The sequence below is a fragment of the Pelodiscus sinensis genome, chromosome 4 (assembly GCF_049634645.1).
Source record: "Pelodiscus sinensis isolate JC-2024 chromosome 4, ASM4963464v1, whole genome shotgun sequence".
Classification (NCBI taxonomy): Eukaryota; Metazoa; Chordata; order Testudines; family Trionychidae; genus Pelodiscus; species Pelodiscus sinensis.
In genome coordinates this window covers 19,967,583-20,492,500 of record NC_134714.1, presented here as the reverse complement: position 1 = coordinate 20,492,500, position 524,918 = coordinate 19,967,583, and the positions used below count along the sequence as shown (strand labels likewise).

General features: G+C 43.6%; 8 protein-coding genes across 36 annotated transcripts; 4 read left to right on the top strand and 4 right to left on the bottom strand.

Annotated features, from left to right (window-relative positions):
- Window positions 1-31,392: 31,392 nt before the first annotated feature.
- On the bottom strand, window positions 31,393-41,098 carry CKB (creatine kinase B). 2 transcript variants are annotated; one of them, XM_006130997.4, is made up of 8 exons: window positions 40,950-41,098; window positions 39,278-39,453; window positions 38,146-38,300; window positions 37,199-37,331; window positions 35,981-36,152; window positions 34,143-34,266; window positions 32,896-33,085; window positions 31,393-31,761 (listed from the first exon to the last, which is right to left on the bottom strand). In XM_006130997.4, exons 2-8 carry the CDS (start codon window positions 39,435-39,437, stop codon window positions 31,583-31,585), a joined length of 1,113 nt encoding a protein of 370 aa, XP_006131059.1. In that variant the 5' UTR covers window positions 39,438-39,453; window positions 40,950-41,098; the 3' UTR covers window positions 31,393-31,582.
- On the top strand, window positions 40,177-82,707 carry TRMT61A (tRNA methyltransferase 61A). 2 transcript variants are annotated; one of them, XM_025188615.2, is made up of 4 exons: window positions 40,177-40,304; window positions 52,155-52,519; window positions 68,473-68,739; window positions 81,162-82,707. In XM_025188615.2, the coding sequence occupies exons 2-4, from the start codon at window positions 52,189-52,191 to the stop codon at window positions 81,488-81,490; spliced, it is 927 nt and encodes a 308-aa protein (XP_025044400.1). In that variant the 5' UTR covers window positions 40,177-40,304; window positions 52,155-52,188; the 3' UTR covers window positions 81,491-82,707. The 2 variants fall into 2 exon arrangements, with proteins under 2 accessions (XP_025044400.1, XP_006131060.1); XM_006130998.2 differs by lacking the exon at window positions 40,177-40,304 and adding an exon at window positions 48,433-48,568.
- Window positions 82,708-194,265: 111,558 nt separating this feature from the next.
- BAG5 (BAG cochaperone 5) lies at window positions 194,266-200,613 on the bottom strand. Of its 5 annotated transcripts, none has more exons than XM_075926488.1 (2): window positions 200,590-200,613; window positions 194,266-198,709 (listed from the first exon to the last, which is right to left on the bottom strand). In XM_075926488.1, the coding sequence occupies exon 2, from the start codon at window positions 198,679-198,681 to the stop codon at window positions 197,329-197,331; it is 1,353 nt and encodes a 450-aa protein (XP_075782603.1). In that variant the 5' UTR covers window positions 198,682-198,709; window positions 200,590-200,613; the 3' UTR covers window positions 194,266-197,328. The 5 variants fall into 5 exon arrangements, with proteins under 5 accessions (XP_075782603.1, XP_075782602.1, XP_075782601.1 ...); XM_075926487.1 differs by lacking the exon at window positions 200,590-200,613 and adding an exon at window positions 200,200-200,223; XM_075926486.1 differs by lacking the exon at window positions 200,590-200,613 and adding an exon at window positions 200,088-200,222.
- COA8 (cytochrome c oxidase assembly factor 8) lies at window positions 200,118-212,652 on the top strand. Of its 2 annotated transcripts, none has more exons than XM_075926499.1 (5): window positions 200,118-200,269; window positions 204,023-204,220; window positions 205,635-205,698; window positions 208,353-208,443; window positions 210,359-212,652. In XM_075926499.1, exons 1-5 carry the CDS (start codon window positions 200,237-200,239, stop codon window positions 210,462-210,464), a joined length of 492 nt encoding a protein of 163 aa, XP_075782614.1. In that variant the 5' UTR covers window positions 200,118-200,236; the 3' UTR covers window positions 210,465-212,652. The 2 variants fall into 2 exon arrangements, with proteins under 2 accessions (XP_075782614.1, XP_075782613.1); XM_075926498.1 differs by having other exon boundaries at window positions 200,220-200,408.
- Window positions 212,653-224,263: 11,611 nt separating this feature from the next.
- KLC1 (kinesin light chain 1) lies at window positions 224,264-299,608 on the top strand. Of its 5 annotated transcripts, none has more exons than XM_075926481.1 (16): window positions 224,264-224,553; window positions 242,107-242,368; window positions 247,241-247,471; window positions 253,660-253,738; window positions 257,624-257,849; window positions 258,458-258,545; window positions 259,299-259,400; window positions 260,237-260,410; window positions 260,540-260,639; window positions 261,599-261,648; window positions 261,727-261,791; window positions 263,279-263,387; window positions 281,901-282,035; window positions 287,220-287,350; window positions 292,043-292,109; window positions 293,905-299,608. In XM_075926481.1, the coding sequence occupies exons 2-16, from the start codon at window positions 242,108-242,110 to the stop codon at window positions 293,968-293,970; spliced, it is 1,884 nt and encodes a 627-aa protein (XP_075782596.1). In that variant the 5' UTR covers window positions 224,264-224,553; window position 242,107; the 3' UTR covers window positions 293,971-299,608. The 5 variants fall into 5 exon arrangements, with proteins under 5 accessions (XP_075782596.1, XP_075782598.1, XP_075782595.1 ...); XM_075926480.1 differs by having other exon boundaries at window positions 224,265-224,553; window positions 281,901-282,062; XM_075926483.1 differs by lacking the exon at window positions 292,043-292,109.
- XRCC3 (X-ray repair cross complementing 3) lies at window positions 259,974-326,747 on the bottom strand. Of its 8 annotated transcripts, none has more exons than XM_075926493.1 (8): window positions 326,321-326,744; window positions 322,776-322,858; window positions 321,526-321,663; window positions 319,410-319,622; window positions 317,379-317,533; window positions 312,607-312,819; window positions 307,030-307,076; window positions 259,974-265,294 (listed from the first exon to the last, which is right to left on the bottom strand). In XM_075926493.1, the coding sequence occupies exons 2-8, from the start codon at window positions 322,828-322,830 to the stop codon at window positions 265,264-265,266; spliced, it is 852 nt and encodes a 283-aa protein (XP_075782608.1). In that variant the 5' UTR covers window positions 322,831-322,858; window positions 326,321-326,744; the 3' UTR covers window positions 259,974-265,263. The 8 variants fall into 8 exon arrangements, with proteins under 8 accessions (XP_075782608.1, XP_075782607.1, XP_075782611.1 ...); XM_075926492.1 differs by lacking the exon at window positions 259,974-265,294 and adding an exon at window positions 267,197-273,060 and having other exon boundaries at window positions 326,321-326,747; XM_075926490.1 differs by lacking the exon at window positions 259,974-265,294 and adding an exon at window positions 303,762-306,036 and having other exon boundaries at window positions 321,526-321,618; window positions 326,321-326,747.
- A 149-nt stretch (window positions 326,748-326,896) lies between these two features.
- Window positions 326,897-355,064, top strand: ZFYVE21 (zinc finger FYVE-type containing 21). 3 transcript variants are annotated; one of them, XM_006116888.4, is made up of 8 exons: window positions 326,897-327,099; window positions 336,876-336,926; window positions 339,461-339,629; window positions 341,224-341,299; window positions 343,169-343,260; window positions 345,304-345,357; window positions 348,323-348,465; window positions 353,681-355,064. In XM_006116888.4, exons 1-8 carry the CDS (start codon window positions 326,968-326,970, stop codon window positions 353,714-353,716), a joined length of 753 nt encoding a protein of 250 aa, XP_006116950.1. In that variant the 5' UTR covers window positions 326,897-326,967; the 3' UTR covers window positions 353,717-355,064. The 3 variants fall into 3 exon arrangements, with proteins under 3 accessions (XP_006116950.1, XP_006116951.1, XP_075782612.1); XM_075926497.1 differs by lacking the exon at window positions 326,897-327,099 and adding an exon at window positions 327,540-328,770; XM_006116889.4 differs by lacking the exon at window positions 345,304-345,357 and having other exon boundaries at window positions 326,901-327,099.
- A 4-nt stretch (window positions 355,065-355,068) lies between these two features.
- On the bottom strand, window positions 355,069-514,249 carry PPP1R13B (protein phosphatase 1 regulatory subunit 13B). Of its 9 annotated transcripts, none has more exons than XM_075926477.1 (18): window positions 513,225-514,249; window positions 467,891-468,038; window positions 444,703-444,822; window positions 432,662-432,729; window positions 393,888-393,989; window positions 392,624-392,798; window positions 392,038-392,234; window positions 389,902-390,066; window positions 388,657-388,837; window positions 384,692-384,850; window positions 377,466-377,635; window positions 372,884-373,385; window positions 371,454-372,217; window positions 368,209-368,346; window positions 367,986-368,119; window positions 361,434-361,600; window positions 358,591-358,790; window positions 355,069-356,704 (listed from the first exon to the last, which is right to left on the bottom strand). In XM_075926477.1, the coding sequence occupies exons 1-18, from the start codon at window positions 513,231-513,233 to the stop codon at window positions 356,663-356,665; spliced, it is 3,441 nt and encodes a 1,146-aa protein (XP_075782592.1). In that variant the 5' UTR covers window positions 513,234-514,249; the 3' UTR covers window positions 355,069-356,662. The 9 variants fall into 9 exon arrangements, with proteins under 9 accessions (XP_075782592.1, XP_075782590.1, XP_075782589.1 ...); XM_075926475.1 differs by lacking the exon at window positions 513,225-514,249 and adding an exon at window positions 470,989-471,175 and having other exon boundaries at window positions 389,926-390,066; XM_075926474.1 differs by lacking the exon at window positions 513,225-514,249 and adding an exon at window positions 470,989-471,172.
- Window positions 514,250-524,918: the final 10,669 nt, after the last annotated feature.

Genomic DNA, 524,918 nt, shown 5'->3' with positions numbered 1-524,918 from the left:
CTTTGGCAAATCCCATCCTCTCAACTCCTCGCTCTGAAGAGGGCAGAAAATAAATACTTTGGCAGGGACAAAGGTTGAGTTGTCTGTACTGCCACCTTCCGGGGTGTCTGATGGTGTCAGCAGCCAATGAAAGGGACAAGCAGGAGTTGCAAGAGGTACAGCCCCAAGGCAAAAGACTCAAATGACTAGACCCCTTTGGCAGAACCAATAGGCAGTGCTAGGGAGATACAAACTATAATGTCTGGGATGCCATGTCACAATTAAAGGACTTTCTTCCTCAGGAGTCCAGGCAGGAGTTCTCCACTGTTGTGGAAGAGGGAAAGGCAATAGCGAAGGCTTTTTGTAAACCACTCTGGATACTGAGGCTGCAGTAGCCAGATCTATGGTGCCTGCAGTGGCCATGCAAAGGTGCTCTTAGCTTCAGTCCTCTGGCTTACTTGCAGAGGTGCAACAATCCCTTCAGGACCTCCCATATGGAGGCTCCTCACATGTCTCAAAGCAAGCAGATACAAAAGCTCTATGGCCTGAAGAACTCCAGATTCATCCTCAAGTCGCTGGGTCACTATGTTCCAGAACCTTATGAGGAAACATTTCAGACACACACTTCTCTGCTGCCCTGTCATGACCTGCACAGAAAGTCTTTAGGCACAGGCAACTACCTACTTCCCCATCATCTACCTTCCAGATACTTGGGGGGCTTCAAACAGAACTTTCAATAGTGCACCTGACGACATTATACGAGGTCCCACACAAGATCCAGTCCCCTATTTTCAAACCATTTGTCCCACTTCAGCTTGGCATTATCGTGCACCACCACAAACCCTCATGTTTCTTCCACCTTGCCTCCCATCTCCCTAGTCCCTCTTCTGGGACCCCTCTCACAAGCAACTGTTAGTTTAAGAGGTGCAAGCCCTCATCCAGATAGGAGCTGAATAGGAGGTTCCTCAGGACTTGAGGAAAGGGATTTGACTTGTATTATTTCCTAACCCCTGGTTTCTAACGTATTTTATACCTTCACTGCCTCAACAGCTATGTCAAAAAGCTGAGGTTCTGCAGGGTCTCCCTAGGCTCCATTATTCCCTCCCTGGATTCCAGGAATTCCCTCAATTTGGTAGAGGCCTATTTCTATATCCCAGTTTTCTGAGACCACAGAATGTTTTTCAGGTTTGTCATAAATAGATCCACTGCCAGTTTACTGTTTTCCTATTTGGCCTGTCAGCAGCTTCATGGATATGTATGAAATACATTGCAGTAGCAGCAGCCCTCCTGAGAAGATGAGTACAAGTTTACCCATAGCTTGATGACTGGCTGATCAAAGGCTAGGTTCAAAGCATCTGAGACTGGGAATATTGAGTGCTGGAGCGTGGTAAAGGGAACACTGAGCCCACCAATGGAGAATCCCTCCAGCAGTCAGGGACTGGAGCGGGCATTGTAAGCACTGAGTTGAAATGATAGCAACTCAGTGAGTGCCAAACAATCTTGAAAGGATGTGAGTCAGTTTTGCATGCTGAGCAGCATACATGATTGTGGCCATGTGAGTTGAAATGGGCTGTCATGATGTTGGGCCTTGATACATGCTATCAGTGACATCATCTAAAAGAGGACTTTTGGGAGGAAGGGACCTGGCCTGGATAGAATCAAGCACCACGCCGATAAACTCTATCCTCTCCACTGGCATGAGGGTTGACTTCTGGTTGTTTATCAGCACGCCCAGTGTTTGAAAGGTTGCCTGAATGAGGTGGATACTGACCTTCACCATGAAAACATCCAGTGAAAGGAAAGTGAAGGAGGCAGCTGTATCCTTGGGCTGGGATTTGGCAGCTTCAGGGGAGGCTGATAGGAATATTCTCTTGGCTGTAATGCCACCTCAGCATAGACTTTGTGGAATTAGTCATGTTTCATCCTGTCAGTATCATCCTCTTCCTCCCTCTCTCTCCCCCTGCCTGCCCCACCACCACTGATACTCAAGCTTCTGCCCTTCTGTCTTCATCTGACTGAGGGAGTTCAAAAGCCATGGAGATCAGTGAGAGCAAGAGGGAGGAGGGGGTGGTGCTTTCTGGCTGAGATGTATAAACCTGGCCTAGGCAGTGACAAGGTTAAAAGGAGCTGGAGACCCCAATGGTACCTGCAGGGAGACAGTTAGTTGAGGATTAGATCTTGGGAGAACCAGATTGGACAGTTTCTATAACAGACCTGCAGGATCACTAGGGTATGTCTACACAGCAAAGTTATTTTGGGATACCAGAGGTACCCCTAAATAGCTACCCCGTGTCTTTTGAACACACCCACTATTTCAAAATATAGTGCACGTGCTATTTCACCCTCTCTGTAAACCTCATTGTACAAAGAGTAAGGCATGGCTCGAAATAGTGCAGGATTTCAAAATTTGGTGCTGTGTAGACAGTGCCAAATGATGAAATAAACTCGAAATAAGCTATGCAATTTGCATAGCGTGAATCGTGTAGCTTATTTTGAGTTTCTGGTGCTGTGTAGACGCACCCTCGGAGTGCCACTCCATGGCAGATGCCTGCAAACATTCAAAGGCAGGGAGGAGCCAGGGAACCAGCAAGGGATCATAAGAAACAGAGCCTAGATGCTGTTCACAAAGGCTGGAACCTAGTGAAGAGGGTGGGCCTGAATTCCCCCACTACCAGCCTGCCTTCGCCCTGGCAGGAGGATGATGTACACCTTAGGGTGGTATGGGGCAAGAACTGTTGAGCCCCACCAAGGCCGAAGGCTTGGAACATCGTCCTGAAGAGTTTGGGGTTTTGTTTGGCCTGCAAGGAGTGAGGTTGTCCTGACCAGAGGTCTGAACCACAAGAAATAACAGACTGCCAAGGGGCCCGCAGAGCTGCTGACGGGGTGTCAGACACTTGAACTTGCCTTACTTGAGGCACCTCTCTTGGATTCGATATTTGCAGAGATGATGAATGCAGTGCTGCCTGCCTGTGTCTGGGGTGTACCAAGTATTCAGGGGGAGAGGGGTTACCACAGGGCTTGCAGCATCCTCCATCCAAGTCTCAGTGTTTGCAGCTTTTATCAAGTGGCTCATCACTGATAAGTCACGCATTGTTTGGCAGTAGAGCTTGCTTTGATTAGCCTGTTTCCATGGACAGTTTCTCCCTGTGACAGGTGACACAGTGGATTGGGCCCTGGGAAGGTCTGAATGGAGAGCTGGTTGTCTGAGTTGCTAGGCGCACTGGGACAGATAGGTCTATCGGATTCTTCTTGGAAGTGTAACCTGGCTGAGCCCTGGGCATGGGCACAGCTAGAGCAGAGTGTTCCTGGAGTAGTGGTAGGTAACCTGGTGGCTTAACAGCAGTGGGCAGAGGTCAAGGTAAGGGAGTGTGCCCTGATGTGCAGCTCCAGCATAAGCCAGCTGGCAGGAAGTTGTTTGAAGAGCTGGCAGGCACTCAGGTTGTGATAGGACAGTACCTGTAAGAAATTTTATTTTCACCCGTGGCAGTGGGAATAATATTAAGAGGAAGCATAAATGGCATCACATGCCCATTTCCTCAAACTGTACTTTTGTGTTATCATGATGATGGCCTTGGAGCTCTCTCCTAACTTAGGGGAGAGGAAGGGAGATAGCATCTATTCTACTCCATTAGTCATGGCTGATCACAGCTGTCATTCTCCTGAGTGGCCTGTAGGGTTAAAGTCTGGAAAAAAAGGGCTCCTTCCCCATAAGACAACAGTGTTCTGCAACAGCCTTCTTCTAGGGGATGGTTTCTGCTGTCACAGCAGCATTTTCAACTTTTTAGAAAATTTCTCATTTGTGCATCCAAACTTTCAAAAGTGAATGGCAGCCCTTGTCTGGCAGTTTCTCATTGTTTGGCATCCAGCGGCAGCTGGTTCCTATTGATGATTAATTTGCCAATAATCAACCAATTAATTGACTATTAAGGCTTGTATCAATTATTGATCATGGTTAAATGCTTAGTGAGGGGTTCTTTAGAGCCCAGAATAATTTAATAAAAAACTGCCGCTACATTAGCATTGACTACATTTATTGATTTAACACTTGGTAAAGAGGGCACATACACAGAGGGATAAGGTTAAAACAACTGTAGAAGATCTTTCCCTATAGCTTGCCGACAGACTGCATCTAGTCTGCAAATTATAGGGACAATTATACTCCTATTCTTTATCATTGCAGTCCTTCTATATTACCTCCTGTTGGTACAGAATTTTCAGGTTGTTTTTTAATTTCCCATTTCCTAATGGTTTTCAGCAGCTGGAAGACCTTGTGGTTACTGTTGTGATGTGATAATTTTTTGCAATTTTTTTATGAGCCATGTATGTGCCTCAATTTCCCCTACACCTTGTGCAGCTACTGGGGGTGGAAGGAAGGATTATATACACTCTCAAGGCTGGCTAAGACACAGGGTGTTAGGTATGTATGGTGTGTGTCACTTAGTTGTCTGAGCAGACAGAATAGGTTGTTAAAAGGTCAGCCTGATGCTGCCACACATCAGTGGAAAGGCCATTACCAGGACATTAACATGAGCAACCAAAAATCCAGAGGAAGAAGTATTTCCCTACCTCTCAGCTGGAAACCTGAGCAGAGGTCTCAGTTCCAGAACAAAGGACACTGGAAGAAAAAATTGGCTTCTGACCTGACTTAAGGAAATCAGAGAACCTGAAAGTGGTGCTACAGCTGGGCTGGTGAACTGCTCTGGGCTGACCAGAATAGACTCTGCTCTAACCTCTGTTTTTCTATTCTAATCTAGGGACTTCCCATGGCTATGGTCCAGTTGACTATAAACCTCTGACTGTTTTGAAGTCACTGCTGGAGTGTCAGTGCAAATGAGCTGCATTTGTTCCTGAAGAGTATACCAGTCTCTAACCAGGAGTGTGTGTCTTGGTTGGACTCACTGAGCAGAACACACAGCATGAAGCGGGAGTGCTGACCCCAAAGGGTCAATTTCTGTGATGGTGAGGCTGGGTGGCCTGCCCTGAAGGAAGAGGGAGACCTCTTAGGAGTCTGCCATATCGAAGGGCTCCTCCAGGACAGAAACTATTCTGAAGCTGGGAGCACAGCACCCATCTTGTGGATCTGAGACAGTCATAGTTTATTTCCTCTTTTTCATTGGGTTATTATGGGGAATGTTATTCATTGTGCCTCTTGAACATATTTTGCAGTGCATGTTGTTAAAATACCTGTTGCAACCATTTCAAAACATGCTAGAAGTTAGCTGCTAAACTTCCACTCCCTAAAGTTAGTTTAACTGAAAGGCATCATGGGAGTCTTGTTCTCTATGCAAGCTTTAAATTTTTTCCTTGGCCTATCTTAAGCATTAGTACCCTGCTACTGATGTGCTACTGATGGCTCGTAGCCTGCACAGTTGTCTTAAGCAGGTCTCTGCTGCTACTGTCCAGCTCCATGCTTTTCACAACTTAAAGGTTGCTAGGAATTGATTTCCACAACTTAAGGGTTGCTAGCTCATCTCTGTTAGCAAGACAAAATGAAACTGCCAGACCCAAAGCAAACTAAACCAGACATGTCATAGCAAGAGGCTGTACTGCTCCAACACAGCACCATTCATGTGAGCATCCCAAAACCGACCCCAGGGTCCAGCTCACTAGGCCTCATCACTCTGCTGTGAGCCAGGTAGCAAGTCAAAGGAAAGCTCTCGGCTGTTTCATTTGCATGAATAAGAGCATAGCTGGAACTGGGAGATTTTAAGCTACCTCTCTCAACAGCCACAAATCAATACTTCAGAGCAGTGGTCGCCAACCTTTTGGGGCTGCCGGGCGACCGCTGCCCTTTTTGGGGTGCGGGGCTACTCACAGGCCGGTCACCCAAACGGCGTGCGCCTGGGGCTGGCACTGCCCATGTGCTGCGCGTCCGAGGCCGGCGCTGCTCCTGTGCCGCGTGCCCAGGGCCGGTACCACCCATATGCCACGTGCCCGGGGCCAGCACAGCCCTTGCACCACGCACCCGGGGGCAGGGCCACCCAAATGCTACGCACCTGGGCGGGGCCCAGGGGGCTGGCACCGCCCGTGCACCCGGAGGCGGGGCTGGCCCTGTTCACTTGGTGGGCGCACAGAAATGGCCTGGTGGGCGCCATGACGCCCGCGGGAACCACGTTGGGGACCGCTGCTCTAGAGGAAGAAAAGAGCATTCCCCATTCAAAGCCTCAAGCCTGTATTCAGCAAATGTAGCCAGGAGTTAAGAGCCCTGATTTGAAAGCCATCCTCTTTACCCTGCTAGTGGAAAGGAAGCTTTTTTTGAATGGCAGAGCCAAGAAGTGTTTTTCATTCAGGGAGAAGTGATCACATTTCTGACTGTAGAATGGAAAGTTGAATGCCGACCGTTTGCTATTCTGGCTTCAGCAAATGAGACATTGAACTAGAGCAGATATGGGAGTTACACCGGACAGTGTCAGAGCTTTTTACATTCTGGGCCAGGGCTTGACTTTGCTTCCATTTAAGGACTCCTGTCGACTCCCTGATTAGAAAGCTTTGGCAGATCTACAATATGCCGTTCTCCATTTTGTGGCTTTGACTATCCCATGCGCTTTGAAATCTAGTCCCAGATCTTATCTCCGGGAGGGTATTGACACACTGGACATGTCAGTCTTGATTAAACACTTCAATGCTGGGTCATTACTTGTAGGCGAATGTAAGCATGAGCAGTATTTACAAATCAGCAGCAAATACAGCAAAGCTAAAGGATGTAGCTTCTGTTTCCATGGGAACAAGGCACATAAACCCAGCAGGGGAATGCCATTCTGTGCAGCACATTCCCTACAGCAACCTCACCACATGCTGAGATTTCTCTGACTGTTCTCTGCCACTATACACCTTTATCCAGCTACTCTAGACCACTCCTGTGCCTGAGGTGCTGGGAACAATTCAGTTTACACCGTGGTTCCAACTATCAATAATCATTTCAGTGGTACAGCACTGCTCTGTCACACATTGTTCTTTTCTAATACCGTAGTTATATTTCAGTTGCAATCCTGGTGAGGATTAATGCCTATTATGCTGGATGTTGTACAGACAAGGCCCTGATCCTACAAAGATTTAAACACATTTAATTGAATACACTGAGAGATGTTCCATCAGCCTCCTGGCCCACACCACTTCCCACAGCTCCCATTTGCCGGGAACAGCCATCCGTGGCCAACGGGAGCTGCAATTACTTGTATACGCAAGGGTGCCAGTAAACAAGGCATCTTGCAGCCACCTAGTGGCTTGTCCTTACAAGCTGCAATCCAGAGTTCGAAAGCTCCTGCATTAGACCACATTGCACCTTTCACAATTTTGTTTTCTTTCTATACCGAATCCTAGAGATGGTTCCAGAAAGATCAGAACTTCTCCTAGAACACTGCAGTGAGCTTGTCCGCCACACTATTATAAACAAAATTGCATTTGCTCTCCCCACCCCCGCTTTAACACAGACTGAAGGACAACTTGTCTTGGGCTATGAGACAATTTATTTTCCTTGATGCTGCAACTAGTACAATAAAATGCCACAGGCTTTTATGACATAAAATGTGATAACATTGCATCAGACCTCAAGTAGCTCTACAGAGCACTGCACTTAAATGTCCTGGCAAAGACAAATGGAAAACAGAGTCCCCAGGAATGTCACGATCATTGGCAACACGTTGAAGTTAGTTTGGAATGGGTGGGGAGAGTTACTTCCCAGTATACAGAGCTGTTCTCCATTTATTAGATTGGAGACCTCCTGAGATTTTTTGTCCCTGAAGAGAGATTCCTGAAATACTTCCTGTTTCTGAAGGGAAGGGGGGAGCCAGAGCTCTCTTGAGGGCTTGTATTTTTATTTTAATCATGAGAGGAGGAGTAGACTAAACTCATGAGAGGGAATTCCAAATCAGCTGGGACAAAAATACTTAGTGACTGGACGAGTGCAGTGTGAGAGAGGGGTTGGGGTGAGGGATTTTGCCGGTTTGACAACAGTATTAGAAAAGTTAGAGCATCACAGCAATTCCTTGTGTGGTGTTTCTCTGCTGCTACAGTTGCAGTGTGGAAGAAAGGTGACTCTGTCCCTCACATCCCCAGAACCTGATGTGAGCACCATCAGTGAGGGTGGGCTGGAAGAATGAGTGCAGGCTTAGAATTTAGCAAGCACTTAGGGCCATGCCAGGATTAGAACTGATGTGTTTCACGGCTTTGGACAAGTCGCTTTGTATTGCTCTCTGCTTCCCTATCTGTAAAAGAGGGGCAGTGATACTTGCTTTGTGAGGATTAATTAATGTTTGTATGGTGCTTTGTATATGTAACATACAGCTCAACACTTTATTATACAGGTCAGCCTGAGCAGAAGCAACAACTAGTTTTCCGATTGCAGCAGATCCTGGAAAGGGTCCATGCTCTGCAAATTTACATTAGCACAGCTTTAATGAGTCATACCAACAGTCAGTCTAGCCCAGAGCCAGATTCTTCAGCGGAACAAACAGATGAGGGCAATAATTGAGTAATCCAGTCCCTGAAGTCCAGCTCCAGGTTCTGTCAAACAGAGATTTAGGGTCACCCAGAATGTGAGGTTGTGTCCCTGGAATAGCCATTGGTGGACCTGTCTTCCATGAACTTCTCTGATTCATTTTTTTAAAAACCCATTTATACCTTTGGCCTTCACAACATCCCAGCAATGGATTGCACAGGTTGACTGTGTGTTGTGAAATACTGCCTTATGCTTGTGTTAAACCCATTTCCTGTTCATTTGAAGTCAGAAGGGATCATCATGAAAATCTAGTCTGACCCTCCTGTACATTACAGGCCACAGAACCTCACCCACCCATTCCTGTAGTAGACCCCCAACCTCTGGCTAAGTTACTGAAGTCCTCAAATTATGGTTTAAAGTCTTCAAGCTATATACAATCCATCATTTACTCTAATTTAAACCTGCAAGTGACTCATGCCCCATGCTAGATAGAGATGAAAAAACCCTTAGGTTGCTGCTGATCTGCCCCCGGGTTAAAATCCTTCCTAACCTCAGATATGGCCCTGAACATGTGAGCAAGACCCCCAGCTTCCTACCTGAGAGAGAATTTTCTGTAGTAACTCAGAGCCCTCTTCATATAGTGCCCTATCTCTGGCCATTGGGGATATTTGCTGCTAGCAGTTGCAGTTCGGCTACATGCCATTGTTGTCTTACCATCTCCTCCATAAACTTGTCAAGCTCAGTCTTGAAGCCAGTGAGGGTTTTTTTGCTCTCATCACTGTTCTTGGAAGGTTGTTCCAGAATTTCGTTCTTCTGGTGGTTAAAAACGTTAATCTAATTACAAGCCTAAACTTGTTGATCCCCAGTTTATATTCATTTGTTCTTGTGGCTACATTGGCACTAACTTAAATAACTCCTCTTCTCCCTGCCTGCCATTTCTCTGATGTATCTATAGAAAGCCTTGGCGTCCCCTCTCATGAGGTAAGTTTTCCAGTCCTCAGATCATCCTACTAGCCCTTCCCTGCACCTGTTCCCATTTGAATTCATCTTTATTAAACACGTATCAGAACTGCACACGCTGTTCCAGATTAGGTCTCTCCAGTGCCTCCTTGGCCGCTTCCAACTGATGGGTCCCCACTTTATAGCAAAAATGCTTTTTGTTAGACCCTAAGTGTATGACTTTGCACTATTAAATTTCATCTAATTTCTATTACTCTAGTTTTCAAGGTGACCCCTGGTTTCTGTGTTCTGTGAAGAAGTAACTAATGCTTCCTTATTCACTTTCTTCACTCCATTCATGAGTTTATAGACATCTCTCATATCCACCTTCAATTGTCTCTTTTCAAGTTGAATAGTCCATCTTTTTAACCTCTCCTCATGGAGAAGTTGTTCTGTACCTCTAATAATTTTTGTTGCCTTTCTTGTACTTATTTCAGATTATATCTTTCTATTTTCAATCTAGGGTGACCAGAACTGCATGCAGAATTCAAGGTGGGAGTGTTCCATATAGTGACCTTATGATATATTCTGTCTTATCTATCCGTTCCCTAATGGTTCCTAACATTGTTAGCTTTTTTGACCACGAGTGCACATTGAACAAATGTTTTCAGAGAGTTATCCCCAGAGAATCCAAGATTCACTTCCTTGAGTGCTAAGAGCTAATTTAGGCCCCATCATTTTGTATGCATTTGCAATCTGTCTGGCAGACCCCAGACATTTTTTTTAATTTATTTTATTTATTTGGCTCCTTGACAAGATGAGGAATTCAGTCAAGATTGGGTCATGTTAAAAGTACAATTTAATTGAATATTTTGCCTGAAGTGTGAATGCCCTAGCTGAACAGGTATCTGTGGAAAACACTACTTTTCCTTCTAGTCTTTTATTTCACTGAAGTACTGCAATGTCTCCGCCTGGGTTTATTACAGCATTTCACCTAAGGTTACCATTATCAAAGCAACCCATTTGGAATATATACTAAAAAGGCTGTTTTAAAAATCCAGTGACTCTAACAGAGGCAATATGTGGCACAGGGACGAGGGGGCTAGAAAGGGTCACCTCCCCTCAACACCTTCGGGGGAGGGGTAAGCGGCCAGTAGCACCATCCCATCCATTGGGGCATCCCGTTTGGGGCACTAGTGGGGGGCCTGGTGCCAGATGGTGAGTAAGGTAATATCTTGCTGCTGGTGAGAGAGACAAGCATTTGAGTTTACACAACTTTTGTATTTAGCAGTGACACTTTGAGCTGGCGTCTCAGATCTGAAGAAGAGCTCTATGTAAATTCAAAAGCTTTCCCCTCACCACAGAAGTTGGGCCCATAAAATAGATTACCTCACACGCCTTTGTCTTTCTAAAGTCACACCGGACAACTGATAGAGAGTGGGAGACAGCAGGTATATCAGCTCTAGAAGGTAAAGGCCTATCTCCCCATGAGCTGAAAAGAGGTTATTTCAAATCAGCTAAGGACTCCTGAGTCCAATTAAGGGCTGCCTGTGACCTTTAAAAATCCCTCTTCTGGTGTGTGTGAGGGAGGACTGGTGAGATGAGAAAAGCCGCAGCAGGGCTAGAAGGCTGCTCTCTTCCCTACAAAGGAAGCAGCTGAGCTAAAAGACTGGGGAAGGATTGGCACCCAGAGGCAACATAATAAGGCAACACCCCAGAGATGGGGCAAGGAAAGGAATTCCCTATATATTAGAAACTTGATTCTTATTGTTTGGCTGAAGAGTGTGCTATAAAACCCAGCTGAGGCACAAAGGTGATCTAGAATGGGATTTATTACTCCAAGCATGCCCCCATCCCTCAGGGGAAGATGCTGAGCCCAGGGAGGTGGGCACACAACCATTAGTGCTGTGCTGCATGACCACATACCTCCATGGTAAGCTAACTGCAGCCACCCATGATTGTATCTATGTAGAGGGTAAAGGGCCTTTTCTCTTGGCAGGGTAGAAAGACAAGAAAGAACTTGTTTTGAATTAGCACACTAAGAATTCTAGATTAGTAGTTTACTTATTACTCTCCCCCCCCCCCCCCATCCCCTTTCCAAGCTTAGCATTAACTCATGATAACTGGCCCACACAAGGAAATCAGAAGCAAAGATTAATAAAGGTTTAATGGTGGAGGTATTGTGTTTGAAAGCAGCAGACCCTAGCAGAGCTAGGAAACAATAAAGCCCTCTATTTCCCTAACCAGTAACCACTGGAAGGTAGGGTGTGTGTGTGTGTGTATGTATGTATGTATGTATCGTCACATGCAATGAGCTGCTGTATCTTGCCTAGTAGAATTACATTCCTTTCTAACAACTAAGCTATAATTATCTCTATGCTAATTCAGTCTTGAGTACTTTTACTAATGTATTCCAGTGTTTGAATCTTCCTGACACCTATCTTATGAAACCCTTTACAAATCATTTTCCTAGTCAGGGTTGACTTTTAAGTAAAAGAGGAATATAATTGTGCTGAAAATGCTGGATTTTAAACAAGTCACATAATAAAGAATGGATCTATACTAGAGGTTGCTCTTGCTGTAAATTTTGATCTAGTACTAGGTTGTCTAGTAATCTCAACACACCCACAACAAAAAGTGCAAGTGAAATGATCACACTACAAAAGGAAAAGGCACATACAAGAATTTGCTTTGAGAATAACGGGGGGAAAATAGCCAATATCTTAATTAAGTGGAAATAAGTTTGTTCTTTTAATGTTGTATAAGTGTAAGGACAAGGCCTTCTTCTGTAGCCATATTATAAGGCCTACAGGCTATGGCCTTCAACTGCAGCCAGATCAAAAGAACAGCAGCCATTAGCTGAGAAGCTGGAATTCACATCCTCTCCTCACGTTGCATCTGAGGCCTTGTCTGCAACGGGAAGTTTTGTTGCCAAAAAGCCCTTTTTGATGACAAAAATTGCAACAAACACCCAGTCTTGGGAACCAAAAACTTCCACCTCTGCAAGGACCTTTCTCACCCCTTCCCTTTACTGTCAACAGTCATGTAGTGTGTACTATAGTAGGTTTTTTGTCAAGTTTATTGGACTCCAGCATGCATCCCACAATGCCCTGTTAGCAGTTCTGGATATCACCTTGAACTTGGCTGCCTTTCATCCGTGTAATGTTTACAAGTAAACAGATGTGTCCCTCCTACCTGCAAACCCCTGGAACTTTAAAATCCGTTTCCTGTGTCTGTGGTATATTGTGCAATAGACCTCATGGCGTCTTCTCAAGGAAACAGGGGTGGTGGCTATTGATCCAAACACTCTCCTGGTTGGAGCAATGCAGAGCTTTTGGATCTTATCTGTGTGGGGGTGAAGAATCGGTGCAATTTGAGCTGTGAGTGACCTGTAGGAACTGGGACATGTATGGTCACATTTTTTTGAGCCCTTTGTGTGAAGGGCTACGATTGAGACACCTTCCATTGCAAAGCCAAGATAAAGGAACACTGACAGGCGTACCTACCAGTGAAGGAGGCAAACAGCCCATCTGGTGCTGCACCCAAAACATGCCATTTTTATAAAGAACTGGAAGCAACCCTGGGTGGGCACCCATGGTCACACCCAAAGAGAATGTGGATACCTCCCATAGCACAGACACAGAAACAGGAGTTAACCTGGAGACAGAAGTTACTGATAAAGAGGTGGAAGTTGCCAAGGAGGTGGGGCTCAACTTGGTGACAACCTGGGTGCCAGGCAGCGAGGAATTGTTCTCAAGTCCTGATGTTTATGAGCACTGTCAGCAACTGGATGCAGGATTATGAAGCAAGGTAAGAGATGCAGGGTAAGTTGCTGAGCAGGTGTGGGGGTGGTGCACTGCTGGGGGCAGTAAGTTGCTCTAGTGTAGCCAGGGAAGGGCGGTGGTGGCGGCAGCATGGAGTGGTAGGTTGCTGTGTAATGCAGTGGGGGTGGGGCAGGGCAACTGGAGGCTGCATTTCTGTGAGCTAGCTAAGCCTTGCTTGGGTCTCTGTTATGTCCAAACAGAGCACCCATGCACACGTAGATATCAATAGAATCTTGATGGGAGATAGTGTTGAAGCTTTGCCTGACGTACTTATCAATTTTCTCTGAGATTCCACGGTAGGGCTGCCATTTCCCTACCTCTGTGGTACAACACTCCCCCAAAACATTCCTCTTACTGTGCTGCTGGAGCCCCCGCTCACATCCAGAAACAGAGCCCAGGTTTGCCTGTTAACCTTCTGCAGGGATGCATCAGCCAGAGTAATGGCAGCCTATGGACAAGTATAGGGTTATTACACATTGTTTCCATGTACACCTGCTGCACAAAGGCAGATTGTACTCTCTTGGGGTCCCATGTCCAACCCTCCTTTCCCTGCTTCCCCCTATTTTTAAAATTCATCATGATCAGAATGTCTGGAGAGATCAGTGTTTGCCTTTAGGGCGGCAAGAAAAGTAGTCAGTTTTGTTCAGAGATGGTCATGTTAGTGAATGTTACACTCTTTATCAGGAACAGTACAGTCACTCTATTGTTAATGGTTACTTTTCCAGACCAGACCTTAAAAAGTCAGGCATGTCCACCAACAGACTCCATCTACTAAGGAAAAAACCTTGGAGGACAAGGTAAGATGTGGTCAAGGATGTGTTGCAGCATTCAATGCTCCAAACAGAGAAAAGGGAGCAAAGAAGAGCTAGGGAGATGCAATTCAGAACAGAAGCCACTGAGCCCATGCTAAGGCTCATGGGTGACCAAAATGAGATGCTGAACTGTCTTATCAAGATGCAGAACAAAGAGAACCAAAGGCCTACCTCATGCAGAATTCTTTTCTCAGCAATTCTCCCTCTATGCTCTCACATTCATTTTCAGTCAGGTAATGTTTTTTCCAGCAAACTCCACTACTCCCTGTCAAAGCATCCGTGACTTTGACATCCTGAGATTTTCCAATAAGCCTTACTATCCCTTACCACCAAACTTCCTGATTGAAAGACCTCAGTAAAAACAAATGTTTATAGACATGAGGGTTTTTTTTGTGCGCCACAACCTACACCAATCTCTGGCCTGTAATATCCCTTGGTTTCATGGGAATGCCTTGCTTAGGATGAGCAGTGAGATGAGGCAGGGGAGCAACCCTAACACACAGAAGTGTCAGCGCCCTTCATTGTCAAAGTGGTTCCTCAGAGCCTCCCTGATATTGATGGTGGCCCTACGGACTACTCTGACAGCGTGAGTGTTCAAACGGTGCGTCCAGATGGTATGTCTCATTGTTCCACCCAGGATCAAATGCTTCACCCTTTTTATTACACAAATTATGTAAACAACAGCATGTGGCCTCCACCTTCGGGATATGATCCTCCAAAAAGTCCAGCTGGCCATAGAGGCACTTCCATCTGCCAAAGGTACATTCAACATCCAGACTGAAAGAGAACTTAATAGTTTTCAATACATAAAAGGTAGTTACAAAGAGTAGCGAGGTAATTTATTCTCATTAACTGTTGAGTCTAGGACAAGAAGCAACAGGTTTAAATTGCAGAAAGGGAGGTTTAGGTTGGACATTAGGGAAAAACTTCTGACGTATCAAGGTTGTTAAGCACTGGAATACATTGCCAAGGAGGGTTGTGGAATCTGACATTGAGTGCAGGGTACTGGACTAGATGATTTCTCAAGGCCCCTTCCTGTCCTATAAGTCTATGACTCTCGGACATTGTAATAATTCTGGTGATGCGTTGTCAAAGTCAATGGGTTTCCCTGATTTCATACCTTTTTCTAGTTCTTCACTAGAGTAATTGAAAGTTTTCATCTTGGTCAAAAGTGAAGATTGCTTCCATTGACTCCAGTCCTTTTTGATTGGCACCTCAAAAACTGTACCTTTGTCTGCTTGAACAAGGATGAGCAGGGATGTGGTGACTTTGTTGATTGCTCCTCTCACATCCATGAAGAGATGTGCATGGAGACTCATCTCGACAGTTTGACCACTGGGGGAAGGGAATAGAAATCCAAGACAGGAAGAAATGGTATGTTTATGCTGCTTGGACTCTGAGGCTAGCTCTAGACTACAGGTCTTTATCGGAAAAAGAAACACAATTTGTGTAGCTTTTTCTGATCGCTTTTGCAGAAGAGGCTTTTCTGCCATTTGGCTCCATCTAGAACGGGCCAAATGGCAGAAAAGCCTCCTCTTTCGACGGAGCCCTTATGCTTCATGAAACAACGTATACAGGGCTCCCTGAAAGAGCACATTTGCTCTTCTGCGAAAAAAAGCCCGAGGGGCAAGTGTTACAAACCATAAGCAAAAGATCCCAAGTGCTTGGCCTGGATTATCCACGAAGGACAAATAGGTCTTGACTATTATAGAAGTTGGTATCACCTTTTCACACTTAAGACTGTAACTTGTGTGTGTGTGTATCTGCTTTAACCTTGTAAAAAAACTTTATTTTTCTTACATTAACTAAAGATTTATTAACTAATATAGGGTTCACTTTAAGCATTATCTTTGGTGTAGGACAGTGATGGGAACCTACAGCCCATGGGCTGGATCCAGACCCCAGCTTTCCTTAATTCAACCTGTGGTGAGACTCAAGGCTTCTCTTCCCCTCCCTCTACAGCGGAATGAGCCAGCGCTAGAACTCCAGCCCTTCTGCAAGTCTCCCTGTCTTGGGGTCCCCCTACAGAACTGGAGAGCTAGTGCCGGCTCACCGTGCTGCTGGGGAGGAAGGGAAGCCCAGAGCCTTGCTGCACGCCAGATCCAGGGAAGCTGGAGCACGAGGAAGCCCCAGTGCCCCAACTGTGTCTGTCTTTAGTTTGTTTTTTATTTCTTGGGAACCAGGCCAGCAAGGCGTGCGTTTGTTTTTGCTTCTCACTGATGTGTAGCCCCCTAATGATTTTTCTTTGGGTCAGTGGCCCCTTGGGGGGGAGGGGAGAAGCTTCCCCATCCCTGGTGCCCAATCCAAGGTACAATTGATTGACCTGGGGTAAGTCCTTTGGAACTGAGAGTAACCTGGATATTACTGTAGGGGTTTTTTTCGTTTTGGTTTGGTTTTTTTTAATGTAAGGGACTATCTATCATAAAGGCAGGTTTGCATGGTTTGCAAGATAGACCGGAGGGCCCAAACTATCTGACTCCATGTGAAGGTTGTTATAATGGTTAAGGAGTTCACACTTGCTATTTGCATAGTGAAAGTGTAGAACTCAGAACTAATTGGGCCATGTGTTCTGTTAGTCTGTGCTGTGGCTGGCACTCATGCTCTGAAGCACTCCAGACAGCTTGACATCAGAGTTTTTGTGGGTTATTTTAATCCACTTCTGAAAGTGTTCCCCAAAACTGTGCTGCTACACCTTTCTAAAAATGTTTATTCTACCAAATGCTTTCTACATCCAAAGTTAGAATGCAGATGTCTTCATCAGTGCTCTTGGAATGCTGTGTTATTTAAATGGTTTCTTCCTTTTTATAAAAGCAATCTGGTTTTGATGCTAATTTAGGCATTCTAGTCTCTAATCTGGGCTGCTAATGAGATTTTAACAAAAATACTATCTATATTTGTTTAAAAATGGGTCTGTAAGATGCTGGATATGGTAAATCCTTTATCGGGTTTAATTATCAAAACTACATCTGCCTGATAAAAGGTATGGTAAGAATTCTCTTGTCAAAAAAGACTGAAATATCTTAGCTTACAAAGACATTACCCATGTTTTAAACATTGTATAGAATTCACAGATGCATCCATCTGATCCAGAACTTTCCCTTGACTTAGTAAATAGAATAGGTACTCTGTCTTTCTGGGTCATTGGGCCACTGGGTACCACCCTTTCATTATGTGTCAGCCTGGGCATTTTAACCTCTTGCAGTACACTAACTCCTAAGTCTTCTGTCTTAATGTATTTGCTAGTATATATCTCGTGGAAGTATTCTCTAATATTTTGTTAATCCCTTTATTTTTGATGAAGTATTCCATCTTTTGTCCTTAACGTATGTTATGACTGTTCTGAGTCTTTAGCTGGAAATCAACCCAGCTAGCTAGCTGCTATGTTCCATTTGATGCCACGAAATAGTTTCTGCATGACTGACCAACTAGACAACCAGGAGTTCCTTTCGTTGTCTTGGCACCTTTTTAGGTATCATTTTTGCTTTAGGTTCTTAGCAGGCTTCGGTAATTTTTCTTGAGCTGCCTGGGCTTTTCAGATGGTCGATTACAGTTTCTTGGAATCTCTTTTCACTCTTCTTACTTTTCCTGGTTTGACTTCTGCTATCACTGTACAAAGAGACTTTGGAATGCTATCTCATCAGTTCAAGATACAGAAAGTGCTCTCTAATTCCCTTCTTATTATTCCAAATCATTTGCTTAAAGGTAGCCTTTTAATTCCTCTCATTATATTCTAGAGACTTTCTTTCAGTTAAGTGAGAACTGGTTGGCTTCACTGTTTGCAAAAAGATTTTTCATTCTCAGATGCAAGGCACAGTTTACAGTAAGTGCATTATTAATGTGTTTCTTATGCTATGGGTGTAGAGCACTGACTGGTTAATTGCAGAGAGCTAACTGAGCACGTGGTGCTAGCATTCCTCCTCATTTCCAAATGCTAAACTGCATTAAAAGCAGCTGAAAATAGAACACTTTGCTACACTCTCCTATATAAGCTAAGCCTGTAACTGCCAAGCTGGTGTCATGTGACCACAGATGTAACGAGAGATGGGCTGTGCAATCATAAATGGGTTAGGAGGCAATCCCTCCGTTAAGCTATGCCCATTTTAGGGAAAGGTTTGCGATCCCCTCCCCTGCCATATGTAATTTTTCATGGCTGATCAGAGTGGAGCATTAAGTATTTTGTGTGAGTCCTCTGTGTCCTAGCACAAAAGGGGGCCACAGTCTGAAACTGCACGAAGTCTTGCACAAAGAATTGAATAGAGTAAGGTGGGCCCTGAAGCCAAGCCCCGGGAGTGGATAGTTGTTCGGCAGCATGTCGCATCAATCTTATGTGAAGTATCTATTGGGGTCCCATAATAAAAACAATTAATTGTTGGAGAAAAAATATGTGAATATTCTCTGCCATTGAAATCACCCTCTTTAAAATACAACTCTGCTCTGAAATGTGTGACTGTAAAACATCACATCTCATTACTCAGCAGATCTGTTTTCTGAGATTATTTGGTCACATCTGTTTTTGGTACTGTATGTTTTTTGTATGGCTTTGGAGCCTACTTAGCAGCCCTGCTGAGCCAACACGTCTGTGGATACTTTGACTCTCCTGGCTAATCAAGAAGATGTAGCGGTGCTCTAAGGCAGGGATTCTCAACCGTTTTCCTTCTGAGACCTCTCCCCTCACCATGCTAGAAAAATGCTGAGTCCCAGCAGAGGCAATAGGAGTGGGGACCAGAGGGTCTGGGCCAGGGTGGAAACCCTTGGGCATAGGCATAGTTTGACTATCTGGTGGGGGAGCAAGGGCCAGCAGGGCTCTAGACATCTCTGCACAGTGAGATACAGTGAAGGAGTGCCACCTCCACACCCTGAGTCACCTGCCTGCCCGGGACTGAGCTCCGGAGACTACTCCCTCAGAGTTCTGCTGGGTCTGGTGCCACCCAGACAGTTCTGACCAGCTGAGTGAGATGTCAAAGGGGGCTGGGAGCAGAGGAGCAGCCACAACCCTGGGCACCAGCAGCAGATGGGGAAATGCCACAGCTGCCTACTCCATGGTACCACCAGCCAGAGGAGCAGCTGCCCTACACTATCTAGCTCCAGCTTCCTACCTAGGAGCTAGCCAGAGGGTGGGGTCTAACTTTCAATTTTTTTCTCTCGTACTTGAAACAGGGCAGGACTCACTGTCACAGCACCCCCTGCTGGTAACAATGGAAATTAGCTCCGCTGTCCACAGGGTGCCTCCCTCTTGGCTGTGTCTCCCCCATTCTCACTCCACACTCCGGTTCTACACTTGTCACTCCCCCAACCATAGCGTCCCCTTCAAGACACTGCCCTCCAGCAGTGCCCACCACAGTTGTCTCATTATCCTTCTGGGGGAGTTGTATCAGCAGACCTTAACCACCGTAGCCAACTGTGGCCTCCAAGCCCAGCCCCTACCTCTGCACAAGTTTATATATGAATGTTGTCCCAGAGATTGCTAGACTTCTACACCTGGATATTATCATGTACCGATGTTCTTATCCTCTGCCAAGGATCCGGATCCTGTAGTAATGCAGGCAGATTGAACTCTAAGTGCTTTGGCAAATGCTGGAAAGTCTTTCCTCAGTATTAGCCTCCTCGCAATACATGTCAACCAGAGTGTTGTGGAAATGTTCAATTAGCCATTTATAAAATGTATCTCTGGAGTTCAGTCTCCTGTGCAACAAATTCCTGCAAATTCTCTGTCAGTCTCCAAATAGTGCTGGGAAACAGACTGAAAAATTCAGTCAGCTCAGACAAAGATTACTAGGTATTCGTGTGACTTCATAATGGATGTTAAGCATGACTTGATAATTCCGGTTTCAATGTGTGGACGCCTTCCCCCCCTCCCCCCACCTCACCCTCCCGGGGGACAGTCTGACCCATTTGTCTGAAAGGCCAATTTTCTTGCCTCCTTAGATTATTAAATTGCAAAGAGCTTTGGGAAACAATCTAGTCTACAGTTCACAATAAAGGATGCCGCCTTTACTTTTGTATTTTACATGGCTGGAACAATGAAAATAGTGATATATCACCCTTCCAAAAGTCCCATTGACTTTGCTTTCTGTCCTCTTGCACGTTGCATGCATCTGTAATGTTTGTGTTGCAGACAGAGAGGCGGCTTAAATCCAACCAAATTTTTCATTTCTTCACTTTTTACTTCACTTCACTTGTTTCCATGAGAACATTTCTTGCAGTGTTAGATTTTTGCGAAACCTTTTTCCCCTCTTGCAAAATCTTAAATTTCAGGCCTCGATACTATCCCCTTCCATCAAAATAGCAGCAAATAGATTCAAATGCTTTTGAGGGCAATGATCGGCCTTCTGGTATCATCATGGTATTTTTTGTTGTTGACACTATGTATTTTCTCAATAGTATTATTGTGGGGAATTAAAAATAAGATTCCTCATATAAAGCAGCCTTTTGTGAGTGAGAGAGTCTTGCAATAGAGAATCTCACTTACGCAGGAATCTGTTGTTGTATATGGAGGAGGTTTTGGAACAAATGGATAAATTAAATAGTACCAGATGGTATTCAACCAAGAGTTCTGAAAAACTCTAATATGAAATGGCAGAACTATTAACTGTGGTTTATAACCTACCACTTAAATCAGCCTCTGTCCCAAATGACACGTGGATAGCTAATTACCAATTTTTTTTTGAAAAAGTCTCCCTCAGAAGCTGATGCTGGCAACTACAGGCTAGTAATTATAACTTCAATATCAAGCAAACTGATAGAAAAAAATAGTAAAGGATAGAATTTCTCAGATACATAGATCAACATAATTGACTTTCTCAAGAAATGTAGGTTTTTGTAGAGAGAAATCATGCCTCACCAATCTACTAAAAGTCTCTGAGGCAGTCAAACGTGGACAAGGGTAATCTAGTAAATATAGTGTACTTGAACTTTCAGGAAGCCTTTGACAAGGTGTGATGGTGGCAGACCAGACCTGGGCCACAGGCCAATTCATTTGTGAACAAGCAAGACCTCTCCCAGCATTCCCAGGGACTTGCCCATCATTCACAGACCCTAAATCTCTCCCAGGCTCCTTGTTGTAGCAGGATGAGTCAACTGGTCCTGTCCCCACAGCTCTGGCCATGAGGTCTGAGGAGAGCAATGTGTGGCTATGAAGTGAATGAGTCCAGGGCACTGCTCCTCCAGAGCCTGGGCGCACACAGGGCTGGGAGTCTGCACATGCTATCTGGCCAGGACTAGCCTTAGAGCAAGGCAAGCAAGGTGGTTGCCTTGGGCCCCGTGTTGCCGGGCACCTGCCCACCCAGCCGCTTGCTCGCTGCCCTGGCTGGGAGCTACCGGCCACGTGGCACAGCCAACCATAGAGTGTTGTCTTGGGCCCCACAAACTCTTTGGCTGGGCCTTGGCCTGGCTGAGTACTGGACAAGTGGTGAGCAGAGCGGGCTGTGGCAGGAAGTCATGTGGCCCAACCACTTGCTCACTGCCTTGGAGCCATGGGAGGGAGTCACACTCAGGGCTCAGAGCAAGTCTGAGTGTGTGGAGGGGTGGAGGGGGGGAGAGTCTGTGGTGGGAGGGGGGAAGTCAGAGGCCTCTTAGCCCCAGGTTAAGGCTCTACAAGGGAGTATAGACCCAGCCCTGAATATGTCTAGGTAGGGTTGCCAGGTATCCAGTATTGTACCAGACAGTCCAGTATTGGCACACTCTGTCCGGTGAAAAAAATCAGACAATACTGGACATGTGCAATGTCTGGTATTTTCTGATCTTTCCGGCTGCGCACCAGACAGAAGCCTGGCGTGGGCGGGAGGAGCGGCTGAGAGTCCCAGCTGGGAGGCGGGGCTGCAATTGCCACCGGGAGCCATCAATTGGTTGAGTGTGATGAGGAAAGGAAGCCTCCGCCTCGCTCCTGCACCGCTGGGAGCCTGCGCAGGACACGCAGCAAGTGCTCAGGACAGTCCGGCTCCCAGCCAGCCAATTTGCTCACCCACCCCCCCTTCCCAGCCGGCCGGTTCTCCCTCACTTTCCCTCCTGATCTCCCCCAGACAGACCCCCTGTACCTCCCCCAGCTCTGCTTCCCACCAGCCCGTTCCTCTTCCTTTTGTCCCCCCGGCCAGCGCTGATGCACCTCTCCCCACCAGCTCTGCTTCCCGCTCCCCCTTCCTCCCGGCCAGCACCACTGCGCACATACCCCCCCCCCCCCGCCAGCTGTGCTTCCCAGCCCCCCTTCCTCCCAGCCCCCCCGCTGCACCTCCCCACCCCCCGCCAGCTCCAGGTTCCCCCCCCCCCCATTAGCTGTTGCCAGGCCCTCCCTTCCCCCAATGATTATCTGGTAACCCCTAGCAGTGATCCAGGTTCTCGGAGGTTGTTTTTTTTTTGCTCAACAACTTTGGTTCTCTCCCCCCCCCCCCCTTTTTTTTCCTGCAACAAAAATTTTTCCCGGTGGTTTTTTTTTTTTTGGCTGGGGGGAGGGGGGTGTTCAGTATTTTTTTCAGCCATCTGGCAACCCTTTGTCTAGGTGAGGGGAAGGAAACCAACCTGCTGAGCCCCCGCTAGACCCCATCAGCCCAATGGCCTGACACAAATGCACCAGCTTGCTCAGCCTGTCATTGTGGGGGAAACTCTTGAGAGGGAACTCCCTTCCCCCTGAGCCTAAATGAGCCTAGTGACCTTCCCCCCTGCTACAATATTACCTTGCTCTCTGACTGCTCCAGCCTCTAGACCAGGGGCTGGCCAGCAAGGGGAAAGATATGTGCCATGGGAGTTCCAGCAGGGGGATGTGCCTTGCACCACAGCATATAATGCCCCTTGCTCCCTCCCTCCCCCCCCCCCAACTGAATGGGGGGGCATCAAGAAGTAGACACTGACAGCCCCAGGGAGCTTGTGCTCTGAGATGCAGTCTGAGCATGAACAAAAGCTCATCAGGCTCCTGAGCCAGCTGGAACCTCAATGTCTGCCCCCCTCCCCAAACACCTACCTAGCTGGACCCCTGCTTGCTATGCACATGGTACAGGGGCACCCCAGCTAGAGTAGCGTCACCATTGCAAGCCACCTGGCCTGTCAGTGCTGGGGGCCAGTGCTCCAGGTGGCTCAGAGGGCTGGCGGGGGTAGAGGAGTGCAGCAGGGTGCAGGCAGCATTGGGGGCTGGCTTCCCTAGCCCTGCCCCTTCTGCCCAAGGCTGTGCCCCTTCTGGGAGCATGGAGCTGCATCTGCCTCCCTCCAATGCTCAGAAACCCAGTTATCCTGTCAGTCCCCTAGGCATGCCTGCTGGGGCTCAGGAGTGGGGCTGAAGCCCTATGCCACAGTACATATCTCCTATGGGGCACAAGGACTGTTTTATCTGGCCTTGCAGCATAGGCACTGGCTTCCTCCGGTCCCAGGGAATGCTCAGTCCCTACTTTATCCCTTCTCCCCCATCCCCACCCTGCCCCACCTCTTCCCCTGAGTGCATTCCATCTTCGCTCCACCCCTGCCTTCCAGCACCTCCTGCATGCTACAAAACGTCTGATTGTGTAGGAAGTGCTGAGGGAGTGGAGAAGTTAATTGGGCAGGAGGTGCTTGGAGAGGGGGAGGTGATCTTGGATCTTGTTAATGCTGAGCACCTGCTCTTTAATTGTAGGTGCTCCAGCCCCAGAGCACTGAGCATCTCCACAGTAGGAGGGTCAGTAAGTCTGGCCACCCATAGGATGAGTAGAAGTCACCCAAAACGGGATACAAAAGGTAATACATAAGCAATAGCAACTCAAGGAGACTACAGACCTGCTACTTAACAGGGCAAGAGCGAACAAGATGCTGAACAACCAATGCCAATTAATCTTTGTGAGCCAAGATGAGTGAGGTGATCTTTTATTGAACCAACTTCTGTTAGTGAGAAAAACAAGCTTTTCAAGCTACATAAGAACTTTTCTGCAGGGCTGGGAACGGTACTGAGCATGCAAGCTCAGACATATAGTTTAGCATAAGTAGTTAACACATTTCATGGGTACATTCAAGATGAAGTAGTACGCCCCTGTAGTCACAGCACAAAAAGTAGCAGCAGAAGCTTTAGTGATTATTTCTGAAGATTGAGGGGAGAGTAGGGCAGATGAAATTCCAGAGACGTGGGAAAAGGCAAACTATCAAAATTCTTATGACTGGAAAGAGGACCCAAAGCATTGCAGACCATGGCATTTATCTGTGATACCTGGTAAAGGGTTAGACCAGGGCTACTCAATATGCGGCCTGTTTGTTTGTGGCCTGCGGTGTGGTTTACACAGGGCTCAACATGTGGCCCGCAGGTGGGATTCTTTGAACATGACCTTCTCCGGGAACACACTCCACAATGGCAAGGCATCTCCCAGGTGGGCTGAGCATTAAAAGATGCAAGTGGACAGGCTTGCTGGAACAGACGGGTATACTGTGTCAGCATTTCTAGTCCGCAGGGAGCAGGTGCCGGGAGCACTGGGGCATTGTGGGAAGTGCTTTGTATCATGCCTATCAGTGTGAAAAGCTATTTGCATGCATCTATAACCACACTTACGTTGCAGCCCTTGGCATGTGATGCATGTTGGCCCCCGGGGCTTCCAAAGTTGAGTAGCCCCTGGGTTAGACCATTTAATAAATCCATGAATCATGATCACTCAGTTCAATATAATTTTTTCTTGGATCAGGTATAAACTTCATGGATAATAGCAATACAGATGACATCTTCAGGTTAGTATATCATTTGATACATTCAAGTTCTAGTACTCTATGATTGTATGTATCTTGAGAAATCATCATGTCCAGACTCCTGCACTCATGGCAAGACCAAGCACCATCTTGACCACGGGTGGGTAAGAGGCTGCCAGTGGGCCAGATCCAGCCCACCAAGCCACCGAATCTGGCCTGCAGCTGCCTCACAGGGACCCTTAATCAAAGCACAGCATCAGCCACTTTAAATGTGGCTGCTCTATTCTAGGAGTGAGGCGGGAGACTTTGTACTCTGTCTCAGCTCCCAGCAAAATATCTCAGCTCCCATTGGCCAGTTTATGACCAATAGCAGCTGAGATATTTTGCTGGCAGCAGGAGCAGCCAATGAAGCCTCGTCCCTCCCTCACCCTGCCCTAAGCAGAGGTACATGGAGTAGCTTGCAACTGCAGCCTTCAGATTCCTGCAGGGCAGTTGACTGGGAGCTGCCTGAGTAAGCACCTCCCAGCCAGAACATGCCTCTGGCACTCCCACCCTCAAATCCCCACCCCTAACTACCTGCCCCAGGCCACCACCCAAACTCTCTGTACCCCTTTCCCCCAGGTCACAACTCATTTCCAGACCCATCATCCTTTCCTACACCCTTCCCCCAGGCCAGAATCCTCTCTGCTTCCTCCCACCCCCAATAGGGCTGGAGCACCAGAGGAGTGAAGTCTCAGTTGGGGGTCATGTCATTGAGGGTTGGGGTTTTTGAAGGTTTTTTGCTTTTCACTTGTGTGGTACTCAGCTGAATTTTCTGTGGGTCAGTTGCCCCCAACCCAAAAAAGATTCCCTACCCCTGCCATAAAGAAAACATTGAAACATTTTGTGTAGGACATACATTAATATTTTACTTTATTTAAAATGAAGTTTGATAAACTAACAAGAGAAAGTTAAAGCAGTTAACCTGTTTAATAATTTACATTAATATTTCATTAATTATGCACCCACTATACAGTCGCTCCACCTATGAGAGAGTCATATGAGACTGTATTAAGTGTCTTACTAAAATCCTTATACACTTCAATAGAACACTTACTCAGTGTTGCCCAGATCTTTCAGAGCAGAAGACTGGCGGGGTGTGTGTGTGTGTGTCTGTCTGTCTGTCTGTCTGTCTGTCTGTCAGGGCAGGGTCTTGGGGAGGTGGGATAGGGCAGGCTGGAGGCATGGGGTGTGAGAAAGTGAGAGTTGGAGGAGGGGTTCGGGCGCTTCCCATCTGGTGGGGCTTTCTTCACCCTGGCTCGAAGGGCCTTATCCTTCCTGACCACTAGGAGCATTCTGTCTCTTCCCCTCACTCCCTCCCAGTCTACCCCGACCACCAGGGGCCTTCTCTACCCTTTGGCACTGTGGCCAAGAGAAGGGGGAAGTCTCTTGCCATACTTCCTATCTTTCCTATGCTGTGGAATAGTTGCTCTTATGTCCTTAATTTTTGAAAAACGGACAACTGTCTTCAGTTGTTTTTCCTATTATACTTGTTTCCAATGGGATCTTATCTATCAACTCCCTGAGTTTGCTAAAGTTTGCCTCCTTGAAATTCATTGTCTTTATTTTGCTGTTCTCCCTCCTACCATTTCTTAGAATTATGAACTCTTCTCATTTCATGATCACTTTCACCCAAGCTGCCTTCCACTTTCAAATTCTCAATAAGTTCCTCCTTGTTTCTTACAATCTAGAACAGCCTTCCTTGGGAAGCTTTCTCTACCTTCTGAAACAAACAAACAAAAATCCCCAATACATTCAAGAACTTGTTGGATAATCTGTACTCTGCTGTGTTTTCACAACATATTTGGATAATTTAAGTCCCCCTTCATTGCCCAGTCCTGTTCTTTGGATGATTTTAATTGTTTTTTTTTTAAAGCCTCATCTACCTCTTCTTCCTGGTTAGGTGGTCTGAAGTAGACCTGTACCATATCACCCTTATTTTGTACCCTCTTTATATTTACCATATTGCTTCAGGACAGGGTACCAGAGAAATATGGGTTAGCTGAAACTACTATAAAAGGATATACAAGTGGTTAAAAACCATGAGCAACCTTCAGTCATGGGCCAAGAAGACAAATTGTGTGGGAGGGACTCACACTGCATTCTGGATGTAATAAATACAAAATGAGGGCTAAATGCTTTTGCCAGATAAGGATTCAGGGATTATAGTGGATGCTGCATTGAATATGAATCAACACAACTTGCACAGAGGCAAAATCATATTGGAGTGGGTTGTATTTAACAGATGTGGTATGTAATTGTTCCACTTTACCATGCATGTGTTAACCCTGAAGAGGAGTCCTCCACTGACTGGGGCTGCAGAATTCAAAAAAGAAAAAGTTCAGAAGAGAACAGAGACTATAAAAAACAAGACTCTAGCAGGGGAAATTCTGAGAAGTGCGTATTCAGGCTGGAGAACAAATGACTGAGAAACATGATATTCCTTCTGTTCCTATAGACAACTAAAGAGACACAGATGCAAGAAAGAGTAGGGAACAAATTATTCTTCACAGTACACCAAACATCTGTGTTACTCTGTGAAAAAGAATTAGCTTAAGGGGAAACAACAGGCAATGCATCTAGCAATCACGGAAGGTTCTAGCCTCACCAGCTAGAGAGTCTTGTGGCTAGAAATGACACACACCCTTTGAAAATGTCTGCAAATAATTGTTTGCAGTAGTGTTGTAACTGTTATGGTCCTAGGATAGCAGAGAGAAAAGGGAGAGGTGAGAATATTTTTTTTTATTGCTCCAACTTCTGTACTCAATGAAGAAGAATCTCAAAAGCCTTTTGCCAACTGAAACTGGTTCAATAAAGGACATGCCCCACCTTGTCTAAGACTAACTGGCATTTTGGTCATGATGCAAGCAGTTACATGCACCACCTTTTGGAGCTTCTGTCCAACTATGCTGAGGCTGTCTAGACTACGGTATCCCACAAAACCCCAAGGAACACATTTACTCTTTCGCTTTTTTTCGCAGAAGAGCAAACGCACACTTTTGGGGAGTCCTGTATACCTCGTTTCACGAGGCATAAGGGTTCCACCAAAAGGAGGCTTTTCTGCCATTTGGCCCTATTTAGATGGGGCCAAATGGTGGAAAAGCCTCTTCTGAAAAAAAAAAAGCGGAAAAAGCTATGCACAATGCTGAGTGCATTTTGAATAGCTTTTTTCTGCAAAAACACCAGTTTAGACCTCTGAGTTGCTGATTACCATTAAGCTAAGGAAACTGTGATATTAATGAATCCATTAGAATTTTTTTTCATTACATTATAAAACCTCTAGACATTTGTGATCTTCACCTTGAATAGTGCAAGACTGCAACAACTCACCTGAGAAGACTTTTGCTTAGGGAGTATGTTTATATTTGTGATTCAATCACCTTTGCTAGATGACCCATAGTATAAATGTAAAATAGTTGCAGGTCTAACCAATTAATCTATTAACATAAAACTAAGAAGAGTGCTTATTCAGAGTAATACTGAGAATAAAAGTTACAACTTTTAAGATAATTTGAGAGATTTTTTTCCCCCTTTCTCTCCTGAATCACAAGTGTTTGTGTGCACCAGTTATATCATTGTGCCCAGTCTTTTGCCACAACAGGATTACTCACTATGATTGTCTCAGTTGTTTCATACCAGCTTACATCAAAGCCAGGCTCTTATTCCTTGTGATGGCTAGATGAGAATTCAGTTAATGGTGTAGTGGTGGAAAAGCTAAAGAAAGAATTATTTTCCTTAACTAGGTATAAAAAAATAAGGCCTGCAATTTTATTTGCTTCACTTTATGATGAAGCTGCTTCTGCCCAGCTGCTTGGTCTGAGACCAAAGAAAAAAAAAGGGGGCCTGGCTGCCACAATAAAGGTGCTAAAACTAAATTTACATTGGCAATGATTTCAGCAATGCTGTTGTGTAGAGTGGTGACAGGTGCTGTTATATTAAAAATCCATGCCAGTTAGATGACACTCTTGCCAACTAATTATAAAGTGGACAGAAGAATCCTCAGTATGTACAGAAATAGCAGGTGGCTTTTACACTCTTTCCCCTTCTCAGCTATAGCCTGATAAAGAAGATTCTGTTTCCTAAATGCCTCACATGTAAATGTCACATTTTGTGCATAGTGTCAAGCGTTTTGTGAATGAGCTCCCCACATCTACAGCATTACAAATTAACTTTGCCATCAGAAGAAGTAAATACATCTCAATCCTGGGATACATTAGTGTTAAATCAGTGGGATCCAAACTTTAGTGAAGCTGCTTCCACAACCAGCTTGATTCAAGGTAGCTTAGGTTGATGTAAGTGCCTCTCTATGCTTATTTTATAACACCACCCAGAGCAGCAGTCTCTCCACTGTTGATGCAGTGGCAGAGTAGACCACAGATAGTTGATTTTCTATGAAGGTTCACATTTCTTGACCAAGGTACAGTCAAGACTGACAATTTTTTTTTTTAAAGTGAAATTTGGATTGGCAATGCTTTTGAACAGACACAGATTTGGTATGCAGTCCACTTATTGACTGCCCTGGTATAGAGACTATGGCTGTGTCTACATTGGTGTGATCTTGTGCAAAAGTGCCTGCTTTTGCGCCAAAACTTGCTGTCTGTCTACACTGGCCATGAGTTCTTGCACAAGAACACTGATGTTCTAATGTATGAAATCAGTGCTGCTTGCGCAAGAACTATGCTGCTCCTGCTCAGGAATAAGCCCTCTTGTGCAAGAGGCCAGTGTAGACAGACAACATGAATTTCTTCTGCAAGAAAGCCCTATGGTTAAAATAGCCATCAGCTTTCTTGCACAAGAGAGCGTCTACACTGGCAAGGATGCTCTTGTGCAAAAGCACATCTCTTGCACAAAGGCACATGCCACTATAGATGCTCTCTTCTGGAAGAGTTCTGGAAGAGTTTTTGCTCAAAATCATGCCAGTGTAGATGTAGCCATATGACTAACTGGCTTTCAGGAGTCATCCGACAATGTCCCCCACTGACAATTGATACAAAAGCTCTTGGTGAGGACATAAGATCATGAGCACAATCAAGCAATTTAATAACTGCAGAAGCTCTCTACTGGCACAGATCAACAAAGCTATAGTGCAAACATGGTTTAGTGAATGTGCCAATTAGCCTTCACTGAGATTTACATTTACACTGACTTAGCATCTTACTTTAGCTGATTGCAGTGTGGGATTGAAGTTGAGACATTTAAATGATACAGCCAGATAAAAATTAAATAATCAGAAGCAATCTAAAAAAAAAAATCACTCAGTGCACTTTATGAAGCATAGCTTTGCATGCCCCAGATATCAGCCTTCAGCAGGTCACCTCTGTGCAATTGTTGGTTTAGAAGGGAGTATAGCTAGTAGCTCATGCTAGGTGGTTGTATTTGAGCTCTGAGAAGCAGTTGTTTCCAGGGCCAGTACCCACCCTCCCTGGGTAATTGCTTTTATGAGTAATTTAGAGCAATTATAAATGCAGGCTGATTATAGTAATTCAATACCAGGAGAAACTGTTGCTACCACATACAATGTGTTCTCCCACAGCTTGAGAACAGCTGTGGAATCAACATGTTGTATTAGGATCCAGCTCATCTAGACAGGATTTTAGTCTGAAGTATAGATTGGTTTCATGTTTAGAAAGCTGACTGAAGCCCAAGAGCCCTGTTTTCTGCAGAAGAAAGCTATGTGTAATATAGTGAGATCATAGCAAGCAGTGTATTAACAAGCAGCTGAGACTGCATCACTCCTATTTGCCACACACACCCTGCTTTCCCAACCATTTGTTTAGGATAAACCTGATGGATGTTTAAAGTGGTACTTTCCAGAAGCATGAATACTAGGTATAGTTCAGACAGGTTTCTGACTGCTCTTTCAGCACATACTCCTGGGCTATGTCTACACTACAAGTCTGTAGCAGAAAAATATGCTAGAGGGACTCATTAGCATAAGTTGACATCACCATATTTTCTGCCAGTAGCGTCGACGTTTCCTTTTTGCACAAAATCCTTATGCCTCCCCTAGCCAGGCATAAGTATCTCATGCAAAATGGGGTTTTTGCATATAAAGGAAGTATTGATACTGCTGCTTTTTGCACCAAAACCTCCTGCACAAAAAGGTAGGTAGAAAATATGCTGATGAGTCCCTCATTAGCATATTTGCCCCCACAAAAACTTGTAGTATAGATGTAGCCCTGCTGACTTATTTGGAGCCTTTCATTACATCAGCTTTTCTACTTATTTTCTTAGAATATTAATTCCTTACTCTCCAATTCCTGATGACCTAGACACCAATAGGACCACTGTATAGCATAAAGATGTGCAGCCAATATTGAATCAGGTGACCTTACTATCAAAGTGGCTGACAAGACAACCTATGAAGATCAGTTTGTCAATCAAGATGATGAAAGAATTTAACAGAGCAAGAAATTCAGGGGCTCATTGCACATGCTCACATCTAATGGGGTATTAAAACAAGTGTTACATGTGTGAGTGTTCACATTTGTTCTGCCCTTTAATAGGATTATAAAAAAAGTGCAGCAACAACTAACAGAGGTGGTGTAAAAACTGTCCCCCTAGTATTGCAACTGAGTGTCTCAATGTTAGAATTCACTTCTAAAGATAAGCAACACAGCTAGGTCAATCCTGTGGCACTAAGTTCTGCCACTCCAACAGCTAGAAGACACACCCAAATGCCACTTCGCTTTGTGCTGCCCTTTTAGATGTGATTTTAAACTTGACAAACTTAGACACATTTGTCAGGCCAAAACAATAGTTTATTTCAGTTTTTCAGCAACATCTCCGCCATCAAAAAATAAACTCTAACACAGATGGATGGAAGACTTTTCTACAGTGTTACTAGTGGGTTTTAACCCCCAGGGCTTTGATTGGAGTGATGTTTGTTATTCATCCAATAAGTTAAGAAGCATGGAATTAAAGTGCTTTCATTTCTGAGCTGGTATGAGGTCATCAATAGACTGGCCCTTTTCAAGGCGTTTTTCCATTTCAATCAGTAGCTTCACACCATCAACCACCATCTGCACCAGCTCTACTTCAGAGAAGCCTAGCCGGTCAGCATTGGAGACATCAAACACTCCTCCAACAGCAGCAGTATCTACACCCCCTGAAGAAAGAAGAGATTACATTTAGTGTTGTCAACTACTGGGCATCTTATCTCTGTATTGTTGGAGACACAATGGAACAAAATAGCTTCCCTTCCTGGCCTGGCTGTTGGCACTACTAAATTCATAGCTTGTTATGGGCAAAGGGGTGGAAGCGTATGGCTTGGGAAGAGGGATATTTGCAGTTTGCTGCAGAGGCAGTAGTGCAAGTTCTAACAGACAGGACTCTCCCATGGCAAGTAACAGCTCTGTGCCTAGGATTATCTACATGATTAATATAGCATTCCACTAGACATATCAGGTAGCTGGATGCTTTGATAGAGGTGATCGACTGCTCTTGGAACAAAAGCACTTTCCTTAGCCATGTCAGTAGTTATGGATACTCAGTGGCTATGTCTAGACTTGGCATGATTTTCCGCAAATGCTTTAAATGGAAGAAAGTTTTTCCTATTAAAAGCATTTGCAGAAAAGAGCATCTAGATTGGCACAGACGCTTTTGTGCAAAAGCACTTTTTGCGGAAAAGCGTCCGTGCCAATCTAGACGTGGTTTTGCGCAAGAAAGCCCCGATCGCCATTTTCGCGATTGGGGCTTTTTTGCGCAAAACAATACCATGTTGTCTACACTGGCCCTCTTGCGCAAATGCTTTTGCACAAGAGGGCTTTTGCCCAAGTGGGAGCAGCATAGTATTTGTGCAAGAACACTGACAATCTTACATGAGATTGTCATTGTTCTTGCGGAAATTCAAGCAGCCAGTGTAGACAGCTGGCAAGTTTTTCTGCAAAAGCAGTTGCTTTTGCAGAAAAAAAGCTTGCCAGTCTAGATGCAGCCAGTGGGTAAGCCATGTATTCCATAAACACAAGGGGGTAAGCGATGTATTCCATAAACACAAGGGGATGGTTTAGAAATGCCAACTAATAAAAAGCTGTTCAGTTCTACTAAACTCACTTGCCTCCATGTTAGTATTCCATTTTTAAAGAGTCATACTAGAGCACTGTCTCCTACCAGGAGCTGAAATTTAGGAATTAGTCTTAGAGGCACAGCCTTTGTGTAATTCACAGCAAAAGCCTACTCTTGCCAATAGCAGAGAGAATATTTGAAGGGAGTGATGCATGCAAAGCTGCATTATATTTCTTACCTGTGCCTCGCTTCTGCAGCCTCAGCTTCTTCAGGATTTCACCAAACTTCTCATGCTTGCCAAGATTAGGTAGTTTGATGTGTACACCAGCACGGAGACCTGTCCCAAGGTTGGATGGGCAGGTCAGGATGTAGCCAAGGTGTGGGTTCCACATGAATTCGTAGTTTTTGGTCTTAAAGAGAGATTCAATCTAGAGATAGGGAGAGAAAGACAGATTGCCTGGTCTGTTCCTCCTCTTAAGGTTTGAGAATAGAGGACCATTTATAATCTACTGTATTTAGCCCCAGGATTGGCCAACCCTCCCCTTAACTCAGGCTGTGCTATTATCAGTGGAGCCACTGAAGATAAAGCCCCCTTGACTTAGAAGTGGGAGCAATCAACCAGGCATTACCAGGTTGCCCCTTCCCCAAAACCAGATCTTTATAGCTTTGTTCCCCAGCATCTGAACAAATCTACATGTAGTCACTTTTAGGGCAGCCTGTAAGCACATCTGTTGCTAGAGGCTTGTGGAAAGGGAACGGAGACTTAGTGATATATTTCAAAGCTTGATTTAGTGCCATGTGTTCCTCTTCACATGGGCCAGCATGGGGAGGAAAAGCTGGCGCTCAGACTAGTATTTAGGCAGATACTTCCATCTCAAAGTAGCTCCTTGAGGTAGTGAAGCACTGCTCGTTAGAGTCCCAAGACAACACCCATTCTTTGTTGGCAGTAGTAGGTCAAACTACATTTTAAATTAAAACCCATTTAGGCAGAGGAAGACAATCTGACTAAAGTCTTCAAAGTTACCAGAGTATTAGAAGCTTCAAAGTTACCAGAATATTAGAAGCTTCATAGTAATAACCTAATTGTCAGAATGTGAGATCAGTAAGCCCATATGCCTCTGAAATTTACTTGTGAAAATTATGCCAAGATGATACCAGATGCCCAAGTTACTTGTCAAAAGATGTTTACCCAAGTACAATACAAGATACATGTGCGTGTAGAGAGATTCCATGTCCACTTCAATGCATCTGATGAAGTGGGTGTTTGCCCACAAAAGCTTATGCCCAAATACATCTGTTACTCTTGAAGGTGCCAGACTCCTCTTTCTGCAGATTCAGACCAATACTGCTAGCTTTCAGATACATACCATGCAGTAGCATTTTGAGAGCCGGTTTTAAGTCAGCATTCCGAGCACTGTATCAACTCCTGCATCACAAAACAGAGCAATTGTCTGCTAACAAGAAGCCTAAAAATGTTAACTTCACCTTTGTTAGCCCAGTACAGAAGCGATTGAACACTTCCTTCATGTTGCCACCTTGCTGCATGGAGATAACTCTAAGGTGATCTTCCTCATTGATCCAGACAAGGAAAGTCTTGTTGTCATTGTGCCTAGAAGACAGAAGCCAAATAACTCATTTCTCCATGTAGCAATCCAACTGAACCTACAGTGTGTTCAGTGTACATCAGTCCATCTCTTATTGGAAGAGCTAATATGGTACTGAGGATCTGCTTTGACTTCAGTACCATTTACTTATAGGACTGTTACAGTAGATTTAGTTTTAACTGACCTTGTAGGTTAAAGAGTATAAAATCAATTCCATGTAGAGGCCTTCTTGAAAGGAAAAAGCAATTTAGCTTTCTATCCTTAATCTGAAAGGAATAAAAGGCCACCCTCCACCCTGTTGAGGCATGACCCCAAGTCAGACTATGGCAATCAAGATGTGTATACCTTTGACCTTACTGCTCAACCTTGAGATCATGTCTTAAATTGGCGAGTCCAAGGACAGATGAGTCCCTTTGTTCTGTGGAATGTCACTTTTGGGCATGTAAGGGATGAAACAGTCTGCATCAGTCTAAAGAATACTTGCTGCCGTCATGTCTACCCAAGGTAGAAGGGAACATGGAAGTGCAACCTGTCTTGTCAAGGTCAATTAACTTACTGTACAGCCAGCAATGGCTCAACATTGAAAAGATTCAACAAAGAAAATAAACTGCAGCTTAAAATTTAAGATTATAGGAAGAATGCTCCAAGCTGGTGACTAATTGCTCCCTTTGTCCTTGGATTTATTTGCCGCTGACAGACACGTACAATACTGATAAGCTAGTCCTTGAAAGCAGTGAAAAGGACAGTTAACATTCAGTACCCAAGATGATGAAAGTGTGTTGGAAACTCCCATTTGATCCAAGACTAAGCTTTAGAGTCCTGGCTCAGTTGACAAAGCTCTATAGTGTGTCATCGCTGCAGGTAGGTGGTGATCATCATCTTTGGAAAGGCCCCTTACAAAACCAAATATGTTCAAGATCCTATTGCCATAGAGATTTAAGGGAATTCTACTGTGTGTAGCAAGAAGCCTGTAGTGACTCTTCTTGACCTGGGAACAGTAGTTGAAGTTCAGCCTTCAGCATAGAGGAGAAAAGAGATACTTACATGTTGTTCTGAAAGCCTCTCATTAGATTGTTGGATATTAAAAGTCAGACACATTAACACCTTCCCTTTACTTGTTCCTGCATCGAGATGCAAGCTTTTAGAAAAAAAGTGAAGGTCTAATGTTCCCAGAGGAAACCCCTCCCCCCCTCATGGCCAGGCCTTCTCTTTACCAAAAGCAAAAGACACACTAATTCTTTTAGGTTTGCTTTATCTCTGCAAAAAGCATTCCTTTTTCTGTAGTGAGTTTTCAGTGAAGCCATTTTTACTGCTTTTTTTAAAATTCCAAAAGCCTACATTGAATTAGTTACACCACCAAGTCACCATTAATTGATTTTAAGATGCTCCCTTCAACTCCTGCAGTACTGCATTTCTCCTCCCCAGTAAAAGTGTGAGAGCCACAAAAGCGCCAATCATGGCAAACCCTTTACGTTGGGGGAGGAGAGGGGGAAGAAGGGGAGGGTTAAAATTTGCTTCATGTGCTTGATCTTGTGACCCACCAAAGTTGACAGTAAAGCTCATTTAATTCAAAAGCAGATTCAATTCAGAGCCAATTCAAAAGCAGAGACAGTATGCAAGTTGCTGCCAGCTGAACACACCAGTGTACAGAAAGATTCCAGACCTGGGGCCCACTGCAGACACTTTTGAAGGATTCTGGTTTCTATTGCATATACTCACCAAATACCTCTACCATCAGGCCAGTCCCGTGCCATTCCAGAAGCCAACAGGAGAGGAGAAACAGGTTTATCAAATAGGAAGTGATCATCAATCAGCTGCTGCTGCTCTGCATCAGTCATGTTTTTCAAAGCATAGTATTTTCCATTAAGGTCACCTTCCAGGCTAGCCAGGGCTGAAAGCAAGATTCAGGTTTAGTACATAGACATGGGATGGAAGGTATATTTTAATAACTTCCCAGCAATTGAGAAGCTGGACACTAACAAGCATAGCAGCATTTCTGAACTGAATGGATTGTGTCCTGCCTCCCCTTACTGCACAGTTCCATAGTTCGGCTCTCAGGTCGCTGTACCTTGTTGGCAGTTGAAGAAATAAAGGTAACCATAAAGGGTATTTTTTTAAAACCTATGAAACTGGGTTCTTTAACTCCTAAGACACTGGTGAGTGGCCTTGCTTATGTAATATTGAAATAGCGTATCCAATTTCTGGCTAGCAATATAGGTCCTATTAGAGTAGCATTATGCTGTATTGAGGAGTCCTGAGCAAAGTGATGCCTGTACTAAGGACAACATTGTCATTGCCTTTTACAGTCGCCTAAAATCCCATCAAACCTATTGCCCATTCCCACAGCAGTCCCCTAACTGGCAGTTAGGTGGCAAAAGCATGAGATGTTTGAACAATAACTGTTAGTCTGTTTCAGCAAAAATGAGGAGTCCTGAGGAACCTTAGAGACTAGTTTTGGCATAAGCTTGAGAGAGCTGGAATCCACTTTGTCAGCTGCCCTATTACGTCATACAAGCCAATTGCCCTCTACTTACTTGCATTTTACCCTCCATATTAAGGTCTAGTTATTAGGTTAGTCATCCAGCTACACATGTTATATTGCTCGAGTAAAAATAAAAACTGCAATGTTAACATTAATAAATCTGCTCCCCCTTTTTCCAGAGAACTGCCACAGAACTTCATAGCCAATTTGGAATAGGCTGCTTTGATCTCTCCAGGTATGCCCTCAGAATGTCATTTTTACTGATGGTGTTTGTACAGCAGTTATAATCTAAGCATTTAGCAAAGCAGCATTCCCAATTTGACAGCATTCCCAGTTCTGCACTTGGTGCCCTAATATTTTAGAGATTTTTTGCAGTTGAAGTAGGCAACAACTATTCTCACCCCTCGATTTGACTATGGACTGACCTTCAACATTAATCTGAACTTTCATTTTACCTTCAACAGAAAGCTTCTCAATAGCCCGTCTCTCTCCTCGGCTACAGTGAGGGGGGAGGCAGAATCCACGGATGCTCCTACCGGTTCGGACACGGGAGCTTAGTACATAGTTGGGGTCCAAGTCATCACCACCCTGTAAGAGATTAAGTGCAACTATGCCATTAAGTTCTGCCCTATTTATGCACAGCCCTTGATGCATTTTAGTACATTATTGGATCCCAAAGCCTTCAATATTTGAGAATAATTTAACATTAACCCAAACACAAGCCATCATGGGACTCCTTTTCCAATTAATAAGCTAGTGCTTGATGTACTGGGTGTGTACAACCCTCTTGGGTCAATGATCTCAACAACAGAGGAAAACAGCTCTAGTGTAACAGTTGGAGAAGATAAAGATCTAAACTTCTATTAAGGAGTCTATTTCCCCTGCAGAAGTAGGCTATAAGAGGCAGCTCCCTGTTATATTTAGATGTTTGTCAACTGTTAGATGGCAAACAGAGCTAGAACATCAAGTTGCTACAATTAGAGTCTTTGCATTCAATTTTTTTTAAGTCTCCTTTATGTAGTATTTCACACATTCTGTTATAGATTCAGATTAATATTTCCAGAATAAGCAACTGGAAAGGCAGGGAGAGATCTTAGACTCAACTTTGGAATGGATACTGCATAACAAGAAGTTTGTAAGATCCACTTGGGTACCAGGACCCAGCCTAGAGTCATCCTCATGTAAGATGAGAATAGCCATTTAACATTATTTCCACCTAGCCTGTGGAAAAGAATCCTTCCTGAGGGAAAGTCTCCAGAGAGCACTAGACAGGAATACAAACAGAATCTGGTAGCCACGTAAAGTCACAAGAACAAGCAACTGCAGTTATGTTTGGCCAAGCTTTTCCATAATTTGGTCAGAGGTCTGATCACTACTACAATGCTGATAAGACCCTCTATACCTTTAAGTGATCAGGATTCAAGTCAGTCTTGTGCATATCAGTTGGTTTGTAGCCTCCATGTCTGTCCTCAATAATTGGGTCGAAGAGCAGCTTAAAGACATCATAGCATTCTTCATCACCAGCTACACATCCTACTGTCATAATGAAGGGATGGCCTAGAGTGGTAATAGAATTGTAAGAGCCAGTTTTGGATGATGTTTGACTGCACCTCAGAACAACATTAACCAGCTAAGTTTGTTCTTAAAATGGTGGCCTAGTCAATTGGAACATTCCTACACAGACAAAAGTCTTAGATATTTCATCCCACCAATGAAAAGTAAAGTTAGTGAAAACCCATAACTGTTGCTAATAAGCCATACGTGGACAAACAAATCTGGTTCAGGGAAAGATTTGTCCACAAAGTCAATTTTACTAGTGATATAGTTTATGCTCAAGTAACTCAGATATTGCAGCCCATAATATACTGTACTTGGGACTTCAAAAACAACTTGACTTGTGGTTCAGACTGCCACCGATTGAGTTGCATTTGCTGTAGTTCTAAGCACCTCCACAGCTGGTTCTCACAGAATATTCTCAATTACTAGGATTATCATCAACCCCAGTCTGAATGAATCCAGGGTGAAGCCACAGTGTAACTGTCTCATTTTCTTGTACAAGTCCAGTTAGCACCGTGACCATACAGGTGCTTAGGGCCAGGGACTCCACACCAGGAGGCAGTCTGATTATTTAGCTGGACCATTTATACTGCTCGAGTAAAAATAAAAACTGCAATGTTAACATTAATAAATCTGCTCCCCCTTTTTCCAGAGAACTGCCACAGAACTTCATAGCCAATTTGGAATAGGCTGCTTTGATCTCTCCAGGTATGCCCTCAGAATGTCATTTTTACTGATGGTGTTTGTAGAGCAGTTATAATCTAAGCATTTAGCAAAGCAGTTACATAATTCGAGTTAAGTCAGAACACTGCAGGCATTTCTCTGCATTGCTCAGTGAGACAAGGCCACTTTAACAAGCAGGCAGTGTTTTTGGGCAGGACTCACTGCTTGAGAGAGCTGGCTTTTGACAGCTGAAGAGGCACTTCCTGTCTTGAGGGAGAACAGATGTTTGTGGCTCAAGAGGCTAGGTCCTTTACCTGGGTTGTCCACCCCAGTTTGGATAACATCATCCACGGTAAATCCACTGGAAGTCTGCTTGCCCTTCAACTTGCTGTACAGGTCCAGGGTCAGCACCTTGGCCATGTGATTGTTGTGAACACTCAGGTCTGGGAACTCATCCTCAGCACAGTACTTCATCTTCAGGAGATTGTGGCTGTTGGAGAATGGCATGACTTACGCCTGACTGCAAGGTGCTAGGGAAGGAGAAAGGGGAAGTCTCACCTGCTGAGCTTGGCACGTCCTTCCAAGCAAGCTCTGGGAGGACGCCATGGCATGCAGCAAGGTCACCTTGGCGTGTACTCCACCTGCCTGCGGCCCAGTTAATTGCCTGGTTTCTGAGGCACCTTCCACAGGCCTCATGACACCCTGCAGGCAGAACTACCCTCGTTTACACGGGGGGGAAGAGGAGGCTGCCCCAGCTCATGTGCAAATCTGTGGAAGAGGGGCCAGGTCTCCTCCGTCCGGGGCTCCAGGCAGCTCCATTGCCGAGAGCTCTTTCCCTGGCCCTGCTCTTCCTGGGAGGGAGAGCCGCGCGGCCCAGCTGCTCCCAGACTCGCCCCCAGCCAGCACAGATTGCGGGCTGGGCAGCGACCACCCAGCCTCCCCGCGCTCGGGCAGGGGGCGCAGTCGCCAGGGGCGCGGCGGTGCTCCGGGACAAATTATACGGCTCCGGCCCCAGGCGAGCGGTGGGGGCAGCGGCTCAGGAGAGCGGTGCATGCAGCACCTGCCACGCCACCTGCCCGAGAGGCAATGGGCCGAGCACGGCAACCCTTTCCCCGAGCCAGCACCTGCAGGGAGGGTGCAGTGCAAGCGCCCCCGGGGGCAGCAAGGGAAAGGCAGCCCCTTCCCGCAGGCTCAACCTCGCCCCACCTGCAAGCGGAGGGGAGGCAGCCCCGGCTCGCTAGGCGCAGCTCCGACTTGCCGCGGGGAGGGACGCAGGCACAACCGCAATCCAATCCCGCAGGGCTGCAGCAGATTGCCTGGCCCAGCGCCAGAGGCGAGAAGGTGAGAACTGGGGACAGAAATTCCTCCGCCTTCCCCAAGCCCGGGGACCGAGACCCCCCCCCACCCCCCAAAAAAACCCTCTAGCACGCGCTCTGGGGAGCTAAACCCCGCCTATCCCCGCGGAAGCCCCGGCTAGGGCGAGCTCACCCATCCCAAGAACACTTTGGGGAAGAGTTAAAAAACCCACCCAGACCATTACGTAACAAGCGCCTATCTTGAGGTCTCCCGAGGGGGTGCCTGTATGTAAACAGCGGCTTAACCCAGCTTGAAAGTTAGAGCCGATCCAGTTTAACAAACCCTTTAGCGCCTGCATCAAGTTCGGGTTGGTTTGCTTTTCCTTAGTTACAACCCGGGCGTCCATGTTATCATCTGTTTCCATCTCTCCCTTTATCTGTATGCCCCCCCCCCCCGCAACGCCTCCCCTCCCCTCCCCTCCCCTCCTTTCTTCAGGCTCCGGAGACACATGCCGAACCCTTTGGTAGCTAGCACCAAACAAACAACAATCCGGCTGCAAAACACTAGCGACCCTTCGGATTCGGATTTTTTTGCCTCGAAATAGTTGTTTTAAATCAAATGGTCTAAAACAGGCTAAAAAAAATGTGCGCTCCGATTTTATTAGGGCCAGTCATCTCCCCCAGCACTTACCGGGCACCACAGAAAAGGAAACCGCCCTTGTTCTTGCTCGCACACCCCAAAGCAATCACAGCGAGACCTATATGAAGTGAAGGCTCACCCCCACAGCCTCACCAGTTTTATATACAGCAGGAGCTGGCTTCCCATTGGCTGCTATGTGTATTCCATTCATTCCACTGGAAGATTGTAAAAGGGAGGAGTCAGGTTCCTTAGTCTATTATAACCTATTGTTACTTCCATTTTGCCAGGCCTCCTAGTCGCAGGGAGATGCTGTCTGCCTCTATTTTCTGTGTTAGACTGAGCTTACAACTTTCCTATCTTAAAATGTGAAGGATTTTTTGCTCTGGTAAAATGCAAATATTGCATTAATGTACAACCACTTTCCACTATTACTTTGTTTCCCGGCACCATTAGACACACACAGTGCTTTTGCCATTCAGACTTGTTGTGTATAGTAACTATTTAACAATGACTATAATAATTTGATGTAATTAAAATAAGATCTTTGTTATGTTAGGACCAGCCTGACCTAAGAGTCATGTGAGTGATTCATTGTTAGAGGTAGTATAAGAATAATGGCTGAAAATCTACTGCTTAGCTCAAGGTCTAACCTCCCAGCACTTTTGCTCAGCCTCCTTCAAATATTAAAATGGTGAGTTCATCTCACAGTTTAATTTGAAGGAAAGCATATTTGATTAATGAAGTACACCAAGACACTCATTTTATTGTGTGCAAAAAATAAAAAGGTGAGGGGAAGCTGCATTGGTGAGTGGCTGAAATAGTACAAAAGCATGATCTTAATTCCCTGTTGCAAACAGAAATTAAAAGACTAAATCTTGCTCACCTTACTTAGAAAAGTACTGCTATTGACTTTAATGGGATTACTTTGGCAAATACAACAAGCAGCATTTGGCCTAAAGTTAGATGCCGCTGAGACTTCCTTGATGTCTAAAGGAAAAAGAAAAGTTAATGATTTTACTTTCAACCTTACACTGAAGCTTACACTTTATATTTCTTTCTGAAACAATTATTCTAGTAGGCCTTGAATTTATCTGAATGTAATAAAGAACTATACATTTAAATAGGCTCTAGTAAGATATCTGTTATTTTAATGTAAATTATGACAGTCACTGGGTATAAACCCAAGTTCCTCTCCCAATTACCAACCCCACCATCATTATCCAAATTCAGATAAAGGAAGAGTAAAAGTATTGCAAATTAAAAGTATTTAGGATAAGGAGTGAACATACAATATGACTATAAAATAAAAAATGCAGAACACTGCAAACAAAACCACAGACAATTTCTGAATTAATCAAGGTTTAGCTGATAGTCAGAGATGCTGAGCACACAGAACTCCTACTAAAGACATTGGGGACTACAAGAACTCAGGCAGGCAGGCACCTTGTCTCCAGGAACAAAGGACAAATCTTCTCAATATTCTTTCTATCTTTTAAACTATATGAAATCTTGTCCAAATTTTTGAATGTCCCCATCTATATGTACCCAACAGGTGTATTCACAGTTTGCACAAAATTCTACTGCACAATTCTGATCTCAATTATATAGCATAAATCGGCAGTTATGACCGTGAGTTACACTATTGTAAAATGAATGTAAATGCAAAATCAGATCCCTAGTCTTTGAAATAATAAATTTGGCCATTATGGAGGCGCTGAGTAACAGTTTCTGTAATTTTGTCAAAGTTATATCCCAATGTCATGTACAATTCAGAGTCTGAATCATTTGGTGCAAAGCACCTAAAATATGTTTGGTAATCTATTAATAATAATAATGATAAATAATAATCCACCAGTAATTTAATATTGTATTTATGTGGTCTCTGATTTCTTACCAGAATTTTTATGCACTCCTCTCCTCAGATAACAATTCCAGCTGAGATAATTCTCTCTAATTCCAGCCTTACACATCCTACTAGGCATTCAGTGTGCTACAAAGGTCATTTTTAGGTTATTCACGGATATGATCACATGATCTTCATTGCATCATTGTTAACCCTATTTTTAATTTTCAAGCAAGGATTTTATAACTCTTTCAGGCAATTTCCTATTTCCTATCTTAATGCACTGTCTTCACACCAACAATGGAAAAATATCAACATATACAGTTCCCACCTATATATGTTGATGTTTTTCCATTAAATGGACATTTAGGCAAGAAACCATCCTTTATTATACACATTTTAGATAAGTAAATTGTGGCATAAAGAGGTTAACTTCTCCAACATCATACAGCAACTCAGTGTAGAGCCAGAAGCCCTATTACCAAGACCCCTACTCTAATCATTAGACATGCTCTACTTCCAATAGTCCAGAAACAGGAATATTTATTATTTATTATTATATTTTCCATCAGAGCCCTTAATCTGTTAGACATCAATAACATACACCAAGAAAGACAATTCCTGCCCTACAAAGTTTTCATCTGCAGAAAACAAGCAACCCATCCTTAAAGCAATGTTGTGCTGTTGACAAAGCACAGTGTGCCAACAGATAGTGACTGACCATTATATCTAGTTCATCTGGTGAGAAACAATATTTCTTTTCAGGTAAGCCCTTATTTGCTTGCCCAGCTGCAATAATGGCAGTATTATATTGCCTTATATCTTGGAATAATGTATTGGTGCTGGCTGACTTATGCAGTAGGTTGCAATGTTGCAGCCCAAAATGGAGATGAGGATTATGACCCTGGAGGTTTCTATTTTGAACTTTAGATGGTGGAGAATGTAAAGAAAGTTGGTCATGGGCCATGCATTTAACTTCCCAAGTGGATTAATTATAAATGTTATCTATATATGAGTGCAAAAGGTGATGTGTATTACTTAGTGAATGCATCTTCTGAAATGACCCAGGTGAACCTAAAGTGAGCCTAAAGAATTGCTGGATAAACATTTCATTGAGAATTCAGAAGAGCATCCAGAACAGAGGAGACAGCTATAGATGATGAACTACCACCCGCAACAATTCTACGTCCAATTTCTGAGTTGGCACCTGGGTTATAAATTGCCATAAAACAGTACTGTACTTTGAAGACAAGCCAGAATGTTTGTGGATCAATAGACTGGAAGGATTTGGCTATTGCTGCATTTGTTTAACTTCTCTTCTCACACAAATGGAGGATGAATTTATCTTAATCATTTAAATATACCTACCTGAATATCACACTTGGCTTGTTTATTGATCAGTGTTTGTCATCTTGGGCCCATTCATGCAAAGGGCTGAGCATCTCCTGAGAGCTGCTGAACAATAACATCATCCACTGAGAATAGCGATAGAGATGTAGCCGTGTTAGTCTGGTATATATGGTTGTGACTATTTTCTTCCATTATTTGATCTGAGGAAGTGGGTCTGGCCCACGAAAGCTCATCATCTAATAAACCATCTTGTTAGTCTTTAAAGTGCTACATAGTCCTGTATTTTGTTTCATCTTCCACTGAGTCTGACATTAAAGGTAGTTAATAGCAGGCTGTCAGTCCTCTTACCCGTTCTGTTCTTTCCCTAGAATGCCCTGACACAAACATGGTCAGGCAGTGAAGTAGGTGCAAACTAACAGACACATGGTTGTAAGGGAGAAAGGCTGCAGACAGCTGGGGTGACAAGAAATAAGAAATCTAAGAAGCTGTGTTTGTTAAGTGATTAATCATGGTTTTACATCTTCTGGTCAGAGAAAGGTGGAACAAATGGATTACAAAACAAAATCCTATTTGTAGGGTGAACAAGCATAGTTGTCTTTTCAGGTAAACCAGAGACACCTTTGACTCCTGCTCTCACTGAAGGTAATGGTAAAGCTCCCATTGATTTAAAAGGAGGAAGAATGGAGGTCATGGAGGCTCATTAATTCTTTCTATAGACAGAGCTTACATCTCAGTTAGCACTGATCATGACTTCATTGGTTTTCAGATCCAGTCCTTGATCTTGCTATCCAATTCTCTGCTTATTGCTTCAAAATTTTGTTGCAGAAAAGAAATCTAAAAGAGTTCTTCCTTTTATAATGTATATTATAAATTATTAATTAATGCAGAAAAAAGTATAGGAATATCTGCATTGTCAGCATAGACAAGAATCTACAATTCCAAGATGGTTCAAGTGCTATGTATTTGTGTATGCTCTTCCCATTCAAAATCCTGGGACCTCCTTTGCAAACAGAAGTATTCTTCTACTCTTCAGAATCATAGAACTGGAAGGGACCTTGAGAGGTCATCAAGTCTAGTCCCCTGCTCTCATGGCAGGACCAAGCACTCTCTGGATCATCCCTGATAGATGTCTATCCAACCTGCTCTTAAATATCTCCAGTGATGGAGATTCCACAACCTCCCTAGGCAATTTATTCCAGTGTTTAACCACCCTGACAGGAGGTTTTTCCTAATGTTCAATCTAAACCTCCCTTGCTGCAATTTAAGCCCATTGCTTCTTGTCCTATCATCATAAGCCAAGGAGAACAATTTTTCCCCTCCTCCTTGTAACACCCTTTTTGATACTTGAAAATCATTACCGTGTCCCCTCTAAGTCTTCTTTTTTCTAAACTAAACAAGCCCAATTCTTTCAGTCTTCCCTCAGGAGTCATGTTTTCTAGACCTTTAATCATTTTTGCTGTTCTTCTCTGGACTTTCTCCAATTTCTCCACATCTTCCAGAACTGGACATAGTACTCTCACTGAGGCCTAATCAGCACAGAGTGGAGTGGAAGAATGACTTCTCAGGTCTTGGTCACATCACTCCTATTAATGCATCCCAGAATCATGTTTGCTTTTTTTGCAACAGTGTCAGACCGTTGAATCACGTTTAACTTGTGCTCCACTGCGACCCCTAAATTCCTTCCAGCAGTACTCCTTCCTAGACAATCAGTTCCCATTCTGTATGTGAGAAACTGACTGTTCCTTCCTAAGTGAAGTACTTTGAATTTGATCATTTTGAATTTTGACCCTATGCTCCAAAGCACTTGCAGCCCCTCCAAGCTTGGTATCATTTGCAAACTTAATAGTTGTACTCTCTATGCTATCATCTAATTCGTTGATAAAGATATTGAACAGAACTGGTCCTAAAACAGACCCCTGTGGAACCTCACTTGTTATGCCCTTCCAGTATGATTGTGAACTCTCTTCAAAGAAATTTCCCAATGCCACAGGCCATATATGGGTCTACACCAGTAGTCCCCAAACTTTTTCTGTCACATCCTCATTATCCATAATGGAACCTGTCTATACATCCATGGGAGCAGGGCTGGAGCCAGGGGCAAAGCCAGGAATAAGGCCAGGGTGAGGAACCAGGGCCGGGAGCAGAGCAAATGGCCAGAGGTGTAGCTGGAGGTAGCACAAGTGTGAAGCTAGAGACCGAATGAGGTAAGTAGTGTCTCTTCCAAACACTTATGGGAGCTAGGAATGTGAACGGATAAGTGGTTAACCGGTTACAGGGTGATGCTTACCAGGTAATGGTTAACCAGTGCTGGGAGTAGCCAGGAACTGGTGACAGCCTCAGCACTGGGGCCAGGAGTTTGGCTCCAACCCCAGACAGCAGCCCCAGACCCAGTGTTGGAGCCAGGAACCAGCAGCAACCCAGCGCTGGGGATGGGAGTTAGCGGTACACGGGGCTAAAAGCATGGGCTCCAGTGCTTGGCTGAGATCGGGAGGCCAGAGTGGTTAGTTGGTTAACTGGTTAAACATTGGGTTAACCTAACATTTAACCGGTTAAGCGATTAATCATGGTTTTACATCCCTAAGGTGCTGACCTGGGGCCTGTAGTGCCTCCTCAGTCATTTCTCCATGCCATCCTAGGGGGCACACCCCACAGTCTGGGAACCACCAGGCGATGCACTACTTAAACCTTTAGCATGGGACTTAGATGTTGGTTAGAGTTTATCACTCTCGGTCTTTACTCTTTAGAACTCTCTATTTCTCCTGAATTAATATTTTTCTTCACTGGAGTCTACAAGAGCAGTATGGAATGGCTAGTTATCTTCATCTGCTTTTCCAGAATTAGATCCTTTGTATAGTAGCAATGTGTGCTAGAGAACATATTTCTGAATTCTACCTATTTTCCTGGATACATAGCTTGACATTTAAAGTCAATAGCAGAACTCAAATGACTTCAGTGAGGCAAAGATTTCATCTTTAAAACTTAAGATTGTGTTAAGTGCACCCTTATTTTAAAGAATAACGTCCAGACAAAAATCTTTGTTATTAACAGCTCACATTATTAGAAATAATAATAATCCCTAACTCTTATACCAGGTTCCATAGAAAAGCACTTTACAAAGGAGGTATGTATCATTATTAATTGAAAGAACAAGTCACTGCGGCTCAGGTAGCCGTCTGCACAGCTTAGTGCAGGATCATGGTTCCCTGGCATTTCATGGTCTAAGAATAATGAAAACATATTAGGCAGGTTCACTTTCATGCACTAGAACAATGCTGCAAAAACCTGTGGATTTTTTAAAATTTAATGTACAATATCTATTACTAATAAGTTTTGTAGAAACTGTTAACATCCCCCATAGATTTTTGACCCAGACTATTTCACAGTGTCCTTTCTTACAATGTCCTCTAAAGTTTCATGGAAACACAATGCAAAGTCCTTCCTTAGCACAGGGACATATTATTAAACCACCCCCTCACAGTGAATCCAGAATGAGGCTGTTCCTTCTTCCCCAAGCTGAACTAGAGCAGGTAAGTCAGAACCAAACACACAGCCAACTCTGGTCTGTTCTCGGACTATACCCCAGGCAGGGTGACTCTTGGTGCAGAAGGAGAATCTTGCAGAAAGTACCCCACCTTGTCTGCCCAGGTTCTGACCTTAGTGAGACTCCTAGGATCAGTGCTTAATTTATAATCAAAGAAGTGCCAAGCTCAAGCATTTTTTTCCTCTTTCATAATTTACATGACACAACCAGAGATGCTGTGCCTATGAACTGCAAAGCCTACAGGTGGCCAGGGCTTGACCTCAGCCCTGGTACAATAAACACCGCTTGCCTATCACCAGTTCTCGCTGAGACAGACTCACAGCAAAAACCCTCCTGCAGATAAAAACCAGTAGTCCTGTGGCATCTTAGAGACTAAGCAAAATATATAGACTCCTGAGCTGTCGTGAAGATGAAGAGGGTTTTACCCACGACAGCTCAGGATTCTATATATTTTGGTTAGTCTCTAAGGTGCTAAAGGACCATTCACTGGTTTTTAAAGTTACAAACTGACACGGCTGCTGCTGAGACGCTTTACAAAGTTCTTTGCAGGCAATCTAGCCAGGGGGAATCCATCCCCCCACCCAGCTGGGAATGGGGGCGAGTGAGGGGGGCCCGCTGGCTAGTCCCTGAGGCTGGGCTATCCCCGGTAGCCGGTCCCCAGTTGGGAGGGGGTAGGGAATTGCATGGTGGCCTGGCTGCCCGCGCTGACTCCGCTCCTGGAGGGGTGAGGGGGGTGGCAGGTGTCAGCTGGCCCTGGCGCACGGGTTAAGGGGAGGGAGGGAAGCGAGGAGCGTCAGCAGCCTGCGACCAGGGAGGAAGGAGGAAGCGCTGGTTGGAGCACCACGTGTTTGAGCTGAGCTGGGTCCGCGGTTCCCTGCATGTAGCCAGTCCCTGGAGAGGGGGAAGCCCAGGCAGCGGCAACGGCTGCGGGGAAAGGTGGGTGCTACCCACGCGCACCCCATTGGGAGGCGGAGGGGCGGGCACCCTGCGGGAGGGAAGGAGCCTGAGCCGTGAGGAGGGGGCCGAGAGACTGTGAGCCCAGCTGCGGGCATCCCTTCCCCCCAACCCAGCCCTCCCCGCCCCCCGAGCTTGAGCGGCCAGTGTTAGCTTGTAGGGTGTCGTCACTGGCTGGACCCTTCACTTGGCTCATGCTGCTCCTGCATCGCCCCGCTTCACTTATTTGTGCTGCAGCTCCCAAGCCTGGCCAATAGAGAATCAAGATAATTTGCTCGGCGGCGGCCTCGGAGCAGCTCTTAAAACTGCGCTTGGCTCATTGGCCTCTGGCTCTTAGCCGCCGAGTTATTGTGTTGCTGAAGAGAAAGCAGATGCAGCAGTTCTTCCTCCAGGGCGCCATTCAGGAGTCAGTTCCTCTGCATAGAGACCAAGGAGGGGGATTGTAATTAAGGCTACGATTTAGTCATGGGTATTTGTTACTGGCACTCAACACAGATTCATTATCCCTGACCATGACTTGCACTATATACCCCTGATACATCTTTGGGGGCTGGAGGTGGGGAGGCTGTTCCAGGAAGCTGGAGGTTGGGGGGAGGCACAGGGGCTAGCAGCACCAGAGGCCACTAAGCCAAGCCTGGGTGAAATATGGCCCGTGGGCTGAATCAGGCCTGCCAAGCCACTGGATCCAGCCTGCAGATGCAGCGGGGAGCCCCAGGCAGGCTCCCTGCTTGCCTCATCCCACCCACACCGCACATAAAAGCGGCTGCTGTCCCATTTCTCTTTCAAAACTGTGAGCCCGGAGGGGAGGGGAGAAAGATTCAGGTGCTGCCCCTGCTCCTAGCACAATCCCACTGGCTGGTTTCTGGCCAGAGACCAGCCAATGGGAGCTGCCTATTTGAATAACAGGCAGCCAGGAAGCACCATGCCCCCTCCCCTGGTCCTGCAAGGGGCTGGGGCAGGCTGGCTGAGAAATGTGCTGGGCTCCTGGCTGGGAGTCACCCAGGTAAGTCTCCTGGCCAGAGCCTGCCTCTGGCACCCCGGGCCTGCCCTCCTCCAATTCTCTGCCTCTCACTTCTGCCCCCCTCACTCCACACACCCGAACCCTCTGTTACTATTTGAGTCATGGGAAGTGGGTGGGTGCACACTCACCCACTACTAAAGGCCCTTCCCCAGCCTTGTGGTTGGGACTATTGGACCTGGAATTCAACTGGGGACAAGTAATGAATAATAGGATCAAAGCTGCGGGTCAAAGGTTTAAAACGAGGGAATAGGGGAACACCAAGCAGAGAACCTTGGACAGCGCCCACTGCTTCTCAAAGCTGTCCAGGGAGCCAGTGGACGCCACCCAGAGGAACTTTGCCTGGATGCGTGAGACTAGAGAGGAATGGAAATAGGCCCCATAGTTGCAGAGCATCCTCCTCCCCTGGTCCAGCATCCTCCTGGTATTATCGATGGCAGCTTTCGCTAGGGCCAGAAGAAGGTTGATGAGGAGGTCTTGTGACTTTCTGGGGCCACAGATGGGGAGTGCACAAATGAAAAGGTGAGGGGAAAAGTGCAACCTGGACCTCAGCGGGAGATTCTGGAGGAGACAGAAAAGGGGCTACAACTTGGTGCATTCTAGGTAGGCGTGCATCAGGATTTCCCTCACATTGCAGAATGGGCAGCTTTGGGGATAGGGGTGAACCACACCAAGTACATGTGTTCCCCAAATCCTCTGTCCCCTTCCTGCACCCATATCCTCTCTCAGACCCTGCACCTCAAGCCCCTGCCCCAGGTGACAATCCAAACTCCTGTACCCCAGTCCCTTGCTCTAGGTCACCACCCAAACCTCTGCAACTGCAGTCCAGTGCCCCAGGTCACAATCACTTCCTTCACCCAAAGTCCCTCCCAGATTCCACACTCCTCCTTGCACCCCAGTTAGGGATTTTAATCGGTTAATTGAATAGTTGAGTAACCTTATGAATTCTTATCGGTTACTCAATGATTTGATAGTCCCCAGGGGTGGGGTTGGGAGCCAGTAGTATGGGGTGCCAATTAGGAGCTGGTCTGCGAGGAGAGCCCGTTTAAAAACCAACTTTCCTCAAGGACTGGCTGCCTGTTGCCCCGTGCTGCTGCCCAGGGCGGGAGGAGGTGGGTTTGAGCTCCTGGGCCAGAACTGAGCTGAGCTGGGCTGCCTGTCCACCTGGCTCCTAATACACTTTTAAATGCAGAGCCGTAGTGAGGATAGGACCCAGACCTGTTGCAAGCCAGGACTGAGCCGAGCTGTTGGCCAGCGTGCTAAAAAATTTACTGGTGGAGGTTGGGGGAAATGTGTGTAGTCTATAGCACTAAGCTGTAAGATTTTACTTATCGGTTATTCGGTTAATCGACTACACTATTACATCTCTAAGCCCAATCCCTTACCCCAAGCTCTTTTCTGCACCCAACCTCCATTCCGACCCTGCACTTAATATCATGAAAGAGTTTGGCCCTTGACCACTTACCAAATTCTTGGAATGGCCTCCCATCAAAAATTATTGCCTACCCCTGCACTAACGGTGGCTGCTCTCACTGCTCCCAGTACAGGTGCTGAGGAACTGCCCATCGCTGCCTAAACAGTGGCCAGAGCAGCTGACCCAGAGTTTGCTCCAGCAGCACTGATGTGGCTGGCTCTAGGGCTGCCCACCTGCCTCTGCCCCAAGTGCCTGTGGGACAGCTCCTCAGGCAGTCCAGGGGGCTGCCTGAGCAGTGATTAGTGCAGCTGGTCTTGGGGCTGCTCCAGCAGCATCAGTGCAGCTAGCTGTGGGGCTGCCTGAGCAGCAGGGTGAAGAGCCACTCCCACACTGGCTGGTGTGGCTGTCCCTTCAGGTCAGCCACAGCTGCTGCTGCACAAGTCATGGAGGTCAAGTGAAAGTCACAGAATCTGTGCATGGGCTGATGTTTGCTTATGTTGTTGAATCCTTAGTGAACCAGAATTTGAAACGTAAGGAGTTTAAAATTTCCTGTTAACTGCTATCTATAGTATCAAGAGCTAAATTTTCCCACATCTAAGGCTGGCACTTGCTCTGGGTGGAATTACCAGAGTAGGGGCTGAAGTCACTGCCTAACATGCATGCCAGAGAACTTGTGCAGTGGAGTTCATTGCTACCAATCCTATCTTGTAGCTAACTCTGTAACAATGTGGAGCAAGCTGAAGAAATAATTTGCATTTATAGTTTTACACAAGTTTAGCAATGTACAATGGAAAATGCCAGTCACATTGAAGTCAATGGGAGTTTTTCCATTGATTTTAGTGGGATAAGAATTCGGTCCAGTGTCTTTTGCTATCTTCCTAAATGTATCCTGAACTATATTAAGTTTAAAAACGAGCTTTCATGTGGTACCTTAGAGACTAAGAAATATATTATATCATGAGCTTTTGTTGGTAAAACCCACTTCATCAGATGAGTTGGCATTTAATAGCCAATGTCTTGTGTATAGTTTCTTCATGTTTTATATATAGAACATTACATATATTTTTCATAATTCAAGATAAAGTTCCATCACGATCTAAAATTATAGAATGTTTTTTCTGTTTCTTCTCCTTCAGGTGAAAATAACCAGACAACTAGAAAACTATCGCAATGAGTTTTGTTGAATACAGAGATACCATAAAAGATGGAGACACAGCTATCGTGTTTTTGGGCCATGAATCGATGTTTCCTGTGAAAGTCCAACATGGCGGTAAAACTCAGACTAAGTATGGGGTCATTAGACATTCCACTGATCTCATAGGCAAAAGATATGGCTCAAAGGTGACCTGCAGTAAAGGAGGATGGGTGTTCATTCTTCATCCAACCCCAGAGTTGTGGACTATGAATCTTCCCCACAGAACACAGATTCTTTATTCAACTGACATCTCTTTAATAACCATGATGTTGGAATTGAAGCCTGGATCCATAGTGTGTGAATCAGGTAATAGTTCTAAATTGTTAACTAACATTTTACCTAGCAATAGACTTAGCTTTCCGCTTTTAAAAATGTTCTTTTGCTGCTAGGATCTTTTGGGCCTATAGTTCCAATATTTCTATTTAATTTTGAATGCTCTGTTTTTTCTATACTGAAAAGACACTCTGCATGTGACATTAGTTCTGTGTGGTAGGTACCATGTGCAGAAATATGTATATCAAGATTAATCAATTGAAATAACCCTCCTTTTTGGGAAGGAGGAATGAATTTAGTGTTCTCTGGCAAATTAAAATTACGAATTGTGCCAGTCTCAGATGTAATAGTTCAGTTTGTTTTAATAACAATATAAGAACGGCCGTACTGGGTCAGACCAAAGGTCCATCAAGCCCAGTATCCTGTCTGCCGACAGTGGCCAGTGCCAGGTGCCCCAGAGGGGATGGATCAAAGACAAAGATCAAGCAATTTGTCTCCGGCCATCCTTTGACAATCAGAGGCCGGGGCACCATTCCTTACCCCCTGACTAATAGCCTTTTATGGACCTGACCTGAATAAAAAAAGAGCTAGATAAATTCAAACTCTGTTATAGTCCTGGCCTTCACAGCCAACTCTGGCAAGGAGTTCCACAGGTTGACTGTGCGAAGTGTGAAGAACTTTCTTTTATTAGTTTTAAACCTGCTACTTATTAATTTCATTTGGTGTCCTCAAGTTCTTATAGTATGGGAACAAGTAAATAACTTTTCTTTATTGGCCTTCTCCAAACCACTCATGATTTTATATACCTCTATCATATCCCCCCCCGTCTCCTCTTTTTCTAAACTGAAAAATCCGAGTCTCTTTAGCCTCTCCGCATATGGGACCCGTTCCAAACCCCTAATCATTTTAGTTGCCCTTTTCTGAACCTTTTCTCATGCCAAAAATCTTTTTTGAGGTGAGGAGACCACATCTGTACACAGTATTCAAGATGTGGGTGTACTATAGTTTTATATAGGGGCAGTAAGATATTCTTCATCTTCTTTTCTATCCTTTTCATTTTTAAAATAATTCCTAGCATCCTATTTGCTTTTTTGACTGCCGCTGCACACTGCATGGACGTTTTCAGAGAACTATCCACGATAACTCCCAAGATCTCTTTCCTGATTAGTTGTAGCTAAATTAGCCCCCATCATTTTGTATGTATAGTTGGGGTTATTTTTTCCAATGTGCATTGCTTTACACTTTAAATTTCATTTGTCATTATGTTGCCCAATCATTCAGTTTGAGATCTTTTTGAAGTTCTTCACAGTCTGCTTTGGTCTTGACTATCTTGAGCAGTTTAGTACCATCCGCAAACTTTGCCACATCACTGCTTACCCCTTTCTCTAGATTGTTTATGAATAAGTTGAATGGGATTGGTCTTGGACTGATCCTTGGGGAACACCACTAGTTACCCCTCTCCATTCTGAAAATTTACCATTTATTTCTACCCTTTGTTTCCTGTCCTTTAACCAGTTCTCAATCCATGAAAGGATCTTCTCTCTTATCCCATGACAACCTAATTTACACAAGAGCCTTTGGTGAAGGACCTTGTCAAAGGCTTTCTGGAAATCTAAGTATACTATATCTACTGGATCCCTCTTGTCTGCATGTTTGGTAACCCCTTCAAAGAACTCTAATAGATTAGTAAAACATGATTTCCCTTTACAGAAACCATGTTGACTTTTGCCCAACAAATTATGTTCTTCTACGTGTCTGACAATTTTATTCTTTACTATCGTTTGAACTAATTTGTCCGGTATTGACGTTAGACTTACCCATGTATAATTGCCAGGGCTGCCTCTAGAGCCCTTTTTAAATATTGGCATTATGTTAGCTGTCTTCCAGTCCTTGGGTACTGAAGCTGATTGAAAGACTAGGTTACAAACCACAGTTAATAGTTCCACAATTTCACATTTGAGTTTTTTCAGAACCCTTGGGTGAATGCCATCCGGTCCCAGTGATTTGTTACTGTTAAGTTTTGCTATTTGTTCCAAAACCTCCCATAATGACATTTCAATCCAGGACAGTTCCTCAGATTATCACCCACAAAGGATGGTGCAGGCTTGGGAATCTCTTTTAATAATATTGGGTGTAGGGGAGGGGAAAGGGGGGTTGAAATTCTTTTGGAAGATGTCTACAGAATAGCTTGGTTGATAAGTCTCAAATAGAAATCACCATTCTTTTAAAATTGGGTTTCTCAAATGTCATTGCACTGCAACCCCCTTCTGACCTAAAAATTACTTTATAGCCCCAGGAGGGGGGGACTGAAGCCTGAGTCCACTCAAGATCCACTGCCCCGGGTGGGAGAGTGGGGGCAAACCTATGCCCCACCACTCTAGGCAAAGGGGCCAAAGCTGAAGCTTAAGGACTTTCAGCCCCAGGCAGGGACCTACAGTCTGATTCCTGATGCCCAAGGCTGAAATCCTCAAGCTTTGGCTTTGCCCTAGGCTGTGGGCTCAGGCTTCAGCCTTGGGCCCCAGTAAGTCTAAGTCAGTCCCGATGACCCCATTAAAGGGAGACATGATCCACTTTAAGGTCCCGACCCACAGTTTGAGAACTGCAGTTCTAAAATAATTTGACCATTGGTAGAACTTATTTATGCAGGTTGAAAAGGAAAACAAAATAGTATGTGTTAAACTTGTAATACGTGGGATAAAATGGGAGTGTTCACAGACCGAGCGACATAATCCACATATTTGGCCTTTCTTACGCGATGTATGTGCAGTACTGAAACAGCACACAAAGGTCAGCTGCAATGGAATGTACACAATGGGTGGTTTGACACCATTGGTGATCTGTGCCGTATGTTCCAATGCTTTTCATGCATATGATTTAATCCTCGGAGCAGGTTATTGGTGTGTTTTGTGCATGAAACATTAGACATGTGATGCTGTTGGTTGCAGAGCAAAAGGGGGAGCTGTTCTATTTTTTTTATTCTCATACTGGTTAAAGCACCATTATAAAACATTTTTCATATTTTTATCACTGCAGGCAACATTGTTAGGTTTATATAATCATTTCATGCTGTTTGGTGTTACTCTCCTGTACTGTAGGAGAAATATATAATTTTCAATGTATAAATCTGCCTTTCTTTTTGAGGCATTTATTCTGTCTGCCTCCATGGAATCCTTTTGTAAACCTGCTTGTCCTTTGAGTCAGATACATAAAAATAGTGCACAATGTTGTTGTGGTTTTCGTTAAGGTTTCCCATTCCCAGTCTTGCATAATATTTGGCAGCCTTTTGGGCACAGCCATCTTTCACACGCAGCTACAATTTCATCTGTCATTCTCTTTCCAGTTTGTGGAATAGGGAACGTGATATATATATATTTAACCCCTGAATGCTGGAAGCTGGCATTTTCAGATTTGTAAAACACTATTGCATTTAATATGCACTTAGTATGTCAAACTCTGAACCTCCCATGTCGAAATTCTGGTTTATACAATAGTAGTCTTAGGGCTGGAATTGCAGTTTTTGTAGCTGGTTGCTCCTGTGATACTAGACACACAAAGTGAGTGAGGTAATATTTCTTACTGGACGAACTTCTGTTTGGTAAATATATAGACTTCTGTTTTTCTCTTGAGCTTTTCCTCAGATCAGGGAAAGGTACTTACAATGTCACAGATAACTATGCTAAACAACACACATTCTTAGAGACCTTTCAAGATGATATAGGCTGTTACCAAAAAAACCTGGGGTTAGTGGGTCACAATCAAACCAGCAGACAAATATAATACCATTGCAGTTCTCAACCATGATGATCACATCAATGAGGCCAACCAACTACTCCACCTATTATGAAGAACTGGAATATTTTACACCACATTTCACTCAAGAATGTAAGGCTCTTCACATCCTTCCCCACACAGATCTATTGATTTCAATTAAACAATGCTCACTCTACTTTTTGATTATGAATATTAGCACCGTAAAAATGTATTTTTCAGTTCACCTGATATAAGTTTGCAGTCTAATTTCTTTATAATGAAGATTGAACTTGCAAATGCAGAATTACATACAAAAAATAACTGCATTCAAAAATAAAACTGTCAAACTCTGGAGCTTATAAGTCTACTCAGACCTACTTTTTCTTCAGCCAATCATTCAGACAAAAAAGGTTGATTACAATTTGCAGGAGATGATGCTTCCACCTTCTTGATTAAAATGTCTCATGAAAGTGAGAACAGGTGTCCTTGTGATACTGTTGTAGTTGAAAGATATATTTGTGCTAGATGCACTAAAGATTCATGAGTCTCTTCATGCTTTAGCCACTATTCTAGAGGACACGCTTCCTCACTGAGAATGGGTTCTGATTAATAATGATCCAAATCAGTGAGGTCTGATGCACATTGATTGTCTGAGTCAGATGCCACCAGCAGATTGATTTTCTTCTTTGGTGGTTCATGTTCTATACCATCTTTAGCAGAGTGTTACTGTTTTAAGACTTCTTAAAGCAAACTCCACACCTCATCCCCCTCAGATTTTGGCAGGCACTTCAGATTTTTAAACCTTGGGTGGAGTCCTGTTGCTATTTTTAGAAATCTCACATTAGTATCCTCTTTGCATTTTGTCAAATCTGCTGTGAAAATGTTCTTAAAATGAACATGAGCTGAGTCACCATGCAAGACTGTTATAACATGAAATATATGACAGAATAAGGGTAATGCAGAGCAGCAGATATAAAGTTTCCCCCTATGGAGTTCATTTATAAATTTAATGCATTGTTGTGGTGGTGTGTTTTTTTTTTTTTTTTTTTTTTTTTTTTAAATGAGCATCCTAAGTATGTCAGCTATCAGGGGGGTAGCCGCGTTAGTCTGAATCTGCATAAACAGTGAGAAGTCCTGTAGCACTTTGTAGACTAAGAGATTTATTGGAGCATAAGCTTTCGTGGGCAAAGATCCACTTTGTCACATGCATCTGACGAAGTGGATCTTTACCCACGAAATCTTATGCTCCAATAAATCTGTTAGTCTATAAGGTGCCACAGGACTTCTCATCAGTATGTCAGGACATCTGGAATGAGGCCCAAAGCATGTAGGTGCATATGAATGTTTAGCATATCTGGTAGTAAATACCTTACAGTGCCAGCTACAAAAGTGCCATGTGAATGCCTGTTCTTACTTTCTGGTGACATTGTAAATAAGAAGCAGGCAGCAGTGTCTCCCATAAATGTGGACTTGTAGGCTCCACACTTTTACATTGTTTTGCTTTTGAGCGCAGTTATGTAACCAAAAAAAAACAAACTACGTTTGTAAGTTACACTTTCATGATTAAGAGATTTCACCTCCTACAAGGTCTGAAATGCAATGAAAAATACTATTATATAATTTTTACTGTGCATATTAGGGATGTAAGCAACTAGTCAACTAACTGATAAGCAGGAGCTTATCAGTTATCACTATTGACTAGTCACATCCCCACCCCACCCCCATCTCCCCAGCTGCAGTTCTGCAATATTAAGAGACAAGGAAGCGGGGGCATGAAGATGCCAACTCAGTCCCTGCTCCCGCGGGTCATGGGTCAGCCCACATAACCTCCCCTGCTGCTGCTCTGAATTACAAGGGACTTGTGAGCTGGCGTGCAAAGGTGGTGTAGTATGGTGTAACATATCTTGATGGGATCCTAAAACAGACTATAGTCCATCAGTCCTAAATAATTTGTTCTAGATCAGGGGTCGGCAATGTACCATAAGTGGCATGTGAGCTGATTTTGAGTGGCACGCACAGTCTGTGGCTCTAGCTCAGGCCCCTCTTCCCCCCACCCTCGCCAAGTGCTGGCTCCTGCCGAGCCGCCTGCCCCCTGTGTTGCTGCCTCTCTATCAGAGGCAGCGGAGGCGGGCAGGGGGAATAGGCAAGAACCTAAGTAAAAGCTGGCTCCCTGTGAACAATAGGTCCCACCTGCCCCCCTAAGAATGTTAAGGAGTGATTATTGTGCTAATCGATACAATTTGTGTCGACTACATGATCAGTCGATAAGGGGAGTTGCTCTGCAGAGCTGCAGTGGGGGTAGCTCCCAGAGGCAGCGGGGCGGGGGGGGGAGGGATAGAGGCATCTTCTGCTTGTGGTAGGCTGAGGCTGGCTGTGGGCAGAGGCTGCTTCAGCAGCAACTCTTGCCCGTGGCCAGCCTGGGCTGCCATGAACAGGGGCTGCTGGATCTGGCACAAGCCAGCACCGAGCAGTCCCAGCTTGTGCCAGCTCCGGACTGCTGCAGTTCTGCATTTTAAATGTAGTAAGAGCTTGGTAGCTGGGACTGCTCTGTGCTGGCTCCAGCAGCCCCTGTTCGCAGCTGCCCAGGCTGGTCATGGGCAGGGGCTGGTGCCGGAGCAGTCTCTGTCCACTGCTAATCTCAGCCTAACACGGGCAGAGGCCGTGTCTGTTTCTCTCCGCCCCCCCTCCCTCCTACCCCTGCTTGCTGCCTCTGGTAGAGGCAGTGTGGGCAAAGGTCAGGCAGCACCATGGAGACTTTTAAGCCAGCTCCCCTCAGCGCTGGCTCTTGTTCCTGCCACTTGCTGCCTCTCATACAGAGGCAGCAGGGGGCTGGAGAGTGGGCAGTGAGTAGTTGAGGAGTTGAGTAGACTATCAGATAAGCTTGGGTAGTCAAGTGCTTGACTACTTGGTTACATCCCTGTGTGTATAAATATGTAACCGCTAAACGTTTCTGTGGTTATATGCTTACACAAATACACGTCTTTATGGTGCTGGTGCAGTAACAATGACTAGGTCAAATTTTACTCTTTTACACTGCTGTAAATCCAGACTAACTTCACAGACTGCAGCAAATTGCTCTGCATTTACATGAGTGTAACAAAGTAGAATTTAGCTTAATGTTTATATTAACAGCTGGTGTTGAAACAAAAAAAGATGAACTTCATATACATAAGACTGCAGTAGGGAGGGAAAGATAAAATGCTTTTGGTCAGAAATGAAATGGAGCAAACTGCATAATATATCTCTAGTAAATTAAATAAAACAGTTTTAAGAAAAATATGACTAGAATCTTTAATTTTCTAACATTGAGTTTTGGAAACAGGTTTAGATTAAAAAACCACAGTCATGTGTGACATGAATATTAGGGATATTCAGTTTCAGTTAATCAGCTAATTGAGTAGTCAATGGAATTTCCATCAACTACTCGATTAGTCGATAACGGGGGCGCTTACTATTCCTTTGAGCCTCTCCCTTTGAAATGCATGGCTCTTGTATATTTTGAAGGGAGAGACGCAGCTGGAATGCTGCCTCTCTCTTTGAAATGCATAGGAGCTGCCCACAGGTCTTGTATATTTCAAAGGGCGAGGAGCAGCAGTGCACTGGCCCAAGTGAGATTGTTTCAATCCCGACTCATGCTACTTCCCTGCTGCCCTCTGCCTCCCTGCTCTCTCAGCACTGGCTTGAGCTCCCTCCCCCGCCGTCCTTGCTGCCTCCCTCTGATAGAGGCAGCAAGGGGATGGGGGAGCAACTAGTCAAGTTCCTAATTGACTACCTGATAAGCATTTGCTTATCAGGTAGTCGACTAGTCACTTACATTCCTAATAAGTATTACTACAGCTTATTTTTCTGCTTACTTTATTTTTAACGAAATGGTACAAATGCTCTCTTCTCCTGTTTTGAAGTATATAGGAATCTGGCGAATGTCTCATGATTCTTAGTCTATGAACCTTTCCTCCTTCCCCATCTCCTGCTGCTGTTTAAATTAATAATGTATATTTACCTATTGCCAGTTCTATCAGAATTAAGGTTACAGTAGGACTTCAGAGTCACAAACACCTTGGGAATGAGGCTGTTCGTAACTCTAAAACCGTGTTTCTTAAACCGTGTTCCGTGGCATACTGGTGTGCCACGAGGCAGTCAGACGTGCCGCGGAGAACAGAATTCAAAATGGCCGCCCTTAGGGCAGGCGACCTTATAACTTTTCCCCAACCCTTTTGTCCCCTCCCCTGACCTTTTTGTTGAAGGGGGGGGGGGGGGAATCCTTGGTGTTCCTCATTTAAAAAAATGTTTTTTTGATGTTCCTTGGTCTTAAAAAGTTTAAGAAACACTACTCTAACGTGATGGTTGTTCATTCATAAGTTTACAACCAAATGTTGACTTCATGCAGCTTTGAAACTTTACTTTACACAAGAAAAATGCTGCTTTCTCTTTCTTTCTTTGGTAGTTATATTCAACACAGTATTGTACTGTATTTGGGGTGGGAGGGATTGTTTCTAGCTGCAGCTGCCTGGTTGCATACTTCCACTTGCAAATGAGGTTTGTAATTGACTGTTCAGCTCATAGCTCTGAGCTTATACTGTACTTTTTAGAGTACTGCTTTCAGAATTGGGTAACCTCACAATGAGAGAACCTACAAAAAGGGATACAAAAAGTCAGATAATGGGATACACAGACCAAGTCTACACCGGCACTTCACAGCGCTGTAACTATCTGGTTCAGGGGTGTGGACATGTACGTACGCGCCTGCACACATGCACAGCAAGTTACAGTGGTGTAAAGTGCCAGTAAAGTATGAACCAGGCAGGCTATGGTGCTGGGAACCCTCACTTTTTACTCCACCCCAGAGCCTAGAGGGGTCTACAAATCCACTAACCCCAGAAGGGTTAATCTGACCTATGGGAAGCCCTAAACCTCAGTCCTTCCTGGCCTTTTACTTCCACTTCCTACCCCCAGATCACCAGGGAAGGGCAGTGTCTGAGCTGGGGGCCACTTCAGTGCGGGTTGTGGGATTTGTTAGTTTGTTTTGTTTTTGCTTCTCACTTGCGTGACTTCCAAATGATTTTTCTGTGGGTCTTTATCCCCCAACCTAAAAAAGGTTCTCACCCCTACTATAAATGAAGACAATGTTGAAAGCTTTTGTATTGACTTAAATTAACAATTTAACTTTCTTATGTTAGTTTACAACACTTAATCTGTATTAAAAAATGGATTAACATTTCCTTTATTACTGGTTAAATTAAACTGTTCTCCTTAGCTGCAGCACTAGCAAAATGGCTCAGGAGTAATTGTATAGTTAACAGTGAGTTTCCATTAGGAGCTAGAGGTCCACGGAAAGGTCTGCATTGAGTTGGGTGGGCCATGGGCCAAAACGTTTGAGAACCAGTGGCCTAGATTAAGGGATAGAAATGAATCTCCCTCCATGTCGCTTTTCTCTACAGAATGACTCTTAACAGCAACATTCCAGACAAGGCTGTTTTCTATTTAGTGATCAGAGCTGCTCCAGGGACAACAACTCTGCTTTGCATCGGCCTTTGAAAATTCAGAATTTTATTTTTGTTCCATGTTAGAATGAAACAAACCTTTTTGAGTGTTTTTTTTTTAATGGAATTGTCAGAACAGGTTTTCCATCAGAAAACAGCTGATCTTTTAAGTGAAAGTCTGGTCAGAAATCAGTCTTGAACCTCAGAAAACTTCCTTGAAACGGATACATCTTGGAAACCTCTTAGCTTTGATGAAATGACATTTAGTTGAAAATGTTCTGGACAGCTCTACCAATGATAATTAACTATCGGCAGTCCTAGAGCAAATTCAAACCCACCAACGCTCACTGGAATACCTACCTTTTTTTTACTTTGGCTAAATCCTGTGTTCAGCATTGCTGAATCATACTTCAGTGCCATATGAAAATAGATTTTGGATTCTTCAGTGATGGGAGTGGTATGGCTTCTTCTGTCGCCAATTGTGAAGCTCTTAAAGATAATATCAGGCCTGTTCTAGAGGTGCTCTAAATGAGTTATGCAAATGTTTCAATGAACTTTGGTCACCTCTAATATTAAGGGTACATTTTATTTATTTATATATATATATTATTAAAGTCCTCAATTGGATGATGCTTACAACTTTCAAGAACAGCTTCTACTCATGTTCTTATAATCATGTTATAGACATAGCATGTGTCAAGTGTTTATAATCTGTTAGTTTCCCATATGATTATCAATAAATGCACTTCTAATATAAAGCATGACCCAAAACCCGGTAATAATTCATTCGGTTTGGGAACATATTCACACTAATCTGCCATATCTATCCTTTGGCTATTGCATGAGCAAAATAAATCTGAAAAAGCGAGAATTTGATCTCTGTTGAAAAGCATATTCAGTATAAGCTTAGCCTCATCTGTCAACACACGAGAGGGTATGGCACTCCTCTGATGTATAAGTAGATCTAACCAAAGCCCACTAAAGTCAAGGCAGTCTTCACATTAAAGGTAGTAGGTCTAAGAAAGGCCTTTGGCTACAGTATTGTCAGCAAGGGTAGTTTCATTAAGCACATTGTTTGACAGCTTCTACATTCTGGAGACCAAAGAGGGATATTATGGTATAGCTTAAGGAACTGTCCACACATCTCCATTTTGACAGCAGATGGACTTCCTGTAAGAATCTTCCTTTCTCTTTTCAAGAAAGGAAACTTCTGTTTTCACATTTTCCCCCCATCCCCTCTGCTGTTGATGCCAGCCTGGATACTTCCCTTTCTCCCCCTTCCTTCCCATATGCACCTGTGCATGGATTGCACTTTCTAAACCTGTTCACCACGCAGTGATGCTCCTCATTCATCTCCCTTCTTAAAAACTCAGTTGTGTCCTCCTTGAGAGAGCTATTCTTCTAGAAAAGAGCCCTGTGAGGTGTGTGTTTACCTTACTGAAGTAACCCTGAGACTGTGTTGTTATCTCTCTCTCCTTCCTTCCCTCCCTTTTTGTGTCCGTATTATCCCAGCAGCATGTATCATACTTGAATTTGGACAGTAAGCATTTTAAGAATTATTTCCATTAAATCCATAGTGTGCCTTTGGGTGTGCAAAATAATGAATAATTACTTTCCTGTTCTCTGCATTTATTGTGCATATCCTTATTGTCCTACCTCTTGCCCCTACAGATTAATGTCGGCCATTAGTACTGCCTAGAGACTATTTCTTTCCTGACCTGTGAGACTCCATCAGTTCCTGCTGCTGACTCATGTCTTGCCACCACTTTATTATCATTTGCTAGCTTTGAGAGTTGCAGCTGAGAGACAGGCAAATGTGACTGCATATCGCTATTTTATTGTATTTGCTGCACCCAAATATATGATGCATGTGACCAAATCTTGCAGTCATCCCCACAAATCTACTGATATGCTGTATGAATATTATGCTGACATAATATTTGATAGTGCTCTTTAAATTTTTTAACTTTTTCTTACCTCCTAGCAATCTGAGACTGCCTGTGGATTTGTGAGCTTCTCTAACCTTAACCTCTGAATTACAGGGTTGGCAGTGGAGATTCAAGTCAGATACACCCACATCTGCACAGCCATACACATCTGTATTTTAAAAATTAAATGTTTTGTTTGTTTAAAAACAGAATCCTATAATCAGGAAGTCCGGGAAAGATCCTGTGCAGATAGATACTGGAGTAACTAGAGGGGCTCCTATTATATACAGGGTTTTGCACTTTTGTTCAATAGTTCTCAGTCCCCACCCCTGCTATACAAATTGTTCCAGTACCCCTGCCTGTGCGCACCATCTGTAGCAACCAAAGGTAATGCAACTCAAAGTTTGGATTCCTACATACAAAAGCTGGTGGGTTTCCAGGAGACCACATTTAAGTATCCCTTGCCAGGTGAAAAGCAAGCTAGTTTAATGTTTAGAACTGGTTAGCAATCACTTGTTTGCATTTTGCTTCCTGGTAATATACTGTTGGGGTTTAGTGATCATGAGGTGATGTGTGTCTAGATAGAATTGCATTTATAGGTAATATACATACTGGTGTGGTGTGATGTGTTCTACATAGTTTTGAAATATCATAAACTATTTTAAGGGATCAAATATGCCCTTCTACAACAGATGAGGAATAAAATAAACATGCAGATCAAGATGGCTGGGGTCTGTGCAGAAATTTTGCTTTTAAAATCTTGTTACAGTAAGGAGTGAGTGAAAAGAACAGCTATGCCTGAGCAATCAATAAGGTTTGTATGGTTATTTAATCACTACTTTGCTGCATTTCCCACACACTGATGGGAACAGTGGGAAGATGCAGAAATACCACATGGTATTTTGGCACAAATCCTTCTAACCATGGAGTGCCTTGCAGCTAGGCAGGCTGGGAGTAGGACGTACCTAGCTCCATAGAGCTTGAGGCTCATCAGGGGAGAAGGGAATGTGAGTGAGCTGGTGGAGAGTGGCCCATTGATCTACAGAGTTGCAAGCAGCTACAAAGCCTCTGTGGTTTGTGCACAGGAGCTTAATCCCTGCCTCTGGCTCCTTGGTCCTTAGGTTGGTACCCCATATAGGCGTTGGCTTCTTCCTTTCCCTGGGTTGTCCTCTCCACCACCCCGTTTCTTCCCACCCCATCTCTTCCCACCCAGTTTCACCCTCTCTCCAGAACACATCTCATCCCTCCTTCTCCCCTCCTCCCAGCTCCTGAACACCCCAGAACCCTGTTTTGTGCTGGGGTCAGTGTGGGGTGCTGGCTACTGGTAAATGCTAATCACTCAATTTTTTTTTCCAGGAGTGCTCTAGCACCAGACATGGAGTTGGTGTGCCTATGGTTCCCCATACATTGTCAATAGTTCGGGTTATGAATTTTGCCCACAGGAAGAGAGATCTGTCACAGGAATCTGCCTGATGCCGTTATGTGTGCACACTGCAGTAATGTAACTCTGTGGCTGAACTTTTAAATCATAAAATATTTAGTCAGTAAAGAGAAACATCAGGCTTGCAAAGCTCATTAACAATGACCACAGGCTTATTCTGGACCTGTAGCAGCTTGAGTGGGATTCACAGATGGTGTTTGCATGCAATTACATACCTGATTTCTACAGCAGTAGCTGCCATTAAGAACAGCTTTTTAATGCAGTGTAAAGTAACCTAGATTTTGCTGTCCTCATACTACTGATACATACGTGGTAATATGCTAGAGAGTAAACTTAATTTGTAAGACCATTTATATTACAACCTATCAAAAACTCAAACAACTTAGTGTATAACTTACAAAAACTGTAATTGTCCCAGAAATTGTCCTGCTTTCAGCACATACCCAGTGTAAACAGTTCTGGGACAAATTTACTGCTGTTGTTTAGGGAATGGAATCCTACTGAAGACAAGGACTGAATTTAGCTTGTTGGGTTTTAAATATGAGAGAGAGAGAATATTATTGTGGAGACATTATTGCAATGTGATTAAAATCTTAGCACAAACTGAGCAATAGATCGCAAACATTCAGTGCCCCCTGCATTTGGCTGCTTGCCTAAATGATCCTGTATCCCAGAGAGAGCAGCCAGATAAAATTGTTTCCTGCTCCTAGCAAAAGCCCTCTTTGGAGTGCTGCAGTTTGAAACCATTGTAGGCAGCATTTTGCTGAATTCTACTTTTCAGTTGCTGATTAGGACTCAGGAAAAAATTGAAAAACAAATTGGGGAGATGAGAGGAAGAAACTATCAAGGAGTGTTATCATTACGTATCAGTAGCCGAGGAGGAAATAACCTTTTCTTGCCCTTGCGCTGCACCAGAAACATCCAGTTAATGCCCTGCATTCGTAAGGTACTGCAGATTGGGTAGCAATGGCAGTTTCTTAAATCCCCAATGGATAGATGCTGAATGCAGTGAACTGCCGTGAATGCAGGGGGGAAATATTAATCTGTGAAGGGACCTATTCTGCATGGTGTTGAGAGCCCTGAACTCGGATTGAAGTCAGAGCAGGCCAGGCACTTAGTGCTTCACAGGATTGTATCTATAATGTTCAGCACCTTTAGAAAAGCTAATTTCTACAAGGTTTTGTGACTAAGAATTGCTGTTCTCATAACAATGGGAAGCTGAGAACGTTGGCAGGAAGGGCAGCCATGTAAGCATCTTTAGAAAGGAGAGCATTGACGCCGTTAGTATAATAGAATTTTATATGGTTACATGTATTCTTCCTGTGTTCATAGTACTCAAGTGGTGACAAAGTGATTCCTAGTAACCTCACTTAAGGAATTGCAGTATATGGAATATGCACCTGCACATGCCTCCTTTTTAAATTCAGCATCTTGTTTTATTTCTGGTCTTGGGTTGGAGCATTTGTGGGGGATCTTAAAAAAGGAGAAAAACAACATCTTCTGTGGTGTTTTCAGAGCAGATTTAAGAGGAAGGTCATTAAAAATTTAAAAGAATATGAAGAAGGAAACAAGATACACATACAAGCTGCCTCGCTTTCTACTTGTGTCACAGCTGTGCTGACAGTTCTTCTGTTTGCTTCTTTTACATAAACTGCGGATAGATCCAGAGAGAGTGCAACATTAGCCAGTTGGAAGGTAAAATAATTACATTCCCTGGGGGTGCAAAAGTTCTGTCATGCAATCATGCCTTCTGGCAGGAGACATTAGGTCAGGATTTTGGTCACTTGAGCATCTTGTGATCAATAGCTCACTGCTGTTGTCCTAAAAATCAATCCGAAGACAATATCACATTGCTATGCATATGTTAGTTCTAATAGTGTCCTGCTTACCATATTAGAATCCATTTTAAGAGGATGGGAATACTTGTGTGTGCCTCTACAACTCATGGATGGGAGTGTCTGTGTGCTGTTTTTTGGGTGCCCATGGTAATGGGCCCCTCCCTGGTGTATGTGTGATGCTCACCTCAATGTGCTAATTTTTTCCTTTGAATAGGGAGAACTTCAGGCAACAATTTGGTTAGGTAATCTGTACAGTGAAGAAGTTTAGGAATTTGAGTTTGCTTGTTTGCTGTTTTGTTTAATGCAAGCATTACAGTAATATTATTTTGAAATAACTTAGTCTACGTCTACACAGCTTGCAGTTATTTTGAAGTAAAATTGAAATACTGTCAAGCTGGCGGACTTCTTACTCTGACTGCTGTAACCCTCACTGTATGAGGAGTAAGGGAAGCCATAGGGAGAGAGCTCTATTTAAAAATAAGTGCCATGTATATGCTCCCAATTTCAGAATAAGCTATTTCAAAATAAACTATGCAATTGGTGTAGCTCAATTTGCGTAGCTTATTTAGAGTTAAGTCCTGCTGTGTAGACACACCCTGAAATACAAAATCCTCTGGCTTACTGATATAGGTCTAATGCAGCATGGTTCTCTAGCCCATACCGGATTGAAACCATGTATGTGGTTCTACTTCATTAAGATTATTTACGTGCTTAAAGTTAGGTATGTACTTTTCTGAATCAGGGTTGTGTAGGTCACAATACTGCAAGATGCTGAGTCCTCTTAAATCTTATTGGCATTAGTGGGAATTGAGTGTGCTCTGCACCTCACAGGGGTTTAGTCTATAGCACCTTGAATATATGTAGTGCTCAATACTAAGAAGCAATAACAATAATTCTTGTTCTGAAGGGCTTTGCTTGTATGGACACAAATAGGACTTTCAGACATTGATACTTGTCAGCAAAATTTCACCTAATACAAAAGTCTTAAGTGAGATGTAACAATTTGTTCTTGACTTTCCCCCAAAAGAAATTTTGGATAATGGTTGGAGAACTTATGGTTTCTGTGCATATAATGTTTGTTTTATTTATCAGGATATATAGGAATAAACAATCACAGTGATGGGTAGGTGCTTTCCATAACATCAAGTTTTCTTTCTCAGCTCATGTGTTGGTTCAACAAGTGATCTGAGGACCCATGGGGAAATTGCTTTCTGTAAATGTTGAATCAGAAAGATGTAGGAATTTATAAAGAAAAGGTTACTTTTGAAGGCAAAACATTCAAGTCTTGCATGACTTTTGATCCGTGTTCCTAGAATCTAAACATGGAGAAAACCCATTGGGTCGTCTAGTGCATGTCCTTGCTAATGTGGGGCTGTGTGCTGTTATAAATTTTACTAATGATTTCATTCATTCTGTGTTTTTTTTTTTTTTTTTTTTAATATTCCAAGCATTTGAGCTTATGCTAATTCACTAGGAAAGACCATTCTACAGGCACTTAGACCTTTGTGTCAAAGTGTTTCAAATATTTTTTTGTTTTGTTTTTCTTTAGGTACCGGAAGTGGTTCTCTTTCTCATGCTATCATCAGGACGGTGGCTCCTACAGGGCATCTGTACACAGTGGAGTTCCACCAACAGAGAGCAGAGAAAGCGGAGGAGGAGTTCCAGGAGCATAAAGTAGAACACCTTGTTACAGTGAAGAATCAGGACGTCTGTAAAAACGGGTTTGGGGTCTCAAATGTTGCAGATGCAGTATTCCTAGACATTCCGTCACCTTGGGAAGCAATAGGACATGCAAAATCAGCACTGAAGATTGAAGGTATCTTCTCTTCTATACTCAGATCTGTGGGGGTGTGTGGTTTCTGCCTTTGAACCTACATATTAAGGGTATACCCATTCTGTTGTGTGATCTCCATTCTGGTGTCAAGTCTGTTGTCTTTTCTCAGACGACAAAAAAGTCTTCACATTTACAGAGAGAGCCTTAGAAGAAAAACAATCTTCTCCCACAGGTTTCTGTGACAACTGCTGCAGTTGTCATGTGCCACACATAAAAAGCTTTTGAACCTCTGTCAAGCATATATTCTAATGGATCCAAGAGAGTGTAGGAAGAACTGACGAAAGTAAATCTCTGACATTTCACTGGAAAGTGTGTGTGTGTGTGTGTGTAAGAGAGAAAGAGAAAGAACTGGAACAGCACTTCCTGTTAATCATTGCAGGTTTTGAGTAGAAGAGGTTCAATAAACACCACACACCTAATCTCTAGAAAAGTGATTTTACTTAAGTATGCCCGCTTTCTTTCTTTTTCAATCCTACCCTTTTAGATTTAGTGAGAATTTTGTCACTGACTTCAGTGAGAGTGGGACTTTAGGGCTTTTCCTCATGGGGAAAGTTTTATCTGTTACGATGGTATAGTTATCCTGATATAAATGCCTCTATGAACATTCTTATTGTTTATAGAAGCAACATAACTTATACTGAATACAGCCACTGTTATACTGGAATAAGTATGTTCTACCAGTCATGCTTTGTCGGTTTTACAGCAGCAGTTCTCAACCCATAGGCAGCTTGTGGCCCAATCAGCACACAGCTGCAGCCCATGTGACATCCTCTGGGATATGCAGATAGTATGTAGGCCACTCCCACATTCTATCTATAAACAGAGTGAGCTGCATATCTGGCCTACTTTAGTAAATAGGTTGAAAACGAAAACTACTAGTTTACAGTCACACCTTATCTTACACCCTCTTAAAAAAAATTCCTGTGTAGACAAGGCCTTGGACAGGCTATGATATCCTTTATTAAATGCCCTAGTTTAACCACAAAGAGAGTTCTCCTAATCAAGAGCCTGTTCCTGTATAATGCAAAGCATCTCTTTCTAGGGCCCTGATTCAGCAGGGGACATAGTTACTGACCTGCTAAAATCCATTTATGTTCCTTAAAGCACTGAAGAGTGTGCCTAATTTTAAATGCATTCTTAGGTCATGTTGAAGACAAGAGGAGTTTAGCATGTATTTAAAGTTCATCCCATGTTAAGTACCTGGCTGAATCGGAGTCTGTGTGTGGAGATCCCTCCGCTGTCACTCAAAAATTTCTAACAGTTTGCCAGAAGCAGTGTACAGTTTAAAATCACAAACAAACAAAAAATCCCATAATGAATGTTCTGGGCTTGCAAGGGTTACAGTTGCATTTCTAGCTGCTCCCAGTGTCTGCTGAGAAACTAATTCACACTGTGCTATGGAATGCCCTTGCCATGCTCAAATTATCTAATCCAATGAGCGTAATACTCAGATGACTCCTCAGCCCCAGATGAAGGGAGCTGCATTGCGCAGTACAACTTGAATTATTTAGCCAGTATATGTTGAGACTGCTAAGTAGATGTACTTGAAGCTTTCCAGGCTTAGAATCCTTGGAACATTGCAGTGTCTGAGATCCTGGAAAGCTGATTTTATTTATATAGATTTATAGCTAGTGCTGTCTCTTGTTGTGTGCTGTAATAGAACGTCCACTTACCCAGTGCAAAATAGAAAAAAGTCACATCTGGCTGCTGCTAAGTGGCCCTGTATTACAGGAAGGCAAAATTGTCAATCCCCTTTTGAAATTAGGATTGTTGTAAACAAACCACACTACCCGAGAACTGACAACACTGTAAGGGTTTGGCTACAAGGCGCATTAAGCCTGGCATCTGGGCTCCTGGATTCAGTGTTTCTAAGCCTACACTTGAGTGTCTTGGATTTACAGTTGTTAGCTCTGGGTTTGCCGGTTGTGCTAAAGCAGCAATGGGCCACCTAGGCTAGTGAGTGTACCACATGAGTGGCCCTCCTTCATTTCAGTGGGCTGCAAGACCGTCATAACCAAGACAGTCTCCTGGGATAGAGTAGATTTGCTAACTGCACTTGTGTGCCTAGAATTTTAGGGATGTGCTGATTGAACTGTAGCACTGCTTTGATTGGATGTACAGGGAGCTTTTACAGTTCATGTTGTGTGCAGTCAGCACACACTTCGCTTTAAGTGCATCTCACTTTAGTAATATTGGTACGAAAAAACCGACATGGCCAGAATCCAGCAGAATCTGGCATTCCTGCTCATGAGCAATATAAACAAAATGTCTTGTGGGCCACACATACAACCCTTATGGGCAGCATGTGGCCTGCAGGCCACAGGTTGCCCACCACTGTACTCATGTGTGCATCCTGCACTACACAGACTTTCTGACATGGGTCTATGGCTTGTGCTATGTTCACACTGCAAACTGGCATGGGCTCAAGGCACAGCAGCCCTTGGGCTGTGACCCGCCTTCCCACCCAACCAAGTTCTATGAGCCAGATCCTAAGTGCTTGCTGCCCTCAGTCAGATTGATTTGTGTGTGGACAGAGGAAGGCTTGGACTCACACCTGAGTCAGAGCCTCGGCTTGGAGTACGGTGTAGACATACCTTAAGTCTCCTCATTTGGATGTTTGCACTACTTGTTATGCTGAAGACTGATTTATGTTGCAGTACAACATATATTTTCCATTATCAGTGTTGAAAATCTATTCCTTTGGTGGGTACCATATAACAAGAAACAATGATGATTGGAAAGTTTAAAAAATGCTACCAAGGTGACTGAAAAAATCCCTAAAAGAATATCCGAATGTGCGTTTTTGTTTAGCTGATTTCACATAATCAAAAGCTATTCTATAGTGGGAATACTGAGTACACTTAAAGTCTTTATTCACCAATGCTCTCAGTGATGAGTGGTAATTATCATTAGAGAAAATGATTTCTCATATAGGGAAAGATATGTGGGGGGACACACAAGCTATTCATACAGGAGATTTTATTCTAAGTAAGATGGCCATAATGCAAAAATAACAACAATGCAATTGGATAGTAGTCATTTTATTACTTACAGTCTTAAGAACAGATACTTAAATATGCTTATTCCAATCTTATTTTAATGTACACCATTTTCTGGTGGTCTCCCAAAAACACACCACAGAATTAATAATTATAATAGAAATATCACCTAGAAGGATATTAAGAGCTATTATGTTCAACAAAGCCTTACAATAAGCATTCTTTTCTTCTCTACTCGGTCCCAAGCTCTGAATAGCTGTAGTTCAGTATTTTTATAGGCTGAAGGTTAATAGTCCTGTTTAAAGAGTACATTTTCATGTTCCTGCCTTCAATTGTCCTGGCTTCCCCTTTTAAAGCACTGCTGTATTGTGGAGAATAAAATGGCCAGTGGATTTGTGGCTCAAAAGCCCTTATTTTTTGTTAATGATGTGCTCTGTGCCCATTCAGACTCCTCATCTCCTTAGCTGTATGCTTCTCGGCCGATTTCCCTTTTCATACCTATACCCAAAAAAAAAAAAAGCCTTCTAATATCTCAGTGGCTTGGCAATGCTTCATTGCCCATTTTGCTTCCATTTCCAGACCTATGCTCTTGCCTTGGCAGCATCTGTTGATTGATATTTTTTTCATAGCTATAGCTGATGTCTGACCTTGATTTTTTTGGTAAGATCTTACCTACCCCTGAGGCTGAATAAAAAACAAAGCGAGAAATCTGCCCCAATAGCCATGTAAATTAAAAATAACCTGATTGCATATAGTCTCTAGATATTCTAGAACTCGTTACTTGCAGAATACTCTAAGCTGAGTAGAGTTGAACCAAAGCTTTTTAATGTTAAGTCTCCAACCATCCTTCCCTCCATCATAAATGTTATCCAGTGCTTTCAAGGCTGCAGAAGACTATGTTCATGCAGACTTCTAAATTTTCCTTTAATGATACAGGCAAAGTACAACTGTATGTGTGGTGTGTTTTACTCAAGACTTTTGCTTTATAAACATTGTTGGTACTGCTTAGATCAACAGTCTGAGTCCTAAACTTATGCAATGTTAACCCTTTTATCCAGACTTTCCACTTCAATTTAAGTGACCTATTAATTAAAAGAAACTTGCACAGTTATTCTTAAGATATCAACTGAGGCATGTGACCCAGTGTTGGCAGGTTAACTTATTGTGATGCCTGTCTAGTGCAAATAATTGGTCCACTGAGGTTATGCCTTGTCAGTGGAAGGTTCCTCTATATAAGTCTTACTCTGAGGGCTTGTGTTTATTCCTGCGCTAACGGTACAGCAATGCTTTGCACTTTTTGTTTATTCAGAATAGGTTTTAAACAGGGCTTTAGCTTCCCAGCACAAGATAGAATGTTGTGTAATCATTATCTCATTATTCTTTCAGACAGTGTCTATAAATTTTTTTTATATATATAATCACCACCAACAGCCCTGTGAGCAGGGTAAAGAATTATCTGTATTGGGCTAACATCAGCTTTCAACTTGGGGAAAAAAAACCCTTCAGTGTACACTGTTTCCATGCAAAAGGTTTCATTGATTTTTTTTTTTTTTTTTGGTTTGTTTTCCCCCTTCCCTCTCCTGAACATTATATGTTGTTCATGGTCCCCCTGCCTATAGCAACCTACAGCTGGCCGAGGGAGAAGGGAAAACTATGCCACAGGTTTTTCCTAATTTGGGGGTTAATGGGGAAATCTTCAGAGGAGTCTGTGGTGCAGAGAAGTCAGTGTCATCTGTCCCGTCCTTGATATCATTGACATGAGGGTTTGCTGTAAGCTCCCCTCCCCGCTGATCAACTGAAGTTCCTCTATTGAGCAGCCATTGTGAATTTGAGTTCTAGAATACTTTCTACACTAGAGTATTTTACTTCAGATTAATCACTTTCCAATTAACCAGAGGTCACTGACACAGTAGCGCTGGCAGCAGCCAGGGCCGGGTTTAATATTGTGGGTTTTCTTTTCATCCATCCCACACAGAATTGGCTTGAGCCCCTACCCAGTAGCGTGGGAACTCCACACACACCTGGGTGCCTGTGAGAGGCAATGCTTCCTAACTCGCCAACACAGAGTCTAAAGAAACTTTTAATGGAAGAGAGAGAGAAGTTATATGGCATTAACTTGGGAAAACACCACAGACCGTTCATAGCCGCTCTACAAGTAAATGTCCACAGCTCAAGCAGATTGAGCAATGTTCTTTGCCTCTCAGGCTCACAAGTCCAGCAATGTAAGTGTCCCAGTCACATGCCCAGCCTTTCTCTGTGCCCCACTCACTGTTACTGCCTTGGTGAGGGCAGACCAGAGCTCAGAGGTGATTTTCAGAGCTCACCTCCCACCCTTGCGGGGGTGGGAATAAGAGGCATCTCACCCACTCCATTGGCCACTCGCTGCTGCTCCCACCAGCCACCAGCTGGCCACTCCCACCAACCCCCTGCTGGCTGCTTGCTCCTGCCAGCCACCCCGCTGGCCACTCGCTGCTGTTCCCATTGGCCACCAGCCAGCCACTCCCGCCAGCGGCCTACTGGCCACTTGCTCCTGCCAGCCATCCCGCTGGCCACCTGCCCCTGCTCCCACCGGCCGCATGCTGGCTTTTCCCGCCAGCCAGCCACCTGTTCCTGCCAGCCACCCCACTGGCTGCTTGCTGTTGCTCTCACCAGCTGCCTGCCAGCTGCTCCTGCCAGCCACTGGCTGGTTGCTTGCTCCTGCCAGGCGCCCTGCCGGCCACCTACTGCTGCTTCTGCAATGGCTTTGGGCTAAACCTAGTGATTTCAGCTTTTTGTGAAGTCAGTTTCTCTGATTTCAGCTCTTGGCCCACCACATAGTCTGGCCAAAAGATTCCAGCTTCTGCTGGAATAATATTTTAAAATAATAGGAGACCCCTTATGGTGTCTGTTTTTAGTTCTATCCTTAGAACAGGAGAGGAGAGGGGAAGAGAGAGAGAGATTGATTGAAACAGTCTTACAGCTCATGCCTGGAGGGCAAGTAGCCTGCTGGTTCAAGCTCCTTCCCCCAATCCCATCCACTTGAGTCTGGAAGGGAAAGGCTTGTCCATCCAAGACTCTTTACAATGACAGTCTCTCTCTTACAAGCACTGGTGGTCATATTTTACAATTCGTACATTTAGGGTTAACATGGTTTGTGACCCCACAACAGTCACATTAGTTACAATAGGCAAAATTCCATTCTTACAGTTGACCATCCATCAGGCCTATAGCACTAGCTGAACTGGGTTTACATAACCACATCCAGGATTTTTTTCCCACTCTAGCATGAGCTGTATTTACATATCAACAGTTGAATACCTTGCAGGGCTAAACAACTGAGTGAGCATAACCACACCCAGGACTCCTGTCCCCTTTCAACGGGCTGCTTTGGAAGCAGTGGTTCAGACCCCGCTTACATTTATAAAGGCCTTTCTCACTGTATCGGAGTATCTCACAGTCTTTCGTAGGTTTATAATCATAGCATCCAGGTGAAGTAGGGAAATGCTGTTATCCCCATTCCAGAGACTGAGACACAGAGAAATTAAAAAACATGACCAGGGTCACACACGGTGTATGTGGCAAGACATTGAATTGAATCTAGCAGACTCACACCCTTACTGAAGACCATACTCCACCAGTGCACACAGTGCTCAAACTTTTCGTGATGCTCTTGTTGCCACAAGTTTGTTCTAGGATCAACAACAAACATTTGACCCCCTTGAATAAGCTAGGGATGTTAAATATTGGTTAATTGAATAGTCAATTAACCTAATTAACTCTATTCGGTTAGTCGACTACTCTATAGTCCCCAGGCAGCCCCTGCCTGGGAGGAAAGGATCTGAGCTCCCAGACCCGAAACAAGCTGGAACTGAGCCAGGCTGCCTGCCTGCCTGGCTCCTAATATACTTTAAATGCAGAACCACAGCAGGAGTGGGTCCAGGGCCCAGTACAAGGACTGAGCTGGGCTGCTGGCCAGCCTGCTAAAAAATTTACTGGCAAAGGGTGGGGGGGGCATGTAGTGTATGGCATTAACCGATAAGCTTTTGCTTATCCGTTAATCAACTACATTATTACATCCCTAGAATAAGCCTTTGTAGAGTATAAGAGGTAGCCATTTAAATGTGCCTTGAATTAAATAGCAGTTTACTAACTAGAGGTTTAAAAATGCAGTATAAACAAAGCTACAGAAGGGGGACTGTAGGCTGAGAGAACATGTGGTCTAGTGGATCCAGCACGGGATGGAGAACAAGGGTCTCCTGCATTTCTGAAAACACAGGTTACTATGTATGAACCACAGGCCCAAGCAGCTGAGCTATGCTGGTCCTGCAGCAGGAAACCAGAATGGAACAAACCTAAAATACCCCTCAGGCCAGCCTGCACACAGTACCACAGTAACAGCTCACTCTTGTCCAATATCTTTTGGGAATGCATCCGCCCAAAAAAATTAAAGTGAGGTCTGTGGAAAATTGTATGTACAACTCTTACTAACGGTCTGGCATATGATTCAGTGAATATTTTCTGAATAAGAGAGCTTTCATTTTCCCTGTCAACAGGATCCTCTAATTTCATTGCCTCACCCACATGTACATTTGCTTAAAGGACATCCTGTTCTCCCGTTAGACATGCAATATTTTTAGTGTTCTAGTAGCACAGAGTAAATGCCATAGTGATGTTTTTCTGTGACACTGCTACCTCGCCCCCACAAACTATTAGTGCCTATGTTTTCTGGGATCCTTGTAATTTAACACTCTTCTTGTGACACTGCACTGAAATTCCACAACACAGTGAATTGTGTTCTTTTTTCCTAAGAAAAACAAAATTCTGTATTGTGTCTCCTACATCATAGAATCACTTTCAAAGTTCAGAATAATTGGCCCCTTTGTATAGAACTTTATGGTGCTTTTCTAATTCCAGATTCTCTGCTCAGTGTTGAGAACCCCTCAGTGGTAAAATGATGTAGCAGAGCACCTATGACCTATAATAACCTGCAAAAGACAGAGTACATCATTTGTGTTTATATTCTGCATCCTTTTGAATCTGAAGTGTGCATTAGAATTCCCAGGGGGAAGGGGAGTGCATTGCCAGTTTTTCTTTTTAAACTGGGGCCATATCTAAAGTACCAGGTCAGTTTTTAGCTAAGTAAAACTCTTGATTGCAAAGAGATGTTCATCATTGCTCAGGCAAACCACCAAGGCCCAAATTCTGTTCTGCTCTACGTATGTGTAAATCTGGTATTATTCTTGAAGTCAGCAATGTTAGTTGTTCTCGGTTTTTATTTATGTGACCTAGAACAGACATTAGCCCTTTCTAAGGATGTCAGGATGTCCCTTCATTATTAATTATATGTTTGTCCTGTATGTTGAAAATACAACGCAGTATGCAAGTGCCAAGTATTATCTCTTATCCTCACCCCTTTTTCGTATCTTTCTCTTTAATCTTTCCAACCCAAGTTGTGCTTTGACTTCTGTGAACTCTCAATTCCCTGCTTATTTATCGTGGCTGCCAGCCACTCTGTGGGCTCATCCCCAGCCTACAGCTTGGTGAGATTTAACCTCTGCCATAAACGTTTCCAACATTCACTGCCTGTAACATGAAGGGGGAGGGGAACACTTTCATACAGATTCATTAGTCTCTTCCCCTCAACTGTAGTTCTTGTCAGAAGCATTATACATGAATAAACATAACATTTTTAGACAGCTCCTCTGATCAAAAAGCTTACACAGCTTCCCAATGTGAACAGGATTAATCTCAGATAATTACTCTATCAATTTATGATGACACCTAGATCTCATTAAACAAATTTAGTAGCAGTAGATTGGCTCCTTTGAATGCTTTCCTTTGAGAAAAATTCAGTTAGGAAGTTTCTGGGTTTTAGCTGTTTTTACTACCATTGGGTCCAGTTCACCCCATGATTGTCCAGAAACAGAACAGGGTGCATGCAAGTGAATGAGAAGAGCATACGTGTCTTCACTTCATTCATGAGGGAATCCTCCGCATGACAGAACAAAGGAATGCAAATTCCAGTCTCTTAAATCCTAAGTGCCTCCTGCTATCTAAAGGACAACAGGGCTCTTAAGAACTGTGAATGCTGGAAACTAGATTTACACCTTTGTGACGCCTGTAATGTACGCATTGTTGGATAGCCGGTAGTCCAAAGGGTCTGATGCATGATGCAACTCACTGGAGGGGGAGTTCAAAACTATCCATCCCCGCACTTCCATAACTTGATGTGGCATGGCAAGCCTTTCCATCTTTGTCTTATCAGCAAGCCTCACATCATTACTTAGGATAGTAATAGAGAGGCAGCCGTGTTAGTTTTTCCTTTTGTTTTAGCAAGATCAGACTATGTAGCACTTTAAAGACTAACAAGATGGTTTCATAGGTGATAAGCTTTCATGGACCAGACCCACTTCCTCAGATCATATTAGGCTGAGCCAGTTTTCAGATGAGCAGTTGTGTCCCAAGTTCCAGTGGTTTTCCTACTCCAGAAATGTCAAGTTAGTCAGAGCTTTTCAGTCTTTCATTTTGTTCCTCAGATCTGTTATTTACTTGCAGAATGATCGCCTGAATTGCTTCCAGCCTTTCACTAAGAATCACTGAATGACCAACATCATCAAAGTCAAATCTGTCCTGCTGGCTGGTCTGTACAGGAAAAAGTTTGGGAGACCTCTCTCCCAACTGGTAGAAGCCTTAAAGCCAAGCGCTGCTTGTTTACTGCAGCTAAGCTGATTTTTAGGTTTGTTATGGGATACACCTTGCGTCTTTAATAACAAGAGGAAACAGGTAATCAAAAATTAGTAGAAAAACTGAAAACATACAGGTTCTTGTACCACCTTCACGACTACAGCATCTGAGCACCTTTCCGTAATGCATTAAGCAATGTGACCTCCATTCTGCTGTTCCCATCTGCATATTGTCCCAAGTTCATATGCAGGAATTTATGGGGGGGGGTGATTTTTTGGTAAATAGACCATAAGGGTGTGAATGCACCCCGCTGGTCCCCCAAGTAAGCGGGGAAATCATCCCCAGCCTTCCTGTGGCTGGCCAGAGCACGGGGGAGGGAGGCTCAGGCAGTGTGTCGCTCCTGCCTTCCCCTGGCTGGCTAGAGTATGTGCGTACGGGCCTGTATCTGCATATTATCTGCTGTTCTCTACATATTTAAACAGGTTCTTCTTCCTTTACTACCACATAGTCTGAACACTTGAATTGTGCAATCTCTCTAAACAGTCTAGTGTGTGGGCTGTCAGAGTTTGTTTTGGTAATCCTTGCCAAATTTGGGATAGACATTGTGTGGTCAGCTTAACTACCCTGTGAAAGAAAAAGCATGTTGTGGTTTCAAGACTTGACAAGAATTGCTGATGGCTCGTATTCCAACAGCTGTGTGCAGGCTTCATCCATTTGGCAAGTCTTGTGGATTTGTATATCTAAAGCCATCTTGAAATCTTCAGAGTCCAACTAACTCAGCAGAATTGACTTACTATAAATGTAAAGCACTTTTGCTTTGTGGCTTTTATTTCAGTATAAACCACCCAAAAAAACCTGAATGAAGCACTAGAAGAACACTGATATTTCTGCATCTTATTTCTCTGAAAACAAAGAGTCTATTGTGAAATGACATTTAACTGAGACACTTGTTTGGTGTCCCACAAAATGACAATGTATTGTCTTTCTTTACAACATGCATATATTGTACTAATTTTCTAATTATATAACAGAAATTTCCCTCCCGACTTCTCTGTGCTGTAATATCCACAAAGACTAGAAACGTGTACTGCTTCCCTCCTCCCCCCCTCCCCCCCCAAAAAAAGAAATCCTGTCAGCTTCAGAGTAATTTTGGTAGCCGTGCAGATGAATACATATGATACCCTGTTTCACTGGTATTAGCTATATGGATGTGCAGCTAAATAGCAGTCATCAGGCTTGGTGGATTATACAACATCCCAAAGTAATTTTTACAGGTGGCTTTTTTAATTTTGACTTTGGGGAATTGCTTGACAAAAGGCTGCTTTCTTTTGAAGATGTATGTTAAGTACCATTGACAACGAAGACTCTATTTAAAGATTAAAATAAAATCCAATCCAAAACCTACTTACTGCGAAATGGATTAATGGTCACAGAAAGAATTCTTCCCCAATCACTGTCCAGCACATCACTGCTGCACTGTAACTGGGGCATTACAGCAGCACTTACACTTATACCTGACACTCTCTTTTTTTAGATCTGTAGCTTAGGGGGAAAAAATGACATAAACCAGCTCTCATGTGGGACCAGTTTGGCCTCTGTTTTTAGCCAGATACTTTGCTGTCAAATACATGGGCTCTTTAACTGCTTACATAACTGGATTTTAGGAGGTCTGCTTGGATTAGTAGACATGGAGAATGAGAGAGATGGGAAGGAGTGCAAAGCAGATCAATGTTCATTTTTATCTGAACATAATAATATAGCTTCAGCTTTTTTTCATTCCCCTCCTCTCATCTACAAGTTTTCAGTAGGGTCAGTTGCATCATGGGACAGACATTACATCATGAGTAAGACCACATGACCTGGATTTATGGTAGACAGTGTCCCTATAATTCCTTGATCTGATTTGGCTGTGGCTTTTTAGAGTAAATCTGACTCGTTCTATTCCCAGCTCTAAAGGTGACATTGAAAAGGTGGGGGGGAGAGGTTAAAAATACTCAGTATTGAAAAGCAAGAGTCTAAGGAGTGCTTCAATAGACAGGAAAGTAACAGTATATAATTTAAAGTTTTGTCTTGTGGTGTAAAGGTTTTAATGCATATGCCATGAAACTGCCTGATCTAACAATCAGTAAATCCCTACTGAATTGCCTTTTACATTTTGTTTTGAATTTGATAATCAGGAGACATGAGAAAAGCTTGCTTGACTAAAAGGGTAAAGTTCTAATAACACTCCATCTATGGAATGGAGATTACTTTATATCTACACATGCCATCTGTCTCAGACATAGCCAGTTGTGTGTCTGTGTGTGCACATGCACGTCCTCTTGTGCTTTTATTATAAAGGCAATGTTGTAATGTGGAGCAGAGTTAGAAACCCACTTCCATCTTTTGCATGAGTCAACTTCAGTTTAGTGCATCAGTCCAGTGGTCATGTGTTGATTCCAAGAAAAGTCAGCGGTCTGAAGTGATCAGTTGTAAGGCTGAACCACAAATACTAAGTGTGTATTCCAAAAATGATTTAATCTGTCATTATGTTTGTACTTAAAGTGGGCTGAAGCATCTTGAAAAATTATCACCATTTTTATGTTACCATTATAAACTGCACCGTTATCTCCTTGGAGATCTTTATCTCTTATGCTTATTAGGTATTTTAATTATGTATGTGCACTGTATTGAGAGAATTTGAATAAAGATTAATTAAATTGTTGTTTTCCTCTCTCCTCTAATGCCTGTTTTATTTTGTAGGTGGACGCATCTGCTCCTTCTCCCCTTGCATTGAACAAGTTCAGAGAACCTGCCTGGCTATGGAAGAACATGGTTTTACTGAGATTAACACTCTGGAAAGTCTGCTTCGAGTATACAATGTTAGGACAGTTAGCTTGCAAATCCCTGACCTTGGAAAAGCAGCCGAGGATAATTCTGGTACTGGGTTTGACAGCAGCAACCAATCAAATCCAGAGAGCTTGTATGGTATTCTGCAGCAGGGAACTGCCCAGTTTAAAAGTGGTGTGCCACTTAAGGAAATGGTGGGTCATACTGGATATCTGACCTTTGCTACTAAAAGTCTATTTTAATATACTTTTGTGTTTGTTTTTTTTAAGGTCCTCCAAACTTTTACTTGTCAGGAAATTCCATATATAGTCCAATCTATTTGGAATATGCTTTGTTTAAATAACCGAGAGCACTAACCAGCCCAACATAGACAGAATATTTAAGGTCTGGAACAGCACTCTGTTTCTGTCAGAGAGAAAAGATAAAGAAATAGCTAATGGCAATTCATTGGAATTTGCAAAATAAAGCCGCTTGCTGATAAGTTTTGTTCAGTCAGCTTTTTTCTTTTTGGAATCCTTTCTTGGTTTCCCCACCCTATGTAGACACTTCTTGGGGTTTTTTATTTGGTTGAGTTTTGCTATTTATATTGTTTTTTGGATAATTGGAAAGATCCTAGTGGACTCATTGTAGATGCTGAAATTGTGAGCTCGTACAGCAGTAATATTAAGCGGTCACAGAACGAGTGTTCTCTTGGAATAGAATTTGGCTACACAGAGGATTATCTGCAGTGTGTTCAAGAACATGGTCTTTTTCTCCCATCCCCAACTGGCATCTAGTAATCAGAGAAGTCTCACAAGCAGGGTAGCTGTGGAATATAGAAGAATATATTGGGAACATCCATCATAGAGGCTTCAGCTGCGATGGCTCATTCATACTAAAATCTTATGATAGAGCAGCTGCTTTCATTGTTTGTAAGTCAATTGTGAGCATTTACCATCATGTTTTAATGTTACTTGAACACCACTTTGTAAGCCATTTTTCTGAGGTTTGGGGTTTTTTCAATTAAGAATTGCATTATTTTACCCTGTTGCAACTGAATGGTAGAAAAATCACTATTGGAGGGATTTCTCTAACAGTGATATAAACTTAGCAAAATCATAAATATTCTTTAGCAATAATTTACTAGACTACTTATGGGGTCTGTTATATGCAGCTGGTCAGCGTGGTTGATCTATTTTGAACATCTGATTAAATTTTTCGTTTATAGATTAAAATTATTGTGTATGTTTCTGAGACTCTACATATCTTTTTTTTTTTTTAAATAAATTCTCTATTACGTTCTTCTCAGCCACTAATGAGATCTCTCTGCTCGTTGTTTTCCCTGTACGTTGTATTTTGTGAAAAACAAAATATATTGATCCATACTGGGCACTTTCTTTTTCTATTGCAAGCTATTGTATGAACATTTGTACCTGATTTCTCCCTGTTAATGGCAAAAATAAACAAAGCTAAGCTTTTAGCATGTTTACAGCAGAGCTCTAATCTATAATGGTCTAAAGAAAGTTCAACCAATCAGGACAGCACAGATAAAACTGTTGAGCAGATTAAAGGCAGAAAGTAATTCTGTTGAATGCAATCTGTTATAGAAGTTCTACAGATGTAGCTTTCCTTCTAAAATGATATGATTCCATTCCCAATGAATATTAATGGCCTTGGAGGAAGAAGTAAGTGGGCTGCTATACCATTCACTTAGATATATTGTTATAGGGTGAGTGAATGTTTTTTAACCACAGATCCATTGAAGTAATTCTCAGGACTTAAATCAGAAAAGAGCAGGGAAATGCCAAGTTACTACATCTGCCTGTCCTTGCCCTGCTTTATCGAGCATAGGTAGCGTTGGATCTCTGAACTGTCACAAGAGGTTTACATTTCACATGTGCTGAAATACCTGTGACCAACAGGGTGAGTTAAGAATGGGATCCTAGCTTTCGGTCCAAATTACTTCTTTGATACAGAGGTTTTTAATGACTTCATATTTGTTTAAAAGAATAAAGTCAAATTTCAGTCCCACAAGAAGACTTGAAATGGAAATACCGATGGCCCTTACAAAGTGACAACCAACCTTGGCTCTGATATCCTCTCCAAAATCCCTTGTCTCCCCACAATTCTGACCAGTTCAGGTGGACATCACCTGAGCTGCACTGGGAGCATTGTCTGGCAGATGTGATACTTCAGTTATGGTGGTTGAACTTTTATACTGTTGTGCATCTAACAGCCACAACCAGCTTCACCTCCATTATGCTGGGTGCTATGCAAATGTGTTATAAATGACAACCTGTTCCAAAAAGCTTCCAGTCTGGGCGACAGGAAGACAAATCATTGAGTTCCTGAGATGAAGAAGTAGGACAGATAGCATGGGGCATATGGAGTAACAAATATATAACTCTGTAGGCACTACCATCATTATTACTTTTGCATAATAATAGTAATGTCAATCTTGGAGCAGAACCCCACTGTGCAATCCTTAGCCAGTCAGGCACAGTGATTGCAACTCACTGACTGCTGAGCTGTTACCATGTTCAGTACAAGTTAACTTAATTTCTCCTCTGTAGACCATGTGATCATAAAGCCGTTTAATGGTCTTGAAGGGATGGGGCAGCACAAGGGTAGAGTCAATATTCTTCCCTGGCCAGCAAAATTGACCTCAGCAAGCAGAGTGCGCCTTCCATCTTCAAGGAACGTTTTCCTCCTTCCTTTTGGGACGAGATGGAATATGATAACTATATGTTACGGGCTGTTTTTCAGAGGCTCTCCCTTGATGTCAGTGGGAGCAAAAGGGGCTCTGAAAAAACAGGCCATGCGTTCATTTGTTTACATTTTTTTTTTTTAAAAAAAAGCCTGATTGTGCTGTTGCTGCACCGGAAGCACGAGCTTAACAGACTGTGGTGCAGGGATGGTAACACCACGTTGCATGGTTGTTTCACTAATCCAATGTATCACATTTTTGTCAGTGTACTGACAAACCAGTGGCTGCATTGTAGCGGTTGCTCACCAGCACTTCACTTTGGTGACATAAGATGATGTTAGGCTTCCTTCTTCATTGATAATGGGCAGAGTTTAAAAGGTAACTAGATAATAAGGGTAGGGCTTTCAGAAGCATTCACCAATGGCCCAATAGTGGCCTTAGGTGCAGGCATTTAAAAAATGTATATACTTTTCAGGAACTAGATAGAGGAAAGAAAATAAGGGACATTGCAGTATAAGACTGCAACAAATGTATATGCAAATGTGGCAAGTTAAATAAGGGGGAGTGGAAGGGTCCCTGCAACAGAAATATCTGTGCGCGTCAGAAAGAAATGGCACTTCTGTCTGAACCACGGAGAGCATTTCAATGGATCTGGTGTCTTGTTTGCATTTAAAGAATTGTTTTGCTCAATTTCCGGAAGAAAAAAAAAAGGAGCCAGATTGTGTTGTTTCCTTTCTCTATTCGTGATGGCTCTGACTAGAATTAGATAGTATAAACGTAGGGAACAAATGAATCGTCCATGAAACTGGTTTTAAAAATAACCCACTGGGCGTCACAGGGAGCCCTTACCTTAACCTGTGACTCTGTGTCCTTTTGTTGACAATATTAGCATGTTCAATGTCATTATTCTGATTACATTGGAAAAGAGGTTTCTATTTTTAGATGAATGCTATGTGAGAAACCTGTAAAAAAAAAAAAAAAAAAAAAATCATTACAGGGTCAAGGTGGAAACAACGGAAGTATGATGATTCCCCAAATAATTAAGTCACTTCATATGTAGAATAAACACATGCTAGCTGGTTGCTTGAATGGAATGCCCCTTGTAGTCATCAACTCTGCACCCTCTTTGCAGCTGAGCTCTCCTAAGCTCATGGCAGGCAATGCTGGGAGTCTTCAAGCAGAGAGCTGGCAGGAATGTGCTCCCAGCACATGAGGTCCAAGGTGCTGCTCGTAGGTCTTACAGGTGACCGCTACAGTACAATCTGCTACTTTGGCAACCACAAGTACTCTCCTCTTCCTTTCATCTGCTGTCCAGGCAGTTGGTGGGAGGGATGTCATCAGACAGGGAAGTGTCAATGTGTCTTAACTGTAAAGACTCAGATGACTTTGCTGTTGGAGAGTAGAGCACTTGCAGTGTTAGCAAGGTTTCCTTTCTGAATCCATCCTCATTGGGCTAGCTTTTATGCACCCTTATGAAAATGGCATGCCACCATGGCAACAGGCATAGTACTATCCAAATGGATAATTATCTATGCACATCCCAAAATACACATTTGGTCTTAGCTTGACCTGGATTTAAAGGTGCATTGCTGGATCATGTAAACGAAAGACATTTTAAGAGCCTACTGTAGCCAAGGGGGCATTGATTTTAATACATGCTAAGCTAATCAACTTGTAACTTGGCCTCCCTTTGGTTTTAACCAAGGTAGCACATGCTAAACTCAGGGGTTGTACCATTTGACTGGAAAATTGCTAACATAGTTCCTATTTTTAAGAAAGGGAAAAAAAGTGACCCAGGTAACTATACGCCTGTTAGTTTGACATCTGTAGTATGCAAGGTCTTGGAAAAAATTTTGAAGGAGAAAGTAGTTAGGGACATTGAGGTTAATGGCAATTGGGACAAATTACAACATGGTTTTGCAAAAGGTAGATCATGCCAAACCAACCTGATCTCCTTTTTTGAGAAAGTAACAGATTTTTTAGATAAAGGAAATGCAGTGAATCTAATCTACCTTGATTTTAGTAAGGCATTTTATACAGTACCACATGGGGAATTATTGGTTAAATTGGAAAAGATGGGGATCAATATGAAAATTGACAGGTGGGTAAGCAACTGGTTAAAAGGTAGACTACAGCGAGTCATGCTGAAAAGTGAACTGTCAGGTTGGAGGCAGGTTATTAGCAGAGTTCCTCTGGGATCAGTTTTGGGACCAGTCTTATTTAATCTTTTTATTGCTGACCTTAGCACCAAAAGTGGGAGTGCCCTAATAAAGTTTGCAGATGACACAAAGGTGGGAGGTATTGCCAATTCAGAAAAGGATCGGGATATCCTACAGGAAGGTCTGGATGATTTTGTAAATTGGAGTGATAGCAATAGGATGAAATGTAATAGTGAGAAGTGTAAGGTTATGCATTTAAGGATTAATAACAAGAATTTTAGTTATAAGCTGGGGACACATCATAACGGAAGAGGAGAAGGACCTCGGAGTCCTGATTGATCATAGAATGACTATGAGCCGCCATTGTGACATGGCTGTGAAAAAGACTAATTTGGTGTTGGGAAGCATTTGGCGAGGTATTTCCAGTAGGGATAAGGAAGTGTTAGTGCCGTTATACAAGGCATTGGTGAGACCTCATTTGGAATACTGTGTGCAGTTCTGGTCTCCCATGTTTAAGAAGGATGAATTCAAACTGGAACAGGTACAAAGAACGGCCACTAGGATGATCTGAGGAATGGAAAACCTGTCTTGTGAATGGAGACTCAAAGAGCTTGGCTTGTTTACCTTAACCAAAAGAAGGCTGAGGGGAGACATGATTGCTCTCTTTAAATATATTAGAGGGATAAATATCAGGGAGGGAGAGGAATTATTTAAGCTCAATACCAATATGGACACAAAAACAAATGGATATAAGCTGGCTCTTAGGAAGTTTATATTTGAAATTAGATGAAGGTTTCTAACCAATAGAGGAGTGAAGTTCTGGAACAGCCTTCCAAGGGAAGTAGTGGGAGCAAAAGACCTATCTGGCTTCAAGATTAAGCTAGATGGGTTTATGAAGGGGATGGTTTGATGAGATAACATGATCTTGGTAACTAATTGACCTTTCACTATCAGTGGTAAATAGGCCAATGGAGGGATGATAGTTACTATAAAGAACTTTTCCTGGGTGTCTGGCTGGTGAGTCTTGCCCACATGCTCAGGATTCAGCTGATCACCATATTTGGGGTCGGGAAGGAATTTTCCTCCAGGGTAGATTGGCGGAGGCCCTGGAGGTTTTTCGCCTTCCTCTGTAGCATTGGGCACAGATCACAGCTGGAGGATTCTCTGCATCTTAGGGTCTTTAAACCATTTGAGCACTTCAATATCTGGGGGTATGTCTACACTACCACCCTAGTTCGAAGTAGGGTGGTAATGTAGGCAACTGGAGTTGCAAACGAAGCCCGGGATTTGAATTTCCCGGGCTTCATTTGCATATTGCCGGGCGCCGCCATTTTTAAATGTCCACTAGTGCGGACTCCGTGCCCCGCGGCTACACGCGGCACGGACTAGGTAGTTCGGATTAGGCTTCCTATTCCGAACTACCGTTACTCCTCGTTCCACGATGATGATGTGTCCACGAGGAGTAACGGTAGTTCGGAATAGGAAGCCTAATCCGAACTACCTAGTCCGTGCCGCGTGTAGCCGCGGGGCACGGAGTCTGCACTAGCGGACATTTAAAAATGGCGGCGCCCGGCAATATGCAAATGAAGCCTGGGAAATTCAAATCCTGGGCTTCATTTGCAACTCCGGTTGCCTACATTACCACCCTAATTCGAACTAGGGTGGTAGTGTAGACATACCCTGAGATATAGGTGAGAAGATTATTCCAGGAGTGGGTGGGTGAGATTCTGTGGCCTGCATTGTGCAGGGGGTCAGACTGTCAGAAGGGACCATTATGATCATCTAAAGTCTATGGCTACATCTACACTGACACATTCCTGCGCAAAAACGGCCACTCTTGCCTAAAAACATTCTGCCTGTCTACACTGGCCGCGCGTTCTTGTGTAAGTAAACTGACATTGTACTGTAGAAAATCAGGGTTTCTTGCGCAAGAACTCTGATGTTCCCCCTCAGGAATAAGCCCTCTTGCGCAAGAGCTCTTACAGAAGAGGCCAGTGCAGACAGGCAACATGAATTTCTTGCGCAAGAAGCCCCTATGATTAAAATGGCCATCAGAGCTTTCGTGCGCAAGAGAGTGTCTACATTAGCATGGATGCTCTTGCACAAAAGCACATGCCAGTGTAGACGCTCTCTCGTGGAAGAGTTTTTGCACAAGAACTCTTCCACAAAAGAGTTTTTGCGTGAAAACGCGCCAGTGTAGACACAGCCTATGAGTCTAAGAATAAAGGAAATAGGTTTTGTCTTGACTAGAGTTTAGAAAAGATGCAGGCAAGATATGGCCCTTTTAATGTGGCCTGTGCCCTGCCCCAACAGGACCTTCAGGCATGAAGCTGCTGCATGGCACTCAAAGTGGCTGGCTGTTCTATGTCATTCTCTGTACCACGGATGAAGGAGAAGGCTTTGCATGCAGCCCCCACTCCCAGCATGATCTCTTCAGATCCTGTTGGCTGGAAACTGACCAATGGGAGCTCAGAGATTGTGCTGGGGGCAGGGACAGTGTATGAAGATTTCCTCGTCTCCCCCACCACCACTGTGCAGCACATGGAACAGCCAACCACTCTGAGCAGTCTGGGGATACTGGCAGGAATGGAAATTGCCTAAGGGGTCCACCGAGCTGCTGCGGAGAGCCATCTAGGTAAGCAACTCCCAGCCAGAGCCTGCCTTTGGCACCTCACCCCCTCCTGTACAAGCAGTCCCCAGGTTACGTACAAGATAGGGACTGTAGGTTTGTACTTAAGTCGAATTTGTACTTAAGTCGGAACTGGCGTCCAGATTCAGCCGCTGCCGAAACTGACCAGCGGCTGACTACAGGAAGCCCGAGGCAGAGTTTCTCTGCCCCGGGCTTCCTGGAATCAGCCGCTGATCAGTTTCAACAGCAGCTGAATCTGGATGCCTGGGACAGAGCAGCTGGGGCGCTGCCGGGTAGGCGTAACCACCCAGACGCACCGCTGTCCCGCCGCCCGGGTCCTCCGCGGCTTTGCTCCGTGTCTCCCTGGTCTGCTGGGGGGCCCTCCCCAGCAGACCAGGGAGACGCGGAGCAGCTTTTCTTGCCCCGGAGGACGCGGGCGGCGGGACCTCGGCGCGTCTGGGCGGTCCCACTGCCCGCATCCTCCGGGGCGAGAAAAGCCCCGTTCGTAAGTACGGATCCGACATAAGTCGGATCCGCATGACTCGGGACTGCCTGTACTAGGAATGTAAGTAATTGATAAGCAAAAGCTTTTAGGTTAATGCTATAGATTACATGCATTTTCCCTCCACTCCCTGCCAGGAAATTTTTTGCAAGCTGGCCACTAGTAGTCTGGTTCAGCCTCTGGTCTGAGGCCTATTCCTGCTGCAGCTCTGCATTTAAAGTGTATTAGGAGTCAGGTAGGCAGGCAGCCTGGCTCAGTTCCGGCTCGTACCAGGTCCAGGAGATCATCCCACACCCTGGATAGCAGTGCACGGTGGCAGGCAGCTGGTCCATAAGAGGAGCTGGTTTTCAAACTGGCTTCCCTCACAGACAAGCTCCCATCTGGCACCCCGCACTGCTGCCTCTGATTCAGATGCAGCAGTGCGGAGTGGCAGGGGCCTTCTCGGAGTGGCATTGGAGCGCACTGGCTGCTGGCCCCACCCCTGGGGACTATAGAATAGTCGAGTAAGCTATAAGAATTCATGCAGTTTTTCAGCTATTCAACTGACCAATATTTAACATCCCTGTCAAGCACCCCAACCCGAAGGTAACCATCCTCCCCCAGCCCAGGTCACCACCCATCCCCCTCCCCCGGGTCACAACTCCCTCCCAAACCCTGCACCCCTCATACACTTTTGCCCTAGGCCAGAATCTCTTTCCTGTACCCAATCTCCATCCCAGACTTTGCACCCCCTCCTATAGAAAAGTGCAGCCCTTGACAACTTACTAACATCTTGGAATGCCTCCCCCCCCCCCATCAAAATTATTGCCCATCCCTGGTTTAGAAGATGTTAGATCAAGCTAGAAAACTAAAGAAAAATATAACTTAGACAATGGTATGGTGGGTGTACAGCTGGCTGGAAAACCTTACTGGTGGAGTAGTTTTATAATTGAGCTTGAAGGGCACATTAAGAGGGGTTCACAGAGGTCTGTCCTGGGTCTAGTTCTATTCAATATCTTCATACATTATTTGGATAATGGCATTGATGATAAACTGAAAATCTGTGGATAATACCAGGTTGGAAGTGTTGCAAGCGTTTTGGAGAACAGGATTAGAATTGAAAATGATCTTGACAAACAGGAGAATAGGTCTGAAATAAATAGGATGAATTTCAATAAGGACTAATGCAAAGGAGCAATAAGTTACACAAATACTGAATGAGAAATCACTGGCTTGAGTACTGCAGAAAAGGGTGTGGGAATTACAGTGGATCACAAACTAATTATGAGCCAACAACATAATACTGTCACAAAACAGGGAACATTGTTCTGTGATATATTAGCAGGAGTGTTGTAAGCTAGACACGAGAAGTAATTCTTCCACTATACTCAGCACTGGATTATTGTTGAACCTCATCAGATTTCTTTTGACCCAATCCTCTAATCTCTCTAGGTCACTCTGGACCTTATCCCTGCCGTCCAGTGTATCTACCTCTCTCCCTCGCTTAGTGTCATCCGCAAACTTGCTGAGGGTACAATCCATCCCCTCATCCAGGTCATTAATAAAGATGTTGAACAATACCGGTCCAAGAACAGATCTCTGGGGCACTCTGCTAGAAACCGACCCCCAACCTTACATCAAGCCGCTGATCACTACTCATTGGGCCTGACAGTCTAGCCAGCTTTCTACCCATCTTACTGTCCATTTATCCAATCCATACTTCCTTAACCTGCTGGCAACAATATTGTGGGAGACCGTATCCAAAGCTTTGCTAAAGTCAAGGTATATCACATTCACAAACTTTCCCATATCCACAGAGCCAGGTACCTCATCATAGATGCTAACCAGATTGGTCAGGCGTGACTTGCCCTTGGAGAATCCATATTGACTATTCCTGATCACTTCCCCCTCTTCCAAGTGCTTCAAAATGGATTCCTTGAGGATCCCCTCCATGATTTTTCCAGGGACTCAGGTAAGGCTGACTGGTCTGTAGTTCCCTGGATTGTCCTTCTTCCCCTTTTTAAAGATGGGCACTAAATTTGCCTTTTTCCAATCATCCAGGATCCCTCCCAATCTCCAGGAGTTTTCAAAGACAATGGCCAAAGGCTCTACAATAACATTCGCCAACTCCCTCAGTACCGTCGGGTGCATTAAATCCGGACCCATGGATTTGTGTATGTCTACCTTTTCTAAATAGTTCTTAACCTGTTCTTTCTCCACTGAGGGCTGCCCACCGCCTTCCCATCCTTTGTTGCCTACTGCAGTAGTCTGGGAGCTGACCTTGTCTGGGAAGACAGAGGCAAAGAAAGCACTGAGTACTTCAGCTTTTCCCACATCATCTGTCACTAGGTTACCTCCCTCATCCAGTAAGGGCCCCACATCCTCTCTCATCACCCTCTTATTGCTAACGTGCCTGTAGAAACCTTTCTTGTTACCCTTCAAAACCCTTGCTAGCTGCAATTCCAGTTGTGCTTTCGCCTTCCTGATAGCTCCCCTGCATTCTGGAGGAATATATTTATACTCATCTGTCCAAGTTTCCACTTCTTGTAAGCTTATTTTTTGTGTTTAAGCTCACCAAAGATGGCTCCATGGTAAGCCAATCTGGTTGCCTACTATATTTGCTTTTCTTACTGCACATCGGGATGGTTTCTTCCTGTGTCTTCAATAAGGCTTCTTTAAAATACTGCCCGCTCTCCTGGATTCCTTTCCTCTTCATGTTAGCATCCAGGGAATCCTGCCCATCAGTTCTCTGAGGGAGTCAAAGTCTGCTTTTCTGAAGTCCAGGGTGTGTATTTTGCTACTCTCCTTTCTTCCTTTGGTCAGGATCCTGAAATCTACCATCTCATGATCACTGCTTCCCAGGTTGCCATCCACCTCTACTTCCCCTACGAGTTCCTCCCTTTTTGTGAGCAGCAGGACAAGCTGTGCATGGCCTCTGGTCGGTTCCTTTAGCACTTGTACCAAAAAGTTATCCCCAACATTCTCCAAAAACTTCCCGGATTGTCTAGTCAGTGGTCCCCAACCTTTGGGGCTGATGGGCATCCAGGAGCGGGGCCGCTCATGCGCCATGTTTCTGGGGGCAGGGCCGCTCACATGCCGCGTTCCCGGGGCCGGCAGCGTGCATGTGCCACACGCCCGGGGCAGGGGCGCCCATGTGCCGCGCGCCCGGGGCCAGCACCACGCTTCCGGAGCAGGATTGGCCCAGATCATTTGGCAGGCACACATAAATGCCCCGGTGGGTGCCGTGGCGCCCGTGGGCACCGTGTTGGGGACCACTGGTCTATGTACTGTTGTATTGCTCTCCCAACAGATGTCAGGGTAATTAAAGTCCCCCATGAGAACCAGGCTGTGATCTGGAGGCTTGTCTTAGTTGTCTGAAGAAAGCCTTGTCTATCTCATCCATCTGATCCAGTGGTCTACAGCAGACACCAACTACAACATCACCCCTGTTGCTTCCACCTCTATACTTAAACCATAGACTCTCAACAGGCTTTTTCCCCTCTATATACTGGAGCTCTGAGCAATCATACTGCTCTCTTACAGTGCAACTCCTCCTCCTTTTCTCCCACCTGTTCTTCCTGAACAGTTTATACCCTTCCATGAGTGCTCCAGTCATGTGCAGGGCTGGCCCACAACATTTTGGCAGCTGAGGCGGGGAGCTCAAATGACGCCCCCGTGGTCCCTCACTTGGGCCAAAACTTTGAAAGGTCTCTTGTGCCCTCCTTCCTCCAGCACTCTACCATCTCTGTGCATCTAGAGCAGAGAGAATATATATGTACCAGCAGCAGACACAATTTTCTACACTCCAGGTCCAAGTGGTGCTCCCCCACAGTCTGGCACCGGAGGCAGCTGCCTCAGTTCGCCTCATGGTAGGGCTGGCCCTGGTCATGTGAGTCATTCCACCAGTCTCCGTTATTCCAATCAAATCATAGTTCTTTGACTGGACCAGGGCATCTAATTCTTCCTGTTTGCTTCCCAGGCTTCTTACATTCATGTACAAATGCCTTAGATAACCAGTTGATTGCCCTATCTTCTCCATTCGAATCAGGGATCATCCTTTGTTTCTCCTTCCTCCTTGTGTTTCTTCCTGGTATCTGACTTCCCCACTTACCTCAGGGCTTTGGTCACTGTCCCCCAGTGAACCTAGTTTAAAGCCCTCCTCACTAGGTTTGCAAGCTTGCTCGCGAAGATTCTCTTTCCTCTCTTGGTTAGGTGGATCCCATCACTTCCTAGCAATCCTTGTGCCCAGAACAGAGTCCCATGGTTGAAGAAACCAAAGCCCTCTCTCTGACACCACCTGCGCATTTACTTCCTCAATTCGACAATCCCTACCTGGACCCTTTCCTTCAACAGGGAGGATGGACAAGAACACCACTTGTGCTTCAAATTCCTTGATCCTTCTTCCCAGCGCTACATAACCTGCAGTGACCCGCTCAAGGTCATTCTTGGCCGTATCATTAGTTCCTACATAGAGAAGCAGGTAGGGATAGTGATCCAAAGATTTGATCAGTGTTAGAAGACTCTCGGTCACATCCTGATTTTGAGCTCCTGGTAAGCAGCACACTTTTTGAGATTCCAGGCAGATGGATGACTCCGTTTCATATAGTTCCTTTAAGGAATGAGTAAGGTACACGTTATCTTCCACTGTCTCTTCCTTGTAACTCATCAGTAAAAATAAATATTCATGTTCATCCCACTTGTTGGCTTTTTTCTTTTCCTCTGAGCTCAGAACTCAAAGTTGGCTGCCACGTTGCATTCCCTCCCCCTCTCTCTTTGATTAACTTTTTCACCAGATGCACTGTAAAGGAGTAGGCAGCAAAGTGAAAGTGAACCCAGATCCCTGAAGCACTGTGTGCTGCTTCTTTAGAGCTGTGGGAACTTGAGAGTTTCACTTTGAAAAATGCATGAAGAGCAGAATGCATCAGAGTACATCAGCTATGGAAATGGGAGCTAAGCAGAGTCTAGGATTGGTAGATGATAAGGATGAAAAAATGAGCCAGGTAAACTGTGAGGAAGATTTTAATCAGAAAAATGTGAATGATCATTGGTCATCATTTAAGAACACTTTTCTGATTAATCAAAGGAGAGAGAGGGAGAGAATGCCATGTGGCAGCCAACTTTGAGCCCTGAGGTGCCCCAAAAGGCACAACTGAGGAAGAAAACTATACAGTTTAAAAAGAGACCTGGTTTAGAGAGAAAGTGAGGATGGCAGCTATAAACATATGTAACAAGTAGAAGAAAGGGGAAATGGATAGTAATTAATATAAATCAGAAATTAGGATTGTAGAAGATTGATAAGGGAAGCAAAGGCACACAAGGAGAAATGGATGGCTACAGAATTAAAGACAATAAGGATGTTTTAAAATATATTAGGTAAAAAAGAATGCTGACAATGTTATTGGTTCATTGCTAGCTGGAAATGGTAGAATTATCAATAATAATGCAGAAAGGGCACCACATATTTCTATGATGTAGTTTGGGAGAAAAACATGACACCATCTCATCATATGGTGATGGTAACACTCTTTCCATTCCACTAGTATCTCTGGAGGATTTTAAACAGCAGCTACAAAAATTAGACATTTTGAAAATCAGTAGGTCCAGATAACTTGCATCTCAGTATTTAAAAAAAAAAAATGGCTGAGAAGTTTGCAAGACCATTGTTGGATTTTTCAGTAAGTCTTGGAGTGCTGTGGAAGTTGCAGAAGACTGAAAGAAAAGCTAATGTATAGTTTTTAAATGGGTAAGTGGGATGACCTGGGCAATTATAGGCCTATCAGTCTATCATTGATCATGGGCAATATAACTGACCAGTTCACATAAGGCTCCTTTAATAAAGAATTAAAGGATGATAATGAAAATACTTTGTGGAAAATTAACTTTTCTATAGGACATTTGACTTAGTATGACACAACATTTTCATTTGAAAAAAACCTAGAAGTATATAAAGTTAACATGGCACATTCAAAATAGCAGTGAATTAAAAGCTTGCCATTTGATAGGTCTCAATGTATCTATAAATGGGGAATTATCAAGCAGATGTTTCCAGAGGACTCCCTCGGTGACTGGTTCTCGGTCCTATGCTCATGAATATTTTTATCGATGACTGGAAGAAAACAAAATCCACCACGGATAAAAAAAATTGCAGATGAGACAAAAATTGGGAAGTGGTAAATAATAAAGAGGATAGTTCACTGATTCAGACTGATCTGGATCACTTGGTAACCTGGGTGCAAGCAAACAGTGTGTGTTTTTAATATAACTAAATACATACAACTAGGAACAATAACATACACCATATTTACACTCCTTCCCAAGACAGATTCCTCCATCTTGCACTGGAAAAAGATTTGGGAGTCATGACGAATAACCAACTTCCAGAGTGATGCAGTGACCAAAAGATCTAATGGGATCGTCAAATGCATGAACAGAGGAATCTCAAATAGGAGTAAAGTGGCTCGTTTAGCTAAGTATTTGGCACTGGTGTGACTGCTGCTGGAAATACTGTCCAGTTTTGGTGACAATGTTAATACATTGGAAAGAGTTCAGAGAAGAATCATGAGAATGATGACAGAGTTTGAAAATATGGCCTACAGTGATAATTCAAAACCTCAATCTACTAAGCTTAACAAAGAGAATGTTAAGGGGTAACTCAATTACAGGCTAAACTATAAGTATGTACATGGAGGGAAAATTGATTATGGGGACATCAGACTAGCAGATGAAGACATAACACAGTCTAATGGCTGGAAGTTGAAGATAGATAAATTCAGAATGGAAATAAGATGTACATTAGCCATTGGAACAATTCACCGAGGGTTATGGTATCCTTGACAATGTTTAAATCAAGATGGATGGTATGTTTTTCTAAAAGATCTGCTCTAGAATGTTTTGGGGGAAGTTCTCTAGCCTGTGTTATACAGGAAGTAAGACTAGATTAAAATGGTCCCTTCTGGTCTTGAAGTCTATCAATTAGTGAGACCAGGTGAACCAACAAAGGAGCTAAGCAGCAGGAAAGGGAGAGAATAAGAATGTGAGGGCTTTCAGTGCACAGAATGCACACACGCGATTCATGTGTGCACACACTCGTGAGCCCACCGTGAAGTGGGTTATTAGTAATCTCCAAATCTCCTTGCTACCTTCCTGGGACCCTGCACAGGGCTCTCCATAAGGTCTGAGATTCTGCATGTAAAAAGGGAGTGCCAGAACAGTGGACACTTTAATATGATGTACTCATTTTAAGGATAGGAAAAACTGAAGCATAGGAATGCTAGTTGTGCAAGACCATGAGCTATTTGCAAGGTCAGAAGCAGAACGCAGGAAGGAACCCCAGATTCTAGGGCTGTGCACTAACAATTATGTTCCTTCCTAAATTAATTACAGTTTTCTAATATCCACCATGTATTCTCATCCTCTAAAGCCTAGTTATTCTCACACTTCCATGACAGGAATGGCTTTGCCAACAAGCTCTTATAGCACATGAAAGATAACTATGTAATCAGACAGTTTTCACATTGTCATGGCTCATTACCAAAGCAGCGCACACAACTGTATCAATGCATTATGATTTTCTAAAACTCTCATTCATTTCACTCAATAGTCACTTTCATTAATTAGATGAATTAATTTAACAGGGATTAAAATATTTATGAAAAGCTCTTCCTTGAAGCAGAATTTTTTTAATTTAAATTTATGTTCTTTCCTACACCCATAAATACACATGGACGTCCTAAACCAGCTGTTCCTAGAAGGTCTTGTAATAGAAGAGATGAATTAAAGAAACGTAAGTGATGTGCTGTTTTACTGGAGCTACAAAAATAATATTCACTGGGAATTAAAAGGATCAGTAACTATATATAGTTCCCATTCTTTTTCCATGTAAAGCTAAATTCACAGCATCTGCCAGATGAACTACAGTCCCGGTGTCAGCTACACTCTGTGACCAATATAAAAAAGGCAAAAGTGGATGGTCCTATTTTCTTTAACTTTTATAGACTGTAAAAGAAAGCACTTCACTCCCTCAAGTAAAATTAATGAAGCAGAATTGCCATATAAACTTTTAATGATTTGAAACCTCATGCAATCAGCAGCTTCTCCCACCCCCATTCCACCGCCCCCACCGTTTATTTTATGGCATGTAACAAAAGCTATATTAAATTGCACACTAAAAATTATGTTAAAAGAACGTTATTAAGATCACAAAGTCAAGCATTCAAAAGGTAGGAAATGCCAGAATGAAGGTTGCCTGGGCAACTTTAATTTGGTTCCTTTGTATGTATGTATTAGGAGGCAGGCATTAATTACATGATCAGATACAATTATTTCTACTGAGCCCCTGCCACATTTGATGCACAAAATGGATGGCACACATTTAATGAGTGACTATTCAGTATTTTGCTTGTTCCACGTTGTTCAGTGTGTGATGCCTATACCTTATTTACTACACACTATTTAAACCCAAAAGCAAACTGAAAAAAAATCCATCATGTGGCATCATATTGACAGCCATCAGGGTCATCCACAGGGTTGGGACGTTTAGATCCTGGGCACAGACCTCTTCTATTTAAGCCAGCCAGCTAACTGATAGCAGCAGTAAATTGTCTTTCTCTTTGAGAAGCAGCATGGCTGGGGGGGACCACTTGGTCAGTGGATTTCACATGTATTTGCAGCAGAGAAACAGTGAGACTCAGGAATCTTTCCTCCTCCCATTGCTAATCTCCAGTGCCTGTTCCTGGCTGTCTCTCCCTGCCCCAGGTTCCTCCTTCTCCCAATTGACTCCTTCCCTTCCCCCCTTCTCCAACAGATCTAGCTCTTATTCCCTCTGCATTCAAAGCAGTCATCTTCCCTTCCATACTGTTTAAGTGCAGCATTGAGAGCACAAGAGACAGACTCCCTGCTCTCAGTTCAAGTGCCCATGTAACCCACACACCTAGGCTATGTCTATACTGCACCCTTCTTCCAGAAAAGCTTATGCAAATGAAGCACGGAGTAGAATATCACCATGCTTCATTTGCATAATTAATTAGGGCCGTTTTTGCACAAAAAGGAGCTGTGTAGATGGTTCTTTTTCGCGCAAAAACCCCTTCTTACACAAGAGCCGTTCTTCCTCATTTCTCAGGAAGAACGGCTCTTGTGCAAGAGGGGTTTTTTGCACAAAAAGGAGCCATCTACACAGCTCCTTTTTGCACAAAAGCCTCTTGCACAAAAATAGCCCCTAATTAATTATGCAGATGAAGCACACTGATATTCTACTCGTGCTTCATTTGCATAAGTTTTTGTGGAAGAAGGGTGCAGTATAGACATAGCCTAGGTGTGTGGGTTACATGGGCACTTGAACTGAGAGCAGGGAGTCTGTCTCTTGTGCTCTCAATGCTGCACTTAAACAGTATGGAAGGGAAGATGACTGCTTTGAATGCAGAGGGAATAAGAGTGCAGTATAGACCTAGCCCCTAGTGTGATTAACTGTCCCATGTAGTGGCACTTAGACCATATACAGCAAGTGATAAGAACAAGGGAACTCTACTGCCTAAGCTGAGAGCTGGCTGGTGTTATAGCTCAAGCAGTAGCAGCTCCTACCCTGAGGTCCCAAGTTCAAATCAGCCTGTGTGACAGTTATACCCAGATGCAGTGCTGCTCAGAGCTGCAATTGCCAGGCAACCTTCATAGGCAATGTTGCCAGCTCCACCTCTAATACACACTGCCGTGAAAAGCAGACCTCAGTATGTAACTACATAATCCCGGCGCCCAAAATGTTAAAAGGCGGGAGGGCAGCTCTTGTGGCTCCTGCCCTACGGGGCCGGCTGAACTGGTCTTTCTGCTCCAGGCACTGTAACCTCTGGGGTTGCAGTGCCACTCAGGCTTAGTTCAGCTGCTCTGATGCCGGAATTCCAGGCGGACCAAATTTGCATGAGTGGGCACTGCTACCCCTTGAGCCAGGTCCTAACTCCATTCGCACAATTTGGGTCCAGTCAAAGGGGTGGGGGTAAAACCTGAGCTGTGCTCCTACCTCTGCAGGTTGCAATGCCTGGAGCAGACAGCCCCACAGCAAAGGAGCTACAGGAGCTGCCACTGTAAGGGGAGTGCAGGGCAAGATCCATTTGAATCCATGGTCTCCACCTCTAGACTATTTACTGGGCTGTGACAAGCCATAAACATTTACAAATGGGTCCTGAACCCAGAAGTGTTGAGAATCACTGCTGCAGACCCTTATTCCCTATGTAGCCATAATCAGTGGGGCTGCTCACCATGCTACAACCATTCTGGATCTTAGTACCAAAATAGAAGTTCTCAGACCCCCTCCCATTTGCCATTTTAAACTCCCTAACCAAGCATAGAGATGAATGAATGTAACTAATGTGTGGACCCAACTCCCATTTACACTAAGGCTCTGGCAGTTTCATTTTGAAGCCCCTGGACTCTGCCAGAATAAGATAATGGCCCAGGGTGTCCCTGAGAATCAAGCCCCAGTGCTGTTGGCTGGCATGCTACTCTAATAGATCATATGTTGTGGTGAACCAAAATTGTAGTACTTCTTAGCAGCACATTTGCCTACTTGTATGATGGGAAGCGTTTCATTATTTGATTTCCTGAGCATTTGAAAAGCATTGGGCTCGCTCAGCTGCATTCATAAACATTCAAATTATGCTGGGCTTATTTTCTACCCTGTATTTATCTTTTAAATGAGCTTGTGCTGTTAGGAAAGGAGCTCAGCCCTGTGAGCTGACTGATACTAGGGAGGAATCCTGGCTATAACACAATCAAGATAGTTACTTGTCTGGGTTCTATTCTTGCTTCTGTCACTTACACCATGGGCAAATCACTTAGCTGTTATGTACCTCAGTTTCCCCACTTATAAAATCAGATGATTCAAGGCTTACTGCATTAGGACCTGATTCTTACTTTTTTGCACATTCAAAGCACAGGGGATTCTTCTCTATGTCTATATCCCAGAGGTATCCCAGAAAAGCTCTGCCACATCCAAGGAATGCATCGGCTTTTCTGAAAAAAAAATTCAGAAAAGCAGAAGCATTTTTTGGCATCCCTGTAAACCTTGTTCTACGAGGAAGAAGGGATGTTCCAAAAGAGGGTTTTTTCCTGACATTTGGCCCTGTGTAGATGGGCCAAATGTCGGAAAAGCCTCTTTCAGAAGAAAAATGCAATTTGCCTATCTTTTTACAACTTTTCTTTGTAATTTAGACATAGTCTCTGTGTGGCCCTTTCCTAGCTGGCACAGAAGGGAAAGGACACCTGCCTTTGTATCAACATCCTTCGTTGCAGAACCTTACAGAGAAGTTCAATGTAGGAGGTGGGGCAGAACCTGTATGTGAAGTGCGGGCAGACAGTGAGGTGAGAAGACATTTATTAGCTTTCCCAAACCTTCACAGAACCCTAAGGAAAATACAGTATATAAATATTGCATTCATCCCTCCATAAGCTAGTTCCCACAGGAACCCTGTTCACTGCATTTTGTCTGCTGTGATTTTTTTTTTTTTTTAACATCAGGAAGTGAGGAAGCTCCCTCGCCATAAGCCTCCCTGTGAATGTATCTTTCAGCTGAACTGTAGTACACCAGCGTTACTATGGCAACCAGGTAGTCACAACAATAGGGAGCTGCCATGTTTGTTCATCTTCCCACACTCAGGCAGCTGGAATGAGCTTCTAAAATGGCACGGGCAAAAGACGCATTTTTATTCACACTCTGGAAGACTTAACAGCTCTGGGTTTCTTAAACACATTTCTGCCTATGGAGCAAGTAACGAAGCAGTGGTTGATAATCATGCACCTCAAATCTTCAAATTTTCCAGTGGAGCCACACTGCCCAGGAACTAGACAGAATAAGGGGGGCTACCTTCCGCAAGTCCCTCAGAGCTATGTGAATCCATGTAGTGTTTGATGTTAATTGCCTTTACTTCTCCCATGGGAGGAGCAACATCATCTTTGATGGGAGAATTTGAAGGAAATTCCATAAGGGGAACCTCACACTTTTTCCCTTTATTCAATCCCCTCTTGTGAATTTTCCCATTGGAAATGGTGCTCTGGATCTTCATGTTTGTACAGTGTTTTGAGATGATCAGATGCAAGATATAGAATGGTAAGGAATTCATATTCTTAGCATTCATGATTAGTGTTGCCTATGGCAAGTCAGCATCTGCTGACTACAACTATACCTTGACCTTCCTTTCAGATTAGAAAAAAAAATTATAAGAAACTCACACTGTGCCTTGGCTGAGAGCTTTAACAATGAAAAGCTAAAATCCATTCTTGTGATTTATTAACAATCATTACTGCCCCCCACTCAGGATCTAAAGGGGGTAAATTAGCCCCACTAATCTATTGGCTGCACCTGGAAGAAAGTCTGGGTGTGCTAAGGGCTAAATTGCTGATGAAGTCCAGCTGCAGGAGGACTGGGTCCAGCCTTATAAAGACAGGAAGTTCAGTACAGAAAGGGATTGCAGGAAAGTGGCATTTAGCTAAAACTTGGATGTAGGGAGGTGTGTTTGAGGGTACTGATTTCAGTAGTCTGCAATTGCTTCCTGAGTGTTGGTGCTGAACCTCCCAGGGCTGGGGACTAGATGCTGTAAGGAGGAGTCCAGGAAAGAACTAATAGGGTCTGAGAGAAAGGAGACCGCTGTTGGATGGAACCAGGATTATTGGTCAGGCTGAGGTTCACCCACCAGCCACTGAGGAAGTGGCACCATCAGAGTAGGGCATGAGAGGACTGCCTGAGACTGTGGGAATGACAAGACTTGGATACCCCAGATGGAGAAGACTATAGGGACCTGGACAGAGGGCCAAGTCACTAGGACAAAGTACCCTGAATCCTCAGGAGCAAGTGAGAGAGGTGAGTAGAGACTACCAGAGAAGGACATAGTGCCTGGAAGGAACCACTACAGTTACCCTCAGAACAGCCAGGAGGAGGTGCCTCTAGTGGTGAGTAGAGTTCCCTGTGTGTGACATTATTACCTATGCACTTTTTTGTGGACTTTCACTAATGTAACCATTTGTGGTATTTCAAAATGAGCTGTAGCAGTTCTATATGACTTCCATATCTGCTCTGCAGGGCATGCTGAATAAATACAATAAGAACACCAAAAGAGTTCTGAATTTCTAACTCAGAACTTTGGACGAGATTAGCAATGGGAGTTGGGAGAAGAACTGTTGCTGCCACAGAGAGAAATCCTGACCCCAAAAAGTGAACCCTTCTGCAATGTAGATAAATGCTAGAGAAGTGGCTGGGAATTTAGCTATATGCCAAGTGTCTGCTAAAGGAAAGCAGAGAAATTAAGAGATCACTACCAACCACAATTTTTTAAAAAATCCTGTAGAAATAGGGGCCTTATTCTGATTTATTTTTTATTTTGTTTTTTACTTACACCTGTGCAATTCAGAGTTACTCTGTTAGGGTATGTCTACACTGTGGTGCTATTTTGGGATACTTCAGCTATCCTGAAATAGCTATTCCGTGTCTTGACAGCACGGCCATTATTTTGAAATAGCGGGTATGCAATTCCAACATCCCTGTAAACCTTGTTCCATGAGGATTAAGGGACATTTCAGAGTAGCAGTTTATTTCAAAACTTGGTGCTGTGAAGACAGCGCCAAATTATAAAATAAGCTATTTTGATGTACACTCAAAATAAGCCACATAATTTGCATATCTCAAATTGCATAGCTTATTTCAAGCTAAGGGTGCAGTGTAGATGCATCTATACTGCACCCTTAGATCAAAATAAGCTACGCAATTTGAGCTAAAGACCTAATGGGCCCTAAATTCACTAAATGTGAGGAAGAAACTGTTAGTCTGACTGAAGGAGTGATATTTAATTCATTTTAAAAAAAGGAAACATGAAAACCTCATAATTGTCCTATCCAAACAACTGTTGAATCACACAAGAATTTGACAAATGCACTGACAAATTAAAACTTAGTTCATGCTGGTTCTGGACAAATACTTCTGAACAGGCCTTCTGCACATATTTTACAGATTGTGGAACTTCATTTAATGGAAGTTGAACAGTAATGGGAGAACAATATGTACGTATTTTGAAAGACTTCTTTAGAACTTGCATAGTAATAGTCTTGTCATCTATGCTGTGACATTTAGTCATATTTGAGCTTAATGTAAGAGTTCTGCTTTTTTTAAGCAGCTTTTTGGACTGTAGTAAAACTTGAGTTCCTGATTCTGATCCTACTTATGCTGGTTTTATTCTAATGACATAATTAGGTCATTCCTGATTCATAATGGTGTAAGGAAAATCTGAATCAAGCTGTGTAAAATGCTGTTAATCTGATTTCACATTGAGGACTTACTCCAGTAGAAGTACACATTGTATAATTTTCCCCAATAGTTTGGGTTTTTCCTTTATCTTTATATAAGAACTCTTGCTCTAATGACCATTAAGAGTTACTGAGCAAACTTCATCTCTAAACAGGGCCCATGATCTTTGAAATGAAATAGGGAGGGGAAGAATTTTTAAAGAGCCTAGGGGCCAGTTTCTGGTCTCTGTGCTGAATTAAGTCCTATACAACTTCATAGGGCTGATCTCTATATTTACACCAATGAGATCAGAATCTGGCACTCTGATGATACAATGCTCTGCACTGAGTAGATATGCAAGAGAACAATCAGTCTGTGCCAGAACAGCATTGCAATGAATTTCAGCTCAGTTTAATCACCGCTTCTTGGTGACTGATTTGTATGAACAAGAGTGTAACCAACTGATCTTGCAAGCAGTTAATATTTTTTCCTTATTTTCCTCTTCGAGATCAGCATTATGTGGCAGTTGGTCTCTGCAGAATGAGTGGTAACCTATACAGTGACCTGAACTTGGGAAAGGGTTTTGCCCACGAAAGCTCATGATACCATCTACATGTTTTGTTAGTCTGTAACTGGAAGAAAACTTAACACACAATGAATAGTCTTTAAGACTAACTTGGCTACCCCTGTGAAGCTTTTGAACTTGGATAGGCATGCCATCTACCCATCATGCTTTTCATTGGGATTTAGTAATTTGGGGGAGCTGTCAGGACCTAACTAATCTCTAATAAAATCTACTTTAATACCTGCTAAAATAAACAATTTTAAAAGAAAACTGACAAGTTAAATGGCACCTATCTTGGAGAGCCTTCCTATAATGAAAACATTTTAAAAATAAATACAGATGTTTTAGAAAAACAGGAAAATTAGTATTAAATTAGGATTGAAAATTAATCTATCCTCTGGTTTTTTCAGTGTATCCTGTCCCATCTGCTGTTTTGTAAATTTTCAGAAACAGGGAGAGTCTCACTTTGTCTTTTGCTATACAACAAATGTTCTGTACTGCACAGCAATAATCCTAATCCCATGTGAACGTGCACATTACAAAAATGCTCCTTTTCCAAGTTCTGGGAATTGCTATATGTAAAGGCATTAAATGAAATAGGGCTTTTTTTATGATGGAACAAAGGCCACAAAATAGACATGTTACTTTTCCAAAGTTACTTTTCCAAAGTTTTATGTACAATCTCATCCTGTATTTCTACATAATCACCCAGGTGACTTCAGAACATGGGTCCTATGGACTCTTAAGCACACTTAAAAATTAGAACTATAACCTTTAGGTTTGGTCTCTAAGTTTAATATACATTTAAAAACCTTTCCCAGGCTGTCTTTAAAGTCAACATACAAGGTAAAGGTCATTCTTGAAAGGAGCAATTCAAAAGATTCTGTTTGCAGTGCCTTCTCATTGGCTTTCTGTGATCTCATGGTTTTGCACACCTGTAAGTACAGAGTAAGGTGGCCCTATGTCCTGAAAGCAGGTTGGCACTTTACCATATGTGAGTTATAGCACAGTCAGCAGTCTTTGCTTTATCTTCTTGGTCACCTTTACTGCTCTAATTGACAGTACTGTGTACTGAAAACTCAAATCAGTTTTTCTGGGATACTGAAGTCATACTTCAAATGCACAACTATGTAGTTCATATTCATTTAATAAAGTATATGATGTCCAATAGTCTAGGTTGACTTTCTCCCCTTGTGTTGCCTTAGCCCCAGATATCACTGGACATAGAAATCCCTCTGTGCCATAGATTTCAGTGTGGCAATGAGAAGATTCCACCTAAGCTTTCACCTTAAACTATGAGGTTATATTTATTGGTAAAAGCCTAGTGGAAGGAGTAAGTAAAATCGTGTGTGGTGGTGCATTATTCTCAACACTCCTGAATTTCTCCACAGGTGGTGAAGTAACATTATTCCTCTCTCCCAACTGGCTGTAAGCTAGGGACCATAAGGATCTGGGCCATATTGAAAAATTGCAAATTGCAGAGCCTGAAATTGAGAGGGGTGTGTGTGTGTGTGGTGGTCGTCTTGCTGAAATTAGTTCTGTTGTGTCACTGCTCCACCTTTCTCCTTCCAACCAAAACTGAATTTCTAAATATAGAAAACCAGAAGCCCTAGTTGTAAACTAGGTCTCAGCCAGACTGCTTCCTTTTTGTGTCCAGTTTAAACAATGACTCCATCTGAGTAGCATTGACCTGTGTGTGTATTTTTCAATTGCTTCTGGCCCTGTGTGTTCAGTTTCTTGAGTAATTAAAAAAAATCCTGAAATATTATTACACAGTCATGAGACTGTCAATTGGTAGCTAGAGCAGGAGTTAGATGTCACTGCTTGGCTCTGCCCATGGATTATTAATGTGACCTTGGACTAGTCACTTGAGACACCGTCCTATACCAGGATCCTGGGACTTGGCACAGGTGCAGCCTGGCATCTGCACTAGCAGACCTTGCTGCAGGATCAGGGTCTGCACAGCTTTATGCTTCAGTTAACTATTGACACTAAAATCTTCTAAAATGTTTTATTGTAATACTTGCCTACTTTGCAATCCCCATAAGACTTATGCCTAATTAAATCATGCTGATAGTTATGAAAGATGCTTTATAAGCACAAAGTAATATTCATTTATTGTATGTAGTACATTAATTTATTGTAGTATTCATTTATTTCATTATTATATACAGTGAAACTGGTGGCACGCATGAGACATCCTAAATCCCAGGTATGAAATGTATGTCTACACAGCAACATTATTTCAAAATTACTTACACAGCAGTTATATCAATGTTTTGGTATGTATCACCCATACTTGGTATCCTTCCCAGATCAATTCTTGTGTAAGTAATTACTACACAGCAGTTATATCAATGTTGAAATACTGTCAAGCTGGAGGACTTCTTACTCTGACTCCTGTAACCCTCATTGTATGAGGAGTAAGGACCCTCATTGTATGAGGAGTAAGGGGAGGAAGAGTGCTTTATTTTGAAATAAGTGCTATGTAGAGACTCCTAATTTCGAAATAAGATCTGCAATTGACAACTTGAAATAAGCTATGCAAATTGAGCTTAAACCTTGCTGTGCAGACACACCCTTAGATTCAAATTTCCTCAAAGTCCAGAAGTGATCAAGTGCAGCCGATAATTCAGTCTCTCCTCTACAAAAGACAGGCTATCAATATTCTGTCCTCTTAGCAGTTCGAAAGCAAGCTATGTAAAGGTCTCTAAAGCATTGTTGCTGTAGTCATTTAAAAATGTGGGCTAGGTAGGAATTAAACTAACCCAAGTATCAGACAGAATTAAAGAGAGGGAGGGGTGTGTGTGTCATGCATATCTGCTTGCTTGATTCCTACCCATCAGCTCAATGGTGATTGAGGCTGAACCAAGGCTTTCCACCATTTGTATCTTGTATCCGCTTCATTTATCTTCATTATTTATCCAACACATTCTCTGTCTTCCTCTGTTTCTAGTTCCTTGCATTTTGGTATGTATCACCCATACTTGGTATCCTTCCCAGATCAATTCTTGACACATGTCCAAACCATCGGTCGTCTTTCATGAATCTTCTATAACAGATTTATATCCTACCTGAAATGTCGTCTTTTTTTTTTTCATGAAACTCCTTATTCCACTCAGCCAACCTTCCTGCAGTCAAAATATTTTAATTCACCAGCTTTCCTCAAACTCCAGCATTGCGACCCATACAGCAATATTGACATGACAGTTGTCTCATACATGCTGACTGTTATTTTTATTGTGATGTCTTTACCTTTCCAGATCTTGCAGAGTTTTCAGACACAGGAGTTGCTAGTCCAATTCTTCTTTTTGTCACTGTTACTATTCCCATTCCTCAATACTAATCCTCCAATGTAAGTAATTTTCCCCACTACTTCTATTTCTTTATCATAGTTTGGCACATACCTTTCTGTCTAGTCTTCCAAATGCTATAATATGCCTTTCTCATGTTGATCTTTAATCTAAATCTTATGCTGTCTCAATCTACCTTGCAGTTATTTTCTATAAAGCTTCCTTGGTCAGTGCTGTGAGGCTTATCTATGAATCTAAGGTTGTGTGCTGTCCTACCAGATGACTCCTCCTGTTTCATCTGAACTATAGCCATAACTGATACTAGTCAGTGGCGTGAGAACATCTTAAAGAGTGGGCGTACTGAAATCCAGCCCATTGCCCCTACCCCAGCTGAAGCCAGGAGCAAAGCCCTGGTGTGCAGGGCCAGCTGCAGACAGGAACCCTGGATTGCCATATTTGGGGTCGGGAAGGAATTTTCCTCCAGGGTAGATTGGCAGAGGCCCTGGAGGTTTTTCCACCTTCTGTAGCATGGGGCCCAGGTCACTAGTGGGAGGATTCTCTGCATCTTGGGGTCTTTGAACCATCGTTTCAAGGAATTCAATATCTGAGAGATAGGTGAGAGAATTATTCTAGCAGTGGGTGGGTGAGATTCTGTGGCCTGCATTGTGCAGGGGGTCAGACTAGATGATCAAAATGGTCCCTTCTGACCTTAAAGTCTATGAGGTGCAGAGGCAGCAGCCTGGACCCCTGTGCATAGGGCCAGCAGCAGAGCCCTTGAGGGTGTCCCATTCTGAGTCCCTTACCAAGTTGAAGAAATCTGGTGATAACATGCATCCTTGTCATTCCTGTATCCTTGTGTCACTCCTACAGTTGTCCTCAACCATTCCCTCTTCCTTATGTTAATTGCTCCAAACTAACCTTTATAATATGGGAGGGTGTAATGCTATGAAGAGCTCTCACCAGCTGAATCAGTTCTTAGAATAAGGTAAAGAATCTCTCATGTCTACATTATTTTTACTTGTATAAATACATACCTTAAAATAAATCTCTCTACCAATAGCACCTGATGGTGCAATACTGAAGTCAATAAGGGCCTTAATCAAAGCCTATTCAGTCCATTGACTTCAGTGAGGTTAAATCAGGCCCCAGATGCTTTTTAACTGTCTTCAATAGCCTCAGGAGCAGACCCAGGATGGAAAAGTCCTTCAAGCATATGTATGGCTCGAGCTGATATGTCAGCTCCCAAAAGAGGGGTTAGAATGTTCAGCCACTGGAGCTAGTACTGCCCAGAGTAGGGATGTAATAGTATAGTCGACTAACTGATGAGCAAAAGCTTATAGGTTAACGCTATAGACTCTACACATTCCTACCACCAGTAGATCTACCCCTGCTGCAGCTCTACATTTAAACTGTATTAGGAGCCAGGTGGGCAGGCAGCCCAGCTTGTGCCAGGTCTGGGAGCTCAGACCCCCCTCTGGTCACAGGCTGCTGCCACCCCACACTGCTACCTCTGTACAGAGGCAACCATGCAGGGCGACAAGCAGCCAGTACATGAGGAGTTGGTTTTTAAACTGGTTGACCTCGTGGACCAGCTCCCCCCGGTACCCTGATACAGAGGCAGCAGCACAAAGTGGCAGGGGACTTCAGAAGTGGGACTGGAGCACACTGGCTGCCAGCCCCACCCCTGGGGACTATAGAATAGTCGAGTAACTGATAAGAATTCATGAAATTAATCGACTATTCAATAAACCAGTATTTAACATCCCTAGCCCAGAGCATACCAAAGGGCTTGTCACATCACACAGCAGGCGATTCTCCTAAGCAATGTGTTCTCATACAGGATGTCAGTGAACAAGATGTTCATTCACTTCCATTTAAAAAAAAAACAGCCTGATGTCCAAATAGAGCTTTTTTCTCTCAATACCAAAATTCTCAAATGTCATTACAGCAGCAGAGTTGGATGGAAAGGGCACTCCTTTATAACAGGGATGTGCTAAGGGATTTTAACAAACATTAATTTCTTTAGGAGAACCTCTTATTTTCTTTAATAGCATATTATTTAAAATTGAAATAACCTATGTGTGTTGGCATATTTCCAAATTAAGCTCCCCTCTTCTCCCCTTCCCCTCCTACTGCCTCATCATGCTATGTCTGGAAAGGAGCATCCATTACATAACACTGAAGGCAGCACAGCGGGACTGTCAAAAATCTGAGTGGTAACAATTAAGATGTATCACAAGGGAACCTACAAATTAATTAGACACCCATAGACAAAGGTCCTGCTCCTCCTCCCACTGAAATCAGAAGATGGCGAAACTGACCGTGGAAATAAGGTTAGTCTCTTAGTCTCCTCTCCCTACAGTGCCAACTGATCCGATCCAACAACTCAGCTGTGCTCTAAGAAGGACAGTATTTGCTGTACTGAGTTTCCATGGTCAGCAGGGAAGATGCAATATGAGTTCTCCACACTGAGCAAGCGGGAGGTGGAATTTCAAAAATTCCCAGGCCTTTAAAGGGGAAGAGGTGTGGAGTCCAAACTGCTGTTGCAAACAGAGCAGTCAGGATGGGCATTGTGGGACATCTCATGGAGGCCAATTATAGTGACATAGCCAAGTGCAGTGTGATTCAAAGTATGGTGAAGGAAGCCTGCTATAATAAGCACTTTTGGGAGAAACTCAACATCTTTCATCTCGAGGGACCTGATCTTGCACCTTCTATGTGGATCGACTGTGGTGCCTGACCAGAAAGCTCACTGAACAGTGCTTGAATACAAAGATTTGCTGAATTAGAGCCTTAAGTGGCACTTTCTAGCAGCTACTATATTTCTTTAACTGTAGCTTTTAGTGTAATAAGTGTGAAATAATTCCACATTCCTCTCTCCTCAGGCTGCGTGGCCATATCCTGCTAGAAAGCAATGCCAGCATCACAGCAGGGATAAAGATCTTTACAGAGCTATTGCCCTTGTTAAGCAAAGTGAACTTTGCTTCTATGGTAACATACTCCAGATGAGAGCTGTTTGCCCTCTTTTTTTTTTTTTTTTTCCTGCTTTAGCCAGATAGGAAAATATAAGCCCTGACCTTCAAACTCTTTTTAATTCATGTGTAACCAAGACATTGTAAGGGGAGTGCCTGACTTTAAATTCACTTCTAAAACCTGCTTTGGTCCGCTCCACCCTTGAATATACAACCTTCAGTTGTTTACCCCTAGCTCACTGCTGATATTTTCAACACCTGTGATCTAACTCTTTGAAATGCCTTTCAGCCACCCTGAAAATAATGGCACCAGTGACGGACATGCTAGTTTATTTTTGGGTAAAATAATACTAGGCTGTCAAAGTGTCATGGGGTCTCTCCAGTTCTGTCACTATCTTGTTGGAACATAATTCACCACAAATCCTGTATTAAAAAAATCAATCCTTTCTGGCCACATATGCAGACTTATCTGTTGATATGAGCTGTGTTTCTAGGCCTGTTAGATTAGGGGATCATGATCCAGGGTTACACAATGGTACTATGCAGAGTCAGAACTACATATGCGTCACTAAGTGATATATGGATTCTTCTCCCCAACTGGAAAGTCATGTGTTAACCTCAAGATCACCTTGTCATACAGTTTGGAAAACCTGTTTACTGCAACACTGTGTTCATAGAGATCCTTGGACAGCAGCCTAGCCAAGCTGTGCTCAGCACAGAACAATGGCAAGGGGAGGAAAACTTTAAGTTCTTAACCCTTAGGATGGCCATGGGCTGAGGTAACTTGTCACCAGCTTCCCACAACCCCACAGTGCTGTTTTGGTAGCCACAAATGGCTGAGGTGCTGGGACATTCCTTGCTTGCAGGCAGTGGGTAATAAAGTAGCCTGTAGAGCAGTGGTCCCCAATGCGGTGCCCATGGCACTTGCTGGGGCATTTATGTGCACCTGCCAAATGACCTGGGCTGGCCCCCAAGCACACGGCGCGTGGGCAGCCCCAGCCCTGAAAGGTTGGGGACCATGGCTGTAGAATAGTTGTGTTGGCAGACTGCAATGCTTGGGTGGGCCCTGATTTAGGGTGGGGTAGGGGCATCACTCTGGTCAGGGGCCTGGGAAAAATGGAAGGGGCTGACAAAGTGCACTCGCATTTGTGCTTCACCCCGCCCCCTGTGCCTAGCACTCCAGCCAGAGTGTGGGGTTTTCCCTGCTTCCCCTGATGCTCCAGCTGGGGAATGAGATTGGGACACGGCAGCTTGCCCAGTTCCAGTGCTGTAGCCAGGAAGAGGCAATCGGGCTGCTGGGGCTTGCCCTGCTCTGCCTGCCCAGTGCACCTGCTTGTGAGTGAACTTGGGGCACGGAAGGTTGGTTTTTGCTCCAGCATTCCAGGCTGGGGGCTTGTAGGCCCCTATGACTCAATTCTGGTCCCCCGCAAGACCCTGGGCGGGAGGAGCAGGGTAAGTTCCTGACCCCGCTCCACGGGTGGAACACCAGGCAGGTTGAGCCCAGCAAATCCCGAGCCCTGACCCCAGTCCCTGGGGGGAGGGCTGGAGCTGGGCAAGCCCCCGCACTCCAATCCCGTTCCCTGGTAAGAGCACCCAGATAGCTCTGCTCTGGCTCCACTTCAGCCTGCAACCATGGGAAGGGGTCTGGACAAGTGGCTGGGCCACTCATGGCCACGCCCCTGTTGCAGAGTAGTTTTCCAAGCTGCCAGCCATAATGTGTGGGGTTTTCTTAACCAATTGAAAAGATCTAGAGCAAATAGTCAGTCTTTGTGCCTAAGCCAAAAGCTTTCCATTGGCTTTACTAGTCTTTGGCATAAGAGCTGATTTTTTTTTTTTTCTAATGTGCTGGGGGGTGCTCCCCCAGGCTCTACCCCTATTTTACTCCGTCCTCCAAAGCCCCACTTTTTTTTTCCTGTCCCCACCCTGCCTATTCCACCTCTTCCCTCAAGAGCACTCTGCCCTTACTCCTCCCTCTGCTCACTGAGAGCAGCTGATCTGCAGTGGGAGGGAGAAGCCGGGAGTGAAGGGCAGGCACTGATCTGTTGGCAGTCCCCCTGGCTGGAAGTGCTGGTGGAGAAGGAGCGGCTGCCAATGGGTGCTCCAGCCCTGGTCCACCCATGGAGTCCACCTCTAGTCTTTGGATTAAATCCTAACTTCGGTGGGTCATGCTAGTTTTTCCAGTTGGAGAGGGGTTACGTTTGTGTTTGTGTTTGAGGGTATTTATAGAGCTTGCCCTACCATGGAAATCTTTCTCTGTTTTAATGAGATGAGATTTGGAGTAGCTAGAGGGTCCTTCATCCTGTTGAAATCAGTTAACTTTGCTTTTTATTATTACAGGTTGGATCTCCTTGGTCCAGCACCCTCAGGACCTGAGCGGTCCCAAGTCTGGGAATTTGCCAGATGAGGGGAGGTCAATGCTTCCCACTTGGTCCCTGGTCCACTCCCAGATTCCTTGCCCAGACATAGGGCTCCCTAGCTGCTGCCAGCCCTGCTTTTGCCAGGGATTTCTAGCCCCCATGAGACTCCTGACTAGCTCCCACTCCTGGTCTCCATGGCTCTTTGGTCCAGTAATAACTATGGTCCTGGTGGATGATGGATGTTGCCAGACCAGAGTGTCCCAGATTTGGGAGGTTCAACCTGTAATACACTCGTATTACAGTTTATAGCTTTTAATTGTTCAGGTCCTATAGGTTTTTAATCGTTGCTTGTCATATCCTCCTTAGCTTGCTAAATTTAAACATTATTTTCTTCTGGGCTGGCCAATGACAGACCCAAGCAGCAATCAATAAATATCCTTATATAGAACTTGGTCTACAAGCAGAAGCGTTGTTTAAAAACATCTGTAGGGCTGATGGATCAAATCCTTTGTTATCCTTGGGCAATTGTTGGCCTTTTAAAAATGATTCACTTGATCATTCAGGCAGACAGTAGTAGATTCTAAACGGTATCAGAACGAAAATACCAGAGATGAGCTCATTTTATGTGGGTGAGCCATTTAAGTCTCCTTCCCCCCCACTAAATCCCCAAACTCTCAGTAGCAGAGTTAAATGCATGTAAATTAAGACCACACGCATTCCTGAGAGCCACTGTGGACTTGAAGTTGCTGATTCTGCTTTTCCTACCACCAAGACCATGTGGGATTAGCTGATTTTAGTCAGTTGGGGCAAGTGAGGGAAAAAACGGTCCCAAATCAGATCGTCATCACACTTCTAAATGCCACTGCCAATCAGTTCCTCTGTCTGCCTCCATCCTTTCTTTAGTTTCCTCCTTTTTGTCTCCTGAACCTGCTTAGACAACCTGAGAAGTGTTTGCTCCATTGTAACTGAGAAGCAAAGTCTGCAGGGGCGAATTGGCACTGACAGTGGAAGAGGCAGAGAAGGGAAACTAGGCTCCAGCTTGCCTGAGCCTTTAGTGATGCTGCAGGAAAAGAAAACAAATTTCTAAAAAGCAGGAACAAATGCACCTTTGCTCCTCGAATTTCCACATTGATTGGAGGGCTGATAAGATACAGAGAGGGGACCCAAATCTGGGTGAACAATTGATACCAATGACATTCCTGCCTACCGGTTAGGATCATTGTTACTACCCTGTTAGGTGCATCTAGAGATTGACTTTTGTTTTCCAGCAGCTGCTAATGCCAGATGCTTAAGAAGAAACTTAAAACGCTCATGTGTGTAATTGTGCTGTACCATATCACTGAGCTGGGGATTTCTTCCTGACTCCAGCTGGTGACAGGGTTATGCCCTGAAGCACGAAGATCAATAACCATTGTCACTTTCACTCTAATGTAACTACAAATGTCAACTCATAGTTAATCCTCCTAATCCTACCTTATTTCTTGTTGGCTGGTTTTCTTTGAAAGCATATAAAAGTCCTCTTCTCTCCAGCTGCCCTTAAAGGAAGAATATTCTTAAAAAACTTCCAAGTATTTGAACAATGCAAAATGATATTAAAAATAAGAATTCACCCAGGTTATCCCCTCCTACAATTAAATCAATAGCTCTAGACTAGAGTTTCTATTTCTGATGTAACTTGCGTTAATAGATGGTTATCTTGTGCTAAATAGCATTTTAAAAGATGTTTGTGGAGTTTCTAGACTAACATTTCTGGCGTGCCCTAGGCTCGGCTCAAGGCGGGCTGAGGCAGCTGGTGCCCCAGTCAGAACATGCAATCAGTGCCCCTGTCTGCACAGCCGTCAATGGGCTGTCAATAGAGTGATGTCATCATCAGGCGCCCCGTGATGTCATCATTGGGCACTGTTGAAGGCGCCACCCTAGGCGATGGCCGAGTTGGCCTATAGCCATGGGCCGCCCCTGGCTGAACCTAATGTGCAGGCTTGATGTAGGCTTGTAGAAAACTGTTCAGAAAATCCCCATGAGGTCAGAAAGTACTATCTCCATTTTATTCCTAGAGAAACTGAGTTTCAGCTACTCATTCAAAATCATACAACAGGTCTGTGGGGGAGAGGGTGCATCTACACAGCAGGGCTTAACGTGAAATAAGCTATGCAAGTTGAGCTACGTCAAATGTGTAGCTTATTTCAAAATCACTTATTTTGAAATTGGGAGCGTCTACACAGCACTTATTTTGAAAAGGAGCACATTTCCTCTGACTTCCCTTACTCCTCATACAATGAGGGTCATAGGAGTTGGAGTCAAAAGTCCTCCAGCTTGATAGTATTTTGACATAACGCTAGTTATTTCAAAATGTTGCTGTGTAGACATACCCTGGAAGAGCCAGAACTAGACCCCAATCAACTGCTTTAACCACAAGGCTGACTTCTTTCCCTGTTCTGTTGCTCTAGAGAATAAAGCCTTATGTTCTGTTTAGTGCATGTCTCCAGGTTCATTATTAGGGGAAAGAAGTTCATCTCAGTGCAGTTTTAGTAAAAAGCAAAATCTTGTCAAGCTGGAGGTCATGAGTGTGGAGAAAGTAATCGCCAATTTAATTCAGCCAGACAAATGGGCTTCCCCACATTCGTTTGGAAAAAAGTGATCTCAGATTGAAATGACAGGGACCTGACTCCTAAATGTTACTCCTACCCCGTTCTGCTTCCCTGAGCAATGCAGGTCTCAGGGGAGTGGAAGGGGGCCAGCTGCAGCTGGGACACTGGTTTCCCACCATGGTAGTGAAACAGACACCTGACTGGGATATGACTGCAGAGCCTCCAGCATCACTCCACTTCTTGGAGCTCCCATTGTTGCCGTGAGTGCAGAGGGGCTCTGACCCTGGCTGCCAGCCCCTCACCCCAGTACTGTCCTAGGTTTCCTCTCAAGGAAGAGGTATAATGGGGGCAGAGCAGGGGTGGGAAGAGGCAGAATTGGTGGTGTTTGGGGGTGGGAAGAGGCAGAGTGGGCACTACACTGCGGGGGAGGATTGCCTTAGGCCCTGTGGCCTCGCACCCTCCCCTCCCCCGGGAACATCAGTGACCTGACCTGTCCATTATTTACTAATCTTCACATATTTTGTGCCATCTGTAAATCTTTTCAGTGATTTTTGTTTTCTTCAAGGCCCTTGATAAAAATGCCTAACAGCATAGGCTCCAGTCAACCCTGTCTCAAACCATAACACATCTTCTACTTAATCTTAAGAGATTCTGTTCTGCCTCCTTTCACTTCTGAGGACTGTACCTTTCACATGCCTGAGTCAGACACAAGAAGATGAGGGCTATTGCTAATGTTTGTGTTTGCAGATAAACAGAACCGCATCAAGGTAAAGTCAGGCAATCCTGGCTGATATGCTTATCCTTCACACATTTCAACTGCTAGCAGTAAAACTTGTGGCTATCTTCTGCTCTAATCCCTGGCCACAACTCTATGGTTTTAGGTCATATGTATCTGAAGGCAAAGTATGGCACAAACTTTTAAACTAATTGTTTTCCCTTCTTCCTTTCTCCCTCCCCACAGTTTATAAATAGTTAAAATCCTTACAATATTATTCAAAAAGTCCTAGGCACTTCCACATGCTGGGCTGGCTCTAGCAATAATAATATTGTGCCGTGGCAACTCTGACACACAAAGGAGCCTTAGTGGCTGATTCCACCCTCACTTGGTGGAAGAAAATGTCTCATCAACTATGTTCTCAGATGACAATTAGTGTCGCATGAATCTTAAAGATGTCAGCCAGAGAACACTATTAATGCCAGAGAGAATAATAAATAAGGTAAGAAGAGTGCATACATGAATGTAGCTGCTTTGCAATTGTTCCAGTCACTAGCATGTTGAGGGATTTAAGAAGACAGAGGAGTGAGCACAAAAAGACTGATAGATTAAAAAACACCCCTCCTCATCCCCAAAGGGGAAAGCCCATGATCACTATGCGACTGGGGAGTGATGGGAAAACAGGGCTAAGAATATAGAGTGCAGAGGGATGAGCAAGTGGATTAAAGCACCAGGGACTCAGATTCAGTTCTGAGCTCTGCCACAGACTCCCTGTCTGAACTTAGACTCTCATCATTTGATCTCTGCCTCCATTTTCCATCTGTAAAATGGGGATGCTAATACTCCCTTTCTCTGACCCTTTGCCTACTTGGATTTTAAGCTCTTTGGGGCAGGGCCTCTCTTACTGCTAGTGCTGAAAGGAACCTAAAATTTCTTGCAGGTACTGTCCTGTTGCAAGCTGGGTCCCTTCCAGCTCTTTAAAGAGTTCCCTGCTGCCTTTTTCCACAGCTCTGCTAGCTCTTCCCAGAGCTGTGCACCAGGGTGCACCTGCTTACTTTCACCTCTGCCTACCGCATGTATGCACCCCACATTTGGCACAATAGAGCTCTCGTCTACACCAGAGCCTATAGACAGAACCATACTATTACACTGTAACAGCAGAAAACCACGTCACTGGATCCGGTGTATGAGTGATGAAGTGCAAAACTTAGAAAACCAGAGGTTAGAGAAGCAGAGGTTATACTAGCTAGACTTGGAAGATACCATCAGAGAGCCAAGGGGGCTCTTCTATTTAGACACGATTCTCTCTTCCAAGGCATGTTCTCAGAGCACTGATGATTCCCTCACCTCCTTCCCACCATTCTCTCCACACTGAATATCCATGTCACAGTAATTCTTCTCCTAGTGGAGGTCTGAAACTTTCTCCCTCTGGAGTCCATCTGTGTTCTTTTCAAGCAAGGTGGAAGGAGCACTGTGGGGCAATGTTTGGCTCTCCGTCTTCTTACCTCCCACACCTGGAGACTGCATGTGCTACCTTCATATTCATTGTGCCTGATCTAGAACTGAAAGACTGATTCCGATCCTGACTCATGCTCTCCTGCTCTGAGGGGGAAGGCCTATTTCAGAGTCTGATTCAGACCCTCCTGGTGTGAGGTGAAGGGCTGGTTCCAGTCTTAATTCATGTTGTCTTGATCTGGGCGTAAAAGGCTAATTTTACTCATGATTCAGATGCTCCTGACCACGGATGGACTGATTCAGTAGCAGATGGTGTTATAGCTGGAAGGCTGGGCTGGCTGGCTGCAGCTAAGAAAAAAACTCTTGTTGTTTCATGTCGTGCTCATGAAAAGGGCTGACACAGCCCTAGACCCTGAACCGTGTATTGACAGAGGGACTGCAGAACAGGTGCCACCAATGTAAAATTCCTACATGGCCCTAGTAATGTGCCACATCCAAACCTGGACTGGTCACCTATATGGCTGAGACTTTTAACATTTCAGTCTTTGATATCTCTGCTAAAACTGCCTAGTAGATACCAGTTGAAGGCACTTGCAGTGATGTGTTTTGTGATTGTGATATGGACATCTGTCCATTAGGAACTAGACCGAGAGCCCCAATTCCTTCCAGAGATGCTATATAATAGTGTCCCCTAAAGCTATAAGGCTGTTCAGACTGAAACCAGGCACTGCAGTTGTCCAGCCAGCAGATACTGATCCTCATGGCACTTGGAACCTGCATAGCAAAACTCCTTGTACCAGTGCAGTGTCAGCTCTTACTATGCAGGCTCCGCTGGACAGAATTCCCTCTGTACTCAAGCAACTGTTTCTTAGGGAGTCCAGTGATCTGTTCTACCAAGGTTAGGGGAAATTTTTGAGATTGGATGGATGTGCAGGATATCAGACTAGATGAGACTGAAGGTACCTTCTGACCTTAAAAGTCTAACTCTGTTTTCAGTTTAGGGGTGCTGTAAATGGAACTACAAGGTACAGGACCCAACAGTGTCCCTTTAACCATTAAACCCTATGGCTGGAGCTTCCTTCCAACTCAAATCTGGGCTAGAATGTTTCTGGTCCTTAAGCGTATGCGGTATGGGGCTGTAGAAAGCCCAAAGATCCATGCACAATTGCAGCACCTTGCAGCAGTGTTACTACCACAAGGTCCCATGTATTTTGCAATACACTGGACCTAAATTTGGTTGAAAAACTCTTTGGATTCTTGGGCAGCCAATTTTAAAAGTACTGAAATTCCTTCCAGGTTCCTTTTAAATATAAAATGGAGATTTGTATTGAATTTAATGTGAAAAATGGGTGATTCAGTGCAGCAGCACTTTGTGTTCAATGCGGTTTGTTTGTTTCTGTCCACATTTTCAGGGCCAAAGACTTGTCTCTGGACAACATATAATTATGATCAGTAGGGCTTTGGCTATTGGACCACTGTGACATGGAGCACCTTGAAATGTGAAATAAGCACATTAGCTGGATGGTTCTGCTAATATGATCACACAATTGGGGAAAAGTTGACAACACTGATGTTTAAACTGTCATGAAGATTTTAAGTATCAGAGGGGTAGCCGTGTTAGTTTGGATCTGCAAAAGCAACAGATTAACTTTGTGTCTACACTACAAAATTAATTCGAACTAACAGACGTTAGTTCGAATTAACTTTAATAGACGCTACACATACAAACCGCTAGTTCGAACTTAATTCGAACTAGCGGAGCGCTTAATTCGAAATAGGTAAACCTCATTCTACGAGGACTAACGCCTAGTTCGAATTAAGTAGTTCAAATTAAAGGCTGTGTAGCCACTTAATTCGAACTAGTGGGAGGCTAGCCCTCCCCAGCTTTCCCTAGTGGCCACTCTGGGCATCACCAGGGAAACTCTTCTGCCCCCCTCCCAGCCCAGGAGCCCTTAAAGGGGCACGGGCTGGCTACGGTGCCCATGCCAGGTGCAAGCCTGCCAGCACCCTGCCAGCAGACCCTGCACCTGGCACGACATGAGCCAGCCACCCGCTGCCACCCAGCCCTCCGCCTCTTCCTGGGACCAGGCTGGCGGCTCCCAAGAGCCTGCCTGGGGCCGCAAGAGGCAGGCGCCCGCCTGGTCTAGTGCGGAGATCGTGGACCTCATCCACGACATCCACACTAGGCACAGGAAAGTGGCCATCTAGGGCAGGATAGCTGCCAGCCTGGCCACCCAGGAGCAGGTATGCATGAAAATCAGGGTGGTCCAGTGAGACCCCCAACCCTGAGCTTAGAACATAAGAATGGCCGTACTGGGTCAGACCAAAGTCCATCTAGCCCAGTAGCCTGTCTGCCGACAGCGGCCAACACTAGGTACGCTGGAGGGGATGGACTGAAGACAATGACCAAGCCATTTGTCTCGTGCCATCCATCTCCAGCCTTCCACAAACAGAGGCCAGGGACACCATTTCTACCCCCTGGCTATTACCACTCCATGGACCCAACCTCCATGACTTTATCTAACTTCTCTTTAAACTCTGTTATAGTTCTAGCCTTCACAGCCTCCTGTGGCAAGGAGTTCCACAGGCTGACTATTTGCTTTGTGAAGAACTTTCTGTTATTAGTTTGAAGCCTGCTACCCATTAATTTCATTTGGTGTCCTCTAGTCCTTCTATTATGGGAAGAACTTTTCTTTATGCACCCTCTCCATACCACTCATGCTTTTATAGATCTCTATCATATCCCCCCTCAGTCTCCTCTTTTCTAAGCTGAAAAGTCCCAGTCTCTTTAGCCTCTCTTCATATGGGACCTGTTCCAAACCCCTAATCATTTTAGTTGCCCTCCCCTCTCCCACCCCCTCTTTCCCTCTCCCACCTCCTTTTCCCAGTCTCCCCGAGTTTTGTTCAATAAAGAGAGTTTCTGTTTTTGAACACACGTGTCCTTTATTTTGTACATCAGGAAGGGGGGCTAGGGAAGGGTAAGTGGAAGGAGGTGAGGGAGGAATGGGGTACGAGCCCCTGATGAGGAGGACTGGGGTGGCTCTGCGGGCTCCTCTGGGTGGAAGCTCTCCTGCAGCCCCCCGATTGACCTCCCCCCTCCCCCGGATGGCAGCCTGCGGCAAGTGCAGCCGGGATGATGGCTGAGTGCTGTGATGTGCCAAGTGTGGGCACTCCAAGCCAGGACTGCTTTGCAAGCAGGGAACCCCTGAGAACTGTCTGTCCAGGGTGGGGGTCGGATCCCTTTAAGCACAGCCCTCAGCTAGCCTGAGACAGAAGCTCCACGCTCTAAGTCCTAATCTGATGCCCTGCCGGCACTGCTTCCGGCCATCCTTAACCTCGGTTCAGGGTCCACTCATTCGAACTAGCATGTCCACATTTAGCAAAATGCTAATTCGAACTAGTTTTTAGGTCTAGATGCACTAGTTCGAATTAGTTTAGTTCGAATTAAGTTAGTTCGAATTAGTGCTGTAGTGTAGACATACCCTTATAGACTAACAGATGTATTGGAGCATAAGCTTTCGTGGGCAAAGACCCACTTCGTCAGATGCATGTAGTGGAAATTTCCAGGTATAAATATGCAGGCTAGAATAAGGCTAGAGATAATGAGGTTAATTCAGTCAAGGAGGGTGAGGCCCACTTCTAGCAGCTGATGTGGAGGTGTGAACACCAAGAGAGGAGAAACTGCTTTTGTACTTCGCTAGCCATTCACAGTCTTTGTTTAATCCTAAACTGATGGTGTCAAATCTGCAGATGGACTGTAGCTCAGCAGTTTCTCTTTGAAGTCTGGTCTTGAAGTTTTTTTGCTGCAAGATGGCTACCTTTGAATCTGCTACTGTGTGTCCAAGGAGATTGAAGTGTTCTCCTACAGGTTTTTGTATATTGCCATTCCTAATATCTGATATGTGTCCATTTATTCTTTTACGTAGGGGCTGTCCAGTTTGGCCGATGTATATAGCAGAGGGGCATTGCTGGCATATGATGGCGTATATTCTATTGGTAGATATGCAGGTGAATGAACCAGTGATGGTGTGGCTGATCTGGTTAGGTCCTGTGGTGGTGTCACTGGTATAGATATGAGGGCAGAGTTGGCATCGAGGTTTGTTACGTGGATTGGTTCCTGAGTTAGAGTTACTGTGGTGCGGTGTATAGTTGCTGGTGAGAATTTGCTTCAGGTTGGCAGGTTGTCTGTGGGCAAGGACTGGCCTGCCTCCCAAGGCCTGTGAAAGTGAGGGATCATTGTCTAGGATGGGTTGTAGATCACTGATGAGGTGTTGGAGAGATTTTAGCTGAAGACTGTAGGTGATGGCCAGTGGTGTTCTGTTGGTTTCTTTCTTGGGCTTGTCTTGATCCCTCACTTCCACCGGCCTTGGGAGGCAGGCCAGTCCTTGCCCACAGGCAACAAAAAAACTTCAAGACCAGACAGTTAGTCTATAAGGTGCCACAAGACTCCTTGTTGCTTATGGAGATTTTAGCATCATCAAACTGAAAAGGGCGGGACAATTCAGTTTTGCAACCTATTGTCTCAGGCTCTTTGCAGAGGCAGGAAGACAAGACTGAAATTGTTTACAATCAGTTCATGTTTTTGAAGACTTGGCAACTGAAAAGTTTTTTTTTTTAACATGAATGTTTGGCTTGTGAAGCACAGTTCTGCATCATGGGGTAAATTCCCCACAAATTGCGAAGTACAGAGAATGGGGGCACTGACTACCACATTTGGGACTACTACTATACCAAGTCTTCAGTAATTAGGAATTTTATATCAAGAATTGCACCACTCACTTCTGCTCTTCAAGTCTTGCTTATGTGCAGTAGATTCTATTTCAGAAAGGGGACAAAATGCCTGGCATGCATGAACACACTTGTAAAAAGTACAACCACATGGAAAGAAGTGGTGCTTATACTGAATATTATAGCCCTCCTATTGTTTACCTTATTAAAGTGCTGATAGCTTATCTTAACCATATAACTAGCATTTTCTACATGGCAAGCCCATCAAACACTTAGGAGTGGCAGAGTGATATTTATTATGAGGGAACACTGACAGTGAGTTTGGCACTGTAGTGTACCTGTCTCTCGTGGGCCAGTAACAGGCACTCAGTCTGCCAAAGGAGAGTCCAAGCTGATGTGATTTATTGATACAGGGTGGAATTTTCAACAGCACCCAGTCGACTATGAGGATGAGTCCCTTTGAAAGGCTGAGCTCCTAAATCACTGAGACATTACCAAAAATTCCACTCTTACTAAAACTTGTTTCTCTGGCAGATTATTCATACTATAGTACTTGCAGACCAAGCAAGACGTGGCTGCACTGTGGTAGGTATAAAGAGTAGTAGAAAGTCTCCTGCTTTGAAGAGCTTTCAAAATAGACAAGACAAGGATAGGCGAAAGAACATATAAACTACATAAATCAATGTAATGGTGGCAAATGGCATGTTAGTGCCTTGAATCCTTTTTTGAGAAGGAGCCAGTCAGAAGGGGATTATTTGAACAGATAGACAAAGGAAAAAGATCAGAGAAGAAAGGGATGGAAGGTCGGAGAGGCAGGTGTGGAGTGAGCACAGGTGAAGAGATTATCATTGAAAGGCTCTAAGGAAAACATATATATTAAGGGAAGATTGGAAAACAGATACTACACACATGAAGAGAGGATTCTATTTTCCTCTATGCTAAATATGCAGTCACAACTCATGATATTTAAAAATGCAACAGTACCTTAAGTTGACTTTTTCTGGTGATACTTATATAGCCATAGCCTCGGAAGTGTTTTAGTAGAAAACAAATCTTCGCATCCTCAAATAACTCCTCACCTAAAAGAGGTAGCTGTGCTCTTTTGTGTGTGTGTGTGTGTGTGTGTGTGTGTGCGCACGCGCGTCTCTCCTGTGATTTCATTATGAACAAGCAACTTGGAAGTAAAACAGTTCCATCCTGATCTGATTAAAACAAAGTGATTTATCTCACTATTGCTGCTGTCTAGAACTTATTTTTTTCCAGAAACTGAGTCACAGATATTTGCCTTCAAGGTACCTGCCTCTCAGATGGTGGCATGATCAATGTTGTTTTACTTCCCTGATTTTCCTCCTTGGAGATAGGTTACCAGACAAGTAATATGTATCAATTATACTAACAATTTTTCATTGAAAATTACTGTAACAAATCAATATCAGAGTACTGAAATTCACACAAAAGGGTTGTTAGCATTTGCAATACTTCCTACTACATCCAGTAACCTTGGGCAACCTTGTCAATATTTTAAGTAATACACTTAATTTATCTGAGCTGCATGCAAGCAAGAAGTAAATGTGTACTGTAAGTAGTGTCTGGATAGTCTTTAGCGAGAGATACATAGTTGTATGTACACTTTCTATTAAAATGCTTCTTGATCTTTAAACACGTCTGATCAGGTAGAACCAAGACGTGTACAATAAGCCTGAACAAAGTCAAACAAAGGACTAGCCATGGGTGTAACTACTATGAGTTAGGAGCCAAATGCTCAGCTGACTATAATGGCACAGCTCCATTGACTTCACCAGGGCGATGATCATTTATACCTGAGTAAATCTGGTGGGATGGTTTCAAGTCCATTTACATTAATTTACATTTGATCCAGCATTCTACCAAAGCAAGTGGGTGCAGGGGTCTGTCTGCTTGCAGTTCATTGCAAGGGCCTTATTTACTTAACCAAGGAAAGAAAAGATGTGGGTCAGGGAGATGTATATGATCTGACATCCCCTTCCCTCAGGTCTCAGACCATGATCATGTAAGAAAAGTTCTGAGGCTATGAAAATGAATGTCATTTCAACAAGAACAAGGGCAGTACTAAATTCTAATTCTTGAATTAGAAGAATCAAATCCAGTCATTATTCTAGGTCAGGTTCCTCCTCTGAACAAGTCCGTTATCCAACTTTTTTGGTACAATCTGTATAAGTTTCTTGTCTCTGCTTTTGGTTGACCTTTGCTGAATGATTCTATTTTGTAATGTTCAATCAGTGCTCTCCTTCCATACCAGCTGCACACGGTTGATTTATTTGCCCTTTAAGAAAACCTTCTGTAGATGTCTTCCTCTAATTACCAAAATCTTTGTTTCCTCTCCTCTGTCTGATAGATGCTATTTATACCCACAGCTGTTAAAGTATCTTCTTCCCAATGGCAGGTGGAGCAAATTCCTATCAAGCCACATTCCATGAAAATTCCAGGCAATAATATCTTTTCTAAAACCATCCAATGCTACCTGCATTTTGCCTTGCAGGAAATGCCTTTCTGTATCACAGAAGAGGGTATTTCATGAGGGTGCAGGAAATGGCATATACTTCTTTAGAAAAGGAGCAGAATAAATTAACAGAAAACACTAAATTGATCCACGTGCTTATGTAGCTACCTCACTGTAGTTGCACCTAAGCAACTCCTAGCATAGATGCATTGCCTCCGTGAAATACTGTTTCAAACTGGAGTATGCCACATTCTACATCAGCAATGGGTAACCTATCCTAGTGAATGGGCCACATAAGTGGCCCTCCATCTCAGTGGGGTGCAAGATTGTCATAATCAAGATGATCTCTCAGGATCGGGTAGTTTTGCTAACTGCGTTTGCATACATAGAATTTGCAGGGTGTGCTAACTGAACTATAGCAGCACTTTGGATGTGACTGTGAGAGCCACGCATTCTCTTTAATGTTGTGTGCAGTCAACACACCCCTCACTTTGTGTTCTTGGTTTACATCTGTATCACTTCAGTAATACTGGTAGGAACAAAACTACATGGATGAAACCCAGCAGAATCTGGCGCAACCCTGCTCGAGGGCAACAGTAAACAAAATATCTTGTGGGCCAGATATAAAACCCTGATGGGCTGTATTTGGCCCAAAGACTGCCCACGCTGTTTTACATTATTGCAATGTATCTATACTGGAGGCTTTCACCAGTATATCTCCTCCAGTATAAATATCCCCCTGTAGTTCCAGAATTCGTATTTCCATTTGCCCCCAGCAATGACACAACCCTTCTAAAGTAAATGTGGTTAAAACTGTGCCTTTTGTTATCCTTTGTATTGATGCATTTTATTTCACGCGAACACCTTTTAAGTAAAGTTCTTTTACTCTCCTTTGACTGATTAGGAAGTGGAAAGGAGACCCTTGTTAAAAAAGTAAACTAGGAGTGTTTGCTGCCATCACGGTATTCAATTTTCTTTCATATTTTACCCTTTGTCTGCTTTGTCTTTTGTCTGTTTAAACTGTAAGGCTGTGTCTACATTGGCATGATCTTGCGCAAATACTCTTTAACGCAAGAGTTCTTGCATTAAAGTATTTGCGCAAGAGAGCATCTACACTGGCACGTGCTCTTGCACAAGAGATGTGCTTTTGCGCAAGAGCATCCGTGCCAGTGTAGACGCTCTCTTGTGCAAGAAAGCTCTGATGGCCATTTTAGCCATCGGGCTTTCTTGCACAAGAAATTCATGTTGCCTGTCTACACTGGCCTCTTGCGCAAGAGGGCTTATTCCTGAGCGGGAGCATCATAGTTCTTGAGCAAGAAGCACTGATTTCACACGTTAGAACGTCAGTGTTCTTGCACAAGAACTCCCCGCCAGTGTAGACAGGCAGCATGTTTTTGCGCAAGAAAGCCCGATGGCTAAAATGGCTTTAGCACAAGATCATGCCAATGTAGACAACAGCCCACGTTCTTTGGGACAGGGGCTTTTTTTTTTTTTTTTTAATTCTAATACCTGTGCAATCCTTACAATGAGAATTGGACTATTATTCTATCAAACATGAGAAACATAAAAAAGATCATTTTGGACAATTCAGGAACAGTATTAATGAACAGGCTCAGAAAGGAATCCTACTCTAGAATTCCTTGACTGGAAGGATAGTAGCTGCAATGAGGGAGTTTGAGGCTGAATCATGAGACTAATGGGGTCTGATAGTTTTTCATTAATGAAAAACTATTATTTAATTTCAGCAAGAAATAATCAATCAATGCAATATGATTCACAGTGGGTACTGCCCTGCAAGCCCACCTATTGAGGATTTTCATGGAGGTCATACAGAGTCATTCCAGAAATTAGCCTTTAAAATACATATTAATTCCAGGTGCAGTTATCAATTTTAATGCTTGAAACCTTTTAGGATTGCCTGGAGTGCTGAGAAGGGAATGAACAAGCTGAAATTCTGTCTGAAGCAAGGACAATAAATTACACTCAAGTATGTTTGCCAAACTGATTACTTTCTAGGCTGGCTTCAGTTTTATCAGTTTCATTCCAGGCCTGAATGTGCTGCAGCAATTAGTGTCCCTTCAAGTGCCCGTGCCTCTTGCTTAGTTCAAGTACAGTAGGTTGGCATCTCATGTGCAAGTGACGAGACACTTCACAGCTTTGAGAGCTATCTGCTTAACACTTTCCTCCAAATACTTTAAAGGAATGTTGATGCGAAACAATCCCTATGAGCTGTCTGTGGAGGCTGCAGCTTTTAGGAGGGGCATGGACTAATCCAGTAGGGACTCCATAACACATTGGCAGATTGACAACCTGCAGGGAGCCTCAGAAGGGAAGCAGTAGAAGAAAAAGAAAGGGTTGGGGCAGGGGGAATAAGGAGTAGTAGAGGATATATCTAGCAAGAACAACTTGACTGAATTGAATGTGTTCCTTTTTTTAAAAACAGTGTAGAGAGGGCATAACTATGTACAAAAACACTAACCAAATCAAGATAAACTTAAAAAATAAATAGTCCGGTAACACTTTATAGACTAACAAAACAATCATGGTATCATGAGCTTTCGTGGGCATAGCCCACTTCTTCAGATGACCAGAGTTTTGAGTTTAGGATGTCCAGATCCAAAATAAATAGGGGAGAAGGGAGAGTGAGGGGATGGGGGAAAATGGAAGGGTGAGGGGAAACAAGAAGCAGAGGGTATGTAAATATCAAAGGGAAAGCCACCCAGGCAATACAGGTAAACTATAAGCACCTATAAATTGGATAGTTAAAAGAAGCAGACAAGGATCATAGGATAGCAATTAGAGAGAGAGAGCACTAACAAACACAAGAATCTACATAGACAAAGAGCTGTTGGCACCTTCATTGTTTGTTTGATAATGTTCCAGCCAGCCATTATCTTGATTAAGACCATAGGTGTGAGAATTAAATTTGTGGATGAATTGTAATTCCAACCCTTCTCTGTGTATTTGGCTTGTAGAATTGGTCTGTAAGGAATTATTCAAAGCAGACAAATGATAATATGTCAAGATACAACAGTTAGAAACTAGAAAATGGAAGATTTGGTTTTGAACGATATTACGAAAAAATGCTTCACAGAGAGACGATCCATGGGCAATGGAATAATCTCTAGAGGGAAGCTGCAACTATACTGATAGATATATTTGGCAGACAACTGAATAACCTTGTACATAAAAGACTCTCAAACTCTGTTGGCAATATCAGTGCTCTGAAAATATCCCTGGAAGGGAAAAGCTTATGCTTGGTTACATCTACAGTGCCAAGCCTGCCTGCCAAGCCATATGCAGTAAAGAATTATACCAGGTAGCAAATGTTCCTAAAGCACTTTGAGATCCCTGAGTGAAAAGAGCTTGTCAATGTGCAATTAGGAGCTGTGTGCGTAATATCTTATTATTGCATTTACTGTTGGAACCTAAATGCCTAAATATAAAAAAGTGACTAGTGATTTGCGGGGGTCTCTTGTTTGGGGAGCGGGAGGTTCAGCTTGAGACACTTTAAATGAACCAACTGGCAGAAAATGCTAAGCATCCTCCCTTTGGGCCCCCAAAATTACTAGTCACGTTGGCAAACTGAAACCACAGACTTTCACGGTTAGATCTTGACATTATTTGTACTTACCCAGTAACACAGCCCAGCCTCATGTGGAACTCACTGGCAAGGGTCCCACTGACTTCAATCAGGAGCAGGTCTCACATGGGCTGATTATATTAGTGAGCAAGTGCCGGTTTGCATTTGTTGTTACTTGTTATGTACCTTAGTGCAATGTCGGTGACAGATAATTATTCATGGTTTTTGTAAACAACCATATATGTTAATCGCAGGCAAAGCCTGGCTTTCCTGGAAGGAGCAGCCCTGGAGGGGAGAGGCAATGCAGCACAGAACCTCCACTTACCTAGGATAATGCTGCTGCTACAGAGCTGGAAGCAGCCGCAACAGTTGGTCAGCTGCATTCTGCTGCTGCTTTGAAAAGATGCAAAATGTCCTGTCTTACCCACCGCATGTATTGCAGATGGCAACTTGCATGCCAACCAGCTGCGAGGACAGAGCTTCCAGCCAGCGGAGGGCCCATCCTGGAGACAGTGGGTTACTAGTCAGTGTATTGCCAATTTCCTAGAGCTTTCCATGCAAACCCTGGCCAGCTGCTGCAGAGAGGGGTGGCTCTCTCCAATACTCCCTTCCAGTGAATCCACCTATGCAGCTTAGATCAGGGGTAGGCTGTAACCACACTGAAGGCCATAGTACAGCTGGCCATTACTTGGAGAGCAAGGGAGAGAGAGTGCAAGGGCTCTTCCTCTTGGTTTCCTTGCCCCCCCCCCCCCCCCATGCATGGAAACTGCTCATATTTGTTGTCGCTCTGCCCTGCTGAGTGCCCCACACTAGCTAACCTGTGGGTGAGAGTCATTCCAAAGGGAGTGGGTAGAAGGGTGCTTTTCAGGAGCTCTGTCCTGCCTCAAATACAGGCCTGTGCTGAATAGGCAGAACAATGGCCTTTTATGTTCCATTCAGCCCCTAATACCACAAACGTTCCCATTGGCCCCGGCCTGTTTTTCAATGTTAATATCGTATCACTTAAAGTGATTCAGACAAGGGAGAACACTTCATACTATTACACCCAACAGGTTGCCAGACTTTTGGCCCCCTGAGCACATACGGTACCAATACCTAAACTTGTCCCTCCTTAAATGAAATAGCTGGTCCCCTCCCTCCCTTCCCTGAGTGCCCTTGGATAGTGCTGATACTGCCAGACCTAATTTTTAGCAGTTTCCCCGAAAGGTCACACACACTCCTCCAGATTTTTGTGAACTACAACAAACCGACCCTAATAGTGTTCAATAAACAAGAGTCACCTCCCCTTAATGGCAGGCCAGTAATTATGTATGCAAAATCCCAGAAGTCCTGTGTGTTCCTTGGACTGATTTGAATATTGGGTCATGCAAGAGTTTCCAGCAGCTCTGTCTACAGGCAGCTCACTGCAATATTATTATTTGGGACCGAATCCCCAAATTACTACAGGATACGTGCCTCTCCCTTTGCTGCCTTTTGCCTTCCCCTTGACTTTAAAGCACACTGAAATTCAGAGTTGCTGAAAGAACATTTCACATTCATTGTACTAGAACTAGGACATTTCAAAGTCAGGACTCAGAACAGTACTAAATGAGAATAGATGCCTGGCTCCTTTTCCACTCCATATATAATAGCTACTAGAATAGCACCAAAAGCAGCAAAATAGATCATCATGGCACTTTTTTTCAGCTGTAAAAGCCCCATTTTAAACAAACCTAATAAGCCTTGTTCTCCTCAAGCTTTTTGCACCAAATACTTTAAATATAAAGAGATTATTTGGCACCATATTCTGATAGGCCTTTATCTGGATGCAGAGTTGGAGGGGCACACAAGAATTATCTGCTCACCTAGGGTATGTCTACACTACCCCGCTAGTTCGAACTAGGAGGGTAATGTAGGCATACCGCAATTGCAAATGAAGCCCGAGATTTTAATTTCCCGGGCTTCATTTGCATAAGCGGGGCGCCGCCATTTTTAAATCCCCGCTCGTTCGAACCCCGTGCAGCGCGGCTACACGCGGCACGAACTAGATAGTTCGAACTAGGCTACCTAGTTCGAACTACCGTTACTCCTCGTGGAATGAGGAGGTGGTCTAGATGATCTTGACTGGAAAAGGAGGTGGCCTGTTAAACAATCTCTCTCTCTCTTTTCTGTATATTATATATCAAAATAAATAAACGATATAAAAATGTGGTCCCTGCTATGAAAATCTTCATGAATGCCTGACCTATGGCTTGAAATAGAATGCTGGGGAATCAGTAGGATTCCTGGCTGTAGGCTCACTTCATTGTCTGGGGCAAGCTATTTGGACCTCATTGTGAGAAACTCAGAAGGATGGGTAACAATCCCAGGACCTTGCTGCAAGTTAGATACTGCATCTCAGCTGAGCTTTCCTGGACCTCTTAAGTATAATTATGAACACTAGAGGAACCTGCTGACTTTTTTTCCTAACAGTATCAGAGGATCTGCAGCAAGAGCATGTGCACTTTGCCCAACTGTGTGCTGCACATAATTTGCATAAAATGAAGTGGACTACTGAAAGTAAGCCCACAGAAATTGGAGCAATGCTCCATTTTGATTAAAGTGGCCTACCGCTCAGGTCACAATAGAGAACTGCATCCATAGTCTGTGCATCTCATATTTCTCTATTAATGATGATGGCAGCAATGGCCTTTATAACAATATCTGTATTTGTACAATATTCTGCTGTGTGCATAGAGCTAAATGCAGAGAGAGATCCCTGGTAAACAGAAAAGACAAAGCTGCATCTTGTGTTACACAGAAGGTAGGGTTGCCAGGTGTCCGGTTTTGAATCAGACAGTCCAGTATTTGAGCTTTCTGTTCAGGAAACAAATTGAGAAAAAATAAATGCCTGGTATTTTCTAAATAAGATATAATGTAGCTTGTGATGTAATGTCAAGTGTGTCCGGTATTTTTGTTGAAACCATTTGGCAACCCTAACAGAAACTTGTTTGTCCTTAATTTTGTGGTAGGCCTTTTAGGGTTGTTTTTTTCTTAAAATAAGTGCCTCCTGTTTAGGATGGACTGCAAATCCACATATGAATGACATAAGTATAAAGATTACTTAGATCTTTCTAATTAATTTATCACATGGATATCCTGGTAGAACTTGGTCTCTCTCTTTCCAAAGTACACTGGTATACTTTGATGCTAACAAAAATATATTTAGCAAAATACCAGAGTATATTCAAGCATTACAATATCTCTTTTTGATCTTAATTTCATTTTTCTTTAATTTCTTTTACAAATGGAGCATTTATTTTGCAGTTTCAACTTTGAACAAACTCTCAATTCTGAGTGATTCTAGGTTAATGGAAAAAAGGGACTACAGGCAGTCCCCGGGTTATGTCAGTCCGACTTAAGTCAGACCCCTAGTTACAAACGGGGAGGGGAGAGACCAGGGAGACGTGGGAGACCAGGAAGATGCGGAGCTAGCGCCCCCTTCCTGGAATCAGTTTCAGCAAAGCAGCTGGGGTGCTTCCGGGTTGGTCCCCGCAGCGCCGAGGTGCGGCGCTGCGGGGACCTACCCAGCAGTGCCCCAGCTGCTCTGTCCCAGGCATCCAGATTCAGCCACTGTTGAAACTGATCAGCGGCTGATTCCAGGAAGCCGGGGGCAGAGCAGCTCTGCCTCGGGCTTCCTGTAGTCAGCTGCTGGTCAGTTTCAGCAGCGACTGACTTGGGAACACCTGGGGCAGAACAGCTGGGGTGCTGCTGGGTTGGTCCAGTAGCGCCGAGGAGCGGCGCTGCGGGACCAACCCAGCAGCACCCCAGCTGCTCTGCCCCAGGCGTGTCCGATTCAGCCGCCGCTGGTCAGTTTCAACTCGGCGCTGCGGGGACCAACCTGGCAGCACCCCAGCTGCTCTACCCCAGGTGTCCCCAAGTCAGCTGCTGCTGAAACTGATCAGTGGCTGATTCCAGGAAGCCCGGGGCAAAGCAGCTCTGCCTCGGGCTTCCTGTAGTCAGCCGCTGGTCAGTTTCAGCAGCTGCTGAATCGGGGACACCTGGGGTACAATATGTACCAGTTCCAACTTACCTACAAATTCAACTTAAGAACAAACCTACAGTCCCTATCTTGTATGTAACCCGGGGACTGCCTGTATTAGCTGAATCCCAGACTGCTATGGCTGGTTCTGTAATTTCAAGAATCTTTGTGATCAAAGTATTTAGCATATAGCACTGCCCCCTGCTGTGGATTCAGGATTCCCACATTCTTTATTCTCATTAAGCTCTGCGAAGTAGTTTGTGACATCATGAAACACCACAATATTGATTGTGTTTTTCAGTGCTGGATGCAGTAACCCTGAGACTCGAACATGGAGGTTTCTCTAGATATCAATAAGAAGAAATAAAATTTACCTCACAACATTGCAAAAGAGAAATATGAGACAAGGAATTAAATAAACATATGTCTTCTTTGTGTAAAAAAATCCCTGACAGATACCTGATAGCTGCAGGCACTCAGAGTAGCAGCTGAAAACCAGCCTTTAACTCCATAGCTTAAGCAAAGTCTAAAACTATGTTGCATGACTAATGTGGCAGGGAGGAGTGTGCAGGACAAATTTACAGCAGAGGCAAAAGGTTTTTGTTGTAATTATGCAATTGATACCCAGAGAAAGCAGTCAAGTAATTTTTGTTTTGCTATGATGATGTGGATATACAGCAGACAGGGAGATGCCAAAAGGCATCTCATTTCTGTGTGCTAATCATGTGCCCATGGCAGGTATTTGGCTTTACTTTACATTCATTGCTAATCAAGTTGAATTCTTCCTAGACAGTAATGGGAAAGGGATCACTATGTCTGCCCTGGCAGCAGAGCACTACTAGTTGCAACTGACTTTGTTGCTCTGAGGGTTCTAGTATTCCCAATCGGTGCAAATAGAGTTGTTAGACAAAATAATTCTATTACAAGTGCAATGTTTTATCATACTATCCTGTAGGCAGAGGCCCAGTCCCAGATGAAACATTTCTGTCCACCCAGTTCTGGGAAACTGCTAGAACTTAGCTAATACCAACCATGTTTTAAAATGGCTGTAGTTCCTTTAACATTGTTCTGCTCTGCTCTCAGTGTTGACAAGACTAATTTATACAGCCTTACCTATAATTTAGCAAATAAAGCTAAGTTTAACTCTAATTTCTCATAATTAGATCTTGCTGAGTAGCTCTGGGTGACGGATTTGTCTATAGCTTTTCTTTTCTTAACAGGCTGGGTAATTTTCATGAAGGATAACAGAGGTGATTCTTTTTCTCTCATTTCTGATGCAAGAAAATAGTTTTGCCCTTGACTTCAGTGCCCTTGACTTCAGGGAGCTGACTTGGGCCTTTTTATTTAATTTTTTAAAGGGATGTTCTACTTGTAGTACTGAAAGAAACCCACATATTATAATTACTAAATGTGGAGCCATTAGTCCCGTGTCTGTGCCTACTGCAATTAGGGGAGCTGCACTGCTGTATAAACAAAGGTCACTGAGAGGACAGGAAGTTTGCAGTATGCATTATAGATTTCAAAAGATTAACATTTATTTACCCTGAGTAAACAATTGCAACATCTTGGGAAAAATCCATGCTATAGGTTTTTCAAATATACATTACAAATTTGGAGAAATTCACCCTTGATTGCCTGATAAGAAGCTGTGACTGTTATTTGTACCATTAAACCCCTGGAAAAAATCCACTGCACTACAATCCTAAGCAATAGCTTGCAGCAAAGGAAAGAATAAGGAATCATAAGTAGAGCCCTGCAAAGCTGCAGATATCTGCTTTATATCCAAGGGTATCCACTTCTACAGATATGGATGTGGATATCTGTGGTTCATTATTGCAGATGCAGATACAAAATTTGTATCTAGAACTCTGCAAATCTGTGGATATCTGCTTTATATCCATGGATATCCACATCAGCAGATCATTTTTTTTGCAGTTGCTGGTGAAGATACCAATTTTGAATCCATGCAGGGCTCTATTGATAAGGGATCCATGTGCTACAGTGGTGGACACTTTGGAAATGCAAAAGGACTGAATTTAGAAAGGGTTTTTTTACCAGGAGGAGCACTGATATGTGGAACAGGATCAGAGAGTTTCTAGGTAAGATGTCTCCGTGACTGGAAGCTTCATTGCTCTGTTTAGGGGAAGTAGGTTAGCCCTGCTGGGAGAAAAATGATAAATTGTTGTACCAACAGCTTTTAAGCTGGGGTGCTACAGTCCATGCTCTCTGCTGCTATGTGAGAAATTAAGCTGTGCTTCCAGAACATAGAATGTTATTCTGTGGGTTGTTAATGGCGGGCCCTGCCAGGAAAGAGTACTGTGTGTTACTCCAAAGTGATGCCTGTGGCTGAGCTGCTAGCAATGACAAGAGGCTCTGAAGAAAGTCTCTCAGCCAAAGCAGATCACTGAAGTGATAGGGAAATGAGCCCCAAACCCCCACCACTTCTAAAATCATTTATGTAAAACCTTCCATTGCATGAGTAGAGCAGAAAAGGTTATTTCTCTCCCTCCTCCATTTATATTGTTGATGTGACTCATTGTTGACATTAAATTAAATATATCCAGTTCAGAAGTGAGCAAATGGGCTCTTCGATGCGATGTAGATCTAGGGATTAAAATATAGAAATGTTACACAATAGAAAAATGATTTAGAATGCCATAATCAGTTGTGGAACAATGCATTTTGCTGAACTGTATAAGTAGCTGTGTCAGTGGGGCAAAAATCTGGCCTAAGTCACAACAGAGAAGATAGCTGACATGGAGGAGTATTGGGATGAAGTTAGGAGAGGGAAATTGTCAGGAGAGCTAACAACCTGTGAAATAAAGCCTAAGGGCTGTGATGAAAGCCCCACTACTTGGCAATTTGAAGCTAGGTTGGATATAATACTAGTAAAGGCCTGATCTTGCATACAGCAGGTGTGGAATGTATAAATTCATGGCACAAAGTGAGATGCAGGGCAAGAAACCTGACCATGCATGGCTTTCAAATTACTTCTGGTCACTCTATTCCTGACTAGCAGCAGAAGTCCTGTTTTTAAAGGGACAGTCCCATATTTAAGCCCTCCTGTGGACTTAAAGTGTTTTCTTTAAAATGGGCAAATTGTCTTGTATTTTCTGGTTCCGCTCCCCCCTCCCCGACTTCCCCTATGTTAGTACTTTCAAGGGCCTGCTGCTGGCGAGATCCCTGCTTGTCATGCACCCACCTATCCATCTACCAGCAGTCAATGGGGGGAACCCAGTGGCCAAAAATGGGGGTGGGTGTGCAAGGCTGGTACTGGGGTGAAGATGTAGCAAGTGAAGCTCACCAATCCCCATGCTGGTCCATCAGAGAAGCACCCGCTGTGTGCTTGCTTTCAGCCAGCAGGGCCTTGCCCTCCATCCTGTTTCCAGCTGACACTGGCTGTGAACAGCGGTGGTTGATGAGTGCGGGCAGGCATCAGGCAGTAGCCAGTTGCATTTTGCCTCTGCTGCCATCCATTGGCCCTTTACGTTCTTCCTGTTACTGTCCTGTGCCTGCTTTGCCCCTTCATCTCCCCCAGCCCAAATGCTCCTCCATATATGTGCGCGCGCGCACACACACGTGCGTGCCCCTGGTTGAAGTGATCTGCTCTCCAACAGCCTAGCTGGAAGACTCCTCCCTTCCCCCACTGCCTCTGGCTGGGCTATCAACCTTAGGAAAGCCCAAGACCCTCCAGCCTCAGGCATTGGACAGGAAAAGCCAAGCCCTGCATGTGTCAAAGCCTCACACAGAATTGGCACAAGAAACCTCTGTGCTCTCAGCTAAGCTCTATAATGGCAGAGTGAGGGGGAAGTGATTTCCAGCCTGTTCAGACCCCAAGCCAGTTCATTGAAGCCCCTGCTATCAGCTTCCTTGGTCCCTGGTGCACAATGAAGCCTTAGGGCCTAATCCCTTCGGGTATGTCTACACTACCACCCTAGTTCGAACTAGGATGGTTAATGTAGGCAACCGGAGTTGCAAATGAAGCCCGGGATTTGAATTTCCCGGGCTTCATTTGCATCTCGACGGGCGCCGCCATTTTTAAATGTCCGCTAGTGCGGACTCCGTGCCGCGCAGCTACACGCGGCACGGACTAGGTAGTTCGGACTAGGCTTCCTATTCCGAACTACCGTTACTCCTCGTTTCACCGTTTCACGAACTAGCCTAGTCCGAACTACCTAGTCCGTGCCGCATGTAGCCGCGCGGCATGGAGTCCGCACTAGCGGACATTTAAAAATGTCCTACGCTGTAACCAGGGGACAGGATGTGTCTGGCTTATGTCCATGGCCAGCAGTAGCCTAACGGTGTCAGGTGCTTTTTGCCTACACACTGTCAGGAAGGACAAGTTACTGCCAGTCACACAAGAGTGGGGAGGGGGACTAGAAAGAGGGGGAGCAGAGATGAGTTCTGCAGAGATACAGGCTAGGTCAGTGGTCCCCAACCATTTGAAGCTGCCGGGCACCAGAGGGCGGAGACACTCGTGCATCCGGGGGCGGGGCCGCGCATACGCCACACCCCCATGAGCCACGTGCCTGGGGCCAGCAACCCTATGCGCCACATGGCCACGGGCGGGGCTGCCCATTTGTAGCAAGACTGGGGCCAGCGTCCTGCAGAGCTGCCTGCCCAGGGCCAGCACACCCCCATACCCGTGCGCCCAAAGCCGGCACACGCCCTATAGCTGCGTGCCCAAGGGCGGGCAGCCAATTCACCGCTGCGTGCCCAGAGCCGGCGCTCCCCATGCGCCCGGAACCGGCTCCGGCTCCGGCACCACACGTGTGCCACACGCCCGGGGCGGGGCCAACCCCAAGCACTTGGTGGGCGCACACAAATGCCCCCACGGGCGCCATGGCGCCCGCGGGATCCGTGTTGGGGACCACTGGCTAGGTCATCTCTCCCAACCCCCCCTTTTCCCCATGCAGCTGGAAGCAGCTCCTGGCCCCTCCCTCCGGCACAGTGCTGAATTGCTGATGTTGGCCACTGACGGTTCCCACCATGCTTTATGAAATTGACTTATGTATACAATTATGCATAACTCAAAGATGCTTTGGACAAAATATCTCATGTAACCTATCAATTTTAATGTCACAATCTGCTGGATTAACAATGAGAAGTCCTGTGGCACCTTATAAACTAACAGATTTATTGGAGCCAGAGCTGGATTACCCAACAGGCAGACTAAGCACGTGCTTAGGGCACCAGCAAAGCAGGGGCACCAAAAAAAAGAGATTTTACGGTATAGTATTGTTTTTATTTTGAATTACATATGGGGGGCACCATAATCTTTTCAGTGTTTAGGGCCTCTAACGGTCTTAATCCGGCCCTGATTGAAGCATAAGCTTTCGCGGGCAAAGACCTACTTCGTCAGATGTTTTTGCAGATTCAGACTAACACGGCTAATCTGCTGGATTGTATATTTTGTTTTGATGTAGGTATCATTCTTGCATGTAGAGTTAGAAATAAGGAGTATGGAATGGTTTATGGCTTTGTGTGTGCAAATGAAAGCCATCAAAGGTGTTTCCCTCAATGTCTGGGTGATTTCTTGTAACAGCCCCTTTTGTCCTTTAAGTCTGAGCAGTGATTGGTCTTAGGAACACATGTGAGCACCCCAGCTGGTAGGGTCTGAGCAGGTAATTTTCTCTGGAAGGGGAGAATGTGAAACAAAATTCCTGCCTAAAAAGGAAGGCTATTTAAGATGCAAAGTTTTTTAGTCTCTTCTGGCATGTCACTCCCAAGAGAATGAACCAGAGACCCCAGGGGAAAAGATCTTCCCTGGCTTGAAGGCTTAGCTGAAATAAGAACAGTTTTGGGGTATCAGAACTAGCAATATGTTTTTTGTTATTTTAAATTTGTAATTCACTTTGCTCTGCCTGTTTCCACTTGCAACCACTTAAATCCTACTGTTTGCACCTAATAAAATTACTTTTACTTACTATCAAGCCCAGTGTAAATAATTGATACCTGGGGGAGCAATCAGTGTATGCATCCCCCTTTAATTGTTAAAGGGGGCTTACCTGAATGGCTTATTTGGGGTTCTGATCCCACTTGTGCAGTGGGTTTCCTGAAAGCTGTGCCCCAAACTTGCATTCTCCTCCACCTGGATGGGGGGGGGGGAGGAGGGCAGTGATCTAAACTCTGTGCCTTGGCTGGGGAAGGCCAGCAGATCTGGCTTAGCAGGACAGGATGGTAAAAAGCCCCTGAGAACAAAAAGGCAAGTGTCAGTGGCTTTGTTAGCACTCCGAGAAGCACCCCCAAGGGGTCTTCCATGACCACAGCCCATCACAGCCACATTCTGGTGAACCCTGGCAGAAATCTGAGGAGGGAGGTGTCAGGATTTGCAGGAGGCATGTGCCCTTGTGTGCCCCGCAACATGTTGCCTCAGGAAGATGTGATGCGAGGTACCAGGAGAGGTGGATCTACCCTGGGGATGCAGCCAGGGATGCAGGGTGGAGAGTGCCAGGCAAGGACTATCAAGTCAGTCGGGCACCCTCTCTATGTGCAAGAAGTATACGGGAGTGTGTGTCACCCCCTGCCCATGGGGGGAGGTATGGCAGTCTGTGTTATTGCTCCATGTGAGAGCCCTAAAGCCTTAAAGATAAGATGGTAAATAGAAAGATTCCCAGTTATGCAGTATTTCTTTTTACCGAGGGCTCAGTCAATTTGATGTTTGTCTGAGCATTTGTACAATTGATTGCTGTTGAACTCACTTGAATATGAAGAATTTTCCCAGGTGTCCGGTATTCAGCATAGGGGAATATGGTCACTCATCAGGAGTGAGGCTTGACAGGGGAATGCCTAAGCAAGTACTTAAATCCCCTGCCAATGTCTCACTGCTCTTCCTATTTGTGAGTAAGGAGTGAAAATACCAGGAGGCCTAAAACTTAGTAGCCTCAATACACAGAGCTATTTAGCACTTCTCCTGTGCGTGGTGTTCTATTCACCTGCACACATGCTAGACAGCACCACAAAAGGATCAGTGGCCACAAGTCCTGATGAACAACAAGAAACTGCCCCAAATTGCCAGCTGAATGGCCTGGGTAATCTGACTGATGTGTTCCTTTCTAACATCTAGGGTTCTATGGCTGATATTTACAGAAGATGCTTTCCAGAAGCCAGAGTTTCAGCTGGTGTTTGTTTTTCACCGGCTCCTTAGTATGTTTAAACTACACAGTCTTAAATATGATGTCCAAAAATGGGAAAGATATTCTTGTTCAAATGGTTTGTATTACACTTGAAGACAGTGATGTCATTGTGCTGGACTCTGCCACTTTGCCTCACAGTGAGTAATATCTCATTCTGTCACTAGCTCCAGACATGTTAATGTGGTCTGGTTTACACACAGGTTACGATATCAGCAAGGTGGTGTGAATTGTTAATGATAGAATTATATCAGTAAATGGGTAAATCCTCTTGTGTAGATACAGTCATAATAGGATACAATTATGTGAGAATATCTTTTTCCAGTTTAAAGCATCTTTATATCAATATAAATGCATCCACATAAAAGAGTTATATTGCTTTAACTACATCAATATTGTATAATACGTGTGTGCGTGCAAGACCAGAGAGGCCTTTCAACATGCAAAGTTGGCATAATTTAGCCCTTAAATATTTCTTCCATTCAGCCAAACTTGGCCCAAGTCAATGAAGAATTGCTTTAGCCGAGTATGCTGGTGTCTTGCTGCCAATAATAAATATTATGTTTACTAAGAACAAACTCAGAGAGGGTAAACGAGATAAAGCGAGTTGGGAACCAGAGAGGCTTTTGCCAACTAGTATCTAGAGACCCTTCAGAGAAAGTGGCAGATCTTTTCTCCCGTGGAGATGATGAGATCGTTTACTTTTTTTTCCCTTCAAACAGCAGTGGGTCTAATGAAGACAGCCAAAAGCATGGCCCCCATTTGGTTGAGTCAGTAACAGCCTGAATAAGCTCTCTCTCGTTCTGCTGTGGCAGAATCCAGCTCATTCTGTTGAGTGACACACAAGGCCAGAGTATAATGGGTGAATAACCCTGTTGCAAAGGAAGCCTCAGAGCAGTTTGGGAGATTGCTGCTTATTAAACCTTTTTCTAGAGGTTTGCAAGCAGCTGGGGTTTACTTTAAGCAGTGAGATGCTTTGCCTCTCCTTGTGCCCTTGGACTGTCACTGGTCTGATCCTGTCCCCCCCCCCCCTTTTTTTTTGAGCCAAGAATCTTTCTTGGCATTTTATGCTTTTGATATGAATGCTGCCTCTTTTGGAAGATTTAATATCTGCAAAAGAAATCTGCTTGTTCAATTTCCCTCTGAAAGCACAACTCTGACTGCATAACTAGCTAGCTACGTGTTTGGTGCTAAATTATCCAGCATAGCCTCTTTTGTAATGAGGGAACTGATTGTACAATTTTTATGGGTGGATAAAAATAGACCAAAAAAACTAGAGGAGGCCAAGGCAAGGATCACCTACTGCAGCAAAAAATTGATTTTGATTAAGAATGGATTTTTCCACTTGCAGACATGAAGAATTAGTATAGAAGGACCTAATTTCTCAGACATATCAAAATTTAAACTATATTGTCTGGATTTATTCATGCCTTCCTCGCCCGTTAGGCATGGAACAATGACATTGGTTTAAAGAACACTGACAAATTCTCCACAGCAGCCTAAAAAAAAATCAACCACTGGCCTAAAACCCTAGACATTGTCTCTTTAACTTGCTCAGGCAAACAAAAATCCCATTATTCTTTTAAATTCCAGTACCTAACATGAGCTGGCATATCCTAATGATTAACCAAATATAACATCACTCTGCACTTTGACAGTAGTGAAACAAGTGCTTTGTGATTTTTGCAGCAGCTGTAGAAGTGGGAAGCCCTCCTCCATAATTTTGTCAATGCTCCTCAACACTGACATGCAATATCTTTACAGCTGTTCAAGTCTTTATCTAGGGCTTCAATTAGTTGACTAAGCCAAACTATATAGTAGACCTGTGAGATGGAAAACCTTCCCTATGGACTGGGCTAGGCTGACAACCATCAAATTTATTTTTGCCTGTGGCCTAAAATGATTTGAAATCCTTACTTCTTGTTCTGATGGAAAACTTTATAAAACAGGAAGGTTTTGCAACATTTCCTCAAGGCAGTGAGGCTCTGGATTTGTATGATCTCCTGCAGTAGTTCATTGTGCACCTAGATCCCCTCTACTGAGAATGTTTTGCCCCTGTTTCTTGTTGCTTCTTTCTGGGATTTGTGAAATGCATTGTTCTAGAGGAGCACATATGGTCTTGGTGACTCATAGAAGAAGTCTATAATGTCAGTAGGATTTGATACGCTATTTGTTTTGATGCAATCTCTTCCTAGATGAAAAAGCAATAGTATTAACAGATTCTGGTGCCCCACATGAAATGGGAAAGTTGTTTGAGGGGAAACTCATTCATAATATAAAAGCATAGCAATTTATGGTCAGCTCAATGGAAAATACTAGTAGAAACAACTTTTCTTCAGTGTATTGATCAAGAGAGACGTTATCATTCTACGTGTGCAAGCCCAGGTAACTGCACATCAAAACTTTGTCTATGGTTAAAAGTCTGCAGGCATTAGGTACTGGCAGTGTTGGTGAGCCAGGCTGGATTAACTCTTCCGTGGGCCCAGATTTAGTAGATTTTGTGGGCTCCCTAAGCTCTGGGGTGTTGTCATGAGCGCTTCAGTGTGGAGGAAGGGGTGCCAGGGAGCTGGGTGGTAGTTCAGAGCCACAGTGCGAAGTACGGTGCAGGAGTAAGCTGGGGTGGGAATGTGAGGTCTGGGAGGGAGGGTGCGGGTGTGGGCTAGGAGTGCAAGGGTCTGAGCAGGAGATAGTGTGCAGGAGGGTGCTGGTGATTGGGGCTCTTACCTGACGCAGCTTCTGGGGAGGAGGGAGAAACAGGTTTGGCAGAGTGGCACAAGTGGCTCCACATAGCTTTGCGCTTGCAGGCACCACTCCCTGCTGCTCCCATTGTCCACAGTTCCTGGCCAATAGGAGAAATGGGGGTGGAGCCTGCAGGCAAGCTCCACTAATGGTGACCCATGCAGCTCCAGACCGGGGAGAGGGTGGGCAATGGCAGCACGCAAAGCCACTTCCCCATCACTCCCAGGCAGAGTCACAGCATGCAGAGCTTCTGCTTAACTGGCATGAATTTTGGCAGAAAGTGTATTTTTAAGTTTCATGTGCTAATATTTGTAGAAAGCTAATTTTAAATTCATGTGCATCTACTTAGCTAAGCAAAGAAGAATCAATTCCGTGGGCCAATCCCTGAGTCACTCACTTAATCAAACTTCCACTGAACTCTATACATATTTGTGTAAAACCTGAACAAGGACCTCAAGAATTAGCTCGCATGACTTATCTGGCCAATCATGACACAGCTTAAACCATGGGTCCATGAAGATAACTGTACATGATCAATCCATATAGCTAATGCAGAAAAAAATACTTTTAATGAAATAAAATTCTTGGGAATCCCATTCTGCTCACAGGTATTCCAGGAGCAGAAAGAAGGTAGCTCCATTAGGGCACTTCTGATGTTGATGTAAATGTTCAAAGCTCCACAGACTTCAATGGAGCTATGACAATTTAGGTTACCTGAGAAGTTAGTTCATTGTTACAGGTGCGGACAATAAAGTGAAGAGAAATAAATGCAAATACTACACACACATTCTGGTTTGCTCCCACTTACATCTGGAATTTTTAAACCAAGTTGCCATGCTAAATAGACATTAGTAATCACTGAATCCCTTCCCCAACCTCAGTGAATTTTCACATTGACAGTTATTTGCTTTCTGTTAATAGGCAAGCAAAATATTTTTGAACTTTTATCTGTTTTTAGCAATAACAGCTGAAAAAATGAATTTTTATGGATATGTAATACTGTTAAAACAGTATAATACTTCCAGCAGATTTAGATCAGGAACTAAGGCAATGCTTCTTTTACTTAAGTGCCCAAATGATTCTACTGCAGTTTAAACAAAGTCATTTGAATTACACTAAGGATGAATTTGGCCTTTTGGCTTTACAAGTTTTAAATGATTCGGGAACATTTTATTTAGGAGAAGGCAAGATTTAATGTGACTGGTGGATGAGGGAAAGAGAGAGAGAGAGCGGATACAAATTTCACCCAAGTTGATCCTACAAGGGACACATGATTGACTGACCTCTGGGGCATAAACACATCGTTTTTCTCACAGTCCCTTGGCCCTTGACCCAGCTCATTACTCACATTAGGAAATTTATCCTTCCATATAAGTTTTGCTTGGCTTTCCTGCTGCCAAACTTCTCACAAGCCAGACCTTGAACACAAAAGAGAGATCCCCAAAGAAAAGCTATTGTACATTAAAGCAGCCCAACTGCAGTTAAACTTGTCTCTTCTCTATGAAGGAATTAATGGTGTAGTGGACAGGCATAGCTTTTTCTCATAGTTATTATTGCAGTCCGGGCCAAATTTACTACTGGCATAAAACAGAGAATGTCCTCCTGGGGACACATCTGATTATGGCAATGCTGAAATTGGGCCACAAAAATTGGTACATGAGTAAGTTTATAAATGCCTCCCTGAGGAAGACTCATACATTTAAAAATCCAGTATCTAAACTAATGGAATAAGGTAACAAAGTGCAGTAGATCATGGTACAGCTCCTGTTCCAAATTGCCAGGAGAGTACAGATGTAGAACAAAACTACTAATGGCAAAGATACTATTGATGCCAGGGGTGAAAGGAGTGAAATTCACTTTACTATCTCTAGTAGGCCTGCCCAGGAGTTTTGCATAGGAAGTGAAGAACAGCAGATGATAGCTGAAATCACAGAGGAAATTTAGGATCTTGCCTTGAAGATGGTGCTTCCAGCCATGCAATGTGGAGGCATTGACTCAGTAATGAAGAGTTACACACGGCTTCCTAGGAGCTCAAACCACCCTAAAGATGTGGGTGGAGGCATGGGTAGTGACTATTGCAGGCTCTGCCTTCCCAAAATGTGCCCCTGTGCATACTCTACTTCCAAGCCCTTGCCTGCCTGCTGTTCCTGTGCCAGAGGCTGGGGCAGGCAGACTGGAGACTGTGCCATGCTGCCCATCATCCCCACGCTGGAGCTGCTCTGGTCATGCCACCTATCCAGCCATGGGGCTGGGACCGCTTTAGCTGTGCCACCTGCCCTGAGCTGGGCCTGGCTGCCTGCTACCCCACCCCTTCTGGGAGCACAGAGCTGGCTCCCCACATATTGCCCAGGGGCCCATGGAGGCTGTCGGCTCCCTTGCCAGCAGCCACAGTGGGGGGCATGGAAGGGGCAGATCCACCCCAATGAGGAAAAATGGACCAGAGGTTAACACAAACATGAGGGTTGAGGGACGGAATAGGACATATGAGAAATCAAGTGTCATTACTTCTATTTTGAAATTTTTGTGATCAGGTGTGAATAAGTGCAGCAAGAATGATATCTGCCTGGTCTGAGCTGGAACTTGTCCATACAAGTAGCAAAAAAATGGATAATGTCTAATTATAGCTCCATGGGAGACCTTTGTGTGAAGAACAAAGCTAAGAATCAACTAGGTAGCTCCAGTACACATCAGATACTCACATGCCTGACTTGCAAAGGGGAAGTTTAGTACCCCACTGGAGCAGAATTCTCTTTCCCCGCTCCAACTGAAGGATAGGGTTGCCAGATACCTTCACAAAAAATCCCGAACAGGCAGGGAAAAATTGGTTGAGTAAAAAAAAGAGACCAAACTTGTTAAGCAAAAAAACAAAAAAGTCGCTTGCGCCTTTAAATTATCGTGCTCCTCGCTCCCCCCGCCCTCACAGATGCTGCCAGCCACCTTTTTGAGAAAAAAAAGTCCACTGCGCTTTTAAATTACCACACTCCTCACTCTCTCCGCCCTCGCAGATGCCGCCGGCCATCCGTCCAGGGCAAACAGAAAATACTGGACATTTTATATGTCCGGTATTCTGGGTTTTTTTTAACCAGATGGAAGGCCAAAATACCGAACTGTCCAGGCGAAAACTGGACACCCGGCAACCCTACTGAAGGATGGAGAGTGGTGCCATTTATTGAAGATGGTTTATTTGATGGAAATATTATTTTCTGAACCTGTTTATTAGCTAGGTGTTAGCAGAGCATAATGAAGAATATGCAAGTAAATTTCACGCTTTCCCAAACAGCTGGTTGCAGCTAGACATTGAGTCACAGGGGATGAGAATAGCTGTATTGCAGCTATGGTGACACTTCCTGAATAGAGTGTTAGATTATGATACCAGGTTTCACAGCATGCAATGCATTTTAATAGAGGCATGTGGATACTATAACCTCCCAGTCTTGATTACACAAACCATCTTAGTCACTATCCCTGCACAGAAATGTCAGTTGAAAAACTATGTATGATATCTGCAAATAACAGACATGGGGAAATATTTTCTCTGGTTAATTTCTTTCTTTATACCTTAAGTGGCCTTCCTGTCATAAAAAACAGTGTGTTAATAGCCCGGCACAAGAAAATATTGCAGGCACGTCCTCAGTCCGTAATGAAAGCGCTCTGCATTCGGTGTAGCTGAAATCTGCAGTGATTTCCTCTCTCAATTCCTGAGGCAGTCTTACTGTTTCTTGACAGTATTGTTTGTGCAGTACTACTCCTGGAGGCTTAAAAGTTCTACATTGTTCTTTACAGCCTAGTGGCACAAAATCATTCATTATGACATACTGACTTTTCAAGCCAAGATGGAATCAATAATGCACAGTGAACAACCTGCCAGCTTAAAAAAAAAGAACCAAGCTCCAAACACCTTCATAACAAAAAACCAGGGTTTGCATTTAAACAGCCAGAATTGTCATTCGTCCCCAAACTGGCCTGGTGCTCTGGTGCTTTGGGCACTTCAGAATGATCCCCTTACATCATGTCACTTGAGAAGCAAAGGGGAATCTTTTATACACTTAGGCTCTTGGGAAGAGCTGACATGATTTATGTTTAATAAAGGTTCTTCAGCTCCAGGAAAGTGGGGCCCTGCCAAATCATAGGCCTCTTGCAAGCCTACCCCATTGTTATGCAGCCAGGAATACTTTTTAGGTTCCGTCTCCATTTTTGTAAACAAAAAGACAGCTGTACGCTTGGCTAGCTTGGGATGCAGCTCTTTGTGTTCAATTAGTACCCTGCTCACATCATTCATAGCTCTTGAATAAAGATGACCTCTCACAGGACAAAAGCTGGGGGGAAGGGAGAGGGTCTCTTTGTTCAATGGCATTTGAATTAGCACATTGATAATGAAACCATTCCTTGGAAGTCACAGATAGCACTGTAGAAACAAACAAACAAAGTTTTCTACAAATAAACTGCTTTCAAGATCCAAGAATTAGAAATTCTATAAAGCCCACAGGTTAGCAGGAAAGCTAACACATTCTGTACACATACACACACTCAAGCATGTGCAGTCCCTTCATTACTCATACTGAGCTCCTGTTTGTCAAGCTTTGTGCCTACTGCTAAAAAATGCCTTGTCCATAGGAAGTTATGGCACAGAAGGAAGCAGAATTGAAGGATTGCCTCTGTTAAAAGTGAGTTATTTCCCAACACCCAATCTTTAAAGCAATCTCTATCCAGGCAGCATTGAAACATTTTAGTACTCTGGAGGCATTACTTAGGGGCTTCTTGGATTTTAGATTAGAATTTACATAGTGTATTTTTCATTTGTATTTTGCCTAGTAAAATTAGCCAAGTATACATGGTTGATTCAGTCAAGATATGCATCTATGTCTCCATGTAAACAAAACAGCCACAGGCATGATTTTTTTCCACATGCAGTGTTTCCCTGCTGATTCAGTGCAGTTCCTTGGAATGTCATCCTCTATGCTGCTGCAGTTAACTGCCATGAGGGCTACAGCAGACCATCCTCCCTCCTTCTGTTTATCTCCCTCCTCCCCAGCCCCCTACCCCCGGAAAGAATGTCTCTCCCCCACCATAAGCTAACACAATCAAAATTCTAACACTTAGAGTTGAGCTGGCAAAGCAGCCAGTGATCTGACCGTATAAAATAGAATATGTACCAGCCACAAAATTCACATTAGATTTAGTTTTCAATTGACAATATACAGTGTAAGGAGCAATAGTCCTTGTAAACTTGTGTGTCTGTACTAGGCCTTGCCTCACTTACTGGGAGACCAATGCTGCAGAGATCAATTTCCTGGGGTTGATTTAGTGAGTCTAGTAAGGACAGGCTAAATACACTCCCATGGACTCTGGTACTCCACCAGGTTGTGCAGAGTAATGGGAGTCAAGCTACTAAGGTATGACTCCAGCTATGCTACTTGACTTAGTTCGACATTGCCCCCTAGTGTAGACTTGGCCATAGCAGACTTAGTAACAGTCAGGCATCTTGGAATTGGCTATAGACAGCTGACTTGACATGATGCTGGTTCTTCTGATTGCTATCTCTACTGAAATTACAAAAATTGCCACTTCTCATGATATAATTACAGTATTTGGTGTTGGGTTTGGGGTTTTTTTGGTCAATCTTCAGCTCCTAAAGTCAAGTGATTTTGTGAGAATCTCAGAGTTTGTTTAAAAAAATAAATTCCTAGCCTTTGTGGTTGTGGAGAAAGACCACCATGTATACATCATAGGGGTTATATCCATATAGTTATGATTCAAGTGTAATCTAAAGCCTTCAAACACAGAAGGCAAATAAAAATAAACAAAAAGTGTTATTTAAATATGTGATTATTTTAAGTGGCAGGGGTGGTAACACTATTAATAAATACAATCTTTGCATAGAACCTTAATTTTTTTCTTTAAAAGTTTCATGAGGACCAAAGGTAACTACTGTAGAGAAATATTTATTTAAAAATCACAAAGCAAGGTTATTTGCTGAGCTGATATCCCAATGCTCCTTAGTGCCTTGTTCCCAAGATTATAATACTAGCAATTTTTAACCATACATTTCAAGGATTACCATAATTTCTCCCATTCTTACACAGATGTAAGCAAAGGTTAAGTGACATGCCCATGGTAATGCAGCTAGTCAGTGAAAGAACTCTGACTCCCACCCTAATGCCTCTTCCACTGGGCTACCTTGTCACCAAACCACCATTTTTTGTTTGGAACTAAAATTCAAATGATTCCCAATTGACCTTGGGACTGTTAGGGACCAACTCAGCCTTTGGCACTGATTAGGCTGTGCCTGAGGACTACTTTACCCACTCTCACATGTCACCAGCTATTACAGTACCATGTGTTAGAACTGGCTGTTGAATTATGTCTATGGATGTCGATGAAGGCTTCACCACTACAGCTTACAGCTACAGAACCTTGGCAATAACATCCAGATTTTGTGCCCAGCAAATGCTTAAAGTCAACAGAGAATCCCACTTTTTTTATGCAGTATTACCCTACTGGGTCCAAATCCAGAACTAGTCTGATTCTGTAACAGCAATTAGTATGTAGCTAAGTTTTCTATTTTCATGCCATCCCTTCCAAACTCGCACCCCCTCCCCAATGGTGAGATGTAAAATGTCTATGAAAAGTCATCCCACATACAGACACAATAAAGCATCGTTTGCATGGTGGCTCATAACACTGAATGATATTAAAATCAAAGAATCTGTCATTGTTTTTATGGTTTGTGTCCAACTTTGCCTTACAGGAGGCAGAAAGGGATGTGGTGCCAAAGGCTTTCTCTACTCTCTTCTCAGGCATAAAGAAAAGAGAACAACCAGCCCTGATTAAAAGCATTTTTCTAAAGCAGGCACCACATGCAAAGATTTGGTTCAAGAAGCATTAAAATCACTGTTGTCAGTTCAGAAACAAGAGGCTGGGGAAAATCTAGGACATTGGTATTGTGTGAGGGTTGCTATGGCAATCCTAACAGAAGGGTTGCTTAATAGGCTTTATTCCCAGGAAACTAAAAATTGCAACTAGCACTCTGCAAAGCATCAGAACCTATGTTCATGAATAGCATCTCTGTGGAAAATTCTGCTGGCTGTTCACATCGTTCTTTCAAAATGGAGCAGCAAATAAAATGTTTTAAGAATCCACTAGTGGTTATTAATGATATAAACAAAATATAGGCAGCCTGTGCATAATGCGTCACGTTCAGCTGCAGCAATGTAAGTGGAATGCTAAATTTCTCTACACAAGACTGGCATTGTAATGTACTTAAGGATATGTACTAGTGACACTCTGTGTGCTGATAAATGTTTTATTAAATAGACAATATTTACAAGTCGTATTTCCTGACTTCCATGACTTTATATAGTCCTATCCCTGAAAATAACAAAACATTAAATGAATTCTGCTGGCTTTTTCACGTAGTACTCAGAAGCAAGATATTGCCTAAAATATTCCCAAATCTTAGCTGTTCACATTTACTTTAGGAAGCAGATTATGAAGCATTTCTCCAATTCAGAGTTTACCTGCAAAGCAGCTTAAATCTGGAAACATTTTATCTCCATGGAGGGAGACAGCATGAATAACGGTTAGAACACAGCGATGGGAGTTCTCAGTTCTATTCTTTGCTATGCCAGAACCTCACTTTGATACCTCACTAATGTCTGGTATTTCTCTTAACCCTGCTGTTGTTCAATTTCCCACTCCCACCCATGTGTAAATTGGTGATTGACAGTATTTACCTGCCTCACTTAGGTATTCCAATTTATCTAAAGTATTTTGAGTAACTTGACTAAAGGGTGCTAAAAATACAACTTATTGAAAGTTGGTGCACATGCATCACTGCATGCTACTAAATAGAATAAAAACTGTTCAATTGTGTGTCATAGGCCTCCATTGCCAAAGGAGATTGTCTTTTATCTCAAGTGCTAAGTGTCCTTTGCTTTTGGATGGTTTGAGTTGCAATACAATGTAAGCCAGGAACTTCCAAATAACCATGGTTGTAATATAGTATTTCATAGTCACAGAATGGCTATAGAAATTACACAAATTTTAGATTATTTAGTTCATTATGTGAAGAGACAATGCTTTTAGCTTTTAAAATGTCCCAATAACACTGAGAATTTTTAGAGAGGATAACAATTTTATAGATTGGAAATATACAAGATGTCTACTTTCTTTGCCTGGGAACCCATAAGAAAATGGTTTCAAAAGGGGCTTATCTCAGTGGAAAAAATAATAAATATGAACACTTAGCGATTTCTCTTAAAAAGTCTCAGAGGGGTAGCCATGTTAGTTGGTAATTTTAAAAATAATGAGTAGTCCTGTGGCACCCTAGAGACTAACAAATATATAATATCATACGTTTTCATGGGCAAAAGACTGCCACCTGTAAAAGTTACACCATTTCAGTGTGTTACATAAGTAGATTAAAGCAAAGTTTGGAGATACCCTAACAAGCCTACCATTATAACCAATGAAATATCAAGGTCCTGAAATTAAGCTTTCAAAATGCATTCACAGGAAAATGTCTAATGAAGTTTTTTTGTAACTAGCCAATTAGCCTGTCATAAGACGGGATTTTCAGGTCTCTCCTCCACGTCAGTCTTCTCTCCTGAGTCTCCCGTCTCTCGCTCCGTGTCTCTCTTTCTCTTCTCCTCCCCCTCCTGCCTCTCACTCGGGGGACTGCAGAGCCCAAACGACCATTAGACTCTGTGCTGCATGGGGAACGCAGAGCCCAAACGGTTGCTTGCGCCACTTGCTCCCACGTGGCGGCCCAGCTGAGCGGCGCAGAAGTCAGCCAAGCACCACTGCAGGAGGTGCAGGGGGGCAGGGAGGTGACATTCACGGCCAGGGGGCAGGGTCTGGAGCCGCTGTCACCGTCCCGCCCCCCTTCCCCTCCCGCTGTGGCACTTAGCTGACTTCTGTGCTGCTCAGCTAGGCTGCTTCGGGGGAGCAAGTGGCCTTTTGAGCTCCCCCGTGGCAGCCTGGCTGAGCGGCGCAGAAGTCAGCCAAGCGCCATGGCGGGAGGCGAAGGACATGACTCAGGCAACAGCACCGCCCAGAGAGAACAGCCAGCATTTTAGCAACAGCGCCGCCCCGAGGGAACAGCCAGCATTTCAGGCAACAGCACCTTCCAGAGGGAACAGCCAGCATTTCAGCGTTACAGACTCTCAGACATTGGACTACTATATATATGATGAAACACAAACAAAACTGGACTTTGAATGAAAAACCCATGTTTAAAACAAGATCAGAAATCTTGACAGTAAATAATCAGAGCATGCTTGCTAAACTTCCTTCCCCAAATAACTTGATATATGTTATTAGGGTTGCCAGATGGTTTCAGAAAAAATACTGAAAAAAAAGGACCCAGAGAATTGTGTAGCCCCTTTAAGAAATGTGTGTAGCGCCATGGCGCCCGCACGGGCATTTGTGTGCTCCCACCAAGTGCTCAGGGTTGGGTCTGCCCCAGGCGTGTGGCACATGTGTGGTGCTAGAGCCAGTCCCGGGCGCATGGTGAGTGCCGGCCCCGGGAGTGTGGCGAATTGGCATCCCTGCCCCATGGCACACAGCTATGGGGGGTATGCCGGCTTTGGACACGTGGCTATGGGAGGGTGCTGGCCTTGGGCGCACAGCTCGGCCCCAGGCACGTGGCTCATGGGGGTGCGGTGTATACGTGGCCCCGCCCCTGGGTGCGCAGGTGTCCCCGCCCTCTGGCGCCCGGCAGGCGAACGGCCACTCCCCCTGGTGCCCAGCAACTTCAAATGGCTGGGGACCACTGCTGTAGAGGTCTCCTGATCTTAACTGTTGCTGTGGTCTAGGTACTATTTGCATTGCTCAGTAACCACACTAGGTATGTGGGTTACACATGATGAAGCTTTTTGGTCCTAACAGGCTGCTGGCGGCTGCCCGTCATCTTGCCTTCCTGCACGGGGCTGGACAGCTCCCCTGCGGAACCCAGTAAGCACTAGGGTTGCCAGGCTGCCTCTGTAGTAAGCTGGACAGCCTGGGATTTTCACCTCCTGGCCAGGAAAAAATCAGAAAGTACTAGACATTTAGATGTCCAGTATTTTCTGGTATTTTTACCGGACAGGAGGCAAAAATACCAAACTGTCCAGTTCAATACCAGACACCTGGCAACCCCTATATGTTATCTCCATAAGCTATCACATTGACATATCAGACAAAGGATTGCTCAATTGTAAGAGTTTTATTAGCTATACTTTATGTATAATTATGCATAATGAATGCATACAGACAGGTCTGCTGACAGGGCAGGGGCTAAGGGGACAGCTGGAGCCCCAGGCCCTTTAAATAGCTGCTGGAGCACCATGCAGCATGCTCCAGACAGCTCTGAGGGCTGGCTGAGAGGTGAGGGGGCTACCACAGCATACTCTGGACAACACTGAGGACTGGCTGCCCCCACCCCTGCCCCTTCTTGGAACTTGAAGCTAGGTCCAGGCACCCAGCAAGTCTGTCAGTCCTTCCTGCATACAGATGAGATAAAGCTTAGGCCACATTTCTGTGGTTTTGACAATTCTTATTACACCAAATTGCTGCTATGCTTAAAATGATATTACTGCTGACAAAACAAAGGTAATAGTTTGTATTGGGAGAGGCAAGTAAAAGCTACACAAACATGTAATGATACATTTTTAAAAAATCTGGAAAAGCTCAAAAACTGTAGAAACACTGGACCAGAAATTGAAAAGTGGGTCTCTGAAGGAGCAGACCAAGAGATCAGAGAAGACAATGACTATCACAGAAGGTGAAAGAACTTCCCAGTGCCTAGAATGTTGTAACTAGCTTGTTTATGCAGTCTACCTGGTCTGTCAGACTCTAAGTGACAATAATTCTGCCTGAAATAGAAAGGCAATAATTAAGCCTAAATTGGGTGGAGGAATGACTCAAGTTTCGCAACTTTTACCCCCAACAGTAAAAAAATGTTGGATCTGGAGCAGGGTTAAGATTCCAAAACCCCATCTAGAAAAGTGTGAGGACAGTTGCAGCTCTTATTTTGTTTTCAGGTTCATCTCAATTATGGTGGAGTTTTAAAGGGGCAATACAAAAGAGAAAAAATGATTTGGGCTCTTTTGCATTTCTGCAATTAGGCTTGGCAAAATGATTTTTTTTTAATAATGTGTATGGTGAAATTGAGGTTTACTAACATTTATGAATAAAAATCTAATCCTGCCTATTGGAGTCTATAGATTGACTTCAGAGGACTTTGCATCAAGCTATTAGAGAGGAAAGTATCAATATCTTAATTTTTACAGATTAGGAGATGGGAGGTACAGAGAAGTGAAATGACTTCCCTGAGGTCACTCAGCAAGGGTATGTCTAAACAGCAACATTATTTCTAAATAACTAGCGTTATTTTGAAATAACTTAGTCTACATCTACACAGCAGGCAGTTATTTCAAAATAATGTCGAAATACTGTCAAGCTGGAGGACTTCTTACTCCAACTCCTGTAACCCTCATTGTACAAGGAGCAAGGGAAGTTGGAGAAAGAGTGCTCTATTTCAAAATAAGTGCTGTGTAGACGCTCTCAATTTTGAAGTAAGCAATTTTGAAATAAGCTACGCAATTGATGTAGCTCAATTTGTGTAGCTTATTTCGAGTTAAACCCTATTGTGTAGATGAGCAGACCTCAGAATAGAATGAAGGTCTTCGCACTCTCACCCTAGCATCCTTTACACCCGCGTTTCTCAAACTGTGGGTCTGGTCACGAGAAACTTACAGCGGGGTTGCAATTTAGAGCGGGATTGCAGTATCACAAAATTTGAGAACCGCTGCTTTACACTACACTTATTTCTTATCTAGATGATATAAGGATAAAATATCAAGTTATTTTTGGCTTTCATGCACATGAAAATATAGGATGGAGTTACAGCCCAAACTGGCAAACATGACCCAGTTGTATCTATGGGACTGTTTGTGCTGGTGGTGGTCCATATTGCTCTTGCTAGTAAGCATCAGGTTTAAGCCCTTAATTTGCACTTCTGTGGTCTTCTCTTTTTGTGATCTTCAGCTGATCTGTGCATAGCAGCCATCAAGCACTGGACTGCTTAGAGACAGGTTGCAAAGCACCATTTTATCTGAAGTTTTTTATTTCACACCTTGAGCAACTACAGGAGCAACTGCATTGCTTAGCTGCTGTCTGCACCAAGGCAACAGCGAATCCAATTAAAACGTACCGTTCTCATATAACGGTAACTCATCTGCATGGAATGCAGCTGTTACGGATTCCCTGATAGTTTAAACCTCAGTAATTTGTATCCTTAACTTTAAAAATTGCCAATTTGCATTTCTTTTTTTTATCACCTTTGTTTCACATTAGTCCTGGATGTCAAACAATAAAAGGATTATCTGAGTATCAGATTGTACAGATGCTCCCAAACTATACTGTGATACTGCTTCTCTAATCCTTTGAGGGATTTTGCATTTTGAACTGAAACTGAACTGTATTATATTAACAGCCACTGTTTCCCAAGCATTCAGAAATCCCATTCTTATAGCATCTATAAGGCTGCAATCCACTCAATTTTACTCTCTGAAGATTCAACCCAAGCTTGTGTGGCAATAATTCGCCTGTACACATTCATAAATTGCCACAAAACTTCACTTTGGAAGAGTAGCCAAAGCAGCACACTGATTATAATGGGTGAGCTCATGCTCTGCTTGTAACAAGCTCTCCATTGTTCATGCCTTTGGAGATGGGAATCTTATGAATGGCTGGGAATATATTGAGATTGTGGGGTCAGAAGATGTAGGAGAAAGAATTGAGCTTTAGAATATTTAAATCCTTTTCAGTGGTCAGAAGTGGTTGTAAAAATCTACTTGTTAACTCCCCCAAGGGGGAAATGACTGAATGCTCCTGTATTAAATTCTGTTGCAGCTCCCGTTTTCTTTTTGCAATGAATTATATTTGCATATGTACTAAATACTCACTATTTGGGCCTGATCTTGTTCCCATTGAAGCCAATGATGAGATTCTGGCTTCAATAGGAGCAGGACTGGCCCGTTTGTTATACAGTTTTAGTGAAAGTGACAATTACAGAAAGATTATCAGGAAGGACAATCATAATGTCTGCATTAGAATTTGTACATTGCAATGTAAAGGGTACCTTGTCATAATGCTAGTTTGTAGTCATTATCTTTTGTTGTCCTTTGCTTTACCAAAATACATCATGTTCCAGGATTCCTTGCTATTTTACAGTGACGGTGATGCTGATCAATTGTTCTTTAATGTGGTCATCCCAGTTATCCCCTCAACTTTTCTCTTGATTGCAATAACAGTCATGCAGGACTCTAGCTAATAGCTACTTTTATGGACAAGTGGTAAATCCTCCACTCCTAAAGCAAAGGAATTCAGTGGAAAAGCAATTCAAGTACTGTGCCTGCGTCTGTGCAATTAATTCTAGAAAAGCGCTGGAGCACATTGTGATATTTAAAACAAAACAACAACACCAAGGAAATTAAATTTTCCTGAGGTGAAAGTTCATGTATTGGAAGACATGAAGACTGAAAAAAAAAGTTAACCAAAAAAATTAAGAAAGGATTTATGTGAAAAATCTGGAGATCATGAATTAAAGTTGCTGTTTTGAGATCAACTAGATGACAGGAAAATATTACATTAAAAAAGAGAAAAAAAAGATGCAGAAAATGCATAGAAGAATGAGACTGCTAAGGCAAAATTATTAGATTACATAACAAACAATTAGGCAAGGGCACATCAAGAAAACAGTAAGTTAATGGGTCTCATTTCTTCTCTTCCCCCACCCTGCAGGACTCTTGTGTTTTCAAATACTGAAATAATTGTAACAATTGTCTTATTAACTATAGTTTAATGGAAGTGTATATGAAGTAATGTTTACTTTAAATTAATCATTACTCGTCTGGTTTACTTGTGTTATTGGATGGAAGGAATTTCTTTAAACACCTTGAACATTTTCCTTAAAACCTCAGCTGAACTATATGAAACAAAAAACAGAACTATGTAGCACTTTAAAGACTAACAAGATGGTTTATTAGGTGATGAGCTTTCATGGGCTGGCCCACGAAAGCTCATCACCTAATAAACCATCTTGTTAGTCTTGAAAGTGCTACATAGTCCTGTTTTTTGTTTCAGCTACACCAGACTAACACTGCTATTTCTATCACTGAACTATATGCTGAGACTGCCACCTTGTGGCACAATTCTGACTTTTTCCTTCCTGTCTTAAAAATGTCCTCACACCTTCATTTCCACATCCAATGCTATGAATGGGACACTTTCTGCCCAATTAAAATCAGTTGGGGACCACACAAGTGAGAAGCAAAAAAACTCACACAAGGGAGAAGCAAGTGGGATAGGGATAGGGGTGCAGGTTCTGGGTGGGAGATGAGGTGCAGGATGCAAGGTCTGGCTGTGAGGTAGGGTGCAGAAGCAGGATGGGAGTAGGGTGTCTGGCCAGGGGGAGAGAGCAAAATCAATGGCCATTTTTCAAAACAAAAACAAAAACAAAAAAACCCTCTTCAGTGTAGACATACCCTGGAAGAAAATAAGGTGATAGGTAAAGAACAAACCAATCTGATAGCTTTCTTTGATAGGATATCAAGCCTTGTGGAGAAGAGAGAAGCAGCAGATGTGGTATACCTAGTCAGTTCTGTTGATATTAATAAAATGCAATATTTACCCGATTTCTGCATTTGTAAAGTAAAGCATTTGATATGGTCTCACAGGACTTTCTTATCAATAAACTACAACTTAAATGGGGCTTATAAGGTGGGTGCATAACTGGTTAAATAACCATTCTCAAAGAGTAGTTATTAATGGTTCACAGTCATGTTGTAAGGACATTACAAGTGGGGTTCCGCAGGGGTCTGTTTTGGGACCGGTTCTGTTCAGTGTCTTCCAACAATTTAGATGATGGCATAGAGAGTACACGTATTAAATTTGCAGATGATACCATACTGGGAGTGGTTGCAAGTGCTTTGGGGGATAGGGCCATAATTCAAAATTGATCTGGACAAAATGGAGAAATGGTCTAAGGTAAACAGGATGAAGTTTAATAAGAACAAATGCAAAGTACTCACTTAGGAAGAAAACAATCACTTTTACACATACAGAATGGGAAGTGACTATCTAGGAAGGATTACTGCAGAAAGAGATTTAGGAGTCATACTGGACCACAAACTAAACATGAGTCAGCAGTGTGACACTGTTGCAAAAAAAGCAAACCGGACTCTGGGATGCATTAACAGGAGTATTGTGAGCAAGACACAAGAAGTAATTCTTCCGCTCTACTTTGCGCTGATTAGGCCTCAGTTGGAGTATTGTGTCCAGTTCTGGGCACCACATTTCAAGAAAGATGTGGAAAAATTAGAGAATGTCCAGAGAAGAGCAACAAAAATAATTAAAGGTCTAGAAAACATGAGCTATGAGGCAAGGCTGAAGGAATTAGGCTTGTGTAGTTTGGAAAAGAGAAGACTGAGAGGGGACATGATAGCAGTTTTCAAGTATCTAAAAGGATGTCACAAGGAGTAGGGAGAAAAATTGTTCTCTTTGGCCTCTGATGATAAGATGAGAAACAATGGGCTTAAATTGCAACAAGGGAGGTTTAGGTTGGACATTAGGAAAAGCTTCCTAACCGTCAGGGTGGTTAAACACTGGAATAAATTGCCTAGGGAGGTTGTGGAATCTCCATCACTGGAGGTATTTAAGAGCAGGTTGGATATATATCTATCAGGGCTACTCAACTTTAGAAGCCCTTGGAGCCACAATGATACTTATAGCCAGAGCTCGCCGAACCGCAGTGAGCCCCGTTCGCCAGCCACGCAGTCCGGCGATCTGCGCATGCGCAAATCATTCTGCGCATGCGCGGATCGCCTGAACCCGGTTCTTCTAGGTTGCAATCTACTCGCCATGGGCAAGTAGATTGAATTATTTGTCGAGCCCTGCTTATAGCATATGCGGAGGGCTGCAACTTAAGTGTGGTTGCATATACGTACAAATATATATGCAAATATCTTATTTCACGCTGACAGGAATGAATACAAAGATTAAGGCAAGACTACACAAAATGCAGGGCCCATTTAAGTCAGTTCTGCTGATATTAATAAAATGCAATATTTACCTGATTTCCACACATATGACAGCACTTTTAATGAGCAATCACAGTCCAGGAATTTAACTACTAAAACACATATGAACAGAAGAACATTATATTGAACTTTTTTTTTTTTGGCTCCCACCTGTAGGCTGCATGTTGACCCCCGCGTAAACCCAAACTGCGCTGTGGGGCACAAACGGGCTGTGGGCCGCATGGGCCACATGTTGAGTAGCCCTGATCCTAGATAGTGCTTGGTGCTGCCATGAGAAAAAGGGGACTGGATCTGATGATCTCTCGCTGTCCCTTCCAGTTCTAGTATCTATGATCTAGTAATTAGCTACTACTTCCCTCAATTGGCCGGGGTGGGGAGAATTGGATTTGCAATGACCAGAATGATCAGACTGTCAGCTCAGCTGTTTGTTTTCACTACTTCACTTTGCCCTCGGACTTTACCCATCCTACATGAGTTCTTAAAGATACTTGCTAAAGGTTCCAAGATTGCTTCAGCTAGTGTGAATTTCATCAGTCCCTGATGACTTGAATACATCAAACTTATCTAAATATTATTTAGACTGTTCTTTCCCTATTTTGGCTTATGTTTCTTCTTCCTTGTTAATATTAATTATACTCACTGTCTGGTCTTTTATTGAAGACTGAAGCAAAATGAGTATTAAACATCCAAACTCTCACCTTGACATCAACCATTATTAGCTTGCCTTTCCCAGTGCTTTAATCACCAGACTATAGAGTTGTTCTCATGCTCTCTGATTGGCCCAGTGAATAATTTTGTATTTAAATAAAGTACTAGAAGATTTACCCAGCACTGCTCAGGTCCTTAACTCAATTTTTGTTTATTAAAAAATAAAAGGAAAATGTACACACTTCATTGAAATCATTGTTCTGGGGTGGGGTTGGGGATGAAGGGTTCAGTATGCACGTTGCCCTGGGGGAGAGAGGACTAACCCAGCCCTCTCTCACTGCAGCAGTTTGGGCCTGGTGAGAAGCACCTCTCCATGGCTACTACAGATCCAATGGGTACAGCTGGGAGACGGATGCATGACACCTGCCTGGGACAGGTACAGGTTCATCTGCTCCCTGAGTTCTTCAGTCAGAGTGAGGAATGCAGCAAACTGTGCACTTTCCCCTTGCTCCCTGATGAAGGGGAACAGCTAGCACAGTCCCTGTACGAATCGGGGGAGGTGAGACTTCAGCCAGCCCTGCCCTCCCTAAAGGGTACGTGAGGGTGGGAGGCTCAGTGCTGGGGCAGTCCTGGACAGGGGGCACCCCCAGCCAGTCCCTTTTGCCTGTGTGGTGATTCTGCCTCTCTTCTGTATGATTTTATGAGAGGCAATCCCATTCCGGGCACATCCCATTTTCCTGGCATAGCCAAACTCTTATCTTGCAATAAGTTATAAAAGTTATAATATGCCAGATTTGGTGGTCTTACCATTTAGGGGGAGTTCTTAAACAAACATACAAACTCTCTCAAATATATAGTAGATAACATGAACAGGAGAAACTGAAAGCAGCATAGCCTATAGGTAAGGACCCTCACCTGGCAGGAGGAGAACCATGCTGCTCTAATAACTAGTTATACAAAGTGGAGCATCTTCAGCAGAAGAGACTGAGCACAGTCTAGTGATTAGGCTGCTCATCACAGAACTACTAGAATGGAGGTCAACTGCGTGGGGATTCCAGTGGGGGTCTCCTACATCCTAGCAAAGTACCCTAACCACCGGCTTAAAGGGGACATGGCCACAAAGGCTGTTTGGAAGCCTAGAACAGACATTTTGAAGTTGCTGACTAATTCCGAACAAAATATTTTTTTGATTATTCAGTTTTCTGGCTGAACAATTAATTATTTGCCCCAGCTCCATCCCAGTGCTTAAAGTAGTTTAAAAAAAAGTAAGGGTCTATTCTACTCTGAGTGTGGCAGCTTTGGTAAGACAACACTTTAGCATAGTGGTCACCAACCAGTTGATCGGGATCTACTGGTAGATCTTGGAGCCTCTGACAGATGATCCCGACTGATTTGGCCAAGAGGCTATCAAGTGCAGCACTTCAGCTGCCCCTGTCCCCACTGCTGCATACCTCCTGCCCTTTGCCTTGGAGCCTCCGGCTTTCTATGCAGGGCAGGGGAGCGTGAGGGGTGCTCATGCCAAGGTGCCCCCTTTCCCACTCTGTATTCTGTTTCCACAAAGCAGACAGGGGGCACAACAGGACTTGGGATGGAGTTTGCTGGCTGTTTTAGGGAGTGGGCCAGGGCAGGGGTGAGCCTGCCTTAGCCCCACTGCACCACCAACCAGGAGCCACTTGAGATAAGCACTGCCCTGCTGGAGCCCACATCCTGAACTCCTCCCCTAGTCATGAACCCCTTCCTGCACCCCAAGCCCCTGACTCAGCCCCGAGCATCCGTGTATCCAAACAGCCTACCAGAGCCTGCACCTAGAACCCCCTCTAGTACCCCAACTGCCTGCCCCAGGCTCAAGTCAGAGCCCCTCCTCCACTCCAGATCCCTTAATCCAAGACCAGAACCTGTGCTCCAATGCCTGGTGGGAGGGAGGGAAGGAGGATGGAGTAAGCAATGGGTGGGGCGTTGGAGAAGGGACAGGAAGGAGGTGGGGCAAGGGTGTTTGGGTTTGAGGTAGATCTTGGATTGTACTTAAATTAAAAAAGCGATCTCGTGCTTAAAAAGGTTGGAGACCACTGCTTTAGCATACGTCTCTCAGTGATGCAGTTTGTGTTGGGGTGAGAAGGAAAGAAAGATGTTTGCCAGGCCTGTGATCCCTGGCAATCCCTCACACTTTAAGCACTAAAGTCTCTGGAAAGAAAGTTCTCCGAAGAAGAGACTTCCTGAGCAGAGCTCTTTTAAATGGGTGAAACCTGCCATGACAGGATGATTATTTTAGGCCATTTTGGATTAACATTCATTTTAAAGTCTTGGATAAAAAGAGATGTGATTACCCTTATTGTATGACCAAATGGTGCCAGAACTGTGCTTAACATGACTTAACTGAGGGATCACTCCTAACCTTTGCCTTACACTCAAAGTGTTGGGTATCAAGCTAAAAACTCAAGTGAGAGAGGACCAGGTGCTTTTTCCTGATGGTGTAAATGCTGTTGATTCATTTAATGAGCTGTGTAACCCCTTCTCTCTGTAGGTTTTTGGTTGGGGGCGAGTAGTAGAACTGTAAAAAAGGCACTACAGTGAGAGCTGCTGCAGCAGTAGCAGTGAGGTTCTTCCCACATGGCAGATAGCTGAAATCACTCGTAGTCAAGCTAGGCAGGGATGTTTCAGAACCCAGATTTGGTATGGTAGCTGCAGACAGCGTTGCGCTGAGAGATCACACAACAGCAGCATGCTTCCTATCCACTAACCTTGACCATTTTTGTTTTTTAAGTTTATCCTGACTAACTCGGCTGCTCCCTGAAGCTCCTGGAAGGGTAGTTACTAATACCTAAGCTAGGCACAGGTGGTATCAAATGATTGGACCATTAAAGCAGCACAGCCTCAATGAGAGGCGGCAAAGCAATAAGAGGAGCAGCAAAGTATCTCCATATAGAAGTCAGGCAACACTCACCTACTCCACCAGAGGCTGCAGGAGCCTACCATAATGTACCCTTTGACTCTGAAGTTTCAGAGGGGTTGCTGTATTAGTCTCTAAGGTGCTGCAAGACTATTTGTTGTTATTTAAGTTTTTCCAGTTACAGACTAACAAAAAAAGTAGGTGGTATCATGAACAACTCCACTTCTTTTGAAGAAGTGCGTTGTGCCCACTAAAAGCTCATGAATACCACTTACGTTTTTGTTAGTCTCTAAGATGCTGCAAGACTAGTTGTTGTTGTTTAAGTTTTTCCATTGACTCTGACACTGTGCTAACCTCTGACAACAAACTGAGTAGGATGCAGCAGAAGGAAGGGGGGAAATAGTGTGTTAAAGTGACATCTGTTCATTCCACATTCATACCAGTAGGTGGGGAAACAGGGGAAGAAAACTCTGTAGTGTAGGTGTTTTACTTAAGTCTGTATTTTTAATTCACTGTTACTGTGTTTCTCCAAGTTAATTCTGTGCTTCCTCTTCCCTCAATAAAAAAGGTTTTTGGTATGAGTTGTACACAGATTCTATGTTTACCAGTGCATAGGTATTACTTATTCAGGGTGCACAAGAGAAGAATTTAGTTTTAGATATTTAGTGGGAGCTCAAACTGATTGTTATTTAGTAATTTTACAAGGTCCCCAAGGCTATGTCTACACTACAAGGTTTTTGTGCAAAAACTGGTGAAGTGTCCACACTTCAAGCGCGTTTTTGCGAAAAAAATACAGTAAATTGACAGGACAGAGGGCTTTTGCCAGTAGAGTTATTCCTGTCCCCACGAGGAATAACTCCTTTTTGTGCTACAGCTCTTGTGCAAAAAGGCAGGCGTGGACACTCCACAGGGGTTTCTTAAGCAAAAAGAGCCTATCAGAAAAGGCACAGGTGCTCTGATGGCCATTCTGTTAGTGGCAATCAGAGCTTTCTTGCACAAGAGCATTCATGCAGTGTGAACGCTCTCTTGCACAAAAGCACATCACTTTTGCAATGTCCTTTTGAGGTATGGACACGCTTTTGCACAGGAAGTTTTTGCAGAAGATCTCTTCTGCAAAAAGCTCCTTGTGCAAAAAACCTGCAGTGTAGACAAAGCCCCAGATATCAAACCCAACCCTTGTTGCTACCAGCAAAACCTGATGGGAGGTTTATACTGGTAATTTTCATCAGAGGCAGATAGGTATTTACATAACTTCATCTATCCTTTCACTGATGGGCCAGTGTCTTTCCACCAAGTTTTCAGTTCCTAACAGCAGGAGGTGAATTTAATTTTTCATCTCTCTACAGAAAGGTCAGACTGATCATGAGGCAAGTATGTAGATATTTCATCTAGCAGTCATGTTAGGGAGATCAATCCTGTTACAAGATGACACAGCATGCTTTGGCTGAGGTTAAAGTATGTGTACGTGTTCTTTGATTAGTCAGGTTGGTATAACTTGCTTCTTAATGCAGCTCTGCCCAAAACAAAATGTATGGATTAGTATGATTCAGTCAGTCCCACTGACAATCCTCACTGTCCAGTGATGACTTTTGCTTACTGACCATATTCTAGTTCTTCTCTGGTCCCTTCGGCACACAAAAATCTCAGTCCTTCTCTCAGGAGAATGTTCACTACCCCTCAGACCTGGGCCCCTTTTCATTTTCTGACTGCAAAGCCTTTTATAATAGCAGCTACAGGAGTCCTAGCCTTGCCTCTTGTTGTGATCTGTATTAACCCCTTTTCTGCATGAATGGTATGTTGGGTCTGACACTATCATAAAGTAAACTTGAAGTTGTCATAAATTATGAGTTCCCAAGAAAACTTTTAGAACTTAGGTCCCACCACAATTTTGGGACAGAGATCCCCTAGGTCAATATAATATTTATCATCATAGTTACTACAGATTGGACCTCTTAGGATCTGTCTGGTCCCAAATGAGGGAGTTTGCCAGATTAGAGGAGGTCAATTCCTGCTCTACTGCCAGTAGTCCCTCTGCCCGGCTCCATTTCTGGCGCAGCTGCCGATTCCTCGCTGCTTCCGTCCAGGCTGGACTCCCTGCCCTAGCAGAGCTGTCAATCCTGTTGCTGCCAGACTGGAAAGGATCCCAGCTACTGGATCTTTGCCAGGGCTCTCTGGTCCAGGAACATTCATGGTCCTCCCCCACCATGGGTGTTGCCGGACCAGAGAGTCCCAATTTAGAGAGGTTCAACCTATATAATTTTTATATAGAGAGTTTGGAGACATATTTTACGGCTATAAACACATACACATTTTAGCTTTCAGTTTGCCTAACATTACAGTCAGTTACAATACATGGATGTAAACTGTAGTCTTTTGTGGCTTCTGTCCACAATTAAAAGTGTCTACAGGAGCTTTGGGCTGTAAGTGCTCAATATTCATTAATATCTAATAGGACGTAAGCATTCCCTTTATTTAAAATGTTATGCAGCAAGTTAAAAATATAGGATGCAAGTAACATGATGGTCTGTGGGGAGACAACAGGAAAAACTGTGTAGCACAATATGTAGCATATGTGCACACATAGCAGACGTGCAGTGAGGAAAGAGTAGGCTAGATTGGGACTCTGATACTCTGAAGGAGTACTGCACTAGTAGAGCTCCATTCCACCCCAGAACCCCTGAGTACAGAATCAATGTGAGACTGATCATTCCCTTTCCATTTTCATGTGCATACATTATTCATAGAGATTTAAAACAGAAGGATGTACCACTGTGTGCAGAGAATTATTTTTTCCTACTATATGCAGGTATATCTGTTGTGATTCAAACTCAAATCCTTCTGCTTTCTGTAGAGCGACTGGACACTGTTAAAAATACATTGCATTTCACACTGCAATTCAGAGGTGAATTTAGTGACCTATAGTTTCAGCTTTTATAGTTTGAAAAGAATTTTAGCATACATTGGAATGAACAGTATTACATAAATAGGTATTAAGATTGATTATCTTCTGTCAACACAAACCTCAGAGATACCCGATTACTCTGTCACAAGAAGCAACTGTCCTTTGGCCTCTGTCTCTCTGTCAAACAGATCCTTCTGCTTAAATATACTCTATGCCTGTTTTCCTCACTCAGTTGCTGTATTTTATACCTGGGAAACCACTGATGCAAGGTTCTTGTTGGACTGTATTATTTAGAAAGGAGGCCTGGTGTTTAGCCCTTTTTTTGGTGCAACACACAGAAAACTAAGAAAAGTCTAAGCAGAAGAAAGGTTGTTTTAAGAACATTACTTCATAGCATCTTTTAACTCTTTCTATGGATAATTTAATCATGGATGCTTACGTAGTAAGATGAGAGCCTGAAACAGAAGCCCAATAGGGTTGCCAGATGGTTTCAATAAAAATACCGGGCACACTTGATAAAAATGTGCTGACCAAAAAAAAGAAAAAAAAAAAAAAGTCCAACCATGATATGGGAAGTATATTGCCCGAAAATTCAGACAGGGCAGAAGGGAGTGAGGGAGGATCACTCAGGGGCAAGGCGTGAACCTAGTACCATGCATGGCCAGGCTCGGTTCCCTGCTCCGGCCCCCCATTATAAGAGACACACTCGTGCGCTGTGTTTTACACTCGGCCTTAGGGAGCAACATCAGACAGTCCCTCTCCACGGGCTGTGCAGCACTCTGGTGGTAGGATCTGAGGATGCTCTCACTGACGGAAGGAGTGAGGTGACCTCATGTCCCTTGAGATCATCCCGTGGCCCTATAGAGCATCTTTTGGGGGTTCACCCATAGAAAGCCCCAGACCCCCACCCCCCATTTTCCATGCCCTTGGGGTCAAAAAGCTGGAGGCAGGAAGCTAACTCACCTGCACCCTGGGCTCAGCATCACCCCGGGCCTGCCCTCGGGCTCTGCTTCTCCCTTCAGCGGGACATAGAGGGGACCTGGCTCTGGGGAGTGGCTGGTCAGAGCCCTGCTGATCTCTGCACAGAGCTAGGCGGATGCGCCTGCTTCTGCCTGGCCTCACCAGCCACCAAGCCTCTATTGCCTGCGAGGTTTGTATCTGAGCCCAGACTGGCTTCCTCACTCTGTGTCTTTGGTGCAGTAACACATAGCGCTGTCCTCCGCGCTCAGGCTGTCCAAGCGCAGGTAGAAATTGGTGCTGTCCTTGGAGGCTGTAAATTGGCCCTGGATGGTGGTAGAATAATACAGTAATTACTCGTTTAACACGTGCCCACTTAACATGTTTTCGCAATAGCATGATTTTTTTTTTAGGGAATATTTTTTGAATAACACGACCATCCCCGAAATAACATGAAAATAATCAAGTGATGGACCATTTCGCACAGCAGTATAAGTTGGTGAAAACAGTGGTAATATGCATGAGTGGATAAATACACATGGTCACAGTGCTCCTCCGCTCACTCATGTGTTTATCTTTGTGTTTTAACAAACCGCGGCGACTTGTGTTGCTAATTATCTTGTGTTGCTAGATATTTAATGTTGCCATTGATGACCCAGCACCAACAAAAAATTAACTTTGCCACCACTGCCTGAAATGCAACCCCCACCTTTCCCATTATTTTGAATGGAAAAATTGACCCCAAATAGCACTTTTTCGCTGAGCATGAACATTTTCAGAAACACATCTATAGTGTTAAATGAGGAATTACTGTACTCGCTCTGCCCTGGTTTACTTAATTTATATGTTTGGTATTTTATCAATTTGTTTCCTGGACAAAAAACTCAAATATTGAACTGGCCAGTTCAAAACTGGACACCTGGCAACCCTAAAGCCCATATAGCACAGGCCTACTATGAGGCCTGAGGCCTAGCCAACAATGGTCAAGACTTTGCTAACATAAAGCAAAGGTAATCTGTAAGCAAGAGGCAGGCCCCTGCTCATGGAACTTGGCACAAACAGGACCGACTGTGTAAAACTCTAATTGGCAATGTGATATATGCCATCAAGTGCCAGTAGTGCCCCTCTGCCAATAAACTGGATTGTCTCCACAACAAAGGATAAAATGGACACAAATCATACATTAGAAACAGTAGCACACATAAACCTGTAGCAGAACATTTTAACCTGGCGGGACACTCAATCATGGATTTGAAAGTAGCCATTCTTCTACAAAGGAATTTCACCAGCCAAAAACAAAGAGAGAGTGCAGAATAGGTATTCATCAACAAATCTGACACCCTATGTTTGAACAAAGACATTAACTGGATGAACTTAAATAACAAATATTCTAGTAGCACCTTAAAGACCAACAAAACATGTAGATAGTATCATTACCTTTCATGTGCAAAATCCACTTCTTCAGATGACCGGAGTATAATAAGTCCAGATCCAAGAATAAATAATGGAAGGGGGGAAGAGGAGGAGGAGAAGAAGGAAAAAGGGGAGGAATGAAGAAAATGAGACAATGAGTAGATAGTGCAAATAGTTACAAGAGGCTGGTAAGAACCATTAGCACCTCCATTGTTTGATGGTTCTTTAAGTCGTTACAAGGTGGAAGATAGTGCACGAGCCATCCTATATCCTGATTCAGACCATTAGCATAAGAATTAAACTTGTGAAAATCCAAAAAGACAACACACAAAAACCTGTTGGAGAACACTTTAATCTTCCTGGACACTCATTAATGGATCTCCAAGATGCTGTTTTGTTTCAGACCCATTCGACAAGCCAAATACGCAGAGGATTGGAACTTAACTTAATTCACAAGTTTAATATATATAAATAAAATCTTGGTTTCTGTTATTTCCTCTCCAGCCCACCAGCCCATCTGATGAAGTGGGTTTTACCCATGAAAATTCATGATACTATATATTTGTTAGTCTCTAGGGTGCCACAGGAATACTCACTGTTTTTAAAGTTGCAGACTAACATGGCTACCCCTTTGAGATTTTTTAATTGTCAATAGACACAGATGTAAAACAGTAATTGGTACTAGACACGAGCTGTAAAACACTAATTGGTAGTGGGCATAAGTTGAAAGCACTTTCCAGGAGGATGGTAATACATCATTAAGAAGCAACTTGGTACCCACATGCTCCCTGCAGATAACAGGGACATACTGACCCAGGTTCAGGACAGGGTCTAAAACGACAGCATACTGAGTATAGATGTTCTAATTGAACCACCAGGTGCAGGGTGATATCTAGGTAATGTCAGGGGGTGATAACCTGACACAGCAGGAGTGATGTGTAACTTGTTTGTACCTGTATATAAAGTTGTGTCTTGGAGAGGCTGTCTTTGTCCAGCATACAGGCCAGTGGGATCTCCCACTGACTGAGCTGGTTCACTCGTGCATAGTGGTTTGGTAGAGTCTGACAACTATTACTCTACTTCATTTGACAATAAACCTGGCTGGGCACCTTCAATCTTTATCTGATTTTGTGGTGTTCGGGGGCTCTCTTAGTGTCTGGTGTATTGACTGCTTGTTCAAAGTCAACATGACATACAGGAGGAGCACACATGAACACAGCCAAATGGTTATCATCATCAACAGAGTAGGAGACCTGTCAGGATATCACCTCTGACTATCACAGCTTACACATCAGTGACCCTAATGTTCAAGACTTTTTTCAGTAATAAAGTCTCAGAAGGAATAGCAGTGTTACTATGTAACTATAAAAAAAGTAGTCCTGTAGCACCTTAGAGACAAACAAAAATATATACATTGTACCATGAGCTATACATTCAATCTCTTACATCACTAGTACTTGTATTGGCTTACATAACTGTTGTGTGTTTCAGCTGGAATTGTTGGTCCAAAGCTGGCTTGAAAAGCAAGGATAACAGGAAATGGAAACTTACAGTCAGCTTGCATCAAAATGAATGCTGCCTCCAGCATTGCTATGGCAATTTGTGTTGGGCTGACCTCCTCCTTCCCTGCATATGGCTACATGTCTCCCATTAAGATGCCATCAGTTTTACTGAAGAACAAGAGAGCAGTGTAACCAGTTATCCTTTTTGCACTGATATCAGGGTAAATATGCTCATAACTTAAGCATGTAATGGGTCTTACCTGAGGTTCCACAAAGGAAGAGTTCCCCTGTATGTCATTTGTTACCTTGCCATACAAGGAAATAAGGCTCATTTACATTTTGTACATAAACAAATTACACTAAGAAAATACTTTTATTTTGCAACCCCATTTTCTGTTCCAAACAAGAAACTCCATAGCTCCAAAAATTGCTTCTTGACAAAAATGCAACAGTAAAACACCCAAAATCCCCGGCGAGTTAAAATTAGCGCAGCTCGTTTTACCTGCCTGAGAAGTATAAAAAGCTGAGTTCAACCTGTCTGAGTTTGAAGGTGTGGTGCCAGGCAGTCTGGGTGTTTAAAAATGATGCTTAGATCACTGAGCCAACCCCTCCAGCTGCAATGACTCTATGCAGTATTCAACCTAAATAAAACAGAGGTGGTGGTGATTGCTTGGGATGTACAAATGGATGAAGGGAAAGATTATACCTAACATAAGAGTGTCCATATATCATTTGTTCCTGAAATTAACTATCTGATTAGATTCCCAATTGGTGGTTAGGTATTGCAATGGGTCTCAGATGGTCTTATCAGCAACCGTGGATCTCATTGTCGTGTTTCATTGCCTCTGCAGCAGTTTAATAATGAAGCAACAGTGTAATCTATTTGGTATGCACTTTAATTCTCCTTGGAAACAGAAGCTGCTTGTTAAATGGTGCATCTCACTGTAAACACATTATGTGGATACTCATTGGCTGCTTGTGAGTTTCCAGCTCTCTTTGGGTTTGACCTAGAAAGTCCTAAATTACCTGGGCCACGAGGACATCAGCAAAGGTGTTATTTGCTCAGAAACTCATCCTCCCACAGACCTTAGTCTGAAACTTCCCAAACATGACTTCTGGGGCATGTTGCAAAGCTCATCCTATCATGGGAGATTTTCTTATAAGGGGAAGAAAAAGGTATTTTTATTGTTCTAAGAGGGTGGCTGGTTATAGATAGAGCCCTGAAAATCTGTGGATATCCACCTTATATCCACGGATGTAGATGCAGATATCTGCAGATCAATACAAATGTTGTATTTCTGCAGGGTTCTAGTTATGGGAGACATATGGCCTAATGAATAGTGCATTGCATCGGCAGCAACTTCCCCTCTAATGGGGGCGATTGATCCCTCCTCCCCTGCCACATTCCACCTCTTCCCCAGGCATCCTTCCTTTTCTCTCTCCTGAACACCATGAAGCTGTTTGTGGTACTTTGGAAGTGCTAGGAGGGCAGGAGAGGAGCTGGTCAGTGCTGCCACCAGCAGGCAAGAGGCACGAGAAGGGTGGGGGAATTTGGTTGCCAGTAGGTCCCAGTACTCACTAATTTTTCCCCATGGGTGCTCCAGCCCCAAAATACCCAGTGGCTACATCTAGACTGGCATGATTTTCCAGAAATGCTTTTAACTAAAAAGTTTTCCGTTAAAAGCATTTTTGGAAAAGCGCATCTAGATTGGCAGGACGCTTTTCCGCAAAAGAACTTTTTGCAGAAAAGCGTCCGTGGCCAATCTAGACACACTTTTCCGCAAAAAAGCCCCGATCACCATTTTCACGATCAGCACTTTTTTGCGGAAAACAAATCTCTGCTGTCTACACTGGCCCTTTTGCGCAAAAGTTTTTTGGAAAAAGACTTTTGCCCGAACGGGAGCAGCATAGTATTTCCGCAAAAACACTGACAATCTTACATGAGATCGTCAGTGCTTTTGCGGAAATTCAAGCGGCCAGTGTAGACAGCTGGCAAGTTTTTCCGGAAAAGCAACTGCTTTTCCGGAAAAAGCGGCCAGTCTAGACACAGCCAGGGAGTTGGTACCTATGGTGCACTGGATAAGGCCTCAGGTGACCTGGATTCTACTTCTAGCTTTGTCACCAGCTTAAAGCTTAAGCAAGTCATTGTCTTTCCTTGTGGCTTGATTTTCTCTTCTGTAAAATGAGGATGATGATACTGACCTCCTTTGTAAAGTGCTTTGATTTCTACTAATGTAAAGAGCTAGGTATAATTATCACATATATAATCAAAGGGTGAAGAATAGCTGCCTGGTTTGCCTTTATTATATGATGTGTTTCTAAAGAAATCTTTGCAGACCACAGGCCAGGAACTTTTAAAAATATTTGCTTGTTCATTAATATAGATTTAGCAACATTAAAATATTCCCAGATTTCAGCAATTAAAAAAAGATAATCCAGGAAAGATTAATCTCCCCCTTCCATATACATCACAATTAAAGATGTTAAATACTAGTTGACTACCCGATAAGCAAATGCTTATCGAATAGTCAGTCGACTAGTTGAGTCTCCCTTCCCCCCTTGCTGCTTCTATCAGATAGAGGTAGCAAAGGGGGGGAAGAGGCAGTACTTCAAAGGGCAGCACTGCACAGCTAAGCCGGGGATCACCTGTTCGGTGCTGCTCCTTTGAAACACCGAGGCGGCGTTTCAAAGGGGCAGCATGGCACAACTGAGCTGGGGAGCTGTGAGGCGCTGCCCCTTTGAACACTGCCTGGGCATTTCAAAGCAGCAGCTCCTCACAGTTGATCCTGGCTGGGCTGACCTCGGGTTCTGGGGAAATGTCACATGGAACCTGCGGTCAGCTGGGGCGTCCCCAGCTGATGCCAGGTTCCACTGAAATGCTGCACGGAGCTCGGGATCAGCTGGGGAGTCCCAAGCTGACCCTGGCTCCGCATGGCATTTCAAATCAGCAGTGCAGCATGGAGCCCAGGGTCAGCAGGGGACTCTGAGTCTCCCGCTGACCCTGGGCTCCATGCTGTGCTGCCGCTTTGAAATGCACAAGAGCCCCCATTGGGAACTCTTGTACATTTCAAAGCCACCACCCGCTTGCAGCCCGGAGTCAGCAGGACTTCCCACTGGCCTGGGGCTGCACGCGGTGTTCTGTACATTTCAAAGGAGGAATGTGGAAGTGCCTGTCAAGTAGTTGATGGAAATTCCATTGACTACTCGACTAGTAAATTAACTGCAATTTAACATCCTTAATCACAACCTGAGGAGTCTAAAATGCAGGATAGGATATTTGCAATAAGTAGCAAGCAGATGTGGAAGCACGAAGGCAAAACGAAACCTTCTCCATTTATCTTCTTTTACTTTGTTCTCTATATCCCCTTCATCTACCTTCCTCTATAACTAAACCAAATAAGAAATGCTCTGCTCCTTATGGACACTGCTGTATCAATCTAGCCTGTCTCTTCCCCTGTGTTGAGATGCAGGAGTACAAGATTTTCTTTATGTCTCCAGTTTATATTGAATGCTTGCACCTTCATTAGTTCCATTTCACAGATGGGAAAACCTCACCAGACTGAGTGAGATTTGCACAAGGCCGTAGCTGAATCCAGCATTAGAGACAGGACTCAAAGTCGGGGTAGTGTTGCCAACTTTATAATCACAAAAAATCAAACGCCGTTGCCACATCCCACATCTTCTCCCCTCACTCCATTTCCCCTCCCTCTGTTTCTCATTCTCCCCTTTCCTCATTCACTTACAGTGGGCTGGGACAGGGGATTGAGATGCGGAAAACCCCTCAAACTCCTTTAATGTGCAAGTCTCTCCCCAGATGGTACGCCCTGCTGACAGCCACTCTGGTCCTCCAGAGGACCACCTCTTCAATGACTCAGCCCTCTAGTCAGGTCACAGTTTAGTCCACCTCTCTTGGGCTAACAGGAAGTACAACCAAAGACAGTGTAAATGTCCACACACGAGATCTTCAGCATCACCTCAATACTTCTCTGGGAGCTTTCCAATGTTTTTATGACTTTTTATGAGGAGAGGCTTCTCCAGTGGCTAGTAGGGGATCCTAGTGTTACACAGGGACCCTATATCCAGCAGCTAAGATCTGTTCAATACATCTTGTTGCTGCCTTCCTGGGCTTCTTTATACAGGCAGTCCCCGGGTTACGTACAAGATAGGGACTGTAGGTTTGTTCTTAAGTTGAATCTGTATGTAAGTCGGAACTGGCGTCCAGATTCAGCCGCTGCTGAAACTGACCGCCAGTTCTGACTTACATACAGAATCAACTTAAGAACCCCAAGCGTCCCCAAGTCAGCTGCTGCTGAAACTGATCAGCAGCTGATTCCAGGAAGCCCAGGGCAGAGCAACTCTGCCTCGGGCTTCCTGTAGTCAGCGCTGGTCAGTTTCAGCAGCGGCTAAATCAGGACGCCTGGGGCAGAGCAGCTGGGGTGCTGCTGGGTTGCTCCAGTAGCGCCGCTCCTCGGCACTACTGGACCAACCCAGCAGCACCCCATCTGCTCTGCCCCAGGCGTCCTGATTCAGCCGCTGCTGAAACTGACCAGCAGCGGCTGAATCAGGACCAGAGCAGCTGGGGTGCTGCTGGGTTGGACCAGTAGCGCCCAGAGCGGCGCTGTGGGACCAACCGGCAGCACCCCAGCTGCTCTGCCACAGGCGTCCGGAGAAAAGCCTAGTCTGCTGGGGGGGGGGGCACACTATCCGCGCCCCCCCAACCCCAGCAGACCAGGAAGACACGGGCGGCGGACCGAGACGCACCACGGTCCCGCCGCCTGGGTCCTCCGCGGCTTTGCTCCCCATCTCCCTGGTCTGCTGGAGACCAGCAGACCAGAGAGACAGGGAGCAAAGCCTCGGGGAAGCCGGCAGTGGAGCAGCCCAGGAGCGCCTGGGGTGCCCCGCTGCCCAAGCCCCCCCCTTGGCTTTGCAAAGCCTCGGGGAAGCCGGCAGCAGAGCAGCCCAGGCGCGCCTGGGGTGCCCTGCTGCCCGAGCCCTCCCCCCCCGTGGCTTTGCAAAGCCGCGGGGGGGGCTCGGGCAGCAAGGCAGCCCAGGCGCGCCTGGACTACTCCACCACCGGCTTCCCCGCGGCTTTGCAAAGCCGCGCGGGGGGTGGGAACCTCGGGCAGCGGGACTGCCCCGCTGCCCGAGCCCCTCCGCGGCTTTGCTCTGCATCTTCCTGGTCTGCAGACCAGGGAGACGCAGAGCAAAGCCCCAGAGTACATGGGCGGCAGGACCGCGAGGTCCCGCAGTCCATGTACTCTGGGGCAGCCCCGTTTGTAACTGCGGATCCGACATAAGTCGGATCCGCGTAAGTCGGGGACTGCCTGTACTCAACCTCTGTCAGGCTTTCTCCCCTACAACAACTTCTTTAATGTCACCTTTGTTCCAAGGCCAGGATTCTCAGGACCCTCTCCTGCAATTCCCCAACAATATCTCAAGCCATTCTCCTTGAGCCTGATTGTATATCCCTCTCAGGGCCCTCTGCCTTTGCAAGGGCTTTCCACTTTAGAGCCTGCTGCACTCCATTAGCTGTTCTGTGTCACTGCTGGGCACCTGTTAAAATCAATGCAACAGTTTACTCTGTCTTTCCACTTGGTCTCCTTATTCTCTAATTCCAGAGAGGAGTTATAGAATTTCTTTCTCTCTCATGCCCCATCACATTGTGCAATTCCAACACAGCAGTCAATATGCTGCACTTAATGCCCACTTGTGATCTCAAACCACTATCAGCCATTCTTTTGTGTCTCATTTCCCATTAGACCAGAACCCACAGTCCCACAATTCTTGTCCAAATATGCTTGACATTCCTTCCTCCTAAAACCCTAAAGGCAGATGTGCTTTTGCAAATAATTTGTAAACAAAGTTATGTAACAGTATTTTTATTTTTAGAGGTTAAGAAGAAAATCTAAGACTAGCAAAATCTGGCCAAGGAAGTTCAATAGCTGCTAGATAGATTTTGATTTTGCTTAACTATGGGTGTGTATACACAGCACTCTTACTTCGAAATAAGCTACGCAATTTGTGTTACACAAATTGTGTTGCTTATTTCAATGTTATTTTGAAATAAGGCGCTATTCCAAAATGTCCCTTAATCCTCGTGCAATGAGGCTTACAGGGATGTCAGAATAGCAAGCCCATTTATTTCTATATAATGGGCTTGCTCTTAAGATGCAGAATAACTATTTTGGGTTACAAAAGGTATCCCAAAAATAGCTCTGCTTTGTAGACATAGACTAGTCAGCACAATTATAACATCTGTTCTGAGCCCCATTTTTATGGCCAGAAAGAAATACCAATGGTAAAATGGGTCAAACAAATGCTTTCTCCTCTGATGAAAAAGAACTTGCTCTTCAAGGAGCATCAGCATGTACTTGGACTCCTCTCATTAAGAGATACTAGGTAACTGCAGCAAGTGTTGAGATTAACAATATAATTGAAGTGGAGAGGGAACTGGATTTTTTAGTTTAGTGGGAAAATTGAATTTGACATTTTTTCCATTGCAAAATGGAATGAAAAGAAAAAACCAAATTTCTTGTGTAACCAAATTTAAAAAGTCAGCTGTTTAGGATCTATCACAATGTTTTGTTTCAATAACTGAAACAAAATGTTTCATTCTGATTCTGATGAATTTAAAAATTGAAATGAAGTAATTTCAACATGGAAAATCAAAATGCTTTGTGCCAAAAAGATCAAGTTCCATTTTGACCTTATTGAATTTTTTTTCAATTTTTCTTTCTAAATTAGATCTCATAAAAATTGACATAATTCCACAAATCATTTAACTTGCAGCCATTTGGCATTTTCCAACAGAAAAATATTCAGTTGGAAAATTTCCAGCCAAAAGAAACATCCAAATTGTAGTCAAATGAAAAATCCAGCCTTGCTTCTTGATGTGTAGCTCTATAATAGTGGTACACTGATGGGTTAAACATGAGAATTAATGCAATTCTAAATAGAAAAGATAGGAATCCTTTTTAAACTGTTCTTTATGATCATGTTTGACCATGGCATACCCTAGGCATTCTCTATGCTACAAGTACATTCCTATTTTTAAAACACTCTGACCTATTTACAACAAACACCCTGAAGCTGCATCCACACAGCAGCTTTTTTTTTTCCACAACAGAGTCCCATTTGTGCATCTGTACCAATCACGGTTGCCTAATTCTGTTAGTATCTGTGTATGGGGGTAGCGGTCTCACTCTGCCTCAGAATGAGAGGCAGGCCTGGTTCTCCTGCACCTTGTGCAGTCATTTACACCTGTGCAAAGTAAGTTGCATGCTATCAGTTCAGAACAGTAGCCTGGTACATCAGCTTTGCACAGATGCATGTCACTACTGAACATGCAAGGCTGTTCAGCTTTCAATTGCCTCTTTCTGGCCACAGGCTAACAGCAACATTGCACAATATGTCCTGTTAGCCAGCTAAGCCAGACTGTATTTAGGCAGAAGGAAAAACAAGGATGGGAGTGAGACTGAATCGGGTGGGGAAGGAAAAGGATACACAAGCATTTCGTGGTGGAGGCAATGTCTCACATCAGAGATGGTGTTTGGATTTCAGCTCAAGCTACTTGTGGAGGTGACAATGTCAGCTGGCTCCCACTCTCTGGCCTGGTCTAGTGGGGACAACATTCAGTTTCTGAAGAAGATCCAGAGTCCCAGGAGACAGTGAAGTTGGCAGCCATGATATGAAGTAACTAATTTTTCTCCCAAAGTCTCATTCTTTAAATGTCCTCTCATTATTTGGTCTATCAACTAGGCCAATTTTGGTTTGTTGTTCTTTTGTCTCATACTTCGTTCTTGTTTACTAGGCATGATTTTAACACAGTCCTTGAAGTAGGTCTTTTTGTTTAGACTAATTCAGTTATCTCTACCCTGTGTGCTACTTTTCCCATTGTCATAGCTTATTTTGACACCTGATGAACTTTCATTCACATTTTACAGCTGAGCGCACAGTTAAAATAAATGTATAAGCCAAATTATTATAAGAGTCCAGAGCTGTTAACTATAATTGTTACTAACTGAACTGATCATGTAGACACAAACCATGCGCCAGATTTTGCCTTTTGTTATAATCCCTATATGTCACTCTAGTACCATGCATGAGCCACAAAGGGGAGAGAACAGCTTCCCACAGCACTAGGTACGCAGCCCATGCTGTTCCCTCACAGCCTCCTACAGAGGGTCATGCCATCAGAGGCTGTTATTGCTGGGAGGTAGAGATACGTGGATACATCCACTTTTCCCCGGGAGAAGCCAAGATGAGGTGACATAGATGCCACTACAAAGTGGGTATCGTCTGCCAGTTTTAAGGCTGTTTTGCACATGAGAGTTCCAAAAAGCTGCTGGAAAAGGGCAGTGGGTATGGCCCATCATATGTTGAAATATTATTGATTTATTTGAACTACTATCAAAACAATATAAGAACATGTCCTGAAAATTTGCACCATTTCCCCATATGCTGAAACTGTTCCATCTGCCACAGCAGAGGAATTAAATCTCCCTTTCTGTGCTTGACTTTGCCAGTGCAGATTAGATAGAAACTTCAGATCAGATTTTCAGGTTAGGCTTCCTAGTCTGTCTCTCCAGTTTTGCACATGCTAATGACTATGCTGGCAAAATGTGATGCGTACCCACTTCTAAGGGTGTAAATAGCTAAATGGTCCAAGTCACAAGCTAGTGTCACGTTGGCTAAAATTTAGATTCATAATATTTGTAAAGGAACAGTATCAACATAAACTTCATACTTGTTTATAATACCTTTTGCTCTGTTCTTGCACCTTCTGTGTTTTTCAAGGGATTTTAAAATCTAAATTACTTTCCAGGATTCATGCTGCTGAATAATCATTTAGAGATTCACTCAGTTTGGACCATGAATATAAATATCGGTTTTACTTTAATTTTGTTTCTGTAAAACAGAGGTGGAGAACCTTTTTTGGGTCAGGGGACTGTGACTCTCAGAAAAATCAGTCAGAGGCCACACACAAGTTAATTGATGTGGCCCCCAACAGAGGAGAAAGACACTCCTCACATTCCCCTTGCCCGTCAGAGCCTAGGAGGGCCCAGCCTAGTAGATTTTGGGTGCTCTGAGCCTTGGGGAGCCAGATCCGGGCAATCTGGGGGCCGCATCCAGCCTCCGGGCCTGAGATTCCCACCCCTGCTGTAAAATTACAAAACTGTTTTTTTGAAATTGGAAGTATGCTGTCTAGCAACTTACGACCCAGTTACTATGTCATTTGGGGTGTAGAAAATCCACACCCTGATGAGCAATATAGCTCCACTAACTTAACTGCTGAAGTAGACAGCACTATGATGATGAAAGAGCTTGTCCCATCAACATAGCTACCATCTCTCAAGGAGCTGGATTACTATGCAGACAAGAGAAGCTCTTTCATCAGCATAGATAGTATATTCACTGAAGCACTACAGTGGTACTGCTGCAGCAGTTTAAGGTTAGACAAGGCCTAATTCTATCAGATATCTCACAGGCATAAGGATTTAATAATGAATGGCCGATGCCCAGAGCCAAAAATGTATTGTTATCCTTATAAGCATCAGTACAGTTCTTTGTGGACTTATCTGTAAGCTTTCCTCCCATGCATGGTATTCCAACCTGAGGCTATGGGAATTGGAAGTTGTACACTTCAGGACTGAGCCCCTGATAAGTATGCAGATCCTGCAGGGGAAAGTAAGTGAGAAGAAAGGAAGCTTGAAGCTGGGTTCTTTATCTAAATAAATTGTAGGGACCAATCCTGCTCCTAACAAAGTCAATAGCAGAATGCCCTTTGATTTTGATGAGTGCAGAACCAGGCCCACTATCTGAAACCAGCAGTTGCCAACATGCCATAAATCTATATCTATTTGATTAGATTTACTATTTTTGTTTTGTGAGGGGTGAAGGAATTAAAGTAGAATCCCTGCTGCTTTTAGTAAGCAAATATGCAAGTGTGATTAGCCCGCAAAGCATGCATGGAAGTTGAAAAGCTAGGACTTTGTTTCCCTTCACCCAAGCCAAAGCAGCAATTACTGGGTACTGCATTTTATTTTGGGAAGTGTGTCATGCATTCCAGTTGTGTATAGAAAATATCATATTAGGCGGTGCCCAGTTTCCTTCATGATGCTATTGGTATTTAGGGGATAAGATGTGTCTGTGTCAGAATGTCAGGCAGAATTGGAATGTCACGGTCCACCTGCTGGTCCCGACCGTATTGTCAACAAAAACAAAACAAGGAAGGCTTTGGGGGTAATGCGTCGGCCGCTGCCGGCAGGGTGGGGTCCGGGCCCTTCCTCGCTCCCGAACCCTGGCCCAGGGCCCTAACACTAGGAGCTTGACTCCCAGTGGAAGCAGGTGGGGGCTTGCCCCTAAACTCGCCTGCTCATGGGCTTCGTGACCCTCCCTGGGCCTCACGACCCCGCTGGCGGCGGGCTCAACTCTCCCTGTTCCACCCTGGCGTAAGCAACTCGGGTTCCCAGCCCGCTGGTTCCTCCCCAGCCCCGGTACCTGCTCCTCCGTTCCCCTCCTGCTTCCCTCCCCCCTCTTGCTGGCCCATCCGGCCCCTTTTATCCTCCCCTCAGCCGTTTTTCCCCATTTCCGGGTTCCCGGCAGCCATTTTGCCCATCGCGTCAGTGACGTCAGCTGACGTCATCTCCGAGCGCTGCTGCGCGCCGGCTTCCCCACCCTCAGGCTGGCCAGCCGCAGTCTTCCCCGGCCCCCGCCCGTCTCGGGGGCAGTCCGGAGGTGGGTTCCCCGGGGCTGCTGCCGCAGACCCGGCAGCTCCTGCAGCCACGGCGGCTCCTGCAGCCACGGACGGTCCTTCCGCCCATGGCTGGTGACGGGGTTGCTCCACCCCGTCACACACCTCCCCCCGTTTAGTAGTCCTTAAACTTTCCACCTCCCCGTGCCCTTCCTCGGGTATACGTGAGAGGCAGTCCGCGTTTTGGTTGTCTCTGCCCGGTCGGTGCAAGACGTCAAAGTGGTATGGCTGTAAACTCAGGTACCAGCGCATTATCCATGCGTTCATGTCCTTCATGGTCTGGATCCACTTCAACAGAGCATGGTCAGTCACCAGCGTGAAGTGGTTCCCTGCAAGGAAATATCGTAAAGAATCGACTGCCCATTTGATGGCTAACACCTCCTTCTCTATTGTCGCGTATTTTTTCTCACGGGGAAATAACTTCCTGCTCAGATAGGCAACTGGGCATTCGACCCCCCCTTCCTCCTGCGCCAGAACCGCCCCGAGTCCCACCTCTGAGGCGTCAGTCTGCAACATGAAGGGTCTCTCAAAATCCGGTTTGCGCAACACTGGGCTCGTGACTAAGCACTCTTTTAGTGTCTCAAATGCATGCACCGCCAGTGGGTTCCACACCACCCGCTGGGGTTTCTCCTTTTTAGTAATGTCCATTAACGGGGCCGCTAACGAGGCAAACTGAGCTATAAACCGCCTATAATATCCGGACAGCCCCAAGAACTGCCATACCTGCCTCTTTGTATTGGGATGAGGGTAGTCCCGAATTGCCCGTACCTTGTCTAACAGTGGCCTTAGTTGCCCGTTTCCCACTGTGTATTCCAGGTAGGACACTTCCTGCTTACCAAATTGGCACTTCTTCGGGTTGGCTGTTAGCCCGGCTTGCCTGAGCGCGTGTAGTACCGTTTCGAGGTGTCGCAGGTGTTCTTCCCATGAGGCGCTGAAGATGATCGCGTCGTCGATGTACGCGACCGCGTAGCCCCAATGTTCACTGAGGATCTGGTCCATTAGCCGCTGAAACGTGGCGGCCGCCCCATGGAGACCAAACGGCATGGTAACAAACTGGAATAAGCCGAAGGGGGTCACAAAGGCTGTCTTTTCCTTGGCATCAGCTGCCAGTGGAATCTGCCAATAGCCTTTCGTTAAGTCAATTGTTGATAAGTACCTGGCACGCCCGAGCCGTTCCAAGAGCTCGTCAATACGAGGCATTGGGTACGCGTCGAATTTCGATATGGCATTAACCTTCCGAAAATCAATGCAAAACCGCACCTTCTTGGGAACCAGCACAATGGGGCTGCGCCAGTCGCTCCGGGATTCTTCCACTACCCCCCACCGGAGCATATCGTGGAGCTCTCGTCGTACCGTGTCCCACATTTTTCAGGGTATTGGCCGTACCGGATCCCGCACCTTCCGCCCCGGGTCTGAGATGATCGCGTGGCACATGAGGGTCGTCCTTCCTGGCTTGCTCGTTAGTCTGTCGGCGGCCTGTTTTAACACTTTTTGTAGCTGGTCCTGCTGGGTCGTGTTCAGGGTCTCCCCCACCTGGCTCGCCACCCAGGTGACCTCCCCTTCTCCCCAGGGTCAAACTCTATCTCGGTGCTTAATACTGCCTCCTGAGGTGCTTCCCGAGGTATCCAGCATTTCAACAAGTTTACATGATAAATTTGACTTTTACGCCTTTTCCCATCAACCTGCACCTCATAATCTACTTCTCCCACTTGTTTTATCACCCGGAAGGGGCCCTGCCACCGGGCCATCAATTTAGATTCCCCTACGGGCAGCATGACCAATACCGGGTCGCCCAGACTAAACTTCCTCAGTTGGGTCCCTCTGTTATACTGTCGTGCCTGAGTCTCTTGGGCCCGTTGCAAATTATCCCGTGCCCACTGTCCTATAACTCGCATCCGATTCTGCAGCTTGATCACATACTGGGCGGCCCCTAATGCCGTGGATGTCTGTTCTTCCCACCCCTCCCTAACCAGGTCTAGTATCCCGCGTGGGTGTCGCCCTTATAACAATTCGAATGGGGAGTACTCGACCGAGGCTTGTGGCACCTCGCGAATAGCGAAGAGCAGGGGGGGAAGCAGCTTGTCCCAGTCCCGAGGGTCATCTTGCACTAACCTGCGTAACATAGCCTTTAAAGTCTGATTAAATCGTTCCACTAACCCGTCCGTCTGTGAGTGGTACCGAAGTCCGTATTTTCTTAATCCGCAGCCATCGACAGAGCTCGACCATCAGGCGCGACACCAAGTTTGGGCCTTGGTCGGTTAAGATCTCCTTCGGGAGGCCAACTCGGGAGAACATTTTCATTAATTCATTGGCTATCGTGGCGGCCATGGTTTTACGCAGGGGTATCGCCTCGGGGTACCGGGTGGCGTAGTCGACTACTACCAGGATGTATTGGTGCCCTCTTCGTGTCCGCTCTAGGGACCCCACGAGATCTAAGCCCACCCGTTCAAAGGGCTCCTCCACCAAAGGAAGGGGCACCAAGGCGGCTCAGGGAACCTTCGTCTTTGAAGCTAATTGGCACTGGGGGCAGGAGGCGCAAAAGTTCTTAATGTCCTGGTATATCCCAGGCCAGTAGAACCGCTGTAGTACTCATTGTTGTGTTTTCTCCACGCCTAGTTGCCCCGTGCATGGGTTGTTGTGTGCCAACTCCATCACCCTCCAGCGGTAGGCCTTGGGTACGAACAGCTGGGCCTCTTCCCGTTGCTGTTTGTTCCCCTTCTGCACCCGGTACAGCCTGTCTTCCCGGATTTCAAAGTATGGCCCTTGTTCGGATGGCCGGTCCTCCCCGACCCCCTCCTCCGACCATACCTGAGCGTTTTCCCATGCGTGCTGGAGCATCGGGTCCTCCCGCTGTAATACCCTAAAGTCCCCTACGTCCAGCGCCAGTGCCGTAAAGGGCACCTGCCGCTCCACCTCTCCGCCGTCATGCGGTGATCGTTCGAGGCCCTTGTCCTTCTGGGCTACGCAGACGGGTTTAATCCGTCCCTCCAGGGTCTTCGCTTTTTCCTGCAAGAGCTGCCGAAACCCTGGCCAGTCTCTCCCCATTAAGACGGGATATGGCAGCCGGTCAGCTATCGCTACCCGTAGGTGCCCTCCCTGTTGCCCATCGTGTACAACCACCCACGTAGTCGGGTAGGCACATGTGTCCCCATGTACGCACCAAATCCACACCAGACAGCCGTGTCGCATCCCCGGCACTAGGGAGGCTGCCCGCACCAAGGTCTGTCTGCATCCCGAGTCCAATACGGCCTCGACCCAGCTCCTATTTAACTGCACCTTTCGCGTTATTCAGTTGTGGCTTACCTCCTGCCTCGGGGCTTTTCTCAAGGCTGGCTGCCCAAAGGTACAGTCCATCATCGGGCAGTCTCTCCGAATGTGTCCCTTCTGCCCGCATTGGTAACAGGTCACCTTCGAGGGGGTTAGCGTCCTGGCGTCTGACTGCTTCTCCTCCGTACCCCGGGCTTCTTCTCCGTTCTTCCCTTCCGTACCGTGCCATATGGGGGCCAATCTCCGGTCGGCCCCTTGGTTAGGGGGGATCCTTGGTCCTAGCCCTCCTTCCACCCAAGGTTTTTTCCCCATGTGGTTGGGGTACCTCGTCCGGCTAAGCCAACCCCCGTCCCCATCTTTACCTTCTCCTCGGGAAATTCTGCGGCCATAAAATGCTCCATCAACGTTACCGCCTCCTCGAGGGTCCCTGGAAGGTGGCAGCGTACCCATCTCTGGCCTTCAGTGGGTAACACCTGTAGGTATTGCTCAAGGATCACCAGGTCAGCTACCTGAGCTGCTGTCTTCGTCGCCGGTTCCAGCCACCGTGTACCGGCCTCCTTGACCCGCTGGGCCACTGCTCTAGGTCGCTCCCCCACCCCCATATTTGGAAGCGCGGAACTTTTGCCGATATGTTTCAGGTGAGATCCCTAACTGGTCTAAGATGGCTTCTTTAACCTTATAGTAGGATAACGCATCGCGATCCGACATGCTACGGTAAGCCAGCTGTGCCGGTCCCGAGAGGTATGGGGCCAATATCGTGACCCAATGTTCTTGGGGCCATCGGGCAGCCGCAGCCACCCTTTCAAAAGTCACTAGGAATGCTTCGGCGTCGTCCTCCGGCCCCAACTTGGCCAATCTGATCGGGAGGCGGGCATTCAGTGTGCCTTCCTCGTCCCCCCCATGGGACCCGTACCTTGCCCTCGGGCCTCCGCTCCGGAGCGGCCCACCTCCTTCCATTCGTGCAGCAGCTGATGTTGTTGCTTCTGGAATTCCGCCAAGATTTGCTGCAGCACTTCTGTCTGTTGCTGCTGGAGTTGTCTCTGGTTGTCCACCAGCCATTCGAGTACCTTATTTGCCTCCATCATACCTAGCTCCTAGGCAACAAATATTACTCCTTCTTTCCCCGCCCTCGTTACAGGACTCAGGACAGTGCCCACATTCTCCACCACATGTCACGGTCCACCCGCTGGCCCCAACTGTATTGTCATCAAAAACAAAACAAGGAAGGCTTTTGGGGTAATGCGTCGGCCGCTGCTGGCGGGGTGGGGTCCGGGCCCTCCCTCGCTCCCGAACCCCGGCCCAGGGCCCTAACACTAGGAGCTTGACTCCCAGTGGAAGCAGGTGGGGGCTTACCCCTAAACTCGCCTGCTCACGGGCTTCGTGACCCTCCCTGGGCCTCACGACCCCGCCGGCGGCGGGCTCAACTCTCCCCGTTCCACCCTGGCGCAAGCAACTCAGGTTCCCAGCCCGCTGGTTCCTCCCCAGCCCCGGTACCTGCTCCTCCATTCCCCTTCTGCTTCCCTCCCCCCTCTCGCTGGCCCATCCGGCCCCTTTTATCCTCCCCTTGGCCGTTTTTCCCCATTTCCGGGTTCCCGGCAGCCATTTTGCCCGTCGCATCGGTGACGTCAGCTGACGTCATCTCTGAGCGCTGCTGCGCGCCGGCTTCCCCGCCCTCGGGCCGGCCAGCCGCAGTCTTCCCCGGCCCCCGCCCGTCTCAGGGGCAGTCCGGAGGTGGGTTCCCCGGGGCTGCTACTGCAGACCTGGCGGCTCCTGCAACCACGGCAGCTCCTGCAGCCACGGACGGTCCTTCCGCCCGCGGCTGGTGACGGGGTTGCTCCACCCTGTCACATGGAAAATACAAAGGAAACAGCTGAAATAGAGATTCCTACACCAGTGAAGTCTCAGACAGGTAGCCGTATTAGTTTGTAACTTTAAAAACAATGAGTAGTCCTGTGGTACCAAAAGGTACAGCTATACACTAGTGGTATTTCAGAATAACTGACATTATTCTGGAATAACAGTCCATGTCTACGCTACAAGCAGTTATTTTGATATGTCAAAATAATGTCGGGTTGGACGACTTCTTACTCCAGCTCCTGTAACTCTCATTTTACGAGGAGTAAGAGAAGTCAGAGCAAGAGTGTTCTTTCTCAGATTTGCTACTGTGTAGATAGCACCAAAACCTGAAACAAGCTATTCTGACTTGAGCTACGTCAATTGCGTAGCTTAAGTTGCATAGCTTAGTTCAGCGTTAGCCCTGCTATTAGTCTCTAGCACCCTTAGAGACTAATAAATACATAGAGTATCATCTATAGTATCATGAGATGAGCTTGAGGTAGTAATTGCATGAGAAAAATTAAATAAAGATCTCGATAGGATACTGAGGGATGGCCAACACAAAAAAAGAATCCAGCCCTTCCTCCTCTCCTCCCATGAAAACTAATTCCATCAAACTGAAAAACACAGCAGCCAGCAGACAAAGCACATGGATTATTGCTTCAAAGCAGAAATGTCCGTGTGATATAAAAAAAGACACAGCAAATACCGAACTGGAAAGAGAATACAGGAGCTACATAGCTCTTGCCCAAAAGGGCCATTCACCCGGGCTGCAGAAAAATTATGAGAGAGAGCCCACAGCAGAAAGTGAACTATTGCTGCCCAAAAGGAGAACATTTTCTAAAGGAAACAAAAGACTGCAGCAGACAAAACTATGAATCACACTGTTCTAGATGTGCCAATGTAAAAAGAGACAGTCTCACTACAAAGGGAGAGAGAGACAAAGTGATCGTCACTTCTATATAGGTTGCACCCGCAGAAACTACCTGAGTGCAGAGTGAACTGTGGTTCCCAGATGGAAAAAGAAATTGATAATGGAGTCTGATACTTTTGATCGATTCTTCCATATTTACAACTAGAAGACATATCTGACATTGTCTGGGTCCTTCAGGGCGGGGGACTGCTGGTGGGGGAGGGGAGTGCAGGAGTCTGGGAAGGGTCTTGAGGATGGGAGAGTAGGGCAGGAGGCTGGGGGCATAGAAGGGGTGAGGAGGGACTCAGGGTTGGGGTCCTATTTGGCAGAGCTTTCTCTCCCATTCCCACAGCCAGCAAGGGCCTTCTCTCCCCTCTCAGCCCTCCCCGCAGTTGCCAGGGGCCATCTCCTATTCCCCACCACTGCCAGGATCTTCCTTCTTCTTTGAGCAGTGTCCCATGGGTGCACCACTGTAGGTGTCGGGCAAAAGACTGGAGATTTTTTCAGCCATAGTCCGCTGGACCGCGCATGCACGATGCGAGTCTTGTGCCTTTCGCGCAATTTGTGTGAGCGCAGGCCGGCTCCCCCCAGTTCCTCCTGACTATCGTTGGCCATGGACAGAGTGAATGCTCTCTCGTTATCAATCCTGTCAGGATTTGAGAGACAAAACTGTTTATAGTTATTAGGTAGTTAATTAGTTGTTATTCTTATAGTTGTAGTCCTAGTTAGTTAGATTGTTATAGTTGATACGATTTAAAAAAATAATTTATTTTTATAGTTTTAGTTAGTGTGCTAGTTAGTTAAAATAGGAAAAATTACTGTCCTCTCCCCTTTTTAGAGGACAAAAGACACCGCCGAATCATGCTGGGCTCACCCAGTTTTAAAAAGTGCAGCACATGCCGTGAGCCGATGCCCGCCTCAGATGGGCACTCGCTCTGCATAAGGTGCCTCGGTGAAGGACATACTCCCCAGAAATATCCCCACTGTTCTAAGCTCACGGCATGAGCTAAGTGGGACAGAGAGATGAGGCTGAAAATGCTCTTGTTTGACAAAACATTGCAGCCACCAGAGATTTACTCCTCCTGCCCAACATACTCCACCGTAACTAGCAGGTGCCAGCCCTCGTCTCCTAAGCCTATTCACTCGAAGACAAGACCTTACCCCCGACACGTGTTAGCACGGGATAAAACAGGCACCTTGGGCACACTGTCCACTTGTGGACCCAACAAGAACAAGCAGGGCCGCAGCACATCGGCACCTAACCCAGCGCCATCGAGAGAAGCAGCACCGAAAGTGTCTGCCACAACTTAACCATCACCGAGTCCTGAATCTACACTGACATTGGCATCGATAACTGTATCAGCACCAACCACTCCGGCACCAGCACTGACTGTGCCGGCACTGACCATACATCTGGTGCCACTACAACATCCAATGCACCCGGCACTGCCAGCGCACCTGGCACCGCCATGCCAATCAGTGATAGCACCAACTCTCTATGCTACTGCGCAGCCAGCACCTACGAACATCTCAGCCCTGGCTTCATCTTCACCTGATCAATCTCTGGCGGTGGCAAAGTCTCGCCCAAAGTCCCGCAAGCTGCCAACTCCCTTGGCAAGCCCAGAGCAAACTGAGTTCTCTCTGGAGCTGCCTTCACCATCTCCGGCTCATTCATTTCCATCAAGGAATTCATTCGGACATCATACCACTAGGTGAAGTTATTACTCATCACCATATACTTCACCTCATTACTGCCATCGACACCGACGTTTACTGGCATCCTCCATGCACTCAAGGGGAAGATCATGATTGCCCAGATCGCCTTCACTTTCCAGCTGCTCTGGGCACCGTGAGATACCTAGGAGCAGATACTCCTCCAGATATTCCCCATATAGCACGCGATATTATGACCTCCCTTACAGGCACTCTCACTACGACAGACGCCGTTCATACTCTCCATGACGGGACACAGTATCATCACCGTCCTCTCACCAGCCTCACCCCTCATATACCAGAGCTCACTCTCCTACCCTTTCTGCAACAAGACCTTCTACTCCTATGGGAATCGAGCCTTGCAGATGCCACAGCATGCAGAACCGCAGCACTAGCAGTTGTCGGATCATTAGGAGCCACAAGGGCATTCGCCTACAGACCTGTCATCATTGTCACCCGATGACGCTGTCTTCCCCGGTGATGTATCACCAACTGACAACCTCTGGGAGTTTCATGAGTTGTTCAAAAGAGTTGCCAACAGTCAACAGGTGCAACTCTCTGAAGTACAACAAAAACAACATTAGGTTCTTAGAAACCTCCAACCGTTCCGAAAGTCAAAAGTCGCACTTCCACTCGACAATGCAATTTTGGAGATAGCGGATGACATATGGCAAATGCCAGCATCAACTCCTGCTCCTAACAAAAAAAAAAAAAAATGGACAAGAAATATTTTGTTCCTGCTAAAGGCATGGAATTCCTCTTCATGCATCCACAACCAAATTCTCTTGTTGTGGATGCAGCACAACAGAGGGCTAAGGCTCCTCAGTTTAGGGGCAGCAACAATGACAGAGAGAGTAAGCGTCTGGACCTGTTCGGATGGAAAGTCTACTCTTCTGCGACATTAACTCTAAGGATGGCCAACTATGCTGCACTCCTGGCCAACCACAATTTTGATAATTATTAAAAATTGGTTCCACTCATAGAACATCTGCCAGATAACAAACGCGATGTACTCAAGGCGGTGGTACAAAAAGGGTACACGGCTTTCAGAACAGCTCTGCACATAGCCCTTGATACCGCAGATACAGCAGCGTGGACCACCACCACATCTGTGGTCATGCACAGAATATCATGGCTGCAACAAGCAGCAGTGCTGAAGGATTTCCTGTCAAAGGTTGAAGATCTCCCTTTTGACAGAAAGAGTCTTTTTGCGGAAAAGACGGATCAAGTCCTCCATTCTGGCAAGGACTCCAGAACTACACTCAAAACTTTAAGCATGTATACCCCACCTTATCCCTGAAAGAAATATACATCCTACCAAAGACAGAGACCATTTTCACACCCAATGTCCTAGTATAGACAGCAGGAACAACAACACAACAGGCAGAGACAACAGAGAAGACGACCACAAACTAAAGTGTCCAATCAGCAGAACACCAGGCAGCAAGTTTGATGCCTCAGTCCAGGGACTGCAGACCATTCTTCCTTCACCTTCTGTCCTTCACCTTCGTGCCACAAATGCACTGTTTCACAATCATCTAAAGCAGGGGTCTCCAAACTACGGCCCGGGGGCCGGATGCGGCCCGCGAGGGCCTCTCATCCGGCCCGTGGAGACCTTTTTGGATTCAAAGGCAGAAGAAGTGAGATTGTTTCAAAACCCATTTGAAGCAGATGTGGCCAGTTGCCCAGATGAACTGCAGCTGGAAGTCATTGAGTTGCAAGCAAATGACCTCCTTAGGGACAAGTTCAAAATAGGACTGGTGGGTTTTTACCAGTTTTTGCCCAAGGAAGACTTTCCTAATGTCAAAACTTTTGCATCAAGGTACCTTTCAATCTTTGGAACAACATACCTGTGTGAACAAACATTTTCAAGAATGAAATACGTGAAGAACAATTTGAGAACAAACTTGTCCGATGATAATCTCAGGTCACTGTTGATGTTAGGGACAACAAATCTAAAGCCAGAAATGTCTGCTATTTTGGCATCCAGGAAACAATTTCACTATTCACACTAATACAGGTGTTCATGTGTAGTGTATCAATGTGTTATTAAATAATAACTGAATAAAATAATATTAAATAAATAATTAAAAACAACATCCATGTTTTGATTGTTTTTTATTTGGACCTCAAGTGTGTAGTCGGCCCCCGAACTGCTGTTTGATAGTTAATGCGGCCCTCGGGCTGAAAAGTTTGGAGACCCCTGATCTAAAGCCATTCCACCAGCAATGGACCTATATTACCATTGACAGACGGGTCCTGCAGCTAATCCCACTAGGCTACACCATCCCCTTTCTCTCACCCTTATCAACTAATCGAATACTCGATGGAAATTCCATTGACTATTTGATTAGATGATTAATCTAATTTTAACATCCCTCTTAAGAAATGTAAGGGTTTGGTTATGCCAAGAAAATGGGATATACTGTCAGCCGATGGTCAGGGTAGTGTGTGTGTGTGTGTGTGTGTGTGTGTGTGTTACACCCGAGTCTTTAACTGCTGGGACACAAGGCCTCGAGGAGTTTAACGTCCATGTCTTTACCGCTAAGACCGGGGTCCCTTTGCGGAGGGCAGCCAACAGGCTGACAGACGCCCCAGAGTTTATAGGGAAAGCTTATTACATCTCAGATTTCAACTGCTAGGATACAGGATCCCTGCGCAGCGGGCAGTCTAGGGAAGACTGAGAGATGCCCCAACGGATCTGTCCCCTGGAAGCGACACAGTCCAAATGCCCAAGCTCTTCCTATATCTGTCCCTTATGACCGGCTGGAGTTCTTTTAAATTGTGCTTGGTTCTGTTACAGCAACTGAAGGAGTCAGGTTAAAACTTAACCAGTTACAGGTTTATTAAAAAGGCTTATAAAGCATGTGGTTACAGTGGCTATTGCTCTATTTCTTAACTGCTAGCAAATATAGATCTTAAAAATGGTTACAAAAAAATAAAGATAGAAAATAGAAATAATGGTACCAAGTGACAGCCTTAATCTTTAAAGAACTCTAAATCTATGTGTACACTTAACACAAAGGACCACATCCAGATACAATTTTTACCGCCTTCTGTGCCTTTCGACTCCAGCGGGTCAAGCCAGGGCCGGTCCCTCAATTCCTAGGAAAGACGAATACGAGGTGGGCGTCCCCGTGGAACCTCGGGAGGTCAAACACCTAACCCGACCAGCAGATAGATGGTAGATTGACACTCAAAGTAAATGTGCTGCTGGACCCATCTTTATACCCATATGGTTCCTGTCTGGCTACATATGCCTAGAATGGGATTGCTTCTCATAAAACCATGCAGAAAGACAGACTCACCAGGCAGGTGAAAGGGGCTGGCGGGCAGGCTGGTTGAGATCACACACTCCTCCATCCAGGACTGAACCCCCAACCTGAGCCTGTATACTGTCGGCAAACAGGATACTGGGCCAGATGGATCTTTGGTCTGACCCAGTATGGCTGTTCTTATGTTCATAAGGTGCCTCAGGATTACTCATTAAGAACTGGATTTGTTTAGTTTAGAAAAGAGAAGACTGAGATAGCAGCTTTCAAGTACCTAAAAGGGTGTTACAAGGAAGCAGGAGAAAGATTATTCTCCTTAACCTCTGATGACAGGACAAGAAGCAATGGGCTTAAATTGTAATAAGGGAGGTTTAGATTGGACATTAGGAAAAACTTCCTAACTAGGGGTATGTCTACAGTACCACCCTAGTTCGAACTAGGGTGGTTAATGTAGTCAATCGAAGTTGCAAATGAAGCCTGGGCTTTAAATATCCTGGGCTTCATTTGCATCTTGCCGGGCGCCGCCATTTTTAAATCCCCAGTAGTTCGGACTCCGTGCCCGCAGCTACACGCGGCACGGAGTAGGTAGTTCGAATTAGGCTTTCTAATTCGAACTACCGGTACACCTCGTTCCACGAGGAGTAATGGTAGTTCAAATTAGAAAGCCTAATTCGAACTACCTACTCTGTGCCGCGTGCACGGAGTCCGAACTACCGGGGATTTAAAAATGGTGGCGCCTGGCAAGATGCAAATGAAGCCCGGGATATTTAAATCCCAGGATTCATTTGCAACTTCGATTGATTACATTAACCACCCTAGTTCGAACTAGGGTAGTAGTGTAGACATACCCTAGCTGTCAGAGTGGTTAAGCACTGGAATAAGTTGCCTAGGGAGGGTGTGGAATCTCCATCACTGGAGATATTTAAGAGCAGATTAGACACACATCTGTCAGGGATGATCTAGATCAGTGTCTCTGAAAGTGTTCCGCAGAATCACTCTCAAAAACACATTATCTGGCTGTCCCGGTTTGTTTATTTACCGGTACCACAGCCATGGAGCATCATAGCTCCATTGGCTCCGTTTCATCCTTTGAAGCCAAGGGGAGCTGCAGAAAGCGGTGGCCCAGCCCACGCCACTTCCCGCGGCTCGCCTTGGCTGCACAGAATGAAACTGAACCAATGGGAGCTGCGAGGCTCTGTGGCCACAGCGCTGGTAAATAAACAAACCGGGACGGCCACTTAATGTGTTTCTGAGAGTGATTCCGTGGAACACTTTCAGAAACACTGTTCTAGATGGTATCTGAGGGCAGGGGACTGGATTTCATAACCTCTCAAGATTCCTCCCAGTTCTAGTATTCTATGAAAATTTAGTTCTAATGCCTATTAGTTAGACGTTGGTTTGTGCCTTGAAGGCAGGCACGAGCAGGGAGTTAAAGAGAAGTGTTAACATACCCACTGGGATTGGACGATTGGATAGATTAAGAACACCTGGCACAGAAAAAGGACTTGTCACTCTCTCTCTATAAAAATATTTCCTGCAGGAAAGAGTGATGTCAGCGTGGCACACTGCGTCCCGCAGCCCCTCCCTGGTGCTCTGTGGCCAGGGGTGGGGAAAAGAGGGGAAAGAGAAGAGCGCAGGGCCTGTGCGGCCTTTTGCTCTTAACTGGGGGGCGGAGGGGGGGGGAAGGGGCAGAGCAAAGAGAGAGAGCTGGACCAGCTGTGGCTTCCCCAGAGGGCTGGAGGAAGAGTGCCAGGCCAGCCATAGCTCTCCCGGTGGCTGAAGGGAGAGCGCAGGACCAGCTGTAGCCTCTGTCCAGCCCCCCAGAGGGAGAAAGCTAGGGCTGGCTCTGGTGTCTATGGGGAGAGAATCAGGGCAGGCCAGGCCTGACACGCCTCGGCCCAGACCAGCCAGGGCTGCCTAACCCCAGAGAGGGGCATAGGCAAGTATAGTGAGCAGAAGGCACTATCCCCTAGTTTTTTTTTTTAAATCAAGAAACTAGCAAGAGGGTTGGCAAACAGCAGCCTGGTCACTTTGCTTATTATATTGTGTCCCCATGGTGTCCCATCCTCTATTTAGTTTGTAAGTTCTTCAGAGCTTACATGCAAAGTATACCTGATGAAACTGAGCTAACTAGGACATTTTCAGTAGGCAGGACTTTATTAAGGGGACAGTAGTGAGTTATTCTCTCTGCCCTGCTTGAGATGTTTCCCATTTAGCCTCTGGGAATACAGGTTTCACGACGAGCAAATTCAACATAGAGTTTGCCTGTCAAGACTGCATGAAGAGAAACCACCCCCTTAAGAATGGCACTGCACATTTCCATTACTGAGATGGATATTCCTACCTGTATCTTGTAGCAAGGGCTTACAAAGACAGGGACCTAGGAATTCCTATGTCTAGCCAGTGTACCATTCTAGACAATTACCTTGTCTCTGCCACTGTCTAGCAGCAGATGTTTCAGCACTGGATAATGGATTTTGTGGAAAAAAAACCTTCTTATGGGTAGTATTTCTTTCTAATCCTCATCATTTAACCTGGTAGTATAAACATAGCGGCTACGTCTACACTGGCATGATTTTCCGGAAATGCTTTCAACAGAAAAGTTTTCCGTTAAAAGCATTTTTGGAAAAGCGCGTCTAGATTGGCAGGACGCTTTTCCACAAAAGCACTTTTTGCGGAAAAGCATCTGTGGCCAATCTAGAGGCGCTTTTCCGCAAAAAAGCCCTGATCGCCATTTTCACGATCAGAGCTTTTTTGCGGAAAACAAATCTCTGCTGTCTACACTGGCCCTTTTGTGCAAAAGTTTTTCGGAAAAAGACTTTTGCCCAAATGGGAGCAGCATAGTATTTCCGCAAAAGCACTGACAATCTTACATGAGATCGTCAGTGCTTTGCGGAAATTCAAGCAGCCAGTGTAGACAGCTAGCAAGTTTTTCCGCAAAAGCAGATGATTTTGCGGAAAAACTTGCCAGTCTAGACACAGCCAGCCTATTTCAAAATCAGTTATTTTGAAATAATAACTATTTCAAAATAAGCTTATTCTTCTTCACAAGCAGGAGTTATTTCAAAATAATAAGCCCATTATTTTGAAATAACAGGCTTGGTAATGTGGATGTTCATCTAATAATTTTGAAATAAGAGGAGTTATTTCAGAATAACTCCCGCGTGTAGACATGCCCTTAGAGATCAGTGAAGAATACTGTATACTATCTTAAAATTATGCTAAACTGTTAGTTGCCTTGGTATCTTATGCAATGAGCTTTACAGATTAAATTTTTGTTGCTTTCAAAGTCATTGGATGATCTTTTGACTTCATTTTCTTTAATTAGTGACTGATTTACCTTCCTTACTACTCATTTGTATTCCTTTATGATGTCCCCTTCACTAAACTAACATTCTTCTCTATCAAGTGCCTCTTCCTACAGAGAGGTCTTTCTACACGAATAGAAATTTTCATTGCCCATCTCCGAACCTCCTTTTCTCTACAGGTGGGATTTGGGTGGGTTTTTTGAGAGAATAATTAAAACTGAACATTTTATTTTGGGTGGATGCATACCATTAAAATATACAATGGTTATTTCAGTATTATTTAAACATATCATACTATTTTTAAAAACCACAATTTTATGCTTGACTGGTTTTTATTGAGTTTTTCACTCTTCAGACATAAGGATCACTGTGATGGTTTTGTACAAGGTAATACTAGATTATACAATCATAAGAGAACCAAAATAAGAGACTCCATGAACAGGTTGGCACTGAATAAAATGAAAATTAAAAATTATTTTATTATTTTATGTGCAGTCTGGGTAATACAGCAGATTGAAGAAGATTTAACAGGGAGATGAATGAATCCCACAGTTTGAACTTTAAAATGTAATTTCTTTACTGATGCTTTTTAGGAAAATAAAAAATAAGAAACTTTCCTCTATATGTTTAAGAAAAAATCTGAGCTTTCTGTCAGGGAAATATCAGTTATCGTATATTCTGATAATTAGCATTCTTAAATTTATGAAAAAAGGCAATAGAATAGAACATTAAAGTCAACAGTGAGTACAAGGCAACAAAGCATTTTATTAATAATTAAGGATATAATAAAACATTTAACTTTGAATTTGTACCTATGTAATTTAATGAATATAGATAAATGTGGATATACACACTTTAAAGAAGATTCACATACAATAATTAATTACAAACTTTTCCATTAAGCATACTTAAAAAAACCAAATTCCACTAAATTGGAAAGAAGGGGGAAAATGGTTGTGGGTTGCCACAAAATCGAGACTAAGCTACTTCAAATCAAACTTGCTTATAAATTAATAAGTATCATGATTTACAACTTTCTCAAGACATCACACACATACACCCCCATTCATTTCTTTGAAAACATGTAATAGTACCCCACCCACAAAAATCTGTATATTCCACTTAATAAAAATATAGGTGTTGGATGAGTTGGTCCTTTTACACCTTGGTGGATAGTTAATTGTCAGAAAGCAGGTGTGTTTCTCTGTCATCATGTATACAACACAAAAATTACATTCTTCAGCACAGAAACAGGATTCCGTAAAATCCATGTACCAAACTTTTTTTGGTTTAGCTTATGTAGTTTACTGTTCATGCAGAAACTGCTTACAAATACTGCACCGATTAGGAACTCCACAACTTTTAAATGCTGCACATTTACCTCATGAGCAGAAGATGATTAAAGCTAAAAGCCAAGTTAACACAGTATGTTGGTATGGGAATCTACTGAGTTAATCATTATTCAACCACTCTGATGCATTTTCCTTTTTAGAGATTCAGTCTTTCACAAAAGCTAAGATAAGCAAATCTTAAATGGAAAGAAATATAAAGTATCTTATTTACCTTTACAGAAAAAAATCAGAAATGCTAAAAAGTTTCACATGACCTACAGAGGAATATGAATATTTTGATTTTTTTTTTTAAAACAAGGGCTGTACATCTAACAATTGAAGAGACCCGACAGTAACAATTATCATAGGAGTTAAATATAATAAACATTATCCAACTGTTACATGTCACATATTACAAATGCATATTAGAAATTATATCTACAATTAAAGTACTTCCCAGAGTTTTAAATTACCTTTATAAATATGAACAAAATAATTCAGATGTGTAATACCATTAGTAATTTGTGTTAGCCAATAAAATAGGAAATGCAAAAATAGACTGAAATTACAGTTCAACTCAGATGTGATTTAAAGAAAAAGAGAAGCAGTGTGGGTACTAGTAAGGCCCTGCATTAATTGAAACAAACAAGGAGAAGTATCCAAATAATGCATCATCAGTATTGGGCTATGACATATTGACTATAGTTAATTAAAGAAATCATTGATAAATGATTTGCAAAGAAGTCAACAGAACAAAAAAAAAATCAGTTAATCAAAATAAATCACTTTGAAAGTATATAGCTCTTTTCATCTAGAGATTTCAAAGCACTTTATAAAAAGGTAAGTAAACATTATTATCCCCTTCTTACAATCTGAGGTGTGGCTGTCTTGTCCAAAGTCACTAAGCAAATCATTGTGTGGGGTTGGGAACAAAATCTGAACTTCCTGAGTGAAAGTCCCACTTTCAAATCTCTAGTCATAACTGACTCCTAAAATATCACTTTATTTAATTTGATGTGTATTATAGCTGAATAGTAAATAGAAAAATCCAGTTGGTAGAGATAACTAAATGCAGCATGCTGCCATTAGACAAAGAGTTCCTTTATATGTAACAATATAATTTTAGGGTGTCAGTAAAAGGCACTTATCTCACAAAAATATTTTCTCTAATGTGTATTAATATATATCCAATATTTATTGTAGTCAGTGTAATATCTGAAATTTACACTTGTTAAAACGTTGCAAATAAATAACCCTCTACAAAGCAATAACTCTAACATGAAAGGAGCTCTGTGGGAAACAACACATTTTGGACCCATTATTCCATTTAGAGCAGCATTCTGTGTAATACCAAAATATGATAGCGTAGAATTATGATACTGGCAACTAAATTCCTATATCCACAAAGAAGAGGAAAGCGCATGCAGAAATATGATCTGGTTTACTTAACAAGCTGCAGGGCTAACCTAACTGCTACTGAGTTGAAAGAAAAGACAACAAGCAAGCCTTTTCTGAGTCTTATGTTTGAGATTACATGGCCAGTGTGAAATGTAACATACATTACGAACAATTTGTGATGAACTGTATTTACATGGTTAAATCAGAAATACCCATTGACTTAAGTCATTTTAAAGTGATTTTCATTCTCACTGGTTGTTTTAGAAGACTCATCAAATCCAGATCCAAAAACTGAGTTATATTATAGCTAAATGGCAAATAAAGATAGTTCAATGCAGTTTTCAGGGATTTATGGATGGCAGTATAAAGAAAAAAATCTCTCATTTATCTAATCAATATCTGTCTTTCAAGTCTCATAGCTACCTTCCAATAAGAGGACAGTCTGAACTTGAGGGATTCTTTCCTAGATGCCCAGTGCCACAAGAAAATGGACACAACCAAGTCATTCTATATTACAATACTGCTACATTATAAAACTAAAAACACATTAAGGTGAAATGGATGGAACCAAATCAAAAACAAATGAAAAGCCAACCTTTTATATTTAATCTTTTGATTAGAACAATACATTATAAATATGTCAATGCTGGTGTAAAGCTGATGGATCTAACCTTGCATTTGGCCAATAATCTTAAATTTCCAGTCTTCTTTTCATTGTTTTTCTAGTACTGTATCTTAAGTAAATTCCTGCATCTTTGAGAAACATGCTTTTTTGAAGAAAAACCAAACAGTTTGACCAAATATTACAGATTCTGATACTTATGCAATTCCTCAAGAAAACCATCTCTCTCACATAACATAGTGACCAAAATGGAAAAAACGGTGTACTGACAATTGTCATGGCAAGTGGGCAAAAATGTGGGATAGCTGCCATATATTCAAGCCAACTATTTACATCATCTCCACAATTCGAGCGAATATAAAAACACAACTTTTAATCATGTGCTGTTCATGGGAGCTATCAGTCTACATAAAGTGCAAAAAAGGAAAGCAACACCTTACATGAGGCCACTATTTTCCTAGTACTCCCATTCATCTGTTTTCATGTCTAGATAGTAAAGAATATTCTGTGCAAGCTTTACTGCCTGCTTTCTGGCAACTTTAGACCGTTCATCTCCTTGTGGATCAACAGCATCAAGTGTCAGAAGTTGCTTAGTGAGGAGCTCTTCTAGTCTCATATAGTTCTTATCAGTTCGGTTTCCATCAAAAGACAGCACTTCCCTCTGAATCTGAGACAAATGTTCAAGAACACTCCAGACTGCCTTATGGGAGTGGTGTTCTACAACAGTTTGTTCACCATACAATTTCCTTTTTTCAAGTGCTTCTTTTAAATCAATGTATGTTATAAGAGTTTGCACTTCTATCACTGCTCTTCTCCTGGCTTCTCTGATGCATGGGTTCTTTCCTGGACTCACTTCATCCAAGTGGGCAATTAAACCTTGAAGTTCTGCCTTGGATCCCAAGAACAGATCAGAAGCATTTTCTGCTCTGAAAATTAAAGAATGAACTTCTTTCATTTTTTTGCGGATCTCTTCTATTTTTAGAATGGATTGATTTTGTGCCAAGTCATAAGCATGAGCAGAGTCTGCTTCCTCTTCCAAATCCAGGTATTTCTGTAATTTATTAATCTCTTCCACCACTTCCTTTCTGTAATTTCTTATTTCTGTGTGGCCACAAACATCCAACGCATCCAAATCAGCAACCAGACCAGTAAGCACACAGGATAAATGCCTGCAAGTCTCATTATTATTTACTCCCATTAAGACTGCAATAAGAGTACCCCTCGCTTTGTTTACATCACACATAATAGAGTTAATTTTTGAGACTGAAGGATGTGCATCACTGGAGAGTGGCAAGGAAGGTTGCTGTTTTATACAGTTTTCTATAATCTCTTGAATTGCACACACTTTTGTCAGAGTGCGGTATCTTGCTTTCCGTAGCGAGATTTTTCCTCCAGTTTTCACTTGAGTAAGTCTCAATACAATATCCTGAATACCCTCTTCAAATTCATCAGTTATACAGTTGCCACCTTTATAAAAAGGTGTGATTTCACGTTCCACCAATGACTGAGCTTCCTTATATATGGCCTCTATTTCCAGTCTGTGTGGATGGTTTGCATTCTGCTCCAATTCTTTGAGTAGTCTTTCTGTTTCCTGGGCTGCTCGTTTTCTGGCTTGCTGAATATCCCCTTTTCCTTCAGTATCTACAGAATCTATTTCAAAAAGTTGTTTAGTCAGAGTCCTCTCCAGTTTCTTGTAATCCCTGTCAGAAGACAGGCCACTGAAAATCACCACCTGCTGTTCAATATCTCTGACTTCTTTCTGTATTTCTTGAAGCCTTTTGATGGAAGGGTGTTGGTTACCCATATCCATTATCTTATTTCCTCCAGTTTCAAATGAGCTGTAAAGGAGGCAAGAATGACTGATAAATTTTTAAACAAATATTTCATAATTCCAACAACTTTTATAAAGCCTCATGACACTAAAATATTTAATAAATTAACTTGACTTAAAGGTACAGAGAATGTACGAGAAAGTTAAAAAGAGTGACGCACTTAACTTCAAACCATACAGTATGTCACTGTTCTTTTGTACATCTCTCTCTAATGATGTCTGCAAGCTCCTATTAAATGATATACACTTGAACTTACACAGCTAGAAGTTTTTATTCACTCTCAGAGCTATAATGTTTACAATCAATGCAGAAAAATGGGTTATTTCAATAATGAAGAAAATTAAGGAGGCAACCTCCAATTCTTAATTTAGTGCAAGATTCCCCCCCAACTGGTAAATACTCCCCTCTCAATCACTTGCATTACTCAAAATAGGGATTATAACACTGCTGAGGCAACTAATGTTGTCAACACTTTGTGCCCATATCTATGTACCCTCAGCAAATCTAACCAGCCTTCTCCCCCATCCAGCATCCTTTGTCTGTCTACACCACCTGGCACCCTTCTCCCACATTAAACTACCCCTAAACACTTCTGCACCTCATCCAGGGCCCTTCATCCACACCCCTCGGCCCTTCACTAATCTCTCTCACGTTCCCCTCTTCGCCTTTCATCGCTTTTTTCAGCCCATTTGAGGCCCCCTCTTCCTTCCACCACCACCTGCCTGTCCTCAAGCAGCGACCACAACCATCCCCAGTACCGCGGCCCCTGCATACGATAGAGATGCGGAGTTGGCCCTGAGGTCTCCAGCCCCCACCGCAGCATGAAGGACGGCGCCTACCCTAGCCAGCAGCCTTGGAGGAAGACAATCCCCTGGAGCAGGCCCCGATCCCCCCCGGAGCCCGGGCTCGCTACATCCCTGCAGGAGGAGCCTGGATCCGCCGGGCCGCGCCACCAGCAGGGGATGACTTCACAATGGGGGCGTCCCGGGGGAACGGAGAGCGCGTGCCGGAGCCCGGGGGCGGCACCGAGCGGGGGCCTCAGGCGGCTGAGAGCGTCTCCTTTATCGCAGAGCCCCGCCCCCCCGCGGAGACCCCCCCCGCCTCCCCTCCCCCGTCCTCCATATCCCCAGGGCCCCGGCACCCAGGCCCTCTTCCCCGCCAACTCCCCATCATCAGCTGCCCCCACTCTCCAGGCAGCCAACCCCCCCGCCCCCCAACCAGCTCAGCTTCCCTCCGAGCCCCCGCCCCTCACCTGGCCCGACAGGCGCTGTTCTCCCCCCGTCCCCGACAGAACTTGGGTCCCCCCGGCGGGCCCCTCCAACCGGCCTGTACCGCGGGCCAAACGGCGGCTATCCCGAGCCCGGGAACCCCAGCCCGCCCTCACCCGGCGGGGGCCGCAGAGGGAAGAGCGCGGCGGGTGACCGGAGCTGCGCAGCCAAGAGACTGAGCCGCTCTCCCGGGTTCCCGGAGGCCGCAGCTTGCGCCGCCTGCCGCACCTCAGGGAGAAGTTTCGGGCGGCCCTCCCTTTGCGACATGGCCGTAAAGCCGCCGCCAGCGGGGAGGCGGGTGAGGCGCGATGGCGGGCGCAGCGCCTCGAGTGGGGCGTTGGTGGCTCGGCTCGCGCCGCGGCTTCTCCCGAGCAGGGGGCGGCGCGGGGCGCCTGGCCGCTGAGGGGCCCGTGCGCGGCCACAAGCCGGAGAGCCCGGTAAACAGGCGGAGGGTGCGGGGCAGGCTTCCCTGAGGCCGGGGCTGCGGTGGTTAGCGCTGGGAACTCGAGGTCCTGCCCCGTGTTTTGGGGCAGGGAGAGCCCGCCCCGCCTGGGCTGCGTTGAGGTCCAGTGGGCGCCGAGTTGCGGGGATCCCAATGGGCAGAGCGGGCGGACAAACCTCTAGCTCTTTTTCAGGAGGGCGGCCTCCCCCTTTGCCTCTGGCGTCATGCAATTGGCCCTGGGGACCCGCGGGGAGCCCCATTGTCCATCATGTTGGGTACAGGTTTGGGGCTCTCCTGGGTGCAAGCTGGGGACTGGGCATTAGTACAACCCACATGCCTGCTGGGTGTGGTTCGCTGGTGTAGTGACACTTAGACTACTTACAGAGAGAATAATGAGTTTCCTCTATTAAGGATATGTGACTAGTTGTTTCTCTCCCCCTGCCCTCTATCAGAGAGAGGCAGAAAAGGGGGGGGGGAGCAGGAGCTGGTGCTGGGGAGAGCCATCTTAAAAGCTGATCTCCCCCCCCCCCCCCCAGCACCATCTGGAGAGGGGAGGAGGGGAGGCAAAGGTGCAGCAAGGAAACTCTGCAAGCAGGGACTGCTGCTGATGGTCCTGACTGCTCCATCTTTGAAATGTACAAGAGCCCTAGGCACTCTTGTACATTTCAAAGGCAGCTGTGTAGCAGGATAGGGAGTGCCTGACTAATGGAGCAGTGGATGGAAATTCTATCAACTGACTTTTCTGTGGGTCAGTGGCCCTCAACCCAAAAAAAGGTTCCCCTCCCCTTTTGAGATTCCTGTAGTAAGCTCCACAAGTCCCATGTTTGGTTCTGTCACTGTTACATTAGGACTCATATGCTTTGTTCCCTTTTCTGGTTGGCAGTGAATCTACCAGACACTTAGAGCCTGGACTCCTGGGCTGCATCTAGACTGACAAGTTTTTCTGCTTTTGCGGAAAAATTTGCCAGCTGTCTATACTGGCTGCTTGAATTTCCGCAAGAACACTGACGATCTCATGTAAGGTTCAGTGTTCTTGCGGAAATACAATGCTGCTCCCATTCAGGCAAAAGCCCTCTTGCGCAAATGCTTTTGCGCAAGAGGGCCCATGTAGACAACGCAGTATTGTTTAGCGCAAAAAAGCCCCAATGGCGAAAATAGCGATCGGGGCTTTCTTGCGCAAAACTGCGTCTAGATTGGCACAGACGCTTTTCCGCAAAAAGTGCTTTTGCGGAAAAGCGTCCGTGCCAATCTAGACACTCTTTTCTCCAAATGCTTTTAACAGAAAAACTTTTCCGTTAAAAGCATTTGCGGAAAATCATGCCAGTCTAGACATAGCCCTGGATTCTTTTCCTGGTTCTGAGGAGGAGATGTTGGGGGGACAGAGCTGGAGCCAGGAATCTAGGGCTATATTTTCCCTGGGTTATCATGTCTCCCTGTATTACCTGGGCTTCTCTCTGTCAGCATCTCATTAACTCATGATAGGATTTTACTTGAATTTCCTGTTAAATTGTTTGAATAGGTTTTGTTAGAAAAATGTTAATAGCCTGTAGTTGACCATTTTCCAAGGGTCACAAGGAAGTCTCATTAAATCTCATTTCCAGCTCTTTATTTCTATGTGGTTCTTTATTAGCAAATAAATTAATGCGTTGCTTGGGAAACATTAAGGTCTGGTGGAACCAGCAATCAATTTGGAATCAGACCTGGTAGACTCTTAATACATTTAAAAAGGAGAAGCACAGTGAGGGAAGGGGGGGGCAGTGTGAGCCAGGAATAAGCTTTGCCAGCTTGGGTGGAGGGGTCTACTGTTGTGCATCAGCCTTTTAAATGTATTAAGAACCTCCTGGCTCTTAATACATTTAAAAGGCTGTGTACAGCACTGGGGACTCAGGGCGAGTCAGGACAGCTGGGCTCATGCCAGTCCCCACAGTCCTTCTGCCCCCCATGGAGACCAAGTGCTGAGGGGAACCAGCTTTTAAGCCAGCTCCCCACAGCACTGGCTCTTGCTGCCTCTAATAGAGGAGGAGGGTCTAGTTGCTTATATCCCTAACAGGGGTGGCTTAGATAATGATTAGTCTTGCCTCATGTAAAGGATTGGATTAAATAACTTCTTTATTTCCCTTCCTGCCCTATGTTTCTATGATTCTGTTAAAATATACAAAGTAAATATCCTTAAATTGAGCTGTAGTAAGTTCTCAAGCAACATTTTTCTTCCTTTGGATATTTATAAAATTCATTATTGATGGAAATATTTTTTAATTGGTGTGTGTGTATATGTTGAAAGTGATGTTTACTGACATTACCACCAAAGATCCAGTCCTTCCAAGCCTATTTATATTGTAATCCAACTCTAGACAATTACTACATTATCACACAAATAGAGGCTAGAGTTTGAGAATCTTTATACAAGCTGAATTTCCTCAGAATATTAGAATTAGGAAAAAAAAAGTTCTAAATGTTGATTTGACAAGACCCTAGGTTTAGAATTTTTTTTCTAAACGCAGTCCAGGGATTACCTATTCATTCCTTTCTTTAAAGATAGAACATCAGATTAGGGACTCAGTCTAAGTATTTATACATCTACTTAACTTTATGCATTGTGTGTTGTCCCCATGTAGCAACCACATATGATTGCTAGTTCACCTGCCTATGAGCTATAGCTAAGATTTATAAATGCAGAAATAAAAATGTGGTGTTTAATAACTTTGTTCCTTTTAAAGTTTAAAAATGCTGCTGGTGGTAGTAGTAGCAGACAGTAATTTATAGTGTGATATGCCTTGTCTTTTATGTGAGAATGGTTTATGTACTTCAGAATGCTTTTTTGACATAAATATCACCCAGGTGCTGTAGATTGAGGAACTTGCAATACAGAGAAGATAGGTTACTTGTCCAAAATAAAAAAAGTGAATTATTAACAGTTAGTAGCCTGGAGTTCTCCTTACCCCACTGGTTAATACTTCTTTTGTGTACTCTTACAAGCATACACAAGCAAAGAATAAATTACAAAGACACCAGCAAATGAAAATATATATGAGGCTCATCCTGTACACAAGTCTCCTATGCTGCCATCAAATGCATGAATACACCAGTCTGTCCAGGACATGAAGTGAAAGTGTGATCTAATGGTTTCTTTGTGTGTCCCAAAGTCACTTGTACCTCTCTGACAGATTGCGCGCTCTCTCTCTCTCTCTCTCTCTCTAGATATATACACACACACACACACACACACGGCTTGACAAATCACACTCACACACACACACACACGGCTTGACAAATCACTGAATCTATCGTCACAGGCGAGTAGATTTCAGCCGGTCGCCCCGTTCACCAGCAGCACATGCATGCGCAGTGCGGGGCTGGCAAGTAGGTTTCGCTGCCGTTTGTCAAGCCGTGTGTGTGTGTGTGTGTGTGTGTGTGTGTGTATATATATATAAATTAGTGGTGTAAAGTTAAATCAAAATAGCTTGAACTCTCACAACTTTTATGTTTTCATGATTGTATTTTAAGGTTTGACTCAGCTGTGTAAAACATTGTACTTTTTAAAGAAATGCTCTGATTAAATTTAAAAAAAAGAATTAAATATGTGGGGTGTTTTTGTTTTGTTTTTTAAAGGCTTCAAGTTTCTGCCCGCCAGCATGTTCTTGCAATGATTGGATTGGTCCTCCTGACAGACATTCAAATCTCCGACCAATAATATTTCATATTCCTAAAAATGAATCACCATTAGAACGAAAACTTAGAGAATTTAGACAGGAAACTCAAATTTGGAATCAACAATTCTGGGCAAGTCAGAATATGTCATTCAGAAAGGTGAGCATGTTGATACTAGGCCACTTAGTGGTGGTGCTGTGTTTACTTAAGAACTTGTGGTGTAAATAGCTGATAAAAACATTATTCTCCTTGTCTGGGTGAAAGGTTTTTCACAATTGCATTGTATAGTGACCTTGAACTGTGATAGTTTTGAATTATATAGCGGTTCAGAATATTTGCAAGCACTACAACTAATTGTTACCTTTAAAAATGGTTAAATTATGTGGTTTTGCAATTATTTATCTCTTGATTTTAAACTGATTTCAGTATGATAGTGTGTTTTGCTATTAAATTTATTTATCTATACTGAGGAGTGCAATTAAAAATGAGCTGCCTAACTTTTTGCTGCTTGTTTTTTAAATTAGAAATATACAGTTGTGACAGTCCTCTTTTCTGGAGGATCTGGAATGTGAGATTAGAGCTGGTTATTGAAAACTGAACTACTGTTCTAACACTAGGGTAAGTGGAACAGGCATAGATGCAATCACTGAGGGGGAAACTGATGGACATATCTCCACTCCTCAACTTTACTGTTCCATTGATGTGTTTCTAATACAAGTTGAACCTAGGGATGTGAAAGGTTAACTGGTACGCATCACCCTTAATAAATGATGCTTAGCAAGTTCCAGTTAACTGGTGAGGACTGGAGCATCTCTCCACCTGCCGTGGGGGCTGCTACAGCTCTGCAGTCCTGAAGGTACCAGACGAGAGGTTCAACCTGTAAGACTAAAAGCAATGCATTTCACTCCTGGTCCCTCTTTCCTTATGTGGGTAGAAAAAGCTAAATTCTAGGTTGGGGGAGGACCAACTCAGCTATTTACCTCCAGTTGTGATGAAAATGATTTCTTTTTTTTTAAAGGTAGAAGAAAATAGTTCGTTTTTTTTAATTAGAAAAAGTAGCAGTCAGTTAAAAAAAACATTCAATTAAGTAATTATGAATTTATTTTAAAATGCTTATGATCTCTCTGTGAATTCAACCATAATGTGCATAAAGAAACAAGAGGTCAGAAGCAGATGTATATGCCTTATTTATTACTTACAGTGTAAGTGTAACCTTGGGTGGGCTAGACTTCAGTTGCATAAGATCCTGATGATGTCATCACAGCTGAAGGTAGATAGCTGAGTTCTCTTCCAACATGTGAATACATTTACTTACATGAGCCGTCCCATTTACTTCAGTGGGCTGTTTGCATGAATACATTTATACACATGCCTAAGAGTTCACAGGATTGGGTTTAAATGATTGTTTCCTGAAGAGGATCCAGTTAACTGGTTATTGGTTTAAACTTCAAGTAGAAAACACTGTAGTTATCATCTGGCTTATAAATATTTTTCAGGTTCTTGAAACTTGATCAGTAAAATAGCTAACTTCAAGAACAAAATACATGAAATTATAATATTAAATATGTTTTAGGGAAAAGAAGAATTCATTTCCTCAAGACTGAAGGCTAAAGGTCTGGACATGATAGATAGGACAGGTTAGTGATCTCATTGTTTTTACAGTTTAAATGCTTTCTGAACTTGGAAGGTTTTGGTTAGCTTTAACTAAGTTTTCATAAGATGAGTTATTTTTAAAGACCGCTTAAACTAAGAGCACATCCTGTCACTGCCTCCTAGACTGCAGTAATGCCAGTCCAGTTCTGTGGCACAAAGCAGAGTTTGTCAGCGTTTGAAAGGCTGTGCAGGGGTGTGGTAGATGACTCATCTCTACAGTAGCTCTTTGAAAGGTGATGTCTGTGGGGTCAGAGGATCTGCTGTTGCATATTTCCTCATGTTCTCTACCACTCCTAGAGGTGGGGTGCGTTAGGATCTGCATTAGCTTCAGTGTAACCAGTCCATAACGATTCTGTGTTATGGGGAAGATTTCTTTTTCCCTGTTGCACAACAACCCACTAATCTAATTGATCTGAGTATTGGAGAGTCCTGAGTGCATTTGATGCTTGGGTTGATGTTTATGTTAATATAGGAACAGGTTATCAGACTCCCAGGTTTATACAATTCATATAATACATTGGAGTTATGAACTGACCAGGCAGCCACGCATTAGAATGGGAAGTACTCAGTCAAGAAATGAGACCCTCAAAAAGGGTAAAGAACAGTGCTGTGTTTAAACATCAACTACTAAAAAAGGGGAAAGTTTAAAAATTGGCAAGGTAACTCCTTTATTGTACTTGTTTTCATTTAAATTAAGATGGTTAAAAGCAGCATATTTCTTCTGCATATAAAGTTTCAAAGTCAATGTTCAACTGTAAATTTTTAAAAGAACAATCATGACATTTTAGGCCAATAGACTCATAAATACAAGGAGATACTATCGTGGTGCTACTAAAATTCTCACAGTGAGGTTCACCCTCACTGGCCTATGTCTTTGGCACTAATGAAGTGAATGGTAGAATTTCTACTAGATGGCTAGTAAATTTGGCACCTCAGAACATGTAAATATTGGTGTAGGATACTTAGCAGGAAACAGAATTGCAGTATTAAATCCTAGCATTTGAAATGCCTACTTAACCATTGCCAAGTTTTCCTCCTAGCTTGTGTGGACCATGCTGCCTGCGGGGCTTCCTCCGCTTTGGCTTCACCTGCGAGGGAGGTGGACAGCGCACAGAGACCTCTTTGGTGTGGCTCCTGCCCTGCACCAAGGGCTTTTCCATGCTGTGCCTGTTGATAGTGTGAGCTGTGGCTGGGCGGGCTTTTCTCTCCTCCTTGCAGCGCTCCAAGCTCGCCTCAGCTCCTCCAGCAGTGGAGCACTGTGCATTCAGGGACGGCCTGTTACAGTGAGCACTGGCTGAACTGAGCCAGGAGCCTCCCTTGCCCCTGCTTTTTTCCCCTGGTATTGCAATGTCACTGGGGGAAAATCTTTCACTCTCGCCTACCTTCCCCCCCCAGCCTGTTGACGCTGATGTGATGCCATCATTCTGTCGTCCAGCAGGAAACTTGAGAGAGCGAGAGTGTGGCTTCATATTGTGGAGTTTGTCAGTAATAAAAGGCAGTTTTGAACAGCTCGTTTTCATTTTTTAAAATTAGATTTAAATACAATACTTTATTATGGATGCCCATGTCAGAGGCCTATATATTCTTAGCTTTACATTTATGTAACTACATGTGGTACAGGATATGTCATAGTGACTAAATAGAAAAGCTCTCAACACAAGTAAATAAGTTTTCTTTCTATTCAAGGTTATGTTTAAGTTACAAGAGATACAGTCTAATAATAGCAGCCTCATATTTCTAACTTATTACAGTAATGCCTAGAGGCCTTTGATCAGATCCCCATGGTGTTGTATAGACACCGTGACAGGCAGTCCCTCCCCCAAAAAGTTTTGAATCTAAATAGACAAAGCGTTGGAGAAAGGGACTAAGGATGTTAAATTGTGGTTAATTTACTAGTCGAGTAGTCAATGGAATTTCCATCGACTAGTTGATAGGCACTTCCGCATTCCTCCTTTGAAATGTACAAGAGCTTGCTGGGGCTCTTGTACATTTCAAAGAAGGAGTGCAGAACACTGCATGCAGCCTGGGGCCAGCAGGAAATTCTGCTGACTCTGGGCTGCATGTGGGTGTGCCATCTTTGAAATGTACAAGAGTCCCCAGTGGGGGCTCTTGCGCATTTCAAAGAAGACGTGCACTCATGGAGCCCAGAATACCCTGCTGACCCTAGGCTCCATGTTGCGCTGCCTATTTGAAATGCCATGTGGAGCCTGGGATCAGCTGGGGACTCCCCGGCAGATCCTGGGTTCCATGGAAATGCCGCATGGAATCCAGGATCAGCTGGGGAGTCCCCAGCTGACCCTGGGCTCCAGGTGGTGCTGCTGCTTTGAAACGCCACATCGGCGTTTCAAAGGGGCAGCACCGCATAGCTGAGCTGGGCTCAACTGTGCGGTGCAGCCCTTTGAAGTACCCCCACTCCACCCGCCCTTTGCTGCTTCTCTCTGATAGAGGCAGTAAGGGGAGGGAATCAACTAGTTGACTAGTCTTTAGCATCTTTAAATGGTACTATTACATTAAATTGAGGCACAGCAAAACTAAGTGATTGGCACCAAGTCACACAGGAATTCTGTCATAGATTGCCCCAGTTTTGTATATTAATCACAAGAAAACCTTGATGTGTTTGTTTAAAATTTATTTTCAGGTCAAAAGGTAACATTGAATGCAGAAGAAATGGCAGATTTTTACAAGGACTTTTTAAGTAAAAATTTTAAAAAGCACATGTGTTATAACAGGTAGGTGTGTGCACTTTGTTGAATAATACACGTAATTCATTTAAGTTAAAGGGACACTATCAACTTAGATCACTCTTCTGTCTGAAACTTTTTGTCTGTTGTTAGTAGTACCACCAAGGTCGGTTATTACTGAAAGAGAGAAACAAAATTAAGGGAAAATATATGTTTTCTACTTTATACATGAAGTGCTGTCACATTCAGTCACTTTGAGTATTTCCACTATTTATGGATAGATCGAGCTCCCTTGGAAATTAATCAATCTCTCCATGGACTTAAATGGAAGCTGGATCTGTCCTCAGTCAGTCTCCTTTTTACTGTGTGGGTCTTTCACACAGCAATGGGATTAAAAATTAGATTAGGGAAACATGATTGTAAAACAACTTAACTTTTTGAAAATTGAGTTGACTACTAGTTGAATGTGTCCCTTCTAAACACTGGATTAGACAGTGACAATCTGTGAATGATTTGCTCTCAATAAAAAATTGTCATGTAAACTAAATATTAATCATTTGTACTGTTTTTTTAGATTTGACCATGTTTTTCTATAAGATTACCAACTTAAATTGATCAGTTTTGTTTTATATGGGGAAGTACTAGAAGTTGTACTAGGTTTTTCATTTGCTGTATCTGTACACTGTCCAAGATCGTTCCTTAGAGCAGTGGTTTTCAAACTACTGGTTGCCACCCAGCACAGGGTCATGAACTATGAGGAACTCGGTCTCGTTACTGCAGGTGATCAGTGGGGGTGCTAAGGCAGGCTATCTGCTTGTTCTGGTGCTGCAGACTGCGCTGCGCCCCAGAAGAAGCAAGCAGCAGGCTTGGCTCCTAGATGGAAGAGCAGGGAGGAGAAGAGGGCACAGCTTCATGCATTGCCCCTGCCCCTTCCTCGAACAGTAATTCCACACTCTTATTATCTGGGAACCTGCTTCTGCGGCACAGTATGGTCTGCTAAGGAAGCCTGCCTTAGGACCCCTGCTGTACCACTGACCATGAGCCACTCAAGATAAGCCCTTTGTGCCCCAAAGCTTCCTCCTGCACCCCAAAGCTCTCCTCCTCAGCCCCACCCCAGAGATCACACTGTAGTCAAATTATGTTGGGGTACAGGCATCAGCATTTTTCCTCAACTCGGTCATGAGAAAAAAAGTTTGAAAATCAGTGCCTTGGAGAGATACTTAGCATCTTTACTTATGCATGCAGCATCTCTTTCTCATCTATTGGAATTCAATAATATTCAAAGCAAAGTGTTAAGATTTGCTACAAGAACTACACTTTACTGCTACAACTTTCTAATCTTTGAACATTACATATTTACTGTGAATTCTAGTTTGGAGTTGTATGCAGGGATGTGAATGGTTAACTGGTAAGCCTCATCCTTAATGAGTGAGGCTTACTGGTACTGATTAACCATTGGAGGCTAGACCAGCTCCCTGCCTGCCATGGGTAGGGGGCCGCTCCAGCCATGTGGGGCCCACCAACCACACCTTGAATCATTTAACCAGTTAAATGTGTACATGTACACATTAACATCCCTAAGCTATACAAGGAGGACAGTTCTTTCTGACTGCTTCCCTTACCTTAGCTTGCATAACTTTAAAGATAATAGGTATAAATTTGGCTATGAAAGTCATTCAGCCTCTTTAACTCTAGTAGAGTATTAAACTGAGTGCCTAGAACCATGCATTCCACAGATTGCTTAAAAGAAGTCACGTGTTGTGTAATCAGTATACTTTAATATTAGTATTTACAGATTTTCATAGGCAAATTAGCTGTAATTAGGGAAAGCAATGTTGCAAGGAAAGAAAAGGTAAGTAATACATGAATTGTCACGTGTCAATTCCTATAGGATATTTAATGCCATAATTTGCCTCTTTCCCAATCTGTCTTTTGTATTTGTTTTTCTGGTGCTGGAATCTAGAGAGTGGTACAAACGTAACTTTATTACTACGTTCCTCATGGGACAAGTGGCCTTTAAGAGGGTTTGGAAGAAGCTTGGCTGGAAAAAGATGAAAGTTGGAAATTAAGGCGCATCACATTCTATAGAATAAAACTACACAATACAGCCTATTGGACTGATACACTGTGGTCACATTCAGACTCCGAATTGCTGCCATAGCAACTACTTTGATCTGTTTACTTTGTATATCAAAATAGCTGCTGATTTTGACTGTGTTACAATAACATCAGAACATCCGAAAAACTAGATTGGCAATTTACAACAGCATGAGGGCTGCACATAACTTACGTAAAAAGGAACGGATTACAGCCACTGTCATTTTTAATGTTGAGGTACAACCCATAGAAACTGAATATCAGAGTCCAACCCATAAAGATCAACATACCATGCTTCATCTTGTTCCACGTTCTATAGTCTCCGTGGGCCATATCAGTTTATAAAAGATAGAAGTGGCCATTGTCTGCACTGGTTACATGGGCTACAATTTTTCTACCATCATGTAACCATCATAGAGGTAAGTGCAATTTGAACGGGTTCATTAAGTTTAACTTAGATTTTTAAACCTTATTTAGACTAGAATCCCTTTGTGACACTGTAAATATGATAGATTCATTTATAAGGGTAATGAATCTTTCTAATTAATCTGTCCTTGTGAAAACAGAAACTTGTTTAAGTGATTTGTCTCAGCTGTTGGAACTCAGATGAATAAATTCAAGATTTTTTTTAGTTTTAAATAAAATAAGCATTGTCAGTCATTTAGCAGCTCCGATAGAAAAGGAGATGGATAGAGAGGGTGATAAATGCTTTGTAAAAGTCAATGTTTGCCTTTCAATTATCTTGAAAACACTTGCTGCTCTCACCAGGTTCCTTGAGCACCCAAAAGTCTTGCTAGCATCAGAGGGAATTGCGTGTTTAAGGAATGCTATCTCCTTGATCATGTGTGCTGTTTAAATTAATGTTTATAATTTAATTGTACCATTTTATGTATTGTTTAAAAGAAATGACCTTGCTCTGAGAGTGTTCCCTACTCATTAATGAAGTTGAATGGATGTGTTTGCTTTGGTACCTGATAAATGGATTCTTCTGAATGAAATGTCCATGGGCAAATGTTTGAATTCCAGAGGTAATATATTTGTTGCAGTAAAGAGTAGTAGAACTGCTCATATTTGGTGAAAAATAATGTATACTTCATTCTTGGATTTGAAAAATCCACAGTAAATACATGACGTTCTCAGGGCTTGCCAAACCTTCTACTATTCTCTCATCCTGCCAAGTAGTCCCTAGTAGTTAGGCACCACAGTCTACCAGTTTGCAGCTCAGTTATATGGTTGCTGCATGCTTGGCATCAGCAGAGGTAGCAGTCCTCCTCAGATGGCCCGTATCTCTATTAAAATAATCAGAATACTATATTTTTACTGCATATACTTCCCCCAAAACTCTAGTTGGGAATGGGCACCAACACAATATTTTCTTTGTATATGTACACTCCCTCCAGCCCTGCAAAAGTTACTGTGTGAGATTGGCACGTTTGGAGTTCTACGGGTTTAGGGGATGGATCTGGGGAAGTGTGGAAGATGGCTCAGGGACATTTCTATGGAACATCATCTAGCAAGTTTGTATGATGTCATGCCTCCTTAAAGGAAGTGTAAAGGCCAAGCCCTAATATCTCAACCCTCTAGAGATGTTTTGAGATCCACAGAATAGTCTTGCAGTATTCAGGGCATCCATGAATTTGCTCATGCAAGTAAATTAAAAATGCAGCCTTTTTATAACTGTCTGCTAAGTTTTTTTTACACATTCCATTTGTAGTTCTTGCATTGACTCATTAATAATGGCCTCATAATTTGGTCTAATTATGTCAGGGCACCCACATAAAGGCTAATGAAGTTAATGGTTTGTTGGCTAAATTATCTGTTAATTTCCACGTTGTGAATCTGAGCCTTGGAGCAGCATGTTTCAGTAATACTTCAATCTAACTTAAATCCATGAGAAAATTTTGCATGTAAATAAATACTCAGATGATCTCTCCTGCTTTGGACTTTTTTTTTTTAATTTCTGTCAAAACTAAAGCTATCTCGACTCTCTTGTTCACTCTTTTTGCTTTTTGTAATACTGTTACATCTTTGGACATTGGCTATGATAGTTATTGAATAGTATTTTAGGTTTAGAACTGGTCCTCCTGTATATTATAGTATTTTTTGTTATGTCTTATCCTTTTCAGAATATTTAACTTGAAATAAAGCATTAGATATGTATATACTCTTTTCATTAATTCATAGTTGCAGTATATTCTTCTACAATCCTAGGTTTGGGTAGCCTTCATATTTTGTTGAATTTTCAAGACCCCTGGAGGTTCCTGGAGGGGGTGGAGGGAGCACAGCCCCAATAAAAGAAGTGTGTTCACATTTAGCAGGGCGAGGGAAAGGGGGTATAAACATTTTTGTTGAAAATCAAAGTACAAGCCTGATAGAAAAGTACTTTAAAATAGCAGGCGTTCTCTGCTTCCCCTCCTATACTGAGACATATTTTTATATAGTGCGTGAATCTGTTGGTCTGTCCATATTTACCTCTCTTACTTGCTTTATGGAGAAATGTCAGTCTCCTCTGGCAACTGCAAAAGGGACTACATGGAATATCTATAATTTTGGGGCCCAGCATTACTACTACATTGACCCTAATGCCTCCATGTATTGGGATTAAGATTATGTCCAAGATATTTACAAGGCAGCATTTTCCAGCTGTTCTTCAGTTTTTCTATAGAACTCTCTCTCATTTGGTATATTAGCTGTTCTGTTTCATACTGAGCAGGGAGGGAGACATCACTCGTGGGATTTCCTGGTGACTTCAACAGAACTGCTCTTATAGAGATGTTTAACTTTAAGCATGCAAGGGTATGTCTAGACTGCACCCCTCTGCTGGCAGAGGGATGCAGATTAGGAAGGTCAAAATTGCTAATGAAGTGGGGATTTAAATATACTGCACTTAATTAGCATAAAATGGCCGCCACTTTTTTTTGGCACTGAGCTTTGTCGGAGAAAAGCAGCAGTCTAGAGGCTGATCTGTTGCTAAAGAAAGCCTTTTCTGATAGATCCTGTATACCTCCTGTATATCTCGTTTTATTTAAATCCCCACTTTGTTAGTAATTTCAACCTGCCTAATCTGCATCCCTCTGCAGGCAGAGGAATGCAGTCTAGACACACCCCAAGTGTTTGTAAGATTGGTGGCTTAGACATTTCACCTTTCCCTATTCACTACTCTTGGTTTGATCAGGTGAGATGCTTTTGCTTAGCCTTTTCTGAGGGTGGAAAACAAAAGTCAGTATATTCAAAAGTGGCTTCTGATTTTTGAATCTCAGGTTTTTTTGCATGGGGGAGTGGTGTTTCAAAACCTGAAACACCTTGATTGTGTCTTTCAAAGTTTGAGAGTATCTTTCTGCAATTCTCTTGACTAAAGCGGAGATGCCAGCTGTGTAGCATCTTTCAAGTGAGGCACCTAAAGCCAGTGCCCACTTTGAAAATGCTCCCAGTGACATTCAGTGACTCCCTCTTTGGCTCACCAGAGCCCAACCTTAATGATGGACACAATTAAGAAGTAGGTGATGGAATGCTAAAGCCCCATTTGTGCAATGAGCTCCACCTGGGAAGACCTAAACTCATGTGCAGCTCCATTTCCTTCTGTAAGGTTCTGCCTAGAGGGAGCGACCTGTTTGTACAGAGCTCATTGCAGGATTGAAGCGGTAGGCTGTTAAATTGTAAGATATTAATTTAGACAATCAAAAAAATCTACCATGAAATATGTTAAAAATAAAGCCTGTAAAATTTTCTTATTGCCAAATTTACGTTAATTTAGGGAGACCGTGTTATGAGTACCCAGAGGTTATATCATGTTGCCTGTATTAAATGCACTTGGATTTTTTTTCTACAGGAAAGTCACAGTTATGCCTACTGTGTTCAGATATTACTAATAATCATCTGTGTATCAAATGCCCCTGAAAGGAATATGGAGCTTCCATTGTCTGTCTGAAAATAAAATTCTTGTGTCTATAAAAGACTATTATTAAAGCATCAGAAGCAGGTAAAAGATTAAAGAGTAACTTCTTAGTACATCAGCTATCACTATGGGGAGTAATGCAGAGGAGCTATATTACCAACTTCATATTAAACTAAACCAATCCTATCAAAAATAAATAGAATACATTTTTCATATTTCACACAGCATCATCAAGTACTATTTAATCTTTCTCTCCGCCACAAGGATCTAATACAGCAACACTATTTTGGTAATATTAAAATGGTTAATAACTTAAGTGATTTATATGGTTATGTTCCAACAGTTTTTGTATTTCCTGCTATTTGCTAAACCTCTCTAGTGTTGCCTATTTCAGTAGAATAGAAGAGGAGGATGTGTCAAAAAGGAAAGAGAGATTAAAGGCTCCTTTTGAAGGTTTGCTGTGATTGTAGCTCCCTGGTGGTTAATGAAAAAAGATTAATAAATCTCAAAACTTTATCCAAGAAATCTTGAAATAAAACTCCTGAAATCTAATTGAGCATTGTCATCTCTTTTTGTGATATTTTAAGTACCCCCCCCAAAAAAAAACACCACCCAAAAACCCTAGCACAAAAGTGAACAGTTGTGAATTTCAAACCCACTAAATGGATCATAACATGTATATCATAAGAGAGGATGTTTCATTAAGCAGCAATAAGTGACATCTATTTAAACATTCTTCCTAACTGAGGGGCAAATCCTCTATTATGTAACAACGAGAATTTACGCCTGCAGAGGCTTTGCCCAGAGATTTGTATTTTCCCTGTCAGTTTCTGAAGTATACTGTCAGATTATTAATTGCATCTCCATGTTAAAACACTTGGTTGAAAAGCTTTAAATCTGCTATTGAGATAAAGGCCTCTCCCTGAATGATTTGTCACATGAAGAATGTTGTGTAATGCACATTGTCAATTTTGGAACATTTTAAGTTGATTTCTGTTGTTACCGTTCTAGAGTTTTTTGAATAATTGTTGGATTTGTATGTGTGTGTATATATAAAAGTGGGGGTTACATGACCATTCGATTACACTATATTTAACATCCCTATTTTAAAATAAATTCCTCAGGTGCTATGTTCCAATACTCATTACACTTAGTTTATCTGTCACTCTCATTTTAGGGGCCTTTAGCTTGCGTGGATTACACGATCCTAGAGTAACTCTCCTAGGTGGAGGCCATCCACTATTCCAGCCAGCTGAGTTGTTTGTATGTTTTAATTACATTTCCAGAAGTGAGAACAAGCTTTTTTCTTTCCCCAGTGCTTTGTCTGCTTCAGTTACAGGAAGGGCAGCGTGCAGTAGTCAGATCTCAGACTCACTGCTTGATTGTTTATATATGGCAATAGGGCTGGGAAGAGTCAAAGAATCTGCCCCTGGGAGAAACTGACTGTAGAACAACCAGCAGATAAAGGGCACTAGCTGCCTCAGCACAGGAAATTTTCCCTTGGAGCTCAGGAGGTTTTGTATTGTTTCTATAAAACCAGCAGCCCCAGAGGATTATTGTTTGCTGGTTTGAGCTCATAAGGATTACAGTCATTACCCAACCACTAGTCAGCACCTTGAACTTAATTTAACATATAATTAAGAATTATATTCTAACCTTTAGTTCCATTATATGCTTCTGAGGAAATTAGAAAAGCATTTGCAGTTATTTGCAGCATGAATTTCTTAAAAGCCCCATGTATTACATTTTATAACAAAAAGGAAGAGGGTAAGTCAAATTAAATAGTGCCCAGAACATTTAATTCTAATCCTGGATTAGCTCACTCTCAATTAAGAGAATAAAAAAGAATGTGATCCTTTCTTTATGGATATAAATGCATATGTTCCTCCCATGAGGGATGAATTACAGATTTTGCAGTCACAATTTCACATGGTAAAATAAAATGGGGGGAGAGAGGGAAAAGGATGTTAAATTACTACACAAAAGGGCCTGAAGGTTAGAAACCATTATTCTTCAGTCTGGTTTTTGAATGAGGAGAGTTTGCAAACATATGGCCATGGTGTACCACTGGGCTCAAAGTTATAAAGTGGACACCACCTCTTCTAGCTGTGTTGGGTAGTACAAGACAGGTGCCTAACTCATTCTGACAGGAAATTCTTTTAAGCGGCTAAGATGCCTGACTGTCGTGGCAGATGCCTGCTTGAAGGTCACTGAACAGAGCTAGGCACTTCGCTGCAACCCAAACTTAAGTGTGTGTCCCTTAGAGAGTAGTAGGGCTGGTAGTCAAAAGAGAGAGCCTGATACGCGAAGCCTGGTAACAACTAACAGGGCTTTGTGCACAGTGATCTGCCTAAAATGTTCTAAACACTGGGCTACAGGATTTTCTGAGGTGTGGTTACCTCATCTCCACTTTAACTGAAGAACTAAATATTAATTGGGCTTCCAAAAGTCAGAACTATTTTGTAGTGACTATTCCAATGACTAGGACATTCATCTGGAAGGTGTCAGATCCTTGCTCCTCACGGGATTAGTAAACAGATCCCCTGGCCTATACCATAGCTGCCTCCTGGAAATCAAAGCTTATGCAAGTAGCTTTGAGAAAGAGAGAAGAGAAGTGAAGGATAGGGGTTCTGGCAAAGAACAAAAAGGATGGTGTTGTAAGAAAGGAGGTCACAAGGAAAACCTGCCATTCTCATGAGTTAAATCAGAGCTAGATTTTATTTATTCTGTATTGGGTATGTGTGGGTACTTCCTTTTTCCTAAAGCTGTTTGTGGTTTCAGGTTTAACTTGTGGGATGTTTTTGTTTGTTTACTCTTGTTCTAAAAGGATGCTTTCTGCCATTGTTCTTAATGGGTTGAAAGTTAGTCTGCCATCAATGAAGATGGTATCCTGTGTTCTATGAGGTAGAAAGCTATCAAGATGTTGGAAAGAAGATGATATAGGGCAGTGGTCTCCAACCATTTTAACCACAAGATCACTTTTTCAATTTAAGTGCAATGTAAGAGCTACCTCAAACCCACATACCTCTGCCCCTTCTCTGAGGCCCTGCCCCACCCCTGCCCCTGCCCCACCCCTTCCTCAGGGCTCACCCTGCTCACTGCTTTCCCCTTTTACCTCCCCCCCTCCTCACTCGCTTGCACCAGGCTGGGGTAGCGATTTGGGGTGCAGACTGATCTGGGCCCAGGGTGAGGGATTGGGGTTTAGGAGAGGGTTTCAGGGTGCAAGCTCTCGGAAGGACTTCGGGTGCAGGAGGGACTCATGTCTGGGGCAGGAGGTTGGGTGTAGGAGAAGGTTCAGGGCTGCGACAGGGGTTCAGGATGCAGGCTCTGGCTGGGCACCGTTTAACTCAGATGGCTTCCAGGTGGTGAAGCAGTGGGGTTAAGGCAGGCTGACTCCTGCCCTGGCCCCACACCTGTACCACTCCTGAAAGCAGCTAGCATGTGCAGAAATGGCTCCATGGCACCATGTGCTGCCCCTCATCTACAGTCACTGAGACCACAGCTTCTACTGGCCACAGTTCTCTGTTATTGATCAATTGGGGCTGCAGGAGCGGTGTCTGCAGGCAAGGACAGCATGTGGAGATCCGCTGCTCTGCCTCTCTCAGGGGCTACAGGGACATGCCAGCCACTTCCAGGAGCAGCAATTCCCATAAGGATAACTACTCCAGCCATGACGATTAGGCATTTTAGAACTCACTACTCAAATAATTGAATGCAAGCGTAAGAGAGAAATGAAAATTATGAAATGCACAGACCAGTCAGAAACCAAAAATAACACACACTTTATTTGCATTGCCAAGCTCCCTCCATCCCCTTCTCTCTGTGTCGAGATAGGGTACAGGAATGGAGGGAGGAGGGACACCTTGATATCAGCGCTCCCTCCTGTTCTCCCTTCCACGCCCTGCACAGCAAGTAAGAGGCTGGGGGGCAGCAGGCAGAGGACAGGAGCAGCATGACAGTGGGCAGAGGGGCAACTAAAGTAACAGCGCTTCATAGCTTCCTGGCCAAACCAGTCAGGATCATCTGTCAGAGGCTCCAGAGGATTCCAATACTGCTTGGCGACTGCTGATTTAGGGAACTAAAATGGGGACTAGATTTTTTAAATCCAAAGATATCCCATCCCACCCCAAGATGGCGGGTGACAGGTGCCACGTTCTGTACCTTTGGGATGGGGAAAGACCCAGGAAAATAGAGGGGAAAGGTGAAGGAAAGAATAACCCTATCTCCATTAAGGAGCTAAATGAAGACCCATTCCAATTACTTGGGGGGGTGGCTTCCTCTACAGACAAGGAATATAAAATACCATTTGCTTAGTTAATTAGTTAAATGTTAAGTTTAACCAGTTAACTGATTCAGTGGGGGCAGGTGGGAAGGACATTCCAAAGACAGCAGCATGGGAGGGCAAGCAGCAGTGCTTGTGGGGAGGCATCTTAAGAGGAAACCTGCAGAATACTCCACTTAGGAAGGAACAATCAGTTTCACACATACAGAATGAAAAATGACTATCTAGGAAGGAGTACTGCAAAAAGGGATCTAGGGCCCCTGACTTCAGTGATACCAGTGTAATTCTGCCTGTAAAAAATCAAAGACTATATTGTAATATATGTACAAAGGGGTAAGGTTAAGAGTGTTTATATGGAATTGTGAACTTTGCATTTTCTGACTCGAGTGCTTATCTGAGCATATTTACTGTTCTAGCACAGACCTTGTGGTATGGAATATTTATTAAAGCTCTGTGAAAGTGGCAAGAAATTGCAATCAATAAAGTTGATAGCATTAAACATTGCCAACTTAGGGCCTGATGAAGCAAAAAATACCAGACAGGCTGCTGAATCTGGCTTTTAGAGGACTACTATTGCCCGGACATTTTTGAACAGCTGCTGTATTTCACTGATGGATGAAGTAATTCCAGTGTAGCTCCATACTGTAACCCATATTAATATATTAAAGTCATTGGGAATCTTTTGTGTGCACAGAGTGCAGGAACAAGCTGTTTGTAAAACACTTTAGCACCATTGTGAGAGAACATATCAGATGGAAGATTATTTCTGAAAATCAAAATGGTGTAACAGAATGGCCTACGTAGAAGGAATTAATATGAATTTTTCTGTGGTTCAGAGACTATCTATAGCCCAGACTGTCAGTCAGACTGAACTCTGAGGTTCCTAGACTAACAGCTGTGACAAAAACAACTATTTAAACACAGGTTTTTGTATTTGATTGCTTGAACTGTTTGCTCCCTTTCCACAAATAACTTGTGTAAAAACATGCACTTCAGTGTGAGTTAAAGATCCAGATTTCTTTCTGAGATGGGAGGAAGCTTTTACACACCACATCCCCTCCTTCATGGTCAAAACTACCACATCCCTGGAAAGTCTGCACAGAATCATAAGGACTTGGCCTAGCCTTTTAATGACCCTCCTCTCCACGAGGGTCTGCAGGCCACTTCACTCTAAAAGTACTGTTCTGTACCTACACTGCTCCTTAAGCAAGAGCAGGCAAGGAAAAGATTTACTGCTGGTGTAACCAGAATCAATTCCTATGTAAATGGCTATCTTTTTTTCCAGTCTCCAGTAGGCTCTTGGGCTAAGTCTACACTGCAGGCTTTTTGTGCAAGAACAGGTGTTCTTGCGCAAAAATTGGCAGAGCATCTACACTGCACGCATGTTCTTGCACAAGTAAATTTACAGTAAAGCATCAGAAGAGAGGGCTTCTTGCGCAAGAGTTATTCCTCTATGAGGAATAAGCCCTCTTGCGCAAGGCAGTGTGGATGGGGACAGGGGTTTCTTGCGCAAGAGGGCGTCCACACTGCCATGGATGCTCTTGCACAAAAACACATCTCTTGCGCAAAGGCACATGGCAGTGTGGATGCGCTCTTGTGCAAGAACTCTTGCACAAAAAATTCTTGCGCAAGAAGCCTGCAGTGTAGACGTAGCCATGGGGTAAGTCTGCATTGCAATAAAACACTCAGGGCTGGCCTGTGTCCACTGGCTCAGGCTACAGGGCCATAAATTTGGGTTAGATGTTTGGTCCTGAATGCTGCTACCCTCCAAAGGAGGAGCAGCCCAGGTTCCAACCAAAGCATAATGTTTGGGGTTCATGGGGGCCAAAAGTAGGTTTCAGGGTGTTAGAAAGCCAGAGTGCCGCTCTGTAAGGCTGATGCCACAGACTCTGAGCCCTGCCTCCTAGGGCTGAAACCAAACCCTGAATAACTTAGCTTTGCAGGGCTTCATACTCTTAGAAGCCTATTCCAGCAGACCTTTCATGGAAGGGGCTTGTATTGTATTTGAAATCAGGTGGAAGCTTGCTGCAGAAGCACATAGTCCAAGTCTTTTCTGATACACATGATTAGCTAGCAAATTAGATACCTGTCTGACTGGAAGTTTATGAAATATTTACTACTTAGCAGAAATCAAAACTATATATAATATGCATTATGTATCTGGCCATGTTAGAGTAGTTGCTTTATTCAGAGCCATTCGAGTCTCTAGGGCAAATTAGTAACTACAGAATTTTTTTATGGGTGATGAAGAGATAGTGAATATTGTTTAGCCAAAAGACAGAAGCAGTTCTTTGCATCAGCTGTCTTGCATAATGAGGATGTTCAAATTTTAATTAAATCTTATGTATATTCATGAAAACTTATCGAACTGCCAGACCTAGTAGATCTGATTCCCCTACTAGGATTGCCAGACCAAGTAGATCTGATTCCCCTACTAGTCATTGATGTCCTGGTCAAAAACTGCAGTCAAAAAGGGGTCCCGGTGACTCCAGTTATCACTTCTGTCCAGGCCTTTGAGTCAGGTCAGCAGTGCAGTAGGGCTAAAGCAGGCTCCCTGCCCGCCCTGGCTCTAGGTAGTTTCCAGGAATGGGCAGCATGTCCCTGTGACCATTAGCTAGAAGGACAATCAGGGAAGTTTTGGGCACTGCCCTCTCTCCCAGCATCAACTCTGCAGTTCCCAATGATGGGAGCTGTGGCAAATGGAAGCTGCAGGGATAATGCCTGTGGGTGAAGTCAGTGCAAAGCTGCCTGCTCGTCTTTCTGCTTAGGAGCCAAGGGATATATCATCTCTTTTGGAAGAACCCCCAAGATAAGTCCTGCCTGAGCCCACACCGAAAATCCGCTCCTGCAGCCCAACCCACTGCCCCATCCACGAGTGTCCTTTTGCATCCAAACTCCCTCCTAGAGCCACACCTCCTCCCCCACTCTAGCCCTGAGCCCCCTTCTGCATCTCAAAAGCTTCAGCCCCACTCCAGAGCCTACACTCCCTGCTGGAGCCTGCCCCCCCCAAAGTCCAAGCTCCCTGCTCCAGTTCTGTACTCCAAACCCCTCAACTTCAGCCTGGACCGCCCTCTTGTACTACACCCCAGCCCAGTGAAAGTGAATGAATAGCAGGAAGAGCAAGCAACAGAGAAAGGGTGATGAAGAGTGGAGGGGTGCCCTTGGGAGAAGGGGCAGGGCAAAGGTATTTGATTTTCTGTGATTAGAAACGTGGCAACCCTACCCTCTAACTCTTAGGCTACATCTACACTAGCAGTTTCTTCCGGAAGAGCAGCCGTTCTTCCGCAAAAACTTGCCGGTTGTCTACACTGCACGAGCATTCTTCCAGAAGTAAATTTACTGTATAGCATTGTAAAACAGGGCTTCTTCCAGAAGAGTTATTCCTCTCCCCATAAGGAATAAGCCCTTTTGTGCAAGAATCCTCTGAACTGTCATTCATGTTAAAATTCGACACTTGCCAACAAGGACTTAACAAGACTTTGAACTTTCTCACCCATTACCAAGACAGTTTCCCCAATTATCACCTGTAATACCATTAACTCACAAACATCCCACTCTCCCTACCTTTAATATCAGCAATTCACAGACACTTACCTTCCTTCCTCCCCCTTCCCACCCCCCCGCATCCCCCTTCTGTTCTGCAATGTGATTTGTCCTTTTCATATTTGTTCATTTTTTTTAATTGTATCCTTTGGTATATATGGTTGTGACTACTTTCTTCCACTATTTGATCTGAGGAAGTGGGTCTGGCCCACGAAAGCTCATCATCTAATAAACCATCTTGTTAGTCTTTAAAGTGCTACATTGTCCTGCATTTTGCTTCAACTACCCCAGACTAACACAGCTACATTTCTATCACTATTCCAGAAGAGGGCATTGTAGACAGGCAACATGAATTTCTTGAGCAAGAAGTCCCTATGGTTAAAAAGGCCATCAGAGCTTTCTTGCAGAAGAGAGTGTCTACACTACCATGGATGCTCTTGCGCAAAAGCACATGGCAGTGTAGATGCTCTCTTGTGGAAGAATTTTTGCACAAGAACTCTTCTGCAAAAGAGTTCTTGTGCAAGAAGCTGCCAGCGTAGACGAAGCCTTAATGTTTAGCTTGGATATAGGGTTGTCCTCTACTTCTTCCTCCTCATATTCTCACATTTCTGTAGAGCTACCCTGTTAGCTCCCATAATGTGAAGAGTCTCAACCAGGAGCGGTTTGAGGCCGGCTGCGGCAGCTGGCGCCCCAAGCAGGCAGCGCAATTGGCGCCCCTGCCTGTACCGCCATCAATGGTCGTGACGTTATCATCGGGCGCCCGGGCCAGCAGCGCTCTAGGCAACTGCCTAGTTCGCCTAGGCTCATGGGCTGCCCCTAGACTCAACCTTTGGTAGCTTCCTATTTATTATCTAGCGAATACTAGAACTCTACTCAGTAGCTCCCTGCTACAATTTATGGTTGTAAGTGACTAGTCAACTACCTGATAAGCCTAGGCTTACAGGGTAGTCAAGTCAATACTCGACTAGTTGCTCCTCTCCCGCTGCCAGGAGAGTAGGAGCTGGTACCTGGCTCCTACTACATTTAAACTGCAGAGCTGCAGCTGCTATCCCCTAATTGAATAGTTTTTGAAAATTTAATTTGATTAACTGATTATCTGCATTTTAACATCCTTACTGCAACTTCCAATAGATAATTAACCATTAGTGGGCAGTTGACCTGTTTGTGTATATATGTTTAACTGTAAATGTGACCAGACATTTTCCCAGAAGCTCCTTCCTGCTAGCAACTTTGAGCTCTACCTGCATTGAAACCCCTTTGATTAGTTGCCTTCTTTAACTTGGCTGACTGATGGAGCAAAACAGTCAATCACAGTTGTTGTAGAAAGAGTGCTCTCCTCTCTCTTTGTAGCAATTTGAAACTTTCTCACAAGAGGGAAGGGGGAGTGGAGATATCTCCCCTCTTACCAGAAAAGAGGATGGCTGATTGACTCCTCCTGTCCCTCTCTCTCCCTGCACCAGCTGGTTTTAGAAGAGGCAGAGCAGGGAGGAAGAGCCCTTTGAGCAGGTTAGCCTGGAAAGGAGAGAGATCTTTCTGTAACCCTCCTTCTCCAGGTCTAGAAGGATGGGAGGAAGAACCCAGGGGGGCTATGAACTGATGGGAAGACTGAAGAGACATGACTGATTAGGAGCAAAACTAATTGCAAGGCAAGGGAGGGGTACCTCCTGCACCATGGGCCAAAATCACCTTAGTAAATTTGGGAGCCTTACACGCTGGAGCCAGAGCATGCTAAAGTGAGGACCACTCTTAAAATCTCGCCACTGCACCGGCTGGAGACGGAGTAGGGAGAACAGAGCTGGTCAAGAGGAACTTTCCTGACCATTGCTCCTGCCGGACACCCCCTCTCCCTGCAGGCGGACCCTTCTCTCGGAGAAGTCTCCTCGTTTGGCCAGCAGAGGGGGCTGTGGTAGTCCCAGCGCCTCGCCACTCTCCTGCTGCTGCCATAGGCGGGGCGAAGGGCCCTGCCGGCGCACGCGCCCCGCGGCAAGCTCCTGCCCCCACCCCAGGGATGACGTCATGGGTTTGGTCGCGGAGCATTGTGGGACGGGAGGAGCCGCCATTTTCGGTGGGGGGCGGAGCGAGCCGCACAGGCTGGGAGCCGGGAAGGGGACGCGCGGCGGCGGCGGCATTTACTGCCCGCAACTGTCAGCGCGTCTCCCGCGGGCGGCTCCGCGCCGGCTACCGGCGCGCCCACGGCAGCCGGCGGGCGGGGAAGCCGCTGGGGTTGGTGGTGCCGCCCTGCTCCCCCCACCGACATCCCCTCCGGTGCCCTCCCGGGGTGAGGAGCCCGGCCGCCTCGCCGAGCCCTGCGCGCATCGCCTCCGCTTGCAGCACCCGAGCGGTGAGTGAGGGAGAAGGGAAGAGGCCGGCTGGGGCCGAGCCCTGTGCCTGTCGGGGGCTGGGAAGGCGGGTGATGGGGCGCGGGTTGGTGAATAGGGGGTATAGAGCTTGGGGGGCTGGGGCCGAGCCCTGTGAGTGTCGGGGGCTGAGGGCGGCAGGGCGGGTGATGGGCACAAGGCCGGCGTGTTGGAGTAGGATAGAGCGGGGGGATGGGGCCGAGCCCTGTGTCTGTCGGGGGTTGGGGCAGCGCAGGAGGGTATGGGGTGGGAGTGGGTAGGGGGCGTGTGCAGAGAGGCAGCAGGAGGCGGTTGACAAGGGGTGGGGTTAGTCCGTGTTTTGCCATTTTCCATGAGCGCTGAACCTCACCTCCCTTCCCTTCTCCCATGACACAAACAGAACAAAAGGCTGGGCAGGTCTTGTTGGCCTGACGGTCCTTCTGTAGCTCATGGTTACAGCCAGCCTCTTCAGTATGTCTGTCAATCCCAGGACCTGCTCTGGCAGTGACTGTACTGGTGATTCTGCTGAAGAGATGCTGAGAGAAAGGGATCCTGTTCGTCTGGATTGCGAGCAGCTTTTTTGTTGTTGTTTCTCTTCTTTTCTTGCTCTTTCCTGGCTTCCTCCAGTGCTGCAGTTAGGGCCTGAGGATGCCCAAGGAGGAAACCCTGGACAGAGTTGTGGGATAAAGAGCTATTCCCTCCCTTGTAATGTCTTTATTTGCAAAATGGATAGATGGTTCGGTTGGTTGGTTGCTAGTTCTGAAATACTGAAAGAACAGTAATGACAGCTCTTGAATTTTCGTGTGTGGTGATTGGCTATATAAATTACAGAAGCAACAGCCATAGATTGTTACCTTTATATACCTCTTTATTGTTATACTTTAAGACTCTATGTATGAGGTCTTCACCCCAGAAGCCAATCATAGTTGCAAGATTTAAAAACAAACCCAAATCACAACTCTTCAATAAGCTGCACTTAATGTGAATGAAATAACAGTAATGTACATCAGGTTTTGTAGCTTCATAGGTGAAGCTTCTTTTCTTATCAGAGTCTTCCAGACCCCCTCAAACAAATAATTTAGTTTGTAAGAATGTGACTGTTTTTTTTTTCTAGATGACATATTATCTGTATAATGAGTGAGCCTTTATAGTCAATTAAATTCTCAAATAACAAATGTAAGCCTTACATTTCTGTAGTATGCTTTGTTCAGGGTATCTTGGGGATCATATCTTGATGATTAAGTGATAATTAAATGTACAAAAGCATATATATTTCTGCTTATTTTTCTTTGATTTATATTTTTTCTCTATATCATTTCAAAACTAAACATAACAGTAATGCAGTAAGCAAAACGGACTAAAACAAATGTGAAATTAGTTTGCATTGTATAAAATGAGAAATAAAAAAGTAAGCAAACATCCTAGATAGTATAAATTAATTTATACTATGTTTATTTTAAAATATGGATGATTTTACTAAAAAGCAAAGATTCTTAAAATATTATAAATCTGTATTGCTGTGACAATAGGAGCAAGCATGGTGCGTTATGGTATTTCATTTGGTGGATGTCTCATTTATTTTTGTTTATAGCTACACCTTGCATAGGAAACATTCGTCCAAATTAGCACACAAGATCATTCTTGAAATTTTTTTCCAGATACAAACATTGAAAAAAGTTGGCTACAATTTTGAGTTCAGCTTCTATTCAAAAATCATATTTGGCAAATAATTTTATTTTAATTGGTTATTAATTCCATAGCTGGGATACAATATAATTGAAGATAACCAAACCACAGGACTAATAATAGTATTGAGTAACAAGTTTAACATTCATAGACAATAGAGAGGAAGCAGATCCATTAGCTGAAATTGAGCACAGGACTTTCATGTTTTTTTCAGTCAGCAGAACAGTTTTATAGTTAACATGTTACTTAACAGGAAACTGCTGTGAAATTATAGCAAATTTGGAGAAGTATTATGTTGTGTTCAGAGCTCAGCAGACTTATGTGGGGAGGGGCAGAGGATTATAATAATCAATTCCTCAAAGTCACACCAGAATGCAGTATCACTTCTGCATCATGTTGCAGTTAAAAAGTTTGGAAGTCTTTCTGTTCCTCTGAGGATGATGGGAATGGACAATCCCATTAATATGAGGATCTATCAACATTATATTTATTTCCTGTTCCTTTTAATAAAAACAATATTGCTATCAAATAACATTTACAATCAAGGAAAATAAATAAGATGTTAGTTATATATTTTAAATTATCTTTTAAGCATTATAGCATTGAACTATTCGCATGTGCCATTTATCAAGGCAAAATGAGAGGCTAAGCGGCCTGGTAGTTTAGACAAAATAAGAAAAATCTAGCTTATCAGCATAAGAGTAATGGTGTATGCAACTTCAAATGAGGCATCTAAATTATTTAAGAGGAAGAATCTTTATATTTACTTTATTAAAGCAGGAGAACCGAAATAGTATTGTACAGGCACCTTTAAAATACAGAATCAGTTGCTGTTGCTATGCTGATGGAGGAGCTTTCCATGAGGTTGTCACAAAATTCTCACATATATACTTTCTTCTGCGCCTCTGCGTGTTTTTGGGTCTCCTGTTTGGCTGGGTGTCCCTGGAAGACTTCATTGTATCTTCAAATTTAGTCTCAAAATTTTTTCATTGAAAGTTGTGTGTTTCTTGAGACATTTGGATTTGAGCAGCCACTCTTTATCTTCATGTCAGGTATCTACAAATTTGTTACAAAGAGAAGGGAGAAAAAGTATTCTCCTTAACCTCTGACAGGACAAGAAGCAGTGGGTTAGAATTTCAGCAGGGAAGTTTAGGTTGAACTTTAGAAAAAACTTTCTAACTCACGGTGGTTAAATACTGGAATAAATTGCCTAGGGAGCCTGTGGAATCTCTGTCATTGGAAATTTTTAAGAACAGGTTAGACTAACATCTGTCAGGGATGGTCTAGATCAGTGTTTCTCAACCTTTTTTTTTTTTTTATAAAGTACTCCCTTAAAAAATAAGTTTACCTACAGTTTTCGGATGCACAACATTTTTTTCTACTGTTGCAACGCATTTATTTAAACAACTTAATCATAGTTGGGTGGGCAATGAAATTTTTGGGTGTAAAAAGTACAAAAATAATAAAGCACCATAAAACTTGAAACACAAATTTGGTTTTCTCAAAATTTCAGTTGTTGACGTACTCCACAGACTTCTGTCGAGTACCCCTAAGGGTACTTGTACCACTGGTTGAATAACACTGATTGTAAATATATCTCAGTGCTATCATGGTATATAATGAGGACTGATGGTGAGTTTAATCATTCAAATGTGTGTGTATATTGTTCCCTGGGAAACAACATACCTGTGAGTGTTTAGATAAGGGGTTGAACATTATAGGGGAATGCTTCAAAGGAGCCCTAGTACTGGTGTCCACCTATTGTTAACCTGCAAGGCAAAGTAGAGGATGTATAGCCCAGAGGAAATTGTTAGGGTGGCTAACTGACTGAATGTACCAAGGACCTAACACTTAGCAAGTCTACCCCTCACAGGAGGCAGGAGGTAAGAAGCGTAACATTCAGTCCTGGGCAGCCTGAAAACTTTAACAGCCATCCACATGACATTATCCAATGGCTCTTTACTTCCCGGGAGTTGGCAGCCAACAGGCTGACTTTCTCAGTGGTCTCTGTAGAACACCATTGTAGAGCTTCGTAAATCTCTGATGGCATTGGATTCCCTGTGGTTGACTTGTTCACCACCATTAACAATAAGTACCAGAACTCTTGTTCCAAAAGGAGCATAAACCCAAAGTCATTCCTCTTTCTGCAGTGGTTTTGAGGCCTTCTGAACACCTTTTCAGCAACTTCCTTCTTTCCAGGGTGACAGTCTCTTCTGAGTTTGGAAAAAGCCACAAGCACTTTTATAGCTCTGTCCTAGTTTTGGCTGACAAACCTGCCACTATTGACCAATTAGCTGCTGATTTAGCTTCTGGATTGTTGTACTTGCTTTGACAGGACCATTGCCATAAACCCCATGCAGGTTTCCAATAATTAGTCTGGATTGCAGTAGGCATATCAAGTACTATGGAGAGAGACTGCTTCATAAAGTCCATGAAATCCTGATACAGAACAGGTATCTGCCCAGAAGAAAGACTTATTCATGTAAATGGATTTTGATACGTGCATCCCAATATACTCTGGATCTGCTACAGGCCTTTAGACAGAAGATCCTTAGTTACCTGTTTTGCACTTCAGACTGTCTGGCCTTTCATTTATTTCTGTCAAAGTCTTCATCACAGGAATTTCAGCCTGTCAGCTTCAAGAACAATCATGCTCTGACTTTTTGTGCTTAACGTTATTGAAGTTCCTCAAGGGCTTTGACATACTTATCCACCCATCAGAGAACCTACTTCTTTCTGGGACCTCATTTAGCCTCCCTTTTGAACCACTGTCGGAATGCACCTTATATTACTCATTTTGAAGATGGTATTCCAGTGGCTGTCACTTTAGCTAGAAAAGTGAGTGAACTGTAGGTGATTGACTGAACTTCCCTATATAACATTCCACAGGAATAAGATGCTGCTAAGATCTCACCCAAACTTCATGACCAGTGTGATCTTGGTGGGATAGGTAGAGGGAGAGGGGGGACAGGCAGCACTGCAGAGCCAGTGCTGGGGGGAAATGGCTTTTAAGCTGTCTTCTCCCCGCTCCACCCTGCCCTTGCAGCCCCCTATTACTAGATAAGTTTTGAAATGTACCCATTAAAGCAATTAAACAACATTTCAAGGTTAATTGGAATATGATATTGATTTGGCATTTGTCTGCTATGACCATAAACATAGTATTACAACTATTCAGAATAAAATTCCACATCTTAATGAACAGGTTTTTTTGGGGGCTTAAGTATGTGCCTAAGTACTTCCATCGTTGAGAATTAGTGAATAGTGACAGTAATTGGAGTGGCTATAAAATAAAAGAAATCAGATGAGATCTAGGTCACTAGGTGTTTGTAATAAACTGAAAGATAGAAACCAGCTTGCATGTCACTGCTGTTTGACACATTTTTACAAAATTATGGACTTGAGCACTGATGCATATTCAAGAATCTCATAAGAATAATTAGTGTTTCATATATGCATATGAACACAGATGTGTATATTGGCTATCATGCTTGTAAGGTGGTCACCTCAATATATACAACTTACTAAATCTTTTAACTGCTATAATTTCATTAACTGTTCAAGACCTTATTTTCCATTGAGCAAATATATGTGCAATAGATAAGCCAAGGGTGGACAATAAGCATCCCACATCCAGCTTATGAGCCACTTACTGCCCATCCCTGGGATAAGCTATTAAGAAAAATGTTTACTGATGGTTTGTCTTGACAAAACATTTGGTATATTTATTGAACTTTTTCAGAATATACTAGAATGTGAGAAAATCCAAAGTAATCAATACATGAAAAAAAGATTTACTTTTGAGCCTCTAATTTTATATAATCACTTCATAGTTATATACATTAATCATGAACATTTCTAGTGTCTAAGATAGGGATGTTAAAGACTAGTCTTCTATCCGATAAGCATTTGTGTATTGGGTAGTCTTTTGACTAGTCAATTTCCCCAGCTGATTCCGGGGCTCCACTTCCCCTTTGAAACACACAGAGGTGGCATTTCAAAGGGGCAGCCGTACAGCTGATTCGGGGGAGGGGGGGGCGGGCTTGTACATTTCAAAGGAGGAATGCGAAAGTGCCTGTCGACTAGTTGATAGAAATTCCATCGACTGATCAATTAACCACATTTTAACACCCTTAGCCTAAGATGGAGATGAGATTCCCAACTCTTTGACTTTTAAAATCTAGAACTTTTAAAAATTATCTACCCTTCTAGGATGCATGTGCTAACTCCTGCAGTTTTTACTTGGACAAAATTGCAATGGGAGTTTTCTAAGGGTGTATCTACACAAATCCAAGCTTATTTCAAAATAGGGAATGTTTACACAGTGAAATAGAGCACTCTTCCTCAAACTTCTCTTATTCCTCATACAATGAGGGTTACAGCAGTCGGAATAAGAAGTCCTCCAGCTTGACAGCATTTTGACACTATTTCAAAATAACAGCCTGCTGTGTAGAGGTGGATTAAGTTATTTTGGACTAGTGCTAGTTATTTTGAAATAGTGTTGCAGTGTAGACGTACCATTAAGTGAACAAAACAGAATTTGTTTCTTAATGATTGGCAAGTGCTATATAAGGGAAAGTTTTATTTTGACAGATGCATTTCAGTCTTAAGGAATTAAGATAGCTACAACTGTCCTTTTATTGGGAATCTATATTACAATTAAGTGTGTGGGTGTGAATTTATTTACAGGAACTGTCTTTTTCTTAAAGGTGATGTGAAAGGGTTGACTTCTATATAGGTTTTTAAAAAACAAAGTCTAAAATATTTTGTGTGAACATTTTGCATGGTGCCTTTTAAATAGTAGTATTTATGTTCAGGAGCTAAACTAATATGATTTCATGGTATTAAATCTGAAATGTACATATATTAAAAGCATGAATTGAAATCTCTTGATCAAAGATTAGTGAAGTTTAGAATACATGTGTTTTTTCTTTTAAATACAGGCAATCAAAATGACATGTGACTAATTGTGCACTGTAATGTCTCTGAAACTTGTGATTGAGCTAACAGATGATGCATCTTCTTGTCTCAGATCCAAGTTATTCTTTGAAATAGCTGTTTAGAACATTAGTGAATATTTATGTGTGTCATAAAAGATTCAGTACCTTTTGTGTCTGGTGCAAACATCATGCTAACCTCGTTCAGATCACTGCCTGCTCCTCTAATTTAGTTCTAGTCATGTATCAAGGTTATTTAGCCCTTTTTATGAGGGTCTGGAGTAGGACTGTAAAATTATTATAGAGTGCCAGTTATGCATTGAGTGATCTTTTTTGCAGTCTTCTAGCACAACATAGACTTGTGTTTGCTATATATCAAATATCAACACACTTCTACAAGTATAGATTTCTACCCCCAGGTCTCTGAATTGCGCATGATAATAGTAGTTCACTTGTTGATTGTCCCCCCCCGCCCTCCCATTTTTTTTTCATAATAGTAAGGCTAAAGCCTTCATGAGCATCAGTGTGTCAGGCAGCCATTTCTCTAGATCAGGGCTGGGCAAAATACAGCCAGGGGCTGGATCCAGCCCCCCAAGCTACTGGATCTTGGCCCGCGGACTCCCCTTCCAGGGCCCTCAGGCATGCAGCTGCCATGTAAAACGCAGTCCCTGTGGCTTTCTGCTCTGCAGGGAAGGGGAGGCTTTGTGCGATCTCCTTGCCCTCAGCTCCTAGTGGCCAGAAACAACTGGCCAATAGGAACTGACCGCAGCCAATCTTTCAGCTCCTATTGGCTGCAAACAACCAAACAATAGGAGCTGAGAGATTCCCCTGGGGGATGGGGACAGCAGCAAGTCTCTTTCCCCTTCAGGAGCTGAGAGCTAAGTGGTGGGAGCAGCTGCAGTTTTAAGTGATCTGGGGCTGCAGCAGGCAGGGAGTCCAGCTTGCTTTGGGGGTGCTGCAGGCTTAGGTGAGCGCCTCCCAGCCACAGCCTGCCTCTGGCACCCCAACCCCTCCTGTACCCCAACTCCCTCACCCAGGTCACCATCCAAACCCTCTGTATCCCCTGCCCAGGTCACAACTTCCTCCCAGGCTCTGTACCCCTTCCTACACTCCTCCCCTAGGCCAGAATCCTCTCCTGCACCCATGCCCCCTCCCTGACCCTAAACCACATCCCCTGCCCCAAGTCACCACCACACCCTCTGCAGTCTGCACCCTTTTTCCCCTTCTCCCAGGTCACAGCTCCCTCCCAGACTTTGCACCCCCCTCCTAGTGCCCCTCTCCCAGGCAAGAGTCCTCTCCTACACCCATATATACTCTCTCCCTGACCCTACACTCCTATCCCCTGACCCAGGTCACAACCCTCTCCTTTGCCCAAACTTCCTCTCAGACCTCACACTATCTTCTGCACCGCAGTCCCTTACCCCGTGCACCCTTCTGCGCTCAACCTCCATCCCAGACCCTGCACCCCTCCACAAAAAGTGAACCCCTTGACCACTTTCCAAAATCTTAGTGGCCCCCCCTCCAAAAATTATTGCCCACCCCTACACTTGACCCACCTACTGCACTTCGGAGAACACAAATACAACAAACCAGGACTACCATAGCAGTAGTAAGCTTATTCAGTTCATCTAAAGATCTAGCAAATATTAAATATGTTTAGGGTGATTTTATTATGGATATAGAATTTAGAATTCCATTTCTTTTACCTGTTTTTGATATGCACGTGTTGTTAATATGTTTGTCTGTGATGTAGGGAATGTCCAAATTTAACTTCATAGTTCTATTTAGCAATGTAAAGGATTAATGGGTTACGGGTTACCTGGTAAGTATGCTCTTTACTGCCATGCTTACTGGGGTAACAGGTTAACCGGAAGGGGCCACCGTGCAGCAGGCTCAGCCCGGCTTGGATAGAGCGGCCTGCAATGAGGAAGACGTGGCCAGGCTGGAGCAACCCCTCACCCATGGGTCTGCTACAATGTGACTGGGCCAACCTCCCAGGAATTGTGGTTAATTGGTTACACATTATGTTTAACTGGTTAACATTTCAACCAGGATTTTACATCCCTAGTTGTGTCCCCCCCCCCCCCCCCCATATTAACTTTTAAACACAAACTTTTAACGATAGAGAGAAGGAGAAAATATTCAGACCAAAATGAACTTAAGAAGTGTAAAACTTGTGGGTAGATTTGACGCCTTTTGGTCTTGGCTACCCCATCAACAGTGAATTAGGATTGTCCGAAATATGCATAAATACATTGTCAAGCTTAGCTGTTCAAAATTAGAGAAACGTTAAGTTTTTTCCAGAGTCTAAAACAATAATTTGATTACTTTAAGGCAAATGTTGTGTATAATTACTTCCCAGTTCATCTATTCCTGCACAAATTATATGACTATATAACATGGTAGAAGCAGTTACCTTTAAATATTGTCGTCTTTGTGTAAGGAAATTTCACACTGAAAAAACACCAGTTTAGTTTTCTAGAACTTATGAATAAATCATGGTTTTGTTGAAACTGGCCATTCAAATTTGTTTCAAACTTAATATTTGAAATTTTGTCATTGTTCCATGAAAATGGCACTTCTTTTGGGAGGAGGGTGATAGCTTTATATATATATATATATATATATATATATATATATATATATATATATATATATATATACCCTTCCCACACAATCTTCATAGCCTTCTTACTAACTAAACCCCAAGCCCACCCAAAGAACAGAACGACTATAATTGATTCTCCAAAAAGAAATAATTAATATACATATGTAATTAAGGTTTCATCTTTAAATAGGTGTCCTTCCAGAAAATATTAGTTTCTTTCATTCATCTTAGATCTCATCAACATGATCCTATGTGTTATCAACTTTCAGAGGGGTAGCCATGTTGGTCTGTAACTGAAAAAAACGTAAGAAATAACGAATAGTCTTGCAGCACCTTAGAGACTAACAAAAATGTAGATGGTATCATGAGCTTTCGTGGGCACCATATTTAATAACCGAGTGTCAACTGTAATAAGATGAAGACCTGAAAACATAAGCCCCATGCAGCAGAGGCCTGGTTTGAGGCCTGAGGCCTAGTTAACAATGGGCAAAACATGGCTGACATAAAGCAAAGCTAAGCTGTGAGCAAGAGGCAGGCCTCAAATCTCAGAACTTGGCATGAACAGGGCTGAGAGTGCAACACATTATTTAGTACTAGGTGCTGACTGCAGAACAATAATTGGTACTGGTCATAAGAGGAAAGCGCATGAAATCACCAGCTTCTTAAAGATCTTGGTACCCACTTCTCTCAGATACAGACTCAGGTTCAAGAAATGGTCTAAAATGACAGAATAATGGATAGAGATGATCTAATCAAACCACGAGGTACAGGGTAATGGCTGGTATCTAAGTAACATCAGAGGGTGGCAATCTGATACATCAGCAGTGAGGTAGAGTCTACTGACAACTATTACTGTACTTCGCTCTACAATAAACTTGGCCTGGCACCTTTGATCTTTATCTGGTTTGTGGTCTTTGGGGGCTCTCTTGGAGTCTGCTGTAGAGACTAAGTGCACAAGTCTACATGGCACACATCATTGAGCACACATGCAAGCAGCCTTCTGGTTATCATCAATGGAGCCAGAGACCTCTGAGGACATTTTGGCAGTAAATCCTGACTGGCCCTCCCTGAAGAACTACATCAATATTCAGAATTCTAATCAGTAGTCCTATGGCATCTTAGAGACTTAACAAAAATATATAGAATCATGAGCTTTTGTGAGTAAAAGATTGATCTGATGAAATGGGTTTTACCCACAGAAGCTCATGATACCATCTACATTTTTTGTTAGTCTCTAAGGTGCTGCAAGACTATTCGTTATTTTTTAAGTTTTTATATGTAAAGTAAATCTCCCTTGTCCTCTATTTTCTAAATCATTCAAGCACTTCATTTTTCAAGTTGAAATATTTTGCGTAATTCTGACAGGATTTGTCTGTCTTCACTGTAGCTTCACAGTTATTGTACACCTAAATGTTATTTAAATGATCATTCACTTACATCCACAAAGATGGAGTCTGTTCCTTTTCTGATAGTGGAGTCACATTAGAATTATGTTTCAGAGGGTAGCTGTGTTAGACTAACTTTAAAAAAATGAGTAGTCATATGGCCCTTTCAAGACTAATAGAATATATAGAATCATGAGCTTTCATGGGTAAAACCCACTTCATCAGATCAATCTTTTATTGCGAAAGCTCATGATTCTATATATATATTTGTTAGTCTCTATGGTGCCACAGGACTACTGATTAGAATCCTGAATATTGACACTCCCAATTTAGGAGATTCTGAATGCTTCCATCCTGTTGCTTTGTCTCAAGATTGTGAACTTGTCATGTTGACTTAAAAAAACACTCATTTTATTTCTTTGGACTGGTAATTCACAGGTCATATAGATCTGAGAAATCTGAATAACATCTGTGTGGTTTTAGAAATTGATTTTCCTCCCTTTTAAACTCCCAGGATTGGAGCAAATGTAAGAAAGTTTTTAGGATAGCGAATCTGGTCTGCAAGCTGTGGCTGTGTTGCTTTAAATAGGTTTGTCTGCATTAGTTTAAAACTTAAGGAATGCATGTTTATAATTTTTATAATTGTCTCCTAAGGGTTCTTGTTCCATATAGGTCAATTTGCAAGCTGTTCTGTTGGACCAGATGCAACTGCTGCTGGGTTTGTCTTTTAATTACAACTTTAATGTTTTGTCTCAGAAATGTGTGCCAGTTTCTTTAGTCTTTTATCAACCTTTTCCCTCATAGTAGCAAGTCACAGCATCCATTTTGCATCTGATTTAATTGAGCATACAAATTGTGTCCCATAGGAAAAAAAACAGTTAAATGACATGTACTATACAAATTAGTTAATTTATTTTTTCCACTCCAGAAGACTGACCACTTGCAGTGCCTCTCTTTAATAAGAAAATATAACAAATCTGTTATATATGGTTCTGTATTCTACCAACAAATGACTATTCAGCTGCCTGTCTTCATTATCTGGAATCCAATTAACTTTTGCTACAATGATTAAATTGTATAGCTCAGCAAAATCATTCTATTCTGTCACTGTCCTGTCACTGTCTTTCAGTTACAGCATACCATACTCATCAACCTTTTTCCTGCAGAATATGGGGATGTTTTTGCGTTCAGATTGCTTTTTGAAAATTTCTAAAATATCACAAACATCTGAGTAACACTTAATCTTTAAACTCAGGCTTTTCAGAGGTTCTCGTATGTGAAATGAGAATTTATAAATGGCCAATGCCTTCTGCCATTTTCCTTATGGACAAGAAGTATTTAATGCTTTTGCATTCAGTAGTGATATATTAATTTTAGGGAGAAGCAGAGGTGAACTGCTCCAGCAAGAAGAAGCCTGTTGGCTGGGGCATTCAGCTATAGGAGGCTGGGTGTTGTGCTCCCACCTGGGCTTTTGGGGCTCTCTTGCAGGCTGCTGCACTAAGCAACAGGCAGGCTAAAGAGGCTACCTTGAGGCACACACTCCCCCACCAGTCTGGAACTGCCCAGCTCTGAGCCCCCGGGGACCATTTAGGGAGGGCTGAAGCCCCTTCTCCCTTCCCCCCCTGCAAGATTTGTATCACGATACGGTTAGCTGTTCCCTTTCCCATCAGGGAGCGAGAGGAAAACACCTATTGTGTGTGCATTCCTATCGCACATGGCTGGAGTGAAGAGAGGGTAGCAGTGTGAGTTACCCACACTGTGAGCTTCTCTCTCACTTCCCAATAGTGGCGAAGGGGAATACCAAGCAGTGTTGTGTTATGACTGTCGGGGGTGGGGGACTTCAGTCCCCACCCTCCCTAAATAGTGCCATTGCCTTACGTTCCCCCTACACACACTTTCTCCCCCACCCCGTGCACTGAGCCCCTCCTCTCATCCCCAAATGAGACTCCTGCAGCTCTCCATGCACACTTAGTCCCTTGCCTTACTCCTGCACCTCCACACATCCCTATCCCCTGCCCTGAGCACACCTACCACAACCTTTCGCAAACTCCTCAAGTACTATACTGTCCAATTACACCCAACCCCCTGCCCTGAGACCCTCTCCACCTGGGCAAGGTGTGATACAACAATACTTGTAATGAATTTAAGTTATTTTCATCTTGAAGGGAGCATGTCAAATCATGAGCAGGAGTGGGCAAAAAGAAAAACTTGGTACTGGTTTTATTGTAATCATGGATGTTAAATGTAACACTTATGAAGTTACAAAACAGTATTTTCTCCTTGCAGCTTTGTAGGGCTTTCATTGTTTGAAAAGTGTATATAAATTAAAACATTCCATAATTTCTCATCTTTTCTTTCTGATGCCTCTCTTTAAAATCATGCTTATGTTAAATTAGTATTCATAAGAACAGCCATACTGGGCCAGACCAACGGTCCGTCTAGCCCAGTATTCTGTCTTCCGACAGAGGCCAATGCCGCATGCCCCAAAGGGAGTGAACAGAACAGGAATCTTCAAGTGATTCCTTTCCCGTCATCTGTTTTCAGCTTCTGACAAACAGAGGCTAGGGACATTTTAATATAACGAGATTTAAGAATGTATTAATAATTCTGACATGTCAGTGATATGCAAATAGAATATATGAATGTGATGGATTTTTAATAACATACTATGAGACTGCTAGTTAACATCTTACTCTTGTTTTCAGTTTTCATGAAATAACACTTATTACAATATTTGGCTAATCATTAATTGATAAGCTTATTTATGAACAGTGTTAAATATATTCATTTTAATACATAATATAAAATGTAGCCATTTTGACACAATGGCCAAATATGACTGATGGCTTTGTGTGCTCAACTTGAAATATCTTAAACTTGTCTAATGTTCAGAAGACATGTGTGCAGCATTCTGGAATTCCAGGCTCCTTCTTAAATACCTCAAGTTAGGTATCCAAAGTCGTTATTCACTTTTGACATTTTTGTTCAGTATATCTTGTGAATTTTAGTTTTAAGCAGTGTGTGTAATGTCCACCTATTTTGTAAAATCCTTCCCTGAAATTAAGTATGTTTGTTTGAGTTAAGCTGTTGACCTGAGGATTTCCTAACTACAGTAACTAACTACTATTAGTCCGACATTCAATGCTCTGGGACTCCTGATGGTCCGGCACCATCAGGAACCCGGAAGTGCTGGGGCAGCCAGACAGGCTTCCCCCATTCAGCTGCTGCTGAAACTGACCAGCAGCTGAATTGGGGAAGCCGGGAGCAGAACAGCTGGGGTGCTGCGGGGTTGGTCTCATAGCACCACCCCTCGGCGCTGCGGGACCAACCCGGCAGGACCCCAGCTGCTCTGCCCCAGGGGTCCCCAAGTCAGCCGCTGCTGAAACAGATCAGCGGCTGATTCCAGGAAGCCCCGTTATAGGACCAACCAGGCAGTACCCCAGCTGCTCTATTGCAGGCATCCCCGATTCGGCTGCTGCTGAAACTGACCAGCAGCGGCTGAATCAGGGACGCCTGGGGCAGAGCCGAACTATCGTAAGGGGGGCTATGAGGGGCCTGGGGTGGCATCCCCTCCCACCCCATTCCAGACCCCTCATAGCTCCCCCCTTCTGATAGTCCGGCATATCTGATAATCTGGCACCCCCTGGGTCCTAAAGGTGCCGTATTATCGGAAGTTTACTGTATTAGCAAACATTTGTTGAATTAGAAAGATGAAATTGCTTGGTAGTCTTCCCCTCTTACTTTATACTATGTCTTTCTAGTGTTCTAGTGTATAATAAAGATACAAGTGTTACCTTACTAGATGTTGTCTGTTTTGCCATTACATTAATTTAGATTGAAGAGATGTATAGAAGTAGGGACTCACTGGTCTGGCAATATCCTGCGGCTGGTAGCAGGGACTATGGCTGGGAGCCCAGTGCGGGCCAGGAGAGGAACCCAGTGGCCACCTGGGAGTGCTAAGTGGACTGCAACAGGGGGCCAGATTGACCTCCCCTGCTATGGCAGACTTCCTCATTTGGGACAGATCAGGTCCCGAGGGTGCTGGACCAAGGAGAACCAAAGTGTAGGACATTTAGTTTAGGATCTGATTCTTAAAAGGGACAAGATATCCTAAGTCTTCTGTTATTTCCACATCATGATTTAGCTTCTCATTTTGTTAATTGAAGATTTGACATAGCATGAATCCCTTTTGCTTTTTAACATTCATATTTGTCTTACACCTAATGTCTGCTATGGGCTACCTAGCCTAGCGAGTGGGCTGCATAAATGGTCCTCTTTCATCTCAGTGGACTGCAAGATTGTTGCAATTAGTTGATTTTTCAGGATAAGTTAGTTTTGCTAACTGTGCTAGTGTACCTAGAATTGTCAGGGTGTGCCAAATGAATCATAACAGTGCTTTGATTGGATGCAGAAGGAGTGTATGGCTCTTTGTCAATGTTATGTCCAATCAAAACGACCTCACTTCATGTGCGTTTTTTTTTTTAGGCTACGTCTAGACTGCAGAGTTAATTCAGAAAGATATGCAATTTGCAGTATCCAAATTGTGTATTTTTTCTGATTTCTTCAAAAGAGGCTTTACTGAAATTTGGCACGTCTAAACGGTGCCAAATTTTGGAAAAATTTGCTCTTTCGACACATCCTTTATGCCTCGTAGAACGAAGTTTACAGGGATGGCGAAAGAGCGCATCCGCTTTTTTGAAATTTTTTTCAGAAAAGCGGACACGTTCCTTGGATGTGGCATTGCTTTTCTGGGATACCTCTGGTATCCCAGAAAAGTGCTGCAGTCTAGACATAGCCTTACATGCATGTCACTTGAGCAGTACTGGTAGTAGGGAAAAAAAAACTACGCAAAGGGGAACCAGTAGAATCTGGTAACCCTGTGTGTGGTCATGGGTAAACAAAATGTCATGTGGGCCACACTTAGAATTTTGGTTGGCTGCAAGTTGCCTACCATTGCCCTAAATTGCAGCAAGGGAGGTTTAGACTGGACATTCGAAAAAACGTTGTCATTGTGGTTAAGCACTGGAATAAATTGCCTGGGGAGGTTGTGGAACCTCCATTGTTTGAGATTTTAAGAGCAGGTTAGACAGACACCTGTCAGGAATAGTCTAGATGGTGCTTGGCCCTACCATGAGTACAAAGGGCTGGACTTGACCTCTCAAAGTTCCTTCCAGTTCTGTGATTCTATGTGGTATAAAATACTGCATGTCACTCTTCCTCTTAATTACTTTTAATACTGAACTTCTGAATTCCTTCCAATAATTGGGGTATTAAAATACGTAGTTAGTTATATAGCAAAATGAAGAGGTGATTACAATTGTTTTCAGCTATTGTAATAGTTAAGCCTTTTCTTACATAGTACTGAAACTGTTAAACCTTTTTTAAATAGATGTAACTATTTTAAAATCTTCTAACAAGTAGATGTACCAACAGTTTCAGAGCCACATGTAGCTTGATATTACTACTACTTTGATTAGACTAGACTAGACTAGGGATGTTAAATTGCGGTTTATTGACTAATCAATAGAATTTCCATCAACTAGTCGATAGGCACTTCCATATTCCTCCCTTGAAATGTACAAGAGCTGCCGCTGGGGCTCTTGTACATTTCAGAGGAGGAATGCGGAACTCCGCCTGCAGCCCAGGGCCAGCGGGAAGTCCTGCAGACTCCGGGCTACATGTAGCATGCCTGCTTTGAAATGTACAAGAGTCCCCAGCGGGGGCTTTTGTGCATTTCAAAATCATGGAGCCTAGGGTCAGCGGAGGACTCAGAGCTCCATGTTGACCCCAAGCTCCATGCTGTGCTGGGGACTCCCAGCTGATCCTGGGCTCCTCACAGCAGCGGAACCTGTCATTTTCCCAGAATCCAGTATCAGCTAAGGAGTTCCCAGCTGACCCCAGCCTCCTTGGCAGCTGACTCTTTGAAACAGAAGATCTGCCTTGGGGTTTCAAAGTGGCAGCGCTGCATAGCTGTGCGGCGCTGCCACTTTGAAGTACCCCTTCTCACCCCCCTTTGCTGCCTCTATCTGATAGAGGTAGCAAAGGAGGTGGTGGTGAATCGACTAGTCGACTGAGTTGACTAGTCTTTAACATCCCTAGATGAGACTAATAAGCCTAAACTAATCTTATATCATTAAGCAAAAGCAGGACTCAAGTGTACTCTTTCTAGCTGCTGGGGAGGAAAATGTACTTCTCCCTTTCTTCTCTTCTCTCAGTAACAAAAGAGAATTCTGGGGGTCAGTCAGTCACCTTTATGCACAAATGCAGTTCCCTGTGTTTCATTTATTGTATGTTTATGGAAATAAGTTGTTGCTGTTTGTGTTTCTCCATCTCCGCTAGTATATGCTGTTGAAAAGGCGCCACAATGGACTGGGGAGAATCTTCCAACATAAAGTGTAGAGATATGGTACCATGTGATATCTCTTTGTAAACTCCAGCATAGAGGAACTGTGGTGGTGGTCAGAGTTGTGCTTAACACCACAGGGAATACTGACTCAAGTACATGGCGCTCTGTGAATGAAGGAATGGTTGTAAAATTAAGAGCTCCTGTGGCTGCTCTGTTTTGTCAGGGACTATTTTTTGGTCTCTGCAGCAACACAGATTATATGACATACAGGTGATTTAATGGAGAGACAGCACAGTCTGCTCTTAGGTTCTGTGCTAGCTGGAAGTTCTTCTGTCATATTTTGATATAATTTTTGTGCTTGATTCTTTTGCTTATGAAAGTATCTTAATATAAATTTTGGACAGATAAAAATTTGATAACTTTTGATATTTAGAAATAGTGCATAAAGTATGACACAAACATATTCTGAATAAACATCTGTTCAGGAATCACTTAAATTAAAAATGCACATATATGAAGATTTTATTAAAACCAAAACATTAATATTCAATTGATTGACTTAGATTATTTTTTACTGTTGTACTTTTTCATTACAGAATGTATGACAATATGTCCACAATGGTGTATCTAAAGGAAGAGAAGTTGGAGAAGCTTACTCAAGATGAAATCATTTCTAAGACTAAGCAGGTGATTCAGGGTCTAGAGGCACTGAAGAATGAACATAACTCCATTTTGCAGAGCTTACTTGAGACACTGAAGTGTTTGAAGAAAGATGATGAAACCAATCTGGTGGAAGAAAAATCAAACATGATTCGAAAGTCACTGGAAATGTTGGAACTTGGACTTAGTGAAGCACAGGTAAAATTGGATCAAGGGAAATCATTTCAACCTGAGACTGCATTTGCTTTCATATCATTGCAAACTTTATTTTTTGGGACTGAAGTTTAGTTACAAGCACAGATTTGAAATTGGGAGGTTAAACTGGCTTTTACATCCCTAATAACTATATAGAGCAGTGTTTCTTAAACTTTTTAAGACTGAAGAACACCAAATAATATTTTTTTTATGAGGAACACCAAGGATTTTTTGTTAAGCAAATGAAAAAAGTCCTTTGCCCCTTAAGGGTGGCCATTTTGAATTCTGTTGTTCTCCGCAGCATACCTGTGTGTGGCAGAACACAATTTAAGAAACACCGATATAGAGTGACTGCAAGTGGTGGTTTGAGTGTGTAGCTAATTATTCAATGAACATTCGATCCTGGCCTCACTGAAATAACACAAAGCTATTCTTTGACTTCATTGAAATGAGAATTTAATTTTATATATAGGCATTTTTTGTGGCATTTGTCATATAGTATCGGAGCACCTCACAGATGTTAATGATCCTTACAACAACTCTGGAGAGTTAGAAAAATGTCATTCTCACTTTACATATGGGTAGCAGAGGCACAGAAATTAACTAACTTGTCTGAGGTTATACAGAGCTGGTAATAGACCCGAGTCCCAATCCAGGGATTTAGGATTATTTTTTTAATCCCTTGTATTTAAGGGTCTCTAATGTTGACCTAACTTTTTTAGTAAAATTTAAAAAAACTAGTTCAAGAATTTGCTAAACACTGAGTATTGAATCAGAGAAACATTCCTCCTTTAAAAGAAAAAGTCCTACTTATTTTGTGAAACGACTTGGTTGCAGAAAATGTTATTTTGGGGAAGGTGGGCAGAAGCTGCAAAACTGATGTGTATGTGTGGATGGGCATGTGTACTACAACAAACTGACTTGTGGTTTCAGATTATTTTCAAAATGTTTCTTGACTGTTTTGAATTTTATTTAAGTTAAATACACAAAGTTGCAAGAGAGTGGTAAAACAGCCAGTGTTTGGAAAATGTGAAACCTTCCATCCCTCATATGAGGAAAGAAAATGCCAACAGATGTCTTTAAAGTCACCTTTTGTGGGTGTATATAAAAAATTCTTATAGAAAAGTAAAGAAATAGGAAAGGAAAAATGCTTAAAACACTGGATTTTTAGACTCGGGAAATGAGATTCAATTCCTGGCTCTGTCACATCAATGAATCTCTATTGTTCAATTCTAATATGTAAAATAACAGTATACCACTGTGAGATAGGGAAGCATTTGTGTCTGTAAATTGATTAATATTTGTGTGACATGGAGATTTTTTTTCTGTGAAGGTAATGCTCATTTTGCTAAGAGTAATTAATTAACTTTTACTTTCACTTTCCCATGTCCACCGGACCTCCTCTAGAGAGTTAAAAACAATGAGGAGTCCTGTGGAATTTTAGGACTTCTTGTTGTATTTGCAGACACAGACTAATATTACTACCCCTCTGAGTTCACAAAGTCATTGTAGTATGTTATAACTATGATAGATACAGGCATTTTAAATAGGCTGGGCAACATTTTTGCTTGGCTTTCCCAAATATACTTGAAATACTGCATGTGCAACTGGTTACATAGAGATGAGCTAATTAACTTGGCAATTTTTGCACATGTCAAATACAGATAAGTTTGAAAGGTCTGTTGAAAATTTGATGTTGTAGATGGACGGGTATGTATAAATACTAGATATGGTTACCCCAAAAATATTCACTGGAGACCACCCAGAGTTACACTAGTATGGGTTTATTTCCACTAGGTAAAACTAAAGAGGAGTAAGCAGCAACCAAAGGTTTAAACTAAAGAAGATAGCATTCTCTCTCTGACACAGACAAGCAAGCAATCACACACCCCTCCATTCATTCACACCCATTCATCCCTGCTCTCAGGCACTCACACTCTTACACAGACATGTAGGTTGCTGAAGGAGCCAAGGCATGTGGATCCTGGAGGGTCTATCTGCTCATCATGGCTGGGGAAGCTGGTCAGAAGGGAAGACACTGAAGAGGAACTTCTCAGGAGCAAGGGAAGGAAAAAGAGAATCTCACATGTATTCCTTCTCTTTATATTGTGTCTGAATGGCTCCTGGGACTCATTCACCTCATCATCAGGGAACGTGCCCAGTCGTCTCTTGATCCAGCAGGGAGCATGCCCAGATTGTTCTCAGTCTTCTTCAGACACACTGTCAGACTCAGTCTCTCTCCATTCACTCAGGGGAGAAGCATCTTAGGGAAAGTTACAAGCAAGGTGGCTGAGAGTTACAAAGATGACAAGGTTGCAGTTTACATAAACTTGAGAGTTACACAGATTACAAAGTTCCAGTTTAAAAGCTTAGACCTTACAATTTGGTGTAGTTTCAGAAAATCCAGGTATCTAAATCAAGTAAGCTCAGGCGGAGGCTTTTTTATGCAACAGATATGAACCTGAAATTGAGTCATTTCTTGAAAATTTATTCTGTATAGGACTACCTTTACCCTAAAGAGATCTTTTAAAAAAAACATACTACCTTCTGGGAAAAACTGAAATTTTACTTAACGTGAATCGCGCATATAAAAATATTCAGGTTCTGAGGTGCTCAAAACTAACTTAAGATAAATCTTTTATGAAATCAAGGAGCCAAACTCCTTCTTGGTGTATAGCTAAGTGATATCTTTAAAATATATGTGAGCAAGATATACAAAGTGAAGGCCATGAGCTACTTGTGATCCATACCAATGTTCACACTACCATTAGTGGGAGATTGACGCAATGAATGAGGGTAAAATATAGTCACTACATAGTAATCAAAATTACTTTTGCATTTAGCAGCACTAATGAGAGAAAATAATGCAGGAAACTTTTAGTCACTGATTTTTAAATTTTTATTGGATGTGTGTGTGCAACTACTTGTTTTGTGTGAACAGCTGTAATTGTACATCATCAGCCGTGCAATTGCACATCTAAGATTTCTATAATTATTTCCCTTTAAAACATGATTAGGCAGGAGAATTTGTCCTATTGAGAGGAATATGGGCACTTTATGAACTTGCCATCTCAGTTTGAAATAGGTGCTCAACTACTGATATATATGGGGTCATGTTTTGAAGGTTTGTTCGCAACTATAAGGCCTAGAAACTTAGCATACATATTAAAATGGAAGCTTGCATTCTGCAGAATGTGAATTTGTCATGGAGGCTGAATAATATAATCATTTACTATCCAAAGTTGCATTTCATGGTCAGTTTTGCAACCTTTATGTAAATGCAACAATAGATTTGCATGTGTTCTGTGTAAGCTTTGTCTAAATGTTTCAGCAGGATAGGAGACTTGATGTGATTTTTAATTAGGCTGCAACTTCATTTTAATTGTCTGGGAATACTTGGCAGAAAAAACTTCAGTGCAAGTAATTCCATAACCGTTTACATATATGCAGGGGGCTGCTGTTATCCCTTTTCTTTACCCAACCATCTTGCTGCTGGGGCCTCCCCTAGAATGAGAGTTAAGGGGCTATAAAGGAGGAATGAGGTTGATTCCCTGCCTTACCTGTCATAGAAGCCCTGAAAACCTCCGATCATCTTATCCCTGCTCTATGAAGTACTTGTATAGGCATCCATCCCAAGCTTACATAATAATTTGCAACATGATAGTCCACATTTCTGTTCCATATTTTTTCCCTAAGCAAGCTCCCAGCCCACTATAGGGGAGGAGAGGGGTGGACTGGGAAAGAATTCCCTCCCTCACTTAGTAAGAAATGACTAGCATATAATGCAGGGATAGGGAACTTAAGACCTGGGGACTGGATGCGGCCCCCAGCTTGACTGGTTCTGTTCCCCAAGGATCAGGGCTCCCCCACTTCCCCCCAGCATTGGGGAGCCTGTGCTGGTGCTCCAGCTCGTCTCCCCCCTCCCTCCCATGAGCCTGGAGCACACAAAAATCTACTAGCCTGGGGAATGTGGTGGATGTTTATCTTTCTCCTTAATTGGGAGAATGTGAGTAGTTAACAGTGAGTAGTCCTGTGGCACTTTGTCAGATGAGATGAGAAGCGTGGTGTTTTAACATCTTCCAAAGATGGCAGAGCGTGTGCTGCTTTGCCTGGTTCAGGTAAAGGAGGGATTTTCATGCACCAGTGTGGACATAAATTGTCCCCCTTCTCTTCTGGTCACGTGGGAATGGAAGAGGAGGAGGTACTGGGGGGAACTGGCTTAAAAGCTGGTTCTCCCCTGCTCCAGCTCCATGGGAGAGGGTAAGGGCTCAGCCGTGGTATTTTACCTTTGAAATGTACAAGATTCCCCACTGGGGCTCTTGTACGTTTCAAAGTTGAAGCACAACATGGAGCCTGGGGCCATTTGGAGACTCCCCACTGGACCCAGGCTCACACAGTGTTTCAATCTTTGAAATGCACAAGAGCCCCTGAGGGGTAGTCCTTAAGGTTGATCTGGTATGAAGCTATCATAACAAGTAATTCTGTGGCTGTGTAGTCCTTAAGGTCCACAGACCATTTCTTATGAGAGAAAATGGCCTATACCACTTCATGTGCACTGAAGTCATTCCCAGCTATCTAAGTACATGTCTATAAAGAGCAGTTAAGATAGCAAACTTTATAAGTTACTGTATGTTTAATCAATAAAAGCAAATATTGCATAGGGGTAAGATTTCTTTAGATTAGCCTGAACTGAACAGGTAGCAAAGTTGTTAGCAGAAAGAAATCAAGAACCAAATGGAAATTATGAAAGGGTCCAGACACAAATGTTAACTGATTTCACAAGTATAATGGTATTTATGCAAGAAAAGCCTTATGTTAAAACTAAAGGAATGCACTGCACAGGAAGAATGTCTTGTAACCTCCCATGCTTTTTAGGTAATGATGGCCTTGTCAAATCACTTAAATGCAGTGGAATCAGAGAAGCAGAAATTGCGTGCTCAGGTTCGCCGCCTATGCCAGGAAAATCAGTGGCTGCGAGATGAACTAGCTAGTACCCAACAGAAATTACAGAAGAGTGAACAGTCTGTGGCTCAGCTGGAAGAAGAAAAGAAACACTTGGAATTCATGAATCAATTAAAAAAATATGATGATGATATTTCTCCATCAGTAAGTCGATGAACACTCAAAAGCACTGTACATTATCCTGCATGTTTCTTTCTGTTAGTTTCTGCTAAAGCTGCCAATGAGGGTTTTTTATCCCCAGATGTGAATTTTTATTACTTGAAGCAAATTAAAACCTATATTTGAAATGTTTATTAGGCACATCAGAGAGAGATTTCTTTATTTAAAATGTCCTAATCTTAGTAGTTTATACTTTCACACATTATAGAACTGCTTCCCAAAATAGTCTTTATTCCAGGAAGGCCTAATTTTACTGATGATAGAGTAACTACAGTTTAGACTTGGGGAAAGGGGTAGAAATGACCAGTCCATAGAACACTTACCCCCTGCAATACACTATTTTAAAAGTTTACTTTAAAAATTATATTCAGAAAGCCATAAAATGTCTGTTTTAACCCCCATTAGTAAGAAAATTGAGGGTAAGATGTGTAAATTGTTGGTATAAAAGGAAATAGCATTATTTGGAGCAGTCTGGCAGATGATTTTGATCTAGACAGAGGTCTCACAATTTCTCTCTCAAAACACTTTTCCTGTGGGATGACAGAGTGACATCACATCACTCTGATATCCCACACCTTCTGCCTTCCCCTGGGCTCCCTGTCCTGGATGCTGTTTGGGGACGGCACAACTTGCTCCAGGGCTACTTGCTTACGCTGCTTTTGTTCTTAGTGCTCATGGGCTGCTGGGCCAGCAGGCTTAAGAGATGGACCAGGCACAGGGGGAGGCACCCTGCATCCCCAGCCACGCTCCGCCCCATGCTTCACCATGCCCCAAGTGGCTGTGTCCTCAGCCCAGTGCTTAACCGCTCCACTGAGACCCAAGCCCAATCCCCAAACTGCCTCCCTTCCACCCGCCGAGTCACATGTGGGACTGCAGCAGCAAGTGGCGCTTCTGCAAGGCAGGTGAGGAGGCATCCAGCACCACTGACCTGAGTGGCCTGGGCCTCCTTTGCCTGGTGGTGCAGTCCCTCACCCTCACTCCTTCCCTGTGAAGTTGGAGCACTAGTGCTTGCTTCCTGCTGCGGGGGTGGGGGAGAAGAGGCAGGAGGGAGAGAGAATCCTAACCCTCGCTGTGCAGGAAAGAAGCTCTCCGCCTCCTGGGCTGGGGAACAGCAGTGTGCGAACACGCTGTCTGGAGCCTTTCCCTGTGCTCTCATTGGCCAGATTTTGCCTAATGGGAGCAGTGGCAGGCTGAGCCTCGGACTGGTGTGAGGCCCAAAGACAAGTGCATGCCTCCCACCCCTTCATGTCCAGACCCTGCACTCCCAACCCCTCACTCAACCTCCTGCCTTCCCAACCTGCTCCTGCTGCCCTCCTCCCGGCCAGACATCCTGCCCGTAGCCTGCTCTGCCACCCCACCCCACCCAGACACCCTGCCCCCAGTCCACTCCTGTCCCTTACCTCCCACCCAGACCTTGCACCCTCAGTCCATCCTGCACCCCATCTCCTGCCCAAATCCTGCACTCCCATCCCTAGCCCACTTACTGGCAATCCTGTCCTACACTCTGAACCCCTCATTTTTGGCCCCACCCCAGAGCCTAGGGTGCACAAAATTCACTAACCCTAGAACTCCAGAAGAGTTAAGCTGGCCTGAGGCTTTGAACCTCAGTCCCCTCCTTCCCCCCCATCCTGGGGCTGGAGCACTAGGGAAATAAGGTGTTTCAGTTGGGGGACAGATGATTGAGGGTTGGGGGATTTGGAGGGGCTTTTCTGCCTTCTCTCTTGTGGTCCCAAACTGATTTCTCTGTCAATGGCCCCTGACCTAAAAAAGGTTCCCCACCCCTGCTGTTAATAAAGACAATGTTGAAACCTTTTTATGTTGGACATCATTTTTAATGAAAGTAAAATATTAAGCCTGGCCAACAAACCCCCAGTTGGAGCCCAGCCCACATCTGGCTGCAGTGGCCTGTGGCAGACCCCATGCTCTAGCCCAGTCTGGCTGCAGAAAGTGCTGTGAGCAGCCCCCCTCCTGTTACAGCTTGGGTAGGAGGAGAGGCCATGATTACAGCTGTGGCGGACAAAGGAGGGTTGGCGAGCGTAGTGAGTAGGGGACGCAGCGGTCTAGTATTATTTAATGTTTACATTAACACTAGAGGCTCTAGTCCGGAAAGGGGCCCCATGATATTAGTCATTTGAAAACGTAGGCACAATCACTACTCTTTACAGTGCCATATAAAGGGTGGGGAAAATAGGAGGGCAAACAAAAATATACAGTTTTAATATACATATGTGTACCTTTGCAAAGGTGATTTCCATAATTTTAAATAGTGTTTGGTAACCTAGCTGTCCCTCAGGCTATCGTTGATTGATGTATAGGTGTTATCATGGAAATAGCTCTTGCCTTGTAAATTGTTACATTCCTAATGGTGTCTTGTATCTATTTCAATCATTTTATTTTCTTGTGACCTATTATTGCAACAGCGAGGGAGTGAGGAAAATGCATGTGTTTAGACATGCTGACGAACTGCTAGACATATCTCTTCTAGTATATTGTGAATATAGTGATTTGTTTAATCAGGTAGCCAGCTGCATGCGATGCTGGGAAATCTAAGAAAGCTAAGACTTGTTAAAAAAAAAAATAGCCAGTGGAGTCTATTTAAATCTTGATACAGAAGTCCTTTTGTATAGGTTAGTACAGGCAGTCCCCGGGTTACGTACAAGATAGGGACTGTAGGTTTGTTCTTAAGTTGAATCTGTATGTAAGTCGGAACTGGCGTCCAGATTCAGCCGCTGCTGAAACTGACCGCCAGTTCTGACTTACATACAGATTCAACTTAAGAACCCCAAGCTTCCCCAAGTCAGCTGCTGCTGAAACTGATGAGCGCTGATTCCAGGAAGCCTGGGGCAGAGCAACTCTGCCTCGGGCTTCCTGTAGTCAGCGCTGGTCAGTTTCAGCAGCGGCTGACTTGGGGACGCCTGGGGCAGAGCAGCTGGGGTGCTGCTAGGTTGCTCCAGTAGCACCGCTCCTCTCCTCGGCGCTACTGGACCAACCCAGCAGCACCGCAGCTGCTCTGCCCCAGGCGTCCTGATTCAGCCACTGCTGAAACTGACCAGCAGCGGCTGAATCAGGACCTGGGGCAGAGCAGCTGGGGTGCTGCCGGGTTAGTCCAGTAGTGCCCAGAGCGGGTGCTGCAGGACCAATCCGCAGCGCCCCAGCTGCTCTGCTCCAGGGTCCAAAACAAAAGCCTGGTCTGCTGGGGGGGGGGGGCACACTATCCGCGCCCCTCCCCCCCAGCAGACCAGGGACACGGGGAGCAGAGCAGCAGCGGCAGCGGGGTGCCGCGCCTCTGAGGCTTTGCTCTGGCAAAGTCTCAGAGGCGCGGGGGACCCCCTCTCCTCCGCGGCTGCGGCTTCAGTCCCGGTGCCTGTGGTCTGCTGGGGACCGTCCCCAGCAGACCACAGGCACCGGGTCTCAAGCTGCAGCAGTGGCGGTTCCCCGCGCTTCTGAGGCTTTGCTCTGGCAAAGCCTCAGAAGCGCGGGAACCCGCCCGGTGCCCCTGGTCTGCTGGAGACGGTCTCCAGCAGACCAGGGGCACCGGAGCAGCTTACGAACGGGGCTTTCTCGCCCCGGAGCTCGCAGGTAGCAATCCGCTACCTCGACCTCCGGGGCGAGAAAGCCCCGTTCGTAAGTGCGGATCCGACGTAAGTCGGGGACTGCCTGTACCTCAATAATTGAATAGGCTAAACAAGGAATGGTGATCTTTAGACAGGATAAAATGTGCTAGCACTTCCATGCTTTGGAGAAAAAACTAGAAATTTGGCAGGTGCACTGTATAAAGTCAGTAGTGTCCCTTTTCCTAATCTCACAAAAATTCACATAGATCTGACTGGGTTAAAAGCCTCTGAATTGTAGATCTTGTAAGTGTCTTATTGCTAAAATCTATCAACCTCCACCTGAGTGGAGGGTGCTTCTGCCCCACTGACCCTGCTGTCTGCACAAAGAGTGCCTTTCTGGTAGTACAGAGCTTGAGGGTCCAGATGGAACACAGCAGCAGCAGCAATCACCTTTTGGGCCTATGGAAAAGTGCTGGGCTGGGAGCCAGAAGAAGACAGTAAGTCAGAGGTGGGCAATAATTTTTGGTGGGGGGGGGGGATTCCAAGATTTTGGAAAGTGGTCAAGGGCTGCACTTTTCCGTGGATGAGATGCAGGATTTAGGATGGAGGCTGTGTACAGAAAGGCACATGGGGTAAGGGACTGGAGTGCAGGAGATGGTGTGGGGTCTGAGAGGGTGTTTGGGTGAAGGAGAGGATTTTGGTCTGGGAGGGGGTGAAGGAGGGAGTACAGGGTCTGGGAGGGAGTTCTGACCTGGGGCAGGGGAGCACAGAGGGTGCTGGTGGGGCAGAGGTGACCTGGGGGAGGGAGTTGTGGTAGGGAGGGGCAGAGGTGTCAGACAGTCTCTGACTGGGAAGTGCTTACCTAAGTGTCTCCTGGCCAGCACTCCCAAGGTAGGCTGGGCTCCCTGCCTGCTGAAGCCTCAGATCTCTTAGAGCTGCAGGCTTGTTCCCTCCATGTTGCTCTCAGTTCTGCGAACAGGAAGAGACTTGCGCTGCCTCCCACCCCAAGGCCAACCTCTAGGCTTCTATTGGCTGGTTTCTAGCCAATAGGAGCTGAGGATTGGGCTGAGGGTGGGGAAATCACACACAGTCTCCTCCTCCCTCCAGAGCAGAGAGCTGCCAAATTGATCTTTAAGCCTGTGGCAGATGTGTGCCTGAGGATCCTGGCAGGGTGCTCCGCAGGGAGCCAGATCTGGCCCCTGGGCTGTATTTTGCCCAGCCCTGAAATAAGTTTCTAGTCTCTGGTCAACTTATTACTACAGGTTGGATCTCCCTTATCTGGCACCCTCGGGACTTGACCCCTCCCGAATGAGAGAATTTGCCAGTTATGGGAAGGGCCCCTGCCACCAGCCTCCCAGGACACTCCTACTCCCTGCAGTTGGCTCCACTCTGGCCCCACTGCCACTAAACATAAGAACATAAGAACGGCCGTACTGGGTCAGACCAAAGGTCCATCTAGCCCAGTATCCTGTCTGCTGACAGTGGCCAGCACCAGGTGCCTCAGAGAGGATGGACCGAAGACAATGATCAAGCGATTTGTCTCCTGCCATCCCTCTCCAGCCTCTGACAAACAGAGGCCAAGGATACCATTTTATCCCCTGGCTAATAGCCTTTTATGGACCTAACCTCCATGAATTTATCCAGCTCCAGTCAGCCCACTAGGCTCCAGTCAGCCCACTGGGGCTCACCGGAGATGGAGCTCCCCAGCCGCTGTGGCCCCACTTCTCCCTTGTATGATCGGGAGTCCTTGGGACTGACATTTGCTGGCTGCCTCGTTTCTGCTGCACTCTGTGGGGATCCCTGGGGACGGGGCTTGCCAGCTGTCCCTCTTCTGCTGCACCCCGGGGACAGGGCTTGCCGGCCCAGCTTCTGCTGCGCTCTGCCGGGGATCTCTGGCACGGAACTTGCCAAATGCCTTGCTTTTACTGCTGACTGCCCTCCTGCTGTTATCCCGCCCAGCTGGGGCTCCCTGGTGCCAAGATTCACCAGTGCTGCTGCTGCCCCACTGGCCAGGGCTTTCAGCTGGTTCACACACTCAGGCTCTGGGGCTCTCTAGTTCTGGACTACGGACGTTGCTGGACCAGAGAGTCCCGAATTTCGGAGGTTCAATCTGTAATATTAATTCTGTGCGCTTGACAGTAGTATGAGACCTTGCTCAATACTGATTAACTTAGGATACAGGCAAGTATCTCCCCCATCTCTCATTTCATAGATAAGATAACTGAGAAATTATTTACTTATATATGAGCTAAAGGAGTATATGCTGTGAATTTTAAAGATCCTGGGTTCAAGCTCTAATGATAAATCTTGTAGAAATTGTTATGGTTCCCAGGGATTGTGTATTGTTTTCTTTCTAAATAACCTTGGAAATAGTATTTAAAAAAGCTAAAAGAATGTTAAGAATGTGAACTCAAGAACTCAGAAAATGCCAGAATTAAGGTTGACTTGAGATGTCTTGTGCATATGCATTAATAGTATTTCCAGTGTCTCTCACATCTTCTATGCATATCTTTAATATTCTTTAAACATAGATTTTTATATATAACAATATATAAATATCTTCAGTGTTTTTTAGATTTAATGATGTTAACATTTTGTTTTGGGCTGGGGTTTGCATAGGAAGACAAAGACACAGATTCTACCAAAGAACCTCTGGATGACCTTTTCCCCAATGATGAAGATGACCAAGGACAAGGAAGTAAGTGAACTTCAGATTATATCATTACAATATTTTTCTGCAGAATAGAAGGTCGGTTTTATCTTCACAGAAATAACCATTCATTATTTCTTAGAATGTTATGGTCTAGACACTGTGCAACACAGACAACAAAAAGCTAATTGCAGTTTTTAGGGTTTATTGTATGCAGTAAATTATGATCTAATGAAGATAAAAATGTTTCCCTCATACCCAGTCTGTGCTGGTGTAAGAAATTACAGAAAAGTATTGGTTCATCCCTTCCAAAGGGTGGACGATAGGAAAGGTTATTTATGAGGATGCTATTCCCATTACATAAAAAGGCTGGGATAGCGAGATAGTTTTGCAGATATTTACCCGGGAGCTCCTCCTATTTTTGTGAGGCAGCATGGGAGAAAGCATGATCTTACTTGTTTGAAAATTCAGCTAATGGGCAATGGAAGCTGTCGTCATAGGTGTCTGAAATCAGCCTCTAGATAGTGAATGATAGATAAGTCTTAAAGGGCCTTGAAAGTAGGGGTATAAAATCCCATTTCTAATTAGTTTCTAATTCATTAACTGGTTAAACATTAAGTTTAACTAATTAACTGATTAAACGGGGAGTGCCTTGGTGGGGCTGGAGTGGCCCCTACGCCGCGGGTAGGGGCAGCTCCAGCCCCATGAGGCTGATGGCTGCCAGCCCGCAGTGGAGAGGGGCAAAGGAGCAAAAGTGGGGAGGCAGGGCAAGGGTGTTTCATTTGGTAGGGGAAGTGAAACACAGAAAGCCAGGCTGTCATTGCTGGAACATTGGTTCTTTCTGTTCCATTTCTGGAATCAGTGTGCTTGTGCATTGGAGGAGACGTTTATAGGTCTTTCAGAAATTTATGTGGAGAGGGGGCAACAGACTGTTTCTTTCTGGTTCTGGGATGGAGAGGCAGCTGTTGTGAGGTGGGCAGTAAAGCAGGTAAACAGTTTTCAAAGAAGTATCAGACAAAATGAAGAGGCTGTAGAGACTGGCCATAAAGGCTTGCTTTCCTTTTCTCTTGCTGCTGCTGCCGCCGCCAATATTGATGTTTCTTCTATGGTAGCATAGTCGTTTTATAGGCCACCATGGCGGAAGAATGGTAGGAAAGGGCATGAGGAAGTAACTATTTACTGAGACTTCATACTCCTGGAGCAAGGGGATAAGGAAGGAATAATAGGATCATAGAACAGGAAGACCCACTGAGTAGTCGTCAAGTCCAGTCTCATGTACTCATGGCAGGACTAACCACCATCTAGACCAGAGCTACTCAATTTTGGAAGCCCTGGGGGCCACAATGATATTCAGTGCATGCTGAGGGCCTCAAATTAAGTATGGTTGCTTAACCATGCAAATGTAGCATCATAGAATACTAGGACTTGAAGGGACCTTGAGAGGTTATCGAGTCCAGTCCCCTGCCCTCATGGCAGGACCAAATACTGTCTAGAGCATCCCTGATAGACATTTATCTAACCTACTCTTAAATATCTCCAGAGATGGGGATTCCACAACCTCCTTGGGCAATTTATTCCAGTGTTTGACTACCCTGACAGTTAGGAACTTTTTCCTAATGTCCAACCTAAACCTCCCTTGCTGCAGTTTAAGCCCATTGCTTCTTGTTCTATCCTCAGAGGCCAAGATGAACAAGTTTTCTCCCTCCTCCTTATGACACCCTTTTAGATACCTGAAAACTGCTATCATGTCTCCCCTCAATCTTCTCTTTTTCTAAACTAAACAAACCCAATTCTTTCAGCCTTCCTTCATAGGTCATGTTCTCTAGACCGTTAATCATTCTTGTTGCTCTTCTCTGGACCCTCTCCAATTTCTTCACATCTTTCTTGAAATACGGTGCCCAGAATTGGACCGAATACTCCAATTGAGGCCTAACCAGTGCAGAGTAGAGCAGAAGAATGACTTCTCGTCTTGCTCACAACACACCAGTTAATGCATCCCAGAATCATATTTGCTTTTTTTGCAACAGCATCACAAATATATATGCCAATAGCTTTTGGAAGGGACCCACAGGGCCTAGGGCAGCCCAAAGGATTACCAAGGGACCTGGCTGGGGGTAACAAGAGAAATTAGCCCTCTCCTGCTCCTGCCAGCATAGTGAGTGATGTGACCCAACAGCTGGCTCCACTCCACAGTAACAGTGAAGCAGAGCACAGCAGCCTGGGTGAGGGCAGGGGGACACAATAGAGTAGGCTCCTGCCACTGCATGGTTCTCCCCGGGGTTCACCCAGAATAAAATGGACACTGGGTCCTCAGCCCAGCACAGCCTGGCCTGACACTGCGCTTCCCTCCCCCTCTTTAACACCGGTGGTGGAGAGGGACCAAGCCTGAATGGACCCCAGCACCCTGACTCAGCTTGAGCCCCAGCGCAGACCTTTCTTATCCCAGCCTCACTACCTAGCTCCGCCACCTCTCCTCTTACCTGGCTGTGCCGTCACCTCTTGCCGTCTCTGCCCCCTCGCCGGCTGGTGGCTCATGCACATGTGCCGACTGGTGGCCCAGCTCAGTGTGGTGCCCCACGGCAAGAGCCAGCGTAGCTCCGCTCGCAGGAAGGTGCTACCGCAGGAGGCCACAGGCCGCACCTGCATATCAGGATAGCGGCTGGTGGGTGGCCTGGGAAGTGGCTGAAGCTACATTATGGGTGTGAGGGACGGGGGGGGGGGGGGGGTGCTGACAGGTGGAGACCTCGCCCTACAGCTCTGCGTAAACTCGGACTGCATCGTGGGTTGCATTCAAATGGGCCGCGTGTTGAGTAGCTCCGATCTAGACCATCCCTGACAGGTGCTTCTGTAATCTGCTCCGAAAGATCTCCAAAGATGGAGATTCTACAAACTCCTGAGGCAATTTATTCCAGTGGTTAACCACCCTGACAGGAAGTTTTTTCTAATGTCCAACCTAAATCTCCCTTGTTGCAGTTTAAGCCCATCTTGTCCTTTCATTAGAGGTTAAGGAGAACAATTTTTCTCTCTCCTCTTTGTAAGAACCTTTTAGGTACTTGAAAGCTGTTACGATATCCTGTCTTGGTCTTCTCTTTTTCCAGATCAAATAAACCTGATTCCTTCAGTCTTCCCTCATAGGTCATGTTTTCTAGACGTTTAATCATTTTTGTTGCTTTTCTCTGGACTAACACTGTGGCTGGCTGGTGTTGCGTGTCTTCTCCTTTTCTTCCACCTGAGGAACTTCAATCCTTAGTTGATGTAACTGAGGGCAGAAGTTGATCCTGAAATTTGAGCTTTAATAATAATTCAGTCACCGTGTGAATCAGAATAGATCTTACTTCTCTCTTCATTGCTTTTACTGGCTCACAGGGCTAATAAGAGTAAAAAGTAGTAAAAATGTATATTTGTTCATAACTGGAAATATACTGTATTAGATTATCTGAATTATCTTTATCCACAAATCACAGTTATCCAAACCCACAGTAGGTCCCCCAAATAGCCCTATGTTAATAACTTTCTAATTTCTCAGTTAGCTTCTTAGCAGCTATTAAGCATTCCACTGATACAAAGCTATTTATTGGTTTGTTGTTTAACTCAATCACATTAACACTGTTTATTACTCTTTAAAGTATTAAGCAAACATCAGTATTACTCCCTTTGCTCCTGTATTTCTAAATTGGTGAAAAGAGCTCAAAGTAATACTTTTGTTTATCCCAAATTCCAATTTTCCAAAAGTTTCACCAGGCCATTTGGATAAATGGGTATGTCAGTTGGATTACTGACAGGGAAAAGATTTGCACTTTATAGGAGTGCTGTTTTTTTACCCTTACATTTCAGAACAGAATTACAGAGTAAAGATTAATTTTAGTGTCTAGCATCTAGGGAGCATGATTTTTTCTTTTGAAGTGGTTTCAAAAAGTTGCTTTCTTTTTGCAGTCCAGCAGCAGCATAGCAGTGCGGCAGCAGCTGCTCAGCAAGGTGGCTACGAAATTCCGGCAAGATTGAGGACTCTTCATAATTTGGTTATTCAGTATGCTTCCCAAGGTAGATATGAGGTAGCTGTACCTCTCTGTAAACAAGCACTTGAAGATCTGGAGAAGACTTCAGGTCATGACCATCCTGATGTTGCCACTATGCTAAACATACTTGCTTTGGTATACAGGTTAGTATTCTGATGTATACTTAAATTATCCTTTAAGCAAACTTGTTTCTGTAAAGTTGGCTAGAGGCCTTAATGCTGGAACTGCTACAGAAATGTTTGACATGTAGTGGGTTCTAAATTTTTATTTGTGGTGATATCACATGAGCACTTGACATAGGTGCTGTGTTATGACATGGTACATAACATGGGTTCCTGAATGTTCTCCCATTCCTCAGTTTTTGGAACACTGTTGTTCATTTTGAAACTTTAAATATTCATTCATTCTAGATTCTTGAGAAGACAGCCAGACAACAACTTCTTGGGTTATGCTAGTGCTGTTGTAAATTGGGTGGCAGGATGTATATATGCAGATAGTTCATTTTCAGTGCCCCCCAAGCCTACTTTTAAATGTAGTTTTTTGCACATGAACATGAAAGACCGAGTCTCCCGTAGAACCCCTCTCTTCAGTGTCATGGCAGGAAATAGTACCGAAGTCGGATCTTAATTTTGTAGTTCATTATTTTACAAGATTTATTGGAATACTACATTCTCAACCGCCCCCCCCCCACCTCACACTTTTTTATTTGTGAAACAGGGTAAAGCATTAATTATGGTTTTTTAAAATGTAGGGACCAGAACAAATACAAAGATGCAGCAAACCTTCTTAATGATGCTTTGGCTATTCGTGAAAAGACTTTGGGCAAAGATCATCCAGCGGTTTGTATATATGATTGTTTCATACTTTTAGTTGTGTTTTTCACTAAGACTTTTTTCCTTTTCCCGCCCAACTTATTCTAATATTAAACTCAACAGGAACGTTTAAGATCTGGCTTGTCACTAATCAGGACAGGTAGGCGGCCACAATACAGTATTCTGTGGGTTTTTTAATATTTAACATATCTTTGAGCTTTTTATTTATTAAACTATTTCACCCAAAAATTACTCTACTGCCACATTTATTTGATTATGAATCAAGTTGCATGGTCTGCAATGTGGAAAAAATTAGCTTCTGAAGAAATATTTTAATTAGCTTATTAAATAATTCCGTTGCTGAATTCATATAGGAATTGTACTTCTGATTTGTTTTACTTCCTCTGTTTAAAATAAAACAGATAATTCCAATCAAGCTATTTATGCTCAAGTCATTTTAAAAATTTAATTTGGTGATGTATTGCTTCATATAGCCTATGTTATACAGTAGTGGGCAATTCTGTGAATCTAAATTAATGAAAAATAACTTTATTTCTGTGTTGTCATATTTACAGCAACTTTATGCATTTATTTACATTTCAGGAGGCTAAATACATTTCACACGTGTTCTCCAGTAAGAGTTATTTCCTAATGTAGGAATTTGCCAAGAGGTCTTCACTGTACATAGAGGATATGACTATAGCAGTACACTGTAAATATATTTGAATAAATTTAACTTCAGCAGGTTCCATATATTTAATGTTTCTCTGCTGTTGACAGGTGGCAGCTACTCTAAACAATCTTGCTGTACTTTATGGTAAACGAGGAAAGTATAAGGAGGCAGAACCTTTGTGTAAGAGAGCTTTGGAGATCCGAGAAAAGGTAAGAGCTAAAAACTGTTTTATTTCAAACAGAAGTTTGGATTCTAGAGCAGTTCCACAGCCATTGATTTCCAGAATACCCTGCCTCTTCCCCCAAGTGGTTACCTCCTTTCCTCACTCCTCCTTTCCCTTCCTCCCTACCTGAGCTTGAATGCTGCAAATGACCTATTTGCAGTGCTCTTGCAGGGCGGGGAAGGAGTTGCTGAGAGTCTGGCCCTGGCTTTTCCCCAAGAGTGCTCCACCCCATGAGCACCCACAGGGATGTCAGACCACAGATGTTGCTGGATGAGGGAAGTCGGTGTTAGAGGTCCAATCTGTATAGAAATTGGAGAATAATTAATTGTACACATTTAGTGGAAAAAAATGTGCTTCCCTCACTTCCGGACTAACTAATCATCAGCAAAACTACCTAATTACTGATTAAATGTGCCTACCGTAAAATCTTGAGTATAATGTGAACTTTTTTCCCCGGTTTTTTAGGGTCAAGGCCGGGGTGAGCAACATATGAGCTATTTTTTTAAAGCTTTAAACTCCCCCTCCCCTCTGCACAGAAACTTTCCAACTGTGGTGTGGCACCATGTCAGCCAAAAACAGTCCTAATGTTTACCTAACATAAATGGGGACCTCCTTCACTCTCAACCTAGAATTTGATTTATAATGAAAATAGTGACTCAGTCTTAATAATAAAAGCATGAACAGTGTAATCTGCTAAAGTAAAATAATGTGGCTTGATATTGAAATTGGAAAGAAGAAAATTGGGGAAGATCATTTTAAGATTCTTTAAAACCTAATACAATAAATGGAGACTTTTAAAATGTATGATATCTTCATTTTCAGGTCCTGGGGAAAGATCACCCAGATGTTGCCAAACAGTTAAATAACCTGGCCTTATTGTGTCAGAACCAGGGTAAATATGAAGAGGTGGAGTACTACTATCAAAGAGCACTTGAGATTTACCAAACTAAGCTAGGACCAGATGACCCAAATGTGGCAAAAACAAAGAATAATCTGGTAAGTTTGTAACATGAAGTAAAAATAAGAAAATGTAAGTCTTGTTTTTCTAGTATGCTAAAATAATGTACATTTATTCAACAAACATGTAATTACACATGTTCCTAAACTACTGTCTATTATTTTTAGGCATCCTGCTATCTAAAACAGGGAAAATTTAAGCAAGCAGAAACTTTATACAAAGAGATTCTTACTCGTGCACATGAAAGGGAATTTGGCTCTGTAGATGGTAAGAAACTTGGTGTTCAACTGAAAAGTATAATTTCTCTTTTTTTTATAATTCTCTGTTTAAGACTATATTATACTTAAAGTTGTGAGTATTAGAGGGAGACTAAAAGGAATTAAACTTTTTAGATTTCATTGAAATATATACAGTAAAATGTATCCTCGGGAAAGTCTTTAATTACTGCATTAAAATTAATCCAAAACAAGGTTTGTTTTTTTCAAAATGAGTGAGACTTAGCAAATCTATTTGAAATACTACTTTTCTACTGAAGTTACTTTAGGGTGTTCTATACTACCCCAGCTCTAATGTCTGAGGTAGTATACACACAGGAGTATGTTTGTTCATTGTCTTCTAGTCACTGTTTAGAAGACTTCAGTATAGGATTTTAAAAGACTTGGAAAAAACAATGGTTAAGTGTTTGAGCTCATCTGCCAAAGCTGTTAAAGAATGCAAGAAAACTTGTCATCTTAAATTAGGAAAACTGTAAAATTAACAGCTAGAAGTCATCAATCTATTTGTATATTGTTCCAGTAGAACACATTTCATAAATTACTAATTGTAATGCAATATTTTCATTTCAATAAGACAGTTTACCTGTGCAGCATTCAGTAGCTGTCATGATAGAAGAAATTAATGCATGTATTCTAGCAAATGACTAAGCTCTTGTCAGTATGTCCAGCCACCAATGTGGTTGCATCAAAGCTTCTTAGAAATAGCACTGAAACCAGTCTTTAATATTGACTTATCTTTTCTCCTCTGAAGCCAGTTAAAAGCAGACATGCCTGTTTTGTTAATCTGTTTAATCTTTCTGTGATGTGTCAAAAATGCTGATTGTGCTGCCAGAATCACTATTTGATGGTCTTCAGCTTCCTTCAGAGAGATGAAAATCAACCAGAATATAAATACTTACTACTTTCACTGCTATTATACAATATTTATGTTGTGGGTTTTTTTTCCACCAGATGAAAACAAACCCATTTGGATGCATGCTGAGGAGAGAGAAGAATGCAAAGTAAGAACATGATTGAATAATTGTTTTCAGAACTTCTCTTATTGCAGATTTATTTTTAACATGCTGTTTTTAATTTAGGGAAAGCAAAAAGATGGCTCTTTTGGAGAGTATGGTGGTTGGTACAAGGCTTGCAAAGTTGATAGGTAAGTATATTATTGAAAACATTTTAACTACATAACGTTACATCCGGCTCTGTCAGTTTGAAAATCATATTTAAAGCATTTCATTTTTATCTATGTTACTACTATGGAAACTGATATTTAAGAAATCCAAAGCCTTGTTTGCTGTTCATATCAGAAAAGGTGACTTCAGGTATCTAGTTGCGATTTGGTTCTGAGCCCCGTTTTATCCCAACTGAGGCAAACCTCTAAATTCCAATGGCTAGCTATCCTCACGTGCTGCATTTACAATAATTCCTCATTTAACACGTGCCCACTTAACACGTTTTTGCGATAGCACGATTTTTTTTTAGGAAACTTTTTTTGAATTAGATGACAGTCCCTGGAATAACACAATTTCCCCAGCTGGCCCATTGCAGGTGGCTGCTCGGGGCTTCCCCTGCCTCCCTGCAAAGCGGCAGAGGGTTCGCCACTTGCCACGCCGTTCCCCGGCAGCCCCCCTCCCTTCACCCCCGCCAGACGCAGTGCAGGTCCTGGCAGACTCATCACAGGGGCATACTCCCAACCCAATCCTCCTCCCCTTCCCTTCCCCAGAGCCAAACACCTACCCTCCCTGCTGTAACCCAGTCTCCTTTCTCCCCCAACCTTATGTCCCGGTCCCAACAGACACCACTGCTTGAAACGCAACCCCCACCTTTTCCATTATTTTCAATGGGAAAATTGACCCCGCATAACACGTTTTCACTTAACACGATCATTTTCTGAAACATATCTATAGTGTTAAAGGAAGAATTACTATGTGATCAGTCTGTATTTTCTCTCTTCTGTTGATATACAAAGGCACAAAGGGGAGTAGAGCAGGCCATGTAATCTAGCCTCCGATCCACTTTCACTCCTGTGTGGTGTTCTGTTTGAGTTTTCTTATCATTTACTGTGCAAGTAGACTAGTTTTGTTTCAGTTGTTCTCTTTTTTGATTTTCATGCTCCACACAGTGCTACAATGTTTGAACAGCAGAATCATATACATATATATAGTAGCCCAGTGTCTGTGAGTCTGTAACGCTGACGTACACGGCCACGCCCCCGGCCATGTATGTCAGCACCCTGCTCCCCTCCCACTGGGGCCCAGCTGAGAGGCACAGCGTGAGCGCCGCTCAGCTGGATCTTGACGAGGAGCAAGCGGCCGTTTGGGGTCTGCGCTCCCCAATTCTGCACTGCTCAGCTGGGCCCTGGCGGGAGGGGAAGGGGGGCGGGGCACTGACATACATGGCTCCAGAGGATAGCTCTATTTGTTTTCAGGGCTGTTCTACCATCACTTTTTTTTTTGTTGAGCCATAAATGCATTTTGTAAGGTATTTTTAATGTCTTTCTCGTGCTTAATGCTAGTAGAATATTTTAAAAGATGGCTCTTTTATATAGATACTCATGATATCTAAGCTTTTCTCTTGGGGCTTTTTTTAGTTTTCATATGTTTGATATTCTTAATTTACTGTGCATACTTTTTTAAATAGTCCAACCGTAACAACTACCTTAAAGAACCTAGGAGCACTTTACAAGCGTCAAGGCAAGTTTGAAGCTGCTGAAACATTAGAAGAGGCAGCAATGAGGTCCCGTAAGCAGGCAAGTATGAAAATTCCTCTTTGCTCTCAGTAATGCTTTTTGTGGCCATTTTGTTTTCCTCTCAATTTTTGTGTATGTATAATGTTAGCTGTTCAGTAACTGGGAGATTTTTAGAGATGAATTGCTGTGTATATCTGTCCATTTACTATTTACGTTAATAAAAAACACCTCCGTTTCAGTTTGAATTAAAAATATATATGCATCATGTTAAGCCTTAGTAAACAGGCTAATTTCTTGGTTGATGTTACCATGAACTGGCTGAATACTAAGGGTTCTAAGGTGCCTTTGTGGAGGCAAGAGAACAGCAGTTGATAGGTGTACAGTGGAGGAATGGCACAGCAGAGTGGGGATGCTTCCTGGCCTGGGGTGGGCAGCATACATGTGGGTGGGGAGGAAGGAAGCAGCAGGCTTAGACAGCAGTTCTCAGTAGGAAGAGTGTGAGGTGTTGCACAATAACTAGGAGTTGAATCTTAGGAGATAAGGTTGGGGGTCATGAAGGATGGGGGGGGGGGGAACACCATAGTTAAGGAAGCATTTCTAAGGAAGGAGCCCATGTTTCTGAAGGAGATCTCGAGTACCAAGAGGCATTTGATGTAGGCTCTGAGTGCTTAGTACTGTAAAGGCTACTGTAAAAGAAGAAAACTCAAGTTGAGACAGACTCAGTACCAAGTTTGGATACCTTAGATCCCAACTGGCAGAGGCATAGATGAAAAGAGTTATAAGCATGTCCTGGAATAATGCTCCGTATTGACATCAAGGAAGTCAACTGTACCAAGTATGGCTAGACCTCATATGGTACTGAGGGAATCGGAGCTGATGCATCCCTGAGCCCAACACGTGGATTTGGTACTGATGTAGCTGGCACCACCCTCCAGAGAGCAAGCCTTCTCATCTAGTTGCTTTGAATGGTGTGCAGGGGGAGGGAAGGCAGGGAGCCTGCCTGAGGAACCTGCTGATTTGGAGCTGCCTAGATAAGTGCCTCCTGCCCAGAGTCTGCCTCTAGCACCCCAGCCCGTTCCTCTCTCAACCCTCTGCACCCCTGCTTCTGTACCCACATTACCCCCTAAATCCTGCACCCCAATACCCTCCTCCAGGTCACCGTCCAAATACTTGCACCTCCTGCAGCCCTGCCCTTGGTCACAATCCCCTCCTAGGTCCTGCACCTCTCTTCCAAGTCAGAATTCTCTCCTGCACCCCAATCCCTTTCCCTAGTTCACAACCTCCTCCTGCCCTGGGTCACAAACTCCTAAATCCCCTCCTGTATTCCTGCCCCAGATCAGAATACTCCCCTGCACCCACAAACCATAGGTTCCATACCAAGTATCCGGGTATCACTGCTGTCCTGGACCAGGAACTCTGACCTCAGATCTGATTTTCAACAGTGCACTTGATTACTTATTGCAGGGTTACCCTAATATAGTCCTGGTCCTGAATTTTCCTGAAGTGTGTTGTATATTGCTCAGCCTTCTCTTGGACAGTTCAGATATTATAGGTCTACTAGTGGGCTGTGCCTGCGGCTCACTACACTAGCCAGCCTCCCTCTCTCTGGCAGCTTTTGTGGCCAGAGAGCATGATGATGTCATTCTGTCACCTGTCAGAAAAAACTTTTTTTTATATATAGCCATTGGCCCTGAAAGGGGTCAATATTCAACAGTTTAATTCGTGAATTGAAGTTAGCCAAACAATTCATTTTAAATACAACACTGCATTACTTTTAATTAAAAAATACGAGTATTTAATTTCAGAGAGATTTTAAATGAGTATAAGGCATTAAAGTTAGAAATGGTTACGGGAGGAATAAAGATAGTTAGCTTTGTAGTACCTAGACATATATGGTAAGGTTTTTACCTTGAAATGTCTCCAGCAACATTGCTGATTAAATTCTCAGGTCAGGATATCTTCCATCCCTGAAATCAAGACTGGTTCCGTTGTTTTAAATCAGTTAAAACAGAAAGGAGAGAGAACCTGGGGTATAGATTTAAGTATATCCCAAATTAAAAAAACACAAGAGAACAAAAAAATGCCACTATGGCTAAACAACAAAGTGAAAGAAGCAGGGAAAGGTAAAAAGGAATCTTTTAAAAAGTTGAAATTAAATCCTAGTGAGAAAAATAGAAAGGAGCATAAACTCTGGCATGTGAAGTGTAAAAATAAAATTAGGAAGGCCAAAAAAGAACTTGAAGAACTGCTTGCCAAAGACTCAAAGTAATAGCATTTTTTTTTAAATACATCAGAAGTAGGCAGCCTGCTAAACAACCAGGAGACTACTAGATGATCAAAATGCTAAAAGAGCACTCAAGGATAAGACCATTGCAGAGAAACTAAATGAATTCTCTGCATTGGTCTTCACAGCTGAGGATGTGGGAGATTCCCAAAGCTGAGACATTCTTTTAAGATGAGAAATCTGAAAAACTGACCCAGTTTGGGAACAGATTAATAAACTAAACGCCAGTAAGTCACCAAGACCAGGCAGTATCCACCCAAGAGTTTTGAAGGGACTCAAATGTGAAATTGCAGAACTACTAATTGTGGTGTAAAACCTATTGTTGTTCCGTTTCTGTACCAGATGACTTGAGGATAGCTAATGTGACACCAATCTTCACAGGTGATCTTGGCAATTACAGTCCAGTAAACCCAACTTCAGTGTCTGGCAAACTGGTTCAAATTATAGTAGAGAACAGAATTGTTGAACACATAAACATAATTTGGGGGCGGGGAAGTCAACATGATTTTTGTAAAGGGAAAATCATGTTTCACTAATTTATTAGAATTCTCTAAGACAGTGGTCCCCAACGCGGTGCCCGTGGGCGCCATGGTGCCCGCCGGGGCATTTGTGTGCGCCCGCCGACAACCTGGGCCGGCCCCACCCCCAGCGCGCGGCGCACTGCAGGTGCCGGCCCCAGGCGCGCGACACGCACTGGCGCCTGGTGCGCGGCACTTGGGCGGCCCCAGCGCTGGCCCCATGCGCGCAGCTCGGGCGGCAGTGCCGGCCCCGGGTCCACGGCACAAGGCGCTCGGGCGGCCCCGGCCCTGGGGCACATGCCGGCGGCGGGTGCAAGGGCATCCCCGCCCCTGGTGTGCCCCAGGACGCGTGGCTCTGCCCCCAGGCGCCCGGCACGTGAGTGGCCCGGAGCCCGGGAGCCTCTAAAGGTTGGGGACCACTGCTCTAAGAAGATCAACAGGCATGTGAATAAGGGGGGATGCAGTGTATATCGTGCACTTAGCTTTTCAGAAAGCCTTTTACTAAATCTCTTAAGCGAAATAAGCTGTTGTGGGATAAGAGGGGCGGTCCTCCCATGTATTGGTAACTGGTTAAAATATAGGAAACAAAGGATACGAATAAATGAGCGGTTTCCAAAATGGAGAGGGGTAAATAGTGGTGTCCCGTAGTTCTATTCAGTACATTCATAAGTGATCTGAAATAAGGGGTACACAGTGAGGTGGCAAAATTTGCAGCTAGAGCTCTGCAAAGAGTTTTGGAAGGATCTCACAATTGGGAACTAGACAGAAAAATGGCAGATGAAATTCAATGTTAATAAATGCAAAGTAATGCACATTGGAAAACAGTAGGCTACGTCTACCCTACTGCAGAAAGTCAACCTACACTAAGCAAATCTAGCTATGTGACTAACTTAGGAGTCAACATACCTTATGTTGCATTCCGGCCCCCCTTTTAATCCCACCCTTTGGGTCCCGGCTCTCCATTTCTTCCTTGCCTGGTCCAAGATTACTTTGGATTATTGGTTACTCAGCCTGGTGGAAAGAGAATATGCTATCCCCTTCCTGTCCCACCCACCCTTCCTCCCCGTCCATCTTCAGGGACCCCTCTCACGAGACCTTCTGCTTCAGCAGTATATCTACCCTCCTGATAGTAGGGACTGTCAAGCCCATTCCAATGGGTTTCGAGGGGAAAGGTTTTTATTCCTGTTACTTCCTTATTCCCAAGTCCAACAGAGGTCTTCGTCCTATTCTGGACCTAAGGAATCTAAACTCGTTCATGAAGAACGCAAGGTTCAAAATGGTCACCCTTGCCTCCATCCTGTCCCTAGAGAAAGGAGACTGGTACGCTGCCCTTGACTTCGTTGGGGCTCACCTGGACTCTACGGTAGTGAAGGCATCCCTCCCCACAGCCAGGTTCCTGGCCATCAGTGATAAGAAGGTCTTGGAGCTGCACCCCGCACGAAGGCCTGCACTTGTATGAGACTCTTAGGTCACATTGCGGCCTGTACCATCGTGGTACAACATGCCAGGCTACACTTGTGGCACCTTCAAGCTTGTCTGGCCCCGGCCCACAACCCAGTTCGAGCACCACTGGATGCTCTCCTCACAGTGCTGGAGGACATTTTCCAGTCTTTAGACTGGTGGCTGCAGGAGCAGATTGTGTGTCACGGAGTCCCGTTTGCCAGGCGGACTCCGTCAGTGTAGCTGGTGACAGATGCATCAGATACTGGATGGGGAGCCCACCTACTGAACCTCAGAACCCACGGTATGTGGTGTCTCAGCAAGAGTGCACTACAGATAAATGTCAAAGAGCTCAGGGCATTCAGGCTGGCATGCCTAGCATTCTTGCCCCACCTGGAGGGCAAAGTAGTGTTGGTACTAACGGACAATACTACAGCCATGCATTATATCAGTAAACAGGGTGGAGCTCACTCTTCTCCCCTCTGCAAGGAGGCTCTCCTGCTGTAGAACCTGTGTATTGTGCACAGGATTCACCTGGAGGCATCCTACGTCCTGGGGAATTGGGATGTGGTAGCAGACAGGCCCAGCAGATTGTTCAAGACCCATGAATGGTCCATCAGGGAGGTGTCTTAGAGGTTGTCTTTCAGAAGTGGGGCTTATCCCCCTCTTGATCTGTTCACTTCCCAGGGAAATTCCAACTGCCCAAGCTATTTCTCATATCTGGGGCAAGAGAGGAGGTCACTAGGGGATGCCCTGCTGGTACGGTGGCCCAAGCACTTCCTATACACATTTCCACCCTTCCCTCTGCTGCACAAGGTACTCCTGATGGTCGGGGGTACGCAGCATCAATAATCCTAACAGTGCCAGCGTGGCCGTGTCAACACTGGTACCCCATGCTCCTGGATCTGGCGGTGCAGAAGCCCTTTGTACTACAGCTGTTTCTGGACCTGATCACTCAAGACCTAGAAGAGGGGAGGCTGTGCCACCCGAACCTGCCATCCCTCCACCTGCGGCTTGGAACCTTTGTGGTTAGTGGGTCAGGAACAACTCTGCTCAGATGAGGTCAGAAGGGTTCTGGTGGAGAGCAGGAAAAAACCCTCCAAGTGCAGCATATGAGTCCAAATGGAAGTGTTTCTCGCTGTGGTTAAATGGAGTAGGAGTCAACCCACTGAGGACCCCTATTCCCCTCGTTCTGGACTACCTCCTTCACCTTTGACAGCAAGGTTTATTGTCCTCAAGCCCTTCGGATGCACCTAGCCACCATTGCAGCATTCCACCCGGGTAAAAGGGATAGATCTGTGTTTGTGAATGCGCTAGTTAAGCGATTCCTCTAGGGTATAGGCTTTACCTGTATGTGAGAGCCCTTACCCACGTGGGATCTTATCTTGGTCCTTACGAGGGTCATGAGCCTCAGGAGAGTGTCAGAGCTCAGGGTCCTCACCTCTGAGCACCCTTGCACAGTATTCTTCAAGGATGGGGTTAGGCTTCAGTCCCATCCATCATTTCTACCCAAAGTAGTGTCATATTTTCACATCTCAGGATATCTATCTCCCTGTTTTCTTCCCCAAATCCCATGCAACGCCATCGGAGCAGTCCCTGCAGTCCTTAGATATTCTACATGGATAGAACGAGAATTTAGAAGGTCACCACAACTCTTTCTTTACATAGCAGAGAGGATGAGGGGTCTTCCTGTATCGGCCCAATGCTTGTCCTCATGGATCACCTCCTGGATCAGGATCTGTTACAAGATGGTGGGGCAGGAGGCATCCCCGCTTGCGGCTCATTCCACAAGGTCATAGGCCTTGTCAATGGCGTTTGCAGCGTAGGTCCCCATTCTCGAGATTTGTAGGGCAGCTTCGTGGTCTTTCATTCACACGTTTACAACCCACTACGCTATTGCCCAGCAGGCTAGGGCTGATGCAGCAGTTGGCAGGGCTGTGTTGTAGTCCATTGCAGATTAGGTTTCCAACCCCACCTCCTGAGGTGTTGCTTGGGAGTCACCTAACTGGAATGGATATGAGCAAGCACTCAAAGAAGAAAAGGTTACTTACCTCATAACTCTTGTTCTTCAAGATGTATTGCTCCTGTCCATTCCACATCCCGTCTACCTCCCCTTGTTGGAAGAGACATGTTACATAACTCTAGTCAACTCCATGCAGCAAGGGCCATAAGAGGCTCAATGTTTATGGCTGCCGAACCTATGCTTCAGCCATGATTAGTTTCTGAATAATGAACCATCAGGTGCTTATGACCAAATATGATGGTTTACATTACCACACATGTAATTCCTTTATTGAGTATCTGTGAGAGGATCATCTTAGCCAGTTTAAAGCCACTATTCAAGAGTTGGCTTTTAGTGGAAACATCACTAAAGACCTCCTTAGATGCAGCATGTACTGTAGTGCAGTCTGTATTAGCTCCAGTGGCAGATAATAGGCTTTTTGAAAGAGGTTCTTAGTACCATTAAAGTCCTCCTGTGATGGGTGGAAGCACTTTTTAGGCTCCACAGATGCCTTTTAAAGAGGTTGAGAGTCCCACTAAGATTCCTTGGAATCTATAATAATGTAAATAAGAGGAGATATGGTAGAGCTCAGAAGGCACAAAGAGCAAACCCAGCCGTGTATTCAACCTGTATTCAACCTGCTGTATGCCTTCTGGACCCCTAGGTACTCCAAAAAAAAAAAAAAAGGGGGGGGGGGAGAAATTCCTATCAGCTACAGCCACATTCTCCCTGCTATCCATGTCCTCCAAGTGACAATTTTGATGGCTTGGGCTAGAGTCTCAGTCATCCAGCTAATGGTAGTTTACAGCTGCAATGTCCTATCCCCTTCCCCCGTCATTTTGGATGATGCCCTTCCTGTTTTCAGGATGAGTGGAAGCATATAACATTGGACAAACTGTTTTGGAAACCATAATTTTTGGTTACATTATTTATTTCCAGGCTATCCCTCCTATCCATCCCTGTCCCTCTTCAGGGATCCCTCTTCTGAACAATTACTAGAACAAGAAGCAACCTCACTTCAAAGTTTAGGAGTAACAGAACCAGTTCCTATGCAACACAGAGGAAGGGAGTTCTTAAAATACTTAGATTCCCAAAAATATGGGAGAGTGAAGATACATCATAGCAAAAATTTAGGAGTGTGACAGTTGGCAGTAATTGTCATTAATTATTACAATTAGATTGATCCATGACCTAAACCCATGAAACACATAGTTTCATGTTGCTATTCATCCATTATACAGAATGTTTCTTCATTTCCCAATTAGCAGCAAACATTACTAAGAGAGAGTGCTTTCTTTTGAATTATCTTTGGCACCAAGGATGTTCTTAAAGATTCTGGCAATAGTTGTCACCTTCCTATTTGAGCATAATTGTCCGGGCTCGACAAACTATGTAATCTACTCGCCCATGGCAAGTAGATTACAACCTGGAAGTTCCAGGTTTGGGCGATCTGTGCATGCGCAGATCGCCAGACAGCGCAGCTGGCGAGCAGGGCTCGCCGCGGCTCGGCGAGCCCTGATAATTGTATTATTCTTCCTGGACAATAGGAACTTCCCTTGAATCAGTTAATCATGAGGTGCTGGTGTCAGTAAATGTCATGTGTTCTCTGTATCATAGTCTGGGCCTGCAAATCTGATAATCCATTTTGACTCCACCACGGTATCTAGATTTCATATGACTTCTCTGGATGTACTGACAGAGCATACCTACCCTCCTGCAGACTTTTTGCACTAGCAAGCCTTAACTGAAGGATTCAGGGCAGTCCCCAACTTGCAGTAAGAGATGTTTTCAGCTACCGGGACGCATGCCCACATGTGTCTTTCTAGTGTATCATGCCAGGTTACCTCTCCAAGGTCCACATGTGTTTACAAACCGAGCAAATGAAAAATAGGCAGGATATTGTCTGTTCGCATTGATTGCACACTTACCATCTTTTAGCATATATAACCCACGGGTTATGCAAGGTTTTACAATCTCCACCCCCGTGGGCTATGCTCGTCCGTGTGTTATACAAGGTTTTTTACTGAAATTACAGGAAGACAAGACTTACTTGATAAAAGCAGCATATTTTAATTTAATAATAGCGGCAGTGATGTTAAAATACATTAAAAGTTAAAACTTTAATGTGAAACTAATAATAAAAGAATAAATATGTTAAAACAGTTTAAAAAAGCCATCCTCGCATTGTCATAAAATACATAAGTTCGTTCATTCTGCATCACTACAATCAGTAGTAGCAGCAACCTCCTCAGCATCTGAGTTTTCAAAACCTTCAAAACTTTTGTCAGTCGCTGTCTTGAAAAACATCCATAAAATCCATAACCAAGGCTAGATGAGTTTCGGTGATGGTTGAGGTCTGTGGTGCCGATTCAGAATCGCTGTCATAGTTGGATTCGGGGCTAGAGGAGTCAACGTCAGGAAGAATTTCACATTTACGGAACCCATTCTGAATAGTAGCTTGTTTTATTCTGTCCCAAGCAGTCAAAACCCATTTGCAAACTTCCACGTAAGTTGCACAGCGCTGTCGACCTGCCGGAGTGAATGTGTGTTCCCCATTTGTCATCCAGTTGTCCCATTCCTCTCCAACAAAGCACTTGAATGGGTGGTTGACAGGCATATCAAGTGGTTGCAACTTGCAGGTCAGTCCACCTGGAATTACAGCGATATGTGCAGCCACGGCGTTGATATGTTTCTGAACTGAAGCTTCTTTATGGGCGGCCAAGGAATCTAAAAGCAGCAGAGATTTAGGATTAAAAAACCCACCTTTTCGTACACGAAAGCAGCTGTCTGTCCACATCTTCATAACATCTCTGTTCATCCAGCCCTTGTTATAAACCCCACAAATGCCAGCTGGCAGTTTTTCTCTAGGCATCATTACCCTCTTAAAAATCACCATTGGTTTTAATTTTATCACCATTTGCCATGCATGCCAACACTACAGTAAAAGAGGTGCGTTTGTGACTGGTGGTTGCTACACGGACTGTTTTCGATCCAGTTTCCGCAGCAGACCGAGGAGCAGGTATATCAGATGACATGGGCACCTCATCCATGTTAATAACGTTGTTTGGTTTCAAGCCCAGCTGGTTAATTTCTTTATGTACAAAAGTTTTAAAATCATCCATTTTCTTTTCCCATTCGTCGGAAGCCGTTGGTCAACAGATGTCCACGTGCGAACTGACAGATTGTTTCTCTGCATAAATTTGTACACCCAATTTCCCGAGCCCCTATTAAAATAATAATTTTCTGTTCCATAGACATAAGTTAAGCCTTGACCTGTATGGCTGCTGTTGACACGGCCTGTTTGTTCTCTCTCTGTGCACGAACCCACTTCAACAGGTTTTCTTCTAGATTCGGCCACTTGGCTTTCTTTCCGCAGCGCGCTCTTTTCCTAGGGTGTAATTTCTCAATCTCTGCTTCTTCCTTTCTCCACTCCTGAACAGACTTTTTGTTGACAGGATATTTTCTCCCTGCTGCTCTGTTTCCATTGTCCTTTACATATGTCACAACACACAATTTAAAATCAGCTTTGTAGGATTTGCGCTTAGGCATGTTTAAAAAGTTTTAAGAGGTGTTAAATACTTTTTTAAAATTCTTTACAGGTTAAAACTACTAAAGGAATAAATAAATGGTAAAACAGTGTGGCTCAAAGGAGTTATATACCAGCAATAAGGGTTGTAGCGTACTTACTGCTCAGCGTCATCAGCTGCGGTTCATTAACACTTCATTACAGGTGCTGTTCATTAACAGTACCCACGGTTCATCTCCCACGGGCTATACACATGCGTGGGTTATCTAAGACTTTTTTACACAATCAGGAAAAACCGTGAGTTATGCACGGGTGCGGGTAATACACGTACGTGAGTGTTATACTCTAATTTATGGTAACTGGTGGAAGGACCAACCAGCATTTGCACAGGTGTTCCATTTATTCATATTCCACCTACTGTGGCAATAACATCAGGTGCATTGCTTTTGGATTGGAGGTACTTTTGGGATTTCAGAAGATGCAGGCAAATGTTACCACAAGAATAATTTCTCTATACATTCCTTTTGAAATTGAATGGTCAAAAGTGCACGTGTAAAATTTCTATCTCTAATCAGATTGAAGTCAGTAAAAATGACAGACAACATGGCTTATGTGTATTATATGAACTGTCAGGGAAAAGTCCTAGTCCCCATCTCTCTGTATTAAAGCAATAAAACTCATGACTTGGTATATAACCAACTACATAATCATCTCTGCTTCTTACCTCTCAGGTATTCAAAATATATGGCGCATGATCTCAGCAGCTTCGGAGTAATAAATGGGAATTAAACTCCAGAGTCCTTCCCATGATATTCTTTCTTAAAGATTTTCAGAGACCAATCTATTTGCTATAGCAGCCAACTCAAAATGCATCATGTGTTTTTCCAGAAAGGGTCTTGATCCTGTATTGCTAGATTTCTCATAGTATGAACAAAGGACTTTTCTGTGCATATCTAAAACTGTTACTGTTGTGGGTCCTCAACAAGATCAGATCAGGGTTATTATTATTGCACTAACGTAGCCAAGACAAGTCTGGTATTTCTATCTCATTGGCATTGCTTATCGTCCTCCTTGGAAGTTTCTAATTAGTTCTTTCTTACTGACACAATATGCAGGTCAAACAGTTCCACTCCAGCTTATAAATTCTGAAGTTCTAAGAGAAGTGGGAGTTGATAGACAAGATCTCATGGAAAAGCATGTCTAAGGGGGAAAAGTTTGAGGGAGCTGGTAGTTTTTTGAAAGACGTTATTAAGGGAACTAAAGCAAACTATCCCACTGTGTAGAAATGGATAGTAAGTATGGCAAGACACCACTATGGCTTAATCAGGGGATCAACTCAAACAGCCTTACAACAAAAAGGAGAAACTATGACAGATTGCAAAGGTTGCATAGAAACAAAACCAGCATGTAGGGACAAAATTAGGTCAATGAACAAAATGAAATTAAAGTAGTTGAAGACATAAAAGGTAACAAGAAAACATTCTATAGATACATTAAAAGCAAGAGGAAGACTAAAGACAGGGCAGACCCATAGCTCAAAGAGGTGTGAAAAAGAATGGAAAATGTGGAAATAGAAGTGCTAAGTTCCTTTTTTTTGTTTGTTTTCACTGAAAAAGTTAGAGAGTGGAAGTCTAACAGTGAACACCAGTGAAAATGAGATATGAGCTGAAGAAATAACAAATTAAAAATTACTAAAATTACTTAGTCAAGTTAGATGTCTTGAGGTTGACAGGGTGTGATCAAATACATTTTAAAATATTCAAGGAGCTGAGAGCAGATATGAGCTATTAGCAGATATATTCAAGAACTTATGGAGACTGGAGAGATTCAAGAAGAATGAGAGCCTAAACAGTGCCAATTCTTAAAGAAGAATGACAACCCAGAGAATCAGACTATGCTTAACTTCTTTATCCAGAAAGATAATGGAACAAATAATCAAACAAGCAGTTTGCAAAGAAGATGGTAAAAAGTAACTGCCAACATGGATTTGCGAGGAACAATTCACATCAAATGAACTTAATAGCTTTTTTGATAGGGTGCAAATCCTTGTGGACAAGGGAAAGAAGTAGATGTGATATATCTTTAATAAGGCTTTTAATGTTCTCATATGACCTTGTCATAAACTAGGAAAATACAGCCTATATCAAGCTATTGTAACGTGGGCTCATAACTGGTTGCAAAACCGTTCCCCAAAAGTGGTTCAGTCATGCTAGTAGGGCATATCAGGTGAGGTCCCACAGGGATGGGTGCAGTTCTATTCAATATCTTGATCAGTGATTTAGATAATGGCACAGAGAACACACTTATAAAATCTGTGGATACTACCAAGTAGGGATGTTTTATCTAGTCGATGGAATTTCCATTGACTAGTCAATAAGGGGGGGAACTGCAAAGTTGCAGTGGGGTTAGCTCCCAGGCTCTTAACACGTTTAAAAGGCTGAAGCACAGTGGGGGTAGAGGGAGGGACTGGGTGCAAGCTGGGGCAGCTGATTCCCAGCTCACGCCTGGTCCACCCAATGTGCTTCAGCCTAGCAGCTCTTAATGCATTTAAAAAGCAGAGGCGGCACAGTGTCTGGGACCAACCACAAGCTGGGAATCAGCTGATTCCCAGCTTGTGTCTGGTCCCCTGCTATGCCTCTGCCTCCTCTGGCCCTTGCACAGATTGTGCTGGGGGGAAAAACAGCTTTTAAGCTGGCTCCCCTCCGCACCGGCTCCTGCTGCGCTCTCCTCCCCCTCCCCCCATAGAGATAGCAAAGGGGAGAGGAAGTGATTAATCGAATCACTTATTAGTCACTTACATCCTTACTACCAAGGTGGGAGGGAGCTGCAAATGCTGTGGAGGGTAGAATTAAAAGTCAGTGACCTGAAAAAACTGGAGAAATGGTATGGGGTAAATAGGACGAAATTCAATAAGGACAAATGCAAAATGTTCCTTTCTAACTGGAGTAATCAATTGCACACCTGCAAAATGGGAAAAGAGTACTTATGGAGTTTTCCCAGCGAGAATGTCTCAATAGAGAATCATCCAAGAGTGTCCTCAGAAGCCTACATTAATGGTTTTCTTCCAAAAACATCAGATTAGCCAAGGAGCTATAGTTGATATTCTGTACATAAAGGGAGTGTTAACTTTCTGCCTAAAGTGAATCAAATAATTTAGAAATTTTTCTGTTCATAGCCATTGTAGACAGAAACAGTGTTTTGTAATTAGATTGTCAGAGTGGTTGTATTGAGTTGTATGATAGAACTCATGTCCACACACACTTTGAAAGTTCTAGCACATTTTGCAGTAGTAATCTCTCTATCGCCTTACTTAAGGATGTGCCAATTGTAGACTGGCACCTTGGTTCTCTGTTTCATACGCTTTTCTTACTATGTCCTGGTGCCTACAGAGAGATTAGATGCAGCTGTGGACAAGGTAGTTGTTTTCTATATTGGATTCAGTGCTGAACCTCTTGCCTCCTGAAGGGGATGCTGCTCTAGAGCAGCGGTTCCCAACCTGGGGTCCATGTGGGGAGGAGGGGGAATAAATAATAATGATCATAGAAAATAAGTTTTAAATAAATTGCAAAGTCACAATCAATTATTATTTGTAAATTAAATATCTTCCAATAATGTTAATTGCGGTCTGAAAATCTGTTGTGGTGCCTTTGTGTGACGAAACAGTCATGACGGTTAGAAGCATACAAACATTAGCCATATATTCAATGTGAATCTGTGGCTGAAATCAGGCTCACTGAAGAGAAAGGAGACTGAGCAGAGTGAAGCATCCGCAAGTAAAATGTCTAATGAAACAGACATAAGTAAATGAAAAGTGAGAAAATGCTCTGCTGGCTACTAAAACTGAGGTTAGAATTGGCTTTGGTGGTGGTCCGCAAAGGGCTCGGGAGGGTGATTGGGGGTCCGCGAATGGTTTGGAGGGAGGCAATTTGGAGTTTGCACTAGTGAAAAGGTTGGGAACCACTGCTATAGAATTATCTGAAGTTGGACACTCAGAGGGACACTACTCAGGGGAAAGGTTTTGTACCTTTAGTAGTAACTGGAGTTTTTGGAAATGTGGCCCTTCATGAACTTCATTACCTGTCCTCTTCCCCTCTGCTTCAGAGGAATTCTTATGGGACTTCATGGTAGAGAAAGAATTGAGGGCAATTTTCCCACATAGCCTGTAAAGCCTCTTTGTGGGGGGTGAGGATGTATGAGGTGCATAGGCACCTCTGCCAAAATCTTGATCTAAGGTGCATGATGCAAGTGTACTGGAAGTAGAGTGCTGATAGGGACACACATCTCAAAGAACCCTTATTTACTGCACAATGTGGGTAAACTCATTGTCTCCTGAGCAATAAAACTTTCACTTGGTAGACCTAACTAAGACTTAGCATCCTATACCACCATTTTCAGTGGCTTGTAACTTAGCCTGAATGGTTGAAGTCTGTCAGGATTTTTTCCTATGCTATCTCCCTGCATTGGGTTGGATTTTTTAAAAAATCTTTAGGCAAAGAGAAAGGATTCATTTATTTCTGAGAATGAGTTTAGTAGGCAAATTATTTTTTAATAGACAAAACCAAGTTCCAACTATTTCTTTCAAGAGCTCTTGTGCTCTTCAGGTTTTGGACCAGAATTTGACATTTGATAGGGAATATCAAAGAAATGTTTTTTAATGTCCCAGAAAAATCAACCCAGATTCGTTTTAGTAATAAGCATCTGAAAAATCACCCTTTGAATGTGCTCAGTAGCTCATGCTAAAGGTTTGCTGTTGAAATTCCTAAATATTTTACTTGTTATGGCTCATGTCCTAATCCCATAAAGCAACAAAGACATGCCTGCTGCATTCTCATGCCTCAAGCTAGCTTCAGATGTGGGGGAGAGGGGCCGATGCAATAAGTAACAGCCCTTTTATTCTTGATAATGGGACGTGTTAAAGTAAAGGCGAAATAGGGATGGTGTAGCCATCCTCTTACGCTCAATGTAGCGATTAGGGAGGAGAGGCGGAAGTGGGGCCTTTGGCGTGCTGAGGATGCCCACTCCTATTTCAGTCTGTTTTTATTACTGAAGTAGATTTACTGAACTCCAGGAGATTATGCTTCAAATGTAATGAAGTCTTGTGCAATTTGCATTTCTTATTGGGCAAGTTAAACAGTAAAAATTTTTCCCCCATCTAATTTATATTGGGATGAATGAGAGTGCATATATTCCATTCTGTCAGAACTGGAAATGCAAGTTGAGGTTCTATCTCATATGTGACTCTCTTAAGCTACATTTATGCCTTCTGGGTTGTGAGCTGCCCTGGGAGCTGGTGCAGCCCCTGGAATAGGTTAAAGCAGCTTTGTGGCTACTCAAATTCACAGCAGCTTGTTGGTTCTTAGTCCAGAATTGCAGAGTCCTGCAGCCACTTCCCCTACCATTATTTTTCCTACCCTAGCACACTTCTACAGAGGTCTGCAAGATGTGGCAATATATGGCCATGTATCATGGCTTTGTGCTTCCACTGTGCTGGAGGAATTCACACTTATTTTTAAAAAAAGATGAATGTGCCAAATCGATGGTTTTTCTGTGCTCTTTGTAACCACTAGAATTCAACTCCCCTCCAGAGCTAGCAATAGTGGCTTTTCATTCCAGATTTCTCTGTGTTGTCTGAAAGAGTTGGTTAAGCCACTGGCAAAGTCAGGTCCCACTCTAGTCACTGGTGGACATTGATCATTACTGTCTGTTAGTGCAATCAGGTCTTAGATTTCAGTTCTGTTAGTGACCCATACAGGCAGTCGTTATGGCTCCACTTGATGGAATTCTTGTTTCTTTAGTTTAACTTTTTAAAAAGTAGCTTTTTATATACAAATGCATATTTTTTAAAGAAAAAGTAAAGTGCAAGCACTGAAATATTAAGAAATGTCTAAATGTTTTCTAGCCTTGTGTGATTTTTGATGATCTTTGTGATCGTATACTATTTGACCCCTGATTCATTCATTGCACGTGGTGGGCAATAAATGAGACAATGCTGCAAGAAAAAGTGTTGTTGTTTTTTCTTGTGACAAATGTACTAAGTTGGGTCTTTTCTTGGTTAAGCAACAAACATCACTTTGTTGCTGGATACCATTATCATAGTGCATATGCATAGTTGCTCAGATTAATCTTGCAAATTTACTTTTGGCACTTCCTGACATGATTAGTTGTTTTAGCAACTTTTAATATTTTAGTGACAAGTATCAGAAGGATAGCCATATTAGTCTGAATCTGCATAAACAAATACAGGCAGTCCCCGAGTTACGCGGATCCGACCTATGTCGGATCCATACTTATGAACGGGGCTTTTCTCGCCCGCCCACATCACGGTCCTGCTGCCCGCGTCCTCCAAGGTGCGGCGCTGCGGGGACCTACCCGGCAGCGCCCCAGCTGCTCTACCCCAGGTGTCCCCAAGTCAGCTGCTGCTGAAACTGATCAGCGGCTGATTCCAGGAAGCCCGGGGCAGAGCAACTCTGCCTCGGGCTTCCTGTAGTCAGCCACTGGTCAGTTTCAGCAGCGGCTGATTCTGGACGCCAGTTCCGACATAAGTACAAATTCAACTTAAGTACAAACCTACAGTCCCTATCTTGTACGTAACCCGGGGACTGCCTGTAAAAGTCCTGTGGCACCTTATAGACTAATAAATCTGTTAATATTTTAGTGTAGCTTTTTTATCTAATATATTTCATTTCTTTGACTAATCCTTTCAGAAAGTAAACTGAATCCTTCATGCATCCTTTATTACAGGGGCAGGCAAAATATGGCGCAGGGGCCAGATCACTGGATCCATCCTGCCACTGGCTTTATAGCCTCCCACACCTGGCTATAGCCTCCCACACCTCTCTAAGGCTATGGCTACACTACAAGATTTTTCCGGAAGAGGAAATGCAAATGGAGCACTCATTTGCATATGTCACACTGTCATTTGCATTTTCTCTTCGGATCCTTTTTGAGGAAGAGGTTTTTGCGTACAAAAGTGCTGTCTTCATAGCAATTCTGTGCACAAAAACCTCTTCTGCAAAAAGGATCGGAAGAGAAAATGCAAATGAGAACACAACATATGCAAATGAGTGCACCATTTGCATTTCCTCTTCTGGAAAAAGCTTGTTGTGTAGCTTTAGCGTAAGTGGCTGGCTGTGGGGGGCCATGTGCTCTCTGCACACTGAGAACTCTGGGGTAGGAGGCAGCTTTGCATGCTACCTCCGCCCCAAGCATAGTTCTACAGCTTCCATTGGCTGGAAACCAGCCAGTGGGAGCTGCCTGCGCCATGCTTGTGGCACTAGCAGCACACAGGAATGCAGCATGCAGAGAGCACATGGCTCTCATAGCCAGCCACTTTGAGTGACATGCAGGGATCCTGCCTGAGGGTCTTGCTGGGCTGCTGGCTGGGAGCCACCAAAGGTAAGCACCTCTCAGCCAGAACCTGCACCTGGCACCTCATTCCCTCTGCTTCCCCGCCCTAGGTCACAACCATTGTTTCCTCTAACTTTTTTACATCCATGTGTGGAATAAATATTACTACATGCAAAGAGGTATGTGCTCCACTGTTAGAAGCACATGCTGCTGGTTGTGGGTGCGCTGCTAATCAACAGCACAGCATTTGAATCTCTCCTGGGTGTCCTCCCAAGCATTCAGATTACAGGGCACACTGGTCACAATGCAAGTCCTCTCCACCCCCACTTCTGCACCCATGTCCGTTCTTAGACCTTGCACTGCTTGCTGCATCCCAGTCCCCTACCTTGAGCTCCCTACTGCACCCAAACCTTCATCCCGACACTGCACCTCCTCCTTTAGTATCATAGAATAGTGCAGACCGTGACCACTTACCAAATTATTTGAGTACTTCCCCATCAAAAATAATTTCCCATCCCTGCCTTAATTAGGAAACTGTATATTGCACTGGTAAAAGATCGAAATCAAAGACTCTCTTCATTTTTGTTTTGATCCTACCCTATGGTTATAATATAATTTTTGCATAATATTTATTACTGTTAAATTTGACATACATGAGAACCATTTTAAAATAAAAGCTTATACCATAATTGGTTGGGTTTTCTTGACTGTAATACTTTGTGTAGAGCTTTTAAAATATAATCTCAATGTTCTTTTAAAGATAGGTGAGTATTATTAATCCCATTAACATATAGGAAAACCCGGGCACAAAAGATCATGTGTTTCCATGTTGTTGATCTAGTGGGTGCCTTAGTATCAAGTAGATATGTGAAATGCTTGAGGTAAGTCACTGACAGTTGGGAGAAGAATCCCAAGTGGGTTAACTCCCAGGCCTGTGCTTACTTCAGCTGTTTCTATTTATGTTGCATTGATGTTTGTAATAGAGTAGTCATAACATTGAAAATTGTATTAGGTTCAGAGTGAGCTAAATGTTTGATTTATTTTTTCATTAATCTGGTTACTTTGCATGTTTGTTATATATATTTATAATATATGGTGAATATATATAATCTTGCTCTGTCTGTGTCTCTCTGGAACGACAGAGTGATGTCATGTCACTCTGTGTCCACAGGAGCCAAGCCCCACCCGAAGAGCTGGGGTTGCTGAGCTGTGTTGCTGGGGGAAGAGCGATTACTGTTGGGACCTTGGCAGCCTGGCTCTCCCTGCTGGCTGGGAAGGGGGTGTGTAAAGTGGGGGCTAGCACAGCCCCGGCCCTCCCTGGCAGCCAGCGGGAGAGCTGGGGTTGGCGAGTGTAGCAAGCAGGCAGCACAGACCCCTAGAATATTTATAGTAAAAATGTACATTTACATTAATAAAACCTATATTAAGTAAAACACTTTTCCACTTTGCTTTACAGGGTCTTGACAATGTTCACAAACAGAGAGTTGCCGAAGTACTAAATGACCCTGAGAGCACAGAAAAAAGGCGAAGCCGAGAGAGTCTCAATGTTGATGTGGTAAAGTACGAAAGTGGCCCTGATGGAGGGGAGGAAGTGAGTATGAGCGTAGAATGGAATGGGGTAAGTACAGTACACAGTTGAAGAAAATAGCCTAGAAAATTTACCACCATAACACCAACTTTTGTCCAGTTGTCATTCTATTGTGTTTTCGGTAGTTTTGGTAATTCATCTGTTTTACACTCTGTAATTCTGCAGAATTAAGAATTAAAGTACAAGATCTTGCATTCAGTAAATTCTCTTTACGTTTTTATTACTTTTTTTAATTGTCCACAATTTTTTTTGCCCTGTAAAGTAAACCTTTTTTAGGAAGAAGCATTTGAATGCTGATTGTGTGTCCTGGTTTTTGTTGGGTGCATAATCTTAGTCTGTGGTTTCCTCAGTAGATTTGCAATTAATTTATTTCTGCTTATTTACTTTGTCATGCTTGCCTCTAGGTTAAATGTGTCCTGTAGGTGTCATTACAGGAATATTAAAACATAAGTTGTTTTTAAAGTAAATAAAAATAATCAGTTTAAGACTTAAAAACAACTTCAGTCACCTTTCTCCCAACTTTGGCAGAATGTACAATTTGTAAATTAAAGAAGGGTGATCCATAATCTGCTTTTATATGTGCTGGTTCATGGCAGCTTGATAGTAACTATACATTTTTTAAATGAAATGTGTATCTCTACTTCCCATTCACTCCTTTCACATAAGCGTCCTTGTGAGTCTTTATTCTGTCTTTTAATGTCTTGTTCCACTACCTAACATAATAACTGTGTCACTATTTAGAACAATAACAACTTTTAAAAATAGATGTTTTTAATGTGTGATTAGCTGTGCATTTTCTATCCTTTTGTTATGTCTCATGCTTTTAGGTATATGGAGTAAGTTTACTTAATTGTGTTTGCTTCAGTCACTGGCTTTCTTATTGTATTTTGTTGCTACCAAGGGGAGTCAGTCATGCAGGCAATTAAACTGTTAATTCATTAAGCTATAGTTCTGCTAAAAGCACTGATGCATTTTGCCAAATTGTTGTAGTGATAGATTTGTCTGACTGCTTTTGCTTTAGGTTGTTTATCATACTTTACAAACTAGCATGCTTCTAAAGTTCATTTCTCTGACAGATTTCCAGTTGTAAGAAACTTCAAGATCCTAAAGCTGACTTTGTAAAAACTTACACTTGCTCAACTTGAATGGAGAATGTTCTCTCCATCTTTGGTTGGTTTTTTGTCATTTACCAAATGACAGTCTTTTGGCATTGGTATTCTCCATGCCAAGACAGTCAATCAGCATCTGTTGTGAATTAATGTTGCATCATTAGTGTCCCCAAAATAAGTTTGGTGACTCAATTTTATCTTAATGTTGTCCACTCAGGATTAGAACTGTGTACTGTACTCCTCCCTTATTTCTGCCGTACTTTGCATGCCTTTGTGTGTTATAAGTGAATAAAACCTTTTTCTACTGTTTGCTTTTAATTAAAACAAGCATGCAGGTTTTGGAATGATAAAGAACCTTCTGGAAAAATACAAGATGGTATTTCTAGGTCAATATTTGAATGAAACCTGATAAAAATATGTTGACCTAAAAAAATTATTTGCTTTTAGGGACCAAAATCAAGGAAGCGTTGATTTTTACAAAGTCTAGGAATTGCACCATTCATTTTTAAAATGTTGCATCACTTTTCCTGATACACATGGGACTATTCATAGTCCACATTTTCTTCCTCACTGGAGGGAGTTTGTTCATACACAAGTAAACAGGAAACTTCCCAGTATTGCTTTTTACCTTATTTTGATGCTGTTCTTTTCTGTACCAGTAGGGTGTGATGTGTTATCCTTCCTTCATCTCATCTCGCCACACATATTCTGCTTCTCAGACAGGAAGTACTGTTGAATTTCTATCATAGACAATTTAATTTTTTTATGGAGATCAAAGAAAGTGCTTCTTTTAGTAAAAGCCGCCTTATGTGCACCTGAACTCATGAGTTGGTTCAAGAACTTGGCTGCAGACAAAACAGTGTAGCATTAAGGATACACATTGTTTAAACTTTATATAGTTGAATTTTTTTTAACTGTCCATGAGAAATTTTCTGCTGTTTTTGACCAGAAATCCAGAAGAATAATAATTTTGTGAGGGGAAAACAAAGTAACAGAACATTGCGGAGAGTAACTTTCCACATGTAGTATATCTTGGACAAGAACTGTCCCCTCATGATACCCTCCCTACCCACTCACGAGGCTTCTGGCTGCCGCTGCTGGCCGTCTCATGTGGGAGAGGGCTGGCAGCAGGAGCTAATAGCCTTGTGCCAGTTTCTGCTTCTGGCACCCCATCTGCCATGCTTGGGGTGGTCAGCTCTGACCACTGGCGGAGGCGGGGGGAGGCTGAAGCAGCCCTCTGCTTGTGGTGGGCTGCTCTTGGGTGCTGGTTAACCCATACCAGTAAGCATCACCCTTACTGGGTGATGCTTATGGGTAACTAACTAGTTACCTGTTCATATCCCTATTATGTATATTGTTTACTAACATTTAGTTTAAAAACTTGTTCTATAAATATTTACAGTACACTGTTCTCACAACTTATTTTAAAAACATAAGTTTCAAATTGTAGCTAAAGAATTTGCTTTCATAAACACTTCAAAATGTGTTTTCTTATACTGACTTTTCTAGACAAGCTTGAGTCTTGCTCCTTGTCTGTCTCAGGAACTGAGAGAGATTTTGTTACACAATGGCAACAAAGTTGAAATGCAAGCTAACTTGAAAACTGTTGATCTGAATGTGCCTATTTTAAGATGCAAGGAATAATTTGCCTTTTTATTCATGGAATCATTTAACTGAAATGTAGATTAATAGTCAAAGCTGCTGAATGTCCACAAACATTTCAGAAAGAGTGATTCAATAAGTGTCTTTATGTAATTCTAAACAAAACATAAAATCTAATTTGATAATAGACCTCTGTCTGCAGGTGAAGATTTAATTGAAATTCCCACCTAGTGTTCAGTCACTGTCAGTGGGGCATCTTCTGTTAGTATTCATTCCACTTGCTACAGAGAGATGCCTTCATCTTTTGACAGTCTTAAATGATATCTTTATTCATTATCCCACAGTTGAGAATGGAAAGACTATTCAATTATTTTGTAACTTCTGTAGGTAGGTAGTTCTTTCAATTCAGTTTTGAGGACCATTAGGGTAGGCAGTATGTGGAAACTTGCATTATAGTATTTTCCTTAGGCATTTTAAAATAAATATATATATAATATACGAGAATAAATCAACAGTTCCATAGATTCTTTTTATCTCAAATCAGTAGACAGAATTTTGTTTGGAGGAGTAAGGGAAACTTTTCCTTTTTAGTGTTGGGAGGTGTATTCCTGACAGAAGTTAAAGCTTAAATGAATGCACCTTGTTCTGTTCATTTCTTTTAAAGCCTTTATTAATTTTTTTCTCTTTTTTTAGAGTTTTGTATTCTTTTCAATTAAAAAAAAATCATTCTTTTCTCTGCATATACTACACGTGATGTGTTTTATAATATAAAAGCAATTTGTTTTTTAAAAATTTGCTTTTCTCTTATTTACATACATTAATAAAAGACTGGATCTCTTTTGGTAATTTTTGTATGATGCATGTTAGTGAAATAGGTTAAAATACATAAACTGCTATCTTTTTGGTAATTAAAAGGATCAGGAATAGCAGCACTTAGAGGTGCAACCACAAATCTTTAATTTTAAAAGACATCTCGGCATATGACCTAGAAATACTATAAGCATAACTGTTCAAAATTGAAAACTGTTGAACTTTTCCCAACAGTTTCATTCAGTTTTTCTTCTCTCCATTTCTGACAGGCCTAGATGCCTTTTGTGATTCTTATACTGCCTCCTGCATGACGGGCGTGCACCATCTTCAAGCTTTAACTTCTCTCTTCAGTACTGACTGCTGTTTTAGCAAATCCCTTACTATTTTTGTCAGAGCTACACTTCCTTGTAAACTAGCCATTCCTTCATTGCTAGTGTCTATTTTTTGTTTCCTGTTTCTCTACATGTGTAGCTTTACAAGATATGTATCTAGTCATACAAAATGTGTTATTACAACCATTTGCTATGTAATACTTAAGTAAAAAGTAAGAATGAACTTTATAAGTAGCTGTTCACTATGAAAACAGGTAGTTAAAAGTATCACAGAAGGTATTATTAAAATAGCATGATGGTGATCTTTACAGAATAAAATGTAAAAGTAAGGCATGTGCTCCAAGTGCTTTAAAATGTATTTAGAGACCTATAATGTGGTTAACCTCAATATGGAACTCCAGATAATTCTAAAGTAGCATTGCTGTTTAGTTTTTGTGTGAAATTTTGGCAATTATGCTTTTCTCTACTAATCTTGGTGTTCGGTGATTTGTGTATTTGTCTTTCTAACTTCTAATAAACTCACTCCAACTGATGGCTGTCTGTCTGCTTAGTAGTACTTTCTCCTTTTTATAGTCCTTCCTTTCAAAGTGTAGCCATGTAGGATTTCTCAAAGTAGTAAGTGGTACTACTACTTTTACTAAACTGTTGACTTTTAAGAGAAAACTAATTATTTGGCATACAAATTTGGTATCTCTGCTTAAGAGTTAGACTTCTCTGTCATAAAATGAGAATGTAATGTGCAGAAATCTATCATTTCATCTTGTTCTGTATTTTTCTGAAACATGTTGAAGGTAAAACTAAATCTAAATATATATAATTTTCTCATCCTAAATGATACCTACATTTTTAATAAACTTAATGTATAGAATTTACTAAATATGTTAAGTGCATATGGCGGAGATAAATAACAAAAATAATAAGTTTGTTCTTTTTAGACCTTGATAGAATGCTCTTGCTTGATATTGCATTCACCTTTCCCATATGGTCGCATGAAAATAAATATGGAATGCTATAGAGGTGACAAAGGTGTTGATATGCATTTATGAATTATGTATAGTTTAAGATTATTTTTAACTGTTATGGATTACAGTTAACCATAAATTGAACAGATTTTCATCTTTCTGAAATCTTTGTGATAAGTAGATGCTATTGATTATGAATGCTGACCATAATCTTGGTAAAATAAAACTTAAATGACATTTTAAAAATGTATATAATTTGGCACTATTACCCAATGGTAGCAGAGCACAAGTATTTTTACAATACATATTTATTCAGCTGTGGAGGAGGGGTAAAAATTGTTGCAGTTTCACATTTATTGAAATTTTTTTCAGGATGGCACTGGATCTTTAAAACGCAGTGGTTCCTTTAGCAAACTCCGTGCTTCAATTAGACGCAGCAGTGAGAAGCTGGTTAGAAAGCTGAAGGGAGGAAATTCACGAGACAGTGAACCAAAGAATCCTGGGTAATTATCTATTCTTAGATGTGCTGGTGTGCCCAGTTTGTGTCCACTTTGTAGCTTAGCACTGACCAAGGTAGCCTTTTCTCTTGTGGCCATAATGTACCTTTATGCACTTAGAATTGTGGTACATAAGAAGGATTTATGCTTATTGCATTCTTTACTGATAATGATACAGGGAATAATTTAACACTGTTTTAACAATGCCTTTATTTTAAATGGAAAAATTAATTTGTGTTTAGTATTTTTTGCTCACGTTTTTTACAGAATTTTCAGCTTGTTAAAAGGGGATGCGTAGTGTGATGGCACCTCTAAGAAAAAACTTTATTTAGAATATGTTGATATAGTCAGTATTATTGGTGCACTTTATTAAACTGCTAAATTTCTCTTCTCTCAAAGAATAAATTAAGCTGCCCATACTTTATTCTTAAGTATTGGAAGAGGAGTATGGGGAGAGTTGTTCGTTTGTTTTGCTTCAGTAAAACTCACGACTAGCATTCTGAATATTTAATGTATTAAAATAAACTTCAGTGTTAACATAATTTGGCATGAATTTTTTTAGATCTATATAAACAGTGTGTTTCACATACTGTACATATTAACATTCTACTAACATTTGAAACATTCTCTTTGTCAGGAGTATAGAAGTGGAAAGCTATTGTTAAAGCAAACAGAATGTTGCCTCTCAGTCCTTAGTGTTGAGGGAAAAGGTTTGTTGAAACCTTTAGTCATGCTTTGTTTAGAAATTAACATGTGACATTTATTAAAAGTTATGTCAACCCAGCTACATGGCTGGGAGATGTGAAAAATCTACACCTCTGAGCAATAACATAGTTAAGCTGAGCTGAATCACATTGTAGACAGCACTAGGTCAATGGTAAAGATATGATTCTGTGCCCAGTGAAGGGAAGTCAGTGGCAAAATGCTCACTGAATTCATTGATGAACAAGCAAGCTGTAAATGAAAGGCTGTCATTTTTCTTTTCAATCAAGCTAGTGGGAGAGTGAATTTTTTTAAAAAAGGAAAGCTACACACAACACTGTAGTGGAAGAAATTCAAAACTGCAAAATAGTTGAGTAAAACAGTACAAATGCTAGTCTAGAATGTGTGTCTCATCCTTCCAGTGTTAAAAAAAAAAATTATAAATGTTTCTTTAATTTACGTACAGCTCTTTATCAACACTGCCTATTGCTCTGGTTCATCATTGTTTTTATACACTGTAATTTAAACCTAATAAATATTTCCTCTATTCCAATATTTTGGGGGAGGTTTTAAAAAATGTCAACATGTTATGAAGTCAGGTTGTTATTCCTGGTCTCCTGCAGTTGTTAATAGGGAATATATGACCAACTTATTTTTTCCCTTATAAATATAATAGCTAACGGGCATTTTTCTTATATTTTGAAATGCTTTAATTTATTTGGCATTGCAATCTGCTATAAACACCTACTGTATGTGTGCTGCATGTAAGTAAAAGTACTCTATCTACATAAATATAAACCATATTTTTGACTGTATGCCACCTGCTAACGTATGTGTGGTATTTTATTCAAATGATAAAAGTTAGTGTAGAACAGATATTAAAGTATCAATATCATCATTGGCTTCCTGTGTTCTTTGAAGGTGTCTCTGATAATTGAAGGTAAAATTCTTCATTAGTTTATCTTTTATATACATATTCCAGAAATAGTTCGGATTTCAAAATCTTTCAATGATCATGTAGTGCCAAAAAAATAATTTTCAGTTCCTAAAAAACTTGCAGTACTGGCAAATTTTATTTTGAATTAATCTTTTGACTAGTAAAATGCACAAATAATATCTGGAGGTTGATGAGAATACCTATACAAGCTTTATTTTTGTACATAAAATATTTAAAAATATCTTAATTTTCATTTGCGTAGCTCTTTTTGAAAAATGTAAATGTCTGGTTTGTAAAAATTATTTTTTAAACTTTTCTAGATCATGAAAGCACAATTTAGAGGATAGGATTAAGTGAAATATCTTATTTCAACTTCATTTCTGGTAGTAATATTGCTTTCCATAGTAATTTGCTAGATTTAGTTAAAACTGCTCTGTTTTTTTACTGACATTTGGTGTATATATTTTTATGTAAACACACATTTGTATTTAACATATTGTAAATATTCAGATACAGCATTGCTAGTGTGTATAATTATCTACTGATTTATAAAAAAAAAATTAGAAACAATTTTTCAGATGTTTTATTTTTTCCATGAGATCATGGGGTTTTTTCTTATTTTTCCCTTTTCCCTTTAGTATCTCGTCTGTTTTCTCTAAAGCTTGTTCTTAGTAGGAACAGGTGAATTGCAAACTACTTTATCCTCACTTATTGTCATAGTCATTGATCATGCTGTCAAGCAAGGATTAATATCTCAAGTGAGGAATAGGCGACAGGAGTAGATGAGCTCCAAAGCCTAGTCATCAGACATCTATTCACAGAAAATTGAGGGAAGGCGGATTTAAAAAAAAATCACTTGTTGGCAAATTACTTCTATGGAAAATCTTTTTCCTTAAGATGATAGGTCTGCAAGAGTTGGGTATTATAAACACACCAAGTTTCAAGTCCTGTATGAACTACTTTCCTTAGGCACTTCTTTTATTCCAGATCTTTAATTCTAAATTTATTTTGCTTTGTTGATAGGTTGATGATTTTGATCTCTCATTTTTAAAATTTGACCATAATTCAGGTTAAACTTACCACAGGAAAGCTTTTTTAAAAAATAGATAGCTTTTAAACTTACAGAAAAACGATGCATGTATGTTTAGTATTTTTATAGTCCTGTTTCTGATTTGAAAAAATTTCAAGTGCATTTGCAAGCTAATTTTCATATATAAATTAAAATCTAATCTACTTCTAAAGTAAATCAATTGCTAGTAACTTTTGAAACTTAATCATAGTATCTGTTTGAGGTTCATTATTAGCACTTGAGCAAAAGTATACCGGATGTTTGGATAAGTTTGTACTGGTGGATTTTTTTTGTTTTCCTGGAGTTTGGATTTTGGTTTTTAATAAATCTTTATGCACTTACTTTTTTAAGAGATTTTAATTTGGAATGTTTTATGTGTGTTGCAGATTAACATATTTTGACTTTCATGTGTAACCTTAATTGTGTATATTATATAAATAAATAACAGATAGGTGTAACCAATGCATGATTCATTGCTTCTTTTTTGTTGCTAACACTTGTCATATTTTAAATCACGTGCATTCTATCTGAAACGTTCAACATTAATTACTCTACTTTCATTGTATATCTGCTACCTGCATTCATTTCTATAGGTTTTTGTATTTTTGTTTCAGCATTCTAGACATACACATTATTTGGGCTAAGAGCCCTCAGATCACTTAAGAACATGCTTATCTTCGTGTGAATAGGCCTGTTGATTTCAGTGGGACCAATGACTAGGTTGTTGTGCAGTGTTAGCTGTGCAGAGACCCCTTCACTCTCAGGTGCAGGAAGCCACCTGTGCAGATCACATTGCAGGATTGGGGTCTAACTTTGGTGTTAATGTGACACACACAATAATTTTAATGTGCTCCTTTTAGGAGCACAAAAATTATATGAAAGAGCCAGTGGTACCAAACGAACAGAGTACCACATTTTAGTTCACCTGTCTTTGGGGTGGGGAATAGCAAACATCCATATTGTACCTTTTCAGCAAAATATTTTGACATTGGGGACTGTTTACATTAATTTTAAGCCAGCGTTGTAATTAATCTTACTTTTTAAATAGTTTAGTCTTAAATGTTATAGGTGTTTGAATAATTTTTAATAAAGTTCAGGATGAAAACAATGACTAAGAATATCAATCCTCAAGAATATGGAAGTTGATATAATATAAAATCGTTAATACAGAGTTATCCTGATTAACACTAGCCCTTCTAAAATAACAAGGGTTTAAATTGATTGTATTATCTTTGTGGTATATTGCTTTCATAAGACCATTTTGGGACTACCACTGCTTGAAATATATTATGGCCACTAACAATGATAGTAGTAGCAACCTTACAGTGTCCTTCACTTCAAAATGACTGAAATCAGACTCAGCAGATTTTTTAAAAGTTTGCTATTTTTTGCCTTATTTATGTCAACAGACATCTTTCCATAGTTTTTACTAGTTAAAGCAACTTATTTGATAAATGTATCAATATGTATTAATATTTTTCACAAACATTTATTGAACAACTACATCTGAATAAAACTTAAAAAAATGAATAGTCCTGTAGTACCTTAGAGACTAGAGAATTTATATAGTATCATGAGCTTTCGTTGGCGCAACCTGCTTCTTCAGATTAATAATTTTTTTTTTAAATCAGCTAAATAATTTTAAACTAAGCACTAAATTGAAGCATATGTTAAATTAATGTATTCAGAAATGACAAATTTTGGAAACTGATGTTAATACCTTTAATGGTTCAAATTATTTCAAACTCATAACGTGCTTAAGTACTCTGGGGCTGGCAATTATTTTGATACTTATCTTAATATTAAAAGAGCAGGAAAATGTGCAAATAAGTAACTACAGGAAGTATTTCTCTTAAAGAGCATACTTCATATTAGGTTTCATGGCTTATATTAAAACTCCCTTAAGTTTGCATCCGTATCATTATACCTGTGTGTTTAGAGTAATTATTCTGATTGGTTTATCCTTGCATGTTCACTATCCTGGTTGCAGCATGAAGCGTGCCAGTTCTCTGAATGTTCTTAACATGGGTGGCAAGGCTACTGAAGATCACTTTCAAGTAAGAAGATCTATAATATTCTTACACAAGTAGATACATCCAGCAGGGTTTGGGCAGAAGAGCATGAGAAACAATAAAATGATAGAGTACTCGGTAAGACCCTCAGTATAGCAAAGCACTTTAAGCATGTGCTTAAGTCCATTAGCATTCAGCAAAGCACTTAAGCAGGTGCTTAAAGTTAAGTATGTGTTCAAGTCCTATTGATATCAGTCAGTTAAGCAGGTGCTTAACTATAATGCTGAACTAGGGCCTGAATTGGAATATTGGAATGTCTAATATAATTTAAAAAGGAATATTTGTAAAGATCAGATATTCTGTATTTTTGATGGAACAAGCTTCTCTTAAAAGGTCCAGTCATACTAGGTGTTATGTGCTCTCAAATCCCAATGACATCAGTGAGACCTTATGGTACAGAGGAACAGGCCCTAAATGTATCTCATGTTAAGTATTGGTTCTACTAAAATCTAAACTGTAACTATTTTTCCTATTTTCATTGTGCCTGATAGCTACTACACATAACTGTTTGTACCTAATAAGTTACCACTGCATATATTGTTAAGGAAAGCTAGTAATGTTCTATGTTCTAAACATCATTGTGCATTTTACTAACAGCAGCTGTGACTAACTTTGAGGGAAATATTAATTTGTCAGTGCCAGCATACTGTACGATGTAGAATCCTCACCTTTATTTGTCCCAAGGCTTATAACTAAAACTGTCGCTGCATGGATCTCTTTTGCTATTGTGTGACATAAAGGTATCTCCTTTAGTATTAGCCCTAAAGAATCTTCTGTGGTTTTTTTAGTTCTCTGAAATTTATGCAAAGATGTTCCTTCATTAATTTATGTGAACGTTGACCCAAAAAAATCCACCAAGGTAAACAAAGCACTTTGCAGCAGTAATACAAAAAATACTCCAGGCTATCAAAATTTGAGGCCATGTCTGCACTAGGGAACTATTTAGAAATTACTAAATTTGACTTAAGAACTCCCAATTTACCAAATTCGAACTAGTATGCCCTCACTATGGGGAAGTATCAACATTAGACCAAGGCAGGCACCGTAAATGTGGATGTGCTATCTTGGACTTAAAGCCCAGGAAGAGCTTAGGGGAACTGCGGGAGGCCTCCCAGAGGACAATAAGCTCGAATTAGCAGTATCGGAACATCCACAATAACATTATTTTGGAATTAGCTTTATTCTTCATGAAAAACAAGAGTTCGAATTCCATGACCCATTGTTTCAAAATAACAGGTTTGGTAGTGTAGATGCACCGCTTATAAATTCAGACATGGGAGGGGAGCTATTTCAGAATAAGGTCTTAGTGTAGACCAGGGCTCACAGTCTTAGCCTAGGAGCAATTAACTTTATAACTGGTTTTCTGTGCATTTTATAATCTGTGCTTTCTCAGTGAGCTTTACTTACCACATCTGAAATGTGTAAAGTTAACAGTATATTTATAAATTTTACAAATATTTTCCCCTGAATTTGCCAAGTAGAGAAACACTTGCCAATATTGCTAGGCTGTCAGCCCCTTCTGTAATATTTGTGTTAGTAATGCAAAGAGAGTGCACAGATATAATTATATCTGTTCAGCATAGCTAGATGAAGTAAAGATAGTTATCAGGATATGAAAAAAACCTTGTATTTCTCAAACTAAAGTAGGTAAGCACTATCATTTTCCTAAAGTATACTAATTGTTCAGGTTATTTGCATTAGTTTGTAATTTTTAGGCATTCTTTTTAGACATCCAGGTAACTCAAGCCTTTTAATAATTGTTTTCATTTTTTTCATACAGGAACGAAATAATTGTCTGACAGAATCAAGAGCTCTGAGTGCCAGTCACACTAATTTGGCACATTGAAGTTCTTGGACAAAAACTAGCTAAAATTCCTTTGTGAATAAAGAAGCACTGAGACTCTCAAAGCTTTGGTTCCTTATCACTCTCTATAGGAACATCTAATTTGTAGATTACATTTTGTAATGGACTGCTGTTTTTACTATTCTAAAATAGTGACATTTTAAAACATAGTGGATATTTTCTTGCAAGAGAAACAATATAGATGTATATTACTCATTGCACTGCTGTCATTCGTGCTACTTATGTTGATGTCTGTTAACAGATCTGAATATCAGCAGCTGAAACGTGAAAAAATAGAAATATACATAAACATACCAAAATGCGAAGGAGAAGAAAGGGTTCTTTATATTGATATTTGAAACAGGTTAAATGAAATGTGTAGCAGAAAGTATATGCAGTGCTTGAATGAGACAAATATCTGTTATGTCATCACTGTATAAATTCACAATGGGGTTTACTGTACTGGTGTGACATTACCTTGCATCACTGTGTCTCACAACTTCAGATGTCTTGCCTTAAAAGTAGAGCTTAAATACTGGATTCCTTAATCACTAGATGTAGATACTAAATTTCGTAATGGAAACACTTAGACTGCCTTTAACTATAGGTGGCATGCATACCAACACCGATAACTATGAAACTTTGTATCTTGTTTATTTAGGCCCAGTAATAAGTAGTGATTGATTTGGGGGAAATGGCAAACGTTTTGGCCCGTATTTTTTTTCAGCGGATGTACATTGAAGCTTTGGGGTACAACAGACCCAGAGCAGTAGCTGCTGTTTTACTAGAGCAAAACATTGTGCCTCAGGTTTCTGACACATCTCCATTGTTTATTCTTGCTTGCTCCAACTCTTGCCTCTCTCCATAGTAGTTAACTGCAACAGGAGTAAATGAAGCGGGTGACTCCATTCTAGGCTGGTATACTGTGGAATAGCTGCTGTGCAGAGGACCACTTATGAGAAACTCTACTGAAGTTTAATAAGTTTAAGGCCCCATTAGAAGCACTAGGTGCCCTTATTTGGTAGACAGGTCACATTTCTGATCAGCCTTCCTTTTTAAATCTATATATGATTAATAGATATTCTGTCTGTATTGAGGCCTGCTGCTTGAACTAAATATATGATGTTTGAATATCTTGTGAATGCTAATATTTTCAGTAAAATGAGACTTTTAAAATACTACACTTAACAATTTGTAGACAGGATTTATATGCAAGTGGAAAGAAAGTAAAAATGCATGTTTTTAAATGGTTATGTAATTAAAATACAGAACAAAAATAACTTTGGGATGAGCTGGAATACTAATATGAGCTTAGACTTGCACATATTGAGGTAGGATAAAGGAAGGTGAACAATAAGTTTTGGTATTTGATCAGGCTGTGAAGAACTCATTAGACCTAAAACTTTTATAAATGCGTGTCCCACTTGCATTCTAGTTTTAAAGCTTATTTTAATGACAAATGAAATAAGTTATATGTATAATGCACTTATGTTTACTATGAGGTACTTCATTAGCATCTCTATAAAAAAGAAATAATTATATATGGTATATTTGCCATAAAAATAGTCCAGAAATTGAGACTTGATGCTGCTTATGTATTGTGGTTTTAGTGCATACTAGTGTAATTAATTGAACTTGAGAATAAAATCTGAACAACAATTTGTTTAGAAGCTTCAGAGGGCTAGCTAGCTGAGTTAGTCTGTAACAGGAAAAACTTAAACAACAATTAGGCTAGTAGCACTTTAAAGACTAACACAACATGTAGATGGTGGTATGAGCTTTCGTGGGCACAACCCACTTCTTCAGATGACAGAAGTAGGTTGTGCCCACAAAAGCTCATGATACCATCTACATATTTTGTTAGTCTTTAAGGTGCTACTAGACTATCTCTAAACAAATTAAACAATAAATAGTCAATGTGGACTCGAATTCTAATTGTTTGAGAGCTTTTTTATTGTTTTAATAAAACATAACATACATTTGTTGATGAATTAATAGTTCTCTGCATAAAGCTTGAAAAACTAGCTTTGTGGAACTAAACAGCAGTTGCTGGGTGGATAAGAAGATGGTATCCATCGCTAACTGATGGGTAGGTCACATGGCTACAACTGCTTTGTGTCAGCTTCCCCTTTTGCAGTAACTGTGAAGGATTCTGATGCAGAGGTCTGCCCTGCCCTGCAGGTCAGCCTTTGCCAGTAAGGGAGAAGCTATTACAGTAATAGTGGTTCAGAGAGCTTTACAGCTAAGGTGACTTTCAACCATATGAAGAGTACCCTACAAAGGTCTGTCTTTGTATAAAGGGAGCTATTCTGATTCAAAGTTCACTTGAAGATTAGATGTTTGGCGCATTTTAAAAACTTGTTTCCCAGCCTTTATCTTTCAAATTTGAATTAATGTTTTGCAGCCTCTCAAAGAACTGGAACTTGTGTAAATATATAAATATGTTTAAATATTTAAAACTTAATTCAGACCTAATTAACTAAAATTTTTATTAAATGGTCTTTAAAGTTCAAGACTAAAGTATGTCAGACTCCATTCATCATAGAATCTCATTCATTTTAGGTCTTTTAATAGTTCAGTGAAATATTGTAGGTGGTACTATTAGTACTATACTTACAAATGTGACTTAAGTGCTTTATATGGGTTAAGGAATTCTGTCAAGGAATGATAAAAGTTAAAATTTTGACCTACTTCTCTATTTCACACCATCTCTCTAAAACAAAACCACTCTTTAACCAAGTTGCAAAATCTGTATAATTTGTGTGGATTTTAGCATTATTCTTCCTTTTGTTTAAATGATCCAAAAATTACTTTGCCAGTATATGCATTTATTTAAGTGGACTTCTGAGTTTACTTTTAAGTTAAAATGGAAGTGTCACATTAACTTTTTTGCTAGACTTTATCATTTTATGCACTACTTGCTAGCATTACTGGCACTATCATAGAATACTAGGACTGGAAGGGACCTCAAAGTCATTGAGTCCAGTCACCTGCCCTCATGGCAGGACCAAATACTGTCTAGACCAGGCATGTCCAAAGTCAGGCCCAGGGGCCAATTGCGGCCCGTGTTCCGGTTTAATACGGCCCCACAGGTAATTTGGCAATATCTATCTTTTATGGCCCCCAACGAATCCATATGTATTGAGATGAATACATTGTAAAATCTCAGTTAATGTCAGTTGGTCTAAATCAGTTATAAATATATTTGGACACAACATGTATACTTGGTGTTATGTTCCTGTTCATAATTTTTGAACTTAAAAGTTGACAGACAACCTTTATTACCAATAATATGTAATGTACTTTACAATGTTCCTGACATATATTTCAGCTTCCTGGATTTTTTTTCATCTGGCCTTCAGATATGAAAGGCAGAGTGATTTAACACCTGTTTAGATTTGTCATCCATGTGACGAAATGAAAAGTATGCTGTTTGCAATAAACTTTGCATAAAATAGTTAATTTGCATTTAATTTTAATGGTTCAAATAATGTCAGGCAAAATGGTCGACCCTCACGCATGTTCACTTCATCAAATCTGGCCCTCTTTGAAAAAAGTTTGGGCACCCCTGGTCTAGACCATCCCTGATAGATAAATTTAGGTTAGATAAATGTCTAACTATTCATTCTTGATTCGTGATCTAATTAAATGTTAGCAGTGACTCATATGCTCCCTTTGTAATTAGATGATTAAACTAGCTGTTTACTGTTTGTAAACGCTGTCCCCAGTGGTAGCAAAGTATTTGAAATTATGTATGAACTAACCGACATTTATTTTCATGCTTTTGTATTTTTAAAACTGAGTGGTAGTAATTCAAGAAGGTTTAAGCTGTGGTTAAACTGTACAGTTAAAGAATTCCACCGATTTAGCAAATGAGAAAGTATGGTTGTGATGTGTATGTACCATTAAAATGGACTGTGCAGTGCTTCATCTAAAGTGTGTTTACAGTATTTGATAGGTTTAAGTGTGTAATTTAGTATGTGTCAACTAGGTCATTATATGAAAGCTGCTAAGTATGTATTGCAATTTAGTACTCCATGTCTGCCTATAATAAAAAAAAATACTGCAAGGAAAGCATGAAAGTTTAAAGTTTAGTATTATAGTACAGACTTTGCATTATCATAACATGCATTTGTAAATGCATTGGTATAAATAATCCCTCTTTTAAAAGTAAACACATTTGTGAGGGGAAATTGTGAAGTTTACACTTGGTTTCAAATCATTTATACTGTCAGTACTTGAGCGGAAGAAGTGAATAGTGGTGGTGGTTGTTTAAGTAGCGTTATGACAAATTACCCACGCATTCATCACCCAAACTGGTAGCTCTAATGTATGCATTTGGTGAGAAAGTGAAGGATTATGTGATAGGAGTGGCAAACTCTTTATCCCTGTAATACAATTGTTATGGATGCTTTGAAAGGAGTCATTAAAAATATCATAGCTAAAATCACTGGTTAACATTAGTTGCATTTTAAAGCACAGAAGATGCTTAGAACTGTAAAAGTACGGCAAAAGTACGTGCATGGACAAAACCAAAATAGACTGAGTGATATACAATTTTGATGTAACAAGTATACCAAAAAATTGGAAATGAGGCTTCTTCAGCATCTCGATGTGTTGATTGGACACTGTCTCCAATTTAAAGCTCCTATGAAGTTTTTTACAGTTATGAAGAGTATTTTCCTATGCAACTTGTAGGCTGGTGTAAAAAAATTAAGAATGTACAACTCGGGTTCTATAAAATCACTAAGGGTATTTTGGTATTGTTGGGATGGGAGGAAAATGGGAATCAGTAGCATTTTTAAGTAGAGCCCTGTTCAGATACAATTTTTGTATTCATATGCCTACAGACCATTTTTTGCAGATCCAATGTCAGATAAGCAGATCTGCAGTACTTTAAGAGCAGTCATGTCACCTTTCCCTTTTCAATCCAAATTAAAAAAAAATGTAGATTTAGATTACAAAATTAGTTTAAAACCTTCTAAGACTGGGGTGTTGTGTTTTGCACCTTAAAACCATACTGTTTGTCCAGCTGTTGAAGGAGAAATGGAACCCTGAATTCCTTTCTTGAAAGAAAAGCTTCAAAATAAAACAAAACATTAATTGTTAAATACAGCAATAATTCACTCTAACTTCATGGCAAGTTCTGCATTTAAATCAAAGATTAGGCTTTTTAACTAGACCTTTTATTTGTCTTAAAGTGCATTTATGGAATCAAAATTTTTCCTTATATACACCAGTGTCTTTACAGTGCACAGAATAATGATCCTATACCATTCTAGTTTAACAGTAATCCATTTCCAGAAGTGCATATAATGTTACCACTGAACATCTCCTTACACTCTGTGTGTGTGTGTGTGTGTGTGTGTGTGTGTGTGTGTGTGTGTGTGTGTGTGTGTTAGAGCTATAGTTTGATTTGAAGCTGTTAACAAAACATGTCTAAAGTGTCTTTTTGGCATTTATTTTCAAAGTGTAAAAATAAAATATTAAAGTGTAGTCTTATAATAGTTCTGTGTTGAATAAAAGTGTATTTATGAATTTTAGAATGTAAATCTTTCATGTAAAAAATTTAGATTTTTCCTGTACAGAAGTAAACCTCAGTTGTGAAACCCAAAGATTAATAAAGCTATAAGGAACAGTTCCTAAAAGTGCATTTGTTACATACTGGAACAGCTGTGATTTTACAACAAAGCTACAGTATGTTCCTATGTTGCTGATAAGATTCTGCTGAAAAGTAAGGAACCTCCAAAAACTACTTAGCACTATATACAGATCATGGGCTTTTGAACCACCCAACTTGTATTGAATTAGTGCAGTGTATTACATGATATAAAAGCAATTTATATATAGTTAAAACTGATAATATACAGTAAAGATTCACTGTGAACACTGGAGGTTTTTTAAAAACCTCAACTTGTGTGTACAGAATTTAAAAAAATTACTATAAACTATTGTAATCAGAGCCAGAACTACATTTGGGGATTCAAATAAGGACTACTAATTGACTGTACTGTGAAGTAGTTTCAATGTGGTAATCACTACTTCCCCTAAATTTTAAAGCATCTGAACCCCTGTTCATGTTTTAATGAGTCAAAATGGGCTTTCCATGAGTTATAGATCAATACTGCTGACCCTGGAACAGCTATGCTGCTTCTAACATCTGTTGTGAAACAGAACCCTGATAATTGTCTTGTTAAGCAAGAAAAAAAAGTGGCCATATGTATTTACATGCAGTTGGGTGTATACTAAGAACTCCTCTCCTATTGAAACACATTGGCTGCGTCTAGACTGGCAAGTTTTTCCGCTGTCTACATTGGCTGCTTGAATTTCCGCAAGAACACTGACTTCCTACTGTCTGAACTCAGTGCTTCTTGCAGAAATGCTATGCTGCTCCCGTTCGGGCAAAAGCCCTCTTGCGCAAATGCTTTTGTGCAAAAAAGCCCTGATCGTGAAAATGGCAATCGGGGCTTTCTTGCGCAAAACCACATCTAGATTGGCATGGACGCTTTTCCAAAAAAAGTGCTTTTGCGGAAAAGCATCCATGCCAATCTAGATTCTCTTTTCCGTAAATGCTTTTAATGGAAAACTTTTCCATTAAAAGCATTTGCGGAAAATCATGCCAGTCTAGATGTAGCCATTGAGAGAGAGTTACCTTTTTAACATGTTAATTCAAATGTTTAACTGAAGAAGCTTTTGGATTTGATTGGTGAATGCAGTTTAATGTCTGTATAGCTATCTTTCTGCAAACACCAGGCCAGCAAAACTAGAAAAAACTCTTAATGGGAAGTTTGACAGTTTACATTTTATAAAGGGAAAAAAAAAAAAGAGGTAAATGACTTGCAGGTTATACACGAGTCTAACTACTGCACATCACAGAACAAACAATTATACAAATTTGGGTTTACAATTTTGACAAGCTGTAGCTAGTACAAAATCAGATATTGTAGCCATAATGTATTAAGTTGGGGAGTAACTTTCTGTGTACGTGAAACACACAACTTGGCAAAAAAGTAAAGTAAGTGGGTCAGTGCACTGCCACACAGGTATAGTATGGAATGAACTTATAGGGCAAGTAGTGCTCTAGGTGTCATTAAAAGGGCAAGATACCATCTACAACAAGCCCAACAATGGTCTCCACGGCTTCCCCTCCCCCCCATGGCCACCTCTTTCCATAGCTACTGACTGTTATGCCTGTCCATCCAATATGCCTCCAGGTTCCTTGTGCTTTAAGACAGTACCAACAGAGTGATATTTAAACATAACTGATTGTTTCAGTATAAGTGTATCAAGCCAAAGCTCGATAAGCCATATGGTTCATTTAAAAACAAAACTTTTATAAGCTTCAGAGGGCTAGCTGCATTAGTCTTTAACAGGAAAAACTAAAAACCTCAAATAGTCTAGTAGCACCTTAAAAGCTAACAAAACATGTAGATGGTATCATGAGCTTTTATGGGCACAACCCACTTCTTCAGATGACAGGAGTGTACAGGTTTGACAGTAAGGATATGAAGGACTAGTCAATTATCTGACAAGCAAAATGCTTATTGGATAATCAAGTTGCTCCTCCTGTGGGGGGTACTTTAAAGTGGTGCTGCCACTTTGAAATGCTGGGAGGAGCCTGACTCCAGGCTCCCATGGTGGCATTTCAAAGCCGCAGCACTGCATGGAGCCTGGGGCTAGTGGGGAGTTCCCATGTTACCCTGGGCTCCACATAGTGCTTTTGTCTTTGAAGTGTAGCAATAGCTCTAGGGCTGTTTCTCCACTTCAAATGCCCTATCGACTAGTCTATGCGACGTGTATCAACTATCTGATTTAACTACTTGCAATTTAATATCCCTAGTTTACAGTGGGCCAGAGTAGGGATCTGATAACTGATCATTGTTAAAAATGCTTAATCAGCAATCTTCAAAACAAAGGTACAAAAATAATTGTCCTCAAGGAACAGAAGGCCCAGACTGGTCATCTATAATAGTATATAGGATTCTATTGTGCTTGCCAAATAATGTTCAGTAAGACAGTCTGGGTATGAAGACCTACAAGGATGTCTGACTCAGATTCAATTCACATGCTAATGGACTCAATTGTGATGAAGGCTGGTTGGGCACTATCAACTTCATAGTGGCTGAAGGTGCAAACAGCTCTTTATGTAGACTCTCATGTCTCATAGACTTTAAGGGACCATTTTGATCATCTAGTCTGACCCCCTGCACAATGCAGGCCACAGAATCTCACCCACCCACTGCTAGAATAATTCTCTCACCTATATCTCAGATATTGAAGTCCTTGAAACAATGGTTCAAAGACCCCAAGATGCAGAGAATCCTCCCGCTAGGGACCTGTGCCCCATGCTACAGAGGAAGGTGAAAAACCTCCAGGGCCTGTCAGGAAGGATACTATCAATTGACTTTGATTCTTATCTGCTTCGTTTTAACTACCCTATCTTCAGATACTGATTTCCCGGTCTCCCACTGCCCTTTTCTTTCCCTTCTGTCTCCCCTTCTCTTCTATTTTAGGTCTGCATATCCTAAACTCAAAACTCTGGTTATCTGAAGAAGTGGGCTGTGACCATGAAAGCTCATGATACCATACATGTTTTGTTAGTCTATAAAGTGCTACCAGACTTTTTTTTTTTCTGTACAGCCTAACTCAGGCTAGCCCCTGAAGCTTCTGCCTCAAAGACGATGGCCAACCTTACAGATTTGTTGGAGACACAGCATGGTAGTGATCCCCTAAGGATCTATACTGTTACCTCATTTTCCAGATCATTTATGAAAACGATCAAACTTTGATAAAGATAGTTAAGTCCCATGAAGAGTTACAAGGGATCTCACAAAAGTGGGTGACTAGATTAGAAAAGAGGCAGATGAAATAAAACATTAATAAATGCAATCATCTGTTGCTACTCAAGAAATCTTGGAATCACTGTGTTTTCTCTGAAAACATTAGGAAAGGGATCTATATCAAGAAAGGAAATATCCTTATACATCTATATAAACACAAAGTACATTCACACCACCTATAACATGTGCAGTTCTGTTCCCATCTTAAAAAAAGATTAGAATTGGAAAAGGTAGAGAAAAATTTTTTTTAGGCATATGGAACAACAACTACATTAGGAGAAATTAAAAAGATAGATTATCTTAAAATAAAGATGACCGAAGTGGGATATGTTAATCTTTACATTATGATGTGGAGAAAGACTAAGGAAGTGGTTTTTTTTTTAACCCCTTCTCATAACCCAAGAATCAGTCAGGGGTCACAATGAAATTAGGCAGTAGGTTTTAAAACAAACAAGTACTTTCTCACAATACACAGTCAATCTGTGGAACTCATTGCCAGCAAATGGTATGACAAAAGCATACCTGAGTATAAAAAAAAAAAAAATTAGATTCAGGGAGACCAGGTTCATCAACTGTTATTACTCAAGATGGTGAGGGATGCAGCTGCATGTTCTGGGTATCCCTAAACTTCATGGCTACGTCTACACTGGCCCCTTTTCCGGAAGGGGCATGTTAATTTCAGAGATCGTAATAGGGAAATCCGCAGGGGATTTAAATATCCCCCGCAGCATTTAAATAAAAATGTCCGCTGCTTTTTTCCGGCTTTTAGACAAGCCGGAAAAGAGCATCTACACTGGCCCGGATCCTCTGGAAAAAGCGCCCTTTTCCGGAGGATCTTATTCCTACTTTGAAGGGCACTTTTTCCGGAGGATCGGGGCCAGTGTAGATGCTCTTTTCCGGCTTTTCTAAAAGCCGGAAAAAAGCGGCGGACATTTTTATTTAAATGCCGCGGGGGATATTTAAATCCCCCGTGGATTTCCCTATTACGATCTCTGAAATTAACATGCCCCTTCTGGAAAAGGGGCCAATGTAGACGAGCCCCATGACTTCCAGAAGCTGAAGGAAGTGGATAACAGGAGATAATTGCCCTGTTCTGTTCATTCCCTCAAGTTTCTGGCCTCGATCCTTGTCAAAAGAAATGATTCTGGTCTGACCCAGTATGGCCATACTTATATGCTCAAGAACTGGCTGGCTAGAGTAATGAGGCAGGTAGTAAAACGAATAATAAAAGGGTAGGGTTAAAGAAAAAGAGGAAAGCTGGGAGTACTCAGTGCAAAAATAGACGTGTTGAGAACAGAAAAAAAAAACAAAAAACAAGGAACCCAAAAGGCATGAAGTGAAGAAATTCTAGAAGCATGGGTTAAAAGGGATTGGAATTGCTCATTTATTAGAATACATTTAATCTAATTGGTATTACTGAATCTGTTGGGATGATTTTCAGGCCACTAATTTTTTTTTCACATCTAGCTATCTGATGCTTCAAAATAGCCAGTTTCATAAAACTGAAAACAATTATTAGCCATATCAGTTGCAAAGAACTCAGAAAAATGCCTTGCATGTTTCAGTGTCTCAAAGGAGTAGACATGTTAGTCTACAACTTTAAAAAGAAGTAGTCCTGAGTGAGGAAAAAAAGGGGGGAGGAATCTTCTCCCTTCCCCCCCTTATAAATTGTGAGGATCCCCCCCCTTTTTTCTAGCAGGCAATGGCAGAATTATCCCTCTTAATATAGAAAAAGCACAAGTATTCAATAAATAATATTGTTCTGTATTTTGGGGGAGAAACACAAGTACTCATATGGAAACATACTTTTCATTTTACTAAAATTTCATGAGGAATGTTAAACAGCACCTACAATTACACATTTTTAAATGGGGGATTCAATCACTAGAAACAGTTGTTTAGTTAACAGGGACCAGGAGAACTGCATGGTGACTTATCTGCCTAGTGCTATGGCTGTGGATCAGTGGTTATCAAAGTGTGGTCCACAACTGTGTTGTAGGTGGGCTGCAGGCTTGGGGCTCACCAACCCCTTCAGCAAGGAGTATGCGCTGAAGCTCCAGCCTCATGACCCCCCACGTGAAGTTGGAGACCCAGCACTGGCTTCCTCTGCGGGGGCACAGGCAGAAGAGGCCAGCCTTGTAGGTCAGAGCTGGCTTGCAGGGAAAGGAAGCTGCTCTGTCCCCTACTGTTTCCCCTACCCTCAGCTGAGGAAATGGTAGTGCAGAAAATTGCTCCCATTGGCTGAAATCTTCGGGGAGGATCTTAGGAAACAGTCTACAGCTTAGTAAGGAGGAGAGGATGGAAAAATAATAAGAAAATACACTTAAGTCATGATAAGAAACAGTCAAATGAAAAGGAGTCCCAATCACAATTTGTAGTAGCAGACAGTCAAAAAGTGACAAGTTTTTAACATGGTTAAAGTCTAAATAATAAGATGAGCGAACTAGAATGAGGATATTAATCTAATGGGCATCACATAAACTTGGTGGAATGAGGATAGTCAACAGGACACATTAAATACCCGGGTACAAAACATATCAGAAGGATAGAACAGGTCATGCTGGTGGAGTAGTGACGCTATATGTCAAAGAAAGCATAAGCTCAAAGGAAATAATCTCTATGGGTAGTGATTATATGCTCTAATCTAATGATACATTACAGATCACCTGCCCAGGATGGGCATACAGTGTTTAGTATAGTCTGCATTCCAAAGATACAGTTGATCTTTTATTAAGCTCCGTTCTTTTCCAAGGTAGATGCATCAAGGTGCAAACCCAACTGCACATAAAAGTTAGCACAGTTACCTATTCTCATATATGGTTCTCTATTTTCTCAGAATACGGTTATAAAAATGTACAGTTCAAACAACATCTTTCATATACATCTTAGGTATTCTTTTTCTGCAGTTGAAAAAAAATACTATGGTTATAGCTTCTTGATTCACAATCATTTATATCTATCCTTGAGAGTAGATAGCACGCAACGTTTTCAAAGTGGTGATTTCACTTTAACTCCTTTCACACCTTCCAAATCTACTGCATAGCAGCAAAAAGACTGAGGAAGATGAGGAGCAAAAACCACTCTTAGGGTCCTCAAAACACTTCCAATATGCTGTAATGCACCAACAGGTGACTGCTGTGATTGTGTTAATCGACTGGCCATCAATCTCATCAACAGTTGATTGGACCAGGTTAGCCCAAGTGCTGGAGAAACGTTCTTATCCAATAAGCTGAAAGGAAACAGTGTTTTATAAAAGTTTTTGCATACATGAAACAAGATGTTTCAAACTAAATTTCATTTTAGGTAGACATAAATTAGAGCTTATATGTCAACTTTCAGCATTTTGCTGCATTAAGGATACAATGCTCCACAGATATGACATCTCTCTTGACAAATCATTGCTTTTGCCAGAGAGAATTACAACGGTCAACTCCAAACAATTTTCAATCACAAACTACAAATTACAGGGCTATGTACTCTGGGTTCCATCAGAGGCAACATTTAAGAAGGGGGGGGTAGATTTAACACCCTCCATTTTCTTTTCTTGATTTGTCATTTGTAAAATTTGTTTTAAAGGAAACTGGAAATAACCATCCAATGGACAGGGAATAACCTGCCAAAAGAGAACTTTCTCTTTAACTTCTCTCAATGTCATGCTCTAAAAACATGAAATTTATATCTCCTATCTAAATATATAATCTCCTTATAGCACTGTTAATATAAATATTAAGGCCTTATTTAAATCCTACTAATTGTTTGGCCTCAAAGATAGTGGCAATGAAGTTCTCCTGGTTTAAGCATGTTTTACAGCTGTTTTAAAAAACAAAAACCAGATTTTAATAAAGGTTTAAATTTACTTGGAAAACTATAACAGCCAAAGTTATACTAGACAGACAAGATAAAATATAATCCCTGATGTGCTAGACTGTAAACCAGTCACTAATACTGGAGGATTAAAACAACAAACAAACAAACCACACCATCACTATGAGCAGATTCTTTCATAATTGTACTCCATAGGATTTCTTCTACTTTCACAGCTGGTACTAGATACTGTCAGAAACAGAATGCTAGACAAAGACAAACCCTGGTCTGATATAGCAAGGCAATTCCGCTATATTATACTAGGATAAAATGATGAAAGAAAAATAGTGCAGGGTTAAATCATCTTCCTTATGTGGATGTATTATTATTACATTTCATTTTGTGGCCAACCACTTACCCAAAATTGCTCTGACCAACATCTGTCTCATCCACTGCATCAGTTACCTATACCATAAGAAAAAGAGTTTGAGTGAAGTTGCACTTTGAATATATATTTGTATTTACCTAAAGGGAAGATGGGGGAAAGAGGTGACAAAAAAAAAAGACCTTATAGTGAATCAAAAATTATTTATGCTAATTTTTTTAAACTCTTACTTATTGAGGCTGAAACTGAAGGGGTATTATAGAGTGTAAATGTAGTCCTAAATACCATAACTATTCCCTAAATCACAGCTTGTACCAATGTATTTATTTAAAAGGGTCCTCCTAGATCAGTTTCACCTATACCATCATCTGAAGAACTATAAAATAATAAGACCCATTTTACATGTGTGTAAGTGGACTCTTGAGGGCATGTCTACACTAAGCAGAAGACTGACGCTCCAGAGATTGATCTGGTGTTCGAGTTAGCAAAACAAGTATGGACCCATACATTGCATGCTGAGAACATCTCTGGCCAGCGTCTAGTACTCCTTTTGTGAGGAGTAAGGGAAACTGACAGGAGTGTTTGCGGAGGATTAAATGGACGGTGTGGAAACAATTTAAGATACATTGACTCCAGCTACATAATTAACATAGTTGGAGTTGCGTATCATATTTCAACCTTTTGCTGTAGTGTAGACCCATGATTAAATGACTTGCCCAAGATCACAAAACCAAGATTACGTGTAGAGTCTGGAATTGTATTCAGGTGTCCTGCCTCCCAGCGATGCATCTCAACTACATGAATTATCTTCCAAGATGAAAAAGAAGATCATTGTTCATAATACCTTTCTGTTAACAAAAGTACAGCAAGTTAAAGGATAGGAGTAGTTGTGGTTGTATGTAGCCCTTTAATACACACTGATTTTTTTCCCCCCTGTGGGAGGCACAACTTGAAGATACAGAGAAGAAAAAAAAATGGATTACATTAATAGCTCCCTCCCATAACAACATTTTTTGTAGTCCACTGCTATAGGTCTTATTTTAAATGGAGTCCAATTAGTTATTTAAAAAAATACACTTTCAAATTAAAAATGCATTCATTTTTTGGATCCTGACATCCTCAATCAACTGGGCAGCAGTTCTTTTTAAGCAAATACCAGAGACAGTTCAGAATCTACATGAGACTTGATCGTGGGCCTTCCACCTTTTTGTCAGATTCTATCTTCAGCATCTTAAGCAGAATGGTAATCCAGGATTCCCTGCTGGAATTTAAGACTGCAGCAATTCTTCCCTGCCTTGGAAATCTGAAGTTTCAGGAGCTTTATTCCCCAAATGAGAGCATCCACTGGGCTTGTCCCCTTCATTTGTTCCTTATTACAGCATAGCAGTCCAAGTGGAACAATTAAACTAAGATGTTCCAGCTACTAAAAGACCCTTTCTGGACACTTGGAAGGGTAGTTCTTACATATCTGCTCCCTATATTCAGAGCCTTGATTTGCCAGGAAGAGAGTCTTGGCCACACAAATCTGGGACCCGTGCATCCCCTCATGACAACAAAGATGACTCTAAAGATACTCTCTCAAGGCCACATCAGTCCTCTTCAACTCTTGGGAGTCAAATCCAGATCTTTCTGTATAATTTCTTCAGTACTAAAGGCAAAACACTACTTGGGACCAGAGACGTCCAATCCACTTCTAAACAATTAAAACACTAGAATTCAATTTCAAATTCTTAAGTGACTGAGTAATTTGGAAAAAAAAATCTGGCATACTTTCTGATTCCTTTGCAAAAAAGGAAGGTTTTATTTTTGGCTGAGGCTTAAAACAGAATTCTTCCCTATTAGAAAGGCTAGTCCTTAGAGGAAGAGAGCCATCATTTCCTGAAAAATCAAAAATTGCCTCTGCAGCTAAAAAGCATAGGAAAAGGGCCCAGTGGCAAAATCTATGACAAGCAATGCTTTCAATAACCGTAGTCATCTACACTGCACCATAGCGCGAAATAAGGTACACAATTTGAGGTAGGCAAATTGCACATCTTATTTTGATCTTATTTTAAAATAGCTTATTTCATAATTTGGCACAGTCTACACAGCGCCAAATTTCAAAATAGCCCGCTATTCCAAAACGTCCCTTACTCCTCATGGAATGAGATTAACAGGGACGTTGGAATAGCGAGCCCGATATAACGGGCTTGTTGTGAAGATGCAAGATAGCTATTTTGGGATACTCCAGTACCCTGAAATAGTGGTGCAGTGAGATGTAGCCTTGAAGAGATGGGGCAGAGGGTCCTAAATTAGTGGTCCCCAAATCTTTTTTCCTAGCATCCCCTTTTTACTCCCAGAGATTCATGCGGCACTGTTTGGGGGCTGCTGTCCTAGAGTAAGTGCTGAGGCTTAAGGGGTAAGAGGTATTCTATGATTATGGGGTATTCACATCCCCGGAAATCCACTAAGTTTAAGACCTGAATCATGTGTATGAATACATATTCGGCCATTAAAAGAATTAAAAGGAAACGTGAGGGAAGCCTTCTATGTCCTCTCCACAAGTTCTTCTTGTGAGGCAAGATTCTCACCTTATAGAAATAACCTGCCACTTTCTAGTCCAGCCACTTAAAATTATTAATATCTTAGCAAAGCAGAGCTCTCTGGGTTTAGCTAAAATTAAAGGGATGCCCCCATCAACTTGCTGAATCACTTGTGTGTGAAAACATTGCTTGTAGTTTTGTTACTAGTAATCCCTACAATTATCAGAACTGAAAGATATTGCCTACGTTTTTTTTTCTGTTGCCCATCACTGTAGTATTCCAAGTGCCCTCCATATAAAATCAATGGCAATAGAAAAGCCACTAGACTTCATAGTGCCTCTAGTACTTTTCCCTTTTCAGGGTAAAAATAAGATTTCTTAATTTTGAACCTTTAGATTTTCTTTTCCTTTTTTAGTTGGCAGGAGTTTGGAGGTAAAAGAGGTGTGTCAAGGCTGTGTAATTATTATGGAGGAAAAAAATTTGAAGAAGAAAGTTTTGTGGTGTTTCTTAAAAGTAGTCAGACTCTCTAGATTTCCCAATTGCCTCTGGATTGAGAATGTTTAATCTCAAATGCTTACAAAATTCATCCTAGGCTTCATTTTCTGCATTGTCCCAGAGGACTTCAGCGGTCATAATAGTTCATAGATAGAATTTTTGGCTTCAACGGAGTTGGGGTTTGATCCATTAGTTATTTCATTAATTAGGACCAAAGCCTTATAGTGGTGTCATAAGCAAATTGGAAGCCTATGAAACTTAAGCAATTTATGCTCAAGACATGTTCCTAAACCATAGACAAGGCAGACGGCCACATTCTGTAACAGATAGAACTGATATATTGTCTTCACATTCAGCTTCAGATGCAGCGAATTATAGTAATCCTCTCTAGAGGTTACAAATGCATTGACTATTACCAGATCCTTGTTCAAAAGAAAAGGAAAAAGTTACCTAACAAACTGGAGATGCAACTAGTAGTTTAGATACTGATGCTACACGGTCATCCACGTTTAATGAGTCAAACTAGAGGCCAAGGCTTCACACTATTTTGATGGATGCTTAGATCATCAGTGGAAGTTAAAACAATGTCTTGATTAGTTCTTCAAAATGTTTCCCCTCTCTGACTAGTATTACTTGAGTCTTGGTGGGTTCAGTTCGAGCTAGCTGACTTTCATTCAAGAACTGGTATTTTGTAGTAATTCTGACATTTGAGCAGTGGTGATAGTGACATGAATTGAGAATGAGATATATAATTGAGTATTATTAGCATTAGGGATGTTAAATATCAGTTAACTGAATAGTCGATTAACCTCATGAATTCTTACCAGTTACTCTATAGCCCCTGAGAGTGGGGCAACAGCCAGTGTGCTCCAGCCCCACTCCCGACGGGCCCCCTGCCACTGTATCAGAAGTAGCACTGTGGGGTACCAGGCGGGAGCTTGTCTGCAAGGGGAGCCAGTTTAAAAAACAGTTCCCCATATAGACCTGGTGCCTATTACCCTGTGCTGCTGCCTCTGATACAGAGGCAGCAGTACAAGATGGCAGCATCCCCTGTCTTTGGGGAGGAGGGGGGGGGAGTTGAGCTCCTGGACCCAGCACGAGCCAAAACTGAGCCGGGCTGCCTGCCACCTGGTTCCTAATACACTTTAAATGCAGAGCTGCAGCAGGGGTGGATCCTGGACCCAGCACAATGCAGGACTGAGCCAGGCTGCTGCCCAACCTGCTAAAAAAATTTACTGGGGGAGGGGGGGAGGAGGGGGTAGTGTGGGGGGAGAAATTTGTGTAGTCTACAGCATTAACCAATAAGCTTTTTCTTATTGGTTAATCATCTACACTATTATATCCCTAATTAGCATACTGATGGTAGCTGGGCTGATAATGTATCCTATCATTTGATACTGAAGAGACAATGGGACAGTACATATCCCTGTGGAATCCCTTCAAAGGTAGAATGTGCGTGAGAGAAATTATCTTTTTTAGTCTGATTACTTTGTGCAGTTGATAATGCTTTACATATGATCATTTTCATTTTCTCTATATAAACCGTTTCTCCCTGAGTGAGAGAAAGAAGCCTTGCAAACAAATAGAGGAGAAGGAAAAACATCTATAAAAAGAAAATTCAGGACATTATTAGCACCTGGAAAATTTCAGTTAGTCATTATGATTAAGTTGATAATATCCCTTTAAAACAAGACAATTTTCTCACTCAAGCAGCCCTTTTTTCCTAATGTACTCAGCACTAACTTGCAAAATCAGATTTACAGCTCCCACTGGACCTTCTAGGCATTACTATGGTACAAATAATAAAAATTATTAGTAGGGGAAAAAAAAAAAAGCTAAAAACAGATAAAGCTGCAGAAGCAAGTCTAAGATCGGATTCTTTGTCCCAAATTTTAAAGAAAAAATTCTATTAGTTCTTTCAATTGATTGCTTCATTTTGGCTCATTCTAGTTTGTTTTAATACCTCAAGTTGGTCGGGTTTTTTTTTTTTTGTTTTTTTATTAAGAAATATGATTATCTCCCCAGATTACTCAAAAAAAATAAACCTTGGAATTTCATGGACCTGCTTTCAGTGGATTTGGTTCCACATAAAGTCACTACAATGGGTGCTGGTACTGTCTGGGTGCACATGTTCTTCTGTTGATAGAGGCTTCCATAAATTGACTAGAACTTTAAAAAAAAAAAAAAAAAAAAAAAACCACAACACAACAACCCTAAAGCGATGGAGGAGGAAGAAAATACTGGGATATATTGACTTTCCTAGTCCTTATTTAGATTTTGCAGTTTCACAGGAGAAGGAATTAATAGAAATACAAACATGTTTTCACTTTCAAAATGTTGTCTGTTAACTGGCTTGCAATGTTATACAACAGACATTTTTAAACCAACAGATGTCTCAATCCCAGTGAATTACTTTCTCTATAATAAAACTCCTCCATTAATCCTTTAATGATAATAGAACAAAAAGTGCATGTTAAAAAAAAAATACTGCCAGTCATCTGTGTTTGTGGGGGTTTTTTTTCCCCCCAAGAAGTCTCTTTTATTCTGTTGTTCAATGGTCTTACAGAGTAGGAAATAATTTCTGGTTTCATACCTGATTAATACACAGTATTGGAGTTCTGTATCTACTGCTTAAACTGTGAAGTTTCGCACCAAATGTCTGCAGATATTTGGCTTTTGTAACAGAATCTTTTGCTCCGAATTCACCTCGAAACAAAGCAGCCATAGAATCAATGACTACCAAACGCACCATGCCTCTCGAGAGCAGTAAGGTAATCCTTTTAGTAATGCAGTTGTAGAAGGTGTCCTACCAAAAAAACACAAACATTCAATGATAGAATTAGTTAAAATATTAGTACCTATAAAATTAAGACAAACCTGTAATTTCACAGTTTTGCTCTGTAGTCATTTATTAAAGGTTATATTCATAAGCCAAGAGTGTGAATCTTAAGACACAATTTTATTCTTCTGTATAGCTCTAGCTCTATTGAAAAAAAAAATCAATTACAGCACTAGTTTATACCATGTGCAGTCTAACACAGTCAAATCAATTGGACTGCACACGGCATAAGTCAAGAAAAAGTTGGTCTTGGATTTTTGAGTTATGAACAAAATTCCAGTGTTACCTAATAACAGGACAGTAAAGTCTTATTCCATGGTCACGAAGGCCAGCATAAATCCCCAGGATATTGATAAATGAGAACACAGTTATTTCATCAAAAGAACTAAGATAATATATACACAGCTATTGTATCAGACACTCTTATTAACGAAAATTGCTACTAAAAGTTAGTAGTATCTGAGACTCCTCTTTCCTCCCCAATTGATTCAAAATTCCATCAGTTGAATGTTTCTAAAATCTCAAATATTTTAGGTAAAGTTACACCCCACTCCACTGGCTGCCTAGTAATTTGATTTTCTTCCATCATATGTATCAGTTGTTCATTTTAGCAAAGAGGGAAATTTTGTGAAACCTTGAATTGTTGCTGTGGAAGACACCATTCTTCACCTATGAACAGGAATATACAGTTAAAGAGGTTTATAAACAGTCTGCCAGGATTAGATAGCTGATATTCTGATGCCTTTCTCCATTCCATATCTGTCAAAACTAGCCTGAATTTCTTGGAACTGGATTATAGTAGGAGTCATCTTATCAAATTGACTTGCTCTTCACACAAAGAAACAGCATCATTGTTTTTGTAACTGTTGAAAATAATTCATTCACCAGAAGAGATGACTTCTTCAGAGAGTAAACACAGTAGGAAATCTGTACACATCAACTGGAGAGGTCATCCCTGTTTAAATGATCTTCTTCTGCAGTTAAAAATAGTAGTGAATATTTAGCAAAACAGACCCCAGCACAGGCTAGCAATGTGCATAAATAGGCAGAATTCCAGGTGCGCTTGTACAGCCCATGCTATAGTCTGTGTCCCCTTACCTTTACAGCTATTTTTAGCTGCACTAGCTAAATTAAAGCTAGAGTGAGCATGCCTATCAGACATCTGACTGCAATTTAAGCATACTGTTAGACATGATGTTAGTGGAACATCATTTAGGTTCCAACCATTTCTGGTTGTCACAGCTGCTTTTGCGGAAAAACTTGCCAGTTGTCTACACTGGCTGCTTGAATTTCTGCAAGAACACTGACTTCCTACTGTCTGAAATCAGTGCTTCTTGCGGAAATACTATGCTGCTCCCATTCGGGCAAAAGTCCTTTTGCGCAAAAGGGCCAGTGTAGACAGCTCAGATTTGTTTTGCGCAAAAAAGCCCCAATCACGAAAATGGCCATCAAAGCTTTTTTGCGCAAAAGCGCATCTAGATTGGCACGGACGCTTTTCCACAAAAAGTGCTTTTGCAGAAAAGCGTCCGTGCCAATCTAGACACTCTTTTCCGCAAGTGCTTTTAACGGAAAAACTTTTCCATTAAAAGCAATTGCGGAAAATCATGCCAGTTTAGACGTAGACCTGGATTGTTCAGCATGCAAGATGCCAAAGTTACTGACAAGGAAGGAAATGGAAGGTGTAAAATAAAATGGAGATTGTTTCATTTCACAAGGCAGATAATGAATTTAATTTTTAGTAGTTTCTTACTCTCCCAGAGGAGACAACCAGACTTTCAAAGAGGATTCCCTTATCAAACCCTAAAAAAAGGGAAAGGACAGAATTCTATGCATCACCAGAACCTAGTTGAGGGAAGATTCAGGACTTTTACACAAAGGCAAGCCACTAAACCCCTTGTGGACCTCTGAAGACTTCCATATTATTGGATTCTTTATGTACCCCAAAAGTGGTGGACTGGAATTTATGATCCAGCTGGAGAGCTAAGTCACTAAAAGGAGAGGTCATCACACAGCAGAGCTCCAGTGAGAAAGAGGAAGACAACCTGCCACATACTAATCTGACTACTAGGCAAAACTGTTGATGTGTGTTCCCCTTCGCAGGAACCCAGAAATCAACACAATAAACTGTATGCTATTGGTACATCCAGACAGCATTCTTATCCAGTCCAACAGTCCATATTATATTACTAAAGGCTTTCATTCACACTGTGGTCAGTTAAACCTCACATGCCATTGGGTGCAGGTGATGGATGTCTCAAACACTAGGGCTACGTCTAGCCTGGCATGATTTTCCGCAAATGCTTTTAATGGAAAAAATTTTCTGTTAAAAGCATTTGCGGAAAAGGGTGTCTAGATTGGCACGGACGCTTTTCCGCAAAAGCACTATGGTTTCCTGACATAGTCCCCAGCCGCTGACTCTGCCAGTTGGCGGCGGATAGGAAGGCAGGAGCACTACCTCCAACCCTGGTCGGGCTGCCTGCTGGGTTGCTGGCCCTGCTGCTGCTGCTCCAGCCAGGGCTGTCGCAGGCTGGCTGTGGCCCAGGTCGGGCTGCCAAGCGCTCAGGCTCTGGTCCCTGCCCTTCAGCAGCCTGTGGGCTCTGGCCCTGCTTCTACAGGCCATCCGGGGTTCCGGCTCCATGTTGTTGTGTGTTGCTAGGGCTGCCACCAGCCTTGGCCCCACTTCTGCTGGGGCTCTAGTCCCAGCCCGAAGCTGCCACAGGCTGTCACTGGCCTGATCCTGAGCTGCCAGAGGCTGCCCTGACCTGATTCCAGTGGGGCAGGCTGTTCAGAGCCGCTGGAGGCTGCTGCCTGCTCCAGCCCCACTGCTGTGGGCTGCCACCAACCTTTACCCCATCCTGCTACTTCAGCCTGGATGCCCTGGATTGCCCTCCTGCCACTAGGCTACCAGGTTCTCTGATCCAGGAACATCCGTGGTCCTGCTAGACCATGGATGTTGCTGGACCAGAGAATTCTGGGGTTTGGAGGTGCAACTTCTATAAGCTACCAAGACTATCATGGAATTGATTTTGATTATTACTGCACAGTTTACAGAACACACAATGGAAAAACAAACACAACCTGCACAGTAGCTCTTTTTGTGTTTGTCAAGACTTCCTTGAAAAAAATAAAAGCATTTACAAAAATAGCTACAACATTACAACATGAAAACCACCAGGCTATCAACTGTTAAGCTAAATGGATAGTTCAATTCTAAATTATGTAGTGTTCTCCCCTCTCCCCCCACTGATGGTGAGTGAACCTAGGGCTGATAGGAAGGGAATGCAAGCTCTCAGCTCCATCCTTCTGCCTGAAGCTCTGCCCCTGCTGCTCAGAGCCTTCGGGGGAGTCAAGCCCCTTCACTGTAGGGACAGGCCACCAGCGAAAAGCACGTGGCTCCAGTCTTCCCCACCCCAAGCAGAGAGGGCAGGCAGTGCATGGTCCCAACCCACACTGACCCCAGGAACATGGGGAGGGAGGGAGGGTTGTGCTTGACCCTAAGGATGTTAAATTGCGGTTAACTGACTAGTCAAGTAGTCAATGGAATTTCCATCGACTATTTGACTAGATAAGCACTTCCGCATTCCTCCTTTGAAATATACATTTCAAAGAAGGAATGTGGAACTCTGCGTGCAGCCCAGGGCCAGCAGGAAGTCCTGCTGACTCTGGGCTGCACGCAGGTCTGTCTGCTTTGAAATGTACAAGAGCCCCCAGTGGGTTTCATGCTGCACTACTGATTTGAAATGCCACGTGGAGCCGGAGTCAGTTGGGGACTCTCCAGCTGATCCCAGGTTCTGCTGAAATGCCCCAGCTGACCCCGGGCTCCACAGGGCTTCAGTGTTTAAAAGGAGCAGCACCACACAGCTGAGCTGTGGATCAGCTGTGTGGCGCTGCCACTTTGAAGTGCCCCTCCTTCCCCCCCCCCCCCCCCCCCCCACACACACACACTTTGCTGCCTCTATCAGAAAGAGGGCTTGATAGAAGGGGAGATAGACAGCTCTGAAAAATAGCAGAGGCCCTGGTTAGTTAGGAGCAGCTGAGATAGGGCTGCGATAAAGCAATTAAGCATCAGCTGAGCTGACTTCTGGCTGCCTGGGGACCTCTTTAAAACCTTTCCCTGTGGGGGAGGGCAGGGGGAGCAGAAGAAGAGTTTGGAGAGTGGAGAGGAATTTGCAAATGATAAGGGGAGGGGGGACCCCCCAAACACAACATCAGCATTGCCAAAGACATTAGAGGGAAGTGAGGGTCTCAGACAGGGAGCAGTTGGAGGCTCCTTTCCCTCTAGGTGGCCAGAGAGTCCAGCTGGTAGTTGAGGAGGACCGCTTACTCAGCCCAGACGGACTGGGGGCATCTGTCCCAACACCCTTTTTGCCAAGGGACCAAAGCCCCAAATACCAGAAAAGGCAATTGGGACTTGTACTGCAGCCCAGAAACTGCGGAATAGTGGACAGAATGGAGGTCTGGGACCCAGGAGTGGGACTGGCCCTGTCACACCATATAATTTGAGTGAGAGTTGCACTGCTACTTACAAGGTCTGCCACGTGCTCAATGAAAATACTGTTTCCAAACTTTATTTTCTGTATGACATCAAGTGGAACATCTGCCCTAAACTTATGTTGTTGATCAATTAGTTGCTGCAAGCGTTTATTTGGGAAAACATCTTCTGTGCAAATGTAGACTGCACCTGCAATCAAAAAAACCTGGTATTACACAATGACTCACATACAAATACATTTTCTTAGCAACGAACAGTCTCAAAATCTTGGTACTGGTGAAAGGATGATTTTTACTTTTTTTAGGCCAAAACTTTTGGTGCCCAGTGACATGATCACATCCTTTGGTTTCACAGACACTTCTTTGCACTCTTCACTGACCCACCAGAGGACACTCTATGGCATAGCAGAATAACTGCCTGACACTGAGGTATGATCCCTGGCTTATGCTTTTATTGTATAGACACATTATGAAGATCATGTCTCAATGACAAATATGCCATATTTGCTTTACATACCAATAATACAGATTATTACAAGTCATCCTTTGCAGTTTTGAGTGTCAAATGAGTGTGCACTTTTACCATACTTTACACACACCACCTCACTAGGTTTAAAGAAGTCCAATAATTGAAACCCACTCCAGCTTTTCTTCACGTAGATGCAACCATATATTCTATGGTTACACCGTCACTTAAACACATTTTAACACTCCTGGTTCCAAATATCATAGACGCTATAATAATGCTTATGTTTAAGTTTTCCTTCTAATTTACTTACTTGCACAAAAGTGAAAAAGGGTACAACACAATGCCCATGACTTTTCTGACTATCTGTCCATCAATTTTTTCTATACATCATGACAAGATCCTTGTCATATTATAAGACTAGCTGGAGTTACCCAGCATTGCTCGGATAAGTTGATATAACTGAGGTGAGGAGCCTGAGAGGAGGGAAGGGGAAGGGAGCCTTGTCTCTCCGCTGGCCTGAGTGGGTGACTGTTCCCGCTGCTTCCCCCGGGAAACTGCTTCTACCCTCACTGTCAAGCTCCGTGCAGCATCCCAGGGAGAGGCGTCTGTCTCTCATCTCTTCCCTCCCACAGTACCTTAAAACCTCCTGGATGAAAGATTATCCCATGCAAAGTTTGGTTGCAGTAGCTCTTATACTGTCCAAGTTATTAGCGCACAAACATACAAACATTCTCCTTTATATATTATAGAAGATAAGGGATACTTAGCATAGGTCTAAGATATTAATGTAACAATATCTGGCAAGTGGACTGTTTTGTCACAGTTTCCAAAAAGAACTGAGGGTGGTTATGATGCTGAAGCCAGTGCAATGCATCTTTATATGCCTTATGCACTTTCATAAACTTCACACTATTCTTGATCATTGAAAGGAAAAGGTCAATCATAACTCTGGGTATGTCTACACTATAGAGTTTTTCTGGAAAAACTTCACTTATGTCCACACTGTAATTGTGTTCTTTAAAAAAAATTAATAAATAAAAATTAAAATAAAAAGAATAGAGGGGTTTTTCCGACATTGGTAAACCTCTTTCTACAGGGAAGAAGCCTTTTTCCAAAAGAGGTCTTTCAGAAAAAGGTGTGTGGGGATGGGAAAAAGCAAAGGTGCACTGGTGGCCACTCCATCCATAGTAAATTACACTGTATTGACGCTATCTTTCGAAAAAGCAGATAGCTTTTTCAATGCGCTTTGGCACCGTGGACGCTCTCTTTCAGAAGCTTTTTTGGAAGATCTTCCGAAAGAAGCCTGCAGTCTAGACGTAACAGTGTAAAGTTAGGATTGATTCCGTTCACATAGGCACCCTAATCTGTGTGACAATAGCAGCCAATAGTGAAAGTGGAAAGTTATATAGGGATGCAGCATTTGTATACAGGATGCTTTTCTTTTCCAGATGCCCAGTTTCTCATCTCACAGTTAACGATACTGCAAATGATCAGAAATTCATTGATACAGATACTTACTGCAATATACAAATTATGCGTCTTAAAAATAGCACACTCCTTAAAATAATAAGTAAATCTGAAGGTGTACTGTACTTACCCGATTCTAATCCTCCATATTCATAAGGATACTGAACAGAAAGGGACAGCTGCAAACTAATCTGAGTCTTCCCAGCAGAGCTTTCACCAGCAAGTTCTGTGATCCCCACCACAGGAATGCCACCTCTTAATAAGTTATCTAGTACTGAGCAACCCAGGCTTAGTTTTTGCTGTTGGGACATGCAATTATCTTTGTCTTGGTACAGCTGAAGTGCTGAGAATATTATTGAGAAGAAAAAAAAAGGGGGGGGTTCTATTGAGTATTTTCCTCAATAAGGAACAATATAACATAGCAGCCATGTTCTAGGCAGCTTTACAACTAACATTTTTTCCAGCATGATTCAGCCTCTTTCCCCCTCCCCCCAATTAATCTATTTACTGAGGAATCTGCTTGTAAATTGTCACAGCTATTTATGCTGAACCCTTCCATGCCCTAGAACTCTTCCCTCTTCTTTAAAGAGACTTTTGGGGGCAGCCACAGCAAGCGTTGACTGGGATGATTTAGTTGGGGTTTGTCCTGCTTTGAGCAGGGGATAGAACTACATGACCTCCTAAGGCTTCTTTCTATCCTAATTTTCTATTATTCTAAAAGTAAACCTTTCAATGGAATACATATGACCAGGAAGCAAAGATCAACTGCTAAGATCAGAAAGCAGACTCTGGAGTTCTGAGCCTTATAAATATCCACATAAATAACAGGAAATGGAGGTTCAAACCGAGCAGCTTCTAGGTTGGTGTGGGCAGTAAGATGGTGGTGGTTCATCAGGGTTAGCCCCTGGTGGGCCACTTTTAAATTTGCCTATACAACTGCAGATAGCCGTTCCTGGCCAATGGGTGCAGCAAGTGGTGGTGTGGACCGGGACATCACTTCCCACAGCTCTTATTGGCTGGGAACAATGATCTGCAGCCAATGGGAGCTGCAATTGCCAGTAACTGCAGCTGTGTAAGTAAATATAGTGATGGAGGGGGCCATCAGGAACTAACCCTGACGGACAGGACCGGATCCAGCCCATGGGCCTGTATTTGCCCAACCTTGTCCTAGGTCACTCCATTAGAGCAGAGGTTTTAAAACTCTGGGTCACGGCTTATAAGAGCAAGCTGCTAGCTGGTCACAAGACACTTTCACAACTCCCATTGGCCGGATCACCATTCCTGGCCAATGGGAACAGCAGTCCACAAACAACAGGAGCTACAAAACAAAGTGTCTCATGGCCAGCTAGCAGTTTGCCCTTATAAGCTGCAACACAGAGTTTGAAAACCCTCGCATTAGAAGAGGGCAACTCTTTCCTATGAAATATTGGAAATTCTAAGACAGGCATCTTGCAGTGTCCTATCCGACTGTGGCGTAGTGGGGGGTGCTATCTGCTCTGTAACCTGGGGTCCCCCTGAGTTGTGATGTGTGATTCCCACTGAACTCACCCAAATGTGTATTAACCCAGATACCTGGGCTCAGCCTGAGGAGATAACAGGGGATTCCCAGGGGGAAGAGACAAAGGGAGAGAGGCAGAGACCAACAGGAAGCTTCGGGGGAAGGGGCAGTTGCTGGCTGGAAAACATGATGGAGACAGCCTAAGGAGGAGGCTTGGAGACTAGGGGCTCAGGCACCCCGCCTTAAGTGGTCTGGGGCATCCTAGCCCCCCTCCTATTGCCACATCATGTCTATGCTGTGCTGTATTCTGGAAAATCAATAAACCCCTCTCTATTCTGCTGGCTGGTGTGTTCTGGCTGCTACGGGGGTGCAGGATGTGGGGAACTCCAACTGCGCTGTCACACCCACAATCAAGATTTTCCAGATTGGGGAATTATTTGATCCTATAAAGCTAAGCACCATCCACTTCTATTTTCATTCAGCACTTCACAAGATCAGGCCTTTGAGGAATATGAAAGCATCTTCTAAAGAAGAACAAGAACTTACAGCTTTTTATTTTTTTAATAACTGATTTGACTTTGAAAAATAACTTATCAGTATTCCATTACCTGTTATGCAAAAATGATTTATGCTATTCTTCAACAATAGGTCTTTGAACAATACATTTAATTTTTTAATTATAGCTCAGAATTCTAGTACTGTTTTAAATTATTTAAATAGAACACTTTATTTGTGTTCACAGTATTACCTGTAAGCACACAGCTTTTCCTCAGTGTACCAGAGACTGTTTTCAGTAGGCACTGTACATCCATACTGGACAATTTTGTCAGTCTTTGCAAGTCTGCTCCGGAAAGATTCAAAATCTCTTTTATTGATTTTATATTAGCTGAAATTAGAAGAAGAATTCTCATAATGCTTTTGGATTTAATATAACCTTACGAAAGAGAAGGACTTCCAGATACTCTAATCAAATTAACAATGGTATTACTTATAAAAAATTTACAAGTTTTGTTTAGATGGTCATGAGTTATCAGTGATTTTGAATGGAAAGGGACTTTGATGTTTTTGGAAGGATTTAAAACATATCAGCTTTAATATCAGATGGAAGTGATGCCTGGGAAAAGGTTCTGAGAGAGAAGCAATTTCACTGTTTTTCTGATATACTAAAATTAATTGTGTAAATTCTGGGTGCTTTTGGTTTTTAACTTCTTGAAGAAGGCAACAACAGAAACTATGAGCACATTGCAAATACAATTGACTAGAATAGAAAAGAATAGCCTGACTCTGTCCATTCATTTCTTGCCTAACAGAACTCCAGTATTTCAACTACTTCTTGATTGCTTGTAGGTCAGGAAACTACTTTTGCCAACTTTTGATGTGGCAGGCAGCACCCACTTGGGCTGTGTCTAGACTGGCCAGTTTTTCCAGAAAATCAGCCACTTTTCCGGAAAAACTTGCCAGCTGTCTACACTGGCTGCTTGAATTTCCGCAAAAGCACTGACGATCTCATGTAAGATTGTCAGTGTTCTTGCGGAAATACTATGCTGCTCCCGTTCGGGCAAAAGTCCTTTTGCGCAAAAGGGCCAGTGCAGACAGCCCAGATTTGTTTTCGGAAAAAAGCCCTGATCGCAAAAATGGCGATCGGGGCTTTTTTGCAGAAAAGCGTGTCTAGATTTGCACGGGCGCTTTTCCGCAAAAAGTGCTTTTGCAGAAAAGCGTCCGTGCCAATCTAGACGCTCTGTTCCGAAAATGCTTTTAACGGAAAACTTTTCCGTTAAAAGCATTTCCGGAAAACCATGCCAGTCTAGACGTAGCCTTGGGGTTTATCAAAAGCAGATTATAACACTGTTTGGATCATTAGGAGAAGAAGGTATCACTGGCAAATATGCACTGTCCCCCGAGTATTTCAATTACATATCCAGCATGGATATGATTATGTACAGGTAGATACTATGGTATTAGCAAATCAGGAATATACATACAGGTGGATTAAATTACCTTTCTTAACAGCAGCTATCACTTTGGGGTTCATGTCAAACTGGTCCCAATCCATGTCTTGATACCGCACTGTCAGCTGAAGTCTTATGAAGAATACATGAAACACAGAATCTAAGTATTTATTTCATTTGACCAACTTTGTGGAAAAATGGACAAATACTGTTTTTAAACCCTAACAAGATATTTGTTTGTAATTTATCTCTCAGAATATAATTAGCCATTCAGATGATGGAAATTCTCCTTTGATGGCTCTCTGGCTAAACAATAGTGGAGACAGATTACAGTAACACTGGTCTATGGAATGGTTGGCAATCATTTCAATTGCCTGTAGCTGAGATATAGAACATTTGCTCTGGTTTGAGACTTGGCACACAAGATCTTATCCCAGACACACACAAAAATCACTTCCACCCTGCCACTCACCTCCCTACCTTTTCATTTTTAAAGAGAAATAAAAATCACACAAATGTAAAATATTCCAGGACTATTTATATTTCTGATACTCAGAACTACTTTGGTTTACTAAAAACTAAATATCCTACGATAATGCAATCCAATTTTGAAACTTTGATCTAAAAAAGAAAAGCTGAGTCATGTGCTACCACTATATAACAAAATAGTGCTATAAGGCTTGTTACTAGTTTCAGAATGTAATGGATTGTGCAATGTAGTGGCAACTAGGGATGTTAGAAGTCAGGTAAAAATGTGAACATGTAGCTGCTAAAAATCCTAATGGTTACATTTGCTGCAGGCTCTGCCGTATAACTTTTAAATGGCAGAGCCTTCAGCAAGACTAGCTGCCTGATTTCAGGGCTGGCAGCAGTTTCTGATCCTGCTCCCAGGGAGATGGCGTGTAACCTTAACGGAAATGGAAAACACCTATAAAATATATTTATAAGACTTAGTTCCCCAGTTAAACTATCTACTTTTTAAAAACAAGGGTCCAATTACTTGTGTACATATGCATAATGTATGGAAATGGGTCCTGAAATCAGGATTTATAAAGTCAGTGATTTAAAAATAATTTAATTAAAAATTAAGACCCATTTAACTTATGACAAATACTTGTCTCAAGGACTAAGATTAATATAATTCAGGATGGTCTTAGTGCCTTTGGACTGAAAAGGCTCCAAAGCACTTCACAAATGTAATAAACTAACCCCCCTGCACCTTTCCCATAAGACTCCAGGGAAGCGGGGCTGTCTTAGATGCTTCTAAGAAAAGCCCACTTCAGGGGTGACTGCCACACAGGACAGCTCTCTATCTGGGGAAGTGGTGGTGATGCTTAGCCCTCGATCAGCTACCACGGTACTACACCAGAATAGGGATGTTAAAATGCATTTAATTTATTAACTGTTACATGCAGGGCGGCAGTTGGCTGTCAGGAGCCAGTATGCACAAGAAGCCTTAAAAGCCGGCCCCCAGCATGCACTGCCTCCCGGGGGGCTAGCTGCCACTCCAATTCTGCTGTCTCTGATACAGAGGCAGTAGCACAGGGTGGTAGTTGGCTCCCCAGGAGTAGGGCAGGAGCCTGTGTGTAACCATGAACGTTAACTGATATGCCCAGCCTTATTGGTTAGCCATTTACAGAGTTAAACGTTCACATCCCTTAACCTGAGTGGACCCCACTACACCCCAATTGCAGGGGGGGGGGAGAAACACTGCATCCCAGCAGGGTGAGATGCCCCACAGCCCCAGCTGCAGAAAGTACCAAGCCGCAGGTGAGACTTAGACCTACCAACCCCACGCTCGTGCTAAGGAAAGTCTGGCTCCCCTCACCACGCAGGCAGGAAAATAGTATTGCCCGCTCCTGCCCAATAGTTTTACTGGGGCTTTCACAACACTGGGGGTATATCTACACAGGCAGATGTACAGTGCTGGTAGTTATAATGCTGCTCAGAGAGGACAGCAGGTAAACTGCTGTTTTGTGTCTACGCTGTTCTTGTGCTGGTGGAGCATAGCCGCATTAACAGTTCTTGCAACACCAGAGAGCAACATCACAGAGAGCAGTGCATTATGGTAACTATCCCACTATGCAACTGCTTACAAGGTGCTTTGGGAAGGGTTTGGAATTCCGTATGAGGCAGTCAGTATAACAAGATTCAGCTTTCCCAACACCATTGCTCCATGGCCATCCTGCTACATTGAAAGCTGCTTTTCAACAGAAATTGGGGGGAAGGGTGTGACGAGAGTGTATGTGAGTATGGGGCAGAGAGAGAGACAATGTGCATTGGGGGATGTCAGCATTCTGTCTTGTAAGTTCAGACAGCAGCAGGAAACAACCCCCCCCATGAGGCAGGGAGCCCCCCCAACATCTCAGCCCGCCCTTCCCATCACCACAGAAACACCTGCCTCGGTGTTCATTCATAGGGATTGCCCGAGCTGTTAATTTGCACTGTATCGCAGAGCAAATCAGCACAGCACGCAAGCTGTCGGAAACAGAGCTCTGAAAGGAGTATGTGAATGCCTGCAAGGCAGCCAAGTTCCAAATAAGGATGTTAAGGACTAGTCAACTATCCAATAAGTAAAAGTAAATGCTTATCGGACAGTCAAGTTGACTAGTCAATTCCTGCCCCCCTTGCTACTGCTATCAGATAGAGGCAGCAAACGGCGGTAGGAAGGGAGTACTTCAAAGCGGCAGCAGGGCAAGGAGCCTGTACCTGACCCTGAGCTCAGCTGTGCGGCACTGCTGCTTAGAAATGCCGAGGAGGAGTTTCAAAGGGGCAGCGCTGCACAGCTGATCCCAGGCTTCACATGGCATTTCCACTGTCACCTGATCCTGGGTTCTGGGGCAATGCCAGGAGGAACCCATGGTAAATTGGGTTCTAGGGAAATGCCGTGGCATTTCAAAGTGGCAGTGCAGCAAGGAGTCCTTGTACATGTCAAAAGCTGGCACACCCATGTGGCATGCCCATGACTTCCCACTGGCCCTGGGCTGCACATGGAGTTCCAATTTCTCCCCTTGTACATTTCAAAGGAAGTGCCTATTGACTAGTTGAGTAGCTGATGGAAATTCCATCCAGGACCTGAGTAGTAAATTAACCAATATTTAACATCCTTAGTTCCAAACAAGGCGCAGAGGGGACTGGAGGGATTATGAGCCCTTTCCGGAGGCTAGTCAGAACTGCAACAAGCAAGGGGTTTACCTGGAGCTCAGCAACTGCAGAGTCAGTGCGCACTCAGCACCTTGCCAGTGTGGCCACCCCAGGAGCTACAGCGCTGGGAGCTTGTTTTCTGTGCAGCAGCAGGTGCCTGGGAGAGTCCTACCGCCCTCAGGGCACAAGTCCTTTGGAGAGACCACTGTCAAGTGTCTCCCCCGCCCCGCCTCAGCTCGTGCATAGCGGGGACGGTACAACGGCCATTCCCAAGCCCCCAGAACGGAGCCTGATTTTGACAGCCCCACCCATTATCCTCCAAACGCTCTTGCGAGCCTGGGGTGCGCACCCGCCCTCTGCCTACCAAGGGAACTGCGCTCCTGTGTCTATGCAGCAGTAAATTAAACCCAGCCGACAACTCGGGCGCTAGCCAATCAGAGAGAGACTTACCTGAGGCTTCGCACGGCCACGCGGTCAACCTCTCTAGCCGTGGATCTCCGCCGCTTGCCAGCCAATCAGAGGGCAGCATGCCCAATCAGGCAAACGGTATTAGCGACCTAGGAGTTATAGACGTGCGCGGATTCGCGGACCGTTTGTCTGAACCCGCGCAAAACACACACCAATCAGAGAGGCTGTCAGAAAAGCCCTTTTGGGGCATCATCCAATCAGATGGGTTCTGGGGCAAACCAATCCCAGTGAGTCTATTCGGAACGGTATAGGAGTCCCGGCTAATCAGAGCGCTCGGAATCGGGGCCTTCCAGAGGTACCACCCCTTAGTTCCGCCCTCCGGACACTCGGAATTCTCTCATTGGTTACAGGATTTACCCGGGCACAGAAACCTGGGTGCGAGTGAGGCGGGTTTGCTGGTATTTCAAGCTGCGCATGCGCCTCTACTGAGCGATACAGTTCGCGATAGAGGATTGGCTGAGAGTATGTGGAGGCCACATTTCATTGGGTGTACGTATTGCTGGGCGGGACACCAGCTGGAGACTTCCATTGGCAGAGAGACGCGTACGCAGCAGGGAGAGTAACAGGGAGTTGGTTGGCGCCGCTGTTCGTCACTCGGGTGGGCTGGTAGCGGTGGCGCTGTAGGGAAGATGTCGGGTGGGGAGGCTCGCGATGGAAAGAAGCTGGTTCGCTCGTCCAGCGGGCTCCGCATGGTGCCCGAGCACCGCGCCGCCCGCAGCCCTTTTGGCCTGGACGAGCCGCCGTGGGTGCCTGACAAGGACGTAAGTGGGGGAGGGTGGATCCTCCTACCCCGCCAGCGGGACACCCCGTCTTTCCGCCCTGGCGCTCCTCCCCCGCCAGCGGGGCCCTCCCCGGCTTCCGCCCTTCCTCCCCCCGTTTCCCCGGACCCGCCGTTGGAGCCACTCTTCGCCACCAACCCCCACCTGTGCGTCCTCCTTGCCTGTCACCCCCCCGGCCCGCCTGGGCGAGCCCCTTGTCGCCCCTTCCCGTGAACAGCCTGGACTCTGACTTCCCTTATCGCGATACTCCTGAGGTGAAATCCTTTCTAAGGCGCCAGCGGGGACCCCAAAGCCCTGACCGTCCTTCGGGCCGCTTCATTGCGGTGGAGCTCAGTCTTTCCCCTGGTGCTGGGCTGTGCAGAGCCCCTTCCCTGAAGGTGATTATATAGTTGTAGTCCCGTGTGCCAAGGAGCCTTCCGTTCCACCTTGGCTTCTTTCTCTCCCTGTTCTATAGTGCCCAGCAAACCAGCCTCACTGGCCTGGGGTAGAAGGATATTTGTTGTTAGGGGTATTTTCTCCCAACCTTATTTTATCATTCCTATCTTAATACTACTTGTTAATATGGTTCCCATATTTGCCTGAAGTATAAATACCCTTTCTGCAGAGGCAAAAAGAATGAGGACTCTTGTGGTACCTAAAGACTAACAGATTTATTTGGACATCAGCTTTTGTGGATAAAGACCCACTTTGGATACGTCTGTTCTACATCTTTTTGTTGGAAAAGGCTACGCAAAATATGCTGTGCATTTTGCATAAGTTTTTTCCAACACTTTTGTCAGAAGAGGCTTTTCCGACATTTGGTCCATTTAACTGGGCCAAAAGTCGGGGAAAGGTCCTCTTTCAAAAGCCCCCTTCTTCCTCCTAGAACGAGGGATAGAGGGGCTTCCGAAAGAGTGCAAAAAAAAAAAGCAGAAGAGCAAACACGTTCCCTAGATGCGGCAGAGTTTTCCTGAAAACTCCCCACAGTTTAGCCATACCTTTTGTCAGAGACATGGAGTGGAAATTACAGAGGCAGACATAAATATGCTAGCACATGAAAAGAAGGGAGTTATCAAGTGAAGGGCCATTACTAACTAGTCCAATTCAGTTCTTGTCCCCTAGCACTCCTCTACTTAAACAACATTGATGACATCATCATCCTATGGACCCACTGAAAGGAATCCCCGTGGAATTCTTCAATTTCTACTCAACCATCAACATCAGCCTGGACCATTCCACACAAGAGTTCTACTTCCTGGATACTACAGTGCAAATAAGTGATAGACACATAAACATCACCCTGTACTGGAAACCTACTGATTGCTGTACTTACATGCCTCCAACTTCTAGGGTACATCCCATGATCCATTGTCTACAGCCAGGTCCTAAGATACAGTCACATTTGCTCCAGTCCCTCAGACATAAGCAGACACGTACAAGATCTTTCTCAAGCATTTATAGAACTACAATTCTTACCTGGGGAAATAAGGAAACCGATTAACGGAACCGGATGGGTACCCAGAAGTCACCTACTACTGGTCAAGCCCAACAAGGAAAATAACAGAACACTACTGGACATCATGTACAGACCCAAATTAAAACTTCTCCATGTCATCAGTAATCTACAGCTATCCTGGAAAATAATCCCTCACTCCCACAGACCTTCGGAGGCAGGTCAGTGCTCACAGACAGCCACCAAACCTGAAACAAATACGAGCAGCTACATACCACAGAAACACTAACACAGGAACCAACCCCATTGATCTAGAGAAAGGGGCAAGCAGTGAGGTAGAAAAGTTTGCGGATGATACTGTTTAAGGTAGTCAAGACAGAAGCAGACTGTGAAGAACTTCAAAAAGATCTCACAAAACTAAATGGGCAACAAAATGGCAAATGAAATTAAATGTGGATAAGTGTAAAGTAATGCACGTTGGAAAAAATAACCCCAACTATACATACAGTATGATAGGGGCTAATTTGGCTACGACAAATCAGGAAAGAGATCTTGGAGTTATTGTGGATTGTTCTCTGAAAACATCCACACTGTGCTGGGTTGGTCAAAAAGGCAAATAGAATGTTAGGAATTATTAAGAAAGGGATAGAAAATAAGACACAGACTATATTACTGCCCCTGTATAAAACTATGGTACGCCCACATCTTGAGTACTGTGTACAGATGTGGTCTCCTCACCTCAAAAAAGATATTTTGGCCTTGGAAAGGGTTCAGAAAAGGGCAACTAAAATGATTAGGGATTTGGAAGAGGTCTCATATGAAGAGAGGCTAAAGCAACTGGGACTTTTCAGTTTAGAAAAGAGGAGACTGAGGGGGGATATGATAGAGGTATATAAAATCATGAGTGGTGTGGAGAGGGTGCATAAAGAAAAGTTATTCATTAGTTCCCATTATATAAGGACTAGAGGACACCAAATGAAATTAATGTGTAGCTGGTTTAAAACTAATAAGCGAAAGTTCTTCACACAGCGCGTAGTCAACCTGTGGAACTCCTTGCCAAAGGAGGCTGTGTAGGCTAGAACTATAACAAAGTTTAAAGAGAAGCTAGATAACTTTATGGAGGTTAGGTCCATAAAAGGCTATTAGCCAGGGGAGAGGAATGGTGTCCCTGGCCTCTGTTTGTCAGAGGCTGGAGATGGATGACACGAGACAGATCGCTTGGTCATTGTCTTTGGTTCACCCCCTCCAGGGCACCTGGAGCTGGCCACTGTCAGCAGACAGCCTACTGGGCTAGACGGACCTTCGGTCTGACCCAGTACGGCCATTCTTCTGTTCTTACGCCAACTCTGCCCATGTAGCTACTCAGGCAGCACCCATTAGGACCTAACCTATCCACATCAGCTACACTCTCAGAGGCTCATTCACCTGCCCATCTAATGTGATAAATGCTATAATGTGCCAGCTATTCCCGCTGCCATGCCAATTGACCAAATCGGATGATCTCTGTGCAAAAGAATAAAGGAGCACAAATCAGATATCAAGAATGGTAATATAGAAAAACTAATAGGAGAGCAATTCAGCCTTCCTGGATGCTCAGTAAGAAATTTAAAAGTGGCCATCCTCCAAGAAAAATAGTCAAACTGACTTTAAAGAGAAACTGCAGAGCTGCAATTAATTTGACACTATTAGTATGAATAGGGACTTGGAATGGTTGGCGCGCTACAAAAGCAACTTTCCCTTTCTTGGTATTCACACCCCCGTTCCCAACAGTTGATGAGGACCACACCACCCTAACTAAATTGGCCTAGTATGTTTATGCCTGCCTCTAATTTCCACTCCATACATCTGACAAAGTGGGTCTTTGCCCACGAAAGCTTATGCCCAGTTAAATCTGTTAGTCTTTAATGTGCCACAAGATTGCTTGTTCTTTTGGATACAGGCTAACATGACTACCCTTTTAAGACCTGCAGAGGCAAAGTAATTGCAGGCAAAAGCCCATTCAGAAAGCCCTGTCATCTCCTCAATCGCTGGAGGAATGGCTAAGAAGACGGTTCTATTGAGTTGATTTAACAGTTAAGGAGTAAGGGGGTAGAGTCCCTTTTTGCCGCTGTTGCAGTTCACTGCTCTTTCTGCTATGTTTATCTCGAGAGTAATGTGCTGTAAATGTGGCTTAGATCATGTTTAAAAACTGACAAGCCAGCAGATATATCTCATTTGATTGGCTGTTTATAGTGTTTATTTCCTTTCTGGTATAAACAATGCACTGTATGTCACCTTATATCATGGACTGGCAATGACCTTGGGAATTTTTATGGTCCTCTGCAGCACTGGTCACTTGTCAGGATTATCTGGGTTTACCTCACTTAATCATTTCTCTGCTATTGCAGAGGCCTCAGGCATTAGTATACCTCAGCATCCTCCTATTTTTTTCCTGTGGAACTTAATAGTTTAGTCTCCTGTGGGCTGTTTACTTTGGTCAAATTTTGGCTGTTCGGTTTAGTGTGCAGGTGATATTGGTGGCCTGTGATATACGGGTGGTCAGACCATATGATTTGGTAGTGGTACCTTCTGGTTTTAAACGCTGACTATAAAAAGGATAGGGAGAATTATTTTCCAGGATCATTTTGTATGAGAGATTCCATCACAAAAGTAAATGAGGGTCTTGACCAGATTAAAATGCTGTGAAGTAAGCAGCCCTATGCTCTCGAAATACTTTTTATTCTTAGTTTTATTTTTAAATGCATTAACTTCTAAAATTGTGGCCTCTTGTCCTTAATCTTAGTAAGCAAAAGCTTATTTGGAGAGAGAAAAGGGTTATAGATGTATTTATTTAACATAGATTAGTAGAAATGCCTGTCTAGAATAAGTAGATAGTGGGCAGCTCTCTGGTTTAGTAGAATACCCAGCCATGATAAGATGTCAAAATGAGGTAAAAAGCTGTCAGCAAAATGCATCCACTTGTTTTTCGTTTGTTGATAAATATTACTTAGTAGCTTGATACATCATGCACATAATAAGAGTAATTAGTTTAGTGTAATTAGTGTTTTATAGTATCCTCTTTTACCATTGTTTTATGGGGTATATGTATGCAAGAATGCCCCGGGGAGAGAGGACAACCTGAGCCCTCTCTCACAGCAGCAGCTTGGGGCCAGGTGAGAAGTGCCTGTTTGTGGCCAAGGCAGCTGCAGCAAGCACAGCCAGGGGAGGAGTGCATGTTCCCCGGCTGGAGGACAGACGCGCAGACTGACAAACTCTCTGAAATATATAGTAGATAGCTGTCCTTTCTCCATCTGTGCCCCCTGCTGGCCCAATGGGATTATAGCTGTCCATGTACCCATCTCTAGCCCTTTGCAGGCTCTCCCCCTCCCCCCATGGTCATTCTACAGTATAACTGTCCCTCTTACCAGACCCTTCGTTTCCATTTTATGAGAAAGTCAAATTCTGTTCACATCCCCTTGTCTTGGTACAACCAAACCCTTACCTTGCTTTAAGTTGGATTGGGCAAGAGGCGGCTAGCGGGCAGGATGCAGCCCACCAGATCCAGCCTGCAGCCACCTCGTCAAAACCCTTACTACACAGCAGCTGCTGCTTTAATGGCTGTCTCTCCATGCTCTGCATGCTGGGGAGGGACTGGGAGGCTTTTTGTGCTGTCCCCACCCCCTAGCAAAATCCCTTAGCTCCCATTGACCAGTTTCCAGTCAATAGGCGCTGAGAAATTTTGCTGGCAGCAGGGCAGCAAATGAAGACTCCCCTTTCCCCGTGCTGGAGCAGAGCCACGTGGAGCAGACGGGCATGGAGCCCGTATCAGGTTTCTGCAGAGTTGCTGGCTGGAAACTGCCTAAGTAGGCATCTCCCAGACAGAGCCTGCCTCTGTCACCTCACCTTTTCTCTTCTCCCAACTTCCTGCCCCAGTATCCCCTCTCCTCACCACCTCCAGGTCACTGCTCCATCCCAGACCGTGCAGTTCCTTCTACACCCCCCCCCTCAGGCCAGAATCCTCTCCTGCAACCATACCGCTTCCTGCACCCTGAACTGCAAGCCTTTGCCCCAGATCATAATCCCATCCTTAACTCAAACTCCCTCTCCAACCCTGCACCCCAGTCTCCTATCCCAAGCTTCCTTCTACATCCCAACTGCCATCCTAGATGCTACACTCCCTCCATAGAAGTGTGGCCCTTGATCACTTACCAAAAACTTCGAGTGCCTCCCCCCCTTTAAAATTATTGCCCACCGCTGCTTTAAGTTGTAAGAGCAAGCTGCATACCAAATGTGGTAGTCCTAGCTCTTATGTTTTAAGAGTTCTTAAACAAAAGGACAGACCATTTCTAAAATGCATAGTTAAAAGGTATTTTTTCTACTACTGTGTTATGAAGATGAAAACGTTGATTTTGTTTTATAACTTTTTGTGGCATTTAGCTGAATTAGTGAAAGCAGCTGCATTTTATTTATATTGACTTACCCTTGTTTTTTTCAGGGAAATAAGCTTTATCCCTGTACTGTTAAGTAAACACTCTGGAGCACATAACTCCAGTTTTTTGTGGATCAATAACTGTTGTGCTTGAAGCATAGTTATAGTATATGTTTGTGAATGTATTGATGCAATATTAAAACAAAAAAAAAAAGGTTTTTGTTAACTAGAAACCTCTTTTGTCCTGTTTGTGATTCTGTTTATTTTTCTTTCAGATATCCAAGAATAGCTTCAGAGCATACAATTTTTTTAAACTGTTTCTACAAGACTTTCTCCAAAACGTAGTTAAATTTCATTCTTCCCTCTCTGTCAACAAAATATAGAACTAGAAGCAATAGGATTAATTTGATGAATTCTTAATGTATTTCATTATGCAGGCACATCTGGGGATAACAGAAATAACTATCAATTACATGAGCACCCGTCAGGCTCCTTTTTTTAATAAGTGACCAAAGCTAGATATCTCAAAAGTACTATATGTTGTTGCATGTCAATGATACTTAACTTGAAAGGAAAATACTAAAGCAAACATAGTCTGTAATGTTTAAGGCCAGAGGCTGCTCACTAATATCAGACATTCTCATGATGGCAAGGAGGCTTTAAAAAAAAGAGGTTGTGACTGTGAAATAAAGGATATACAGTTTTGTTTTTTTTACTGGAGAATAGGTTGTGCTATTCATCCAAGCTGTTTAGTTAGCATAATACAGTCATATCTAGATCTTATGACATTTTTCATCTATTGACCTCAGAGTAGTTTAAAGAAGTTCAGTGTCATTGTCACCTTTATACACAAGTAGTCGACTACTCACATTTCCCTCCCTCAGAGGCAGCAAGGGGGGGGGGAGAGCTAGCTTAAAAGCTGGTCCCCTCCCAGCAGTGTCTCAGCAGGACACTCTTCCTCCCCCGCCCCACCCAGTGCTGGTGCCTCGATTAGAGGCAGCAGCGCGGAGAAGAGGGCAGGAGAGGCTGTCACACAGCAGCCTCTGCCGGCAGTGGGCCCAGGCTTGTTATGGGCAGAGGCTACTTCACGTTCCACGTTCACTACTTTTTATAGGTAAAGAAACTGAAGTATGGGGAAGGCAAGTGATTTTCCTATTTTTAACCAGGAAGCCAGTTTAGGTCTCATGAGTCCCACTGCAGTACCATTTCTACTAAGCCATACTGCTCAGTGTAATTTCTGTAATAACATCCCTCTTCTGTGGTATTTTTCAATGCTTTAAATTCCACTTTCCTACTTTTCTGCTTTTAAAAGCTCTGTACTGAGGGGAAAGCATCAGGGAAGTAACTATAATTTACACCTGACATTGTTAATTAACAGGGCTCAACGACCGTGGCAAAAACCCACTCACCAAACCCGCACTGCGCATGCCCAGACCCGCACTGTGCATGCGTGCACCGCCAGTGAACGGGGCGACCAGCTGAAATCTATTTGCCCATGGGCGAGTAGATAAGTGGATTTGTCGAGCCCTGCTAATTAAAATGTGTGATTAAATTTGTGCTGTATAAGCTGTGGCAATAGAATTCAAGAGCTTAGTGCGTTGAACTAATTTGGTGAAGATAAATGTGCATTTTTGTAGCTATTACGACTGGGCTTTGATATTTAGTACACCTTTTGAAAGCCATTTTTGAGAATACTTCTAATCATTCTGATTTTAAGGAAGCTTTAGAAACTTAAGGGTTCTTGTACTGATTTTTCAAAATTTGACCATTTGAGCAATCTCTTTAATTGGAACTGGCTAGTTGCAGATTAAGTGCAGGTACTTGAACTTGCTACATTTTATAAGTGATTGAATACATCAGACTGTAGTTAAAAGTAGGTGGCCTAGGAGTTTGAGGTTTGTAAATTATCTGATATCGCATTTCTTGGGTAATGTTTGCTTTTGAACTTTGATACTGATCTGGAAGCTGCTAAAATACCTAGAATTTCTGAAATAGACCATGAATGTTCTAGTTATGCTAAAGAACTTTACAAAGTAAGGAGTTTAATAGTGGGAGCATGGTAACAGTAGTAACTCTCTTGTGCTTGGCACTTAATTCATTCTCAACCTTGAACATTAGACTTTATTTCAAGTTCTGTATCTTGTTGCAAGGTGGTCTCAAGTGAGTGTTTTTTAATCCTACAATTTTCAAAATGTAGCATGAGCTCTTACACCTGAAGGGTCACTGGAGGCAAAAGAGGCCTCTGCTTAATATATCACCTCAGTATATATCACCTGAAGGACAATACTACTAACTGTGCAGTATTCTCTTTCCCCTGCCCCCATTTGCCCCTGCTTCTCCAAACCCATTAAATTGTCCTTTCGGTTTTAGATACATTTATATGTATTGCACTGGTGTCTAAGGGCCTCAGTCCGGGATTGGAGCCCCATTGTGCTAGAGATGGCACAAACTTAAAATGAAGATGGGATCTGGCCTAAAGAGCTTACAGTCTTTAACTCAGAACTTGATCATATTACCAACCGTTTCAGACGTCAGACACAGCTTTACATTAATAGCCTTCCAAATAAACCTAGTTGCATTAAATTACAGTTACAGTGTCTGGTATTATATTGTGAACTGAAATAAGAGGGTCTCACAAGATGCCAGTGATGTAAAAAAGTGCTTAAGCGGGTGACATTTTGTTAGTATCTGCTTAGAAAATATACATCTGCGTTTACAAAGTAAGGAGTTAAATACATCTACATCTTATACTTACTGAATAAAGTTAATCTCTGAAAATGCTGTTCCCTGTTTAAACAAACAAACCCAGAACAGCTGGCTCTTATCAAATGTTTAATGAGGGGAAAAATAAAGTGACTTTTGTATAGATGCATACTAGAGGACTGTGCCTCCCTGCTCGCTACGCTCACCAACCACCCTCTCTCTGGGGGTAGGTGTCTGGCCAGGGGAAGGAGGCAGGAGCGAGCTCCTGGTGTGGAGCCTCAGTGGAAGGGGTGAGGTCTTGGAGGGGGGGGGTGGCTCAGATGGCAGAGAGGGCAGGGGCAGGCTCAGATGGCGGAGGGGACTTGGCTCGGCCTGGGGAGGTGGGCTCAGATGGAGGCAGGACCACTGGGTGGCCGGCAGAGCGAGGAGTCAGGCTCAGATAGCTGAGGGGACATGCACACCTGCCCCCAGCAGCACAGCCTGTACCCCCCGGCATAAAGAAGTCCATGGCCAGAAGGGATGGTGGCAAGGCTGGCCACAGCAAACAGCTGAGGATGGAGGCGGGCAGCGATGTCATGAGGCTGCAGATGACATCACTGTCATCCTACAGGGGAAAAAATAGAGAGAGAGGGGGGGGGAGAGAAATTCTTTAATCAAGCTTTTTTTAGGGGGAAAAACACTAAACAAGCAAGTAAAATTTTGCAGATATGCATTTAACCTTGATTTTTTGGGGGGGGTGGAAGAGAACTTCCATGTTAAAATGCTATTTTTCAGTTATATTAATGACAATGTTATTTAAATGCATAAATTAGCAATACTTATGTGTTAAAATGTTGATGATAAAAATGGCTAGTTGACTTGGTATGGGTGGGTGGGTGTGGAAGATAATCCATGGGCTTGTTTTGTTACTCTTGCATGCCATATTTGTATTAAGCACAAGAGCGGCACTCCTGAGGTGTGCTCATGATTATCACTGATTTACTTTGTACTTAGGGCGAATTAGGGATTTTTTGCTCTTCCTTATTTGTAAAAGGTGGATGGTACCTGCCTACCAAATAAATGTTCAAAAGATTAAAATAAATGCGAGTGCATTATCTAGATACTGCATGGGAATTCATTAGAGCTGTTTTAGTTTTCTGCCCTAATATGTTTAATCTTGTGCATTGTATCTGGATAAAGATGTACATAAATCTTGTATACTTTACTGTCTTCTAGTGTCCAAGATGTATGCAGTGTGAAACTAAGTTTGATTTCATAACCAGAAAGGTAAGAGAGAAACAAAATGTAATAGCCTAAATACATTACATTGTGAAACTTTTTTGAAATCCTGTTTTGAAATGTGTTGAAACCTCTCCTTCAAAAGGATACTGTTAAAAATATTTACAAGGATACTTGCACCCCAGATTTGACATGCCTTGAAAATTAGCTTCTCTCTCACTCTCCTACTCCCCCTGAAATAGGTCTTCACTATTCTAATCAGTTACTCTGTTGTGAAATTTTAAAATAAATGACTATTTTTAGGATTAAAATACTTTGGATATTTTTGCTGGGTTTGAGGCAGCATGTATGTAACACTGTTCAAAATATGCTGTTGTCTGTGATGCTGGCAAGTAAATAATAAATATGTTCATTTCAGTACACTCAGAATTAAATAAAATTGGTTATGTGAGTGAAAGGGTCAAGTGCTAAGAACTTTTTTCAAGTTTTGGATTCTAGGGAGAGCTTGAAAATGATAAACTAGCTGGAAAAAATGTGCAAAACAAATAATGGGTGAAGATGTTGGCAATGTGTTTTCAGTAAGTAAACTGTGTTGAATTATGAACGGCAATTCGTTGACATTGAGGTGGGTTGCACTGGGCAGATACCTTCACATAGAAGAATTTTAATTTTATGATGTTGAATTTTTACTATCAAGAAGCATAGAGAAGGTGGTATCTTACTGAAATCTGCTGTCAGAGAAGACAGAACATATTGCTGAGAATTGGAGTTTATCCTTGCTGAGGGGAGGCTAAATCACTTTAGAAAGCTTGTGCAAAAGTCAGCAGGACAAACAATCATTCTAGCTATGAATAACATTCCTTGCATAACTACTTAATTATACAGACCTTTATGGAGCATACTCTGGAAAATAAGGATGTCCATAAGATCTATCATGAGTTAAAACAGTTGTTTTGTAGTTGGTTATTTGGAATGTAAAATCCAACAGATATGGTGTAAAAGTATTAAAAAATAAATCTGATTAAATAGGGGATACTGGTATTTTTCAGGATTCCTAAAAGTATTAGAGTGATAACTATGGACAGTGAGGAGTATGAGTATATTGGAGATGGTGATTGGTAGTTTTTAAGTTTTTGCTTCCTAATCAAATAAATATTCAGAAACTCACGCGGTCATTTATTCACATCACTGGTTGAAACTTTAATTCATAAGTCGGTTGCTCCATCTCCCATGGGGAGTTTTACTATGTACTTTTAATTTCCTCTGCAATCCCAGATTAGGAATAAACATTGTGCCTGTCACTTTCCAGAGGAAATAATGGTTTGTGGTCATATTATTTGCTGAGAGATGTAAGTTTTTGCACAAGTGCTATTCCAGTTGCTTTGAAGACTTCCACAGGCATGCCATTTTAGCCTGGCACCTTGTTGTTTTTAGTCTGAGTGGCATGTCAAACTTCCTCAGGGGTGGGAGTGGGGAGGTGTCAGCAAAAGATTGTATTGCTGAATGTTGAGGAGTAGACTTGCTTGTGGCAGCTGAGATGCTAGATTCATGGTTTGCTAGGGTCTCAAAATGCTCCTTTCAACACTGCTTGAGGGCATCATTGCCCTTAAAAAGGGTGGAGCCACACTGAGGGTATGTCTACACTACCCTCCTAGTTCGAACTAGGAGGGTAATGTATGCATACCGCACTTGCTAATGAAGCCCGGGATTTGAATTTCCCGGGCTTCATTAGCATAAGCGGGGAGCCGCCATTTTTAAATCCCCGCTGCTTCGAACCCCGTGTAGCGCGGCTACACGGGGCTCGAACTAGGTAGTTCGGACTAGGGTGCCTATTCCGAACTACCGGTACTCCTCGTTTCACGAGGAGTAACGGTAGTTCGGAATAGGACCCTAGTCCGAACTACCTAGTTCGAGCCCCGTGTAGCCGCGCTACACGGGGTTCGAAGCAGCGGGGATTTAAAAATGGCGGCTCCCCGCTTATGCTAATGAAGCCCGGGAAATTCAAATCCCGGGCTTCATTAGCAAGTGCGGTATGCATACATTACCCCGCTAGTTCGAACTAGCGGGGTAGTGTAGACATACCCCGAGATCAGAGGAGTTGTGTTTATAAAACTTGGTATTGTTCCTGTCACTGTTAAACATGGAATTAAATATTTGGAGGGAGAGGTGTAGGCTGAGGATGCTCAGTGGAATCTCTGATGAGGATATGCAAACCACCATTATATCTTGCAGTCTTGTTGACTGTGAGGCTAAGGATTTAATGGGCCATGGAGACTCCTTTTTACCCTTAGTGTTCACTCTGGTCAGGCTTAAAGCATGGTGCTCAGGTGTCTGGAGAAGCTTGCACAACTATAGCTCATGCTAGACTGTTCCAGAAATGTCATTTTAGAACATCTCACTGTCTCTAGAATCATGTGACACTTAATTAGCTTTACCACATCAAGAACTAATGCCAGAAGCACTAATGCCTAAAAGAAACTAGGTGAGCAGGCAATACTAAAAATACACAAAGAAATAATATTAGATTTAGCTATCAGCTCTCTTATTAATTGCATCTTTTGTAATAATATGCTTTTGCTTAGCACCACTGCCGGAGATGTGGGAAGTGCTTTTGTGACAAGTGCTGCAGTAAAAAAGTGCCTCTGCCTCGTATGTGCTTTGTAGATCCTGTGCGCCAGTGTGCTGAATGTGCTCTCATCTCTCAGAAGGAAACAGAGTTTTATGACAAGCAGCTTAAAGTGCTTATGAATGGTAAGTACTAAACTACATGCACAACTGTTGTTTTGATCTTGTAGATAGTTATTCAAGTGGCAAACAAAGAGCATAAATAGCCAAACTAATTCCTTTGTTTTGTCAAGTAAGGTATTATGTTTCAGTCTCTAGAAATCTTGGGAATACTTTTCCACTGCAAATTTTTCTTTTTTGCCTGTTTATTTTGTTATCCAGCCAAATCTCCCTTTTGGATATGATATATATAAAAGAATGAGGGCATAGTAATAAATCTTGTAGCACTGCATTTTTAAAAATCACATTCCTGTACACAAAATAGGAATCCAAAACTCGTAGCCACAAAAAAAATTATTTTGAAGTTATCTTATGAGAGAGTACATACTTTCATTTCAGCTTCTATCTTCCTTTCTAGGCTGCGTAGGTGGCTGTTATTGTCACTGAACTGTCAATTAGAATAGACTTAAAGAGCAGTATGAACTATAACTGGACCCCTGAGTACCGTTTTTAAAAATGAAGAATCTGATGTCTTATTTTTTAAAATGTCCCTTGACTTTATAGTTGGGAAAATGCCTTTCAAGGGGTGCTGAATGTGAATTTAAAAGTATTTTCGATAGGTGGGCAAGAGCACACCTCTAATGAGAATGCAGTCATCATGAGATGTTCTAAAGTTCCTTGAGCATAGGAAGGAGTGTAACTGGTTGACCAATAAGCAAATGCTTATTTGTTTACAGTTAACCAGTAACATTGTGTTCTCCCCCCAGACACACACATGGCTGCAACTCTGCAAATAAATTTGGAGCTGGCAGGCAGGCTGGCTCAGTCCTAGCATGCACTGGGTCTCGTCAGGTACCCCAACTCCCAGGCTGCTCCCACTGCGGCTTTGCATTATAACTGACATGCTCCCTACATGCACTGGCTGCCGGGGGGGGGGGGAGAGAGGTGTGTCTGTGTGTGTGTGTGTGTAAAATGCAGAGCGGAAGTGTGGGGGTAGGGTTCATGCCAGAATTGAGCCTGCCAGCTCCTACAGGGAGTTGGTGCATGTAGGGAACAGGCTTAAAAGCCAGCCCCCTGCACACACCAGCCCAGGGAGCCACCTGCCACCCCGCGTGTAACTGTGTAACCACTTTAATATTAAACAGTTACATATTTACTTACTTAAACACATTTGACATCCCTAATGGCTACTTGCCAATAAAATATATATATTTTGTACACTTTTTTCTAAAAGTTTCTATAATATTTTTAGTAGTTACAATAATCTGCTTCCTGCAACTGCACTGGACTTTTTGCAATCGCACAATCATTTGTTACTATCCTTTGTCTCTTGGTTTGAGGTGCTTAAATCATGTAAACATACATTAATTTACACACATTGAAGAAGAAATATTAACTGATCACTGTACCATTTTGTTGCTGATGGTGACAGTGGACTCTTAACCTGGTTCTCAGGACAAGACTTAAGACTTATACGAGTGATTTGAGGAGTATACAATGTTGCTTAGTGTTCAAGCCATTCGGATGGGTGCATTAAGTGTATACAGTTTTGATACGCTAATTTTGCTGCTTAAATTAAGCATTTGAATAACTGAATAAATACTTGGGTTTTTTTCCTAAGGTGCTACATTCGCAGTTGCTCGGGGAACATCAGAAAAATCTGAGATAATGGTTTGTCGACTTTCCAACAACCAGAGGTGAGAAATGTGGAGGGAAACTGCACTAGTTAAATCTGGCTAACTATTTAATCTATCCACCGCTGCCCTTCATGATGACTTTTATGTTGCCTGTACAGCACTCTAGCTGGCTTATGTGCGCTAAAATGTTTTGAGAATCAGCAAGTGGATACATGATATGAGCAGAGAGTAAGCCCTTTTGGGCTTATTTTTATATGTTGCATCATCAGATTAATTGGTGTTTTTTTGCTAATTAAACCTTGCTGATTACAGCAAAAATTTACACTACACGTATGTCTGCCTTGCAAAAAAGACCCATGGCAGTGAATGTGAGCCTGGGTCAGCTGGTTTATGCTACAAGGTTAAAAATAGCAGTGTAGATGTTCTTGCTTTAGCTGGATCCTGGAGATCAACACCTTGGCCAAATTTCAACCAGGCTCCAGCAGGAGTGGAAATGCCTATAGTGCTATTTTTTTTAGACCTATTGAGCTGGGCGTTGAGACTTTGTGTTGCAGTTGTGTCCATGTGTTGGGATTTTTATTTATTTTGCAGTGTAGACATACCCTAAAACTTGGAGGTTACAGACATTGATGATGGAATCTTAGGAAACACTTTGCATGTAAGTCATTAATTTGAATCTGGTTAGGCAGATAGCAACAGTCTATGACTATCTGCCATTTGGTTTTTGATTAGAAATGAGTGTCTGCTGTACAGTCTACATAACTAGTCTCATTTTTATTTGTATCCAAGTAGCTTCCAAAACCTATTAGGTGTGCACACAAATGATTGTACGTGACCCCTTCAGAGCTTTTAATCTGCAAATCTGTGCAGCACATAAGTGCAGGGAATAGGGATGTAAAGGTTACCTGGTAAGCATACCCTGTACTAGCATGCCTACCTGGTTAACTGGTGCGTGTCTGCTCGTTGTAAAAGAACAACTCCTAGTTCTCCAGGAGGAGAGGAGGATCTGCTAACCCCAAGGTTGTGGGGTTAAGTGGCAGGAAGAATGGAGGACATTCCTTGCCTCATTGGGGGGTGGAAGTGATTGGTTGCTAGTGCACATGTTGCACGAAGAGCACCAGGTGAGTGCCTATCTCTTCCTCTGGGGGAGAAGGGAAGTTTCTTTATGGCAGGAGAAATACCTTCAGATAATTGTCAATTTTCTCAATTTAAGCCCGCCACATGTCTCTGCTTATAGAGTATTCCATTATTGGAGATGGAGAGGTTAGAGGGTTGGTTGATTGTAAAATATGAATGGAAAGCATTTGTAGTGTAACTTTAAACAAACTGCCTATTGTCCGTGTGTTGGGGTTTTTTACTACTTTGGGGTAGGTGCAGTCTTCTGTTGTGTTTGTATAGTGCCTAGTACAGTGGTTTCTCGACCCCACTTGGCCTGTAGGTGCTATTGGAATATAAATAACATTGCCAACAGTAGTGGGAAGGGTACTGATTGAGAGGGCATGAGAGGAAAAAATTAACCCATTTGAAAAAAGTATTTCAAAATCTTTATTTTAAAAACTGAACTGCGTGCATAAGGCTCCAGTTTTCACAGAGCTGAGTGTGGTTAGATAATCTCTTTCAAAATGCCTCAATTACTTTCCCTCTTGAGGATGCTCTGCGAAAGTTTTTGCAAGAGGCATCTGGCATTCTGGCTAGATAGCTTTTATCTGAAGATCAGAAAGCTGTTTTATTTTTTGGGGGGGGGGTCTTTTTTTTTATTGTTAAAGCTTTTTTCCCCCTATCTTTCCTGCTTTCTATTCAGACTTTGTAGTAATTACTCCCTGTGAGGTTTGTGTTCAAATTACATAAATTGTCAGGGTATTGTTAGTAGAATCTGTTGTTTCTCTTGAATCAGACTTGAAAGAAGCAGTGTTTTCTTCTGTTGTATAGATATCTGTTTCTGGATGGAGACAGCCATTATGAAATTGAAATTGCACAGATTTCGACTGTCCAGATACTTACAGAGGGATTTACTCCTGGAGGTAAATCTTGCAATGAACCTAAACTAATTGTCATAAGTTAAGCATTTGCAACGCTTTTTCTTAACCTGATAAAACATTGCATCTTTTGCACTGACAACTCATTTCACTCAGAGTACAGCAGCAGCGTTCGAAGCCTATTGTTGTGGCTGCTGGCAGTAGCATTTTAGAGAGAACTCAAGAATTCAGAGTTGACTTCTGACCTTTTGATCCGTAACCCAATAGAACTTTGAATGGTGAATCCCTGTATCAGAGTCAGCAGCACAGGGGGAGGAGGCAGCTCCCTATGTGTATCAGCTCCCACCTGCTCCCCCCACCGCACTGCTGCCTCTGATATGCACTGCCCCCCACATACCAGGAATCTGGGTATAACAGTGAAGGTTCATGGATAAGTCCAACTTGTCGGTTAACCATGTACACAGCTACACTTTCACATCCCTAATAGCCATTCAGTTCAGAACAGCCCCATGCTCAGATGTTCGTAGTTACACCCATGTAAATCTGGTACTACTCCATTGAAATTAAAGATCAAAATAATCCCTTACTAACAGTACATTTAAAAGCCATCTGTACTTCATCCCCAGAGCACAGTATAGAACAGTGTTTTTCAACCAGTGGTACAAGTACCCTTAGCGGTTCTTGAGAGAAGTCTGGGGGGCACATCAACACACCTGAAATTTGGAGAAAACTGAATTTTTGTTTTAAGTTTTACAGCGTTTTATTATTTTTGTACTTTTTACACCCAAGAATTTCATCACCCACCCAGCTACAAATGTTTAAACAAATGTGCTGCAAAGGTAGAAAAAAACTGTGTGTGTCTGAAAACTGTAGGTACTGGGGATACTTACTTTTTTTTTTTTCAGGGGTACTTTATAACTAAAGATTGAGAAACGCTGGTAATATAGCATAATGTAATCAGTGTGTTAGATTATACATAATCCATGGGTAGATGTGTTCGGACTAGGGATATTAAAAATCGTGTAATATGGTAACTGTGAAATATCCTGACAGTTACATGGATAGTCATTACTTTTACAAAGGGAAGGGAATTAGCACCAGCCCACAGTGGGCTGTAGTATCCCACTGCCTGAGCCATTGAGATCCACTCTTCACTGAGTGGAGGTAGCAGTGGGGAGGAATTCAGTCATCAGAATGAAGAATATCCTGACCCAGCTGTGGCCTGCTTTAGTTTCACACCAGCATTCTAAGGAACAGACTCTGGAGTTGATGGGAGGGCAGTGTCAGAGGATGTTATAGATAACCTCTTAAAAGTCTAAGCACAGATTGGGACCAGCTATCAAATTATTAGACTTCTAACAACATCTACCTGGTACAGGTTGATCCTCTCTGGTCTGACACTCTCTAATCCGACAACACTTGTGGTCCAGCATGATTTTAGTTAGCCAGATGTCCACTTATCATGGGTGTGGCCAATTTCCCACAGTCCCATAAAGTTTTACAGCCATCAGTCCTGGCGCTCTGTGTTCAGTGTAGTTATTTAGCTCTAATTTGCTCCGAAATATTTTTAAGAGCCCAGTAAGCAGTGGAAGTGTTGGTAATGCTGCGAGACAATATTGACCTCCCATGGTCTGGAAAATTATCTCATTTGGAACCAGTCAGGTCTCAAGGGTGCCAGACTAGAGAGGTTCTGAATATGGTTAACCAAACACTCATGCAGTGTGTTACTTTTTAGCTGAACCCTGATTGTGGCTAACTAAAATCTGAATGAGGGTAACTGACTTGGTGAAGCCCTACAAAATATACTTATCGGGAGCAGGCCTTGTATTGGCATGCATTAAGTAAAAAATATGAACAAGAATTTCATGTGATTCTTTACCATCAATAGCATTGTCAGGTACTGTGTAGCTCTCTTATCTGTGGAATGAGGGACTAGCGTGGTCACTGTGTAATTTCTGTCCACTGAACTAACTCTTCAAATCAACCAAACATGGCTCTTTGAGAATAACTTAATGCTCCATTAATTTTCTAATTCACTTCTGATTAATTTTTCTTCTCATTACTTGCTTGCCTACCACCTTGATGTAGAAAAAGATATTCACACTTATACCAGCCTTCTGGAGAGCCAACACATTACTGAAGGTCAGAAGTGTTGTGAACTTGATTCACTTGAGCATGCTGTTATGAGCTGCTTTTCCATGCTGCTTTCTTCCTCTTTGCTGTCTATAGCTCTTACTAAAATTAATTTGAAGCAACGTATGTTTATAACTGTTTAAATTTAAACATGTATTTTGTGTGATGTCCTTGGAAAGAATAGGTACACACAGAAACTATCCAATTTAAATTCTAAAGTGGGGAACATTTTGACTATTGGAGAGAGACTTCTGCCTTGATACGGGTCCCCTCAAATCATATGTGTGTGGCTATTACTCTTGCTGACAGGCACCATGCATAGCTCAGTTCCTGCTGTACAAATGCATGGGCACTACTTTGGTCGCTTCAGGTATTGCTGCCCAAGATGGGAGGATGGTTAGAGGAGGAATGGTGTGGATGTGTTGTATGTTGGTTATAGAATAAATAAGGCAAGGGAATGAGTGAATGAAGGGGTATTTGGAAGGAATAGAGTAAGAGGTGGTGGAAATGGGAAACAAGACTGACCTCGTAAATCTTCAGTCTCATCTCTGGCAGTCCCTTGTTCCTCGTGGAGCATCAGTTACAGAGAACACTAAACTTGACATTGGAAACTATTTTAGAATATATTTAGCATGCATCACTGCAGTTACAGCAGAAACTACCCATAGTTAACACGACAAATGAGTGAAATGGAAACTAATACTTCACAAAAAAAGTGACCAAAATTCAGTATCACTTTGGAGTTGGAGTTTTACCCTGGTACAGTTTAGTTTTTCTCTTATGTCTCATGAAGGGGAAAATACTGGTGCCTCAACCAGTGTGCTTTTGGGCCAGTTTAGGTTGGAACTTGCTGGTCCAGCACCCTTGGGACCCGACTGGCCCTGAACGAGGGGACTTGCCAAACCGGGGGAGGTCCTTCCACTCCTGGTGTGTTGCCATCGGGTTAGGGCTCCAGCCTGCCCTGGTTGCTGATCCAGGCCCCCTGAGGCTCACTAGATGCCGCTGGCCCCACTGCTGTGGGAGCTGGAGCGCCACAGCCAGGGCTGGAGCTGAGGCTCAGGGGTTAGAGTTCCCTGGCTGTCACTGAGGCAGGAGCTCTCCGGCTGCTGGAGCCGCAACAAGGCTGGGGTGGAGCTCTCCGCTGTGCCACCCCCCACCCCCAACCTACCCCCCTCCCTCACTCACTCACTCACTCACTCACTGGGCTCCCGGCTGAGTTGGTGGTGCCCCCACTATGGTGCTCCTGCCCTGCCGCCAGACCTCCCTGTTCCTGGGCTCTGTAGTCCAGGAACATCTGTGGTCTGTGCTGGACCAGGGAGTCCCTGTTAAGGGAGGTACAGCCTGTACTGAAATCATTATAGAAATTAAGCACAAGTTGGAGTCCTCATAATGAAATCATGTAAATGAGCTGATTTTCTTTAAGTATTTTTGGTAACAAATACATGGGCAAGTATGCATATTCAAAACAGATTATCTTTCTATTCTGCTTCAGTATGTGATCTTAACAGTTGTCTTGTGCAGCTGGATATATAGAGTATATGTACTTGAAATGTATTGTGTATGTATATTGGCATATCATGAGATTATATAAATGTCCAAAATTTAGTTTTTTAACCAATATTCAGTTGTTACGTTTGGTATGGTTTGATTCTTAAGCTAAGGATTGTCTGCCCTTTTGAGTGGAGGAGCATATTTATTTTATGCCCAAGTGGTATGTGTGAGGGGGATTGTGTGTGTAAGGATGGGTTTGTGACTTAAGAAAATCTTGAAAACACTGGTCTGTATATTTGGTTTTCTCCTGTCTTGTGTTGTATTGTTCATATAATTCACTATTAACTTGCTTACTGGTAAATCCCATCAGTGTTGTTCAATTACATTTGCAACAGTCTGATATTGGCAGTAGTCCCAGGAGAGTGAATGTTTAGCTCTGTTTTATGGTCCAACTAGGTAAATTGTAGAGGACAGAGGAATTTAGTTGCTGTTTTTGCAGAAAGAATGGAGAAACTTGTGAATTGTGGGGCTTGTGATCAGAATCTTAGTGCAATATTATGTTTTCTGCTTGGGTTTCCTCTTGGATATGCCATAAGGACACTAACTCCTGAGGGTTCCACATGATATGCAGATAATCTTTTCATTGAAATTATTGAGGCCTTTGTATGCATAATAGAGAGTTGGATCAGGCAGGTGAGGTAACCTGACAGGGATTCCATTTTTTTAAAAGTTCTAGTGAACTACTATTTAGTTAACCCTAGAATAGCCTACTAAATGCTAACCTGATACCTAGGTTTGCTCCTCAGTTCCCTCCTGATTTTCACTGGACGGCCTATTAATAACAACACAGTCTAAAATGAGATTTAAAATATAAAATTATATAAGGCGGTGGTGAGCTCTCCCACAATTTCTTGAGTGAAGTGTTCAGTTGTGGCAGACATGCCCCCATATGCTGATACTTTCAGAAGTCATTTGGCCTCACAGTTTACTTTCACCATGAGGTCAACTTCCCTCCACCGGTATCTGGTCGATGCCAGAAAGCTTTCAGTGCTATGAGCTTGAATTCCTGTGTCTTTTTACATTAAAATGATCAGATATAACCGTTGTTTATAACAACTTGAATTTTGTTTGCAAACTGCAAGATACTTTGTGGTAAACTACCATAAATTTTAAGACTTCTAATGCTTAGAAAAATACCAAGCTAGAAAGGGGTTCTTGAAATGTCAGTGCATAAACAATTCCCTTTCCTTGCTATCTTCCCTGAGTGGTAATCTGCGTTCTTGACTTTTGATTGTGGTAACACACTGTGATTCAACTCGTACAATAGCAGCAGCTGTTGATGTAAGACATTTAAAATATTTTAAGTCATGTTGGGAATGAGTTATATTGTTGGTAATGGACAGAACGTCCTCTTTTATTTCTTGGGTGGCTAAATACTCTGCTGTTCTACTACTTGTTCAGGACTTCAATTTTCCCTTTTTAGGAGGCAATACTCGTGCCACAGGTATGCTCCTGCAGTATAAGGTACCAGGATCAGAGGAGCTCACACAGATGAAATTTACTGCTAGCGAAGACTTCAATTCTAACAAGAAGTTGTCAGCAGCTTGGCTAGTAGCTATGCATAAGGTAACTTGTGTAAAATGCATTAGATGTTTTAAATTAGTCCCCCTAACTTTGGTCATAATTTGTGTGCAGAACAGACTAGTTGCCCTACAAGTGCTCCATGATAACCTGGTGCAACTAGCTATGAGTGTATTCTAACTAGGTTGGACCTTCTTAGTCTGGCATCTTCCAGACCTGATCAGTCCTAAGCAAGGGATTTGCAGGACCAGGGAAGATCATTTCTGGCACCTCTTCCACCAGTCGCACTCTGCTCCCAGTCTGGCCGCCAGCTTCCCTTCCCTTCTCCCCCTCACTCCCCACAGCTGGGCTTGTAGCCACAGCAACCCTGCTGGCAGCCTTTTGCTGTGCCAGGGCTCCCAGCCCCTACAGGGTTCCTGCTGCTGGCCTTCCTCCAGGACCTCTCTGATCCAGGAACATCTGTGGTCCTTCTGGAGCATGGATGTTGCTAGACCAGAGTCCTGGTTCAGAGAAGTTCAACCTGTATAAACCAAGGGTTGGCAACTCCCGGTACATGTGCCACAAGTGGCACATGATTCGCCCCCCCCCCCTTTTTTTTTTAAACTCGCATGCGGGGTGGGTTTTTAACCCTTCCCCCTGCGCAGCAGTTCAAGCCTCAGTTGCACAGCTGCAAGTTGGAGCACCATTTCTGACTTCCTGGGGGGAGGGGGGCAGGGCGGGGCAGGAAAGGCACTAGTTGTTGAGCTATGGGAAGGAGTAAATCGTTCTTTATTCACTTTTTACAGGTTCATAAAATCATGACTAGAGTATCTCCCCATACTCATCTTTTATAAACTGAAAAGTCCCAGTCTTTTTAATCTCTCCTTGTATGGCAGCCATTCCATATACCTAATCATTTTTGTTGCCCTTTTCTGAACTTTTTTCAGTGCCAAAAAGCATTACTAACTTTTACATTTGTTAAAATTGTGACTGATACATTTACTAGATTTCGGTAACATTCCATGAGGAAGAAAATGTGCTGGATACATAAGGAAAAGAATTTAATACAGTTTTTATATACAAACTAAGTGACTTACAGATAATACTTTTATTTAATAAGTGAACAGACTTTCTGTTCACCATGTCTTTCAAGATCTTACAATTAAGATCTACCTCAAACACAAATACCTTTGCCTGGCTTCCTTCCCCACCCTGCTCTGGTCTAGTCTGGCACCCTTGAGACCTGATTTGTTCCAAATGAGAGAATTTTCCAGACCATGGGAGGTCAATATTGTCTATCAGCATTACCAACACTTCCACTGCTTCCTGGGCTTTTGGAGGACATTTAGGGGTAAATTAGAGCTAAATAACAGCACAGTACACAGAGTTAGGACTGGTGGCTGTAAAACTTTAAGACCATGGGAAACTTGGCCATACCCATGAAAAGTGGACATCTGGCTTAGGGATATTAAATTTAGATTAATTGGCTAGGCTATGCAATTTGCATCAACTATTTGATTAGTCAATAAGGGTGCCTCTGCCTTTGAACTGTAGCAACATCCCCAGGGCAGTTGCTAAACTTGAAAGGCAAAAACATTGCGAGGAGCATGGGGCCAGCGAGGGACTCAAGCAGTCCCCTGCTGGCCCCTTGTTCCCTGTGGCATTGCACGCAGTGTTTCAAAGTGGCAGACCCCGGGCTCTATTTGATGCTGCTGCTTTGAAGCACTCCATCCTCTTCCCCTCCACTCCTTGTTGCCTCTTTTCTGATAGAAGCAGCGAAGGGGGAGGGAGCAACTAGTCGTTCACATCCCTAATCCAGCTAATTAAAATCATTTTGGAACAGAGCGTTCTGGACTAGAGAGGTTCAACCTGTTCATATAGCAACATTTGTGGTGCAACATCACCGGGGGTGCTCCTGGGTTGGAGCACTCACTGAGCACAGGGTCCAGCATTTCCCTGAAACTCCTTCCCCACCTTCCCAGAGCTTCTGGAGTGCCACAAATAGAGAGAGGGAGGGGAAGGAGCAGCTAGCGGCAGGGACTGGGAGTGCAGCTTGGTGGTCATGGGGCTTGATGTGCTTCTTGGTCCCCAGCTGTGGGGCTTTGCCCTGCAGCTACCCTGCCTCTTCTGAGTGCCTCATCCTCACCATCCCTGTTTGGTCAATGCTGACGGCTCTTTGGCTGCCAGAGCAGAGCCTGGCAGCAGAGGGACGAACATTGTTTCCTAATTCAGGACTGGTCAGGTCCTGAAAGGTGCCAGACCAGGGAGGTATAACTAGTAGTAGATCAAATTCTCTCACCTCACTTATAATTCATGGATTGAAAGAGGGAAAACCTTCCTGTTCTTAACTCTTGGTACATTTCTTAACTTTGAGCTAGTTATTGAACAGAATTATTAGAATAAACGGAAAAGAAAATATTCCTTCTGCACCTGCAGAAGAGGCTACTTCTGTCAAAAGTGAGTTAAGCAGTTCAACAAGGCATAGTTGCAAGTGATTAGTCACTGACCTCTGCTAACCAGTTCAGTAGCTTTTTCCCCTTTAAAACTAAAACTATGGCAGTTGAAACTATAGACTGGCATTTAAAAAAATACTGCCTTACTAATTAAAGGCTAGATCATCCTGCTTTTCAAGTGTGGGTCAGTGAACACTGCTCTACATCACAACTCCCTCCTAGTCCCACTCGTATACCCCTCCCCCATTTCAGAATCCTCTCCTGCACCCTCTTCTCCCAGGTCAGAATCCACTTGTGTGCTCAACTTCTGCTCCAGTCCCTGTAACTCCTCCATTAACATAATAGAAAAGTGCAACCCTTGACCACTTATATTCTTGGAGTGGACCCCCAATCAAAAAATATTGCCCACCCCTGTTATACACCAACAGCTATGTACTGGATAGAAGTGGAAGCAGCCGATCAACAGAGCTCAAACATGAGGAACTACTTGGTATAGGTCCTGTGGGAATTGGCGGGCATCTGCCTCTGAGCACTGAATTTAGGGTATATAAAAGTGAGGTTGCTATTAGGGATGTGAAAGGCTCGTCGACTATCCGATGGGGAGGGGGGGAAGGAAAGAAGGTTTCAGAGTAGCAGCTCCCCCGCTGACCCCAGCTCCACAAGACACTGCCACTTTGAAACACCGCGGGAAGCAAGGGGTTAGCGGGGGGACTCAGTCAGTCCCGTGTTGGCCCCAGTGCTCCTCACATCACTTTTGCCTTTGAAGTATAGCAACAACCCTGGAGCTGTTATACTTCACGGGGAGGCTCCTTTATAAAATAATCAACTAGTCAATGCAAATTGCATCAACTGTTCAATTAGCCTATTAATCTAAATGTAATATCCTTAGTTGCTATGTACTGGGAGTTGACAGAACCTAACACAAGTAGCATCAGAATCCTAAGCGCAGCCAACAGTCAGCTCTGTCATCTAGAAAAGCTTTCACCCCCAGGTTTAAGAGGACAAGCAGGGAGGTGACTTCATTTCAAAGATTGTTTTCCCCCACCTTTTTTTGGACCTGCAGTTATCTTACTGAACTGACACACTTTAGCGAGTCTCAGGTAATATTTTAAACTTGTAGGCCAATTTGTTTGGATTTTTAAAGGAATTAAACATTGAAAAGAATTGTTTTAAGCTAGGGTGGTCTGAAGTCTGGAAAACTTACTTTACATTGAGAGTAAAGAAGCTCAGTCTTTTTAGTTTAACCTTCCATTTTCAGACATGACTTAAATTCTGATCATGTGCCAACATGAGTGAAAGAATTGATGAGGGAACTCTTTAGTCTAGCACAGAAAAGCATAGCAGTATGTGATGGCTGGAAACTGAAGCTAGACTACACTAGAAAAGGGTGCATTCTTTTAAGTGAGAGTAAATTATTCCAGTTTATTTAAGGGCTTGTCTTCACTAGAAGTGCTATAGTATTATCAAAGATGCTCTCTGTGCTGACTGATGAGAGCTATTCCATTTGACATAAGAAAATCACCTCTGCAAGAGCTGCTTCTGCAATAGCACTGTCCACACTGGTGCATAGGCCAGTGTAATATACATCCATGGGAGCAGGGAGAGGTGACTTACTCATACCCCTAAACAACACAAATTATGCTGACAAGGGTTATATGTACAAATCCTAATGATGTGCTGGTGGGTTCTCCATCACTTTAAAAAAGACTTCAGTCTTTATTTAAGAGATTTTCTTGGTCAAATAGAAGTTATGGACTTGTTGCAGCAACTCGTAGGTGAAATTTACTAGATTATGCAGATTAGAAATTGAGGCCACAGGGACTATTCTGATGTCTAATCTTGTCCTCTCCCAAGAAAGGTTTGATTCTTTTAATATCTGTACCAGAAAGCCCAGTTTATATTGACATCATCTTTTTCACAAGGCACATCTGTTTAATCCACATTATTACTCCTGAAGACCATGGCTGTCAGCTACTATTTTCCAGGCCTGACCTTCAGACATTTTCTCTGAGCTGGGCTTTTATTAATCCTGTTTTAACTGGGGGTACTAGAGAGGGTGTATAGTATCTCAAACTTGATCAAGAAATCAGTGAGCTCAGAATTTCTGGCAATCCTCTAAGACTTTGTAAAGAATCTTTAAGTCATGTAGCATTAACTTAATATGTAAAAGCTTTCTGTAATCACTTAGATCAATGTTTCTGATGGTAGTGAACTCCAGCATACAAAAAATGTCTTGAGATGAATTTTCATATGGGAATAGGTCAGATCATGCATGTTGTAGAAAGTCCATTTAAAAAGGATTATGTACCACTGTGCTCAGTGTTTAAAAGAACCACACTTTACCCTCCTTCCCCAACAGAGAACACTTTTTTCCAATGACTAGGCCAAGGTGGTTGATTACTCCTCAGGAATATTTCTTGTAATAAAAATAACAGGTACATGTCCACATTAAGATAAGCAACTTGATTAGAAAGCTGTTACCTAGCCAACTCACCAAATGTCATCTCAAAAGGAAATTCAGTCATCTGGCAGTTGACAAAATTCTAATGATTGAAAGATATTTTTTGTGACATTCTTGAGATTTTTCAAATGGTAAAATTTAAATTATAATTTGGATTGATGTTGTGCCATGAGACTAAGATGGAGTGTGATTTAGTCTCTGTCCCTTTTAATAAAACTGTACATCAGTTGAAGGACCGGGATTTGAAAGTTACAGCTTTTAGTTTAATAGTAGCTTCTTGGGGAAGACTAAGGGGCCTTAAGTTGATTTGCCACTGAGGTGCCTATATAGCACACTGCAATGACATATATTATTTTTGTAATCTTAGGCAGCAAAACTACTTTATGAATCCCGGGACCAATAATGGCAGCAAGCTGTCAGAGATCTGAGGGAAGAGACCAGCTTTAAGGAAAACCTGCTTTTCACTTTTTGCAAACTACCTTGATCCATGGTAATTGGTATTATGAACCCTCTCTCTCCCAAATGTGGTTCACTATGTAAGCACTGGCAAATGCAATGTGAGTATTGAACCATGAGTATTCACTTAACTAGTGTGCAATATGTATACAATTAATGCTTTAAATATAGCCTCATATTTAAGACTTTGTATATTATTTTTAAGTCAAGTCTTATTGGCACTTAATATGGAAAACAAAGTATGACCTGCACTATAGCTAATATGTATAGCACAATTTTTGTAGTATCAATTATGAATATTATATGTATCTGTAAGTCTCTTCTACAGAGAATAGCTTTTTGGATATAGATCTCAGGTTTTTTTCTTATCCAAATATTGAAGATCAGTGTACAATGAAATCTGCCTTAGATACCCTTTTATATAAGTAAGCATTTTGGGTTCTCAACATGTGATAAAACACTTAAAGATAAGTTTCACCAAATACCACAGAGTTGTATGAACATGACCTCTTGGAGCCATCCTTGTGTAGAAAAATATAAGCTTCCAGAAAATGATTTTGAAGTTTTATAATAATTTTACGTGTGGTAATGATCTTTTGCTAATTAATCTGACTATTGTAACTGTTTGGACATATACAGTATTTAATGTACAAATCTTATGATCATACTTACTGAAAATAAGCAAAACTCAAGATAGCATTCACTAACTTGCTAAAAAACTTAACCTTCAACCTTAAAATTCAATATTTGTGGGTTTGAGTGGAGGAGAGAATAAGGTTATTTACAGTGCCCAAAAACGTGCTGTGCCTCCTGTATAAATGGTACACTTTATTGAAGCAAAATAGCATGAACTAGAAAATTTCATGTATTCAGCTGTTTTAAGAACACAGCTGAGTTTGCTGATTGAAGTTCAAATATTCACAATGCCACAAATTTTACTATGGAAGAACAGAGGCTAACAGCTTAAGGTGATTTTTTTTTCTTTTAAGTGACAGGGCCTGCCTAGTCACCAAGCAGCACTTCTTGGGGCATGTGCTGTACCTTAAGCCTTTTCCTCTTGGTACAGGGAAGAGAGCCTCTTACTACGATGCATACCCAATTGTGACAGCTAAGTTTTACCATCATTCACTGTGGATTCGTTATGGAGGTTAGGCAGGCAGGCAAAGTACACATGGCTACAACTTACAAGAAATTAAAAATATATTTCTGGTATATAAAACCATGTACAATTATTAACTCCAGTGAAGTGTTTTTTTTGCCTTTGTCCAACATTTTAAAATAAACACTTAAATGCAGCTATGCTGTAACAGTATTTTATTATGCACATTTACATATTCTCTGGATTAGTGTATCATAGGCTCTTGAAATTGTCACGCTCATGTAGTAAATGTTCTTTAACAATACCCTTTCACTTTTCATCACCACAATATATACAATTAATATTAAATGGTGGTAAAAGCAAATTACAGCATTCCATAAATTATACACAAGACTTACACTTGAAGAGTTAAAGCCAACTGGCCTATACTTTAATGGAAGAAAAATTCAAAACACATGGCTACAACTTACAAGAAATTCAAAATATATTTCTGGTATATAAAACCATGTACAATTAACTCCAGTGAAGTGCTTTTTTGCTTGAAACAACAATGTAGTGGAAAGGTTATTGCATAACTCACCCTGGCAATAGGTGTAGGGCTGCCAAGAACCACAGAAACAATCCTTACCAAAATAGTAAACTATTGCCATTCTCAAATCTTTCTCTCAATCCTGTTTCTCTTCCTCTCTTTGATTCTCAATATTAGCATAACTCACTCTCCATAATTTAGTCCTTCAACTACTCAGACTTCAGATTACTTAGTCTGATAACAAGTTAAGTACACTCTTACCCTTCTCAACTATTGCACTATCATCCATGCACACATACAAATCCTTTAAATCTGATAGCAAATCCACTGTTAAATGTTCTTTTGTTCCAAACAGACAAGTTCACAGGTTAGTGGGACCTGTAACTTAAGAGGTAAAACTTGTGGAAATGAACATGTTAATTAGTGTAGGGGGTTTGAGAAGTATACAAATACTGTTCTGATTTTTTTTTTTAGCTTGTCATTAAATGCAAACAAGATCTAGATTCTAGCATCTCTAAAGCTTCTGTGTGGGCTTTGTAAAAGGTATTGACACTATGGTGATACAGCTACAACACTGCAGATGTGCTGCCATGATGCTTCCTCCAGCAAGGGAAGAGGTTTTTCTACTGCTGTAGGTATATTACCTCTGAGGCAATAGCTACATTTACGGGAGGCGTTAGGTCAGCCTGTCAGAGGATGGAAAATTGTTCACAGCCCTGACCAATATAGCTAAGTTGACTTAAGTCTGTATATTGACTAGGCCCTAAACTAGGATTTAGATATATTAACTAATGTTCTAATAGTTCTAAACCATAGAGCCTTAGTGACTGCTTATGAACTTAGCATGTGAAAGGCTTTGCAGCACACATGGTGTTAAGTCAGTAAACTCTACATTCAGTGGTGTCAGAAAATCCAAAATCTTGACACATGGGACAGTTATTGTGGGACCAGACCAGACAGCACATCTGCAATTTGCAAATGACATTTGTGAACATAACACAATAAGCTTCCATCTATAAGAGTATTTTTGGTATTTAAAGTTGACAAAATACTGTAGACTGTAAGTACCTCTTCCAGTCAGTAATAAGTTACACGGAATGGTCTTCATTTACAAATTGCAGAATCTTAAACCCTTGCCTGTCTATTAACAAGAGAGAGCACCATTACAAATCAGATTATAATTTTATTTCTCCAGTTGAAATGATACAAAAAGATGACTCCAGTGTGGGTTACCAGCAAGGTAGTGCACTGCCAAACAGCTGAATTCAAGCAAGGGTTCGCTGCCTAGGTTTTATTCTTGGATATAGCTGCAAAATAAAAAGAAAATACCAAACTTTTAGCTGTGATCATTAGAAAATCAAGACTATAATGTATAACCCACTTCCACCCACAAGGCTAGCTTTGATTACATTAGTGGATTGTAAATAAAGCAAAAAGGGTAAGACATTTCATTGACTTGTCCACTAGATTATTTAATGTATTTCTTCAGATTACAAAGTGACAGGCAAGTCTGAACAATTTGAGAAGAAACTGTTAGCAATAGGCAACTCAAACCTCCTTACAGTTAGATTTACCACGCTTCTGCATACAGAAGAATTGCCATTCTAAATCAGACCAGTGTTCCATGTAGCCCAGAATCCTGTCTCTAACAGTAATACAAAAATGCTTTTAATAAAAAACTGCAAGCATCCTCTGCCCACAAAGGAAGCTGTTTCAGTCCTGTTAGTCACCTCATGTAAATTTGCATGTTATCTATATGTCTCTCTTAAATTCTACTAATTTTTGACATCTCTTTGTGGTAGTAATTCTACAGATATAAGAACGCTCAGATATCACTCAGAATAAAGAACTCCATACACATTTTCTCAAACCACACAAAAAGCAAGCTTCCTCCAGAAACTCTACACCATTCCTGCAACATTCTTGACAGGGGGGATGTCACCTTCCTGAGTACGAGTTTTGAAGACCTGAGGAGCTCTGTGTTGGTTTAAAAGCCTTGTGCCTCTCGCAAACAGTTGGTCCAATAGAGGATATTACTTCATCTACCTTGTCTCTACCTATTTCCTGGAACCACAACGGCAACACCACCTCTTGCATAAAATCTATAGAAGCATTGTTATGTATATAGCATCACCCATCGTGCTTTCTAAACATTGAACAAGGGAATAATATCCTCCCCAGATCTCGATTCAAGCACTGAAAACAGAGAAAAAGACAAGGAAGGGTAAAATAGTATGATGTGTTTGGTAAATACTTGTCATAGGGACCATCTCTGTGGATACTCCAGGGCTGGAGCACTCACAGGAAAAAAAATGGTGGGTGCTAGGCATTCACTGACTGTTCCCCTTCCTACCAGGGTTTGCCAGAAGCCTTGACAATCAGTGACTTCTGCCCTCTCCCCCAATTAGATGTTCTATGGCAGACAGGAGCTGCTAGGAAGGTAGAGGGGAGGAATGAAGGCAGTGCACACACAGGCTGTGTCTACACTGGCACGTTCTTACACAAAAACATGCTGCCTGTCTACACTGGCCGCGCGTTCTTGCGCAAGTAAACTGACGTACTATAGAAAATCAGGGCTTCTTGCACGAGAACTCTGACGTTCCCTCTCAGGAAGAAGCCCTGATATGCATTTTGGCCACATCTAGCTTCTGGGCAGCTGACTAGAACACATTCTGAAACTCCCACCAGGAATGATCCAAGCCACAAACTAGTTACACTTAATTTATTTAAATATCTTCATGTGCCAAATATCAAGGTTGCTCACAAAAGGCACCACACTATATTTACTAGGGATGTACACATTTGTTTAAAAATGTAACCATGCAACCACTAAAAGTCATAGTGGTTACATGAGCCCGCAGCAAAGCCACCTCCCTGGGAGCAGGGCCGGCAGGGGCTGCTGATGGCCCCATTCCCAGTTTGTGGGCTTTGCTGCTGCAGTGAAGCCACCTTCCTGGGAGTGGGGCCAGCAAAGGCTGTCATGTCAGCTCTGCTCCTGGGGAGCTAGCGTGCAACCTGTGACGGGGTGGGACGGGGAGAGAGGAAGGAATGCAGACAGGTCAGCCAGCCAGAGCAGTCGCTGCCTGTGGCGACAAAAGCTGCTTTGGTTGGCTGGCCTAGTGTCCTGCCAAAGAAAAGTTAAACAACAGGCAATATTTAAGAGAGAAGAAGGAAGAAGCTTAAGGTAACTTACCCCCAAAAGATTTTTAGGTACATAGCCTTCTTTATCGTTCAGGCGAGCCCACCACCAATCTGTTTCATTATCATCCTTGTGTCTCAGAATAGTAATGGCATCTCCTTCGTGGAATGACAACTCATCATTATTCTGGGCTTCATAATCCCATAGAGCATACACAACTCCTTTGTTCATGACTCCCAACTTATCTTGTACTCCTGTTGCCAGGAAATAAAAGGTAAACAAGAACATTACAGATGGTACCAGTACTTTGACTTTATCCATTTGGGATTTTGAGTCCTCTCCAATGGGACATGCTAAGAGACTTTCATTCTACCACAATTTAAGATTGTCAGTATTTCCATTATAAAATTAATTTTTCCCAAGAATTTAACAAACATAAAACTGATATGGCATAATAGTTGTCAGAGAACATTAGCAACATGTTTTTTCTTTTCATTGCCTGTGTGTAACTATTTGTTGAACTTATGTTACTAGAAGCAAAGGTGCAAATCGCTCATACTAGACTCATACACACTCTCTAGAACAACAGGTTTAGAGTTTCTCTTGTCTTGCTTAGTTATTGCAGCATTTACAATATATATCTTCACACTGCAAATCTGCCTAAAAGAGAATGTTAAAACCCTAATTATATCTTTACACTCTCTTTGGTGTAAGTTAGAATCTTAATTTAATTTCTGCTTCTAGAAAGATGTTTCTTTTGGGATATATGCACTGAACTTAAAAGTTATAGGTCATCTGCCTCATGAATTCAGTAAACCAGATGCATAACTACTCATAAGCAAGTCAAATAAGTTTAGATCTTCAGTCTCCTGGTGTTATCTGCTAGAAGTTTGGGATCTTTGGCAAAATTCCATGTGAAATTTACATGGCAACACTTTCTAACTCTCAAACCCTGTCATCATTAGAACTGTGAAAGAAAGAGACATTTAAAAATCACATACAGTGTCACAGGGAACCAGGGAGCCGACTTGATTGGGGGAAGGGGGAGAATGACATGGCCTAAGAAACAGCCAAAAAGTATTTTCAATGAACCAGAGTGTAGGGAAGGGCAATGTTAATTTCAAAGACATACCTAGAGCCTACAGAACTTACACTAGCACAGGGGTTGGCAATCTTTGCAAACCAAAAAGGCAAACTACATCAAAATTCAGAACAAGAGGTAAAAAAAAGCCATGTAAGAATGCCCATTTGCATGACTGAAAATATACAATTTAATATTATTGATAATAGACATGATTAATCATGGCATAAATGAAACACTGTACTCACAGACTTTATTTAATGGGACCTCTGCTGCTGCTGGGGGTGTAGTTTGTGGATGTGGGTATGCAGAAGTGAGGTTTGGGGTGTATGAGGAGCTCAGGGCAGGACTGCGTGGGAGGTTCAGGAGGCAGGAGCAGACACTGGGAGTCAGAAATAGAGTATGGGGGGGGGGGGGGGGAGGTCTGGGGCTTGATTACCTTACTTGGCCAGGGCTGGGATGCTGCACCTGGACAGTAGTGGCTGGACAAGAGGCCAGGCCAGGATTGTTGCAACCAGATCATGGCCTCTCCTCTTACCCATGCCACAGCAGGAGGGGGACCGCCACCAGCCCTTCCTGCAGCCATATGGGGGGCTGGACCCTGGGGCCTGCCCCAGGATCAGGGCCAGGGCCAGGACACTGCAGCCAGATGGGGCCTTGGCCGGGCCCGACTGGGGCCTTGTTGGGCGGGCTTCGTTTTTAAATAAAGTAAAATATGTCTAACACAAAAGATTTCAACACTGTCTTTATTTATGGCAGGGGTGGGAACCTTTTTTTTTTTTGGGGGGGGGGGGTCAGGGGCCACAGAAAAATCATTCGGAAACCTTACAAGTAAGAAGCAAAAAACCCTCAATCCTTACCAATGTGGCTCCCAATTGAGACAACTCATTGCCCTGGTGCTCCAGCCCCATGGTGGGGGAAAGGGGCAGGAAGGACACAGATTCAAGACCTTAGGCCAGATTAACTCTTCAACAGTTCCAGGGTTAGTGGATTTTGTGGGCCCCCCAGGCTCTGAACTTAAATGAGGGGGTTAAGTGTGTGGGACAAGGCTGCCAGTGAGTGGGATAGTGATGGGGGTGCAGGATCTGAGTGGGAGGTAAAGTGCCAGAAGGGTGAGGGTGGGAGGTAGAGTGCAGAAGCAGGCTGAGAGTAGGGTGTCTGACTGAGGAGGAGGGTGGAGGAGCAAGAGAGGGTACAGAGTCAATCCAGGAGGGAGGTGTCTGGCCAGGGGTGAGGAGGCAGGAGCAGGCTGGGGGTGCAGGGTTTCGGCAAGGGGATGAGTGAGGGGGCTGGAGGTACAGGGTCTGGGCATGAGAGGAAGAGGGTCCACTTGCTTTCTTTCACACAGCTCCCAGCACCACCTCCTGCTGTTCCCATTGGCCAGATTTCAACCAATGGGAGCAGCAGGGAAAGCCTTCAGGAAGGACGTCCTTGAGTTGCTATTCCCTCATCGGGAGGGAGGGGAAAGGGAAGCAGCGGCGTGTGTAGCTGCTTCTTCCCTGAAGGCCAGATCTGGTGAGTAGCCTCAGGGCTTTCTTTCTTCTCCCCCTAGAAGCTGGTGCTGGCATTCCCATCTTGGGAGGGGGGGACCACAAGGCTGAAGCTCCAGCGTGGGCTCTCTGGTGCGATTGGAGCGAAGTGTGGGCTGAGCTGGAGCTGCATAACTCTCTACTGAGCCATATTTGACTTGGGACCCATAGATTGCCAGCCACAGCACTAGCAATTTGGTAGTTAGCGTGGAGAAAACAGACTGAATTGAAGAAAGTTATAAACGTTTGTAAGGGGAATTATCAAGCATACACACTTTTCCACCTACCGTACAAAAACTGGGAACACTGAATATAACCCTCCTCCATCTCCTCACACTTGTCTGCAGCAGTTTCTATATCACTTATAGTTGAAGCAAAAATTGCTGCCCCGGATTCTACAAGTAGTTTACATAGATGAACACTATTGCAAGAAGCTGCACAATGCAAAGGAGTCCTGAAACAAAGCCAAATTTAATCATCAAAATGGGCTAAGGACTACACATCCATCCTGCAACAAATAGTTCAGTCATTCTTTAAAAGTTAGCACTAAAAGAAGATTGTTTTCACTTTAGCTACATTCTCCACATAAGAGTTAAATAAAAACCTAGGAGAAAAGGCTGAAGCCAAATGGAACAAAGAGATTCTAACAAGAATTGTAAGTTTTCATGACATTTTGCAAGGCTGTAGTATCTTAGCTTTACAGGGCAGAGAGGATTGTGCCAGGGAGAGAGTAGATGGCAAGGTAAGAAGGTTCACAATAGCTCAGCACAGCAAATTCTTTGAGATCTCACATACACTAGTGCTACAGGACAAAGAAACACTACCCATGTGCTCAAGACCAAAAACTTTTCCTTAGCAGTATCAATTTGCTTCTTGAATATGTCCCTGTTCTTGCTCATGCTCTGTTCTGAAGCTATAAAAGGGGGCTGTCACACTGCATAATGTCTTGCAATGGTATGTACAGAAACCCAACTTGCTACTCTGCAGGTGTCAGTATCAGGGAGACAACCAAGGCTGCTTGGATTCTTATGGCATATGCTCCCAAAATGTATGTCGTGCAGCTTGAAACAAAACATGATGCATCCGGAGCTCCACTTTGACAGCTTCTGGATAGAAATGGCCTGCCTTTTCATCCTTTCCATAAATGATACAAAATATCTACATTTCCTAAATGACTTCATTCTGTAGATAAAAGGTTAGGGCCCTACACACATCCAAGCAATGTCACATCACCTCTTCCCATTGGTGTATGGTTTAGAGTCAAACACAGATTAATGAGAGTCTAAAACCACTTAAGGATGCATATAAGATGAAGTCTCATAAATACCTTATTTTTGTGGAAAACTGTGGGGGGAAGGGTAAGGGAGATCTGCTATGAGCTCACTTAATTTCCCTATTCTTTTGGCCAACGATTGCGACTAAAAATACTACCTTTCTTGAGAAGTACAGTAGAAAGCAGAATGACAGAAGCTCTAACATTACTTTTGTTAGAGTTGGTAAAGCCAGGGTCAAGACCCAGGCTGTTCTGGGTTTTTGCCACAGGAGGGAAAACTGTTACCTATCCTTTCAGGAATCAAAATATGACTGGGTGTGAAAACACAGAATACATGTCTATCGGTAGGTAAGACACACCGATGGCTGCCAGGTGTACCCAGAGGGAAGTTAGAGACAATCCTGCAGATTTTAAGGATAAAATAAAGTCTAGCATATACTGAAAACTTGATCCCAAGGGGGGAATTTTTCTGTTGGTCACACCAGAACATAAACCATTTCCACTTCATTGAGAGGCATTTCCTGGTAGAATCCTTTCTACAGCTGCTGAGCAGGCCCTTTCCAGTTTTGATGTTGATTCAGATTGCCTCAGATGTAGGATGCCTGGGGTGGGCTGGAAAGTCCTCCCCCTATTCTGAATCAAGCAGTGTCACGGGTAGAGAAATGTCTTGTCTGACAACTGCAATAACTCAGACTACCCAAATTAATGGGTCTAACCCAGCACTATGGGAATGACATGAGCCTTGTCTTGTTTGATTTTTCCTCAATACTTTTAGTAACAGAAATTGAGGAAACATGTACCTCAGGGTCCACACCCATCGTATGAGGAAAGCATCTCTCAGAGAACTCAGGCCCTCTTCGCTTCTTTCTCATGAGGCATTCACCTTGTCTGTCTCTGCCTACTATGTTTGAGGGACCCTGACACAACCTGAGAGTTGGTAGGCAGATGACAGAATAGATATTCCAACCCTTTCCCAGGTACAAATTACTTTTCAGCCTGCTTCACTAGTAGTGGAACTGTGACAGGTGTCTGCCAAACCTTTATATGTTTGATGGTGGCTTTGGTGAGCACTACTCTATCCAGCCCTGAGCTGTGCAGAATGTCTAGTAATGCAACAGGGCTTCCTGGACCTTTTTCAGGAGAATGTGCAATTGTTCTGTCACCCTTTTAACCAAGACCTAGAATGCCTTAAAATCATTACAGCAGGGAGGCAGGAATCACTGCCTTGTTGGGAGAAGAGGATAAGGTCATCAGCATGATGGCACCTTGTTCCTGTTGGTCATCTCCTCCAGACTGTTGAGACTTAAGGCCGACGGTGCTCTTTCTCTACCCTGGAAACCTTACAACTATGAGGATCCACCCTCTGTCACATAACATGGATAAATGGGGTGACAATGTCTTGGGTCTTTCAGGCCCCATACTGCCATTGTGGTATCTATACCCTCTCAATACAAGGCCTTAAGATGATGAATATCACTGTGTATAGGGAGGGTTCTTCATTGCACAGGAGTACTGAGACGCTCTGCACAATAGAGATACCTTGTCTGAGCTCAACTCTTGCAAGACACTCTCTGAGAAGTGATCCAGGATGTGTGTCCCCCATATTCTTCTTTTGACTCTAATCCCAACTTCAGCAGAAGAACTCTTTGTCCTGGAGGAGGTAATGATGACCTGCCTCTATGATACTGACAACAGTCTAGCTTGACTGCAGAGATATCTGTACTGAATGATATTGCAGTACTGGACATGTGACTCCAGAGTATCACAGTGACTCTAGTTTAATAAAATACAGTAGTTTCTGTAACTCAGGCCATTGGAGACAAAGAGACATCAGTGTAGATGCAGCAGCTGTTGATGGTGCCAAATTACCATTCTTGGTTCTGGAATGCGTTGTGGCCTTAATTTCTGATGAAGCCTCAGTATCAGATGGTTCCAATCTGGAGCTCAAGGTGTCTCCTGACTTGGTACAGGAGGGAGACTTTTGACTCTTTTTAGAGGACTTAATGGGGAGAGACAAGTGCAAAGGCTATGGGAGATTTTGTGTCCCTTCTGTTTGCTTTGGCTATCCTCACCTAGGTCTTTTGAAGTAGGTAGGGAGTGCTTTGGAACTAGCTACAGAGCCTGTCAGGAATGTTCATATGTTCTTTCATTTTGGGAGGGTGGCAGACTGTCCCCTGTCAGAGCTTCTCATCACTCTCACAGACCTCTCCATGAAGAATCTTCTGGGTCAAAATTCCCTTGACTATTTTGTCCTCCTTAGAAACAACTAACAGATACTGCACCTGGAAGAGACATGGGTTTCTGCAGGCAGTCCAAGCAAGTGCTGTGATAATTTGTTACCAGAAATAGCTTCTGGCAGGCTATGTAGTTTTTGAAGCTTGGGATCCTTGGCATACTCTCCACATTGCTGTTGGAAGAACTAGAGCAGGGGTTCCCTCGACAAAATTATTTGGTGGCCTCAGAGTATGGCCACTAACTGTCATCGGTGGTCATAATTATGCTTTTTTCTAAAATACTTAATTAACATTAGGAAAAACAATTAAATATGCACAGATTTATATCCAAATCATTGTAATTATATTTGCAGGATTTTTTGGCAGATTCAATAATAAAAGTAATGCTGCCTCCCACTTTGGCTGCCCCATCGAAGGCTTATTGGGTCCTGGGGCTTACTGTGAAAAATGAAACTTACATGTTTGTTAATATGACTTTTTTCAGCAATTCCCAGGACCCATTAAGCTTTGGACAGGGGCCACAAAGGGTGGCAGCAGGGGCCAGAGACAATGGTGGGTTGGATGCAGGGGGCCGGAGGCAATGGATGTGAGTCCAGGAAGGCAGCAGGGTTGGCGGGGGGAAGAGGACGGGATGAATACAGGTATGTGGGAGGTAGTGAGGGCCAGAATTTATGGGGTGTCGAATGGCCAGGGTCTGGTGTCTGCTGCCATGTGGCCAGAGCCCAGAGCTAGGGATAAGGAACTATGTGGCCAGAACCAGGGAACCGAGCCCTCTGCCACGCAGCCAGAGCTAAGAGTCATCAGCAGTGTGGCCAGGACCACATATCAGCCAGCGCCAGCTCCCACCAATCCTGGGAACAGAGCTGTGTGTCAGTGCCTGCTGCTGTGCAGGTGGGGCAGGGGATCAGCACCAGGGACCGAGGCTGCATGGCTGGAGCCAGCGTCTGCCACTGCATGACCAGAACTGGGGCCAAATGCCAACTGAAGCTCTGCATCTGAGACCCGGGGTCACCTCCTATTGCCCTGCAGCCAGGGTCAGCTGTGGCCAGAGTCATCTGAGGTCACAGCCTGTGACCACAAGGTCATGTTCCTGAAGTTCTACCACTGACGCCTGCTGCTCACAACTCCTCATCCCAACATAGGTCAAGAATTCATCCTGCAGTGTTATAGAGAATATGGTGTGTAGTAGAGGAATCACACTGCTCCACAGACCGGGGTGGGAATACCAAAGTTTAGGAAATAAAACCCCAGAAATCTATCCTACCAGATTAAAGACTAACTTAAAACCCATCTCTACAGAAAGCTTAAGTGGTCAGCACAAACATTAAAACTTTATCCTAAACCATGCTCAGTAAAAAGAAACTATTAATATGGTGGTAATATGGCAAACCCCAGTGGAGCATGAGCAGAATGAGGGGGCATGTCAGGACCAAACAGACACTAAGAAAAAATCTTTGGTCCTGGGTACATTTTGCATATGCACAAACCTGAAATGTATTACACATAGAGACAAGCACTCAAAGAACTATGGACTATATGTTAGGATCCATTTTTTTAAACTTACCTTTTTAAAAAAAAGCAATGGAAAGTTTTAAATACTGATTATACAAAAAAGACCTTATAGAAAAGTATATATATTCACATATTTTTAATAAAGTAGTTTACCCTAATACTGCTAAATAATAACAGTCCACAGACAAAGGATCCATGAAGGTAAAACTACGTTTGGATAAAAATGGGGAAGGCTATGTATTTCAAGTCAAAATTATTAAACATATGGGAGACATTATAACTATATACAGGCAGTCCCCAGGTTACGTCAACCCATCCGATCCCTACTTATGAATGGGGTGAGGCAACCCTGCACTAGCTGCCCCTCCCCCCCCAGCAGACCTCTGAGACGTGCTGCGGTCCCGCCGCCCATGTCCTCCACGGCAAGAAAAACCGCTCCGCGTCTCCCTGGTCTGCTGGGGGTGGGGGTGGGGGCGCAGCTAGTGCGGGATGCCTCCCCCACTGTCGCCGCCTCCGGCGGCACAGGGGGCGCTTCCCTCCAGCAGACCAGGGAGACGCGGAGCTAGCCCCCCCTCCTGCAGACCAGGGAGACGCGGAGCGGCTTTTCTCTCCGCGTAGGACGCGGGCAGCGGGACCGCGGCGTGTCTCAGCGCTCCCACTGCCTGCGTCCTCCGCGGCGAGAAAAGCCGCTCCGCATCTCCCTGGTCTGCAGGGGGGGGGGTGGGAGGCGCTAGCTCCGCGTCTCCCTGGTCTGCTGGGGGGGGGGCCCTAGCTCCGCGTCTCCCTGGTCTGCTGGGGGGAAGTGACCCCCGCGCCGCCGGAGGCGGCAACAGTGGGGGAGGCACCCCGCACTAGGTGCCCCCCCCCCAGCAGACCAGGGAGACGTGGAGCGGCTTTTCTTGCCGCGGAGGACGTGGGCTGTGGGACCGCCGAGACGCGCCACCTGACAGGCAGTTCAGCCGGCGCTGCCCCGCACGCCGCAGGGGAAGCGCCCCCCGTGCCGTGGGAGGCAGTGACAGTGGGGGAGGCACCCCGCCCCGCCAGCTTTGGTTCCATTGGCCCCGCGGACGCCCCTGGGCAGTTCCAACACCCCCCGCTGTCGGCTGGAAGGAGGGTCCTGAGAATAAAGCTTGAGAATAAAGGACCGAGGGAAGTGAGGTGTGGGAGAATAAAACTGAGCTCTGGAGAAATGTTTGGCTAGAGTATCCCCTACAATATGTACCAGTTCCGACTTACATACAAATTCAACTTAAGAACAAATCTACAGTCCCTATCTTGTACGTAACCCAGGGACTGCCTGTAGTTAAATATAAACAAAACACAATAGAATTTTCTTATTTTTTGGAAGAAACTGTGCATTACACACTTAGGTGAACATTTAGTAAAGTCATGAATTTCAGTGTTTCAATCACTAAGACTATGTCTAATGCTACAGACCTTACAGATGTATTGATTCAGCTGTGGCATGTAAGATCTCCCATGTAGCAACTACATGCTAATATGAGCGCAATCCTGTCAATATAATTAAAGCATGCCCAATGAACAGTGAGCATCCCCCGCCAACATAATGTCATCCGCACTGATACTTCTGTTAGTATAACTTATGTCAATTGGCATGTGTGTTTTTTTCACATCTCTGAGTGACATAAATTTTACTGTTGAAAGTTCTAGTGTACATATAGCCTAAGCATTGACAAATAGGTAATTTGGGAAATATATAATAATCTGATCCCTATATATCTCTCCACTAAATATTTTCAAAACATGTATGAAAACTGACTGAATTGGGACTTTGAAGTTAAAAATGCCAGCATGCTTACCATCCATCACTGTCTGCTGCATTCACATTTACACCAAAGTCAAGCAGAAACTTTACAATGTGGTGATGGCCAGCACACACTGCATTATGCAAAGGGGTAATTCCTTCATCATTAGGTTTGCTGGGATCATCAACCTATGGGAAAAAATTGCAATACTTAAGCCGAAGCCACTTCTTTCACTGAAAAAATGTGGAACAGACTGGTTACATTTGGAAAAGTTCACCTCATAAATGATCCTTTGTACCAGATCAAATTCTCCCTCCAAAGAAGCATCAAGCAGGAGCGCTAACGGGTTGAACTTTACCCTCAAACCATGACCAGTTCGTTCAGAGTTAGGTTTCTTCAGGTTGGTACGTTTAGTCTGAGTGGAGGAAAAAGCAGATGTCCTTCCAAGTTGCATAAATATCACAACACATTTCATTTTAACCAAACAAGCATTAGTGTGTTCCTAAAATGCTAATTAAGATCTGTCAGCATTTCCATTACAAAATCACAATGGTAGCTATCAAGCCATAAAAGTACTAATTTTATTAAGTGAAAATCTGAAAGTTATTCCAACAAAACAAAGATTAATGTTTAAAGAAAATGGGTAGAAGGTACAGTAGGTTTATACTTTGTTCATTCTTCATTTCAGAATATTGTCATTTTAAATCCCATCTGACATCACAAATGAGAGCCAGTCTGATAGGCTCATATTAATCTCTGGCAAGACTTTGGTCTCATTACAAATTAAACAATTCAGCATGACTGGCAATCTCTGCTAAGAAGAATCTCAGGTTTAAAGTTAGCAGGAGTGTACATTACAGGTGAGGACCGAGGGACAATAATTTGCTATACTCTTTGAAGTGGGGAAGGAAAGTTTTCATAGAACTTGACTATTTTATGTGTTTTTCTAGCCAGCAGTTTCAGAAAAAAACATGTTCACAAAATCTGAACCATTTTCAACTGAGTTTTGTTACACAATATTTTATATCACTCAGATGCATTCTTCCCAAGTATCAGTAAAATGTTTTAGCAATTGTGCCTTATGTGGATTACAGCCTACAGAATTTTGAAACGTGTGTTTTAAGATTACTGTTATACTTAAATTTGGGGGAGGAAGAGGGAGATTATCTTCCCCCCCACCTCCCCAAAATATCCTACACCTATTCCCATAGGGCAAGGGTCTCCAACCTTTTTGAACACAAGATCACTTTTTTGAATTTAAGTGCAATCCAAGATCTACCTCAAATATAAATACCCTTGCCCTGCCTCCTTCCCACCCCTGCTCACTCCATCCTCCCTCTTTTACCTATCCTCACTCACTTTCATCAGGCTGGGGCAGAGGGTGCGGGTGAAGATTCTGGACTTGAATTAAGGGATCTGGAGTGTGAGATGGTCTCTGAGCTGAGCTTGGGGCAGGCAGATGGTATGTAGCAGGGTGCTAGGTGCAGGCTCTGGTGTGGCATTTGGATGCAGGGGTGCTCAGGGCTAGGACCAGGATTTGGGATGCAGTAGGGGGGTTCATGACTGGGGTAGGAGTTTGGGATGTGGGCGCCAGCTAGACACCGCTGGTGGCTCCTGGTGGCTGGTGCAGTGGGGGCCAGGAGTGGCCCGAGGCCGGCTGCAGCAGCTGGCGGTGCAATTGGCGCCCCTGCCTGCATGGGCGTCAGTGGCCATGACGTCATCACAGGGTGCCCCGGTGCACCCTGACGTCATCATCGGGCGCCTGAACCAGCTGCCTACCTCACCTAGGCTCACGGGCCGCCCCTGCGGGGCTAAGGCAGGCTCACCCCTTGCTCTGGCCCTGGCCCACTCCCTAAACAGCCAGCCAACTCCATCTCATGTCCTGTTGTGCCCCCTCTCTGCTCTGGGAAGAAAGGATACAGAATGGAAGAGGGGCACCTGTACATCAGCCCCCTTCCTCTCCCTCCCCTGCCCTGCACAGAAGGCTCCGTAGTGGAAGAGGGCATCTCCAAGGCAAAGGGCAGGAGATGAGCAGCACTGAGGGACAGGGCATCTGAAGTGCCAGCACTTGGTAGCCTCTTGGCCAAACTAGTTAGATCACCTGTAAGGGGCTCCAAGATCTACTAGTAGATCCCGACCTACTGGTTGGTGATTACTGCCATAGGGAATACAAGCAAGGCCCTGTATATTCTGGTCAAGTTAGATCTATATCATTCAGCAAGGTCCCTGGAGTCTAAGACAGCTGTAGATAAATGAAAAAGTAGATGTGCTCACAGTATTCTATATGAAAGTGAATAAATACAAGCATAGCAGCTAATGAGTAATATTTTATATTAAATTCAATTTATTTTATGTTCTCAACAGATTTTGATAGTGACAGTGTTGTAGACACTGCCAGGCTGAAACTGGAAGCTTTTGCACCTGGAAGGGGGGCAGCTGGAGGTCTTGGCACCTGGGGAAGCCATGGAAGATAATTTGAATTGTGGGATAAGCACATTAGATGTTTCTGCTAATATAAACAACGTTGGCATTTATGTTGTTATTTTTGGGGCATATTTTGAAGGGAATATGGGTAGTTCACACCACCCAGTGCTGTTTTTTCAGACTGCTTACAGAATTAGGAAAGCATCACTGCCGCATTTTCAACTCAGGTTCATGTTTACAGTAATCTTTCCAACGCCTGACGTCAAAAATGTTTTTAAATGGAAATCTGATTCTGGAATTCAGCTCTTGGCAAGGAGTTATTTCAGGGAAAGTTCTCCAACTAATGCAGGGGTGGGCAAGAGAGCCTCCAAGGGCTGGATCCAGCCTGCCAAGCAGGTTGATTCAGCTCACGGATGCCCTGCCGCAACTCCACCCCAAGATCAATCAGGGCCTGAGATGGGGGAGCATGTGAAGTCTCCTTCCCTTCCAGAGGCATGTAGTGCTTAGCGTGAACCGCCAGCTAAACAGCTAGAGGTTCACTCTAAGTGCTGTGCGCCCCTTGCAGGGCAGGGGCAGGTGCAGGGGCAGGGAGCGAGAGACTTCATGAGCTCTGCGTCCCCCAGGCCTTGATTGGCCTGAGGGCAGGGGGAACATGTAAAGTCTCTTCTTGCTGCCAGAGGTATGGCGGGGGGAGACTTCACACACTTCCCCACACCCAGGCCTATTATGGTCAGTGGGTGGGGGATCACCCCCCTTCTGAAATTATTGCCCATCCCGAGCTAGGGGATATGCAGAACCCTGAACTTGCAAAACCACCAACAAAACATGTGCATATCCTTCCTTACTATCTAGCCAGAGTTACATCCAAAGCAATATTACTACAGAAACAGCATTCCTGTCAACTTATTCATAGGAATTTTCTATGGTGCTGTGTTCATTTTCCTTTTATTCCTTTGATACCAGAAACCTCTCATGATCTTGAATATCATTTAGCATAATCCTTTTGTCTTCCAGTCACCACAGGAGTACTTGACCATACGGCTATTGCCAAAGGCCAAGAATAATATATAATACAACTTTACTTCTGCCATCACTTACTAGAGGAAGTGGAGGAGGAACAGCTGGTGGCACAGGGACTTCATCTTCTATTGGGGAGCTGACCTCAGGTATGGGACTTGGTGACTGATCAGTGGAAGGGACTACTGCAGGATTGTTATTATTGTCTTCAGTTGTCTCAGATGTTTGGTTAGTGGTTTCAGTGCTAATCTGTTCCTCAGTGGCAGGAGAAGGCAATTCATTATCATTGGCATCTGATGAAGGAGGAGGTTCATCAGGAACAGCAACTATTGGTTGCACAGAAATAGGTTCTTCAATATTGCCATTGGTGCTAGTGTTTCCATTATCAACATCTGCCAAGTTGCCTATAAGCTCCTGTGGATTGCTTGGTTGATAAAAAGGAGCACTTTCTATTCCTCCCGCAAGTGTATTAAAGCGCTGGTACAATAACTTCTGTATATTCGGTCCACTGGGACCTTCAGGTTCAGTGATTGAGCTACGCTTCTTCAATGGCCTAGGAGCATTGGCTAATTTTCTTCTAAGAGCTTCAAGATCAGCATCACTTTGATATCGTAGGGGTGAATGCACTATAGGTGTAAGCTTAGTAGGACTGAGAGGTCGAGGAATGTTTTCCACATTGCTATTTTCACCTGATGGTGGAACGTTTTCCAGCTCTTGATCTTTTTCAGTGAACTCGGTCTGAGGCTGAGACTGTGGCTGTGATGTGTGGGCGGGCAAAGATCCATGAAGAAATGGTAAAGGCGAAGGAGAGGTTGACCCAGACTGTAAGACAGGTTTTCCATAAACTGAAGAGGAGAAAATAAAAGAGTGAGGGACTGTTCTGAATTTATACAAGATGTCATGCAATAAGCTGCTGGGTGTCAGCGTTGCTATTTATTCATAAATCAATATAGAAGAAAAGTTGTCAATAGCTATGTTATGTCATAATTTATCACTTTGTTGGCTGATCAAACTAGGATATCAATACTCATCTGTTAGCGATGAAGATACTTCTGATAGTTATAAACTAATCATGAACAAATGGTAAGAGGAAGATTGTTTAAGAGAAAAACCTACCACAAACTGCATTTCTTTAATCAAGCTCCGTACAAATATCTGAATACAACATATTATAACTAATACACTCCATACTGTTCCAATAGATAGTTTATATTTTAAATAAAGACATCTCTCAGCACATGCCTATTTCCCATCTCAAAAACTACAAATGGGGTTAAATTAAATAGTGATGCCATACTGTCTGAATAAGAAAAAACAAAAAATTCCTCTTTCCCCCCAAATTCAGGTAAGTTATTCAAACAACAAAATAATGCTTTTAAGGGAAATATATTTATATTAATTTCAACTAAATTATTATTTATTACAAACAGGTCAAAAACAAGTCTACCAAGTAGGTCTGAAGTGATAGTAATCTATTTCAAAGGGAAAAGCAATAAATATATATAGTCTACCTGCTTTTACTGATTTATTTAGAGTATTGTATACAGCTTGTTGATAGTTCTTTGGTGGTGTTGCTTGCTGAAGATACATTGAGTAGATGGAACTGGAGTTCACTGTTTGTGGTCCTTTTCTTGGAGACTGAGGCCTTGATCCTTTATCAGCTAAAAAAGGCCTGATAGCTACAGTTAAAGGGAGCTCAGGCCGGCCATCTCCACCAGGAAATAAGGAGGGACCAGAAGGCTGATATGTAGGGCTAGGTGGTACAGAAATTCTCTGCTGTATTTGCTGTGATGAACTAGGCTGATGTATATTGCTTGATGGTGGTAATGGAATAGGTCTTTGCCGATTTGTTATACTGGAGCCAGGTCTTGGTAGGCTGCCATCCTTCCGCCTTTCCAGTGAATTTGTAGAACATGTTCCTAATGGAACAGAGCTTGGATAGGTTCCATAGTTTTGAGGCAACTGCTTACTTACACCAGGGATGGTAGGTGGCACTTTCCCTATATCAAGACCCTACATTAGAACAATACAAGTAGTGTATGAAAAACTGGGCAAACTGCAGCATCTCATAAATAAAATAAAAATAACTATGAATAAAAATACATACAACTTAACTAATCAGATTCATATTCCCGAAGGACAAGGAATAAATAGTATATATTTACATATATATATACAGTTATGAACCAAGCTTTTAAAACTGTATTAGATATTATGCTTCTAGGAGAATTTTTCACAAAAGACAAAGATCAAAAGGATCACTATGTATCAGAGAGAAAGAGCATGCTCACATTTTATAAGTCCAGTGTAAAGACTTTGCCAATCGTTATAAGTAAATATGAATCAAAAAAATATTTAAATAATAAAGGACCCAATTTTCAAACCTGAATGCCTCACTTCAGGCTCCCAAGTTTGCAGGTTTGACCCCCCTTCCCCCCCAATCCATTTGGTAATAAAGTGCAATAAACCTACATTGCGCTTTAACCAAAAAAAAAAAAAAAAAATCATTCTTTGGCGCTTACAGTATACAAAAAAAAAATTACTGGGCAATGGTACAAACGCAGGAGGACACGAAAAGGAAATACTGGCTGGCACAGTGCAATATGGATTTGAAGAATAAATGTTTTTTTTTTTTTTAAGGATTTTGAATGAAAAGAAGAGGGAGATGACCGGTGGGAAAATGTGAAGTTATACCAAGCAGCAACAGCAAGTTGCAACATGAAAGATGTGAAACAGAGAAGGGAGGAGGAAACAAAACTTTTAAAGAGAAAAGATGAATAGTAAGAAAGGGCTTGAGGGAAAGAGTGGGAGAAAGTGAGAGCAGAGATGTACATGACTGGCAATACACAGAACCCCAAAGGTGAAGGAGATGATTTGAATCTAGGGATGTAAAGTTCCGTTTAATCAATTAACTAGAGTTAGATGTTATGTTTAACTGGTTAAGCTGGGAAGGAAGGCTGCCCCAGCCAGGCCAGGCCTGCCACAGGCAGGGACTGCATTGGTCAGGCCAGACCCACTGCAGATGGGAGCTGCTCTGGCTGGAGAGCCTTCTGCTCGCAGTGCAGCTAGCTCCTCTAGTCAGGCCATGCATGCCGCAGACAAGGGCTGTTCCAGCTATGCTAGAGCACTCCCCCACCTGGCTGGAGTAGCCAGCCAGGCCAGGCTCACTGCAGGCAGGAACTAGTCCAGTCGAGCTGGTGTACTCCCCACCTGCAGTGTGCCAGGCTGTTCCGGCTAGGCCATGCCTGCCACTTGGGTTGCCAGATGGTTGAAACAAAAATACTGACACCCCCCCCCCCAAAAAAACCTGGGAAAAAATTCTGTTGAAGGGAAACAAAAGGGGGGGGGGAGACCAAAGTTGTTGAGCAAAAAAACAAAAACAAACAAAATAAAAGCCCCCCCCCCCCCAAAAAAAAAATTTAAAACAGCATATTCCCTTCAAGAGTGAGAGATGGGAACAGGGGAGAAGTTGAGCACTAAGACCCAGGGGAAGGCATTGCTTCCCCTAGGTCTTTTGGCCGGAAGCCATTTTGTGCCAGCAGTCTTGGGGAACCAGGTAAGCAAGGGGGCTGGGGTTGTAGGGAGCCAGGGGAGAGGCCGGGCGCTGAGTGTTTGTAGGGTTGCCAGGTGCCCAGAATTTTTGCCTCCTGACCGGGGAAAAATTCAGAAAATACCGGACATTTTAGGGACTCCCAGCTGGGAGGCGGGGCCACGATCGCCGCTGGGTGCTTGTGATTACACAGAAGCCTGCTGGGGGCGGGGGGACTGGCTGGGAGTCCCAGCCACTCCCTCCGCCAGGCTTCTGATGCGATCAGAGGCTCCTAGTGCCAATCGCAGCCCTGCCTCCCAGCCTGGGAGTCCCAGCTGGGAGGCAGGGTTGCAATCGCCACTGGGAGCCTCTGGTCCCATCAGAAGCCTGGCAGGGGCGGAGGGAGTGGCTGGGAGTCCCAGCCACTCCTCCTGCCCACGTCAGGCTTCTGTCCGGTGCCCAGCTGGAAAAATCAGAGAATACCAGACACTGCACATGTCCGGGTATTGTCTGATTTTTTTTATGAGGCCGAGGGCACAAATACTGGACTGTCCGGTAAGATACCAGACACCTGGCAACCCTACCTGCTACACCGCAGGTGGAGGGCTGCTTGAGCCAGGCCAGACCTACTGTGCTGCATTGTGGATGCTCCAGCTTGTCTGGACTGCCAGTTAACTGTAATCAGTATTCCCTCTAAGATTTTTCTCTCTATGAGCGGAGTGAGTTTTCTCTTGTGCACCAATATTGAGGTCATGTGCGCTTGTTCAGATGTGTGCCATTGTGGAACCTAAATTATAATCTCTCACTTTCCCCCTCTGCTGCCATGTCTCCCATCCTCCCTTCGTCCCATCTGCTCCCCTCGTGCAAGCTGCTGCCCCCCCCCCCCCACCTCCTCTCTGCTGTTCTGGCTCCTTCACTTCTCACTCCCCTTAGCCCTTCTGGTACTTGCCCTACCTCCCCAACCTCACTGATTCCTGCACCTCATCTTCCCCTCTGTGCCCAGCCTTCCTCTAGCTCCCCTCCCCAACCCCTCTCCTAACACTTCCCTCTACCCACCTGCCCTGCCTCTCTCCTCTGCCCTCTGGTACCACTTCACTCCTCTCCTCTCCCGGCCCCATGTCTGCTCTTCTGCTTTACCCCCACAATCCCCATAGCACCTGCACCTTTCCTTACCCCCTGCACGCTCCTGGTGCCTCCCCATTTCCTCTCTGCCCCTGCCCTTCCAACACCTGCCCCCCTTTCCCTCTTCTTCCCTAGTTCCCCCCTCCTCACCACCTTATGCCCCAGTTCTCCTCACACCCCTCTGCGCCCTCACACATGACTTACTCCAACCCCCGCCCTCTTCATGGCCATCTCTTCTTTCAATCCCTCTTCTTCCAGCACCCACTCTTCCCCTCTCCTCTTTCTTCTTCTTGCCCCATTGCCCTTCCCCTCTCCTCTCCTAGCATCATCCTGCCTCCTCCCCTCCCCCACCCCCATTAACATCTTCCCATTCCCCCCACCCCTGCTCCTCCTGCCCTTTCCCCTCATTGTCTCCTCTTGGCTCCCTGGCATTTGTCTCTCCTCCACCCTTCCCCCTGGATGCCTTCCTCTTTCTTCTCCTGCCCTGACCCCTTCTTCTCCCCTCAGTACAAGCTCTTTCCTCTCTTCACCCCCACCTTCCACTTAGTTATCCCCCAGCCTCTTCCCTTATTTTCTGCCATCCTGACACTGCTGGGCAAGGCAGCATGGGGGGCAGCTTCCCTGTGTGCTGGTGCAGGAGCCAGGGCCACAGTGCTATTTTTAGTACTGTGGCCCCAGCTCAGGAGCAGCTGCACCATGGCCCGGCTCCAGTCCTGGCACATGGGGCAGCACGCTCCGTGTGCCAGGACTTGAGCGAGGTCCATGGTGCTATTTTTAGTACCATGGTCCTGGCCCCAGCAGCCACCATGCAGACGTGGCCCCAGCCATTCCCAGGGGCTGGGCCACACGTTGGGCAGCGGCCCCATCTGCCAGGACTGGAGCCAGGCCATGTTGCTACTTTTAGTACCACAACCCAGGCGTCAGCTCCAGCAGCTGCCACTCAGGCTGCGTGGTGAATGCCCAGCTGCTTCTGGGGTGGGTAGTCACCCACTATGTGGCCCCACCTCTGGGAGCAGCAGGGGCTGCAACTGCATGGCTCTGCTGAGGGGGTGGGCAGAAAATAAATTATTGGTGTGCACCCACACAGGCGCGCACTGTACAGGGAACCCTGCCAGTAACCATCACCAAGTAAAGGTGATGCTTACTAGTTAACCAGTTAACAATTCACATCTCTAGTTGAAACTTGATGTGATAAGAGATAGGAAGACAGTGAAGGAATTTGAAGAAGGGAAATGAAGAGGATTTTATTAGTGACATTTTTGATAAACTGAAGGGAAGAAGTAAGATGAGCAGGGACCAGAGGCAAACCCTGCCAGAGAGGACAAAGACATAGTCAGAAATTTTAGCAAAGATTCATAAAAATACTATAAAAATTTGACGAACATTATGAGGTCATGGTTTTTATATGCCCCAAGCTAAAGAGCACCAAATAAAAAACCTACCAGCTTATCAGTACTTCCTAATACTGAAGATGGCAAAGGCTGACTGGATACAGTTCCTTGTTTTAAAGCAGTATCCATGCTTGATTCCTTCCAGTCTGCATTGGAGATCTGAGGTGGTTTTGCCACGGGTGCTGAACTCTGTTTAAGTGTTGGCCAGTTTCCATCATTAGCTTGAAATAGAGGGAAAATGTGATATTTATGTATACCAATGCCCACCACAGTAAACAAGCAAAATATTTGAAGTGGAATGCATTATTCAAATTATCTTAACCACAACGGGATTAATATGATACCAAAAATCAAACAAGTTCTCATTAATGTCAGAGTCTGAGCCAGAAGAACATAACAAAAGCTTAACCACCAGGAACAACAGGCTATTTGTTACCCTTTTACATTCAAATTAATTATATTAAAATCAGTTCTAATGACACAATGAACATTTTGGTACTAACTGCAATTTCCGGTACCATATTCTAAAATTAAACTTTTTTAAAAAGTTTATCTATACACAGAAATATGCCATTAGAATTTAATATTTGATTTTTTTTTTTGTGAACTACCGAGCTACATTGCTGAATTTAGCCTTGTATCAATTATATTATTTTATATCCCGAGTAACTGAATTGATGTCAGTAGTGTTTTTCCAAATCTGCACCTGTAAAACTGCATTCTGCAGAACAGAATTTGGCCCAGAATCATTGATATGTAGTAAGCTGTAAGTAAAGACCTGTTATAGCTGTGTGGTGCAACACATTAGTTCCAGCAAATTAAAATCTCCCAAAGTAGACATTGATGTCTTTCTTTTCTTCCCACTAACCTTAGTGATTATAAATGGCTCCCCATTTAACATTAATTTCTGAAAAATTAAATCTTTAATTAATTGAAAATTTCAAGCCATTGGCATATTTATTCATTCCATGCAAAATTATTATGCAGAGTTGCATGCAAACTGAAGCAGCCAGCCCTTGACTGAGTCCTTTATGTTTTAGTGTACAATTATAGTAATTGGAGGAAACATTTCACTTTCTATTTTCTCAACTAGGATACAAGTTTTAAAACTTTTTGAACATTAAACCTATGTTGTTACACTGTAAAAGTTTTAAATTAGTGTTTTGTTGTCCTGTTCAAAAGAGCGTATTTCAGTTGCTAGATTCACTCTGGCTCTATGAGGTGAATAGTCGTTTTCATCCCGCCCACCCCCCACTATTCTGTAATGATCACAGCAAAACAATTTAATAGTAGTACTGATGGCCTGCAAGAGAGGCACGTACAGTTTTACTTTACCAGAGAATAGTAACTGAAATGCCAAGTCTATTGTGGAGAAAGGAGGATTTATTGGTATTCCTGAAATCTCAATGAGACTAAATGAAGGTCAGTGATATCCAATGACAAAGCCTTCCATTTCATCATATCTTTACAGAAAAATAATCTATTTAATTTGGCCTCTCATTGATCCTTTTTTCTATTTCCAGATATGTCATCATACACTATTTCGTACAGTTTTTTCCAAAAATAACTTTGACTGTTATCCCACAAATAGGCCATAGAAGGGTATCACGGATACAATGTAGTTAATGTAACTCATCTTAGGGCTTATTAACCTGAGGAACTTTTATTTAAAGAAGTTAGAATCTGGAGATCATTCAGCAACCCGTATTTCCACCAGGCCAGTTCACATTCAGAGTCTGTCAGCTTATGAATCTTTCTTTCCCTTAGTCCACATGATTATGTGATCTATTTTCTATCCTTTACTCATTTGAAAGTTACATTCTCAGCATGTGAACTGCCCTTGTAATTATCTTTGAATTACTTTTTAAATTATCTTTCCTAAATGTTCCACACACAAAAAGTTTAATTTCAAGTCAATCGAGGCTGAATTTTCAGAAATAATTACTTTGGGATAAGAATGCTTTCTGATTGTTAATTAATAAAATTAAGATCATTGTGGATTTTTGCCTAAAGCACTTTGTATAACATACAGTCCAGAAACTGCTTTTCAGAGTTTGCAGCATGCCAGGAAGTGCTGTAGTCAGGACCGACATCAAGATCTGACATTCTCCATGAACCGTGCACCTTATTTTTATTACCATCATCTAGTTAATAAGAATAAGACCAAAAGAGACAGAAGTAAAATATATGTGCCTCTAAATAAGGGCAAGCTTTCTAAATATGAACAGTACATTGAATTAATATTTAAGGCACGATATACCTAACATGTTATTTAATTCTATCATGTTTGTTATGCTTCCAGTTCATAGATCAATTCCAGAAATTTCTATATCCTAATATACTAAACAAAGTAATGACGATTTAGCCATACATTTAATAGTTAAGAACAAAAAGAAGGAAGCAATAAACATATTTAAGGGATAAGAAACAGCAAGACACCTAAAAGATATTTCACTCTTACAAATACACATGCATATAGGTTTAAAAAGAATGCTCAAAGAGTTAGGCAGTTGCACAAAAAGTGTGCTTTGAGTATAACATTTCGATATTTAGAACTCCAGGGAGAAGTGCACTTAACCTTAGAATTCTAAGGTGAGGAATGGGAACCAAACACATTCGACCTCAGACTCTCTAATCCAGGAGTGGGCAATATTTTTTGTTGGGGGGCACGCCAAGATTTTGGAAAGTGGTCAAGGGCCGCACTCTTCCATGATATTAATGGAGAAGTCATGGGGTCTGGGATGGAGGTGCAGAAGGGAATTTGGGGTTAAGGATGTTAAATAGCAGTTATCTGGCTAATCGTGTAGTCAATACAATTTGTATCGAATACACGATTAGTCAATAAAGGGGCCCTCTGCAGAGCTGCATCAGGAGCTAGCTTAAGCCAGACAGACTGTGAACAGGGGCTGCTTGCCAGAGGGGCCTCTGTCTGCAGTGAACCTCGGCCTGACAAGTACAGAGCTGCTGTCTCTAATGGGGGGTGGGGGGGAACAGCACCATGGAGACAGCTCCCTCCAGCACTGGCTCCTGTTTCCATCTCCTGCCCCCTCTCATACAGAGCAGCAAGGGGGAGGGGGGGAGAGAAGTGATCAGTCAAGTACTCTATTTGACTACCTGATAAGCTTATACTTATCGAGTAGTTAAGTAGTCAATTCTTGTCTACATCCCTACTAGGGGTAAGTGACCAGGGTGCAGAAGGGCATGAGGGGTCTAGGAGGGAGTTTGGGTGAAGGAGACAGTTATGACCTGGGGTATGGGACTGAACTGCAGGAGGGAGTACAGGGTCTTGGGTTGTGACCAGGGACAATGTATTGGGGTGCAGAGGTTTGGGTTGTGGCCTAACGCAGGAGGGGACTGTGAGCTGGGGCAGGAGACTGGGTTGCAGAAAGGGGGTTCAGAGGTATGGGTTATGACCTAAGGCAGGGGATTGGGGTTCAGGATCTGGGAGGGGATATGTGTGCAGGAGGGGGGGCAGAGGTTTTGGGTTATGTGGGGAAGGGGAGTAGGAATAGGGGGGAAAGAGGGTTGGGGGAAGGGATGCCAGAGGCAGGCTCTGACCAGGAGACTTACCTAGGTAACTCCCAGGCAGTCGCCCTGCCTGCCCCATCCCTGCACAGGCTGCAGGGGCCATGTGCATCTGTGAATAAGAGTCAGAGGGGGCAGGGGAGTGGTGCTTTGCACACTGCCTGTTCTTCAAACAGGCAGCTGCCATTGGCCAGAAACCGGCCAGTGGGATTGTGCTGGGGCAGGGACATCATATGAATCTTCTGCCCCTGCCCCAGTGGTGAAACACAAACAGCCTGGCAGCTGCTTTTCCGAGTGGTGTCCAGGAGGGGACAGGGCAAGCAAGAAGTTGCCTGAGGCTCCCTGCTGTGTCCGTGGGTTGGATCTGGTGAGTTGGTGGGCTGGATCCAGCCCCCCAGCCCTATTTTGCCTGGGCCCATTCCTAACCTCCCTGGTGTCTCTTTCAGAGCTGGACTACAGGTTGCTTTAATTTTCACCAGAAAGGTGTAAATTTTAGTCCACAATGGTGTGCTCAATACTAACATATGTGGACCCTATTTGTGTGCAGTAAAAAGTCCCTTAGTTCCAGCTCTATTTCAATGTGCATTAGGCAATTTTCACTGAGTGTCTGCAGGGTACACTTGGGCCAGTTAGTGAAAGCTACACTAGTGAGGACTAAAATTTACAATTCTCTGATGTTGCCTATGGCACTATATAAACAAGTTCTTGGTTCCCTTTAGCGTCAGAATGCAACTAATCTCATCTTTCTATCCCCCATCTGTCTGTCAAATATGCCTGCCAAGTATCACGCACTTGACGTGGCATACATGCATGGAGACGGTCTCTCACATTGTTGCCTAAATGGATTGTCACATATTCAGCTAAACTGCAGTAATAGCCTACAATTACAGTTCTGGCCACAGTCCATCAGCTGCTCTGGAGAGGTGCTGAGCAGAGTAGGTAGACAAGTAACTGTTGTTTGCTGCTCCCCCTTTTGGATGTGAACACAGAATGATCAGCTGTTAGGAACAAAGAAGACCTGATACTGACAGCAGTAGCAAGCAGAGGCAAAGGTAAGGACAGAGGCAAGGGCAATGCAATACCGGCCCTAGGCTTTCCTACCCAGCACCAGCCAGTCTCCTAACTCCGACACCACTACTCACCAAGCTGACCTGCTCCCCTGACAGGTCCCTGATGCCTTCTGCTCTTATCCAGCCCTAAGTCTCCCCACCCAGTTGCCCACAAGAATCACCAAGCCACTTCCATATAACTCCATCTTTTCCCAAGAACCCTCCACCAACCTAGCTATTCCCTGCATCTTCTCCAAACTATCGAGTTATTCCCCTGGATACTTCTAAAAAAGTCCATCAGCTGCCCCCGACAAACTTTGTGAACCCCAGTTATCTTCAAATCCTTCCCTTCCTTGCAGGCTACCATCCTCCTGTAGCCACTAAGCTTTTCCCATCTTTCCCTAAACCAGCCACTCCTACAAACCTAGTTTCCCTTAGCTAGTCCTCTTTCAGCATTCACAACACTTCTATCACCTTTATCTTTTGCTCATACTCCCTCCAAAATCCATGTTCCCTTCAATATCCCTCAGCCCACTAACTATTACCAAGCTTCTCTCTCACACACACAAATTTAATCTAATTATTTCGTAATTTTACTAGTATATTCTAACAATAATAATATATTGTAAACCAGGGGTCGGCAACCTTTCTGAAGTGGCATGCCAAGATTTAACTCTCCTTTTCTGGGCCATGACGAGGGAGGAAGAGACTCTCTTCACTGCGTATCCCATGGACCACCTGGCTCAATGCAAATCTTTCCACGGACCACCAGTTGCTAATGGAAACTCACCGTTAACTACATAATTACGCCCAAGCCAGTTTGCTAGTGGTGCAGCTAGGGAGAATAGTTTGACTTAAATTACTAAACTGACTAAAGCAAAATGCAGGACAATGTAGCACTTTAAAGACTAACAAGATGGTTTATTAGATGATGAGCTTTCGTGGGCCAGACCCACTTCCTCTATCACTAAACTGACTAAGCATTTTAATGTTCTCATGTTAATTTACCAAACTTCATTTTAAATAAAGTAAAATAGGGTATGTCTACACTACCCCACTAGTTCGAACTAGTGGGGGTAATGTAGTCATCCGCAGGTGCAAATGAAGCCCGGGATTTGAATTTCCCGGGCTTCATTTGCATGAAGCCGGCCGGCGCCATTTTTAAATGCCGGCTAGTTCGAACCCCGTGCCGCGAGGCTACATGCGGCACGGAGTAGCTAGTTCGGATTAGGCTTCCATAGGCTTACCCATATACATTTATGTCCAATAGAAAAGTTTTCAATGTTTTCTTTATTTATGGCACGGTTGGGGAACCTTAGGTTCTAGAGTGGGGACAAAAATGAGGGGTTCAGTGTGCAGCACAGAGCTACCAGCAAGTAGGGCAGGGATGGGGGATGGAGTGCAGAAGGGGGTGAGGATGCAAGGTGTGGGTGGGAGGTAGGGTGCAGAAGCAGGCTGGGAGTAGGGTGTTTAGCCAGGAGGGAAGGTGCAGGAGCAAGGGAGAGTATAGGAACAAACTAGGGGTTTTGACAGGGAAACGGGGAGGGAGGATTTGGGTGCAGTGGTGTTGGCATGAGGAGGGGCGTTTACCTGGCTTCGCATCCCTGTTGCTCCCAAGCACTATCCCGCCACTCCCATTGGTGGGCCAATGGAGCAGCAGGGAAAGCCTCTGGACATAGAATCATAGAACCATAGAACTGGAAGAGACCTCAGAAGGTCATCAAGTCCAGCCCCCTGCTCTAGGCAGGACCAATCCCAACTAACATCACTGCACTGTCATTCCCCCAGCGAGTGGGGAGGAGCGGAGCTCAGTATTCCTCCCGCCCCCCACAGTGGGCAGCCACACTGCTGCTCTTGGTCACTTCTTCCCATCAAATAGTGAAATGTCTGGTGGGGCTTTCCAGGACATACGGTCAGCATAGATCTAGCCGGGAGGCTCGCATGCCAGTGAAAATTGGCTCACATGCCACTTAACCACGTGCAGTAGGTTGCCAACCCCTGCTGTAAACTGACAATCTGAAGATACCCAATTTCACTATTACTATTATATTTGAACCCTTAATAACACTTTGCATTCATAGAGTTCAGACCACTTGTTAAACAAAAATCATGCTTATCCCATTTTATTTACCCGTAGTCATGTAGCAAATGAATTGCAAAACCAAGGGTAAAATCCTGGTCTGAGTGAAGTCAATGGGAGTTTTGCCATTGACTTCAGTGGACTGAGATTTCACACCAAGACCAGAAAACAAATCTCTCAAATTGCAGTGCCAAAGACCATAAACCCTCAGAGCCTCATACAGAATCCTATCTCCAAAGTAAACCTACACATGCCACATCCCGTAAACATTGTGAATACACCCTATTTTATAGGTTGATGACCAATATCAAGTTTCTAATAAGTTTTTGTAACTATACTTCCAGTATCTTTTTCAGCCTAAAACCTCAATGGGGCAAACTCATCCCTGGTATAACACAACTGGCAATACTCAAGGAATGAATTTGGCCCAAATCCATTTACTTCCTTTTAATCCCCAGGATTGTCCTCCTAGAATGGTTACATAATAATAGAAAATATACTGTATGCCAGGACACAGCACCATTTTTTAAATTGCTGTTTAATATGCATCTGTATGCATAAGCTCAGATGACCATATTAAAAGCTGGCATTCTTAACTAGTCAGCTATCATCCACAGACTCACAGTATAGCGTGTCAGACAGAGTAGGTGCCAGGCAGATGACACTTTGAACAGCAGACTGAAGAGAGGAAGTGGGAGGTGACAGAATAGGATCCACTATTATGTCTAAATCAGAAATCTTCCAGGTTCCTGGAGATTTGTTCACACACCCATAGTCTGTCTCTACAAGACACAGGCAGATTCAGTCACACACAAAAGAAAGAAACAAGTAGTGGAAAAATTACAACTTATTGACATGGAGAAATTAGAACAGGAAAACTCAGAAATGTAAAAATAAATACAACACTTGAAATAAAAAAAATTCAAATTTGATTTTTTTTCTAGCAGTGGGTAGACAATATTTTCATATACAGCTCTTTTGAAAAATCTTTAAATACAGTGTCATAGGCATGTAACATAATAAGTAGTCTACACTAACAAAGTTTTAGAAGAATCTCTCTTTTACAGTCTAAAAAGGTCTAGTGCAGAGTAACGCTTTGTGGTAGAATTCAGTAGCTCTGAGTAAGTGAGGAAGAGACTAGAAGATTTTGTGCCAACTACCAGAAAGTGAACAAAGTGTCCATATGGGAATGAACTACTAGATATGGTAAGAAAACCAAAGTATCTCAAGACACTTGATATCACAAAAGGATGAGAGAAAACTGCCTTTTTAATTCCCTTTAGGTCATTTCAATTCGTGGCCCTATCGTATGGTTTCCCTAGTGCTTCTGTAATGTTCCAGAAACTAAAGATCATGGCTGAATACAAAATGTACAGCAGCATAAGGAAGTGATAGTTTTTAGTTCTGACTGTGTATTAATCATTTGGCTTTTAGCAGCAGACCCTATTTTATGAAGAGCAAGATTTATTGGCAATCCAGCTAAACCTGCTCTTAGATGAATGCTAAGTACTTAGGGTATAGCCTATGGAATGGTTCAGCTGCCCACTCAGGGTACGTCTACACTACAGCGCTAATTCGAACTAACTGAGTTCGAATTAGTTAATTCGAACTAAGCTAATTCGAACTAACGCGTCTAGAACTAAAAACTAGTTCAAATTAGCATTTTGCTAATTCGAACTAGCATGTCCACATTAAGTGGACCCTGAACCGGGCTTAAGGATGGCCGGAAGCAGTGCCGGCAGGGCATCAGAGGAGGACTTAGAGCGTGGAGATGCTGTCTCAGGCTAGCCGAGGGCTGCGCTTAAAGGGACCCGACCCCCACCCCGGACAGACAGTTCTCAGAGGTGCCCTGCTTGCAAACCAGTCCTGGCTTGGAGTGCCCGGAGTGCCCACACTGGGCACATCACAGCACTCGGCCATCAGACCAGCTGCACTTGCCGCAGGCTGCCATCTGGGGAGAGGGGGCAATTGGGGGGCTGCAGGAGAGCTTCCACCACCAGAAGCCCGCAGAGCCAACCCAGTCCTCCCCATCGGGGGCTCGTACCCCATTCCTCCCTCACCTCCTTCCACTTACCCTTCCCTAGCCCCTTTTCTTGATGTACAAAATAAAGGACAATTGTGTTAAAAAATGGAATCTGTCTTTATTGAACAAAACTGGGGGAGACTGGGAAAAGGAGGTGGGAGAGGGGAAGAGAGAGGCTGAGAGAGGGGAGGGCAACTACAATGATCAGGGGTTGGGAACAGGTCCCATATGAAGAGAGGCTAAAGAGACTGGGACTTTTCAGCTTAGAAAAGAGGAGACGGAGGGGGGACAGGATAGAGGTCTCTAAAAGCAGGAGTTGGGTGGAGAGGGTGCATCCAGAAAAGTTCTTCATTAGTTCCCATAAAGAAGGACTAGAGGACACCAAAGGAAAGGAATGGGTAGCAGGCTTCAAACTAGTAACAGAAAGTTGTTCTTCACAAAGCAAAGAGTCAACCTGTGGAACTCCTTGCTGCAGGAGGCTGTGAAGGCTAGAACTTTAGAACAGAGTTTAAAGGGACGTGAGATCAAGTCATGGAGGTTGGGTCCCTGGAGTGCTATTAGCCAGGGGGTAGGAGGGGTGTCCCTGCCCAAGGTTTGTGGAAGGCTGGAGAGGGATGGCACGAGACAAATGGCTTGGTCACTGTCTTCGGTCCATCCCCTCCAGGGTCTCTAGGGTTGGCCACTGTCGGCAGACAGGCTACTGGGCTAGATGGACCTTTGGTCTGACCCAGGACGGCCATTGTAAGCTCAGGGCTCAGGGTCGGGGGTCTCAGTGGACCCCCTTGATTTTCATGCACACCTGCTCCTGGGTGGCCAGGCTGGCAGCTCTCCTGCCCTAGACGGCCACTTTCCTGTGCCTAGTGCGGAGATCATGGACGAGATCCATGATGTCCGCACTAGCCCAGGCAGGTGCCCGCCTCATGCGGTCTCGGGCAAGCTCCCGGGAGCCGCCAGCCTGGTCCCAGGAAGAGGGGGAGGGCTGGGGGGCATCGGGTGGCTGGCTCGAGCCGTGCCAGGTGCAGGGTCTGCTGGCTGGGTGCTGGCAGGCTTGCACCTGGCACGGGCACTGTAGCCAGCCCGTGCCCCTTTAAGGGGTCCGGGGCCGGGAGGGGGGCAATAGAGTTTCCCAGGTGTTGGCCAGAGTGGCCACCAGGGAAAGCTGGGGAGGGCTAGCCTCCCACTAGTTCGAATTAAGGGGCTACACACCCCTTAATTCGAACTAGCTAGTTCGAACTAGGCTTAATCCTCGTAAAATGAGGTTTTCCTAGTTCGAACTAAGCGCTCCGCTAGTTCGAATTAAGTTCGAACTAGCGGAGCGCTAGTGTAGTGCCTATGAAAGTTAGTTCGAACTAACGGATGTTAGTTCGAACTAACTCTGTAGTGTAGACATACCCTCAGGGAGCAAGGTCCAAGGCTTGAGGGAGTATTCAATTCTAATAATCAAAACGCAGGTATAACACTGCCTCATTGTTACAGGTGATTGACTCTGGTGGCATGTGGATCTCACATGCTGTGGTCAGAGGCTTAGGACTGTGTGCACTTCTCAGTCTTAAGGAGACTCTTTATTACTAACTACTATTTTTCAGAGTTTTGACTTTAACTAAGACATTTACTGACATATTGCCCAGTGCAGAGAGCCCTGGGAAAATGTAAGCCAATAGGCTCAAGCACCCAAGGCATAGATGATGTAGATGGTTTCCCAGACCCCATATGAGAAGTAGTATTACAAAACAGACAGAACTGTTAAGTTATAGGATACGAGGGCCAGCATGTTGAAGTATATACTATGGGTACTAGTGTAGAGAAGCTCCTTCATTAGCCTTAGTGAGAAAGGAGCTGATAGTTGGAATACTAAAGGACATTCCAATGCAGAAGTAACAGAATACACATACACAGTCACACACACCCAAACCAACCAATTTCAAACTTATTTTTGCAAGCTCTTTTCTTGCTGGGGAAACAGACATAAGAATGGAAATCTTATCATAGCTTTGGGGGATGGTACTTGGTCCTGCCATGAGGGCAGGGGACTGAACTCGATGACCTCTCAAAGTCCCTTCCAGTTCTGTGATATAGGTATATCTCCATATTAATTAACCTTAATTTTTTGAGAAGCAGTGTATTTTGCCTAGCTCAATCCTACATAAATAACAAAAATTAAGACAAAGCAGAATACTTGAAACAGATGAAAACAAAAGGAGGCAAAAATTAGTTGTATTTTATTTACGGATTAAATTGCAGTTACATAGTGGATTTTGAAATGTATTGTTTACACATGCACACACACACACACACACACCTGCACATACTCTTTTGTCGGTGCCATATTCAATTTATTAGCCATGTAGAAATCTGGCAGTGCTGTGGAGACAGCATACACTCAGCCTCTTAGGAAGAATGAGTGAGAAGAGACAAAAATACCTTACACCTTTCTCATATAACTAATGTGCTCTGAGAAGCCTAACTCACTTTAACCAGAGAAGACTGTCAAGATATGGGAACTCCGAGGACTTTTTCTTCTTCTTTCCCCAAATATTTTAATAACCATTAAATTTATGTATTTACCAGATTTAGATCTTCCATGAGTCACACTTGGAGAAATAGTGAGAGACTGTGGTTTCACTGGATCTACTGGCACAGCATAACTGCCAGCACTAGGAACTTGGATGTAAGGCCCCACTGCTGCTACTCTTCCCGAAGCACTGAGAGATGATTGTGGTGATGATGTTCCATTAATACGATTTAACTAAAAATAGACAAATAAAAAATGGTGTAAATGTCTATTTAACTAGTGTGTTAAGAAATAGCATGGTTCAATAATCTAGAGTTACCCACTGCAGACAAGTCACCTCAAATTTGTTAATCAAATTTTATCAAGAAAAGCAGATATCTACTCCACAAAATAGACTTTGCTCACCTGAAACCATACAGAGTTCTCAACCACAAGGAAAATATTTTCCTTCTGTTCAAGGGCTCTGTTCACCTCCAGACATTGTAAGGCTGGGGCTCTACTGGGGCATTAAAAAAATTAAACTAATTTTAAGTGGTCCATCCCATCTGGGCCTTTACCTGGTCATCAGGTGCATGCCATCAGAAAACACACATACGGTTAGGGTGACCAGATAGCAAGTGTGAAAAATTGGGTCGGGGTGGGAAGATAGTAGTTGCCTATGTGAGGCAAAGCCCCTAATATTGGGATGTCTGGTCTCCCTTCATACTGTGTCCAGCATGCAGCTGACCACCATGCTTAATATGTAATGAAAGAGGTACTGGGGCTTAAGCAATTTTTTTCCTTCATAACTATGCAGCAAGCCCAAAGGTTCTGGGGCTATGAACTGCCAAGCCTAGAAATTCCAGGGTTCAGCCCTGTAAACCCTGCCACAAATTAAGCACTGGTTGACCAAGTTACTAATCTATGGGCAGATTATCAAACCACTTAAATAAAATGCCTGTCTTGAGGATGGCAACGTTCATCTTTGGGAACACATATTTTACTAATTCTTCAACCCTAACAAGTGCCCTGATGGAAAGCCAAAAATTAAGACCTCATTTCTGAAATATCGTGACTGCTGCATTTTAAACAATATCCTAGTTCCTAACCTAAAAATAAAAGGAAACACATTATTATCTAAGCTCTTCCTAATGTCTATGATAAGAATGATACAATTCTGGATTTCTAAAGGTTACTATTTTTAAAATAAATGTTTTTCTAACTGTGGTTTTTCAGCTGGAGGAAAAAAAGGTGCATTTTATAACTTTTTTAGGTCGATGAAACAACTAAAATGTGGCCCTTTTAATAGTTTATCTTACAGGAATGTTTTCTTTTTGACGTGCCTCAACTTTTTTCTTGTATAGTCGCTCACGTAGCTCATTGATTCGCTTGTCCATCATAGCCACCTCCATGTTACGTTTGTTTAACAGTTCTTTCTGCTGCTGAAGCTTGGAGTTCTGCTCCTGGTTAAGCCTATTACGAATCTTTAAAAATGTAATTGTTATAATTATAGTAGATACTTTATTTCACCTGCTGTAAGTTATTTTACAAGATATCCAAAGATATGCAGTAATGTAGATCAACTAAGGTCTTTGCTCTAAGACTACACTTCTACAAAGCCTGTTAAGTAAACATTTTCATTGAAATACAATTCTTTAGAAAAAGAGGCAAAAGAAAATGTATCTCAGGAAGCAATTTATATTCATGATTATATGCTGAATGCATCCAATTTATGACAACTTCAAGCATCTAGACATAAAGATGTTTCATAAAGCAACACGGATGAGATGAAAACTAAATCATAATATAAGATAGTAATTTTAAAGATAAAGTCAATTAATTTTTAATAATCTGGATGGTAAAAAATATTAAAAGAAAATGTAAATTTCAACAACAGAAGCTATGCTATTGATTCTGTTTCCAAATCCAAATGAAACCTCTCAGTACATGAATGGGATGCTAACTGAACTGTTGGTGCATAGGCTAGACACTGATTTTCCTCTCTACATGAGAAAGAAGGTGAAGCCTTCATTTGAAGGCTTCTAATGATTAAGGGGTTAAGCGGTTACCTCTACAGTTTAAAATCAATCATGGCATCCTTCAAAATTATTTGTCTTGTGTCCCCATTAGCTTTCTTTGGCACCTCCAATAATTCTGATAGTTTGTCCCATTTCTCCACTTCCCATGTTGATGTTGCATGCAAAGAAACTGAGGCAAATTTTAATCTTGATAAATATGTAAGGGAGTCAATGTGACAACAAGCAACAATACAGTCATCTCAGCAATCTCTTAAGCCTTTCCAGCTCTCAGAATTGTTCCAGAAGTGGAAATGCACCTAGTGTAAGTGACGGGGGGAAAAAGTCACTTATTTTTCAATTAAATAAAAATGTGAATTAAATTAGATTAAGCATCATATTGTGGTGATATAATACTTTAAATGAGGTTTCCCTCCACTTCAGAGAAAAAAATATTTTAGTGATTGTTAATGAACATGTCCAAATTGCATGAAATCATCACACAAGAATGTCTCTTTTAAAAAAAAAATCATATGAATCTATGATCAAGGTTCAGAAGCTAAGGATAAAAGAAATACAAACATTCCAAGAAAATGAGAACTGTCCAAAAACATCACTTCACATTAGTTCACATTTTTAAATTAATACATATTAGAGCTCACATCTCAACCATGGAACACCAATGAATCGTGGTAAAATGGCATGTAGTTAAATATTTAAAATTTCATATATATAAACCAGAAACCATAGAATTGTAAACAAAACATTTAACATTTTGAATTAATAAGAACACACTACAGTTATAAAGATCTACTTAGAGAAATAAAGTATATGGTAACTTCAAATTTTTCTTGTATTTGCAGTTTATATTTTATTTCTAGTGAGTCTGTTAAATATAATCAGGACAGGCTTGTTATTTAACCCTTATACATTTTAATTATACCATTTATTCACTATTATGTTTTCATATTGCATTTTACGATGGATATTTTCACTGCTTAATCATACTTTCTAGCTACAAAAGCAGCGTATACAGTTTGATATACCTACTACCTCAAAAAAAGAAATTACTAAGATCTGAAAAATTAGTCTGAGATAATAAATTTTAGAAAAAAAGGAAACATATACAATCACTAGTTTACATGCAGAGTTCAATTTCTGCATATACATTCTATTTACTGATGATGAATCCTCTTCAAAATGTTTATAAAGGTTATTATATTATTTACAAGTAAAAAAATTGTTATAAAAACTGGTTTTGAAAACTAATGAAGTTCCCTTACCTAAGATTTATGTCCTTACAAATTAACATACACACCATCATACTGGTTAATAGGGTTTCCCAGAAAACAAGTACAACACTAGTTGCAACATTACATGGAAGAAGGTAAGTTTTCCCTTACCAAGATACTGTGAAAAATGCCTAAGTTAATGGTTTACCTGTAGTTCTTGGTACAACTTCTTTAATTCCACAGCTGCAGGTCCTGACATCTGTCCATTATAAGTCTGGAATCCATTCAATTTCCCTTTCCTTAAATCCTCCAATTGTTGAGTTAGCTGATCCACTTTTAACACTGCAGCTTGTAACTCCTGCTGCTTTTCCTGGAACATGGCACTGATATGCTCAATTTCAGTAGCTATAATTTAAAAAAAAATACATCACCACAACTAAACAAAATACCAGTACAATTGTCTTGTGTATTTTCATGGTTCTAAATATACAGCTATTGATAACTGTAGTAAACAAGTCCTACATACACAAGCTTTTCCATAAGTTTAACTTTACAAAACAGTATACAAACTTATGCTTATAACTTGCTAATATAATTTGTAAAAAGCTGAACATATTTACAACATCTATTAATTTAATTTATTATTTAATTAATTCACTTGTGAAAGGGCCTTTTCTAGAAACAGAACAAATTTTCATTTCAATATTCTGTTACTCTACTAGTATCTGCAAGTTACAGTACAAAATATCAACAGTGAGATTAACTATAAAAATAGATCTGAAATATTTACATACACAGATTGCCATTCATGATCTTGCTGTAGTCGACTTGTCCTCTCATGGCACGGATTTTTTTCAACTTTAATTCCTGGGTCTCCACTCGTTCTTTAAGTTTTTGAAGCTTTTCACTCTCAGAAATAGACTGCTGCTGACGGCGCTCTTGCTGCTTCAGATAACGTAAACGTTGTTCCTGCCAAAGCAAGGAGACCACGTAATCTTATTTTAGAGAAATGTTCTTAATAGCTGGATGACAGTAAAACAAAACAAAAAAAAAACCCAACAAAACTTGACTTTAAAGAAACCCAAACTTTACTACCAACTTAGGATAGTCTTCTTGCCTCTATATCTTCTCTAAAAAACAATCAGTCAAGATTTGATAGTAAAATGTACATTAGAAAAATCTAGTGCTCTTAGAAAAATCTATTATGAATTGTGCCTACATAAATATCTTAAAAACTAGAAACAGGGAACACTGCTTTTGAAACTATGAAGTCAAACCTCAAAATGTACACCAAAAACAGTTTCAGACTAAACATACATTCCACACATCTGTGAAACTTTCTTAAACATTTGTTTCCTGCTGCTAGCAACATGCTTCCTGCTGTTGCAAAATGTCTTCCAACCCTCCATTACTCAATTTCCCAAAGGAAGCAAACAATAGTCCATAGTGAATTTTAGACAGGCAAGAAAAGGAGATCTGCAGCATGATAAAGTTCTAGCTCTTCAAATGACAACCCATGCACCGAACAACCAGGGAAATGTCCCCCCTCCACCCCCCAATATAATTTCCTTCAGAGAACTGCAAGTACAACGAACATTGTTAGCTTAAATCCATTTAAATGTATTTTAGTCCTGTAGTCCAAGCATACAATATATCCCCTATATATCATATAGCAATTGTAATGGTGTCATAAAATGCTTTACAATTAGGAAGTGAGTCTAGCACAAAGAAATAACAACAACATATTTTAAGATGCATGTAAACAGAAGTCATACTAATATTCCATATCTACCATTTATTATTGTCTACTATTCATTCCATATCTACTGTTTATTAAGCTGTATTGTTCTATATTGCCTGAATTTAGAAGTATTTGTTAATGCAGCAGATTTCTCAGGCTCTTTAATTCAGTGTAGTTTAATTCCAAGTGTTTTTTTCTAAATTCATGAAAATTATATATACATATGTTGAAGGTATACTTATATTTTATGTATGAACATCTTATCTAAGTATTCACATTGTTGCAGTTGTCTCTTCTCCACTCCTTTGTATTTTTACCTTAGCAACCAACATTTGTTGTTGGTTTTCAATCTGTTGCTGTTGTCTGGCAGCCATATCTTGAAGTTCTGAAAGTGTGAGTTCAACACGTGGATTCCCAACCTGCAGAAAGCAAAAAGCAGTACATTAAATTATTATTTGTTTACACAAATTGAATTGTGATAATAAAAACCAGATATCAGTAGTCTAAGAATATTTCTAAGTCTGAATTAGAATCTAAAATAAGTTTTCTTTTCTCCCTCTGAATTTTATGCATATTGACTGCAGCTAAAAAGCAACCAGCAAAGGGATTACAAGTGCCACAAATCAGATCTTCCACTAACACAAGATCAGAATTTCATAAAAGGGAGTTACTCACCCTGTGCAATAATGACTGTTCTTTGAGGTGTGTGACCCCGTGGCTGCTCCATACAAGGTGTAGGGATGTCCCAGAGCCACAGAGCAGAGCTTTTTTAGCAGTTGTCAGTGGGCCACAAATGCACAAGGGGAGCCTCGTGCTGTGCTCAGCTTGGCCTGCCCCCCACTTCAGTTCCTCTTCTCCATCTGAGTAACCAGGACTCCAAATAGAGGGGAGGAAGGGAGGGTCATGGAGCACCCACAGGGACACTCACCTCAAAGAACAGTCATTACTGCACAGGGTGAGTAACTCCCTTTTCTTCTTCGGGTGATGTCCCCATGGGTGCTCCACGCAAGGTGACTACAAAGCATTATCTGACACGCATGGTGGGAGTCACTGCTTAGAGGCTGCAGATAGTACCACAGTAGCCAGCGCTGAATCAGTCACCAGTTGCAGCATGATGGCATAGTGCTTAGCGAAGATATGATCTGAGGACCAGGTGGCTGCATGGTAAATGTCTTTAAGTGCTACGTTGCTGAGAAAGGCCGTAAAAGTTGCAGCTGCACGAATAGAGTGTGCCTTTGGTGGAACTGGCAGAGGCCTGTTACGGAGAGAATGGCATCGTAGTATGCAGGATGAAAACCATTTGGAGATACGTTGTGCTGAAATAGGCGTGCCCTTTGAGAACAGTGCAATGGATATGAACAGATGCAGGGATTTACGGAATGGTCATGTTCTATCTATATAAAAAGCCAGAGCTCATCGGATGTCGACTGTGTGAAACAACATCCCTGGGGAATGCGTGAGGCTTAGGGAAGAACACTGGTAGTACTATAGGCTTGTTGATGTAGAAGGCTGTGCAGACTTTGGGTAAAAATGTTAGATGTGGACATAAAGTTACTCCATGGAGGGCGGCATTGAGTTGGGAACTGTGGGGCTCGTATTCAAAGCAGTCCCTTGTGGGAGGGCTATTGGGCTGCTGATGGCACAGATCTCAGTGCTGTGTCTCTCAATAATGTCAACATCAGTGTGTGGGAGAGCTGGCGAGAGCTTTCCGGTGCCAATGATGCTCTCTTTGGCACTGAGGCTGAGTGCAACATCACTCAACATCACATTGCCGGTTCAAGCACTCGGTTCCCCCGTACTGGGGTACTCAAATTGTCCCCTCCAGGCACTCTAGGGGATGGAATTGGGAGCAAAGATTTTGATGAGGATGGCTCTTTCTTAGCCCACTTATGGAATGATGGTGAGGTGGCTCTCTTCCTGGGAGGCTGCACCGCCAGTAGAGAGGCTTGAGAGCACTCAGGCTGCATTGTCTTATCAAACAAAATCATGCAAAGCCAGAGCTCCCTGTCTTTTTTCACTCTCGCTGTGAAGGAGCGGCAGATTTCACTTTTCTGGGGTATACGTGCTTCCCATAGGCAGTGAATACATTCCACATGTTTGTCCTAGACCAGCATCGGCTCCTGGCACGATTGGCATTTTTTAAAGCCAGAGGATCCTGGAATTGCGCTGACTGTAAGGGTTGTACGGTCAAGTGCTTCATTGGTGGTGGTCCCATCTCTGTATTTCTGTGTCCATTACAGGCAGTCCCCGACTTACGCGGATCCAACTTATGTCGGATCCGCACTTACAAACGGGGCTTTCTCGCCCCGGAGGTCGAGGTAGCGGATTGCTACCTGCGAGCTCCGGGGCGAGAAAGCCCCGTTCGTAAGCTGCTCCGGTGCCCCTGGTCTGCTGGAGACCGTCTCCAGCAGACCAGAGGCACCGGGCTGGTTCCCGCGCTTCTGAGGCTTTGCCAGAGCAAAGCCTCAGAAGCGCGGGAACCCGCCCGCGGCTGCCGCTTGAGTCCCGGTGCCTGTGGTCTGCTGGGGACCGTCCCCAGCAGACCACAGGCACCGGGACTCAAGCCGCAGCCGCGGGGGGGGGGGGTCCCGCGCCTCTGAGACTTTGCCAGAGCAAAGCCTCAGAGGCGCGGCACCCCGCTGCCGCTGCGGCTCTGCTCCCCGTGTCCCTGGTCTGCTGGGGGGGGGGGGAGGCGCGGCTAGTGTGCCCCCCCCCCCAGCAGACCAGGCTTTTGTTTTGGACCCTGGAGCAGAGCAGCTGGGGCGCTGCGGATTGGTCCTGCAGCGCCCGCTCTGGGCACTACTGGACCAACCGGCAGCACCCCAGCTGCTCTGCCCCAGGTCCTGATTCAGCCGCTGCTGGTCAGTTTCAGCAGTGGCTGAATCAGGACGCCTGGGGCAGAGCAGCTGGGGTGCTGCTGTGTTGGTCCAGTAGCGCCGAGGAGCGGTGCTACTGGAGCAACCCAGCAGCACCCCAGCTGTCCCCAAGTCAGCCGCTGCTGAAACTGACCAGCGCTGACTACAGGAAGCCCGAGGCTTCCTGGAATCAGCGCTGATCAGTTTCAGCAGCAGCTGACTTGGGGAAGCTTGGGGTTCTTAAGTTGAATCTGTATGTAAGTCAGAACTGGCGGTCAGTCAGTTTCAGCAGCGGCTGAATCTGGACGCCAGTTCCGACTTACATACAGATTCAACTTAAGAACAAACCTACAGTCCCTATCTTGTATGTAACCCGGGGACTGCCTGTATTGTTATTTTTAGTGGGTGGGGTTTATTTATTTTTTTAATCAGGAAGGGAGCAGTGGGGCTACCAGCTGCCTGAGAGGCAGGTGCTAAAACAAGCGGTGGCTCCATGAGAGGCTGACAGTAATTTCTTTTTCTTTTTAGATGAACGGGATGACACGTGGTGTTGAGAACGCAAAGGAGAAGTAGGGGGAGGGAAATCAAGAGGTTTTTCACCCTCCCTGAGGTGAAGCTGAGGAGAATGAAGAGCTCCATCTGTGACCGAGGACGGCAGAAGAAGAACTGAAGGGGGGGGGGGGGGAGCTACGCACGCAAGGCACCAAGCTGAGCACAGTGCAAGGCTCCTTTCGCACATGTGCACCTCACCAACAACTGCTAAAAAAGCTTTGCACCATGGCTCTGGGATGTCCCTACACCTTGTGTGGAGCACCCACAGGACATCATGTGAAGAAGAATATGTAATTTATTTGTTTGTTTTCTGTTTCCAGCTTTCTAAATACCCTTGATTCTATGGGAGCAAATATAAAAGACTAAGAAAAAAATGCTGCTACTCAAGGAAACAAGAGAACAGGACACAAACATGAAAAGGGTACAGCATAGGGATGTAAATGACTAGTTGCTTCGCCCCACTCTCCCCCCCGGCCTCTGTATCAGAAGCAGCAAGGAGGGGAGCAGAAGTCGGCAGCAAGGCAGCCAGCAGAGAGGAAAGCAGGAGATATGAGGCAAGCAGGAGCTGATAGCAAGGAAAGGAGCAAGAGCTGGTGCTGGTGGAGCCAGCTTAAAAGCCAGTCATCGTCCCCCAGCACCATCTCCATGGGGGGGAGGAGGAGAAGGGGAAGCAGAGGCACAACAGGGGAAACGGCAGGAGCAGGGACTGACTGAAGCCATCCCACTTCTGCTGGGTCCTAACTGATGTACCTCTGCCTTTTAAATGTAGTAAGAGCCCTGTGGGGCTCTTACTACATTTAAAAGGCAGAGGCACAGTGGGAATAGTGAGCACCCCACTCTCCCACTTATTGACTAATCAAGTAGTCAATGGAAATTTAACATCCCTAGTACAGCAACAAAGAATGAGAAAGACAGAAAGAGACAAAAGGGAGATACAGAGAAAGAGAAAAGCTGCAATAGATGCATCTTTTAGGTTTGATAATTATTTTAAATTTGTTTATTATTGAATTTTTATAGCAGATATCCAGTTTCTGGTCTAAAGAATTAAAGATGGTCTCTACGTCCTTTTTTAAGCTGAGCAAGTTATATGTGGAGTCCTCATGAATCATCTCATTGGTCCTCTCAAAGAAATCCTAAAGAAAATTCTGACTTTTGCCAATGCATATAAAAAAAGAGAACATATAGGGCTTGTTTTTAACTTCCCAATGAAAATAGAGATTTTCAAGCTTCAGACAGTCATGAAAACTCTTCATAAGGATTTCACACACGATGGCCATCATAAACTTTAAAGAGGTAAAAATCCTATTTTTCCCACCACAGCTAGGGATGTAAAAGTTAACTGATTAAACAGAATGTTTAACTGGTTAACTATGACCCTAGAGCAGGGTAGCGTGGATGGAGTAGTTCCCTGCCTCCATAACAGGCTGCTCTGGCCAGGCCAGGCTGAGCCCATCCTGCCATGGGTGGGTGCTGCTCTGGCCAAGCCAGGCAAGTCCTGCTAATCTGTAGGCTGTTCCGGACAGGCTGGACCAAGCCTGCCATGCCACAGGAAGGGGCTGCTCCAGCCAGGCCAGGCAGAGCCTGCCACACTGCACTATAGAGGCTGAGACTGCCACGCTGTGGGTTGCTCCAGTCAGGTCAGGCCAGATCCAACCGGAGCAGCCTCCCACTGGTTAACTGGTTACCCCAGTAAACAGGCTCACTGGGATAATTGGTTAGCCCTCTACATCTCTAACTATGGGACAGAAAGGCAGTTTTCTCTAGTGGCAATCAATATTAATAAAAAGAAGAAATAAAAATACAAAATATAGGAAAGTTACCATTTTTTGATATTACCTTTTAAGGTGCATTTTTGGCAGAGCTAATAGAAATTAAATTGAAACCAACAAATTACTGTGCAGTATTACTACAAATGTTGCAGGTGAAAGCTAACAAAAGCCCTCATAAAACTGAAGCCAAATCATCTAATATGTGGACAATTTAAACACTTTGTTAAGGAGGAGCAATTACTGAGTATTATTTACAATTTGTTCTACACTTTGAAGATCCAGGAATCCAATATACTATGCAAGTTATTTCAATAGACTAATAGTCTTTTATTTTAAAAAGGTCATTTTTACTTACAAACTCTGCAAAACATGTTCATAAAAAATGTTTACAGACTAGGAGTAAAAAAACAAAGCTAAAGTAAATTCCAGATGTTGAAACTGCTCGACATCTCTCACTAACTATCAGAACTGCAAACAGAGAATAGTATACCATCATCTGAGTATCAGAAAGAGTTGGTAGGCTAAAACAGTGCAGCTTTTGTTACAACTCACTTGAAATGTAATGTAATCAGTAAAGTTTAATAAAAAAAGTCAGGCAGGCAACTGTGATGGCATTGTAATCATTGTACATTCTGTACCACATTTGAGGCAATACATAACATTTTTAATAACCAAGTTAAATGTAGAACATTTCCTATACCTAAAACAAGCACTCTCACAGAAAAAAAAAATCTATGTAAGTTAAAAAGTGCTTTGGAAGTGTTGTGAGATGGAACTTGGTTTCAAAACAAGGGTTGATAGGTTTTAATATTTGTAGACAGGGCAATCTAAGCCAAACCCCACAGATCCTGGAATTTGAGAGAACTGGTTCAGAGTTTCTGCTCCTTAGTCCTCTCAAGTTGCCTTTCACTGTAAGGTCTGTAATGATTTCAGCTGTCAAGAAATCTTCTTCCATGCCAGTGTCTTATCCTCAACCCCAAAGGGGGTGGGGGGTGGGGGGGAATTCCTACTCTGAAATCAACCAAGTAACACAGAAACAGAACACTTGAGTAATTGACCTGTAGAGTTCTGCTACAGATCTCTAGGTTTTGCTCTCCTGCAGAGTGGTTTTTCTGAGGTTCAAGTAATGGGGAATGGAAAGCAGCAATTTTGACAAGCTCTAATTCCCTTACAGTGGACTTTTTGTTTCTTTAGTGTGCTTCTCAACATAGAATGAAAAGAAGCAAAAGTTCCCTAGTCACAGGAACAGACTCATAAAACTACTGTATATTCACTGTTTAACAGAAATTGCTGCAGAGGAGGTGGAAGTGGTGTGTGCATGTGCCTGTGTGGAAGAATGGCAAATAATGCCCTTTTTAACTTAAAAAAAAATTATATATATATATATAACAATATCGGAACATAAAAGCATAAGAACAGCCATACTGAGTGACACCAAGAGTCTATCTGGCACAGTATCCTGTTTTCCAACAGTGATCAATGGCAGATGCCCTAGACAGAAAGGACAGAATAAGTGATTCTCAAGTCATCCATCCATTACTCACGCCCAGATTTTGGCAAACAGAGGATAGAGAAACTATCCCTTCCCACTGATGGACCAATCCTTCATGAACTTATCTAGTCCTTTTTGAACTCTGTTATAGTTGTGGCAGTCACAACATTCTCTGGTAAGGAGTTCCCATAGGCTGATTTGCATTGTGTGAAAAATATACTTCCTTTTGTTTGTTTTAAACCTAACTATTAATTTCATTTTGCAACTACTATTTTCTGAGTTATGAGGTGTAAATAACATCTCCTTGATCACTTGATGATTACCTGTTCTGTTCACTCCCTCTGGGGCATATGACATCCTGTCTGGGCTAGCTGGACCTTTGGTCCGACTCAGTGTGGCCGTTCTTATGTTCTTATCTCCTTATTTACTTTCTCCAGCTCAGTCATGATTTTATAGATCCTTATCATACCCACCTTAGTCTTCTCTTTTCCAAGCTGAAAAGTTCCAATCTTATTAATTTATCCTCATATGAAAGCTATTCCTACTCCTAATTATTTTATTGCTACTTTCTGAACCTTTCCAATTACAAAATACTTTTTTGAAATGGGACAATCACATTTAAATCCAGTATTCCACATGTGAGTGTATCATGGATTTAATAGAGGCAATATATCTTCTCTCTTATTGTCTATCACTTTCTTAATGATTCCCAACACACTAAGGGGATGTTTTCAAAAAATTATCCCCAATGACTCCAAGATCCTCATAGGGATGTTAGGAAGCAAGGGTATGTCTACCCTACCACCCTAGTTCGAACTAGGGTGGTTAATGTAGGCAACCGAAGTTGCAAATGAAGCCCGGGATTTGAATTTCCCGGGCTTCATTTGCATCTTGCCGGGCGCCGCCATTTTTAAATGTCCGCTTGTTCGGACTCCGTGCCCGCGGCTACACGCGGCACGGACTAGGTAGCTCGGATTAGGCTTCCTATTCTGAACTACCGTTACTCCTCGTGGAATAGCTAATAGCTAATCGTGTAGTTGATAGAAATTCTATCAACGACAAGTTTAGTTGATAAGGGAGGAAGCCTCTGGGAATTACGCCCCCCGCCCGCCCCTGCTGTAGCTCTGCACTTTAAATGTAGTAGGAGCCAGGCCAGCTCTTACGACATTTAAACTGCAGAGCCAGAGCCAGAGCAGCTCCTGGACCTGGTGTGAGCTGGGTCTGAGCTGAAACTTGCTCAGTTCCGGGTCATGCTGGCTCCAGCAGCCACTGTCCGCAGGGAATCCCAGTGGGGAGCTGGGACCCACACACCCCCATGGGTAGGGGCTGCTCTGGGGGCCGCCCCTGTTCACAGCCAGCCCTAGCCGCCACAGACAGGGGCTGCTCCACGGGATGCAGAGCAGCCTCCATCCATGGCGAACCTGGGTCTGCTCCGCTGCAGCACCCGTGTTCCCCCCACACTGCTGCCTCTGATGGAGGCAGCAACATGGGGCCGGGGTGAGGGGGAGGGGGAAGAGAGACACAGCACCATAGAGATGGTGCTAGGATGAACCAGCTTTTAAACCAGCTCCTCCCAGCATCAGCTCCTGCTTCCCCTGCCCCTTGCTGCCTCTGATACAAAGGGAGGAGGGGAGAGAGTGAGTAATCAAATAGTTGACTCAACTACCCAATAAGCCTAGGCTTATCAGGTAGTCTATTATTCACATACATCCCTACCCCATCAATTTATACGTAGGGTTGGGATGTTTTCCAATGTACATCCCTTTGCATTAATCAACACAATTTCATTTGCCATTCTATTGCCCAGACACCCAGTTTTCTGAGATCCTTTAAAGCTCATGGCAGTCTGCTTGGCACTTAAGTATCTTGAATAGTTTTGAATCATCTGCTAATTTTATAACCTCACTAATTACCCCTTTTTCCATTTATGACTACGTTGAATAGAACAAGTCCAGTACAGACCCCTGGGAGGCACCACTATTTACCTCTTTCCATTTTGAAAAGTGACACTTTATTCCTACCCTTTGTTGCCTATCTTTCAACCAGTTACCAATCCATGGGTGGACCTTCTCCCTGATCCAATGACAGCTTACTTTACTTAAGAGCCTTTGATGAGAGATTCTGCCAAAAAATTCTGAGGGGAAAATCTAAATACACTGTATCCACTGGATTCCCCTCTCTGCATGCTTGTTGACTCCCTCAAAATTCTAGTAGATTGGTGAGGCATGATTTCTCTGTACAAAAACCATGCTGTCTCTTCCCCAATAAACTGAAAGTGAAAGTTGGCAATTCAGTTAAAATAGTTTGTGTCAATAATTTAAGGTGTCAAAAACTTTATCTCTGCATCTCATCCTGAGGTGACACGTACCTAGTCAATATGGGGAAAGCTGAAATGTTCCATTATTATTGAGTTTTTCATTTTTACAGACTCCCTAATCTCCTTGATCTTTTCACAGTCCCTTTCTCCATGCTGATCAGGTGGTTGACAGTATATCTTTACTGCTATATTTATAGAATTACTATCCATCTATAACAATACCACTTCAATTTCGTAAGTCTTCCTAACAGGTCATACTTTACAACACAGATTATTTTAATCATTCCTTTCAGGCAAGTGTCCTTTTTATTCAACAGCACCCAGAACTAGCATAATAAAATGTAATGTGTACCTAGTTGTTTCCTATTGTCAAGTCACAGCACACTTAGCTAATCCTTCAAAACATTCTTGTGAGTTAAGTATCCTTCTCATTTGACAGATGAGGAACAAACACAGAGTTTAAGTTACTTGTCCAATGTATAAACTAAGTAAATAGCAATGAGAGGATTAGAACTCAGGAAGGCTTCATATTTCCAGTAGACTATTCTGCCTCAATATCTGCAAATTTTATAACAGTTTTTGACTACATTACATTTCACTTTTAGATAAAGAAAACTCAAATAATTTCTATTCAGGTCCTGAAATTCAGATTAGAAATTTTTTTTATACAAAATGCATGTCTATCATCACTTCTGCTGCAGTAAATCAACAAATGTGCAAGTTTGAGTTTAATTATCTATAAACTGAATATATAAATGGTATATACTGTTACAGACAGATACACACACACACAAAATCAGGTCTGATGCATGACAGCAGTTCTGTCAGTAGGTAGATCCATATTTGGAACATTTTCTTTTCATGTTGCTTAAGGGTCATTATGATCCAGACAAGCCCCAGGAATTTCACAGGTTTGTATATACCCATGGTTCATATGCAGCCGTGTTGTCTGATGTGCCGTGGAAGGAGGGCTGCAGTTCATCAGGGCTAAGCTGCATGTGGATTGGCATTGAGTGCATTGGCAGCCTGCATTGGTTGAGGTTGGGCAGGCAAGTGTGGGAGTGTGGCAGGTGATGCCTGGGGACTCACTTAAATTCCAGAAGAAAAACGGCCCATCTACTCTGAACACCTCCTTCTAGTCACATTATAGAGCAGCATTAGGCTATGTCTAGACTGCATTCCTCTCGAAAGAGGAATGCAAATGACGCAGATTGGAAATTCAAATGAAGTGCAGATTTGCAAATCTCACACTTCATTTGCATAATTGCGTGAGAGCCCTTTTTCGAAAAAGGGCTTTTCGGAAAAAAACCCGCAGTCTAGATGGGGTTCTTTAAAAAAAAAAAAAAAAAAACCACCTTTTTTCGAAAGAACCCATACTCCTGAAAAAAATGAGTAGGAGTTCTTTGAAAAAGGGGTTTTTTCCCCTCCCAAAAGAACCCTGTCTAGACTGTGGGGGTTTTTTGGGGGGTTTTCCGAAAAACCCTTTTTCGAAAAAGTGCTCATGCGATTATGCAAATAAAGCGCAAGATTTGCATATCTGTGCTTCATTTGAATTTTTTATCTGCTTCGTTTGCATTCCTCTTTCGAGGTAGGCCTCAGATCTGGTAGGTCACAGATGCTTTCTGGGATCTCTCTGTTCAATGGCTCCAAAGGTCAGAATGGGGAAAAAGGTGGTATTCTCCCATCCACCACAGACTTTTTACCAAATGATACACTACTTGCACAAACAGTGCAAATATTCAAAGGCCTTCCTTCTTGTATAATGTGACCAGCAGTGAAAGTTGGCAATGTTGACAATTAAACTATAATTTTAAAGCTACAGATTGTCACCTCTCTTCCCATCCAGGATGTCTGGAAGCAAGTCATACCTCTCAGAGCTACTGTTTCAGAGTGTCTGCAGACCCAGGAAAACATGACTGCATCAATTTATGTTCACATTTTTAAGATCATCTTTCCAATCAAAAGGCTAAACATTTTTTCTTTTAAAAGAAAGCTCACATCTTGGAGTACAAAATGTACTTTAAGAAAATAACTGGTTTTCAAAGCCCCCACAAGCCATCCCAATTTGATTCCTGATAACTAAGAACTCAGTTCTGCTCTACATCAGTATGTTTGATGCACATCTTTTAAAACATGTTATGCTTAACACATGCCATAATATATACAACAAGAGAGCATGATAAATTCTATATTAAAATATTAGCCTCTCCTTAGAGAAACCTCTGAGTATATTTTTATAGTGGAAAAAATTAAACTTAAATATAAAAAGGGTTAAAGTTATTATATAATCTGGAAAAAAAAACCTAAGAAAACCCTGACACCCAGATTTTTAGATACAAAATCTTCTCTAAAACTTCTAAATGTTTATTTTACTGAAAACCACTGATAGTAAGTGCCTTTCGTTATTAAAATAACTACATAGAGTTGAGGAGAAGGGATGAGGGGAGATTTAAACCTGCAATTTCACTCGCTGCTGCTGCTGCTTCTTTTTCATCCACATGACAAATGAAGTATAGAAATCAAGTAAGATTCCTTTTCAGCGTCAAGTCAATTATTTTCCGAAATTGAGATGTCCCAAGTATAGTAGCATAGTCTTTGAAACATCAGGAAATTTAGCAAAAAGGCAAAGATTCCAACATATTTTCTCTTGCAAATATCTAGTTGAACAAATCAGTCTGTTACATCCATATTATCTTCACTGATGTAGTTTATAATAAACATGTATCCATTCAAGCAAAACCAGTGAAAGTTTGGAGCAGTTTTTTGAGTCTGTTGAAGGCCTTCTTCAGAAGTAGTGTTACATTATACTGTACTGTTTTGCATTATATTCTATCTCCTTAGAGATCAACATCCTTCTAACTAAATGTCTTTTACTCACTAGCTTTTACATAAAGTCACTCACCTTTCACAACAAATCTGAAGCTATCACATTTAAACCATAAATATCTCCCTATTTCTGCAGCAAGGGAAATCTACCTCCTCTGGGATTGCACTTTTTAGAACAACATAAAAGAGTACTACAAATATCTACTCCTACAGATTCCACAAATTCATTTGCAATATAGTGATAAGTTCCAGGACACAAGTCTGCTGAATTGTAACTTTTTTTACATTAATCACTTGGAGTTTCACACCCTAAACTGACCTCCTAGATAACTGAACCAATAGCATTTATCAAACATTACAGATGTGTAAAAATTACATCACTTAAACAAAAGCATTCAGAAAGTACTTCCACTTCTATGCCATTAATTATTTATACCTAGTAAACATTTTACAAAAATATGTTGTAGTTGTTTTGGTCATCATATCATCTTGAGAGATCATCTGGCAAGAGAAAATTTGCAACAAATAACAATGCTCGAAGGGAGGAAAGATAGCTCCGTAGCTGGGGCACTAGTTTGGAATACAATAATTCCTCATTTAACACTATAGATATGTTTCAGAAAATGATCGTGTTAAGTGAAAAAGTGTTATGCGGGGTTAATTTTTCCACTGAAAATAATGGAAAAGGTGGGGGTTGCATTTCAAGCGGTGGTGTCTGTTGGGGGAGAAAGGTTGGGGGAGAAAGAGGACTGGGTTACAGCAGGGAGGGGAGGTGTTTGGCTCTGGGGAAGGGAAGGGTAAGAAAGGGGAGGGAGATTGGGTTGGGAGTATGCCCCTGCGACGGGTCTGCTGGGACCTGCACTGCATCCGACGGGGGGGGGGGGGTCACCGGGGAATGGCATGGCGAGCGGCAAACCCTCCGCCGCTTTGCAGAGAGGTGGGGGAAGCCGTGCAGCCGCTGGCCTGCAAGCAAGGGCGGAGGAGACGGGGCAAGGCATCCGGCGAGGGGGAGTCAGTGGGGAATGGCGCGGCGAGCGGCAAACCCTCTGCTGTTTTGCAGGGAGGCAGGGGAAGCCCCGCACAGCCACCAGCAATGGGACGGCTGGGGAAATCATGTTATTCCAGGGACGATCGTGTAATTCAAAAAATGTTCCCTTAAAAAAAAAATCGTGCTATCACGAAAATGTGCAAGTATTAAATGAGGAATTACTGTACAGACAACTCAGATTCCAGTTTCCCATGTGATCTTTGGCAAGTCACTTAGCCTCTCTATACCTCAGTTGCCTCAGTCAGATTATAAACCAGTTTCTGGACTATTTTATTACTAAATCATCTCAAGAACTGTCATACCATTTAAACATTTTTATCATTCATAAAGAATGTGTGTTAAATAATTAACATTTCAGTCTGGGTACTCTGCGTTTTATTTTTGTGATCTTTCTTCTCTTTTTCAGCACTTCCATCCCAAAATTATGCATTCTCTTCTATTGTCTATCCCCTCACCTGGCATGTGCCTCCCTACATCCCTAATCTGAGTCATAATGAAATGGCTCATCTACAGGCATCCCTGAAGACTGGCAGAGAAAATACTGCATCTGAACTCGTACAGAATTTCAACAGCAGACATCTGTGTAACGCAAACAGACTTTCTTAATCAGTGAAGGTAGATCCCAGGAGCTTCCACTCAGCCCACTCCCAAAAATCCTATTCTTCAAGTTAAAGAAATATCTCAGGTGGCTGTCAGTTATACTTCTAACCCCAACTGTTCAAAATTTCTAAGTACAGCCCACAAAACCTCAAGATTTAAAAAATACACTGGATGTGGGATGAAGTCTTGGACTTCTGGTTTCCAAGCCTTCAAAGTTCAATCAGGTCACATTTTCCAGATTTTATCCATCACCACAAGGGTAGAAACTTTTATAAAAAATAAAATCAAATAAAATAACCAGAGAATCTCAGGATTCTTGGAGCTATTGCTTGAGGGAAAACAACAAATATTTTGCAACTCAGAATAAACTCACAAAAAATTGGTAACATGTTAGCTGTAGTAGAAATATCCATTACAAAGTCCTGTCCACCTTACTTTCCCCATCCCCAAGGACGAAAAGGATGTGAAGATATTAACATTGCTTTGTCTTGTCCCAGAATTCTGCATGCAGTGTTTTGAACCAGGTGACTGTTGTCCCTTTCTCACATGTTCTTGCCCCTATGTGCTGCCTCACCCTCTCCATTCGGTCTGCCGTCCCTGAACCCAATGCTGCCCACCTCCCATGCCTTCATTTATCATGTTGGTACTTCAAATACCCTTTATGGTGTGCTGCTGCCCCTCTCCACCATACTTAATGCCAGGTCCTGGCTCTCCCTTCACTAGAGGTATCTTCTGGGCCTTGGTAAGATGGCCTTTCCCTTCTCCTCTCATTATCGTCAAGGGATCACTATTTCCCTAATTCAAGAGACAGCAGAATCATCAAAGGAGGCAGACATTCCCAACCCCAGCAATACCCAAGAGCCCCCTCGCTCCCTGCAGACTGACCTCTGCCAGCCATCAGATATCTCCACCTCCATGTAAGGCATTCCCTGCTTACAAGGGGTATTCTCCAACCCATTCATAGGTATACTCCTCCCACAGAGGTGGTGCTTCCCCTGGGCCAGTAAAAGTTCATTATGCCTACAGAGCTGAGCTGGGCCAAAGTGGGGAATGCAGTCACCTATGTTGAGGAGGCTGGGGATTCCAGGAATCACATCCTTTTTCTGAACCTCATGGCCAGGCACTGAACTCTCCAATGAGAAAGGAAGCAACATCTGTATTTTATCAGCTTACGAGGAAGATGTAGGAAAGGACAGATGATGGCAGTAAGTCGTTTCACAGGTTTGGAACAACTCTTCACAGCTGAGAAGTGAGAGTTTTCCCATCAATATGTGTAGCTGTTATATGATGGGCTGACCTTTTCTAACAAGTGGGGTATTGGGAAAAACAACAAACCAGATAAATGTTTCTCTAAATTAATTTACTTCAGAGACCCACAGACGGGTCTAAAACCCATAACCCACAGGCAAAGCTGGCGAGATGGAATGGGTATGCAAAACAAGTGACTTCAGAATGGGGTGTATGCATGTACAAAAGGAATTGTAGAATGAATGAGGGTAGATGCAGGGTGAGTTGTGACTGGCCAGTGAGGTCCAGAATCCTCAAGCATCAGCCTCCCCCCATCCCTCATGTGCCTCCTCCTCCTTGTACTGCATTAATAAAGGAAGGAAGAGAGAGCAGTTCTGACTATTCCACTGCTCGTTTCCTTGCCAGACTGTAGAAACCCACAGAAACACGCTAGGCGCTTGTCTGCTATATCTGTCAAAAGATGGCTATATTTCCCCAAATTGGACAGGCAAAAGAAGGAGTAGCTGAGACCCACCAACCAAATATAGCTTTCCAAGTCTATGCCTTTGCCCTAGTGCAAGTTACAGTACCCTGGAGGCCACTACGGACTTAAACCTAGCTATGTTACCCAAGAAACTGTAGTCCAGTTGGGAGTAGCCAGGGTGCGGCGAATGCCAGCCATTCTTCTTCAACACCTGGGCAGCAGGGAGAGTTATATAAGAGTTGGTTATTCTGGTTATTATATTTACAGAATCTTCCAAGAAGTTTCTGCTGTTTTTTAACTAGATGAACAGTATTAAGCAGTGGTCTCCAACCTTTTTAACCACAAGATCACTTTTTCAATTTAAGTGCAATGTAAGATCTCTCACATATCCAAATACCTTTGCCCTGCTTCCATCCCGCCCCTTCTCTGAGGCCCTGTCCCTGTTCCCCCCTCTTCTCTGAAACCTCACCCTGCTCACTCCATCCCCCTTCTTCCCCATCCTCACTCACTTTCACCAAGGTGGGATAGGGGCTTGGGGTGCAGGCTTTGGTCTTGGGCCAAGGAGTTTGGAGTGTGCGAAGGGCTCTGGGCTTAGCTCAGGGTAGGGAATTGGAATCCAGGAGAGGTTTCAGGGTGCAAGTTCTGGGAAGTTACGTATAGACTACAAGCTTTTTTTGGAAGAAGCTTTTCCGGAAAAGATCGTCTAGAAAAGCTTATTTTAAAAGAGAGCATCCACACAGCAAAAGTGCAACAAAAAAGCAATGTGCTTTTTCGAAAGATAGCGTCCATATTGATTGGATGCTATCTCGCATTTAAGTTGTGATTAGTCTGGACGGAGTGGCCACCGGGGCACATGTGTTATTTCCTGGAGGCCACATCTTTCCAAATAACTCCCTCTTCTGTGTCCACACATGCCTTTTTCCGAAAAAGCTTCCTCGTAGAATGAGGTTTACTGCCGTCGGAAAACCCCCTCTGTTCTTTTGACTTTCTGTCAAAAGAACTCAATGGCAGTGTGGACACAAGTATTATTTTTCCAGAAAAACAATCTTTTTTCTGGAAAAATGCTGCAGTGTAGACGCACACAGAGTTTGGTTAAAGGGGAACTCAAGTCTGGGGCAGGAGGCTGGGTGCAGGAGGAGGTTCAAGGCTGGGACAGAAGTTCAGGAAGCAGTCTGTGGCTGGGCACCGTTTAACTGAAATGGCTTCTAGGTGGTAGAGCAGTGGGGGCATGGCAGACTTACTGCTGTCCTGGCCCCTGCAACGCTCCTGAAAGCAGTTAGCATGTATAACTCCACAGCGCCATGTGCTGCCCCTCATTTACATGCACTGAGCCCACAGCTTCTACTGGCCACAGTTCCCTGTCACTGATCAATGGGAGCTGCAGAAGTGGACAGCATGTGGAGACTCCCTGCTCTGCCTTTCTCGGGGACTGCAGGGACATGCCAGCCCTTTCCAGGAACAGCAATTACCACAGGGATAATTAATCCAGCCATGACAGGTTAGGCATTTTAGAACTCTTTACTCAAAGAATTAAATCTAAGCATAGGAGAGAAATGAAAATTATGCAACACACAGACATTCAAAACCCCAAAATAACACACTTTGCAAGCAGTAACAGAAGTAACAACAATCCCCCACATATGTGTTGGGTCAGGAGGTGAGAATGATAGAGACACACACAGTGTGTGAGAGTGACAGAGATTTGCATTGCCAAGCTCCCTCCATCCCCTTCTCTCTGTGCAGAGATGGGTACAGAAGTGGGGGAAGGAGGAACACCCGGACATCAGGACCCTCCATTTTGTTCCCACACCCTGCACAGCAAGCAGGAGGCTATCGGGGGGCAGCTCTAAGGCAGAGGGCAGAAGCAGCATGACAGTGGGTGGAGGGGCAGCTGAAGTGCCAGTGCTTGATAGCTTTTTGGCCAAACCATTCAGGATCACCTGTCAGAGGCTCCAAGATCTACTGGTAGAACCCAATCTACTGGGTGGTGACCACTGATATAAAGGAGAGAAAAAAAAAGGAGGGGGAAAGGAGAAAAAATATAAAAGGAGAGAGACTGTGAGCAGACGGTTCAAATAGTTACAACAGGCTGATAAGAACAATTAGCACCTCCATTGTATGGTTGGTAGGTTAAGTCACCGGATGTGGAAGATAGTGTGCGAGCCAGCCAATGTCCTTATTCATACCCTTTGCATAAGAATAAAACTTGTAAATGAAGTTAAATTCCAATCCTTCCCTGTGTATTTGGCTTGTGGAATTGGCCTGAAAGAAAAGGGTGACTTGGAGATCCATTAATGAGTGTCCAGGTAGATTAAAGTGTTCTCCAACAAGAGGTTTTTGTGTATTGCCTTTTCAGATATCTGATTTGTGTCCATTAATTCTTTCCCGAAGAGACTGTGCAGTTTGGTCAATATACATGGCAGTGGGGCCCTGTTGGCATAGATCATATTAGTGGAAGTGCAGTTAAATGAGCCTCTGATTTAGTGACTAATGTGGTTGGGTCTAGTGATGAAATCACTTGTGTAGATGTATGGGCAGAGTTGACACCAGGGTTGATTGCAGGGGTGGGTTCCTGGATGATGATGATGGAGGTGTGTTGTGTGGTTACCGGTAAGAATTTTTTGAGGTTAAGGGGTTGTCTGTAAGCAAGGACTAGCCGTTCCCCAAGGCCTCTCAGATTGAGGGGTCCTTTTTCCAGGACAGGTTGTAAATTGTTGATAATGCGTTGGAGGGTTTAAGTTATGGACCGTAGGTGATGACATGTGGAATTCTGTTGTTTTCTCTTTTTGGCCTGTATTGAAGTAGTTCATGTCTGGGTACTTTTTTGGCTCTTTTGATCTGTTTTTTCACTTCTCCGGGTGGGTATTTCAGTTTTATGAATGTTCTATATAGATCCTGTAGATGTTTGTCTCTGTCTGTGGGATTGGAGCAAATCCGGTTGTATCTAATGACTTCGCTGTACACAATAGATTAAGAAATGTGTCTGGGATGGAAGATGGAGGCATGAAGTGTAACGGTCAGTAGGTTTCCGGTATAGGGTGGTAGAAATTTGTCCATCACTTAATTGTACTCTAGTGTCAAGGAAGTGCATCTCTTGTGTGGACAGATCCAGGCTGAGGTTGATGGTGGGGTGGAAGTTGTTGAAGTCCATGTGAAATTCTTCAAGGGGCTCGTTCCCATGGGTCCATATGATGAAAATGTCACTGATGTAGCATAAGTAGAGTAAGGGTACTAAGGGGTGAGAGCTGAGGAAACGTTCAAGGTCAGCCATAAAGATTCTGGCATACTGTGGTGCCATGCAGGTGCCCATGGCCGTGCCACTGACAAATTGTCTCCAAATCGGAAGTAGCTATGGGTGAGGACGAAGTCACAGAGCTCTGTAACCAGGTGTGCAGTGCTATCATCGGGGATGGTGTTCCTGATAGCCTGTAATCTGTCTTCATATGGAATGTTGGTGTAAAGAGCTTCTACATCCATGGTGGCCAGGATGGTGTTTTCAGGAAGATTACTGATGTTTTGTAAGTTTCCTCAGGAAATCGATGGTGTCTTGAAGATAGCTAGGAGTGCAGTGCTGGTAGCATAGGGTCTGAGGAGAGAGTCAATATAGCCAGATAATCCTGTAGGAAGTGTGCCAATGCTTCAGATGATCGGTCATCCGGGATTTCCAGGTTTGTGTATCTTGGGTAGCAGATAGAAAACTCCTGGTCGGAGATTGGGGGGAAGGAGTGTTAGTGAAGATTTCGTCCTGAGCAACATCAGGGAGCTTCAGAAGTAGCTGTTTCATTTTTTTTGGTACTCTTTAGTGGGATCACAGGAGAGAGGCTTATAGAATCTGATGTTGGTGAGTTGTCTGATTGCCTCCTGTTCATAATCTGTTCTGTTTATGATGACTACAGCACCCTCTTTATCAGCCTCTTTGATTATGATGTTAGAATTGTTTTTGAGGCTGTGTATAGCATTGTGTTCTGCATGACTGAGGTTGTATGTTATATGCTGTTGTTGGATGACTAATGTCAGCTCGAGCACATTTGTGGAAGCAGCTGAGTAGAAGTCAAGACTACAACCATTAGTAGGGGTCCACATAGAAGCCTTCCTCTTGTGGGGGAGCAGCAAGGTCAGTGTGCTGTTCATCAGTTTGTTGGAAATATTCCTTTACGTGGAGGCGGAAAAAATAGGCTTCCAGATCTCCACAGAATTGAATAATATTTGTAGGGGTGGTTGGGCAGAAGAAGAGTCCTCAAGATAGGACAGATTCCTCTGCTGGGCTAAGAGAATGGTTGAATAGGTTGACAAAGTTGCTAGGTGAATTGAAAGTATTTGGAATGAGAGATCCTGAGGCATGTAGGAGTTTGGATAGTTTATTGTCCTTTTTCTTCTGAAGGGAGATGAAGTAATCTTTGCAGATGGTCTGTTGAATTTTAGTAAAGTCTGGAAAAGATGAAGTGTGTATGAAAGCTTGGTTTTTTATGCTAGTTTTCTAACGTTGAGAGCTCCGTCTTGATTTTCTTTTGTTTGTTGAATAGAATTCTGATAAGGTGTTTCCTGAGTTTCTTTGAGAGAGTGTGGCATAGTTTAGTCTTTTACACAGTTTAGTCTTTTGTGACTTCCCTTGCCTGTATTTCATATAGGAAGTATGATGGTATGGTACATTTTAGAAGAGTTGTGAACAGACCCATACTTAACATTACAAAATGAGTATCTGATTCAATTTTAACTAAAATTGATTGTTTACTGATCTCTGTGCATATGACATTATTTCCAGTTTAATGGTTTTATCCACATGTGCCTTGCATTTTTAAAAATTAGGTCAGAAAATGCCAGCAGCAGAAATCCATTTAAAAATCCAATGATAACACCATGTGCATTTTTAAGGCTCATGGAGAGGAACAATCTAATTAAAAAGAGATAAAACAAACTGTTTCAGAAATTAAAAAATAAAGAACAACAAAGTTAACATAAGCTATCTGTAGACACTCACTAAGTACAACTGTGTAGTAGAGCATTCAAATTAACCGATGTTATTTTATTCAGATTCATTTTATTCAGACACCTACAATGAAAGACCATTCAGTTATATTATTTTTGAGCATTAAGTAATATTCAATTACTTTAAAACGCTAAATATTATACCAGCAGTATTGCATTCAATTTGCAGACAAATTTCACTTTTCCTACATTTGTCAAAGCCACAATAGCTATTACTAAAAAGGAATACTGTATTTTGTTAGCAACCCCTAACGCATGCTGATATAATTGGATCAGCCTACATAATAAAGGCTTTAGGCTGCTTTAAGTCCCAAACTTCAGATCCAGTAATTTATTAGTGTTTTTTCCAATGTTCTAGAACTTTCAAGTATAATGATGACTACTTGTTTTTTCCTGGCAAGGCAGACCAGCAGCTATCCTGCTTTTAGTTTCAGAAAAGAAACTAAACAAACACCAAAAAAGGAATCTGACCATAGGGACCTGGTGTATGCGAGGGGAAGAGATACAGAGAGAGGGCATGAGGAGGCACCCCATGTAGTAATTAAAATTTTGGCGGAGGCACAGGGAGGCACTGCACATCCCGAGGGCTGCCATGCTATGAATCTGACTCCACAACTTGGTCCTGATTCAGCTCCGGGGACTGGATTTGATGACTTCTTGAATTCCCTATCATCCCTACATGTCTATGATTCTATAACAATTTCAAAAACTACAAATGAGTTTATTTACCTATTATACAATTATATAGTGAACACATGAGAATAAGTATTGAATAAAATAGGACTGCTTTGTAAATAATTTCTACAACGTAAGAAAAAAATAAACAATTTCCAAAGAAACTATAAAAGAACGCCAAAGCCAAACTTCTTTTAAATTCAACTATATATGTAAGGTAAAGATACCACTGTTTTTACTGGCAGCAGGAAACACACACCTATATATTTTCCTTTCTCTTTCTCCTGACTAGAAACAGTTATCCATTTAAAGAAGAAAAAAAAGCTTTTCATGCATAAATATGGAAATAACTTATAGAGACCAATTATATATAGAACTTTAAAACTGTTTATGGTACCAATCTTTTACTCAGAATAATTATGAGTAGTACCCATGTCTCATTAAGCTTTCAAAACAAATAGTCTGGGTTTCTTTAAAAACAAGTTTTTTGAACTAGATTTTCTGAGTATTAAAAAAGAAAAACTATCATTTTTTTGCATCTTTTGGACTGGATATGCCAGTCCATTCTGGCTAAAAAAAACCATTTCATTACAGGTCTCTTAAATAATATGGTTAATATCACCTATGTTTATTTCTCCCTTAAATAATGGTTTCAATGCCATGTTTTACAGTGGTGATGTTATATTGTTTACATGACAATGATCAAACATTCCCAAAAAGAAATATATGCATTGAAAAATAAATAGCCTGTATGACAGTGTAGGACTTGTACTTCTTACAGGTATTGCTTAATCCTTCCTTTTAAATAATTCACTTGTCATGTTTGAAATTGACTACAGTGTTGTCATTTACAATTATCAGCTTGTGCATATGCCAAACAATAATGTGTTTTTCAGAATTGCATTTTCAATGCTTAAAACTATATTTATTAAAACAAACTAGTCTGCATTCAGATCACATGACTCCAAAACCATAACAATTTCAAGTGAAATAGTTATACAGTATTCTAATGAACTGCTTGCAAAACAAAATATCATTTAAGTGTAAAACTAAATTTGTATAAAGTAATTAATTACCTGCTGAATACTTTCCCATGTAATTGTAAAAGAGCATATCTTTATCTTGCTGCATTGCCCATCAGGTGTCAACTCTTGCATTCCTTCAAAGTGCTTCAGTTCCATTTTGTGCTATTCTCTACCTACAGCAACCATGTTAACTGTTTACTCTTGGTAAGCCAAGTTAGCAAGTGACCACAGGAATTCTACAAGATGCACACACTCTCACATCTTGGTGGCAAGGCATAATCAATAACAAGTAAGATTTTGTATCTGTTTCTACACTAACTAAAGGGATCCTCCTCTCTACCACATCCTTTACCACTATGAAAAGCTGTCTCTGCATTCATCAGCAATCAGTGAACTGAAAAGACTAGTGGATTTTGCCAGCAGTGAAAGACCTAATCATGGCAAGATCAAGCCAACTGTCAACTGTAATCAGCTTGATGTATTGCACTTTTCCATATCCAATGGAAAATGTTGAGCAAGCCTCTTTTCTTTAACAGTTACAGGGTTAAACTGAAAATACTGAAATGCAGGCAATTTTGATGTTAAGAGATAACAGAATGTTTCTTTTTTAGTTTTGTAATATTTAAAATAAATGCAAAAGTCTAAGTATCATAGGTTGTGAAAGGTCATTATCCTCCCCCAGCCTCTTCTGCATCCCTGTAATATTTGTTGTTCAGAATAATAGAAGATAGGGATGTTAGTCAACTAATCAACTAGTTGATGGAATTTCCATCAACTAGTCGATTAGTCAATAAGAGGGAGAAATTGTGATGGCAGGCTCTCAATACATTTAAAAGGCTGACATGCGGGGGAGGGGGAGAGGAACCAGATACAAGCTGGGACAGCTGATTCCTGGCTTGTGCCCAGCACCCTGCTACGCCTTTGCCCTCCACTGCTTCCCGCGGAGATGGTGCTGGGGAGGAACGGGCTTTTAATCCGCTTGACAGAGGCAGCTGGGGGTGGGGCAGTGACTAGTCGAGTCACTACTAGACTATCCAATAAACTTATGCTTATCGGATAGTCGACTAGTCACTTACATCCCTAATAGAAAATCATGTTGACTGAGGTATATTAAAATCTGTATCTTTATTGTGAGAAACTTACTGTACAAGGCACAAAGTAAACATCACATGCAAAATAAGCATGTTACAATTTTGTGAAAGTTGCCAATTCTATGCTTAGGGATTTTCTCCTCCAAACTTTTATTTATTCTTAAATCATACACAAGATTAAATTAATGAAACAGCAACACAGCATTCATGCAGTAGTACAAAGAAACTCCATCATACAAAAGACCGTATCAAGACAAATATAGACCCAAATGTTTTCAATTATTTAAATCAATTCAATTACTTCCAGTCCATATGCAACCCCAAAACAAAATACTCAGTCTCATTACTCATTCCCCAATTCTGTCCTCTAGCATAGCACATTTCTAAAAACAAAGATGAAAATATAAAAGGCTGCCATGTTTACAATGAAACAAAAGACAGAACTATGCAGCACTTTAAAGACTAACAAGATGGTTTATTAGGTGATGAGCTTTCGTGGGCCAGACCCACTTCCTCAGATCAATATGTGGAAGAAAATGCGCAAAAGCACATGCCAGTGTAGACGCTTTCTTGCACAACTACTTTAACGCAAGAACTCTTGTGCTAATAAGTTTTTTGCGCAAGATCACACCAGTGTTGACATAGCCTAATGGAGATCAATTAAGTTAGACATCCTGTGTAAGCTTGAATCAGGTTCATGCCTAAATTTTCTTCCACATATTGATCTGAGGAAGTGGGTCTGGCCCATGAAAGCTCATCACCTAATAAACCATCTTGTTAGTCTTTATAGTGCTACATAGTCCTGTTTTTTGTTTCAGCTACACCAGACTAACACGACTACATTTCTATCTCTATTTTAACCATAGGGCTTTCTTGCGCAAGAAATTCATGTTGCCTGTCTACACTGACCTCTTGCGCAAGAACAGTTGTGCAAAAGGGCTTATTCCTGAGCGGGAGCATCATAGTTCTTGCGCGAGAAGCCCTGATTCTATACTGTAGAACGTCAGTTTACTTGCATGAGAACACATAGCCAGTGTAGACGGGCAGCAAGTTTTTGCGCAAGAGCAGCCGCTTTGGCACAAGATCGCATCAGTGTAGACACAGCCACTGGGTATGGAAATATCATGTATCTAAACACAATAAAATATATTTTCTGGCTGATTTATTTTATTTTATTTCTAGGGATGCTCGATAGTGGATGATAGAATAGTCAAGTAACCGCATGCATTCTTATTGGTTACTCAACTATTCTACAGTTACCGGGGGTGGGACCTGCAGCCAGTGTGCTCCAGCCCCACGCTCGGGGAGCCCAAGCGGGAGCCGGTCCGTGACCGGAGCCAGTTTATAAACCAGCTCCTCTTGCCAGCACAAGGTGGCAGCAGCCCCTGTCCATGGGGTTCCAAGCTCCCCACAGACACAGGCTGCTGGAGTGGGGGTGAGTCTGCTGAGAAGCAGCCTCTGTCTGCGGCAGCCCAGGCACCCAGTCTGAGCACCCACGGACATCCCATGGAGCAGCCTCTGTTCGTGGTAAACCTGGGCCCACTGCAAACAGTGGCTGGTCCAGAAGCAGCCATGTCCACAGGGGTTCTCAGCTCTCCACAGACAGAGGCTGCTCCACCCTCTGCTCATGGGGTGCTAGGACCCCCCACAGACAGGGGCTGCTACCATGAAGCAACCTCTATCCATGGGGAGCTCGGACACCCCGCAGACAGGGGCTGCAGCCACAACGCAGCCTCTGCATGTGGCGGGCCCAGGCTTGCCACAGACATAGGCTGCTCTGCGGGACATGGAGTAGCTTCTGCCTGCCACAATCCTAGGCCCGTCGCAGGCAGAGGTTGCTTCGCGGCAGCCTCCCTTTCCCCATCCCGCACTGCTGTCTCTATTGGCGGGGAAGCATCATAGAGCCAGTGCTGGGGAGAACCGGCTTTTACACCAGCTCCCCCAGCACCGGTTTCTGCTTCCCACCCACCCCTTGCTGCCTCTGATACAGAGACAGCAAGGGGGGGGGGGAGGCAATGCGAGTAGTCTAGAAGATTAGCCAATAAGCTTAGGCTTACCAGTTAATCATATACTCGACTACTCATTTATATCCCTATTTATTTCTAGACAAGAGACACCAACTGGGAGGTACAGCAAGATTACCCAGTAATACCATATGAAGATAGATACAAAAATTAGTTTAATTCCCTTTGTCCTAAATTAGCCAAAACAGACTCCATCTTATTGCTACTTGATATTAAGAAGATAGTTTGTGGAATAGAAATGGCAACAGTTGGAGCAGGAGGTGGCTGCAGGGGTTAGCAAAATGAAGGCAAGGAGGTTTTGATGGTTGGAATAAGGTCCTCCTAGAGCACTGATGGTGGGGGGAAGAGAAGATGCAGTATAAACAGGCTGATTGGATAGGAAAATAAAATTAATGAGACACTGAGTGTGCAATGGACACGTCAGTGAAAGGAGCTGAGGAGGCCACTGTATATAAATCATAGGCCAAAGGAAAAATGAAGGGAGACATCAGCCAACAGAAGGTAAGATGAATTTAGAAGATGATCTAGAAAGGAAGATTTGGCGGCTGACAACAGCCATAGCCAAATAATTATGTTGCTGACAGGAGCACTGCAGTTCTTTGTTCTGGGAAAGAAACCAGTCCATAGTTGAAAGAATGCTGGAAAAAGGATATTAAAGCAATATGATTACTCAGAAGCACTATGCCTCCAAAAGGTCTTGATCAGCAAGCATGGTATGTGAACAAATAATGGGCTCACTTAGCTAATCCTTCTGTCCATTTCAGAGTGGGATTAATTCGAGTTGCAAATATGCTTTAAAGACAAGGGGCGTATAGATTATAAATTTCCAGAACCAATCATCCTAAACTAGGATTCTCTCAAGTGCATAAAAAGAGCTCTGGAACTAGCTAGGGACAACACCAATTTTCCAGTTTGTTCTAAAACAAAAAGATCTCAAAAGACATATGAAGAACTAGAACGGTCTCAAATGCCTCTCTACAGAGAGCGGTAGAACTCAAATTCTTGGTTCTGACTGGGCTCTACTCTGACTTCCTCTTTTCAAGGCCTACCCCGAGGAAGGGTCCTTCTGATAGGAATACTTCACTTCCCCTTTCTGTTTTAGGACAGAGAAAAAGAACATGAAGCCTTAATATATTGCCTAGACTGGACATCAGTGAGACCTCCCAATTAGGTGGTACCCAGCTGGACATCAGTACTCACAACTAACTTTATCTGAAGCAAGGCTGGAATTTTGGAAATTGGTTAGAAATGTTTTTCAGCTGTGACTGAAAAAAAGAGACCACTTCAGGATCCCAATTACAGTTGAGCTATTGGGGTGCGTCTATACTGCAGGGCTTAACTCAAAATAAGCTAAGCAAATTGAGATACGTCAATTGCTTATCTTATTTTGAAATAGCTTATTTCGAAATAGGGAGTGTCTACAGAGCACTTATTTCAAAATAAAGCACTCTTCCTCTGACTTCCCTTACTCCTCGTACAATAAGGCTTACAGGAATTGGAGTAAAAAGTCCTCCAGGTTGAAAATATTTTGACACTATTTTGAAATAGCTGCCTGCTATGTAGATGCGGACTAGTTATTTTGACATAGTGTTGCAGTGTAGACGTACCCTTGGAGTCCAGTACCAAGACAGCTGACTTCACTATTGTCTCCACATTCAGAAACTGAAACTTGGAATGTAAGCAACTAGTCAGCTAACGGATAGGCAAATGCTTATCGGACAGTCGACTTGACTAGTCGCTTCTCTGTCCTGCAGGGCTCTTGTACATTTCAGAAATAGAAGTGCCGCAGGGAGCACTGGGCAAGCAGGGACTCAAACAGTCCTCTCTTGCCTGTGCTCTCTGTAGTGCCCCTCCCTCCCTCTACTACATTTAAAATGCAGAGGCACATCTATCAGAGCAAGCCAGGACTGCTCGGTCCCAGCTCACACTAAGTCCAGCAGCCCCTGTTCACGGCAGACAGCCCGGTCCACTGCGTACAGAGACTGGTGCCTGAGCAGTCCCTGCCTGCAGCCAGCACTGGCTGCCACAAATGGGGGTTGCCTGGTGGCACCAGCCCCTGTCCGCAGCCAGCCCCGACTGCCATGAACAGGGGCTGGTGCCAGAGCAGCCCCTGTTCGCGGTGGCTAGGGCTGACCGTGGGTAGGGGCTGCTCAGGCACCAGCCCCTGTTTGCGGTAGACAGGGCTGTCCACCATGAACAGAGCTGCTGGACTCAGCACGAGCCAGGACCAAGCAGTCCTGGCTCGTGCTGATCGCTGCGCCTCTGCATTTTAAATGTAGTAAGAACCCAGCAGCTCTCACAACACTTATAATGTAGAGCTGCAGCATGGGTGGCTCTAGGGCCAGGACGAGCCAGGACTACTCAGTCCCGGCTCAAGTCGGCTCCTCTGGAGCTACCCCGGCTGTGGCTCTACAGAGGCGCTTATCAACTAATCATATAATCAATACAAATTGTATTGACTATATAATTAGCCAGATAATCATATTTTAACATCCCTAACTGGAAGTAGGATTATCTCTACACTTTGGAAAGGACTGCTGACATATCTGCACCATGAACAACTGACTCATGCTGCTGAGAAGAGATGGAATTAAAAGTAGTTCCAAGCCTGAGAATAGTGAGCTCTGCCACAAAGGGCTCTAACAGATGCCCCTTTCCCAAAAATGAGGATTTTGTAGCTTAAGAGAACCTTTTGTGGACTTGTAAAGAACCATGACCAATTTCTCTGTCCAAGGTCTGAGCCTGAAGGGCTTCCTCAGTCTTTCCAAGCAGTCAAAATTATATTCAGTGGGACATCTCACAGATAAAGCTGTTTCCCAGGTCTGTTATCCTATATTAAAAAACTATCTTTCATGAAAATCTTGAAGAGCTCTGAGAGTTCTAGTCAAGCAAGAATTCAAAAAACATTCTGAATGTACTAGAGTTCGTTTCACACTGCAAGGTTGTAGCCTCCCACTTCTGATTTTGTCCTCAAGTTGTAACAGTTCAGTTAGTTTTTATGTTCTGAAAAGAACAGAACATTGTAGACTTCTAGGAAATGTTTTAGCTAGCTGTAACAGGCTATGCTGGCCTTTTAAGACTAAAGGGAAACCTTTGGCTATGCTAATACATTTCAGGTGGTTTTCTGTATTCAGACCTTGGAAACGTAGGCGGTAGCCACTAAAAGAGAGGAAATGACCCTGGTGTGGCAGTTTACAATCCAAGGAAAGCTAACTCAGTGCAGAGCCCAGGAGGTGAGCCTTTAAGTGTAGGAGAAACAAGACTCCTAGATCTCTTGGCCAGAGGGAAGGAATCCTGGAAAATTAAAGTCTCAGTTGCTTGGACTTGTGGACCATGCAGTGAGCATTCTGTGAAAGGAAGCAGAATTAAAAAAAAATCTTGTTGCCTTAGAAAAGAGCACTAAGATGAAGTGCTGTCAATTTCCATCAGAAAACAGGAAGAACTTTCTGATTGCCAAATTTGTGTACAGAATTTAGAAATCCCACAGTATTTTAAATGTTTTCATTTCCTTATACTAAATTTTTATATTAGCTTATTTGTTTGGATTTTGGACATTCCAAATTCTCCTCAGAAGTCTCATGACAGAATAAGAAACCCTGGTGACAGCTTTTGTTTTTTGTTTGTTTTGCTTATATTTTAAAAAGAACTCTACAAGTGTGATCTTCTTAGAAGGCCAGCCTGTTGTAACAGGTAGCACTTTTAACACTGCATGTGGGAGTAAAAGTTAACATTAGAAATAATTACTGTTGCATGTTTACATTAATTAATGTTTAACATAATTCAGATTTTAAAAACTGTGTCTCCTTCTAGACCAAGCTCTTTGCCCTTCAACTTTTTCCCTCCCTCCTAAAACTGTTTTCCTGTATATAGAAAGTACTAGTCACTACAGCTGCAAAGGCCCAGGCTTCATAGAGAAAAAAGGATATAGAGAAAAGGGTTAGTTAAATGGTTTCTGATCTATAGACTGCTTAAGCTTTGAACCCCTAGCCTTATAAAAAACAAAACTGATAGATGGGACAGTTTGGTGGAGGAGGTGGAGAGGTACAAGTGGCAGGGCCTCAGTGTAAGCAAGGATCAGACCTTGGGGGAACAGGTCCAGAAAGAGGAGTGTGGGTGGGGTCACTAGAGAAGAGGATGAGTTGGAGTGGGGCTATGGCTCAGGTTCCCTTTTGGCAGCTGCATTCAAAGGCAGGAGATTCTCTGCATCCTGTTTGGGGAGGCTTAGTCTTGCCTGGCCTCTTACACCCACCACCCATAATATGGCATGTTTCCTAATCCTTTAATCATTCTCGGGGCTCTTCTCTGCAGCCTCTCCAATTTATCACCACCCTTTTTTAAATTGTGGACATCAGAACCGGACACACTATACCAGTGCCAAATACAGAAGTAAAATAATCTCTCTACTGCTGCACAAACTGGAGAAATGGTCTGAAGTAAATAGGATGACATTTAATAAGGACAAATGCAAAGATGTGGAGAAATTGGAGAGGGTCCAGAGAAGAGCAACAAAAATGATGAAAGGTCTAGAAAACATGACCTGTGAGGGAAGACTGAAAGAATTGGGTTTGTTTAGTTTGGAAAAAAGAGAAGACTGAGAGGCCACATGAGAGCAGTTTTCAAGTATCTAAATGGTCAAATTGCATTGACTATTCAATTAGCCCATTAATCTACATTTAACATCCCTAATTAGAGGAACTACAGATTTGGAGGTCTAACTTTATTGCTGTTGCTTTTTCAGAAGAGTAACCCTTTAACTCCCCTCACTACCAACAGAAGGATGATTAGGAAATTCCATAAGGAGAGATGATCTAGGAGACCTAGATTTAGTTCTAATCTAGGTTTAGTTCCCCTTTGTCAAACCAAATACCAAAAATAGCTGCTTCTGCTATGTAAACTTAAAATGGAAATACTCTTTTCCTGTCTGAAAACTGAAGGGCTCTCCCAGTCTGAAGCTACTAGATTGCTTCTTCCATCCTCCTCACACTAAAGTATTTTAACTAACCTGCTTATCAGGATATTGGTACAACCTACAGTAATCCATTCACTAGACAAAATACAAAAACAAAGTTTTGTTTCCTGACAACTAAAAGATATGATCAATTCCCATTTGTATCTACTTGTTGAGGGTTCCAGACTAGGGAAGCTTAAAGAAATCTGACTTCCAGTTGGTAAGAAAATAGACTATCCTCTTTTGCTTTAAACTAATGTGTTTTGCTTAAGAAAGGTAAGATCTGCCTCAAGTTCTGTCCCACATTATCCAACAGCAAAAGTCCTTCCCAGAAAAGACTTACTGGGCCCGTCTCCCTTCTCCAAACTAGGAGAGAGTTCTAGCATTAAGAAAAGCAAAATAAAGCGTAGAGACCTACTCTATACTGCAAGGGTTTTCAAACACTTGGTCATGGCTTATAAGGGCAAGCTGCTAGCTGGCCACGAGACCCTTCGATTACCTATACCTCCACAGGTATGAGTGATCACAGCTCTCATTGGCTGCAGATCACTGTTCCTAGCCAATGGGAGTTGCGAGAAGTGGTGTCCCAGATAAACAAAGTGTCTCACAGCTAGTTAGTGGCTTGCCCTTACAAGCTGAAACCCAGAGTTTGAAAGCCTCTGCTATGTTATACACTGCCTTCTTTATCTCTTCTTAGAGAAAGCTTCCATGTCAAAAAAATCTGATTTAGGATATAGAGTGGAGATCTTTTTTTTGAGTGAGTGCCATTTTTAACAAAGAGACTGCCACATGCCACCTCCAGTCCCACTTGTGTTTTCACAGCATTCCTGTGCAACTGCAACAATTGCCTATATGAATAAAAGTATTTTAATCCCTATTTAATGTTATCAGTATTTTGTCCTCTCTCATATGTTAATCACACTAACTTTCATTCTGCATTTTTCTACCATCATCATCCCTTCCTCTGAGCCTTCCTCCAATCATCCTGTTCTATACTCAGTCCCTTTTTCTCTTTTCACCATGTACCTCCAACATGCATGGTGCTCTCCACTCCCTTGGTCATACCTAAACACCTGGTCACTTTCTTTTTGCTCTCCTCAAATAACTCCCCAGCTACCTTTCCTTCTGGCAGACAGAAATCCCAGAGCTACTGTCTGTGTTAACAGTGGCCCCTAGTGGATTCAGCTACTATTGCTCTTCCTCCCTGTTTCCGGACAATTTCAGTGAAGAACTTAGAAACTTGAAGAAGCAGCTGATATCATATAAGATATAACCAATTATTGTAAAGCAACAGTGGTTCTTGTGGCAAATGGTCTGCTGGGAATACCAAAATCTTGACAAAACTAGCACAAATATTTGAGAGAAAAGAAAAGAAAAGAAAAGAAAAGAAAAGAAAAGAAAAGAAAAGAAAAGAAAAGAAAAGAAAAGAAAAGAAAAGAAAAGAAAAGAAAAGAAAAGAAAAGAAAAGAAAAGAAAAGAAAAGAAAAGAAAAGAAAAGAAAAGAAAAGCAGCTACCTATTAGTGTGACTATTATTATTAGCAGCAGAATCAGGATTACTCCCCTCTGCTCTAAGGCATTAGTTTGCAAACTTTGCTACTTGTAAGTCTCCCCTGAGCCAAGAAAAATCTTAGGCCTCACCATAACATCAAGGTTGTCTTGTAACCAGTCCAACACTCATCCTTGTTCCTAAAGTTGGATCCATCATGAGACTAGCTCCTTTCAAAAATTTAGGAGGTGAGATTTTGAAAGGCAAGATTATCTACCATTTAAGTCAGATATAAAGTAACATTCCATTCATAACATGACATAAGTCCTAATAGCCATAGAGCAGGGGTGTCCAAACTTTTTTCAATGAGGGCCAGATTTGATGAAGTGAACATGCGTGAGGGCCGACCATTTTGCCTGACATTCTTTGAACCATTAAAATTAAATGCAAATTAACTATTTTATGCAAAGTTTATTGCAAACGGCATACTTTTCATTTCATCACATGGATGACAAATCTAAACAGGTGTTAAATCACTCTGCCTTTCATATCTGAAGGCCAGATGAAAAAAAAAATCCAGGAAGCTGAAATATATGTCAGGAACATTGTAAAGTACATTACATATTATTGGTAATAAAGGTTGTCTGTCAACATTTAAGTTCAAAAAATATGATCAGGAACATAACACCAAGTATACATGTTGTGTCCAAATATATTTATAACTGATTTAGACCAACTGACATTAACTGAGATTTTACAATGTATTCATCTCAATACATATGGATTTGTTGGGGGCCATAAAAGATAGATATTGCCAAATTACCTGGGGGGCCGTATTAAACCGGAACACGGGCCACAATTGGCCCGCGGGCCGGACTTTGGACATGCCTGCCATAGAGCTTCTCAAATGGCAAATTTTGAAATAAACTCATGATTACACAAATTATGACTTTTTGTCTCTGCTTTGTCTTTGGCATGTTCTCAAGATAGCTATTTTATGCAACTTTGAAGGACAAACTTGATTTGTTCCATCTTCTCTTAACAAAGGCCACATCAACAAACTAAAATAAAATAAACAGAAGTATTTTCCAATGTTATTCATAATGTTGGCAATAAGGCAAAAAAATGGTACCATACAATTAAAAATATCAATCTTCAGTTTAATTCAGGAATAAAAATTTCCACTGAGGAAATTCAAAACTATTTTATTGAGGAAAGAAACGATCTTGAGATGCTACCCTCTTGCACGGGGCTCCAAGCAAGGGGAAAAAAATCTAATTGTATGAATCTCTTCTCCACAGGAGCTGGGATATGTCAGATCATGAGCATAGTGCAATTCCCTCCTTCAAGGAGGAAAAAGTTAGTAAGGTTGGAAACAAAATCCAAGACATGACAAGCCATTTTGGTCCCTGGTACTTAAGAACTACCTGTCAACAAATTCACACGCTACTTCACATAGATGCGGTTTCATCTTAGGGATGATTAATAAGCATTTATAGCAATGCATGTTTGACCTTTAGAGGTGGCTTCTCTACTAATAATATTAAAGTCTATCTTTTGAAAATAATCTAATAAATATAAAACAGTATTTTTCATTATGATTTTAAAATCACTACTACTGATGATCAAAGTAGTGATCATGCAAACAGAAAGAGCTTCAAAGAACAGAAAGGCAACTGCACACATGAGTAATATAAAAATCACAAACTGAATGCTAATAAAACAGATTTACTGTCATTTCATCCAACAGTATTGATTTAAACACCAAAACAAGCATTTTTAATCTACCACATTTGTCTATACATCAGTTACACTTTTAGCTTTATCCAGTTAATTATACTTGACAAAATCAATATTTCAATAATGTTAATAAAATAAGAGTACAGTAAAATATACCTGATTACAGAAAATTTGCTAAGTTTTATAAGCTTCTTCAGTGTTCCATTGTATTATATTTATTCCAGAGCAGTACAATATTCAGCATTCCAATTACAATGAATAAGCCTAATGCATTACATAAGAGTAAACCGATTAAATCCTTGAGCCTGAAACCAAGCCTTTTCCTCCTCCCCCTCCAGTTTAAAACTTGTCACAAACAGAATCTTGATTTTCTATACTTCTCAGAACTTGTATCAGTCATATAATTAACATGAGCATTTTTATAATCACCACTAGAACTTAAATCAACCCCTTAATTGTCAATCTATTTAGTGCTTATGGATGGGAAATCTTGAATTAAAAAACAAATTGACATGTTTCAGATGAGTTTAAACAGCTTGTTATAAATTTTCTCTTTGTAGTTAAAGGCTGGAGTTTGAGTATTTATTAATTATTATACTATTATAATTATTTAACGGCTGACCTGAAAATCTTTACAAACACTTAAATCGAACATGGTAACAGACACTGAATGCCAACCTGTCAGTGACAAGAGATGCAGCCGTGTTAGTCTGGTCTAGTTGAAACAAAAGATAGGACTATGCAGCACTTTAAAGACTAACAAGATGGTTTATTAGGGGAGGAGCTTTCGTGGTCCAGACCCACTTCCTCAGAAGTGGGTCTGGCCCACGAAAGCTCCTCCTAATGAACCATCTTGTTAGTCTTTAAAGTGCTGCATAGTCCTGTCTTTTGTTCAAGCTGTCAGTAGCATTCATCATGTTATGAACCTGAGTAATAAATGTAAAACTGACAGCATGCTAAACTGGAAAGCCAATCTGTCTTTAACACTGTTGATAAGTGATGATTAAAGAGAAAACTGTTGTGGGTCAGAAGTCATCACTGTGGTGTCCTGACAGGGATCTTGCTCTGTTCAATGATGATGATTACCTCAACTCTGTGCCTTGGCAGGGGGAGACCAGAGCTTCTGATGCAGCAAGATAGGGTGATGGGATTCCCCACCAGGGCAGGTAGACTGGGCTCAATGGTCTAATCAGCACATTGGGTGACTGTCCCAAGGGAACCTCTGTGAACCAATCCGTCACAAAGACAATGGTATGGCATAAGTGTAAAGGAGGGCAGAACACGTACAGAAGAAAGTTGATTGTTGTAGATTAGAACAAGGGTCAGCAACCTATGGCTTGCAAGCCAAATATGGCTTACTAGGGAGCCATATATGGTTTTTTTGGAGCTCCAGCTCAGTCCTCCCCCGCCCCCAGATTCCACAGCAGCAGGTATCCAGCTCTGGTGCTTCAGCCTCATGTCTCCCTACAAGGTTGGCGTGCCAGCGCCGGCTTCCTATGGGGAGATGGAAGGAGAAAGCCCTGAGCTTCCCTGCCAGATCCAGTGTGCGGGGAACAAGAGGAAGCAAAAATGGCTCCATGTGCTGCTGTTTTCCTTCCCGCAGCTGAGGGACCTTCCTTCCAGGGACACACTTCCTGGAGGCTTCCTCTTTGCTCCCATTAGCCAGATTCCAGTGAATGGGAGTAGTGGGAGGCCAAGCTTGGGAGCCCCAGTGGCGCGAAAGCAAGTATAGGTCTCTCCCACCCTCTCATGCCCAGACCTCACACCCCAATCCCCTCACTCAGCCCTCCCCTGCTGAGACCCCACAGTCCCAACCGCCCTCAAGCCCCCCCCAACCGAGATCCTGGCTCCTACCCCCTGGTCAGACACCCTGCCCCAGACCACTCCTGCCGCCTCCTCCCCGGCCAGACACCCTGCCCCCAGCTTGCTCCTGTCCCATCCCTTCCTCCTGCCCCCCCCCCTAGCCAAGCACCCTACTCCAGCCTGCTCCTGCTCCTGCTCCCTTCCCCTGGCCAGACATCCTGCCCCCAGCCTGCTCCTGCACCCTCATTTCCTCCTCCACCTCTCCCCAGCCAGATACCCTACTCCCAACCTTCTCCTGCACCCTATCTCTCACCCAGACCTCGCACTCCCATTCCTATCCCATTCACTAGCACCTGTCCCGCACACTTGACCCCTCATTTCTGGCCTCACCCCAGAGCGGTCCACAAAATCCACTAACTCTGGAACCCCAGAAGAGTTAATCTGGCCTGAGGTTGTAAACCTCAGTCTTCCCTGCCCCTTCCCCCACTACAAGGCTGGAGCATCAGGGGAGTGAGGTGCTTCAGTTGGGTTTTGGAGGGGTTTGGGTTTTTTTGTGTGGTCCCCGACTGATTTTTCTGTGGGTCACTGGCCCCCAACCCAAAAAAGATTCCCTGCTCCTGCCATACATGAGGACTGCCGCAGCAGTCAAGAACCACACAAGCAGGTGGCTCTTGTACATTTCAAATGCAGTGGCACAGCAGGATAGCGAGCGCCCCTCCTTATTGACTAAGTGAGTAGTCGATGGACATTACACTTGATTAGTTGATTAATCTAAATATATCATCCTTATCCTGCATCCCCACATCCCTAGTCCCCTACCATAACACTTCTGCACCTCACATACACCCCAACCCTGAGCCCATCATACACCTGAGCCCCCTGCCCTGAGTCCCTCATATCCCCACATTCCCAAACTCCTGCACCTCCACATCCCCAGCCCCCTGCCATAATATTGATAGAAGACAACCTGAATGTATGCATGAAGATGGATTTGACTAGCTGTGATACAAACTTCAAAGAAGTGTGTGAAAAGATGCAGCAGCAGAAATCCCATTAAATTAAGTCTGTGATTACGATGTTTCATTTATGCTATTATTAATAATTATGTCAATTATTAATAATATTAAGTTGTATATTTTCAGTCATGCAAATGGGCATTCGTATATGGACAGCTCTTTGTTGACCACTTGTTCTGAATTTTGATGAAGTTTGGCTCTTTGGTTTGCAAAGGTTGCCAACCTCTGTTGTAGAAGATACATAAGGTAAGGAAGCCAGCAAGGTCACACCATTATGAATTATTAGTAAGAATTTCTTCTATAAAAGACGAGGGCTGATCAGTCAGAAATTACAAAGGAGTAGAAGGACCTCACTGTATCAGTCACTTCCAGGAGGACACTGAGGCATCAATGTAATGAGGCTGTAAAAAATGTAAATGAAAACCTAGGCTATATCTCATGAGGTATTTCCAGTAAAGTACAGGGAAGTATTAATGCCATTTTATAAGGCATTATTAAGATCCATTATACTGTGTACAATCATGGTCACTGTATTCAACTTTTTTTAACATGAAACTAGAATAAGTGCAGAGATGGGTCAGGAGAAGAATTAAGGGCATGGAGAGCCTGTCTTATCAGAGGAGACTAAAAGATCTTGGCTTGTTTAGTCTAAGCCAAGATCAAAGGCTAAGAGGGTATCTAACTACTCTATATAAATACATCAGGACTTAGGAAATAAACACCAGAGCAGCAGAAGAGCTTTTTAAGCAAAAGGACGACGTTGATACAGAACAAACGGGTATAAAACTGGATATGAATAAATTAAGGTAGGAAATTAGAAGAATTTTTCTAATAATCAGCAGACTGAGGTTCTCAACCAACCAGCCGATCACAGTAATGGAGGTGAACAACCTAACACATCTGACAGATCTTGAAAAATTTGTGAATTGGATTATATGACCCGGGTTGCCCATGGCAATATAGGATAGGCTTGATGATCCAGAAGGTACCTTCCAGTTCTACGTACCAGTGATTTCAGGTCCCTAGGTTTGAGGTTTATAGGCCTAGCAGTTAGGAAAGCCTTATTTTTACTTGTAAAGAAGAAGTTTAAATTTGGGAATAACTGAAACACAACAAAACACTGCTAGTTATGTATGAGAGAGATTTCAAAATAGAAACATAATTTGAAATTTTACTAAGCTAAAAACAGACATAAAACAAACAAAGAAAAACAACCAGCTGTTACAAGGATAAAACTATATACATTGAACCTCCAACTCCAAGGAGAAAGCGGTTCTGCATGCTGCCACATCTACTCCCTGGGGGAGTGGCAGTGCATCGATGTGCTTCACCTTTGGCTTTTCCCTGTCATGCCAATAGCTGTCGGAAGCATTTCCTGGGAGCAACAGGGGATGCAGAATCACACTTTCATCCCTCTCATGCCCAGACCCCATAGCACCCTCTCTGTCTTGGCAAAATCTTTAATCCATCATATCTTGTTTCCCAGGGTTGCCAGATTAAAGAGATGTAAGTGGATATAGAATTGGCTGTGAAGCATGGCATTTCAAAACTCTAAACTGGGAGAGATACTCAGTCTATGTCACCATCTAAAAAGCCACCTAATCCACAGATATATGCTTCAATTTTGACAGGCCTCTACATGAGTGCTAAATCAGGAACCAGCCGTAGAGAAACAGCTCATGTAAGAACAGATGTTTGGATAGGTGATGTTGAGGAACACCATCTCATAGCAATCTGGGGCTCTTTGTCAAACAGGCAGCGATAGGACCTATTTGAAATCATGGGATGGTGGGCGGGCGGAGCCCGCCCACCTTCTAAAAGCCCCTCCCCAACCTTATGGGAGGGACACTGGACCCATGTTCAATTGATTGCTTGGGACAAATAATGACTAAAGGATCAAGAAGTGCGGGCTAGAGGTTCAAAATGAGGGAGCCGGATGGGGACACCGAGCAGAGAACCCCGGACAGCGCCCACTGCTCCTCAAAGCTGTCGATGGAGCCAGTGGACGCCGCCCAGAGGAACTCTGCCCGGATTCGTGACACGAGGGAGGAGTGGAAATAGGCCCCACAGTCGCAGAGAACCCCCTCGTCTAGCATCCTCCTCCTGCTATTGTAGATGGCAGCTTTCGCCAAGGCCAGGAGGAGGTTGACGAGGAGGTCTCGCGACTTTGTGGGGCCACGGATTGGGTGTGCATAAATAAAAAGGTGAGGGGAAAAGTGCAGCCAGAACCTCAACAAGAGGTTCTGGAGGAGCCGGAATAGGGGCTGCAACCTGGCGCATTCGAGGTAGGCGTGCGCCAGGTTCTCCCTCACGCCGCAAAAGGGGCAGGTGTCTGGGATAGGGGTGAACCGCGCCAAGTACACGCCCGTGCTCACGGCCCCGTGAAGGAGCCGCCAACTGATGTCCCCGACGGGCCGCGGAATTAAGGTCGAATAAACGCTGGCCCATCGGGGTTCCCCACCCTCTATAGGTCTGAGGTAGTCCCGCCACTTTGTATCGGGGCGGGACACGAGGGTGGGGAAATGCAAAGCGTGGAGCACGAGCGTGTACAGCTGTTCCCTGGGCGCGGTCCGGAAACAGACCGGCTGCAGATTTTGCAGCCGGCTGGGGGTCCAAGGGTGGGGAGGCCGGGGGGGCCCGCGGGACAGGGGCCCAATAAAGAGGGACGGAGGCTTTGCAGGAGGGGAGGGGCGGAGCGTTCCCTCTCGCAGGGCTCTCTGTAGGAGATCGCGAGCGGGCTGCGACAAAGTCGCCTTCACCTCCTGGAGTAGGCGCAGGGAAGTTCGAGGGGTGGAGAGCCCCATGCGTTGAGCGAGCGCTCGGGGAACAGGCAGCGATAGGAGAAGCAGGAAACCAAAAGGACAAAATCAGCATCAGCTGGACATTGTAGGCTGCTTTTGTGGGGTTGTAGAGAATATTACATTTTCTGGAGGACAAACTACTCTCTATATTCTAAGAGTTAAACTGTACTCTCTCATTCCCCTTCAAATATACCATATTGAATCTGAAACTTCAGTAGCTTCTTTTGGTTCCCAGCAATAAGAGATGAATTTTACACATGGTACTAACTTTTAAAATAATGGCAATGAGCACATAAACACACTGTATGTATCATTTGTTACATACCCCATTCTCTGTACGTTTCTCCACAGGTATATTTATTCCATTTCTTTGATTCTGAGTCTGACGTCCACCTAAAAATAAAGCATCAAGCCTATTAGCAAGGTGAATGAGTTGTTTGCTTTTAATTCAGGTTTTTATTGTAAAGCTACAACCTTCTCTGTACACATGTAGATAAATCTATGTATTATATATATATTACTTCATATGACTTGACATTGTGCCTCTCCATATAACCTTGTAGCTTTGTATTAATCCATATAACCTTGTAACTTTGCATTAGAACCTGAATCCATATAACCTTGTAACTTTGTATTAGAACCCTATATAGAAAACTTGTAGAAAACTGAGTATATAGTTAAAGTGGTAAAAATGTCTTTTGCTAGGAGTAGAATAAGATTTCCCCCCCACTCTCTTTCCCCCACTCTGTAATCAATTGCCCTGTTGAATGAATGAGGTGTGAATGAGTAAGACTTGGTAGCCAAGCACCTCCAGACAGCTACACCAGTTGAAGAGGGGGTGGAAGCCAGACCCAAGGTTTCAAGTGGGCTGAAGAAAGAAGAGCAGACATATTGATGGCCTTGGGGATTAGAAGCAGGCACCTTCTTTGGAAAACACCCTCTCTGCAGCACAAAGGGACCAACGGACACAGACCCAGAGTTTGAATCTGGGATATATTTGCATATGAGAGGGATGCTATAAAAGTGAGGTGTCTTGCAGAGGACCCCGGGTTTCGTCTTGTCACCATCGGAGCATCGATCTGGATTGGCAGAAGCCCGCCTCCACCCCTCCCCCATCTAACTCACCTGGCCAGTGAAGTTAAGGGGTTGGTAACAACAGCAAGACGGAGTGTGCTTGTGTGTGTGAGTGCATGAGTGACATATATATATATATATATATAATATGCATATGATAAGTGTTGATTATTCTATGTGTGATCAATAAATGTGGCATGTTGCCTTATCCCCCTGAAAAAGATCCCGAGTACTTCTTTTAAGTACAACACACATTACAATCACTTTTTAACAAATCAGCTTTTTGTAAGTTTAATTCCCTTCCTTACAAACTACAATAACTACATTATATTTGTCATTTGGTAAAAACAATCCAAAGCAATTAAAATTTGATAGGTTATTAAAGGTTTTTCTTCTTTTGGGAGGAGAAAAAGCAGGTGTTTTTATTTTTAATACAACAGGTAGTTAATCAAGTTTACTTGAAACTCAGCCAAATGGCGTTAAAGTTTATTCACACCAACACTGAAGCAATTTGTAAAAAGTGAAGTTACTCACCTTAGGTGCAGTAACTGTCGTTCTTCAAGGTGGTGTCCCCGCAGGTGCTCCACTATGGGTGCTGGACTTGCCCCGGTGCCGCAGACGGAAGCTTGTGATGAGCAATGTTTGGACAGACCGTGCATGTGCTGCGGGCTTGCGGCTTTCGCGCTGTTTTCTGTCTCGCACGGTCCGGCCCCCCGCCAATTCCTCGAGACCGCCTCGGAGTCTGTAAGAGACAAGAGCAGAAAGAGAGAGGACTCCGAAGCAGGGAGGAGGACGGGTAGTGGAGCACCCGTGGGGACACCACCTCGAAGAACAACAGTTACTGCACCGAAGGTGAGTAACTTCGCTTTCTTCTTCAGCGATGTCCCTGCGGGTGCTCCACTATGGGTGACTATGTAGCAGTAGTTGCCAGAATGGAAGGAGGGCAAGGAGTCCCTATTTATCCGCTGTGTAGAGCACTGCAGTCGCCACTGCCCCATCTGAACAAGTGATTAGAGAAATAGAATAGTGTTTGACGAAAGTCTCATGTGACCAGGTCGCCGTCCTGCAGATGTCCTTCAGAGATACCCCTCTATGAAACGCTGTAGATGCGGCCATGGCTCTAGTGGAGTGTGCGCATGGTTGGGATGGAAGGGGTAAGCCTTTCACTGCGTACGATTGCATTATGCATGAGGTTACGAGATTGGAAATCCTTTGGGAAGATAGGCGTTGACCCTTTGACCTCTGTGCCAAGGAGACGAATAAGTGGTCCATATGCCTGAAAGACTTAGTGCGATCTATGTAGAATGCTAAGGCCCTGCAGGTGTCCAAGGAATGTAGGGCCGCTTCTCGTGGTGAGGCACGGGGATTTGGGAAAAAGGTTGGCAAGATCACTGGTTCGTTGACATGGAAATGTGAGACAATTTTGGGTATGAATCTTGGGTGTAGTCTCAAGACTACTCCATCCTTACGAAAAATTTTATATGGTGGCGTGGCCATCATGGCGGAAAGCTCGCTCACTCTGCATGCCGACGTTATGGCCAGCAGGAAAACGGTTTTCAAAGTGAGGAAATGCAAGGATACAGTCGCCAGAGGCTCGAACGGTGGCCTCATTAGGGCGTCGAGGACTACATCCAGGCTCCACACCAGTGGGACTGGGTCGTGCGGTGGGGCCATATTGGTAAGACCCTTGAGAAATCTCTTAGCAGTAGGATGGGTGAAGACAGAAACGCCATCTATCGGTGATGTGAATGCTGAAATTGCTGCGAGGTGTACCCTGATGGAGGCTAACGCGAGGCCTTTGTTCTTTAGGTGCAACGCTTAGTCCAGGACGGAGGGGATCAACAGACGTGTCGGATCGTGGTGGTTTGAGGTACACCGGGTGGAGAATCTGCGCCACTTGTGAAAGTAAGTTTTTCTCGTGGTTTGTCGTCTACTGTGTAGTAGGACGTGCTGGACTGGAACGGAGGAGAGGGATTCGAATGGAGTCAGCCAGTTAGGAACCATGCTGTTAGGTTCAGCATTTGTATCTGGGGGTGTTTCAGGTGTCCTCGGTCTTGTGTGAGGAGATTGTGGAGAGGCGAAAGGCAGATCAGTGTCCGCGCGGAGAGACAGTGGAGGAAGGGAAACCAGTGCTGGTGAGGCCAGCCCGGGGCTATGAGGATTAGTGTTGCCCTGTCCGCCTTCAGCTTCTAAAGGACTTTGGGGATCAGAGGTATGGGGGGGAATGCATAGAGGAGGGGTCTGCGCCAAGTCGTAAGGACGGCGTCTCCCAGGGATGCGCGGCCTAAACCCGCCCTGGTGCAGTACTTGCGGCATTTTGTATTTGCGGGAGTTGCAAAGAGGTCCACTCGGGGAGTACCCCAACGTTGGAAGATCTTGTGTAGGATGCCATCATGCATTTCCCATTCGTGCTTCACATGGAAGTGTCTGCTCAGGAAATCTACAGTCACGTTTGTGGCGCCAGGTAAGTAGGATGCCGTAGGTGTCATTCCGTGGCGAATGCACCAGTTCCAAAAGCAGATGGCTTCCATGCATAGGGAACGGGAGCAAGCGCTGCCTTGGCGATTCACATCATGGCTGTGATGTTGTCCGTGAGTATCCTCACCGTGGTGTTTCGAATGTAGATGAGGAAGTATTTTCATGCGTTGAAAATGGCGCATAGCTCTAGAAGGTTTATGTGTAGCCATACTTCTTGTGGGGACTATTGGCCTTGGACTGAGAGGGAGCCCATGTAAGCCCCCCAGCCTACTAGGGAGGCATCCGTTGTGATTTGGTGGAGTGGCTCCTGCCGATGGAAAGGTATACCTGACCGTAGGTTTGTGTGGCTGGTCCACTATAGGAGTGATGGAGAACGCCAGGTGGCGGCGTTACCGGCCTGTGGAGATCGTATCTGGTGTGGTCATATACGAAGTCAGCCAGTACTGAAGGGCGCGCAGGTGTAGTCTGGCGTATTTCACCGCGTATGTTGTGGCGTCATATGGCCCATCAGTCTGAGGCATGTGATGAGTGGAACGGTAGGGCTGATGGTGATGGTGTGAATGAGATTTTGGATGGCTTGAAATCTCTGTAAGGGTAGGAACGCTCTGCCGGCAAGTGAGTCCAGGCGGGCCCCAATGAACTCGATGTTCTGAGTGGGGCGCAAAATGGACTTTTGCTTGTTGAGGAGGAGTCCGAGCGACTGAAAGACTTGCCTCATGAGGTGAACCATCTGGGAGACCTCATGTGCAGAAGGGCCCTTGAGTAGGCAATCGTCCAGGTAAGGGAAGATGAGTACTCCTTGGCGTCAGAGGAAGGCCGTGACCATGGATAAAACCTTTGAAAACACCCTGGGGGCTGACGATAGCCTGAAGGGGAGGACCTTGTATTGAAAGTGGTCCTTTGCCATGACAAAGCGCAAGAACCTCGTGTGAGCTGGATGGATAGGGACGTGGAAATAGGCGTCCTGGAGGTCGAGGGCGGCAAACCAGTCCTGTGGATCTAACACAGGGATCATGGCAGCTAAAGTCGTCATTTTGAATCGTTGTTTCTTGAGATATTTGTTCAAACGGAGGAGATCTAGGATGGGGCGCCAACTTCCGGACCTCTTCTGGATGAGGAAATAATGTGAGTAAAAGCCCCTGTTCCTAAAATCCTTTGGGACTGGCTCTATGGCGGTCAACTTCTAGTCGGAGGAGGGTCTCGTGGGAGGGGTCCCTGAAGAGGGACGGGGTGGGAGGGGTGGTTGGTGGGATGGCTATGAAAGGGTTAGGGTAGCCAGATTGAACAATCTCGAGGACCCATCTGTCCATAGTGATTTCTGTCCACAGTGATTTCTGTAGAAAGGGCCTCAGCCGGTGGTGAAAGAGCTGGGTTATACGATTTGTGATGCTGCCTGTGACTGTCTGCTCGCCCCCGACCAACGCACCAAACCTGTTGCTTGTTGTTGGGAGGCATGTTTATCCTGCCATTTGGGTTTCGGCGTTGCTGAGGCCTCTGGCGAGAGTGTTTGTTGTCAAAGGTCCTCTGTTGCTGGTGGTGTTGCTGCCACTGATGTCTTATGTAGGAGTAGTCATATCTGCATCTCTTAAAGGGGGAAGTGTACATCCCCAGAGTTCGCAAGGTTGCTCGGGAGTCTTTAGAGGAGTGTAAGATTGAGTCTGTGGTCTCTGCAAAGAGCTTATCCTTGTCAAAGGGTAAGTCCTCGACTTTGGCCTGTAGTTCCTTTGGAACTCCCATCGCTTGAAGGAAAGAAGCTCTGCGCATAACGATGGCAGTAGCAGTGGAGCGAGCAGTGTTATCAGCGACGTCCATGGCTATTTGGAGGGATGTTTTCGCTGATGTGTAGCCCTCTTGGATTACTGACCTCAGGATCAATTTCTTAGAATCAGGGAGATGATCCATGAGGGGGGTGAGGCGTGAAAACGTATCAAAGGTGTGATTGGAGAGATGCACCAAGTAATTGGCGATTCTAAGGAGTAGCGTTGCTGAAGTGTAGACCTTCCTGCCCAGGAAGTCAATTCTCTTTACGTCCTGTCGGAGCCCTGTTGTTTGAGGTTGGGGCTCTAGACCTCTATTGAGCTGCGTCGACTACTAAGGAGTTAGCCTGTGGATGGGCAAAGAGGAATTCCATGCCCTTCGGTGGTACGAAATATTTCCTGTCGGCCTGTTTGTTGGTGGGAATAGCCAACGCTGGAGCATGCCACACTTCATCAGCCAGTTCCAGGAGGCCTTCGTCAAGAGGAATGGCCAGACCTGACCTATGATGCGGTTGGAGATTCCTGAAAAGCTTGTGTTGCTTGTCTTTGAGTTCCTGCAGCGGGCTCTCTTGTGTGATAGCTACTCGCTTAAACAACTCTTGGAACTGACGGAGGTCATCTGGTGGAGAGCTGTCACCTGGCGTGACTGCCTTATCTGGCGGGGACGAGTCTGGGATGGAAGTCCCCAAATGTTGGTCCGCGAAGGGAGTATGTTCCGGCTCTGATGGATGGTGAGACGGTGATGGTGAATGGTGTGGAGGAGTAAGGGGAACTGGAGTTGGAGAGTGCCTGCGTGCAGCACAGTCAAAGGCGGATCGTGATCGGCAAGAATACCCGCTGCGTGAATCTCGGGAGTAGCGATCGCCGCGATGGTACGTGCCATGTCGCGGTGAACGGTCGTCACATGGTAGTTAGAGCAGGAGCAATCGGTGCCGCACCGGAAGCGGAGCGGGTCAGCGCTGTGTAGTCCGGCACCGCGTGGTGACTCAGAGGCGGTGCCGGCACCAGTGCAGTGATGGTCGGATCCGAGGCTGCTCTCGGAGCCGGCTCAGTGCTCTGCGCCGGAGTGAAGGGAAGCAGCTGAGCTGGTGCTGTCTGGGGAGCCAGTGTTTGGGAAACCTCCCGTGGCCACTTAGGCTTCAGAGCCGCTGAGGCAGGGGGACGTGGCTTTACATTGCCAGACGTCCCAGGTGTGTCTGCCTGGTTTTCCCTGCCATTAAAGGCAGCTGGCAGGGATCTCGCTGGGGACAGCCTTGCCTTCTTTTGAAGTCCCGTAGTGGGGGAGGAAGCCCAGCGTTTGTGTGGCTACTGATCAGAGTCAGCTTGCTGTAGTTGCAGGGCTTTGTCAAAGAGGAGCATGCGAAGGCGCCTCTATCTTTTCTAGCTCTGGAGGTGAGTCTTGTACAATGGGTACCCTTCTGGGGGATGTGAGATTCCCCCAGGCAACAGATGCACTCTGAATGGCCGTCGAAGGCTGGCATTGCCTCCTGGCAGGAGCCGCATTTTTTAAAGCCGGTCGGAGACATTTTGCCAGCAGCCTGAGGCAGGTTTTTTTTTTTTTTTTTTTGAAGTAGCAGAGAGACAGCTAGTTGTTCAAATGTTGGTAACTTGGTGATAATGTCTCTGTTCTGTTGTCTTTGTTCCTTTTCTCTTTTTACTTTTTTTTTTTTTAAGGTGAACGCAACTATGTACAACGGAGTTGATGGGAGAATAGATGAGAGGCGGGAGGTAAGAGTGGTATGCGGTTTCTGTTCTTACTCCCGATAGTTCTGTCTTTCTCTTTTTTTTTTTCTAAATAAGGAGAAAAAACAAGGGAAAAGGAGGAAATAGGATTGTATGTACAAGGGGGAACTAGAAGGAGTCTAGTTCAGTGAGTGAGGTAAGGAGCGCGGTCCCAAGCATCTGCAGCCTGAGGCGGTAAAAAGGAACTGGCGGGGGACCGGATTGTGCGAGACAGAAAAGAGCGCGAAAGCCGCGAGCCCGCAGCACATGCGCGGTCCGGCCGAACACTGCTCATCACAAGCTTCTGTCTGCGGCGCCAGGGCAAGCCCAGCACCCATAGTGGAACACCCGTGGAGACATCCCCGAAGAAGAACTAAGAGTTACTTAAAACATTATTTCTAATCCTCTTACTTAAAACATTATTTCTAATCGTATACAAACGGTCCCTTATGTATCTATATTTATTACGATATCAAGTTTTTGTTTTTTCTACAGTAAGGTTACAATGCCTAGAAAGAGGCTACAAATTTCCCAGTAGAAGTTCGGCACTTTAGGAAGATTATCCCATACTCAACTGAGTGAGAGGAAGTTAATATTTCCTGGTGAACACTTTCAAAGCTATAGTCATACAAGCCTTTGGGCAACACATTTTATAAAATTATGCATGTGTCAAATAACTGTATGCATATATTGTATTAGGGCCGTGGTGGCTGACCAGTGGATCTTTGATGAAAAAAACTGCGGCTCCTAATTAAAATTTTATTATAAAATTGTCAGGCTGACCGCTCCGCCCAAGGCTGCTCACAGCCGGGCTGCTCTGAGCCGCATTCCAGTACATGCTCACAGCCGCCGCCCTGTTCATGCTCACGTCCTCCCTCCCCCTGACCCTCACGCTTGGCATCCCAGCCAAAGCATGCTCATGGCCAGCCCTCTGCGCCCCAGACAGCACATGCTAAAGGCTGGCCACTCAGCGCACATGCCCCAGCGCCTGCAGGGAAAGGCGCATGTTGGTAGTGGTGGCAGCAGCAGTGGCTCCTGCACTGGGACCTGGGTTAGAGCAGGGGGGGGAAGGCGGTGTCTGGCTTGGGGTGGGAGGGGGGAATTGGGTTGGAGCCAGAGGGTGCCTGGCTCTGGGGGAGGGGATTAGAGCAGGGGGGTGGGGGTGGGGGGGAGGAATCCTGGTACTGCATGCCAGCTCCAACTTCTCAGGAAACACACAGCTGTTGTGGGGAGCAAAAGAAGAGCACACGCTTCCTGAGAAGTTGGAGCTGACATGCAGTCCTGGGACTGACACCCACCCACCCACCCACCCAGTACAGGCAGGCAGCAGGGGGAAGGAAGTCCCCCACCAAGTGATAGACCTGTTGTTTCAGGAAGTGCGCCAGCTGTTTAAGGGAGGGGAAGAGCAGCCCGTGCGCTTCCTGAGACCCGGGATCCCCAGGTACTGGCCAAGCTGTCCCTGTCCCCTCCCCCTGCTCAAACCCCACCCCCCACCAGCACCGTCCCCTGCCCCCACCAGCACAGTTGGGGCCACATTAGTGAGGCTTGGTTTTTTTTGGAGGGGTTGTATTTTTGCATCTCACTTATGTGGCCCTGACTTTTCTGTGGGTCAGTGACCCCTGACTCAAAACAGGTTCCCTGCCCCTCTTATAAAGACAATGCTGAAACATGTTGTGTTTGACATAATGTTTTATTTAAAAATGAAGCCTGGCCACCAAGCCCCCCCATCTGGCCACAGCATCATAACACTCCTGCACCCCCCCAGAACCCAAACCCGAGCCTATCATACACTGGAACCCCCTGTCCTGAGCCTCTCACATCCCCAAACTCCCACATCCCCAGTCTTCTGCCACAACATTCCTGCACCATCCACACACTGCAAATCTGTGTTTTGAGCCCATCATCCTCACAGCCTCCCTGCCCTGAGCCCCTCATGTACCCCAGCCCAAACTCCTGCACCCTCACAGCCACAAGCCAAGCCTGTGGCTTGCTCAGCACCCCAACCTTCCACCTGACCCCAAAACTCTCCAGCCTGGAGCTCCCACCCTGCGCCAGCATCCTCTTCTCTACTTCTTCCAGCACCCAAATTTCCTCCCAGAGCTTGCACCTCTCAGTGCTTTTTTTGTGACAGTATGCCCTGGGACGGCATACTAGCACTTATTTTCCCCCAGTGCAGCGCTTTTTTTTTTTTTTGCTCAACAACCCCCGCCTTCTCCCCAGGGATGTGGATCTTTGCACTCTATCCACCACTATTTTGGCTCTTCGTCTCGAACAGGTTGGCCACCCCTGTATTAGGGTAATACAATGTTACAGCAGATATATCAGTTTCCCACAATATCCTGAACATACTTTACGGAATTTAAGTTAAACCTTCATGTTTACATACTGTTATGGGGTTACATGTCTTGGAGAAGACCTGACTAACGTAAACCCTCATAAGTGTTTTGGAATATTTGAAACAATGTGACCTTTTAAAATTAAGTGCATTTCCAAGAAATCTCTAAAGGGAGTGATATGCACATGTAACGCCTCATGTTATGCAAAAGTACAGCCTTTTTTGAAGCTACACTCTGAGAAGAAACTCATTATTTATTAATTATACATTCCCAGATCAAAGATCCAGCTTTATAAAGGAGGGAACTTTTCATGAGTGTGCTAGTTGTGAGCTAAGAGTTATGATGGATTTGTGACCACAGAAAACTCCCTTGGTAAGATCTGAAGGATTGCTCACCTATCAGAGCCCTTGTTAGAGTTGTCATGTGAAACCAAGCTGACAGTTTTCATTGACAAGGTAACAAGCCTTGTGGTAAAGGTGGGAAGTATAGAAATGATATACCTTGAATTTAGTAAAACTTCTGATACTGTCTTACATGACCTCATAAACAAACTAGGAAAATACAACCTAAATGGAGCATCTATAAAGGATGTGCAAAATTGGTAAGGAAACTGTTCCCGGGGAATATTTATCAATGGTTCACAGTCATACTGAAAGGGCATAACAAGTGGGGCTCTTTAGCTGGTTCTGGTTCTGCTCAATACCTTAATCAAATAATTTAGATAATGGCATAGAGCAGTGGTCCCTAACCATTTGAAGCTGCCAGGAGCCAGAGGGCGGGGACACTCGCACACCCGAGGGTGGGGCCACGCATATGCCACACCCCCATGAGCCACGTGCCTGGGGCCAGCAACCCTATGTGCCGCGTGGTCACGGGCAGGGCCGCCCATTTGCAACAAGCCTGGTGCCAGTGTCCTCCAGAGCCGCATGCCCAGGACCAACACCCCCTCATAGCAGCGCGCCCAAAGCTGGCATTCCCCCCGCCCCCATAGCCGCGCGCCCGAGGCCGGCGCTCCCCATGCACCACGCACCTGGGTAGTGGGCAGCCAATTCGTCGCGCTCCCGGGGCCGGCACCCCCCATAGCCACGTGCTGAGGGCCGGCGCCCTCCATAGCCGCGCGCCCGGGGCCGGCACTCCCCATGCGCCGTGCACCCGGGGCACAGGCGGCCACTTCGCCGCGCTCCCGGGGCCGGCGCCCCCCATGCGCCACGCACCCGGGGCATGGGCCAGCCCCGAGCACTTGGCGGGTGCACACAAATGCCCCCGCAGGCGCCATGGTGTCCGCAGGCACCGTGTTGGGGACCACTGGCATAGAGAGTACAGTTATAAGTGTTAGCAGATTATTTCAAGCTGAAATGGGGTTGCAAGTGCTTTGAGGGATAGAATTATAATTCAAATGATCTGGACAAACTGGAAAAATGGTCTGAAGTAAATATAACGAAATAAAATAAAGACAAATGCAAAGTACTCCACTTAGGAAGGAACAATCAGTTCAACATATACAAGAGTGTTGTAAGCAAGACAAGAGAAGAGATTCTTCCGCTCTTCACTGTGCTGATGAAGCCTCAATTGGAATATTATGCCCAGTTCTGGTTGCTGCATTTCAGGAAACATGTGGACAATTTGGAGAAAGTCCAGAGAAGAGCAACAAAAATGATTAAAGGTCCAGAAAAAGTTATCTATGAAGAAGGACTGAAAAAACTGGGTGGCTGTGTCTACACTGGGCCACTTATTCCGGAAAAGCAGCCGCTTTTCTGGAATAACTGTCCAGCTGTCTACACTGGCCACTTGCTTTTCCAGAAAAGCAATGACGATCTACTGTAAAATTGTCAGTGTTTTTCCGGAAAAACTATGCTGCTCCTGTTAGGGCAAAAGTCCTTTTCCAGAAAAACTGTTCCGGAAAAGGGCCAGTGTAGACAGCACAGTAGTCTTTTCCGCAAAAAAGCCCCGATCGCGAAAATGACGATCGGGGCTTTTTTCCGGAAAAGCACGTCTACATTGTCCATGGACGCTTTTCCGGAAAAAGTGCTTTTCCAGAAAAGCATCCTGCCAATGTAGACGCGCTTTTTCCGGAAATACTTATAACGGAAAACTGTTCCGTTTTAAGCATTTCCGGAAAAGGGTGCCAGTGTAGACGTAGCCGGTATGTTTAGTCTGGAAACAAAGACTTAGAGGGATCATGATAGCAGCTTTCTAGTACCTAAAAGGGTGTTTCAAGGAGCAAGGAGAAAAATTGTTCTCCTTAACCTCTGACCATAGGACAAGAAGCAATGGGCTTAAAATGCAGCAAGGAAGATTTAGGTTGGATATTAGGAAAAACTTCCTGTCAAGAAGGTGAAGTACTGAAATAAATTGCTTAGGGAGGTTGTAGAATCTCCATCATTGGATATTTTTAAAAGCAGAATAGACAAACACTTGTCAGGGATAATCTCTAGATAATACTTAGTTCTGCCATGAGTGCAGGGGACTGGACCAGATGACCTCTGGAGGTTATTTCCCATTCTGTGATTCTAGTATGACTTGGGTGGGAGTGTCAGAAACCTATGAGTGGGTGCTCCTAGGGCCACCAAAAGGAGGGCGTGGCAAAGAAACACTGCCTTGTTGCCAGGTTATTTTAAAGGGACTGGGGCTCCAGGCTGCTACCATGACAGCAGCAGTGCCAGAGGCCCGGGACCTTTAAATAGTTGTGCCGTCCGGGCAGCACTGAGGGCTGGGTGGGGGAGGCTTGCTCCCAGCCCTGCCCCTTCTGCTCAAAAGCCTATCCTTTCCAGGTGCCCGGAGTGGAGTTCCTCCTTCCCCCCAATCTTACCTAGGCTCCGGTGAAGTCTGTTGCCAGCTTGGAGTGCCCTTACTGAACTAAGAGGGAGGAATACAGGTTCCCCGAATTGTGATGTGTACTAACAATTGTAATGCCTTCCCATAAGTAATTCTATGAAGCAATTTGATTAATTAGGATTAGTTATTATCTGTGATAAGTAGTGATAGGTAAGAGTACTTACTCTGTTCATTGCTTTCAGCTGGAGATTCCTCATGCCGAAGAAAAAATTTCACCTCTTCCCTGCGGGGTCCCCATTTTTGTAGATGGTCATACATCATATGATCAAAGGGTATAGGGCGTTCTGGAAATATAAAATAAAAGTATTTCTGAGTCCAGCAACATCTTACAAAGTAACATAAAAAACCCTGCTTAAACAGGTGGCTGTGTTTTAGACACTTCAAGCAGTCATCTGAGAAATTATCATGTAGAAAACGAATCTATATCTGTATTTAGATAGATAGATATTTTAGAGAGTTTGGGCATCTTTAAGTCCATCAGTACACAAGTTCATTTGTTCAAGAACTCCTCCTAAATGAAAAGAGCTAGGATCACCAAATTTGGTAATCAGCTTTCTCTTATCCAAACTTAAAGCAAGGTCGGGATTTCACTGTGCCAGGAAAATGGGAAGTGCCTGGATTGGGACTGTTTTCCATAACACGGAAAGGGAGGGGGCTGCTTGGAGGGAGAGCTATATGCAGATTGACCTTTGGGAGGCAACGAGTGCAGGGACAGCTATACTGCAGTGACCACTGGGAACAGCTGCACTGGCAGGACAGTGTCCATCTGAGGATGGGGCTCCAAATGTTTGGTCACCAGCCAGGTTAAGTGGCACCCCTACCACAAACTGCTGGACCGAGGGGAGGAAAGAGCCCCTCAGCCCACCATCCCCACCACTATGCCTCCCCAAGACCAATCCCAGGGCTAAGCAATGCAGTGTGTGTCCCCCCTCCACCCCTCCCGAGACACCCCACAAAGAGAGGCGGGGCGAGGAATTGCAGCCCAATCTCCCTACCAAGGAGATTTTCCTCTCCCCCTACAGAGGAGAGGCCTGAAGTCGCTCCCTCTTCCCCTCAAGAAGATTAGGGATGTTAAAATGTATGTATTTGTGTAAATGTAAAACCACAGAATGTTTTAGTAGTTACACATTTACACAAGTGGGGGGAGTTGTTGCTCACAGGGAGTCAGTTTTTAAGCCAGCTCCCCAGGAGCACCTGCTCCCATTCCCGCCCAACACACATACTGTTGCCTCTATATCAGGCAGTCAGGCAGCTCCTGCCTGCCCTCTCCTCACTGCACTACTGCCTCTGATACAGAGGCAACAGGGGTGCGGAGGGCTGGATGTAACCAAGAGGGTTAAAGAATGAGCCCAGGCACATTGGTTAACTGTGTACTTAGGTACATGTTAGCATCTCTAGAGATACTAACCAGCTTCAGGCCCCAGGACCAGTGGTGGGATGGGGGGCAACTGGTAGCTTGGGCTAGCCCCCAGAGCGTTGTCTCCATGAGACTAGTGATGGGGGGAGCCACTGGAGATTGGAGCTCCACCTCCACAGACCAGCTACATGGTGGGGAAGGCCCACTGGACACTTCCCCAGATCAGCTGCAAGGCATGGGGAGTCACTAGAGTCTGGAGCCAACCCTCAGAGCCTCCCCCCTGGACAAGTGGGGAGTCTGGGGCTGACCTCAGTGGCCAGCTACAGGAGAAACCATCGTCAGAGCAGTGTTACCCTGGCTGCCGTGGGCAACCCTGGTAAGCTCCCCCCACTCAGCCTTCCAGCCCCCTTCCCTGAACACCACCACCTCCCTTCCCATGTTGTAAGTGCCCCACACATTGAATCTTGTGCCCTGAGCCCCCCCACGTACATTGAACTCTGTGCCCCTCAGCCCCTGCTCTCACTCCAGCACCCTCTGCCCCAACCAGTGTTCCCTCTAAGCTGCAGGGCAGTACAGCTTCACAGACGATTAATCAGCCCCACTTTGTCAGAGGCTTAGGGCTCCATGCACTGAGCTGATTGACTGGACGGGGCTGATTAATCACCTGTGAAGCTGTGCAGCTTAGAGGGAACACAACCCCAACTTCCCCAATTCTCACAGCCCCCTGCCCTTACTCGTGCACCCTCACCCCCTTCCCAGAGCCAAGAATTCTCCTTCTCCTATTATGACATCATGTAATTCAAATATGACTATGTTGCTCATTGTTGCTACCACTTTTGTATAATTTCAATGAATCTTGTATAAAATGTATCATGTAAGGTGTGTGACAGATACTCCCCCATCCATTGGTGCTTTACAAAATTGACTTTGGATACAAATATGAATAACTAAAAAGTGCTTTGGACAAAATACCTCATATAACCTACCAATTTTAATGTCACAATCTGCTGGATCTGTGTATCTTATCTTGGTGTATGTATCATTCTTGTATGTATTGCTAGAAATATGGATTATGGAATGGTTTATGGTTTTAAATGTGCCAACACCCTCAAGGATGTTTCCCTCAACATCTGGGTGATCATCTATAACCAGCCTCTTTTGTCCTATAAGTCTAAGCCCGTGGTGTCCAACCACACTCAATTGGCAAAATAGTCACATTGTTCAAGCCAACTAACCACACTCAGACAGCCAACCAGCCACATGTGGCTAGTACCTAGGATGTTGGACACCACAGTTCTAAGCAGTGGTTGGTTTTAGGAAGATATATGACCACCCCAACTGGTAGAATCTGTCCAGAAAATTTTCCATGGAAGTGGAGAATGTAGAAACAAAGAATTCCTGCTCAAAAGAAAGGCTTATTTAAGATACAAAAGTTTGCAGGCTAATGGTCTTTGGCATGATCCCAGGTAAAAAAAAAAAAAAGATCTTCCTTGGCTTGAAGGTTTAGCTGAAATAAGAACAGTTTTAGGGTAAGATTGCAGTAATTTTTAATGTGTTATAATTAGCTGTGTATTTTATTTTAAATCTGGAATTCACTTTGCACTGTCTTGTCACTTGCAACCACTTAAATTCTACTGCTATTAAGTTTGTACTTAATAAAATCACTTTTATTTACTATCAAGTTCAATGTAAATAATTAATACCTGGAGAAGCAATCAGTAATCATCCTCCTTCCATTGTTAAAGGGGGCTTGCCTGAATGATTTATTTGGGGTTCTGATCCCAGCTGGGGAGTGGGTTTCCTGAAAGCTATGCCCAAAAATGCATTCTCCTCAGACCTGAAGAGATTCAGTGTCTGTATTACTCTTGAGTGGGGTGGTGAGCTCAGCTCTGTGCCCTGGCTGGGGGAGAACCAGGAGATCTGGCCCAGCAGGACAGGCTTATGAGAAGCCCCAGAGAGCAAGGGGGCTAGTGTCAGTGGCTTTGTCAGTACACCAGGAAGCAGCCCCAAAGGGGTATTCTGTGACCTCACCTGGCACAAGGTGTCAATGGAAAAATTAAGATTTGCTAAATAGGATTAGCCTATTTGGATGCATGCATCATTTTTGTATCTGAAATTAAGAATAGTGGCTGTACAACTGTATTTCCAATATGTTTGAGCCTGAGTAACACCCACACCATATTTACATCCGGCCTAGCTAGCACATTGTAAAGGGAATATTTAGATTGATGGACCATCAACAAAAACAATGAGCCATAGCAGAAGTTTATCCACACTTGATGAACTTTCCTGATAACTTTTTTAGCTAGAATATGCTACTATGACTCAAAGCACATAAGGGCACATGAATAGATCAAGCGGTACCGAACTGTATCTTGTGTGCCTACATTTTCCTGAGCAACTGGGCTGAGGGCTCTGCTTGAAACATTGAGTTTCCCTCAACATGAAAAAGCCATAAAAGGCCTTGGAAACCTCTATGTTCTGTTCTTTTTTCCTATTTTTGTACTCAGAGGAACACCAACAAGGGACAGGAGATCTTCTAGTCAATTGAAAGCAGCCAGAGATTTAACAAGATAGCAGTTTGTGCCATTATTTCTTCAAATCTGATCCAAGAACTTTGTAATTATTTTATGTATTGATTCTGTTAATTTAATCTCTTACCTCTTTATTTTCTCTTATAAATAAACCTTTTTACATTAGGCACTAAAGGATTAGCAATAGCGTGATTGAGTAAGATCTCAGTTTTATATTGACTGGGGTATGTAGCTGGTTCTTTGGAAAGAACCATTTGGTCGATTAAATTACTTTTAAATAACTATTCATCATTAAGTCTAGTATCTATTAAATCCAGGACTGGAATACTTCAGGAGGCTATATTTCTGACTTTGTGGTAGCTAGTATGAAGTTTACTACTGTTCCTAGCTTTTGTTGATGTATCTTAAGGATGAATAACCCCCAGTTTTGGGGAGAGAGTCTGCCCTGTTTCTCAGCAGTTTGTTCTGAATTCAGAATTCATAATTGTGACCTACTGAGGCTCAGCGAGTTAAATTTTGCTAGAAATTCTCCCTCACCTACACCATTTTCAGATAGCTAAATCTTTGAATTCTGTTCTCCTTTGCTGGGTTTTCTGTTCCTGTTATGAAAGCATCACACTCAGTTTGAACCATAAGAATTCTAAGGATGTCTACCAGATAAAAAATTATCTATAATAATTCACCCCTAAGAATTGAGTTGTGGTAGCACTCTAAAAGAGTAGATTACACTTATTTATTAATATAGTTATTAATACAGCAGAAACTAGTACAAGATTGTACAAAGTCAGCAAATGCAAGAAAAAGAAATCAAAACTAAGTTTTCTGAAGTATTGCAGTAAAATTTTATACCAAGGAGGATAAAAATCAGTGATGTTTTAAAAACCATCAATTGTATTGCTTTTAAAAATACCATTAAAAAAGTTTCTCATTTAAAATGAAGTTACAATTAAATCTTATCAGAAAGATGCTACAGTCTGTCACAGCTTCTAGGTGTAAAAACCTGGGGATATTTTGAAGATGTTAACAGTTAATTAGCTAATCAAGTAGTTGATGGAATTTCCATCAACTACTTGATTAATCGATAAAGGAGGCTGCTTGCTACCACAGCTGAGGGTCTGCATTTTAAATGAGCCCAGTGGCTCTTACTACATTTAAAGTGCAGAGTTGCAGCAGGGTTACCTCCAATGAGTGGCACGAGCCGGGGCTGAACAATCATGGCTTACGCTGGCTCTGGGACCGCTCCAGCTCTGCCTCCCCTGCCCCCTCACCATCACAAAGAGAGAGTGCTGGAGGGAACCAGCTTTTAAGCCAGCTTTCCCCATCACCGGCTCCTGCTTTCCACGCTCTCTTGATGCCTGTGATACAGAGGCAGCGGCGGGGGAGGAGAGGGCAAGCAGTCAAGTAGTCACTCCCACATTTCCCATCCCCCTGCCTCCATTCTTATATCTCCATTACCCCCATCATCCTCCCATACACCCTATTCCCCTTCCTCCACACATCCTGCCCCCTCCCACAAACTCATCAAGCTGCGCTCCCTCCCCCACCAGAGTGCCATGGGACCAGGCAGCACAGCCCTGGCCACTGCAGCAGGAGCCATAGCCCGCCCCCAGCCAAGCCTTTCTGAACAGGCCTGTTTGGGGAGCTTTGTTCTGTGGGGAGCCCAGAGCGGCTAATGTGGAGACCAAGACACGCCCAGCTTGCAACAGGCCTGGGAAAGCGTGCCTCAATCAGGGGCCTGGGCCTCCAGCACATGATGGAACCACTCACTGGGAGGAGGAGGGGAGACCTGTAGCATGGTCCCCAAGCTCTGTGGCCGGACCTGGGCTGCAAAGAGCAAAGACACACTGCAGGCGCATGGGCCAGGCAGGCTGACACTGCTCCAGGGCATGCGCAGGGTCAAAGCCGCCCTCCTCCCCATTTCACAGAGAGCAGTCAGTGGAGAAGTCTGCCGTGCTCACAGCATAGCGAGAGGCTGGTGGTGAGGGGGAGCGTTCTCTGGGCTTGGAGTTGGAGGCATGGCGACAGAGTGAAATGATGACATCACTGTCATCCCACCAGGAAAAATGTTGAGAGAGAGAGAGAGAGAAAGACGATCCATGGCTCTTATTTTTGAACATCATTATCATGGACCATAATGGCTATAAGTCTATACCCTATTTTACTTCAGCATAACTTAACTTTCCCTAAAGAGTCCCATCTTATACTTGTTTTCAGCGGGGCTTATTCCAAAATTAAGTGCACTCTAAGCGCAGTGCAGTCTTAGCTTTTTTGGTAACTTGGAACGAGAGCTGCATCAAAATGACAGTGGGAGTGTGGAAAATGAGGGCTAGTTGTAGAAGTTTAAGGACACTGTAAATTTTGTGTTCTGAGGACATGTCTAAAAAAAAGTTTAAAGACAGCGAGCAGCAGGCAACTCAGGAGACTGCTGCAACTGCAAATGTGAAATTTTACATACCATTTAAGATTTAATGTAAACTAAAAATGTCTGATTAGGAATGGTAAGAACTAATGTTCTGCTGTTGTATCTGCAGCTTGACATAGGTAATGATTAGGTACCACTTCCTCACTTGATTTTTTATTAATTTATGTAAAAATATTACATGAAGTATACCCTCTTAGATGTTGTAAAATGCTGCACTGAGCTGTAAATTAACATGTTTTAGTGATCAGATTTGCACCAATATGTGAAGTATCCATAGAAAACATGATTTAAATCAACAAATTTTGGGGCGATTTAAATCAATCCACCCTGTTTTACATAGACACCTGGTTGCTCAAAATGGGAGTTTATTTTCACAAATATCAACCTTACTAGCAGAAGAATAAGCAACAAACATCAAGCTTTTAAATTTAACTTTTATTAAGCCAATTTTAGGAGATACTTCTTCGGTTTTATTAGCATGTGAAATTCTATTTGTAAGGAGTCCAAACACTCCTGTATACATAGAAATGTCAATGAATCTACAATCCAGACTTGTCATAATTATACTTATCAGTGTTTAAATAATGAACAAGTTAGAAAAATCTATGAAGGAGTGCCACTTTCCTACTAATAGGTGGGAATGTAAGAAAATAAGAAAGACATATCTCATACTCCATTGATGTAATAAGAGAAGGTACTGGATTTTAAAAACCAATTTTAAGAAAAAAATGTATTTAATAGAATCCCTTCCTCCAATAAGGTAAAATAAAAAGTGTTTAACAGTGACACTTACCAGTGTAAACAAACATCTACAATTATATCAGTATAAGTTGATAAGCTTTCCTATGTGGACCAGCCCTACTTTTTTTTGTTAATTTGTTTAATTTTTACTTCACAGCAAAGAAACTTTTCTTTAACTTTCAATGAAGAGAAGTAACTTCACTCTTCCATGAGGAATAGAGTCCCGCCATCCCCCACCCCTACTTCTTCAGCCTAGTACTCATACCACTCTCAAAAGTCATCTGGAATCTCATGCACTGACCAGGATATGATGGTCTAATAAGAACATTAGCCTGATAAAACAAGGTTTCAGGTTGTTTTCATTTTAAGTATTATGTCTGGACACTTTCTGGCAATAAAGAGAAAAAGGAAATCAAGGTAAATGTAATAAGTATTTTATCAAAATATTTTCAAAATCTGTCTTGTCTATGGTCTTCAAGAGTATGAATTTTTTCTAAACTCCCCTCTCCTTGAAAAGAGAAAATGAATTTCATTCTTAGATATTCATAGCAATAGAAATGTTATCCACTAAACATTTCTTAAATAATTTAACATATGTGGTATTTACCCATACCAATCTAAGATTAGTAAATCGAATGTGTGTGTTGATCTGAATTACTCAGTTTGGAGTGTTTTAAAATAAATTTAGGTTAGGTTAAATGTATATTAATGAGTTCTCTCCTACAGTATAATGATAACAGAATTATAACTTAAAATAGTTATAAACCTATCTGTGCCTTTATTATATATTAAAATTATAATATAGCTACAAATATGATATCGCCAAGATTGTTTATAAAAATGATATCTCTATTTATTAAATGTTAGGGCTAGTTAAAGAAACTGCAGGAGATTTCTGCTTTCTTTCACCAAAAGATAACAGATATCAAGAAGATAGCCCTCTTGGGCCATAAACCAATATTTATTACCCCTACATGTGTCTGATCTAGATAAAAGACACCTCCCCTTTGTATAAATACCAGTTTAGGACAAATGTAATCCTTCTCTCAAGAAGGGAAATCATCTAACATATTCAGAAAAGACCTAATTATGAAAAGGAAAGTGCGGTATATTATCAGAGCAACTATGTATCTGAAAATTGGATTTTCACACAAAGAAAGAAAAAAAAAACTTTAGTAATTCCACACAAACAATTCTCAAAATATCCTAGCTGGAATGAATTTTATTACTTTAGAAATATGTGCTTGTGTCCTTAAAAGACTATAAAAATGTGTAGTTAAGAAATAAACTGAAACATTTCCAAACACTGAAGAGTTCATTAATAAGTATTGGCATGGGTCCTCTGTACTTTATGAAAATCAGCTTATGAATATGCATAACTTGGATATTTTTAAAGTATGAGAAATGATGCATTTTGCTTTAAGTTACAATCTACTGCCCATTTTATAAAAAAGGGACAACCCAGGAACCTACAGACCAGTCAGTTTAACTTCTGTACGAGGAAAGATAATGGAGCAAATAATTAAGCAATCCATTTGCAAACATCTACAAGATAAAGGGATATGTAACAGTTTGCATGGATTGGTAAAGAACGAGTCCTGTCCAAGCAACTTGATAGCTTTCTTTGACAGGATAACAAGCCTTGTGGATAAGGGGAAAGCAATAGATGTGGCATACCTAGATTTTAGTAAAGCATTTCATACAGTCTTGCATGACCGTCTCATTATAAATTAGGGAAATACAATTTAGATGTCTAGTATCAGAGGGGTAGCCGTGTTAGTCTGAATCTGCAAAAGCGACGAGGAGTCCTGTGGCACCTTATAGACTAACTGAAGTGTAGGAGCATAAGCTTTCGTGGGCAAAGACCCACTTCGTCAGATGCATGTAGTGGAAATTTCCAGAGGCAGGAATAAATATGCAGGCCAGGATCAGGCTGGAGATGACCAGGTGGATCCAATCAAGGAGGATGAGGCCCACTTCTAGCAGCTGATCTGGAATTCACACCTCCAGATCAGCTGCTAGAAGTGGGCCTCATCCTCCTTGATTGGATCCACCTGGTCATCTCCAGCCTGATCCTGGCCTGCATATTTATTCCTGCCTCTGGAAATTTCCACTACATGCATCTGACGAAGTGGGTCTTTGCCCACGAAAGCTTATGCTCCTACACTTCAGTTAGTCTATAAGGTGCCACAGGACTCCTCGTCACAATTTAGATGGGGGTAGTATAAAAATGTGGGTACACAAGTGGTTGGATAACCATTGATAACTATTATCTGGGAATAATTAACAGCCACGTTAGAAGAACATAACAAATCGGGTTTGGCCGAGATCGATTTTGGCCAGAACCTGTCCCAATCTCTTTATCAATGATAGGATAACGAGCCTTGTGGATAAGGGAAAAGCGGTGGATGTCATATACCTAGACTCTAGTAAGCATTTGATACGGTCTTGCATGATATTCTTATTGATAAACTAGGCAAATATAACTTGGATAGGGCCACAATAAGGTGGGTGCATAATTGGCTGGATAACCGTAGTCAGAGAGTTGTTGTTAACGGTGCTAAATCCTGCTGGAAAGGGATAACAAGTGGAGTTCCGCAAGGGTCTGTTTTGGGACCCGTACTGTTCAATATCTTCATCAATGATGTAGATATTGGGATAGAGAGTACGCTTATTAAGTTTGCAGATGATACCAAACTGGGTGGGGTTGCAACTTCTTTGGAGGATAGAGACATAATTCAAAATGACCTTAGCAAGTTAGAGAAATGGTCAGAGGTAAACAGGATGAAGTTTAATAAAGAGAAATGCAAAGTGCTCCACTTAGGAAGGAACAATCAGTTCCATACATACAAGATGGGAAGCGACTGTCTAGGAAAGGAGCATGGCGGAAAGGGATCTAGGGGTCATAGTGGACCACAAGTTGAATGTGAGTCAACAGTGTGATGCTGTTGCAAAAAAAGCAAACATGATTCTAGGTTGTATCAACAGGTGGGTTGTAAGCAAAACTCGTCAAGTCATTCTGCCGCTCTACTCTGCATTAGTTAGGCCTCAGCTGGAGTACTGTGTCCAGTTCTGGGCGCCACATTTCAAGAAAGATGTGGAGAAATTGGAAAGGGTACAGAGAAGAGCGACAAGAATGATTAAAGGTTTAGAGAACATGACCTATGAAGCCAGGCTTCATGAACTGGGCTTGTTTAGTTTGGAAAAAAGAAGATTAAGGGGGGACATGATAGCGGTTTTCAAATATCTAAAAGGGTGTCACAAGGAGGAAGGAGAAAATTTGTTCCTCTTGGTTTCTGAGGACAGGACAAGGAGTAATGGGCTTAAAGTGCAGCAGGGGAGGTTTAGATTGGACATTAGGAAAAAATTCCTAACTGTCAGGGTGGTCAAATATTGGAATAAATTGCCAAGGGAGGTGGTGGAATCTCCCTCTCTGGAGATATTTAAGAACATGTTAGATAGACATCTGTCAGGGATGGTGTAGACGGAGCTTGGTCCTGCCTTGAGGGCGGGGGGCTGGACTCGATGACCTCTCGAGGTCCCTTCCAGTCCTATTATTCTATGATTCTATGATATACATAATTATGTAGAGAGTCTGTTTACAAAAAGTTTGCAGATGATAAGATGGGAGGGGTTGCAAGTGCTTTGGAGATTAGGATTATAACCTTCAGAATAACCTCGACAAACTGTAGAAATGATCTAAGGTAAACAGAATGAAGTTTAATAAGGACAAATGCAAAGTACTTCATTTAGGAAGGAACAATCAGGTTCACACATAAAAATGGGAAGCGACTGTTTAGGAAGGAGTACTGCAGAAAGGGATCTAGGTGTCAGAGTGGACCACAAGCAAAATGAGTCAAGTGTGACACTCTTGGGAATCCCCCCACCCCCCAACACATTTTTCTGGGTTGTATTAAAAGCAGCAATGTGGTACACAAGACTCAAATTCTTCCCTTCCACTCTGCACCGATTAAGCCTCAGCTGGAGTACTGTCTCCAGTTCTGGGCACCAAATTTTAGGAAAGATGGACAAATTGGAGAAGGTCATGAGAAGAGCCAAAAAAAAATTAAAACTTTAGGAAATATGACCTATGATGGAAGACTGGAAGAATTGGTTTTGTTTAGTCTGGAAAAGAGAAGACTGAAATGGAACATGACTGCAGATGTCAAGTGCCTAAAAGCTTGTTATAAAGAGAGATAAAAATTATTCTCCTTAACCTGAGTAGTAGTAATAGGCTTAACATTGCAGCCAGTGATGTTTAGATTGGCTATTAGAGAAAACTTCCTAACTGTCAGGGTGGTTAAGCACTGGAATAGATTGCCTAGAGAGGTTCTGGAATGTCTGTCATTGAAGGTTTTAAAGAGCTGGTTAGACAAAACATTTGTCATGATGGTCTAGATGATGTTTGGTCCTGTCATGAGTACAGAGTGTAGTAATAGGAGGGTCTGAAACATAAGCCAGGTATTGCAGGCCTGGTGTAAGACTTGAGACCTAGATAGCAATGGTCAAGACCCCTCAAAAGAACCGCATCTAAACTACTTTTTTGAAAGAACCTCTTTCAAAGAACTGTTTTTGTCTGACTGAGGGGGTACCGTCTCATTCCTGGCACTGAGTTACGGTCATTGTCATGGGCACAAATTCTTAGCTTACTTGTAGATATCTTATCTAGGGAAGCTATTACTGTGCTTTGTTTACAATAAATTGTGCCTTTCTGCTGAGGAAAGGAAACCAAGGAAAGGGAACCAAGGTTTTCTGGGCCAGCATGGAGCTATTAGAACAACTCTGGCCTTGTCCCATCTTATGTGTTGAGTATCGTGCAGAGAAGGAGAGGGAATGGGAGGGAAGGTGTAGAGGAGCCAACAGTTCCATTTTATGATGAGAGCATCTACGAGGGAGCCTTTGCTTATACCCATCCAAGAGGAACATAGGGGACATTTTTTGTTGGTGCTTGTTGCGAAAAGGTCTATCAAATGGCGACTCCAGTGTGCAAAGATCACACCTAATGTCTGCTGATCTATCTGTCAATCATAATGTTGAGGTAGCGATCTGCTTAATGCATTGGCTGTGGTATTAAATGCACCTGGTAGGTAACACGTGCTGAGAGTGATCGCATGGAAAGGCACCAATTACACAGGGTAACAGCATCTACAGAGGACATGGGAACAGACTCCTCCCTGTCTGTTTATATAAAACATGCTGGTGACATTATCGTATATATCTTGACGTGCTTGTGTGCTATTGCTGGAAGGAAGTGTTAGCAGGCTCATCTTATAGCTTTTAGTTCTAGTACATTTATGCGGAGAGCCCTTTCCTTCAGTGTCCAGAGGCTCTGTGTTAGCTTTCCTATGTGCGCCCCCCAGCTCGTGAGGGAGGTGTTTGTTGTGATGATGGTGGAGGGCTATGATGGCTGAAATGGAACCCCTGTACATAAGTTCTGTGTCCTTGTCCACCATAGTAGTGCATTTTTTACCGTGGGCAGGACAGAAAGACTTGGTATGATAGGGATGATAGTTCGGTCTGTAGACCATGCTGAGCCTATCCTGGAAGCACCTCATGAACAGACGTACATTGGGGACCACTGGGTTGCATGCTGCCATGTGGCCAAGCAACTGAAGACACTCGTATGTCGTTACCTGCCGCATCATGCATAGCTTTTGGGATCAGGGCCCTGATCTTCTCTAACCTTTCAGTGGGCAAGGAAACTATTGCAACTGTTGAGTTGCGCGCCCATAAACTGCACCAGTGTGAGTACTGACTTTGTTTAGTTTATCAGTAGGCCCAAAGATCAGAAGCAAGTCATGACCATATGAATGTCATGATAGGGACCGTGCCTCTTATCTGGACTTGATTAGGCAGTTGTCGAGATAATGAGTTATTTTTTCTTTCCTTAGGTAGGCAGTGACTACTGCAAGCATTTTGGAGAAGACCCTCAGGGCCACGGAGAGTCCAAATGGTAGGGCAATATGCTGATAGTGGCACATACCTCGGACAAAGCGGAGAAAGTGCCTATGAGTGGGGTTAATGTTCACATGAAAATAGGAGTCCTGTAAGTCAAGAGACAAAAACCAGTCACCAAGCTCCAGAGCAGGAATGATGGTTTTTGGTGTTACCATCTTGAACTTTTGACTTTTTACAAATTTGTTAAGGGCTCTAAGGTCTAAAATGGGGAACCTTCCATCATTCTTCTTTTGAATGAGAAAGAGTTAAAACCCACTCCCCTCATATCCTGTGGGACTGGTTCTATAGTGCCCATTCTAAGAAGACTGTCAACTTCACATTATAGGATATCGTCTTTAGAGTGATCCCTGAAGAGTGATGGGGTAGGTGGGTGAGAAGGGGGAATTACAGCACCCATTTGGCAGATGTTGTGGTCTGCCATGCTATGTAAAAAAGAGCAGAAGACTCTGGTTGAACGGTTTCAGAAGTTCGCAGTTCTGGAGCAGGTGAAGTTGCTTTCAGTCCCTCAACCGAGGCCTCAAAATTTGTTTGTTTTGCTGAAGCAGCTGGTTTGCAGCACTAGTGTGATTACATCTGTGCTGCTGTCTGCCCTGACACCATTGCTGCTAAAGCTAGTGGTCCTGTCTCTGCTGATGGTACATGTACGAGGGATACCTGGTATCTAAATTGTCGCCTTTTATTTGCATGTGAACCCCCAGGGAATGTAGGATGGCTTGAGTCCTGCATGGAATGGAGGACCTCACTGATCTTTGTTGAAAAGAGCTTCTTGCCCTCGAAGGGAAGGTCCTCCACTGTAGACTATTTCCCTCAGGAAAGCTGAGGAGTTAAACCAGGAGGCCTGCCTCATAACAACCACTGTGGCTGTAAATATAGCGGCAATGTCAGCAGCATCAGGAGCAGGTTGTAAGGCTGTGAATGAAATTGTGTGTCCTTCGGAGAGCAAGGCTTTAAATATTGTTTCTTTGCCTCTGGTATATCATTAATAAAAGTATAGTTCAAATAGTTGTTGAAACCATATTTGCCAAGCAATGCGGCATAGTTAGCAACTCTAAACTGAAGTGTGGAACACATATACGCCTCTCTCCCAAAGAGGTCTAGTCGCTTACTATTCTTGTCAGCTGGGGTGGATTGTGGCTAGTGTTGTTTATTCCTCAACTACTAGAGAATTAGGCAGAGGATGAGTAAACAGAAACACGGATCTCTTAGGGGGAACAAATATTTTCTATCAGCCCGTTTGCAGATAGGCAGTATAAATGCGAGGGTCTGCCAGATCGTTTTTGCAGGGTCCACAGGGAGCATGATCTTTGGTGGTAGGAGTGGCCTGTAGGATGTTGGTAAGCTTGTGTTGGGTCTCAGACTTCCTCCACGGGAACGCTGATATCCGCTGCCATCCTTTTGAAGATGTCTTGAAAGAATGTGAAGTCATCACCACCATCGGAGGTGGCAGTATTACTGCTTAATCTGGCAAAGAGGATGAATTGGTTCAGGAGATGCATCTGGTCCTGATTCATGGTTTTGCTGATCTTGTGCATTCTCCTGCATCCTTTTAGGAAATGGAAACTAGGGTGGTGGGGAAGGCACAGGCTGTTTGTCCATCTTTTTAGTAGGTTTCCTTTTGTATGCATATGCTCATGGGCTCCAATACTGCCACTGTGAACCATATGGCCAGGGCAGTGGCATCTAGGGACGCTCCCAGTGAGTGCATAAAAGTAGGATGTGAGGATGGTACCGAAACCTCTATGCCAGGCGAGAGTTGGGGTGAGAAAGAACTCCTCTGTGTCATCTTCAGTGCTAGATAATAGCGTAGAAGAGACATGTCGTGGCGCTGCTATGGCTGGTGATGGATCGGTGCTGAGAAATGGAGAGTTGGAAGTGGAAGAAACAGCGAAGTTCTTATGATGAAGGTACCTTGGTGCTGGTGTGGACAGTGCCGTTAGTGACAGTACCAAAGGCAGCACCAATGTTTTCTTCAAATCCGTCAGTACCACTAACTGTCGCGGTGTGGTTATGGTTGTGGCGCCAGCAGCTGACAGTACAGGAGTCCAGTGCCAAGGTTGTGGTGCCAAGAGATGTATTCTCGGTGCTGCTGATTCAGTCTTTTATTTGTCTGGTGCCCTAATGGGAGCTGAGCTTCTTGTAGCAGGCACATTAAGGCCTGTAGCTTCAGTGTAGGGATTCTGTGCACTGTGTTTCACGGTACCACACTGGGTGACACAGATACCTGGTGCATCATACTTGCTGAGGTGCACATGGCCTCAACTGTCAATGCCAACTTCTCAATAATCAGCTGCTTAGGCGACTGCAATTTATGAGGTAAAGAGGCGGCATGCTTCTTTGGGGATTTTTTCCCCTCTTTATCAGATTTCTGTTTTTCAGGCCGTTGGGTGCTTGGGTCAGAGGCAGAGCGCTACACCCTTTCAAGCATTAGCATTTTAAGGCAGAGTTCTCTATCCCTGCACGTATGTGCCTTAAGCTTGGCACAGCAGTGACAGTTCTGCTGCACACAGCTCTCTTCTAGACATTTGATGCACTTGGAGTGTCCATCAGAGATGGGCATCAGGTCATTACATGCAGACCAACACTTAAATCTTGGTGATCCAGGCATTTTAGTCCAATAAGGGTAAAAATCAGAACGAGGAAAGAAACAACTTGAATAGTTTTTTGTTTTAATAGAGGACACACTTGGATAAGTAACGAGGTAAAGAACAAGGAGAATGTAGATAAGTAGTTCGTTTTCACCCAGAGAACAATGCTGAGCAAAGAGCACTGCTGAGTCCTGTCTTAAGCTGGGAATGTTAAAAAGGAACTAAGGGTGGCTGCATGTGTGCAGCTACACCACACAGCACTCGGACGCCCTGCTGCTGCGCATGCAAGGTCCCCCTAAGTACTGCTTTGAAGATTCCGGTTGTGACGGACCCACGAGGGTCCACACTGCTGAGGCGGAGGCCCCGCCATCCCTGCGGCAGGGAAGGCGAGCCGGCGCCGCAGCTGGCCAGGGCAGCCCCGGCCTACAGCACAGTGGGACCAGGGCCAAGCGGAGAAGCGGTGCAGTCCCGCCACCCAGGAGGCGGGGCCAAGTCACGCCAGCACTCTCCAGAGGAACGTTAGGAGAGCGCACGGGACGGCAAGCAAAGAGAGGCTCAGGGGGCAGGGCTTCTGATGCTCCACCTGACGTCCCGGAACGGGACGATGCAGAAAGGGTGGGACACCATCGCTCGGCATCCACCCCCGGGCCAGAGGCGAGGGGGGCGCGCACAGAGGAGGTGGCCCCGTCCTGGTCGAAAGAGGGAGGACCTGCCCCTGTGCTGATGGAAACAGAGCGGGACCAGTGGCCCACCGGACTGCTCAGAAGGACTGGAAGCGGACCAAGCAGGGGTAAGGCCCCTCGACAGTTCCCCGGGCCAGACCACCCAGGGGGGGATAGGAAACAGCCCGGGGCAGCGTGCCTCTGGCACCCATGGATGAACGAGTTTTGAGATTGCCCCCGTCCGTTGTGCAAGGGGAACACTGCCCCTGCACTTAGGGCCCCGGGCTGGGACCTGGTGGAAAGGGCGGGCCCAGGTCCCCCTTCCCCTACCTGCCCCTATCTCTAGGGCTCACAGCCGTGCTAGGAGGCCAGAAACCCAACTCAGCTGCGACATACTTTTTCCAGACCCCACCCAGGGTATGGGCTAAACTTCAGGGCGGTGGACACTACTCAACCCTTTCACAGGGAAACTCAGGTTTGCTGAACCCCCCTCCCGATCTGGGAAAGGGCGATCGCACCCAAGGACCTGTCCCACAGGGCAGAGGAACTAAGAATCAGACCCAAGTCCGGCAGTGGGTCCACCAAACCCCCCCCTTCCGGGCAGGAGGGGGTGGTCGCACCCTTAATACCCGTCACACTGGTACGCAGTGCTGAGATGCACCAACACCTGCTATGGAGCACCTCTCGAAGAAGAAACTACGGTTACCTCCAGTTCTAGAAATGCGTGTGCATGTGTTATTCTCACATGTGAAGTTTGAATCTGTTTATAAATCTAAATGTGCTAATGAGAACCATTAGTGACACTCCAGAAACAATGGCTTGGTATTCAAATCAGTACCTGTAAATAGTCTTATTTTTCCTATAAGCCTGGATTGTGGTTTGTTCTGCCAGGACACCTGGGGAGGCCACCTGATGCTGGAACCCTATCTCAATACATGGAAGATGAAAGACTTTGAATTGGGAAGATTTGTCTCAGGCTGGGAAAGGAATCTAGCCTCTGTATTGACAGCTGAGATATCACTTACAACTCAGTCAGGGTAAGAGACTGCTTAATTCAAATCATGCTTAGTCTGGAGAATTTCGATAGAAAGTTTGTTTGTTAAGTAATCAACTTTGATCTCTATGCCTACTACTACTAATCACTTGAAAAAAAAAATCTTTCTGTACCTTATAGATCTTTTTTATATTTTGCTTAAAAACAGTGTGTCTTGGTTGAAATGCTTGGGGAATCTCAGCACAAATTACCAAGACTGGGGCACGTATACCCTGCAAATGTTCTATAAGAGGCATGTTTGAGAAATGCTGCTGAAGCTGCCATTGCCTGAGTACAGTGTGCTCTAACTCGTTGTGGGGGTATACTTGTTGTAGATTGTATAGCACATTTGGATGAAAGATGATAGCTATTTAGAGATTCATTGTGAAGAAACAGCTGAGCCCTTGAAGCATTCAGCTGTAAAAACAAACAGTCTGGTCGAGTTGCAGAATGGTCTAATTCTGTCCAGGTATAACAGCCATCACTCATCTTATATCCAATGTGTGAAGTGAGGCTTCTAAGAATGGGGGCGAGGAAGGAAGAGATTTATAGGTTCATAGAAGTGGAAATTAGAAGGGACTTTAGGAAGGAACTTGGGGTGAGATTGTAATGTGATTTGTCTGTCAAGAAGATAGCGTAAGAGGGATCAGCCATAGCGTTGTGATCATGACATCTGCAATACGTATCTGGTCACCAGAAAAGCAACCTTCATGAATATATAGAGAAGATAAGAGATAGACAAGGGATCGGGGGAGGGGGGGGAAGACGAGAGAGGAGAGACACTAATGAGGCTTTTGAGAACATGGTTCAAGACCCATGACAGTATGGGTTGTACCCCAGAGTATACATTGCGAATTTCAGGAAGCACTTAGTGATGGGGTAGGTCAAGACTGAACCTATCCAGAAGGTTGTGAAAGACTGCAGTGTTGACAGGTGAACGCTTAATGAGATGAGGGCTAGGCCAGATTCTTTCAGGTCTAGTATATATACTCGAAAATCTTCAGTAGAGGGACCTGGGTAAATTGTAACTGTTGCTGTTGACACTAGACTTGAAATAAACTCCACTTATTTAGATCTGTAACATGTTGAGGGACAATGGCTGTTTGGTAAGCTGTGTTTCACTGTCAGAGCAGGTGTGCTCCCCATATTGAAGCTATGGAGCAGCCAAGCCTTGAGTCATAGGACCTGAAGATTTGGATGTAACGAGTGTCCCTGATGCAGGGAGATGAGGTTCAGAATCATTAGTAGCACCTGGGGTTCCTGCTGCCACTGAAGCGATGTCATGGACTGAGCTGGTAGGGACGGACTCATGTTGAGGGAGGAGTATACTGCTGCCTGTAGGCTGCCCGTGGGTTCCATAGTTGCCACTGTGGTAGACAAGTGGTGGTGGGTAAAGCCATGGTTGTGGATGTGCCTAGTGAGTCACCTTAAGCTTTGCAATCTCCTCAGCAAGGCCTTGCATATGTTGGAGAAGAATTCTGGGAAGAAAATCTGTTCTCTTGTGTTGTGTCTAACTCGCTGTGAGGGGACGAAGGCATAGGCAATAGAGCGTGAAGGTCAGAGAGGTACCAAGGAGTGGAGACTGTGATACTAATTAAACGTAAATGTCAGGGGTGCTGAGGAATTGCAGTTCCACTATTTTCTGTGGAGTGGTCTGTTTCTGCACTGTTTTGTCAGTGGTAAACAGTGCCAGGTGGGCTGTGTCTACACTGGCATGAATTTCCGGAACTGCTTAAAACGGAATACTATTCCGTTTTCAGTTTTTCCGGAAAAGGAGCGTCTACATTGGCAGGCTGCTTTTCTGGAAAAGCCCTTTTTCTGGAAAAGCGTCTGTGGCCAATGTAGACACGCTTTTCCGGAAAAGAGCCCCGATTGCCATTTTCGCGATCGGGGCTTTTTTCCGGAAAAGACTAGTGGGCTGTCTACACTGGCCCTTTTCCGGAACAGTGTTCCGGAATAAGGACTTATGCCCAAGCGGGAGCAGAATAGTTTTTCCGGAATAGTGGCTCATTTTGTACAGTAGAGCATTGTTGCTTTTCCAGAAATTCAAGGGCCAATGTAGACAGCTCGCAGCTTATTCCGGAAAAGCGGCTGATTATCCAGAATAAGTGGCCCAGTGTAGACACAACCGTGGTGTTTTGTCTGCAGTGCTAGAGCGTGCATGGATGCTGCACTATGCACCGATGCAGCAGTATTCACCGACACTGGGAGATGTGGCCATTTGGTCTTCAGTGCCATATGTTGTGGAAACAGTTTTACATTTCAGCTCCAATTTGGCTCATTTTGTTGGTTCCGATATTGGCTCAGTGTTCAGTACCTCAGAAGAGCTAGTCTTGGAAGAGCTCTGCACCACCAGCTTAGAAGAAAGTAGTCCAAGTGCAGAGGTGGGAGTCTGGATGATTGGGAAAGCAGCTCCCCAGTGACCTCTCTATCCCTGGCTGACGAGTGATGGGGGCAGGAAATGGCAGGGAGAAGTGCAGAGCCAAGGGAGAGGGGTGGGTGTGACCTAGACCCAACCACTCCATGCAGTGTAAGTGTGCTCTTAGCCTATTTCCAGCCCAGCCAGGGCTAGCAGCTGAGCTCAGTACAAGTAAGAATCACTACCCAGAGTGAGAAGGAGGGGGACTTAGCCGAAGGGGGAGGGGGAGGTCTACATAAGGGGGCTTGAGATACCTGGATGTTAGCCCCAACGCTCCAGTGATTTGCCTCTCTGTGTACCTGAAACAATGCATCCATGTTGCCGGGGAGCAGTACATGGAATACAATATCAAAGCATAAAACAACTCACAAGCATTCTGGTTCATTAAATCCACGAGTAAGCCAGACACATTCCAGCTATGTATATGTTAGTGTCAAGCTGAGACATGTGGACCTTGGCATGAGCTGGTGCCTGGGTTTGCTAGCATCACAAATGAGAGCAAACAGTTTGCTTTGAGACATCATTCAGGTTTTATTAATCTCTTTTATAGGAGTTTCATATTGTATTCACAGCTTCAGAGTCTCACCCCAACTGTCCAGCACAGTGAAAGTGTCATGAACTACAACCATGACATTATAGTGTATACTGGTTAGTTATTACAGAAAGTGTGGGCCTTCATACCGTTTTGACCAAAACACCATGAACTAAAGCTCCAATGGTGCCTAAATAAAATCACTTGCCAGGCCATAGTTTGTAGCTAGCGGATACTATACTTTCCAGGAAACTTATCCTCAAGACTGATACTTTGAAGGTAGAGACAAGATCAAAGAGTGGAGGGCTAAGAAGATTCTATATTCTCCTTTAGCTGATCAAATTGTTCAGGATATTAGACCTACAAGTGGCATTAAACTTCTTACTTGCAGGTCCACTTCATGTATTTATGCAGTCCACATGACATTCAGATTCTTAGGAAGATAGTATCAGTTACACTTGGTTCACATTTTAGAAAGTTTCCTGGGCATCCATGTGGGTTAGAAGCTTACTCTTTAATGAAAATGTTAAAGCTGCAGACACTATGAAACAATGATTGAAGTGTAAACTCCCCCATCTTTCATTAAGATAAACAGAAAAATTAAGTGACACTTACAATATCAGCATTAACTAATTTTAAAAAGGAAGGAAAGAAATAGGATGCACAAAGGAGAAAATAAAAGTAGGGATGGACATAAATGCAAACCTCTTCGCAATGCATGATGATGAATTTGACTATAAGTGTATTATTTTAAGTCAAGTTAAAGAAAGGCCATATTCTGCCTCCAATCCTTGGGGAACCTACCACTGACATCACTGGGAGTTCTGCTGAGGCTTGAGGTTAGCATGATTGAGACTAACTGAATTCAAAATGGAATGTAGCCTCTCCACAGAGCCATGAGGTAAGTAAGGCAAATTATCACATTCATGTGTCTCCCATTCCCCTGCCTCACCCTGCATTAGAAATTCAGGTGACTGGCATGGAGAGATCTAAAGAATTAGATACTTCAGTTTTGCATTTTTTGCTCCCCCTCACTGGAGAAATACTTCACTTTACATCTATACTTAAACTTAGAGCTGGATTTCTAAAAGCACAGTATTATGCACACTCAACCTGTGAGCCTAACTCAGCATGGGAGCTATGCCCATGAAAGTAAGGTGCACCCACAAATGCTTCCATTAAGTCAAAAATGTTAGATGTAGGTTCTCATCTGGTAAGAAAGGACACACTGACATACATCTTGAAATTAATTAAAAGAGAATAGAACAGGACTTCAGTATTAGCTGAATAGTTTACTTCCAGAAGGGATCTATACAGATGTCTAAGATTAGGGATGATTAGGCAGCATTCTTAAAAGCAAGGCTAGGGAAGTTAGGAAGGGATATTTCATGTCTTAGATTAGGGATATGAAGGACTAGTCAACTAGCCGATAAGCAAATGCTTACTGGATAGTCAACCAGTCGCTACCCCACTCCTGGCTCGCTGCCTCTATCAGAAAGAGGTAGAAAGAGTGGGGCGGAGGGAGAAGGGGGTACGTCAAAGCAGCAGCATCGCTTGAAGCCTGGGGCCAGACCCAGGGCTCCACGCAGCGCTGCCACTTTGAAACGCTGCATTCAGCCCAGGGACAACTGGGGTATCCCCAGGCTGCACATGATGTTTCAAAGTGGCAGTGCTGTGTTGAGCCTGGGATCAGCTGGGGATGCCCCCACTAACCCCAGGCTTTGTGCAGTGCTGCCGCTTTGAAATGCCACAGAGAGCCTTTGAAATGCTGCAGGGAGTCCCCAGCTGATCCTGGGCTCCACGCGGCACTTTTGCCTTTGAAGTGTAGAAACAGCCCTAGAACTGTTTCTTCACTTCAAAGACAGAGGTGCACTATCGACTAATCAAATAGTTGATGCAAAAATGCACAATGCATCGACTATTCGATTAGTCAATTAGTTGATATTTAACATCCTTAGTTTAGGTCAAGCAAGGAGACTGGGATACATGGAAAAGCACTACTTTATGGAAAATTAGATACAAGACATCACAACTCAGAGGCGGAAGCATTGACTAACCAGAAGTTAAGGAGGGAGATAGCCTAGGGATGCAAGTGATTAGTTGACTCTTAAATTAGCAAAAGCTTATTAGATAGTCGACTAGTCCCTCAACTAGTTGCTCCCTGCCCCTGCAGTCTCTATCAGAGGCAGCAAGGGGAGAGAGGGGCAGAGAGCAAGAGCCAGTGCTGGGGGGAGCCGGCTAAAGCCAGTTCCCCCAGCACTGTTTCCACAAGGCACAGGGGCGGCAGGGACCAGCCGCGTGCCAGGAATCAGCTGATCCCCAGCTCATGCCTAGTCCCAGATGTGCCTCTGCTTTTTAACTGTATTGAAGAGCCAACAGACTGATAGACTCTTAATACATTTAAAAGGCAGAGCCGCAGTTCCCTCTGCAGTTCCTCGCTTATTGACTATGGATTTTCCATCGACTAGTCAATTAGTTAATTAAACTAAACTTAAAATCTCTAAGATAGCCAGGAGAGGCTTAGCTGAGTTGGTGCTGAATATAAATCCACTGGTCTCAAGTAAGTTTATACTCCGCATGCCTCAGCCCATGCTACTGTGCCTACACTGCTATTTGTACATTGGCTAGCTCAATAAGAGCTAGCATGAATAGATGTACACGAGAAAGGTAATCACACCTCTTGCTAACAGAGCAGCTTTAGCCCTAGATTCCAGCTAGGTTTGCAGGTATGATGGTTGGGGTGGGGAAGAAGAGAACTGTTAGCTTGTAAAACCAAGCACAACAGGACTAAACTAAATTTTTGGTTTAGTAAGATGTTCAGTATAACTATGTAACCTAAAAATCAGAGATATTGGACTTAACTTTAGACATTTATTTGTCTTCAGCATTCCGCGTACATTCTGTAAAAACATTCCATGCTGGGAAAGGATGAGGAGAATAAAAAAAAAAGTCAGCAAGACTTGTATTTATCCTTAAAACTTCACATTCCACACAAATTCTCTACCAAAAGCAGAGTATAACTTAAAAAAAAGTCCAACACACACAAAACCTATATTTGTATCTTAATACGATGAAATGTTCTCTATTAACAATGAACACTTGGACTTACCATTTCCACGCCACACTTCAGCCAGATGACAACTTCCTTCACCAGGTTCTTTACAGAACTCCACAACATCTCGACAGGTTGTTTCCGGTGTAATTGGAACTTCTGTCAAAATTTGCTCATTGTTGCTCAAAAACACAGTTAATATCATCTGAAAGAGAACATAGATGTAATAATAATTTGTAAATGTCAAACAGGAATAGAGCCTAGTTATATACAGTCTTCCTTTAAATTTATATCTATTAAGGTTGATAACACTTTCCATTTAACAGTAATAGAGGTAGCCATGTTAGTCTGATCTTGCTAAAACAAAAGGAAAAACTATGTAGCACTGTAAAGACTAACAAGATGGTTTAAGAGGCGATGAGCTTTCGTAGGCCAGACCCATGTCCTCAGATCATATTCTGAAAGAGAATTGGCATGACCATATATACCAAAGGAATACAATAAAAAAGTGAACACATTATTAAACTGACAAATCAGGTTTAGAACAGAAGTTGGGGCAAGGGAGAGGGAGGGAGGGAATAGCTGTTTATAAGTCAATAAATGGCTAATCAAGGGTGATAAGTGGGGAAGCTGTCTTTATAATGTGTAAGGTAATTAGCATCTTTGTTAAGGCCCATTCGTAAAGTGTCAAATTTAAGCACACATGAAAGTTCTGAAGTTTCTCTCTGTAATCTGGTGTTAAAGTCTCTTTGAAGTAAGATGCATGTAGTAAGGTCATTAAGACTATGTCCAGGTGGGTTGAAATTCAATTAGTTATATAGCAGACAAACAATTGGTTTATATCTAGCAAAATTAAGGCAGTGGGATACAAAGGGTTACATCACCATGTTATTATTGATTAATTAATTTTCAGTAAAGTGATTTGTTAAGTTATAGTTGAGAATATATCATTACATACATTGGGGTGAACAGAAAGTAAGTTGTGAACAAGGAAAAGAAAAAACTGATTCATGCTTTCTGTAAGTCAACCCCAATAAACAATTCTCATCTCCAGACTTCCGGTATTGCTGCTCTCTGTTCACATGAGAAGGACTAAGGAAATGGGAGGGTAAAAGGATAGCTGCTGGAAAATTGTTAGACTTGACATACATAATGTAGCATCTATACTTATGCTGCATTAACCATAGTGCAATGCTGTTGAGGGAGGTGGTATTACTGCATTGATATAAAATGGGAAACTTACATCAATAAAAAGTGTAGAAACATGCATTGACCTAGTTGTGTGAGGCAGCTTAGCTAACGCTGTAGAATAGAACAGGTCTGTGATTGAGAAAGAATGAGGAAGATATTAGTTCAAATTCAACATGGTGAGAAGAGCTCCTAATGGCTAGCCATCCAAAAGATGTAATCAGAAAGACAGTCTATTTAGTTTGAACAGAAGGAGACTACTCTTGAAAAGGGTGATAGACCAGTGTATTATCCACATAAAGATGGTAACAATTTGTACTTATGGACAAGATTTTCCCTTTGCACCCTATATTTGGGTAAAGGAGACAAACAGAATTATCCACAGGTGGCTGGTGGGAAGGAAGGATGCTTAAATATTTAGAGAGCCAAAAGAACAAGGACAGTCACAAAAGTCAAGGGAGGGCAAGATTTCAAGAAGGATATGGTTGACACTATTGAAGAAAGCTGAAGGTTCAAGAAAGATGAGGATAGATCACTGGTTTACAAGCTACAACAGGGCTATTCAACTTTGGATGCCTGGGAGCCACAATGATACTCACAGCACATGCTGAGGGCCACAACTTAAGTGTGTTAAATGTGGTTGCATATACATGCAAATATATATGCAAATAGCTTCCTTCACACTGATGGGCATGAACACAAAGATTAAGGCAAGACTACACAACACACAGGCCCCATTTAAGTCAGTTCGGGTAAATATTACATTTTATTAAAATCAACAGATTTCCACCTATATGACAGCACTTTTAATGAGCAAGGCAATCCAGGAATTTAACTACTAAAATGCATAACAGAAGACTATTATATTGACTACTTTTTTGTTTTGGTTCCTACCTGCAGGCCATGTGTTGAGCCCCGCATAAACCCAAACCCAAACATGAAATCATGGAACAGATTTCTTAACCTTCTGTATTTTGAGGTATTTTAGCCAATGTTTGGGAAAACGAAGGATGTGCTGTTTGCTGCAGTTTCATGTTTGACCTTGTGAATAATTACTGCAAGTTCATATAACACCCACTAATTTCCAGAAGTGACTGACCATGTACTGTGACTAGGAAATTAAATTACATAGACTTTGTCCTACAGCTGTCTGACAAGATATGCAAGGCTATTAGCCCATGTAAATGTCTTTCCTCATTTATAAAGGCACTCTGACCCACAAAAAGTTAGTATACAAAGTAATATTTTTTTACTCAAAGGCAACATACCTCTGATTCTACCATAAAATAAGGCAGTCCTAAAAATATTTGAACACTTACATATTATTACAAGCACTGAGCAGCAACTTCTATAAAATATATCATTACAGACCCTGCTGCAAGCAGACACAAGCATTCTAGACTACGTTTTGTTTTCAAACATGAATATAAAAATAATTGACAACTTCCTTTATGAAGAAAGACATGTAGCTTAGAATCTTTTACAGAGTTTAAGTGATTTGTTTGGTGGGCTGTTTTAAGACTGTAGCAAGCCCTTGATCTGTTATTTACTCGCTTGAGAAGCACTTAAAAGGTGAACAGAAAAATCCCTTAGGAGACAAGAAGCTATGAAGACAAGCCTATTCCTTATATTCCTGGGATGAGAGTTCTAAGTCACTGGATAACTCCTCTAACAAATTACAAAAATTCGCTTTAGCTAAGTTTTAGTTGAAAGCAGAATAAACATGTTTTGTTCTGAATACTTAAGCCTATTCTGTATTTAATTCAAAGTGAGCTCAGAACTGTTATTTCTAGACATTTCACATATGAAAGATGTGCTACCAGTCAACAAACATCAGCTCCTAAATATCAAGGAAAAATTCCACAAACTTATAAAGCCTCAAGCCATCAAAACATTTCCTGGCTAGTATTTGTAAAATGTGTTTACAACTTTAAAAAAGTTTAGTTTCAGAGCAAATACAATCCCACCTTTTTTTTAATTACTTTGTCCATTTTCTTACTTTCAGACTTCACTCCAATCTTTTCTAGTAGACAAGATTTCTCTTTTGACTTGTTTATAATACTTCGAAGAACCATTCTTAAAATATTCTTCATGTGCAGAGCAGTAAACAATAGTGAATTTAATTTAAAAAAAAAAAAACAACCCACAAATAGGAGGTGTACAGCTAAAGTCTAAAGTAGTTTTATGCACTAGCTGACAATCTACTTAAATGGATGTCCCTTTGGTGTACTGGCATATGAATACAAGTAGTAATGACGAGCAGTGATAAGACATTCTAATGAAACAAGACAGGCCAGGGCTGTGACAGGAACAAGATATGGAGGATCAAGTTTTACCTAATTAGGCAAACTTGTACTAGGAGAGTTCCTCTATCTTACCACTGTACAATTGTCATCTGTGCTTGGGATTATAAGAAATGGCAAAAATTAAGCATTTACCTTAAATCATTTATACACAAAGCTCTTTATTAGAAACACTAATTGTTTTGCAAAGTGGTGGCTACAAATATTAACAATGGCTCCAATGTGAATGTTTAGATAGTATAATAAAGCAGTTCAGAATGAAGAAACCCCTCTATTTGTTTAAAACAAAGAACCAGTTACCTTTAAGAAAAGTTAAATACATTTATTTTCATTTATGCACACACTCCACATTGTTTCAAGCCTGTCCACCATTTCTTGGCAGAAATCTGCTGTGTCAAATATTGCTCAAACAGCTTCGGCACAATGAATGGCAAGCTGTGTCTACAGCTACTTCTGCAACTCTGAGGCCAGAGTGATCACCACCAGCCCGCTCCTCAATAGCCCCTCTTCTCTAGCACACAGGATCCACAGTTTCAGGAGACTCCACCTTTGAGCCCAGTAGTAGAAGAGCTACAGCACATTTTCCCTAAAGCCATCAGAAGAGCTACAGCACATTTTCTACCCCATCAATTTCTTTATTCTCTATGTGATAGAAATGTAGCCGTGTTAGTCTGGGGTAGCTGAAGCAAAATGCAGGACAATGTAGCACTTTAAAGACTAACAAGATGGTTTATTAGATGATGAGCTTTCGTGGGCCAGACCCACTTCCTCAGATCAAATAGTGGAAGAAAATAGTCACAACCATATATACCAAAGGATACAATTTAAAAAAATGAACACATATGAAAAGGACAAATCACATTTCAGAACAGGAGGAGAATGCGGGGGGGGGGGGGGAGGAAGGAAGGTAAGTGTCTGTGAATTGATGATATTAGAGGTGGGGAGAGTGGGATGTCTGTGAGCTAATGGTATCAGAGGTGATAATTGGGGAAGCTATCTTGGTAATGGGTAAGATAGTTTGAGTATTTGTTCATTCCTTCTCGGAGAGTGTCGAATTTTAACATGAATGACAGTTCAGAGGATTCCCTTTCAAGTGCAGATGTAAAAGGTCTTTGTAGCAGAATGCAGGTGGTTAAGTCATTGAGAGAGTGTCCTTTCTGGTTAAAATGGCAAGAAACTGGTTTTTCTTTGTGATCTTGTCTGATATCTGTTTTGTGGGCATTAATCCTTTGGCGAAGTGTCTGAGATGTTTGTCCGATGTACATAGCAGGGATTTAAATATCCTGTGCTTCATTTGTATAACCATGTAATGGCGCTATTTCGAGAGAGAAAACAGGGTTATTTTGAGATAAAACCCTTCCCTTGAAATAACCCTTACTCCTGAGGATATTTAAAACCCCTCTTCATTTGCAATTTCGGGTGTCTGCATTTGCATTCCTCTCTTGAGAGAGGAATGGAATAGACATACCCACACTCAGAACAAACTTAAAAGGAAGAAGAGGTTGTGACCAAGTATCCCCACAAGCAAAAACAGGAGCCACCAGTGAATCTTACATATTACAGACCTCTGACAAATTAAGCTACACATCCCCAGTAGCTCCTGAAGTGTGTTGGGGGTGGGGGAGAGGTGGAGTGAGAAGAGGTATCTCTCATCCCTGCAGTCTCTTACCTCAGAAGGCCTTCATGGATGACATAGCCATTACAAAAGGAAATTGTTCTGTTGGCTCTCAAAAGAGGCGTGTGATGATCTTACCAATCTAAGTTGTTAGATAATGGCAATATTTTATAGAACTAAAAATATTTTGATTTTTCTGTTTGACGGAGTTGGAAGTCTAATTCTCAAAACCAAGGTCTGTCAGACAGCAAACTTCATTGGCAATGGCAATGAAAAAAAATTGAGTTTTTCAAATATCTACAACTACACATACTTGCTCCATTCTTGGAAACAGAAAGCGCACAGAGAAGTGTTTAGGAAACCTTCTCCAAGAAAGTATTAAAAATGGAACATAGGTATGCCATCATGTAGCACAGTACCACCACATCCCTGAATTACATCTACTACATATTTTGAGAGTTTCTGTCTGATCATGAACTCCTTTCTAAATGGTAAGAGCTAGAACCACCAAATTCAATATACAGCTTCCTCAGATTAGGAATGTTAGACTAACTGAATAGTCGTGAAACCGAACAAAATATTGTCAGTTACACCATTATTTGATAGTCCCCGGGGCAGGACCAGCAACCAGTGTGCTCCCGGATCCCTCTCCTGGGGAGCCCCCTGCCATCCTGCACAGGGAGAAGATTTCAAAAACAGCTGCCTGCCAGTGCTCCCTCTAAGATTTCCCAACCGTGAGCAGAGCGTGCGCACACACCCCCACGCGCGCGCACACACACACACCCACGCGCGCACACACAAAAGAAAAAATAAACCAAAGGAGAATGACCCTGCCATACAGAAATTAGGGCAGGGGGTAAGAGGTAAAGGGGGGGGGGGCGAGAGCTCAGGCCAGCAGGTGCAGGATTCAGGAGGAGGAGGAGCTCAGGATGAGGGGTGGGGGCTGAGATGCTGTGGAGGTGGCAGCTCCTCACTGGTGGAAGGGCTGAAGCTGGGCTGCCCATTCCTCCAGCTCTTCCTTGTAGTAGGTGGGCCCGGACTGGGCTGTTCAGCTCCTCAGGAAGCTGCTTGATGAGGGGAAAAGCAGAGCTGAGCGTTGCCAGACCCCTGCCCAGCCAGCAGCTACTTATGGGAGAAAGGGTTGGAGCTGAGCTGCCTGGCTCAGCTGCCCTCCCCTCATGGGTGAGGGGGGAGGTGGGGCTCCGCTGCCCCAACCAGCCGACTGGCAGCTCCTAGAATAAGGGAGCCAGGGCTGGCCAGTGGCTACCCACCTGGACAGTGATGCTGCCACCCCCACTCCCAGCCCTGCCAGACGTCATGTGGCTCCGCCAAACTGCCACCGCCACCACCACCACCACCACTCACCTTCCAGTCCAGTTTACATCGACATAGTACGGCTACATTAGGGAAACTTGCCTCAGACTAATTTTGAGGGTTCCCTGCAGCGTAGATGTGCTATTTCCAGAATAGCTTATTCCAAAATAACTGTGCAGTGTAGACGTAGCCTCAGAGTTTCACCAAAACCAAAGAGGGTTGGATGGGAAAAGAGAAACATTTTAAAATGAACTCTTCAGTCATCATTGGATTAAAGTAAGTCAAACATTAACAAGAAAAATGAATTAAAAAAACCCAGGCAATATGTAATAAACAGGGCTAAAATTGTACTTGAAAGTACACATTTAAAACCAAAACAAACACTGGTATTAGGCATGGATTTAAAAAAAAAAAAAAACTTCCAAAATAGTGGCAATTCAAAGAGAACAAACAATACCTAGGTAGCATCACCTAACATATTTTTATAAGTTTTGCTCCTCTCCCCCCCAATCACCCTGACCCCTATTGATTTCTTTCAGCTCATTTTCTTGTATCTCATCCTGTAAACTCTTGTGCATATGTTTATAGGAGTAAGCTTGCACAATATGCTTAAATTTAAAGTAAATTTAGCAGGGTTAGGGTTTCAGATTGTGAGCTCTGTATTGTATTGTAGACTTATAAATACAGGCAGTCCCCGGGTTACGTACAAGATAGGGACTGTAGGTTTGTTCTTAAGTTGAATTTGTATGTAAGTCAGAACTGGAACATAGTGTAGGGGAAACTCTAGCCAAACATTTTTTTTAGTTTTAGATAGCATAAGGAAAGGTTAACTCCCCTCTAATGTTTGTTTTGCTGTCTGTTCCCCTGTTCAGAAGATTTCACATCTATTTCTGTCCCTGTGACAAACTCAGGACTAAAGGAGTAACTCATCAAATACCAAACAGCTCTGCACCATGCTTTGAGCTAATAGCTTTATTTCCACACACCACCCAGGGTTCTAGGAGGAGGGTCCTTTTTTTGCTAACACAATGAGGCCAGCACTTTGTTTTGGTGGAGTCTTTGTTTGCCCAGGGAGCCCAGCATGTATAGGGGGAGGAGGGGCGGAGAGGCTGCTTTTGTCTGCTGTTCGGCAGCCTGTTGCTCAGGGGAGGGGGCAGCCTGTTGCTGGCAGGGGGGGAGGGGGGAGGCGTGTAGGATGCGAGGCCGCGGGGGGGGGGCAGCGGGCGTGGGGAGGCACTTTTCCTCTGCCCGGCAGCTCTACGAGATCCCTGTCCCTGTGGCCAGCTGCTGCAGGCAGAGGCCAGTTGGAGCCGGCAGGCCGGAGGAGCCGGCCGAAGAGGAGGAGGAGGTGGATTCTAGGACCCAGGTGAGCGAGCCCCGGGGACGATGCTGCGCTCCGGGAGCCCTGCATGTATAGAGGGGAGGAGGGGCAGAGAGGCTTCTTTTGTCTGCTGTTCTGCAGCCTGTTGCTCAGGGGAGGGGGCAGCCTGTTGCTGGCAAGGGGTTGGGGGGGGCAGCGGGTGTGGGGAGGCACTTTTTCTCTGCCCGGCACTCTGCGGGATCCCAGTCGGAGCCGGCCCGAGGAGGAGGAGGAGGATCCTAGGACCCAGGTGAGCAAGCCCCGGGAATGCTGCTGCGCATGTGCGGGAGTTGCCTCACCCCGTTCGTATCTAGGGATCCCACGTAAGTCGGGGACTGCCTGTAACTTCTTTCCATTAAAACAACAACAACAACAACAAAATGGTTGTCTCTCTCCATTCCTCACTTATACCCCTGACTTCTTTCCCTCAGTCTTCTATCATGAAATCTGGCTTGTCCATTTCTTGCCCCTGGACTCACCCTCCCCCACGCTCATTTCCTCTGTTCCTACTGTGGGTGGTCTCAGAAATCCCACAGCCAGGCCAAGTTCCTCCCTTACAAATTCATACTTCACTCTTAGTTTGGGCATCTTCCTAGCTAAATAACCACTTCTCCAATTTAACGCAATCCCATGTCCACAATCCCAAACACTTTTGACTCTCCTCTGAAATCCTCCCTTCTTCCTACCTCTACTATTCTTTGAATGGAATCATAATGCTCTCTTTCAAAAGAGAAATTGACAAGTGTGATCTTCATTCTTCCTTCATCTTGTCCTTCCTTCTGATCACAGATGCAAAAAACTTCTCATCTGCTTTCTTCCACTAACCCCTCAACTTGCTCCAGTGACTCCATTCCATATCCTGAAATCTGCCTTGTGCTCACTCAGCTGCACCTTTACTGTTCCCCTTAACTCTCTCCCTCCTTCAGCCTGGCTCTTTCACAATTACAAACACAAACATTTTAGGCTCTCCCACCTTAAAACTTCACGCCACTTGAATCCAGCTACTGGCCCATCTCCCTTTCACTTCTAAATTAAATCTATGTGCTGTTTAAAATTACTGTATGTACCTTCTCTCCTACAACACTATCCTAGCTGTTACTGAATCTAACTTGCGCTTACTGCACTGAATTGAAGCTGCTCTTGCCACATCTCTAATAAGCAGTTTTTGGTAAATCTCAGAATGGGTCCAGCCTCATCCTTTTTGACCTGTCAGCCACTATGACAGTTGACCATGTTGCTCTTTGAAATTACATCCACTGTTGGTTTCCACGACTAGGAAAGTAAAAGGTCAACAGATAAACATTAGCCTTACTGGCATATTTACTGGGTAGCTGGAGGATCAGGCTGGTGGGAGCAGCCCTCCGCCCACAGTATGGGCCTGGGCTGGAGCAGTGCCCAACTGTGATGGGTAAGCTGGCAGGATCTTCCTGGAACAACCCCTGGACTTTATGACCTCTTGAGTTCCCTTCCAGGAGGATTTAAATATCCCCCACTTCATTTGTATAAACATGGCTGCCGCTTTTTTCCAGCTCGGGGCTTTGCCGGAGAAAAGCACCTGTCTAGACGGGATCTTTCGGAAAATAAAGCCTTTTCCGAAAGATTCCTTATTCTTGATTTTAAGAGGAATAAGGGATCTTTCGGAAAATACTTTATTTTCCAAAAGATCCTATCTAGACTGGCGCTTTTCTCCGGCAAAGCCCCGCGCCGGAAAAAAGTGGCAGCCATGTTTATACAAATGAAGCGGGGGATATTTAAATCCCCCGCTGCATTTGCAATTCTGACTTGTCTAATCTGCATCCCTTTTCCAGAAAAGGGGTCCAGTGTAGACACAGCCCTGCTGTTTTCACAGCCTGGTCAGCAGTGCTGACTGGAATCACCAGGGTTTCCTTTCCTTCCCCCTACCTCCTCAAACTAGGCATTTTAGTTGAAAGTCAGATGCCTGGTAACACTAGCTACAGTATTTTTATTGCCTCTACATACTGTGTTTCCATTAGGGATGTTAGATATCGATTAATTTTAATAACAGCACAACCTCATCAAAACTTAGCAATTACATGATTATTCAATAGTCCCTGGGGGCAGGGCTGACAGCCAGAGCTCTTTTGGCCTCACTCCTGGGGAGCCCCTTGCCACCTCACACTGCTGCTGCCTCTGATATATACAGCTGCGCAGAGCAGCAGCAGCCCCTATCCGTGGCGGAGGGGGCCTGAGCAGGCATCCCATGGAGCAGCCTTTGTCCATGGCAAGCCTGCCCCCTCACCCCATCATGCACAGAGGATGCTTGGCAGCAGCCTCCACTACCCTCCTCCCTGCTGTCTGATAGAGGCAGCAGAGCTGCAGTGCAAGAGGGCAGGGTAGCTCCACAGAACCAGCACACATGGAGAACAGGCTTAAAAGCCAGCTCCCCACAGGCACCAGCTCCCAACCCCTTGCTGCCTCTGAGGCGCAGCAGGGGAGGGCATGTAGTTGATAGGATTAAACTGTACAAATGCTGGTAGACATCAAAAACAGAAATGTCACCCTTTACTTTAGCACTTCATACCTTTGCTGTATCTGCCCTCTATGGCAATATGCTGTCAGGCACATTTCCAAAACTAATCTGTTTCAATTGGCATTGTATATCCACTCTTGTTTATAACTTCTGTCAAAAGTTGCTTTGGCTTTGGGAGAGAGCTTTCTACAGCCTTTTTGAAATTGCCACAGCCACCCATCTGCTGCTTTGAATGTTTCAGGATTAATTTGTTTTGCCAGGATGACTGCTTTTTCACAAGTGATTGCTCCAGATATAGGTAGTAACTTCCCATCCATCGGTGAGCAGGCTCCAAGTGCTAGACTTTAGGAGCCCCACAGCAGCCATCTCAGCTGTGGATAGGACCCATGAGGCCCAAGGCAGCCTGGCACATTACCTGGGAGGGGCCTGGCAGATGGCAGCACCAGAGGTTGGACATATTCATATTTTTTTTCTCTCCCTCTCCCTCTCCCCTCCCCCCCACCCCCGACAGCAGACTACTCTATTGCCAGGTTGCTCTGCTTCAAAGACAGGAAACTGAGCACCCTGGTTCCATACTGTTCCCCGATAAGTGATACGGCTATGGGAAGGGGGCTGGAGAGACTCAGCTGGGACACAGGAGGCAGAGTGGACCAGGCTGCTGGAGTCACTTTGCTTCCTGTGGTTCCTGAGGTAAGTGTGCCCCCCGCCGTCACTCCAACCCCTGCTGCTGCCCTGCACCAGGCTCCCTGGTAATCCCCAGTTTGCATCTCTTGGGAGAGAGGGAACGCTGGGAACCCTGGACTAAATGTCTCCCACCCCAGAACAGCCCTAGATAAAGGACTGTCATTGCTTCTGCATTGCTGATGAGCAGTATTACTGTGGTTCCTTATGCATGGTCAGATTCTTAATTTCTTTCACAATAGTCCTTCAGCAATGCCAATTTTGACAAATGCTGCAAGATGTTTCTGTCCCCCCAAATCAAATGTTCTATTTCCCCCCCAGCCCATATGTATAACAGACTTGTTTGCATTGCACCTTTTTCCAAGTGATCAATTTCTAGCTTTGTTGCAAGAGAAATTGCTTTTTGCTTCAGAAGCTCATATAGGTACTTATGTCACTTTTGTTTAGGAGGCCAATGTGACTTTTACAGTGCCCAGAAGTACTGGCTAATCATTGTATATGGTCAATATGCTCTTTATTTAAAAAAAAAAAAAAAAAGTACAGTATGTAGTAGGGATCGGGTTCATTATAGTACTCTTCATAACAACAAACCTGGGGTTATAGTAAGAAAAGTACTGTAACTCAATTTGTAGAACCAGGTTGTATTTTAATCCCAGTTAGTGTTTACCTCTCAGGTCTTCAATTGCTCTTGCAAAATTTGTTCTATGACCTTACATACAAAACAAATGGGGTCAAACCGGTCTGTCAATTTCTTTTCTCTCTCCCCTTCCCCCCTCGGTACATCTGCAATTTTACAATCATAGGGTATGACCCCTCCTCCCCAAATATATGGATTAATTAGAAATCCTGGTTACTGGACTTGAAATTTATTGGAAAGATATTACCCAGCATCTCCTCAATTTGCTTCTATTAGTCTTTTTAAATTTGGCTTCCACTTCTGAGATACTTATGACCAGAGGGTACTTGGGGCAATCCTCACTAGAAATGCCAAGGTCAGAGCAGGCTGCATGAGGGACAGCAGATACTCCCAAAACTAGTGAGTGACATTGAAGTTAGACTCCAAGCAGTCAGACTGTACTTCTGATCTCCCGACACTGTGATTACTCCTTAACTTCTTGATAACCAAAGCCTCCATTACTGCATTCCAGTTCTTTGGCTCCCAGTCAACCTGTAGGTTCACTATAGTGACAAGGTTTTTTTGTTTTTAAATAAAAGGCCAAACTCTGCTCACATACACAAAATGTTCTGTCCCCAAAGGGCCTGACTCATTTCTATATCATGATAGTGTGGTATTTTGGATAAGATCCAAACCTGCCAGCCAATCTTTAGTGTCTAAAACTAAATATTTATTATAAAGAATAAAACAAGACGAGAGATGTTCAATAGTAAAGCAGTCACATACAAAGACTTGAAAGTCCACCAGGTTCCCAGCAGTACTAGTGAGCTTGCTGGCTTGAAGGTCCCTCTGGAATATATTCACAGTTTGGATGGGTCATTCAGTCCCTTGTTCCGAGCTTTGTTTGTAGAAAGGTTACTCCAGAGGTAAGACAAGATTAAGAGACAGCTGTTTTTTACATCCCTTTTGCCACGTGACTTCTAGTTCCTTTGTCCAAAAAACAAGCAGCCCAGCACATTTGGGGACAAAGGAAAGGGAAGTCACTATCCGCTTACATCCATACTGAGACTAAAGATGTTTGAGATGCATGTTCAGCCACTTTGATCTGCAACTCTGCCCTATAAAGTTTAAGGCTCTTACTTGAGATGTAGGCTTGGCTTTGGACATTTACTGCTACTTCAATTTAAAAAGATTCCATGTCAGGATGAGAACATATAGGAATTACCATTGATTGGTCATCAAAACCAGAAGAGATTCATAGGAAATAATTAATGGATTTCCAGTGTGCCAGAGACATGAGAAAAAGTCAAGGAACATTTCAGAACTGACCATTTACAATATCCCTGCTCTTATATCTAACTTCATAAAAAAGACAAATGGGGAAAAGTTATTGTGATAGGGTACTGTGATGGATGGAAGGGGGTATTAACTTAATGGCCAGAATCTCTAGAAAAGGGTAACTAACTTTTTCCTTTGGTATATATGGTTGTGACTATTTTCTTCCACTATTTGATCTGAGGAAGTGGGTCTGGCCCACGAAAGCTCATCATCTAATAAACCATCTTGTTAGTCTTTAAAGTGCTACATTGTCCTGCATTTTGCTTTAACTTTTTACAGGTAATTTAATCTCAGAGACAGTGGATATCCAGGAAGTGTTGGGAGGAAGCCAGGAGAGCCAATGGGAAGAGAGAATGAGCAATTTGAACTGAAACAGGTTGTGCCTGCTTCAGTCTTTTGGGGGAAGTTTAGAGCAAGAGCGAAGAGATGAAGTAAATCAGGAACAAGGCATGCAATTTTCAGCAATATCCATGTCTAGAAAGGACTAAACAGAGAATGTTTAGTTAGATGTGATCAAGTTATTTTCTTCGATTTTTCATCTGGTTGATTCCCCTCCCCCCATACACTAACTTTTAAACTGAATCCCAGGGAAACAGTTCTCTGTGCTTTTAAACCTTTTTTCAGTTGCTCCAAGTATGTTTTACCCCTCCCATCCACAGTATCTTTTATGATGGTAGATATAAAGAAAAGCTTAAAAAAGAACAAATAGTCTTGCAGCACCTTAGATACTAACAAAAAGGGTAAATGTTTCATGAGCACAACCAACGTCTTCAGATGAATGGAGGGGTCAGTCCAGTTTTCAGATAACAGAGAGGAATGGGGGGAGGAGGAAAAAGAAAATTAAAAAAAAAAGGGGGGAAATTAACTGACAATTAGTTACCGCACAAGGTGAGTAACTTCTTCTTCGAGCAGTGTCCCGTGGGTGCTCCACTGTTGGTGAATGTACAGCAGTAGCTCACGAATGGAGGAGGGTTTGGAGCTAATATGCTGTAACCATGGCTAATACTGCTGACGCCACCGCTGAATCTGGTATTAGGAGATTGGGGGATGGCATAATGTGTAGCGACGGTTAAGTTCGAAGATCACTTGGGCAGCCCTACAAATCTCTCTCAATGGGACTCCCTTGAGGAAAGCAGTGGATGTTGCAACCGCCCAAGTCAAGTGGGCTCCCAATGCTGACGGTAGTGGTTTGTTTTGCAGGTTATAGCAACTCCTTATACACTGCACAATAATGGAGGAGATGCGTTGTGCGGAAAACGGGCAGCCCTTAGAACGTTCCGCTATTGATACTAGTAGTGAGTCCGCCTTTCAGAAAGGTCTAGTTCTTTCGATATAAAAGGCCAGCGCTCGTCTCCAGTCCAAAGTGCGTAGGCGCACATGTTCGGGCGAAGGGTGAGGCTTGTGGTGGAAGTTAGGCAAGACTATAGGCTCATTGATGTGAAAACAGGAGTTCACCTTGGGAAGAAAACGTGGTTGCAGTCTCAATATCACCCCTTGGTGGATGAATATCATATAGGGAGGTGAGGCTGATAGAGCAGCTAGCTCGCCGACTCTCCTCGCAGAGGTAATCGCCAGCAAGAAAACGACCTTCATGGATAGGTTATGACGCACATTGCTAAGGATTTGAAAAGTTTACCCATCAAAGCATTGAGGACCATTTCAAGATCCCAAGGATCCACAGGTTGAGTATGGTGTGGATACATACTCAAGAACCTTTTCATTATCGGAAGGGAGAATATTGAGTATCCCTCGACAGGCTGGTGAAAGGCGGTTATTGCAGCAACATGTACTTTAATGGAGGTGCAGTCAAGGCCGGAATTTTTGAGATACACCAGGTAGTCTAGGATGCTCTGTATGGGTGCAGAAGTCGGATCCAGACCCATTTGGAAGCACCAAGATGAGAAGCGAGACCACTTTGAAAGGTAAGTAGTTCGCGTGGATGATTTTCTACTCTTTAGCAATATGTGTTTGACGGATTGTGAGCATGCTATTTCTGACTGTTGGAACCAACTAGGTACCACGCCATCAGTGTGAGATGATTGATCTGTGGATGGAGCGGTGATTCTGCAAAAGCAGATCATGTTGTATCGGTAAAGGACATGGAGGATGTATCGACATACGATGGAGGTAAGGATACCACGTCTGCTGTGGCCAAGAAGGGGCTATCAGGATCACTGTAGCTCTGTCCCAAATAATTTTCTCCACGACTCTGGGTATTAGAAGTGGGGGGGCGGAGGGGAGACACGCGTATAATAGGTGACTTCTCCAGTTGTAGAGGAAAGTGTCCCCTTTCGAATCTCGTCCAATTCCCGCTCTCGAGCAATATTGAGGACACTTCACATTGCGGTGAGTAGCAAATAGATCTACTAACAGAAATCCTCAGCGGTGAAATATCGCAGAAAGCACCGTGGGATGTAACTCCCACTCGTGGTTGAGAGAAAAATATCTGCTCAGGCCATCGGCTGTGACGTTGTGCTGGCCCGGGAGACATTCTGTGATTAAAGAAACATTGTGACGGTTGCACAGATTCCATACACGTACCATCTCTGCGCACAAGGAGTGGAATCTGGCTCCACTCTGTTTGTTTATATAATAAACGGTCATCATGTTGTCAGTGAGGATTCCTGTGACTTGTCCTCGAATAATGGGAAGGAAATGTTGACAGGCATTGTACACTGCCCTAAGTTCCAGGAAGTTGATGTGCCTCAACGATTTGTGCGGAGTCCATAGGCCTTGTACTTGCTCGTGCCTGAGGCGAACGCCCTATCCGATGAGTGATGCATCGGTCGTAAGCTGTACTGACAGCTGTGGGCGATGAAAAGGTACGCCCGACATTAGACTGTCCGGAATGGCCCACCAAGCTAGTGACACTTTGACGTGGGTAGGAATTGTTACTGCTGTGTGTACATCACAGATGTTTGGGGGGCATACCGTTGCCATCCAATGTTGAAGGGAGCGAAAACGTAACCTTGCGCGTTTGACGATGTACGTTGTGGAAGCCATATGTCCCAGATGTTGTAGACACTGTAGTACGGGAATCATTGGGCTGATTAGCAAAATCTGAATCAAATCCTGTATCGTCTAGAACCTTGCTGTCGGCAAGAAAGCTCACTCGCGTGTAGAGTTGAGATGAGCTCCGATTAAATGTATTGATTTGTGCGGTTCCAACGACGACTTGGGAATACTGAGAACAAGACCCGGCGCTTCGAAGACTATGCGTGTGGTGTCTGTGGCATGGAGTGCTTCCTCCAATGATTGAGCTCTGATTAGGCAGTCATCAAGGTACAGAAAAAAAAATCATGTGCAGACAACGAAGATAGGAAGTCACTAGGGCAAGGGTTTTCGAGAAAACCCATGGAGCCAATGAGAGACCTAACGGCAGGACCTTGTACTGGAAATGGTCTGCACCGATTTGAAAGCATAAGAATCTCCTGTGTGCCGGATGAATAGCAATGTGAAAATATGCGTCCTGGAGATCGAGGGACGTGAACCAGTCCCCGTTCTGAAGTGCTGGGATGATTGTAGCCAGGGTAACCATTCAAAATCATTGTTTTCGCAGGTAACAATTGAGAGCGCAGAGATCCAATATTGGTCTCCATCCCCCTGATTTCTTTTCCGTTATGAAATACTGGGAATAAAACCCTCTGCCCCTGAATTCGTTCGGTACAGGTTCAATTGCACCGATGGTGAGTAGACGAGTAACCTCTTGCCTGAGCAAGGACTCGTGAGATGGGTCCCTGAAAAGGGACAGGACAGGGGAGGAGGCAACGACGTGCAAGGACTGGTATAACCGAGCTGAATTGTTTGAAGGACCCATTTGTCATTGGTGATGTAGGCCCATCGATGGAGATATGGTCTCAAGCGATGGTGGAAAAATCGCCTTTGTAGCACTCAGACCGGTAATAGTGGGAATGGTTCTCAGTCTCTCAATGGGAGTGTCAAACCTGCTGTCTGTTACCCTGTTGGGTAGATGCTTTAGGTGGAAGGCGCCTTCATTGTTGGCGTTGTCTACCCCTTTGTTGCTCATGTGGCCTGTATGGAGAAGGCTGCTGAAGAAAGTGTCTTTGCCTTTGATAAGGATTGTATCATTTGTGGAGATACGGTGGTGTGTACATGCCCAATGTTTTTAAAATCGTCCTAGAATCTTTTCCCGAGTGGAGGAGTTGATCCGTCTTATCGGAAAAAAAAAAAGATTCTGCCTGTCAAATGGTAGATCTCAACTTTTGACAAAAGATCCTTAAGGACAGACGACTGTTGCAGCCAGAATGCCCTGTCCATCACTACCGAATTGGCCTGTGGGTGAGTAAAAAGAAACTCCATCCTTTTGGGGGGGAACAAAGTAGTTTTTAATCTGTCTTTTTATTTGTGGGTGGGGAAGAAGCGGGCAGCTGTCAAATATCATCAGCTATCTCCAGAATAGCTTCATCCAATAGCAGGGAGATTTTGGCCTGCTGAGACTGCTTGATGTTACGGAGGAGGAGGTGGTGTTTTTGCTGAACATCCCCCACCTACACTTTTTGGCTCTCTGCCACTCTTTAAAAGCTCCTGAAATTGATGGAGATCGTCCGAGGGTGAAGTGTCCCCTTGAAAAAACTGCATCATCTGGGGACAAGGATTGGTCTGTAGGCGACCTATCAGGTTCAGGCTCTCAAGTGGAAAGAGACTGCTGTATAACCCGGGTGTGCGATGGAGACCCTGAGGGAGTTGGTGGTCTTGAAAATGGGGAAGGATTAGGGTGTTCCCTCGTGATAGAGGAATGGGAGAGTGTATGAGGCGACCGGCGATGTTGTGATGGCGACCTCTGGTGATGGTATGGTGATGAAAAATGTTGGTACCGTCTGTAATAATCAGAGTGGGTCAAGAGCGTGGGTGATATGGGAGACGGTGACCTTTCTCTATAGTAGGTGGTATAGCTGGACGACAGGTGATCATGACGGTGATGCCTTGGTTGTGGAGAAGTATGGCAGTTACTCAAGTATCTGGAGTACGCTGGAGATGGTGACTGTAGCTCAGGAGAGAATTCTGGGCTTGGTGATAGCGATGGCAGTTTCCCGATCTTATGTTGAGTAAGTTATGCCAACATTACTTCGGCATTAGGGTTTCAAAGGTTTGTCATAGTCGGGGGTGGTAGTGGGGTAAGCTCCCACTATCTATAAAATGCTCCCATGGCGTGCGTCTCCAATAGCCTCTGACAACCAAAGTCCAGTTCCTGGCCTTCACGTGTGGCTTAGTTTTCTAAGTCCAGCGAAACTGTTTGTACTGACAGGAGAATGGGCGAAGGCGGGTGACTGGCACCTTAAAACCAGTTGCTTCGGATAGGTGGGGTTCGTTAGCCTGGGAAGGCCGCCCACCTAGGAGAAGGGAAACTCTGATTTAAAACCTCCACTGCCTTGCGGTGATACCTAGTTATGGGAAAGGCTTCAGGAGTAAACCCCGAGGATAAACCCGGAGATGGAGCCCATAAGGCAGTTTGAGGTTGTACTCAACCTCACTCTGGCAGCTCCTGAGACAACATTGGTGCCAAGCTGTAGTGGCTTTCGCCTTTCCCTTGGGTTACATCAGTGGCGTGGAGAGGGGGATCCTGCTGCTGGGCATCAGCCAGTTCTCAACTTTCTTGCCCAGGCCTAGACCCTGGAGAGGACACTCCGGCATCACTTTCTGAGCGGTGACACAACACGGGAAGCAGCAGTTACCCGTTATTAAGCCACTGCACTTGATTGGCGTAGAGTGAGGCGCCAGGGCTGCTTCCGATGGTGGGAGAGGTCTTCGGATCTCATTGGGCAGCTACCGCCCACCTCAAGCTGGGCAGCCCCCAGCCAAATAGGTGCTGCCTCGCCACAGTCCACTTGCTCCATTGGGTGTGTGGGGCTTAGGGAATCACCAACAGGTGGATCGTTAACTTTACACCAGGCAAAACAAACAAGCGACAAAGTAATCCAGCCTTCAGGCACATGGATGTAAAGACCATGATTCCGGGCCTTACAGAAGACCTACGGAGCATTAGTAACCCCCAAAAGACAGCAGTCATTGATAGTGAGCTGAGAAGACTGCGGCTGGACACTGTGGCCCTCCAGGAAACAAGGCTATCGTCCTCTGGATGTCTCCGGGAGAAGGATTTTTCCTTTTTCTGGCATGGGAAGCCTCCAGAAGAGGCCAGGGAACACGGTGTTGGCTTCGCAATTAGAAACAACCTAGTTGGCTCAGTCATACCACCAAATGTGGGAACTGAGAGAATGCTGAAAATCCAGCTTCAAACATCAGTGGGCATGGCCAACATCTTCAGCGTTTATGCGCCTACTTTAACTTCTGCCCAGGAAGATAAGGACAAGTTCTATGATTAACTTAGTATTGCCATCAGTGAGGTATCTTCCCATGAGTGAGGTATCATCCTTGGCGACTTCAACGCCAGAGTTGGCAGCAACCATCACAGCTGGCCATCCTGTCTGGGACAGTTTGGAACAGGGAAGATGAATGAAAACAGACAGCACCTCCTTGAACTCTGCTCCCAACATGATCTCTGCGTAACCAATACCTTTTTCAACAACGTCAAACCCCAGCACAAAGTTTTGTGGCGACACCCAAGATCGAAACATTGGCACCAGCTTGACATTGTCCTCGCCAAACGCAGCCGTTTAGGTAGTGTCAGGGTGACGTGCAGCTACCACAGCGCAGACTGTGATACTGACCACTTGCTCATGTGTAGTATGGTGTACATCCAGTTGAAGATTTTTTCACTCCAGAAAGGAAGGGAGGCCATGCATTGATACTGGTAAGACTCATGACCCTTCAAAAGTATGCGAGTTTGTCCAAGCACTTGAAGAGGCCTTGTCCCGTTGGGATGACACTGATATCAGCAAGAGATGGGAAGATCTATGATACTGCAATATCTATCTTTGGGAAGAAGACAGTCAAGTCTGCTGATTGGTTTGAAGCCCACACTGAAGTGCTGATGCCCCTGACTGAGAAGAAGAGACAGGCACTGGCTGCATACAGGTCTTCTCCCAGTGAGGAGAACCTGAAGGCGCTCCAGTTTGCTCGGAGTCAAGTGCAGCAGGTTGCTCGGTGGTGTGCCAACGATTACTGGCTCCAACTCTGCTCCAAGATTCAGCAGGCCACGGACACTGGTAACATGCGAGGAATGTACGATGGGATCAAGCAGGTCATTGGTCCATCACAAAGGAAGACTGCCCCACTTAAGTCAGCCACGGGCGAGGTTTTGAAGGACAGAACCAAGCAGATGGAACGCTCGGTGGAATACTATTCACAGCTGTACACCAGAGAGACCGTAGTTACAGAGCCCTGAATGCCATCTCTGCCCACCATGACTGAACTTGATGCTGAACCCACCATGGAAGAACTTAGCGACACGCTAAAAGCACTCTCTTCTGGAAAAGCCCCAGCGAAAGATGGTATTCCCTTGGAAATCCTTAAATGCGCTAACGGTACCCTAGTCTCAGAGCTGTATGGAATACTCTGCCAATGCTGGAGAGAAGGCAGCGTACAGCAAGATATGAGGGATGCTAACCGTTACTGCCTACAAGAACAAGGGTGACAAAAGCAATTGCAACAGCTATCGTGGTATCTCCCTTCTCAGCACCATGGGGAAGCTATTTGCACGTGTTGTCCTGAAGAGGCTCCGTGTTCTTGCAGAGAGAGAGTCTACCCTGAGTCTCAGTGTGGGTTCAGAGCTGAACGGTCCACCATAGACATGGTTTTCTCTGTTAGGCAACTACAAGAAAAGTGCAGGGAACAGAACAAACCTTTGTATATTGCTTTCATCGATCTGACGAAAGCATTTGACCTTGTCAGTAGAAAAGGTCTGTTCGCAATTCTGGCTAAGATCGGCTGTCCTCCAACTCTGCTCAGCATTGTTAGGACCTTCCATGATTGCATGAGGGGGACCATCGTATACGATGGATCCACATCCGAACCCTTCGAGATTCTCAGCGGAGTGAAGCAGGGGTGCGTGCTGGTTCCAACACTGTTCAGCATCTTCTTTGCAGTTTTATTCAAATATGCCTTTGGAACTGCTATAGAGGGCATCTTTCTCCACACGAGAACGGACGGCAACTTCTTCAAACTGTCGAGGCTTAGAGCAAAGACCAGGGTGCTTACGAAGCATATAAGGGAGTTCCTTTTTGCTGACGATGCAGCTATTGCTGCTCACACTCAGCAGGAACTGCAGTCACTCATAACTCGCTTTGTGGATGCATATATGGAATTCAGCCTCACAATCAGCTTAAAGAAGACCCAGGTAATAGGCCAAAGCATGGGTAACGAGCCATTTATCAGTGTGTTAGATTACAAACTGGAAGTCGTCCATGAGTTTGTGTACCTAGGCTCTACGATCTTGGACAACTTGTCATTTGATAGCGAGATTAACAAGCGCATTGGAAAAGCCGCCACAATGTTCTCCAGGCTGACGAAGAGCGTATAATAAGCTCACTGTACACACCAAGGTGCAGGTCTACACAGCCTGTATTTTGAGCACACTGTTGTACGCCAGTGAAACATGGACTTTGTGCTCAAAACAAGAGCAGCAGCTCAACACATTTCATATGCGCTGTCTTAGGTGTATACTCAGTATCTCATGGCAGGACAAGATCCCCAATAGCGCAGTGCTTGAGAGGGCAGGCACCGTCTCCATGTTCACCCTTTTCAAACAGAGGAGTATGCACTGGCTTGGCCAAGTCTCACGTATGTTGGATGGCCGAATACCGAAGGACCTTCTCTTTGGCGAACTGGCATCTGGAAAGAGCCTGAAAGGGCGACCTAAATTGCGCTATAAGGACACGTGCAAGCATGAACTCAGTGCTATCAGTGCAAACACCTGGCATTCACTTGTCTTAGACAAGTATGCCTGGAAACAGGGAGTGAAGGAAGCTCTTGCTATGTATGAAACTACCTTGGTGAAGGAAGTGGAAGACATGAGAGCCCTCAGGAAGATCCGTGCCCGTGATACCAGAGCTACATCTGCTCACAGTGCGGAAAGGGCTGCCATTCCCTGATTGGATTGCACAACCACAGAAGACGCTGCTCGAATCAGTCCAACAGGGGCGCAAACCCATGATCCTTCGGGATCAAAGGATGCCTACGATGAATGCCAACAGCTGCTCCGGTGGAGAGAAAGTTGTAGTGGAGAGTGCTGTATGGAAAAGAGCTGCATTGGCACTGAGGAGGTCGGTGCCGTGGTGCCCTCCGGTACCGAGAAGCGTGCCAAAGGGACGACTGTTACTGGGGAACATCTCGGTACCAGCAATTGTATTGGTGCCAGCGTACGTTTAGAGGGAGAAAATCATCTCAAAGACGAGGGATGCCTCAGTGCCGGAGAGCGTGTTGATGGAGAGGAGCGCCTGTGTGTTGGTGATTGGCCTGATGCAGAAGGGCAACTCTGTGCCAGCGAGCGCTTCGATGGGGAGAAGCATCTCGGCACCAGTGAACGCCTCGCCACCAAAGAGTACAAAGGAGGTGAAAGACTCCTTGGTATCGGCGATCGACTCGGCACCGGGAAGGTTATGGGCGATGAAGGGCACTCAAACGTCTCAGAGTGCTTCTGTGCCGGTGATCTCAGTGCCAGCAATCATTGAGACACCGGAGAGTGTCTTAAAGGCAAGGGACGCCTCGGTGCCGCACATGTTCAGGGCGGAGAGCAACTCTGAGCTGGTGATCATGCTTGCACTAGCGTATGAGTCAGTGCCAATGAGCGCTCCTGTGCTGAGGAGCGACTCGGTGCCAGGGCCCATGCCGGGGAATGAGTTGGTGCCGGGGAGTAGGTTGGTGCCAGGGAGCGGGTCTTGGGACCATGGAAGTCCCTGGGAGTGGTTTGTTGTCCGAGAGAACAGCTGAGACTGTCGAGCCCGATATGGAGGAGCTTGGAGCTGACTTTCTCTGGCTGATCTTTGGTTCTCCAGTGCCCCGTGCGGCAGGTGCCCCCGAGGTCCCTGGCTTATCCCCGACGCTCCCCCATGAAGGTGGAAGGGATTGTGATGGAGACTGTTTCTTCTTCACTTTCTTGGGTTGCTCTGCATGCCCCTTAGGTTGTTGAGTTTGGGGCTGCAGGGCTTTGTCGAATAGCATGTCCCTATCCCTTCTTGCTCTAGCCGTGAGCTTTGAGCAATGGGAACATTTGTATGTGGCCTTCCCCTAGACACCTGATACACAGGGAATGGCCATCGGAGGCAGGCATCACCTCACAGCATTCGTCACATTTCTTAAAACCAGGCACTGAAACTATTTACAGTAACTATAGAAGGAAAAATGGGTTTTTTTTGTTGGTTTTTTTTTAGAACGACTGGAACTAAACTGGTTAGGAACAGTAACTATAACTATACTATAACTAAACGTAAACGCTCTCTCTCTCTTCCTGTCAGGAGTTAAGGAGAGAGCGTTGAGTCCGTCCATGGCCGAGGACGGTCAGGAGGAGCCGGATCACATGCACTCAAATGGCGCAAAAAGCCACGAGCAGCACTTTGTGCATGCGCGGTCCAGCGAACTACGGCTGGAAAAGATCTCCTATCTGCGGTGCCAGGACAAGCCCGACACCAACAATGGAGCATCCACGGGACACTGCTCGAAGAAGAATAAATGCTACTTCTTTACAATAAAGAAAATGGTACTCCAGTGGTGTTGTCACACACACACACACACACACACACTTTGGAGTCACAAAAGCCTGAACAAGTGAACTTCTGGGGCCATCTATGGCATGTTAGGGGTCCCAGAAAACTGCCGTTTGCCACCTGCAATACCAGCTCTGAGAGCACTTGGGGTTGTGTAGTAATTTTGTTGTAAGAAGGGGGCTGTAGTGAAATCAAGTTTGAAACTTGCTGTAAAGCTACATGAGGATGGGTGGTAAATGTCGTTTACTTAAAAACCCACAAGTGGTGTACTTTGATTCACTGTTCCACCTGCTTAATTGATCAAAATTAACCCACACTGTTTGGGATGGGTGTGGGTTAATTTAAAATAAACTACAGTTACCACCCATCTTCATGTAGCTTTACAGCAAGTTCCAAACTTGATTTCACTACAAATGCTTATTGTAAAGGTGCAACATTTAAAAGGACAAGATTAAAATACAACCCTCGCTTTCAGGTATGCTGACAAGTCAATTGATAGATTTCTTAAATAGATTTTGCCACAATGAAAAATGTCATTTCTTATTTAATAATAGGATTTGGAAACTCAACACCCCAAATAGGATAATCCAATTACTCACACAGTTTTTTTTTTATTTTTTTTTTTTTAAGAGTCAAAAAAGAATCACTACAAGTTTAACTATCCTAGGTGTCCTGTTAGTTACGTTCAGACAAAATAAAGAAATCTGACAGCATATTTCAAGGGTTTTGTTGTTGGTATTTAAACCCCACCAATTATTTTAGAAAGATGCAAAGACCAAGTTGCTACAGTCTAAAACTGATGTGGGCAATATTTTTTGCTAGAGGGCACACCAAGAATAGGGAAAGTAGTCAAGGGCTATTAATGGAGGGATGTACTAGGTCTGGGATGGAGGTTGTGTGCAGAAGGGAATTGTGGTAACGGTATGGGGTGCAGCAGTGGTTTGGAGACTGGGAGGAGATATTAGGCATAGGAGAGGTGCCAGAGGGAAGCTCTTGATGAGAGGCACTTAACTAGGCAGCTCCTGGCCAGCAGATCCCTCAGGCAGGCTCATTGCCTGCCACAGTCCCTGTGCACCGCTCAGAGCAAATTGGCTGCAGGAGCCATGTGCTACTCTGAGCACGTTGAGCATTGGGGGGGTGCAGTTTGCATGCTGCCTGTGCTGGGGATGGGGCAGCGCACAAAGCCTGTCCCCCAACCCCAAGCTCGTGGCAGTGCTCAGACACACACAGGCCCCTGCAGCCCACCACTGAGCAGCATGCAGGGATGGGGCAGGTAGGGAGGCTGCCTGAAGCCCCCTCTGGGCCGGATCCTGCCTGTGGGCTGTAATTTGCCCAGTCCTGGTCTAGGACAAGCCATAGTCAATGCTATAACACCAGTACCCACATATAATTACATAAAGGGACATACTGAGTTGGTATAAATGTAAGATGCCTTTCCAAGCACAGCAGAGAGGATAAGAAAAGATGTTGTTGGTCTTTCTTACTCTACTCTCACCCTAAAGTCCAAGAGGCTCCACTGTAACAGATGGGTTTTACCGGCTACATCCCTGAACTTGGGAGAAGAGAAGAGGTCAGTTTCTTGCCACAAAGAGATGCCTATATTTGGAGGTACTTTGGGAATTTTTTTTTTTTTTTTAAAGGCACTCCTCTCTTTCTTGCTTCCCATAACAGACTTCTTCTAGATCAGTGATACTAAGATCTCAGTGATTCAGAAGCCAAATCAGCATTACCCAAAAGAGCTACAGTAGTATGAATTCATGGTCTCATTTACTAAATATTCATATTGAAACAGCATTATAGCAATATTTCTATACAAATTCTCACAGCAAAATGGCTGACCAAGTATTTTATCAAATTCAGTTGGTTAACTGGTATATTTTTATTATTAACCCAAGTTATTAAAATCACACAGCATTTTGATATCATGCACTGCAAAGAGCCACAGGCATTTCATTAAAGAGTCACTTGTAGCTCTCCAGCCTCAATTTGAGCATCACTGATTTAGACTGTGGCAATACACGCTGGGATAAAAATGTTCTGAGACACATGAAAGTGAAACACCACACTGAGAAGGAAGGAGGTGTGAGGGCATAACTGGATCTTGTCCTTGAGGAATATACGGGGGTAGGGGTGGGGTCTAATGAGAGCCCTCAGTTTGGACATACACCTAGCTGATGTGATAGCCACCAGGAAGGACACCTTCCAGGAGAAGTGCAGCAGTGATCATGTCACCAGGGACTTCAAAAGGCCCCCCCCCCCCCTCGCTCCCATGAGCCTGGATAAAACTAAGTTTATGTCCCACTGGGGGACAGTCTGATGCACATGTGGGTAAAGTCTGTCCAAATCCTATAAAAGTCTGTGGACCATAGGATGGGCGAAGAGCGTTGTGTCCCTAGAGCCCGAATGAAAGGTGGAAATAGATGCCAGGTGAACCCTGATCTATGAGGACGACAGCCCCTAGACCCTGAGGTTAAGGAGGTAGTCCAGAACAAGCAGGACCGGAGTGTCCACTGGGAAATATACTTTTCTGAGCAGCCCAAATGAAGAAGCACTTCCATTTAGCCAGATAGGTGGTCTGAGTGGAAGGTTTCCTGCTACCCAGCAGGACTTTCTTCACCCACTCCAAGCACTGGAGCTCTGCCACTGTCAGCCATGGAGCTACCTGGCCACTAGGTGGAGGGACCGTAGGTTCAGATGGCGAAGCCTGCCGAAGTCCTAAGTTACGGGATCTATGTGCAGGGGAAGAGCGATTGGCTTCTTGCACAACATGTTTAGCAGAGACATGAGCCAATGCTGTGTGGGCCAAGCCAGCGCTATGAGAATGAGGAGGCCCTGAAATTCCCACACTTTCAGAAGTACCTTGTGCACCAGCGAAAGTGGGGGGGAGGAGGTGGAAAATATATAAAGCAAGCCCTTGGGCCAGGGGATATTCAGAGTGTCTTCCAAGGACCTCTGACCCATCCCCGTGAGGGAACAGAACCTTGAGCACTTCCTGTTTTGCTATGTTTCAAAAAGATCTAGGAGGGGAAATCCCCATCTGTGGAAGATGTGGGAGGGCCACATCTCCGGAGGGACCATTCATAGCAGGAAAAAACCCGACTCAGCTGGTGCACCAGAGTGTTCTTTGTCCCAGAGAGATAGGATGCGACTGGATGAACATCCACTGCGATGCAGAGTTCTCAGAGCTGGAGGGCTTCCTGGCACAGTGAAAGGGGAATGCGCCCCACCCTGCCTGCTAATATAGGCAACTGCCATTGGGTTGTCAGACAGGATAAGGATTGTCCTCCCCTGTGGTGGGGAAGGAAGGCCTTGCACATGAGGCGAACTGCCCACAGCTACCCAACATTGATATGCAGGGAAAGTTCCTCCCACAACCACAAACCTTGCATCCTTATGTTGCGGACGGGAGCTCCCCAGCCAGCATCGGAGGTGCCTGTTACCAGTTGCAGGGTCAGGAGGGACCTGGAGAACAGGACCCCAGCACAGACCACCTCCTCCCAGGTCCACCAGTCTAGGGATTGGAGAACACTGTCACCACCCTGTCCCAGGCATAGAGGGAGGATCTATTGACTGGCACCTATCACAGCTGCAAGGAGAGCCTGGTGTGCTGAATCACATATGTACAGGCTGCCATGAGTCCCAGGAAGCAGATGCAGTTTCTGGCCATGATAATAGGGAATGCTTGTAAGGCCAGAACAGTTTCCCTGATAGCCAGCAAACAAGATCTGGGAAGAGAGGCCAGTGCTGTCATGGAGTCCAGACAAATTCCCACAAACTCTATGTCTTGAGTGGGGACCAGAGTTGACTTGGCCACATTCAGGAAGAGGCCCACCTCCAAAAAAAAAAAGGGGGCCTGCACCAAAGAAATGTTCACTAGCTCTGGGTCCAAGGACAAGATCTGCACCAGCCATTCATCAAGGTAGGGGAATACTTGAACCCCTCGCTTCCTTAGAAAGGTTGTCACTACAGCCATGCATTTTGTGAAAACTCAGGGGGCTGAAGAAAGCCCAAAGGGAAGGGCTGTAAATTGGTAATGGTCTGGACCAATAATAAGACTCAGAAATCTTCTGTGATGGGATGTGATCAAAATGTGGAAGCAAGGGTCCTTTAGATCAAGGACAGCGTACCAGTCTCCGAGGCTAAGAGAGGGAATGATTGATGCCAGCGTCACCATCTTGAACTTGACTTTGGTGATGAAGGCATTTAAGTCCCTGAGGTCTAGGAAGGGCCCCCCTCTGATTTTGGCACTAGGAAGTATCGTGAGTAGAACCCCTTGCCCCTGAACTCCTAGAGGGACCACTTCGGCAGCTCCCAGTCTTAGGAGATGCTCATGAGAGGGGTCCCTGAAGAGGTAGGTAGGGGGATGTGAAGGGTGAGATGAGAGGAAGGGGACGGCATATCCTCTCCCTACAATCTCTAGGACCCACTTGTCGGAGGTGATGGATTCCCATGCCTGGTTGAAAGGGACAAGGCAATCTAAAAACTGTGGAGGTGAGGAAGTTCTTGGGTACACCCTTATATTATAACCCATGGTGTGGGCCCTGTTAGAGGGGCCTGCACCCTGGTCCAGTGAGGGGGAGGGGAGCAACACCTGTTATTTCTCCTGTTGCCATTTCTGCCCCTACGATAGCAGAAATCCTGACGGGCGCCTTGTTGGGAAGACCTAGAGGCATTTCTGCCTGAGAGGAAGCGCATCTGAGGGGCATGCATGTGGATCCCTAGGGTTTTTAGGGTGTCTTGGATGTCCTTAAGGCTGTGCAGACAATGGATCAGTCTGCTCCAAGAACAGGGAGGGGGACACAGATCATCATCCAAGGCCTCCCTTTCAGAGCACTGGAGGCACTCCAGACACCTGCAGCCAAGAGTTACAGGGCATTACTAGGTCCATGGCCATAGTGCAGGCCGCCGCGTCCACAGTATCCAGAACCACCTGGAGGGCCACTCGGGATATTGCCTTGCCCTCTTCTAAGAGGGACTTGAATTCGGGGCAGGAGACTTGTGGGACCAGCTTGATGAATTTGTTCATTGCAGCCCAGGTGGTGTAAGCATAGCAAAATCAGCAGTACCTGCTGATTCGCTATGCGGGGCTGAAGGCCCCCAGAGGCATATGCCTTTCTGCCCAGCAGATTGGCCTTCTTAGCATCCCTGCTCTTGGGCATTGTGCCCGGCTGTCCCTGCCTCTCCCATTGGTTAGCTACCTCAACCACTATGGATCCCAGAGTGGGATAGGGAATGAGCATCTCATTTTCTTTCTTGCAGGACAGAATAACAGCGCTTAGCCTTCTTATCGTTAGGTGGAATGGACACCGGGGTCTGCCACGGTGTCTTAGTGATTTTTGTCACGTTTTGTTCACTGGTAGGGCCACCTTGGTGGGCCCTATCGGCCTGTAGGATGTCAATCGCATCCAAGTCATCTAACATCTTTTTGGCCTGTACCTGTAGACTCTGTGCCAGGCAACGGAGAAGGTCCTGGTGCAACCCTGAGGGCATAGATGGCAGCACCCCTTCAAGATCCTCATCAGGGGATGAAAAAGACAATCTCTCGAGGCCTGCCACCTCTGCATTCCGGGCCTGTGAGGAGGCTTGGGAGGCCACTGATGATGCCAAACATGTGGGACTGTGATGAGGATGACCCCCCTTCCAACTGAGAGAATGGGCAAAGGCTGGCCCAAGGGCAGGGACTGACCTGATGTATGGGAGCGGGTCAGTGGGGTTGCCAGTGGAAGGGCCCTAGGCCCAGAAAAGGACCACTGACTAGGAGCCTGCCACTGAGGTGGCCAGGACTGCTGCACTGGTTGCACTGGGGTTGGCTGTGGGGACCAGAACTGTTGCTGGCGCCCAGACCTATGTGCTATGGTGCCAGGAGTAGGGCTTGTGCCTTAACCTCAATCTGGAGCCCCGTGACAATAAAGCTGATTTTGCCTCTGAATCAGCTGAGTATTCGGAGGTCGACCAGGGTGGTGCCATAGTTGTTGCAGACAGTGACCTATGCCCAGGGGCGTGTTGAGCCATAAACTCTGGCTTCCCTCAGTTCCAGGGAGAAGTGCTGGTCCACTTGGCCAAGACAGGATGCGGACGCTGCTGGTTCAGGAGCTGGTGCCACACAGGTGTCCTAGCTTGGTTCTGGTGGTACACAGCAGCAGGTGCCAGTGTTAGGAACAGTGTCAGTGCTGAGGTCAATAGCACCAACGTGGTGCGGTGGCGAACCTCACATCCAGAGAGATTGACAGCGGAGCCATGGATGTGGCCCGGTGCCCTCCGAGCTTGACACTCTTTAGATGGGCCTGGTGAGATAGGGGACAAGGTAAGTTCGATGAGGTCCCTCACTGCCTCAAAAGCATCTGGGGTCGAGGGCTCTGGAAGGTCCTGCACTGGGCTCAAGTTCTGACATGGGCTGGAAAGGTGCCAACCTGACCTTGATGGTTGGGGTGCCAGTCCCATGTTCCCTACCTGAAGGCACACTGACAGCACATTCCTTGCTCAGGAGACCTGCCTGAGCTAGGTCTGTTTCTTCTGTGGCACTGGAGACCGAGAACAGTGCCAAGGCCTACACGGTGCTGAGAGGTGTGCGAGCAGCTTGATGCCTCCCGCACCGAAGCCAGTGCACTGCAGGTTCTTGGTGCCGGGTCCGATGCCAGTGCCAGGCGAAGAGCCACTTCTGTGAGTATGATCTTCAGGCAGGACTCTTGTTCTCACTTGGAGGCCTGCAAGATCTGTAAGGCTTTCAAGCCACAGACCAACAGATAAGCTTACCCAGGCACTTAAGGCAGGTTTTGTAGGGGTCTCCACAGGGCATAGGCTACTGGCACTTAATGAAGGGCTTGAACCCTTGGGGCCCAGGCGTGCCCTGTAGCATGCCCAGAGACAGAATGATCTCCCTCTGTGCTAAGTAAACTACTAACACTTAACAGCTAAAAACAACAAATGGTCTGGTAGCACTTTATAGACCCATGGCCACCAACAGGTCGATCGCGAGGCATCCTGTTCACCCCGCCCCCATTTCCCTCTCACCCCCAAGAAGCCTCATTACCTACCTCAAGTGAAAATGGAGGTAGTCGGCTTCCCAGGGATGGACAGAAGTCCTGCAGCTTAGCGCCACTTCCAGCGATTCCAGAAGTGCGCTAGCTGCTCTGCCGGGTGTACTGCAGGAGGGAGCATTGGCTCCCTGCACCGCACAGGAGGGGTGAGTCAGCCCCGGGGGAGGCACGCGCGAGGTTTCCCAGCACGCGCGGAGGGGTCGGTCCCGGGGCAGGCGCACACGGGGCTTCCCTGCGCCAGGGGGGTTGGCACTGGGGTAGGTGCGCGTGGGGCTTCCCTGGTGGGTGGGTGGGGGTGTGTGTGTGTGTGTGTGTGTGTGTGTGTGTGTGTGTGTGTGTGTGTGTGTGTGTGTGTGTGTGTGTGTGTGTGTGAGTGAGAGCGCGCGCGCACCCCCATGAATGAAGCTTCCCTGCCCCGGGGGGGGGGGGGAGGGGAGGGATCGGCCCCAGGGCAGGCGCATGCTGGTTTCCCTCGGGAGGGGGGAGAGGGAGGGGAAATCCTGGGAGGAGGCAGATGCAGGGGACTCTCTGCCTCCACTGGCACCCCACTCCCCAGAGCCCACTCTCCAGCCACAGAATTCTGTCCCCACTCTCCTGTCCCCAGCCACAGAACCTTGTCCCTATTCCCGTCCCCACTCCCTGAACTCTGAGCCCACTGGCACCCTGTCCCCAGCTGCAGAAACCTGTCCCCTCTGGCACTCTGTCCCCTGCTGCAGAACCCTGTCTTCTGCCCTCCCAACACCCTGTTCCCTCTCTCCTGCTCCCAGCTGCAGAACTCTGTCCCCACAAAATGTATAATTATAAATGCTTAAATATCATGAATAAAAAACAGACCATTTATTTCATAACTATAAACACGTGATTTTAATTTTATATATCACAATTTAAAAATAAACTGTTTATCAGAGTGTGTAAGTAAGGGCTAGGGATAGCAAGTGATGGACAGGAGAAGAACAGAGAAGACAGGGCTTCAAGGAAAGGGCGGGGCGGTAGATCTTCACCTGTTCTGAGATTTAAAGAGTGATCTTGGGTGTAAAAAGGTTGGAGACCACTGTTATAGACTAACAAAACATGAAGATGAAGCTACTTAAGCTATTTACAACAGAGATAACACTAACAAACAACAGAATTACAAATGAGTGAGAACTGCTAGAAGCACTTGCTAAGCAAGAGCAGAGCAGGTTCCAATGACCTTCAGGAGCAAAAAGAAGGAACTGAGGGGGGTGGAAGGCCAGCAGGGGTATATACTAGCCAATAAAGGAGCGCCACTCCAAGGGGCTCCCCTGCTGGCCCAACAGGTACTGCTAAGGGAAAAAACTTCCAATGACGCACGCACGCGTTGTATGCGCACCTACATGGAATGGACATGCGCAATCACTCGAAGAAGAATTAATGAAATCATGATAACGTTTTCATTTCTAAACTTCAACAACAAATGATCTGGTAGCACTTTATAGACTAACAAAACATGTAGATGGTATCATGAACTTTCATGGACACAGCCCACTTTCATTTATGTTATTGCAATTGTTTTTATAAAACCTATTAACTTTAACAAATGCCTCCTGTTTTCAAAATATTACCTAAAGTATCAATGCTATTACTCATTCAGTTAAGGCCACTATGGGGAATATAGTAAGACAGTTGTGGCACTGTAAATGTGCCAGTATAATCCTGAATTGTAGAGGAAGCGTACAGTGAGGGAAAAGTTTTTCCAGTTCCTGTCAGAACACTACTTCCTAAGCAATGCTAGCTATGTATCGGAAGCATTTGTCTGTCAATCCAGCTAGTTCTAGACCAGAGGTAAGGTCAGTATGGCTATATAGAGCTGAGAGGGTATGAATTTTTCCACATGCCTGAGCTTAAGATAGGACAAAGGCATTACATACTCAGGATAAACTCCCTTCTGTGGCTTGGAGGACCACTGAAGATTTTACATTCCTCAATTAAGGAAAAAAGAGGGAAAATATTTAACTACTTTTAAGGCTTTTCATATACATGACTAAAAAAAAAAAATAAAAATAAAAAAAGTGTGTCCATTAAAAAAAATAAAATTAAAAAAAAAACAAAAAAAAAAACCAACCCATGATTATCTAATGTAGGCTGGAGGCCAGACTTGCTATTAATTTAAGAAAGAGGCATTTCTGTAGCCAGAGTAAAAATTGTATCATTGGTTGGGAAACATCAAATCACACATGGCCTATGCTAGGAAACACTGAGGAAAGGTGGAGTGTCCAAAAGCCAAACTAGCTGTACATCACAGGGACAGCTTTCAGGTTTCTTTGTAAAAGGAGAAGTCACAGGTCTGGGTCAAATTTTTCCCTTCTTTCAAAGGAAAAACAAACAAACATTGTAAGCTTCAGAATAAAAGCAGGTAAAATGTATTAAAAAAAGTTACAGAACAGCTAAGTATACGTCTAAACTACTTCCCCCCTCCCCCCAAAAAGCGATCTTTCAAAAGTGAAAGTAATGTGGATGGGTTTTTTGTTGCTTCCCCCCCACCCCAGGGAAAAACACCGTGTAACCTCTTTAAGGAAGAGCGTTTTTTTTTTTCTCCGAAAAAGGGGTTTTTTTCTCCGGGGGGGAGAGGGGGAAAGCTATTAGTAGTCCTGTGGCACCTTAGAGACTTTTGTTAGAGAAAAGAAACTGCCCCCCCCAGTAAAAAAGTTTGGCCAGGCCGCTCTTGCTATAGTGGGCTGCAGTACTCCTTGGGAGAAACCGGCCGCACCCTTCCTGCATACCATTGCCTTTAGAAAAAGGGAAGGTGTGAAAAGGGGAAAATAGCCTAACTCTCCCACCCATCACCTTGGCATGAGAACTGCGGGGCTTACCTGGTCGCATGAAACCTGCACAGTTTCGGTCCAACCCCTGGGACACAGACCCCTCCACTTGGTGACCACTGGGCCATATATGGTAATATGCAAGCACGGGAAAGCGATGTGCAGATTTGGGGATAAATATCCATCGCACAGTTCGCTCTAGGAGGTCTTCGCAACACACGTACCACTGTGCGTGTGCCTTCTTGTATACTTCAAAGCACTGCCGGCCTGATCAACCGACCAGCCACCTCCCCCGACTCTCGAGCGTAACCAAGGCCTTTGCAACCGAACCGATATCTGTGAAATGTTCTGTGTGCTGTGTAAATTGGTATGTAGGATTTGATTTTTTCTTGATGTATAAGCTTAGCGTTGTAGTTGTTTTGGGTAGTACATAGAGTTTGTAGTTATCACTGTTATTTAATTAGTGTAGCTAGATATTTTTAGACTAGAGACTATTTCCCTTGCCATTCCCATCCTTATATCTGACACGTTTAACTAGAAATCATAGACTATAATAAATACTGTAAATTCATTATTAACATGGTCTATTAAAAATCTTAGAATTCACCACTGTCATAAATAAATATTTTTATTTGATAAAATGGTCCACCTGGTTCTGTCCTTCCCCCCTTGGGTATGCATCATCGGACCTGTGATTCTCGCGACAACTTTCAAAAAAATTATATAGTATCCGGTCGGCAAAACCATAAAAGCTCACGATACTATATATTTGTTAGTCTAAGGTGCCACAGGACTACTTTTTAAAAATTTATTCTAACACGATTAAAGAGCATAGATATTTTTCACACACTAAGGAATAGGATTAAAAAAAATACAAACATCTCCAAAATTCACAATTGTGGACAAGAGAATCAGTCTATGAAAAAAAAAAAAAAAAAAAAAAAAAAAAAAGAGATTTTGACTAGAATAGTTACAGTAAACACTAGTTTCCAATCCAGTTGTTTTTGGGCCCCAATGCAAGTCAGCCTGTAAAATATTAAAATCAGCTTGTGAAATAAAAAAAAAAGAAAGCACTGGAAACCATTGAGAAGGAGGTTTTCAGTGTCTTCATAAAATGTACAAAGAGAGATCAGGCATCATTTATTTGCCCATTATTAATTCTAGTGCTTTTCTTAAAATAAAAGAAAGGCAACTATTTCTGACAACTAGGATATTTACCTTTCTGAATACTGATTAGTGCCTGTAGGAGTTAGAAATGAAATCGTGTTTCTTTACAAGTAAAAACTAAAAAGAGGATTTGAAATAAATAGCCTCTTTGGTATGTGAACAATGGTTGCCAAAAAAAAGTGGATCCTACTGCTCTATTTTAACAGACCAATCATAAAATACCCAAGATGCAAGTGGTCAATCCACATGCTGAAACACAGTATTACTAGTTAAATTCGTATGTATCATAACTGAACAAGTCAAAGATGCCAATTTCCTATGCTGCCCACCACATTGCATGTCTTTGTCAGATTCTGACTCAGTCTATCATCACTGCCACTCTTCCAAAGATTTCAAGCAAAGTAGCAAATCTTTGTGATAGTGTGGTACATTTTCCCTTTATTCTTAAAGAATGAAAATTTAGCTTCTTGCAACCAATCCATTAATGTGTTTAAAGATACAAAGATGAGCTTTCATATATTTGTCATCTTCAAGACTATTACAAAGCAAGGTGTTTCATGTGTACTAGAAAATACTTTGATGATTTCATTCAATAAGAAACCAAAAACCTTTTATTTAAAGTAAAATTCACATTATGCCTGTTAACTCTAACCTACAAGATTCTGGCAATATTCCAGGAGATAACCGAAATCTGCAAAACAGACTTTGTACTGAAATCAGTGCTTTATTTATCCAGCTTAAAGAGTGACTGAGCCAAGTTGTCAATTTTCTAGAGCATGTTTAAGGCAAGACTTCAGAAATGATTTATTTTCAGAATCTCAAGTTCAAATGGACAGAATTATACTGAGATCTGTTTATGGGACAGTAAAGGATTCTGGAATTTTTGAAGAATTGAAAAGGTCTACACATATTTTTTAAACCCACAAGTCTGCAGAGAAAAAAACAACAACAAATATTTCATTAAAAATTAATGTTTCATTTGTAATTATCTTCAGAATGCAACTTGATTAAATGTTGTCTTAAAATAGACAACAGCATTAGGGACAAGAAACCAATTGAAATACACTGACACAGACCTCTCACCTTCAAAGTTACCATCTTCTCACACATACATCAGTCTGTGTCATTTATTGCCCAACTGAATGAAGTGCCTACTTTTATTTCCACCTCTTCAGAGCTGAGGAACACTGCTTACACTAAAATAAGAAATCCACAGCAGCAAGTCTCAGAGCTGGAGTCAACTGATCATGCACTCTATATTGAGTGCAGATGAAGGGGTTCAGGCTGAAGCCTGGGCTCTGAGAGATACCCACCGTTGATGGTTTTCAGAGGCTATGCTCCAGCCCAAACCTGAACATCGATACTATTTTTGGCTTCATTGCACAAGTTGAGTCAGTTGATGTATGGACTCATGGCATGTTTACACTACAATTTTAAGTCAACCTAACTTTGGTTGACTTATAGCCACCACAGTAATTATCAGCAGTGGCTAATACCCACACCAATTCTCCTTCTGTCAGTACTGCACATCCTCACTAGCACTACTTCCAATAACTGAAGAGGAACAGGACAAAATTAAAACACAACCAATAGTCTAGTAGCACTTTAAAGACTAACAAAACATGTAGATGGTGGGATGAGCTTTCGTGGGCACAACCCACTTCTTCAGATGGTACCATCTACATGTTTTGTTAGTCTTTGACTAGCTACCCCTCTGAAGTTTTTGAAGAACAATAGGGCTACGTCTACACTGCCCCCTTCTCTGGAAGAGGCATGCTAATTTAGAACTTTGGAATAGGGAAATCCGCGGGGGATTTAAATATCCCCCGCGGGATTTAAATAAACATGGCCGCCGCTTTTTTTCCGGCTTAGGGAAAAGCCGGAAAAAAAGCGTCTAGACTGGCGCGATCCTCCGGAATAAAGCCCTTTTCCGGAAGATCTCTTATTCCTACTTGCAAATAGGAATAAGAGATCCTCCGGAAAAGGGCTTTATTCCGGAGGATCGCGCCAGTCTAGACGCTTTTTTCCGGCTTTTCCCCAAGCCGGAAAAAAAGCGGCGGCCATGTTTATTTAAATCCCGCGGGGGATATTTAAATCCCCCGCGGATTTCCCTATTCCAAAGTTCTAAATTAGCATGCCTCTTCCGGAGAAGGGGCCCGTGTAGATGTAGCCTAGGGGTATGTGGGGAAAAGGCGTGCCTGAGAGTCAAGGCTTTCAGTGCCATGCAGCTCCCCACTGGAAGCCCAGCTACCTGCAGGGCTTCTCACCTTCCTGTTTCCAGCAGGGGAAAGCTGCCTGGGGAATGTCCCCTCTGTTATGGAGATCTGCGCCCAAAGTCCTGTTGGCCACCATCCTCCTCAGGATGGAAGGGTTTGACAGCCAACTTCTGAGCAGGGAACCTCAGGGAAGTGAGGCTCCCTGCTGGGAGCAGAGATATGGGACCCTGGGGGACAGTAAGGTTCCCAGGGGGAAAGCACAGAGAGAAACCCAAGCCAAGAGCATGGGTGGCAGCCCAGCTTGGAATACAGACTTCGTACAGTAAAACTCCAATTGTCCAGCATCCAGTGGTCCAGCACTCCTGATAGTCCGGCACCAACTGGAACCCGGAAGTGCTCCAGCCAGCTGGACAATTGGAGCTGCTGTAAGCTCCATGGGCGATCATGGCTGGTAAAGGGAAGGGGATTATACCCCTGTGACGGATCTTCCGGGACCTGCACAGCGTCCGGCCGGGGGGGTGGGCGGGGAATGGCACAGCGAGGGGTGTACCCTCCACTGTTTTGCAGGTAGGCGGGGGAAGCCCCACACCAGCACGAGTTTCCGGGAGGGGAGCGGGCTCCCCAACCCCCAGACTGCAGTAGTTATTGCTGAGCAGGGAGGTGAGGAGTGGCGGCACTGCAGGACCAACTTGGCAGCACCCCACCTGCTCTGCTCCGCCGCTTGTCCGCCGCTCGTCAGTTTCAGCAGCGGCAGATTTGGGGAAGTAGAGTGGAGCAGCTGGGGTGCTGCCGGGTTGGTCCCGCAGCACCGCCCTTCACCTCCCTGTTCAGTGCCCGGCAGCACCCCATCTGCTCTGCTTCTCCGATTCCCCAAGTCCACCGCTAGTCAGTTTCAGCAGCAGCAGTGGCGGACTTGGGGAAGCGGTGGGGTGAAGCAGAGCAGCTGGGGTGCTGCTGGGCACCGAACAGGGGGTGAAGAGCGGCGCTGCGGGACCAACGCGGCAGCACCCCCGCTGCTCTGCTCCACTGCTTCCCCAAATCTGCTGCTGCCACTGCTGAAACTGATGAGCGGCAGACAAGTGGTGGAGCAGAGCAGGTGGGGTGCTGCCAGGTTGGTCCCGCAGTGCCTCCCCTCACCCCCCTCCTCGGCGATAACTACTGCAGTCTGGGGGGTGGGGAGTCCACTCCTCTCCTGGAAACTCTTGGCGGTGGTGTGGGGCTTCCCCCGCCTTCCTGCAAAACAGCAGAGGGTTCACCCCGCGCTGCGCCGTTCCCTGCCCACAAGCCTGCAAAGTGATCAGTGGTAAATAGGCCAATGGTGGGATAATAAGGAGTTACTATAGAGAACTTTTCCTGAGTTTCTGGCTGGTGAGTCTTGCCCACATGCTCAGGGTTCAGCTGATCGCCATATTTGGGGCCAGGACGGAATTTTCCTCCAGGGTAGATTGGCAGAGGCCCTGGAGGTTTTTCGCCTTCCTCTGTAGCATGGAGCACAGATCACTTGCTGGAGGATTCTCTGTATCTTGGGGTCTTTAAACCCCAAGGCTTCAATATCAGAGATATAGGTGAGGGGATTATTCTAGGAGTGGGTGGGTGAGATTATGTGGCCTGCATTGTGCAGCGGGTCAGACTAGATGATCACGGTGGTCTCGTCTGACCTTAAAATCTGAGTCTAGGATGGCATGGCCTCAAGCCCCCCGCAATCTCCCTGGCCCTCACTGGGAGCAGCCCCAAGGATCCCAAGACCCACCCAAAGGGACCAAGAGGCAGGCACCCTCCAGGTCCAGCCCAGAGATCCTGTCCCTCCCTAGAGCTGTGGGGTGAGAATGAGACCTTGCAGGATCGCCAGGCCAAGCGTCACAATGAGGACATTTATGGTTGGATTGCTGAGTCCCTAGCAGAGCACGGACACCCACCCTGGTCCTTGGAACAGGTCTAGAGTAAAGTCAAACAGCTCCACCAGGGATGTGTGTATGCCAGAGAGTGCAGCTCGCATTCAGAGGCAGGACCCCACACCTGCCCCTATTACCAGGATTTGCACCAAATCCTGGGGTGTGGGGAAACATCTTCCCCACCCATCCTCATGGACTTGAGCCTGGAGACCCCGCTGTCAGGTCTCCAGTTTGTTGGGGAAAGTCAACCAGGTTTTTGTAAAGGGAAATCATGCCTTACTAGAGTTCTTTGAGGAGTTCAAGAAATACATGGACAAGGGCAATCCAGTAGTTATAGTGTACTTAGATTTCCAGAAAACCTTTGACAAGGTCCCTCACCAAAAGCTCTTCTTAAATAAAGTAAATCATCATGGGATAAAAGGGAAGGTCCCCTCATGGACTGATAACCTGTTAAAAAAAATAAAGGGTAGGAATAAATGGTAAGTTTTCAGAATGGAGAGAGGTAAGTACAGGCAGTCCCCGACTTACGCGGATCCGACTTACGTCGGATCCGCACTTACGAACGGCGCTTTCTCGTCCCGGAGGTCGAGGTAGCGGATTGCTACCTGCGAGCTCCAGGGGGGAAAGCCCCGTTCGTAAGCTGCTCGGGTGCCCCTGGTCTGCTGGAGACCGTCTCCAGCAGACCAGGGGCACCGGGCGGGTTCCCGCGCTTCTGAGGCTTGGCCAGAGCAAAGCCTCAGAAGCGCGCGGAACCGCCGCTGCTGCCGCTTGAGTCCCGGTGCCTGTGGTCTGCTGGGGACCGTCCCCAGCAGACCACAGGCACCGGGACTCAAGCCGCAGCCGCGGGGGGGTCCCGCGCCTCTGAGACTTTGCCAGAGCAAAGCCTCAGAGGCGCGGCACCCCGCTGCCGCTGCGGCTCTGCTCCCGGTGTCCCTGGTCTGCTGGGGGGGGGGGGGGGGGGGGGCTAGTGTGCGCCCCCCTCCCCCCCCCCCAGCAGACCAGGCTTTTTTTTTGGACCCTGGGGCAGAGCAGCTGAGGCGCTGTCGATTGGTCCTGCAGCGCCCGCTCTGGGCACTACTGGACCAACCCGGCAGCACCCCAGCTGCTCTGCCCCAGGTCCTGATTCAGCCGCTGCTGGTCAGTTTCAGCAGTGGCTGAATCAGGACGCCTGGGGCAGAGCAGCTGGGGTGCTGCTGGGTTGGTCCAGTAGCGCCGAGAGCGGTGCTACTGGAGCAACCCAGCAGCACCCCAGCTGCTCTGCCCCAGGCGTCCCCAAGTCAGCCGCTGCTGAAACTGACCAGCGCTGACTACAGGAAGCCCGAGGCAGAGTTGCTCTGCCCCAGGCTTCCTGGAATCAGCGCTGATCAGTTTCAGCAGCAGCTGACTTGGGGACGCCTGGGGTTCTTAAGTTGAATATGTATGTAAGTCAGAACTGGCGGTCAGTTTCAGCAGCGGCTGAATCTGGACGCCAGTTCCGACTTACATACAGATTCAACTTAAGAACAAACCTACAGTCCCTATCTTGTACGTAACCCGGGGACTGCCTGTAGTGATGTCCCCCAAGAGTCTGTACTGGGATCAAACCTATTCAGCCTATTTATAAATGATCTGGAGAAAGGGGTCAGTGAGATGGCAAAATTTGCAGATGATACTCAACTGCTCAAGATATTGAAGACCAAATCAGACTGAAGAGCTTCAAAAAGATTTCACCAAACTAAGGTTATGTCTACACTACCACTCCTAGTTCGAACTAGGGTGGTAATGTAGGCAACCGGAGTTGCAAATGAAGCCCGGGATTTGAATTTCCCGGGCTTCATTTGCATCTCGCCGGGCGCTGCCATTTTTAAATGTCTGCTAGTGCGGACTCCGTGCCGCGCGGCTACACGTGGCATGGACTAGGTAGTTCGGACTAGGCTTCCTATTCCGAACTACCGTTACTCCTCGTTTCACTAGCGGACATTTAAAAATGGCGGCGCCCGGCGAGATGCAAATGAAGCCCAGGAAATTCAAATCCTGGGCTTCATTTGCAACTCCGGTTGCCTACATTACCACCCTAGTTTGAACTAGGGTGGTAGTGTAGACATACCCTCAGTGATTGGGCAACAAAATGGCCAATGAAATTTAATGTTGATAAATACAAAGTAATGCACATTGGAAAAAAATAAACACAGCTATACAATATGATGGGGACTAAGAGAGATCTTGGAATCATTGTGAACAGTTCTCTGAAAACATCCACTCAACGTGCAGCAGTCAAAAAAGCAAACCAAATGTTAGAAATTAAATAGGGATATAGATTAAGACAGAAAACATCTTACTGCATCTATATAAAACCATGGTATACCCAATCTTGAATACTGGGTACAGCTGTAGTTGCCTCACCTCAAAAAAGATAATGGCATTGGAAAAATATTCAGGGCAACAAAAATGATTGGGGATTTGGAATGGATGCCATATGAAGAGAGATTAAAAAGACTGAAACTTTTCAGTTTAGAAAAAGAGGCGACTAAGGGGTGATATAATAGAAGTCTATAAAATGATGTGTGGGAAAAGTGAATAAAGAAAACCTATTTACTTGTTCCCATAACATAAGAACTAGGAGTCACCAAATGAAATAGGTAGCAGGTTTAAAAACAAACAAAAAGGAAGTTTTTCTTCACAGTGCACGGTTGACCTGTGAAACTCCTTGCCAGAGAATGTTGTGAAGACCATGATTTGAACAGGGTTCAAGAAAGAACTAGATACATTCATGGAAGTTAGGGCCATCAATGGCTATTAGCCAGGATGGGTAGGAATAGTGTCACAAGCCTCTGACAGAGGCTGGAAATGGGTGATGGGAGAGGGATTGCTTGATAATTCCCTGTTCTGTTCAATCTCTCTGGGGCATATGGTATTGGCCACTGTCAGAAGACAGGATACTGGGCTAGATGGACTTTTGGTCTGACCAGGTATGGCTGTTCTTATGTTCCCCATGAGCACTCGATCCACCTTCCCTCCTAACTGCTGCACGCCTGCCTCTGACAGCGAGACAACAACATGAGGGGGGTGGGGCAGGTGGGAGCCAACACACGAGGAGCCAGCTTTCAAACCATGCCTTGCTGCCTTTTACAGAGGCAGGAGAAAAGGCAGGAGCCACCCCTCCTGCCTCTCTATCAGAGGCAGCGGGGGGAGGGGTAAGGGAGACTGTTCCACAGCAGCAGCCCCTGTCTGTGGGAGTCCGAGCTCCTAGTGGACAGACTGCTCCACATCCCACGGAGCAGCCTCTGCCCATGGCAAGCTCGGATCTCCCCCCGCCCCTCCATGGATAGGGGCTGCTGCCACCCCGCACTGGTGCTCTGTATCAGAGGCAATAGCACAAAGAGGCAGGTGGGCCATTCTCCGCAGGGACCAGTTCCCTGATACAGAGGCAGCAGCATGGGATGGCAGTGAGCTCCCTAGGAGTGGGGTCGGATTGCACTGGCTGCCAGTCCTTCCCCTGGGGACTAGCGAATAGCTGTGTAACCATATAAAATTTTAGCAATTATATGACTATTCAATTATATGCTAACAGTCCTAAAAAAATACCTCTCACCCCAGGAAGTGGACAAATTTAAGTTCCTATGTAATACTAGACCAGGGGTGGGCAAAAGGGCCTCCACAGGCTGGATCCAATCCACCAAGCAGGCTGATCTGGCCTGGGGATGCCCTGCTGCTTCCCTGCCCCCAGGCAAATCAGGCCTGGGGATGGGAAAGCGCATTAAGTCTCCTGCAGAATGGAGGGCAGGGAATGAGAGACTTCCCATGCTCCCCTCACCCCCAGAACCTGATTGACCTGGGGATAGAGAGGAGTGTGCGAAGTCTCCTCCCGCTGCGAAGGGTTTAGGCACCTTAGAGGGAACTTTCAACTGTTCGGAATAGCTGGCGGTTCCCTCTGGAGGAGGGAAGGGGCAAAGACTTCACACACTCCCTCCACCCCCAGGCCAATCAGGGTCTGTGGGCAGGGAAAAAGCATGGAAGTATCCTGGCCCTGCCCCTTCTGCCTGAGGCCCCGCCCCTTCTGGGACAGCCTAAGGCCACTTCAAAAATTTCTGAAGTGCTCTCCTCATCTAAGATTATTGCCCATCTCAGTACTAGACCCAGAATTATACAGTTACTATTAGAGCAGAAGAGGGGATAGAATAAAAACAATGGTCTCTTCAAAAACCAGTTGTTTTCTATGCAATTGCATACACAGCAGTACCCATATCACTTCAAATGGCCATCATAAATGATGGACTTGTAGAACTGTAAAGAGCCACATGAACTCAGATGAAAGAGTATCAGACAGTTACACGTTTTGTACCATTAAGAACTGAATGGACACAAAAACCCACAAACACGTTTTTACTCTGATAGGTGGTCAGGGTTATCAATGATTTAATACAAATACTTTGTTCTTTTTAAAAGGTATTTTGGGATGGGATCTATAGTCAGTGCAGAATCCCAGAATTTTAGTATTTGTCACCCATACTTTTAGTTGGGCACCCAAAATGTTAACATTTTTGCTCCTGAAAAATATTTTGTAGCCGAGCTATTAACTACAGTGTAATTCTGCTAATATATATAGTCTTTGCAAACATGTTTGTTGTTAACCAATTATTCAAAAGTTATTTTTGGAAAGGAAGTCTTCCATTAGTCTGATGTCTAGGAGCTGGCTAATACAATAAAATTAAGATACTACCCTTTTACTCCTGAAATCTGGGCTCAAAAATTTACTTAGGAGTCACAAGTAAAATTATGTTTGGTCCCTTTCCAGTCCCCCATCATCACCTGCTCACAGAATTAGATCACTACACAAACAGAATTTGTGGCATTTCTCTAGAGGTCCAGAAGTAGAATACTCAGGATGAACTAGATCAGGACTGAAGTGCACTTTCAAAGGTATCCCAAAAATACATTGTGCTTACACACGATGACATATTCAAGTAAGTGTTATTTATTTCATTATCAGAGGATACACTAATCAAAATAGAAAAACAAATCAAATACTTCAGAATTTTGATCAGCAATACCCAATTTTCAAAACAGCTACAGCTGGTGCAAGGTAGTTTGTTGCATCTAAAACCAAACATCAATATTAAGATACTTTGAAGACTACCAGAAGCAACAGCAATATTTAGAATACAAAACAATGAACCTAATCAAAGGCCTAGAAGGGCTATGAGAATTAAAAAAACTGCACTCCCAGCGCACTATAAACACACACACACACAAAAAACCAACACACAATAACCCACACACCACATATTAACAGGCAGCAGTAAACAAGTATGTTTAGAAGTCTCTGATTAATGACCTATCATTCATATTAGCTTTTATGAAGCATAAAAGCTGAGAAAATTGTCAGGCTTCTCTTCATTATCTAAAACTGCACAATACTCATATATGTATGGATTAGGAACTACAAATGAATCTCTTATTGTCTCTGTCTTTGGCAAGAACTTGTTTACAAAAGTTTTTTTTTTAACATTTTAATGGAATCCTTTTGTATGTGTCTGCTAAAAAATTAGAAGAAAACTACATACAGTTAAGAAAATTCCATTGTTAACACCTTGTACAGGTCATAATGAACGTTTTTTTATCTAATTTACTCTGCTTAGTTTCCTCTCAAGTTTGGAGAACAAAACAAACAAGAACCACTCACACAGAACAGTCCATTTTTATTCAATTGCATTTCCATAAGCACACTGGTAAGCATCCTGCTGCAGCATGGAGAAATGTTAACAATTAAGAAGTGTTCTTAAGTCAAAAAACACATACAATTTTCTATTGGGTGTTTTAATTGATAAATGCTATTTTAATAAACAAAATTTGAACTTTAAAAATAAAATGAATATGACTATTCCTTACAATCCAAAGATTTAGCCACAAACCCACTGCTGGCACTAAACACAACTCTCCAGGCCACTGCACCTGAATGCACACGAAAGCTGCACTCATTTGGTGTGAGAGGGGAAAAGTGGTTTGTGTATTTAACTTCTAAAACAATACATCTCCGCACTAAAACTGCGGGGAGCCGAGAAAGGAGACACAGGAGAGCCTGTGCCATCCTGAAACGGAGAGGCTGGACGTACAGCTGCTTCACGTATTCTTCCCACCAGAAAGGCGCATGAAGCCGCTTGAGAAAGAACCAAAGCTGTACGTTCTCATAAACCCGAGAGGTCTCTTACTAACCCTTACTAACGTGGCTGACGAAAACGCGTTTGAAGGGTAACAAACAAACGAGGCTTCAGGAAGAAAATCCCAGCCCACGCTAAGGAGCCACAAACGCTCGAACTTGCTCCCCACAAACCCAACTACCGCAGAAGCTCGAGTGGCCTCCAAGAGCAGGGAGACCCGCCAGGAGGTGCGAGCGCGGAGTCAGGGTCCTGAGTCCGTCACGCCCAGGGCTGGCTGTCACACGCACGACCCCCGAGGCGGCCCCTCTGCCCACAGGGCGAGCGGATGGACGGCAGACGATGCTTCCGCCTCTCTCCGAGAGAAACCTCCGCAGCCAGGCAGCGATCGGGGTGACAGAGCCCGATACCTCCCGAGGACAAGGTGCATTTCTGGCCCCCACCAGGGGTGCAATGGCTGGGTCTCCCGCCCCTACACAACAGAGCCCTAAGCGGGGGGACGATGATGCCGAGAGCCCTCCCCACCACCTCGCTGACCAGGGCTGGCCGGGAAGCAGCACAGAGCCGGCTATGGTGTAGGAGCGCAGCCCCCTCAGCAGGGGAATCAGGACGCCCCGGACGAAGCGGGTCTCGCACCTACCGGCATCATCTCCGGAGCGCTTCCTGAGCCGCCTCTGCTCCCGGCCTCCTCAGCTGTCGCGCGGGCTGCTTCTCTCACCGGCCGGGGAAGGCGGAGACCAAGGCGGCGGCAGCGACACCAGACGCCTGTCGCCTCCTCACAGGCCTCCCCGGCCGCGGCTTGCCACAGCGAGGAGAGGAAGAGGCGGCGGTGGCCGGATTCCACAGCCCCTCACCTCAGCGCTTCCTGCTCCGCATTCTCCGCTCCGCCTGGCCAGGGGTTAACGACAGCACCGCCTCCCCATTGGCCGGGGCGAGACGCCTCGCGCGAGCACTCGTGGGGAGGGAGGGGGAAGGGGGCGCGCGCGCGCTACCCCTTTAGCCCACGTAATTCCAGCCCGCGCGCACGCTCCCTCGCTGGGTCAGTGTTGTCGTTACACGCCCTCTAGCGGGGCCCCGCCCCAGTGCAGCCCGGCTCTCCTCCCCCCTCCCATTTCGGCCCTTTCTGGTCAAGTGTCCTGCCCCTGCCCCTGTCTGCGCCTGCCTTGTGCAGGGCGCCCAGCCCTCAGTGTGATCCCCTGGGTGGCCTAGCTGCCTATCCCCGGCCCGCCGTCACCTTCCCTCGAGCTCCTGAGGCGCCCCCGCCTAATTCTGCTGATGCCGCACCCCTGGCCTGCTGCAGGGGCAAACCGGGCCCGTGGCCGCCTCGCTCCCATAGCCGCGCGCCTGGCCTGCGACTTCCATCTGCCGGGCGAAAGGCGGCAGTTCCCTCTACCCCCACCCCGGCTGTGTGCTGTGTTACTGTTGCTTCCCATCAGCGAACTGGGGCGCTAAGAGGCGCTCTGGGGCCGGGCTCTTGCCCCACGAGGGCGGTGGGGAAAAGGCCATTTGAAAGGGCCATTTGCCGCAGCGGAGCTGACAGCCGCCCCCTCCCATCCCCGACGTCACCCGCTGCTGGAATGTGGGGAATGCGGATTTGCAGAAGCAAAGTCCTCAGCGCGTCCCCGCCCCGCCTCCGTCTGCCCTGCACTCGAAGCAGGCTGCAGCGACCGCCGCAGCAAGTAGCCGAAGGGCCCTCACTGAAGGTGTAGCCCTGCCGATCGGCGCTCTCCGGAGGTGCAGGAGTGCGGCATGCAACGTGAAGCCTGAAGGACAAAAGCGTCCTACAGCAATAGAGCGGAAGTGTAAAATCACATTGAGGATGTTTAACAGTTGCGGGTGAAAGACGAAATAAAATAATACAATTCAGCATTATTTCTCGCACCCAGGGTGGGCATCCTACAAGATCCTAAAAACTATACTGCCATTGAAAAAATTGCTGCTGTCCCTCATACAATAAGACATAACAGTAAGGGAAGAGAAATTTAGCCAAGAACACCGATGTAATGATTCTGCGGTGATTCACGACTAGTTTCAAAGGCTTCTTTTGAAAAGACGTCATGTAGCTTTTTTAAATTGTTTTGTAGAATTGTAACAATAAGAATAATATAACAGCTTGGAAGCCCTGAATCTGTTCTGAGTCAAAGCAGCAAAATAAGTCTATTCCGTATTGTAGATACAAATATATGATAAGCCTTATCAATACTTTTCTTAGTCTAGAAAAAGATTAATTAGTCATACTGTTGAGTCTACTGTATGGATAAAAATATCTCTTTTGTTTGAACTGCTAATTTCTCTCCATTTCTTTCAACATATGCCATGTAAATTGTTTATCAGGACACTATAAACGTAATTGGAGATTTTTTTGTTTACCTTTTCAAAAGAGAGGACTGTTAAAAGGTAAGTTAAAGATTTTAGCGAAGAGCACCAGATGGAGATTTGTTGACTCTTATGTACCCCTGGAGCCCACAGTCCAACCAAATAGTATTCTGTTTTGTTTCCACATGTAGAAGAGAATGGGCTGCAAAATGTTCATGTAGTAACTTCATCTGCGTATTTAATAGTCCATACATTTCTTTTAATCTTTCAGCAGTGTGCATAGCCTTAAAAAGTCAGTTCATACATATAAAAATTGTACTATGTATATATGTGTCTCAATACATCTGTTGTTGTCAGCTCTGTTTTGACTGTGGTAATATGGCAGAGTTGCCACCTTTGAATAACGTTTTCCTGCAAGACAAACCTGTTAGCATCATAATGCAATGTTCTGCTAAACTAAAATTATTTTGCAACTACTATGTAAAGTGTTACCAGCTAGAAATACGATGTGGGATAGTGCCAGCCTTGTAAACAAATTCTACCTCCCACACAGGTTTAGAAATAGGAAAGACTAGGACACTGGGACATAAGAAAAAGACAAGTTCAGATTTACTCAGCATTGCTTTATTTACCTGAGACTAAGTAGACCTGGAAAATATAAATTACAATAATTAATTATGTCCGTTAAAACAATAAGCAGTTATTTGACTAGCTTTTTCCTCACATGTATTCTAAATCTTTTTTAAAAAACAGATAAAAAACATGAACAATAGACAGTGAATGGAATGCCTCTGTTTCTCCCAGTGTTCAGATTCAAAAAATCATAGAGCTGGAAGAGACCTCAGGAGATCATCAAGTCCAGCCCCCTGTCCAAGGCAGGACCAATCTCAACTAAATCAACCCAGCCAGGGCTTTATCAAGCCAAGATTTAAACACCTCTAGGGATGGAGATTCCACCATCTCCCTAGGTAACCCATTCCAGTGCTTCACCACACTCCTAGTGAAATAGTTTTTCCTAATACCCAACTGTGACGGAGCGACTCCGCCCCGCTTCAGTGGTGCAAGCTCGCCCTGCACCCAGGCCGCTCCAATCCCCGTGTTGTCCGGAGTGGAGACTGCGAAAGCCCCCAGCTGTGCCGCTTGTTCCCGCACCGCAGCACAGCTGAGCTGCAACAACGAGAGGGGACCGAGAGGGCGCCCAGCCCCCACGGGATCGGGGAGGGGGCACAGAGACATGGTGAAAGCAAGGGGCGGGGCTAAAGAGTGACAGTAGAGTGGCATGAGGTCAGAAGGAGGAGTGAGAGACAGAGGCGCCCGGTGGGGGGAATTCAAAGGGAGAAGACAGGACTCCAAAGGGAGAGGTCAGGAAGGGAAGGTGGGGGAGCAAGGGAACACCCTGGAGACCATGAACCAGACTCGTGGGGTAGGAAATAGCCCAGGGCAGGACTTCCTGCGTAGTGCCCAAGGGCTGGTGAGTTTCGGCAGGAGCCCCACCATCTGGATCAGACCGTGAGCGTACTTAGGGCCCTGGGCTGGGACCCATGAGAGAGGGCAGGCCCGGTCTCCCTACCCCCACGGGAGTGCCTTGGAGGGAACTTACGGGACATTATTGACAGGACTGAGATGCATCCTCCAGGACGATGGTCCAAAACTGAGTAAATAGCCTATGGGCACCCGGCAGGTGGTCCCCTCCCCCCGAAGGGGGTGAAACCACAAGAGAGAGAGGGTACAGCCAACGACCCTCTTACACCAGCCTAGACATCCCCCACTGTAACTTGAGACCATTGCTCCTGGTTCTGCCATCCATCACTACTGTGAACAGCCTTTCTCCATCCTCTTTGGAACCTCCCTTCAGGAAGCTGAAGGCAGCTCTCAAATCCCCCCTCGCTCTTCTCTTCTGCAGACTTAAACAAACCCAAATCCCTCACTCTCTCCTCATAGGTCATGCACTCCAGCCCCTTAATAATTTTGGTTGCCCTCCTCTAGACCCTCTCCAATGCATCCACATCCTTTCTATAGTGGGGGGCCCAGAACTGGATACAATATTCCATATGTGGCCTCACCAGAGCTGAATAAAGGGGAATAATCACTTCTCTGGATCTGCTGGCAATGCTCCTCCTAATGCAACCTAATATGCCATTCACCTTTTTGGCTACAAGGGCACACTGTTGATTCATATCCAGCTTTTCATCCACTGTAATCCCCAGGTCCTTTTCTGCTGAATTGCTACTTAGCCATTCAGTCCCCAGCCTGTAACAATGCTTGGGATTCTTCTGTCCCAAGTGCAGGACTCTGTACTTGTCCTTGTTGAACCTCCTCAGATTTCTTTTGGCCCAATCCTCTAATCTGTCCAGGTCACTCTGGACCCTATTCCTGTCCTCCAGCGTATTTACCTCTCCCCCTAGCTTAGTGTCATCTGCAAACTTGCTGAGGGTGCAATCCATCCCCTCATCCAGGTCATTAATAAAGATGTTGAACAAAAGCAGTCCAAGAACCCATTCTTGAGGCACTCCGCTAGAAACCGACCGCCAACCTGACATCAAGCCGTTGATCACTACCCATTGGGCCTGACAGTCTAGCCAGCTTTCTATCCACCTTACAGTCCATTTATCCAATCCATACTCCCTTAACTTGCTGGCAAGAATATTGTGGGAGACCATATCAAAAGCTTTGCTAAAGTCAAGGTATATCACATCCACTGACTTTCCCATATCTACAGAGCCAGTTATCTCATCATAGAAGCTAATCAGATTGGTCAGGCACAACTTGCCCTTCGTGAATCCATGTTGACTATTCCTGATCATTTTCCCCTCTTCCAAATGCTTCAAAATGGATTCCTTGAGGATCTCCTCCATGATTTTTCCAGGGACTGAGGTAAGGCTGACTGGTCTGTTGTTCCCTGGATTGTGCTTCTTCCCCTTTTTAAAGATGGACACTACATTTGCCTTTTTCCAATCTTCCGGGATCTCTCCCAATCTCCACGAGTTTTGAAAGCTAATGGCCAAAGGCTCCGCAATGATATTTGCCAACTCTCTCAGTACCCTCGGATGCATTAAATCTGGGCCCATTGATTTGTGTATGTTTATCTTTTCTAACAACATCCTTAGTTTAATTGTGTGGCTAAAGAACCATTTTTCAAACTCTTTTCCCATCTTTGTTTTTCCAAATGTATGCCCTCCTCATTATTCAAGATGCAGTTGGTCAGTGATTCTCAAACAATGGTCTATGGACCACTTTCTGATGGTGTGCAGATAGGTGACTGGTGGTAATTCCTAATAATAGCATTAAAAGAAGTAAAAAATGCAATAAATACTTTTAAAATATTACTTTTCCATGTAAACGATTGCTATATGTGCTGCTGCAAATATACTACATGCCTGGTAATCAGAGAGGAGGTGGTGTCACTAGCCACCAAATGTTCATGTCCCTTCTCCTGTCAGGCAAAAGGGAAATCGTACTGTGGTATCTATGCCCCCTTAGGACTCGGAGGGTACATCAACACAGCAGCGTTATTTCGGAATAACTGACATTATTTCAGAATAACATAGTGCGCATCTACACTACAAGCATTTATTTCAAAATAATGTTGACCTGGAAGACTTCTTACACTGACTCATGGTAACCCTAATTTCAGGAGAAGTAAAGGAAGTGACTTCCTGCTGTGTAGACAGCACCAAAAGATGAATTAACCTATTTCAACTTAAGCTATGCAACTGAGGTAGCTGAAGTATCATATCTTAATTCAACTTTAGCCCTGATGTGTAGACATACCCTGAAGATGGGTCTACGCTGTACCCGTAACTTGAAATAAGCGACACAATTTGAGTTATGCAAATTGCATAGCTTATTTTGAGTCAATTTCTAAATAGATTATTTTGAAATTTAGCACTGTCTACACAGCACTTATTTCAAAATAAATCACTATTCTGAAACATCCCTTACTCCTCGTGGAATGAGGTTTACAGGGACATCGGAATAGCAAGACCATTATATTTCAAAATAACGGCATGCTCAAAAGACGCTGAATAGAGGTATCCCAAAATAGTGCTGCAGTGTTGATATAGGCTGACTGTCCTAACAACTGGGCTAAAAATTATAAAGGAGGTTTCTGCTGCCATTTTCTTCTTTCCTCTTCTTCCCCTGGGGCTCTTTTGTGTAGAGTTACCAGGCACTGTTGTTGTTCTTGCAAGAAACATGTTGGATGCTTGACTCCAGGAGACATTCCCAGCTGTGGATCCCAAGAAGAAATATGTGGCACCTTAGAGCTCAGACTTAGGTGCCTAACTCCCAAAAAAGGTTGGATTTAGGACACATCCCTCTCTATCAGATCTACAGTTAGCTAACTTTGGCAGCTCAGATTTTTGTGGGTTCCCTTCTCAGGGAGGTGAATATCCCCATATATTGTACAGAGATTGTGGGAACCCCATCTCAGAATATCACAGAGTTTAGTGATTGGAAAGCTCTCCTAAGATATGTGAGATCCAATTCAAATTACTCCTGGGGAATGCTATGCCAAAAAATTAAAAATTCTGTGCATTGTATTTTAAAATTCTCTGATTTTTATTTGTCAGACTAATCACACTTCTACTATCAGTCCTGCACTGCTGGGGGTTCTGCTGACAGCCCCACATGGCTGGGGCTCTTGCAGTCAGTCCTACATGGCTGGGGCTCCTGTTATCATCCAGAGCCCTAGCCGTCCATGCAAGGTGCAGGTAAGAGTCTTGACAGGAAATCACAAGGAAAAATAAAAATTCTGCAGAGAACATTAATTTTGCATTGTGCTGTGATGCAGAATTCCAACAGCATAACTTTTTTTCTCCCTCTCTGACTGAGGGGATAGAATTGAACCAGCATTTTCCACTTCCCATGTGAGTTCTCTAATTATTGTGCTAAATGTTATAAGGTGGGCATTGGCACCACCACGTGAAGCTGTTTTGCAGTAAGACAGGTGCCAAACTTATGTTCACAAGTGACCGGCATTTAAGACTCCCCCCACTCCAGGCAACTGGTATCCGTTAATGGATCACTAACAGAAATGGATGCCTATCTCTGAGAAAGTTGAGTGGTGTAACATTTACACCCCCATGGGGTACATTAGGCAGCTCCCTGTTTAGCATACTGGCTTGTGTGGCTCACAGGCTTAGCTCACCATTCATTGAATAGGAAGCCTGTGTGCCTTACTCTGCTTTGGGGATCACAGCCAGGGCTGGCCTTATTGTATTTGCCCAGAGCATCAGTGGTCCATGTTGCAGCAGAGAGGTGTGCACGGCCAGTCTAGAGTCAAACTGCACCCAGCTTCTGGCAGGGGAGGGATTAGGAGGAATGGGGATAAGAGCATAGAAGGGGAGTGTAGGAATTAGGTGTGCAGGCAGGATGGGGCAGAAATTGGGGTGAGGAGGTGTAGGGTTTAGGGAATCTCCGGGATTAGGGGCAAAGAGGACACAGTGCAGGGGAGGAAGGCAGGTGTTAGGGGGAACAGTGCAGGGACTGTGTGGGGAGCCCCCGGTGGCCAGGAGCAAAGGTTGCTCAAGGTATATGGGGTTGTATAAAATAAGTCACAAAATCATGAGTGAATCATGAGAAAAAGTTAGGGAAGAGTGTGGGAGGGGACATAGGAGGTAATGAGGGCAGAGGTGGAAAATTCTTGCTTCTTTTTTTCTAGGTGAATTGCTAAAATAGAAGGATCTGTGTTTATGTGGAAAACGGTTTGATTTTTATGTGATTGTTTTCATGTTTTGTTTTCATGTTTAGCTACATAGCAAAAGGAAGTTCTAATCCATTTTCTTTCTCACTGCAGTAAAATTGTATTCTTGCTAGACCTGCTGAAACAATAGGTTTCACCAGACAGATATACTTACACTAAATTAATAACTAGAAAAGGCAATTATTGCTAGCTATAGAAAAGCACTGAATCTAAATTAGATTTTGTGCACATTTAATTTGTCTGTTTTAAACGGGATTTGTGATGTAGCTATTGTTTTGCTGTTAAAAATTTCTTGTGATTTAAGTTGTGTTGTTGCTTGTGACATTTTCTAGTTACTGTTTTGAGAAACCATTACATTTTCATAGACTGGTATAATAGCCATTTAGCCTGTCACCAACACCCTGAAGAAGAGCTCTATGTAAGAGAGAAAGTTTGTAGCTCTCATTAACAGAAGTTAGTCCAATAAAATATATTACGTCACTAACCTTGTCTCTAACAAAAGTTGGTGTTAGAGTCTGGGGAGTGTTTTTATCTTTTCAGGTCAGAAACCAAATACTTATCTCTATTCTATCTTTTTATTGCTTTCTTGCTTCTTTCATTTTGCTTAAGTTTGCTTTTAGGAATTTCACCACCACCTGCTCCAAGGCCTTCAAGGCCTTTTGTGTTAATGTCATCTGGGGAAGGAATCCAGATAATTTGTGTTCTTGTTGTCATATTCATTATGATTATTATCATTGTCCTACCTTTGGCAGTAAAATTGTTTTCTATTTAATTTTCTGAATTAAAGTGTGGTTGCTGTCAATCGTCTGCTGGCCCTCAAGAGGAGGAATCTTATCGTTTCACTGCATTGTAACCTGGGATACAGAGGACGAACTTAGAATTTCTGGTCAGATTGGTGAGCCTTACCCATCCAAATTTTACTAGAACTTCTTCCCAGGCTATAAAAGTCATTAATGATATATTTATTTACTACATGATGATTCACTCATAACTTCTGTAAAAATGTATTTGAATGGCTATTGGAATTAAATATGCACAAATGCAACATTTTAAATTTTATTTTATTAGTTACATAAAATAACCTTAAATATGCTGGACACAGAGAGAAAGAATAAGTTTATCAAAATATGTTTTGCGTTAAAACTAAGGACACATTAACTGTAGCAAGTGTTTTTTTTTGTTTCTTGTTACCATGAGCCAGATTTTCAAAGGTATTTGGGCATTTAAATATATTCTTAGGAGCCTTGTGGGATTTTCAAAGACACCTAAGCAGGTATAGTACTTAGCACCTATTGATATCAAGTATCTTAAATATCTTTGAAAATCTGGCCCTATCTCCTTCACGTTTTTTAATTAGTATACCTCATATTCTCCAACTTGTTTTTTATTCATAGATTGGAAGAGGAAAACAAGCATTCCTGCCTTTTCAAATTTTAACTAGCTGGTTTCTCAGTTTTGAATGAACCAGTTCAAATAAAATTTTATTTGCCATTGCTAGCTAAATTGAAAGCCCCCTCTACTTAATGTGGAAGAGGAATTTGAATGTCTTTTGCACATCACAAGGGTGTTACCTAGCCACCAATCTAGAGGATGTTTTGATGTAGGGTTTCCTCAGTCTGTTCAGTTGAAGCTGTTCCACTGTTTATGAATACCTGAGTAGAGCTGAACTTATATCATTAAACTTATTTGAACTTACAGTATATAATTAAAAAGCAGCATGTTTTAAAATTTAAGTAGGGCTCATTATCAATGCATTTTTAAAATTGTTTCAAATTATTTTAATTATAGTAAATGTAGGCCTTAATATAGGTTGGAATAATTTCAAATTAAATAGGTTTATGTTTAAAAAGAAAAATGTATTTAATTAAAAAATATCTTTTTCTGATTTTTCTGTTTTGCCCAAGTAAGCTGGAAGAATTACTGACTCTTTCAACTACGTTACATGAAGTCTTATTTTTGTTTACTTCTATTGACTAAACCATCTTTCTTTTGATCGTGGTATTTGTGACTAAAGAAAACCTATATTTTAGATATAGGCAGGAACAAATTTATAACTTCAGCGAGAAAAATAACATTTGCACATATGTCTTTTCATGTTGTGTATGGTGCTGCATTAGGTTGCTATTTATAGGAGTGCAGGCAGGGTTTATATACATCTAAAGTTACAACAGGCTTTCACTAGGCTAGATATGAAAGAACTGGGAATCAGTGTTTCAAACTTTTCTGGCTGGTGCAGTCTAGTATTGTTGCCTTTATTGCTAAGTAAAACAACTTTAAAAGATTTGTTTATGGGAATACCTTTTCCAGATTATACCATAGGCTATGTCTAGACTGCAGGTAGGGTTGCCAGATGGTGTGACGGCACGTTGGGGTCCCCTGTCTCCTGCACCCCGAAATGGCACGAACAGACTCCACCAGCCAGTAGAATGGAGGTAGTTTATTGCTTCTCCAGGATATAGCACAGCATAGATGTAATCTGGTTACAGGAACTGGGGCTAAGAGGCCTCAGTGCCCCCCTTGAGATGAGGGAGTCCCAGCCCCCCTCCCCAGCTCCTTCTCCCCTGTTTTCCAGACAGGAACTAACTACCTCTCCTCCAGCCCTGCCCCCAGCCAGGGCAGCCTTCCACCTTCCTTTGTTTCTCCCCATGGGGGGTGGCTGGTCAGACCAGTTTGGAGCCACCTTTGCATAATGACTCCCCCTTTCCCTGCTGGGTCTTCCTACAGACAGCAGAGGTCGCCACAGCCCTAGCAAGGTCGCCACAGCCCTAGCAAGTTACCCCCACGTCACAGATGGTTTAAGCAAAAATACCAAACACCCCCTGCCCCCCAAAAAAGGGGGAAAATGTGTTGAAAAAAAGGGTGGGGGGATGACCAAAGCTGTTGAGCCAAAAAAAAAAAAAAGACCCAGAGTTAAGCAAAAAAAATTAAAAATTAAAACAAAACAGCATGGCCCCTTTAAGAATAGGTGGGGCTGGGCTCTGTCTCTCCTAACAGGCTGCCAGCAGCCAGTGGCTATCTTGCCTTCCTCCCGGCTGTAGGCCAGACAGCTCCCCTGCAGAACCAGGTAAGTGGTGTGTATGGGGGGGGGGCCTGACTGCTGAGTGTGTGTAAGGTTGCCAGGTGTCCGATATTGACCCGGACAGTCTGGTATTTTTGCCCCCTCGCCAGGAAAAAAATCAGAAAATACCGGACATTAAGTGTCCGGTATTTTCTGAATGTTTTACTGGACAGGAGCTGAAGATAGCGGACTGTCTGGGTCAATACAGGACACCTGGCAACCCTAACTGCAGGCTTCTTTCGGAAGAAGCTTTTCTGGAAGAGATCTTCTGAAAAAACCTCTTCCAAAAGAGAGCATCCACACTGCCAAAGCACGTTGAAAAAGCGATTTGCTTTTTTGAAAGATAGCGTCCATTTAGTCTGGACACTATCTCACATGTAAGCTGTGATTACTACGGGCGGAATGGGCCACCAGAGCACCTGTGCTTTTTCTTCTTTCCTCTTCTTGTGAAAGAACTCCCTCTTCCCCATCCACATATGCCTTTTTCTGAAAGAGCTCTATCGGGAAAAGGCTTCTTCCTCATAGAAAGAGGTTTACCAATGTTGGAAAAACCCCTCTGTTCTTTCAATTTTCTTTCAAAAGAATACAATTGTAGTGTGGACATAACTGAAGTTTTCAGAAAAACAGACTTTTTAAAAAAAAAAATCCATAGTTTAGACATATCCATATACTATTCCAAGAACAATCATTAACAAACTTTATAAAATTAATTTGGTGTGAAAAGGGGCCTAAAATGTGGCTGATGGTTTAAAAGGAAAGTAAAGGTTTATTTTTTCTAGTAATTTACCATTTTGACTCTGCTCACTTGCTATTTCTTTTAACAGTGATTGTTCCTTCACGAGGAGAGGAACATTCTGAAGGTGCATCTACATTGCACCTTTAGCTCAAAATAAGCTATGCAACTGAGCTATGCAAATTGCGTAGCTTATTTTGAGTTAAATTCAATATAGCGTATTTTGTAACTTGGCACTGTCCACCCAAAGCTAAATTTTGAAATAAACTGTTGTTCCAAAATGTCCCTTAATCCTCATGGAATGAGGTTTACAAGGATGTCAGTCTAGCAAGCCTGGTATGTTTCAAAATAATGGACTTGCTCAAAAGATGCGGAATAGCTAATAGTCTGGAAAAGGTTTTTGTAAGCCTGTATATTATGTAAAGATTTTTTTGTGCATCCTTTCTAAAGAACCATATGTACATCTGGCTCAATGTGAAATATTTTCCTCTTGAAAACCACATTTCTTTCTCTGATTGTAATG

What these genes read in the sequence shown, in the direction of transcription:
- CKB (XM_006130997.4), bottom strand. Translation starts at nt 39,437, where the DNA reads ATGAAGTACTGTGCTGAGGATGAGTTCCCAGACCTGAGTGTTCACAAC. An exon ending in AACTGGGGTGGACAACCCAG is followed by an intron (nt 38,301 to 39,277) that starts GTAAAGGACCTA and finishes TTACCACTCTAG; the next exon opens with GCCATCCCTTCATTATGACA. An exon ending in TCTGTACTGGGCTAACAAAG is followed by an intron (nt 33,086 to 34,142) that starts GTGAAGTTAACA and finishes CCCTATCTCTAG; the next exon opens with ATTGAATCTCTCTTTAAGAC.
- TRMT61A (XM_025188615.2), top strand. Translation starts at nt 52,189, where the DNA reads ATGAGTTTTGTTGAATACAGAGATACCATAAAAGATGGAGACACAGCT. An exon ending in ATCCATAGTGTGTGAATCAG is followed by an intron (nt 52,520 to 68,472) that starts GTAATAGTTCTA and finishes GTTTTTCTTTAG; the next exon opens with GTACCGGAAGTGGTTCTCTT. An exon ending in ATCAGCACTGAAGATTGAAG is followed by an intron (nt 68,740 to 81,161) that starts GTATCTTCTCTT and finishes TTTATTTTGTAG; the next exon opens with GTGGACGCATCTGCTCCTTC.
- BAG5 (XM_075926488.1), bottom strand. Translation starts at nt 198,681, where the DNA reads ATGGATATGGGTAACCAACACCCTTCCATCAAAAGGCTTCAAGAAATA.
- COA8 (XM_075926498.1), top strand. Translation starts at nt 200,280, where the DNA reads ATGGCGGGCGCAGCGCCTCGAGTGGGGCGTTGGTGGCTCGGCTCGCGC. An exon ending in AGAATATGTCATTCAGAAAG is followed by an intron (nt 204,221 to 205,634) that starts GTGAGCATGTTG and finishes AATATGTTTTAG; the next exon opens with GGAAAAGAAGAATTCATTTC. An exon ending in AAGCACATGTGTTATAACAG is followed by an intron (nt 208,444 to 210,358) that starts GTAGGTGTGTGC and finishes GCTGGAATCTAG; the next exon opens with AGAGTGGTACAAACGTAACT.
- KLC1 (XM_075926480.1), top strand. Translation starts at nt 242,108, where the DNA reads ATGTATGACAATATGTCCACAATGGTGTATCTAAAGGAAGAGAAGTTG. An exon ending in AGATGACCAAGGACAAGGAA is followed by an intron (nt 253,739 to 257,623) that starts GTAAGTGAACTT and finishes TTCTTTTTGCAG; the next exon opens with TCCAGCAGCAGCATAGCAGT. An exon ending in TGAGCGTAGAATGGAATGGG is followed by an intron (nt 282,063 to 287,219) that starts GTAAGTACAGTA and finishes AATTTTTTTCAG; the next exon opens with GATGGCACTGGATCTTTAAA.
- XRCC3 (XM_006116891.4), bottom strand. Translation starts at nt 322,830, where the DNA reads ATGGATTGGGACCAGTTTGACATGAACCCCAAAGTGATAGCTGCTGTT. An exon ending in GAAAAGCTGTGTGCTTACAG is followed by an intron (nt 319,623 to 321,525) that starts GTAATACTGTGA and finishes TAATATTCTCAG; the next exon opens with CACTTCAGCTGTACCAAGAC. An exon ending in ATATGGAGGATTAGAATCGG is followed by an intron (nt 317,534 to 319,409) that starts GTAAGTACAGTA and finishes TTTTGATTGCAG; the next exon opens with GTGCAGTCTACATTTGCACA.
- ZFYVE21 (XM_006116888.4), top strand. Translation starts at nt 326,968, where the DNA reads ATGTCGGGTGGGGAGGCTCGCGATGGAAAGAAGCTGGTTCGCTCGTCC. An exon ending in CGTGGGTGCCTGACAAGGAC is followed by an intron (nt 327,100 to 336,875) that starts GTAAGTGGGGGA and finishes ACTGTCTTCTAG; the next exon opens with TGTCCAAGATGTATGCAGTG. An exon ending in CGACTTTCCAACAACCAGAG is followed by an intron (nt 341,300 to 343,168) that starts GTGAGAAATGTG and finishes TCTGTTGTATAG; the next exon opens with ATATCTGTTTCTGGATGGAG.
- PPP1R13B (XM_075926474.1), bottom strand. Translation starts at nt 471,114, where the DNA reads ATGAAGAATATTTTAAGAATGGTTCTTCGAAGTATTATAAACAAGTCA. An exon ending in AGCTGAAAGCAATGAACAGA is followed by an intron (nt 432,730 to 444,702) that starts GTAAGTACTCTT and finishes CTTTATTTTTAG; the next exon opens with GTGGACGTCAGACTCAGAAT. An exon ending in GTCAAAAAGAAAACATTCCT is followed by an intron (nt 388,838 to 389,901) that starts GTAAGATAAACT and finishes GTCTATTTTTAG; the next exon opens with TTAAATCGTATTAATGGAAC.